Source organism: Aotus nancymaae, unplaced genomic scaffold, assembly GCF_030222135.1.
Source record: "Aotus nancymaae isolate 86718 unplaced genomic scaffold, 86718_ANA_hifiasm-v0.15.2.pri h1tg000020l, whole genome shotgun sequence".
Classification (NCBI taxonomy): Eukaryota; Metazoa; Chordata; class Mammalia; order Primates; family Aotidae; genus Aotus; species Aotus nancymaae.
The window spans coordinates 28,443,068-28,923,385 of record NW_026988432.1 but is presented as its reverse complement, the minus strand read 5'-3'; the positions used below and the strand labels follow the sequence as shown (position 1 = coordinate 28,923,385).

The 480,318-nt window shown below is 50.2% G+C and overlaps 2 protein-coding genes, 1 non-coding gene and 1 pseudogene across 9 annotated transcripts; 2 read left to right on the top strand and 2 right to left on the bottom strand.

Annotated features, from left to right (window-relative positions):
- Positions 1-27,842: 27,842 nt before the first annotated feature.
- CTIF (cap binding complex dependent translation initiation factor) lies at positions 27,843-356,291 on the top strand. 6 transcript variants are annotated; one of them, XM_064379201.1, is made up of 13 exons: positions 27,935-28,124; positions 109,642-109,762; positions 114,298-114,505; positions 128,432-128,503; positions 149,715-149,788; positions 150,385-150,489; positions 155,315-155,390; positions 201,878-201,954; positions 248,704-249,199; positions 252,055-252,354; positions 309,342-309,497; positions 350,716-350,769; positions 352,460-356,291. In XM_064379201.1, the coding sequence occupies exons 3-13, from the start codon at positions 114,326-114,328 to the stop codon at positions 352,673-352,675; spliced, it is 1,806 nt and encodes a 601-aa protein (XP_064235271.1). In that variant the 5' UTR covers positions 27,935-28,124; positions 109,642-109,762; positions 114,298-114,325; the 3' UTR covers positions 352,676-356,291. The 6 variants fall into 6 exon arrangements, with proteins under 6 accessions (XP_012296241.1, XP_064235271.1, XP_012296239.1 ...); XM_012440818.3 differs by lacking the exon at positions 109,642-109,762 and having other exon boundaries at positions 27,843-28,124; positions 248,704-249,193; XM_012440816.3 differs by lacking the exon at positions 109,642-109,762.
- LOC135276147 (small nucleolar RNA SNORA15) lies at positions 65,529-65,663 on the top strand. The gene has a single exon (XR_010343711.1). It is a non-coding gene; the product is annotated as a small nucleolar RNA SNORA15 (small nucleolar RNA).
- A 59,517-nt stretch (positions 356,292-415,808) lies between the features above and the next one.
- Positions 415,809-446,825, bottom strand: SMAD7 (SMAD family member 7). Of its 2 annotated transcripts, XM_012440871.2 has the most exons (4): positions 445,101-446,825; positions 443,718-443,771; positions 437,853-437,927; positions 415,809-417,864 (listed from the first exon to the last, which is right to left on the bottom strand). In XM_012440871.2, the coding sequence occupies exons 1-4, from the start codon at positions 445,711-445,713 to the stop codon at positions 417,326-417,328; spliced, it is 1,281 nt and encodes a 426-aa protein (XP_012296294.1). In that variant the 5' UTR covers positions 445,714-446,825; the 3' UTR covers positions 415,809-417,325. The 2 variants fall into 2 exon arrangements, with proteins under 2 accessions (XP_012296294.1, XP_012296295.1); XM_012440872.2 differs by lacking the exon at positions 437,853-437,927 and having other exon boundaries at positions 445,101-445,814.
- Positions 446,826-458,692: 11,867 nt separating this feature from the next.
- LOC105708990 (PDZ and LIM domain protein 5-like) lies at positions 458,693-472,627 on the bottom strand (annotated as a pseudogene).
- Between the last annotated feature and the right edge of the window lie 7,691 nt (positions 472,628-480,318).

Sequence of the window (480,318 nt, the reverse complement as noted above, 5' to 3'; positions counted from 1 at the left end):
ATACATCTGGCAAACTACTAATATCCAGAATCTACAATGAACTCAAACAAATCAGTAAGTAAAAAACAAACAATCCCATCAAAAAGTGGGCTAAGGACATGAATAGACAGTTCTCAAAAGCAAATATACAAAGGGCAAACAAATATATGAAAAAATGCTCAACATCACTAATGATCAGGGAAATGCAAATCAAAACCACAATGCAATACCATCTTACTCCTGCAAGAATGGCCATAATCAAAAAAATAAAAAAACAGTAGATGTTGGCATGGATGTAGTGAACAGAGGACACTTCTACATTGCTGGTGGGAATGTAAACTAGTACAGCCACTATGGAAAACAGTGTAGAGATTCCTTAAAGAACTAAAGGAAGAACTACCACTACTGGGTGTCTACCCAGAGGAAGAGAAGTCATTATTTGAAAAAGATACTTGCACATGCATGTTTTTAGCAGCACAATTTACAATTGCAAAATTGTGGAGCCAACCCAAATGCCCATCAATCAACAAGTGGATAAAGAAACTGTGTGAGATACATATATATATATATACACACACACATACATATATATACATATATATAGAGAGAATATATATCTATATCTATATATATGTTATATATATATATATATATATATATGTATATATATACGATGGAATACTACCAGCCGTAAGAAGGAATGAATTAACAGCATTTGCAGTGACCTGAATGAGATTGGAGACTATTATTCTAAGTGAAGTAACTCAGGAATGGAAAATCAAACATTGTATGTTCTCACTGATATGTGGGAGCTAAGCTAAGCTACACAAAGGCATAAGAATGATACCATGGACTTTGGGGACTTGGGAGGGAAGAGTGAGAAGGGGTGAGAGATAAAAGACTACAAATAGGGTGCTGTGTAGACTGCTCGGGTGATGGGTGCACCAAAATTTCACAAACTACCACTAAAGAACTTATTCATGTAACCAAACACCACCTGGTGGCTCATGCCTGTAATCCCAGCAATTTGGGAGGCCGAGGCGGGTGGATCACTTGAGGTCAGGAGTTTGAGACCAGTCTGGCCAATATGGTGAAACTCTGTCTCTATTAAAATATAAAAATTAGCCAGGCGTGGTGGTACATGCTTACAGTCCCAGCTACTCAGAAGGCTGAGACACAAGAATCGCTTGAACCCAGAGGCGGAGGTTGCAGTGAGCTGAGATCACGCCACTGTACTCCCGTCTGGGTGACAGAGTGAGACTCTGTATCAAAAAAAAAAAAAAAAAAAAAAATACTCATTATATCTCTTAGCTAAATTTTACTTCTCCTTCAAGACTCAGCTCAAGTGGCACCTTGTCTAAGAAATTTTCTTGATGATAACCTGTTGCCCACTCAGAGCTGGTGCCTTACTGTGTCTCCCATGGAATCCTACCCTGTGTTTACCTTTATCTTAACATGTGATTACTTAGGCTGTGAGTAATAGCCCACTGAAACATAGTGACTTCAATGCACACAAGTTTACTCAGTCATGTAAAAAACCGTCTGGAAGGAGACAGCCTGAAGCTGGTGTGGCAGTTGCACAAGGTCATTAGGGACCCATCCTCTCCTCTTTCTTCTCCAGCATCTTTGCTGCATGATTTTCATCATCAAGGTCACCTTATGATTCAAAATGTCAGCTGGAAATGTGGCATTCTGGTCCACATTTCAGACACCAGAAGGGGCCAAAGGTAACAAAGGTGGCCTTCATTTTAAGCAGCCTTCCCTGATGTCCTTTAGAGCACTTCCACTCACATCTTCCTGGCCAGGAGCTAATCGGGGGACCACACCTTGGTAAAGAAACCTGGGAAATGTCATTTTTATCCTGGGTGGCAACATTCCCAGCTAAATGCCATACTTCTGTTACTACCAAAGGGGAAAATGGAGACAGGCTATCAACCAGTAGTTCCTGACAACCTGCTCTTAATGAGCCATACTATATTTGCCTGGTTGTCTGTCTGCTAAAAGAATGTGTACTCCAAGTACCTAGTGCGGTACCCAGCACACAGTAGGGAGTCCAAAAATTTCTTTAATTTGCATGGAAGATTATCACACATATGAGTGCACTCATCTTAACTGTATATCTTGATAAATCTCCACATATGACTACACCTGTATAACCACCACTTAGATCAAGATGCAATTTCCAGATTTCTTCATGCCCCTTCCCGGTCAACTCTCTCATAGACAGTCACTATTCTGACTTTTCTCACCCCAAGTACTTTGGTCTGTTCATGAACTCCATGTGAAGAAAAGCATACGGCACCTGGCATTTTAGCCAAACCAATGAATGATTTCTGGAAAAAGTGACCATCCATTCCAGATGTTCCGGGTTAGTCTTCACTTCAAATAAGTTGTTGTTATAAAGCTTACTTTTAGAATATTGAGTTCCTAATTGGCATACCTGGATGCTGTCAACAGACGTTATATAACCCAATTCCCTTTGGTATACAACACTTCCATAATAAAGTTTTCTCATCTGTTCTCCTTTTTAAAAGAAATATGAGACTGAGTGTGGTGACTCATATGTGTAATCCCAACACTTTGGGAAGCCAAGGCAGGAGGATCCCTTGAACCCAGTAGTTCAGGACCAGCCTGAGTAACATAACATAGCAAGACCCTCTCTATATAAAATTAAAAATAGCCAGGTATGGTGGTGCACACCTGTAGTCCCCACTTCTTGGGAGGCTGAGGTAGGAGGATTGCTTGAGCCCAGGATGTCCAGGCTGCAGTGAGCTGTGATCACACCACTGCACTCCAGGCTGGGTGACAGAGTGAGATCCTGTCTCAAAAAATAAACAAACAAATAAATAAATAATAAATAAAAGAAATGTGCCTTGAAACAGCTCCATCAAGAAGCCTTCTGCTGTAGTTCTAGGTGTGCCAGTGCACTCGATGTGCATTTCATGGGGATGGTGAGGACGGTGGGCCATGAACAAAGGCTGGCTGTGGAGCTGAGCAGACTCCAGGCTGGCCATCTGGAACACTTGCAGCTGGCCCAGCGTGAGGCCATGCGCCAGTCCAAATGGCCCAGCTGGAGAATTCTCTGCCTCTGCCACTGCCGCCATTGGCAAGAAAGCATCAACGTCCTTGCTGGCTGTCAGCGCTTTCTCTATTGGTCAGAAACTGAAAAGTGGGCCCCAGATTTCTTAATCAGGCTCAGCAGGATGTGGCAAAAGCTTGGCAGAAATGAAAGCAGCAGACAAAAGGCTGTCAGAGCTGGGTCTGATGCGAAGGCAGCGCTGCTTTGTAGCAGAAGCAGAGCATCTCCCTGACATATGAAAATGACCCCATTCTTCCAGAAAGCCTCCCCAGAAAGTTTGACCTGTCGTGTGTCAGGCTTTGGCTACAACCAGGAAGTTGATGGGGATGACAATGGGGAGGGAGGGGAGGGTATTGGGAGGGGTTAGAAGGGGTGCACCAGGATGAGGAAGCGAGGGCTCCATTCATGGGGGAGACATGTGGACATGTGAGAATGATAGGTGCTGTCTTCCCTCTTCCCTTCAGCACCGTGTGCATCAGCGTGCCCCGATATGTTCCCAGAGAACAGAGCTCAAGCCCCGTCCTCCAACACCAGAGGTGCCAGGTGATCGTTATGGGGCAGCTCAACCTATGACCCACTGTGGAGTGGTCACTGCTGGGCTGGATCTTCTGTTTCAGATGCTTCTCCTGACCTAGTCCTGAGGCCTCTTCCCATCCTTCTTTCCTCCTTTTACACACTTTAGCACCACAGGACCACCATTCAATTCAGCCTTGTAGGGTCAGGGTGGGATGACCTCCCCTGAAGCCATTGCCCCACAAAGGACCTGGCTGGGTTGTCTTCTGGGGGCTGTGCTACTTACCTGGTACCTTCTCCTTTGGACTCTTAAGCACAACAGCTTGGTTAATCCACACTGGAGGAACGGTGTATAATGCCCGAAAGGGAACCCAGAGGGTCACAGCATAGGGATATAATTGGGGATAAGAGGCACTTTCCTTGTCTCAGAGGGGATTCATGCTCCTGAGGTCAACCAGGGTGATTCTCTGCCCTTTTCTGGTTGAAAAAGAGAAAAAAGGATATTGAATCTCCATAAGGGCATCTGAATACACCACAATGAGGATGCTGGAGGGGAAGGATCCTTTGCCCTTTGTCCTTTGCCCTGCTCCAAGGCATCTGGTGTCTTAAGGCCCCTCAAGCCCTGTTATAGGCTGAAATGCATCCTCCCAAATTCATATGTTGAAGTTCTAACCCCCAGCACCTCTCAATGTGACTGTATTTGGAGAAAGGACCTTTAAAGAGATAACTTGGTTAAAATGAGGTCCTGTGGGAAGACCCTTATCCAGTAGGACTGATGTCCATGTACACAGAGCTTGAAGAGGTGCTAGGGATGCACATGGGCAGAGAAAGCCCATGTGAGGATGCAGTAAGAAGGCAGCTGTCTGCAAGCCAAGGAGGGAGGCCTCAGAAGGAACCAGTCCTGCCGACTTCCAGCCTCCAGGGCAATGGGAGAATACATTTCTGTTGTTTAAGCCACCCAATCAGGATAGTTTGTTATGGCAGCCCTAGCAAACTAATACAAGCCGTATTTCCTCTATGAAATCTTTTTTTAATATCCTAATGTATTTGGTTACTATTATGAGGGTCTCTAATTTTTTTTTTTTTAACAAACAAACAAATCCTTATAGCAGCAGTCCCTGGAAACCCACCCAGAAAATTCTGTCCCACACTAGCCCATACAAACAGCAGTTTCCAATAAGAAGTGATTCCCTAACTGTGACAAATCAGATCTAGGAGGAAGGACAAGTATGCTTTGACAAAACTCTCTACCCAAGTTTGATTTACCACCTCCAAGCTGAAAATCACAGCTATACAGTTTAACACAAACAGTTAAGCACTTGTGACATACTTCTTTATCATCTGGCTTATTTATTTAGTTCGATCTGTTTGATTTGTCTCCCTGCTTTAGCCTAGGTTCCCAGAAAGCAGAACCTGCGAGAAGGGTTTGGGTGTGAGAATCTCATTGGAGAAAGTGATCCCTCACAGGGAGTAAAAGTAAAAGACAGGGGAGAAAAGCTGAGCTAGAGGGAGAGCCAATACAAGGATGCAGGGTGGACTTGGTCCTTTTTATGGGTGATTACTTGCCTGTCCCCACAGGTCCATTTGAGAACTCATATGAAACACATTCAGGATATTCCCCTGGGGAAAAAGGAGGAAAGCACTTATTTACTGGCTCCTAGCCACCACTGGTCAGTTTTGCTCTGCGGGGTGGGTGTTCACTCGTCTGCACTTCCTGACTGTGTGTGCAGGGGCACTGAGTGTGTTCCCATGAGTCCCACCTGGCAGTGCCAGAGCAACCTCAGGACAGGAAGTGAGCAGTACAAGCTGGGCTGTCCTCAGAGAAAACAGCGCCTCAGACAAATATGCTTTATATATAAGCAATCTGATTTAAAAATATATTACAAATTTCAGCTGGGTGTGGTGGCTGATGCCTGTAATCCTAGCACTTTGGGAAGCTGAGGCGGGTGGATCACCCAAGGTCAGGAGTTCGAGACAAGCCTTGCCAACATGATGAAACCCTGTCTCTACTAAAAGTATAAAAATTAGCCAGGCATGGTGGCGTGTGCCTGTAATCCCAGCGATTCAGGAGGCTGAGGCAGGAGAATTGCTTGAACCCAGGAGGAGGAGGTTGCAGTGAGCTGAGATCGCACGATTGCACTCCAGCCTGCGTGACTAGAGTGAGACTCCATTTCAAAAAAAAAAAAAAGAAAAAGAAAAAATATATCTATCTATATATATATATAACAAATTTCACAGGCCTACATGAGATAGAGTGATTTGTCAATGAAGTTTTAGAGTCATGGGTAGGCAATAGGTACTGACTTTGTCATCCTATCAACATACATGAAGATTTTTTGTAGTGTCTGGGCATCGTCTCTTCCTATTCAGGACCATGAAGTATTATTCCCTTCCTGCTCATTACTGTTAAATGCTTCATTCCTGACTAATCATATCTTCCATTGAGAAAAAGGTAGCAATGACTGTCATTACTCACAATGCTGTGGTTCTTTAAAACCTATTTGTATTGAAGTAATACAGATCTTCCCTCTGCACGTCCCTAATACCAAGTATTTAATGCTGTTTACATCATAACCCATAATGCTGCATCATCTTTTGAGCCACTTGTGGATAGGATACTTATTTCCAATGATTCTCTCAAAGATTATTTATGTGCTTCACTGATGATGACTATAAATGCAAGTGTTCCTCATAGTGTGCAGGGGAATGTGAATGAGAATTCTTTTCTGAACATACATGGTAAATTTTCCCTTCTGAATTTTGTAATGTAAATATTGAACAGCATGTCTTCCAACCATGTCTTCCCTACAACATGTCTTCCCTTTGGCCATAATCACTGCATCCTAGAATGTTATCTACTTCAATGCTGATTTCGCCCCAGCCTTCCACACACCACCATCAAAATGGAGGATAGGTGAAAGGCCTGTGGTGAGAGCTAGAAGAACAGAACAATTTTCACAAGGAACATCCATCCACTCAGCTGGGCTGCAGACTGACCGGGAGAGAGGATGTCACCACGTCAATCAGAAGGGCCCACTGGCTAGGGAAACAAGAGTTGTAAAAGCCTTTGAAGGAGACAGAAAGGGCTGTTCCTAGATAATTGCCTTCTTGGAACCAGCCACAATTGGGCTCTATATGCCCAAGTCCTGGAGCTCCTTGGGACATCTGATTAACTTCTTGCATGGTGCATGCACCCGGGTGTGTGTGTGTGGGTGTGGGTGTGGGTGTGTGAGTGTGTGCATACCATGGGAGAAATTGGAACCTAGGTCCATACAGGTCTCAGTCCAGGTTCAATAGTACTTAGAAAGTTTCAAGGAAGGAGTTGGGAGGAGTAGGTAGGTCCTGAAGCTCAGGTCGATGCCTGGGTGCTGCTTGCCTGGATCTAAGCGTATTGGGCATGAGTTGGACGTGCCACACTGTTAGGTTAGTTCCATAGGAAGCTGGCTGAGGCCCTTTAGAACAGCTTACTATAGTAATGGCTAAAATAAGAGGCAGCAAAGCTTAGACGATCCGGAGTGATGCATATGAAGGTCTGACAAACTCCCCATAAGATTTTAAACTCCTAAGGACTTCCATATCTATTCTTTTTCTTATATGCCTCACAGCCTATAGCATAGGTATTGTGAAGAATACAAGGAAATATACAATCCAATCCCTGACTATGAGAACATTCGGTTGAAGGGGGTGTCAACCCTGAAATTATAACAAGAATCCATCCCTTCCCTAAGTGTTGTATAGTGTCCAGCTCCTGAGACTCAATAAATATTTGTCGAATGAATGAATGTTCATATTAGCAGCTTTGGATTATTATGTCCAGAATATAGGCTCCCATTTGGGGGCTACAATGAAGTAAATAAATAAGCATTTATCAAGCATCCTGGGCTGGACACCAATTAGTACCTGAGAAGCAATATAGAAGATTCATGCCTGCACAAAGCTGATAATCTCACTGGGGAAAGGGGTAAATCTACAGAAAACAATCAAATCTACAGAAAACGATCGACGAACCAGCTAAGATATTATGGATCTGAGTCAAACCAGGTGACTCAGACTTTAAGGTACACACCTGTGTGCCCCTCATAGCTCATCACACAAGTTGCCTAAATGTTTATTTAATGAGGAAACAAAAAAATAAGATCATAGATTACCCTATAGGAGATTACACCCAGAGCCAGACCTTAGGGAAACAAATAGAATGTTTCTTTGGTGCTATCCCTCTAGGACCCCCTGGATTTTGCTATTCTAAGGTACTAGGACCCTCTTTCCAGAAGCTCAGAGCCTCTGTACCAGTGTATCCCTTGACTAGCCCAGCCTGGACAATGAGTCATACCCTGAACCCATTTCCTACTTCCCCACACTGACCATTAGATCTACCTACTGAAGCATACATTCAGGACATAAATCCATGTTCCCAGGTTGATGTCCTCAAACTTGGCCCAAATAAACTCTCTGCATATATATATATATATATTTAAATTACCTACTTCCAACTCTTTCTTGTCAAATGGTGTGAGAATCACTTGCTGATTAATATCAAGTGACTGATGATCTTTGCATGAGTGCCTCTATTGCCCTCAGGTAAGGCCTTCTCTTTCCATGGCTGGACAATCTTGGGGAATATGCTGAATGCCTTTCTCCTTACCCTGAATGCAACTGGGAATTTTGAAGCTAGATGAGGCTAATTGTATTCAGAGCCACTGTGAAAGGGCCACTCTGTGAACATCACAGTTCTTAGATAACTAGAAAGACCCTTCACAAAAATTATACCACCTTTCCCCATGCTTACAAAAGAAATCAGTACAGTTAACCCTTGAACAACATGGATTTGAACTATGCAGGTCCAGTTATGCACAAATTTTCTTCCACCTCTGCCACCCCTGAGACAGCAGGACTGACCCCTCCTCTTCTTCCCTGTCTTTAGCCACTCAATGTGAAGACGATGAGGATAAAGACCTCTTTGATGATCTACTTTCACTTAATGAACAGTGAATAAATTTTCTCTTTTGTATGATTTTCTCAATAACATTTTCTTTTCTCTAGCTTACTTTATTGTAAGAATATGGTATATAATACCTATAATACACAAAATATGTGTTAATTGCTAGTTTATGTTATCAGTAGGCTTCCACTCACCAGTAGGCTATGAGTACTTAAGTTTTTGAGGAACCAAAAGTTATTAGCCAGGCATGGTGGCATGCACCTGTGGTCCCAGCTGCTTGGGAGACTGAGGTGGAAGAATCACTTAAGCCTGGTGCTTGAGGCTGCAGTGAACCGTGATCATGCCACTGTACTACAGCCTAAGTGACAGAGCAACACTCCAACTCAAAAAAAGAAGCCCCTCAAAACACAAAAGTTATATGCAGATTTTCAACTGTATGAAGGGGTTAGCACCCCTAACTCCACATGATTAAATAGTCAATTGTAGGCTGGGTGCAGTGAATCACACCTGTAATCTCAGCACTTTGGGAGGCTGAGGTGGGCAGATCACCTGAGGCCGGGAGTTTGAGATCAGCCTGACCAACGTGGAGAAACCCTGTCTCTACTAAAAATACAAAATTAGCCAGGTGTGGTGGCACGTGCCTGTAATCCCAGATACTTGGGAGGCTGGGGCTGGAGAATTGCTTGAACTTGGGAGGTAGAGGTTGCAGTGAGCTGAGATCGCACCATTGCACTCCAGCCCAGGTCACGAGAGCAAAACTCCGTCTCAAAAAAAAAAAAATTAAAAAAAGAGTCAATTGTATTTGAATTTCACCATTAGAAATAATATATAAACTGCTGATATCATTGGTAAGGCTAATCTAGGGATTTGTAATCTAAAAGTCATCTATAATCACAACTAGAAATCAGCACATCTCAAGCCTGGCTTCATATTAGAACCACTTGGGAGGCTTTTGAAATACACTGATGCCTTGGCTCTGCCCTCAAATATTACAATTTAACTGGCTGTGATGGATCCTGGATATTGGTAGTTTGAAAGCTCCCCAGATGGTTCAACTAACACTGAGAATCACTGACGTAATCCCTACTTGCCCCCACTCCTTGACCTTATTCATGAGGAGATGAGAATTAGAGAAGGGGGACAGGATTTGCCCATTTATAAAGCCAGCTAGAGCCAAGGCCAGCACTAGACCCTCAGCCCCTTGGTTCCTGCTCAGAATGTCACCTTCTACTGTGCAGCTGTAATGATGGATGACAACGCTCTTCCTGAGTGTAGCTTCTGGTAGAGAAGGGATGGGGAGAAGGTCCAAGGAAAAAGGAGAGGAGAAAGAAGGTACCCAGGGTGGTGAAACCGTGGTCAAGGGTGCCCCACTTTACAAGAGCAGAGTACAGTGCTGGCAGGCAACCATGTTCACATTCATTTTGCACAGCCTCTACCAGGGGAAGAAGAAAGTAGTTTAGTCCTAAGATTACACTCTGTGGTCATTGTTGCAGCCTCCACTGTTACCAGCTTTGTATCACTGTCAATGTTACTGCAGTCCCCAAACCCAGGTACAATTCCCAGCTCTGAAAAGGCCGCACAGGGCCTGACCTGCTCCCTTCTCCTGCCCAGGGAAAATTGCAGTCGACACAAATACAGCCACTCCCAGGGGACAGTCATGCTGAAAGGGCCCTGTGTCCTAGAGGCTGCACATAATCCCCAATTATCCCCCAGTTCCCCCAGGGAGAGAATGGAGAGGTGAGGGCTTTCAAAAGCCAGCATCCCTTCAGGCTCCATTATGGGGAGACTCACACAGCCTCCTTTCTCCAAACAGCACAGGAGGTCACAGGGACACGGGGCAACAGAGGCAGCTCTTTGAGGCTGGGAGAACAGCCTTCCTCCTTGTCTCAGCCCAACCAGAGAGCCCCAACTTTCTTGCTTAGCCATAGAAATGAAGATGGGAGCACTGCTGCAGAAATTCAGCATCACATGAGGTGCCTTCCAGCCAATTCCGTTGGTTAAGACCTACAGAGAAGTCCAAGCCAGGAGGTCTTGCTGTCATCAAAGACTGCTCTGTGCTCTGTGAACTCCTTTCTGACCACCACCCCTCACCCAGAACCACTCCAGTCCCCTCTCAGCAGCACTGACCATCCTCCCTTATCATCAGACTCCACATCAAGCTGTGCTCTGTCCTCGCCTTTATGTCACTGAGTCTATTGGTCACACCAGCAAGTTCGCAAAGCAGGAAACACATCATCTACTTGTCTAGCTTTGCTTCCCCACATGGATTAACACAGTACTGAGCTCACGGTAAACCCAAAGTCATAAATATTTGTGGAATTTACTAATATATCGGGAGATAAGATGTTTCCTGGTCTCCAAATGTGAATCTCTGGGCTTTATTTCACCCTCTTTTTTGCCCCTAGAAACATTTAAGTTTTAGCAATGCACATACAGCTCATGAAAAGCATTTATCCCTACATTCTACAAGTATTCGGAGGAGGGTGTACCCTGCAGTATATAAGACTATGGAGTCCTATGCTTGGATTTTGAGTCCTAGCTACCTGAGTTACTTTCGGCAAGTAATTTAACCTTTTCAAGTCTTGGGCTTCTCATCTGTAAAATGAAGATAACATTGGCGCCTAGCGCCTTGAGTTGCTATGAAGATTAATATACATACTGCATGCCAGATGGGGTGGCTAACACCTATAATCTCAGAACTTTCGGAGGCTGAGGCAGGAGAGTCACTTGAGCTCAGGAGTTCAAGACCATACTGGGTGATATAGGAAGACTCTGTCTCTACGAAAAATTAAAAAATTAGCTGGGCATGGTGGCAACCACCTGTGTTCCCAGCTACTTGGGAAGCTGAGGTGGGAGGATCACTTGAGCCCAGGAGATTGAGGCTGCAGTTAGCTATTATCACACCAATGCACTCTAGCTGGGTAACAGAGCAATCCCCTGTCTTAAAACAAACAACAACAACAAAAAGACATACTGCAGGTAATTATTAGCATGCTGCCTGGTACATGGTAAGTGCTAGATAAAAGTGAGGCATAGTCATTAGGAAAATGCAAATCAAAACCACAATGAGATATCTTCTCACGCCAGTTAGAACAGCCATCATTAAAAAGTCAAGAAACAACAGATGCTGGAGAGGATGTGGAGAAATAGAAACACTTTTACACTGTTGGTGGGAGTGTAAATTAGTTCAACCACTGTGGAAGACAGTGTGGCAATTCCTCAAGGATCTAGAACCAGAAATACCATTTGACCCAGCAATCCCACTACTGGGTATATACTCAAAGGATTAAAAATCATTCTACTATGAAGACACATGCACACATGTGTTTATTGCAGCACTATTCACGATAGCAAAGACTTGGAACTAACCCAAATGCCCATCAATGATAGACTGAAGAAAGAAAATGTGGCACATATACACCATGGAATACTATGCAGCCATAAAAAAGAATGAGTTCATGTCCTTTGCAGGGACATGATAGAAGCAGGAAACCATCGTTCTCAACAAACTAACATAGGAACAGAAAACCAAACACTGCATGTTCTCACTCATAAGTGGGAGTTGAACAATGAGAACACACGGACACAGGGAGGGGAACATCACACACCAGGGCCTGTCAGGGGGTAGGGGTCTAGGGGAGGGATAGCATTAGGACAAATACCTAATGCATGTGGGGCTGAAAACCTAGATGACGGGTTGATGGGTACAACAAACCACCATGGCACATGTATACCTATATAACAAACCTGCACGTTCTGCACACGTATCCCAGAACTTAAAGTATAATGAATAATAAAAAATAAAATTTAAAAAGTGAGGCATAATTATTGATATTTATTGAATATCTACATATTTTTTGACTGGCATCATGCTGTGCATATGAAGGAGAAAAAGCAAATGTATGGTATTAAGACTCATAATCTATTGGAGGGGCAGACCCATCAAGAACCCCCACATAGTATTTTTACCATTGCAATGTAGAGATACGGACAGGGTATTTTAGAGAGTCCAGAGCAAGAAACCCAAGAAGACTTCCTGAAGGAAGTGACAACTGAGTGTAGGAAAAACAGAGGGCTGGAGGTGGAGTGGGGATGGCATTTTAGGCAAAGGAAACTGGGTGAACCAGGGTTTACGAGAACCAAGGGCAAGAACCGGATCATTAAATGTGTGTAGGGCGGTGGGGGAATTGATTGTTTGATATTGCTGGAACATGAAATGGAAGACAGGATGTAGTAAGACCATGAGATTCTGCAGCTACCTCTTCCTCTCCCCCATCACCAGTGTTGGTCAACAGAGGCTCCTCAGAGTGAGAGAATTCCTCAGTAGGAGAGAATTCCTCTTTGGTGCCTGCCATCCATTTCCTTTAGGAAGCACGTGCCAGAGGATGACGAGGAGCTGACGATAGAATCTGCCTCACATCTGAGCCTTGCACTTATGCACTGCCATCCGTGCAAGCCCTGCGCCAGGGCAAGCTTGCAGGACTGAATGGCACAACCCCTGGGATCACCACCTCCAACCAGAAGGCAAGCTGAGCAAAGGTGTGGCAGAGAGTCTATGCTCTAGGTGAGCCTTCTGCCTCCCTGCCTCCTCACACACCTGTGCCTGGAGTGCAGTGGTCACTGGTCTTAGTCGCCACAGTCCACACCAAACACCACACGCAGGGATGAATTTGCCAAGTTGAAGGACCTACTTGGTGGGGCAGGAATTGCCCCTTTATGTTCTTACTCAGGGTGGAGCCACATCTGCACCAGGATCCACCCCCATCACCATCTAAGTAAATGCTTCCACACCAAGGTCATATATTTCCTGGGTCTATTACATGCTGCCTCCTGGGGCCTGCTGCTGCGGAGGGGAGTGATAGGTACTTGCATTTGGTGCAGGGAGGAGGTTGGAATCCAGGACCAACATCTTACAAAAACACACATTAATGATCACTCCGAGCCTCGGTTTTCTCCTTTGTGAAACAGAAATGATGATACCCATCACACAAGGGTGTCCTGAGGAGTCAATGAAATAACGTATGCACGAAACTTGGCACATATTAAATGCTGAAGAAAGGCTAGCTACTAATGATGTTGATGTTGCTATTCCAAGGGTAAGTGCTGTAATCCAGCTCATGAGTTTCATTCTGTGCTGTGTCTCAGTTTGACAGGTCTGGGAGGTATGAGGCACAGATGATCTAGTAGTTGTCCTCAGAGATTTATAGTTTGGTGGTGGAAGGAAATAAGTAAGAGGATGTCACATTTGAAGTATAAGTACTGTCCTAGGGGCAAACACACGAGATGTGGGAGCCCTGAAGAGAGTTTAACACCATGGGGGGCTGAGGAGGAGGCAGGCAGCTTTTGGAGGACACAGGTTGTGAGTCAAGTCCTAAAAAACAAGGAGCGTAAAGCCCAGTGAGGGGATGGGAGAGAAGGAAGAAATGAATTCTGGCTCAGGGAGAACGTTCCAGGTGGTAGGAATGAGGGCAGGATTAAGGCTTCTGACAAGCCCAACCCATGGGCTATCCTGGCAATAATGAGGAAAATATGGTTTGGTGAACAGGGTCCATCTGATATGAAGCCTATGCCAGAACAGCAGTTTTGGATGGCTTATCTTCAGTGAGTGTGGCAGGTACGCTGGCTGCCTACTAAATATCCATGCTCCTTCTTCCTCAGCAACAGGACTTCACGTTCTTGAATATGACAAATGCCCAGGTAAAAATCCACTTCCCAGCCTCTCCCCAGCAAACGGGGATGGACAGTGAAATGTGTGCAGATTTTTTAAAAAACTGTTTTGGTTTTGAGAGGGGATCTCACTGTGTTGCCCAGGCTGAAATGCAGTGAAGTGATCACGGCTCACTGCAGTCTCAACCTCCCATGCTCAAGTGATCTTCCCACCACAGCCTCCAGAGAAGCTAGGACTACAGGCATGCACCACTATGCCTGCCTAATTGTTGATTTTTATTTTTGTAGAGATGAGGTCTCACTGTGTTGCCCAGGAAGGTCTCAAACTTCTAGCCTCAAGCAATCCTCCCATCTCAGCCTCCCAAAGTATTAGAATTGCAGGTGTGAACCACTACACCTGATCTTTTTTAAAAAAATACTTTTTGTAATTAAGAAAAGCCCAAACATATGCAAAAGTACAGAAAATAGCGCAAGAACCTCTATGAACTCTTTACACAGTTTTATAGCTATCAACTATCAACTTGGTGTGGCAGGAATCAACATTTGCCATTCTTGTTGCATCTGTCCTTCCACTTGTCTTTTTTTTTTCCTAGATTATTTTAAAGCACGGACAAGACATTATATTATTTCCACTCATAAATATTTCAGCGTGTCTCTCTAAGAGATAAAGACTTTCTTTTTTAACATAACCACAATACCAATATCATACCTAACAAGATTAACAATAATTCCTTAATATCATCTAATATGCAGCCTGTGTTCAATTGGAAAATCTCTTTAAGGGGACTGACTTGGTAGAAAACTAGATGGCCCTTTGCCCTGTCCCCTTTCTTTCTGCTGTTATAGGATATTTAGATGGCCTGAACCCAAGTCCCCACTTTCACAAACTGACCACTTTGTGACCATGAGTAAACTTTGACAGGGAAGCCATGCACTGGAGAAGGTAAAGTGGGAAGATGGGAGGAGCCAGGACCCTGCTGGCCATGCAGCCATCACACCAACATGAGACTGCCTAACTCTGCTCTTTTTTCTTCTTCAGTCTTGCTTTTTATATTTTTTTAATCAATGGATTTTTTTAAACTTAAGAGCAGTTTCAGGTTTACAGAAAAATTGAGCAGAAAGTACAGACTTCCCAAATCCCTGACACCACTCCCATAGTTTCCCCTAGTATTGACATCATGAATGAGTGTGATACATTTCTTAGAGTTGATGAACCAACATTGTTATGTTATTGTTAACTAAAATCCATAGTTCACCTTAGGGTTCACTCTTGTGTAGATTCTACAGGTTTTGATGAAGGCATGATGACGTTTATCCACCATTGTAGTACAGTACAGAGTAGTTTCACTGGCTAAAATTCCTCTGCCTGTTCATCCCTCTCTCCCTGCTATTCAGACGGCAACCACTGATCTTTTTACTGTTCTTGCAGTTTTGTCTTTTCCATAGCATCATATAGTTGGAATCATACAGTATGTAGCCTTTTCAGACTAGCTTCTTTTCCTTAGCAACACGCATTTCAGATTCTTCCATGTCTTTTTGTAGCTTGATAACTCATTTCTTTTCATCGCTGAATAATTTTCCATTGTCTGAATGTCCCAGTTTGTTTTGTTTGTTTGTTTGTTTTTCTTTTTTCTTTTTTTTTTTTGAGACGGAGTTTCGCTCTTGTTACCCAGGCTGGAGTGTGATGGCGTGATCTCGGCTCACTGCAACCTCCGCCTCCTGGGTTCAGGCAATTCTCCTGCCTCAGCCTCCTGAGTAGCTGGGATTACAGGCACGTGCCACCGTGCCCAGCTAATTTTTTGTATTTTTAGTAGAGACGGGGTTTCACCATGTTGACCAGGATGGTCTCGATCTCTTGACCTCGTGATCCACCCTCCTCGGCCTCCCAAAGTGCTGGGATTACAGGCGTGAGCCACCACGCCCGGCCCCCCACAGTTTGTTTATCCACTCACCTATCGAAAGACATCTTGGTTGTTACCAAGCTTTGGCAATTATGAATAAAGCTGCTATAAACATTTATGTGTAGGTTTTTGTGTGGACATAAGTTTTCAACTCATTTGGGTGAATACCAAGGAGAGATACTGCTAGATTGTATGGTAAGAGTGTGTTTAGTTTTGTAAGAAGCTGCCAAACTGTCTTCCTAAGTGGCAGTACCATTTTTCTTAATGTGGAGAGAAATCTTTCCTTAAGTCACTGTAATTTGGGTCTCTGTTATTAGCTGCTGAATGCAATTCCTGATTGATAGGGTGGGAATGTGCTACTGAGTACTGATTAACTGGACAGAAATCTTCCACCAACACACTAAAAAATCAGAAGTAACTGCTCATCTAGTCATGTGTTCTTACCCATCAGCATTACTTCTTTTTTAATGAGGTCAGATGAGATTATCAGATACATAACAAAGATATGACTCTCTGTGTTCTAATTTTCTATTAACATTACAATGATAAGAAAAGATTGGCTTATCTTTTTTTTTTAAGGTCCTGTTAAGGAGTCCTGTATGATTACTTCTTCAAAAGTGCTTGCAATCTTTTGTTTTATTAAATAATATGTTCCCCGTCTTTTGGCATTTTTCTGGTCTTCTAAATTCCACCAAGGATAGTGGTTTGACAGTTGGGTCTACAAATCCTCTCCTAGTTGGAATCCTCAAATGCTGAAGTGAGCAAATATTCCCCACTATCATTATCCAGGAATCAAAATCATTTTAGCAACTTGATTTGGCTTCATGCTGAGCAATAGATGTGTTCTGGGGAAAACTACATATACATCACATTGCTGTAAATTAATTCCTATTTTAAATGAACTGGGAAAGCTAGTCACAGAAAAGGATAATGCAGTGAATCCTTCTATAAGGCAAATAATTCCATTATATGAATAATCACCCACTAATTTAGTTCTCTATGAATAGGTAATGTTCAAATATTGAGGATTTTAGTTTTTTTTTACAATGGAGATTAGAGCTGAATGTTTGCTTATATTCAATTACTTTTTTATTTTTTTAACATCATCGTCATTATTGTCTTCAATGTTGTTTGTTGTCATCACCAGGAAAGGCAGCAAATTTTAGAAATGTATGAAAACAGCTGCCTTACCAGAGGTTCTCCTGTCCACCCATAAGCAGGTCTTGTTCTGTACTGAGGAATCCTATAGCTTCCTCAGTGTCTACATTGAATGGTACAGAATGATTACCTGGTTATGTGACCTTGGACGAATCACAAATTATATAAACTCTCTGGGTCTCAGGTTATTCATCTGTAAAATGGGAATGATGATGGCATATTACTCATGGGGTTGATTTGAGGATCAAATGTGGCAAGATAGAATGTCTACCCTATGTTATATGTTCAATTAATGTCAGCTATTATAATTGCTTTTGGAAGTCATATTATCATTAAATGGTCAGATTAGACAAGTCCTCCCCTTAAAAATATAACTGTGATTGCATCACTTACCCATTAGAATGGCTACTATCCAAACAAACAAACAAACAAATGGAAAATAACAAGTGTTGGCAAGGAAGCAGAGCAACTGGAACACTTGTGCACTATTGTGGGAATATAAAATGGTGCAGCCACTATGGAAAACAGTGTAGTAATTCCTCAAAAAACTAAAAGTAGAATTATCATATAATCCAGCAATTTTACTTCCGGGTATATATTCAAAAGAAATGAAAGTGAGGACTCAAAGAGATATTTGTAAACCTATGTTCATAACAGCATGATTCACAACAGTCAAAAAGTAGAAGTTACCTATTTGTCCATCCATGCACAAGTGGGTAATCAAAATGTGGTATATACATGCAATGGAATATTATTCAGCCTTAAAAAGAAATGAAATTCTGATACATGCTACAACATGAATTAACCTTGAGGACATTATTAAGTGAAGTAAGCCACTCACAAAAGAACAAATACTGTATGACTCCACTTACTTAAAGCACTTAGATTAGCCGAATTCATATTAACAAAATGTAGACTAGTGGTTTCTAGGGGCTGGGGACAGAAGAGAATGGAGAGTTGTGTTTTAATGAGTACACAGTTTTAGTTTTGCAAGATGAAGAGTTTTGTTGATGAATGCTAGTGATGGAAGCACAACAGTGTGAATTTACTGATGCCAATTTTCAGTGTGCAGTAAGCATACACAATGCTTAAGATGGTACATTTTAGGTCATGTGTATTTTACCATGATTTAAAAAAAAAAAAAAGATTTTTACTATTTTAAAATTGTAAAATATACCTGGGAAATGGGAACATACCCAGTGGCAGAATATTGTAGGGAATGGAGAAGTGACAGTGTGGCCAACCCAGGATGCTCTTTAGCAGCACTGAATGTCTGTCATAGCCGACAGGTGAGCCACTCAGAACGTACCTGCATTTGTTAATGATCCCTCCAGCCGATCCGCAGTTGGCTGGTTTCACAAAGAACAGCACTGGTTATGACTCATGTCTGGATAACCACAGCTTCCAGAGATAGGCCCTGCCCAAGAAGCTGGTATTCAAAAATTACAACTCAATTGATAGGAGAAGAGCTCAGTGGTACTGGCTTAGTAATTAAATTACAAGGCGATTATTAGTCTGCTCAGGGAAAAACATCACATGTAAGTACTTTAAGTAGCCTAAGACTAAAAAACTCTCTCCAGAAAAAAAAAAAAAAAACCTGTAACTAAATTAATACCATTTTCTACCAATTATAGATGCCCTCCAGTGACTTTAAGGTTGCCACAGCAACATACCCACTGAAAGGTTGTCTTAGTCCATTTTGTGCTGCTATAACAGAATATCTGAGACTGGGTAATTTATAAAGAACAGAAGATATTTATTTCTTACATTTCTGGAGGCTGGGAAATCTAAGGTATAGGGGTCTGCATCTTGCAAGGACCTTCTTGCTGTGTCATCCCATAGTGGAAGGTGGAGGGACAAGGCAGCACATATGAGCAAGAGATCAAACACACAGGCTCAAGCCCTTTCATAATCAGCATTAATCCATTATGGGGTGGAGCCATCATGACTTAAACACCTCCTATTAGGCCCTACCCGCCCCCCTCCCATCCCACCCCACCCCACACTGTTGCATTAGGGATTAAGTTCCCACCACACGCTTTTTGTTAAAAAAAAAATAGTGTGTTAGACGAATGTATTGGGACACATTCACTATAGCATAGGGTATGATTGCTAAGTCCTGAAATATATAGATACAGCAAATAGAGAATGTTTCACATCTTATCTCTGTGTCAAGCCAAAATTATTTCCTAGGGGGGAGGACATGTGAACTGTCACCAACCAGCTCTCCTCTCTTCTGTGTCTTAGTCTGAGGTCCCAGGCTGCCTGGCCACCTCTGCCACTGCCCCACAGGGAGCACAGCAGCCTGGCATTTCCCCTACACTGCTCCCTTCCCCTGGGATGGTCTCCCAGTCCACGTCAGCTAATAGGCATCTTCCCTTGTTTTTCTGAAAACCTCCTCTGCCACCTCTTCCAAGCAGGATTTCTTGGAAGCTGACCAAATGGCAGCTTGGTGCTTTCTAGACCAGATTCCATTCAATCACTTAGCTCTGCACAAAATAAATTCAAGGGCTTCACATACCCTTTGCCTTTGTTCAAGTCACAAACTTGATGAAAATCAGCTGACTCCTGTGAAGGTGATAATGGGGAGTAGTGCTGTGAACCACATTGATACTGAAGACACATTCCAGAAAGCTGATGATGAGGCAAAATTTGGTCAATTAGATCTGACGTTGCATGCACCAGATGTGCTGCTATTTAAAGAAATGATGGTTACTCCTTTTATACAAGGGATAACCATCTTATAAAGTGTCTTTTGTGTAAAGTCCTGTTTTTATATACTAGTAGGTACATTTTAGAATTTAAAAAGCTGTCTTGAGTTCTTTCTGGAAAGAGTGGAGTATAAGTAAATCTGATAGTATCAAAACAGAAAAAGAGGTGGGGTAAGGATATGTGTGTCTGCATGAGAGAGAGGGACAGAATGTCAGCTCATGAAGAACCACAAGAACAGTTCCTGATTCTGCAAGCGCCACTGAACCCTCAGAGGCCCTGCTGAAGATGAGGATGAGGATTACTGGGATTGGGGTGCAGGTCGGGGGTGCATCTCACAGTCTGGGTCAGGCTGGGAGTGGCTCCCACAGTCTAAGCCACACTTCACTGTCTACCTGAATTATAACTGAAAAACAAAATCTAATCTCACCCTCTTGAGTCATAGAATGAAGTCTGAATCAGTCAAAACTTTTTTTCCTAGTCCCACACAGCCTATCCCTGGGGTAACAGCAAAAATAACAACAATAATAACCAAAAAAATCAAACCTGGCCTTATTATAAGCCCTTACTATGGGTGAAGTGTGTTGTATACATCATCTCCTTTAATCCTTATAATGACTTACTAAGATCTGTTCTATTATTTCCCTATTTTATAGAGGTAATAGAAGCTGAGAGTTGCCCATGGTCAAGTGGTTATAAAAGGCGAAGGCAGGATGCAAATCCTGGTGTCTGCCTCCTGAGTCCAGCCTTGAACCAATGACATATAACTAAGTTTCTAGACTTCGTGCCTCCTCCTTCCCATTCCTCAGCCCCTCCCCAGTGTGAATTCCATCTTCTAAGCTTCTGCCAGCCTATCACTGGGAAAGCCCCATTTCCAGCCCTGGTCCCATCCCATCACACTCAGGCCTGTCTCAGGTCCACTTCTCCCTCGGATCTCTCTCTGCTGCTCTAGCTTTCAAGGACTGCCTTTTCTCTGAACAATCACTCTGTCTATACTACATATATGGCACACCTTGGATTTTAATCTTTTTTTTTTTTTTTTGAGACGGAGTCTCGGTCTGTCACCCAGGCTGGAGTGCAACGGCACGATCTTGGCTCACTTCAATCTCCGCCTCCCAGGTTCAAGTGATTCTCCTGCCTCAGCCTCCCAAGTAGCTGGGATTACAGGCACCTGCCACTACCCCCAGCTAAGTTTTGTCTTTTTAGTAGAGACGGAGTTTCACTAGGCTAATTGGCCAGGCTGGTCTCAAACTCCTGACCTCAGGTGATCCACCTGCCGCAGCCTCTCAAAGTGCTGGGATTACAAGCATGAGCCACTGCGCCCAGCAGATTTTAATCTTATATTGCTATTCCTGTTTAAATACGTGTCTGTCATCTGAACTCAACTGTGGGGTTCCATAAGCCTAGATTAATGTCCATTTTTGTGTGTGCTGGTCATTCATATTTAACTTTGAACAAATGCATTATATATAATAAATACTATGGTAAAGAGTCATTTAAATAATTTTTAAATGTTATCTACAAAGATGTTTTAGTAACACAGAAAATATGTATTTAATTTTATTACATGAGAAAAGCAACATGCAAACATGCATAAGCAATGCTATCTCAACTATCATAACTACACATGATAAAGCGCTTGGTGAAAACATAAAACATACAGGTTAATAAACAGAGCTAGAAAGGCATGGAACCTCATTCAGATTTAGTGACTGCATCTTAATTATTTCCTGCAATTATTTTCTTATTAACAAATTAGAGAAAGTAACAAACACTCAAAATCCAGAATATAGTATGTGGACCCCCTACTATGTAGGTCCCAAAACGAGCCACCAGGGTGCCTGAAAAAAATATTGTGATATTTACTGAAATTTATTTTTATGTTAAAAAGACAAAAAAGTAAGCTTCCCTAAGAGCAAAAGACCCTTTGAATCATTAACATAAATGAATACATACACTTCTCTGAAGTCTCAATTTAAAAGAAAAAAATACTGTATTATAAATGCACCACTGAAGAAGAATGATGTTTCCAATATTTCCTGCAGCAGGAGTACAGGTGCTCGCCAGGGTCTTAGAGAAAGTGGATCCTAATGTCTTGAGACGAGGGGCGTGGTTAAGCTCACTGGCTCGGAGGCCCACAGCTCTGGGTGGACCACCACCTACCCACTGGCTGTGTGCCCCTGGATAACTTACTTCACCCCTTCCCGTCTCAGTTTGTTCCACTGTAAAAGTTGCTTTGCTTACTGAGACAAAGCACAAAAAAAAGTTTTGATTGTTGCCCTGCAAATAGTAATAGCTCAATTAATATAGTAGCTATTGTTCTTTGAAAGGGAACTTAAGATCCTGGAAGGTTCAAGGGAAATTATTTGCAGCTATTTCAGAATAAGACTTGAGCAGACAGAATTTATGAACTGACTGAAGAGGGAGACACTGGGATAAAAAACGGAAAGACATCTTCAGGAGGAGGACAGTTCCAGCTAGAGAGATCACAATGACATAACTCCTCTCTCTGCACTTCCTGTCTTTCAGGCCACTTCAAACTACGAAGATCAGAAGTCACTCAACCTAGCGCAAATTAAAGGGGATTACTACAAGAATACGAAGTGTAGTAGGCGGGTCTTGCATCGCTATAAAGAAATATTTGAGACTGAGTAATTCATAAGAAAAGAGGTTTAATTGGCTCATGGTTCTGCAGGATGTACAAGAAGCATAATGCTGACATCTGCCTCTGGGGAGGCCTCAGGAAGCTTTTACTCACAGGCAAGGTGAAATGAGAGCTTTCAAGTAACATGGCGAAAGGAGAAGCAAGAGAGAGAGAAAGAGAGAGAGGGGGACGGGGAGGTGCCATATACTTTTAAATGACCAGATCTCACTCACTATTGTAAGGAAAGCACCAAGGGAATGGTGTCAAACCATTCATTAGAAACCGACCTCCATGATCCAACCACGTCCCAGGAGACCCCACCTCCAACACTGGGGATGACAATTCTGCATGAGATTCAGAGGGAACGCAGATCCAAACAATATCGCAGAGGTATCAGGAGTCCAAGAGAGGCATAGCTGAGCACCCAGCGAGGGAGAACTGAAAAGGTTAGGAACTGAGGCTACTCTAAACATCTCTTTCCCTCTCCTTCCTCTTTCCCCACTCCACTCACTTCCTCTGCTTACTTATTTTGAACCAGACCCACCTAAAACACAAGCCTTGAGCTGAGCAGCCATCACCAATGAGCAGAGGCGTCTCAGCCTGTTACTTCAGATTCTTACAAGAGGAAATCTGATTGGCTCAGTTCCTTTGATGGAGCCAGGGCCACTCAAGTTCAGCCTAGTCCAGGGTCCCTTAGAGCAGTTGTATACCTCTGGTCTGATTAGCGTTGCCTGCCCCTCCCAGTTTTTCTAGAGTGTAGACTGGCAAACAAGGAAGCTTGTCTCTTGCAGAGATGTAGGGTGTATCTTTGCCCAGGGCTTCACCATGAACAAGGCTGTGGTGCTCATGCCGCTGACTTACGAGGTCTGACTTTGAACTCTGGGAGATACCAGGAATGTCTGAGGACTCGAGGGCTGACATTGAATCAGTCCATGTCCTTAAATCTTGCGAAAGGAAATCCGCTTGTTTTATATTCCCTCATGGACTTCAGGGCTTTGTTTAACAAATATTACAAACCTTTCCTGCTCTGCTGGAATTAAACAGCTTAAAATGTATCCTTTTGGCTACTTAATTTTCTTGCTTCTTTTGCCAGTGAGACTGTAACATTCTTGAAGGAAGAATTTCAGGTGTGGAGAAGATCTTAGAGATCATCGAGGCCACTCTTCTCATTTTACTGGTGTGGAAACTGAGGCCCAGAGAGAGGAAACGTCACAGAGCAGGAGAGGGGCAGATGGGACCCAGGACCCCGTTTCACACACTGTGTTCCCCCGGGTGCCCTGCCACGCCTTAGGCACAGCATGCTCCCAATAAATATTTATTGCTTTACTTCATATTTCGCTTTTGCTTTTCTCAAGCTCATCGTTCTCACATCCCTTCTCCACCACCGACTTCAACCTTAGGGGATCACTTTGCATGTGCCTTTCAGGTGTTGGTCTTTGGGGTTGTGCAGTGGAAGGTGAGATGAGGCATGGGTGAAATTTCACCTGATTCTATCAAGCCATTATCTCTCCAGGCCAACACCACAGTAACAGAGTGTAGACACTAGACTGGCAACTTCCTTCCTTCTGTGGGGTCAGTGGCCTCCAAACTGCATGACAAAGCCACTCTCTAGATCCCACCGAAAGTCACTAGTTCTGCAATACCTCCCGGACCAACACCGAATAACAGGAATTTCAGCCACTGCTGACCTTCTCCTAGTGGGAAGTCACACGTGGATGCAGCCCCACCTTCCTTCCAGAAGCCTTCTCTGACTGAGAATTCTTAGTTCATTTGACATCACTCTCACACACTGGGGCACTTCATTCATTTTCCTGTTATCTCCTGGGCATCAGCCTGGTCTCAGCTCCTGAAAGTAAGTAGCTTCTCTCCCCCAGCACCTTGGTGGGTTCCTACCAGGCCTTCAGTCAGTGTGTGGACTGACCAGTAACTTTTCCCTGGAACGGCTATGGGGGTGGGTGGAGAGAAGTCTGGGGAAGAAAGGAGAACTAGTGTTTCTTGCTACTATCTTAGGCAGTGTGAATGGGGAGAAGCAACTCCTTAAAACAAAGAGAAACATTCTGACTTTTCATTCCTAGGCAGACAGGGGCAACTCCTCCTCTTGGCCACTCAAAATCTGTCACAATTAAACCAATGCCAGTGTCATTTGCTTCAGGAATCTCCAGTTCCTTCACTCTGTACCCAGCAGCTCTTCTAACCCAAGCCTGCAGGTTGGGCATAAAATCAGTCCCAGAGCAGAGAAGGAACAACAGACAATGGGCCACATAAGCTCCAGGCCTCCTACCTGGGAAACTCTGGTCTGAGGGATCTACAAGGACTTCCTCCCAAAGATCTCCATTCCAGCCTGAAACGCCCATCATCAGAGGCCACTGAAGAGAGCTCTCAATAAGAAGATAAAAGTGTCGTCGGCAGGCGCAGTGGCTGATGCCTGTAATCCCAGCACCCTGGGAGGCTGAGGTGGGCAGATCACGAGGTCAGGAGATGAAGGCCATCCTGGCTAACACAGTGAAACCCATCTCTACTAAAAATACAAAAATTAGCCAGGCGTGGTGGCACATGCCTGTAGTCCCAGCTACTCAGGAGGCTGAGGCAGGAGAATCACTTGAACCCAGGAGGCAGAGGTTGCAGTGAGCCAAGATCGCGACACTGCACTCGAGCCTGGGCCACAAGAGCGAGACTCCATCTAAAAAAAAAAAAAAAGAAGAAGACAAAAGTGTCAGAGTTAGAGGAAAGAATCAGAAGAATGTTTTATATGTTAACGAAGGTTTATTAGACTGGAGGTAGAGCAGAGAGCCAGGCACTGAGGATGTGGGAAACAGGAGGGAAGCTTGGGTGGGCAGGGAGCAGCAATGCAAGGCCCCAGGCACTGCCCAGAGAAGGCTGCGTTAGGTGGGGCAGCAGGGGAGGGAGGGGATGAGCATGAAGAACTTCGGCGGATGCGGGTTAAGAGAGCTAGGCCAGGAGCAGCTGAAGGTTAGAATTGGGTCCAGGTTCCTTGAAGACAAACCTGATTTCACAGATTAAGATGTATCACCCTCAGGAATCCTTCCTGCACTGCTAATTCTGCTGGTGTGAGTCCATAGAAAGAAAAATTCAGGGATCATTTTCAAGGGCCAGAAAGACTCTGGACAAGAAAGGGCATCAACCATCTTTGAGCACTTTCCATGTGACACAGCCAGTATCAACCCATGATCACACTGGTTCTCACAAGTCCAAGAAAAGTTGTTGAGTACACAGCCCAAGGTCAACCCTTATGAATGTTAAGTACACTGCCCAAGGTCACAGAGCCAGGATGTACCATGCCTGGGATTCAAACCCAGAGGTCACACTGATGCCAGAACCTGTGGTTCCCACTGCCCCCTCACCCTAGGTGCAAACCCAAACAGAGGTGTCTGCTCTCTGTGGAAGCTCAAATTCCACGTGTTGCTCGGCTTCTAGCCTCTCCTCACCTCTGAAGGTATGATCTAAAGGAAAAGCAAAGCCAACACCCAGACAATTTTATTCTTATTTCCTTTGTAGGTGGCTTGCCTGTCTCACAATATGTAAAAACTAACAATGACAAGGTAAGTAAATGGAAATTTGCTGAATGCATAGATTCCAGTACTATTATTTAATATTTTGTAAACTCAGGAAATTGTCCAGATGTTAAAGCATATGAATAACTCACTGCTGAGCCAATGAGGCATAAATGCTAAGAGGGACAAACCAACGGGAAGAGTCAGGGGTGCTGAAACCTGTTCCTTTGGAGTGGAGGACAGGGGCCTACCACCCAGACAACTGGCTTCCGGTACCCACTCTGTACAGAATCATGGCTGGGCATGAGGTGCTTAACTGTCTGGGCCTGCTGCTTCCATCCAGAAGGGAGGCAATGACAGCTACCATGCTCTTTGGTACAAGAATCAAAAGAGTTTTTTGACAGGATGTGAATATCTATGGTGTTTTGTGCCTCAAACCCAGGAGACAAGTTCTCAACACAAAACAAAATCCCACCCATCCTTCAAGTCCCATGCCACTCTCCATGGCTAAGTTTTAAAATTTTTTGTAGAGAAGGGGTCTTGCTATGTTGCCCAGGCTGGTCTTGAGCTCCTCAGGCTCCAAAATTTCTGGAATTATAGGCCTGGGACCTTTCAAATTAGCTCTCTTCTCTCATCTGGAGCCTTTGTACCCTGTAGCCTTAATCAGATGCCTATCCGTTCCTTTACCTGTGTTAAAAATCTTAGAAATTCTTGGCTCAAGTATCACTTCCTCCAGGAAGTCTTCCTGACCCTCTCCCTAGCTCCACCTCACACCCTTCATCCAGGTTGGCTGCTCCAGGTTGTGGGGTGGGGGGAGTTTCACAGCGCTTTGTGTACAGTACTTTCATTGACTGTGGTCCCTATGTTGGACTGAGCTCCTTGAGCACATAGACTATGGATCTTACCTGTCTTGGCATTCCTAGATGTACCTGGTCTGTGGAAAGCGCTTACCAAATGTGAATATAAACTAATAAATAAATGGGCTTCTGTAGCAGTTTATACTGCATCATACAGCTCCTCTAATGAGCTGCTAGCCCCCTTCCTTGTTGGGGCATGCAGTATCTTATTCAATATTTCTCCTAAAGGCCTCTCTGTGCCAAGCTCAGTTTTAACCAAAACACTGGTGATCTGGTTAAGTGATTACTGAATTATCCACTACGTTGAATTCTCCCAACTACCCTGTCCCAGCCCTTAGCTTGGCCGAAGGAAAATTAATTGGTTGCAAAGTGCATATCTAATTACAACATCCAGCCCCTGACACAGAGATGCCCAAATGTTAATTATAACATATGCATCTCAATAACCGACGGTGGCATTTAGTACAGCATTAATCACGCCACTTGGGTCCCCCAGTGTATATACAAAGCTCCTTTTTATCGGCCATTAGCACAGACTGCACTTTCAGCACGGAAGTTCTCATCCTTAAAGCCTTTCTGACTAAAACCAACCGTTTCCCTGTAAGCCTGGACTTCGCCTAAGCCCCCAGTTCTCCTACCGCAGAGGCCCCCACCTAGGGCTGCGCCAGTGCCGTGGAGTCGCTGGGCGGCGGGTTTTGGCGTGGCTAGACTGGGCTGTCTTGGCAGCTAAGGCGACATCCCGAGCGTCCCGAGGCCACCCCGCTCTCCGGGGCCCGCCATCCTGGAAAAGAAAGGCGAACTACATTACCCAGCAGGCCTCCCGCCGCCCTCTTTCCTTTCAAGTCTTTGCACGTGGCCGGAGGGGAGGGCGGGGCCTGGACGTCACTCTCCTACATTCTCTTTCCCTGTGTCAGATCAGGGATCATTTTTTTTCCTTCCTCTACTCCCTCCCCCCTACCCGCCCCTCCCTCCCTGTTTCCCTTCCCTCCCTCCCTCCCCTCTCTGCTGGGTCTGTGCGCCGGGGTGCTGGATCCCCTCCGCAGCTGGGACGCTCCGAACTCGAGGCAGGAGTCGGCTCCCCCGAGCCTCGTCCCTCCCTTCCCCTTCCCTGCCCCCTTCCCCCACCCCCGACTCGGGCTTGGCGCGGCGGCCAGAGGAACCCCGAGGTGAGCATCCCCTCGCCCGCCCTCCTCTTCTAGTCATCTCAGCTTGCTGATTGATTCGGGGACCCGGGAGGAGGGCTGCGTGACGTGCGCGTGCTTACAGATAAATCCGGGAAAACCGCCCCAAACAATCAGCCCCCTTCCCCCTCCCTGCTCCTGGGCCAGCGGGGTGTCCGCACCCATCCACCATCCCCTCCTCCCCCTCGGTGGGGAACTGCACTCCACCGTCTCGCCCCCTCCCTGGGTTTGTCCCATTGCCTGCCGGGTTCTCCGCCCCGCGGGGTGCCGTGGCCCTGGAGCTCCGCCGCCAAGGGGGGCTCTTGGGGGGCGCACGGCTGGAGCCCGACTCGCTTTGGAGCTGCGCGGTGTAGCCGCTGTCATGTGCCGGGTTCCGACCCGGGGGGAGGAAGGGAGCGAGCGCGATTCCTCTCCCTTTTGTTTTGAAGCCCGCATTTGCTGCGTCGAGCAGTTGGTTTAGTACCAGCCAAACTTGCAGCTGTTCAGACCGCGCTCCGCCGAGGTAGGGAGCGCGTTTCGGGGTGGCGTCTCAGGGTCGGGGGCTGCGGCACTCGGGTCTGCGGGAGGGACCCCAAGAGTGTGTCTCCACGCCGCCCCTCCCTCCCCCGGTGACTGATTGTGTCTGTGGCAGCGGGCGTGTGTGAGTGTGCGCGCCCGTCCCCACGGGCTCGGGGATGTCTGTGGATGGCTGTCGTCTAGACAGGGCGCAGCCCCCTCCCTGCGTCCCCGGTGAGCCCGCGGGCCGCGGGGGGAGCGGGGGATGGGAGCAGAGGAAGAAACAAATCGGTGGACCCGTAGTGGTCTCCGCTTTGGTCATTCCCAACGGTTGTGGTTCTGTTGGCTTTTTTATTATTCCTGTCGCCGCGGCGCAATCGGGCCTGGGGAATAGATACGCCGGGCGGAGCGGGGTTCACTTGACAGACTCTGAAAAGCCACCTCTGGGTGGCGAGTGACCCGAGCGGCCGTGGGGTGAACTCCAGCTCGGGTTCATCAGGACAACGAGCAGGTAACTGTCCTGGGCGCCGGTCGCGGGGATGAGCGGGCGGGCGGGGGACTGGGGGCGGTGGCTTGGGCTGCTGCGAAGGTCTGGGGCCTCGGAGGGCCGCGTGCCGGTGCCTGGATGTGGCCGGAGGGGGCGTCCGGGACACCGCGCGCCTGAGCCGAGTGTGTTTCTCTATTGATGGCAAAAGATCATCGGGAGGGGGGCGGTCCGAGCCTCTTATCTGGGTGGCATTGGCTCTGTTCGGTTCCGCGAGTTTGCAGGGCTGGGGCTGGGGGGTGTGAGCAGGGCCGGCTGTGTGGCGTGTAGAGGGGAGGGCTGGCTGGCGGCGCCGCGTGCGTCGCCACCCCGAGGAGTGAGGCGTCGCCTCCCCCGCCTGGCTGTTTGTGTGTACACACGGCTCCGGTGTGTGTGTAGGGGGGCGGCGGGCGGGGACCGCAGACAGCAGCGTAGTGGGGACGCGCGCGGGCCCCGATCCCCCTCGCTACCGGTGCCTCCAGGCCCCCGGCATCCTAGTCGGGGTCGTGTGTCCCTGCGCGCGTGCGCCCGAGTTACTTGGAGAGGGGACCGTGCAGCTGTGGGCCGGGAAGACCTTCGTGTCGCGTGTGCTGGTCCTCAGTGCAGGAGTCCCAGGCCCGCTGTGCGGCCGGAGTCACGCGGCCCCTCCCTCCGCGTCCGCGACGCCCCCTGACCCGACAGACTGGGAGTCCACCCTGCGGCGCGGGGGAGCTGGTTTGGCTGTGCCGTCCCCCGTCCACGCTGTGGTGACCCCGCACCGAGGCGTTCCGTGGGTGTGCGTGGCCGCGCCCGCCGCCGCTGGCTTCGCAGACCCGGGGGAGAGTCAGCGGCGGCCTCCCCAGGCCCCGCTCTTCAGTCTGGGGACAGTGGGAGCCCAAGGAGGCCCGGCAGCCTCAGCGCGCCCCAGCTGGCCCGGCGCAGTGTCTCTGTGGCCCGGGGATTATCTCCCAGGCCAGGGGCCCGCGCGGCCAGGGAGGAAGCCGCTGGAGGCGCCGGCTCGGCAGCCGCTGGAGCCTCGGCAGGGCGAAAGTGACACAGCGCGAGCGTGCGCCGCCGCTGCCGGGCCCGGCCGGGGCCGAGAGGAAGGAGCCGCCCAGAGCGCGGGGAGGGGCCGCTGGCTGTCCGTTCCCAGTTCCTCGTACTCAGGGCCAGGTCTAGGCTGAAAACCTCAGGAATCCAGGCTCCTAGCGGACTCCAGCTGCGCGAGGAAATGGCCTGGCTTGCAAGAAAACCCATTATACGGGAGCAGAATGCGCCGAACAGACGCTAGAAAATGGCCAGGACACGCTCGGGTTGTATGGGGAAACTCTCTTCGAGTGTTTGACACAGGATTCGATTTACACACAGATCACCTCATCTTTGTCAAGTACCTGTCCTGGATAATGGATGCTCAGAGGCAGTAATTTTGTAACACATTCTAGGGTACAGTGTCATCAGTGATTAACAGGTTGCTAGAATAATAATATGTCTGTATGACATTACAGGGCAGGGTTTGGTTTTTTTCCAGATATCATAGCATTTATTAAGAGGGTCCCGTGAGGTAGGAGAGTATTAGTCCCATTTTACAGATGAACACACTGAGGCTCCAAAAGTAATGTGGCTTTCATAAGGCTTCTCGGTGGGAGAAGGGCCACATTCCTCCTTTTCTCAGCTTATGGCATTTAACTAATAGTGGCTACTTTTTTTTTTTTTTTTTTTTTGGAGTATGGATTCTTGACACCTCAGGAAATACTGAAGCTAAGAAACAGAGTATATTATGCTGACATGTATTCTTTCTTAAAACACTCTTGAATTGCTAATCATTCCTAACGAGAGCAGCCACTAAAGAACAGAAGTCTGCATTACCGTTATTACTACTCATTTAATAATTTGCTGTTGATGAATGGATAGATAGCAGCTGTGCTACATCCACTATCTGCCAGAATCATACGTGCATGTAATAAATGCATGTGGTATGTCTGTTCATGTAACACGTAACTGTTCATACGGCTGTGTTCGTTGAGTCTTTTTTTTTTTTTTTTCTGAGATGGAGTCTCACTCTGTCACCCAGACTGGAGTACAGTGGTGCGATCTCAGCTCACTGCAACCTCCACTTTCCCGGTTCAAGCGTTTCTCCTGCTTCAGTCTCCTGAGTGCGCACCACCACGCCCAGCTAATTTTTGTATTTTTAGTAGAGGCGGGGTTTCACCATGTTGGCCAGGACGGTCTTGATCTCTTGACCTCGTGATCCACACACTTTGGCCTCCCAAAGTGTTGGGATTACAGACATGAGCCACTGGACTCGGCCTTTCATTGGGTATTTATTGAATTCAAGGAGTAAAGAACTTATACATGCCTGCATGGATTTTTCAGAGTTCATGCATGTCAAGGTTGTCAGACAGCCTGGAGGGTTATTAAGTTTAGCCACCTAATCAACTAATTAACCATTCACTCACAGATATGTATTGGGCACCTACCTGTTTGTGTATCTAGAAGGGCGTACAAAGAAAATTTAATAAATGTTAATTAAGTCCAGCAAATGTTTATGTAGCACTAACCTCACTTAGGCCAGATACTCTGCTGTGTTTAGGGCACACAAAGATAGTAGAGGAGAAATAGTTGAGGGAACAAATCATAAATATTTTAGAGCAGTCACCCTGGAACTTAGTCAGTTTCACATATGTTGGTTTCAAGGGGCCCATAATGCCAGCTCTTATTCTAGAGCAAATGCTGAAGGAAACGATGGGAAAACACCTTAATGACCCTAATTACCTTGAACTTCAGGCTGCTTGGAACCTCCCCAGAAGGCCCAGATGTATGCTCTTCTGTGGAAGTTAGGCAGCTGATGGAAATAATACTGAAGCCAACCAACAGGTTTCTGGCAACATGGAGCTAAAGATATGTTCTCTGTGGTCCTGCCCAGCTCAGATGTGCTGTGACTCAGGAAGAGGCTGTGGCTTTGGTCAAGGTCTCACTCCAGTCCTGCCTGGGTGTAGGAGTTTCTGCCTTACAGGTCTGTGTAGATGTGTTAACACAAGTCTGCTTTTTATCTAATTGCAAACTAACTGTGTGGTCCCAGATATTGTCCTCTAATTTTATTTCAGTTTTGGGCTCCATTGTCCTTGTTTTAAGGTTATGTTGTTTGCAGTTCAGGTCATGAAGGAGGAGGCAGGAGATGGGTGGGTAGTTATGATGGAGAGAGAATCCTGAGCACAGAGAGAGAACAGGAGGTACAAACACATGGGCAAATTGCAGTTTCTGAGAATTCTCCACAGTGGTGGCATTTCTGCATAACTACCTGATAATGTGGCAGCCCCATTTGATGTCCTTGGGATGGCAGGGGGAGGGGGCGTCTACCTCGGCCTCACTGCTGATTCACCGGCACCCTGAAGTCAGCTGCTTCCTTTCAGGTTTGAATTTTCCTTTGCCCCCTGCCTCCTGCTGCATGCGGTTTAATTTAGAATCTTGCTGTAAAGGTGGCCTTCTCCCTGTGCTAGCACCGTGCTGTCAGCATCTGCCTCTGATTTTGGAATTAAGGCCAGAGCTGTGGTTCACAACAGGGTGAGAACAGACACATCCTTGGGTCCCTGGCACCTAGAGCTGGGGAGGACTTTGCAGATCATCTAATTTTCACATGAAGACCTAAATGCCTCGGGAAGTGATGACTGGCCCAAGGTCATGGCGAGCCCTTGGCAGAGTGGGTAAAAAATCCTGGAGTCTGACATTTCGTCCAATCTTCTTTCTATGTACCATAATGCTTTCTGGAAAAAAAAGTTGGGTTCTTACTTCCCAAAGAGTGAGAACTCTCTATCTTCTCTCTTGTCTTCTGATTCTGGGAAGAGCTCTGAAATTCATTTTTTTGTCTTGACTTTTCTTTCCTTCACAGCTGGCCCTTCCTGCCTTATGATCATCTTTGGCATTCATGAACAAATGAGGGTCCGCTTGAGGAAATGGGAGAGATGGGGTGGCGGGGGCGGTCCTTGGTGTCTTCCAGTGCTCTTAAGTTTGGTCTGTGGCTTTCTGTCCCTGAGGCAGGGTCCGCAGGAACCTTCTGGAAGTGTTTGCAAAGCTGGGATGCATGTGCACTTTTGTAGGAAGAGGATCTACAGATTTCATTTGATTCTCAACTGACTTAAGTAAGGAGAAAACTACTGGTGGGAGAAGGACAGAAATGTTGGTTAGTGGTTGGCTGACACTGGGGACCACTTTAATACCCTGCACTTGATTTGGCTTTACAGTTTGCAAAGTATTTCACACAAATTATCCCATCTACCTTTAATTTATTTTCATTTATTTATTTATTTTCTGAGATGGAATCTCTCTCTGTTGCCCAGGCTGGAGTGCAATGGCACGATCTCTTCTCACTGCAACCTCCGCCTCCCAGGTTCAAGCAATTCTCCTGCCTCGGCCTCCCAAGTAGCTGAGACTACAGGCGCATGCCACCAAGCCCAGCTAAGTTTTGTATTTTTAGTAGAGACGGGGTTTCACCATGTTGGCCAAGACAGTCTTGATCTCTTGACCTCGTGATCCACCTGCCTCAGCCTTCCAAAGTGCTGGGATTGCAAGTGTGAGCCACTGCACCTGGCCCATCTGACTTTTATAATAGGCGGTTATCATTATCAGCCTGTGAAGGAGTTGTCGTTATACCTATTTTGCAGAGGAGGAAACTGAGCGTTCGTGGTTAGTGGCATGCCCCAGTTACAAGTAAGCAGTAGAGCAGGGACATGAACCCTGACTTCAGACTTTGGGTCCAGTGTTTGGGGCTGAGGTGGCTTGCTGTCTGACAGCATCATGATGAATAGAAAGCCTTGAACTTTCCAGAGCTTCTTAATGCCTACTGTTGACTCATATTCAGCCATAGAGCCAGACCCAAATGCTCTCTTACCCAAGGGGTAGAGGAGATAAAGTATGGGAGTAACCATAGCAGCGATCTGTAGAGTGGAGCCAGTTTGAGATGGTTTCATGGACGAGTTGAATTTGGGAGTAGGCCTGGGTCAGGGTGGAGGAGGTTTTAGGCTGGAGCAATGGCCCAAAAATGGAGAGGGGGAAACTGGGTTCTTGGGGTGGGTAGAGCAGATCTAAGAGGTTTACTTGATCATCCTGTAGTCAGTGCTAGCTTCACAGTAGTTGTTGGGCTCTGTCTCTATGCCTGTCTCTGTGCCAGGCCCTGGGGCTATGACAGTGAACAGGTACAGCCGCCTGCCTTCAAGCAGCCCACTTTCTAGTGGGAGAGACAGAGGCATAAATGGTTCTGTTCAATGTGCTGTGGAGAGTGCAGGTGGAGAGAAGCCCAAGGCCCTTACAGCAGCACAGACAAGGGGCAGCTACCTGCTCCAGCCTCAGATATCAGGGAGGGTTTGCTAAAGAAGACGGCTCAGGAGCTGAATCTTAATGGATGAAAAAGAACTAGCCAGGAAAGGAGATGGGAGAAGGGCATTCAGGGAGAAGACATGGTGTGCGCAGGGCGTGGAGGCTTGAGGCTGCCTGGGTGTAGGAAGGAACCGCAAGCGGAGAGGTCAAATGCAAGGGCGGAGAGGCAGACAGCACTCAGAGTGGAGGAGCTTTGTGAGCTTGGCTTCAGACCTCGGCTTTTAGCCTGCAGGTAAGGTATAGAGGAAGGGCTTTAGCAGAGAGGTGTGCAGCCATGGATGGGAAGGGAACAGGACTGGGAGTCGGGCAGCCATGGGACTGGTGAGGCAGTAACGTACTCCATACGGCATCCAGGACTCAGGGGATGAGACCTGGAACAAGGGCCATACATCTAAGGATGGACTGAAGGTCATACATTAAAAATAGTTGGGGAGTGAAATCTGCAGTGATTACTTAGACTTGGGGGATAAGGGAGTCATCTCAGTGGCTCCCAGGTTTGTGGCCTCACTGACTGGGTGAATGGCAGCTCTTAACTCAGGTGCAAACTTCTGGTTGCTGGAGCAGGGTCTGCTGGGGTTGAGGTGGGAGGGAAGTTCGTGGTGAGTTCAGTGCTCCAGGTATTGAATTGGAATTGCTGGTAAGATAGTGGGGTGGCACTGCCTTATAGACAATGCACTGTGCAAGGTAGAGGCCGTAGAAGCGTGGGCCCAAGCTGAGCCCTGGGTGTGGGGACGCGTTTGCCACTGAGCATGACCATGGTGGGGGCTGCCGGAGACAATGAGAGCAGACCTCTTCCTCCCATTGTCAGAGAATCCTTTGTCATGCTGGCCGCTGTCATCAGGGAAGCCAGGCGGGGATGCTGTGTCATGCTGGAGGCCCAGCTGGCAGCATCCAGAGACAGCCAAGAGCGTGTTTCAGCTGGAAGCATTAGAGTGAGTTAGAGGAGAGGCATTTCGGTTTTTAACATCCACGGTGAGCAGAGCCCTGTCCCAGCCCCTTGGAGTGTACAGAGTGGGGAAGCCCTAGAGCCTGCTTCCAGGAGCAGGTAGTTTTGTTGGGGAGAGAAGACATGAACATATGAAACCACCGAAAAGCTATAACAACCCCGGCAAAGAGTGGAATGCAAATTAACTAGGAGTGTTGCGATCCCTCTGTTCCTGCCATACTTCATTTTTATAGAACTGATGTGTTTTAGGCAGAGGTCCAGTCTTTGCATGTTTGAATTCTCAGAACCGACAATAGTACCTGGCACGTTGTGAGTGAGTGTTCATTCAGTCCACGCGTGTGAATCTGCAGGGATGTGTCCAGAGTTGTCTGGGATGGGAGGTCAGCCAGGGAAGGTTTCCATAAACAAGTCCAAAGGGGGCATCTCAAGACTGATTTAGAATACTTTTAGTACCACAGTGGAGTAAAAATCTTGAAAACCTTGCAATGACACAGCACCTAGAAATGCTGTATAAGCTGTAGCTAGCGTCATTTCAAATAAGAGCTAAGCTCATGGAATGTAAGGGAAATCCCCGGGATCTCAAAGGTGTGTGAAGGGTGAGCCACAGCTGAGGCTCGTCTAGGCCTGGGGGTTGGGAGAGGTGTTGAGGGGTAGTTCCTGGTCTCAAAGCCCACGGGGCTGAGTCCTGACTACATCTCCTCCAGGACTGGAGATGATACCAGGAATCGAGAGCCCTGCCTAAACCAGGACCTGGCAAAAGTTTGCATGCTGGGAGAAAGGGTGGACTAGACACCGGCCCATCCACATGGGGGATGGAAAGTGGCCGTGCTGCCTTTTGTCTTGACCTGGATATGAGGTGGAGAAAAACCTTCCCTAGAATGTGAGACCTCAGGCCTGCTAGAACTTTGAATGTCCACTACACATGTAGTCCGAGAGGCCCTCAAGAGAGAAATTACCATGTTAAAGACACTGGCTTGGGGGCCAGTGTCTTCCTGACTGTGGGCTCTAGGGCATCAGGGGCCTAGGGAGAGTCTGGGGCTCTTTGCCCTTTGCTGACTTAAATCTCCACCTCGGGAGATGCTTTGCAATTAGGGCAGGGTAAGTGAGTGAGGGGAGAGAGGAGAAAGGGTAGAGGGGCCCTTCGACGGGAGCCTTTTAAACAGGCCTTGGAGACAGCTGCACAACTGGGGAGGCATGTGCCGGATGGCAGAGAAGTTCAGTTCCACCCAGGGCTTAGTCTCTTAGGAAAAACCTGCAGATGAGCCCTGTCTAAGAAACCCAGAACATTCTCCCTGCTGCATACTCAGGTCAGGTTCTTACAGATGAGACTGCTTTCCAGCGTCCCCTTAAGGGTGCCCTGTGTAGATTGCAGTTGCTACTGATCCTCTAGATCGGGCACTACATTGTCTTCCCATGCCCAGAGTCTTTAGTTCCTGCGGTTGCAAGCTCGGGAGACATCTTAGAGGTCACCTGGGCAGCCCTCCACCTGGTGTGGGAATCCTGACTGCAGCAGTGCTTGGCTCTAATGTGCTGCTTGTGGCTGGGAGTTTATTACCTCAGAGGCAGCACGTTCCCTTATGTTATAGCTGGAAAGGCCTTGTACTGAGCTCTAGCCACCCTCCTGGCTGGCCATTGTCACCCATCGCCCCTGCAGCTGTTGTGAGAGATGGTTTCTAGACCTTTCACCATCCTGCTTACTTTTGCTAGAAGGGCCTCCACTTGTCAAGCTGAGATTCTGTGAGAATCCAGCCAACTCTGTCCTAACTTACTTCACACAGAGGCAGCTTTTGAAGATAGATGTGAGGGTAGCTGAGCCGGCTGCATAGGCGCAGTCTGTGATGGGGGAGTTCTGAGAAGCTTTGGCTCAGTGCTTTTCCGATGATCATGAGCGAGGCAGCAGCACCTGCTACAAGTTCCTTCCTCCAACACCCAGAATACATTTCAGCTTATAAATTAGTGACTTGGGAATCCCATGCAGGGAGCCTTGTGGAATTTATTGAGTGCGGGGAGTTTATTGAGTGCCTATTAAATGCCAGGCACAGTGCTGGGCGCTCTCTGTGTGCCTTGCTAAATGAAAATAACTTCTCCGAGGGAGACAGACAGAAAGGCAGAGACAGGGTAATGCCTAACTGTAGTTGTGACAATTGAGCCCTGAAGAGATTCAGAAAGAATGTGTGTGGTTCCATCCAGAGTGGGTGGAGCTGACACATTCCCCACGTTGTTCCCTTATAGCGCCTTCCCCTGGGGCGGGCCGCATCATGATCTCACTATTAGCTCGGAACCCACAGACCCGTGCCACACTCTTGGGGCATTTGCTGAGATACTTACAGGTTCGAACCATGAGATCAAGAAAGTGACCTGCTAGAGAATTCACATCTTGGCATGTCACCCAATAGGCTGGTGTCTACAAGCAAAGTATTTTTTACAGCATGCAGCTTATCTGTCTCTGGTATCTACCTACAGTGCCCTGGGCACACTCAGGAAGCAAAAAGACTTTCTGCTCCTCCGTCTCCTTGTATCTGCAGGATGCTTGACATCTGTGTGGGTCACATATCCAGCGGATTGGGTAATGAAGAGCATGTGTTGCCTTTGCAGTGAGGTTGCATCAGACAGCTGGATGTGCCTGGACGTGCTCTGCCACTTGCATGAAGGACCCTGTGCGGACCAGGCCAATGGTGAGGGTCAGGGATTCCGAGAAAGCACCCAGTTTCTCCTCTTCTCCCTCAAACAATTGTTTCTTCTGCCCACACTCTATTGATTTGCCTTAATCCTTTTAGCTTACCACTCTTACTCTTAACCTTTGCTTCAGTTTAGTGGGCACGCATGAGGTTTCTGAGTGGGTCAGGCTCTAGGAGTGAGGTGAGATGAATTGGTGTGAGCCTGGCAGGGTCCTGGCTGCCCATCTTGCTGGGGAAGACAGAATAGCCTCGTGACAGTGTAATGTGGTAAATATGGGGTCAGGAGAATGAAAGGGGTGTCTAGGCAGCCAGAAGTAGGATGACTGTGAATTTTTTTTCAAATGGATAATCATGCTGAGACACAGATGTAAACTGAGGTTGTCCTGGACAGGTGGAGGCTTATGGACACATGGGTCAGGGAGGGCATAGGCATGTGGGTCACACCTGACACTATTATCAGACACTGTTATCCGTCATTTATACTGCAGGGTGCACATGGGGTGATGGGGGAGGTGCTCGTGCATAAGAGGGATTGGCAGCTGTTTCCTCGCTTTGCTCAGAGGATGGAGGGGAAAGCATTATCTGTGGGGACTGGGCTGGGAATTCAGATGGGGCTCAGTTTACAGCCACAGGGTTCTGTCTTATATCTCACCGTGATCTCAGTTTTGGGATTGGGGTGGAAGTAGGGAGAGGTGAAAACCATCTGGCTTGTGGGATGTTATTGGCTGCAGGTAAAAGAATTGTGTACTAACAATGGCTTTTAAAAAAAGTGTTTCAATTCAGCCAGAAGTCTAAAGGTAGGAGCTCTAGGATTGGTTCATGCAGGGAGTCAGCGATAATTTCAAGTACTATGTCTAACCTTCTAGGCTGCCATCTTTAGCACATTGGCTTTAGTTCTCAGGCCTGTCCCCTTATGGTCATAGCATGGCTGCCACTGCTCTGGGCATCACGTTCTCACATAACTGCATCCAAAGGTAGGCGGGAAGGTTAGGTTCTCCTTGTCTGTCTTAATCTGTCAGGAAGGGAAGCCTTTCCCAGAAATTTGCTGGAGATTCTGTCAAGTCTCTTTGAAGAGAAATGAGTCAGTGGCCATGCCTCAGTCCCAGTGGAGGATGAGAAAGCAAGTCTCTGGTGGTTTCCACTTCATCTAGAGCAAGAGGCAAGCTCTGTTTGCAAGGAAGTGGGGAAGGGAGCAATGATTGGATAAGCAAAGATGAGCATTTGCTTCACAAAGTTTCAACATGCTTTTATTTATTTGGGGGGAGTTAGTGAATTAGCTTTATTTAAATATAGCTTTTTAATATCTCTCTCTCTATATATATATTTTAAAATACCAACCCTGGTTCTGGCAATCACCAATCTGCTTTCCTGCTTTCTATCACTATAGGTTTGCCTTTTATAGTAATTCTTACTTCTTAAGCCACAGGTGATGCTGGGACATAGGACCCCAGGTATTCTATGGATGCCTTTTTAGCCATTACAGCTTCCCAAAACATGGGTTCTGTGGTCCATCCTCCCAGCAGCTCCTCCGCTTTCCTGACACTGGGGCCAGGTGGAGAACCCCAGTAGGCAGAATTGTCCAGAGGGAGGGAGCATATGTTACTGGTAGCATTGTTACTCAGGGCATTTATATGTTACTGGTGGCCTGGGCAGAGGACTGGAGAGGCCTGAGGGCCTGAGGCTCTGGTAGGTTGGTAGAGGATGGCGGTTACCTGTGTAGGCAGCTGTGGGATTGAGAGAGGAACTGCTGCTCAGCTGTGGCCTGCACACTCTCCAGAATGAGTTCTGTTGCTCATGCTGATTGGGAAGCCTGGCCCCAGGGAATGCAGGGCATGGGAAGATGGTGGTGGATGCCACCTTCCCCTGCCCAAACCACTGTCCCCTTTATACACACACATACAAACATCCCAGGCCATGGGACTGACCATGCAAGCAAGGGGCAAATCTGTCCCCTCTGGTCTCCTCTGTACCCTGCTTAGGATGTCATTTTGTCTTCCTCTTCTCCCCACAGCATTGGTCTGTGGGCTGCTAGAGCACTGAGCACTTCTCATCACTTCCTACCTCCTTATCATTCCTTGGACACTTGCCTATCTGTCCTCTGGGATCATGAGCACCTTGATACTGTCCTCGGAGTCATCAGGGCATTTTTTGTAAGGCTAGGGTGTTGCCGGTCACAGGATCCATGCTTCATGGGAAAAAAGGTATTTTTAAGGCAACATGCATTTGTTGGAAAGGGACTTGTTCGTTTGGTTATCTGTCCAGATTCCAAACCAGTTCAGTGTGGCTCTGCACAGTGCCCTGGATGAGGACTTAGGGATCTCTCCACGTTTTCCTCCCTAAAAGGAAGAAAGGTAATCAACTGCGCTGTTCTCGACTGAATTGTGCCCTCTTAAAATTCATATGCTGAAGTCCTAACTCCAGCACCTCAGAATGGGATTGTATTTGGTGGCCGGGCCTTTAAAGAGGTAATTAAGGTAAAATAAGATCTTAATTACCTCTTTAAAGGCCCGGCCACCAAATACAATCCCATTCTGAGGTGCATGAGAGTGGGCCCTAATCTAGTATGACTGGTGTCCTTAGGAGGAGGACACGGATGAGACACAGATGAGGTCAACAATGTGAGGACACAGCGAGAAGGCGGCCATCTGCAAGTCGAGGAGGGAGGCCTTGGAAGAAGCCAACCCTGCCAACACCTTGATCTTGGACTTCCAGGCTCCAGAATAAGTACACTTATGCTGATGAAGCCACTCAGTCTGTGGTGGCCCGTTATGGCAGCCCTAGCAAATGAATACGGAAGGATTCTCCCCTACAGCTTGCAGAGGGAATGTGGCCCTGCTCACACCTTGGTTTTGGACCTCTAGCCTCCAGAATTATGAGATCATACATTTCTGTGGCTTTCAGCCGCCAGATGGTGGTCCTCTGTGATGGCAGCCATGGATACTAATACACATGCATTGTGTGTTATGCCTGTGTATAGGACTTCACCCCCTGAGTGTATTTCACCTTTCGGCTGAGCGTAGTCATTATTATACTTTTTGCAGATACACCTGAAAAGTTAGGAGTACCCCTGAGGTCACACAGGAAAGCCAGGCTACAAACCCAGGCCTGTGTGGACTCTGGCCTGTGAGCTGCTGCATTTGGGCAGTGGAGAGATGTCTGTAAATGCAGGGATTGAACAGGTGGTCTTTCTCCTGAAACCCTGGGCAATCCAATAATAACTTTCAAAGGCTAACAGTTGTTAAGTATTGCAGTGTCATAGTGAGCACTTTGCATATACTGTCTTGATTAGCCATTACAGCTTCTGTTTCATAGATGAGAAAATGCGGGTGCAGAGAGGGTGTCTTAGTCTATTTGGCTGCTATAGCAAAATACCATAGACTGGGTAGCTTGTGAACAGCAGAAACTCATTTCTTGGGGTAGGAAGTTCAAGATCAATGTGCCAGCAGATTCAGTGTCTGGTAAAGGCCCACTTTTTCGTAGATGGCAACTTCTTACCGCTTCTTTTCATGGTGGAAGGGGTGAGGGGTGTCCTTTGTGAGGACACTAATCTCATTCATGAGGCTCTGCCCTCATGACCTAATTGCCTCCCAAAGGCCCCAACTCCTGATAGCATCGAGTCAGTGGTTAGGTTTCTAACTTAGGAATTTTGGGAGGATACAAACGTTCAGACCGTAGTGGAGGTTGAGTGTTTTACCCCAGGCCACACAGCTAAGAAGTGGCATAGCCAGTTTTGCTCAAGCCTTGCCTGACTGTCACACACAGGGATTGGCAGGTTTCAGGTTCCCCTGTGGTCCCCTGATGTTCTGAAAAGGTCACTGGCCTTAGCTTGGCCCCTTGTGATCTGGACACTCTAGGAAGTCACTTCACATCTGGGTGTTTTGTCCTCGGTGACCTCAGAGCTTGGACGAGATAATACTAAAGTCTCTGATCCTCTCCTTCAGAGCTTCCCAGTGCCCCTCCTTCTATGATACAGGGATTACATCCTCAGAAGGGAGAATCCCTGAGATGTTTTTGGCATTTGCCTACACCTGAGGGAACAGTTACACACCTGCCTGTTACGGCCAGTTGGGACTGTGGTTTGGCCATTCATTCCTTCCCTATAAAATTAATTCTTTCAACAAGGTAGAAATTATCTCCACTTTGTGCCAGGTTTGTTCTAGCCTTTTTGAGGGTGTGAGTGATGTCCACAAAAGCGTGTGGGGAAAGGCTTGCTGGTGAAGTGATGTCCACGTGTTTCCCTCCTCTCAGTGAAACAGAAACGTTGTTGCCTACAGCCTCATTAGCACCAGAGAGAAGCCAGCCACAGGTGTAGCAAGCCTCAGAGGTCCAAGTTGAGCCAAAGACCTCTGTGTCTTTCCCTCCATCCTGTTTCCCTTTGCCTTTAAGCCCAGGTGGCTGGCAGGTGAGGGTGAGGAGCGGGTGATTGCACATTGAAACCGGGGCAGTCAGAACAAGGATTGTGAGCCTGCAGCTGCCCAGCTCCTGGCTCATCCCACGAGGCTTTCACGATCTTACTCACCTCATTAGAAAAGTTTACTTAATGTATCTGTCATAGATTTTAGAACTAGAAAAGAGGTTGAGTGGCTTTCAAAGTTCTGGTTCTCTGTGGCCCACTCATGACCTCAGAGCTCCAGACTCCCAAGCTCTCTGACTCCAGTGTTTGGGTGGGTGGGAAGAGGCCTACAGATGGCAGTGGGTGAAGAGGCTGTGCACACTCGGCTGCTGGGGGGCAGAGGGTGGGGGATGGTGGCTGTCTGCCAGTGTGACCAGCTAAGTTGTCCTCTCATTTCTTGCTGTTGTCGGTGCCACCAGGGGTCCTTATGGCATTGTTGTGAGGTGGCCAGGGAGCTGTCAGGGCTAATGCCCTTCTTTCAACAGCGACATTTGAGCAAGAAAAACCAGTGACTTGACCAAGGTCGCATACCAGGCTTGCCAGTGAGAAGACAAACTGAGGACTGGTTCTCTGAACTGTGCCCTCTTGGCTCTCTAGCTTGAACTGTGTGGAAATTTCTGGATTCCTGTGTCTCCCTCAGGAACCGGCTCCAGGCTGCCACTGTACCCAGTGGACATCATCTGTCTCCTCCCAGGCTGAGGCAGGTGCAGCGGCATAAAGCACCATTCATTGTGTTTGCCCAGTGCGATGCAGTGGAGAGGTTCTACCTTTGTAGGGTGGTGGGGATAGGACTGGAAGCCCCCTGAAGGCAGGATCCAGGATGGAGGAGCAGCATCGTGCTCTACTGGGCTGGGAACATGGCCCTTTCCCAAGTTCTCATCTCTGTCAGCCTCACACCAGCTTTTCGCAGAGATAGAATCTTCTAGGTTTTCTGAGAATGGCCTGAGGGACTCTGGGGCTCTCTCCTTCCCACTTCAGTCTGGGAGATGGGAGAGGCTCTAATTGACCTAATCACAAATCTGAAAGCCCAGAAGGACCTGAGAGGCTTGGCGTCCTACAGGCACATGCCTTGTAGCCTCGGGGGAACTGGAAGCTTACAGCTTTGCAGCCCAGGCCACTACTTGGCAGCCTGGGCCTAAAGATGTTTTATTAGACCAAGGTGTGCCTCCTGGTAGCCCTGCTGCGATCTCAGCAACACGCCCCTTTCTCCTTCCGGGGTGACTAAGTATTCAGAGTGCCTCATCTTTTTGAGGTACGCTCTCTTCCCTTAAGGTTTCTCTGGACAGGGTGTCCAAACTTCTCCTAGATTCCCTTCTCTGTACATCTCTTATCAATGCTCCTCCTCAAATGGGGACACAGAATGGAATACAACATTCGAGGTGTGACCTGAGTGGTGTAGGAATCATGCTGCTGTCACCTCCGTCCACCTGGACACTATACTTCTGTCAATGTAGCCCATGATTGTGTAATCTTTCTTCAGGGGCAGCTTCTAGATATGGGGATTCCCATTCCTTCACAGCTCCTGCCAAAATAATCTGTGGCAAAGATCTGTTTCCCCAGCCTGGACTCTTCACAGCCCTGATGAGTAGCCCAAGGCCACTTTATCTGAGTCCCCTTTGAGTGGCCCAGGAAGCTAAGGTCAGGGCTGTTCAGAAGCTGGTGAGATTATTGAAGGCTTTTCCGCCTTTGCAGAGGACAACTGGAGTTTTCTGCCCAAAGTGACTGTGATGAGCACTGGGGTGGATGGGCTTCTAGGCCCAGGGATGGTTCAGGCAGGCTCCTACCCCTGAAAATCTGGCCACCCACTCACCACTGGGAGCCAGCTCCTGTGTCTTAGCACTGCCACCTCCCCCTGGGCCTGCCAGCCTCTGGCTTCACCTCTTTTTTGCTCAGGAAGCAGAGCCAAGGTTTGGCTGTTACCTTTGCCCAGCTGTGTGGAGACCCTGTGACATGGACTTACCGGATGAGCCGTGGAGGAAACTGTGTTTCAACTGAAGACATTCTTGTGGTGTTTGCCCCAAGGGAAGTCTCTTGGTATGTGTGTGTGAGACACAGGGCTCAGTGTGGGGCACTGGGGTTGGGGAATAGGGGGTAAAGGAAAGGAAGACTCAACTGTGTTCTCAGGGAGCCATCAGCCAGCAGGAGAGAGAAACCGTAAATATACCGGCTGATGAGGCACATATATCAAAAGTTTCCTTGCGCCAGGAGGAGACAGGAAGGACTTTCAGTTCCTCAAGTCGGGCCATTTCTGGAAGCATGAGGGTTTGGAGCTTGTCTTTTTGTTTCTGAACATTGAGCCTGCAGTTTGAACTCCTGGGCTACCCATTGGTCTTTTCTGTCCTGAGCTGCCTGCACATCCATCTGATCATGGAGGGTGGGTGTTGAGTGCTTCGCATCATCTCAGCAGCACCTCTGCCTTAGATGGAGTCTCAGCCGCCCATCTGGAAGGTCAGGATGCCAAGAGACAGGGGCATCACCGTGGAGTGGTAGCGAAGAATTCCGGTTTTGAGGCTCACCAGCTGCGGCTTCCAGGCCTGGCTCTGTGTAAAGCTCACTCCAGAATCTTAAACTCTTTCTGCCTAGGTTTCCTCACCTTGCCTCGCCTTTTGATAGTAGAGTTGGAAAGGCCCAATGCAAGGGGAGGTGATGGTCTGCTGAGGCACCCCACCCCAACAACAGAGGTGTCAGTGATTCGCAGGTGCACAGAGAGCAAGCTGGGAACCCCGCAAGGAGATCCTCAAAGCCCACACTCTGGAGTGTTCAGACCTGGCTTTTACCAACTCAGCGGCTCACTGGCATTGTTTGTTTGTTTGTTGAGACAGAGTTGCCCTGTTGCCCGGGCTGGAGTGCAGTGGTAAAATCTTGGCTCACTGTATCCTCTTCCCCCTGGGTTCAAGTGATTCTCACACTTCAGCCTCCTGAGTAGCTGAGATTACAGGTGTGTGCCACCACACCTGGCTAATTTTTGTATTTTTAGTAAGAGACGTGGTTTCACCATGTTGGCCAGGCTGGTCTCGAACTCTTGACCTCAGGTAATCTGCCCGCCTCGGCCTCCCAAAGTTACTGGGATTATAGGCGTGAGCCACCATGCCTGGCCAGCTCACCAGCATTGCGACCTTAGGAGAGTTAATTTTCTAAAGCTCTGCTTCTCCAGCTGTGAGATTGGCGTAATAGTGCCTACCTCATAAGGCTGCTGTGAGAATAAGAACTAATATATGTTATGCGCTTAGCCCAGTGCCTGGCATGGAGCTGAGTCTCTGGAAAGGGCAGCCATTCTTATGATCATGAGCAAACACAGTGTGGTCAGAAGGGTCCAGCGGGGACTGAAGGAGAGGAGGGGCTGTGAAAGCAGATAGGACTGCAGAGTGGGTGCAGGGTTGGAGGAGGGAGGGTGGGGGTGGGGGAGTGTGGCCTGGGGGTAGAGAGGAAGAGATAGAGAACTGGAGAAACAGTATCTTGAAGGCCCTCTGCAAACTTGTTTGGAGACCTGGAGATTCACAGGTGTCAGTCACCCTTGGGCTACAGAAGGGGCTGGGACTCAGGCTGGTCATGAATCATGTTGTGCCCCCATTGTCCCAGCTAGAGCTTTTGGATGAGGGATAGGCATGTGACCAGAGCCAGGCCAACCAGGGGCCTTCCCTGGAGTTGTCTGAATGGGAGCCGGGAGAGAAAGGTCCTTTTCTTCCTGAGGGCATGGCACAGAAGACACCTGGCAGCTTTGGCCACATCCACTGCTGGTGGAGAGACCTGTCCTGGGGAGAGAGCACAGCACTAACTGCTGAAGAGAGGCAGAGCTGGAAACTTAAGAGAACCGCTGCTTCTGGCCGATTTGTCTTCCTCAGGCTTGGTGCTGACTTCGTTAGCTTCTGTGGTCTCTGGATTAGTCCATACAAGCTGCCATAATGAAACTCCACAGACTGGGTGGCTTAAACAACAGACATTGATTTCTTCACAGTTCTCGAGGCTAGAAGTCCAAGATCACGGTGCTGGTCAATTCTGTTTCTGGTGAGGGCTCTCTTCCTGGCTTACAGATAGCTGCCCTCTTGCTGGGTCCCACACGGTCTCTCCTGTGTGTGTGCACATGGGAGGAGACAGCTGTCTGGTATCCGTTCTTACAAGGACACCACTTCTTTCCTATTCAAGCCTCACCCTTAGGACCTCACTTAACCTTTATGACCTCCTTGAAAGCCCTGTCTCCAAACACATTTAGACTGGGAATTAGGGCTTCAACATATAAATTTTGGGAGGACATAATTCAGTCTGTATCACTTCTCTATTCAGTAGATTCCCTTTTTCTCTCTCTCTTTCTTTTCTCTTCTCTTTTCTTTTCTTTTTCTTTTTTCTTTTCTTTCTTGACAGAATCTCTTTCTGTTGCCCAGGCTGGAGTGCAGTGGTATGATCTCAGCTCTCCACAACTTCGGCCTCCTGGGTCCTCGGCCTCTTGGGTTCAAGCAATCCCTCCCAAGTAGCTAGGATTACAGGCATGCACTACCATGCCGGGCTAATTTTTATATTTTTAGCAGAGACAAGGTTTCACCACTTTGGTCAGGCTGGTCTCGAACTCCTGACCTTGTGATCCTCCCACCTCAGCCTCCCAAAGAGCTGGAATTACAGGCATGAGCCACCATGCCTGGCCTTTTTTTTTTTTTTTCTTTTTGAGATGGAGTTTCACTCTTGTTGCCCAGGATGGAGCATATTCCCTTTCTGTGCCTTAAGGAATGGCATTCATACCACTAGTAGAGCACACGATGATTTTTAGTTGAATACTTATGAACTTATACAAAACACAAGCCATGTATTCATATACGTGTATATTAAAGAACAAAAACACATCTAGTACTTAGAACTTGTGATGTTTACAAGTGAAGGGAGTATTCAGTATTGCTTTGCAGGAGGCTGAGTTTAATAAAAAGTCAGTACAAGGTCAATAATAATCTTGCAGTTGGTACACAGGTATGACAGAAAACTCCAAAGCAGTGAATTTTGGGTAGTGTGGCATGAGCTAGTTTGGGTTGGGTTTGTGTCACTTGGCACCAGTAGAGTTTTGAATAATGCATGTTCAGTTTCAGCCTAAGGCTACCTCTTTTCATGTAACAAATGTGGGTTCCTAAATGTTTATTTACATGCAACTTTATACATATGATTGTAATTTCGATTCACAAAAAGTAGTCAGCACCTAAAGCCAACTGTAGTAAATATTTTTGTAAAGAATCCTTTTTTATAGTATCTAGTTTGTTTCAGAAGCACCTATTTTGCACATTTAGATTCTTTTTTTTTTTTTTTTTGGAGGCGGAGTTTCGCTCGTTACCCAGGCTGGAGTGCAATGGCGCGATCACAGCTCACCGCAACCTCCGTCTCCTGGGTTCAGGCAATTCTCCTGCCTCAGCCTCCTGAGTAGCTGGGATTACAGGCACGTGCCACCATGCCCAGCTAATTTTTTGTATTAGTAGAGACGGTGTTTCACCATGTTGACCAGGATGGTCTCGATCTCTTGACCTCGTGATCCACCCGCCTTGGCCTCCCAAAGTGCTGGGATTACAAGCTTGAGCCACCGCGCCCGGCCCACATTTAGATTCTTAAACAGCAACTTGTTATCTAGGAATTTGGTTATCAGAAACTTCTCAGTTGGCACCTGAAAAACATCAGCACAGTGACGGTTGATATATGTAATTGTTCAAATGATCATCTTCACATCAAATATGCTGCAATAGAAAGTATTCTATCTGACATTCATTCTCCAACCAATAATAAATACACTTATCCAAAAGTTAATTAAGGGGTGCATTTGAGAGCTTAGCTCATCCTGGTAAATTCATAGTGGAAAACTGGGTAAGGGTTTGCAGCTCTTTTTCAGAATCTGTAAGAGTTATGTTGTAGTAGAGATAACTTCCTGTAGCACTGGACTCAGCATTTTTAGACTAGAATATTCCCTCTCATCTTGTGAGTGATGGTGATCGTCTATTCGGAGTCAAAAATCAGGATGCGTATTTGAATATTTGAAATCAGAACTTCTCCTGTAGTCTTTTATCTAGATGGGGACTCTGGAGTCTCATTCTCAAATTTCTTTATATGCGCATACAAATTTAGAAAAAGTTGGGTTTTTTTTATTTAAAAAATTGGTCCTACCTTCAGACCATCCTGAGACTTATTTTCTCTTCCTAGTTTCCCCTGAATATCTTAGCTCCTTTATTAGTATGATAGAATGTCAAATGAGGCCTGCATTCCTACCACCCCCCAATCCTAACAAACAAAAGAATATTTTCTAGTGTTACCTATGGAAGCAGATAGCTTGGTGGCCTGAGCAAATGGTTAGAATTGAAGAACCTAGTTATAGGTATTCTAGTTACTGTTGGCTGTGTAAAAATCTACCCAAAACTTAGTGGCTTAAACAACAATAATCCTTTGTTCTGCTCATGAGTCTGTAATTTGGGCAGGGCTCAAAAGCTACAGTTTACATCTGTCCCATGTGGCATCAGCTGGGCTGCAATTAGAGCTGGAAGATCCACTTCCAAGATGACACACTCTCATGTCTGGCAAGTTGTGCTGGCTGTTGGTTCTTCTTCATGCGGGTTTCTCCACAAGGCTGCTTGGGCTTCCTCAAAGCATGGTGGCTGGGTTCAAAAAGTGAATTCCAATGCAGAGTGGAATGATAGACATTGGAGACCATGAAAGGCGGGAAGGTAAGAGGAGGGTGAAGGTTGAAAAATGACCTTTTGGGTACAGTGTTTACTCTTCAAGCATGGGTACGCTAAAAGCCCAGACTTAATCACTGTGCAGTATATGCATGTAAGAAACCTGCATGTGTATCCCCTAAATAAATAAAAATAAACAAAACAAAATAATTATATATTATGACCAAGTGGAGTTTATCCCAAGAATATGAAAAAAAAAACCAAACCACAAAAGTGAACGTCCCAAGAAACAGGAATCAGAGATTGCTAATTTCTTAAGGTCTGGCCTAGAAATGCCAGTTATCTGACAGTCTCTGGAGTGTCACTTCCATATACTACTGGTCAAGCAGTCACAGAGTCCAGATTCAAGAAAATGGGGACATAGACCCTACTTCTTGTTGGGAGGAATTTCAAAGAATTTGGAGGCTATGTGTTTAACCATAACAACTGGCCTCACATAAAGGGAGTATCCTTCCTTATTATTATTATTTTTTTGAGACAGAATCTTGCTCTGTTGCCCAGGTTGGAGTATCGTGGTGTGACCTCAGCTCACTGCAACCTCCGCCTGTTGGGCTGAAGCCATTCTCCCACCTTAGCTTCCCAAGGAGCGGGGACTTCAGGTGTACACCACCATACCCCACTATTTGTGTGTGTGTGTGTGTGTGTGTGTGTGTGTGTATTTTTTGTAGAGACAGGATCCCACCATGTTGCCCAGACTCACAATCTCCTGAGCGCAGTGATTCTCCTGCCTCGGCCTCCCAAAATGCTGGATTCCAGGCATGAGCCACTGCCCAGCCTATCCTTCCTTACCACAGACCTTCCCAGAGTTGTAGATTCATCTTCTACTTGCAGTCTTTTGTGGAGGGGTAAAAAAGAAACATGTGGCCGGGCGCAGTGGCTCACGCCTGTAATCCCAGCATTTTGGGAGGCTGAGGCGGGCGGATCACATGAGGTCAGGAGTTTGAGACCAGCCTGGCCGATATGGCCAAACCTCATCTCTACTAAACATGCAAAAATTAGCCAGGCATGGTAGCACATGCTTGTAAGCCCAGCTACACGGGAGGCTGAGACAGGAAATCGCTTGAACCTAATGGGCAGAAGTTGCAGTGAGCCAAGATCGTGCCACTGCATTCTAGCCTGGGCGACAGAGTGAGACTCCGTATCCAAAAAAAAAAAAAAGAAAGAAATGTTTATATAAAAAAAACTTGCTTGTATCACTTGAGCTCAGTTATAGTTAGTAAGTGTTTTGCTTGAAGCCCCTTTTATATTCTAATTCTTTAAAAGTGGCTCCCCCTTGTCCTGGATAGATAGTGGTGCTTTATTTCTTCAGCCACTCCCAGAAATTGCTGAGATTGGGAAGCGCAGGCTGTTGGCCTTGCAGCAAGGGAGTCTTTGGCAGCAAGGCCATCCACAGTTAATAGCCTTCTCGGAGAAACTCCACTGTGGCAAGACCCTGTGCTGGCCGCCGGGGGCTGCAGGGATGGATCAGGGGACATTGCATCCCCATGCCCCACTTTCGGGAAGCCCGAAGTATCACTGATGGAAAGCGATGGCCTCAGTGTCACTTTTCCTCAGGGTGTCCTTGTCCCCTGGCAGAACACAGTGGGAGCGTGTCTATGTTCTGAGTGAACTGTTGACTACTTCCCTTTTCCTTCTGGGACACTCGATTTTAGAAAGTGCCCTGGCATAGGAGGGCCAAGACCTGGCTGCCAGCTGTGTCAGGTAATTTCCCCACTCTGTTTTTCTCATCTGCAAAATAGGGAATTTGGTCCAGGCCAGGTGCTGGCAAACTACAACTTGCAGACTAAGTCCAGCCCCACGCCTGTTTCTCTAAATGAAGTTTTACTGGAACACAGTCATGCCTGTTTCTTCACGTACATCTACGGTTGCTTTTGGCTGGTTGCAAAAAAGAACATATGGCTCACAAGGCCTAACATACTGACTGTCTGGCCGTTTACAGAAAACATTTGCTGACCCCTGATCTCACACAGTGGTTTTCAAACGTCATTTTAGCCATACTGTTTTTTCTGGAAACAACTTCTTATTTTTAACAATAAAAACAATTCTCATAGCCCTTGGCACGTGCCTAGCACTATACCAAGTACTTTAAAACTGCTAACTTACTTAATCCTGATGAAGACACTATGAGGTGAGCAGTAGTATCATCACCCACAGTTTAGAGAGGAGAAAACTGAGGCAGAGTTAACAGAGAGGTTGAGTAACTTACCTCAGGTCACACAGCTCATAAGTGGCAAAGGCAAAATTTGAATTCAGGAGTCTGGCTCTAGAGTCTGCCTTCTTACTCGCTGGGCCATGCTGCCTCTCACTGGTGGCCTGATAGAAAAACTGAGTGGAGTGGGCCCCCTAATTAGATCTGATGTGTCACAGTCAGCATTGCCCGCTTGCCCACTTGCCCGTTGGCTCTTCTCTCTGCAGCCCTCCCCCAGCGACCCCCACTCCCTCTGATCTCAGGGCCGTCTCTGAGACCTCTGGAGGCTGTAACATCTGGCAAGTTAGGCTTCTAAGCCTGGAGAGGGAACCTCAGTTTGTTTTGGTTGCTACAAGAGGAACTGATCCTGGTCGTTGGGAACTTAAGCAGGCCAAGAACTGTAGACAGCACTGTTCTCTGAGACTGAGGACCCAGACAAATAGACTCTTTTTATTTTTATTTTTTTTTTTTTTTGAGACAAAGTCTTACACTGTTGCCTGGGCTGGAATACAATGTTGTGATCTTGGCTCAATGTAACCTTCGCCTCCCAGGTTCAGGAGATTCTCCTGCCTCAGCCTCCTGTAGCTGGGACTACAGGTACACACCACGACACCTGGCTATTTTTTTTTTATCTTTAGTAGAGACAGGGTTTCACCATCTTGGCCAAGCTGGTCTCGAACTCCGGACCTCGTGTGATCTGCCCACCTCAGCCTCCCAAAGTGCTGGGATTACAGGCATGAGCCACCACGCCCAGCCAAATAGACTCATTTTTATTGAGCATGATCATAATTATGCTCAATAAAAATTAGTGTTAGAGACCTAGGTCCACATTTCAAAACAGTAACTGAAAGGAAGTCACCATGCCCAAAACAAATATCAAAACCAGTAACTATTTGGAACCAGTTCGTTGGGTCAGAGTGATTTGCCTTAGACTCTGGTCATAAAAATCAGCAAAGGAGACTTCACACACTGAATGTTACCTTCCCTGCTTCCTCCTCCTAATGGCCCTACATCAGCCTGGGGGCATTTAGGAGCTTTAGCACAGCACACACCTCTTGAGGAGCTGTGAGCCTGGGGCTGCAGACTGGCTCTTTCTTAGGGTCCTCCCTGTTTGCAGATTAGAGACTTGACTGGCCCCCTCCTCCACCCCCACTGTTCCCACAAAGGACCCAGCCTCTTCCACCCTTAGGGATGTAAAAGGTACTAGGAGCAGGGAAGGTCAGGGTGACTCACTTTCTTGCCAGTGAAAAGCTGACTTTGATCTTGGTAGTGGTTCGAAGGTGACTTTTGTATTCCTCTCTCTGGAATCCTAAGAGAGTTTCAACAATGGTATCTATTCAGTTTCCTTATGAGACCCCCTGTGGCCTGCAGCTCCTCTGTCCTGTACAGAAGAGTCTCCTATTCTAAGGTTGGTTGGTTTGTTTTTTGAGATGCAATCTCACTCTGTCACCCAGGCTGGGGAACAGTGGCGTGATCTCAGTTCACTGCAACCTCCACCTCTCAGGTTCAAGTGATTCTCCTGCCTCAGCCTCCTGAATAGCTGGAATTACAGGTGCCCACCACCATGCCTGGCTAATTTTTGTATTTTTAGTAGAGACGGGGTTTCACCATGTTAACCAGGCTGGTCTCAAACTCCTGACCTCAGGTGATCTGCCCGCCTCAGCCTCCCAAAGTGCTGGGATTACAGGTATGAACCATCATGCCCGGCCCTGTTCTAAGGTTTTTGCTGTCTCTGTTTTCTCCTTGGTTGGCCTGTGCATGCCTCAGTGGGATTTGAGACTCCTGAGGTTGAGTGGGGTGGGCTCTTCCCAAGTGCTCCCCTCTTGCTTGGGGTCCCTGGCCCTGTCCCTTGCCCCAGCCATTAGCATCAGTCCCCTACCCCCTCAAAATGCTCAGACTTCCTGAGAACCTGGAATCTCAATTTCATCTTCACTGGAGAGTTTTGATCTGGGGGAAAGGCTTTAAGGTCTTATCTCTGCATGGCCACTTTCAGACCACACTTGGCTCTCCTTTGGTTTAGCCAAATTAGGATGTTTCTCATTTTCAGGAACCAGCTTTTCTGAAGGGCTCCTTCCTGGCAGCTGCTTTCCTCTTGGTTCTGCCTATTCTGGGGGCAAGGACTTGGTCATTGGGTGTCCCAGAGGCTAGAAGATTGTTCTACAGTGAACGGTGGTTTTGTGGCCATAGGTGGTACCCAGACACGTTGCCTGCCGCCCACGTGCAAGCAAGACCTCTGTGGGCCATGGAAGGGGCTGTCCGTGTGGGGATGGAGGAAGGGTAGGTGAGTACATCTCCATGTCACAGCCCTGGGACGGCCCCACCTGCTGCAGATGCCCTTCGCTAGGTCTCTGTGAAGGTCTCCCAAGCCTGGCTCCCCTGTGGCTTATCCTAGGAGAATATTTGACTTCATTCATCTAGTAGTTAACTATTGACAGAACATTAGGTACTTGAATTAAATGAAGCTGTTTAGTTTGGGGAGATATTTTGGAAAACAGAAGCTTAGCTGCCATTGAGGTCACCTCCTTGGCATATGTAGTTGCATAGGTTTTTGTTTTGTTTTGTTTTGAAATGGGGTCTTGTTCTGTCATCCAGGTGGGAGTGCAGTGGTGTGAACACAACTTACTGCAGCCTCAACTTCCTGGGGTCAAGTAATCCTTCCACCTTAGCCTCTCGAGGAGCTGGGACCACAGGTGCCCACCACCACACCCGGCTAATTTTATTTTTTGTGGAAATGGGGTCTCGCCTTGTTCCTCAGTCTGGTCTTGAACCCCTGGGCCTAAGCAATCCTCCTGCCTCAGCCTCCCAAAGTGCTGGGATTACAGACATGAGACACCACGCCTGGTCGGCTTGTTTTTAACAATTTAAAAAATGTTACTGAAAATATGGTACCACCCTGATATTGAGATACATTTTAAGGGAAGAATCATCTCATCACTTGAATACTGTGTTAATTTTTGCATATCAAATCCATGTCCTTCTCTTATGGCAATTGGTTGATCCACAGTCATGTTAAATCATTGCGTATGTTTAATTATACTGAGGTCACTGTGTGTGTCTTGTGATTTGGAGACTTTGCGAGCTGTTCTCCACGGAGTCCAAGGCCCACAGCCCTGCGGTGCCTCTGCCTTCATCAGTGCCGCATCTTGGCAGAGAGGATCTCGTTGTAGTTTGTGCTTTCTGGCTGTCAAGGGCCTTTCCTTCCCTTCTCCTTCTACAGGAAACAGCTGAGAAATCGCCGGAGTGCGGTCGCCTTAAATAACACCAGCTGCCACTCATCTGTGTTGTCTTTCATGAGTTCTCCAAGTGCTCTCATGCTTTGGGGCCTGTGGGAAGGCAGGTATTATCATTTCTGTTTTACACAGATCCCCTGAGAGATTGCAAGTCTCTTGGATTTTACTGCTGACACCAGGACTGGAGGTCACATCCTCTGACCCTCCATCTGTTTCCACCAACCCCAGAACCAGCCATGGAAACCAGGGGCAGGGTCTCTGTGCTTTAGTTCCCTTACCTGTGAAATAAGGGATAATAGTAGTACCTATTTTATAGGGTCACTCTAAAGTTTAGATGAGCTGCCACACACCTAGGACAATGCCTGGCACACAAACATGTGAGCTGTCAGGAGGGTAATGCCCCTACCTCCAACCTTGTTATGTGGGGGACAGACAGATATCTGACTTGGGCGCCCCCATCCTGCTATGCAGATAAATCCTTGCCCAGATAATGGTCATGTGGGATTGGAAGGTGGGGCTCTGGCGTGTGCCTTCCTGGCTGTCCTGCGCTCGACATTTCAGGGTATGGCCTCCTGAAGTTGTGCCCTTTCCTTTGCCAGGGTGACTTGCCCAGGAGGCTGAGAGTGGGCACGAGGCTGCTGACAAAGCTGAACTAATGATAGTTTGCAGGGCACAGCACCCTTCACTCAAGGATGCTGGCGTGCTCTGTGGGCTTTTTAACAGGCAACACTTTCTGCCAGCCCATTGTACAGTCCTCAGCTGGCTACAGTGTCTGGGCATTCTGCCTCCCATTCTTGCCCTACTCACTACTTTCTCAGTGAGTGTCAATGAATAAACACACACACAAAGGAATGAAACTGTCAACAAGAGAAAGTGTGGTGTGTAGGGGAAGGGAGTCATTCATTCATTCATTCCTTCAGCCAGTGTTTACTATAGTGTGCCAAGTCCTGTTCTTGCTGCTGGGGTGCAGTGGTGATCAGGACAGGCCCTGCCCTCATGGAGCTTACAGACAAGACAAGGACACAGGTACATGTTATGAAGATGAATGAGTGGGACATACTGGGCCTCCCCAAAGTTGGTGGGGAAGAGAGAGGAGGTAAAACCCAAAATAGGTCCTGTGATTGATCAGCACCTCGGGGGAGGGCTTTAGAGGGGCAGGGGTTTAGATTTTCATGGCTAAGCCTTGTTGTATGGTGGGATTGCTTTACAGGGGGTCTACGTGACATCAGTCATGAATCCAAGGTCCTGTGGTGGGGTGGGGGGGCTGGCTCAACCACGGCTTGGTGCCGACATCCCTCCCAAGCTCTGGGCAGCTATCTTATTTGATCTTGGTTGCAGAGATGACAGCTGGGACAGCATCCACTGCCTTTGGGGTGGGAGTTCCCTTTTTTTCTTCCTTCCTTTTTTTTTTGAGATGGAGTCTCGCTCTGTCACCCAGACCTAAGTTCAGTGGCACAGTCTCGGCTCACTGCATCCTCCTCCTCCCGGGTTCAAGCAATTCTTCTGCCTCAGTCTCCCTAATAGCTGGGACCACAGGCGCATGCCACCACACTTGGCTAATTTTTGTATTTTTAGTAGAGACGGGGTTTCACCATGTTGGCCACGCTGGTCTTGATCTTCTGACCTTGTGATCCACCTGCCTCGGCCTGCCAAAGTGCTGGGATTACAGGCATGAGCCACTGCACCTAGCCTCATGTTTTGTTTCATGGGAAGAAGGGATAGCTTTGTAAAGGCTGTGGAAACTCCTTTGGGCATAGCTCTGGGTGGATAACATGAGTGGGGCCTTTGGAAGGGGTAAAGAATGCTGAGTCACGTCTAAATGACAGCACTTCCTGGGCACTCCTACATGACTTGCAATACCTCACAGCCAGGTCCCTCCAGCTCAGCTCAGCCTGTCTGACGCAATATAGATTTGGATTTTCATTCAGTCATTAAATTTAAATTTAATTAATTTTTTTGTTTTTGAGATAGAGTCTTGCTCTGTCCCTTAGGTGGGAGTGTAGTGGTGCGATCTCGGCTCACTGCAACCTCTGCCTCCCGGGTTCCAGTGATTCTACCACCTCAGCCTCCAAAGTAGTTGGGATTATAGGCAATTGCCATCACGCCCAGCTAAGTTTTGTATTTTTAGTAGAGATGGGTTTCACCGTGTTGGCCAGGCTGGTCTTGAACTCCTGACCTCGGGTGATCTGCCTGCCTTGGCCTCCCAATGTGCTGGAATTACAGGCATGAGCCATAGCACCTGGCCTCAATCATTAAAAAAAAAAAAAAAAAAAATTCTATGAAGCTAATAGTCAAAGGGTTAATAGTCTCATTTATTCACCAGATGTTTTTCAGCAGCAACTTATATATCAGGCTTTTTTCTAGGAGTTGGGGATATAGCAGGTGAACAAAAGAGACAATAAATCTTGCCCTCATAGTCTAGCCTTATGACAGCAGAAGTCTTTCTTTAGAGAGAGATCCCTGGAATCTTTAAATAGTAACTCCTGGAGTTCATGTAGGCATTGTGACAGAGAGGCAGGGACGGTGGGGTTAGCTGGGATGTCCAGGGACAGAAGGAAACAGAAGCAGTGTCACTGGTGACCAGTCAGATGGGTAGATGTCCAGCACCCTCAGGATGTGGCAGAAGTAAGGGGAGAAGAATAGTCTGTTTAAAAAGTTGAACTTATAAATAGCCATATTGGAACATGCTTATTATAAAGAGGAGGTTAACTTATACTTGACTGGTCTTCTAATAGAGCAGCAAATGTCATTGAGTATTTTCTTGGTGCCCTGGTACATGGTGCCTGTGGAAAGATGTTGTCCTTGCCCTGGGGACTACGATGGTCAAGTAACTAGCAAATAAAACAAGGTCAAGTCCATTGAGAGCCACTTTCTATAGCAAAGCCTGAGATCACTATGGAAAGAATTTAGTGAGAGCAGTCTGAGAAGGCTTCCTGGAGGAAGTGGCTCCATGCTAATCAGAAAGAAGTGGGGAAGGTGTTCTCAGGGTGTTAGTAACAGGAGAGCATGGCTTGTGCTCATGGGACAGAGTGACTGATCTGTCACAGCGGAGTTGGCAATGAGGGGCTAGAGGTTGGAGAGCAGGGGACAGTGGAGGCCAGTGGGGGCTTGACACACTCTGCAGCTGCCAGCCATGGAAGGTTTTGCAGCAGAGCAGTACCTGGGTGCTGGTGGTACTTAGAGTGTCAGTGAGGTGGAGCAAACTGGGAGGGCAGGCGCAGCAAGTGATGCTAGAGAGAACAGCTGAGTGCAGGGTCCTGCCTGGCAAGAGAAACAGGGTCCTGCCTGGCAAGCCATGGGGCTGTGAATAAATCAATCATGCTTTCTGAGTCTCAGTTCACCTCATCTACAAAATGAAAATAAGATTTCAAATCCTATTTCACAGATTTTTTGTGAGTCTTAACTTTAAAAATGTATGTGACAATGCTTTAGGAAAAAAAAAAGGAAAGTGTTAATTCAAGAAAAACCTAGGCTGTTGGTGTCAGGATCCCCTTCTCACGTTGGTGTCCTGTACCTAGGAGACAGCGAGAAGTGGGGGAGAAACCTCATGTTCCTGTGGGTGAATGACATTGTCCAAACACCAGAGGACCTGGGAGGATGGTCAGTGAGCTCACAAGCATTGATACCTGCCATTTGCATTTAATCCTCACAGCAGCCCCATGAGGTGGGGAAACATTGGGTATCTGAGCTGAACAGCTGCGGCCCCTGCCCAAGGTCACACAGCTAGTCAGTAAGACAGGACCCAGACAGGCTCTCCATCTGTGTTAGTGTGCCCGGGCTGCCATAACAAAATCCCACAGACTAGAGGGCTTAAACACTGGACATTTATTTTCTCATAATTCTGGAAGTTGGACCTCCAAGATCAAGGGGTGGTATAATCATCCATTTTCATATTGCTATGAAGAAATACCTGAGACCGGGTAATTTATAAAGACAAAGAGATTTAATGGACTTACAGTTCCACATGGCTGGGAAGGCCTGACAATCATGGCAGAAGGTAAAGGAGGAGCAAAGGCATGTCTTACGTGGCGGCAGACAAGAGATCTTGTGCAAGAGAACTGCTCTTTATAAAACCATCAGATCTCATGACACTTCTTCACTGTCACAAGAACAGCACAGGAAAAGACCACCCCCATGATTTAATTACCTCCAATGACAAGCTACAATTTAAGATGAGATTTGGGTGGGGACACAGCCAAACCAGATCAGTTGCTCTCTTCCGAGGCCTCTCCTTGGCCTGCTGATGGTCACCTTCTTACAGTGTCCTCACGTGATCTTTCCTCTGGCCGTGTCTGTGTCCCAGCCTCCTCTTCTCATAAGGACACCCTTCATACTGGATTAGGGCCCACGGATATGACCCCATTTCACCTTAATTACCACTCTAAAGTTCTTTTCTCCAGATGCAGTCACGTTCTGAAGTACTGAGGGTTAGGGCTTCAACATATGAATTTGGTGAGTTCACAGTTCAGCCTGTAACACATTTCTTCAGAATTTCCACAGTGTGCACCGTTTTGAGCAGAAAAGCACACTGCTGGAGGAAAAGAAGAGAATTGGAAAATTCCAGTGAACTGTGATAGACTTGATCTGGGGGAGGTGGAGCCCCACTGAGAAAGATGACAAGGTGAACGAAGATCAGAGAGTGATTTGGTGTGCCCAGCAAACTTAGATTAGATTTACTTCAAGAAATTCATAAATGAAAATAAAAAAAACCAAAACCTTGGATTTCAAAAAATTTCAATTAACTTGCTTTATAAAAAGATTTCATAACAGGGTTCCTTTAAATACCTAGCCTCACCAGTATACTTGAAAAGTGATTTGATTTAATACCATGTGATTAAAGTACTACATTTGCAGAGCCTAGCCATTAAAAGCAGGAGAGATAACTTGTAATTAAAATTTTGCTAAATGCTCCTCCTCCAAAGACCGGTTCGGTTCACAGAGGTTGATGGTTAAAGCAGCTGAGGCACTTCAACTTGGTTCCCAGCACCTTTGCTCTAGGTCAGTGTGCACAGGGATGAGACCAGTCTTGGGGGTGTCAGCACCAGCCCCTGGCCCCCTGCTTGGGGCTGGCATGCCCCTCCTGCCATCCTAGGACATAGCATTGGCTTCAATGTATTCCAGCAGCAATCTAACCTTGTCCTTATTTACCTCTGTTTCTAGGGTCAGTGACATTGGTCTCCTCAGTGAGGGACAGGCAGACATAGACAAATGAATAGTAACTTTTGTCCAAGCTTCCTGTTAGCAATTTCAACCTGCAAACATTTTACTTCCCTCACCAGAGCTGCAAACACGTGGCCACATTGATTGATTTACTTCCAGTCCTCCCTGTGAGTGGAAGAGCAGAGATCCAAACCCCTTGCAAGACTAGGTAGACAATACTCACCCCCAGGGCTGTGGAGAGGCTGAATGGGGAGAATGTGTATAACCACGAAGGCACACATGAGGCTGGTCCATTTGCAGAGAAGCGGATCATGATTCTCAGAGGGTAAAAGCGAACAGTGATTGGGAGGAAGAACTCTTGTCATCTGGGACTGAGAAAACAGGGCTTTAATAAAGCCAGTTGCTGTTTGGGTGTAACATTCTGAGTCCTGGCCTTCTATCATCCATACTTATGAAGAACCTGCTGCATGTCAGGAACTGTGCTGTATATTGAGGGCACTAACAGTCCCTCTGGCCAGAGAGAGCCTTCCAGCATGGAAGACTTAGTCCCTGCCCTGGAGAGATGTACAGGCTAGCAGAGGAGACAGACATACACACACACACTGAGGCTGCCAGGAAAAGAGAATCACTGGAGGCTGGGGAGTCCCTGGAGGAGTTTGGGGAGCAGTGGTGCCTGGCCAGCCTGGGGAATCAGGACAGGTTTCTTGGGGAAGTGTTGATTGAGTTGAGAACAAAATCAAAAGTCACAGGGGACTTACTGTGGCCAAGAGGTGGGAGAGGAGTGCTTGAGGCAGAAGGAACGTTACATGCAGAGGCCTGGGGGTGAGAGAGTGCAGGGGGTAGGGGTGACTCAGGTTATAGGGACCCAGACTTTAGGAGGGTAGAGGGAGGTGAGGGATGGGGCTGGAGAGTGGAGCGGTGACCAGAGTGAGAAGGCCACACGTGTGGAGATGAGGGAAACAGACCTTGTCCCAGGGTTTTCTTTCTGTGTGATAAAAGTGTTCTGGAGCTAGATAGAGGTGGCAGCTGCACAACAATGTGAATGGACTAAATGCCAGTGGATCATACAGTTTAAAATGCCTAAAGTAGTTAATTTCATGTTATATGGATTTCACTTTAATAATTAAAGGTACGATCTGCAAAGTGTGGAAGTATTGTTTCTACCCTGTCCCCACTACCCCCTTCCTTCCATCTTGCCTTATGCCCTCCTGAAGGTAACAGTTTGGGTTTTTGGGTTTTTTTTTCTTCGAGATGGAATCTTACTCTCTTGCCCAGGCTGGAGTGCAGTGGCACAATCTTGGCTCACTGCAACCTCCACCTCCTGGGTTCAAGCGATTCTTCTGCCTCAGCCTCCCAAGTAGCTGGGACTACAGGCATGTGCCACCACGCCTGGCTAATTTTTGTATTTTTAGTAGAGACGGGGTTTCACCATGTTGGCCAGGCTGGTCTCGAACTCCTGACCTCATACTCTGTCTGCCTCAGCCTCAAAAAGTGCTGGGATTACAGGCATGAGCCACCGCACCTGGCGGGGTGTTTTTTTTTTTTAAACAAAAACAAAAACATTTAGTTATTGAAAAATTCCAACAGCTGTAAAAGTAGACAGGCTGGTTTAATGAACCATTGAGTATCCATCACTCAGCTTGCTCGGTTGCTGCCTCACAGCCAAGCTTGATACTTTTCTGCTGCCCTCTCCCTGCCCATGGATAATCTGAAGAAAACTGCTGACATCTTATTATTTTACTCAGAAATAATTCAGTATATATTAGTAACAGATAACTGTTTTTTAAAAAACATAACCCCAATAGGTAGCACTTTTAATAATATTTTGTTTCTTCTTTCAGTGTTTGTTCATGCATGATGAGGAATATATTCTTATTTCTCCTTTCTGACATCAAAGCTGCCATTCTGAAAAGCTATTTTGTACCTTGCTTTTTTCATCTAAGAGGATATTCTGCCAGTGTTCTCCATACCAGCATATAGTGATCCTCTTTCTTTTTTTCCAGGAATATAATATTCTATAGTACGGCTATACCATACTTTATTCACCCATCCCCTATTTCTGGATGTTTGGGTGGCTTCCAGTCTTTTGTTTGGACACCGTTTATTGTGTGGTCAAAGGCAAATCACTCTTGGCTCCTGGCCTCAGAGAGCCTGAATTAGTCAGGATCTCCAGAGAAACAGAACCATAAGAGAGAGACGAAAGAGACTTGGAGAAATTGGCTCATGTGATTGTGGGAGCTGGCAAGTCTGAGATCTGTAGGGCAGGCTGGCAGCCTGGAAATTCAAGTAAAAGTTGATACTGCAGTCTTGAATCCAAAATCTGCAAGGCAGCAGACTAGAAACTCAGGCAGAATTTTGATGTTGTAGTCTTAAGCCAGAATTATTTCTTTCTTCTTCTTCTCCTTTTCCTCCTCCTTTCTTCTTTTTTTCTCCCCCAGACTGCCCTGTAGCCCAGACTGGAGTACAGTGGCACGATCTGGGCTCACCATAACCTCTATCTCCCAGATCCAAGCGATTATCCTGCCCTAGCCTCCCAAGTAGCTGGGACTACAGGCACGCACCACCATGCCCTGCTAATTTTTGTATTTTTAGGAGAGACAGGGTTTCACTATGTTGGCCAGGCCAGTCTCGAACTCTTGACCTCGTGATCTACCCACCTTGGACTCCCAAAGAGCTGGAATTAAAGGCCCCTCCTCCCTCTTTCTTCCTTCCTCCTTCTTCTTCTTGAAACCTCAGTCTTTGCTCGTGTGGCCTTCAACTGATTGGAGGAGGCCCACCAACATTACAGATGCTACTCTGCTTTCCTTAAAATCAATTGATTATAAATGTTAATCACATCTGAAAAATGCCTTCAAAGCAACATCTAGATGAGCGTTTGACCAAGCAGCTGGGCACCATTGCCTCACCAAGTCAACACATAGAATTAATCACAGAGCCAAGAAGGATGAGGGTAAAAAGACCATGGGAATGCAGAGGAGAGGAGCCTGGGTCACCTGTGTGGCTACTGGAGGTCAAGATGAGTCCTCTCATTTTATAACTGAGGAAACTGAGGCTCAGAGAGGTAAATTAACTTGTCCAAGATTGCACAGCTAGTAGGTGCTAGAAGCAGGATCTAGCCTGGGTTAGTCGAGTACAACATTCATATCTAAACCCCATGGGAGTTAATGCTGCTTCATATGCAGGGTATGTGTCATCCTGGAGGAGAAATCTGAGCTGGCCCAGAAGAAGAGGTGTTGATGAGGTAGATAAAGAAGAGTGATTGGAAGCCGGATGCAGCGGCTCATGCTTGTAATCCCAGCACTTGGGAGGCTGAGGCAGGTGGATTGCTTGAGCCCAGGAGTTCAAGACCAGCTTGGGCAACATGCAGAAACCCCAACTCTTCAAAAAATGCAAAACTTAGCCAGGCCATTACCATTAGTGTGTGCCTGTAGTCCTAGTTACTCAGGAGACTGAGGTGGGAGGATCAGTTGAGCCCAGGAGGTTGAGGTTGCAGTGAGCCAGGATCATGCCACTGTACTCCAGACTGGACAACAGAGCAAGACCCTGCCTTAAAAAGCAAAAAGAGGTGATTGGCATTTTCAGCTGGGAGACCTGGCTGTGCAAAGGCCAGTGCAAGAAGTGAGCCATCTTCTCAGAGGCAGCCAGCATGTGACTGATACAGTCTTTAAGGGCAAGAACCCTTGTGTCTGGGTCAGGAAGACTGCCCTGGACTGCACTAAGTGGCATTTGGGCTTCATTTCAGGGCCTAAAGTCACAAAAGGGCAGCCTCCAGCCAGGTCTGGCCCCGCCCACGGACCTGCTGGGGTGAGAGCAGCTTTAAAACATTGCATGCAGAGCCTGGTAGGCATGACCTCCCCTCCCCATTTATTCCAGTCACCTGCCTGGCCCTGTGTCCTCCATGTGACCCAGGCCAGGGGGCTTCAAAATGGCTTACTTGGCAGGAGAAGACAAATGTGTGCACTTGGCTCATTGTCTATTTATTTATTTTTTTATGCGTGTGTAGTGTTGCACTAATGTATAGTATATACATTTTAAAAACATACCAACCAAGAAATTTAACAAGATGAGATACAAAAAGTAAGCATGCTAGTATTTTCTTTCTATGACCCAGTGATATCTCAGGCACCCCACTTTAGAGTCCCCCTAATTAGATGATGGGGAGTTAATGAAGGCAGGTTTCTGTGACAGAAACTCCAGGTTGACACATGGCTACAGGGTGGGGCTTGAGAAAGGGTGTGGTTAGGTCAGGTCAGCAGGCAAGGGCCATCCATATCCAGCCACCCACCCAGGCCATTCGCAGCGTGCCTTCACCGTGCGGGATGGGAAGGCAGCATGCTGCCCTGTGAATGCACAAGTGTTGAGGACACCCCGCTCGCCATGCTTCTGGATGCCTCTGTGTCGGGTGATGTCCTGGGCCCTCTGACACCCCTGGTGGCTGGTGTCATTACCCAGGGGAAGGGGGTGGCATCCCCAGCAGGGCTTGGCCATACAGATCACCTTCCAGGGAGTAGAGTCTGGTGTCATCGGGCGCCCTCAGGTCTGATTTGCGGTCAGCGCACCAGCTCTCACCTCCTCTCATCGAGACCTCCCTTCACCTCTTCTTCCCTGAAACTGTCTTCCTCCTCCTTCCTGCCAGTGCGGCTTCCTGCTGTCACTCTGAAGAGGGAGGGGCTCTGTTCCTGCAACTCTTCAGTTCAGACAAATGCCTGGAGTTGCACCTGTTCAGGGATAAATTTATTTTTCTTTCCAAGTGGCATTGGGGTGAATGGGCTTAAATAATTCCCTGAGTACCCTGTTTAAATTTGCTTTCTCTCCCCCAGTTCTCTGCCTTCTCTGTTTTATTTTTCTCCATAGCCTGTATTATCCTGTGCATAAAAAATACTGCATAATATTGCATTAAAAAAGGAAACAAAATTAGTGTCTTAAAACAACCATCTTTTTATTATTTGCTTGCAGGTCTGCATTTTGGGTGGGAGTTTGGGAGGTGGAGGCTGGGCTGGGGAAAGGTCAGGGCATCTCTGTTCCTTGTGGGTCAGCCCAGGGCCGCTTGGGACCCTCCCTTCTTCTCTGCAGGGTGTCTGTTTGTGGTGAGCTTGGGTCTCCTTTTAACACGGTGGGTTCAGAGTTGTTAGCTTTATTGCACGGTGACTGACTTCCCTCAGAACAGAAAAGCAAAAGGTTCTATGCCTGGAGTGGGCATCATGTCACTTGCGCTATGTTTCTGAGCATCCAGCCACACACTGGGAAGTGTGGCGACTGTCTCATCCCCTAGGAGTGTGGTGTGAAATGTGGATTACTCGATCAGTGTTTGCTTTTTCACTAGACACAGGCCTGGACTGTCAGAGACCCAGCTCTTGAGGTAGGTGACTTCCTGTGTGACCTGGCCCAAGGCTCACTCCCTCTCTGAATCTTTAAAATGGGGAGAACAGAAATACTGGCCAGTCACATGCCTACCTCAGGGGGCTGCTTGGAGGGCCCAATGAAATAGAGTAACTAGTGATGACAGGTGTTGGGAGCTGGGTATGGCCAGGTTTTTGGAACTTTGCTCCTTGGAACTCCCACTTCCAGCCATAGGTAGTCCCGCCTCTGCCAGGACTCCAGGGAACAGGATCCAGGGTGCAGGGAAAAGGTCCTGGCTCCTCCTCTTGAAGTGGCCAAGGAGGCCACTGTCAGGTCAGCAGGTAGGGCTTGAGTCCAGCCACTTTTGTTGAGGGTTTAAAATTCACCAGGAGCAGGCATGGCTGAATACTGTGTTCTTTTATCAGTAGTTTACACAGCCAGACACCATGCAAAAGCAGTCTTCCCTTGAGAATGACAGATGGTATGCTAAGGTTTTTGATAGCATATCATTATTAAAGGTGAGTACAAATAAAAAAATTCACCAGGGACTTTATACCTTTTACATCTTTTCTCATGTACCTTCAAAATGGTTCTGTAAGGCAGATGATGCTTTGCCCACCCCGCAACAGCTGTCCAATGGCGACACGGCTGAGTGACAGAGCCAGAACTCCAGCTTTGACCCACTGGGCTGCAGACCCCATGCCCTTTTCCCACAAAGCTTGCCGGGGACAGAGACTCTTGGCAAAATACCAGAATTTTCCTTACTATGAACACTGTCGACTTTAATTAGATTAATTTTCGCTTTTCTTTTGCTTCCGGGGGTTTAAAGCTGGCACAGTAGGATTGCAGCAGTGCCCTGTGAGTGGAACAGAGGAGGTGTGTGTGAGGACCTCCAACCCTTCGACCCCCAGTGCAGGCTTCATTTACCCATGCGCCCCCGCCGGGAGGCTCCCTCCCCTCAAGGGGGGATGGAAGGAAGGTCTGTGGAGATGCAGCTCTGCTCTCCTGGGAGGGTCTCTGCCCTCAGGCTCATACCAGGGCCATCTTAAAGGCTCCCGGCCTGGCATGCGTTTTGATGAAGGCTGCTTTGTGCACATACATGCGTGTGCTGGGCTGTGGCCGCAGCCCCACGCCCTAGTTATCCACAGTAAACACAGAACAGCGGCCACTCTGTGCAGCCTTCTCTCTCCAAGGTAAACTGGTGGAGTAAGGGCTTTTTCGTGGAGGAAGGCTTAGTCAATGAGAGTGCTTTGCTGACTCCAGCTCTTGCTTTTCCCCCTGGGGAGCCAACCACAAACATTTGTGGAGACCCACACATGCCAGGCAGGGCCTGCGCTGCAGAAGCGTGCAGTGTGGAACAATCGGCCTCAGAGAGCTGCTGAAGAACAATGAGGGCTTGTGGATTGTCCCTCCCGGACCTCAGACGGTGGCAGCGCCTGCGCACAGTGCACCCAGGCATGCCCCCTTGCCCTGGCCTGAGAGGTGCCGAGGAGCGGGCCTGTGTTTTGGGGGGATGTGGTTACTTGCACCAAGGCTGCCTGGGGCGGGGTTGACCTTTGGAATATCAAATGTGTGGCCTTTCGGACTTTGCCCAGGCCAGCTGCTGACCCAAGGGAGGAACACTCAAATGTCGCATGATGTGGTCCCCTCTCCTCTGGCCTGGCCGTTGCCACTGCAAAGCCGAAGAGATAGAAGCATTTGTGGTAGCTGGGAAAGGGAGGTAGGGCACTGGTACCAGGAAAGTCCTTTCTTGAAATGGCCTTTTGGTTCATCTGAGGACCTTGCCGTCTGCCCATCTAGGCGCTGCCCTCACCCTGGGTCCCAATTGCCACTCTGTTCACGTTGAGAGTCCTCTTTCTATGCGGTTCTCGACTTCAGCCAACACAAACAGGAGAAATAAGCTGAGAGAAGCCACCTCTGAACGGAGGTTCTTTTCCCAGATTTGCTGTGCCAGCCGGGCGTAACTGTTTAATCGCTGACACTGAGTCTCTCCGTAAAACCAAATGAAACAAGGTTCCATGGTGCCCTGAGTACAGGATTTGAGTGTGACACAAAGAAAGCGGAGAACAAAAGGACGCAGGGGGAGTTTGGTCTGCCCAAATGCACCTTTAAAATTCTCCTATTTAGACGGAATTCCCTATTCTACTCCGTTAACTTGTTTTGACGCTTCAGGACTTGTCTTTCGTGTGGTTTTGGTTTGCTTTCTGGGTTTCTGCACTGAGAAGAGAACATTCTAGAAGGGTGAAATTGTTAATTATTCTTAAAACTTTGAGAGCTGCTTATGTGGAATATGTCCTACGAGAGCACTTGATATTGCACATGGTGACCTCCGTTCCCTTGGGATGATCTGTGGGGACAGGGTCTGCCCAGAGCCCTGGTGTCAGGGTGTGATACTGACTCAGCTTTACAGGCTGGCCTGGGGGAGCCAGGGCTTGAGGCCAGAGACCTGAGGAGAACATCACAAACAGAAGCTGTGGCTCTAGACAGATGCTGCCTTGTCGCCTGAAGCAGGGCATCTGACACAGGTTAGGTTGGAATCTAACCTGTGTTTCTGCCTTGGGACCAGGTGGTAGCAATGGTATTTAGGTTTTTAAGGCAGATGGTGTCAAAAGCCGTGTCCGGAAGAAAATGTTTTTGTTGTTGGCCCTATTCTTTCACTCTAAGAGATTTAACGCAGCGATGGCGTGTAGGGTCCCGCTGCTGAGATGCGCTGTTCCTTCCTGGCTTCTCTCACACCTGGACTTCCCTTCTGCCACGTTTTGTTCGTCTTTGGCCAGGACACTGAAGGATAGTGCCACAGCCCCTGCGTGGCCCTCATCTCCAGTTCTTTCTCTAGTACCTTTTTTAGAGAAAAGCTTTCTTTTTTGAGATAAAAAAAATTCATGTAACATAACATTCGCCCTTTTGAAGTGGGTTTTCTTGTTCTCTTGTTTCTTTCACTTATTGGTTTGTTTTTATTTTGAGAGAGTCTCACTTTGTGGCCCAGGCCAGAGTACAGTGGCATCATCATGGCTCACTGCAGCCTCGACCTTCTGGGATGAAACAATCCTCCTGCCTCAGCCTCATGAGTAGCTGGTAGCACAGGCACACACCACCACACCTGGCTAACTCCTTTGTAGTTTTTGTAGAGACAGGGTTTCACCATGTTGCCCAGTCTGGCCTTGAACTCCTGGGCTCAAGTGATCTGGCCATTTGGGCCTCCCAAAGTGCTGGGATTACAGGCATGAGCCACCATGTCCGGCCTAAAGTGGATGGTTTTTAATATATTCACGATGTTGTGCAACCCTCACCACTATCTATCCCCAGGACATTCCCTCACCTCCCGTTATCCATCAGCATAACTCGTTTTCCCCAGCTTCCTCAACCCTAGGCAACCACGTATGCACTTTCTCTATAGATTTGTCTATTCTGGACATTTTATATACATGGAGTTATACAATATGTGCTCTTTTGTAACTGGCTTCTTTCACTTAGCATAATAGTTTCAAGGTTCATCCATGTTCTGGTATGTATCAGCCCTTCATTTTTTTATTGCTGAATAATGTTCCATTAGGTGGTTATTCTACATTTCATTTATTCCTTTATCAACGGATGGAGCTTTGGGGGTTGTTTCCATATGTTGGCTCTTATGAATAATGCTGCTCTGAATGTGCAAGTACAGGTTTTTGTGTGGATGTATGTTTCTAATTCTCTTGGGTATATACCTAGGAGTGGAATTGCTGGGTTGTATAGTGACTCTATACTTAACCTTTTGAAGAACTGCCAGATTGTATTTCAAAATGGCTGCACCACTTTACAATCCCATCAGCAATGCTTGAGGGTTCCCGTTTCTCTGCATCCTCACCAGCACTTATTATTATGTCTTTTTGGTTATAGTCATCCTAGCGGGTGTGAAGTGGTATCTCCTTGTGGTTTTAATTTGCGTTTCCCTGATGACTAATGACATTGAACATCTTTTCATGCGCTTTTTAGTGTTAAAAGTTCAGGTTTAGATGTTCATCCAAGCGTTCATCTTTGGAAAAATGTCTATCAAATTGTTTGCCCAACTTTTAGTTCAGTTATTTGTCTTTTTATTGTTGAGCTGTAGGAGTTTTTTATATACTCTGAATACTAGACCCTCATCAGATTTGCAAATATTTTCTCCCATTCCATGGATTGTCTTTTCACTTGATGATTTACTTTGAAGCATAAATATTTTTAGTTTTGGTGAAGTGCAATTTACCTCCTTTACTTACTTACTCTTTCACTGATGTGCTTTTGGTGTCATATCTAAGAAATTGTTGCCTATTCCAAGGTCACAGCAAATTATTTTTATGGTTTCTTCTAAGAGGTTCATAGTTGTAAAACGCTTTTACATTTAGGTCTATGGTGCAACTTGAGCTAATTTTTGAATATGTTGTGAGCTAGAGGCTCAGCTTCATTGTTTTGTTTTGTTTTAGAGACAGCGTCTCACTTTGTCACCCGGGCTGGAATGCAGTGGTACACTCATAGCTTATTATTATTATTTGAGATGAGGTCTTGCTCTGTAGTCCAGGCTGGAGTGCAGTGGTGTGATCTCAGCTCACTGCTCACTGCAACCTTCGCCTCCCAGGTTCAAGTGATTCTCCCGAATTCAAGTGATTCTCCCTGCCTGAGTCTCCTGAGTAACTGCGACTACAGTGCATGACACCATGGCCAGCTAATTTTTGTATTTTTAGTAGAGATGGAGTTTCTCCATGTTGGCCAGGCTGGTCTCAAACCCCTGACCTCAAGTGACCTGCCTGCCTCACCTTCCCAAAGTGCTGGGATGACAGGCATGAGCCACCATGCCTGGCCAGCTTTATTCTTTTACATGTAGATACCCAATTGTCTCAGCACCATTTGTTGAAAACGTTTTTTTCCATTGAATTGCCTTTTGTTTTTCTTACATGCCTCTTTCCTATTAAAAAGTGACTTAGTTCTCTCCTTTTCCTCCCCCCATCACCCCCTACCCCCCCCCCACACCTGCTAGCCTGCTTCAAAGTACTAGGCATCCCTCCTGCTCTAGGAAGGCCTGCATTGCCAGCCCAGAACCTTAGCCCTAACTCCCAGGGTCCCTTTCTCAGATGGCTCTCGGCGTACTCAGGTCTCTTTGTGTCTTTATTAGCCTCTTTGGATGCGAGCATTCATCTGCTTCAGGAGAAGGGTATGAAGGAGGAGCTCCATGTGACCAAAAATCCCCACATGAGTGTATATGTATATTTTTTCATGCCTGTATTTGTGACTCCCAAATCAGATGTAAACTTTCCCAGGCATGACTCTCTTGGAGACCCTCATCCATTCATACAAAAAATGTTCACTAGTTAGATAATTAAATGAAGGAACTATGATGTCTCTGACTGACAAGTGATCCACTCAGGTGGTACTCCATCCATCCATCCATCCATCCATCCATTTATCTATCCATCCATCCATTTATCCATCTATCCATCCACCCATCCATCCATCCATCCATCCATCCATCAGTCAGTCAGTCTGTCCACCCATTCATCTACTGAGAAATAAGAGAGCTGGTTGCTCGGTCCCTGTCTGCTGGCTTGGTCAGAGTTCTGCTACAGGTTTGCATGTTGTTAGAGGCTCAGGTTAGCCACCCATCCAAGTAGGAGCCAATTTACCAGAAAGCCAGAGTCCACAGTTACTGTGGCTGCAGTCACTGGTAGAGTGCTTGGCGAGGGTCATTGGCACTGGAGTCTTTTTAATGGGCGAGTCTCCTCAGAAGGTCAATGACACATCTCCAGTCAGCGAACAAGAGTTAGAGCAGAGGTACAATGTGGCCTCGGGGCCCCTTCCTGCATTCCAGGATACCTCTCTCTAGATACTGCTCATTAAAATCTAGTACTGAAGAATGGAGGTGGAGGCTACGGAGACATTCTCACTCTGAGGGACCCTGTGCCAACCACGCGCCTGCAGTGGTGACATCCTTGGCACTTTCACTTCCATCACACCTTATATCAGTTGTTTTCTACACATCCTGAAGTTGAGCTCAACCTGGACACCGTAGGGTCCCCTGAGCCATTCGTGGGAGCACCACACTACTACTTAGAAAGTGGGGTTTTTGACTGTGGCCCACCGTTCAGGACCCTCTGTAACTGGGACTGTCATTCCCATGTTTACTGGACCGCTGTCTTTCTGGGTGCTCAGTCCTGCCTGTCCCAGTGTGCTGGGCTCCTCCCCTCATCCATCCCGAGGAATTCTTTCTTGGGATTTTGGTTGCCCTGCCCTGCAGCCTGGTCTCCATGTCCACTCCCCACCTCAAGGATTAGAGTTCTGATCTGAACCTCAGTGGAGGACAGGCCCCTGGGAGGCCTGGCAGGATGTGGGTTCACAGGAGAGGGGGGTTGGATATCAACTAATCCACTGGCTGGAGGTATCGCAGCCCCGGCCAGCTGACAGCCACTTTCTCCTGTATTGCTTTCCAGAGATGATATCTGTCTGCACCACTGCCTGGGGCCGTCTTCTCTCCACTTAGCAATACAATGCTATACACATTCTTTCTTCGGCATCATTCCAGCATCAGCTCTCTAATATCCCTTTTTATAGATTTTCCATTTCACAGTGAGAGAAAGTGAGACAGCAAATACCATTTTCACAAATACAGGGGCTGATGACTGAGCTAGATTTTTTTTTTTTTTCTGTAAATTCCTGAGACCTACTACCACATTTCAGCATGAATTGTGTAACTTATCTGTCCTGTGTCGAAAATTAGACTTTGCTCCTTGTACTTTCAAAAATAATTCTTGCCACCCTCTTAGGTTTTCAGGCTGTGTTTTGACTCTGCCCTCATCTTATCTCTGGGTTCCAAGAGCTTTCTTCCCCGTTCCTCTTTTTTCCCGCAGCCCATGCCTGAGTTGGGTTGGCAGGTTCTCCTCTTCTTGCTGTGTCCCTGCAGTCTCTTTCTGGCACTGCTCTAACCACTGCGCTTCCTCTGAGGGGAGAGAGAGGAAGAGCCACCGGGCTAGGGGAGCGCGAGCGCTTTCTCTGCGGGTAAAGATGTTAAAGATGTCTGGGAAGAGGGTTCCCCCACCACCCCGTCCAGTGTGCCCCTGGGGACAGGCGGCCAGTGACCCCCTCCACCTCATTTCCTTCTTTCTGTTGCCTGCACAGGACTGGAGAGTTAGTGTGAGCATCCGTCCCGTAAGACCTTAGTAAGCCCCGGTTATACACCTGGCACCAGGGAGGTGTTAGTTCTGGTCATGGCAAGGCGGGGAGGGACAGGAATGAGTTAAAGCTCTCCACAAGGAAAAGTGTGATGAAGGGGGAAAGGGAGTAGATTGGAAATAAGTGCTGGGGGCTTTCAGGGGAAGGGGAGGTCTCATGGGGCAAAGCGGGGCAGACCTTCTGTCTGGGGAGGGTGAGCAGACCCTGAAGGGTGGTGGGTTTGGAGTTGGGTGGAGAGGGACCCTCGCTGGAGGGGGAGGATGTCACAGTATTCTCCCTGAGGGACCTCCTGTGTGATTTGTTGTCTGAGGGGCCGTGGGTTCCAGGAAGTGGGAGGCGGGGTGGGGTGTGGGAGGCCGGGCACCCTGAGTGTGTGGTGCTGCATTCAACCCCTGGCCAGTGAGGAAGCATGACAAGACTTGACCGAGACAGCTGGCAGCATCAGAGGAAGGGTCCTGGGCCCAAGAGTAGAGGCTGAGCAAAGCGGCAGGGGGCAGGAGGCATGAGGAGCTGGCCTCCGTGGGGCAGGGCAGGGAGGTCGTGGACCACGCAGGGCGTAGACACATCCGTGGGAACAGAGAGGAAGGGGAGAGGGAGAGACATTTCCACAGAAGGCCCCTTAGGGCCTAACTATGGGCTTCTGAGGGTAAAGGAGGCACCTGGGAATGGGGCTGATTCTGTGTGGTTCTCTGGGGGCCTCATGCAAGTGACGCCTCCCCTGCCACTGGGTCATGCCCTCCTGCCTCAGGAATGGGCCCAGGGATGGCTGTGACCTTCCTGGCCTCCCTGCCGGCAGAGGTTAGGGTGGTGCCAGGTGGCAGAGTGCTTGCGGTACTGGCGGTGGTGGTGGTAGTAACAGGGCTAGAGCTGTCACTCTGCGCTAATCCACGTTTGACAGCCTCTAGTTTGTTTAGTCCTTAGAACCATCCTGCGGGGTTGGCCTGTCTTACAGATAAGGAAACTGAGGCATAGAGACTTCAGCAATTGCCTGAAGTGACGCATCTGGTGAGGGGCAGAGCCTGGACTGAAACCCCAGCCTCATGGCTCCAGACCCCATTCTCTTGGGCCCTCTTTCCCCTTCCTCAGCAGAGCAGGCCAGCGCTGCAGAATCGCTTCCACCATGCCATATAGAGATGGGCAGCCGAGGGTCAGCACATCCCGTATGCCCAGGGCATGCCTCACCTCTCTGCCCTATGTCTTCTGTGGTGGAGGGGAGGGAGAAAGGTGAGGGGGAGTGCCCAGATGGGAACTGCTGGCCTTTAGGGGGCCAGCTGGGCCATTGGACTGGATGGGGCCTGAGAATAGCCCCAGCTGGTATGGCCCCAACCCCCATATGACCTGGCCCTGGGGAGATCTCCTGGCCCTGGCTGGGTGGGGCCAACAGTGCTTTGTCCCTGAGAGCCTTAGGCCTCCGCAAGCATCCTTGGGGAAGGACAAGGAGGCAGACCTGGGGAAAGGAATTCACAGTTCCTGGAATTAGATGCCGCAGAAAATGTTAATGAACACCCTGTTATCTTAATTTTCTTAGAGTGTGAAGTGTTTAGGCATCAGGAAGATGAGAGTGATACCAAACCCAGGAGAGCTTTGAGTTCAGGTCACATTATTCTTAGATTTGGAGCTTGGCGGAGAAAGGAGTCGGACTATTTTTAGAGGGCACCGATCTCGGTTTGTAATTAACAGACAGCGTGCCCTCCTGCTACACACTCTCCTCACTCATGCTTTGCTGTAATTAGTGTTTTAATCATCTTCTACCAAGATTGTCAGATCCGCAAGGGCCTGCGTCATGCCTGTCTCGTTCACGACCGTGTCCTCCACGCTGGGTACGTGAGCAGAGAGGGAGGATTGATTCCACCACGAGGGCTTGTAGGAGACACCAACAACGACGAGGGAAGCTGGGCGGGTGGCCCTGACCCGAGCGTGGATGGACAGAAGACATGTCACATCTGGGGAAAGCAGGTGACAAGGATCCTGGGATGAAGTTGGGGAATGATGGAAAGAGGCAGGGGAGGAAGTGCCTCGAATATTAAGTCACTTACTTGTCTTGTGTTTGGGGAGACAGGGCTGAAAACACATGCTTTGTAGAAAGAACAGAAACATTTTTATGGTTCTTGTCTTTTTTCAGACAGGGCCTCTGCAACCCTTACTGCACCTTTGTGAGAATCGGAAACAGGCATCTCTTATCTTGGTGGATTTTGAAGCAAGCAGCACCTGCCTCCCCTCTTCCCACCCAGCTGGATGTAGCCTTGTATCAGGACACAGGGCTTAACAAATAGGGTATGAGCTGGCTCTCAGGCCTCACTTGCTCTCTAGGACGGATATCTTTGAGCAGTACCCAAGCTGCACAACTGTATATGATCACCTTTTGAGATTTATGGTCTAGATTGAGGCTTCTGATTGGAGATAGTCTAAGATAGGAAGCCTTTCTGTGTCACCCAGCTCTGATTGTCTTATTCCTTTACACCATCCTCTTAGTCATATGTTCTTTGCACAAGAATCCAGGGACGGTTACTACTGGAGGTCAGGACCTTTATAAGCACATCGTCCACAGTTCCCAAATGCTGGTCCTGGACCCCAAACATTGCCATCGTCCAGGAGCTTATCTTACAAAACACAGATTTCTGTACCCCAAACTCACATTGTGTGTGATGTAGCAGCTAGGACAGAGTCCAAGAACCTGCATTGATCATAAGCTCTCCAGTTGCATACCACAGATCTAACCCATTTATAGACAAGGAAACAGAAGCCCAGAGAGGTTCAGTGACTTGCCCAGGCCCATCCCGAGCTGGGGAGGAGACCTGAGTTTGGCTCTTGTGATGCTCAGTGCGGGCCTCCTCTGACTGTCTCCCCACCATGCTGAACCCCGTTCTCTCCAAGCTCCTCCATCTCTGACGATCCCCAAGGCCAGGAACCCGGCTCTGTGCCATTTTGTTTACAGACTGTGCTTCCTGTAGCCATCAGTGTTTCGTCCCATCTTAGTATTATCGGTACTTTACTGAAGCATAATTCACCTACAGTAAAATGCATTAACCTTAGGTGTACAGCCTGAGGGATTTTGACAAATGTTTATACCACAAAGGTGGTCTCCACTGTCCCAGAAGGCCATCAGTTGTTCTGAAAGGACAGAGGCACTTACTGGGGGACAGAGATCACTTCTGTTGTTCCATGCATGTGTCTTTGTGTTCTCTGTGATTTTCCTTGGAAGGGTGGGGCCTGCAGATAGGGCAGGGGTGGAGGAGCTACAGATGTGTGTGAGGAGAATGGCCTCTGCCCTCACTTTTCTTAGATACATATTCGTAAGTGAGTTGTCAAAGGCATTTTTGGTTATTTCTAGAGTCTACATATATTTATTTAATGAGTTTTAAAATACTTGTGCCAAATTGCCCAGCAAAAGATAGGTTTCACATGTTTTCACTCCCATTAGCCGACTGAAAACACTTGTTTCTCCAGCAGTGGAGATCAGCATTCCTTTCCACACTTTTGACATTTTTTTTTTTTTTGAGATGGAGACTTGCTCTGTCATCCAGGCTAGAGTGCAGTAGCTCCAACTTGGCTCACCGCAACCTCTGCCTACTGGCTTCAAGTGAGTCTCCTGTCTCAGCCTCCCGAGTAGTTGGTATTACAGGTGTGCACCACCATGCCTGGCTAATTTTTGTATTTTTAGTAGAGACAGAATTTCACCAAGTTGGCCAGGCTGGTCTCAAACTCCTGATCTCAAGTGATATGCCCACCTTGGCCTCCCAAAGTGCTGGGATTACAGGCGTAAGCCACCATGCCCGGCCTTAAAATTGATAGATGTAAAATTGTACCAAAGTTTCCTTTATATTTCTTTGGCTAGTCACTGTGAAGATTTTTCAGGAATTTATAATCTGTTTCTGTTGCTTCCTTTATAAATTTGCTTTTCATGCTCTGCCCATTTTGCTATTTTTGATGTATTTATATCTTTCTTTTATTTTAGTTAGAGTCTTAATTTACAGGGTAAGTCCTTGGTTTCCAGTTGTCAAAAAATATTATCTCTACCCAGACTCAGAGGCTTGGAACAGATTTACTCCAAAGTGATACCAGGCTACCACTCCCACACAGTGTCTTTGGGAACATCAGGAAAAGTGCTTCTTCCCTGGCAGATAGAGCACCATTCCTAAGTGTGGGGCTTAGTGAGTGGCACCCCAATGAGTTCAACCTGTCTGGGTCCCTTAGCCAGACTCCCCTGTTCAGAGCACAGCTGTACAACCTACACAACCCACTGTGGCCACTCTGGAGTTGTAAAAAGTAAACTAAGCCTCTTTCTAAAATAATAGCAAAAACTCCAAGCCATTGAGTGGGGGTACAATTTTTTTTTTTATTATTTTTTCAAGATGGAGTCTTGTTCTCTCTCCTAGGCTGGAGTGCAATGGTGTGATCTCGGCTCACTGCAAGCCCCGCCTCCCGGATTCAAGCAATTCTCCTGCTTCAGCCTCCCCAGCAGCTGGGACTGCAGGTGCATGCCACCATGCCCAGCTAATTTTTTAAAATTTTTTTAGGAGAGATAGGGGTTTCACCATATTGGCCAGGCTGGTCTGAACACCTGACCTCATAATCCACCCGCCTTGGCCTCCCAAAGTGCTGGGATTACAAGCGTGAGCCACTGTGCCCGGCCGAGGGTACAGTTTTTAATACAATTAAACCTCCCATCTACTAAGGTGGGCATCATGGTGTTCTGCATGGAATCTGCTTTTGCTTGGCAATGGTCTGGTCTGTGTTGTGGCATGCTGGATAACAGAGGCCTGGGAGGGAGTTCAGAGGCCTGGGTTCTAGTCCTGGCTATGTTACTAATTTATGGCCTGACTGTGGGCAAGCCAGCTTTTGGGGGCCTCACTTTTCTTATAGGAGAAGCTGTGACTAAATCAACTTCAAGGTCATTCTCAGCTCTAAATATCTACACATTCGAGTTCTAGCTATATTTTTCTTTTTACCCCAAAAGATTATGACATATCTAAGACAGGTTAGCTTTAGATTTTTTTCTTTAGCATCTGGGTTATGAAAAACAAAATCAATTTTGACATTTTTGCATTTCATCAAATTTCTACCTGATTTCTGCTGTTTCAAGTGTGTCTGAAAAGAGGACTACTTCCACGTAGCCAATCCCCTTTCTCCCTTTTACCAAAGGCATCCTGGGCTCTATGAAGTCGCTGAGAGAAGATACGGATGTGCTTGACGGTGGGAAAATGTGGTCACATTTCACTCTTGGCTCATCCCACCTCTTCCTTCTCTCCTTTCTCAGTAACAATTTATGAGGCATCTCCCCGGGGAGGCTCAGAAGTGAGCAACCACTCAAGGACCTCCATGCCTTGTGGGGAGCTGGGAATTACTGGGACCCTCCTAAGTGGCAGCTCCACTGGCATTCTTCCTTGCTCACATCCTGGGGGCCTCTCCCACAGACGATCCCCCCCAAGCCATCCTCCCTTGACTCCACTTTCTCTACCGTCCTTTCTCTAACACATCCTCAGTTCAGGCAATTCTCTTGCCTCAGCTTCCCGAGCAGCTGACACTGCAGGTGCATGCCACTACGCCCAGCTAAGTTTAAAAAAAATTTTTTAGTAGAAACGGGGTTTCACCACATTGGCCAAGCTGGTCTCAAATACCTGACCTCGTGATCCACCCGCCTTTCATGCTTTCCAGCCTTCCCCAGAACCCATCCTCTGTGGCCTGTGGAAGGTGGGGTTTCATCCTAGCCGCTTCTCCACTTGCTCTCTTCCTAGGCCCTCTGGCCCTCCCAGGCGGCCCTGACCTGCACCTGCCTGCTCCACACCAGGCCTGTCTTCTGAGCCCAACCCAGCTCCCACTCGACCTCAGGCATCTCAGACCATGTGCTCCCAAATCCAGCTCGTGATCCTCATCCACAGTCCCTATCTGGTCTTCCTGTCACCTAACCAGTCCCCCAAACACATGGGGACTCACATCCCACCTCTCCTAACCCCCACCCCCGCCCTCCCTGACCTGTCCATCATGCCCCTGCTGGGCTCCCTCCATATTCCTATGTTCTCCTGCCTCCATCTGGGGGCCGGCCTGTGCCTTCTCTGGTCTTCTGAGGTCCAGCCTCCTACCCGATTCTCTCCACCACTGGTCCTTCTGCCCCCAGTCTCTCCCGCTCCCAGTCTTCCTTTATTGCTTTGATCCAAATTTAAAACAAAGAACACTTCTGTCCTGTGAAGGCCTCCCTGTGGGATCACTGCTGTCTCTCTTTATCCCATCTCCATCCTGGGGGCAGGCACAGTGCAGGCTTGTACAGCTGAACTGGACTTATCCTTGATCAAGGTCGGACTTTCCCCTCTGACCTGTCATCTCCAGCCTCTTCCCTTCCCCCTCCCTCCCTACATGTACCCAACACCCCCATCTCCCATAATCCTCCAGAGGTTTAGTAGATACAAGACCCTCAGGCTGCACTGCATGTCAGAGCTGGAAGGGGCAATCCTGCCCAGCTTTTTAAGAAAACCAAGGTCCCAGAAGGGGGCAAGTGGTGGGTCACGTTGTTGGAGGTTTGTGGCAGGGACTCTCATGCCTGCGTGTATGAGTTTCCCAGGACTGTTGTCACAAATTATCACAACCTGGGGGGCTTCCGACAGCAGAAACTCTTTCTCTTAGTCCTGGAGGCTGGAAGTCCACTATCAAGGTATCTGCAGGGCTGTTTCTGTCTGAGGGCCACCACGGGGAGTCTGTTCCAGCTTTTCTCCTGGCTCTAGGCAGTTCCCAACAGTCCTCTGCATGCCAGGGCTGGCAGATGCAGGGCTGCGCCCGTCCCCTGCCTGCCTCCATCTTCACACATGCTCTCCTTGTATGTGTCTGTGTCCAAATTTCCCTCATAAAGACCTCAGTCCCTGGATTAGGGCTCCAGTATGACCCCATCCTAACATGTTTACATCTATGAAGGGCCTATTTCCAGATAAGGCCACATTCACATTTCCCAAGGATTAGGGTTAAAAAAAGAAAATAGTTCTCCCGGCCAGGAGCAGTGGCTCACACCTGTAATCCCAGCACTTTGGGAGGTGGGTGGATCACCTGAGGTTGGGAGTTCAAGACCAGCCTAACCAACATGGAGAAACCCCATCTCTACTAAAAATACAAAATTAGCCAGGCATGGTGGTGCATGCCTGTAATCCCAGCTACTTAGGAGGCTGAGGCAGGAGAATTGCTTGAACCTGGGAGTCAGAGGTTGCAGTGAGCCTCCAAAGCACCTTTTAGGAGGGAGGACAGAGCTGAGCCCATGTGTTGTGGTCGACATCACCCGTTTCGTGGTGCTACAAAGGGATTGTGAGACATGGTTCACACTGGTTCACCCCGAGGGTGGCTTCAGCTGGCCTTTGAGGTCGAAAGCTCTCAGCATTGTGTTTGTGAGACCTGTAATGTGTTTTAAGACTTTAATAAACATTTTCCTAGTCTTGGATGCTTCTTTGTGTGGGACAGTGAGGAGACGGAGGACTGAGGTCACCTGGGCCGTATTTCCAAGTAAGATTACACATTTCAGCCTTGGGTAGGGCAGAGCCACTTCACAGAAGCATCACTTTTATTCTTTCACTTTTTGTCATTTTCACCTTTGGAAACTAAGCTTGTCCGTGCTCTGGGACGTCTGGTTGTGAGTCTTTCTCTGCTGTGTTGAGCTGGTAGGTCTGCCCCTGCTTTCCTTTACAGGCGAGTGCCTTATGCTGCTGTTTTTCTGATTGCTCTGGAAGTTCATTGTTGCTCTGGCCCTCCTGACCTGTGTCTGGCCTTTGCCCATGTGCAGAGTTTGTGGATCAGCATTTCGGGGGTGCGGGGGAGCGGTGGTATGCAAGTCCATAGCTGTGGAAGTTTAGGACCTGAGCCTCATGGGGCAGAAGCCTGGCTCTGGGGCTCCATATTTAGTCTGGAATTTGGCCTCAGCTGCTGCTCTGAGGCCACACTGGATGCCAGAAAGGGCAGAGCACTGGGCCTGAGCCAGAGCCAGGACAGCAGGACCTGCTGTGCAGCGCAGCTGGGGCCCAAGGGGCGTGGACCTTGCTGGACCTGCCCAGAGTGGGCCTGCCCCTGCCTGTGCGTCAACCAGGAGGCCTGTGGGAAAGGGGGCAGGGAAAGAAGTGAACAGACACCTCAGAATTGGAGGGACCAGAACTGAACAGGGCCTCAGAGTGAAATAGTCCAGTGCCCCCTTTCTGCAGAGAGGGAGACTGGGGTGGCCCAGAGCGGTGACTTGCCCAAAGTCACACAGTTAGCTAATGACAGAGTCACTAGATTTGGGCTTCTGGACATCAAGTCCTTTGCCCTTCCCTAGAACCATGCTACCCAGGAAGCCAGGCCGTTATCAGGGCAGGATCCCTCCAGGCACCACCTTCACCAGAGACCAGAAGAGGATGACCACACCCCTGGGAGCAGTCAGATTGGGAAAAGACAGACATCCATTCCTGCCCCTCTTTCGTGCTACTTCCCAGGTTCCACTGGCTTCTGCCACCCCCAACCACACACCCTACCCCCTTACCATGTTAGTCATTTACCCCATAGTATGAATAGCAGTCCTCTCCTGGAGGAACCTGGATAACAGCCATGGAGTGGGAGCTGGAGTCAGCCAGACACAGCATTACAGGGCCTGTCGCCAGGTGCGTAGGGACTGAAACAGGCAGATCTCAGAAATGGAGGAGGCCCCTGAGTCCTGTTCTCTCAGGAAGTGAAGGCCAGGGAGAGCTATTTTCAAACCAACCCGGGAAGTCGAGGAAGATGCTCCTAGCATGTCTCAGCTCCTGTCTGGTGACTCCATCTTCCTCTCACTTACCCATGGAGACTGGCTGACCCATCTCATGTTCTGTAGTTCAGATCTGTTCAGGAGGCAGTCCGATGGGCTCACAAGTATGATTACTCCAACTCTTCTAAGGCGGTCTTCCCACTACACCACCTTGTGGGTCCCAGGCTGGCTGTGGATGGGCTGCCCTCTGATGTGGTACCCATGGCTCCAGGCAATGGCTGCCCACAAGAACAGAACAGCCTGGCCTAGAGCTCTGAGCAGGACACATGGGAGAAGACAGACTCAGCACCAAGAAAAGGTCAGCACCAGCCTGGCAGGTCTGTACGTGTCCTTACCTGCTGTATGACCTTGGCGTCTGAAACTTTCTGGGCCTCAGTTTCCTCATTTCTAGGGATCCATTCATCAGATTAGAGGCAGAACTGGAGAGAGGGCAGCTAAAGGCTCAGCTCCCAGTAGCCACTCACATAGCCATCCTTATGGTGCCCATTGCCTCATTTAACCCTCGCTGCAACCCTGGCAGGTAGGCAGCACTTGTAACCCACTTCACAGACATGGAAATTGATAGTAGAGTAAGTAATGGACCCACCCAGCCCTTTGGATTTCTGGTGCCGGACCTTCTCTTTTCTTTTCTTTTTGCTTAGAGACAGCGTCTTGCTCTGTGGCCCAGGCTGGGGTGTGGTAGCACAATCATAACTCATTGCAGCCTCCAACTCCTGGGCTCAAGCAATCCTCCCACCTCAGCCTCCTGAGTAGCTGGTACTGCAGGCACCAGCCATGCTGACTAGCTTTAAAAAAATTTTTTTGTAGAGATGGGGTCTCACTTTGCTGCCCCAGCTTGTCTCAAGTTCCTGGCTTCAAGTGATCCTCCTGCATCTGCTTCCAAAAGTGCTGGGATTACAGGTGTGAGCCATCATGCCTGGCCAGTGCTGTACTTTTTCTACTGAAACACCCTGCTGTTATCTATGGGTTTTAGGAGCGGTGCTCACCCTTGCCCCAATTAACCTAGTTACCAGTGAATAAATTATTATAAAGCTCTCCAGCTGCTGAGAGACCTGAACTTCCTGGGTTGGTTTGAAAATAGCTCTCCCCATGCCACTGTACTCCAGCCTGGGCCACAGAGTCTCCATCTCACAAAAAAAAGAAAGAGGAAAGAGAGAGAGAGAGAAAGAGAGAGAGAGAGAGAGCTCTCCTGGCCAGGCGCAGTGGCTCATGCCTGTAATCTCAGCACTTTGGGAGGCTGAGGTGGGCAGATCACCTAAGGTCAGGGGTTCAAGACCAGCCTGACCAACATGGAGAAACCCCGTCTCTACTAAAAAATACAAAATTAGCTGGGTGTGATGGTGCATGCCTGTAATCCCAGCTATTCGGGAGGCTGAGGCAAGAGAATTGCTTGAACCTGGGAGGCGGAGGTTGTGGTGAGCCAAGATCGTGCCATTGTACTCCAGCCTGGGCTGCAAGAGAGAAACTCCATTTCCAAAAAAGGAAAAGAGCTCCCCCTGGCCTTCCGTTCCCATGTGGGCAAGGAGTGGATGCTGGGGCTTGGCCTCATGGGAGAAGCGTGCGTGGGCAACCACTCAAGTGCAGTGAGCGGATTAATAACCAGCGCGAGCCCGCCCCAGCCACTGCCATTCCCATGACATGCAACTTTTGTCATTGTTAACAGTTGGAGATGGTGTCCAGGCCTCCGCCTGGCAGTGCTGAGGATAGCAATTAGCAGGGAGTGGCAGGGACTAATCGCTCTCATCAGCCCAGCAGAAGCCAAGCCGGCCTGCCATCCACAGGCTGCCTTTGGCTCCTTGGGCCCCAGGGAAAGAGGAACATAGAGAGTCGCTGCAAAACATCGAGGGGCTTTCTCTTGTTCTGGAGGGGCTGGCTGCCGTGGAGCAGGGAACAGAGGCGGCAGCGATCTGGAGTCCCAGAAGCAGGGGAACCACAGCTGGTCTGGTGCCCACGGCCCATGTCCTGCCTTCAGATGAGCTGGCACATTTTTAGACGATGCTTGTAAAGTTTTCTCCCATTCCTCTCACCCTGGGCGTCCTCAGGGGCTGTGTGCCTGGTGGGAGCTTGGCAACACTCAGGGTGCAGGAGGAGTCTCAGGCAAGGATTCCCTCTGGTCAGTGTGCAGCTGGCAGAAATGCCTGGGAGACCCTCAGCTGGGGAACACTCCCAGAATTGGGAGCAGGAGCATCAGCACCTGCGCTGGGATTAAGACTTTGCAGAAAAGGGCAAGTTTGTAGTGCATTTGAAAGACTTGGTTAAATTAAAGCAAGTCCTCATTATTGTCATCATTATTGATATTAATAATATGTGATTAAAATTCTTTTGTATTTTAGAACTGATTTTTATATTCTTTAACTCTGAGAGGTGTTTTTTTTTTGGAAATGGAGTCTCGCTCTGTCACCCAGGCTGGAGTGCAGTGGCATGATCTCGGCTCACTGCAACCTCCACCTCCGGGGTTCAATCAGTTCTCCTGCCTCAGCTTCCTGAGTAGCTGGGATTACAGGCATAAGCCACCAAACCCAGCTAATTTTTTTTTTTATACTTTTAGTAGAGACAGAGTTTCACCTTGTTGGTCAGGCTGATTTCGAACTCCTGACCTTGTGATCCACCCGCCTCACCTTCCCAAAGTGCTAGGATTACAGGCATGAGCCACCATGCCTGGCAGTGATTTTTGTTTTTTAAGATATTACTCTTATGTATAGGTCAGTAATGAGGCCTATAGATGAAGGTGCCTGGCTCTGGTGAGGAAGCCAAGGTGAGCGTAAACCTTTGTCTCCAGTGAGGCCAAGGCCAGGCCCAGTGATGCTGGGAACCCATTCCGATTCTTTTCTTTCAGAATATCTGGCATTAATTAGGCACTGTGTGATAGAGGCTCCTAAACAATTTCTTAGGAGACTGTTTCCTATCACCCGGATGACGTGGACCAAAGAGGTGAAATTTTACCTCTTGTGCCACGGGCCCCTTCCAGGAACAAAGCCCCCCTCCTATCTGCCCCTTCCCCCACTCCTGCAGTGTGCAGTGGACAGTTTCTTTGGTGTCCTGGAGCACTGTGTCTGCACTCTCGCCTACCCTCTCCAGGCAGGTCCTGGGGGATGCCTTGCTCACAGACTGGCTTCCTGGGCCTGCACTCCCTGCAGATGCCCTGGGCCCCACACTCAGAAGGGTTCATGTTTGGTTAATACTCTGCTGTCACTGTTTGGAAATTTTTATTTTGAACAAGAAGCCCTTCATATTTTTTTCCCCACTGGGCCTTGCAAATTATATAGCCAGTCCTGCTTGCTCCGGGTCCCACAGTTGTTGGGGCATGGGTCTGTGCTCCTGACTGCCACGTGGCGGGTCTATCAGCTGGCCTAGTGGCTATGGAGTGGCTGGGAGAGGCCCAGAGGCTGAGGCCTGTGCTGTTTGTGGGGCCTGGTATTTAGAGCAGCCTGGGGATTTCTGGAATGAGTGCTCACACATTCTCCATCTGCCACTTGCCACCCTCCCTCCACCCCAGCCTCTGCCCCTTCCCTCCTCACTTGGAAACACCAGGTGCATGCTGTGACCTTGTTGGCAAAAAGCAAGGTGCCAGAAATCCACGAACCCACAGCGAATAGCTGTCTCCCTCCTGAGCCCGTCCTGAAGTTGGCCCAATCTGAGCTCCCTGTAGGAGTCTATTTTTGATAGATCAAGAAGACTAGAAGGACTATCCAAGGAATGAGGCCTGCCCCGCTTGGGCCTCCTCCTCCTCCTCACCTGGTGCATTCAGTCAGGTCACAGCATGCCCTGAGCACGTGCTGTAAGTCCCTGGGGCCAGGCTGAGAGCTGAGGCCGTTGTCTTGATGAACAGCGAGAGTCGCTGCCAAGGCTAGCTGGGCCCTGAAGGGCTCCAGTCTGCCAAGAGGGAGGTGGCTGTGGGCTGCGTAGTGCCGAGTCTCCAGTGCCAGGCATTGGAAAGGTCATCGTGACATCTCACTCCCCTTCCCTGTCTTGAAGCATCAAATCACAGTGAACAAAAGAATCAGCACTAAGCAGGTGTGAGGAAATGGACCCCCGAGCCTGGCCACCCAAGGGATGGGGTCAGGAGACCTGGGCTTCTTGTGGCATGTCCTTGGGGAAGTCATAGGATTCTAGGATTTTAAAGGTGGCAGGCACCTCAGAGCTCACCCAGCCCAGCCTCTTACCCAGACGAGGGGACTGAGAACAAAGGAGGGAGTGGGAGCGGCTCACTTCCACGTCTCAGGGTTAGGACTGGTGGTTGTGTTGTCTATTGCTGTGTAACAAATTACCCCCAAAATTACCCCAGAACTTAGCTGAAACTACATACATTTATTTTTTACATTTTTAAATTTTTTTAGAGACAGGGTCTCAGTCTGTCGTCCAGGCAGTGGCACGATCACAGCTCACGGCGGCTTCAACATCCCAGGCTCAAATAATCCTCCTGCCTCAGCCTCCCAAATGGCTGGGATGAGAGGTGCACATCACCACACCTGGCTAATGTTTTATTTTTTGTAGAGATGGGGTCTCTGTATGTTGCCCAGGCTAGTCTCTATCTCCTGGACTCAAGCGATCCTCCCACATTGGCCTCCCAAAGTGCTGTGGTTATAGGCGTGAGCCCGTGCCCAGCCTTAAGCTACATATATTTATTATCTCAGGCTTATGCCGGTGAAAAATTGGAGCTTGACTTAGCTGACTCCCTTGCTCTGGGATCTCTCCAAGGCTGCAGTCAAGGTGTCAGCTGAGGCTATTCAACTGCGGGAAGAGCCGCTTCCAAGCTCATGTGTGTGGGTATGGCAGGGTTCAGTTCCTTGCAGGCTGTTGGACTGAGGTGTCCACGGTTTCTCTCCAACATGGCACCTGCTTCATCAAATCATGCAAGCTGAGGAGGCAGTAGAGTCAGCAAGGTGAAAGTCACGGTCTTTTGTAACTGAACCACAGAAGTGGCATCCTTTCGCTTTTATTGTATTCTTTTTTTTTTTTTTTTAGTTATATATTGGGTTTCTTTTTCTTTTTTTTTTTGAAAGAAAGAAAGAGAAAGAGGGAGAGAGAACAGGAGTCTTGCTCTATTGCCCAGGCTGGAATGCAATCTAAAAATAGATGTTAAAAACCGCTTTTTTGCCGATAATTGTACTTAACAGTGGAGACAGGAAGGAATAAGAGAAGAAAATAACAAACAAACAGCCAACCAATATTTCATTTAAGTCTGTGAAATGCTATGCAAATGCTGAAGAGTGATATACTTCCAATTATGTGGTCACTTTCAAAATAGGTGTAATGTGATACTGAGAAAAATGTATGTTCTGTGGACCTGGGGTAAAGAATTCTATAAATATTCACTGAGTTTACTTGTTCCAGGTCTGAGTTCGAATCATAGATGTCCCTGTTAATTTTCTATCTCGTTGATCCATCAAATATTAACAATGTGGTGTCAAAGTCTCCCGCCATTATTGTGCGGGAGTCCAAGTCTCTTTATAAGTCATTAAGAACTTGTCTTATGTATCTGGGTGTTCCTATATTGGGTGCATATATATTTATGATCATTGACTCCTGTTGTTGCATTGATCCTTTTACCATTATGTAATGTCCTTCTTTGTTTCTTTTAGTCTTTGTTACTGTTAAAGTCTATTTTGTCAGAGACAAAAGTTACAACTCTTGTTTTTTGTTTTTTTGGTTTTTTTTTTTCCTCTCCATTTGATTGGTGAGTCTTCCACTGACCCTTTGTTTTGAGTCTTTGTGTGTCCTTGCTTATGAGATGGATCTGGATACAGCATACCAATGGGTTTTGACTTTTTATTCATTTTGCCTGTCTGTGTCTTTGATTGGGGCATTTAATCCATTTAAATTTAGGATTAATCTTCTTATTTGTGAGTTTAATATTGTCATTTAATGGTAGCTGGCTATTTTGCCCATTAGTTGTTGTAGATTCTTTGTTATGGAGATACTCTTTACCTTTTGGTAAGTTTTTGGGATGACTGATACTGGTTGTTCCTTTCTGTGTATAGTGCTTCTTTCAGAAGCTCTCGTAAAGCAGGCCTGGTGGTGTTGAAATCTCTGAGTGCTTGCTTGTTCATGAAAAATTTTATTTTTCCCTCATTTATGAAGCTTAGTTTGGCTGGATATGAGATTCTGGGTTGAAAATTCTTTTCTTTGAGGATATTGAATATTGACCCCCACTCTCTTCTAGTTTGTAGGGTTTCTGCTGAGAGATCTGCTGTGAGTCTGATAGGCTTCCCTTTATGGGTAACCTGACCTTTCTAGCTGCCCTTAGAATTTTCTCCTTTATTTCAACCCTGGTGAATCTAACGATTATGTGTCTTGGGGTTGCTCTACTTGAGGAATATCTTTGTGGTGTTCTCTGTATTACCTGGAGTTGAGTATTGTCCTGCCTTACTAGGTTAGGAAAGTTTTCCTGAATAATATCCTGAAGAATATTTTCCAGCTGGGATTCATTCTCTTCATGACATTCAGGTACACCTATCAAACGTAAATTAGGTCTTTTCACACAGTCCTATATTTCTTGGAGACTTTGCTCATTCCTTTTTACTCTTTCTTCTCTAATTTTGTCTTCTCGTTTCATTTCATTAAATTGGTCTTCGACCTCTGATATCCTTTCTTTTGCTTGATCAATTCGACTGTTAAAACCTGTGCATACTTCATGGAGTTCTCGTGTTGTATTCTTCAGTTCCATTAATTCACTTATATTCCTTTCTAAATTGTCTATTCTCGTTAGGATTTCATCAAACCTTTTTTCAAGGTTCTTAGTTTCTTTACATTGGGCAAGGACATGTTCTTTTAACTCACAGAAGTTTCTTATTATCCACTTTCTGAAGCCTAATTCTGTTATTGGAATGCACTCATTCTCCATCAGGCCTTGATCCCTTGTTGATGAGGAACTGTGATCCCCTGTAGAGGGAGAGGCATTCTGATTTTGGGTATTCTCAGTCTTTTTATGCTGGTTTCTTCCCATCGTTGTGAATGTATCCACCTGTCGTCTTTGTAATTACTGACTTTCAAATTAGGTCTCTGAGTGGACGTCCAACTTGTTGATTCCCAGCACCGGAATCTGAGCAACCCACTGCACCAGCTAAAACAGCGGCATTAAGATTGATGGTGCTTTTCTGCCCAGGAATCTTCCCAGTCTGGCTTCCTTCTTGAATCCCTTTTTCAATTAGCTGAATAGGCTACCCTGCCTTCCTGGAGCTCCAAACGTCGACCAAAAGGGAACCCAGTCCCATTTACTCTGCACCAAGAACCGCCACACCAGGGCGCCAGCAAAACCGCTACACTGGCCACAAGAGTCACGCTGGTGACCCATGGGGCTCCTCCACTGGGAATCTCCTGGTCTGTGAGCAACAAATATTCATCTGAAAGTGTGGCATCCTCTCGTTCTCTGTGCTTTCACTGGGAGCTACAATCCTGAGCTGCTAGTAATCGGCCATGTTGGATCTCTCTCCTCTATTGTATTCTGTTTTGTTAGAAGCAAGTCACCAGGTTCAGCCTACAGTCGAGGGAGGGGTTACACAGATCATGAACAGGAGGAGGCAAGGCTCATTCAAGACCATCGTAGAAAGCTGCTACCACTGTGACATACAACAGAAAATCCAAAGAACAGAGATTTAAACAACATACTCCTTTATTTCTTTCTCATATCTACAGAAAGGCAGCTCAGGACTCGTGTGAGTGGTCTGTGGTCATAGGGGCCCAAGCCTTTTCTGTCTTTCTGCTTTGCCCTGCGTAATAGTTGGCTGTTATCCTTAAAGTTGTCTCATGGCCCAAGAGAGTTGCTGGAGCTCCATTCATCACATCCACATCCAGGCAAGAAAGAGAAAGTGGGAAGGGCAAAAAGCATGTGTCAATGGAATCAGTCTCTTTTTCTTTTCTTTCTTTCTTTTTTTTTTTTTTTTTTTTGAGACTGAGTCTCACTCTGTCACCCAGGCTGGAGTGCAGTGGTGCTATCTCATCTCACTACAACCTCCACCTCCTGGGTTCAAGTGATTCTCCTGCCTCAGCCTCCTGAGTAGCTGGGACTACAGGCGTGTGCCACCACACCTAGCTAATTTTTTGTATTTTTATTAGAGATGGGGTTTCACTGTGTTAGCCAGAATGGTGTCTATCTCCTGACCTCGTGATCCGCCCGGCTTGGCCTCCCAAAGTGCTGGGATTACAGGCGTGAGCCACCACACCCAGCCGGATTCAGTCCCTTTAAAGGCTTTAGTAACTTCCCTTTATACCTCATTGGCCACTCATATCTGTGAGGGAGGTGGTGAAATGTTGTTTTTCTCCAGGTACATTTTCTCCCCCATTGTTATAAGGATTCTGTTAATTAAGGAAGAAGGAGAGACTGGATATTCCAGATGCAACTAGCAGTGACTGCTGTGCTTTACACCTCAACCTGAAGGTGTAAAGCCAGGTCCTTGACCTCTACTGTGTCATGTGGGCCCCGCCCCAAGTTCCTGGTCTCCTAAGGGAGCTGAGTGGGTGGAATAAGGGGCAAATGCTGGAATATGAAGTTCAAGTGAACGTAGGATAAAACAGTGAATGAAGAAGTGTAACATGAACTGGCCTCTTCATTCACTGCCTCATTCATTGACCATCCATTTGCGGACTGCCTACCTTGTATGAGGCAGTGGGAAAAGGAGGAAGACAGAGTTAAAGGACCCACAGCATCCAAGGGGAGACAGATCTGTGACTGGTTAGATGACCAGTCGGCTGACAGCAGAAAGCCAGCCCTGGGAGGGAGGGCATGCAGGCTGGGACTTGAAGGGTAGTGATACGTTTTGAATAGGTGTCCCCTCTCAATCTCATGTTGAAATATGGTCTCTAGTGTTGGAGGTGGGGCCTGGTGGGAAGTGTTTGGATCATGGAGATGGATCCTTCATGAATGGCTTGGCACCATCCCCTTGGTGATGAGCGAACTCTGTCCATGAGTTCACACGAGATCTGGTTGAAAGTGTGTGGCACACCCCTGCCTTGCTCCTGATCTGGCCATGTGATGTGCCTGCTTCTACTTTGCCTTCTGCCATGAATGAAAGCTCCCTGAAGCCTCCCCAGCAGCCAAGCAGATGCTGGCACCATGCTTGTATAGCCTGCAGAACCATGAACCCATTAAGCCTTTTTTCTTTATAACTTACCCAGCCTCAGATATTCCTTTATAGCAGTGTGAGAATGGGCTAACACAGGCGGATAGCAGTTGACTGGGCAGGAATGAGCCGAGGAAGCAGCCTGTGTGCTGGCATGCAGATCTAGCCCCCTTGTCTGAAGTGGGGCCAATACTGGGGTGTTCTCTCTTTTCCAGCCTGAAAACGGGCTGTTTCAGATGAGGAGGACCAGTGGCCAGCGCAGGGGACAGATCTGTGCCTGCAGCAGGGGCCAGGGTGGAGCCCTATCGCCCTCTATTCCATTGCCCTTTCAGCCTTTCCAGCTCATCTTCTGGCTGCGGCACCCCACAGCCAAACCCTTAGACCCCCAGTGGGCCTGCACTAAGCTCCAGACCCTGAAACAGTGGGTAGGAGGGCTGGATGGGCAGGGAAACCCCAGCTGAGGGTACCAGAGAGTTTGAGGAAGCTCTCATAGTCTTACCAGGGATCCATATTTTTCTTACTTGGCAACCTAAGGACCATCGCAAGCATCCCCTGAACCATAGTTGCTTTATAAGTTACCAGCGAACAATCAAAACCACCTAACTTAGCCTGTGAACCCCTGCTCATTCATATTTAAGTTTTCAGAGGCCTCAGCATGAAGGCAGTTGGAAGTGTGCTGTCATTAGCAAAGAGAGAAGGTGTGGCAGGCACCTCTCAGCTCTGAGGCCAAGGTAGCACCTTCCAAGGATGCTCAGAAGTGCATGAAGCCTGTCCCGCCTCCAGGAATACACACTCAGAATATACACAGCAGGGCCTGCTGAGGTTGAGCAGAGCAAGCAGTAAGCTCAAGGCAGCTGTCACCTCTGTGCATTTAAAATTTTAAGGTCAGAACTTGGGAACCCTTTGGTATTTGCCAGCCAGAAGGATCTGCTGCTCGGAGAGCCATGAACTGGTGAAATGGCATGGTGGTGTGGGTGGGCAGGCTCCTGTACTTAGCACTGTGGTCATCAGAGAGGGTTTCACAACAACACACAGGGCAAGAACGAAGATGATAGCACCGATAAGGACGATGGCATTTCTTGAATGTAGTGAAGCATTCAGCATGGGCTATGAGTACTTTATGGGGACTGTCTTCCTTGCAAGAACCCTGGAATGTAGACCCTGTGACTAATCTCCCACCTTCAACCCCAGCCTTTTTCCTGGGGGAAGGGCAGGGGACATTCCCAGCAAGACTCTTTCTTATTCCTGCCCCTATATGAGTAGAGCAGATTCCAGATTCAATGGTGATGTACGGAGTGATCAGTGGATAGGATGCTGCTGCCACTGACCTGAAGACATTAGGCCTCTCTGCCTGGCAGGACTGCCTGCCCTGCAGGGGCCTGAGAGCTTTGACAGCAGTAAATCTCCTCTCTGCCAATCAGCTCATGGATGTTGGAAAGGCCTGGTGAATTGTAAGGCAGTGTTTGTTACTAGAGGAGTCTGAGCAGATGGTTCTATTGGCCTGGGGTGTGGCCGGGGTCTCACAGTGATAGCTGTGCCCTCCATATGTCCAGCCCACATGTGACTGGCCCCTGCATCTGGGAGGACACAGACCCCTCGGAACCAGTGTTCTAGCTGGGGGTGGGGGGGGTGGGGGCGGGGGTCAACAGCCAACCTTTACATTTTTTCTCTTAAAGTTTTTTTCTTTCTTGTTCATAAAAATGCCAAAATCTCATTTTAGGGGATAAAAAGAAAATATAAAAATGGCAAAAGGAGAAAAGTTAGTCCTAATACCACCTCTGAGAGATGCCTTTGGATATTCGTTGTTTACAGTCCTATTTCTATGCATTTTCATGTAGTTGAGATTCCAGAGTATTATAATTGTATTTTCTTTCCTACATATCCTGGTGACGTGAGCAATCCCAGGTGATGGTAGTCCTTCGTAAATAATTCCTGAGGGCTGAATAAGCGAGCAAGCTGTGTCTGTAGCTGAATGTGGGGATGTCTTAATGCCCAGCAGTCTGTCCCCCTCATGCCAGCACCTTCCTGCTCAGCTGGCCTCTGCTGTGCCCATGGCCACAGGGCACCCTGCTGTGCTCACAGGACTGAGAGGATTAGAAGGAGATCTTCTCTAGCAGCAGGGCAGTTACCAGGTGCTGGAGTTAGGAGGCAAAAGGGTGACCCCCATGTCTAGCATAGATGGACAAGGCCCTCCGTGTGATGTGATGATCAGGGGGTGCCCTGACTCATCCTCACTTGGCCTGTCATGGAGCTTCCCTGAGCCAGCCCAGTGTCCCCAAATCTTTCCTGCCTGTGACACCCTCCACGTGGCCAGTCGACTTTGAGTACCTGAGGTGAGAATTGACAGCTTACCCAGCTGTGAACCAATGTGGGTAATAACGCTCTGTGCCTCTGATTCCTCACTGTCAACTGGAGAGGCTAATAGCATGCACCCTGTGGTGTCGAGAGCACTAAATGCAATCAAACCTGAGTATGCCCCCAGTCTGCCTGCGCCCCCCCAGACATGCAGTAGATGTGCCCCATCATTGCTTGCTTCCAGGGAGCTCCCGGGGGTGGGGAGCACTGGGGAGGGTGACTTGGCACTGGGGAGACTGAGGCTCTGAGAGTTCAGGAACTTCCTGAAGGTCACGTGGTGGAGGTGGATGAACTCCGAAGCCTGCGTTTGTGTCTGTTCCATTTCTGTGTCAGTCTCCATGGGCACCTTTGTACCTGTGTCCTATGGCTCTGGGTAGGACTTCCTATGGTGTCCTTGTCACTTCATACTCTGTCTTCTCCTTGCCACTCTGGGGGTGTCCTTGGGCAGAGCCCATCTCTCATTCACCTTGGTATCCCAGGGTCTAGCATAGTGCCTGACAGACACCAAGGGAGAGACAGGTGTTTGTTGTGCTTTGAGTCAAGGACAGAGCCAGAGCAAAGACCACTGGGTGAGCTGGAAGGATATTTCTTTTGAGCTCTGATAGCTCAGTGTCCCCAGCTCTGTTCTTAGCTTATTGCTATAAATCAGACTGGAATGCTGGGTTATTTTCCTGGCAGTCTGTCCATCTCTCTCTTGAATAGTACTGGATGAGATAGACAAATTCTTCATTATCTTGTGCAGCCAAACCAGTTCTTCCCTTTCTCTGCAATATTCCTGTCTGGCCCTGAGTGGCCGCCTGCTACATCAATCCCAGTGCAGCCTGTCTCATATTGGTGACATTTTACACTGGCATGTCCCTGCTGAGAATGTTAAGCTTGTTGAAATCTGAAAGGTGCCTCCTTGCTCTCTCAGCCACATGGACACGGTGTTTCCATAGGCCACTGCCCTCCTACATGTTGGGTAGATACATCCAATTTGGAGGATGGTCCTTTCAGGCTTTGGCCTGGCCTGCAGAGAAGGGTATCTCAGCTCAGTTGAACTGAGATCTGCCCTCGCCACTAAGGCGTTAGCCCCATTCTTTATCCAGCTATAGGAAAAGAAAAAAGAGCTTTTGTAGAAGCAAAGAGGACCTGATTGTGTTAATCTGTGTTAATGTCAAGGGTCCAGCCCGGCAATTCCAGGCTCCCAAAAGAAAAATGTGTTTTCTCCCACCTTGATCCACTGCTCTGTAAGGCAGATGTACTGCCTGGATGTGAGCAGTGTGTTTAGACACTGAGAATCAATTTAGCGGCCTTCTGATCTCTGTATATTTTGTGTGTGTGCAACAGGAATAATGATTTTTAACAATGGGTTTGGCAAGGGCGTTGCCAGACTTTCTCATAGGCCATCTAATGGGGAGACTGTCTCCCCATGGGTCTCTCCCTTAGGGAAAGCTATGTGATTCTGAGAAAACACCTGGCCAGCCTCATCTGTAAACATGGCACAATATTATTGAATGACAGCCTGGGGACCAGCCTGTGAGGAGTGGAAATGCAGTCTCAGGAGAGCTATAAATGAATGGTCTTTCTTTACCTACTCACATGTTAAAGTGGGGTCCTGAGATGGCATTGAGACAAGGGCCCCCATCACCTACCCTCACAGGCTTCTTGGACCAAGACTGCCTATACTGATATGTTCAACTCACTGTCTTGTACACTCTAAAAGACTTTTGTTTTGAAGCAAGAAAATGTAAGACAAGCTTAGGGTTGGCAGTCTCCTGGAGGCAGCCTGAGGGAGTAGAAAGAAAAGGCATTGGCACGATTCTCAGGAAGCAAGGATTTTAGTCCAGGCTCTGGGATTTGGGGTGTGTCATATCACAGCTCTGTGAATATGTTTCCTCACCTAAAATATGAGGGATTGGTTTGCTCGTTTCATGGATGTGAGGAGGCATGTTCATTTCACATCTTGATGTCTCTTAAACCAGGGTGCATCTTACTATTGCTGGCATGAAACCGTTGCTGTTGCCAGATGACAGGCAGGGCATAGTCGTCATGGCCTGAGCCTGTGGGAACATGGTCCTACTGTTCATAGTGTCACAACCTCAGTTAAAGGAGGTTTGCTGTTGATTGTCCATGTATTGAGTATGAATCTCATTAAAGGTGTCTTCAGAAAGGTCTCACCGTGATTTATTAGCAGAAGGGCCAGAAGACAGAGCAGTGGGATGCCAGTTTAATATTAGAAAAGCAAGTATTATTGGAGGAAAGACTGAAATCTCATACTTTCCTGTAAAACAATAAGAATTGCCAGTCTCATGCATGCTAAACAATGCCACCAAAGGTGGAAGAAATTGCCAGAAGTTGCCTCAGAAGAGAGGAACCAGTCTCAGAGCCAGATGAGGCCTGTGTGCACAGTTTGTCTGCATCCAAGACTATCATGAAAGCATTCTGGCATAGCTTAATTGACAGCATATTTTCTTTGTGGTTCATAAAATAATGGTGAGTCTTATAATTGATGACTTTGCTTTCTAAGGTCTCTTCTGGTTCTAATGTCTAATAGTTGTGTTTGCATTTTCCTGTCAATTGAAGCAAGCAGATCAAAAATAACATTTTTGGTGTTTCTTTCCTGTGTTGGTGCTATTTCTCTGGGCCCCTGTAGCACTTGAGCCTTGATGTCATAACTGCATGATTGCTTCTCTGCCCTTTTTGTTGTGTCCCTAACATTCAACACCAAGCTTGAGTTAGTGCTTTTTAAATGGATGTGTGGCTGGTTGGATGGATGTGTGGCTGGTTGGATGGATGGGTAGATGGGTGGGTGGATGAATGGATGAATGGGTGGATGGATGGATGGGTGGGTGGATAAATGGATGAATGGGTGAGTAGATAGATGGATAGATGGATATGTGAATGAGTAGATGGATGGGTAAATGGATGGCTAGATGGGTGGGTAGGTGAATGGATGGATGAATGGATGGATGATCCATTCACTGATCACCCAGTAAATGGGTGGGTGGATGGATGGATGGATGGATGGATGGCTAGATGGGTGGGTGGGTGAATGGATGGCTAGATGGGTGGATGAATGGATGGATAGATGATGGATGGATGGATGGATGGATGATGGATAGATGGATGGGTGGGTGGATGGATGGATGGATAGATGGGTGGATGGACAGATGGATGAATGGGTTTATGGCTGGCTGAATGGATGGCTGGATGGATAGGTGGGTGGGTGGGTGGATGGCTGGGTGAATGCATGGATGGATGGATGGGTTGGTGGATGAATGGGTGGGTGGATGGATGGATAAGTGAATGGATGAATTCATGGATGATGGCTAGATGGGTGGATGAATGGTTAGATGAATGGTTGGATGGATGGGTAAGTGAATTGATGGGTGAATGGATGGCTAGATGGGTAGATGGACAGATGGATGGATGGATGGATGGATGGATGAGTGGGTGGATGGCTGGGTAGGTGAATGGGTAAATGGATGGATAGATGGGTGGCTGGCTGGCTGGATGGAGCTGCACCATGAGATGCATCTTCATCTTTGGTGAGGCAACAGAAACCCTTTCAGTAAGCTTCAAACAAGTCCTCCAGATTGAGTGGGAGCCTAGACTCAATTATTTTATTTTATTTTATTTTTTTTTTGGAGATGGAGTCTCACTCTGTCACCCAGTGGTGTGATCTCAGCTCACTGCATCCTCCGCCTCCCAGGATTAAGCAATTCTTCTGCCTCAGCCTCCTGAGTAACTGGGACTATATGTGCACGCTGCCACGCCTGGCTAATTTTTTGTATTTTAGCAAAGACGGGGTTTCACTGTGTTGCCCAGGCTGGTCTCGAACTCCTGAGCTCAGACAATCCACCTACCTTGACCTCCAAAGTGCTAGGATTACAGCCGTGAGCCACCATGCCCGGCCAACTCAATGATTTTTTTTTAAGGATTTTTATTGATGTTCTTTTATTCATTTGGTCCTAGATGATTCTGACAACTATGGTTTTCTTTGGAGAGGCCTCCAAGCTATCAAGCCAGAGATTCCAACTCAAGTCAATAATCATGGGGCCAACCCATGCACATTACCCTTTTAAAAGCTTTATTCAGATTCAATTTATATATTTTACAATTTATATATTTAAAGTATACAATTAAATGGTTTTCAGTATAATTACAGATATGTGTGACCTTTACCACCTTCATCACCTCTAATAGAAACCCTTTAGCTATCACCCACTTGTCTCCCTGTCTCCTTCCTGCCTCGGTGCTAAGCAAATACCATTCTACTTTTTGTCTCTATAGATGTGTCTATTCTGGACATTTCATATCAATGAACTCTTATAATATGTGGTCCCTTGTGACTGGCTTTTTTCATTTAGCTTCGTATTTTCAAGCTTCATCCATGTGGTAGCATGAATCAGTACTTTATTCCTTCTAATGACTGAGTAATATTCCATTGCACTCATTAGTTCATATTTTGTTTTCTGATCATCAGTTGATGGGTGTTTGGGTAGCTTTTACCTTTTGGCTATTATTAATAATGGTACTAAAAACATTTGTGTGCAAGTTTTTATGTAGACATACGTTTTCATTTCTCTCAGGTATATACTGGGGAGTGGAATTGTTGGGTCATCAGGTTTATGTTTAATGGTTTGAGAAAGTGCCAGACTGTTTTCCACAGCAGCTGCACCATTTTACATTCCCATGAGCAGTGTTTGAGGGCTCCAGTTTCTCCACCTCCTCTCCAACACTTGACTCAATACTTTGTAAGGTCTTTCACTTCTAAGCTCCTAGGATTCTAGGTGAAACCCAGTGACAGTTGAGACTATGGGAGGCTCCTTTCTGGCTTTATATCCCCTGCTTCTCCATGTCTCAGTGGAGTTTGTAGAGGGCTGTGGGGGATTTCTCAGTTAATTATCTGCCAGTTAACCACTCAGCCTGCTCCCTGTGGTTGTAACTGGCTACAGACTTCTCCTGCTATGTGTGTGTAAAGAGGTTATCTGCTGCTACCACGCTCTAGTGGGTGAAATTAACCACAGGAATAATGGGAAGTAGAGCCCAAGGACTCTGATGGACTAATTAGAACAGCCATCCAGCATCTGCCCCCAGCAGGCTCCCTGTTGCAAGGCATCTGGCTGCACCTGGGAGTCCCTCCTCATTGCATCTGCCCCAGACTAGCCTGTGGGAGGAGCTCTTAGGCCTCAGAGGCCCACCATGGGCCTCTCGCAGAGAGCCCACAGTCCTCCCTTCCGGCCTCTGTTGATTGCCCACTTCATACCAGGTCCTGAAAATACAATGATGGGAAAGATGAAATGATCTCTGTTCTCAAGCACACACACTAGAGTGAGATCCTGATGGAATTTACTGGAACTCAGATTTTCTGGCTGCCTATTTTCCCGATTACTTCATCATGTCCCATGATGAAGTAATCAGGGAAAACCAGCCCCAGGAAACCATACCTGAACCTTCTACGTGGCCTTGGCCCAGAGCTCTTGTCTGTGGCTTGGCCATCCATCGTGGGAGACCTCTGTAAACAGGCTTAAGTTCTACAAGGTAGTGGACATGGCTTGCAAATGTGTATGGCTTGCAAATGTGTGTGGCCTGCAGAGCTGGGCCTTCTCGTACCCTCTCACCAGAAGAAGTCTTTGCAGCTCTTAAGAACTTTATCTGTCTCATCTGTTCCTTTCCCCCTTCCTCAGAGCTCCTGCCCTATCTCAGCTTAACCTGGTGGGAACCTTCAGCGACTCATTGGCTCATGCCACAAGGCAGTGGGAATCCGAGATACTGCTAGTCCAGGGCAAATGCTTGGGATTGGAGTCAGATGCCTGGGTCATCATCCTGCCCTGTCACTGGGCCACTGACATACTGCCCCAGGGTCCCCATCTGTAACAGGGGGTGGTGATGCATGCCCTGCCTAACTGCAGCCACAGGGTTATTAAGAGCTGACTGGCAGGAAGGAAAATGCTGAGCTATGCAGACTCCAGGGGCATGAGGTCCAGTGCTACCCTCTAGGCCTTGCTAAATCATTTCTGACTCCCTAGAGAGTTCGTAACTACCGGCACCCTGGACAGGACCCAAAGGCTTGATCTGGAGCAGGTGCCAAGGCCCACTCCAGCAGTGACCATGGGTCTAGCAGCTTATGGGGGATGTTGGGCAAGGGCTGGCACGTTGCAGGGTGGAGCTCTGGGCACCTTGCTCTGCTTGGTCAGAGTAGGCATGCCTTGGAGACTTTCTGTCCAGGTTTCAGTTCTGAGCCAACCTCTTCTTCGCCAGGCAACCTTAAGCAAGCTCTCTTGTCTTCAGTTTTCTAATTTGTACAAAGGGGGACAAAAATAATGCCTACATTGTAGGGTGGTCTTGAGGATTAAATTAATATATGACAAGCATTTAGCACAGGGGCTGGCACATATTCAATTCTCAATAAACACAAGTATTTGTTATCTTTTATATATTGGAAGGAGTCATTTATGATTTCATTTGAAAAACAAGTATGGTATTAGAGTAAAAGAGTTTGGAAACCAGTGATCTGTGGGGAATACAATATTGATGGTTTGCTTTCCTGCTTTAGGAAAGGTCAAAGGGCAGCTGCCTTTGAGCGGGAGCTGCCCTCCCGAAAGTCCTCCAGGCAAAGGCAGGGCAGCCATGCTGTGTTGTCTCTGGACCTGGAGGCCGCTCCAGGAATCAGGGGCCCTGGGCTTTTGCTGCTCAGTTCTTTGCCTCGCTGTGGTTCACAGAGAATTCAGGGAGAGCTGTAAAGCACTGGGCACTGGATCAAGTGTGAGATTCCTGCAGTTGCTGTCCAGCATGCTTCAGGCATTCTGTGGGATGCACAAGGTCTCCCTGGCAGAAGAGGGACCTGCCCTCTGGTACCCAAGCTGTGCGTGATGGGCCCACTTGTAATGTGCCACCCATCTCTGCCCATCAACAGCCAGCCACTGTCTGTCTGCTAATACCAAGGCAGGCAGAGCATTTGTTACCTGCTGCTGACCATTTTCTACGTTCTGGTAATCCATCATGAAACTTTCAAGGAGGAACTGAATGTCTATGGTGAGCTCAGCTCAGGCTCCCAGGATCCAAGGAAAGGAGCAGACATGCCCTCAGCCTCTAGGAGCTCGTGGTTTAGCTGGGGAAGGAGGCAGCCACTCAGTTCACATCAGAGCTGAGCTGGAGGGCCATCAGGGCATTACGGGAGCAGTGGGATGTCCCTGGGTCCTCCTTTCCTCCCTTGAGACACTGAGCAGGGTCACCCCATCCCTAGGAGGAGCTTGGGTGTGCAGTACCTTCTGTGGTCGGTGTTTTCTTTGCTTCCAGCACAGCCCAGTTTCTGCTGAGTGACACCATCTTCCTATAATAGCTGTGGCTACTTCAGCCAGGTTATGGTTGAGTCCTACTGATTTGGAGCCTTTCTTTCTTTCTCTTTGCAATGACCTTGCATATTACTGTTTTGGACTATTGTAGATTGATTTCACAGTGTAACTCCCATAAATTCTTCTTGATTTATTTCTAAGTTCTTAGGGGGACCCCTCAAGTTTGTAGTCATAGACTACTTCCAGTTAATTGCTCTTTTGCAGAGGGCTCTCAAACTCAGATGCCTTATAGGGGCCAGGCAGGTAATGTGTGAGTGAGGGAGCTAGGTGCGAGTGATGGTGTGGGAAGTGGAGAGACATTAGGGAGTGTGGGGGTCTGTGGAGAACTGGGGTTGAATGCCTGGTCTGCAGGGGTCAGCACGTCTTAGCTGTAGCTGAGCTAAGTGGGAGGGTGGGAGGGTGGGCCACAGTGTGGGAGGGTGGGCCACAGTGTGGGAGGGTGGGAGAGTGGGCCACAGTGTGGGAGGGTAGGCCAGTGTTGCCTGATCATCCAGTTTTTTTCAAGAAAAGTCAGAAATATGGATTTTTACGTGAAATATTTTGATTTATAAATGTTGGCTCAAATATTTTAAAAATATCTAATCACAAACTGGGTGGCTTAAACAGCAGAAATTCATGGGAGAGATCCAAGATGGCTGATCACTAGCAGCTCGGGCTTGTAGTTCCCAGTGAAAGCGCAGAGAACGAGAGGACGCCACACGTTCAGACGAATATTTGTTGCTCTCAGACCAGGAGATTCCCAGTGGAGGAGCCCCACGGGTCGCCAGGGCGAATCTTGTGGCCGGCGGGGCGGTTTTGCTGGCGCCTTAGCACGGCAGTTCTTGGTGCAGAGTCCAGAGATTCCCGGGCAGAAAAGCACCATCAATCTTAACACTGCTGTTTTGGCCTGCGCAGTGGATTGCTCAGATTTCGGTGCTGGGAATCAACAAGTTGGACGTCTGCTCAGAGACCTAGTTAGAAAGTCGGTAATTACAAAGACAACAGACGGATAAATATATAATGAAGGGAAGAATCCAGCGTAAAAAGGCAGAGAATACTCAAAATCAGAATGCCTCTCCCTCTACAGGGGATCGCAATTCCTCATCAGTAACGGAACAAGGCTTAATGGATTATGAGTGTGTTCCAATAACAGAAGCAGGTTTCAAAACATGGGTGATAAGAAACTTCTGTGAATTAAAAGAACTTGTTCTAACCCAATGCAAAGAAACTAAGAACTTGAAAAAAGGTTTGACGAAATGTTAACGAGAATGGACAATTTAGAGAGGAATATAAGTGAATTGATGGAGCTGAAAAACACAACTCGAGAACTTCGCGAAGCATGCACAAGTTTAAACAGTCGAATTGATCAAGCAGAAGAAAGGATATCAGAAGTCGAGAACCAGCTCAGTGAAATGAAAGGAGAAGACAAGAATGGAGAAAAAAGGATGAAAAGGAATGAGCAACGTCTCCAGAAAATATGGGACTATGTGAAAAGACCTAATTTACGTTTGATAGGTGTACCTGAATGTGACGAAGAGAATGAATCCAAGTTGCAAAATACTCTTCAGGATATCATTCAGGAAAACTTTCCCAACCTGGCAAGGCAGGGTAATATTCAACTCCAGGTAACACAGAGAACACCACAAAGATATTCTTCAAGAAGACCAACCCCAAGGCACATAATTGCCAGATTTATTAGGGTTGAAATGAAGGAGAAAATACTAAGGGCAGCCAGAGAGAAAAGTCAGGTTACCCATAAAGGGAAATCTATCAGACTTACAGCAGATCTCTCAGCAGAAACCCTACAAGCCAGAAAAGAGTGGGGACCAATATTTAACATCCTTAAAGAAAAGAACTTTCAACCCAGAATTTCATATCCAGCCAAACTAAGCTTTATGAGTGAAGGAAAAATTAAATCTTTTGCAAACAAACAAGTACTTAGAGACTTCACCACCACCAGGCCTTCTCTACAAGAGCTTCTGAAAGAAGCACTATACATATAAAGGAACAACCAATATCAGCCTTTCCAAAAATATATCAAAAAGCAAAGAGCATTAACACAATGGAAAATTTTCACTAACTAATGGGCAAAACAGCCAGCTAGCATCAAATGGCAGTATTAAACTTATATATATTCTAATTGGATAAAAAGCCAAAACCCATCGGTATGCTGCATCCAGACCCATCTCACATGCAACGATACACAAAGACTCAAAACAAAGAGAAGGAGGAAGATTTATCAACCAATCAGAGAGTAAAAATAAACAAATAAACAAAAGGCAGGAGATGCAATTCTCGCCTCTGATAAAGTAGACTTTAAAGCAACAAAGAGCAAAAGAGGCAAAGAAGGACATTATATAATGGCAAAAGGATCAATGTAACAAGAAAAGCTAACGATTTTATAGATCAACGAGACAGAAAATTAACAAGGACATTCAGGACTTGAACTCAGACCTGGAACAAGTAAACTTAATAAACATTTATAGAACTCTCCACTTCAAATACACAAAACATACATTACCACCTCACACCTATTCCAAAAGTGACTACATAATTGGAATTAAATCACTCCTCAGTAATCGCATAGCATTTCATAGGTTTAAATGAAATATTGGTTGGCTGCTTGTTTGTTATTTTCTTCCCTTATTCCTTCCTGTCTACATCAAGTATAATTATTGGTATAAAAGAGGTTTTCAATACCCATTACTAAACTGCATTCTAGCCTGGGCAAGAAAGCAATACTCCCATTCTCTCTCTCTCTTTCTCTTCCTTCTTCTTCCTCTTCTTCCTTTTTTTCTTTCTTTCTTTCTTTAAAAAAAATAAATAAATAAAATATCTAGCTGACTAACCAGAACACACCATGGTCGAGATGTGGCCCCGCACAGGCAGTAGCAATCTCTGCTTTGTCACCGTCCTTCTTGCAGGGCAAGGCAGTTTTCCAAAGTAGCGGGTAGGGGACAGGGCGGGCAGAGAGGCCCAAGGGCCCAGTGAGTGGCTGCTATGAGTGTTCTGAGGAGTCTGTGAGCTGGGCCAGTCAAGGTGGCATCTAAGAGGTGGGCCTGAGCTGTCGTCAAGAAAGGCATGCTGTTCTCGAACACGAGCCAGTTCTGCCAAAGACCACCCAGACAGGCCTGCAGGACCACAGCCTGCTGAGTCCTAGGGTGTCAGAGGCTGTTCTGGGCTGCTGACACCCCCACCAAGCTCTGCAAACAGCTGGGTACTGTCCCTGCTGCAGCTGGGCTCTAGTTCAGGAAGCTGCTGCCAAGATGGAGAAAGCTGACTGGGGACCCTGGTTACCCCAAGAGAGATGCCAGAGAGAGAGCGTTGCCTGAGAAGGAAGGCCTGGAGCACGGCTGCCACCACGCTGGGACACCCTTTCTGGCCTTAACCCAAGGTGCTTGTGGATACATCACTGGGCTCAGAGCAGGGCACTATTGTTCTCCTTCCCAGCATGCTCCAAGTTACTTTTCACTCTTGGCTGATAAACCCAGAAGCTTTTGACAGCTGGTGCTCGGGCCTACCCATCTACCTTTATCATCCACAGAAGAGAGAATGGATCTCTGTGAGTTCCTGCAGGTTGGCAAAACAGGTCAACCCAGGGATTGGAATACAGGAGAGGGCCAGACTGAGGCCCAAGTAGGGCTCAGGGTGTTCAGAGTGAGGAGCCATTAGGGAATGGTGAGGTCTGCAGAGAACTGGGGTTTGGAGACAGCAGTGGCCACTGATAGCCAGAGTAGTCAAGGAAGGCTTCATGGAGGAGGTATGCCTGGAGGTGATCCTTGAGGGAAAGGGGGAGATTTGGAGAGGCAGAGGTGGGAGAGAATGCAGAAGACAGAGTGGGTTATAGCAGTTGAGAAGTTGAGTAACAATTGCAACTGATCATTGATTGCTTGATATATGCCGGGCTATGATGAGCACTTTATTCTCTCACGTGATTCTCACAGCACCTCAGGAGGTGGCACTTTCATCATCAGGCTACTTTAAACATGAGGAAGCAGCCCTAGAGTTCACCCAACACCATGCAGCTAAAAGGTGATTTAGCCGGCACTGGAACCCAGACTCAGGACCCATAAGCATGATGTCGCCTTGTTTTACGAGTGGGGACAGTGAGGAGACCACTTGACTCCAGCCAGGGATGTGGCTGTCCTGCTGTTTGGTGGCCCTGCACAGCTTTGGTTTGTTTCAGCCGCGACATCCCTGTCCCTGGTGCCTCTAGGGTGTGGTATACAGCAGGTGTTCAGTATGTGGTATACAGCAGGTGCTCAGTATGTCTTAGTTGGGATGAGTTGCCTCGAGGAGGCTGTTGAATGTTGTGGGAAGAGGTTGGAGTCCTGGTTCTGGGACTGGGTGACCTTGGGGGTGGGTGGGACTGGAACAAGTCAACCCTCAGCATACGTTGGCTTTAACATTCTAGGAGCTGGGAGTGGGGCTGGAGGAGAGCCGGGCCCGGTGGCAGTGGGTGGAAGAGCTGAGGAGGCCCACTCTCAGGGAAGGGCAGTGCTGGGGAGGGTTGGGGGAGCCACAGGCCGGTCTCCCCATTCTGGGCTTGCAGTGGAAACAGGTGTAGGATGGAGCAGGGCCCTCAAGGATCATGCAGTCTTATCAATACCAGATTAAAAAAAACCGCATTAAAAATTTCGAGAGCAGGGCAGGAACTGGGTAGCAGCGCAGAGGAGGAGGGGAAGGTATCACCAGGCAGCCTGGGTTTGGTGCCAAGGGAGCAGGTGGGTGGTCAGTGCCAGAGGCCAGTGGGGGTTCTGTGGGCCTTGGGGGAAGACCTGGAAATGGGCATCCAGGGATAAAGCAGGAGCTGCACCTCGCAGAGCCCACCTGGATGTCCTCCTGCCTGTTGGGCTGGGCCTACCTGCCCAGGTGGGCTGCTGTTTCAGTGTTCTTCCTCCAAGAGGAAGTGCTCATCGGGAACCAGTAATCTAACGAGGCACTGAGGGACTGAGGCCCATGCCCTTCTCACCCTTGCAGCCTGCTATCCCCTCCTCCCTCCCCAAGGCCCCCAGTCTCAGCCCCCATTGCAGGTGCCAGCCCTGCAGGCCTGCTGAGCAGGAAAGAATTCATGGCATCTCCTTTGCCTCCTGGCCAACCATGCCCTGCTCGCCCCATGAAAACTGGTCCAGCTCCTCAGTGACTTGTGGAAGCTGCTCTTGGGGACAAAGGAGTAAGGGACAAGCCCCAGCTGTTTCTGTGAAGTTCTGAAGGGACCACAGGGCTTGTTCCAGGGCCCTGCATGGGGTGGGGGCTCAGGAGGGTGTGAGGACCACGGGATGATTCAGGTATCATCTGTTACTTAGGAATATCTGCCATGTTGATGATTGTAACCCAGGACTACACTTGGGGTCCACAGAGGTTGGCAGTCACTAGGGGAAGGGAGGTGACTCTCAGCAGGGGTCTCTGGAGAAGGCAGGCTGTTGAGGGACCTGGGGGCTTGGGTCCTGCATTGCAGCCTGGCTCTATTCATAGGCACCTGATTTGCTCCCAGTACGTCATTGCCCCCTCAGCCCCCAAGGCCCCAGTGTCCTCATCTGCATGATAGCAGCTGAAGGGCTGTTGAGGTCAGGCAGCCCAGATATCAGGAGTCACCTCCAACTTGTTCAGACCTGGCGGATGTGCTAAGCTCCATGCTGGGCGTTGCAGATGCGTAAGCAGATGCTGTCATGCGCCTGGCTCTGAGAGTGCAGGCTGGAGGTGGTGGCCCCAGTGTCCACCAAGCATGATAACTCGGCCTGTGGAGGTCGTGCCTGATTCTGAGCTCTGCCCTGGGCCCAGGGCGAGCCATAGGAGGAGCCACCCCTCCACCAGGGAGCTGACTGACTGGCCAGAAGGTCAGCCTGGGGACTCGACCCATTTCTAGCCCTGTGGCCAGAGCAAGTGTGTCTGAGCAATGGATAGAGGAGATGTGCAAGGTTTTCTAGATCTTGGCTATTTCGAGTGTAGTTCCCTGACTGGCAGCAGCAGCTTCACCTGGGAGCTTGTTAGGAATGCTGAGTCTCAGGCCCCAACTCCCATCCTCGAACCAGAATCTGCATTGTAACAAGATGCCCTGTGATTCACTTAGTCATTGAAGTTTGGGAAGCATGGCTCCCAGCCACTTCTATGTGGCCCATACATTTTTCATGGGTAGGTGAAACAAAAGTCCCACAAAATGATAGTTACAATGTGTGTTACATGCTGATATTTTCAATTTAGTCATACATTTTTTTTTTTTTTGAGACGGAGTTTTGCTCTTGTTACCCAGGCTGGAGTGCAATGGCACGATCTCGGCTCACTGCAACCTCCGCCTCCTGGGTTCAGGCAATTCTCCTGCCTCAGCCTCCTGAGTAGCTGGGATTACAGGCACGCGCCACCATTCCCAGCTAATTTTTTGAATTTTTAGTAGAGACAGGGTTTCACCATGTTGGCCAGGATGGTCTTGATCTCTTGACCTCGTGATCCACCCACCTCGGCCTCCCAAAGTGCTGGGATTACAGGCGTGAGCCACCGCGCCTGGCCTAGTCATACATTTTTTAATGCTGAGATCATGACTCAGGAAATTTGTTTGGCAGCCCACTAAATTGCTGAGACCTGCAGTTTGAGAAGCACCATGCTAGCTAACACCCTGTCAGATGTTTGAGTGACAAAAGGGTTAATTTGGTAGACTGATGGGGGTCAGGTATTTAGAGGACATCGGATGTCCTTGACTCCTGAGACAGAACATGTTGCCAGTTTCCAAGGTCACCTGCCTTTGACTTCATGCATTTCTGAACTTTCTGACTTCCCAGGGGTTGGGGACCTGGGGCTCCTATGCATGGAGGCCTCTGCTTCCTCCCGCTTTTCTTTGGCAAACACCAACATGGCTGAATTATCAGGCCAGAGCTTGAGGGCAGCAGATTGTTGGGGAAGTGGCATTCTCGCTGGAGCCCTATCTATGCAGAAGGTGGAGTGTGGGCCAGACTGGGAGGGGTAGGTTGGCAGTGAGCAGGATCCCATGGCTTCACAGCAAGAGCCATCGGCATCCTCTCTCTGTCCTGGGCAACCTGGCCTCTCTCCTCCGCACTCCAGCAGGCAGCGTGGCCTCTGGGCTGGCCCTGCCCTGGGGTCTGCCTGACTGCCTACAAAGGAGAATTCTAGTCCTGATAGTGCACTCTGGGTGAAGGTGTCGCTACCACTGTGTGGGGCTGGGACGGAGAGAGGGGCTGGAGGGGATCAGGGCCTGAAAGATAGCAGCCAGCTCTGCTGATAATGGTCACCAGGAGCTCACTGCTGGAGAGGACACAGGAGCACAGTGCTGTGTGGCACCAATTGACTTAGGAGGCGGCCGTACGGAAGGTGGGGTGCAGATGCCAGTAGATGTGATGAGTGGCTTTAGCACCAAAAGAGCAGGGACAACATGCTGGGTCCCAATGCCCCCCACAGCTCTGATGCCACCCCCAGTGCAGACTTGCTGTCCTGGTGGGATGAGTGGGCAGACCTGTGAGCCCAAGGCTGCTGGTTTTACAATCACCAAGAAAGCCCCCTGCAGCACCACCTGGGTCCCCTGCAGCAGGCCTGGGATCTATAGGAGGCTGGACTTTTTGCAGCAGCAAAAAGCCAAAAATGAGCCAGGAAACTGCACCTTGCAGCTGGAGGGGAGGGCCAGTGTGGGTGCGGCTTTCAGGAGATCACAGAGGGCCCAGGCTGCACACCCTTCTGGGGTCTTCCTGGGCTTCCCCAGTGGGGTGTCAGAAGGATGTGCTGCTGGAGCGAGCTGAGTGCTGGGAGTGGAGAGGAAAGAGCCTGATGAAGTGTGGGGTACAGCGCTACCTTGGTGTGGGCCTTGAATGATGGGTTCCCTGAGAAGTGCTGGTAGGCCTTAAAGCAGATGCACCCCATCTGGTTTGCAGGTCACTGAACTCATCCCTGAGGATTGGAGGAGGAGGTAATGCCCCTAATGCCTGGCTGTTCTTAAAAGGATTGGCTAAATTGATAGCTCCTAGTGCCATTTGTCGCTGGGTGGGCAGAAAGGATACTGAGAGGCTGGGATGGCTCCACTGATTGTCTCTGGCCTGTGGGTACTCCCAGTGTCAGTCTCACCTTCTCCTCCAGACCCCTATTCTCTGAAGGTCAAAGTCAGACAGGGCCAAGGAGTAGAGGGAGATACTGGCACCAGACTGTCATAGCTGCCCCACAGTGTTCCCAGAAACCCCTTCCAGAGCACTGGCTTCCTCAGGAAGCTAGAGTGCTGGGCTGAGAGCAGCAAGGGATGGGGAGGAGTGTTGGGGGGGAGGGGGAGGGGGAAAGGGGTTTGTTTGGGTCTAGGGTGGGGAGGGGACACCAGTGTGGAGAGAGGCACCTTTTTGTCAAAGAACATGGGTGATTTTCATTTTTGTCCTTAAAAAGTAGCCAGGCTTACTGGGCCGTGGTGACAAGCACGGACTGTGATTGGCTGCAGCAGGAGGTGGGGAATCCCCGGGCTGGTGGCCGAGGCGGGACTAGGGCCTTTCACAGGGATGCAGCCCCAGGAAGAGAGCCTGTGTGCGTCCTCTCCCCGGGACAAACACAGATGTGGACAAGCTCGGCGGCCCTGGCCCTCGGTCCTGTCTGGGAAGCGCAGGCGAAGGAGCTCCGGGGCTGGTCCTGCTGCCGCTGGGGCCCTCTGTGCCCTCCCGAAAGCCTTGCCCACACCGGCCCTCGCCTCCAGCTGCAGGCGCAGGGACACCCGCCCCTGTAGTGCCCTTTACCGCACAGTGCGGCCTCAGCATTTTTCCTACTCCTGCTGTTTGCCTTTTAGTTCCTCCTCATCCATCACCCGGCAGGGAATCCGGGCAGAGCCCGGAGAGGAGGGGAGAGGAGGGGAGAGGAGGGGAGAGGAGGGGAGAGGAGGGGAGAGGAGGGGAGAGGAGGGGAGAGGAGGGGAGAGGAGGGGAGAGGATCACGGAGTGTTCCGGAGCTGCGGCGCGGCTCTGCGTCCTGGATGGCTGCAGTCAGGCGTGTCTCTTGTGTTCTTCTACCTTCCCTCCCCTCCTTTTCCTTCTTCCTCTGGTTCCATCCTCTTTTTTCACTTTCACTGATCATTAAAACATAAATTCCTGGCTGGCTCTCTCAGCTTCGCCAGCAGCCCAGCTGTTTGGGGATTTCCCATCTGGATCCTACTGGGAATGAGAAACTGAGTCGGGCGGAAACCCCCGAAGTTCAGGCACAGAGGCAGCAAAACAAGCCTGGAGGAGACGTCCCTTGCCCTGTGTCTCCACCAGCCAGAGAAAGCTCGGCCCTGTTTCTCTATACTCTTCTTGCCTTACCAATGTGTTGGAACTTTGCTAGGTGGATACCCCAAAGAATAAACAGGGACTCAGACAGATCCTCGTACCCTCATGTTCAAAGTAGCATTATTCACATTAGCAAAAGGTACAAACAACCCAAATGTCCATGGATGGATGAATGGATAAAGAAAATGCGGTCTAGACAGACAGTGTCCTATTGTGATATGATGTCTCATTCAGCCATAAAGGGCACAAAGTTCTGATACATGTTACAATGTGGATAAACCTTGAAAGCATTTTGCTAAGTGAAATAAATCAGTCATAAAATGACAGATACTGCCTGATTCCTCTTATAGGAGGTACCCAGAATAGGCAAATTCGTAGAGAAAAGGTAGGACAGTGGTTACTAGGGGTTAGGGAGAGGAGGAGGAGGAGTTAATTGTTGACTGGGCACAGAGTTCCTGCTTGGGTTGATAAAAACCTTCTGGAAATAGATAGTGATGATGGTTCATAGCATTGTGGATGTACTTAAAGCCGCTGAATTATGTACTCAGAAATGATTACGATGATAAGGTTTTTATTGTTTTGTTTTCGGGTGTTTTGTTTGTTTGTTTTGCTTTCAGACAGAAACTCACTCTGTTGCCCAGGCTGGAGTGCAGCAGCACAATCATAGCTCACTGTAACCTCAATCTCCTGGGCTCAAGCAGCCTCCCGCCTCAGCCTCCTGAGTAACTGGGACTACAGGTGTGTGTAACTATGCTCAGCTCATTGAAAAAAAATTTTTTGGAAAGATGGGGTCTTGCTATGTTACCTAGGGTGTTCTCAAATTGTTACCAAGGGTGTACCTATGTTACCAAGGGTGTTCTCTGGCTTCAAGTGACCCTCCCTCCTCAGCCTCCCAAAGCACTGGGATTACAGGTACAAGCCACCACATCCAGCTGAATGCTGTTGTACATTGTGTATATTTGACCATAATAAAAAAAAATTCAGGGCCTTAGTACCTGGCTGAACTTCCAGGCTGTGAGCTCTGGAGGTGATTGGGCAGAGGAGGGCAGCACTCTCTCCCTCTCTCTGCTCCTTCTTCTTCTCCTGTGACTGAGGTGAAGCTCAGGGCTTTTCTGCTTTGCATGATCCCTGCTTTTCTAAAGCAGGGGCTTCCCTGCTCCCTTGCTGGGACCCATTGTGGAACATGGAAGCGATGTATTCTCCCTGGAAAACAAGAGTTCCTGGAGGAGCTGAAATCCCAGGGAGAGAGTGAAAAGGAGGGGAGGACTGGCAAGTCAGGGGTAGGGGTAGAGATGTGGCCACCACTGTGGGCAGCTGGGGCTCACCCCACTCGGAGCTGTGGAGGGACCATGTGGAGTGTGTCTGGAATTGTCTGAGACACAAAAGAGGGGAGGGAGTATTTGTACCACTGAGGGCAGCCTCATGGGGTGCTACCTCCTCATACTTCCAGGTTGCAGGTGCCAGGAGCCGGGGGCTTCCTGCAGGTGTCATGACTACTGAGGAGCCCTGGGCAGGAGGCCCTCAGCGCAGCTGAGGTTAGGTGCAGCTGGGCTACCCTGTGCCAGTCTGGCTGGGCAGCAAACACTAGAGTAAGAGGGACTGCGGAGAGGGTGTGAGGACACAGAGGCACCCACAGAGCGAGTCCTCTTCCTTCCTCTGGGCACTAAAAGCCTGCAGCTTTGGGATGGGTCTCAATCCTATCCCCTTTCTCCGCAACTATTATGGTTTTGGGGTGATGACTGTGCCCAGATTCCCTCGTGGGACCCTGGTACAGCCCTGAGACACTCGGCCATGTCTGGGAGAGCCCCGCAGAGCTGGCCAGAGGTTGCTGCTGCAGGCAGAGCCCAGCACTGATCCTCCTGGAAGTGGCTCCGTGTAGAGTTCCTGCAAAACCCAGTTTTCAGACTGCACCTGTTAGGTGTGCCAGGACGCCCTTGATAAGATCTGAAGTCTTCGAAGAATAATGGGCGTGGCCTTGTGTATTGACTTCTCCTGCAGGCGGCTCCTTTTCAGCCGTCTCTGGACATTGGCTGTATTATTCCCATCCAGCGGAGGCCAGCTGCCCAGGGCCAGGCACGGAGCCTGCGTGGGGCCAGCTCTCCGGAACCTGTGCCCAGCTGGGGAATAAGCCCATGTGCAGCACTTGAAGAATTCACAGCTCACGGCAGAGTCAGTGTGGAATTGGGGAACTGGAGGTGGCTTGAGGGCCTGAGCAGGCTACTAGGAGGCAGGATGGAGAAAAGGCAGTGGCATGTAGGCATAGTCATGCAGACCTGGCGCTCTCCTGTATGAACTTGGCCAGGTTACTTAATCTCTCTGGACCCCTGTTTTCTCGTCTAAGTAGCATAATTGTGCCAATTTCATGGGGTTGCTGCAAAGATGAAGTGAGTGGAGGCAGATCAAGTGCTGATGTGTCTGGGACATGATAAGGGCACAGCAGACACTCGTCATTCCTACTATTAGCAGAAATTGCAGTATTCACACCCATAGCCAAGCCTGAGTGAATCTTTTGCTTAGTAGCCAACCATGAGACCAAGGCACTGCTCTGGCATTCTGCACATATAAGGACCTCTAGATTTAGCAGGTGGAGGAAAGAAGAAAGTGCTTCCAGGTGGCAGGTTTGGTGTGAACAAAAGCACAGAGGCAGGAAAGAGCATCCTGTGTTCATTTTCTATTACTTCCTAAAAGATTACTACAAATAGCTGCATAAAACAATACCATTCACTATCTCACAGTTCTGTAAGTCAGAAGTCTGGCACAGAATCTCATGAGACTGAAGTCAAGGTGTTAGCCAAGTGTTCTTGGCTGGAGGCTCTGGGGGAAAAGTCTGCTCCCAAGCTCATTGGTTCTCAGGTGAATTTACTTCCTTGCACTTCTAGGATGTAGGTGCCCACTTCCTTGACAGTTGCTGACCGGGGATTGCTCTCAACTGCTGGAGGCCACCCACATGCCTTACCACGTGTCCCTCCTCCTTCAAGCCAGCCACAGTGCATTCATTGAATCTTTCTCAGGCTTTGGATCTCTGGCTTCTTCTGCTCTCTCTGAGCTCTAGTCCCAGATTTAATGGGCTCATGTGCTTGGGTCAGGCCTTCCTAAATAGTCTCCCTATCTTAAAGTCAACAAATTTGGGATTTAATTGTGTCTGCAAAATCCCTTCCCAAGAATACCTAGACTCCTGGCGATTAACTAGGAGAGGGTGATACCCAAGACTGTCTTGGAATTCTGTCTACCACCCCTGGCATGTGCCCAAGACAAGGACCAGAGTAGCCAGGGGCCGGAGCAGGGCATGACTTAGGCATGGGCAGCCGTGAAGCAGGAGGGGTAAGGTGGGTGCTGGTGAGGTGGGGGGGCGGGGTGTAAGGTCCTGTAGGGGTTGAGTGGCAGGTGGAGGAAGAGGCAGTGGACAGCCCCTCATCCCCCTGCCTGTGGCCCATGCCACCAGATATGCATACCCCAATCCCAGCTGACTCCCTGCAGACCTGCCGCCACCCCTGCCTCCACATCTGGGTCCCTCATTCTGAGAAGGGCACCACCTTGACCTGAAACCTCCAGTCCTCTGATTCCTCCCTCTGGGATGGGTGGACAGACCCATAGCTCCAAGACCACTGAGCCTAGGGGCCCAGAGCAAGGCCCTGAGGACCTCAGAGCTCCCTGCAGCAGGCCTGGGGTCCAAGAGAGGCTGAGCCCTTGCAGCAGCCAAAGCCTAAAAACAAGCCAGGAAAGCAGGGGAGATGTGTGTGCAGCAGGGCAGTTCTCCCTCCCCCGGGCAGTTCTTACCCCCACTCCCACTGCCAATCCCTTACCCTCTGAGAGGCCAGTGAGGGTGTGGGGGAGTCAACACTCATGGCCTCAGCAGCATTTCTGGGACCCAGCACGCCATTCCTTGCCCTGCTTTGGACCCGCTGCAGTTAAAACACTCACCAAACCCTGGATTATTGGCAAATAACTGTGTTCCAAAGAAGTTCTCAGGGTTAAGGTTCTCAGGTTCAAGGTATTGAAACTCAAATGCTCCACTAAACCTGCTAGGACCTCGCTTTATTACTGGCAGCAGCATTCACGCTGCTCTCTGTGGCTTCGGAGCCCTGTGTGCACGATTCAAGTCCTCGCTGTGGTTCTGTGTGGCGGCGGTTTGGTAGAAGGCTGTTCTCCTAGTTGTGATAATAAAAGCATGTGCAGGCTCTGTTTCCTCTGGCAGATCAGGATCTTCCATGGACATTACAGGTCTCAGGATAATAAACGAGGCATAAGACAAGCTTTAAAGCCCCCTCTCATCTAGCCTGGAGCCCATCAAAGGAAGAGGAGGGCCCCTGGCCTGGAGGTGAGGAAGGTTCTAGCTTTCCTCACTCCCAGGTGGGTCAGGTGTGAGCTTCAGGGGTTAAGTAGTGGGGAGAGGGTAGTGGAGGGAGGTCCCAGCAGACCAGGGCCCCTACAAGGCTGGGTTGAGCACGTCAGCTCCAGAGATTGCAGTTCTGTTGGTGGACTTGAGCCAGTGTTCCAGCAACAGCTGGTCATCCACACCAGGCTGCCCCAAGAGAGGGCCAGGGGGCAGATGGGGTGAGCCACGCCCTTGTGAGGGTGGCCAGGCAGTGTCTGTGGTGAGGCCCCATCAGCATAGACAATGCAGCAAGTCTTTCTCCTTCTACCAGTGAAAACCAGCCACGTTCCTGCAGACTCATCATAGGTGTGTTCCAGTAGCTGCACCCAAGCAAGGCTGCAAAATCCTGCTTATAAGTTATAGCCCACAGGCTTCAACTAATGTAGGGGACAGTCTGGTGACCAAAGAGAAAAAGTCTTATAAGCAGGCATTTTCTTGGAGGACCTAAGTCCCTCAGAGGGTTGTCTGGGTCTGGCCCCATTGTACACCTTCCATCTTAGGTCTGTGTTCTATTTCATCCTGGTTTGTGGTGGATTCTGTTAAATCTGAGTCAGGAAGTGAGGCTTGGTCTTTAGGCTGAGTTCATCTTCGGCTTTTCCCAGGCACTAAGGCCCAGGTAGATGCTAACTCTGACACTGCACAGTGCCTGTGCTGGCCAATCAGGCAAGTGACCTACATTCTGTGGGCCTCAGTCTCCCACCCCACACAGTGGGAATACAGCACATCCTTGATGCTGAGGGCAAGCCAGCCCCGCACTTACTTCTCAGGGTTGTGGGGAGAACAGAACGCCATGATGGATAAGAAGATGCTTCCAGGAGCAGAGGGTGTTTCCCAGGTGTGGGCATCATCCTCTCCTCCAGCAGCATCTCACGGAGTCCTCTGTCCTCTTTCCCACCAGTCCCGGCCCAGGCCCCTGAGCCGGAGGGATGGAAAACTCCTCTGCAGCATCGGCCTCCTCGGAGGCGGGGAGCAGCCGCTCCCAGGAGATCGAGGAGCTGGAGCGCTTCATCGACAGCTACGTGCTGGAGTACCAGGTGCAGGGGCTGCTGGCCGACAAGACGGAGGGCGATGGCGACAGCGAGAGGACCCAGTCCCACATCTCCCAGGTGAGCGCTGGCCCGGGTTTAGGGGAGCTTGGCAAATTCTGAGGGGTGAGGCAGGGACCCCTAATTCTGGGAAGCATCCAGTTGCCTGATGCTAGACTGCCAAGGCGTGAATGGTCCCACTCAGCAGAGCATCCAGAATCTGGCAGGTGGGCTTTGGGATCCAGGAAGGAGGTGCCCCGGTTGTGGACCCAGCCCCTCTGACCCACCGCCACTCCTCCCTCTCCATTGGGACTTTGGGGACCACCTAGGCCTACGAGTCTTTGAACACATATCTCTTGAGTACCTACTACGTGTGGAGCGCTGTTCCCTGTCCTCAATAAACTAATGTTCTAGAAGAGATCTGGATGTTTCACTTACCTGAAATGCACACCATCAAAGAACTATCACTTGTGAATATTTTCTCTGATTTCAAATACAAGCAGTTGTTGGCAGCCAAAGGAATGAGCCTCGTGGGCTTCTCACCCAGGGCTCTGCATGCCAGACATACTTAGACATGCAAGGCATTCCAGCCAGAGTCCTGGGTTGGTCCTGCCCCTCCCGCCTCCGTCTGTGGCATCCCTGACCTTGGAGGGGAGATGGACTCATCTGAAAGATTGTGGGCTGAGATTTGAAAGTCTTAGCTTCTCCCAAATAAAGTATGAATGCTTTAAGGACAGGGACCCTATCACATGTATCTTTGCCTAGCACCATAAGTAGATTTTTGTTCAGGAGTTGGTTCCAGATTTGCTTCTAGCTGCCCATGTGACCCTGGGCATGGGGCTGAGTTTTCTCATCTGGTAAATGGGGATTATGCTGTTGCCTTGGGAATGCTGGAAGGCCAGAGACGGTAAGAAGTACACAGGCTACAGAGAAACAGTGCTGCCTGCACAAGGATGTACAGGAGAGTCCTCTCTCATCTGGAGTCAGGGTTCTGGGCATCCACCTCTTGTGTGTCTTGTCCCATCTCCAAGCCTGGGACTCCTGGGACAATCAGAAGGTGAGCTACCTGGGTGTACTATGCTTTGGAAAAAGGCTGAGTCCAACAACCTGGCTCACTTATTGGTGGGACCCCTAGCTTTGTAGAAGCCAGAACAAAGAAACCTGTGGCTTTCCTGGAACTCAGACCAGGAGTTACTCCAGGAAATGCTGAAGCCGCAGTGATTCCATGCCCTGAAAATAGCCCTGAGGGAGAAAAAGCAATAGGTGTGATAACTTTCTTTAGTGTTCTTGGGGCTCTAAAATCATCCTATAATTTGTTATTCAATCCATGAGTGTTTAACAGGCTTCTGTTCTGTGCCAGGCGCTGTTCTAGGACCCATATCTAGGATTGAGCAAAAAAGCCCTGCCCTTAGGGAATATGTATTCTGCTGGTGGGTGATGATCGCGATGGAGCCAAGTAAAGCTGGAAGATGGAATGAAGAGTGAGGAGGAGCCAGAGGGGCTTGCGGTTTTAAGTAGTGAAGTCAGGGAAGCTGACACGGAGGGGAGGGAGGAGTGAGTAGTGCAGATATCTGGAGAGGAGCATCTGGGCAGAGGGAGCAGCCTGTGCCAGGTCTGGGCTGGAAGAAGAGTCCAGGTCCAGCCAGGCGGCCAGGGTGCTGGAGCAGAAGGCGAGGGAGGGAGAGCTGCAGAGATGAGTCAGAGGGATAATGGGGACTGCGTTGTCAGGAGGTGCAAGGCCTGAGCCCTCGAGTGGTCCCACATGAGGAAGAAAGGATGTGAGGAATAGTGACCTGAGAGACCAGTGAGGCAGGAGGGAACCAGACTGTGGGGAGCGCTGGAGCCTGGGAGGGGCGTCGAGGGAGTGGGGTGGGGAGACTGCCTTGGTGGCTGCTGCCAGCACAGGTGAAAGGGGCTGAGAATGGCTGGCTGAGCAAGGGGGCCATGACCGGGGAGTTTCCGCTGAGTCGTGAAGGCAGACGCCTCCCTGTGTCCAACTCAAGGAACAGAAGGAGATGGCCTGAGATGGGATGGACTAGGAGGACAGCACAGCTCTTTTGAGGAGTTCAGCTGTAAAGAGGAGAGACATGTGGTGGTATTTGGGGAAATGAGGTCAAAATAGGAGCACTGACCTGTGTGTTTGATCCAGGGATAAGTCAGGGGTTGCTGGAGCCCTGGCCTAACCTCAGCCCTAAGCGGCTCATCCACAATTAACAGGAGGGAGTTGCAGGTGTGCGGCCGTGCATCTAAAATGACCCCTGCAGCACAGCTGTGCGTTTTCTCCAGCTACTTGCATCCACGAAGGTGCAGAGGCAGAGTTACAAAGATGACTTTAACCAGGATGGAGGTTTCTCCAGGGAGTACAGTGGAGGAGAGAGGGATGAGGGAGACACTGGAGTGACAGTGATGAGTCACCTGGATGCTGAGCCAGGCCAGGTCGGGAATGGGCACCCGAGGTGGTGGTGGAGGCTGACAGGCAGTAGGGTCAGTGGATTGGAGGCCACCCAAAGAATTGTAATCCTGTTAGCAGAGAGACTGAGCTAGAAAAGTGGTGGGGTGTGGTGTGTGTGCTGGAGTCGGGTGTTTGAAATCAGAGGTGGAGGAATGCAGTCATGGGTCAGGAGAGGGCTGGGTGTGAGCATGGGAGTGTGTTGGGGAGAGGGAGAGGCCAGGAGGAGAGCGGGTCATGAAGTTCAGATGCCATCTTCATGGATCTTGAAATCACCAAGAAAGGACAAAAGGATGCAGGAGGGGGTGGCTGTGATGCAGGGGAAAATCCTCGAGGAGTGCGGGAGCAGTTGGCGGCTGGGTGCCCTGGAGGTCTACAGCTGACTACAAGGAGGGTCTTGTCTGGTGGTGCATTAACTTACTTGCATAACCTCTCTTTTTGGTATAAACTACCCTTATTGCACAGTTAACAGTACTATGATGTGGAGTGGAAGGAGGAGGATGATTAGGATAGATTGGAAAATTATAAGGGAAATTAACCTCTTTAGATTGTCTAGGGCAAGAACTAAGTGAACCCACTCTTGCAGTCCCCTGGAAGCCCCTAGAGTGGACTTTCCCAGGAGCAAGGCCTGCGAATGGGTGCATGGGCTGGCATGGTACCCTCTGGCGTGGGCTGCCTGCCTCTTCAACTGTGTGGCATCCAGCCTACAGCAGGCATCCTCCAAAGGTTCCTCCAGCTGAAATATACTCTACCTAGAGGATCCGAGGAAGCCTTGAAGCTTCATCCCAGAGGAATGCGTGACTGAGGGTAGAATTTCTATGCCCAGAGCAGCCAGCAGGGACATAGTTTTGGAATGAGGGGCCCTCCCAGCGCTTTCAGTCTGGGCCCTGTGCTTCTGGCTCCAGATCCTGGGATCAGTGGGGCTTGACTCACGCTTGGATGCCCACATCTGGGTGGCGGGCAAGGCAAGGCTGTGGAGGAGCTTTCAGACCAATGTCTGTTGTGAGGTGTGGTGTGGAGAACACGTGTGGTGTGACATTTGGATGCATTCCCTAAACTTACTTCATGCTCTGGAGTTCCTTCGAAGAATGCAGACACCTGGCAGGATTCTGGGATCTGCCTGACTGCTGACTGCCGGAGGGGAGGACATTTCCATCTTGCCCCCATCTCGCCCCTGCCTCCCTGCTCCCCACAGTCACACACACCTGGGGTACTGACTCTAGAGGAGGGATGGCTGTGGCCAACTCTCAGGAAGGCTGGGGTTAGCTGTGTCTACATAAGATAGCTTTAAAATAAAAAATCTCTATTAATGCAGAGAAATATTTCTGCTAAAGCACTTTGGCTTTTTTTTGTTGTTGTTGTTGTTAAAATCTAATGACTACTTTAAATGGAAGCCAAAAAAATCAGGGAATATTCCCGTCTGTCTGTGTGGTGTTTTGATGTTTCTGGGGAGGAAATTTGTTAAGAATCTTGGAAACCTTGAGAAAACCTGAGCGAGTGAAGAAGAATGTTGCTCTTCAGCTGGTGACATCGTTTGTTAGGATCTGAGAAATGACAGTTGACACTCAGGGAGGAAATATCTCATGATGTTTCTTCACTTGTGTTCCTCTCATCCTTTCCCAATAACAACTGGAAAGAAAAGAAGGATGGATGGAGGGGTGAATGGACAGATGGATTGACAGATAGATAGATGATACATAGATCATAGATGGATGAGATAGGTAGATAGATAGATCAGTCTTCCTGTCCCTTAGATGAATAACCAACTGAATATGTGTTTTAAGTTTACCAACATTTTCTGGATGCCATATTTAACGCCACACCCCTCCCTCGTATTTAACACCACACCCCTCCCCCATGTTTAATACCACACCCCTCCCCCATGTTTAACACCACACCCCTCCCCCATGTTTAACACCACACCCCTCCCCCATGTTCAACACCACACCCCTCCCCCCTGTTTAACACCACACCCCTCCCCCCTGTTCAACATCACACCCCTCCTCCATGTCCAACATCACACCCTTCCCCCATGTTCAACACTACACCCCTCCCCCATGCTTAACATCACACTCCTCCCCCATGGTTAACATTGCACCCCTCCCCCATGTTTAACATCACACCCCTCCCCCATGGTTAACATTACACCCCTCCCTCATATTTTACATTGTAGCCCTCCCCCATGTTTCAGGAGCACTTTTGTCCAGTAGATTCAAAGACCCCACAGTCACAGGTGGAAAATTCTCACTCTATCCTTTGGAGGAGGAGGGATTTTAGCCCTATTCTGAAGGAGGGAAACTGAGTCACAGAGATGGAACATAGCCAAACCACACTGCTGGGTGGTGGCTGAGCCTCATCCCCACCCCACCTACTTCTGGTTTCCTGCTCCATACAGGCCTTGACTGATTGGGTGTTGGGTGGTTAATACAGATTTCTTTCCTGTAGAAACAAAATTAGGACTCCAAATCTTATTAACCACTAACCTTTTGATGAAGAGGTTAGGATGTTGTAAGTGGGGAAAATTTCTGCACATGTGATGTTCATGGATGATCCAGTCGATCACTAGAAAGCTTGGAAGCAGCATGCAGCTCTGGCCAAGCATGAACTCACTTAGGGAGCTGTGAGAAATACTGACAAACAGACCCCAATGCTAGAGATGCAGGTAAAAGTGAGGGGCCTGGAGCCTGGCATGTTCATAAGCCTGTGGGTGACTCTGATTGCCACAGTGGGAGCAGGGCTGTCTCCTTTCTGCCCCTCCATGGCCTGCTGCCCCTGCTCCAGTCTCTTGGAAAGATACCATGTAGGGACCCTATGAAGAGCAGATACGTTTAGTGGCGGATAGTGTCCAGTGAATTCTTGTTAAGAGGTCAAATTAAGAGCTGGTGAGGGTGAAGATCACTTCCTATAGCCCTATTTTGATGCTGTCAGGCACTTGGAAGTCCTGGGTTTCATCTGAAATGCAGTGATTGCAAAGGGGTGCAGCAGTGGCAATGAACAGGATAGGGTGAGAGTGTTCAGATGGGCTCCGTGGCTTTTCCTTACATGTTTCTCCTCTTTCCCTTTACATTTCTCCTTTCATTCTGCCTTCCCTGTTCACTGTTCCCTCACCCTTTTCTTAATCCCATCTCTTCATTTCCTTCTGCCCTTAAATCCATTTTCCCTGATGTCTTTGCTCACAGGAGGAAGCACTCAATGGTGGACTGCCCTTGAAAGGCTTAACAGAGGAAGTGAGTTTATAGGAGGACTGCGGGGTGTTTCAGCAGGGGGAATTCATTATATATTTTTCTCTTATTTAAAACATTTATTTTAAATTATACAGGTACTTTATGCATACATTTCCTTAGTGCACAAGAATTCAAATATTAATAATTAAATCTTCCTGACTAAAATTATTCTAAATTATACAAGTCCTTTATGCATACATTATCATGATACATAAGAATTCAAATATTAACAATAAAATCTTCTGTGCTACCACCTCATTCTGCTCCCTTACCTCCCTACGTCCTACATCCCTTCAGATAGATGAGTTAATTTACTCACTGTTTTTTTTTTTTTTTTTTGAGAGATGAAGTCTGGTTCTATCACCCAAGCTAGAGTGCAGTGGCACGATCTCAGCTCACTGCAACTCCACCTCCTAGGTTCAAGTGATTCTTCCACCTCAGCCTCCCAAGTAGCTGGGACTACAGGCACACATCACCACGCCCAGCTAGTTTTTGTATTTTTAGTACAGATGGGCTTTCACCATATTGGCCAGGCTGTTGTTGAACTCTTGACCTCATGATCCACCTGCATCGTCCTCCCAAAGTACTGGGATTACAGGCATGAGCCACTGCGCCCAGCCTTTCCTCACCTTTTTTAATGCCTTTCCTGACATATGTATGACTTGAAGAAATATGGTCAAATAATATATAATAGCCAGTGGATATATTGTTCGATAACTTGCACTGTTCGCCTGACCACATGCCCTAGAGATTTTTCTAGGCTTGCACATCTGCTGTGTCCTGTTTAGTGGCTGCACAGTTGTCCGTAGCATAGATTTATTTAACCATTTGCTTAATGGTGGGCACTCAGGTTACTTTAAATGTTCCCCTGGAAATACATGATACTTCAGCACATACTGTTGAACATGCCTCTTTCTGCACAAATAACAGTGTTTCTTTAGTTAGCTGCGGAGAAGTAAAATTAATTTTAATAGCTGTTGTTAAATTGCTCTCCAAAGATCTTCCATTATTCACACTGCCACCAGTGTATTGGGACATCTTGTCATCTTAATTCACATTGTCTTTCTTTTTTTTCTTTTTCTTTTTCTTTTTTTTGTTTTTTGGAATGGAGTCTCGCTCTGTTACCCAGGCTGGAGTATAGTGGCACACGATCTCAGCTCACTGCAACCTCGCCCTCTGGGTTCAAGCAACTCTCCTATCTCAGCCTCCCGAGTAGCTGAGACTATAGGCGCACCCCACTGTGCCTGGCTAAGTTTTGCATTTTTAGTAGAGACAGGGTTTCGGCATATTGGTCAGGCTGGTCTTGAACTCCTGGCCTCAGGTGATGCACCTGCCTTGGGCTTCCAAATTGTTAGGATTATAGGATTGAGCCACCGCGCCCAGCCACATTGTCTTTATTTCTAATGAAATCGAGTACTTTTTAATGTGATTACCTATCTTTTTTCTTTTTTTTTCTTTTTTTGAGATCGAGTCTTTCACTGTTACCTGGGCTGGAGTGCAGTGGCACAATCTTGGCACACTGCAGCCTCTGCCTCCCAGGTTCAAGCAATTCTCCTGCCTCAGCCTCCCAAGTAGCTGGGATTACAGGTGTGTGCCACCATGCCCAGCTAATTTTTTGTATTTTTAGTAAATAAGGGGTTTCACTATGTTGACTATGTTGGTTTCAAACACCTGATCTCATGATCCACCAGCCTCGGCCTCCCAAAGTGTTGGGATTACAGGCATGAGCCACCACACCTAGCCACCAATTATTTTTTACTAGGATAAAATTTTATTTTATTAAAGTAACAATTGGAAAAACAGAGACAAGTGAAAAACAGGAAAAAAAAAAACATCGTTTTATGGCAACTAATATAATTTTTGTGCATCGCTTTAAACACTGTTTATAAAGTTGTACTTCTAGTGTACATGTAAGTTTCATGATCTGTAAGTTTTAATGATCTCCTAGACATTGGTGGTCGTTTTTAGCATAAAGTGTAATTATTTAAATTTGCTCTTTTTCTGCTAGGTAGTAAAATATAGTAGAATGAAAGCTAACATTTATTCACTGAGGCTCTGTTGTAGGCTCAGGGGCAAAGTCAAGAACAGAACAACCATGATCTCTGTCTCATTTTCTTTTTCCCCTCTTTCTCACAGGGAAAGACAGACAATAGAGAGAGAGGAAATGGGATGTTAGAAGGTGACACATGCATGGGTGAGGCAGGAAGTGAGTGGGGAAGGCTCATTTAGGAGTGAGGATTTGGGCACAGTGGCTCACGCCTATAATCCCAGCACTTTGGAAGTCTGAGACGGATGGATTGCTTGAACCCAGGAGTTCAAGGCCAGCCTGGGCAACATGGCAAAACTCAGTCTCTACTATAAATACAAAAATTAGCTGGGCATGATAGTGCACGCCTGTGGTCCCAGCTACTTGGGAGGCTGAGGTGGGAGGATCACCTGAGCCCGGGACCCAGAAGTTGCAGTGAGCTTATCATACCACTGCCCTCCAGCCTGGGCAACAGAGTGAGACTATGTCTCAGGAAAAAAAAAAAAAAAAAAGAAAGAAAAAAAGAAAGGGAGAAAGAAAGAAAAGGAAGGAAGGAAGGAGAGACAGAAGGAGAGATGGAAGAAAGGAAGGGAGGGAAGGAAGGAAGGGATGGAGGGAGGAAAGAAAGGAGGGAGGGAGGGAGAAGGAAGGGAAGAAGGGAAGGGAAGGGAAAGGGGAAGGGAAAAGGCGTATGTCCTCAGAACAAGGACATGATACGGTAAAGGAGATGAACATTGATAGAATGCTATGATTTAACCTACAGATCTTTCAGCAATTTTCCCAGTTATATTGTTTAGAGCAAAAGAAAAAAAATTGGCTGTGATCTTTGTCTCACCCAAGATCACATATTATGTTTAATACCAGCCATTTTTCCTGGCTCTTGGAATGAATAACTATTTCTGTCCTTTGCTCATCCTGCCACTTTTTGGCTGTGTATTCCTGAGTGAGTTACTTAACCACACTGTCATTCAGTCTCCATGTTTGCTAATTAGAGAAGGCCACAAAGAGTAAATGTTAGTAAGTACAAAGGACTTAGAACAGTGCCTAGATTTAAGTGAAGTCTTTATATGGTCTGGTGATTAATTCTTTGCTACACAGCAGTCTCCCCTTATCCACTGTTTGCCTTCTATGAGTTTTAGTTACCCGCGGTCAACTGCAGTCCAAAAATATTGAATGAAAAATTTCAGAAATAAACCATTTATAAATTTAAAATTGCATGCCATTCCAAGTAGTCTGATGGAATCTCACGCTGTCTCTCCCGGGACATAAATCATCCCTGTGTCCAGCGTTTCCAGTCTGTATCCACTACCTGCCCATCACTGCCCAGCCCAGAGTTACTGAGCAGCCATCTCTGTTACCAGATCACAACAGGTGCAGGGTTTGTTACCACCTACGGTTTCAGGCATCCACTAGGGGATCTTCGAATGGATCCCTCAAGGATAAGGGGGGGGCCACTGTGTCTGTTGCAGGTAGCTTTTCACTTGTCTTTATTTGTTTGTGATTTCTTTTGTCACATAGAAGTTTGAAATGTTGATGTAATTTTTGATGTAGTTTAAAATTTGCATCGTAGATTTTAATTACCTTGGAATGTATTTTCCATGAATAATGCAAGGCAGACATCTAGGGTCATTTTTCAGTGGCTGGGTGGTTGTCTCAATACCATGTATTTATTGATGAGTCTCTCCCTTCATTTAAAACCCAATCCTTACCATTTGTACATTAATTTGCTTATGGGTACAGTTTTGTCTGTTGATCTGCTTTTTTATTCCTGTACTGGTTTAACCTGCTGGTTTGGATCTAGCTTTATGAGCTACTTTGATGTCTGGTAGGGCTGGTCTGGGGGGGTGGGTGGGAATTTTAATCATCACTGAAAAGGGGCCTGGTTTAGCTGTAGCCCCTCCAGCCTCCCACACTCTGAGCTTCTTGCTTCTCTCTCCTCCTCTTCCGGTGCTCAGTGTCCCGTGGTCTCCCCCATCTTCCCCAATCTCTGCTCCATCCTAGGATGTAAATGACGAACAGCTTATTTTAGTTGTTTTTTAATGTGAAATACTTAAGATGAACTAATAACAGAGAATAATTGAATACACATCTATTTTGAGTGCAAATCAAACATCTGTACTCTCATGTTTATTAAATCTCCACCCTGTGTCATGTTTGCTCCAGGTTTTTAAATTTAGACACGAACTATAATAGCTGTGGTTGAGGCCCTTAAACCAACTCTTGTGAATTTGATGTTCATCATTTCCATATCTGACAAACCTCCGACACTTCCCCCCTTTCTGTTTGATGACCTTTTCAAGTAAGACACCATCTTTACCCTGAGAGGACCTGCGGGTTCAGGAGGCTCAAAGCTGTAAGACTGTTTGCCTTGAAGGGGAAATGTGTGGGATTTCAGGACCAAGGAGCATGCCTGGAGAAGTAGGACCCTTCTCCATTCTTGACTCATCTCCTACACATCAGGGCAGGTTCTGGGGAGGTCCATTTCTGGAGATTTTCTAGGCGGTGTGTCAGAGAAGTCAAAGGGGAGGTGGGAGGTGGTGGTACCTGTGAAGCCAGAAGCCAGTGTTGAGAGAAACATCCCAGCAGGAATGAGGAGGAACTTTGGAATAGGGAAGGGAGGGCTCCCAGAGGGCCTTTAGGGCCGGGGAAGAAACATGTCTCTAATAGAGGGGATTCAGGCAGCAGGCCTGGACAGGCTGGGACTGCTGTGATATTCCACAGCTGGAGGCTACTGCTGGGCTGGGGTTTGAGATGGAGGCCTACAAGCCCAGTGGGTAGAGCTTGCTGTGATAACTGTGATAATTCACACCTCACTCCTCCCCATTTACACAGTCACACACGGGGCCACAGTCCCTCTCCCTGCCGGGCTGTGCCCACCTCCAGCTCTGCCGGGTCTCTGGAAGGGGGCTCTGCAGACTCCACCGTCCTGCTGGCTTTCCTGTGCACAGATCTCCCCCTTTGCCTGCTGCTCATCTGTTCCACACTCTGAGATCCATTGCTTCATTTCCGTCTCTCCCCACCCCGCCAATGAACCCCAGCATGGGACCCTCCTTCCCCTCTTCCCCCTGGGCCAGCTCAGCCTTCCCTAACGGAGGCCTTCCACCCCTGCATATGAAAGAAGTGCCTCTGAGTTCTTTAGCCTGACAGCCGCCATCTGCCCCTAAGTCAGCTGTGTTCCGCTGTGCCTGTCGCCTCGCTTGGGCACCTCACTCTTCTGCGGGAACCCTGGGTGGCCTGTTTTCCCTCCATTATGGCCCCTGCCAAGAGCACACTCTTCTTCTTCTCAGCTACACCATCCCCACCCGCCTCTCATTGCTGTTATTCGACACATCTTCTGCCCTCTCCTGTGTGGAGACACTCTTGGTTGAGGGTCCCACACAGAAGGCACTCAGGAAGTGGCTTTTGCTTGGCAAAGGTACAGTTAGGGATGGCCTTGGGCAAGGCGGAGCAGTCTCATTGGAGCTTGGAAAGCTCAACAAGGAGGGCGGGGTTGCACACGGATGTGCACTAAGCCTCAGCTGCTCTGTGCATGCCCATCAGGAGGCCCCACCCTGCCAGGGGCTGTGCTGACCCAGGAGTAGGTGCGCCCCTGTGAGTCAGCGTGCTGTGGAGTATCACACCAGTGCTATGCAGCTGGGGTGAAATGTTAAGGATGCCTGGAAGGGGAGAAGCCTTTTTCTGAGAGGTCGGCTAAGATGGGATGAGGAGTCCAAGCATGGCCTCTCCAGCCAGTGGGCACTGTGTGCCTTGGCTATCCCCTAGCTGTCAGCCAGGCTCCAGCCAGGGAAGCAGAAACCACTCTAGTACATAAAGCTGAGGGATTATAGTTCAGTACTTGAAACATTATACATACATACGTATATACATTTATGTTTACATGTATCGGTATACATTATTTTTAAAATGTGGGCTGGGCACAGTGGCTCATGTCTGTAATCCCAGCACTGTGGGAAGCCAAGGTAGGTGGATCACCTGAGGTGAGGAGTTCAAAACCAGCCTGGCCAACATGGTGAAACCCTGTCTCTACTAAAAATATAAAAATTAGCTGGACTTGGTGGCAGATGCCTATAATCCCAGCTACTCGGGAGGCTGAGGCAGGAGAATTGCTTGAACCTGGGAGGCAGAGGCTGCAGTGAGCCAAGACTGTGCCACTGCACTCCAGCCCAGGTGACAGTGAGAGACTCCATCTCAAAAAATAAAAAAAATAGGCCAGGCGCAATGGCTCATGCCTGTAATCCTAGCACTTTGGGAGGCCGAGGCAGGTGGATCTCTTGAGGTCAGGAGTTCGAAACCAGCCTGGCCAAATGGTGAAACCCCATCTGTACTAAAAATACAAAAATTCGCCAGGCATGGTGGCGGGCACCTGTAATCCCAGCTACTTGGGAGACTGAGGCACGAGAATCACTTGAACCCAGGAGGCAGAGGTTGCAGTGAGCCAAGATCATGCCTCTGCACTCCAGCCTGGGCAACAGAGTGAGACTCAGTCTCAAAAAATAAATTAATAAATATATAAATAATTTTAAAATAAATATAAATAAAAATTTGTACCTATATACTTATGTGTGCATGTATTTTACATATGTATGAATACATATATATTAGTTTTTGTTTTGAAATTATTTTAGACTTACAGCCAAAGTGCAAAATGGAACAGAGTGTTCCCAAACACTTGTCGCTCGCCTTGCCCTGATAGGAACACCTTACGTAACCATAGTACCGTTATGGGAAGCAAGAAATTAACATTGGTACGATGCTCTTAACTAGCGATTTCATTCGGATTTCACCAGTTGTTCCACAAATGTCCTTTTTCTGTTCCAGGATCCAAATTTGCATGTAATTGCCACATCTCCTCATTCCCCTCCAATCTGATACTTCCTTTATCTTTTCTTTTACAACCTTGACACTTTTGAAGAGTTCTGGTCAGTGCTTTTGTAGAAAGCTCATCGGTTTGGATTGTGTGATGTTTTCTCATGACTATGTCGAGAGGGTGCATTTTTGTCAAGGATATCCCAGAAGTGATGTGCCCGTCTCGATGCCCCACATTGGGGAGTCCACAATGCTGATAAGTTTTGTTACTGGTGATATTAACCTTGATCACTTGGCTGAAGTGGTGTCTGAGGGTTTCTCATTTTTCTGTCCTCCCTCCAGAGCCATAATTAATAAATATCTTGGGGGAAATACTTTGAGACTGCAATGATCCAAGCAGAGGGAATTTAATCCAGGGAATTAATTATTCCTACCTCAGAAGCTTTACAATCCAGAGGATGGCAACCCGAGGTAACTAGTACCACCTCTTAACCTGAGGCTCAAAGAAAGAAGGTGTTGCCAGAGTCCAGGGTTCTTGGTCACGCACAGAAGCCTGTCTGGTGAGGCTGGAGCCCAGAAGGAGACCCAGTCACTGCTGGTAATGCTGCCAGAGGCATAGACAGAGGGGACAAAAGGCCGGTTTCCTGTCTCCCATTGGCCAAGCCCAGGCAGAAGCTGGCTGATGCAGGACCCTGGGAATTGCAGTCTTCAGGGATCAGCCCCTCTGCTGTATAGCGTGAAGATGGACAAGGAGTGCCTCTGACACCATTGCCACTTCTCTAGGGCTGCGCTGTCCCTGATGGTAACCACAGGCCACATGTGGCTCTTGAGCCCTTGAAATGTGGCTCATCCAAACTGAGCCACATGCTCTAAGTGATGTGTGGATTGCAAAAACAATATGGAAAGAAGAATGTAAAATATATCATTAACAACTTTTTATATTGATTACCTGTTGAAGTGATCATATTTTGATCTATTAGGTTAAATAAAATATATTAGTTCATTTAATTTTACCTGTTTCTTTTTAAAATCTGGCTATTAGAAAATTTAATATTACGCCTGTGGTTTGAGCTAGGCTTCTAGGAAGACCCATATGTACCTGCCTCACCACCAGCTCGGGCCACATCCTTCATATAGTAGAGGGTTAAGTGTGGCTGAAGCCAGGTCAGGCAGTCAAACATGGTGCTGGTTGTTCCGAACTCAGAATAAGTTTTGTCACGTCTGGCTGACTTTGGGATAGCCAATCATCATCACTGTGCTGGGCTCAGGTGAAGGGAAGTGAGCTTGCCTCCCCCAATCAGATGCCAAAGCTTCATCTTGATTGGGAGTTTGAAGATACCAAATTGGACCTGGTGGTTGAGAAAGATTTGCGTTGAAATGGCCAAGTGGGATTCTGCACTTATACTAATGGGAAAGGGCAGGGCACAACTTCTGCAGCCTGGGCAGAGCGAGCATGGGCCTGGCTGTCCTGCCATCACTGATTGCTCCTTTCTGCTCTGCAGTGGACAGCGGACTGCAGCCAACCGCTGGACAGCAGCTGTTCCTTCTCCCGAGGGCGAGCCCCCCCACAGCAGGTAGGGAACCAGCTCTGTGCTCTGTCTGGGGGTGTCCTATGTCTTGTCTGCCTGCGTTCCTGGGCTGACCCACGTGGCTCCTGAGGGGTGGTGACATGGAGAGTGCAGGGAGGTGGGAGAGGGGAGGATGTATTTGTTCCCTGGAAAGCTCTCCCTAACTCCCTGCCCACAGGGAAGCTCCCGCACCCTCAGACTCATCGACTGATGAGATTTCTTTTTAATAGCTGCATTCTATATACTAATACACATCTGGAAGCAGCCCAGATGTTTGCTGAGGAGAATGGAGGGGTGCCTTGGGATCTGTCCTTACAGTGGAATATGATACCGCAGTCAAATGCCTGCACTGATGGTTCAGGCACCGACATGGCAGCCCCACACACAATGGGACTCGCATTTTGATGCTGGCGGGTGCTTTGGAGATTGCCTCTGCTCCAGATCTGCAGAGGGCCTGGCGGGGGCAGGCTATGGGGGAGCTGTCTGAGGCCTGTCCATCCCCCCACCCAGTGAGCAGTCCTGGGACCTCACTGGAGCCTGCCACCTTTCTCCCTGCTGCTTACCATGAGATCCTGAGAGGCTCACAGGTGGGTTGCGTGGCTCGAAGGGAAGGGAGGCGGCTGTTCTTTGAGAGCTGCCCTGGTGACACCCAGGCCCTCCCCAGCACCCTCTGGTGGTCCAGCTGTTCTCACTGATACCCCATCCCTGCCTGCAGGAGCCTGTGGGATTAAAGACTGAGAAAACCATGTGTCCATCCCAAGTCCAGCCTTAGTCTGTGCCTGGTTGGAAAGTGGAGGGAGCCCCTGTAGGCTCCTGCGAGGGGCCGTACCTGGTTTCAGAGCCGCTGCAGTCATGGGTTGCCCTGGGCCTACTTGCTCATGTTCAGCTTTGGTCCTCTGGCAGATTCACCCAACTCCTCCATTCTGTCCCAAGGGAAGCTGGTCAGTAGCCTCAGTTCTAGATCTTTCTCAGGCTATAGGACATGGCTTCCCCATGGTGTGGGGGGATGGTTCTTTCATGTGACAAGATTTGCTTGTGCGTTCAATTGTTTCTTAAGAAGGAAGCCATAATAAGAGCCCTGGGGGTGCGGGCTGATGGGAGACCTGGAGTATCATTTTGTTCTGCCACAATCTTGGTGGCAATCCCTTCCTCCTCAGGTCTCAGCTTCCTCACATAAAACCCAGCAGGAGCCTCGATGGCCTATGAGGGTCCGTCTAACATCTCTGTGCCATTTGCAGAAACCAAGTCCCACAGAGGTGCTACATGTCTGCCCTCCTCCCCACACGGCACTGCTACCTGGCCCAACTGCAGGAGTCATCCTTCTGGGGAGTGCTTTTGTCTCTGCTGCCTCCCTGCCTGGGATCCCATGTTATGCTCCCTGATCCCTATAGCTTTCGGTCTAGGCCCTGCTCCTCAGGGGCACTGTTGCTAGCTCCTGCCAGTTATTCTGGGGTCTCCTAATTGGAGATTCCCCTCACTCTTCAGCAGCAATGGTGGACTTGGATTTGGGGACTCAAGCACCAGAGAGAGGCTTTCAGGGAGGGCTTGAAGCTCTTGGATGGGGGATAAGAGGTTAGTCACTGAAAGCTCTCTGTTATCTGGTCAGCAGGTGTCTGGTTCTGAAATCTTCCAATGAAGAGTCCTTTCTCCTCTCCCCTTTACTTTCTTTTGGGGGGGCCCATCTTCTGCCTTTTCCCTCTGATCCCTTTCTCCACATCACTCCTGATAGGGTCTCCAGGGGCTAAGGAATAGTTCTCCCTGTGTTCCCTCCTCATCTGCCTCATCCCCACACCCCAGCTGTCCTCTCAGGCCTGCCTTCCCCACCTGCAGGAGGTTGGGTGGGTGGTTTGCCAGATAATATGGGCCCATCAGGGCTGGGGGCTGATGGGATGGGGTTAGGTGTGGGCTTGTCCCTGCCCACTAGGAGCAGCTCACCCCAATCCCAGGAAGCAGCTGAGCAGTTGACTCGGGGTAAGCAGTGTTTGACATAATGAAACATAACTCAACTTAGAAGTGAAGTCGTGAAAAGCTCATATTAGATCCTTTCTTGGCGGGTGGAACTGAGACATAGGTTCATTATGAGGGAGGAGCCCAAGGAGGGTGGCGAGGAGGGTCTCTGCATAGAACCCTACCTAATCACCTGACGTGCACAGAGGCAAGGGTTTGTGGAGAGATCTCCTCCAGGCCATAGGGCCACTGGCATTCCTATCACCCCTGACCTGCGATGGCCGCCTGATCATCTCAGAGGGAAGAGGGAGAGATGTCTACTTTCGAGAAGTGGAAGAGGGGCTGGGCTGTGGAGCGACAACCCCTGCTGCAGCCATGCGTGCCTGGCGCCATGTTGGTCTTTGGCACAGGGTCTGCGACGTCCATGTCTGGAGAGCCAGCTGGGACAGAAGGGAAGGCTCAGTCAGAATGCTGGGTTAGCCTGAGTCTGGCGTGGGATACACCACCTGTGTTATGTGAAGTTGCTTACAGTCAAGGAAAGCTCTGAAGGTTGGAGAGTGCAGGGTCTTTCAGGAGGGACTTCTTAGATATTTGTCAACCAGGAGTATTTGCAGGGGCCTGGTGCTAAGCTCCGGGCAGGCCTGAAGCCATGGATCTGCCTTTAAGAGCATCACTGCTAAGTGAGAAGGACAAGACACAGGTGTAAAGGAATGCCTCCTGCAGGGCACGAGTTGCAGGGGCCCAGGGGGTGGCCTAGAGTTCAGAAACCTGGGCAGGTGCACAGAGGAGGTGACGGGGAGCTGCACCTCCTGAATGGAGGCTGAGGTTTAGACCTGGGTACTGCATGGGGAGGTAGAAGTAGCTGTGGGCCTGAATTTACATGAGGTCTCCCATGGCTGGCAGCACTTCGGTTCAGTGATGACAGGCTTTCTTTTTAGACATCAGAGACTGAACTTATTAGGTGCAAACAACAGGGTGGCATAAACAAGAGGGACGTTTATTTTTCTCTTGCCACCAGTCTGGATGGGCGTTTGGGCTGGTGTGGTAGCCCAAGAGTGTGGGAGCCAGCTCCTTGCTTCTCACTGCTCTGCCCTCTCTAGAGGGTTGCCGCTGGCCACGTGGCTCATGGCAGCCCATACCTGTGTCCATGCGTCCACCCGTGGGGACACCTACCTGAGTTTCCTTCCCAGGAACCTCTGATTTCTGCCCATGAAGCAGCCATCTCCTGATGCCCCTTGCTGGAGGGATCAAAGTTGGGCAGCGTCCTTTGAGTGACCACACCCCCAGGAAAGCCCCACGTAGCTGGCCCATGGCAGTGTCCTCACCACTTCTGTCACGCTGGGGCTCTCTGATGGAGGAGGACTCAGGCAGCTGCCCGCTGAAGGGTGCCTTTGCTGACTGCTGCCCTGATGGGATGCTGCTGTTCCCTGCATCCTTCAAGGTTCCCTTCAGCCTGGCCTGCACGCATGCGCCCAGGCAGATACCCTCACATTCCCTCATGCTGCTGCCAGGCTGTTCCATGCACACCTACTGGTACCTCAGCCAGCTTGTCAACCCTAAGACAGGAGTCAGGGTGGGCTCTTCTTCCTCAACCACTTCTGGCCTAGGGCCTTGTATTCAATAGGCACTCAATAGTGATGCCTGAGACTGCCCTGCATTTGCCCAGGCTCAGCCCATGCAGTCATTCCCTACTGGACCCTTTTCTTCTGGCCACGCCAACTTTGGTGAGCTTTCTGGGGCCATCAGGATGATGGGAGAGCTCTGCTAACCCATTTTTACCCATGGAGACAATTAGTTTCAGGGAGAAACTGAGGCTACATTGAGATGGGGTGGCTGGTCACTCTGGTACTCCTCTTGACTGCCCACATTGGCTGTGCATGTCCAGGAAAGTAGGGTTGGCAGGAACATGTGGAGGTCCTGCATTCTGCCAAGTAAGCTCTGGGTGATGGATCACAGACCATGCCCTGCACTGGGGCCCAGGGCCCAGATGTGGCCCCATTTGTGTATTAGTCATATACTGGGATGATCGATTCATCCCTAGCAGGCTTCCATCCTCATCCTGTTTGTTACTTTAGCTAATGTCAAAGAGAAAACCTTGCTTTTTCTTAACCCTTTCAGAGGTAGAAAGTGGGGGCAATCTAGAGGAGATTGGGTCCCACGAGAGAGGAGGAAAGGAGCCCAGAGAATATAGAGCAAAAAAAAGGGGCTACAGATAGTTCAGAAGAGGCCAACCAGCTGCCGGCAACTGGGATTCAGCTGTATTTGGGATTGCCTGGCATCCTGGCATCCTCCTTCCAAAAGACCTGTCCATCACCTAGTTATTTAGTTAGGATGTCAGAAGTATCCAGCTTTTCATCCTAATAGGGGAAATGTGTAGGGATGGTTGAAAGAAAAGCGCTTGAAATGAGAGACTGCAGCAGTAATACATTTAGAAAGCTTTTCAAGGTGCTGGCATGGGACTTAGAATTCAGGAAAGAAACCAGAGGCATAGGAAAGGTTGTATGGAGTCAGGAGTTGAGCAGCTGTTTTCCATCTGCACAGGTGTCCCAAGGACAGGAAATGAATATGGACCACAATAGCAGAGCCTCTGATTAGACCTTGAGAGGGACTTCCCTTGATGAAAGGACTTGTTGGCCCACAGTGTTGGCTGTGGAGCAAGGGGATGAAATCTTGGCTAGGAATCTGATGAGCATGACTCCTTATCAGGCAGGTTCATGTGAAACCTTGGGAAAGATGGGGGTGTGTCAGAAATGATGACTTTGAGTCTTGGCTGAGGGCCTGTGATCCCAACGTTCCCTGGAATGATAAGTGAAGGGCACTCCCTTGTTTCATCCTGATGCCCTGTAGGAAACTGAAGCATCAAGAGAGTCAAAGAGCCTTGTCCCAAGGGCCAGGAGAACCAGATGTTGACCCGAGAGTGACACTGGCTCCAAGCACCTCTTCTGCAAAATGACTACACAGACTTCTTGGAGTCTCTCCAGAAATCTCTGTTTGCATTCTGTAACTCCATGAAATGTCCAGCTGGATCCAAATCACTGCTACAGCAGGTCCAGGTCTTCCCAATTTCTCCCTGTTCCCCATCCCCTGAGACCCGTGCCAACCTTCAGGCCGGCTATATTGGTACCAACATTGACTCCAGCCCAGGGGGTAACAGATGGTAGGTGGAGAACCTCAAATACACTGATTGCCTCTGGCCCCAGAAAAAGGTGGAAGGAGTTCTCTGCCAGTCAACTTGCTACCTTTCAGTAATTATAGGATTTGGTTCTGTGCCAACTTAAAAAATCATTAGTGCAAATGATATCTTAGTAAAAGTGCCTACATTTTTTAGCAGTTTCCATGGATGTGTAAGAAACACCAGGTATATGTTCATGGTGCTGCTTTCTGTTTGGTTCGTATTTATTGAGCCCCTGCTGTGAGCCCAGCAGATGCCTATGAGTGGGAGCTTCTGGATCACTGCCAGTGTGTAGGGTAAAAACTAGTTTACACAAGACAAGATGACAACATACATGTAAGTTCCCCAAAGAGAAGTCATCCTGGCCACAAGAAAACTGCAGTGATTCCAAAGAGTGGTCCTGCTGGTCTCTGTGGGTAGGGAGGTATCTTGCAGGACACGAGGACTGAGCTGTGCCTTTGAGAATGGGTAGGATGTTTGACTAGATGGAAGGGAAGAAAGAAGAAGATGAAGAGAGAAATGGGGCACAGTGTTGGGATGTTGGGGTGATAGGAGGCAGCACAGCTAGAGGAGATGCATCATGTTGGATATTACTTGAGTTGGGGTCTGGGAATGGTGAATGCAGAGGGGCCTGTGTGAGGGCTGAGATGTTGGAACTGCTGCCCAACCCAGCCCCTGTTGTGTGCCTTGAGCTTTTTATCTTGTATCTTTCTCTGGTGTTCCATACAGGTAAAGTCAGTTCCCCTGTATCAGTCAGGATAGCCTAGGTAATGCTACAGTAACAAACAACTCCATATCTCAGTACCTTTAAACAACTGAGGTCCAGCTTGGTGGAGCTGTTCCATTTTCACCAGTCATCAGGACAGAGGAAAAGGAGCTCTGGAGGAGCATGCATTGGCAGTTCAGTGCTCCAGCCTAGATACAACACTTGTCACTTCTACTCTGAGCCCGTTACCCAGAATGGGTCACATGGCCTCATCCAACCATAAGCACTTAAGAAGTACAATCCTACTCTGTGCTTGGAATAGGGGGAACCGGAACTGCTTGGTGATTGGCTAGAATGACTGTCACATGGCCTATCTCTAGTAGAAGCTTCCCGGAGGCTGGAGCTGACCTTTCCTTTCCCTCATCTTCTTCACCATGTTAAATCCTTGATGGAACTCAAGGATTGAACTTGTGGGGGCCAAGAGTAACCCCCTGGCTCTCTGAAGATTTGCTGAAAAATCAGCTTGCGAAAGGCAGATTAATAAGAGAAAAGGCATACACATTTATTCAACATGTATATATGGGAGGCTGCAGAATGAAGACCCAAAGATACAGGATAAATTGTCTATTTTTATGGTTAAGTTCAACAAAGTATGGACAGGTGTAGAAATGGGATTGGACCAAATGGGCATGATCTAATGCTAATAGACAAAACGGGGAAATGCAGCAAGGCCTTTCTGTCTAGACTTTTCTTGGCTGCTCTGTGCAGCATTCCTTCCTTCTGGGTTAGGACAGGGCCCTCTCTGGAATAGGGGTGTCGTGACCTATAATCAAACAAAGCAGATCAGATGATTTATTTATGGCCAGTTTTTACAAAGAAAGGCAGAGGGAGAATTAAAGCTATATCTTTAGGTTTCATGGCTGGCTTTAGGGGAAAGAGACTGTGGTTTTTCCTGGTAGGGAAGAGGGAGTCTAACTTCCATGGCTAGCTTCAAGGGAGAATGAGACTGACAGACAGAAAGTCAGGGAAAGACTTGCTTCTGAGGCTGCTGCTGAGGCCTTCATTTTGGGACATTGTTTTCTGAGCCCCAACAAACTCCCAAGCACTGGAGTTTAAGGCCTCCAGTGACTTCTGAAGACATCATGGCCTTTCAGGTGGCAGGAAGCCCAGAAGTCACCTGATCCAACTCCCCACCATGACGTATTTCCAGTAGCAGGGAGCATTTCCAGTAGCAGGGAGCTCACTGCTTCAGAAGGCATCTCAGCACATTGTTAGGCAGCTCCATTCATAAAAAGTTCTTTCTTTGATTCAGCCACAAGCCCCTTTCTCATTGCTCCAGTTGATGGTTTTTATTTAACTCTTTTTTTTTTTTTTTTTTGAGCTGGAGTCTCACTCTGTCACCAGGCTGGAATGCAATGGCGAAATCTCAGCTCACTGCAACCTCCGCCTCCCAGGTTCAAGCAATTCTCCTGCCTCAAATTCTGAGTAGCTGGGACTACAGGTGCATGCCACTATGCCCAGCTAAATTTTGTATTTTTAGTAGAGATGGGATTTCACCATGTTATCCAGGATGGTCTCGATCTCTTGACCTCGTGATCCACTGGCCTCGGCCTCCCAAAGTGCTGGGATTACAGACGTGAGCTGCTGCGCCCAACCCAATTTTATTTAACTCTTTTGCCTGTGTCTTTTGCCTACTTATTTCCTCAGCAGCCTAGCAAGTCTTTTTAAGCTAACTATCCTCATTGCTGCATGATAAATTGCCTTTGCTGTGGTTGTCATTCATTTGTTTATTTTATTCTTTTGCCTATTGATTGGATCCAATCAACTAGTCATCACTGAGGGTTGCTGTGCTCCAGGCTGGACACTGGGCGCTGGGATGATGAGGAGCACAGCCATGGTCACTGTTAGCATGGATGGTAGAGTGGAGAGGACAGACGCTCAAGCTGCAATGCCAAGAAGTCTGGGACATGACATGGTGGTCCTTCGGGCCTGAGTCACATGCCCAGGAGCACTAGAAGTGTGCACTGTGATTCCCCTGAACATTCCTCCCAGGACCAAACACAGCGCAACCTCTGTGCTCACCAGCATGTGTGTCTGTCTTTCAGAAAATGCCATCTGTCCCTGTCCTCAGTGCCTTCTGGCTCCAGCTCACTTGGAGGAACAGGATGCCACACTTACTGAACAGTGCTCACAACTAGCTCCTATAGGGAGAACCATCAGCAGCCATGCATTGGGTGCTTGCTATATACATTCTGAGCCACATGGCTGGGTCTCTGCACTCAGGGAACCTAGAATCTGCTTAGGGAAATAAGCCATTCTGGAGGAGACAGCAGCATGTGAATATGGGGAGGAGGAGGCTGGTGTCTGCAGGGGCTTGCATTCTAGCAGGAGAGGTGAGACATACAGGCAAAGAGGGAGCTACCATGCTGTCACGGAGGCAGCATTGCACTGGGGGTTAGGAGAGGTGCTTTCAGCCTGAGCTGTGCTTCCAGCTTACGATTTGATCATGAATAAGATACATTATCTCACTGCAGTCTCAGTTTCTGCTCTATAAAATGAAAGGAGGTGAACTACTCGTAAGGTCATCAAAATATTTTGTTAAAAATATAGACCTCAACTTCTGCCTCTGGAAAATGCAATAGATGTTCTCTTCCATATTTCTCCTGATAAATACAACTAAAAACCCAGGGCACTCTATGTAAAATGAACATAAGAAGGCTCTGAGAGGTGGAGGGAAGAAGGCAGACCTGCTAGGGTGCACAAGACCTGAGGAATGACACAGTGATGAGCTTGTGTTCTTTTTGTCTCATGCATCCCACACTGGGTACTAGGAAGTGCCAAGTGTGGGACGCATGCAAAAAAAAAAAAAAAAAATCCCAATAAAAAGTGGCTCTCTACAAAAAATGGACTAAGAAAAGATAGAAAAAGATAGGATAAAGGCTGGACGTGGTGGCTCACGCCTGTAATCCTGGCATTTTGGGAGGTCAAGGCGGGTGGATCACTTGAAGTTGGGAGTTCGAGACCAGCCTGACCAATGTGGAAAAACCCTATCTCTACTTAAAATACAAAAATTAGCCAGGTGGCACATGTCTGTAATCCCAGCTACTTGGGAGGCTGAGGCCGGAGATTCGCTTGAACCTGAGAGGCAGCGGTTGCAGTGAGCTGAGATTATGCCATTGCACCCAGCCTGGGCAACAAGAATGAAATTCCAGTTTGGAAAAAAAAAAAGATAGGATAGGATAGAAAAGAAGGAAAAAGATAGGAAAAGACCTAGCAAGACAGAAAAGTTTTTGATAGTAACTGCTCTACGCCAGCCAAACACCACAGAAAACATCCCTAGCCCCACCTCCATCCATCCTAGCCACGATCGAGTGGGAGCCCAGATTCCACCCCTGCTGGGCTGTAAGAGGGCTCCAACCCCTATCAGAGTAGTATCAGAGAAGGCCAGTGGGGAGCTGTGATTTTCATCCCTGCTAGCTGGTGAAAAGGCTCCTACCCACACCCCATGGTGTCATTGGGATGGCAGGAACCTGACTTACCCCCTCACTGGGCAGTATCGAGGTGTCCCTCTCCTTCCTGCTGGGTGGTGTCAGAAATAGTGAGTCAGACTTCATGTATGCCCAGGGGTAATGGGACCAGCCCCACTGCGGTGTCAGAGGGGACCACATGGGGACCCAAACTCCCAGCTCTACCCAGCAGTGACAGCAAGCACCCCGGGGTGTCAGAAGAGGCTGAGTGGGCAACCTAGACTTCCACTTCCTCCTGGCTATAATGAGGCTGTCCTCTTCCATTTCACCTGTTAGAGTGGTACCACGAAACAGCAGTTAAAGCAGAAGGTTTTAATGTGACTGTCTCATGAGCTAACGTGGAAATGTCCTGGTTTCAATTAAAACTCATTTGTCATTCCACAAACAAGAAAGATTTCAAACTGAATGAAATAAACAATCAAGGGATGTCCACACTGATATGCGAAATTGGACTTTATCATCATTAAACTTCTGCTCTGGGAAGGACCCTGTTAAGAGGATGAAGAGACAAGTTACAGAGAGGGAGAAAATATTTGCAAAATATGTCTGACAAAATATGTGTGTATATATATGCAAAATATATATGTATATATATAATATATGTATATAAAGAAGTCTTAAAACTCATCATTAAAAAACAATCCAATCAGAAAATGGACAAAATACATAAAGCGACATTTTTCACTGAAGGTATTTTTCCCTCAAGCTGATGTACAGATGGCAGATAAGCACACAGAAAGATATGCAACATCATTAGCCATGAGGGAGACACAATTAAAACCCCAACAAGACATCACTATACTCCAATCATAATAGGTTAAAATAATTTTTTTTAAAGTGACAACATCCACTTCAGCTTGGCAGCTTAAAAAATAAAAGAGACGGCCAGCGCAGTGGCTCATGCCTGTAATAATCTCAACACTTTGGGAGGCTGAGGCAGGTGGATTGCCTGAGCCCAGGAGTTCGAGAACAGCCTTGGTAACATGGTGAAACATCATCTCAACAACAACAACAAAAATACAGACATTAGTTGGGCATAGTGGCATACACCTGTGGTCCCAGCTACTCGGGAGGCTGAGGTGGGAGGATCACTTGAGCCTGGGAAGTGGAGGTTGCAGTGAGCTGTGATCACACCACTCTATCCTGGGTAACGGCGAGACCCTGGGTACTCCAACCTGGGTAACAGAGCGAGACCCTGTCTCAAAAAGAAAAAACAGAAACTAAGTGACAGCGGCCAATGCTGGTAAGAATGCAGAGAAACCGGATCCCTCACACAGGAGTAGTGGAGATGTAGAATTGTATAGTCATTCTGGAAAACGGTTTGGTAGTTGTTTCTTTGAAAAACAAAACAAAACAAAAAACCCTGCAAGTACCATATGATTGAGCAATTTCACTCCTGGGTGTTTATCCCACAGAATTGAAAACTTACGTCCACACAAACTTGTACTCAACTGTTTATAGCAGCTTTGTTCACAATAGGCAGAAACCTGGAAGCAGCTCAGGTGTTCTTCAGCAGGTGAATGGTTAAACACGGTGGCACTCAGCAATGGGAAGGAATGAACTGGTGATGATGCAGCAGCCTGGGCAAGTCTCCGGAAATCATGCTGAGTGATTTTCAAAACGCCAGTCCTCCAAAGTCGCATATTCTGCAATTCCATTTATATAACATTCTTGAGAGGGCAAAGTAATAGAAATGGGAAAGAGGTTTGTGGTTGCCAGGATGAGGGAAGGGGTAGGGGCAGGAGGAAAGTGAACGTGGCTGTAACGGGGTGGCGGGGGGCGGCTTGTGATGGTGGACGTGTTCTGTGCCTGAACTGTATCAATATTGACCCCCTGAGATGTTAAATTGAACTTCATCGTAGTTAAACTCTTGCTCTGCTAAGGACCCTGTTAAAAGGATGATGAGACAAGTTACATTGTAATAATGAGCTATATTTTCCCCATGGAGGGAAACTTTGTATAGGGTACAGGGGATCTCTTTGTATGATTTCTTACAAGTATATAAGAATCTATAATCATCTAAAAATAAAAAGTGTAATTTGTAAAAAATATAACACTTTTTGTTTCCTCAGAACCTTACATGGAAATTCCACGCATAAATAGGAAAGGGACAGAACTGCTTGCTGGGGCAAAGGGAGGAGCCTTGCCTGCTTTCCCCCCTCACCCTCCCCGCTGACACCTCATGGCTCTGAGAACATCTCTGCAGGACTCCTAGGTCACCCCCCAGACCAGATGATCTCTCAGTCCTCTTCTGTTGTGACCTTCTGTAGTTCTGAATCTGGTACTGGCAGGAAAGGGCAGATCTTTGGGGCCTGGGGAGTTCACAGAAGGCCTCCTTGTGAGGGAGCTTTGGAGGATGGGATGGTATTGGAATGGGGAGTGTTGATTTTCTCCATCTGCTGGAAGCCTTTCCCAGGCAGGGGCTGGGGACAGTTGAGGAAGATCTCATTATTTCAGCAGGAGTTGGACAGTGGAGCCAGCCAGGAATGGCCTCTGGTATGGCCCTGTCCAAGACAGGCTCAAATAGCACAGCCCATTTAAAACCTAAATCACAATCCTAATTAGCTGAGAGAAAGAGTGGGTAGAGGGTTGCCTAGGAGAAATACACTTGACCATAGGCATCAACATTGTCTCCTCTCTCTCTCTGGCCTTTGGGTCTTAATTAAAACACAAAAGGAGCATGGGGAAAAAGACAGCATGGACAGACAGACACAGATGTTCCAGCATGAAAGGAGTGGTCTTTCCCTCTCCTGAATTCACTCAGCTTTAGTGCCACCCAGAAAGCTGTCTCTGCTGGTCTCTGCCCTGCTATTCTCCTGCCAAAGGCCCATTGGGGGTCTATTTCCCTCTTTCCCAGCTGCGTTTGGGGGTGCTGTCCTTGGTGCTGAAAACACACACACACACACACACACACACACACACACACACACACACACACACACACACAGAGAGAGAGAGAGAGAGAGAGAGAGAGAGAGAGAGAGAGAGTTGCCAAGATAGGCCTGTTGGGGGTGCTGTCCTTGGTGCTGAAAAAACACACACACACACACACACACACACACACACACACACACACACACACACACACAGAGAGAGAGAGAGAGAGAGAGAGAGAGAGAGAGAGAGAGAGAGAGAGAGAGAAGTTGCCAAGATAGGCCTGTTTCTCTGTCTCGCTCTTTTTTTTTCATATTCTACCATGCTGTCAAGTTCAAGATAGGCTTGTTTCTCTTTCGGTTCTGCTTCCTGCCACCTCCCGATGTGCTTTCCCCCTTAGTTTCTCTCTGAGCAAATCCAACCATCCTCAAAGTCTGCTTTAGTTTGGGCCTGAGATGAGTTTCAGATCTGGCCTACAGGAAGCCTCTGTTTTGGCCCAGGAGATGAATCTGGGGTTCCCTTGTCCAGGAACATTTCATGTAATGTAAAAGCTCTCATGGTGTCTCTCATATGTTCCACCTGCCCTTCCCTACCCCCCTACTCAGGAATTGCAAATCTAGTACATGTAGTCCTGTGACCAATGGGGAAGCACAGGTGCAAAAAGCCAGAGTGAGGCTGAGCGCGGTGGCTCACGCCTATAATCCCAACACTTTGGGAGGCTGAGGTGGGTGGATCACCTGAGGTAGGGAGTTCAAGACCAGCCTGGCCAACATGGTGAAACCCTGCCTCTACTAAAAATACAAAAATTAGCTGGGTGTGGTGGCTTGCACCTGTAGTCCCAGCAATTTGGGAGGCTAAGCCAGGAGAATCACTTGAACCCGGGAGGCAGAGGTTGCAGTAAGCTGAGATCACACCACTGCACTTCTGCCTGGGTAGCAGAGTGAGACTCTGTCAAAAAAAAAAAAAAAAAAAAAAAAAAAAAACCAAAGTGACTTCGTGAGGGCCTAGGAAGCAAATTGCAGGCCTAGAATCCTGTTTTCCCCGCTCTCAGCCCAAACCAGACCCCCTGTCCCACAGCTAGCTCCCCTGGGAACCCTGTGTCTGTGAAGTGAGAGAAGCTTATTATGACTTGGCTTGCCTCTTGGCCCTCATGGAATCTGGAAGGACATCCTGCACTGAGAAGGGTATGGACTGGGACTGGGAGGCCTTTGGGGAGCCAGGACTGCATCACCTTTTTCCCTCTGATGCCCAGAGTTAGGTCCTACACAGCCCAGTTGCTCAGTGACTGAGGGTGCACTGTATCTGGGGGTTGCCATTCAGGATGCCAGGGCTGAGGGCTGGCCACCTCTTCCCCAATGTCACCTGATGTAGCAGACCTGCTAGGGAAATCCATACCCGCCTGCCCTAGAATTCTCTAGGGGGAACTTCCCCCGTGACTGTCCCAACAATGGAGAGCATCCTCCTGCTATCCATCCCATTCAGCCACATTCTGCCTAGTTTCTAAACACTCATAGCCTGGGATTGTCACTACACACACACACCCACCTATGCCTTGCACAGCAAAAATCACTGTGCAGTTGTATATTCATAAAGAAAAACCAGCAGCTAGAATGTGTGTTGTTTTCACTGCATCTGACTTTGTATGTTTTTCTACCATACGGCAACTCACTCTCACCTTGTTGCATTCACCCAGGTACAGAGAGCCTGGCCTCATCGCAAACCCACTCACATTCCATAATTCCTCTCCCTTTGCTGCAGATGATGTATTTCCTCCACCAGCACTGCCTTCCCAAACATTGAGAGATAGGTGCGGAGAATCCAAATGCTTGCAGGGGAGGGATACGTTCCTGCTTTATGGAAATCTCTGCAGTAGGGTCACTTTACCTGACTGAATAGAATAACTGCATAGTGTGCCATGGTTAGAACATGGCCTCTGGGCCACGCTGTCTGTGTTCCCATCCTGGAAACTGGCTCCATGAATGTGGGCGGGTGTTCTGTGCCTCAGTCTCCCCATCAGTAAAATGGGGATGGTGATTGTACCATCTGCTTCCTAGGGTTATAGTAACAGTGCCGCACTTGGGTGGTGCCGGCACATACTGCGTGCTGGGTCAATATCTGCTATTGTCATCTTTATTCTTGGCCCTTCCAGGAGTCTGACCTCCCCTGAGCTGGGGATGTCTCTGGGACCCTCCCCGAGACAACTTCAGTCTCCCTTCCCACAAGCAGGCTGTTTCCATTTTCTTTTCCACATGGTTTAAAGTGCTCATTATCCCTCTGTGATCTGTTCTGCCAGCAGTATGGTGCACCCTGGCATGGGGCCCCCAATTGCCAGTAAAAGGGGCTGTCGCAAAGGATTCAACAGTGTTTAAGTGCTAAGAACAACCCACTGAAAAGGATGATTGTTTTTGATAAGGCATCTCAGAACCTTGGCATTTCAGCAACCTGGGAGGCAGGGCCTGGGTGATCTCAGGGTTGGAGAGGAGGCTGTGCTCAGAGGAAAGCTGTGGTTACCAGGGCCAACTATGGAATTGCCAACTGGAGAATGTTCTTTAAGAGGCCACTGAGGTTTTGATGGATAGCTGATGGTGCCTGGCCACTGAGTCTGTGTGAAGAAATATTAATGAATGACCCTGGGTCCCAAGGCTAGGATGAGGGGTGAATGGGCAGGAAGATACCATAAGAAAGTGGAGCCACGGTTCCTACCATCGAAAGGGGAGAGAGTTAACAGAACGTGCGTTAGCGGAGTATTTCCCAAAAGGGATTCCATGGAACCCTAGTCCTGCAAAATTCTCTGTGGAATGAAAGGGAAGAGTGGGGCAGATTTCTAGCCAAAAAAGCTTAGGAAAGAAATATTTCCTACTCCACTTCCACATATATGAAGTTAACATCCACTGCAGAAGTTCTGCAATCAAAATTTCAACATCTTATTGATTTTCTACATTTTAATAAGGTATTAGTAATCTTTTAATTCAGTGTATGCCAAACGTTTGACTACATAATCTTTTTGAATTTTTTCTCTGTTAAAACTTGAACATTTAGAGGAGCGAGAAATGAGGACCATTTAGAGGAATGAGCCTTTCTAAAAGCATAGTCTGTGAACCATCCCAGCTACACTAAATTCAAACCACCAACCCGCCCTTCTCTCTGTGATTCTGATGCACACTGACATTGAGAGCCAGGGGATCCGTGCTTCTAGAGCACCCCCGGGGAGCTCTGCAGTAGAACAATGAGGAGAGGAATCAGCCCAGCACTGGAGTGTGCAGCGTACGTGCTGTGAGCAGCATGTGCTGCGGGGTTCGTGGGACGCGGGCTGCTGAGGAGGCTGCAGAGCTGCAGGGAGGAAGTCCCCAGCTAGATCCTAGTGGAAAGGAAGACTCGGAGCGGTGGTGGGGGGTGGGTGCAGAGAACATTCTTTTGTTTTCTCTGAGTCCAGGAAGAGGATAGTAGCCCAAAGAGAAATATAACTCCATACGTGCTGCAGCTTCGTGTGCCCGAGAGCCCTGTCACAGACAGTGTGCAAGCCACACACCCCGCATGTTACCCATGTGGTAGCTGGAAGCTGAAGCATTGGACTTAAAACGTGGGGTGCCTGGGACGAGCCGAGCCTAAGTTCCCTTCTTCTCTGTCCTCAGCTTGACAGTCACCTCTCTGTGTGGATCCGCAGTGTGAGCCAGAGGTGAGGGTGGCGGGAGAGGGAGGTGTGTCTGCTTCCTGGCAAGAAGTTCCAGAACTCAGGTGCCTGCCTTCCTGCTTCTCTGACTTCTTTGGATATTTGGAGGGTTTATGGAACAGGTGACATGTCCATGTGTATGTGTGTGTGGGACATGTATGTTTGTGTGTGATGTGTATGGATGTGTGGGGTGTATATGTGTGTGCATGTGTGTATGGTCTGTGTGTGCATGGTGTGTATGTGGGTGTGGATATGTATGTGTGTGTATATATGCCTGTGTACATGATGTGTATGTGTGTCTTGTGCATATATGTGTGTGATCTGCATGTATGTGTGGTGTATGTAGTATGTGGTGTGCACATATAGTTGTGGTATACATGTATACCACATGTATATATGTGGTGTGTGCATTATGTGTGTTTGGTGTGTGGTGTGTCTATGGGTGTGGTGTGGATGTGTGTGGATGGATGTTTATATGTATTTTGTAAGTTTGGTATGTATATGCATGTGTGTGTGTACACATGTATGTGTATGTACATGTGTATATGCATGTGTGGCACATATTGTGTGGATGTGTGTGAATGTATATGTCTGTGTCTAGTGTGTATACACATGTGTATGTATGTGTGTGTGTCTGTGGAATGTGTACATGTATGCATATGTGGCATGTGTGTGTGTCAGGGGCTGCAAGATTTGAAGGCTGGAGTTCAGGACCTAAGAAGGGGGCTATCCAGGCACTTATATTGCTGTGAGCATTTGCCTGGCTTTGGAACCATGTGGCAGGGCTGGGCGACGGAGTGGCCACTTGGGTACTCTCAGCCCAGGGCAAGCAGGCCCTGGGGATGCATGTGAAGCCGTTGGCCTCCTGATTGTCTGGTTTAGCTTGGCAGTTAGTAACTCTGTTGAGAAAAGCCTGGCCCCCCTGGGCACTGCCTGGGCCACCACCTTAGCATCAAGGGACAGCAAAGGAAAGCTCTGCAGGTGAGACCCTTCCTGTTGTGGGCTGAGGCTGGAAGAAGTTGGATGTTTTCTCCACCTGCCAGGCTATTTCTCCAGCCTCTGTTGATGATAAAAGTTTGGCTTCAGCGGCTGTATGCCTGTCTCATGCGTCAAAACAAATTCCAAGGAGGTTTCCTGATTCTTGATATGCACTGCAGTTCTTGTACCAAGTAGATTGGCAATAAGTAACATGGCCCCTGTGTCCTCTATACCTACTTCTCCAGAGACTCAGCTTCTCGTCTGCCAGGCCTCAAGTCTTCATGGTGATCTCCTTCCCGATATTCAGACAGAAAGGCCAGAGCCTTGCCCACAGCTCTCCTCCACATGTCCAGCCCTGCTCAGCGGCCTGAGTCCTCATTCTTCTCGGTGCTATTGCCTCCACCTGCCGCCTCCTCCAGGGCTGCTGAGCTTCACAGCTCTGGGGGTGCCGCCCACATGATATTCTTTCCTGGAGCTGTGCCCCCAGGGCTCCCTGGGACTGCACAGAGATGGGGTCCAGCTCCTTGGTTTGTAAAGGGTTCACCGTGCTGGCACTTCTGTTCCTCAGCTCTGAGCTCAGAGTTGCCGTCATCACGGGGGAGGGAATGAGGCAGGAGGCAGGTCAGTGTGAGAGTTAACGAGACTCAAGCCTCGTGGCAGAGAGAGGTGAGAACCAGCCCACAGGCCCAAGGTGGGCTGTAGGACAGAGCCCTGCGGGGCAGAGCGAGAGAGGAAGGAGGAGCAGCCTGGTGCAGAGCTGTCCAGCCTAGGGAGGGAGAAGTTATGTGGCTCACGCGGGAGTCAGGAGGCTGAGCTGCAGGCGGGGGGTGGCTTGAGGAGTGGAGTATGTGCTGGGAATGGCAGGGATATCGCTGGGTTCCTTGGCATTTAAATATGGATCTAGGCCATTGATACCAGTTCGCGGATATGTTCTCTGAGTTGTAAGGAGTTGCAGGGATTCAATGAGGAGAATGTGTGAGTCCGTCACCAGTGACGTGTGTTGATTGTGTGACTGCCATGGCTCTCAGGAGAGCACTGGTTCCCTCTGTGACTCTACCACTTGCTCCCCAGCTGGGCCCTGGCCCCTCTCCCAGGCCACTGTTCCTCACCCCCAACACAGAGATGACAGTGGCTGACCATGGGGCTGTTCTGCAGGTGCACGGAAGTCTTCCTCTGTAAAGAACAAACACTCACCTGCAGGCACAGCCTCTGCCCTGGCTCTTTCCCTCCCATCAGCCGGGGTGCATTTCCCTGATCCCAAGAATCCCTGATCCTGAGTCCAGAGATCGGTGGGTCCCCCTCCGGGGATGCTGCTTTGGAAGTGCCCAAGTTTACCCTGCTCAGCCACCTCCCTTAGCCTGAGGGTAGTGCCCCCTCCTCCAGCCTGAGAGGTTCCTGCCAGCTCTCTGCATAGGGGCCTTGACCCCCTACACAGCTGCTGCCAGTGACTGTTACTGGGACCTGTCCTCCTTCCCTGTCAGTTGAGGAGTAGTAGCCGAGATGCTAAACTCCAGGCCAGGAGGGAGATTTATGTGCCCATCTGCATGGCCCTTCAACTGCCTTCAAGGTGAATCACCCTCTTCTTGGAAGAGGCTTTGCATTTCTGGGTTTGGCCATGACAATCTCTACACAGTTGCGCTTTCTCTCTTCACCCACATTTCTCACTCTCTAGGGGCCTTAAGGGCCTGGAATCCTAAGACAGTAAATCAATCTTGACATCCTAATCTTGAATCAGTCTTTCTTCCGGCCCAGAGGCAGTAGGGCTGTGCTTCCTCCTGTTACAGAGTGGCATCTCTTCAATCAGTTGGCACGAATTCAAGCTGGACCTACTGTGTGCCTGACTTGGCCACTGTAGGGGCACAAAGAGAAAGAGGCAGTCCAGTGGAGAAGCTTACAGTCTACTTGGGGAAGGTCTAACATTTGTGAAGAGAGCAGTGGCCAAGTGATGATCCACTGAAGCTGAATTATAAGCGCCAGAGAACATTGCATATTTAACAGGTCAGGGGTTGGGGAAGACGTGTGGAGAAGGAGGGACTTCAGGTCACTGGGCTAAAGGGGGAAAATGAACTCCATGCTGAGTGAGGTCTGCAATAGATGCTTTGGAAGCAAGAGTTTTGTTCGCATGTTTGATTTTTTTTTTTTTTTTTTTTTTTTGGTCTTTGCTTTCTATGTTATTTTGGGCTGCTATTCTGGATGATAATTACATTTGAGGCCTCAGAAGGGGTTGTGAACAAGCCATTCAACATCTCGGGAGGCAGGGGCTGTCCCCTTGGGGGTTGTGTGATAGAAGGTGAGTCTCTCCAGCGAATCTGGAGTTTCAGAGTTGCATTTGGAGCAAGCAGGGTCCCAGGAGTTGGGATGGGGAGGATGTGAGACAACTCGAAGGAAAGGGAGAGATGGTGATCCTGGAACATTAGGGGCCATCTGCTTGGAGGACAGGCAACCATGCTGTAATTGATTAGTGATGTCTGCCACTGGCAGGAGAGGGGATGGTAGCAGCACACATGCCAGTCAGGAGGAGCCCATTTACAGGCCATGGTATTTCACTCTGGGATCTCTTTATTTAAATATGAAGAATCTGAAGTCCAGACTGGTAAAGTGACTTCACCGAGGTCACACAGCTTATTGAAGCAAGAGGAAAACACATGTTTGAAGAAGATGTTGAAAATTTTTCGCAGTATATGTCAGGAGCACTGAACTTCCAGCTCTGAGAGGCGGGGGTGTCCCTATCATCAAGGGCCTGTGGTCTCCTGCGGGAGAGAGGTCACAACAAGAAAAATAAGAGAACTGCAGAAGGCTGGCTCTGCTGCTGTAAGTCACCCACGTGGATGGCAAGTTCAGAGCAGAGCAAGGTGATTGTAGTTTGGGAGGCCAGAGGTGCTTCCTGGCCTAGCCAAGCTTTGACAGATGGGGCACATTTGGAGAGGGCAGGAGGGGAGCAAGGCCCAGTTGACAGGTCATGGTCACTAGCAAAGGGGATTACAGGAATGGGACAGGAAGGGCATGGAGAGGAAGCACCCAGGGTCATGATGGCCCCAAGTAAATGTGGTTGATTTGCTAGAAAGAATTGTGTGAGCTCTCAGGGCATCCTGGAATAAGGAAGTTCCAAGTGACTTAAAACTGCAGGCTGCAAGCTGGTGTGCCTGGCCCCTTCTGCTTGGAGGCTGGACTGTCCAGCCTTTCTGGTTTTTGTGCCCTCTCTTAGTTAATCAAAGCTGCTTTCTCTCTGTCGCCCTCTCTCTGGAAGGTAGATTGGTTCCCCTTCCTGTCACTATCTGAGTTCTTTGACCATGCATTCATAGTTTGCCTGTTCCTGAACATAATCGGTTCTCTTTCGCATCTGGGTTCTTTTGTTCCCTGCATGTTTGTGATGTTTATTCATGTTGTTGCTTGTTGTTTTACTTTATTTGTGCTCACTGCGGTGTAATACTCCAACATGTGAACATACCACGGTTTATGTTCATTCATGCCGATGACAGGCATGTGATGGGCTCCAGTTGGGAGCTGTCATGGCTGGTGCTGCTGTATACACTTTGTGTACACATCTTTTGGGGAGCATCTGGGCATATTTCCGTGTGTTTATACCTGGGAGTGAATTCCTGGGTCATACAGCAAGCACACGTTCAGCTCAGGTGGATGTGGAAGTGCTGTTTTAAAGAGTGTGACAATGGAAACCAGACTGCAGGGGTAAGAAGGGCTGGAGGGTATCAGGCGTGAAGTCAGGGGGTTGGAGAATTTTCCAGGGAGCTTACCAGCCAGAGGGCAGAGAAACCGAATCATAGAACCTGCACTGAGTAAAGAGGTTTCTGTCTCTGGAGTGGGTCACGTAGGGAACACCAGAGCATGGGTTTGACTCAGAGAAATCCAGTCGCTGGTGTAGCCTTGGTCAGTGGGGGCTTCTGGGGAGTGGTGCTGAACTTTGAAGGAGGTCAGCGTCCATGGGCCTGGCTCTGCAGAGCCCCTGCCTGGGGAGAAGCCTCCGCCATCAGGCTGGCAGTGGTAGTAGAGGCTCTGGGTGGCACAGAGCCCCTGCTGGGTGTGGAGGCTTTGAGGAGAGAGCCATGGGCTGGGGGCAGCAGGGGCCTGGGCCCTTCTGTACACATCTGCAAAACCTCAGCGAAACGAGGGCTCATGCCTAGGGGGAGGCCAGAGTTCCCCGACTGACTGGGTGCACTAGCTGACAAAATCATTTGGGGGCTCACTCCAGTCTCCTAGCCACCCAGGGAGACAGGGAGGCCTCTGCTGCCCTCTCAGGCCAGGGCCCCAGGGAGGCTGCCAGCCCACATGTTCTCAGTGTCCTGGCCGAGCAGCTAATGTCAGCCCTTTCACCCCATCTCTTCCAGAATGGCAGCAAAGACAGCTCTCTGGACATGCTGGGTACAGACATCTGGGCAGCCAATACCTTTGATTCCTTCAGGTAACCTCCTCTTCCTTCCCTGTGGTGTGAGGTCTAGCCTGGGACCCCAGCTTCCTTGCGGGGCCGAGTGAATACTGATAGTTCATGAGCAAGAGGTGGAGAGAAGCCGACTGAGTGGGGGATGTAGGAAGGGTGGGTGGAGAGAAGGATGCCAGAGAGAGGAGGCCCTGGGGGTCAGAGGAGACAGCGGTGGCACGGGGAGGGCCTCTGGGATGGGACTGCAGAGGCTGGGCCCTGCTTCTCAGTCGTCTGCCTCGTCTACCTCAGGGCATCATTTTGAGCTGCTTGTCAGAGGCTGGAGCCCAGCGTCTGGCCCTTGCTGTCCCCAGGCTTCCTCAAATGTGGGCACGAAAACAGGCAGGTGTTGCAGGAGCCGCTGTGTAGTGGGCATCAGGCCCATGCTTGTTTCATAAGCACACACTTTCCCACAGCAGCGTGAGGAAGGTGAGGGGTGGCACCTCCATTCTGAGGGTCCCCACCTGGCCCCGGGCAGCCCCTTTCTGCAGATCTGCCTGCCAGTTTCAGCCTCCCCTGGTTCCATGAGTAACTGGGCTGTCACCCTCTGCCTCGATTTCTCACTCTCCCTTGCCCTCTAGTGGTGCCACCTGGGACCTGCAGCCTGAAAAGCTGGACTTGACCCAGTTCCATCGGAAAGTCCGACACACGCCCAAGCAGCCCCTGCCACACATCGACCGCGAAGGGTAAGGGGTGCTGGGGCTTTTACACAGGGTGGGTGGGGCAGGGGATGGGAGTGGCCTTTGCCTCCACAGGGAGGCTGCTCTGCTGCACGGGGGACTCAGGAGGCTAATGCCCCGGGATGCTCTTCCTCTGCAGCTCAGAGCTGCAGGCTCACTGGCTTCTCCCGGAATCCCTCCATTCTCCTCAGCCCAGCTCCCTCTAGCCAAGCCAATCCTGCCTGCTTCTGATCACCCACAGTGGACCTGCTTGTCAGTAATCCAGGCCGGTGCAGCAGAATCACCTGGGCGGTGGCACAGAGAGCAGGCCCACCCCTGAGTCTCTGATTCTGTAGGTCCGGGCTAGGATGTGCATTTCTAACAAGTTCCCCAGGGGATGCTGATGCTGGTCCAGGGACCACACCTGGGGAGCCGCTGGGAAAAGGAGATATGAACCCATTCATGATGGAGACTGCATAGGAGAAAAAAGACTAAACTGTGTGGTGCGGACATATAGACACTAGGAAGCATAAAGTGTGATGCCTGGTGCAGGGTTGAATAAAGTCAGTGCAAACAGGGTTAGAAAGGAGAGCACTTTAAGCCGGGTGCAGTGGCTCACGCCTGTAATCCCAGCACTTTGGGAGGCTGAGGCAGGTGGATCATGAGGTCAGAAGTCCCAGACCAGCCTAGCCAAGATGGTGAAACCCTATCTCTATTAAAAATACAAAAATTAGCCGGGCATGGTGTAATCCCAGCTAGTCAGGAGGCTGAGGAAGAATTGCTCGAACCCAGGCATCAGAGGTTGCGGTGAGCCAAGATCACACCACTGCACTCCAGCCTGGGCAGTAGAGTGAGACTCCATCTAAAAAAAAAGAAAAGAGAGCACTTTATAGGATGAACTATCTGGGAAAGGCTTCAGGAGGGAGACTTCCCTGGGCAGCTCCAGTCTCTCCTGTGTGCCCTGGGCGCACATAGCTGGTTAAGTCAGTGGGGAAACTAAGGTCTGGGGGGATTGAAATGATGGTGCTGCCTGATTGACTGCGGGTGTCCAATGGGGCCTGCATGTGGAAGGCAAGCTTGCCAAAGGTGTCACAGTCCCCAGAGATTAACTAACTTCCTGGCACAAAAGCGAGGAATGACTATGAAGAAGAACTCCCCTTATGTTGAGGAACTTTGTCCCTTCAGAAGCCAGAGTAACCAGCCACACCTGTGTCACCAGCTGTGGGCCTGAATTCCTCAGCCAGGCTCACTCTCTCACCAGGAGCCTCCAGATTTGCTGAGAGTCACCTGGGGTCTCCCATGGACATCTGGCTGTCTGGTCAAAGCCTGTCACTCCCAGGTTCCCAGGGAGTCTGAGTGCAGTGTCTGTGGCCACCTCATGGCCAGACCAGGAACTGTGTATCCCTTAGAGTCCTGCCATAGTGGGGACAGGCTCCAGGCACCAGCCACTGCAGCCTCCCTGGGAACCAGGTATCACTCGGTTGCCAAGGTTCCCTGCAGCCTGGGTTTCCATGGAGGGACAGAAATCAGAGAAGGCTGTTGCCTTGGAAACCATGTTGGCAGCAGTGACTCAGCTGGTCTGTAGCCACCTTCTGCCCTCCAAACCTGCAGGCCTTGGGGAGATCTGATCCCTGATGGGGGCAGGCCTCCCTACAGGACCCTCACCCACCCACCCCCAGGGGCGCTGAGGTAGAACAGAAGGCTGCGCTTGGAGTGTGCTTGGCTGGACCCCAGCATGTGCTTGGAGCTCAGGTCACACGGTAGAGCCCTGAGGTGTCCTTTACCCACAGGAGACACTGGGAGGTGGTGTCAGCTGTTCTATTGAGCCAAGTCTCCAGTGCCCAACTCCCCTGTAGCCCAGGCAGGTGCAGAACACAGAAGACTACACGCAGTTGGTACTTTCACAGGCCAGCCTGTCTGCACTGTGCAGATTCATGAGTTAAAGGATGGTTGGATGTTCCAGGCCTTTCTCCACCTGCTCACCTGTAGCCCAGTCCATCACAGTTGTGGGGACAGATGGGGTGGGAGGCAACATTTTCTCTTTTCCCTCATGCCTGTTATACCTTGCACCCCATTCCCCACCCCAGCTCCACCGTGCCCCTTGCCTCACTCTTGCACCCTGCCCGCCGACACGCTCCAGCCACAGCGAACTTGCAGCACATGTGCTCCTGGCTCCAGGCCTTTGCCTGCACTGCGTCCGCCTGGGACATCCTCCAAATTCCCTGTGCGTGGCCAGCTCTCCTCTCACTTTCCCCTCTTCCCCTTCACCCACAACAGTGCTAGATGCTGTTCCCTGGGGTTCCTGCATCGCTGTCTTGCCCCCAACAGGGCACTGGCTGCTATGGCTGTGGGGGCTGATTATCCCAGCAGACACTGAGAGGGCCAGTTCTGTGCACTGTTCACACCTGGGTCCCAGCCCCTCCCTGTCTGGAGCCCAGCACAGAAGCGTTTGGTGAATGGAGAAGCGAGCCATCAGATGGAGCTTGAGTTATCTCCCTGTTCTTCTCTTCCATCCAGGCCTTTGCTGCTGTTTGCAGCCAGTTTCTCCTCCTCTGGGCTCCAAGGCGCATCTGGCCATGGGACTTTTACGACGCTGATCTCGTGCTGCCCCCTAATGGTGTTCAGGCACCCAGCCCTATTAGAGGAGTTTAGGATTTGTTCTAAGAGCCTTCCGCTGTCTAAGGGCAGGGACCAAAACTAATTTGTTTTTGTTCACAGGGCCCAAAACAGAAGTGATGCTTGGTAAATATTTAAACAGTGAACTAGTTACTCTGAAATGCGAGATTCGCATGAACTCTGCGGCTGGAAAATGACCCAGCTTATGGGACATCTCTCAGCATACCCCAGTCAATACCAGCAGTAATAGTAACTGACGATGCTTACTGTGCACCAGCCGTGCTCCAGCCCCTGTTCTAAGTGCTTGCCTCATTTATTTAAAACTCGCCACCACCCAGAGAGGGAGGATCTGTTATCGTCTTCATTTCAATAGATGAAGCAACTAGGAGACCCAGAAATTAATTTGCATAAGGCTGGGTTGGCTCCAGAATCTGTGTCCGTAATTAATCACCTTCCTGCCTCTTTCCCCAAATGACAGCGACAATATTAGTGGTAATGAAAGTAGTCAAAGTAGTAGTAATATATTTACTTTATCATTTTTTATTTTATTACAATTTTGTTACTATTACCTATATTTACCGTTCAACATATATGTGGGTTTTTTTTTTTTTTTTTTTGGTTTTTTGATTGTTTTTGTCTTTTTTTTGAGATGGAGTCTCGCCCTATCACCCAGGCTGGAGTGCAATCTTGGCTCCCTGCAACCTCTACCTCCCAGATTCAAACAATTCTGTCTCAGCCTCCCAAGTAGCTAGGCTTACTGGCACCCACCACCATGCCCAACTAATTTTTGTATTTTTAGTAGAGACAAGGTTTCACCATGTTGGCCAGGCTGGTCTCAGACTCCAAACCATGTGATCCACCCACCCCAGCCTCCCAAAGTGCTGGGATTACAGGCACGAGCCACTGCACCTGATCACGTATATGTTTAAGATATATTTAATGGTAAATACAGACAATAATATATATGCAAGTAATATACATACACATATATGTAAACATAAACAAGCTAAACACTATAAGCTAGACTATATATGTGTGTATATGTGTGTATATATAAGCTAGACTATATAAATGTGTGTATATGTGTGCATGTGTGTATATGTGTGTGTAAATATGTGTGTGTATGTGTATATGTGTGTGTATATATATATACACATATACTGTTTACTGTGTGATGTCACAGTTCTAAGCCACCTTAAGATGTTAGACACTATTATCCCCATTTAACAAATGAGGAAACTCATTTGATGAAATGAGTACCGAGAGGTTAAACAACTCGTACAGGTCCCCAGTTGGTAAGAGATACAGCGGGGTTCAAACCCTGGGAGTCTGGTTTCGGAATCTGTACCCTTAAATATGCCGAAGATTCAGACCACTGGCCAGGGAGTTGGGGCCAGTCTCTCTGGCCCAAGGGCACGCCCACTCCCAGAGAACATGAAGACAAAGCATAGAGTATCTGAACAGGCTTGCTGAACTGACCCAGAGTCAAGCCAAGAAGGAAAGAAGCCTTGCCGGGCGTGGTGGCTCACATCTGTAACCCTAGCACTTTGGGAGGCCGAGGCGGGAGGATCATGAGGTCAGGAGTTCGAGACCAGCCTGGCCAACATGATGAAACCCTGTCTCTACTAAAGATACAAAAAATTAGCCAGACATGGTGGTGGACACCTGTAATCCCAGCTACTCAGGAGGCTGAGGCAGGAGAATCACTTGAACCTGGGAGGCAGAGGTTGCAGTGAGCCGAGATCATGCCATTGTACTCTAGCCTGGGTGACAGGGTGAGACTCCGTCTCAAAAAAAAAAAAGAAGGAAGGAAGCCCTATTGGGTTTTCTGCTAGCCCCTGCCAGCCTGTGTGACCTTGAGAAAGTTGCTTGGTGTCTCTGTTCACTAATCTTCTGTTCAGCATAATAGGGCAGGGTGGATGGGCTTTGACAGGAGTTGTGATGAGCTTTAGGGTATTCCTTAGCAAGGAACTTAGCTTCTTTGCCTGGAAGGATCAAGGGGAACTCTGGTTCTTCTCCCACCTCCCTCCAGGTTGGTTGTTGCATTAGGGGAGGAGCCACCCCCACCCACCCATCTCTAGGGCTGTTTCCTCTAGGTGGGACAGCTAATTCTGTGGGGCTTGAAGGCGGGCAGCACCGTATATCTGCTGACTGTCCCTCCTCTCCTGCTGGCCAGCTGGGACAGGAAGCATGAATGAGCCATCCTTCCAACCGCTTTCTGTCTTTTCTGGTCCAGGTGTAGCAAAGGGAAGCTGGAAGATGGGGATGGCATCAACCTGAATGACATCGAGAAGGTCCTTCCAGCCTGGCAGGTAGGTGCAGGGGTGGGTTCTCTAACAGCCCACCCCACCCCTGGAGTCCTGATTCTCTTCCTGACCTAACCTAAGCGCTCCTGCTGGCTCCTTGTTTTAGCAAGGGGTATAACCACCTGTATGGTAGTAATAGGTGGGCAGGGCTGGGTACCTGCCATGGTCCAGGGTGTCCCGTTGTGACAGCATATGTGACAGCCTACTCGGAAATGCTGCAGGCTCTGTGGTAGGTCTGATGTGCCCTAGAGATGAAATGGACCATACTCTGGCAACTTGAGGAACTTGGAAGTTTTTATCCCTTGGCCTGAAGCCTCTCTGCAGTGGAGTGTCCTGTGGTGTGTTCAGGTGGGGCCAGCAGGCCTGGAAGGGATTCTAATGTGGCTGGGGCTGTCTCTAGGCTTTTGAGCAGTGGACTTGCCCTGCTGGCCTCCAGGTGTCTGCTATGCTTGCTCTTTTTGTTATTGATTGGGCCTCCTTCCTGGAATCAGGTCCAGGTTCCAGGACAAAGAGGATTCACTCAGTGAAACCAGGTCTCTAGATGCTTATAGTGCTGGACTTTTGGTGGAAACAGCAGGAGTCTAGCTGCTGTCAGGAATGAGACTGGGCCTGCTGCAGGGGTGTAAAAGCGGTGGGCCCTCCATGTGATTAAGCCTGCTGCTGCCAGTGACTGTGACCTACCACCACACTCCACTGCACCACCCTTCCCTTCTCTCCTGAGACTTCTCTTGCTATTTTACCTATATCCATTTGTCTCTTCCTGGTGCCTTTGCCATTTTGTTTCTTCTCTGTTCATGCCTTGGGCCCATCAGTGAGGACAATAGAGCATACAGTTAAGACCTCAGCAATTTGATTAAGATGTGCCTTGGTACGGTGGTTTCTCCCACTTGGTAGTTATTGAGCTTCTTGGATCTGTAGGTTTACAGTTTCATCAAATTTGGAAATGTTTTAGCCATTATTCTGTCTATTTTCCCCCAACCCTGGAGTTCCAATTATATGTGTTCTATGCTTCTTCATCTTTTCTCATGGCTCACCGAAGCACTGCTTGGTTTTTTGAAGTCTTTCTTTACTCTCTGTGTTTCATTTTAGATAGTTTTTATTGCTATGTCTTCAAGTTCAATAATATTTTATTGTAGTGTCGAATTTAGTGTTAATCCCATTCAGTATAGTTTTAATTTCAGATATTGTAGTTCTTATCTCTAGAAGGTCATTGTGAGCTTTTTAAATATATATATGTCTTCCATTCCTCATGCTTTCTCTTCTCTTCTGAAGTATATAGAACCTATTGCCAATAGCTGTTTTAAGTCCTTCTCTAGTAATTCTGTCATCCACATAATCTCTATTTCAATTTATTGATTTTTCTCTTGGTTATGGGCCATACATTTCTTTACATGCCTGGTAATTTGATTTTAAATGTCAGATGTTAGAATCTTTACATTATTGGGTGCTAATTTTTTTTGTATCCCTTTAAATATTTTGGGTTTTGTTCTAGATCACAGTTAAGTTACATAAAAGCAGTTTGATCCTTTCAAAACTTGCTTTTAAGCTTGGTTAGAGTGGGAAGACTTCAGTGTAGGGCAAATCTTGCTCCACTGCTGAATCAGTACCCTTCTGAGACTGCCACCCAATGCTCTGTGTATTAGGAGGTGTTTCCCCTCAGCTGGAGAAACACAAACTATTTGCCCTATGTGATCTCAGTGGATTATTCTATGTATTCCTTGCCTCGGAAATTTCCTTGCACATGGACAAATTAATACTCGCCCAAAGACTTGAGGGGCTAAGATTTCTGGATTTCTCTCTGTATGTGGCTCTCTCCTCTCGGTACTCTGCCTTGCAAATCAAATTGTCTTGGACTCCAGGGATTTTGAACCCTGTCATCTTAGCTCATTGAGACCACCAGGCTCTGCACTGCCCTCCCTGTGTTGCAGACTGGAAACTCTCCAGGCAATGAGCTGGAGCACACATAGAGGTCACCTCATTACAAAGAGAAATATGATGACTTTATTGTGGAGAAACGTGGCAGGCCCCAACATCACCATGTGATCAAGGTAACATCATTAGTGATGAGATGGGTGGACACCATATGCCCCTGATGTGCCACACAGAAAACCCAACATCGTTTCTTGGGTTTTCTTTCCAAGAAAGCACAGCCTGAGTCTGGTTGTTTGGAAATGAGTGTAAGAACCACTCTCTATAACTGCTTGGACACAAGAGACAGGGAAAGACTGAGGAAGTCTTCCAGATTGTAGCAGACTGAAGAGGCAAATGACTAAATACAACATGTGTTCCTTGCTGAAATCCTGGACCAGAAGGAAATCCTGACCTTGTTGGGACAGTTGGAGAATGTGATTGGGTCTGTGGGTGGGAGGGTGGTTTTGCTTCGATGTCAGTTTCCTGACTTGGAGGCAGTGTGATGGTCATGTGGGCGAGTGTGCTTGACTTTGAGAAATACACACTATGATGTTTGAGGGATATGGGCCTCGTGTCTGCAACATCTCCTCAAATGGTTTAGAAAGAGATTGATGATAATGGTATGTGGACACAGAGGGAGAGAGAGGGCAGACGTGGGGAGGTGTTAACAGTTGGGGAATCTGAGTGAGGAGGACGTGGATGTTCTTTGCACGTTTCTTGCACTTTCCTATAAATTTGACAGGAGAAAGAATCAATCGGTAGGACCGAGGCTGTGATGTATAAGTCACAGGCAGAGTATCAGCTCATGAAACACCCTGTGGGGTGGATCTATATTAAATTATCACTGCTAATGTAAAGCCAGCCTTGACGCAAGAGATAAAAGGGTCAGGTACTTGGAAGTGACCACCATGACTCCATTTCTAAATGTCAAGAGCATTCATCATTGATAGAAGAAGTCCATTTGAGACACCCTGATCTAGGTGAGAAAACAGACGCCCCCTTTGCACTAGGTGGGGTGTTAACTGCTTGGTACCCTTTGAGCCAGAAGCCTAGGAGTCGTGGCTGGAAAAGTAACAGGTCTGACACCTTGTGTTGTTTGGGAACTGTTTCTTTGCCCCTCTAGGGTACAAAATGGAAGACCTTTGGTTCCTGCTCAGAAGAGAAAGGAGAGCTGGGCTACTGGCTGGGTGGGAGGTTGGGGGTCAAGGGCTTGGTGTCTGGACCCAGGTGTGGACCCTATGGAATCCCAGCCCTGCCACTGACTAACCCGGAAGTCTTGGGCTAGTTATGTACTCTCACTTTGCCTCAGTTTCCTCCTCTGTGAGATGAGAGAAATGACCGTGTCTACTTTATGGGGTGGCTGGGAAGATCAAACACATTCATTCACTTGAGGTACTGAGGATGATGCCCAGCACGCAGTGGGTGCTATGCTGGCCTCTGCTGTAATTATTCCCAGGACCCAACACTGCCAGTCAAGCCCCACCTTCTGAGGGTGGACCAGGCTATGGTGGCCGCCTCTGCTAAGAAGAGGGAGGAGCGGGGATTCCCTGCCCCCAGGTGAGTGGTTTCTTGGTGAAGAGGGCATTTCTGCTGGGCAGCAGCTCGGATGATAAGCCTTGGTTCATGGGTTACCCAGACCCTGGTTGATTCTTCCTTTGTGCAGCCTGCCAGGCAGTGGAGACAGATTGGACTAGAGGTCAGAAGAATCCACTTCTGGACGTCTGCCAGAGCTATGCATGTGACCTTTCCTCTGTGGGCCTCAGTTTACTCATCAGCAAAATGACACAGCTGTATTAGATCAGAGGTTTGCAAACTGTGAAACCCTCAGGGCTCTCCTGGGATGCCCCTGGGTGCTGCTGGAGGGAGTTGGGAGGCGTAAGCAGCAAGCTGCAGGGGCCCCCAGACCACTTGGGCCCACCCAGACCACTTGGCCGGTGTCTCCAAATCAGGATTCTAACAGGGTTTCACGTGGAGAAATAATTCCACTACTAAACAAATTTTGAGTATCATCAGACCAAGGCCTCTCTGAGGTTTCACATTCTAGGGTTTTCTTTTCTTTTCAAGGAACAGTAAATCAGTGACCATTCCGGGCTCTCCAGGGCCCACATGTGGTGCTAAGCTCTTAGGGCTGCTAGTAGTGGAGGCCTTCACCCACCGTCTCCACTTTCAGTCTGGAGCAGAAGGGCTTTGATAACCGTGCACACACACACTCATTACACACCATCTATCACACATGTGTACACACACATGGACACGCACCACACGTCAAACACACATTCCATACCACATACATGTACACATACACAGTGCACATACCACACACCACACATGAACGTGCACACACAAGTACACATCACACACATCCCCCCACACCCTACACACATACATACATACATACACCACACATACACACACACACACATCACGTTTCCATGACACATACTTTGGATGTGCTTTGTCCTCAGCAAACTATCAGCAGATGAGTCTGAGGCCACAGTGCTGGAGCTCAGCTGCACCTCAGAGCTGCTGAAGTGCTGAAATCTACGTGGTCTGCTCACTGTATTCCTCATTTACTGTTGTGTAACAAATTGCTCAAAACTTAGCAGCTTAAAACAATAAACAGATATGACCCACAAACTTTCTGGGAGCAGCTTAGCTGGTGGTTCTGGCTCAAGCTCTCTCATGAGCTTGCAGTCAAGCTGATGGCCAGGGATGCTGCCATCAGAAGGCGCACCTGGGCTGGAAGACCCCCTCCTGTGGCTGAGGGTGGGAGGCCTCAGTTCCTTCGCGGCTGGGGATGGGAGGCCTGGGTTCCTCCTTGGCTTCCCTGCCACCAGGACTTCTGCATAAGCTGCTGAGTGCCCTCAGAATATGTCAACTGGCTTTCCCCAAAGCAAGTGCTGATGGAGAGAGAGAGAGATTCCATCACGGAAGTCATACTGTTTTATAGCCTGATCTCAGAAGCAACAGAGCTTCATGCTGCCATTTGCTGTATGTCATTTACACAGACCAACCCTGGTACAATATGGGAAGGGTCTACACTGAGGTGTGGATCCCCAAAAGCAGGAATCATGGGGGCTCCTGGAGGCTGGAGACCACACTCACACACTCATTGAATCACACCCAGGAATCTGCATTTCTTTCTTTTTTTTTTTTTTTTGAGACAGAGTCTCTCTTTGGCACCCAGGCTGGAGCGCAGTGGCACAATCTTGGATCACTTCAACCTCTGCCTCCCAGGTACAAGCGACTCTCCTGCCTCAGCCTACCAAGTAGCTGGGCCACAGGTGCCCATCACCATGCCCAGCTAATTTTTGTATTTTTAGTAGAGACAGGGTTTCACCATCTTGGCCAGGCTGGTCTCAAACTCCTGACCTCAAGTGATCTGCCTACCTCAGCTTCCCAAAGTGCTGGGATTACAGGCATCAGCCACTGTGTCCCACTAGAATCTGCATTTTTAAAGCATTTTAGGAAATTCCGAGTATTAGCAAGAGTTGAAAATGTCAAGTCCTGGCTGATAATGCTCCTGGCTTGACCGCTCCTTGGGGTATCTGCAGTTCACATGGGTACCCTTAGGACAAGGTGGACAGGCTTCTTGATCCGCAAACACAGACCTCTGGTGTTTGAGGAATGCGCTGTCCTGTGAGAGCATAATGGGATGACTTTTCTGAGTTTTTCTAGCATTCTTCAAAACCCCTCAGATAGGACTAGCTGGCTCACTCGTCTGACCTGGAGTCCTGAGGGTCAGCTGGCCTAGCTATTAGCATGTGGGGTGGAGACAAATCTTAATCGTATGGGCATGTCCAATACAATGTGGGATGTTAGGACTCCTGGCCTGTACCACTGAATGGCAGTCATTGGAGAGGGGCTGGCATAGTGACCACCAAAAACATCCTCCTACTTCCAGATTCCCCTAGGAGATATTGTGCATCTACCTGAAGACCCCCAAATGGGAGGGAAAGCCCACCTCTCTAGCCTGGAGACTTCCAGCCTCCTATGGGAGTCTTGAGCCTGTACAGAGATAGGTGGGCTTCCTAGAGACTTTCTTAGACAAAAATCAGGGTTGGCCTCCCCTCCCCACCTGGAGGCAAGAAGGAAAGAGGGTGACAAAGGGAGGTTGGCCTGAAGCCCATTGCCCACCTGCCCTCCATTTCTGCATCCCAGAAGAAGATGGGCATAAAGATCCTACCAGCTGTGAACCCAGCATCTTCTCAACCCACAGAGGCCCAGGCCCCCATCTCCAGCCTCTTCTGTCCCTGTTCAGACTCCTTAGTAAGCAGAAGGCTTTATGATGTTCCCAGCACCCTCACCCGGCCTCTGTCCTAGGCTCCCCTGCCATCCTGTGGCCCTGCCACCCCCTCCCCTGATCTGTTCTTCCATCTCTCCTTGCTTTCTCATGGGCAGGGGATTCCCCCTGCCTAGAATCTCACTCTCCTGTTCTCTGCCTGTTCTTGTCCTGGCTCAGGACACCTCCCATCATGCCCATTCAGATGCACAGGACAGAGTCCAGCATCCATCCACTATTTCCCCAGAGCCCCTGCCCCCATCCCTTTCCATGGCTCCCACCACATCGCACCTACTTATGTAACTGCCAGACTCCTTTCTAGACTCCAGGGTACCTGAGGGCTGGGCCATTTCCTTCATCCTCGTAACCCCTGCACCAGGGGCTCTAGACTGAATGCTGCTGAAGAACCTGCCCTCTAGATGCGCTGTTGTGTTGTCCGGAGTGTAAAAGAAAGTCAGGAAGAAAGGTAGGATTTGCGTCTGTCCTGACATTGTCTGTCCCCCTGGCTCCGAGTTTCTCCCACCACTTCCCAGCACAACCTCAACATGAACCTGGTTATGCTCTTCTTGGTGTGGTTTCTGGGGCGCATTTTTTTTTTTTTAAAGAAAACAGGATTTTTCCATCACCTCCTGTATTAGACACTATAGGCCATGACGTGATACCAAACAAACCCCCACATCTCAGCGGCATCACACACAGAATTTTATTTCTAACTTCCTGACATTCTGCTGAGGGCCCAGCTGGTCTCCAGGACAGCTCCTTGGGGACTCCAAGGTCCAGGTGGATTGCGTTCTGTGGCCCTGCCATCTCAATCCATGGTATCCAGGTGGCCCTGGCAGGGGCAAAGAGAGCGTGGCCCAGCATGGCTTTGAATATGGCCCAAAACAAACTGTAAACTTTCTTAAAACATTATGAAGTATTTTACAATTTTTTTTTAAGCTCATCAGCTATCGTTAGCATATTTTATGTGTGGCCCAAGACAATTCTTTTGGTGTGGCCCAGGGGAGCCAAAAGATTGGACACCCCTACTCTAGGTCTTAAATGGTTTGGGCCAGAAATATCGGCTCCGCTCAGAGCCCATTGGACAGAACTAGTCACATGCCCCGCCCCCCCCCGTCCCCCCCAACTGCAGGGCGTGACTCTCCTGCAGGCGGGCGGGAAGAAGGGGAACTCACAGCTGTTTTGTGAGATCCAGGTGAGCCAAATCTTCCTCTTTTCTTCACTTGCTCACGACTCATCTTCATGGACAAGTGCTCTGCCTCAGCCTTTTAGAGAGAGAATTGATTGCATAAGATACAGCTCCCCAAGAGAAGCACAGCCTAACAGGGGAACTGAGACTTGCGCATATTACACACTGCATTCAAAGCTGTGAACGACCAAGTGCTGGTGCCTTGCCCAGGTCACAGTCCCTGCAGGGCGAAGTCTGGTCCTCTCCCAGCACACCCCACCTTCCTCCCCTGTGCTGCTGCAGCTCCCGCAGTCTGTGGCGTGTGGCTGACGACAAAGCAGAGGGCCCCAATGGACCCCACACTGAATGCCTGGTGAAGATCTCCTGGGAGCCCCAGCTTATCTCTCAGTGGGTCACACATGGAGCACATGCCGCAGTGAGTGGTCTTAGGAGGTGATGCCTCCGGTGTGGGTCAGATGCTGACACCTAGGTGTCTGGCCAAGCTCCTCTCCAGCCAAAGCCAAGGCCCCTATCCCTGATGACCCCATCTGGCTGTGTTTCCACAGGGGGCAATGAATCCAGGGGTGAGTCTCACTGCAGTGCTGACCTCAGGGACCTTCATCTCTAGGGCTGCTGGACTCAGGCCCTTGGAGCCCCCCAAGGATGTAGGGCAACAGGATAGACAGTAGGTGTCTGTGTCCAGGACTCACGCCGTACCTCTGGGAACCCTGCTGCCAGGAATGCTTCTGCACTCCGAAAAGGCATTTAGTGAGCTAGTTAAGTAAAGAGTCTATTGCTAGTGTTAATGGTCCCCAAGGTCTCCCTTCCCACACTGGTGGCTGGGGGGAAAGGAGCAGGTACCCTGGGATAGGAGCTAACCAGTAGCCAGGTTTTACGGCATCCACACGGTGGCAGCCTCAGGCGAGTTGAGACTGGTATTGCTCTCCAAGAACGCTGATGGGGTGGGGGAGGGGGGACAGCCGCAGGCTCTGAGTGCAGGGCCATGGATTCAGGGTTCAATCATAGTTCTGAGTGTTGAAGCCATAGGCCAAGGCAGACACTGAGACACACACTTGGGCTCACACTGCGGTTCCAGGGAAACCCCAAATGCCATCCACGAGGCTGGTGCACTGGTGGCATTTTTGGCGATCTCTATCACAGGAGTGGAGGGGTTGGCCAGGCTGCCACGCTGGCAGTGATGTGGGCAGCCCAGCCCCATCATTAACAGTCCTGCTCTGAGTGTGGCCCCAGGGTCGGGGCCTGCTGGAGTTGAGGCCAGGACAGGTAGCTGCATGACGGTGTCCTCCCACTAGAGGGCACCAGCGCACCGCTCTGCAGGCTCCAGTCAGGCGCTTGCTATGGGAAGTCCCCGGATCCCAGCACCAGTAGCCAAAGGCGTCTTCACCCGCCATGCCTCCTGCTCAGCGCCGCACATGCACATTGTCCTGAAAATGACCCCACTCAGTGCCCAGGCCCTTCCTTCCCTCAGCAAGGGAGAGGATGGGGAGGTGCAAGAAACAGCCACACTCAGGAAAATCGCTTCAACGTGGGAGGTGGAAGTTGCAGTGAGTCGAGATTGCGCCGCTGCACTCCAGCCTGGGCGACAGAGCAAGACTATCTCAAAAAAAAAAAAAAAAAAGCCGCCACACTAAGGTGTAGGGTCTGTTTGACCACGTGTCCTAAAATATGTCCTGTTTGGCCACATGTCCCCTGCTAGGCCAAGGCATGACATTCCTCTGGAGGACCCGCCCCTCCCCTCGGGCCCCTGGGAACAGGCTGCTTCCGGGAGGGCGGCAGCACCGGCTGGGAGGGCTGCCTTCCCGTGGAGTTGGTGGGGGGTGCGGGTCACATTCCCCACACCAGGGCTGCAGGGGGACACCCACTGGGGCGGGGCTGGGGGAGTTACAAAGTGTGGAAGGATGGGGGCTGGCTGGTGGGAGATGGAGCTGCATGATCTGTAATCCATAGTCTAAGCCGAGTTAATTTACTAAGTTCTGAGTTAACTTTCTCAGTTTGAGTTAACTTGACTAAATTCTGAGTTATCTTAAGTTCTGAGTTAACCTGACCAAATTCCATGTGAAGGCAAATTGCATATCCTTCACCTCATCTCTGGTCTGAGCCGCCCCCCCGACACACACCACTCCCCGGGACCCCTTTACCCTGAGGTGTGACTTGAGGAGGAGTTTCTCCATGTGTGTGAACTCGGCATGACTGGCGTGAGAAAGACGGTCTAACGGGCACGTTCTCCCTGCCCCCAGGTGAGCGTTAGGTTTCCTCAGGTTCCCAGGCACGGGGCCCTCCGCCTCCTGCGGAAATGTCACCTCCCTGTCCCACACACTGCCCTGTGCTTTTGTGCCTTAGACACACCCCCTTGAAGGAAATTGTTTGTCGAATGATCCAGTGTCCTGCCCAGGGCTTTCTGTCAGGACGCATTTTGGTCATTATCCTTGAATTTTCCCAGACGAACGTTCTATCTGCTGTCTTTGTTCTGACAATAGGAGTTGCGTAGCTTAACCGACTTCTCTTTTTGCCTGTTAGGAAATTTCGAAACCAAATTCTGTGTTTGTTGCTGTTAGTCATTAGATGGCTCCGACCCAGCAGGGCCAGCTCCCCTGCCCCCACGTTGCTGGCCTTGTCCAGACAGTGCGACTCGGGAGCCCATTGCTGTGAAGGGGGTTAGCGCCCACGCTGAGCAGTGGTTGCCACTAGGTCAAGTGGGACTTCTGGCCTTAGGAATGTGCCCAAAGCACTCCACACTGAGGGTCCCCAGGAAACCCCGGGGACGGGAAGTGACTTTCTGGCCTCATGAGCCTGTGTCCAAGTCCAGCCTTCACACGGGAGACGGCTGAAGGAAGGGACAGTGAGAGCTGGTATTTAAAAGGATTAATACCTCGTTCCTCTGCTTAGTCCCAGACAAGGACAGAGAGAGACTCCCCTACTCCAACTCTCTAAAGAATCCGAGGGACAAATGAGTTTTCAAAATGCAAATCACGGCTCCATGTAATGATACCCAAGTGTCCCATACTCCCAGAGGAGTGAAAATGGTGGCCAATGAGGAACGGCCTGGCTGCCCAGCAGGTGGCGCTGTTGCTGTTTGGTAACGGAGGTCCTAGGCCGGGACCGGGACTGGGGCTGCCCTACAATGGGGTTGAAGCTGTGGTAGCTGGGTTCCCAGCCCTCCAGATGGGAAGGAATGACTTTATTGTTCCCTAGGGCTGCGTCAGCTGTTGCCAAATCTTCTGGAAGCTTCCAGGACATGCTAACCCAAAGGCATAAGGATTACTAAAGTGCCCCGAGATGCCCAGGAACAGAAAACCTGAAAGCCGTACCCCACCTCGCCGCCCCAGGCCCTGTGCACCCTTGCAAGCGCGGCTTCATGTCACCCCGTGGTCCTCTGGAGATGAGATCTGGCCTTATGCACTCAGGCCACCAGTACGGATCAGGCATCTCTCATAGGCATCGTCTATCAGACAGTATCTAAGACAGGACACATCCCAGGCGCAGTCTTATAGCCATGATGGACTGAGTTTCAGTGCAGGGGCTGGCACCTATCCCTCAGACAGGGATGTGGTATTCGCCTCATGTCCCCTTAGTGAGAATTCAGCAAGGAGCATAATGCACCGATAGTGACACTAGCGAGCATTCGCAGAGTGCTTTCCGCGTTCCAAGAGCTAAGAGGTCCTTGCTTTTTCTAGTCTTACCCTCACGTTTTCCCATGGAGCACTTTACAGACCCATGTCTTTGGTCAGATGTAACCTTCTCAGTAAGGCCTTGTGAACGCTCCCTCTGCCCCTTGTCACTGGATTCTTCCCCCCAGCGACTATCACAGGCATGCTTTATTTCTTTTGTGTCTGCATTCTCCCAGTAGAGTGTACGTCCCCCTGGGGCACATCCAGGGGCCCATTAGATATGGGTTGAGTGACTTGCCCCTGCCCCAGAGGGCCTCCCACCAGACCCTAGTCCAGAACTTGTGCCTCCACCTCAGAGGCGGCCATGATGAGCAGTGTCTGAGCTGTAGCTGCATATTCTGTCTCTGAAGTCTCACACGTACCCCGGGAGATGTTTATTCTTTTATTATTTCACAGATTGGAGAACTGAGATCAAATACCTTGCCTCACATCACACAGTTGGGAGAGTGGGGATTGGAATCCCGACAGCCTGACTCCTCTGGTACCTCTTTCTAAGGAGGGAGGATGAGGAGGAGGAGGTGCTGGAAAAACATTTTCTGATTCCAGGAGACGGTAGTCACGTACAGCAAGTTAGAGGTGAATGTCATTTCCTTAATAAGCAAGAACAAGAAAGTGGATATATCTGTTTTTCTCTCTACGGCTGAAGGCAATAAAAATGGAAAGATAAAAAGAGAAAAGCCTCTACTGACAGCTTTGAAAGAGAAAGAAATATGACTTTTTCTTCTTTTTTAATCAGACAGGTTTGTAGTGGCCCCCCATCCCTGCTTTTCTAAGATAATATAAAGTCATCAAGGAGGGGGACTTATGAAGGGGAGCCCCTTTCCCTCCCAGTCACCTCCCCACCCCCAGTGCTTCTTCCCTCAGGACAAAAATAGGTGCCCATACAATAAATGGGGCCAGAAGTCCTCCAATCCTCATTTCCTGTCTCCAGGTAGCAGGTCCACTGGGAAGGGGCAGCGTGCTCTGTGAGGCGAGCCTATATGTATTTTTGTTATTTGTGCGTCTTTTTTTTTTTTAAAGAAATGATTATTCTAGAGTTGAAGACTTTTCTTGGTAACAAGTTGGAAAGTTCCTTGGGAAGAGGCCCCTGTCCGTATCTAGGCGGGGTTCCCACACAGGCCTCCACCACGGGCCTCCCCTGGCTCACTCCATGCGGGGCAGGAGGCAGGGAGCTGGGACTGCAGGCAGCCTGTACTTTCAAGGCCAGGTGGGGCAGGCTTCAAAAGATCTGGGCAAGTCTGTCCACCCTATAGTACCACCTCCATGATCCAGGCCATGGCTAGGATTTGAGGGATTGGCAAACTGATCCACAGACGAAGGCTATGTTTTTGCAAATAAAGTTTTATTAGAATGCAGCCACATCCATTCACTGGCCCCCTGTCTGTGGCTGCATTTGTGCTGCAGTTGCTTGTCGCGTGAACTCTATCGCTGGCAAAGCCTAAAATATTTCCTATCTGCCTTTTTACAGAAAAAGTTTGCCAAACACTGATCTAGAATATAAACGGAAAAAAAAAAAAAAAAAAAAAAAACCTGAGAGTTAAAACAGGTGGCAGAAATCCTAAAGCTCATTCCCTTTAGTCGCCCAGGAGCCCTTCTGCTTTGCACACAGAACATTGTGTAATTCACCTGAAATGATTCTCTTCCAGCTTCCATTTCTTCCGCTTTAAAGCTGGGGGTCATATACCCGATCAACTAACACTGCAAAGCTGTGCTAAGAGCCAAAATTTAATAAAGCAGGTCATGTAATGACAGGGATTGGTGACCTTGAAAAATACAGATGTGGCGTGGCCTCATGAAGGGGTGTCACATCTGGAAGCAGGCAGAGAACTGGCAGGCTTGGCAGATAAGAACTGTGCTTGAAGATGGCCCAACAGCTTCCTTCTTGGGTTTCTTAGGTGTAGGAGATGGAGGGCAGGGACTCTGTTGGCTTTCCCCAGCTCCTCCTGAGACTGAGACCTCAAGAGTGACTGTCTTCCTGCCGTTGATCTTAGACAGAAAAGACTGTTGGGGGAGTCTTCTGCTCACCCCATTTCTCTTTCCTTGTATATCCTCCCCTTTCCTTGCTCAAATCTTCCCCCTCTTTTATGGCCCTGTTCCAGTTTTACCTCCTGCATGAAATTGTTCTGGATAAATCAGACCACATCAGCCCACAGAGGTTTCTGGGTTTTGGGGGAGTCTTGATTCTAGGCCAGTTGTGAGGGTTTCCCCTTTTTTATGCCTCTCCATGCATTTGTGCCTCCTGGAGGAGGTAGACGTGGACCTGGGCCTTGGGGGATGGCCTGGGAGCGGAGAGGGACATATAGGGAGGAAGAGAAGTGTGGTCAGGAGAAAAGGAGGCTGTCGAGAGTGTGGGAGGCGTCCTCAGGAGGGGAGTCTGTAAGTAGGGAAAGCAGTTGGGGGCGGCCCTGGAGGCCTTGGGATCTGAGCAAACAGGGACTCAACCGAATGCTGTTGAGCAAAGAAATGCAGGATGGAAGGAAGATTCAGAAGCCCAGGGACAGGACCTGACCCATCCTGTGCCCTCCTCCTAGAGACTAAGAGGGAGTTTCCAGGATCTCCCTCCAGAGGCCAGGGAAGAAGTTTTGTTATTTGTTAGGGACAAAGGCTACAGCCCTTTAAAAGTAGGACTCGTCCCCAGTGGAGAGGTCATCTGTTCATGCCCTATTTTGGGCCAGACCATACCCAGAATCCCTTGCTGAGCACCAGAGGGCTTAATCATTCAGGGAGTATGGCCTTGAGGCCAGCATGGGACAGGGAGCCAGGACAGTGGGCTCAAGGAAGGCCAGATTGAGGACAGCCTCCTTCAAGGTCTCAGCTGAGCCAAGGCCATCACACAGACAAAGAGCTGCTGGCCCAGCCCTGCTGGAGGAATGAGCTCAGGGTGGAGAAGAGGCCAGCAGGGGTGCCCAGCAGACAATGAGCAGGCCCGGGGCTGGCCTGAGTGGCCCTGTGGACGGATGCTCAGAGGCAGGCCCACCCTGCACACATCCACCCGCTGTGAAGAAAGGGGTCACACAGCCCGCAGTCCTGCCGTCCCTGTCCTTCAGCAGTTTCCAGGGGCTGGTTTAATCCTCCTGCTCCCTGAGCCAGTTTGGCAATGCCCTTGGTGACTTGGGCCAGGCCTGGTTGATGGAGATTGCTCGCTGGTCCCGCATCTTCCTTCCTCTGTCCTTTGTGGAAGGAGCCGCCGGGGCTGGGGGGAAGAGGAAGGTGTCGCAAGGGTGTGAAGCATCCATTATTCCTTTATTAGCCAATGTGCCATTTCTGGTCTCATTCTCCTTCCTGGCAGCGGTGAATTTGGGGGCGGAGAGGCCTGGTTATTTTTGTTTACCCCAGCTTCTGTCACTGGGAGCAGTGGTGGCGGAGGGGGCAGGGACAGACAGGGCTACGTGCTCTCCAGCAGGCGTTTGTGAATGGGCCTCGGCTCCCAGGCTGGCCCGCCAGCAGGCGCCCGCCTTCCCCCAGGACGCACTGACTCTCACTGGCTAGATGGCACTTTTCCAGCATTGCAGCGGCCAGGCGGGAGGAAGCTTTCTTCTGGCCCAAGAACAATACCAGGGTCAGCTCAGGGACCTCCCTCCTACACCCTCTTCCTTCCATTGTGAGCTGCTGCACAATCCAAGGCCCCTCTGCTCTGCACAACTAGGGGGGCTGAGGGGGGTCAGGCCCAGGAGAGATTCACAGTGTATGTGACACTGTCAGTCGCTTGCCTCTACTTCCCAGGCTGGACCAGGGATCTGGAGGCAGCCGATGGCCAAACAGACCAAGGGCATGAGTGGCCATTGGGTCCCTGTGCTTTGCAAGGGGCTGTATGCAGAGTGGGGCCCCCGCTGGATGCTACCACTCTTTCCCTCCTTTCCCTGTTGACTCATAGCCTGCCAGGGCTGGGAAAGACCCAGAACTTCCATGCACAACCCCATTACACAGACAAGGAAACTGAGAGACCCAGAAAAGCAGAAGCTTGACCAGACTTCTCATTGCCCTGCTTAAAAATCCTTCACTGGATTCTCAGGGCTAATGGAAAAGCCTGGACTTGCCTCTGTCCCAGGTCCTGCTGGCTTACAGCCTTCTCTCCTGTGACTCCGACTCTGTCTGTGCTCTAGCCTTGGTGACTGATTTCCAGGCCCCTGATCCAGCAGCACCGGTTGCCTGCAATGTCCCCCGGTGTCCTTCCCACTTCGTCCGCCTGCCCGCCTGCCCCACACCTGTTTGTTGTTTTTTGTTTTGTTTTGTTTTGTTTTTTCTGAGATGGTGTTTCACTCTTGTCACTCAGGCTGGAGTGCAATGGCACAATCTTGGCTCACTGTAACCTCCACCTCCCAGGTTCAAGTGATTCTCCTGCCTCAGCCTCCCCAGTAGCTGGGATTACAGGCGTGTACCACCACACCTGGCTAATTTTTGTGTTTTTAATAGAGATGGCATTTCACCATGTTGACCAGGCTAGTCTTGAATTCCTGACCTCAGGTGATCCTCCCACCTCAGCCTCCCAGCGTGCTAGGATTACAGGCATGAGTCACTGCACCCAGCCACACACCTATTCTTCAAAGACTCTGCTTAGAGGTCACCTCCTCTGTGAAGCCCTTCCTGATAATGGACTTTCCCATGCCTTGCAGTTCATTGACTCACCGGGCTCCTCCAGCACTTAATATATTCCTAGAGCACGGCTGCCCCTCCACATCACTGATATACATGCGTACCTGTCCCACACATGCATGCCTCCCTGAAACACACATGATCCCGGGAGCTGAAAGCATATCTTACTCACCTCTGCAGCTCTTTGCACAGGTTCTCAAAGTGTGGCCCCTGATCAGCAGCAGTAGTATCACCTGGGAACTTGCTAGAAATGCAAAGTCTTGGGTTCCTTCTTCACCCAAGTGAACCAGAAACTCTGGGAGAGGGGCCCAGTGGTCTGCATTTGAACAAGCCTCCGTGATACAGATGCGTGCAACAGTTTGAGAAGCACTGCCTTAGGACATACTTGCAGGTCACTGGCTTTTCACTACTTCTGGATAGATTAGGGAGTCGCTGATGTCACCTTCCCCTGTCCCCTTCTATGTGCTGCTGAGATTTTTGGTTGGTTGCTTTTTACTATTATTTTGCTCAAATGAAGGACAAAGAATTGTTCCCTGTTTGACAGCCCAGGACATGGATTTGCAAAGGATTGGGTGATTCAAGGACGGTAGGGTCCCCCAGGCTCCAGCGCCTGCTCCTGTCACTGGTCATGCCTCAGAGAACCCCTGGGTCCCAACAGCCCTGGGCAAGCCGGTGAGGATTAGGGTTCCTGGGGGGCTCATTCCCTTTGCACCAAAGATAGAAACCTCAGCAGAGTCCTCAGTGATGCTGCGTATTTCCAGGTGGTCAAAGCCAACACCCGGATGTGGAGATGGGTGAAGCCCTGGGCTTCGCATTCCAGATGGGTGAAGCCCTGGGCTCACATTCCAGATCTTCCCTTCCTGCCACACGGCTTTGTGCGTATGGCAGATGAACCATCGCAGTGCGCTGGGCAGAGGCTGACAGTGAGAGGAGTCTGCTCCCTGAGCGCAGAGCCTCTGCAGCGGCGGCTGACACCGATTACACTGGGTGGTGGGAGGGAGCCTCCCCGGCATAAAGCAACAACATAAACTCCACTTTACAAAGGGAAGGATCCAAAGTTGATATTACATCGACCATAAGTAAGAACAACAAGCAGTAGCTGGCCTAGCTAAACACACCCTGGAAAGGCTACATATTGTGGTCGTGTCCAGAAAACAATTCTGAACTCCAGGAAACCCACAGGAAATGATGTCCTGTCCCTTGAGCCCTGCAGCTTGAAGTGAGACCACTGTCCCTCTGAGCCTCAGTGGTCTCACTTTGAGCAGGGTGCCCAAGGGACAGACCACCATTTCCTGCCCCCAAGCCTCACCCTCCTTCTGTGAAAAAGGAGTGCTGGGCCGGGTGCTGTGGCTCACACTTGTCATCCCAGCACTTTGGGAGGCCGAGGTGGGTGATCATGAGGTCAGGAGTTCGAGACCAGCCTGACCAACATGGTAAAGCCCCGTCTCTACTAAAAACACAAAAATTAGCCGGGTATGGTGGCACATGCCTATAATCCCAGCTACTTAGGAGGCTGAGGCAGGAGAATTGCTTGAACCTGGGAGGTAGAGTTTGCAGTCAGCCGAGGTCATGCCACTGCACTCCAGCCTAGGCAACAGGGTGAGACTCTGTCTCAAAAAAAAAAAAAAAAAAAGGAAATAAGAGTGCTGGCCTTGCCCTCCTTCTGGATCCAAGCCTCCACCCTCCTTGCCCACTTTTGGGGTGCTCCTGGAGGAACAAGCTCTGATTATTAAAGCATTAGATATAGTCTTGTGTTCACCAAAGACCCTCTTTATTCCTTTTGGCAGCCTACCCCTGAAGACTTCAGGAGGAAGTTCTGCCCCTAGAGGTCTAGGCCCTGCTCTCTCTCCAGAGTGAAAACCTCGAGAATTGTTTCCATTACTCCTGGGGCATTTGGGTCACTTTTCGCTGTGGGTTTCCTGGAGTGTGTCTCTTTTGGATCTCAGAGGTCTGTCAGCCTGGCCAGGATCCAGGGAGGGAAAATGGTGGCTCCTCCTCTGCTGAGACCAGCATGGTACCACTGCAGCCACCAGCCCTGAAAATTTGGGGCCCAGGCTCCCAAGTTCTCATGGGGACCCATTTACTCCATGAGGCCCAGGGCTGTTGGCCATGAGTTCTGTGTGGAGTAGCCACCGTGGCCTGGGCTGGGGTTCCCCTACATGGGAGATGCTAAAGCATCAGGTGGGATGGACACTGCTGTGGCCTCATTGCTGAGGTGACTGTTGGAGCAAATGACCTCAGTAGCCACTTGCACCTCACGTGTTTGTGGCTGTGATTAGATCGTCCATCCCCAACTTGGTATAATGTGGGCCACAGGTGCAGGTGGGATTCAGAAAAGGGAAAGGAAAAGGTGGGAAGGTGGGCCCCAAACACTTGAACCATCTACCCATTGTTTCAAAACAGTACCTGTCTGTAGTTTACAAAGATTGAATGATGCTGAAAGGCTTATGAGAGAAAATAGCAGCGTTCCAGCCCCTTTGTCGTGATCGACCAGCTCCATTCCTCAAAGCAACTACGTACCTTCACTTTTCTCACTAAATTGTTCCGGTGGTACCAGGATATTTCAAATACAGATATCTAATATCTAATATTTCTAATATCTAGTATAACATTCTTACACTGTTCTTTTTAAGTATAGTAATGTTAGTGATTTCCTGCTGATTTTCTTATTAAGGTAGAGATGAATTTTGTTCTCCTATACCCCATCCTCTCAATATAGTTATGCCGAATTTTACTTAAATGTTTAGTCAGATGATTACTTCATTCATGAATCCTACTTTCCTTTTATTTATTTTGCAAAAATTCAGACTCACAGAAAAGTTGCAAAAATAACACGAAGAATTCCTGTATACCCTTCACTCAGATTCTCCACATTAACACTTAACCGTTCACGCTTTATCATTCTCCTTATGTAATTTTTTTTTTCTTAATGGCTTAAAGAGTAAGTTCAAAAGTAAGAGTAAGACACAGTGTCACTTTACCCCTAGATGCTTCCATACATTTTTCTAAAAGCAGGGACATTCCTTTCCATAAATACAATTTAATTATCAAATCAGGAAATTAATATTGACAGAATACTATTATATAATCTGTAGCCATTTGAATTTTGTTAATTGTCCCACTATTCTTCCTGATAGCTAAATAGAAGTTTTTGGTTTTGTTTAGGTTTTTTTGTTTAGTTTAGAACCTATACAAGATCAGATTTTGCTTTTAGGTGTCGTGTCTCTTTATCTCCTCAATCTTTCTTTGTCTTTTATGACCTTGACATTTTGAATAGTACAGGCAGGCCAGTTATTGTGTAGAATGTCCGTCAATTTGATTTTGTTTGATGTTTCTTCATGATTGAGTTTGTGCACTTTTTTTTTTTGAGATAGAGTTTTGCTCTTGTTGCCCAGGCTGGAGTGCAATGGTGCAATCTCAGCTCACTGCAACCTCTGCCTCCCGGGTTCAAGTGATTCTCATGCCTCAGCCTCCCAAGTAGCTACAGGCATGTGTCATCACGCCCGGCTAAATTTGTATTTTTAATAGAGATGAGGTTTTGCCATGTTGGCCAGACTGGGCTCTAACTCCTGACCTCAGGTGATCCTCCCACCTCGGCTTCCCAAAGTGCTGGGATTACAGGCGTGAGCCACCGTGCCCCCCCGAGTTTGTGTACTTTCTAAGGGAATACCACAGAAAAGCGCTGTGTCCCTCTTAGTGCACTTATGAAGAGGCACAGGGGTTTTGTGATGGTGACATTGATGAACTGGTAAGTTAGTAGCTTCTAAACCTCACCACTATAAAGTTACTATTTTTCTTTTTTTAATTTTTTTGAGACAGAATCATGCTCTGTTGCCCAGGCTGAAGTGCAGTTGTGCAATCTTGGCTCACTGCAACCTCCTCCCCCTGAGTTCAAGTGATTCTCCTGCTTCAGCCTCCCAGGTAGCTGGAATTACAGGCACCTGCCACCATGCCTGGCTAATATTTGTATTTTTAGTAGAGATGGAGTTTCATCATGTTGGCCAGGCTGGTCTCGAACTCCTGACCTCAGGTGATCTGCCCACCTCAACCTCCCAAAATGCTGGGATTACAGGCATGAGCCACCGTACTGGACCCCAAGTTACTATTTTTCTCTTTGTAATTAATAAATATCTTGCAAGGAGATAGTTGAGACTAAGTAAATGTACCATTTCTGCTAATACTTTCACTCACAAATTTTAGCATTCCTTGATTTATTCGTGCCTGAAATATCATCATGCTGATCTGCAAATAGTGGTTTTTAAAAATTCCACCTACATTTATTAGTTGGCTTTCTGCTAGAAAGATCTTTCCTTCTCTATTTATTTATTTTTCTTTTATCTGTTATTTATATACGTGTTGGCTCGTAGATTTTTATTTTATTCTGAGAGTTATAATCCATTGCTATTATATATTTTGATGCTCCAATTGTCCCAGTGGCAGCCCCTGCAAACTGGCTTCTGTGTATTTCTAAAATATCCCCATTATTCTTTGAGTACTTCTTGACTTTCTGACATGAGACGTTGTTCTGCCCTTATCTGGTATTTTCTCTGCCCCAGTCCTGGACTCTAGTGTTATCTAAGGAAACCTGGTACCCTTTAATGAATGGTTCTTAGAAACCATGATCAGGGCCTGGGTGTGCTCGTTGCTGCTCAATTCTCACGTTTTTGACTCTCTCCTCTCTCATTTCCTGAGTGCCTGGGTCCTCAGATCAGAGCTTCTCTTGCTCTGCTTCTCCAGAAATAAACCTCGAGTCTTTTGCCTGGGAGTGGGGACCGAAGGGTAGTTTCCTGGCTATGTGGAGTGGGAAAGGGACTTAGGGAGTCTCACATTCAGAGACTCCACCAAGCTTTGGGTCCTTGGAGATTTGCAGCCTCCATCCATGCATTTCTCATCAGTTTTCCTCTGCATATAACTTAGGTTGCACCTGTCCCCAGGCTGCCACATTGCCCACTCTTCCTGCATTTACTTTCTGTCTTAGCAAAGTTTGTTGAAATGTCTTTTCTTGATCTCTGTGCTTGTAGGGGTTTACAAGTTTTTGTATTCATAAGAGAGCGGGAGTTGAACTGAATGCATATGGTCAATCCTGTCGAGTCAGAAGTCTAATTTGGTTGGATTTAAATAGTTAGGGAAACAGGAAGAAGGTTGGAAGACTGAGCTGTGTGTGCTTGTTGAGAGGAGCAACGGGAGCAGATGGTGTCGTGTGGGAGTCCGGGATAAAGCGATCTGTCCTCAGAGTCCAGGCAGGAGAACTGGCGTGTGGCTGAGGCCCTGGACAGGTTGTATGGAGAGGATAAAGGGGGTACAGGATATACCTGAGTGCCAGTAGGGAGATTTTTTTCTTTGCTGTTGTTCAGAGAACTCCAGGAGGGGACACACACACACACGCAACACACACCCCAAACAAGGGATGGGTAGAGTGAGCAGAGCAGAGTATAAGCCCCTGGCCAGTCATCTGAGGAGCCTGGGAAAATCTCTGCTTGGATTCAGACCTTACAAAGATTCAGACCCTACACAAGAGCTGCCAGGATGAAAGTGCTCTAGGACGCAAGGATAAGGCTCTATTGTCCTCACCCGCTTAGGATTCCAGCCACACCCTGCCTAGCTTTGTATTTGCCCCTTCCTGGTGGGAAAGACTCTTCCTCAGCAAGCCTCCAGGGCCCTGGGAGCAGGGCTCTTGTCCGGCACCACCTCTGAGACAGCACGAGCACATGGTTGGAGCTCTGTCAATCACAGAACCACAGAATCATTGCTCAAATTGCCAGAGCAAATGCGAAGCCGACTATGTGCAAAGATGTGCCTGAAAGCAGCCTCTTCAAAACTGCCCTTGAGAACTTGCAAGGCACCAGGTTGTTGCTGGCCTCTCTGTCTCTGCAGCTGCCTGAGTCCCGCTGCCCTCTGGCAATACTAAGAAATGTGGCCCCCACCTCCTGTGGTAGCCCATCCCCAGAAGGTCTCATATAAAGTACAGGCTGTCCTTGCCTTTTGTCAGTTCCCATTTCAACAATCCACGCATTCTGCAGTTCCTGAAAAACGCTTGTGTGAAACTTCTGGTAGCTTTCATCTCCTTACTTGGGAGTTCCTGCTCATTTCTGGAAATGTTTAAATAAGCAAGTCTACACTTAAGGAAAGTCAAGACAGGTTTTCCAGCATAACACATTGCACCCTAGTGATTTTGGTAGAGCTTAGTCTGGTTAATGCAAGGCTAGTCTGCGCACAGTTTTGTCAGCTGCCCCTACTCTAAAGAACACAAAGCCCTGAAGGGCAGGGGTTCTGGGCACGTCCTTATTTCCTGGAAGTAATAATAATCCTTTTCCAGCCAATCACCTGCATGGATCCCTCCTTCCAACACATTCTCAGCCCCTGATGTGGAGGATAAAGCTGGGTATGCTTGCGATGGGGCTGGTGAAAAAGACAGGATCAGATGAGGGCAGGCTTAGGTGTAGGGGTGCCAAGGATGGGTACCTAGACCAGTCAGAAAGAGCACAGGAGACTTCGCTGTCTCACCATGGTGCCTGGGGTAAGGAGCAGCCAGCATTGGCTGGTGGAGCAAAGAGATGAAATGTCCCCTATGCATGTATCTTGAAAACCACCTAGTTACCATTCTAAACCATCCGAAACACTCCCTTCTAAATAAGAGAGCCACGGCTTCCAGTGGGGAAGGGCTGGGCGGGAGGCCACACGGCTCACTCAGCACTGATGTGGGGCCCAGGGTCCCTCGGTCGCTGCTATTCCCACGCATGCTGTGGTTTCTTTTATGATGAATCTGAATGATTGGTCCTTGTACAAGGCTCACAGGACATCTGTTTAATAATGTATTCTAGAATTTCCTAGAGATCAGCATCAAGTAGGTGTCTTTGAAAAGGCTTCATCACTGAAGCGTCTGCACAGAATATGTTCTGTGGAGAGGAAAGAGGGGGAAAAAGAAAGGAAATGACAATCCGCTGCCTCTCTGTCTCCGCCCACGTTCCCCTCTCTCATGCAAGGGAGAACTGCAAGGCCACATAAGCTGCTAATGGCCAGAGGCTCCTGGGGCCCACTCCTCAGCCCCACCATGTCAGGGCACAGAGAGGTGAGGGCCGTCCCGAAGGACACGGTGGTGTTTGGGGGCCTTCAGATACACACCATGGAAAAGGAGGATTTTTCTGCCACAGCATCTGGGCACTCCACACTGGCAGGTATGCCCTGTCTTCACTGGTCTCTGTTCTGCATGCTGAGCTGTGTGTTAGGCCTGTGGCTTCATTTCTCGTCCCTGAAGAAGGCCACTAGCCACATGGCAACTTTTTGCAAATTAGAAAGAGGTGCCCCTTCCTCAGCACAGCCTCTGTCTGATATTGTCATAAAAATGGCTTGAATCTATGAGGTCAGAGCGGCCGGGCCACCTCCCAGGGTTGTTCAAAGCATGCGGAAGCAGCAGCCTGCTCTCATTTTAAGCGGATTTCACATGCAGCAGCTTGAATTGAGTGCCCGGGTCACTAAGTAATTTTCTAGAAGGCCAGACTTTGAGTTGAGAACATTTCCAGCTACAGAGAACCCTCCCTTGAAGGGCAATATCTAGCAGCCAAGAAGGCAAGTTTCCCCCATTCCATTTCTTCAGGAGGATGGAGTCCCAGGTCATAGGAGCCTTTACAGCTGTCCATACAACAGAGCCCCTTTCACTCTGCACTGAGCCAAACTCGAGCCACAGTCCACGGCAGATGAGCTGAATTCTAAGGCTGTTGTGAGTCAGAGGTTGCCATACACAGGAGATTCCTGCTGTCCAGGAGGAGCTAAGTGCAAAGGTCACTTTCAGGGAAGAAAAGGTCTCTACCTTACCCTACCACAGTTGAGTCTCTGGGCAGTGGGTCCTGGACGTGAGGCACTTTTAAAGCTCCCTGGATTAATCTGGCATGCAGTGATGGCTGAGTCCCTCTGCCTTAAGGTATTAGGGGTTTATCCCATTTCCCCAATCCGTGGGATGTTTACATCATAGAAAAATAAATAGCCAGGACTCGATCCTAACTTATAAAACATTAGTTTGGTAGCTTCTGTCTTCTTGAAATTAATCACGCCCAGCCCTGTGTAGTAATCATGTGTTTTCTCCTGTCCTATAAGAAGGTAGGATTCCTCCAAGCAGGGTTCATGTCTTCTTTGCCATTGCGTTTTCCACGGGTGATGCTCTATCCCCCATATCCACCTCACCCCATCCTTCTCCAAAACTAGTCAATTTCGTTCTAAATCTTATTTTCTTTGGGAGTTTACAGACTTTCCTTCCATCCCCTATGGCTTCCCTAACTCCTCTGCATATCCTCCTTGTCCCTTGACTATTGTGACAGCCTTCTGACCAGTCTGCCCTGGGTTTGGTTTAATACCCTAAATCCATTCACCTCTAGCATGACCTACAAAGTGCACACATCTAGATCGTTTCCTGATTTGCCCAAGCCTGTCCTTGCCTCCCATCACATGGAAGACAAGCTCCTGTCATGCATGGTCACCCCAAGCCAGCCCCTGCATTTCCTTCCAACGCTGGATCCCACATTTTCCCTATCTTGCACCCCATGTGACAGCACGCTGGACTAGCTGCGGGGCCCGGAGTGCGGAAGGGCCAGGTCTGTCTTCTCCTGGCTCACCCATCATGACCCGACGCCTGGCTCAGGGATTGGCTGTGGAAAGCGGACCATGAACACGTAAGGAACGCACTCACAGCAGCCCTGATGTACCCTGCAGTGCGCACAGGACCCGGAACTCAGGAGTCTCCCCTGCTGCACCTCTTCCAAGCTGCAGGGACTTGACCAAGCACCTTTACTTCCCCGTTTCCTCCTATCTAGGATGGGGATAATAAAACCTCCTCCCTGCAAACAGCATCTCAAAGGCTGTAGTGAGAATCAAGCAAGACAATAATGGAGAAACCCCTTTGAAAACTCTGAAGTGCCAGTCAATAAAGGGCAGCAGTAAATGGGTATTGCACACGGCGGCTCCTGGGACCCATTCACCACAAGCGTGGTGCACGTGCCTGCGAACAGGGCAGACGGAGTGGCTGCAACACTGTCTTCTTCCTTCGGTATTTTTATAAAGGGAATCAGGCGAAGGAAATGTCTGGGAATAGACAATCTTCCTAAACTCCCCCGAAATAACTTTAGTGGAAACAATTGTGGTAACGTCCACTCGGCCAGTATTGTTTCAGTCCACTGTAGTATGGAAAAGTCTCCTGGCATTTCCAACTCAACTGGGAATCTACTTGACGTCCAGGGGTCTGAAAACAAAGGGATTGTGCCCAGGGGCCACTGTGAGTGTTCGTGGTCCATTGGTGCTGAAGACAATTCCAGGGCCTGTGTATAGCTTAGCTCTTCCTCTCTCCCTCCCTTTGGGGGACATACATGCTGAGGGGCTTTGCATTTTCCCATAGATAACTTTGTAGGGGTTGTTACCAAAATAATTTATTAGAGATTACACTTGAGATTCTAGATTTCCCTCTGGTCAGTTCTATAGCCCAGTGTCCCAGATTCAAGGCCTCCCAATGCTCAGTGACGCTTGGCTACCCGCACCAGATAGAATCAGTCCTCTCCTGAAAGGGCTTTCTTTCTTCCTCTACCCGGGAAAAGGTGCTCTTGCCCCCAGGCCTTATCTGGTCTTCCTGTCTCCCTGCTGCTGCTCTTGTGAGTCTGTCCTCCTCAGAGAAATTGTCCAAGCATCTCTGCTCGCTCTTATCTCCCGTCTCCCCTTTCCCTCTCCCTCCCAGACTCAAGTAGTGACACGCAGCTCTCCCCTGGCCTGTGAGACAGAGTCTGAAGCCGTGGAATCTTTCTTTACTCCCTCATCTATTCTTATCCTCCACCGCCCCCCAATTGCTGCCCCAGATTTTCCAGGACAATCCTATTTACCTGCCATTTTATCCTTTTCTTTTTTTTGAGACAGTCTCACTCTGTCACCCAGACTGGAGCACAGTGGCATGATCTCTGCTCACAGCAACCTCTGCCTCCCAAGTTCAAGCAATTCTTGTGCCTCAGCCTCCCAAGTAGCTGGGATTAAGGTGCACACCATCACGCCTGGCTAATTTTTGTATCTTTTAGTAGAAACAGGGTTTTGCCATGTTGGCCAGGCTGATCTTGAACTCCTGACCTCAGATTTTATCCTTTTCAAAAACCCAAACTTGTTGATTGTCTCACTAAATGTGACTTAATTTATTTTTGTAAAACAAAACAAAATAAAACAAAAAACCCTTGCTCCTATTTCTGGCTCGCCATACATGAAGATCAGTTTCCTTCTTGCCTGACCCTCCCCACCTCTCAGCCTCTAATTCTCCCTCAAAATGCCTCTCATTTCCCCCTTTTTGTAAGAAGTGTTTTCGAACCATTCTGCTGGGACATTCTAGAATCTTTGCTTTCTCAGAACATTGCCTCATCACTTCTCAAAACTTTATGTGTGTACAAATATCATGCGGATCTGGTGAACGTGCAGCTTCTGATTCAGGAGGACTGGGAATGGCCTGAATTTCTGCATCTCCAGTCAGTTCCCAGATGATGCTGATGCTACTGGTCCACAGACCACACTTTGAGTAGCGGAAGACTACAACCGTGGTTCCCACGTTTTGCTGCACGTTGGGATCACGTTGGGATCATGTCGGGGGTGGGTTAAGACTGGTGCTAGTCCTCCATCCCTAGACACTCTGATGCTTTTAACACGAAGCATGACCCAGGCATTGGGATCTTAAAATCTCCCCAGATGATTATACCGTGCAGTGTGGGAACCACTGCCTTATTGGATAAAGTGAATATGGCTAAGCCTATTATTATTTCATCTGTGCTTACCTTGTCTCCCTTGATAGACTACAGCCCTCTCTAAGGCAGGACCTGGTAAACATTTTGTTTTGAGCATTGATAGATGGACCAATTGATTGGATATTAGGCCCTTACGTGCTTCTCTGATGATGAATCAGTGTTAATAGAGCACGTATGTATTGCCAGTAGAGAAATGTACTAGCTACCAAGAGGGAAGTAAAGATGGGTCTTGCCAGAGCATGGCGAAATCTGCCCGGTGCCAGCGTCAGTGGAGGGTGGCCCAGGCTGTCCTGTGTGGTGCGTTCCAAGGGTTCTGGGCATGTTTTCTGCCCTTTCTCACCCACAAGAGGAAAAAGAAATTCTACCTCACTGGCTTGTTTCTTCTGAAAATACTCACTTTTTCTCCTTTTGGTCTAAGGCAGTGGTTCCCAACTTGACCACCTTTTAGACTCACCTGGGGAACTTTTAACGTCTTTGATGCCCAAGCTGCACCCAGACCAGATGCATCAAGGTCTCTGGAGTAGGACCTGGGCATGAAGATGTTTTAAATGTCCCCAGGGGCTGTCACTGAGCAGCCAGGGCTGAGAGCCACCGACCTCAGGTTTTTATTGGTTTAAGTGTAAATATAACCCCTTTATCCTCATCTCAGGGGAACTGAGTTTGTCAGGTCCTTCCATGAAGGAGTAGGGGAGAGAGTGTGAGGAGGCTGGGTACCTATCCAAGGCAGAAAATCAGCACTGAGTAGAGAGAAGGGCCCAGAGAGAGAAGACCGCTGCCAGACGCACCAGGTCTCCAACACGTCTCCAGGGCAGGGCTCTGTCAGCCATGATCCACAAGCCAAGTCCCGCCCTCCACCAATTTTTATAAATAAAGCTTTATTGGAACACAGCCACACTTCTCTAGCTGTTTTTGCTATACAACTGCAGAGCTGAGTTATTGTGACAGAGAAATTATGGCCTGTAAAGCCTAAAATACTTAGTATTTGACTCTTTACAGGAAATCTGCTGACCCCTGCTCTGGAAGGGTTGACCGTGCATAGACTCCCTAACTGCAGGTTATGCATTGGTGCATATGCTGGGAATTTTTAAAACCAGATTTTGGACTTTGTGTAAATTTTTAGTTGCTCTTAAAACAGAGCAGTGTCCTGGTGGCTGTGCTGAAAATAAGTCGTAGTTGACTCCCCTCACTCAGTTCTTGGGGTGGCAGGTGCTGCTGCTGCCACCCTCTGGTCCCAGGCACTCTCTTTGGTTGCCTTAGGGTGCCCGGCAGATGTTACTGTCTTCTCTGCAGGCTGTGAGTTTGGGGCTTGGGAAGCCCCACGTCAAAACCTGATAGATGTAAGAAGTTAGACACACTGGCAAGGAATGGATGGCCCTCCTGCCCAAGGACAATGGATTCAGGCAAGGAGGGCTGCAGGAGGGAGAGGCTCTGGAGACAGAGCAGGGAGGGGATGAGAGCTGCCCTCAGTCAGAGCCACAGGAGTCCTGGGAGTGGAGGATGGCCAGGAAGCGCCTAGAGACTAAGCCTCAATATCCTGAGTCCAGGCTCTCAAATTCTGCCCCATTCCTTCTTGAGTCACCGCTGTGCCCCTGAAAGTAGGTCAGATCACTGTCTGCTACAGAGCCATGGTGGGAAAGAGATACCAACTACGTCAGCAGGGCCACTATTGCTGAGTGAGCCTGCTGGCCAGAACTAATGGCTGCCCAATTTAAGACAACCCATAAAGACCTTTTTATGTGGTGCAGACTCTTTAATGGGCTGCATTCACACAACAAAAGGTTAGCGCTGCTTTCTGGGAATAGAACAAGTAATTGAATTTCTGAAATGATAAATTTCACTATAGTCAGAGAGAATGATGCAACCATTATCCTTAAAGTATCTGGGTTCTCTCATAAAATTAACAAGTTGGAGTTGATTGCCTAATTTACTACAGATATTTGGGACAGGACGTATAATTTCCTAGTACACTTAAAACACTGTTCCATATGGAGATTTTTCTGCATGCAAGCAGCTTTTTAGGAACTCGTCTTTGTCCATCTAATCTTTCTTCCTAATTGGAAACCTCCATAAGACCTTATCCTTTGTCATTTCCACGAGTTCCTTATGCTTTTTAATTTTTGACCACACACTTGTCCGGGAGATCTATTATTTTCTTATGGTACTGATCAGGTTAACAGGAAGCAGCAGAGCTATTTGTTCCTGAATTTGGAAGGAGGGAGAGGGAAGAAGTGAGGTGCCCCAGCACAGCCCAGTTACAGCGACCCTGTGAATTTATGCATTCAATGCTGGAATTGTTTACAGAGTGAGTGCCCACTACAAGTGGGGCTAACCCTTTCTGTAGCTTGTTTAAAGCCACATTCATTATTCATCCATTCATTTGCTCACTCTATCAATCAGCATTTGTTGAGTACTTGCTATGTGACATTGCTGTGCAGAGTCATTATAATGGAACCTGGGGGAACCCAGGCACACACTTCTGGATGGGTACTTCCTGGTCCGTGCTGGGTCTCATGACTGACGTTCTTATGAGCGTTCAGTTCGGTTCGATCCTGAGCCTCATAGGAAGAGGCTTTGATGTTAGAGAACTCTGAGGTGCCGCCGTAGTTCCATTGCTTACTTGCTGTATTTCTTTAGGTCTGCTCTTCAATCTCTCTACCCCTCTTTTTCCTCATTTGTAGGGAATGAATAATCCTAGTACCTACATCTCGGGGCTATTGTGAGGTTTAAATTAGTTACTGTATCAGAAAACTTTTCACTCAGTGCCTGCCTCCATACGTGATACATCGTTGCTATCGTTATGATAGCTCATAATCCACGCAGACATCATTTGGCTCCTTCTATGGTGAAGACTTTCGAATACCTTCCAGGAAACTGGCATTGCTCGCTCAGGAGAAGGGAGCCTCTTTATCGGGCAGGACTGGAGGGGAAGGAAAGAGTTCATAGGGAGCTTCCTGCCATTGTTGGGCCGGCTCCTCCGCATGTGGCCTGGCTCAGGGATGGCCAAGCCTGGGCTTGCTGTCTCCTTTTTCTTTATCTTCTTGCCACTCTGAGGTGTCCTGGGAGGAGCCAGTAGAACCTTTTGAAAACAGCCAAGGAATGTCACAGGTCTGGCAAGCTTAGTGCAGGGGCTCAAACCATCTCCCACAGATACTCTCTCTCTCCACTTCTTCCCCAGCTGTCAGTCTCATCAGCATCTGCAACATGTAAGATGTGATTCTGGAGGAGAAACTTAGGTCTCTGACATGGGGTGGGGGTGGGGTAAGCTTAGGAGTCCCTTGAGTGCCCTAGTCTTTGCCTATGCTGTGGGCTCAGCTTTGATCCAGAGTTTACCGTCACCTCTAGCCTTTCACATCAGTAGACAGCACAAATCCAGGACAGAGAGTCCCTGTCTTCTACAATCAATGACCATAACCCAGTAGGGGCCATTGGGTGGGACCCCATGTTGGTGCTGACTGGGGTCACCATTTGGGCTGGCCTTCCTCTTTGGACCCTGCTGTCCATCCATGCAGGTGGAACTCCTGGTCTCACTGTCCTGCCTGTGTTACTTTGTGTGACCCCTCCAGACATACTGCTCTCCTATGGATCCTGACACTTCTAGTCTGTCTGGCTTGAACTCTCTGGACTGGGGTCCACTCGGACCCTCCTCTTTGCAAGTTGGTCTGACTTGAGCAGTTCCCATTTGGGTTCAGCAAATATGTAGTCCAGAACTGGCCAGGTGTGTTTCTGTCTGTCATCTCCTTTGGTTTTTCAGCATCTCATTTAATCCTTACCATGAAAGGTAGGTATTAGTCTCTCCATTTTAAGGCAGAGGTAACTGAGGCTTAGAGAGGATAAATGAGCAGTGTGGGTGCCTGGCCGATGTGCCTGCTGCCTTGCTGTCTCACAGAAGTGAGACACTTGTTACACACGTACAGCCTGTGGAGCTAAGCAGTGGCCTCGGCATCTGTGCTGTGTTGTCACCGTGCAGCCAGTAAATGGCCACTTTGGTCCTTGGAGAGCTTACAGTTTCACTGAGGCCTGGGGGATCCAGGTCTTTGTTACCTTTTGCTTCAACTGAAGGAGACCCAGCAATCACTAAGCACTGAGCCTCATGGTTAGGGGATATCAAGGATCCTGGCTTCTTGCAGAGCAAGAGATATTGCCTGGCTAAAGGCCACAGACCCCTGGGCCTCTGGGTCACCTGTGAATGCTCTTGGTCCACAGTCGATCCAGTAAGAACGGCCCAACTCTGGCCTATTGAGACAGTGGTCATCTTAACTTTTTATTCAGCAAGTAATTATTGAGGCTCATGGTATCTAAGGCCCCGTGCCAGACACTGTGGGGCCTACAGAAGTGAAGGAAGCATGGCTCCTGAGCTCCTGGAAGTTTGTAGCTTGTTTGGGGAGGCAAGTATTTAAGTAACTATCTGGACCATTCAGACAGCAGGATGGAGTACTAGGAAGTTTGTCCAGTGCGCGGTGTGACCACATGGATTCCTTCTCATGGAAACTGGGCTCAGCTTTCCATGGCAGGGGCATTTGTGCTAATGGCAAAGGCTGCATAGGATTTTAGGGGTAAACAGAAGTGGGAAGATGTCCCAGGCTGGAGACAAAACCTGGAAGGAGGGGTGGAATGGCAGGCGCACAGGGACAGGGAGGCCCAGATGGTCCTTAAAGATTAGCAGCTGATCATTCTCCAGTCTAACTCCAAACGCCAGGGCAGGAACCGGGTCTTCTGGCCCCCAGCCCGGTGCTCCTTCTGCTGCATTGCCGTAAATAGAAATTTAGAGTGATTCTCAAGGCCAGAAGGGGCTGGGGGGCAGTGGCTGAAGCTTTTCCTCTGGATGGGCTGCTCCTGAGAGATGACATGTGTGGGGGTAGTGAGAAGCTAAGTTACTGATAAGCCAGAAAGCACCTCCCCTGTTGGGGAGGGCCCACGTTTCAGCCCTCTGTCCCTCTGGCACCAAGGTGAGCTGCCCCTGCTGGTTCTTGGTCAGGCCTGTGATGCAGCCAGGAATACTGATCATGCCATTACATCCTAGCCCTTGAGTCCATCACCACAGCCCTGCAGCCCTAAGGCCCAGGATCTGATCTCCTGAGCCTGGCTCATGTACTCTGGCCTTCCAGGTCAAGCGTGGGGTGTGTCCAGAGCCAGGAGCCATGTGGCCTTACAGGACAACTCTCTACTCCTGACTCCTGAAAGTCAACTCAGTGGAAAACTTAGCCATCATTTAAAAAAAAAAAAAAAAAAAAAAATGCCAGCTCCCCTCTGAAAACCCTATGGACGAAGGGAGCATTTGAAGGGATTGCCAAGTGCACAGGGGGAAAGTGACAAGATGCTGCTTTCCTGGCCTCTGCTGTTGGGCAGCTGGGTGATTCCGCTGCAGGGGCTGCCCTCCTGGAGTCTCTCTCAGGAGATGCCCCGACTGCATGCCGAGCTAGGAAGGCCCAGCAGCTGGCACAGGACTCACTTCCGTCCTGGGCAGGCAACTTCAGCGTTAGGAGCCACCAGTGGCTGAGGACTGAGTGTTGATCAGTCGATGGGTGGCCAACCTTTGCCCATTCAGCCAATTGTGTTGTATGTGTGTCAGCAGCCCGGGGAGGGCAGTGGCCAGGGATGGGAGATTCAAGGAGCAAATGACCAAAAAGCCCCTTGTGTACCCTTCAAAACCAAAACTCAACAAAAACTGGTTATGGCCAAAGTGCCATGACCAAGAAAGGAGAGTATTTGGATAGCTGTGTACTTGACTTTCATATGGGGGAGCTGACAGTTGCTGCTGAGGCCCGTGGCTTAGGCCAACACAGGTAAAGAGGTTTTCCACTGGCATGTAGCAGAATGAGAAAAAACCGAGACTTCACATTTTGCTTGAGCTTAGATTCAAGTAAAAATGATCACTGATAGTCAAAATTACTCTGGAAAACCCCTGAAATTGCTCATGACATTCAGAAGTCTTGGTCTGAAGGGCATACACTGTACAGTGTTATGCAGAGGCCACTCAGCCTACGATGGGGTTAGGACCTGAGGATCCACAGTAAGTCCAAGATGCCCTGTGTATGGGGAGCACAGCAGGCAGTGCCCGCATACCATGCTCCCACTTACAATTTTTTACTTTATAATGGGTTTATGGGGACCTAATCCTGTTGTAAGTAAAGGAGGTCCTTGCAATTTGTGATGGGGTCATGGCTTCTACTGAATGCCCATTACTTTCCTGCCATTGTAAAGTTGAAATTTGTTAGGTTGAGCCATCATAAGTCAGGGACCATGTGTATGCATATAAATGTCTAATATATACTGTACTGTAAAGAATACATAAGCTCTGGGCAGACGCAATGGCTCACACCTGTAATCCTAGCAATTTGGGAAGCTGACGGGGGCAGATCACTTGAGGCCAGGAGTTTGAGATCAGCCTGGCCAACATGGTGAAACCCTATCTCTACTAAAAAAAATACAAAAGTTAGCCGGGGGTGATGGTGCACACCTGAAATCTCAGCTACTCAGGAGAATCACTTGAACCTGGGTGGTGGAGGTTGCAGTGAGCCAAGATAGCGCCACTGCTCTTTAGCCTGAGTGAAAGAGAAAGCCTGTCTCAAAACACACACACACAAGCTCCATATGGGATTTAAATTGTATTTCTTTTCAGGTGTGTGTAGGTGAATCTGAGTAAGTTAGGCAAGTTCTTGACTGAGACACTGTTGTAAGAGGCATTTTATGGGATCGGGGAGTGAGGTTTTCATAGAACTGACATAGTCCATGTACCGGACCATCTTTTATTTTCAAGTTATGTCCTTGATGAAAGGATGGTGCTGGTAGATGAGATGCCTTTAGGCAGAGTGAAGACTAACAAATCTCCATTTTGTTATTTATTTATCTTGAGACAGGATCTTGCTCTGTCACCCAGGCTGGAATGCAGTGGCCTAGTCATGGCTCACTGCAGCCTTGACCTTCTGGGCTTAAGCAGTTCTCCTGCCTTGGCAGGAGTCACTAAAACACATCTTTTTAAAGAACAAAAAATTATATATATATTGTTTTATTTTTAGAGACTGAGTCTCCCTATGTTGCGCAGGCTGGTCTCGAACTCCTGGGTTCAAGTGATTCTCCTACCTCGGCCTCCCAAAGTGCTGGGATTACAGGCACAAGCCACTGTGTGATTCTCCATTTTTAAATTTACTGGTTTATGAAATTTGAAATGTTGCGCACTACTAATTTAGGCCTACTACTTTATTTAAAGAAACTCTAAGCTTCACATACTGAAGACTAAACAGAATAGGAATAACCTATTTAATTTTTTGTCTCTCAGCCTTGAATCTTTCCCGATCTTTTCAACCTGGTCATTCTGGTCTGGCTCACAAGTCACTTTCTTAGGGAGGACTTTTCTGATGCCCTAAAGCATTGTCCCCTTCCTATGGTTTGGTTTGGTTTTGCACATACTTGCTTCTGTTTGAATGACCTTGATGTTTTTAGCTGCAGGCTGGGGCCTGTCATCTCCCCCTGGTAGAGTGGAAGTTCTTCTCTGTGGCCAGGCCACTGTTGCATCCCCCGTACCTATCTAGTACAGCTCCTGGCACCTCATAAGCCTCAGCAGAAATATGTTACCTGAATCAATGAAAGCACGATTGGCTTCTTGGAGGAGGGGGCACGTTTCAACCCTCTGTCCCTCCGGCACCAAGGCTGAGCTGCCCCTGCTGGTTCTGGGTCAGGCCAAGGAGAGAGGCCCTCTCTTTCCCACTCTTCTTGTTTGTGTCGTGGCTCAGCTTCTTAGATACCCGCTAGCCCCTGGTACCTGACGGCCCCAGCAGGCTGGTCAGACTCAGCATCTCACTCGAGTTTCTTGGGTGCCGCAGCCTGAGGTCATCAGAACCTTTGATTAACATTCCGGCCTGAAGCAGGTTCACAGACTGGCTGCTCCTCTGGGAGACAGGCCCCTCCCTTGCTCTTCAGAACCTCCTTCCAGCTTTCCCTCCTCTCGCTCTCCGCTTTGCCAGGAGCCCTGCGATGAGATGAACGGAGGGATCAGGAAGTGCCAGTGTGGGTCTGGGGCTGGGGGGCCGGGTACCAGGGCTGGGTGGTACAGGGTCTGAGGAAGCTGAGGTTGCAGGGACTGCTTTGGCCTGAGAGTATCCTGGACACAGCCTGGGAGCTCAGCAAGTGGTTAGTTGATTGATACAGGTGTGGCCACATTCTAGCACGGTTTTGGGGTTTGTGCTCTGCTTCCCAGGAGGTGCATGAAAGCCACAGATGCAAGCACTTAGGGAGCATCAGGTTGGAGGCCTTCCCAGCCCAGGGGCTCTATGCGCAGTGGGGTGTTCTTGAGCTGGGCTGTCAGAGTGCCATATATGCCCAGCCATCTCATTTAATCCTTGTAACGGTCCCCAGATGTGCATATGCTTCTTTATTACCACCACTTTCTAGAAAACTAGAAGCATAAATAAGGTAGGCATTGCTGCCAGTTCCTATGGTAAGTGGCAATGACAGCATCTAAGCAAACCGTTTGACACTCGATGTCTGCTCAGGCCGCCCGGATCTGCATTGCTGCAAACCTCCAGCTCTCACAGGTACACGTGAGCACACTCCACGCTGGCTCAGCAGATACCGGGAGGCAGGTCCCGCTGCTCTCTAGAGCTCCTTCATTGCAGCCTCCTTAGCCATGCTGATATGGTTTGACTGCATCCCCACCCAGATCTCACCTTGAATTGTAATAATTCCCACGTGCCAAGGGCTGGGCCAGGTGGAGATAATTGAAGGGGGATGGTTTCCCCCATGCTGTTCTCGCGGTAGTGAGTTTCATGAGATGTGATGGTTTTATAAAGAGGAGCTCCCCTGCACACGCTCTATTGCCTGCCACCATGTAAGATGTACCTTTGCTCCTCCTCTGCCTTCTGCCGTAATTGTGAGGCCTCCCCAGCCATGTGGAACTGTGAGTTCATTAAACCTCTTTCCTTTATAAATTCCCCAGTCTCGAGTATGTCTCTATTAGCAGCGTGAGAACAGACTCATACCCATGCCCATGGCCTCTTCGACCAGCTCTGACTGACCAGCGCAGAGAGTGAGACAGTGATGATGAACTTACTCATTCACATGAGGTCTTGGGGCCTTCCGCCTGGCACAGCGGGGTACTCCTCAGAATCTTAGCATGGCTGCGGGGGTGGTTTAGGCAGGGGCTCCCTCCCTGCTGCCCACAGATGCCCCTGCCCTGCACGAGCGTGATTACTGCTGTTTGTCTAATGAGCTGCAGCAGCATGTGCTCAGAAGAAGCAGAGCAGAGCCTCTCAAGTGTGGGCCATCCTCTCTCTAACCTCAGAGCCTCTGTTCACTTCGAGGGGTGGCCTTGGGCAGGTGTCCCTTCCTCCATGACTCCTTGGACCTTGGATGTCCTTCCATTGTGACTCCACTTAATTTGCGTGTTTGTTTTCCCCAGGGGCCCATGCCCCTCTTGGAGACATAGGCAGAGCCTTGCTTTCCCGGGTCTGTACACACAGTGTGCTCACTGGACACTGCGGGCATCCTCTGAGGGTTTGTTGAACATCACTGCTCTTCTGGAGTGGGTTGATGCTTCAGTTCCTATGATGGTCTTTGAACCTACTCAAGTACCTAAAACTCTTCACAAAGTTGCCGACTTCTCAAAGCCTGTCATTTCCCCCTAAGAGGCCAGAACGCAAGCATTGCTTTGCCTTCGCTTGAGCTTGCTCTCTAAAGTTCTTGAGGATCTGGGTCTTATCTGTGCCACAGACACCCCACTTCGTAACGGTCCAGGATGCAGACCACAAGTGTCTCATCATGCCCAGGTGGCTTTTTCGTGGGCTGCAGAACAGAAACTGCCATTCCTCATGGCCCCTTGTACCTCTCACATTTCTTGGGCCTCTTTCTGCCCCTGATCTGCAGGAGCTTGAAGACGTTGCCATTTTCAGTTCAGAAGCACATCCAGGGGCCTTGGTAGATACCCACTATCCAGGGAGTGGAGAGTGTCTGTCCACTCCAGTTCCATTCTCTCATGACTGTCCCATGTCCATGAGCAGCATGGACATCGTGAGCCCAAGTGGCCTGTGTTCAAGACTGTCCTGGGCTCGTGACCTGGAGAAGGCCCATAGCCTTTCGATCTCATTTGGTCTTTGACACAGAGAGTCACAGCCGTCCCTCCAGTGCCTCCGCCCCCACAGCCACACACGGAGGCACGACCTCCCTTCACTGCACTGCTCTGGCTGCAGAATGGAAGCCTGATGGTGGTAGTTGAAGGAGCGGCACGTTACTAATTGTTTCCTGTACATTTTACTCTGCATAATATAGAAACAATCTTCTAACATTTTCCCGTTTGTCCTTAGTCCCTGTTCTTTGCATCAGTGTCCTCACCTGTTTTATCTGTCTGTTCAGAAATTAATAAGTGAATCTCATGTGTGTTTGACATTGCCTGGTGGATTCCTCCTGACTCCCCATGGAGGGTGATAAGGGAGGGGCCAGGTCTGCTTTCCATGACTTCCTGGATATGGACACCTAAAGTTGTATCATGTTAAATTGTTTAGGACTTTCTTGGTTGCAAGTGATAGAAACCCAATTTGAAGTATTTTAAACATAAAAAGAATTTATTGACCTGTGAAATCAAAGAAAGGCTTAATAGTTGTGGCAAAGGAAGTAGGAAGAGCAAATATTTTCATCCTCATTTTACACAAGAGAGGAGAGGGCAGAATGAAATATTAAAAGAATTGTCCACGGTGATCCAGGCTTAGCGACAGCCAGGACCCGGGTCACCCAAAGGGTGTGTGCAGTGTATTATTCAGGACTCTTTAGGCCGTTACAGTAAGAAACTCCATTGGAAGGAAAAGGGGGAATGGGGCGATTATTGCCTCAGAGCATCTAAGGAAGTCTTGCCCGTCCCAGAGTCGCAGCCTCTGGAGACACAGTGCCGCACAGATGAGAACCACCCGGATCTAGGGTGCATGCCGTGGGCTGTCACTACAAGGCTGCCCTGGGCAAAATAGTCACGTGTACTTTTAAGGGGGTCATGGAATCCACTGAAACCTGTCCAGGTTTCCTAATTGAAGCCCTTCTAGAATAATGTCTAGCTCATTGTGCAGCTAGCCTCTGGAACAGTATTAAGAGCAGAGCTTTTCAGAATGCGTAGTTTTAGGTTCACGCCCCAGGGCACGGATATGTGGCAGATGGAAGCAGGGTATGGGGTGCCAGGGCTCGGCAGCAGCCTCCAGAAATTCCATGTCTACTGTTATTATCTATGATTTTATATTGGAACTTCAGCTAAGGTATGTTTTTAAAAGGTCTCTGCTGATTAAAAAATAATAAAAGAAAAGTTAGAAAACCACAAATTTAAACATGGGTGAGCTTGCCCACTCTCCCCCCACTTTTCTTTCTGAAACAGGTCAGCTTCTCTGAATAGCTGTGCAGCTTAGCGATTCCAGGAATTTTAGAAACATTACCTATTTATTTCTGCTTGGACGTGACCCACACATCCTGCCCACGTGGAGGGAGACCTTGGTAGGATAACTTCTTAGAAAAAAAAAAGAAAAAACATGAAAAACCATGACCCCCAGCAGGAGGAAGCCTCTGCTGGTAAGACAAGCTGATCTCAGAGGAGCTGTGCTTGGGATTTTTATGGTCCTTTAACCAAGTGCTGTGGTTCCTTTGTAGTGTTCATCCCTTGGGCTGTGTCCCCAGGTTGGGGCTGGAGATGGTGGGAGTCTGCAGAGTCCTGAGCTGGCAGGGTCTGGACTTGGCCTGAGGATCTGCCCTACCTCCATGGGGCTCCTGCTCTCTGGGTGTGCCCAGGGAGTGACAGAAACCTAGTGTAACCAACATGGAAGCTTGTGAAGAAGAGGAGGGGGACTGTAGTTTCCAAGAGGCCAGGGTAGAGTGGATATCCAGGGGCAGACAGGTGGTCAGCTGGGAGGGAGAAGGGTCGGAGCTGCAGGGTGTGCCTGCTGAGAAGCCTGGTGTGGCCACCTCCTGCCTAAGACCTCCCTCCCTTCCCTGGCCGGGGCTAGGATCCCCACCACTGCATGCTGCACCATTTCCTCGCAAAGGCATCATTTAGTGTAGTTGTTTTTAACTCAGCAGGAGGAAGACTTTCTTGTGTCTGTATGATGCTTTCTTATTTTTCAAAAAGTTGCTGTATGTGAGACAGAAAGATAATAGACCTAGAGTTAGTTAGGCTTGGATGATTTCTATCGGACCTAGGTTTGTGGTCAGGGGTCAGAGGTCAAAGATCATGAGACTGTCAGGAAGATTTTCCTTAAAGGTTAAGTGGACATTGGGTTCACGTGCAATGGAATTGAGCTCTGTGGGGCATTTTGAAACCTCACTGGGGCAGGGGTAGAAGCCAGGGGACCCCATGCCCCACCACCTCCCAGCCTGTGGAATGAAGGACAGGGTAGCTTGGTGGCTATGAATACCCCTTTCTGGAGAGCGGAAGGGAGGTGAACAGGTGAGCCTGCCAAAAGGGCTGTGGCTAGGGTCATCTCTGGGGTCACAGCAAGGGCATGCCAGGCAGACACAAGAAACCATCTGAACCAGTGCCTGGCGAACACCAGCTCTCCCACCGCTGGGCCTGGGGGGAAGCATAGTGCTTACTGGGGGGGACTGCCTGTCTCTGAGTACGGAAATGAGGCTGCGCAGGGAGGGACTTGCTCTTGGCCCCTCCCCGTCACTTCTGGAGGCTTGGGGTGCATGGCTGAGCACCGCAGGGTCTGTGGTAGGGCCGGAGAGAGCTCTCTGATGCTCCCGGAGGTTGGCCTCCCATCTCTGCCCTGGTACTGTAGGCCATGTGACATTGCCATTGGGACCCTGTGCCTCCGAGCTGGAAGCACAGGCTTCCTGCTAACTCACTGGGCCACTGTGGGCAACTTCTTTGACCTCACTAAGCCTTCTCTTCATCTTCCATAAACATGGGCTGGAAATACAGTGGAATTACCTGGTGAACATTCAACATATACAAATTCAGATCAAACTCAAATTCAAATTTTGGCAAAGGAAATATACTCAGAAAAATAGCCCTTTCCAGCCTGGGTGATTTTGCCCACCACTCCACCTGGGTTAGTTTCCTGGGGCCACCATAACAAAGGACCACAAACTGGGTGGCTTAGAACTGAAACTCTTGTCCCACTGTTCTGGAGGCAGAATTCCAACATCCAGGTGTTGGCAGGGCCACACTTGCTCTAAGGTGCCAAGGAGGGACCGTCACTCCTTTCCAGCTTCCAGTAGCCCCTCAGCTTCTTGCAGCATCCCCCCAGTCCTCACGTGGCCTTCTTTTCACAAAGACATCAGTCTCATCAGCCTGGGCCTCACGTGCTCACTCCAGTGTGTCCTCATCCTGACTCAATGACATCTGCAGTAGCCTCTTTCCTAATCAGGTCATAACCCCCGGAACTGGGGGTTAAGATTTCAGCGTAAGAACTTGGAGACCACGCTTCAACCCATGTCATCACCCAGAGGACCCTTGGCTGCAGAAGGAGGAAGCATGGGAGAGAGGCATGGGGCTCTCAGGGTGGACACATCCCAGCCTCACGTGAGGACTGGCTAGAGACAAACAGCTTTTACACCAGAGGCCCCTAAGTGCATGCTGGCCACCGTACCTGGCAGGCAGTGATAGAGACAAGAGCTTTTTTCAGCCTCTGAAGGTAACGGGCTGTGCTGGACAACTGGTAGCTCCACTTTGGTCTCCAGGGAAGCAGGTTCGTTCTTCAGGGAGGGTGGGGAACGGGGACATCCACACCCCGACCCATTGCTGATGGCAACAGCAGTGCATCTTCTCACAGGCTAGATGCATTGGCCGGGCCACGCTCTTTCTTCCAAGGCCCTAGGGGAGGAGGCTTCCACACTTCTTCCCAGCTTCCCTCGCTGCCAGCAATCCTTGGCGCTCCTGGGCTTGTCTGCCTTACTGCAAACACTACCTCCATCTTCACGTGGCCTTCTTCCCTGTGTGTCTCCTCCATCTCTCTATGTCCACATTTCCTTCTTCCTATAAGGACACCCATCGTTGGCTTTAGGGCCCAACCAAATCCCATAGGACTTACTTTATCATAACTTCATTCTATCTGCAAAGACCCTAATTGCATATAAAGGCACATTCAGAGGTATGCGGGAGTTAGGACTCCAACCAGTCTTTTTGGGGAACACAGTTCTACCTCCTACAGAGGCTAAGGAGGACTCTACAGATGGGGTCACACCAGGCACTGTGGTCAGGAGCACAGGCACCGGCCCTCAGAACGCCAGGGCATCATCTGCACCCAGGGGCCCAGCCCATCTCCCCGCTCTCAGGCCATGGTGATGCTGCAGCCCATTGGCCTGCGGGTTGAGGTTGTGGCATCCCCTCTTCTCCTCACTTGGGCCCCTGTCCAACGCCTTAGGGGTCCACTCAACTATCACCCCCTTGGCAGAGCCTTCCCTCACCCTTCTCCCAAGAAGTTCCGGGTCCTTCCTCTGGGCTGCCAGAGGCACCCGTTCAATTTCAACTATGGCACATGGCACATATCAGCTTCCTTGTCTGTGTTCCCTTGAGCTCCCCTAGGCCTGGGACAGGGTCTTATTCTCCTGATACTCTGCATCTGATGCATGGTGGCGTGGCGGCCTTCTGCATTTGTTGATTGAGAGAAGCAAGGGTGGATGGATGGAGCATGGGTAGATAGATGGATGTCCAGTGTCGCCTGAACAGAGAGGTCTTCCCTGACCCCCTCTACCCCTGCATCCCTCATGCCCTTGCCCTGTGGTGTTTTGCTCCATAGCAAAACATAATCCTTTATCATATGATATACGTTATTGTCTCTCCTTTCACTAGAATGTGTGCTCTGTAAGAACAAGCATCTTGCCTGTCTGTTTCAGTACTGTATCTACAGTGCCTGAAACAACAATATGTATGAGATGGTAGGTGCATAGAGGGATGGGGGATGGAGGCATGGACGGTGGGCGGCTGGGAGCCTGTTGCCTACGGGAGGCGTGTCACTCCTATCACAGTGTCAGCTGGTCACTGAGCCACCCGGCACACGTGCTTTCTGCTCACTGTTTGTTTTGCCCTCCGTCCCCCTCCCCTCACCCCCAGACTCAAGAGTTATTACTTTTTTATGGCTGTCATCGCAGGGCAAGGCCCTTGCACTCCAGCCTAGGATTATTAACTCTCTGGGGCTCACATTCTGGGGCCAGAGCTCTGCCGGGCCTGCCCTTAATCCCTCGGAAATACCCACCACACTGGGTTGTGAGATACCGGCCTCAGCCTGCTGTGGAATGGGCTGATTTTACATAACATGTTTTTGCAGCCACAGCAATAGCATGCTGCCCCTCCATGCGTGTCTTACACAAGCGTTGACCTCAGGACAGGAGTGTGTGCGCGTGTGTGTTCCACGTGTATCTGCCGGCGCTGCATGTGGAAGGAGTATTAGCTTCCCTCCCTCCCTGGAGAGGCTTGGTTTATATAATCTACTTGTCTCTCAGGCCCATTTAGTTACCGGAAGTGGTCAGATGTTAGACAGCCGGAGAACTGCAGCCAGGTCTCGGGGCTCAGGGGAGAGTGGTTCTCATGCAGAGAGGTTGGGGGAAGGTAGGCAGGGCCCAGTGGGTATCCAGCCATGCCACGGAGGCACATCTGACTCAGGTAGACCAGACATGCCGAAAGCCAGCTGCGAAACCCAAGGGCTGGCTCCCTCATGTGGGGAGTGCACGGGGGTGGAGGGGCACTCATACCTGGACTGATATCTACATGGGGCCCTTTCAAAGCACAGAGTAGAAGGATTTGTTGAGCAAAGAATTAAAGCAAAGGCCACTGTATGTGCTTTTAAAAGATACATTTCCCATTTACCACTCAAGGGATCTATCCTTTCTAAAAAGCAAGGAGGGGTCTCTGGTCTGAAGCCAGAATACCAGCTCCCCTGACCAGGCCACCAGAAGCAACAACGTCTACTTTTTTTCCAGATTTCAGGAACATATTGGTTCTTCTTGTCATTGGGTGCCCCTTGCCTGGGACATGCCACCTGCTCCAGCCCTGTCTTAACAGTTAATGTTTTAGGGCAGCTGTTTCCTTGAGAGTAAATGGTGGGGGGTGCTTTTTATTTTGATGGATCTTCTCTTCCCTTCCTCCTTTGCCTTCTCCTCCTCCTCCTCTTCTTTTCCTTCTTTCCCTTTTCTTCTTCTTTCTTTCTTTCTTCCTCCTCCTTTTTCTCCTCTTCCTCCTTCTCCTTTTTGTCTTCCTCTGGACACTTGCCATTCCCTCTACCTGGAATATACTGCCCCCAGATATTTTTAACCTTTTTAATTGAGATATAACTTACATTCCATGATATTCACCCTTTCATAGTATACAACTCAGTGGTTTTTAGTGAATTCACAAGGTTGTGCAACCATCACTACTATCTAATTCTGGAGTGTTGGTATCACCCCAAAAGAAACCCAGCATCCATTAGCAGTCATTCCTCATTCTCCCTCTTCCCAGCCCCTGACAATCACTAATCTACTTTCCATCTCTGCAGATATGCCTCTTCTGGACATTTCTTAAAAACTGAAATCATACACTAGGTGGTCTTTCGTGACTAGCTTCTTTTTCCGAACATGATGTTTTCAAGGTTCATTCGTGTTGTAGCATGGCTCAGAACTTCCTTCCTCTTGATGGCCATATAATATTCCATTGGATAGATGTAACCACAATTTGTTTATCCAGTCATCAGTGGATGGGCATTGGGTTGTTGCCATGTTTTGGCTCTTATGAACAATGTTGCCAAGACCACTCACATATTGCTTTACCTCTCACCAACAACTTTAACGAAGCTCTGTCAACCTAGGCAGGCTGCACATCTGGTGATAGGTATGTGGCTCAGTACAGACTGTCTCCTTTCTTCTGCTGGCCTCACACTTGCCTCCTGTTAACACCCAAGTGCTCTTGTTTTGGGGGGAGAGTAGGAAGCACCCTGAGTTGAATGTATCTCTTGGTACTAGCTACCATCTTGAGTTTGAAGAACAAGGTGGCTGATTTTGAGGGGTTCTCAGTGGAGCATGTGTCAACACAGTGCCCCCCATTGCTTGCAGGAGGAGGTTCTGGTGCCAACAATTCTATGGAAAAGGCCCCAGGGAAGGCAGCGAGGTTATTCATTTATTCACCTAGATGCCACATAGGGGCTGAGGCTCCAGGTGACCTTGCAGGTAGGACCAGTCCTGGAGTATTCCTGGAGAGGGAGGACCTCAGAGGGTACAAGGCTTTGTTCTGTCACCTCTGCCACTTTGTTCCACTGATTTTTGGCCTCAATACGGTCTGCCAGCCTCAGGCCGAAAAGAACATACAATAGAGCTTCTCCATCCTCCCCCAGCAGAGCACTCTAGACCACCAGGTGCTGTGCAGATTCTCTCTTCCTTCCATGGCCTGAGCTTCCCATGCCCTCCCTCCCTGCAAATCACCTTCTGCTGGCCCCTGTTCCAAGGCTGGGGGCTTCATGAGGACAGGTACCTGTACTGCCTTGTTTGTCCGGGCACACTCAGCCCTGAGCAGAGTGTCAGGACCACAGGAAAGATTAAGATGATGATGACAATGATGAAGATGGCATCGATGGCAGTGATGATGGCACTAAGGATACTTATTGAGGCTTACTGTGTACCAGACATTCGCCTATGTCCTTTACATGTTTCTGAACTCATTTAACCCTCACAAGGATTCTAGCAGCCTGATGCTATTATCTCCATTTTGCAGATATGGAAACTGAGGCACATAGAGGTCATTACTTAAAGTCACACACCTGTCAAGAGGAAGAGCCAGGATTTGGCATTCAGCCTAGCTCTAGAGCCCAGGCCTCTAACCACTGTCATGGTTTATCCACATATACTACATATATGGTTTATATGCATATAATAGATATATGTGTATGGTTTATACACATACACTACATGTATGTGAGTTGTTCTAGGATGGATGGATAGGTGGACACAGTGAAGCAGTGCCTTCATGAGAAGCCCTGAGTGGCCCGGCATGCCCCATCGAGCCACACTGAGTCTTGGGACAGGGTTAGCTCCCCATGGCTGCTGTCTGTATGCAGATAAGGAGGCCAGGAGGTGGGTTAGAGCCCAGGGCTGGAGGCCCAGACCAAAGAGACTGGCACCCCCAGGGCTCATGTTATACCAGATGCTATGGCCCGTTCCCTCTGCCCAGCCTCACGTCTGAGGTCGCAGTCCAGGCCGCAGCCGCCTCTCAGGGGGGAGCCTCGGCTTCCTGTCCATTGTCTACTTGGGGCACACCCAGCGTGTTCCTGAGGTGACCCAGAGAGGCAGGGAGGGAGGGAAGGAGGGAAGAGGGCCAGCCTGGAGCCTAGTCAGGGTGGGAGAGGGGAAACGAGAGGGGAAGACTTGGTGTTTTTCCTTATTTGTGTTTTGTATTAAAGAAAACAAATAATATCCTTTGAGAAAACCATTAAACAAAGCACATCCTAAGGCCCCAGAGGCCCATTGTGGCTGCCTGGAGCCCGGATTCATTCATGCTTTCTTGGCTAGATTGTTGGAGGCAAGAGAGACAGGGGGTGAGAGGAAAGGATTGTTATTAAAGTTTGAAATGTGTCGTTCCCTCCCTGTACTCAATCCAGTCCAGGCCAAGTGGCCATAACTCCAAGGTCCCCGTGTCCTCCTGAGTCTGCTGTCCTCCCACTACCCCTGTGGGAAGCTCCCCAAAACTGGCTAGTCCCATCACAGCCACGGTGGTCAGTTTTCCCCACGTGCTTGGGGACTGAGCCCTGTGAAGGCAGAACAGTTGGAGTTCCTTTATGGAGCCTGAATCCAGAGGGCTGCACGTGCCCCACAACAGGGGCCAGGGCTGCAGCCCACAGGACTGCAATTTCTAACTCACTGCGTGACTGCTCTGGGCCTTGGGCTCCCTGCCTGTAAGGTGGAGGGTGGGCCCAAATGGACCCCCTCTGACCACTTTCCAGCAGCCTGGACCCTTTGGCTTCCCCTCATCCAGCGCCTGCCCAGGTCCCTGCAGGTGGGTGGGGGTCACACTCAGGCTGTGGGCTCTGCATCCAGGCTTGTACCCAGGTGTCCCAGGTCCAAGCCAGACAACTCCCTCCCACTAGACTCCAGACCTAGGTACCCCCTACTACACTCCAGGCTACTCATAAAGGAATGATAGTGCATGGTGGTGCTCTCTGCCATGTCCACACCAGAACGCACTTTTCTGTTGGAGGAGGGATGGGAAGAGGTGGTAAGAACAGAGGTGGCCATCAGCCCAGCTTGTGCAAGTAGCTCTGCCTGTGGTCCTGCATTTGCAGGATCAGCCCTGGGTTACAAGTAGAGGGTCTCTCTCCAACCTTGATGTAGATGTATAAATGGTTGCTGTCATGATGACAATACATGAAAGACCAGCCTTAGAATTTTCCCTGGTTCCTCCTTTAAAGTTGAAAAAGGAGCCTGGGCAATAAAGCAAGACCCCATCTCTGCAAAAAATCAAAAAATTAGCCAGGTGTGGTGATGCATGCCTGTGATACTGGCTACACAGGAGGCTAAGGCAGGAGGATTGCTTGAGCCCAGGAGGTCAAGGCTGCAGTAAGCCTTATTTTCACCACATCACTCCAGCCTGGGTGGAACAAGACCCTGTCTCCAATAATAATAATAATGATTATTATTTTACTGAGCGTATCCAGACTAGGTTTAGGAGACAAATTTCCTCTGCACAGGGCTTAGGGTTTTCAGGCTTCCCCTCCTTGGTCCTCTCAACAGCCCAGAGAGGCAGGTTAACATTCCCATTTTGTTATGGAACCTGTGCTCAGAGAAGTAACTTGCCCTGGGACGTACAGCCCATGAGCTGCAGAACCTGGCCCCAGCTCTGTTGCTCATTCTCTGCAAAACCTTGAACCAGCGCGTTCATCTTTCCAGATTCAAATGTCTCATCTGTAATTCAAGAACTTGAACATGATGGATTCTAAGGTCCTCGTTGTCCCTACTGTTGATTCTGTCATTCCAGCATCATTGCCCGGTAGGAAGTCTATTGACTCTACTGTTTTTCCTTTTCCAGTCCGGATTTGGCAGTCAGAGTCTAGTCTCTCCAAACTCTTGATGTCTTTCTGTCTTAGATGCTGCTGTAGTTACTGCAGTCCCAGAGGTGCTTTGCTCTCTTTCAGAAGTTATTCATGATCCCCTTTCCTCCCCCCACAACACAGGGCTACCACCCGATGCCCCATGAAGTGGAGATCGCGCACACCAAGAAGCTGTTCCGCAGGAGGAGAAATGATCGAAGGTAGGAGAGACTTCATCTTGAGCTTTGGGTTTTCCTTTCCTGCGTCTGCCATCTGTAGCGACGTTGGCTTTGGCCTGCATTTTGCTTTTGCCAGTCACCAGCTGACCCCGATGAGATGGAGTTGGTGGCGTCATGGGTTGGTGACTAGTTGGGGATTTCCCCCATGGGCAGAGTGGCGGCTCCACCTCTTTTGTTGGTCTAGGGATTGGCTCCCTTCGGGAGTTTGGCTGAGAATGTGCCGTCACCACTGCCTCTTCCTGGGGGCCAGGCAGTGCCCAGGCTTTGCAGTTCAGGAGGAAAAATGCTCTTTCCACTGACCTCAAAGCAACAATAGTGGCCCTCAAAAAACGGGACCTAGCTGGCTGTGTGTTTTGAGTCATGGCCTCCAGGAGGCTCCTGGAGCTCGCAAGTGCAAGGGTATCTGCTTTCCTCCTTTCTGGTCATTGGGAGTTGTCCCTCCTGCGTGCTGGCTCTGCTGCCATGCACAACACACAGATCAGCCATGGCACATGCTACTGCTCCCAAATTCCTGGGGTAACCCACTTAATTTAAGGCAGAAACCAGGATCTCCTGTGGAGCTCAGAGTCTTAGGCGACAGGGGGGTCAGGAAAGGTGCAATGCGGTAGCCCTGGATAGGAGCATGCAGCCGAAATTGAGCATCCTGGGAACATGTGCATTTATTTTCAAAAAGGCTTCCATATCAGGGGAGGTCTTCAAGATGTATTTAAAGTGAAAAATTCAGGTGTAGAGCTATGTTTCTTATGTGCGGCCATTTATGCAAAAGGGGGAGTTAGAGTGTATTTTTTGCTTGAACGTGCATAAATTATTTCTGGATGGAAATACCAAAAAAAGAATGAACAAAAAGGCTTATGCCTGAGGAATTAAAATGAGGTGTTCCTCTATAGGGAGTGTATTCTTAGATAATGATGGCTTGTGGTTTTACCTTTAATGAACAGAGAATGTTCTCAGCCAAGAAACAGCCAGTGGACATGCCTGGCTCAGAACACTAGGAGCTCCTGTGCACATGCTGGCTACCCTCCTCAGACTGAGACCGGGGTCTCTGATCCTTCCCTCTGCCTGCAGGCTCTGAGTATCGATTATTAGCTGGTGATTGCAACTCCTGGGGTGGATGTAGGACTGGGTGCCCAGACTGCCTTGTCATACACTGGTGGGTTAAGTAGGTCTGCACACATTCACAGAGATGGCAAATGTACAAGTAGCTTGGGAAGAGGGCAGTGTCTTGACTTAGGAATCAGAACCACCAGACACATTCTGTAGAAGCACCAGGCATCGAAAGGGACACTGAGCAGGGAGAGGTGGACCCAGCCTGTTCCTGCCTTGACCAGAGCAGAGTACAGTTCATTGCATTGTGTGTGCTGCCTTTTTACCTTGCAGCATCACAGAGGCAAATTCCTGGTTTCTGGGTTCCTGGTAGAGGGAAGAAGGGAGCACCCCTCAAGGAGGAATGGGGTTCACAGGGGCCTGGGAGGTGTCAGGGAGAGCAGAGGCTTTATGTCCTCTGCCCCTGGCCCTGGTGGCAGGGAAGACCCAGAATGTGTGTCTGGGGGGTGTGGAGAGTCCCCGAGCTTCCTGAGATGTCACCCTCTGCCCCACCTCTCCAGGCCTAGGCAATGGCAGGCTGCCGCCCAGCATCCAAATCAGCCCACATGTCCATTTCTGGGCCAGGTCGCCTCACTCAGCAGGAAGACCCTGGACAATGGCAGACCTCTGGAAAGCAGCAGCATGAGCCAGGGATGTAGGAAGAGAAGCGTGGCATGCAAGGGCTGGGAAGCCAAGCTTCCGCCGAGCCACATCCACCAATGCCCGGGTTAGGTCAGCACACCTCCCAAAGGATGTGGACGGGCCAGGGTCCAAAGTGAGGCAATAAAGATGATTAAAGGGGTGGAAAGTATGTCCTGTGAGGAGCACTGGAGGGCTGGGGCCAGGGAACAGGAGGCTGGAGGGAAGGAACACTGTGCCGTGAAACTCATGAAAGATTTATACGGAGGGATGAGAGGCAGCTGCCTCCATGTCCACAGGGACCCAGGCTAGAGGAAGTCAGCTTGGATGGAAGAACAGAGTTTTCAGCTGGACAGAGCAAACATCTTGACCGTTTGGGGCAAGACTGTGCAAGTCAGGCAGCAGCCATGCCTGGGGACGGGGCATGTGCTCGGTGGGCAGGGCACCCCACTCTAATTCCCCTTCTGGATGCGGTAAAATCCGTTACTCACTCACAGCCTGGAGCTGTCATGGAGTCCCCAGGCGATGGAAACTTTCAGGAGAGGAGCAGGCAGCCATAGAGTTTAAGGACCTTATTGTCTCAAAGTAGGGGATCTCCTGAGTCCGTTGTGGGAAATCATGGGATTCTGACACTCAAAAAGCAGCTGCAGAATATTATCAGGTCATCCCCTAACCGTCCCAGCTAATGACCCATACATAGTAGTGGCCTTGCTAAGTGTCATACCTGCGTATCTGACCTTGGAAGTCCATACTTGTGTGCAGTAGGTTCACCTTCCTAATATTCTGGGCTTAAACTGCACTGGGAGGGGTTTGCATTTCCTGGGCACACATGGTGGCAAAGGGAGAAGTGACCAGAATCAGATTTGGTGGCCAAAGGGCACAGCCAGCATCTGTGCCATGCCTCTGATCTCCCCCTGACCGTGAAGGGAAGGGGCCAGCTGTATCCCCCTGGTGGCTCGGTGGTTCTCCTAGCAATGGCTACAGGAGCGTGCGGCTTTCCGTTTTCCTGCAGAGTAGCTGGAGTTGGGGTCCAATAGCTGCAGACTCCAGGCAGCACGGGCATGTTGCTGAAGCTGGGGTTGTGCGGTTTCCCACAGCCTGGAGCAGGGATGTTCAGACTGGGACCTGGAATCCTAGTCTTCATTGAAGTCTGTGTCCTATCCCAGTTCCAGCTGCGCACTCAGGGTTTTTGTGTGCCTTACTGCTTTTATTTTCCACTTGTTTACGTCTGAGGCTGTTAGCAAGCTGAATTGCATAGCAGTTAAGGGACATGCCCTGGAATTAGCAGCTGGATGGGAATCCTACCTCCTCTACTCACTTACATTATGATCTTGCCAATTACGTCACTTCTTGAAAGCTCTGTCCCTTCTTCTATGAAATGAGTTCACTAGTCAGGAAGTTGAAAGGAGCTAATTCTTATAAAGCACCTAGAAACAAGGTCTTAGTCCTAGCCCACTCTGCAGGTCAGAGGGGGTCCTAGCTGCTCAGGAAGGCTTTCAGGGTACATGTGGAACACAGGTGTCTGCAGTGAGGATGGGGCTTTTGTCCTGTGAGTGAGGCAGCACACCCAGAAAGCCTTGCTCATCATTCTCTTCAGGGGCAGGGCCCCAGAATCAACTGTCCCTTCCCCTGGATCCACTGTTAAAGCCCTGCCCCCACTGTCAGAGGGGGCAGAGCCTGGGCTGACAGGGAAGGAGGCCACTCCTGAGTGGTCACCTGCAGACTGCTCCTGATGCCATGCGCTGAGCCCAGGGAGTTGTGGTTGTCTTTTTTCCATTTTGCAGGAAAAAAAAATTAAGCTCATGGACAGTTCAAAGGTTTCCTCCTTAAGAATGTTCTTGCATTTGAACAACTGGTAACCACTTGTTTGTTTTTGAAAGCTAATAAAAGACATTTGCTGATTTCAGACAAAATTATGCATTTTGTGACATAAATGTACTAAACGAGTGTTCCATGTGTTCCTCAAAGAGCAGCATGCCTTCCCATGCTCTGGCCCCACGCAAGTTGGAGACCTATTGCTTGGAAGGGGAGTTGCTGAGGCTCATCCCTCTCTCCTCAAAGCTTTTTGCCCAGAGGAGCCTGCAGACCAGAGGAGCAAACTCCCTAGAGGGCCGGAGACCTGGCGCACTGCCAGAGTTTACCCTGAGTGAGGTCCCTCACCTCTGGGGAGGATATTTTCTCTCCACGCTGCACCCTGGCTGCATTTAAGAGATGAACAAATTAAGGCGATGAATGGATGTTGTAGCCTGAGTTCCCTGGGAAGCAGGCTCTGGGACGGTGATGATCAGCACACACTTTTCAAAGAATGCCCTTGGGATCAATACTGGTAGAAGATCAAGGGAGCATACATGGCCAGCAGAGAGGTTGGGCTGCAGTGCAGTCTTAGAGAGCTGTGAACCTGTAGGGAGGGTTCTGAAGTTGGGGTGACTCTTTCAGAGCTGTCCCAAGATGGAGTAAAGGGGCAGGCCTTGATACCCCCCTGTCTGTGGTCATCAGGTGGAGACTGCCTGCGGAAGGGGGCGTGACCTTAGGCTGGGCAGCGCTCTTCACCCTGGGGGCTGGCAGCCGAGGGCTGTCTACACAGCACTTCCAGCAGCGGCGAGGCAGTGCTCTGTTCCTGAAGGGGATCTAAGCAGCGTATCATGGCAGATACCACAGTGAAACACTATTCAGTTCTCCTACTGGGATTGGTTGGGCTGTATCCTGTGCCATATGCTGTGCTCTGGAAAACACTAGAAGTACAGGGTGTGGCCCCTGCTCTCAAGGGCCTGAGCTGTAGCTTGCACAATGGCGCCTTCACTCCAGAAGCAACCAGTACACTGTGCGTGACTGTCAGGCATTCACGTGTTAACAGGGAGGAGGCTTAGAGAAAGCTGCCATCCTGGGAGATGCTCCGGAATGCTTCCTGGAGGAGGTGGGGCTTGAACTACTAGTGAGACTTCCAGGAGAATTTGGGAGATGGGAGGGTGTAGGGATGAGAGAAGCAGCACTTGCTGCCTCTGTCCTGCGACTGACTGTGACTGTGGCTCAGTGTCCTCTAAATGCTCTTCTACAGCTAAGTGGGCATTGGAGCCAGGGATTCCCCACGTCCCCAGAAGTCGCCCCCACGTGGCTCCCTAGAAACAGATCCAGGTGGGTGGTGCTCACAGCAGCCACTAACTGAACTACATAGAAGGGAAAAGCCCGTCGGAGGCTGCCAGCTCCAGATGACCCCGCTCCACTGTCAGCAATGTCAGTAGACCCTGCAGGCTCCGCAGCCCAGCCTCTTAACCATCAGAGGCGGTGGCTAATGGAGGCATTAGCGGTCCATCGCGCCGTGCCTGTGCGGCCGGGACATGAGAGCCATTCTCCAAATTAATTTGTTTCATTAAGTGAGGTCTCAGAACGGTTAATTCACTCCATGTGCAAAGCAGATTGAAAGGAAGAAGAAAAAACACCTTAGCCAGCCCAGCTAGTGTCAGATGGCTCCGCAGGGCGAGAGGCAGGGGAGTGAGCCGTCCACCTGGCGTGCGGAGTGGGCCACATGCTGGACATTGCTGGGTGGCCACAGCCTACAGCAGCGCTTGCTGCCTCTGCCCTGTGATTGACCGTGACTGTGGCTTGGTGTCCTCTAAATGTAGAACCAGTGAAGAATTTTGTCCTACCCTCTCTTCCTCTGCCAACACGAACCCAGACCCTCGGTGTCAGTCATCAGATTGGGTTTTGCAAGCTCTCTGTAACATCATCTAAGTCATTGATAAAAATAAACCAGACATTTGGAATTAGTGGTGATGGGTATGGAACTTTGTGAAGAGGCTAAAAACGACTCAATTATATACTTTAAAGGGATGAATTTTGTAATATGTGAATTATATCTCAATTAAAAAAAATTTTTTTTTAATAATAGGGCAGGTCCCAGGATGAAGTGATGTGGCAAGCCCCTTGCCTGAAACATCCCTTCAAACTTTTTCTTTTTTTTAGCAACAGGGTCTTGCTCTGTCACCCAGGCTGGAGTACAGTAGTGCAATAATAGCTCATTACAGCCTTAAACTCCTTGCCTCAGGCAATCCTCCTGCCTCAGCCTCCTGAGTAGTTCTAGGGACTATGGGCACCCACCACCACACCTGGCTAATTTTATTTTTATTGACTGATTGATTGGTAGAGATGGAGTTTTGCTATGTTGCCCAGACTGGTCTTATGGCCTCAAGCGATCCTCTCACCTCAACCTTCCAAGTAGCTGGAATTATAGGCACAAGCCACCGTACCCAGCTACCTCTTCAACCTTGATGTTTGCAGGGCTCCTTAAATGTGTCAGGCTAGTAACTGTTTCAAAAAAGGACATAGATTTGGTCTGGCCAGGACTTGGACTGTGTGAACCTATGCTAGCTATTAGTGGTCACCTTTTTTCTTCCAAACCACCTGTTTGGGAATCTCTCTTGGAGTAATGATATCTATATTTTTCCAAGTTTTGAAAATTAGACTGTGTATACCTAGCTACAGTCTCTAACACTTGTGTTGCATTAGACAGAGTTTTCCAGAGAAATAGAACCAATAGGATATATTGAGAGGAAGATAGAGTAATTTATCATAGGAATTGGCTCATCAGATTAGGGAGGCCAAGAAGTCCCACAGTCTGCCATCTGCGGCAGGCTAGAGAACCAGGAAAGCCAGTAGTGTAATCAACCCATGTCCCAAGGCCAAGAAGCAGAAGCATGTGGTATGAGGTTCACAGTGTGACTGTAAGCATACTGTGTGTTACAGCATGAGATGTCCAGGGGCAGAAGATCGCAGAAGATTCTCAAGAAGAAGGAGTGAAGTCACCGTCCTCTGCCTTTTGTTCTGTTTGGGCACTTGGAGGACTGGATGGTGCCCATCCACACTGGGAGAGCAATCTCTACTCAGTCATCTACTGACTCAAAACATCCTCATAGACAAACCTAGAAATAATGTCTTGCCAGCTATGTGGGCACCCCCTAGCCCAGTCAGGTTGACGTGAAATTAACCCTTACATCTGTTCTCCAGGATTCCTCAGACATGGTCAGAGGCCATTTATGACCTCATGTAAAGATTTCTGTTACTCCAATCAATATCAATATTGCCCCATTCCCCGGGCATGGAGCTGAGCACTCAGAGCACCCACTGCTCTTCAAGATCTCTTCCAGGCCCTCGGCGTCCAACAGATGCCACAGCTATGGCTGCCTTTTCTGGACCAGTACCTGTTCTCTTGCGGAAGACAAACTTGGAGTTGGGGAGATCTACTTTCTTTTAGCCACCTCTTAATTTTATGCCATCTGCCCCATCAGTGGCCTCATGTGTCCCTCGGGCTTCTCACTCTCAACACAAAAATATACTTCTAGAAACGTCTTTAATATTTTTATCCCCAATCCTTGACACTGCTGTGACTTCTCTGTCCTAGGCTTTGATGGTCATCCCTGATTACAGGAGGCCCCGCATTCCTTTTCACATGTGGGCTCATGGGCAAGGGCTCTGGGGGATACCGAGTGCCTCCCGACACCCCTCTCTTTCAGTCACAGCTGCTATCTTTTAGCACCTCAGATCACTCTACCAGTCATAGCATCCCTCATCCTACAAAAATGACCAGGGCCCCCAGACCTTGCCCACCAGAAACTGATGAGTAATTAACCTAGTCGGAGTCCTGTGTCTATCCATCAGCTCATTCACATGAGTTGTTAGCTCTTTTGGAAGTGCAGTCTGTCCTCATTACTCATTGATTCGTATTTGCACATTCGCCTACTTGCTAAAACCTATTTGTAACACCACACGCAATACGCATGGTGTTTTTGCAGCCATTCATTGACACGCGCAGAGCAGTGAAAAATTTGAGTTGCCTGACCTGCAGGGTCCCAGTGGAGGCCAAAGGAGCACTCTGCCTCCTTGTTTCAGCTCTCATGCTATAAGCAAGCACCCTTCTCGTGGCTCTGTTTACTGCCATGTTTTTCAAATTTTTGTGCTTTTCCTTGGTGAGTTTGCTATTTTAAATGGCCCCTAAACATAGTGCTGAAGTGCCGTCCACTGTTCTTAAGCACAAGAAGGCTGTGATGTGCCTTCCAGAGAAAATGTGTGTGTTAGATAAGCATCATGCAGGCATGAGTTATAGTGCTGTCAGCCATGAGTTCAGTTAATAAATCAATGATATGTATTAAATAAGGTGTCTTTAAACAGAAACGCACACAAAACGAGGTTCTGTATTGATCCAGTGGTGAAAATGTTGTGACCAGAGGCTTGCAGGAAGCTAACCCCGCATTTCCCCTAGGAGTAATAGCTCAGTGTTCACTAATTCAGTATTTGCAGCAACTTTATGGAATGCAACTACCATAAATAACAAGAAGCGACTGTACTTGCTCTTTATAACAGGGTAGAGAGATGCTGAAGATAAAAAAGTATGTGGGAAGCAACAGGATCTTAGGTCTGAGTGATTTATCTTGCTCATGTGCAGTGGTAGCATTGCTAGCGGTGAGATGGGGCCTGGAGGACACTTCTTCCAATGGTCATCGTCCTGCGTGATTTGACTGAGCCGGTCGGTCATTGCTTCATTTGCACCATCCTGGGATGCCACTGTTGCTGAGGCCCTCACAGACAGCTCGGCCCTGCAGTGACTGTCATTGCCATCCTGTCATCCGGAGCCCAGGGACCGCGAGACAGATCTATGATCACATTGCCCACGTTTGTCTTTCCATCCCAGCAAGGAAATTGCCCTCATTAAGTCCCTGCTAAAGATAGATAAGAAAATGGGACAGGCAAACCCCCACCTGGCAGGCAGCCCTGTCAGATTCTAAGCAAAATGAGTCAGATAAGAATTATTTTTAGGATCCTTCTCCTCCTCCCTCACGCCCACCCCCAAGCAGGCTCTCTCTCGAAAAGAAGAGCAGCTCATTTCTTCAAGCCAGATGTCCAGGTCCATGTGTGATTGAAATGGAGCCCCTGATATGCCCAGAGAAAACCCCATGCTTTGTGCAAATCATAATAGTTCCAATAATCCTTTGCACAATGCAGTTGCCTCAGGGCGCACTCCTGGGCAGAACAAGCTGCAGAGAGTGGCCCCGTTGAGGCTGGACCACGACTCACCCATGAGGGATGTACCTTCCCCCAGTCCTCAAGCTCAGGACTTCCTCCCCGCATCACACTTCATGGGAATACAAGGCTCTGGGGGCCCTCTCCCATTGGGACCCACATCCACGTGGGGGCCAAACAGGTAAGGAAAGAGGTGACCTGCAGCTCATTTCGGCAGAGCCCTGGGATCCCCTGTGCCCACCAGGCAGAGAGCATTCCCTAGTTCTGTGCCTGCAGTTGGAGAGCGGAGTACTGCTCTTTCTCAACCATGCTAATCCCCTTTTCCCAAGCAATTAGAATTCCTTCAGACCCCTTAAGCCCTAAATAGCAAAGAAGAGAGACCCAGTGACAAGAAAGGTGACTGAAGAGGAGATGGGGCACATGTCTAGTTTCCTGGAGGGCAGGAGGGCTCCTCCCTGGGAAACTGGCCCTGGAGAGATAAATCCCATTTCCCCAGGGTCTGTGTCTAGGATGGGGCGTAGAATGGATGCCCCAGGAACCAGCCGCCCAAGCTGGTTTCATTACTCCTCCTTGGAGATCTAGTCTCTTCTGAAATGCTAGGCATTTGAGGATTGGCTCACAAACACTAATGCCCAACGCTTCATTCCTCTCTGGAGCCCCAAGCATCCTGGCCTCTGGCACCAAGCCAGCCCAGCCCTCCCTGGGGACAGTGTGTCTGGTGGGCAGCCCAAGCCCAGGGCGAGGCTCACTGGCTTCATGACCATCATCTCTCACCAGCCAGGGGATCTTGGGCCCTGGACAAACTATTCTTCTTATGTCCCCAAGGACATTGTTGTGCAGCCTACAGAGATGCCATTAGATGCCACATGATGGCAGATACAAGAGAAGTCCTGACTCTGTGTCCAACTCTAAGTCCAGCCTCAGAGAGCGTGCATCCCCTGTCCGTCCTGACACTCGCTCCTCGGACCCGCCACCCTGGACAGTGTGCAGAAAGGAAAGAACACTGGACCAGAAGTCATGGCATCTGGATTTTCATCCTTGTGGTGTGGTCCAGAGCAATTTTCTTACACTTTGAGGGCCCATAGTTTCTCAGCTATAAAACGGGGCTCTTATTTCAGCTCTAAAATGTATGAGAGAGAGTGCAAGGGTGAAGATGAAAAAGGACACATCTCAGGGATGTTCCATTCCTTAACCATAGGATAGGAAAGACATTTCTGAAAGACATGTCAGAGGCTGGTCAGGGCTTTCAGTGCAAATAACCAGTGTCCCATGTATCTTTAGCTCAGCCCATTTGCCTTGTCCAGAAGGTTCTAGAAAGGCAGCCATGCCTGCTGCCACTGTGTATATTTTTTCTCCCCCAGATCTAGTCCAGATCTGCGCTGCGCCCTGGCACCCAGTCGTACTAGGCTGAGCCTCATACTCCTGGCCCTGTGCCTCTTCTTGTTGGTTGGTTTGTTTGATATAGGATCTCACTCTGTTGCCCAGACTGGAGTGCAGTGGCACAATTATAACTCAAGGCAGCCTTGACCAGCTGGGCTCCAGTGAGCCTCCCACCTCAGCCTCCCAAGTAGCTGGGACCACAGGCATGTGCCACCACACTTGGCTGAATTTTTTATTTTATAGAGACAGGGTTTTGCCATGTTGCCCAAGCTGGTTTTGAACCCCTGGCCTCAAGCAATCCTCTCACCTCAGCCTCCCAAAGTGCTGGGATTAAGGACATGAGCCACTGCACCCAGTCTGTCCGTCCTCTTGATATCGTATGCTGCCCAGGACCATGAGACTCACAGGTGTAATCACCCAGCCATGCTTATCAGTGATCACAGATTTAAGCACCTGGCCATGTCCATGGTGCTCACAGGTGTAAGCACCCAGCTGTATTCATCAGTGCTCACAGGTGTGAGCACCCGGCCATACGCGTTGGAGTAGCGGGCTGTGCACCTCACTGGTTCTGAGGGTGTTTTTACTAGACTCCCAGGTAAGCCTGGCCCACCCTCCACCAAGCCTGGAAGTCACTCAGCAATTCACAAGCACTTCCAGAGCACTCACTGTGTTCAGGCACCGTTCATTAGCTCATATAATCTTTCCAATGACCTTAGGAAGGAGATGCTATTTTTATTTCCAGTTTACAGATGAGGAAAGTCACTTGTCCAGAGAAGTGAAGCGACACAAGCAGCCTGGCTTCCAGGCCTGTGCCCTAACAACTTGCTGCTCTGAGACCCCCTCCTTCCCCATCTGCAGACTCAGCTTCCCTCTGCTAGGGCCCTCCCTCACTGCCTCCTACATACTCCCACTGTTAACCAGCTGATCAACTCACATGCACAGGGAGCTAAAGACAGCATGGTCCTCTTTGGGGTGAGGAGGCTGCCATTGTCAAAGGCACTGGGGGAGGGCTGCTGCCTAATTCAAAGGGATGAATGAATGAATGAATTGTGAGATTTCAGATGAGACCCCCTCAGACAGGACCGCCCACCCTCTCGCCTTCTCCCCACCTGCGCTAGGTCAGTCCTGCCCATAGATTCCGTTCCTTGTCTGGATGATTCATGAATAGACATATTTAGGAAGCCCTTGCCGGGCACGGTGGCTCATGCCTATAATCCTAGCACTTTGGGAGGCCGAGGCGGGTGGATCAGGAGGTCAAGAGATCAAGACCATCTTGGTCAACATAGTGAAACCCCATCTCTACTGAAAAAATACAAAAATTAGCTGGGCATGGTGGCGCACGCCTGTAGTCCCAGCTACTCTGGAGGCTGAGGCAGGAGAATTGCTTGAACCCAGGAGGCGAAGGTTGCGGTGAGCCGAGATCATGCCATTGCACTCCAGCTTGAGTAACAAGGGTGAAACTCCGTCTCAAAAAAAAAGCCCTCAAAACTGACCAGGGATTTCCCAGATTGTGGGGACCCCACTCAATGAGCAGCCAGAGGAAAGGTGCTGTGAGTTCCTGAGTGGTAGACAGCTCGGGGGTGGGGAGGCAGCCTGGCTGGAGGAGAGCTTCCTCCAGCTGTTAGCTGCCCCAACTCTCAAGTGGACAAGCCTAGAGCATGAGGGCGCTTTCCACTCCTCAAGGTTCCCCAGGAAGGATGGGGCACGGGTTCTAAAAATACCAAGGAGGCTTCCTCCTGGGTCAGCATTTACCCTGAGCTCCAAGAGTTATTTCTGAGTCTTCCCAGTAATTTAATTTTAGCCATTTATTCCAATGCGTGTGTTTTGGGGAAGCTAAGGTGGCCTCTATTACAGTTTGGAATATTTTGGGAGGCCTTGGTTTCCAGAAGCGATGCAGGGACTCAATTAGACAAGACACCAGCAAACAGAAATAAAATAGCTCAAGAAGATAGGCCCTCAGGTTCCCAGAGGCTATGCTGTACTTAGCACCCACGGGGGAAATGAAGATGCAGGTGTCCCCTGGGTGCCTGGTGTGGTCATCTCTGCGACAGCAGCGTGGGCCACCTTCTCCATGTCTCTAAGCACCTGCAGGGATTTCAATTTGTGGGCTGGATGGGGTTGCCCATTCTTTCCAAGTAGGCCTGGACAGACAGAGACTAACAGGCTGGGCACTAGGATTTAGGTCCCCCTTGTAGGTAGACACAGACTCACCAACAGCTTGTGGGAAGGCATTATCCAGCAGCTTCTAACCTTTCAAATAGGCCTTTGGAATCCCCAACCAGTTTGCGAAACCTGACCCCCTGCTCCCTGTAGACACAGCCTGCTCCACCTGCCCTCAGCTCAGTCCCCACCTCCCCTCCCACCCACTGTCTTCAGACCCCAGTCTTCTTGCTGTTCCTTGAACAGGCCTGTCTCTGTCCTGCCCCCAATACTGACCAGACCCTGTACCTCGGTCCCTCTCCCTTGCCTCTCATTCCTGCTGGCCTCCTCTGATTCTGCAGGTTCTGCCCAACTCCTTCCCACTCCCTGACCCCTTACTATTCATTTATCCTCCCTTGATCCTCTTCCCTGACCTTCCCTATAGCTGCTGAGCAGGGACAAGCCTGGCATAGACTGAGAGCTTTCCCTGCTGTGTGTGAGCTCCGGAGCTCACCTGAAGCAGGTGCGACCACTGAGGGACTTACGGAAGGGCAGAGGGCCCGAGAGCATCCAGCACACAAATTCATTCATGTCGAGAGGGCAAGCCCCGGGATCCTGAGTCACCTCTCCAGGTGGATAGAGGAACCCAGCACAGCAGCGGCCGCCTGGGGCCCACGTTATCTGCATTGACACCTGCCTGCAGGAATACGACTGCCTTTGAGTTGGCTTTGAACTCTGTCTTTCAGCTTCAAGGGGAGGATTTGGTGGACAAATGATCTAATTTCAGGCTTATTGCTTGTCAGGACTGACATTGAACTCAAGAAAAGACCTGTGTGAACCTGAAACAAAGATGAGAAATGTTTTTAGAAAGAGAAAATACGATCTGGGGTGGTGTGCATGTTTGGTCTGGTGGTCTGTGTGGCCGCAGCAAACACGTGTTCCAGGTTGGCTCTGCGTGTCAGGGAGCAGATGGCTCAGCCTGGTCACCCTGAGCGGGAAGGCTGGTGCCTTTGAGTTGTGAGCTATAGCCACGGTGCAAAGAGGCTGGGTGGAGGCTGGGGTGGGACATGCAGAGGGCAGGATTCTGACTGTGCCCTGATATTCAGGAGGATGGCGGTGCTCAGTCAGGGGTAGCGTAGGAACGGTGATCACCAGGACCTCTTCAGGCAGAGCACCCAAAGGCCAGTTCCCTCCCAAGGCTCACCGTTTCAATTGTGGTCCCACTGCCCCTCCCAGGATGGCAGGGGAGCCTCGGCGCCCTTTCTGGGAGAAAGCCCTGATATATTTTGACTGTGCTTCCTTACTCTACAAGCAATCAAAGACAGCCACCTTCCGCCTTCCTACCCACCCCTTAGGGTGAGAATAAGAAGGATCTCTCACCTCCCTCTACTCTCACACCGCTCCTTTTGCCCCCAGATTGACTGCTCCTGCATTCCATTTTGTGAACTGGGGTGTCAGTGGTTGATCTGGCCTTAATGAGTAACCCAGGGCAGGTTGCTTTGCATTTTCACTTGAACCGTCAGTGATTACCCAGAGTTAAGAGAATGATCTAGTTTCTGGCACACTGAGAAGCTCCCATGTGTGGGAGGAAGGTGAGGGCAGGTATACGTCATGTTATTTGAAGGCAGATTTTTTCACTCATAAAAGCCTAAGATTATCCCATTTGAGGCAAACCCACATTTAGCCTCTGACTTTGTTGCCTGGAGGTCATATAACAAGAGCCACTGCAGGGCCCTCAATCCAGCCTAATGTGTAGGTTGCCTTTTGAGTGTGCTGAGTTGTCTAGACTTCTTTCGACTCTTGTTACTAGCTGTGTAGCCTCAAGGCATCCCTTCACCTCTTTGAGGCATGTTTCTCGTCTATAACATACGATATCCACCTTGTAAGAGTGTTGTGCAGTTCAAATGAGGTGATGCTCAGAAAGGAGGTAAACATCAAGGGCATTATTGCCTGTATTTGTGTTTGGACTTATTGCCTGTATTTGTGTTTGAATCACACATGTTCGGTTTATGTTTATAGATATGGCTATGTATGTGTGTATGTGTGATTGCTTTAGGGACTCTGCCAATCATCATTTCCAATGATAATTTGCTGGAAATGGAGCTTGGCTTGGATGTTTGTATTAGTTATCTATTGCTGTGTAACAAGTTTCCCCAAAACTTAGAGCTTAAAAAAAACAAATATTTATTATGTCACAGTTTCCAAGAGTCAGGAGTGCAGGAGCAGCTTAACAGGGTGGTTCTGGCTCAGAGTCACCCTTGAGAGTGTAGTCAAGCTGTCAGCCAGGGGCGTAGGCAACTGAAGGCATGAGTAGGGCTGGAGAAAGCCCAAGCAGTTGGAGAACTGCCTCTTTCACAAGGTGATTGGCAGTTCCCAGTTTCTCATTAGTTGTTGGTCACAAGGTGGGCCTCTTCATAAGACTGTTCATGACATAGCAGCTGACTTGTCCCGGAGTATGATCCAAGAGAGACAGACAGGAAGACAAGCAGACAGACAGACACCAAGATCGAAGCTGCAGTGTGCTTTGTAACCTAATCTTGGAAGTGACATAACCATTTTCTACCATATTCTGTTGGTCACACAGACTAACTTTGGTACAGTGTGGGAGGGGACTTCACAGAGATGTAAATTCCATAAAGTAGGGATCACTGGGGACAATCTTAGAGCTGGCTACCACAACCCACCCTCATTCCCAGTGACTCACATGCAAAATACACTCAGCCTCCTAATATCTCATTTGATTATAGCATCAGTTCCAAGTACAAAGTCTCATCGTCTAGATCATGTTCAGATGTAGATGAGGCTCTCGGGTGTCTCTCCTTCAGTACAGCACCTCAAGTGCAGTTCCCTCTTGATCTGTAGGCCTGAGATTTAAGGAGGCAAGTTACCTGCACACACACACACACACACACACACACACACACACACACAGCCAACATACAATTGTGGGACAGGCATAGGGTAACAGCCTTAGATGCACTTACTCAAGAAGTGGGAAAACAAGAAGCGCATAGACATTGCTGGTCCATAGCAGTTCTGAAATCCATAGCAGGTCCATAGCAGTTCTGAAATCCAGCCAGGCAGATATTGGAAGTTTCTTGATTACAACTCAGTTCTGTTCCTGTCCAGGAATTATTCCATATGACTGTATCCGCCCTCTGCCTTCAGGGTCTCTCATGAGATTGCAGTCAAGTCACAGGCCCAGTGAATACTCTGGGGCCTTGGTTCTGCCTCTGAGTCATCCTTCCTTTTCTATGAAAGGTAGCATGTCTTTGCAGCTTGTGTGTTTCTCAGATAGCTTCCTGATGGTAGAATTTGGGAGGTCCAAGAGCTTCTTGTTATTTTATACTCTCTCTCTCCTCCCAGCCCGAGTTGTCAGTGTTTCCACTGAAATAATTCTTTGAAAAACTTTATGGGTCTTCCGCGATCCTGTTGAGTCTATTCCACCCAATAAAAGCCCACCCACACATCTCCTCCAGACCATCCCTTCTCTCTGCTGGGCTTCTGAGCGACAATGCCCTTAAGCTTCTTAGAGGCTCTGTTGTTTGACTGAGATCTTTAACATCCCTTAAAATCTTTACAGGACTTTTTGACTGAATAGTACTCTGAGGCAGCACCTCTGCACTTTCTAAGATCTTGACAAAGCCTTCAGAGCCACACCCTCTACCTCATCCTCGGACCATGCTTTCCTGAGAGTGCCTGGATTTGATCTTTACACAGAAGTTATTTCCTAATTTTAGCATCATTTGCCATCTGGACAGTCTGGGACTCTTCAAAACCAGCAAGTCCTGGATTTTTTTTTTTTAATTGTAACAACCTTCTTTTAACTCATCTCTCTCTTCTCACATTTTATTCTGCCTAGCAAGAAGAAACCAGGCAGCCCTGCAGCACCGTAGTGAAAAATCTCTTCCTTAGATAATGCAAGTCATTAGCTATGTCTTCTACTTTCCACATATCTGTAGGAGACAATCTCACTAAACATTTTGCTGCTATGTAATAAAAACCCTCCTTCTTCCAATTCCCAGTCACATATTGCTCACCTCCCTTAAAGCTCCCATCCCCAGTATCCTCAAAGTCCATTTTTCCACCAGTGGTCTCTTTATGGCATTTGAGGTTTTCACTAAGAATCACCCCAGAATCCTTCCGCCTCCTGCCCACTGCCCAGTTCCAAAGCCACTCTCACATTGCAGAGTTTCACTATGGCAGCACCCCACTTCCAAGTACCCAAAGCTGTATTAGTTATCTCTTGCTGTGTAACAAGTTACTCCCCCAACTTATGATTGCTCACGTGGTTTATGAGGGTCAAGCATCTAGAAGCAGTATAGCTGGGGAGCTCTGGCTCAAGGTCACTCGTGAGACTGTGGTCAGGCTGTTGGCCAGGATTGCAGTCATCTGAGGCTTGACTCAGATGGGACTGGAAGAGCCACTTCCCAGCTCACGGATGTGGTTGCTGGCAGGCCTTGGTTCCTCACTGGCTGTTGGCTGGAGGTTTCATTTCCTTGCAATGTGGGCCTCTCTGTAGGGTGCTCATGACAGTGAGTGGCCTGTGAAGGAGGGAAGGGGGAGAGTGAGAGGGAGAGAGAAGGAAGGAGAGAGAGAGAAGCTGCTGGGTCTTTTGTAACCTGGTTTCAAAGCAACATACCATCCCTTCTGCCATATTCCGTGGGTCACACAGACTAACTGTGATGTGGCAAGGGACTAAACAAGAGTGTCAGGAGGGGGGACCATCGGGAGCCACCTTTCTCTGTTTTGAGTTCCTTCCTGTACCTTTGCTTTCCCCCCCACTTTAAATGACCTCGTGAAACTCACCAATAGCTTTGAATGGGTTGAGGGTTTTTGTGTGTTCTGATTCAACTTCAAACCTGTCTACGAATGCCCTCCTCATCCCGTCCTCCCTCTGCGCTTCCATCCTCCCTGCCCATGGCTCCTCTCCATGGTGGGGCATCAGTGAAAATGCTTCCTCCCCGGGGAAGGTTTGAAGTCAGGAGATCTGTTGCCAGAACTTTGGAACACCCCTGGAACTATCTGTCACCTAGGGGGGTCTAGCAGATAGTTCTGAGAAAAGGAAACTTTCCAAGATACACACCCACCTTCCCCCGCCCCCACCACACACACTCACACATATCATTATTTTCCCTTAAACTCTATAAATCTCAATGATTATAAAAGGCTGGGCTTTAATTGGAAGCATATTGAAATCCTTGCATCTGTCAGTCACTGACAGAGAAGGCTTCCTTGCTTAGGTGGGAAAATAATCCAGATATTAACAACACAGATACAGATGCCTCCCCGAGCCTTTCTCACCGCAGCCCCACAGAGGGCCTGGGAGGCAGTAGGACAAGTGCTGGTGTCTCCTTTAGAAGAGTGAGGTCGGCGAGACTCAGAAAGGCTAGAAGATTTACTCCAGGCCTTGCAGAGCTGAGGCGGGTCCCAGACATCCGGACGTCCAGATTCTTTTCCACAGGGTTCTGAAACACTGGCCCCGTGGTGGAGAACACGTGCTTCTTTTTCACCCACTTGGGGATCCATGGTGATCGGGAGTTGTCTTCCTGTCTGGGGAGGGTGGTCCTGCCTCAGATAGAGGACCAGTTATGGTGGGGGTTCAAAAGGCTGGGGAGAGAAGTCCTTCAGAAATGGAAATATTTTGGCAAGCACGAGGAAAGATTGTGAGGGGCACCCAGTGCTGGGACAGTGGCAATGGGCAAAAGAGGGTGCCTGTGAATCCGCCCTTGTCAATCCACCCAGATGCCCTTCCCTGCATTTGGAAGGCATTCCTGGGGTAACTGCCTCAGGGGGCTCCATCTCCAGGTGGAGTCTTGGGGTGAAGTAATAGTAGCCCGGCTTTGTCCACAGCTGTGCTGCCCAGCGCGGTCACTGGAGCTGCCTGTGGTGATTTACACCCATTACAATTAAGCAAAGCTACAATTTCAGTTCTGCAGGCACACTGGCCATGTTCAGGGCTAGCCATATGTGGTAAGGGGCCTCCGCGGTGTGAGGGGCCTCTGTGGTGTGAGGGACCACCACAGTGTCCACGGTGTGAGGGGTCCCTGAGGTATGAGGGGCCTCCACGGTGTGAGGGGCCTCCGTGGTGTGAGGGGTCCCTGAGGTATGAGGGGCCTCTGCAGTGTGAGGGGCCTCCGTGGTGTAAGGGGTCCCTGAGGTGTGAAGGGCCTCTGTGGTGTAAGGAGCCTCTGTAGTGTGAGGGGTCCCTGAGGTGTGAGGGGGTCCCTGAGGTATGAGGGGCTTCCGTGGTGTGAGGGGCCACCACAGTGTCCACGGTGTGAGGGGTCCCTGAGGTGTGAGAGGCCTCTGCAGTATGAGAGGGCACAGTGTGAGGGGCCTCTGCGGTGTGAGGGGCCTCCGCCATGTGAGGGGTCACAGTGCGAGTGTTGGAGGTATGAGAGGCCTCCAGCAGTATGAGGGGCCTCTGCACTGGGCCGTGCTGCTGTAGGACATTTTCATCGTGGAAAAAAGTTCTGTCAGATGACCCTGCCCTGTGGAAACTCTCCCAGTCCAGAGAGGCAGGCAAGGGGCATTAGGGAGGAGAGAAAAGTGGAGAACTGTTTGGAAGGGCCTGAGGGCCAGGGAGAAGGCCTGAGGATGAGAAAGAGGAAGCTGAAAAAGAGAAGGGGTGCTCCTGGAGCAGTGTGTAGCCCCTTTGGGTGCTCAGGAAATGGTCACTCCTCTTTGATCTGGGGCTTGGAGAGGGAGACTGTGCCTACCCTGTTGGGATTCAGAACCCAAAAGTGTGGACCACCTCCTGCGGCGCCTTCTCTCAGAAGCTCTAGACCCACTCTACAGGCCACCAGGACCCCCAGGAGCTGTGCAGTCCCCCAACAGCTGATGGGCATCACTGACAGGGGTGGAGTGGAGAGCACTCATTATGGATGGTCAATCCAGGACAAATCCTTTGGAATAGGGAGAGGTGCCTAGAAGCTTCTGGAGAATGGAGAAGTCCCCATTTCCTCACTCACCATTGGTCCTCTGTCACCATATTCCCCACCCTCTACACCAGAGTGGAACTCCATTAACCCTCTCATTCCTAGAGAACTGCACAAACCACATCTCAGCAATGTCTTCCCAGTGACTGCCCAACTCAGCTCAGGGACCTAGTAAGGGCTCAGTTTGTTTGTGGTAAGTGAAGGGTGTGTGGTTGGAGGGAATTTCTTCAAACAAAGTCTTATATGGAAATTATCCATATAATCCAATGAATAAAGAAGACCTCCTTAGTTTTCATCGGGTTGGGACCAGAAACCTAGTGGTCCCTACCACTGCAGTGACTTCATTCACACTTACTGTAACAGCAGTTATTGAAGCTGCTTTTGAGGGACACCTCCTAGGCTGTGCAGTCTATCTTCTGGATGTGGGGTCAGCAGAGTTTTTTCTTTTCTTTTCTTTTCTTTTCTTTTCTTTTGAGATGGAGTTTCACTCTTGTTGCCCAGGCTGGAATGCAATGGCACCGTCTCAGCTCACCACAACCTCCACCTCCCAGGTTCAAGCGATTCTCCTGCCTCAGCCTCCTGAGTAACTGGGATTACAGGCATGCGCCACCATGCCCGGCTAATTTTGTATTTTTAGTAGAGACAGGGTTTCAACATATTAGTCAGACTGGTCTCAAACTCCCAACCTTAGGTAATCTGCCCACCTCGGCCCCCACAAAGTACTGGGATTACAGGCATAAGCCACTGTGCCCAGCCAGCAAAATTTTCTATAAAGGACCAGAGAATAAATATTTCAGGCTTTGAGGGCCATAGGGTCTCTGTTATAACTCCTCAGCTCTGCCATAGTAGCACAGAAGCAGTTATAGAAATATATAAATGAATGAAAGTGACTGCGTGCCAATAAAACTCTATTTCCATAACTAGGTAGCGGCTGCATTTGGCCCAGAGGCCACCATTGGCCAATCCTTGATGTAGGTTATCATGAATCCTCCAGCACCCCAAAAGAGAATGAAATTTCCCTTCCTACCCTACAGCCGAAGAAGCCGTGCTGCAGCAGTGCATTCACCCTGCTGCTGGGCTCGCATGCCTTTTGAGGCAGACCCAGGCCTGACTGAGCAAGGCTTCCATTCCCTGGGATACGTTTTGACTTGGAGCTGCAGAAGGCCCTGCTGGGTGCTGCCATGGGAAACCTTAGGATTCAGGGTACCCAGGAGTAGCCAGTGATGCCTCGGGGGTAACAGCAGAACCTGGAAGGCTGTAGGAAAAATAGAAGCTTGTTTCCCCTGCTTCCCTGAGGTTGTAAGGCAGCGCCCTAAGAAGGCAGAAGGGGACAGGACCAGCAGGGCAGTGCACAGCCAGGAGACAGGTCTTACATTGCCCTGTGTGGATCTTTTTCATGTCCACCACGGGGCAACCACTGCCTCCAGCATCCCCCCTGGAGAAGCTGCTACAAAGCCATCCCCTTCTACGGGGGCCACAGCCTGAAGCTAAAACCAGAGCCCAAAGCATCTTCAGGCATAAGAAGAGGTCTCTTTCTTTCTTGTTCTCAGCAGCCCATCCTTCCCCAGCTCCTTCTGGACATGAGGTTTCTTGTTCACCCTCTTCAAGTTCCTTTGGCTCACAGTATTGCCTCTGCCTTCCAGTCCTCCCCAGCCATGCCACGAAGGGACAGAGCTGTCCAGATCCCAGCCAGGGTCTCCAATTTGTGCAATGCAGGAGAAGGCACTCACTGCTGTGAGAGCTGTCTCAGGGTTTCATTCATTCAAGTTTTCAATAGAGGCCATGCATAGCATGCCTTCCAGATATTTGATCTACATCACCATAATCAGATGAGATTGGGAGCATTCAGGGTGGTATGGCCATAGACAATATCACCATCATCAGAAGGAGAAAGAGGAGGAGGAGGAGGAGCGTTATTTTGAGAAGTATCAGGGGCCTGGTTGCCTGGACTTTCATCATTAGTGTATGCTTATTTGGGTTAAAAATTCATAATCCAGCCGGGCACAGTGGCTCACGCCTGTAATCCTAGTACTTAGGGAGGCTGAGACAGGCAGATCACAAGGTCAAGAGATGGAGACCATGCTGGCCAACATGGTGAAACCCCGTCTCTGCTAAAAATACAAAAATTAGCTGGGCATGGTGGCTCACACCTGTAGTCCCAGCTACTCGGGAGGCTGAGGTAGGAGAATCTCTTGAACCCGGGAGGCAGAGTTTTCAGTGAGCTGAGATCATGCCACTGTACTCCAGCCCTTCAACAGAGTAAGATTCCGTTTACAAAAAAGAAAAACATTAACAACAAAATTAAAATCCCTGTGGTCCCTTCAAAAGCATAGCTGCCCTGGGGAGGCAGTATCCCAAGGCACACAGACACTTCCCTCACTAACTTTATCGTTTGTGGATTATAGATAAGGGAGGAGGCAAAGAGGGGCCAAGAGGGAAGGAAGTGGGAAGCTGTGTGGAGGGGCGGCGCTGGGAGTGGAAGTGAGGATCAAGCTGAGTCCTCTAACGATGGTGCTGGGGTCTTGCCTGTGTCTTCTGGGAGTCCCTGTCTCCATGTGCATTAATCCTGCAGACCCAGCTGCAGCCTGGGTGGCTGAATAGGGCTAGCTGAGGTCTTTGCTGGCCACTGTCTCCTGTGGAATGCACTGAGTGTGAGGTCAGGAGTGGGGTGCTCTCAGTCACCGATGGAGCTGTGCCCAAGTCCCAGGGAGCATCCTGTGTCTGGGAGGAGCGATGGGACACAGATTGTCAGGCAGGGGTTCCCTGGCCCTCCTCCCTGGTAGTCGAGGGCACACCAGCTTCAGTGAATTGATTGAGTGGGTATTTAGGAGGCGTCTGGGGACAGCATGGGTGCTGAGCCGGCACATCCACCACTGAGCAACTGGGATGATTGAGGAGAAGGAAGAAAATGATCTGAGCCCACTTAGGGTTTTCATTTGCAGCCCGTGATGAAGTCAGCTGACCAAGAGGTCAGCTTCAGGCCATGCCTGTGGGGACCCTCCCAACTCTGCGCACCCAGCAGGCCCACCAGCCCACCCCAGAGTGCCTGCTCCCAGCTCCCCTCAAAGCCCTTCCCCCTGGAAATCATAACTAAGCCCTCCCTCTCCCAATCTCTCAGGGCTGTCTCAGAGCTAAGCTTTCCAGCCCAAGAATCCTCAGAGCATTTCAGCAAGGGTCTTCATTCTCAAGGAGGCGAGTACAATTTGGGGTTCATAAAAGGGTTATTTGAAAATAAAGCTGGGCATCTACCCAGCAAAGTCAGTTGGCAGTACCACGAGGGACGCTGTGTTCTTCTAACTCTGCTAAGCCCGCCTTATGAGCCATGGCTCACACCCAGCATGGGAACTTCCTATAAGGGAAGGGGTCAGGCTATCTGGAAGAAAGAACTCGAGTCCCACCCACTTCCCCTGGGACAGGGAGTAGGGAAACCCTCGGCTGCACCTTCTGTCCCCCACCCCCAGCATTGCTGTAGTCAGAGATAATACCAGGTTAGCTGTGTTTAAATTATTTAGGCTGGGCACAGTGGCTCATGCCTGCAATCCTAGCACTTTGGGAGGCTGAGGCAGGTGGATCACTTGAGGCCAGGAGTTCAAAACCAGCCTGGCCAACATGGTGAAACCCCATCTTTACTAAAAATACAAAAATTAGGTGACCTTGTAGTTCCAGCTACTCAGGAGGCTGAGGCAGGAGAATCATTAGAACCCAGGAGGTGGAGGTTACAGTGAGCTGAGATCATGCCACTGCACTCCAGCCTGGGTGACAGAGTGAGTGAGCTCTGTTTCAAAAAAAAAAAAAATTATTTGAATCCCAGGATTCACTGGGATTCATTCGCATCCTGTTTATCATCACAGCAACATTCTGGGAGAGAAAGGGAAGATTTCCCAGAAGCTGAATCACTTTGCAGTGTTGGCCTCACCCACCTCATGACCCCAGGGTGGTGGGAGCAGTGATCTTCACCGGCCCCTGTATGGAGAGGAAGCAGGGGGAGAGGGGGCTGTGGTTAGGACGGGAGGCTCTGTGAATGCTTCTCGAAAGCCTAGACTGAGCCAGGCAATAAAGGGGCATTCCATCTAGTTAGAGTGAGGTGATTAAAATATACTGGACAATTTACACTTAATATCATATTGCTGTGTGTGTACTCCTGTGTGCATATACATATCTATGTGATATATACGTGTATATGTGTTTATATGCATTTATATGCACACATGTATGCATGCATATGTATGTGTGCAATTATGTGTATATGTGTGTGCATGCATGTGTTATGTGTCTATGCATATGTGTGAATCCAGTGTGTGTGTATGTGTGTGTGATGGTACAGTGCAGCCCATAAGGCCCTGTAATGTCAGAGAAAGGAAAGGCTTTGGAGTTTAGAGTAGCCAAGAAGCCTTTCTGGAGGAGGTGGAACTTGATCCATCTCAATGGGGCGGGCTGAGGGCAAGGGGAAAGCATTCCTGATAAGTGACCAAGCAGAGACAAAGGCCCAGTGGTGGGACCTGCCTGACGTGGTGTTCAGGAGCAGAGAACCCTGTTAGGAAAGAGGCCAAGCCAGGGAGGAGAATGTGGGCAGCCAGGGAAGAGTTGGAGCCAGTGCACCGAGCTATGGCTGCATCTGCGCCTGTCTTGCATGCAGATGTGCGGGCAGCAAGTCTGAGAGAGCATGTTGCTGGAGGGACAGCCAGTGCACAGGCGCATGGCAGGAAGCATGTGGCAGGTGGAGGATGCAGAGGAGGCAAGTGCGTGCTAAGAGAAGGAGACTGGAACACTGGAAGTTGAAAGGGGTCAGTGAGGAGGAGGTGAGGACAGGGTGTTTGAACAGATTTTGTGCCTCCAAGTGTCCAGTGGAGCCCTGGATTTTTGTCTTGGGTCCCAGAGCCCGGTTCCTACCCATTTAAGTTGGAGTCTTTATGATTCTTGCCAGTGATTAAGTTTCCCCCACCAAAATAGGCTGTGATGGAGGCTTGAGATTCTCTTACCCAAGGGTGCTTGGGTCTGGTGAGAAGGGAGAGGCACTCCCATTCCACCTCCAGTCCTCCCTGGGAGCTGCGGCCATCAGTTCCGGGCGGAGATAGTCAACACTCGATAAATGTTTATGGATGGTCTCTTGGGGAGGGCTGGGCTGGTTGTGATCCTGTATGTCATGGGAAGCGGAGGAGTTGGAAAGGGCACACCCGGGTGGTCTGGTGGTTAGGATGGCCCCGTTCCTGGGAACGGTTGCCACGAAGCATTTTCCCTGGCCTCTCCATAGCAGCGACTGTTCCTTCCCAGAGTGTTATGAAAACCTGCAATTACCAAGCCGCCTCTGGGTATGAGCGTTCAGACCTCCTCTTTCTTCCAAGATAAACTGAGTCAAGACCCGGTCAGTGCAGAAAGTGGGTTCCTCTCCCACATTCCTTCCCGCACAGCCCCACTGGGCTGTGGTTAATGAGCTTGGAGATTATGTATTTCACGTCTGGGATGAGGAAGGTGAAGGGCTTGGGTGAATGCCTGCGCCTCTCCAGGTTCTGGAGCAAGCTGTCTTCTGCGCTGGCCATGCTGTGGGACCACTCAGCAGATATCACAATGTCTCTGGGGTTTGGGGTCCAGCAGCACTGAGTGGAAACCAGAGCCATGCATAGAAGGGAGAGGAGTCAAGCAGGAGTGTGTGATGCAGGACTTCATGGAACGCTCCACGCAGACTGCCACCTTGGGATGCCCAGAGTTTAGCTCTATCCTGTTCCTCCGATGATTTTCCTTCTGGGCATGTATATTTCCTGGCCTCTTGCCTTTGCTTGTGTGAGTAGTGATGGGGGTGCGGGGGCGGGGGAAGAAGGAAAAACATATAGAATGGGTGGTTCCAGACTTGAAATGTTCACAGTGGAAGAGAGAATAAAAGCCACTCTTGTGGATCAGGAAGTTTCTGGACCTGCCGCACCATAACCAGTGAGCCCCTGGTCCCAGATGGCCCTCCTGGGGAAGTTGACATTGGCCCAGCCTCAGGCAGGCAGAGCATAAGGAGCCTCCTGTTGGGGCAGGCCAGGCACAAGGGGCATGGCCTCCTTTTTCCTGGGAGAGCAGTCCCCCTTCTGCCGTCTGACCAGCTGCCCAGTCACTTGCTGCTGCACTCACGTTCCGGCAACCGTGAACTCCCGAGAACTGCATCTGCTCACACTGCTGCTCGACCCTGCTTTGCAAGCTTACTTCTGCCTCCCGCTCACAGCCTGTTTCCCTGATTCTCCACATGGCTCCATGTCACCCAGCAGCCCTGAGCGCCACTGTGCAGAGAAGCCAGTGATGGCCCCTCAGGCAGCTGCATGATGAGAGACTCCTGTCTCGACCTCCTTCCTCTAAGGAGAAGTTGGCTAGTTCTGTGGCTTGGCCAGGAGTGGGGTTGGGTCAGCCTCTGCATAAGGTCCACAGTGTCCATTTCAAGCCCAATGGACAACATCTTGTCCAAGGCCCTCATTTTGTACCAAGAGTCGGGCTTGCCAAGGTAGGACCCTTGCCACTAGGAGAGCCAGACTCAAGTCTCAGCTCCTGCCCTGGTGCTGCTCCCAGCATCTCCCAAGGTCCCACTCTGTCACCAAGAAGCAGTGAGGTCTTGATGTTCAGAAGAGGAAGAAACCACAAAATAACCCATTCTCTTATAAGCTGCTGCACATGGAATTCTAGGCGCTCTTTGCCCCTTACGCAAAGTGGTAGACCTTGTTGGAAAGCAGAATTGAACCGCCTTGAAACAGAAAAGTTTTAGAAATCAATCAGATGGATCAATTTATTTCAAAAGGTCATCCCTAAAAATCAAAAGCAGAAGGAAATACATTAACCTTATTAACGTTAACTGAAACAAAAGCAAAGTAAAAAATATAGTTGTATGCTACTATTTCTAAAAAGACAGATCAGATACAAAAATATATTCCCGCTACTTATATTAAAGATAATGGATGGATGGCTAAACCATAAAACCAATCGAATGGTTATTTACGGGACCAGGGGAGTCAGTAGCACCGGACGTCTCTGAATGCCTTGTTTTGCCGATCTCACTTCACAGCCAAGTTAAATGTTTCACATAAGTATAAGTAAAAGTTAGATTGACATAAAAACAAACGTTTTGCTGTGCCTGAGAGAGCAGGCACCTGCATGAGCTAAGGCGTCCAGACCGGCTGCTTGGGCAACAGAGGGTCCCCCAGCCTTCTCAGCATCCCACAGTGGGATGTGTAATACACAAAGTCAGTGTTTCCAAAACCAGGCTTCCATCTGCCCTGAGCCTGCCCCAGTCCCTCGGTCTTCCCCAGTCCCTCGGTCTTCCCCAGTCCCTTGGTCTTCCCCATCTCAGACAAGGCAGCTCCATCCTCCTTGCTGCTGCTGAGGCCAGATGCCTTGCACACACTCTTAACTCCAGCCCTTCTTTCTACCCACAGTGAACCATCAGCCATTCCTACAGTCTCACCTTCAAAGCAGATCCAGGGTCTCCACCTCTTACTCCCTCTACTCTTCCCCGCTGGGACAAGGCAGCGTGGGCACTCACCGGGATTGCTCCTGGAACGTGACTGTCTTTGATCTCACCTTTGTCAATGTCATTTTTTAGCTCAGAACCCTCGAGTGTTTCCAAATTTCATGCAGAATAAGGGCCAGAGTCCCTTCAATGGTCTGCAAGGCCCCAGATGATCTAGCTCCCACCACCCCTCTGACCATCCCCCTTCACACTCTACACTCCCACCATCCTGCCTTCCTAGGGGCCAGAAGTCCCACCTCAACTGTTCCCTCTCCCTGGATTGCTCTTCTCCTGGGTATTTGCCTGGCTCCTCCCTCCCCTCCCTCAAGTCTTGGCTGCTCCATGTCACCTTCCCAGGGAAGCCTGTCTCAACCACTCCACCTAAAAGGGCAGTCTCCACCAGGGGTGCCCCCGCTGTACAACAGCATTCCCAGCCCTCCTTCCAGCTTCCCACTTCCATAGGCCTTCCCATGCTCTGGCATTCTCCGTGGTGCATTTATTCTCTTTATCTTCTGCGTCTCCCCATTGGGTGACGTGCAGAGCCTGGCATGGGGTGAATGCTCACTAACCTGCTATTGAGTAAATGAATGAATGGACAAGGAGGTAACCAGCCCTGCCCAAAGTCACTTACTTTATCCTCTCAGGGCCTTTCAGCACCTTGCTTAGACACCTGTGCAGCTCTTTGGACTACCTCCCCTCCTGCAGGTCTCCCTATGAGCTCAGACATAAGCCTGTTAGACACCCCAAGAAGTCCTAGCCTCAGAGTCCAGATTCGAAGCAGAAGGAAAGGTCAGTTCCTACCCTGGACAGCTGGTCACCCTGTCTCTAAGTCTTCTCCCACCTCCCAGGGCCTGTGACATGCAGGGCTAGGAGTGTCTTCATCTGGGTGGGAGTCATTACTCTTCATCCTCCCTGTCACCAGTGGGACAGCCAAGATTCCTCCTGGCTTGGGAGCCTTCAGGACAGAGCAGAGGGGGTTGTGGTACAGAGTTAGCACAGGCCACAGTGGGTTATTGAGGGAAGCTGAGGTGTCGGAAGGACAGACCTAACCCCCAAGCTGACATCAGGCAAGCGTGCCCCCGTGTCATGGCCCATGACGCCTTTGTGAAGGGCAGAATCCCTGCTTGATGGCCACTTGGGGGAGGTTTTCATTTGGCCTTGACGGTCCTTCGCTCACCTGGTGGGGTGTGGTGGCCCCACTCTGGCCCTGGCTGTGCCCTTCGTCAATCTCTGGCCTGTGGACAAACCTCTCTGCCCCTCCCCAGTCACCTCATCTTTAAAGAGACTAAGTCATACCATCGCCACTCCCGGGGCGGCAGTGGAGGCTGAGTGAGCCTGTGCTGAGGGTGCTGCACCCATACTGGGTGGTTAGCATTTCAAAATGGCGGCCCGGCAGAGTGGCCCTCAGTGGGGCCTTTCCCAGGAGCCACGGGAAGCCGAGAGGCCCGTGGGGCACAGCTCTGTCATGCGTTGAGGTTTCAAAGTTCACAAATGCCTTTAGTTAATTCCTCTGTTCAAGAATCCTAGGAGGGAGTTGTGCATATAGTTGGAGTATTTACCCGTCGGCTTCTCTCCCTTCCCTCTTCCTCCCCATCCCTGATGTCTGCCTGGCCATCTGCAGTGGCCCAGGTGACCTCCTGTGATGTGCTGTGGGGTCCACCAGGCTATAGTATTTTTTTTTTTTTTGAGACTGAGTCTTGCCCTGTCACCCAGGCTGGAGTGCAGTGGCGTGATCTTGGCTCACTGCAACCTCTGCCTCCTGGGTTCAAGTGATTCTTCTGCCTCAGCCTCCCAAGTAGCTGGGATTACAGGTGCATGCCACCATGCCTGGCTAATTTTTGTATTTTTAGTAGAGACAGGTTTCACCATATTGGCCAGGCTGGTCTCAAACTCCTGACCTCATGATCCGCCTGCCTTGGCCTCCCAAAGTGCTGGGATTACAGGCGTAAGCCACTGCACCCAGAGGCTACTGTATTTAATAAACTCTTAGAGCGTGTGTCCTGTGTCTGAAGGACTCTGCAAATATCAATGCACATTGTCAGTATAACCACCCTTTGAGGTAGGTGCTATTATGTCCGCATCTTAAAGGTGAGGGAACTGAGGCAGAGAGCAGTTCTGTAACTTGCCCAGGTTTATACAGCAAGTCAGAGGCAAAGCCAGGGCCTAAATGCAGGCAGGTTGCTGTAGATTCTGGGCGTGGACAATTCCCCTTCTTTCTCTCTCTGCCCAGCCTCTTGGGACCTCTCTTGGCAACCTGTGACCCAGCTGCAGCCCCTGCCCCTGAAGCCCAGCTCTGACCATCCATCTTCCAAACTTAGAGATGGCCCCCGTTAGCCAGAACCAAGTTCCTGCCCTTCCCCCTACCATGGACCTCCAGAGTCCTCTAAAACCTGGCCCAACCTAACTTTCCAAAATCTTCTCCTGCAACCCCATCCTCACTGGCCATCCACCTGGCATCTCCATCAGCCGGACCTCGGCACTCTCTGACCATACCTGGGCCTTCCCTGCTGGACTGTCCTTTCTCCAGAAACCCCACCTGGGCTGTGTGTCCCAGATCTGCTCTTAGCAGACTGGTCAGGGTCAGGCTGGTTTTCCTCAGTTTACTCTGGCACTTTTATGCCTGAGGAACAGGAGCAAGAAGTCTTTTCTATCCACCAGTCAGGACGACGGTGGCTACTCAGTGCTTGCCCTTGGCCTACCTTGACTGTCACCCCTTCTCCAACCCCACACATTGCTCCTTTGCATCCCCAGGGAGCAGAGACACTCTGGCTTTGGAAGGAGTGGACTCCAGCTCCCAGGACCTCTCCCTACCCGTGGGCATCTCATTGGAAGCCTGGAGCTGCTGAAACCAGACCATTAAAATATTACTCACGAGTTCTAGAAATATTACAGTGTTTGGTTTGTAATATTTATCTCGCACCCCACACCCTGACCCCACCAAGTCCAGAAATATAGCACTGTGGTTAAGATTATGGGCTCTCCCAGCTTTCTAGCTGTGTAACCTGGGGCAAGTTACTTCACTTCTTTCTGCCTGTTTCATCAGCTATAAAATGAGGACAATAATGTCACTGTCTGCCCCACAGAATTGTGTTGATGATTGAATCAGTGAATCTGTGTTGTTAGAATAGTGCCTTGGACATAGAAAGCACCAAATGTGTCATTCATTATCCTGGTAGTGGTTGTTATTCTTGTTAGAAAAGAGAACTGGGGCCCAGAGAGGTGTGTCCTCTAAGCCAGTGTCACACAGCTAACAGCCACAGGTTGGAGTGCAGCCTAGTGACCTGCCCCTTGCCAGGATCTGCTCTTTACTCTGCCCCTCCCTCTCCTTGGTGCACGTTGCCAGGCAGTGGACACTCAATGAGCCTAAAGTACCCAGGTGCTTCCCTATCCCACCCTGTGCCCTGTCAGCTCTGCCAGCACTGGCCCGGCCCACCCTGTCAGCCGCCATCTTACCTCCCCTACTGACCAGAGCCATCTTTTTTTTTTTTTTTTTTTTTTGCTCTGTCACCCAGGCTGGAGTGCAGTGATGCAATCTCAGCTCACTGCAACCCCCACCCCACCAGATTCAAGTGATTCTCCTGCTTTAGCTTTTCAAATAGCTGGGATTACAGACATATACTACCAAGCCTGGCTAATTTTTTTGCATTTTTAGTAGAGACGGGGTTTCGCCATGTTGGCCAGGCTGGTCTCAAACTCCTGACCTCAGGTGATCCTCCTGCCTAGGCCTCGGCCTCCCAACCTGCTGGGATTATAGGCATAAACCACCATACCCAGCCAACCAAGGCCATCTTTAAGAGGCTTGCCTCAGTTTCCCACCCAAAAGAAATGGGCTGATGGGGCTGAGAGCCTCCCACTGTGCTGTTCTCTCCTCACCCTCACCTTCCCTCAGGCCATACTCAGCACAAGAAGGGAGCTCAGTGCACCTCCTAGGAACAGAGAGCCAGCGAGTGCCACTAGGACCGAGGACCCAACACCTGCCTCCTCATCCCCCAGCGCAGAAACTGCTCGCCAGGGCTCCTAACCCACAGCAAAAATCAGAACATTCATTTCCAGTGGAGCCCAATACCATGTGCAGAAAGCCAGGCAGAGGCAGAAGAGCAGGACATGGTCCCTGCCTGCCTCCAGGGATGAGCTGCGGACACAGGCCATAAACATGGAGACATTTACTTTCAATGCTGGAAAAGGTCCTGGAACAGACAGGGCAGTCCTCGTGGGCCAGGGTGACCAGGACCGTTTCCTGAAGGAGGCACGCACGAGCTCCCCAAGAACCAAAAGAAGATGTGTTGAGGCAAAGATGAGTGCAGAGGGGAATAGCATGGGTGCTCACAGGGAGAAAGAAAGGAGCAGGGCAGATGGCAGCACAGTGCCCAGGGTGCCCCGGGATTCTTCTCAAGCCTTGAGGCTCCCCAAAGGACAAACAGAGAAATCCAAACCCTTGTAAATGCCCCCCAAAGGGGCTACAGACCCAAGGTCATCTGAAAGAGGCTGAACCTGCCACAGGAACCCTACAGATGCCAGAGAAGGTAGCTTCTGCATTCACGTCTCCTGGGTTCCCACGCAGACAGCGAGAGCACCATGCCCGAAGTCCTGACTTGTCACTACTGCCATTCCCGGAGTGAGTGATGACAGCAGCAGGAGCAGGATTAACTTATTGAGCCTGCTCTGTGTCAGAACCCGATGCAATAGCCTTTATCATCATTATTCCCCCATTTCACAAATAGAGAAACCGAGGCATAGACAGTAAGTGCCTTGCCTAGGGGCCCATGCTAGAAAGTGACTGGGTCCAGAGTCTGGCTGGGTCCAGAGTCTGGCTCTCCCCGCTTCTGCCAGGGGTGTTTCTTCATCTTTAAACAGCGCAGTGCAAGTCCCTGCCCCTGAGCATGGAGTGAGCATCAGGGCTTAATGGAGATGGGAGCAGCACACCCAGGACTCACCTCCTCCACCGGTTTATCACTCAGCATCCCGGAGAGCCGCTTTGGTGGTTTTGACCATTACACATTTTAAATTATTTTTATTCCTAGTCAAATATTTAATTTTTTACCCATAATGGACAGTTGGTTAAAGGCAGGAAGCATTAAAGAACACTGATATTAAAAGGCTGGTTCATGAGGAACAGGTAAGTGGTAATAACTCTGCACATATGCCTCAGGGTGCTCTGCCCAGATCTGCAAGTCTCATTCAGCTGGTCGGAGCTCTCATGCGGCAGCGCCTGCAGCTTGCAGAGCTTTGCAGCCCAGGGCTGGAGACAGACAGAGCCCGACACCCACCCGACTCTGTGTCCACAGGGAGTCAGGACCCTCCTCACTCAGGTCATGCAATTTGGGCAGATGTACTTCCTAAAAACTCTCGGGTCTCAGCATTTAGAAACTAAGCAAGAATATTTCAGAAACAAACTGGCTGACTTTTATTTTTTTAGAAAAACATAAAATTCAAGAATTCCAAACAGTGGGCCATGAAATCAGTTTTTGCTTTTTGTTTCTTTTTATGCCTTATATAGTCAAACTTTAGCCTACAGTTCGGCGTGTACTGAGGCCAAAGCCACAGTGTAATGGTAATCTGTCATTCTGAAATGTCTTTGTAGAAAATCATGCTTTTGCTTCTATAACTCGTTTACAACAAATGAAGAATGCATCACTTGATAATTGGCAGAAGGCTAAATTTTGACTTTATTCATAAATGTTATTGAAGATCAGGTTGAACACGAACCTTGTAATTCACTTCCAATAACATATCAGTCTAACAACTGTATTTGACATAAAATAACTTCTTTATCGGGTACTACCAAAAATAACAAAATATTTTTTAAACACTTAAGGGGGTGTTTGCAAGATAAAATATTATGGTGAGAGGAATTCTCAAGTCCCAAAGAATCAAGCAAGATTCAGCTGTGGCAGCCCTCTAAACTGCCTCAGTTTCCATGAAGGTAAAAATAAGAATAATGGGAATCCATCCTTTTTCCCTCCTGTTGAGGGGCTAGGTCTCCTGATAAGTGCCTTACAGGTCCACCCCAGAAAGCAGGGGCGTACTTTGAGAAATTTGACCGCAGGCACTTTCCAAAAGGGCAAACTGACTTGCTGATGGTGAGCACTGGTGCACAGGCCCTCCCAGGTTCCCCAAGATGTGGCGGGGTTTGGCCGCCCTTCAGACTGTGCCCAGACACTCAAGTGCCATTAAAAACTCTATTGGTTCCAAGTACACAGACACACAATGAGCTCTGTGTTCGATACTGGTGATGCCATCCTACGGTGAGGGGTCTCTGCAGTTGCACCTCCTGCTAGGTGCAGCAGGACTCCCTTGTGTCAATTTTATTGTATTTCATTTGGTCTGCCCAGTGCGTTAAGAAATTGACTTAAGAAAAATTGCTACCAAGCCTTTGTTGAGCCTGGTGCTTCTTCTACAGTGGCCTCTCCACTTCCTCCCTTTTAACTAAATCCTACTTATTTCTAAAAACTTTTGATTCTGACAAAATTTCAGACTCTCAGAAAAGTTGCAGAAGGTACAAAGAATTCTCATTGGTCCTTCACCCAGTTTTCTGTGATGTTAACATTTTATCCTTCTCTCTCTCATATACATTTTTTTTCTGACCCATCTGAGAGTAAGTTGCCAAACTGATGCCCTTTTACTGCCAAATACTTCACATTGTGTTTCTTTAAAACAAAGACATTTTTTTCATAACCATAATACAATTCTCAAAATCAGGAAACTGACATAGATACGATACTGAAATTGAGTCTACAGACCTTACTCACATTTCTCCAGCAATTGATCCTAGACTGTGGGGTGCATTCAACTGCAATTCTTAAGTCTCTATATTTCATGACATTGGCCTTTTTTAAAGAGTGACTAGTTATTTTTGTAGAAGGTCCCTCGACGTCTGTTTCTCTAGCCTTTCTTCATGATTGGACTCGGGTTATACATACTGCAGTGATGTGACCTTCCCAGTGCTCCATGTCAGAAGGTACATGCCATTCCTTAATCCCCTGCCTGGTGATGTTAACTGTGATTACCTGGCTAAAGTGGTGTCTGCCAAGTTTCTCCACTGTAAAGTTACAAGTTTTCCTTTGTAATTAAGGAATATCTTTGGGGAGATATTTTGAGGCTATGCCAATGTTCTGTTTTTCTTCCAACCTTCACCCACTGGCTTCCATTGATGATTCTTGCCTGAAACAATTATTCTTATGGTGGTTTCCAAGTGATTTTCTAATTCCATCATTCCTTCTAAATGTATGAGTTGTCTTTCATCATAAGGGAAAGTCTTTCATTGACTTTTAACTCACTGCTCTAAGCCTCAGGACCCCAGCACTTGGGAACCAAGAGAGCGGGTCCTTGTCCCAGAATACGCAGGCTGACTCCTAGCTGAGTAGTGTTTAACGTGAAGGTTATCAGCACCCTGCTACAAGGTCTCTTGTATTTTGGAAGATTCTAGACCAAGAAGCTATCTGCTGGGAAGCCGTGTCCCAAGATGGCTGGGCTGGGGGTTCTGCTGTGCGTGAAGCCTTGAGGAGTCCTCTCCGTGATAACATCTCGCCACAGCCCATCAGTTCCACCAGCCCTGGCTGAAAAAATGTGGCCCAGGGGAGGCCCTACTCCAGCTAACTCTATTTCACATTTCCTCTCTTTCCGAGGATGGAAAAACAGCCCTTCAGGGACAAGCGAACCTGTCAGTAATGAAGTCGTGAGTGGAGGAGGCAGTCCCAGAAGGGTGGCTGGGCTGAGAGGGCTAACAGAGTGAGACGGCTGGCGGCCTTCTCTGCCAAGAGCCTGGAAGCTCCACACCCACGAAGCCCAGCCGGCTCTGCTGCGTCCCATCTTTGCTTCGTGTAGGGGCCTTTCCCCAAGAAGGCCTGGCGTCCCCTCCCAGGGCCAGCCCAAGGCAGGAGGAATGTGGACAAGGTTTATCATCACCCTGTGGTCAGCACTTTTAGCTCAGCTGTCCCCTGCTTTCCAGTCCCCAGACACAAACATGACACCTGCCTGCTCTTGGAGGTGCCCCGGTCTCCACACTTACCCTCTTGAAAAGTATCTTTCAGCTGGACACGATGGCTCACACCTGTAATCCCAGCACTTTCGGAGGCTGAGACTGGTGGATCACAAGGTCAAGAGATGGAGACCATCCTGGCCAACATGGTGAAACCCCGTCTCTACTAAAAATACAAAAATTAGCCAGGCATGATGGCATGCACCTGTAATCCCAGCTACTCAGGATGCCGAGGCAGGAGAATCGCTTGAACCCAGGAGGCGGAGGTTGCGGTGAGCCGAGATCACACCACTGGCAACAGAGCAAGACTCTGTCTCTTAAAAAAAAAAAAAAAGTGTCTCTCCTGTGCTGCACTTCTCTAGGACCCTCATGTTTGGGACACCAGGGTCACAGCTTGCTGGCCTAATTAAGTATACTCCATGCATACTGATTGAAGCGTGTGGGGAGGGTCTTGATGGGTGGGGAGGATCAGGCGCAGGGACAAGCAAATGCAGCGCTGTGATGGTGGCACCGCCTCTCTAGCTCTTACCTGGTAGACAGATAGGAGGGCTAGGCTGGCCAAGAGGAGTCAGGAATAAGGTAAGAGGGAGCATTGTCACCAAAGGTTTCAGGTCAGAGCGTGGCAAGATGATAGTCATGGCCACAAAGCAGGATGGATGGAGGAGAGGGGCCTAGTGTGGTGTGGTCTCTTCATCCAGAAACAGAGATTTGGAAGGCCTGGGTCAAAAATGCCGAGTCCAGCCCCCTGGCCCCTAACCCAGGGTAGAGCTGAGTTCCTCTGCAGTCTTAGGGGGATTCTCCCATCCCCACTACTTATATGTCTCCATCATCCCACCTCCAACCACTGCTGGTGTCTCTACTCTTCTTCTTCAGGGTATTCCTCTCCGTTCTGTGGGTTCTTCCATTACCTCACCTCCTCCAGGAAGCCCTCCCTAACCTCACCCCAAGAACTCACCAGACCCCATGTCTTGCCCCATGCTGTGGTGTATAGTTCTTTGAGTAGACATAGCAATTTTGCTGCTAGATTTTAAGATCCCCAAGGGCAGGAACCATATGTTATGCTGCTTTGTGGCTACCTGAGCCCCTATGCGTAACAAATACACCAGAGTTTGATCAGATTTTAGGGTTACAAAGGAAGACTCAAAAGGTGGTTTGTGATTCAACTCAGATCTCAGGGGAGAGGCCAGCCTGAGAAGCAATATTCTTCACTTGTTGGATCAAATGTGGTTTTCAGTGAATTGAGAATAAACTATGGTGGGTGAGGAAGCTACTGGTTGGCCAGCTTGCCAACCAGTGCTGAGCCTCCGGTGCCCCATCTCCTGCCCTAGCAAGCTCCCCAGTGTGTTCCTGGCTAAGAAACTTGGGAAACCCCAGTAGGCAGGCCTGCATGGAGGGCCTCTGGCCAGAAGTAGAGAGGTGCGCTGGGCAGGGGAAGGGCCCGCACTGGAACCAGCAGGGTGGCGGCCCACACGCAGCTCAGGCTGCCGAGGCATGTTCATCGTCCCAGGGAAGCTCCTGACACCTTGGAGTCCTGGGGTCACTACTTGGTTTCATGCCCAGGCCTCCAAGTGAAACACTTTATTCAGAAAGTCTAGGAGAGGAGAAATCGGCTTGTTTAAGAGGATTTTGTGGCCAGGGGCTGCGGCTCATGCCTGTAATCTCAGCACTCTGAGAGGCTAAGGTAGAAGGATTGCTTCAGCCCAGGAGTTCAAGATCAGAATGGGCAATGTAGCAAAACTCTTGTCTCTACAAAAATTAAAAAAAAAAAAAAAAAATTAGCCAGTCATGTTGGCACAAACCTGTAGTCCTGGCTACTTGGGAGGCTGAGGCAGGAGGATCACTTGAGCCCTGGAGGTCAAGGCTGCATGAGCTATGATCACCCCACTGCACTCCAGCCTGGGCAACAGAGCAAAACCCAAAACCCTGACTCTAAGAAATCATCATCATAATAATTTAACAAAAAAAGATTTTTGTCCTCATCAGCTGTCACCCCATCAATGGCCGAAGTCATGGAGAAAGCAGCCCCTTCCACCAGTCCCAAGATGGGCTTTGATGAATTAAAATGCCTAATCTTTTGCATTTCTCAGTTATTCCTACTAGATTGTTTTAACTAGCAGTGAGGGTGTTTTTCTGGAAGAGCGAGATGGGGCACTCTCTTGTAGTGAAAGAGCCCAGGCATGTGATGGGGGTTCAGGCCCTGGTCCTGGACGGGCTTGCTGCTCAATCGCTCCCAAAGAGAAAAGACTCCCCTGGGTTACTGTGAGGATCGAGGGAACCCGTGTGTCCCCAGAAGGTGGGGGCCACTCCGTGTTAAATCTGAGTACCATGGTGACTTGGGACGGATGGAGGGAGGGAGGGGGGAGGGATAAATGATTTAAGTATCACTACACCTTTACTCCACCTTCACTCCAGCCCTGAGAGTGGAAGGAGAGCCAGAAGCTCTGAGGTGTGGGACAGCGTGGGACGATGGAGGCAGGCCCATTCCTGGGAAGGCACCTCCCGGAGATCAGCCCTCCCTGTCCTCACAGCCACCACATGCATAACTGTTGTGAGGGCCATTCGATTGATCGATAACAGAGAGGTTAAGTGACTTGTCCAAGACCACCCAGCTGGACCAGGGCAAAACCAGCATATGAACCCAAGGGTGCCCCACTTTCAAGTTGTCACCACATCAGGCTGCCTCTCCAGATGAGAACTCCTTAGAGGGTTGCTGAGGTCCAGGAGGGTCCTAGATGAGGTACTGGTTGCAGAATGGGCAACAGCTAACTGGTGAAGGATAGGGCACTGTTGGCCAGTGATCGGACGCCTCCCATGACAGGAAGCACACCATGTCCCCAGACAGACCCGCCTGTTTCGGGGCAGCCCTCCCCACTAGAAAGTTCCCTCGTTAAGTGAGCCCAGGCTGCATCTCCAGGCCTTCCCTCACTGGCCGCTCCTCCCCATCCCTCTTTTCTCAGACAGGCTCTGTGATCGGTCACACCTGGGATTTTAAAGAACTTTGAGGCGACTTTCTCTCTATGTGCCTTCCCCTTGGTCCTAGCTTTTCTAGTTTTAAGGGCTGTTCCAGCACACCGAGATGGTGAAACTGAAATAGCCGAGAAGGGTGACTTACGGGAGGGCCACTTCCAGGTCAATCAACTTGTCGGGGAGTGAGACGGCAGAGGGCCAGCTAAGGCCCATTGGCCAGGGTACTGAGGCCAGCTGCAGTGAACTCTAATGGCCAGGCTTTGGGCTGGGGGTAGAGGAAGTCACTGAAGGTAGACCCCAAGCTGTGAGGACCCTGTCGCAGCATTTCCCCGGGGATGGTGGTAGTGAGTGTTGATTGATGAAGTTTTATGGTGGGAAGCTATGCCCAAAGCTTAGCCCTTAGAGGCCAAAGTTAGAACAGGAGTCAGAAGCCAGACATCCTGGGGTCTCTTCCTTGACCTAACCTTTGAAACAGCCCCAGTTTTCCCATCTGTACTATGGGTACACAGTGTAATACCTTCCTCCGCATAGCTGGAGGACTCATGTGCCATTGCTTGGAAAACCCACAGCATAATAATATTACAAACAAGCACTAATATAGCACTTATATCAAGTCCTTTAAAACTCATGAGACCCCTATGAGATGGGTTTTCTATTTGTTCCCATTTTACAGGGGAAGGAGCTAAGGCACAGAGCAGTTAAGGAACTTGCCTAAAGTTGTCCAGCTAAAAGTGCAGTGTCAGGATTTGAACTCTGGGGATCTGGCTCCAAAGTCCATACTTCAAACTCCCATGAACTACTGTGAAGCTCGGGGGATGCCCAGAGCCGCCAGCAGGCTGCAGTGAGGGTCCACGGCCAGATCTGGGAGACGGCAGGGCTTGGCAGGCCGAGCGGAAGGGCGAGGGCCTTCCCCTGGAAACACTCCACAAGGTTCACGCGGAGCCTGGCGACTCCCCAGGGCAGCCGCCTGCTCTTCCCATGACATCACGCTGCCTCAGAACTTTTGAGGCTGAGGATTCTTGGAATGCCGGATTCACCCTGGAACAAAAATAATACCTCGTATTTATAACGTATTTTTGTTCCCCGCAGGCTGCCCTGGGCTTCATGTCATAGTAGCCTCAGACTAGCCTTGTGATCCAGGCAGGAGTCCTGTCAGTGGGAGGCCACCCTGAGAAACACCTTGAGTTGGGGCTGGCCTCCCCATTCTGCAGGTGGGAATACTGAGCCACGGGGAGTTGAGTGGTTGGTCAAAGCTGCCCAGCAAATTGGTTCTGAGCAACGTGGGCTGAGAGCCCTGGCTTTCCAGTGGGGTTTAGAGGAGGGCCTCAGAAATGTGTCTGCAGTTGAGTGAAGCTCAGAACCCCATAGAATATCCCCAAGAAAGCCTTTTTCCCTGGGCCTTCTGTGCGGCTCCAAGATGGAGGGTGGCAGGAGTTCGCGCGCTTTCCTCCCTTCCCCACGGGGCAGCAGTGAAGCCAGGGGGGCCGCCCCAGAAACAGCCCCCCAGCCCTGCCCCACAGGCCCCAGCCACAGGAACCAGCAGACTGTGGTGGGAAAGGGCTGCTCCCAGCGCAGATGGAAACCGAGGGCTGCAGTGGCTTCTGTGGTTTTCCCCAGACGCAGTGGAGCCAAGGCTGGCTGGCCGGATCTCCAGCCCGCTCTCCAGAGCCCTCCCAGGCACCCCCCTCCCCAGCCCCAGCCTCCCCATTCCCAGCGGGCCCTGGCTCAGCCCTCCACCTTTGCTTCTGCACGTCTGGCCCCTGCTTCCACACCACACGCTGCCACAAGACAGCCCATGGCTCCTTCCCTGCTGACTTTGGCTGAGGCCTGTGGTCCTCTGAATTTGGGTTTAGTGGCTCAGCAATGGTGTGCAGGTTGCCCTGCCCCCTCGGAACCCTCAGTGTGGTGGCTGAGGGCACACGTTTGGGGCCCATACTACGTAAGTTCAAACCCAGGCTCTTGCCTAGTGCAAGCAGTGTGGCCTTGGGCAAGTTTCTTACCCTTTCTGTGCCTCTGTATAATGGGGTGAACAATAGTGCCTCTCTTAGGGTTAAACAAAAATCATGCCTGCCACACTGTACCTGCTTCCTACGTGTTAGCTATGAACCATTCTTCTGCATCCTTGTGATGTGAGTTTGAGTCCTGTGGCCTCAGGGCCCCCCTCAGTTCTTAGGTATGTGAACTGCCCGAGTCCAGGGCCTGCACTTGGTTTATGCTCTGATGTGGCTGTCTTGACTTTCTCAACAGCTTTGGAACCATGGGCCCACATTTTCATCTTGCACAGGGTTCCACTCGTTATGTGGCCGGTCCTGCCTCCAGGCCAAAGTAGGACATGGGCCTGTGCCGCTCTCTGCTTTCTTTCCTTCATGACTCTTGTCCTGGGATGAAGCTGGAGACTTGTTTCTGTAATTAATGGATTCATGTCTGTCTCTCCAAATGGACCCTAAGCTTCATGAAGGCAGCAGCCCTGTGCATTGTAGTCATTGCTGCCTCCCCGCCCCAGACCACAAGGGAGATGTAGAGAAGGTTCTGCCTCATCTGAAGGAAGTGGATGCTTTGGGAGCAGTTTGAAGGCACACACAGGACACTCTGGTGGTAGAGACATGGGTGTGATGTAGGGCGTTCCAGACTGTAATCATCTCAGGGACATCATGGTATCGGCTGGAGGGCTCGGGCAGGACCCTGGGAGCTGGGGAAGGCTCCCGCTCAGGTCTGGACCTAAAGGTCAGGTCTGGATGGAATTAGGGGAGTGCTGAGGGACTCCCTAGGGACAGCTGAATAGCTTTGTCACACACACACCCTGCCTCCACCTCAGCTTCTCTCAGAGGGCTGCAGGAGCTTTGTGGCCTCAGGCGATCCCACTGACATTTCTGATTAACCTCTGGGCAGAGCAGAGTCTCAGCATGTGTTTAGTTAATGAAACAATAATGAACCAGCCCATTTCCGCATCATTCATTGTTCATTCATTCATTCATTCATTCTACAGTTGATGAGAAAAGTCTTTGCCTGTAGGGTACAGAGATACCAATCAGACCTTTCATCTATTCCAGAGCATCCATTTGGCCAGGTAAATGTGTGATTTCTAAAGCTTTTAGTCCGTGCAGTGAGATGCCACACTTCTTACATGAACTTTTGTCTAGGCTGGCAAAGACCTCAATCTTGAATTGTTTTCTATCCGACTCTGAGCAAAGAGAGCCATAGAATCTACTGGAGTGGGAGAGTCTGCAGCTTGGCCGACCGCCCATGGTGGCAGGAGCGTTCCTGACGCATGCTGGCCCTCTCCTCTCAGGGTTGTTAGGAGGGAGTGCTCAGGAAGCAGCCGGTACAGTGCTGCTGTTGCCGCCATGATGATAATGATAGCCCTGGCAATTACAGGGCCAATGAGTTGCCTAAGCTCTGTAGCGATGCCCCCAGTTCTCCAAAGAGCACTGAGATCTCCAATAAGTAATTGTTAAATCCAATCATATGGCGTGTTACAGCAGAAACACAGAGCTGCATTCCTGTGAAGGCCTTGCCACTCACCAGCTGGGCGACCCTAGAAGAACAAAGCAACCACTCTGGACCTTGGTTTTCTCATCCGTCATGCTGTAACTCATGTAATCTCACAACTGCCCCTGCGGTGGGGACCGGCACAGCTAGAAACAGAGACACAGAGAGGTGAGATCACCCAGCCCACACAAATATGAGTGGCAGCCAGGCTCTGTGCCAGGCTCCAGACAGACCGGGAAGGAGTGCCCTGCAGGGGACACCCATCATCCGATTCAGCCCAGCACGCATCATGGGTGCTCCATTAGTACAGGTCACTGCGATCCTCGTCTCTGAGTGTTCACCAGCCAATACCATGATGTCCCTTGGTTGACTCCCTCAAGAGGGAAGAAAACTCCCCTCCCCTATGCTTCTCCTTTTTAAGTTTCCCCATCATTCTGCAAACTGGGGTGGGTGTGGTGACTTTTTTTCCTGGGTTCTATACGCTATTGCTCAGCCAAACAGCCCCTGAGCTGCAGGGAAGCTTCTGGTGCCCATGCCTCCCAGCCTCACCGCAACTCTTGCCTTGTCCCGGGTGGCTGGGCCAGGGCAGGCAGAGCTCATTCGGGGCATGCGTAGGTGGGCAGGGGTGGAGGTGCCGACGCTGGTAATAAGCAGTCATCACTTTTCCTGAAGGCAAGAAATATGAGCCCATGCATAGTTTTCAAGCCGCTTGCCCTAGGAATTTTGCTTTCAGAAATTTTCAAGCAGACCTACAAATTATGTGGTAAAGTGTCCGATATCGAGAGAACCATAATCAGCAGCGGCCCTCAGAATATCTAGTTGGGAACGATTATGAAATAAAAAATGAACAGAGGGACATTTGTTTCCATTTGGACTACTGTGAAAATGATTTTTTTAAAAAACACAATTTGAAGTTATTCTCCCTACATCCACCTCCCAAAATGCAGCTGTGGTGTTCCGAGAACATTTTTGTTTTTTTGTATAAAAGAGAGCAGTCTTGAGTAAAACAAGACATCTGATTTCAGAACCCAAAGAAGAAAGAATAAACTAAATGAATGATAAAAGCATAAACTGACAATTTCCATTCTCCTAAAAAAAGCATTATTGTCCTAACAGCAGGTGTTGCCAGTAGCACAAATGGAATATTAATCTTATCTCCTGGGTTGTTCTTCCTCACCCAAAGAAGGCTTCCCCAGAAACAGGCAGAGAGATGGGTTTTTGCCCTTCTTGCTTGCAGGGCTGCAAAACTGGGTGTCCAGTTTGTCTCCCGACCCAGGATCCACATTTCCATGTGTCTGAGACCAACTGCAGCCTCCTTGCCGGGTCGCTGGGAGCAAAATAGGCTCATCCCTGGCCCAGCCAAACCCCAAACCCACAGGTTTCATGGGGAGCAGCCAGCTGGCCCCCGAACGAAGGTATTGATGAAACCCAGCGCCAGCAAACACAGAAGAGAGAGGAGCTGGTTTTGGCTGGCCCAGCTGACAACCGCTGACAAATATTTGTGAATGGCCAGAGCAGCGAAGCCTGGGTCTCCATTGTTGGGGAACAAGGCCCAGGCCCAAGTCTGTTCCGGTGCCCTTAGCAGCCCTCTTGGCTGCATCTCAGGCAAAGAACTTGGACCTCATGCAGTTATCACCACCGAGGCCTCAGTGGCCATTCAGCCTTTCTCTCCATTAGTACAGGTCACTGCGGTCCTTGTCACTGAGTGTTCATCAGCCAAGGAGGCTGGATCTAAAGGCGAATGGGTGATAGATGGGAGGTGGCCGCAAGGCGTTGTGATTAGTTGACAGGCTTGGCCCACTCCTGGAACCTCTGGCAGGCCCTCTGCTATGGGAGTGTCCCTCATGGAGCCTCAGTTGTCTTATCTGTCAAATGGGAAGACAGGTTCTTGGCCTGCCTGCACACACAGGCCAGTCCCAGCAATCACTTGCCCTGAGAACTAAGCAAGGCCTTGTGCAGGAAGAAGGAAAAGGGAGCATAGAGGGACAGTCTTAGTGCCTCTTCCTCCAGTGACATCTGGGCTCTTCCCCACCCTCGCAGGGTCCACCCAGCTGATTCTATCTGCCATTGAGCTCCATATCAAGACCTCCTTCTTTCGAACCTGTTAGTCTCGCCCGCCCAATTAGGAGGGAACACTTGAGGTGGACTGACTCCCTGGCTTCCCCTTCTACCTACGGATAGCTTTTCACATATACAGAGGAGCCACCACCCAGCAAGAGTGAATCTAAGAACCCCCACTAATGCCAAGTGGCCTGGGGCACTCTTGGCCATCGCTGGCTGGCTCCAAGCTCTTTCCAACCAGGAAGACATGGAATTCCAGGTCCCTGCAGATTTCCAGGAATGAACAGCAGAAGCCCTGCAGGAGCCAGCTAATTTCTTTCTGGAGCCCCTGACCACCAACCATGTAGCAATTACTTCCTTCCCCTCCAGGTAGACAGAAGCTGTTTTCTTTCTGGGGGGGCGGAGGAGTGCACTAGGTCAAGAGAGGGAAATCCCTGATATGACAAGTGGGAAACCAGGCCGTTTCAAGACGGATGTTCGGAAGGGCTTGGTCAACCATCCTTTGGGGATGTTTCTTGGGCCATAGCTGCAGGCGCCACAAAAATTCTAAATAAGGATGACAGAAGTTGTGAGAATCAATCATTATCTGCCAGGGAATTTCCAAGGTTCCTCTCTGGGCTTAAAAATAACTCCCATTTAAAGAACAAAGAGAATGGAAGGAGCAATTAGTTGAAAGTAATTGAGAAATTAAAGGAGGGAAAATTCTCAAAAAGTCAGAGGTACACGGCACCCTGCGGGGGTCTGTGAGCCACAGTTTCTTCTATGTTTTCCAGTGGGGGTTGGCTCACACTCTGCAGAATGAGACTGCAGCCCTCCGCACTGACTCAGGCATCTGGGGCTGGGCTGGGCTGGGCCAGGCTGGGCAATCAGAAGGCCAGTTGGTGGAATCGCTGGGAGGAACCTGACTCAAGGGCCTCACTTTTCTGATGGGGCCCAACTCTTCTCCAGGGTCTGGTGCTGATAGCGCCTACCCTGCCATATGGAGTGAAACTGCCAGGGAGGAGGGGGGTGTGTTTGGGAATAGAGGGGCTGCCTCACCCACCCAGGTGTCAGGCCAGCAGTGCCCTTGCCCAGAAATGTAAATTAGAACCCAACAAGATTGAACTTTGACACCAAGGATGAAAAATGCCACACAGGCCTCCTGAGAAATGGCCCAGGGCATGCCTAGTCAGTAGGATTCAGTTGAGGTTACCAGACTTACAGATATTTCATAATGACTCTTAAATTACTGAAGTAAATACAGACAACCCCAAACCTTAGACACTGTATATAAAAACAAACCTAAGAAGACTCCAGACAGACAGGCCAGGGACCTTAGGAGCTGAAGAATGGCACACTGGTGAGTTCCTGGGTTTTCCTCTTGGCTCAAGTATCCCAGACTTGGAGCTAAAGAAACTGGAGACCCTAGGCCGGGGACAGTGGCTCATGCCTATAATCCCAGCACTTTGGGAGGCCAAGGCAGGTAGATCACCTGAGGTGAGGAGTTCGAGACCAGCCTGACCAACATGGAGAGACCCCGTCTCTACTAAAAATACAAAATTAGCCAGGCGTGGTGGTGCATGCCTGTAATCCCAGCTACTCTGGAGGCTGAGGCAGGAGAATCACTTGAACCCAGGAGGCAGAAGTTGCAGTGAGCCATAATTGAACCATTGCACTCCAGCCTGAAAAACAAGAACAAAACTCCGTCTCAAAAAAAAAAGAAAGAAAGAAAATGGAGACCCAGAAACACCATGAGGCCAGAGAAGACAAACAGAGCCCCAACAAAAGCCAGCTCTTTCTAGCCAGAGCACCAGGAAAGGGGCAGCCTAGCAGGGCAGAAAACTCGAGGCAATAGTCCTTTCCTCCAGCCAAACACCCCTGCAGGAACTGTGGCCCCACCCCCACCCAGGACTCCAGCGGAGGCCCAATGAGGGGCCTAGACTGTCACAAGGTACCCAGCCCCCCAGCAGGGTGGTGTCAAAGGGACCAACTGTCATCCGCATTGTGGATAATGAGCCACTAAGATTTTCAATGGCTGCTTTTCAATTTTAAAAAAATATATTAATTTTAATGAGAAAAAATAATGCATTTGATCCCAACCCAGGATACCGTCCATTTTTCACAGATAAAAATGTATCAAATGATAGAAATTGAATTTATGTAAGCAATAAGTTGTAAGTAAATAAATACAATTTGTTCATAACATGCAATGCAGTGAAGGTCTGTGGTACCCGAGACAGGTCATGGAGGAGGTGCAGGCTTATTCTTTAGAAGTTAACATCTTTCTGCAAAATCTTTCCACCCTTTTACAACCTTTGAGGGGTTCCTACTTATCTTGTGCTCCAACTGCACTTCCAGTAAAGTTGCAGCATGGAAAACACGCTGAGGGGAAGATGGAGTTTGAACATAGCAGTGCTTTGCGTGATAGGAAGCAGCCTTTGAGCCAGCCAGAAGGGTCCCGAGAATGCCCCTCATCACTCCTTCACCTGCCTTTTGGCCACAACTCAAAGCATTTGGAGCTTGTTCCTGGCACACAACTCATACCTGTTCCCTGTTCTTAGAGAGTACTGCAGATGAGCCTGTCTTGACCTACACCCATCATATTAAATATTCCTTCGTATCTGTTTGCTAGGCTTGCTATAGCAAAGTCCCACAGACTGGGCTTCTTAAACAACAGGCGTTTTATTTTCTGACACTTCTGGAGGCTGGAAGTCCAAGATGAAGGTGTCAGTGGGGCTGGCTTCTCCTGAGGCCTCTCTCCTTGGCTTGTAGACGGTTGCCTTCTCGCTGCGTCTCCATGTGGTCTCTCTTCTGGGCGTGCAGCCTCTCTGGTGTCGTGTCGACGTTTCCTCTTGTTATAAAGCCGCTAGCCAGATCGGATTAGGGCCCACCGCAACAGCCTCGTTTAATTTAATCACCCCTTTAAAGGTGATTTGTCACATCTTATCTCCAACTGCAGTCACATTCTGAAGTATTGGGGGTTAGGGCTTCAACATACGAAGTTTTCGAGGGTGGGAGGGGACATAATTTAGCCCATAAAAACTTCCTATAGCATATTTAGTTTGTGGGTGGGGTGACAATGGCAACATTCAAAAAAATTTGTTTGAAAGGGATATAACTTCTCAAAAAGCATTATGGTGAACGGTCATTCTAGGAAGGTGCTTGTGAGAAGCAGGTCTGTGTATGCAGCTTTGCTGGGACATGCGTAGAATATGTCTGGAAGATTCACACATGTGGAACGGCTGCTTCCAAAGGCTGTCAGTAATGACAGAGTCAGGCAAGAGGCTTCACTGTATCTGCTGCTGGATCTTTTTAATTTCGCTCCACATGTGTGCATTCACACATATTCTAATAAGTGAATAAAGTACTGATTTTAAGTGAAGGGTTTGCTTCGGTCCTTTGCAGTAGCAAGGACCTATCTGGTTGTTCTGTGCTGTGTCCCCAGGCGCATAGAAGGTGCTCAGGAAGCGTTTGTTGGAAGAATGAATACGTGGACAAAGCAATGACTTCCTGTTCTGGCGTCTGGGCATAGGGACTCTGACCGGCCCGCCCAGTGATTGCCCTCTCTGTCTTTCCCCTTCCGTTTGCAGGCGGCAGCAGAGACCTCCGGGGGGGAACAAGCCCCAGCAGCATGGTGACCACCAGCCAGGCAGTGCCAAACACAACAGGGACCACCAGAAATCCTACCAGGGGGGCTCAGCACCCCACCCCTCAGGGAGGCCCACTCACCATGGCTACAGCCAGAACCGGCGCTGGCACCACGGCAACACGAAGCACCCGCCGGGTGACAAGGGAGAGGCAGGCGCACACCGCAATGCCAAAGAGACCGTGACCGTCGAGAGCCCAAAACTAGAGGACACTGCAGGGGACACCACCGGGCACGGCGGCCTCGAGGCCCCCCGCAGCCCTGACGCCCTGGCCCCGGTGGCTTCTGAGCGGCTGCCTCCACAGCAGCCAGGGGGGCCAGAGGTCGAGACAAAACGTAAAGACAATATTCTTCCCGAGCGCATCGGGGAGCGGCCCAAAATTACCCTGCTCCAGTCTTCCAAAGACAGACTGCGGCGAAGGCTAAAGGAAAAGGTACCGGTAATTGAATTTTTGTTGTTCTCTTGCACCAGGGATGACGGCAAGAGGTAGGCACTTTGGTAGGTGGGCACAGAGCAGAACCTTGTGGGTTTGAGGGTCTGGGTAGCCGCATGCAGGGAAGCAGGGACTTCGGTGATTGTGGGGATCCACCACATTGGTCAACTGCTGCCAGCAGGTAGGGCCATCATGAGCCACTCCAGCACACTTGTGCTTTTCACTTTCCAGCCTCCAAGAGGCCCAGGGTAGGCATTTGGCACCAGCCCCCAGCCCAAGGGAGTGGCGGGGGAGAGGCGCATGCCTGGGAGTGATGGGGGTTCGGTGTGCAGGGAAGATTTTCTAGGGTTAGAAATCATTTGTGCTGAAGGGCATTTGGGGAAATGTGGGGCTTATGAAATAAGGACTGAAGCTTTTCTGCAGGTAAGTACCATCCAGGCAGTGGTCTCTGCCAGGATGGGGAGCAGAGGTGAGTTGCTCAGAGTGTGGGAGGGCCGACTACAGCCTTCCTCTTTCCCGCCTTCATCTCCCAGCGGCCAGGGAGCGCTCTGCAGTGCAGACCGTAAGGCGGCTCCATTCTCAGCATCAGGTGGGTGCCCGCCTGCGCCAGCATGAACCCAAGAGTGAGGCCTCCTTACATTTGCTTCCAGGAGCCTCTTTCTGCACCCTGGCCCTGGCCTGGCCCACAGCTTCAAGTGGAGATGACCCTAAACCCCCAGAAGAGGGACGAGGATTTGTCCTTGAAGCATTAACTCCATGGTGCTCACCCCAGCACCACCACCCCCACCCCACTGCCCAGCAAGGGCACAGGCAAGGTCACCCTGGAGAGGAACTGTCCCAAGAAAGGCCAGCTTGCCCACAGCCATCCCCACACAGCAGCAGAGCCTGCAGAGTCTTCCTCCTGGGGCTTCCGCAGAGCTCCACGTTCTGGGCTTCTCCTCCATCCTCCCTTCTGCCATCTCTCCTCAAGCTCTTGCCCCAGAGGCCAGGCCCAAGGTCCACACTCAGGCAGGATAAGGCAGGTCAGACCTCTTCTTGGATCTACTCTTCAAGATGAGATGCTGCTCCTAGTATCCTCCCCACCAAGTCCTCTGCTGCTAAATGTAACTGCAGGGCAGCAGAGTGGAAACAGCACGGGCTTCAGAGCACAGCTGGGCAGGCTCAGACCTCCCTCTGCCTTTGACTGGCTGGGTGGTCTTGGGAAAGTCACCTAACCTCCCTGAGCCCCAGTTCACTCATCTGTAAAATGGGTATAATACTACGCACCTTGCCGCGAGACTGTGAGGGTTAAATGAGATAACGTGTGCAGATGTGTTCTTGTGGGTAGTTCCTATTCTATATGCAGACTGCTATTCCTGCCTTCGGGCCCTGATAGTCTGGAGAGAGGAGGGTATGGGGGAATGGAACAGAGAAGGTAGAGCTATAGCACCTATAGATCAGTTTCAAAGACTCTGCTCAGGTGAGGCCTCCTGAACTCCTGGACCAGGAAGACATGGCCTTAGGCTCAGGCTGGGCCACTCCCCGCTCCGCCAGCTGCTCACTCTGAAAAAGGGTAAATCCTAGGTGGCCACCAGCCACATCCTAAACAAGATTTTCATCAGGGAGAGCAACGCTTTCTTTCTCCCTCTCGAGAGACAGGTAAAGCGTGAGATGTCTATTGGGATGGAGAGCCGTGTCCTGTTAACTTCACCCAGGGATTCAGAGTAGCCTTTCCTAAAAAGGTGGATGGGTTTGAGGAGATGGACGAGGACACCCTATCCTTCACCCCAGATTCAGCCCTTTCTTAAGACTCAGTTCTCAAGAGAGAGACTAGCTGCCCTCGGAACTGGATCCACCAAGGAAGGTCTCAAGGAAAGCTATAGATCTTCCCGTCTAACCTTGCTGTGTTACCTATAAGGAAACTGAGGCCCAGAGAGTGAAAGCACTCACCCAGAGCCACACAGGTAGAGGCAGAGAGTGGGATCGAGAGCCTCGGTCTGTGCCTCCTAGCCCCGAGCTTCTGTTGTCAAAGACAGAAGAACAAGCGTGGGTCTCATGTCACGACCCGGACCCTGCCCTTCCAAGCCGATCTCACTCCACACAGTTAAGTTGCTCACATTCTTGGCCACCAAGAATGACTCAGTACAATAAGATGACATTTTTTTCTTTTTCAAGCCCCTGGTCTGGTCCCAGTTGCAGTGAGACCTCGTAAGGCTGTAGGGCTTTTTACTTGTCATATCCCCCCTAGAAGCACCAACTGTTTTAGTGGCACATGGGAGGATTTCTTGGTGTGTGGCATGTGTCTACAGAAGACCAGCACAGTCTCCATAGGACAGAAAGCCAGGGCTGTCCCCACAGGGAGCCCTATGTCCAGAGAACAAGTCATCCTCGGGCATTTGGAGCTGAGGGTATGGGGGACAAGGTGACCACTGCCTGAGCCACCTCTCGCCACCGCTGCAGGCATTTGGTGTCTGACCTGCCTTCCTGACCAAGTCTTCCTGCCCTCATTTTCTCTTTGGCCCGATTTCATATTTGTTATCTTATTTCCTCCTTCATAAGTTCCATTCAGTCATTTCTAGATTAAGACATTTGATGGACAAATAAAGAAAAAAAAACTAACGTATATGAGAATCCTGGGAAGGAGCTAGAGCCCAAAAGCAGAATCAGCCCTGGATGTCATAGGGGCCAAGAAAACAGGCAACAAGGAGCTTTGGGGGCATGAGGGGTCTTTGGTGGAGGTTCCCAGAGGGACCAGCCTTCAGGCCCAGGAAACTCGGCCTGATCCTGCTTTCTGGGGGTGGCCACCCTCTGTCCACCAGGCCACCCCCACACAGAGACCTCAGCTTCACTGAGGCACGTTCATTTGTCTCTGACACCTCCAGGATGAAGTGACCGTGGAGACAACCACCCCCCAGCAGAACAAGATGGACAAGCTGATCGAGATCCTGAACAGCATGAGGAACAACAGCAGCGACGTGGACGCCAAGCTCACCACCTTCATGGAGGAGGCCCAGAACTCCACCAACTCCGAGGAGATGCTGGGCGAGATCGTGCGCACCATCTACCAGAAGGCCGTGTCCGACCGCAGCTTCGCCTTCACCGCCGCCAAGCTCTGCGACAAGATGGCGCTCTTCATGGTGGAGGGGACCAAGTTCCGGAGCCTGCTTCTCAACATGCTACAGGTAACCGGCCACCGCCACGCCCCCTGCCCCTCCGCGTGCGGTGAGTTATTCCTAGCAAGAAGGCTGCGAGTTCTGGCCACAGTTGGACTTTTCCCAAGTTCCGCCCTTGCCCGATTCATTATAGAAAATACAAAGGCAGTCGAGGGGCCCGGAACAAGTGGCTGGATTTGTGTGTGTTTATGTGTGGGCTCCCTGGTTACGATGGACCAATATAATTTTATAGGTGCTTTATGTTTAACCAACTTTCCCCTTTCTATTTTCATGATTAGAGGCTGGCTCTGTGCTTTGACCTCTCCACGTCCAAGCGGACATGAACTTGCTGTGGACTTTTCTTTTCCTCCTTCTCCCTGGGACCAGGTCCTTAGAGCTTTGCAGCGGTTCAGTTGGTCATTGCTGGTAGTGAGATGGGTTCAAGCAAAGCCACGCAGGAGCAGAAAAGGGACAGTCTGTCTGCCGACACACTAGGGCTTCTAGGCAGAGGGAAGGCATGGTGATGCGAGACTGTCTTATTCCTTGGTCTTTCCCTCTCAATATCCCTTCACCTCTGAGAGTGTAACCCCACCCCTGATAATTGCTTCCTCCCTGGAGACCAGCATCCAGTGGTTCTATCAGCGTGAGTGTGTAGTAGGAGTGGGTGTGTGCACTTGGACTGAGCTCAGCAACGTTTCCTCTCACAAGTACCTATTTGTCTGTGTGGGCAGTAGCAAATGAGCAGGTGGCCTCAAAACTGGTGACATCAGGGAGGGATCGCAGGGTCATGGGATGGTGGCCACACCAGGTCCCGGGACTGTCCTTGGAGACTCTTGGCTGGGGGAGAGCCATTTCTCCTTTCCTCCTGTTTTGTATTTTAAGGACTAGTTGAGACACAAAGTGAGTTGCCGGCCCAGGTGAGATAAAATGGTAGTTTGCAAGTTATGACGTAGAATGGCAGGCAACAGGGCCATCTTAACTAGGGTGACCATAAGATAGATCATCTGAACTGCAACACTTGTGAGAGTCAGAGGGGGTTCAGGTCACAATTATGCCTAGACAACAGGTGTAAACAAGAGCATATGGCCACCCTCACCTTAACCACGTGGTTTGCAGTCTGCTGTCTTCTCTAAAAGCTGGGAGGAAGTTGCTGCTAAGGCGACCTCCGAATGCAGCAGGCAGGGCTCCATCCCCACCCGCCCTCTCCTCACCATGTGAGTTGCACTTACTGCAACATGAGCCCTGCCTGGCCAGCCTGTGCTGCTTCTCTCCTGTTCCAGGCCCTGATCAGGTTCCCATTCCTGGATCGCCCGTGCTCCCCTGGTGACGAATTCCCGCATTACCTGAGGGATTTGCACATCGGGCATGTTCCTCGCGGGCCGGAATGTCCTGGGAGCCTGTGGAGAATGGCAGGCAGGGAGAAGCCTGTCTGCCACAGAGCACCCGGCACAGGGGAGTCAGGGACAGCATCAGCCTATGGTCTTGGCTTTGGGTTTTGTTTTTCAAAAAAGGGCCAGGATGGGGCAAGAGTTCTAGACAATGGCTGCCAGCTCCAAGTAACCCAGGCAGATGCCGTGGCAGACAGGCACCCAGGGCAAGGGGCACTTGGGGAGGGCAGCTGGCTGCAGGCCCACCCCAGACCGGGCATTTCTTCCAACCTACCATGGTTAGGGTGGCCTCACCCACAAGTGTCCAGCGGGCCATCCATCCTGGGGAACATTCAGCCACAAAGTGGGCCCTCCGGCCCCTGCCCTCACCTCTCCATCAACCACAAAGTGCCCTGGCTTAGGACAGGCTCCAGATGTCCCAGCAGGAAGGAAACCTGTTTGGCTGCGTTTAACTCGACCAAGTCATCTGCATTCCCCAGCTAAGAACTTCTTGTGAGATTAGTGTGCTGAGAGATAGTTTGGCAAACACTACAGTGGGGGGGAAAAAAACACAAAATTGAAGGCTGGGAAGTGAGGACTCTAGACCTGGTTCGGTCGTCATCAGCTGGAGCTTGGCCTCTGTAGTTCCCACTGGGAAGTGCAAACCGCAGCCCTCAGCAGTGCTCCCTTGATTTTGCGCTGCTGGAGATGAGCTGGGGCCTCAGGAAGGGGCACGAGGGACTGTGTGAGCCTTTCCCTTTCTCATGCTCCCCAGGCCTTGCCACTGGTAGGAAACTGTCCTGGGTCCCCCCAAGTCCTCATAAACCCGCTCACCCCATATTGGGTCTCACTGGTAGGTCTGTTGTGAGTCATGGAGGCTTTGGGACCAGCCAAAGAGATCCAGCCCTGCAGGTGCCACCTTGTCTCTGGGGCAGAGAACAGGCACTCCACTTCCTGCTCCCCACCCCGTACCAGCCAGGCTGCACCTCCCACTACACCCTGTATGGACGGACTCTCCCCTGGCCTAGAATTCACTTCTCTGTCCCACTGAGCATGCACCTTCCCCCAAAGCACCCACACTCCTGCTTCAGGTGGTGGTGGGGTCCCACCTTCCAGGATGCACTGGCCCTTCTCCTGTCCCAGCACCTCTCATCCTGTAGCCACAACCTTCAGTCACCCTCCTAGTATTCACTGAGGATTTCTAGTGTGCCAGGCACCAACCTCGGGACCGAGGATACAGCAGTCACTGAATCGATGCAGCTTTGTCCTTAAGAGGTTTGCAGTGAAGGAGTTGAACTTAAACCAGTGACCACATGAATCCACAGTGACAAACTGGGGTGCATGCTGTTACTGTACCCCCATCTTGGGCTCTGGGAGGTGGGGACCCCTCTGCTTTCTGCACCTCTGTATCCCAGGGGTTGCACAGTGCCTGGTGCTGGAGGGCCCTAGATTGGTATGGGAAATGGATGTCTGAAAAGGAAGGTGCTGGAAGCCTCCCTTTCTCCCTTCCCCCATGGGCCAGGGGCCTGCAGGGACAGCTGAAGTCCAGGGCAAGGGGAACCCCCTCTCGAGGTAGGCATGGCTCACATTCTGAGGCTTCAGAGCAGCTCCTCCTCCACTCCCCCACAGTGGAGGAAGCCAGCCATTTGCCTGGGCTGTGTATCTGCAGGTCAAGTCTTTAGAAATCGAAATGTCCACATAGGCCACCACTCACCCTGTTCACTATCTGCAGCCCCAGCTTTCATGTGAGCTCCTTGAGGGTATAATCAGAGGCTTGATCTGCGTCCTCAGGCCTCCTGGGTGGCTAGACCAGACCCTTCTGGCTGCCATGGGAGGGCAGGTGGACTGCTGGTGCAGGGCTACCCTAAACCCACGATGGCCCCCTGACTCCAAGGCCCAGAGGACACCTGAACCACATCTGGCTGGGCCTCCTCGGGCCCCGGGCCTCCTCTGCAGCCAGGGAGATGGAGGTGTAGCAGGCCTTTCTTGGCAGCATCATTCATGGCCCCTCACAGCCCAAACCCGAGAGCTGCAGAAAAGAAGGCGATGGGCCTGGGTCGGCAAAACCTGCTTTCCCTCTTGACACCTCCAGGGATGTCTTTTTCCACTTGACTTCATTTCCTGCCAAACCGTGTTTGCATCCCTTCCTGGCAGGCAGTTCTAGACCCAGCCTGCACAGCCCTTGCCCCTGCCTCCTCCCTGAGGTTTGCGCTCAGCTCCATCCACTCAAGGCCCACCTGGCTCTGGGTCCCCAACCAGCACCTGACTCAGTTTGGCAGCCTCCGAGATGCCCCTGTGGGATCAGGTTCAGTTGCCACCTCCACACATAGGTTCTGGGACCCGGCTTAGCAGTGCAGGCTACAAAGGGGCCAGGGTGTGAAGCGCCTCCTGACCTCAGCTCCCAGCAGCCGTCTTTAGACTTGGTTCTCCCTGGCTGCCTTCTCTTGCTTCCAGGGCTTTGACGATGGGAGCCGGCGGCATGGAGGGAGAGGGGCAACTCAGATGTGGTAAACACCCTGCAGCAGAGGTCTGAGGGCTCTTGCCAAGCTGGGGTGCAGCTCCCATGAAGTGGGAAGTGCAGGGTGGGAGGTCTAAGGTCCTTGAACCCTTCCCAGCTAGACTCAGCACCGCTTCCTCAAGGAACCCAGAAACACCATTCTCATGAGCCATGACAGTGCTGGAGACTCTGGGGTCTCAGAGGACCCTATCACCAATCCCACAGCTCCAAAATGATCTTTACAGCCAGGCCAACTCCTTTTTGCCTGAAATGTGGCCCTTTTCTCAGTAGTGTCCTTGTAAGTAAAATTCTGTTTATTAAATGTGCCAAGCAAGTTGTCTTCATTAGGTCAGGGGTTCGCACACTGGAATGTGCATATGAATCACATGGGATTTTGTTTACATGCAGATTGTGATGCAGAAGGCCTGGGATGGGCATGAGATTCTGCATTTTGAACAAGCTCCTGGGAGATGCTAGTGCTGTGTTCCAGGGACCACAGTGTGAAGTCACAAGGCATTGGATGACTGATGGTTTGTAGGTGGTGGCTGTTTCATAGATGGGTAAACTGAGGCACAGTCTCTCATCAGTGTGATTATCAAAAGTGGAGGTCCGGCCTGGAAATACTGCATTTCAGATACCAGGTCTTCTTTAGGTCAGTGGTTCTCAGCCTTGCTGTGCATGAGAATCATTAAAACATAGTGGGCAGGGGGCCTACCCCTCATCAGTTGAATTAGATTCTTCAAGGACACAACCTCGGCATTCCTTAGCCAGGGCGGAACCCCATTGTTGGGGAGACACCCCAGAGACACTGGACTGTTTCATCATGGCCACTTATGAACCAGCTGGCCCTTCCTGTCATGACACAAACTGGTCAAGAAATACCTGCCAGGTGCTGGGCTCTTAGCTGAGCCGTGGGGGAAAACTCTGAACCTGAGCTGGCAGGAGAACCCTGTCACACAGGCGGCCTCAGCCGCTGAGATCAGGCCATCCACTCCCCCAGCCTCAGGCTCTTCCCATCATCACCCTGAGCCTCTTCTCTCCCACTGGCTCCATTTCTCTCTGTCCTCAGCTCCTTTCCCCGTTTGCCTTTTCCTTGGCCTGGAATATGTGTTGGAACAGCTATCACATGTTTTAGGGAAAAGGCCTCACTCTCACCCACGGTGCCAGGCTGCACCAGAGGCTGACTGTGCTTTGCAGTTCAGCCTGTGTCCCCATACCCCTACCCACCAAGGCTCCCAGTGTCTTTGTCTTTGCAGGGTCCTGACTGTCTCACTAGATGACATGCATTGATTATTTCCGGCTTCCAGGACAATGTGGGCTTCCCGGGCATCTGGATTAGAGAAGGAACCAAAAGTTTCCCTGGATCCTCATCAGGGAACTGTGGTGTGATACAGGGCAGTGGCGGGATTGGGGGGGCTCCAGTTTCACAGAGAAGTGAAGAATGAGTGTGCCTCTTTTTATGGGACCTTTGGAATGACAGGAATGGAAGCCTGAGCCCCCTCCGCCCAGCACTGCCCGGTCACGGCCCCGGGACGTCCACGTGGGCTCTGGGAGAGCGCCTTTGCTGAGGCAGGCTTGGGTAGTACAAGTTCAAGCCCTCCTCTGTTGAAATGTGCGTGCTCTGTTTAGCCAAGAGGTGTCTGCATCCGAGCTATGCAGAGCAAAGTATTATTAGAGCCAGCATCAGTGTGTCTGTAAGTGAACCCCGCTCTCCCTAGCAACCGTCGCCAACAACACAGCTAACAGAAGGATGTGATACCTGTTTTTGAAAAAAAAAAAATTCATATCAACCAAGTCATAAACACAGCAGGGCTGTTGTAAAAAGACAACATAAAATCAGAATCTGGTGTGTGACCAGATTTCAAAATAAATTGCTCTTCTCTAGCACCTTCTAAAAGACAGCCCCTTAAAAAGCTGACCTCCAGCTAAAGAGCGGATAAACTCTTCAGAGTTTCTGGCTGGGTCATCATCAAGCATTGTGTTTTGGGCTTTTCATACATATGAGCTCAATCGGGTGGTGACTCTGTGGGGTCTTTGGGAATGACTTTAGCCCAGAAAGGGCACTCAAGATTTTCTGGCCTGGCTGTCCTTATCAGTGAATCTCTCCAGTGTGAGACAAGCCCTGACCCTCACCTCACCCTGGACGTGTGTGTTGCCCCCACTTCTACCCCGTTTCTCCCATCCTCCTGCCCCTCTCCTGGTCCCATATTTTCAGGTTTGTGAAGAAAACCTGGGTCGTTCCTCTAGCTCTCTTCTGAGGGGAAAGACTCCTTCTCTTATGGTTCTCTCAAGGTCTCTGGAAAATAAGTCATTCCCCTCTGTCAGAAGTTTGCAGTTCCTTACTCTTGTCTTTACGTAGGAAGGGAAGAGGGGGATGATACCGATTCCTGGAGTCTAGGTTGTAAACTCCTAGAGGGCTGGAATCCTGGCTGAGTTATCGCCTATCCCCAGCTCTTGGCTTCATGGTTTATAGTAGATGCTCAGGAAATGCCTGTGGAAGGGAGGCATGGAGCCATCGGCCCTGGGTACCAATGCTCCCTGGGGCATTAGGGGCTTTGAAACTCTTCTGAGCACTTACCTGTGTGTGAATCAGAATTCGATTCCAGGGCAGGGATCCCTCCCCAGGTTTATACCTGGGGAAAGTGGCTCATTGAGGCTGCAAGGCTCACCCAACATCACGAGGCTGGCCAGGGCTCCTGGCTCCCCATCCACATCCTGAATAAGGTGTAAGGCTCAAAAGTTGGGAAAATCAAGAATCTGCATCATGGTTAGGAGCAATGACATATACCTGTAATCCCAGCACTTTGCAAGGCCAAGGCAGGAGGATTGCTTGAGGCCAGGAGTTTCAGACCAGCCGGGTCAACATGGCAAGACCCCATCTCTAAAAAAAAAAAATAGGCAGGTGTGACGGCATGCTACTGAAGCCCCAGCTACTCCAGAGGCTGAGGCAGGAGGATCCATTAAGCCCGGGAGTCGAGGCTGCCGCGAGCTAGGGCCCTGCTGCTGTACTCCAGCCTGAGCAACAGAGTGAGACTCTCCAAAAAACAAAAAGGAATCCATCTCAGGAAGTCATCAATTGGGATTTCAAAATCCACCCTGTGGAATAATCTCACTGTGTTTCCAGGGATCGCTGGGTCTGTGAGTTTCAGGGCCTCTGGAGCCCAAGGGTACCTTAGGAAACCCCTGCACCCTCCATTCGCCTCGTCCTTGTGAACCACACGGGCTGCCGGCCCCGGCTCCCATCTCCTTCTTACACCTCTCCCTCTTCTCAGGCCCCTCCCTCACTTCTGCACACCCACCGCTGAGCCGATGTGCGCTCCAGGCATGTAAACTAATTTTAATGTTGGCCCAAGCCAGGCATACCCAGGGATAGAAGCACATTGTTCTGTGCATTCCAAAGCCTGAGCAAAAGCCCTGGGCCATATCCACATCGAGCTCCCTCCACCGGTTGCTAGAAATCAGAAAGGCTGAAGCAAAGGGTCAGAGGCTGTGCAAGCCACTTTCCCCATGGGCAGGCTGTGCAGAAGGCTGCAAAGGCCCACAAAAGGATTGTTTTTCTAAAAATGGCTGGCATCTGAGCTCCTGCCCTGCCCCCCACAGGTCATCTGTACCCATGCTGAAGGCTGTGCCCTGCAAGGGACCTGTGGAGTTGGCACACACATTTCCCTGAAGGTGGGTGCCAACAGGCCTCGGCAGACTGGCCTGGCATCACAGGAGGCTGGTGGTCACAGGAGCTTGTCCGCTGCCCAGGATTCTGTGGCAGCCCTGGGCTCCCCCAACAGGAAGAGCCGATGTCTGGCTCCTACCATGTTCTTCGCCCCTGCGGCCAGAGCCACAATGGGTAGGAGCCGTGTGTCTCATTGCCAAACTTGTCATCTACACTTGCTTTGCAATGAGTAAATATTACCTGCTTTTCTCCAGTCTTTATATTGAGCACCTCTATACGCTACGCACTGTGGCAGGTCCTGTGTGTCTCTGTTCATTTGCCTGCCCCTGTGGTCTTTTAATCTGTTTGTGCAACTCTTAAGCATTGCATTCAGGACCCAGGTGGGATACCTCAACGCCAGTGTTTAGACCAAATCACCCTGACTGTTGAGTTGGATAGGGCACGTGGCTTCCAGGAGCACTGCCGTTCTCTCTTGACCTTTGAAGTGCTCAGTGAGACAGAGAAGCCAGTGACCAGATCATAAACAAGCATTTTGATTTTTGAATCTGAAAATAAGCAGAGGAAAGAAAATGACCACTGATCCTCAGCCAGTCCTGGAAGGTGCCCCAGCCAGCAGCATGCCAGGTGTCTGGTCATCATATCATCAGGCAGGCCTTGGGTGCTGCTGGTGCCAACTAATGCCCCAGGCCCCCAGGGGGCAGCAAGCTTCCTGCAAAACCCAGTGCCCAGCCTCCTGCCTCCGCACCACTGCTGTAGTCTTCAAAATCTCAGAGAGCCCCGCTTCTGAGAAAGCCCAAAGTGCCTTTCCGTGCACAGCATGAGTTTTTGAAGTCTCATGGGCAGTCTACTGCAGGCCTTGTGAGAGACTCTAGATGTGCAGAGGCTGAGGGAGCCTTGTACAAAAGTCACTGTATCCCATGAAAAGTGGCCACTGCCATGTTGTTAGGAGCATGGATGGCTCAGGAGGGGAGAGCAAGACCAGCCTGCAGCTTCACGATTTGGGTCAACTGGGCCGTCTGGAGCAGACAGGTGCGGTCACACCCCTCAGTCTCATTTATCTAGACAGGATTCTTCCCCGAGGCAGCAACACTGAGGCCTGAGGAGCAGCAAACCTGTGTGGTAGCATCAACTCTGCCTCAGCCCTGGTCTTGATCATTGAAAACATGCCTCTGCAACTGCGTTTCTGTCCTGGAAGGGGTGATGGGGTTGTGGTAGAGCTTACATGAGGTGATGCATGCAGGGACCCCAGCTCTGAGCCACATTGCCCAGATGGCTCCCTCAGTGTGAGTGCCCTGCCCTGGTGGGATGAACTGGGAGGCCTTCTAACTGTATCCCATCCTAGATGCCCAAAGTCCACCCCATGCCTCCGTCTTGGGGTGCATTTAATTTCCCCCTCCTTAATGCTGATTAAGTGTAGAACAATGAGGGCAGGCAATGAGTGCTTTTAGACCAATGTCTTCCTGGGTGGTGGGCCCAGGATAGACAGGTGTATTCTTCCTCCTAGTCAAATCTGCCTCCTCCAGGAAGTCCTCCCTGACCTCCCAACCCAGGGACCTCACCTTCCTCTGACCCTTGAACATTTACCATATGTTCCTTTCACGGAGTATTCTGGACGCCTCTTGAAGCTTTTCTTCTCTGAGGCTTCTGTCTGTGGATGTCTTGGGGCAAAGAATGTGTCTGGGTCATCTTTGTGTCCCATCACCACACTGCTGCACAGTAGGAACTCAGCAGGCACCAGCTCGCTGGCTCCAGGAGCTTCTTCCAGTGGGGAAGAAGGAGCATGGGTAGGCAGGCGTGGGAATAGCACAGGCCACAGCCACAAAAGGGAATGGCCTGGGCTTTTCCCCTCTTGTTTTGGTGCAGAAGAGCTTTACCCAGGTCAGGAATTATTTCACCATCACCCGTGTCCCTTGCCAGACCGTGTCCTCTTCCCTGCATGCCCTCACCCCCCACCCCGGCTTCATTTTCCCTGCTAAATCCCCTGATAGAACTTGGCCGGGCACTGCCCTGTCTGAGGCTGCCATGCCAGACCCTGCAGATAAATGGGTTACCGGAGAAGGCCAGCTCGGGTGTCCCGGGCCCCAGAGGGTCACCCCTGGCTGGCTGGCAGCTCAGCCCCAGCACCTCCTCCTCCTCCTTCCCCGGAGCCAGGCAGGCAGGAGACAGCAGATCTTTTCCCGCAGCTCTGCGAGTGGCCAGCCCCCAGCCGCCTCGGGAAATCTGAGCTATGCTAAGCGGCTCCAGATCGCAGCATTTCTGCCCTGCCTGGGCACGGCCAGCCCAGACAGGGCGCCTCTACCTGCCGTGGCTGCCACTGGAAAGCTGGCACCGCCTGGGCTGATGGAAAAAATCTCCCTGCAGGTTACGTAACTGCTCACCGCCCTGTCCCTGACTCCCCAGGGAGGCTCCCAGCCACTATCAAGGGGGAGCAGTGGCCCCTGGGCAGGAAGGGGACCACAGAGGGTCACTCTTTCAAAAGGAAGAAAATCGTATTGAGTAATCTGAGGTCCTCCTAACCGGCTTATGCAAGGCCCCGAGTAGACCAAGGTGTTTCCTGAAAATGCTTAAAGAGCTCCGAGGCCTGGCCCAGTAGCATAGCAAGGAGAGGGCTAGACCCAGTGGCAGGGAGTGGCCACAGAGGAGGAAGAGGCCGGGATGGTTTTGTTGCTGTTTTTCTTTTCTTTTTGGCACATTTTTATTGCAGTAAAACGGACCATAAAATTCACCATTTTAAAAGTGCACAGTTCAGCAGCACCCTACATACCTACAACTCTGAACAATCCCCATGACCATCCCGCCGCCCCACCAAACCCTCTCATCACCCCAAACAGGAGCCCTGTGCCCACCATAGCTCCCCTACAGCGATAACTCCCCTAGAACCTCCCTCCGTCTTCCGTCTCCGTGAGTTCACCCACCCTACAAATAGCACACATGGGCCATCACACAATATTTTTCTTTTTGTGTCTGATTTATTTCACTTAGTGTCATGGTTTCAAGGTTTAGTCATGTGTCAGAATTCCCTTCTTTTTCATGGCTAATACCACATTTTGGTGTAGACATAAAATCTATCCATTCATCGGTCAATGGGCACTTGGTTTTCTTTCACCTTTGGCTGTTGTGGCTCACGCCGATAGGAGCATGCACGCACAAATATCTGTTTGAGTCCCTGCTTTGGATTCTTTGGGGTACATACCTAGAAGTGGAATTGCTGCATCATGTGGAAATTTTATCTTTAGCTTTCGAGTATCTGCCAAACTGTTTCCAGGAAGGGTGTTTTTGATGGGGAAATATCATGAACCAAGACCCAAAGAAATGACACAAGTGGGGGACAATGAGGACACTGCCTTACTGAAATTCAGCTGAGAGTTGGAGGAAGTCTATAAGGTGGACCAACTGAGAGGCAGAAGGATCTGGACTTTGTCAAGTGGGATCAGGGAGCCATTGTTGGTTCTTGAGATGCAGAGTTCCACATAGACCAGTGTCACTTTGCAGGAAGGATCTATCATCCAGCCCAACCCCCTCGTATTATAGAGGCCTGAGGAGGTGGAAAGAGGCCATGTTTTAGGAAGACATGTTGATAGGTCATAGGATGGTGGCTTAAAGATGTCTTACATTAGAGAACCAGTGGTTCTAGGTGGCCGCGGAGATCTCTTGTAGAGAGAGCATGCCCAGGCTCGAATCTCAAAGACCTGAGCCATGATGCCAGACCTCACTTCCCTGCCCTACTCTCGGGAGCCTGCTCTCCAGCCCCTGGCACAGGGAACAGTGGCATTCCCACCACTGCCCCCACCAGCCAGAGCTGGGAGCTGGGGTTCCCTGCCTTGGTGCCCCTGTGGGCTCATCTCGCTCTGGTCCCCTTCCTTCAGTAAGTGCCATGGTGGGTGCCAAGAACTTCTGGGATGAGTTGGTAGGCATCTTTGAACCAGACCCCAACCCAGGTGAGCAGGCTCTCCCAGCCTAGGATGCATAGCCTATATTCCAGAGAGAGCCCCTGTTGGCCTGCGGACTGCTGGTCGGGAGAAAGCACAGGGACTCTGCACAATGTGCCCCACCCCCGGCCCTGGTGCCCTCCCCCACGCTGCTGTGGGCTTATCTCCTCGTTGCCCTTGCTTATACCAACCTGCGTGGGCTTTGTTTCTGATGCCTAGACTCAACCAGAAAGGAGCTGGGGGACAGAGGGGGAGAGGAATGGGAAGAGGAGATGACAGGACAACCCTTTCAGCAGCCAGCAGGAGTGCCACACTTGTCTTAAACCCCGTGCTCTACGAGTATCCCCACAGTGTTCGGGCCGGCCAGGTTCCATCTCCCCTAGATAAAGAGCAGGCCCCTTTACGGAGACTGAGGTCTTCCCAGCTCCCCTCCAGACAGCCACCGAGGGGCCAGGAGCACACAGGGTGCACCGTGCAAGCACAGAAGAGAGGCGCTGTTGTGGGGGCGGCCATCAGTGCCTGGGTCAGTCTGAGGCCAATGGGTATCACGTGAGCAATTTAAACCCATGTTGTACCCAGAGGCCAGTTTTCCTACTTCTAAGTCTTCCCTGTCCTGGGCCCCTCTGTCCAGGAGAGGTGGAAACCTCGACCAGAAGCAGAACCATGGGCCCAGGGAGTCTGCATCGTGTTAGCTCAGCATTGCTCTGCCCTTGAAACCCAGAGCCTAGAATAAGGGCTCCCCACACACCCCCAGAGTGCCCACCCCTTGCCACCCCCAGCCTAGAGCTCAGGTTTAAAGGCCTTCACTCGGTACCAGGGCACAGAGCTCTGAGTCTTCAGGGAAAAACGGCAGCCCCTTTTGGGGGCACGGGGAGGAACCTGTGGGGAATGACCCTCCCTTAACCCTTTGCTGGCCCTTCCAGAACAGATCCCAGGTCCCAGACTGAGAGAAGCTTCAGGCCACTTTGAACTGTGAGCACAGGCATGCTCAAAATCATCCCCGCCTTGACAGTGTCCAGCCTGGAACCAAGTGTATTCCAGAGAGTTCTGTATGCACCCAGGTCATTCACAACCAGGCCCATTAAGCAGAGAGGGCCTGGGGGCCACCATGTCACTATGTCATGCCCCTGCCTCTCAGTTTGTCCATAGAGCAAAAGCCATACCAAACAAGGGAGTAGCTTAGGAGGTATTTGGGGACAGCCAGACTCCAGTTAAAGCCCGTGAATAGCTGTAATGGGAATAAAAGCGTTCTTGAGCAGCTGTGTACTGAACACCACATATTGGACCCACACTTAGCATGACCCCATTAGGCAACAGTTGTTGCATTATTCTAGGTATTCAAAAAAATCTGGCGAGAAGAGTAATAGCTCTAAAGTGGGGTTAGAAGCACAGTCACCTGGAATCAGCCTTCCCTGCCATAGACACTTCCTTTAATGCCTGACCCCCTGTGGCATAAGGAATAACTCAAGTGAGCTGGGCGCAGTGGCTCACGCCTGTAATCCCAGCACTTTGGGAGGCCAGGCAGGTGGATCACTGATATCAGGAGTTTGAGACCAGCCTGACCAACATGGAGAAACCCCATCTCTACCAAAAATACAAAAAATTAGCCAGGCGTGATGGCGCATGCCTGTAATCCCAGGTACTTGGAAGGCTGAGGCAGGAGAATCGCTTGAACCTGGGAGGTGGAGGTTGCGGTGAGCCTAGATCGCGCCATTGCACTCTAGCCTGGGCAACAGGCGTGAAACTCCATCTCAAAAAAAAAGAAAGAAAGAAAGAAAAGAAATTACTCAAGCGGCCAAGAGCCAGCCACCTCCCTCTGGCTCTAGTTCTGGCACCATGCAGCTGGTTGACTCTGGGTGGATCTCACAGCGTGGTAGGCCTCCACTTACTCTTCTGTTAAATGGGGTCATAATATCCGTCTCCTCCCCCCGCCTACTGTACTGACATTATCATTGTGAAAATCCACTGAAGCGCCTGACTTTTTATCTGTGTTCCCTTAAGACTTCCCCTCCAGGAGAAACTTGTGAATTTCATAGCAGCATGCTTTTCCTTTTCCCGTTGATGAATCCATTCATTCAGGGTTCTTAGGGGAGGTCCCAGGCAGGGAAAGGGCCCTGCATGCCCACACAGAGATTCTTCCACAAGCCCATGAGCCCCCGGCACAGTAGGACTTAGGGTTCAGGTGCAGCATTGTAGACAGCTCAGGATCCAGCCACAAGGAAAGCTCCCAAGGGCCTGGAGGCCCCACAGGGTGCCCTGAGCTCAGCACTGTGAAAGCCCAGTGAAACAGGCACTGGCCTCTGCCTGACATGTAGAGGCCTGCTGAAGGGGCAGGGCCAGCTTAGCCAGAGGGCAGTTTAGCAGTTTAGGAATGCCAGAGGAAGGGGCAAGGCTTGTATGTGGAGGAGGTTGGAGAAGGCTTCCTGGAGGAGAAGGCTTCCTGGAGGAGGAGGCAGGAAAAAAGAGGCAGGATCTGGGCGGACGGAAGACAACAGGAGGATCTGTAGGTGGAAGGACCCTTCAGGGGACCAGGGGTTGCAGAAGAGGGTGGGGGAGGAGGCACCGCCAGCCTGGCAGAGGGTATCAGTCTGCAAGCCCAGAGCTGAAGCTGCCCAGCCAGGCCGTGACCCCAGGTCACCATAACCACACTGGCCTGTTCATCTTGCTGGCGCCTGCTTCTTGCCATTTCAGGCCAAGACCATATTTTCATCCAAAACTAAAACTTTCACCTCAAGAGTCATGAGTTTCCTGCCAGCCTTGGGCCATCTTCGGCGGGAGGCAGAGAGGGCCGCTGGATCTGGGACCCTGCCAGCCTCCAAGGACTCTGAACCCTGGGGTTTCGCTGAGGCAGGTGGTATGGCACTGAGAGCCTGGCATCTGAGGCCAGGAGACCCCCACCACCCCTCCCTGGCGAGGTTACTGCCTTGTAGGAGAGGGCAGGGATGCCCACCTTCATATGCCCCCTTGTGCCTCAACCAGCCCCTCTTTTTGGACCAGCTGCTTCCAAGAGCTATATGGAGATGGGCGCCCACCACCCAGCCAGGCACAGAGGTGCAGCGCCTGCTGTGGGAGGGCCCCTGATGCCACCCCTAGGAGCCCTGCAGGAGCCAGAGCAGGGCTATGGAGGAGGCTGCCATGGGGCGGATCCCCATAGCAACCCTTGCTGCTTTTACCTCACTCCCCTCTGCAGAAGCCCCTTTTCCTCCCCTCCCCCCAGGGTGGAGCAGGAGGCAGAAAGTCTGAAGCCAGCCCCTTACCTAATGTCACCCTCTGAGCCTCAACATCCCTCTGGGGGAAATGAGGGCACTGGGTGGGGTGGGGTCTGCAGGTCAGGTCTCCCCAGCCAGGCACCAGGCCCTCTCCAGCAGATTCTGTGGCACCTCTCTCCACCTGGCACAGCCCCTCGAGTGCCTTGAGCTTGTGAAGGTTGCATGGAGGTCCAGGACTGCAGAGAGCCTGGAACCCACTGCGGATGGGAAGAGAAGATAGAAGCTGCTCCGTCTGCAGCCTGGCAGATGTTTATCCCCAACAGGGAGCCAGAAGCTGAGGATTTCAAGGCTCAGCGTGGGAGGAGGTGCTCTGCTGCAGGGACCCAGTTGGGAGCCCCAGCCCTGCCTTCCTCTGGCTGGGCAACCTCAGGCCAGGCCTTCCACTCTGGTGGTGTCTTCCTTGCCCATAAAACATAGGGGGATTACTAGAAGCCATTTCAGAGATTCCTTCCAGCTTTGTTATTCCAAAGCAGATGCGCTAGGCAAACAGAGGGTGCCTGCTAAATGGCTGTTGCTGACTGATTAGCAGGTTGACCAGTGCAGAGCAGGACCTATCCCCAACTCTCCCCACCTGGCGGGTCTGCGGTCCTGGCTGGCTCCTCCCCAGCCCCCTGGCCCCATCTATAGAGTCTGGGGCCGGCTTGGCTTGTGTATGCTGGCAGCAGCACCTGCTGGGTGGGCAGGGCGGCCTGCAGGGGGCACCAGTGCTCAAGGCCAGCCCTCCCTGCCTGAGGCTGCTTCTCAGCATCTTGGCATCCTGGGGGCTGTCCCACAGGGAAGATTTCAGCTCTATGATGGTGACTGCCACCAAGCCACCCTCTTATGTGCAATTTACCGTCCCCCTGGGGCCCCAGCCCTTAGTCCAGAAACCTCAGACTGAGAGTTGGGCTAGAACCCACAGCAAGGGTCCCTCCAGACCTCTAGGCAGGCCAGTGTAGGGCTCATTCCCATTTTATACCCAAGACAACCAGGGCTCCTGGAGGCCACAGAAGGGCCGCAGAGGTGTCGGGCAGCTTAGAAGGAGGACAGAGCGTGGGTCCTGGATTCCCCAGGAACAGTGCCCTGCCCAGAGACCCAGCTGCCCTTAGGAACGAATGAGTGTCAACCAGCTCAGGCTGCATTGTTTTAAAATGCATTGGTTTGTCTAGTGTTGTTTATTTTCCATCTCAAACAGCAAGAAGAGGTTGTGGGGAGAGCCCTGGCTGTCAGCAGGCTTCTCCCATGCAGCAAGGGTGGGCAGAGGGGGGCTGCAGCCAAGGTCAAGGGCAGGCCAGGGGGCGGTGGGACAGAGAGCAGGCCGCAGCCTCATCTGGCCTCAGTAGCTTTGTGCAGAGGCAAAGGGGCTTCCGGGTGGGGCATCAGCTCCTTCCACACCTGCGGGGCCCCGGAACAGGCATGCCTTGGTCACCAGCGGTGGGCAGCCGTCGAGTCACTGTCTCAACACCGCCAATTTGTTGCCCCCACGCCTGGGGCCCCTGGGGTCATTGCAGTATGTTTCTTGGAACTTTCTACGAGGATTCTTCTTGGGGCTTTTTAGCAGGCACCCTTGTCAGGATGTTCCCAAAGTAGAAGGCAGACAGGCCACAGGGCCTCAGAATTCCAGAGACAATGTCTATGCACAGCATGAGCGCCTGAGCCAGGAGGGCGTTCTCAGCCATCTTCTAAGGAGCTTGCTGTGGCCAGGTAGAAAAACGGGGTCAACTTTTTTGTAGTTATCTCCTTATTTTAGCTATTCATTCAGAAATGTTCACTGTTCACAGGGTACGGCATTTATCAATCAGGGAGCAGGAGCCCCAGGTCTGCAGGAGTGCGGGGGAGGATGGGAGCAGGTCAGTGACGAGCTAACTTAGAACAAGCCTTCAATCCCCCAGAAAATGCACCGAGGAAAGCCACAGGCATTTCCTTTTGGTAGAAAAGGTCCCTGGTCTATCTTCATCGATGGGACTGTCATCTGGGGTTTGTACTAGGGGAACCTGGCGGGGAATGGCTGTTCAGACTCTGGGCATGTTGAGAGAAGGGACAGTTCGTGGTTTGCCCTGAGCATTTCATTTCTAATTTCTACCCCTGAGCCAAGAAGGCCTCTCCCATCCACCACTGTGGGACTGTGAAGCAGGAAGCAGGCAGAGGCAGGGGTGTCTGGGCGGCCTGCGGTGGCGGTGAGGGTGGGCACAGTACTACATTTCACTGAAATGCCAGCAGCCAGGAGGGGAGCACCGGGGGTTGGGAGCGCTCTCTGAACCCCACAACTGGACGCATTCTGGGAGCATTCTCACTAGCACCACATCAGGATGGGGCAGCCCAGCAGGTCACGCTGGTCCCTGGGGAGCCCAGAATAACAGTTTGTTTCTTTTTGCTCTGGCTGACAACTATGCCATGACACTGTTTCATCCCTGACTGAGAGTACAGGACCTGGACAGCCCCGATTCGCATCCTAAGTTTAATACTTTGTAGCTATGTGGCCTGAGCAAGTGGCTTTCCCTCTCTGGGCCCAAATTTTCCATTTATAAACAGGGTGGTAGATAATACCTGCCTCATTTGGGTGGAAGGGGCTTGAACGGTGGGATGATGATGTTAGTGTAAGAGCATCACCTACTGGTGTCGTGCATGCCAGAGCTCCTGCCATGGGTCCAGCAGGGTCACCAGTTCCTCCTCCCTCACCGTCGGCCAGGCCCTCTGCAGTCACTGGCTGGGTACCAGCTGGATACAGACACCATGGGCCCTAAGTATCCCTTAGACGTTTGTGAGTGGAGGTTAACAGCCCCATTTTATACATGGGGAAAGAAAGTTCCAGAGAGCGATATATACGTCAAGATATATACGTCAGGTCACACAGCTGGTCAGTGACAGACCAAACTGAGCCAAGTCCTTGGCACCCCGCACTCCGTCACCTCAGAACACGCTGCCCCCCGGTGCCCTGGTTAGTCAGGAGCGCATCTGGAGGGGATCGATCATAAGGCTGAGGAGAGGTGGCCGAGAAACGAGATAAGAAGCATGCCATTTAGATGGCTATGTTTTCCCAGCCTCCTCCCCACACACCAGACAGTGGCCTTGGGCTCTCCCCACTGCCATCTTGTGACCGAAAGAACTGGGAGACAGCTTCCAGGCCAGCGCTCAGCAGCGGGCTGGGGTCTGCTGCCCCCATTCCTGTCTTGCCGGGGGTCGGGGAGGCTCTCCACCAAGCCACAGACAGACAGCAGGATGGTTACTTGTCCTCCCAAGGGGGACAAGACTTCTCTGAGTCCTTCCTTCCCACCGGGCTGGTTTCAACCCACCACCTTCACGCTTCGTGAATGTGAAGAGACCACTCACGTGGGTTTGCTTTGCTTCCCCTTGGCAGCCTTAGGTGCTGAAGGCTGCAGCTCTGGGTGAGGGTGGGTCCTGGTCTGTGGGACATGGGCATCTGTGAGCGCCTTCTGCCCGCAGCCCCAGCGATCAGGTGGCAGAGTCTCCTGTGACAGCTTCCAGCAGCAGCAGCCCTGAGGAAGCAGCTTGTGTCTCAGATGAGGCTGTGTATCTCCGTTGCCTGTCTAGGCCGGGGGAAGGGGGATAGCACCTTTAACTGGTCCCTTCCTCATGGATCACTAAGCATGAGAGGCCAGGTCTGCAAAGGAAAAAGGGGAGAGAGGGAAAAATGAGAGCCAGTGTGCTATGTCATTTCTAACACTAAATTATGAAGAAGTGAGGACCCTGGGGTGTCCTCTGGAAACCCTTCTAAGGCTTCCCCAGCCCATAGCCCAGAGTGTCACCCGGAGAAGAAACCACCTTGTAAATAGCTTTCTTCACCGTGCTGCCATGCCTTTAAAACAAAAACAAGACCAGTGCAGTGGCTCACGCCTGTAATCCCAACACTTTGGGAGGCCAAGGTGGGTGGATCATGTGGTCAAGAGATCGAGACCATACTGTCCAACATGGTAAAACTCCATCTCTACTAAAAATAAAAAAATTCGCCGGGCATGGTGGTGCGCGCCTGTAATTCCAGCTACTCAGGCGACTGAGGCAAGAGAATTGTTTTAACCCGGGAGGTGAGGTTGCAGTGAGCCGAGATTGCACTACTGCACTCTGGCCTGGGCGAAAGAGTGAGACTCCGTCTCAAAAAAAAAAAAAAGGCAAAAAAACTCCTCCCACCCCCATACACCTTGATTTGTCATGACCCCGTCATCTCAGTATCACAGCATTGGTTCGAAATCAGGCTCAAAGCTGAAAAGGCTGGAGGGAAGCTGGGGGAGGGTAAGGAACACTTTATCCAGCACATGGCACCTGCACCTCTGCTACGTCAGTTCGTGCATGGCCCTCCCTGCGAGCTTGGCGGGGCCTTGCAGACACTGGGTCCTCTGCCTGACAAGGGGGAATCCTTGCATGCAGGACACGTCAAGATGCACGCTTGGTATACAGGCTGTCTCAGCTGCTCTCCCAGGCTCCCCTACCGCCAGTCCACACAGAAGAGGCAGCGTGCTTGGGAGCCAGTGGAATGAGGGCCCCACAGGGGCAAGACGGCCAGAGGCCATTTCAGCATTTATGGATCGCCTTCTGTGTACCTAGCGGGGCAGAGTGCTGGGGTAGGGCTTGAGGAGGGGGACGTGCTGATAGGTTCAGGAGGCCCCTCTGTCCCTCCGCCTCTCCCTGGACTCCATCCCATCCCCCGCTGGCTGGTGTGGCTTTTCTTGTACTCAGATCTCAAAAGACTAGCCAGCCAAAACGTTTGCTGGGGGAGTCGCAGAAGGCAAAGACCCCCACCCCGATCCCTGCCTTCATGGAGCTCCCGGCTTTGTGAGCCACCCTCTTCTTGTTGTCAGGCTCCCAAATGACCCCAAAGGGCTTGCTTGCAAAAGTTTGTTCTCTGGACTTTGTGTTTTCCCCATCTGCTCTACCCTCCTAGTGCCTCCTGGCTCCGGCCCCAGCGCCAGCCCCTGTCTGTCCCTGCAAACACAAGTCAGCTGTGTGTGCAGACAAAGCCGTGCGCCACAGCGGGGGCCGGGCCTGCAGAAGGGACATTTCCAGGGAACTCTGGGGGCAGCTGCTGGGAGGGCAGAGGCGACTGTCTGATTAGCAGAGACTCGGCGTCACAGTCTAGGGCAAAGAGGGTGCGGGGGAGGGGGGGGACTTGGCAGGGCCCCAGGGGCCAGTGGCTGTGGGTGGTGACCAGGGGAGGCAGCCAGGCTGGAAGAAATCTGCTGTTTGAGAAGTGGAGGAAACGGCTGGAGAGGAGAGATAACAGCCCGTTCTCTGTGTGTCTGCATGCGTCTGCCGGCAAGGGTGGCTGGAGCCGGGCGGTCTGAGGCCATATCTAGTGAGATTTTTGTTCTGGGTTGTGAAAGTGACCTATGGAGCCAGCAGCAGGGTTCAGGGCCTGGGAGAGAAGACACGTGGCCATCCCCTCTCCTCCCCCTTGTCTTGTGTTGGTCTCCCCACCTCTCCCTTTGTCAAACAGGAGAAAAGGGAGGGGGCGTGGGGGTAGGAGAGGAAGCATTCTTAGTGCGGTAAAAGGCCTGGTTTCGGTCTTGATTGTACCACTAATTTGACATATGAACTTGGATACTTCCCCTAATATTTCTGGCTGTCTCAGTCTCACTGGCTGTAAATGGGGATTATTTATAACTGTTCTGTACAGCACGCATGGCGGTTGGAAAGATCTTATGAAATAAGGACGTGAAAATAGTTTGTAAACTGTAAAGTGCCGCAGAAATGTAAAGAGTTGCACTGACTCAAACTGCTTTGAAGCAGGAGTGGGGCTGCTGATTAAAGACCTGCCTTAGATGAACTGGGTGCTGAGTGGTGGGGAGGAGGGAAGGGCTGGATAGGACAAAGATTTAGGGCCACAGAAGGTTCTGTGGAGGCAGGGGTGGGTCACGGGCCCAGGCAAGTGACCCCGCTGGAACCAGGACCCGGGCAGGCAGGGAGGGTGACGTCCGAGAGCTCTCTGGTGGGGGTGTTTGGTCACAGGTTTGCTGATTCAAGTAGAAGGTGGCCTGGATTGGGCATGGGTTTCTCCAGATAGACAGGGGAGGCCATATGACGCCCCTTGCCCATCAAGCTCCAAGGCCCTTGCCAGGCTGGAGGATAAAGTCCAGCTGATTGCAGAGATGGGGGTAGCACTGTGTTTTCCTCTCCTGAGCCTCTGCCACCCAAGGAAGCCAGGTCCCTCTGTCCTCCCACCCGCTCCCCATCCTGACCTGGAAACCAACCCTCTCTGATGTGGAAACTCAGGCAGGAGCTGGCAGGGGTGACAAGACTGTGAGCTGGAGAGAAGCTGAGCTATTTAAAGCGTGCAGCACCCAGGGGGCATGAATGCCACCCACCCTCAAGGCCTTCTCAGCATTCGCCTTCCCCTCCTTGGCCCAGATCCCAGGCCCTTGGGGCACCCAGAGGGCCACAGGTCAGGTGCCCGAGGCTCTGGGAAGCTGCAGGCAGACAGGTCCTGGGGCTGGCATGAGACGTGCTTCAGGCCAACTTCGGCTTGGGTTCCCTCCTCTGGGCCTCCGGGCTGAGCTGGCGGGGCCACACAGACTCCTTGGCTCCTGTGCCTTATAAACAGGGCTGGGTATGAGTGTGGAGCTTAGAAGAGGAATGCCCACGCCTGTGGCCCAGGGCAGCTGCCACCACCCACCCCCACTCCACAGGCCACCAAGCCACCAGACTCAGAAGCAGAGCCCGTGGGGCAGGAGTGGGAAGTGGGGAGCTTCGCCAGTACAGGCGTCCCAGAACACCCCAGATGACAGATCCTTTTCTCCTTCATCTCAATTGATGTTTACCTGTCCTGAGGCCTAACCCATTAGTGAATGACAGGGTCTACTGTCCTCCCCTCCTATCTGGGAAAGGCTGATGCCTGAGCTGGGAAGAGCAACTGGGATCCAGGCCAGTTAGACACAGTGTCCCATGCAGGCCACCACAGGTCTGCACCAGCTGGGAGGCCTTAGCTGGGGGGGCCCCAGGGGCCAGTCCACCAACCACAGCTGGTCTGCACCGCACCAGCACAGCTTATGTATGGAATGACTTGAACACTCATCAGCTGGCCTTTCTGGGAAGGGCTGGCCATTACTGTAAGATTGTATCCCTCCTACCATCTTGGCATTAAATTGTCCTTTCTTTTATGATATGATGGATGAAGCTTTTTTAAAAAATCAAAAGAAAATGTTGGTAACCCTCAAATTTTACCAGTCCAATAAATCTTGGAGCTCAGGACTCTGGTTCCAGAGCAACACAGTTCACCTGGGCACCCGGCTCTCCTGGCACTGAGGAGCCCCGGGGATAAGAAGAACTGGTGAGTGTGTGGGGCACAGCTGGGGAGGCCCCCGACCCTGCGGCTGCATGTCTCGTCCTGACAGTAACTTGCAGCTTGAACTGCCAGTTCATCTTTACAGCTGGGATTTCCACCCCACGCTACCTCCCCCATCTTCTCAGCTGGAGACACTTCCTCCCACATGGCTGGGAATTCAGTGTCCCACTGCCTGCCACAGGCTGCCACCATCCTGCGGAGGCTGCCTGCAGGCAATACCGCGTGCCTAGTACGCCCTCTGACCCCAGTCCCTGAGTCCCAGAGGCAGCACTCATTCCCTCCAGCCTTACGCAGCATCCACTCATACCCACAAGGGCCACCAAACCCCCAGTCCCCTGCCCTTCCTCTCACACATCTTTACATTGCTCCATGTGTGCTCTGGTGGGGACAGCCTTTTCCACACCAAGAATCATTCATTTATCAGCTGAGCACTTGCTATGTTCCAGGCAGCAAAATGGCAGAAAAATGGAAAAGGAGGTCACCTCTCCCACCATTGGGCATCTTCTAATCTGGTGGGGAAAGTAGACAGAACCCAGGAACTCCAAACCAGCATGCTAGGTGCCACGATCGTGGCACACCCAGATGGCCCTAAGCATCGAGAGGAGAGAGAACTCACATGAGGGCATCTCACAGAGAGAGGGACATAGGCCAGAGTCCCAGCAGCTGGGCTAGGGGTGCCAAATGAAGGAGCTTGCAAAAGGGCATTGTCCAGGTGAACACAGGAGCACGAGCAGAGGCAAGAATCATGTGCAGCAAAAGAAGGGGTTGTTCTCAGAGTAAAGTGTGCACTGGGGCAGAGGCAGGAGAAGGAGAGCGTGTGAGCCAGAGCCAGCTTGGGAGGGGCACTGCTTGCCCTACCTGGTCTGGGGGACCATACCCTTTGGTCTCTGGGGCACCACCCAAGGTTGATAAGGAGGGAGGTGATGTCTCCTGGTTGGCATCTTAGGCTCTCCCTCTGCAGCAGGGTAGAGGAGGGCAGGATAAGGACCCTGGAGGGGCAGAGCAGCCCACTGGGGGCGTCCTACTGCAGCCTCCCGTGAGAGCCAGGGGAGGTATGGGCAGCCTCAACTCAGGCAGGGGCAGTGGGACCTGAGGCTCAGGGGATGATCCATGAGTAGTCAACGAAAGAGAGAGAGAGAGGTGGGGGGACATGGCAAGCTTCCAGCTTGGGTGCCTGCAGGGCATTTAACATGCATCAGCACCATAAGCAGGAGGACCCCTGGGCAGAGAAACGTGTGCACATTCATGCATGTGCACATGTGAGTAACTCCTCTCATGCGTGCTGGGGGAAACCCGCACCGTCATTCACACTCCCAGGAATGGCCATGTTTGACATGGTCCCCCTGGTTCCTAAGAAGCAAACCCCAAAGAGCCCAGGAGCCCTCAGTCTCGCTGCACATGTGCACGTGGTTTTTCACTCTGGCCTGTTTTCCCTTTGGTTCTTTGCTTCTGGAAAAAAACAGGCACTAGGGTGAATTTCTTTTCTCTTTTCCTTCCATCCCACCTTCCTTTCTTCCTCCCTCTCTTTTCTTCTCCCTTCCTTCCCTCCTTCCTCTCTCCTTTCCCTCCCTCCCTCCCTTTCTTTCGTGAGAAAACTCACAGAAAGGCAGAAGGAACCACAGTCTGTGACATTTCTGACTCTTACAGTCTCCAAACTGAAACTCAGCTGTGCTTGCTCTAAGTGGCTACAAACTTAGAAAAATAATTTGCAGAAATGAAACCTGACTTGGGATGCCGTTTCACAACGTGGGCTAGACAGCCTTGATGTGTCATGAAGCCCCTACCACTGCCGCCTGCACTGCTAGGGGTAGTCGTCACATCTCAGGCTGGGGAGCATTTCTGACCCTGCTGTCAGGCGTCCTACAGAAACCTGCCCCCTGTCCACCTGAAGACAGGTCACAGTTTCCTCTAAAATGGGCGGAGGAGCTGGACCCAGCCACAAGACCATCGAGGAAAGCAAAAGGCTTTCAACAGTGAGAATCCCCAGAGACCAAACCCAGGGGAAGGGATTTGGGGATTCTTAAGAGACTCGCTGGGAGCCAGAACCAGGCTGTGAACATTGCTTTGCCATGAGCTAGCTTTGACCTCCGTGCCTTTGGTAAATGGTATCAATAGCTGCCATTTCCCAAATTTCTACTGTGTACCCTGCTTGGCGGTACCTGGGGAGCTTTGGAAAATGCCAATGCCCAGGCTATGCCCCAGGCAGATTGTGTCACCATCTTATGGGTGGGACCCCAGCATCGACATTGCTTAAAGCTTCCCGAGTGAGCCCAGCGTGCAGCCACATGAGAACCACTGCCCCTGGCCATTTGGCTTGGGACTTACCTAGGTGCATCCTCACAGCAACCCTGCCAAGGTTTATGAATGAGGAAGCAGAGGCTGGGCAAGTCTGAATGACTTGTTAAGATCCTCAAGGTTCTCCCTCATCCCAAACCATCACTGTTCCCCCTTTGCAGGGCTGGATATACCTGTATAGACCGCACACAGCATCAGGGAGGGAGCCAGCCATCCAGCTGAAGGAGCTCACTGGGGAGACAGGGGAGCTGCCAGTGGAACAGTCTGCTGTTCTTGGCATTTGGGAGAGGGGTACAAGCCTCAGGCCTCTTTTCCAGCCTCCCTCCCAGGGAATGATTGGTCCCTAGTCCTGGGGATCCAGGCTCTCTGGCTCCACTTGAACCTGAGCCTCATCAGCAGATGCTCCTATGTCTGAGCCCAGCAGTGGGCACTGTCCAGAGCCTGGACTCAGGAGCTGCATTCCTGCCCAGGTTCAAATCCCAGCTCCACCACTTCCAAGCTGTGTGACTTTGGCCAAGTGAGTGATCTTTCTGTATGTCGGTTCCTTCATCTGCATGATGGAGTGATGAGAGTTATTAGGAATATTAAATGAGACAAGGCGTTTAAGGCTTGAAAGTGGCGTCTGGAACACAGAAAACAAAACAGTCCCAACCACTCTGAAGATTACTGTTGTGAATGTGCCATTCAGTACTGAGCAGAAACTCGATGGAACGTGGGCCTGACCCGGTCAAGGTGATCAGTTTAAGTCGGTGCTTGCCCTTTGGCCTTGCCTGTTCTTAGCTAGAAGATCAGAACCCCTGGGGTTCAGAGTCCACACCTGGAACTCCGAAGGGCAAGGAAGGACCCTGAGTTCAGGGTCCTTGGCCTCACCCCAGCCCAGGGGTCCTTCTTCCTCTCCCACCATGGTCATTATCACCCTTCCCCCCACCCACCCCAGTCAACCACTAACTCTGGAAACACCTTCTGCATGGGACAGGGGGTGGCCTGGAGGACCTCTGGAGCTCCTCGCCCCCACCACAGCAGTAAATATCCCTTCCCCTACCTCACCACTCAACCCGTGCCCTCCCAGGACCCACAGCCCATCCATGTGGCTCAGCCGGCAGCCTGGGAGTGGCCCTGGGGTTGGGAGTTTGTTTGGAGCCTCCAGACCACTGAGGCAGGGGCAGGGATGTGGTCAGGACAACAGCAGTGCCTTTCCCTGGCTCTCTGGGAGCAGCTATATGGGGGTCACCGGCCCAGAAGGATGACCGACACCCACCTGCAGTCCTTACTGTTAGTGAGGGATAGGGCAGAGGAGGGGCCCAGCCCAGAGTGGCCGTGGCCACATTGGTTCACATGTTAAGTATGAAAGGAAAAGAAAGAAGGGAAGGGGAGGTGGGGAGAGGGAAAAGAGAGGAAGAGAGAAAGAGAGGGAACTAGGGAGAAAGGAAGGAAGGAGGGAAGGAGAGAAGGAGGAAGGGATGGAAGAGGGGACGCATATCTCAGAAGAGAAAAAGCACCAGGGTTTTCCTTAGGCAGTAAGCAGCCTGCAGGTGGCTTTACACTCAGGGCTACGAGTCCAGCTCTAGGCCTCAGCTGCCTCCATTCTGAGGTACTTGGATACATTTGCCCCCAAACCAGGCATTGCAATGGGGGACTGTGACAGGCCCCATTCCAGGCCTCCTGGGCATCCTCTCCTGGTTGAGTCTGCTCCCTCCTGAAGGCAGAAGAGGCCAGGTGTGTGTGCGTGCGCATAAGCATGGCTGTGCTGCCTCGTCATGCATTCCATCTCTCAGACGGCTGCCTCTGTCTGCCTGTGCCGTCTGCTTCTCCTCCAAAGAGTGGTTTGCAGTGCAGATTCACGGCAACCAGCTAGAAACAGTATTCTCTCCACCCCTGTGCCAACTCCCGCTCAATTCTCCCACTCCTCACCCAGTTCCCCAGTGCCCTGAGGGGCCTGGCCATGCAGAAAGGCACGGGAAAGCCTGCTGGCTGTGTACACAATGCCGAGGGCTGGAGGCCTGGCCATCCTGTGAATTTGGTATCTGCCCTGATTGTCTCTCCTGGGAGCGACATGGGCAGGATCTCGATGGGAGGTGAGGATCTCGATGGGAGGAGAAGTGGCCACGCACTTCTCCTGCCTTAAAACAGTGCTCGGGGAGAGCAGCTTTGCTGACTTTGAGCTGGGATCCCCCCCTTTCAAAGTCTCCAAGTGATAACTCCCATGGGGACAACTGGATGGCTAACACTCTCTAGCCTTTAGGCTGTGGGGAGGAGAAACCTGAATTTTGGGTTTTTGTCTCTTTCCCAGGAGAGATAGGAAAGAATTCAATAACAGCAATAGCCTGAGCTGGGGACATGCTCAGGGGCCAGAATGTCCCAGCTTTGGATACAGAGCTTCATTCTGAGCACCTCCCATATAAAACACAGTTGGGGTGCCCCGAGGGGGGGCAGACACCAACATTTCAGGCCAGAATTCCAGATGCTTGGCTCCTAGGAGGGCTTTGGGTAAGCTGTCTCTCCCTCTCTAGCCTTAGTTTCCTCACCTGTAAATAAGTGGCTTGAAGCCACCAAGGGCCTTTTAGTGTCAGTGAATCCTGTGACTGTGTTCCTCATATCTCCCTGCATCCCAGGGCCACACCTGGAGCATTTTACCCCTGCCTGGCCATTTTCCTTCCCCCTCCCCCAGAGGCTCGTTACCAAGAAGGAGCTGGAGAGGGTCAGGAGAGCAGTGGGAACAGCCAGAGGCACAGTGGCAGCCTTTGAAGATAAGATTCCTAAGTCTGGGAAATACAGAGCTGTGGCTGTGATAGGGACAGAACACAGACCCTCTCACCATCACAGGAAACTCAGAGGTCTCCCTTGGGGAAGTCACTATAGGAAAAATGAAAAGAAGCACTCGTACTTCTGTACAGGGTGGGTGTGAACTCATCACCTGCCCGGAGGTGTAGGGAGACCAACAGTGGACACAGGTGCTAGGAAAGCACTGCGACTTCAGAGTGAGCATGACTGAGTGTGCTTAATGATGGCTAAAATTGTCCCATTCCCACCATCCAGTAGCACACCCCTTAGGCCTGGAAGACCCTGGGCAGACTCAGGAGGACGTGTGCTGTGCTGAGCCTGAGGAAGGTGGCAAAGATCAGGTGTGTGCAGGGAGGTCCCTCAGCACCCATGGGATGTGTTCTGGACTGCAAGCCTCATCTTCCTTTAGTACAGTCACTCTAAGCCTCTGCACCATTGCTTCCTTGGCAGGAAGTGCTGAATCACAGAGAAGTCTCAAGTCATTTTATTTGGGCTTAAGGATAGAGTCACTGATTTTTATTTTCTTATAATATGATGACAATAGGCCTGGGTTCACATCCCAGCTCTGTCACAGACTAGTTGTGTGACCTTGAATGAGTTTCTTACTCTCTCCAAGCCTTGGTTTCCTCACTAGTAAAGTGAGGATGATAATAATGATTGGGTTGAGTTGCTGTGGATTAAATGAGATAATGTAGTAAAGGGCGTAATACAACCCTGACCCTCAATAAGTGCTCATAATGTTGGCAGTGGTTCAGTTGGACTTTGCTTGGGATAATAGCGAAAGGAATTTTAATTTAAGTTCGATCCTTCAGGTGCATGCTAATATTATAGGTCTAGCCCTGTCTGAAACTTTAGGGAGATACAGTCAAGTGTAGATCAGGGACATACCATGTTCATGGACTAGAATACGCAATATTGTTACTATGTCACTTCTTCCCAGATTGCTCTCTAGAGTCAACAGTCTCAAATCAGGATGCCATTAAGCCTTTTTGGCAGAAATTGGCAAGCTGATTCTAAAATATGTATGGAAACCAAAAAAGCTAAAATATCCAAAGGAGTCTTGAAAAAAGAACAATGTTAGAAGTATAGATTATGGGCTTTTTTTTTGCTCTCAGGAAACTTAAGTCTAGCTGGGAAGACTAATGAGAGACCCCATACTGATTCCTGGGAATGTAGGGCAGTGGTTAAGAGTATAGATGCTAGAGCCTGGCTCCTGGCTTTGAATGCCAGCTTTGCACCTGCCACTTCATGACCTTGGGCAGGGTACTTTTCCCCTCTCTATGTCCCAGCTGTCTCATCTATAAAATGGGATGATCATAGCATCATTGCCATGGGGTCCTTGTGAGGATGAAAGGAGCTAACCTTTGTTAGCCTAAGGTTGCCTACTAGGTGTTGGGGAAGGGATGGAAGTAGAATGAGGACAGAGGTTCTGCCCCCAGGACTGTATGTCCTTTGTAGAAGGAAAGCCTAGAAGCTGAACCACCTTTCCAAAAAGGGAAATTCTGGAATGAGGATCTCAGGCTCTGTGAATACAGCCCCCTCCTTTTCTAAGACCGAGATTGGGGAAGTAGCTCATCCAGGGTCACTTGACTGAAGGTTAAATTCAAAGGAAGAATCCAACAGACAGGGATTGTGAGCAAAGGTCCATGGCAAGGAGCTACAGAGGTGCTTCTTGGGCCCTGGGAGAAGGCTGTTTCCAAAGTGCCGAGTTCGAGGGGGCATGTGGATAAGGGACAACCAGCAGGCATGAGTCACCAAGAGGCAAGCTGCCAAGTCCAACAGGACGCCCCACAGAGCCCTTTGGCCTGGGCCCAGCTCAGCAGCCCCCTCCCCATCCCCCGGACACACGTACCCCAGCAGACCTGGAGACATTTCCTGAAAGACTAAGAAAGCACTGGGAGCTGGAGGGGCGGCCTCAGCCGTCAGAGGCTCGAGGTCAGGTCTCTCACGGAGGAGCAGACGAAGGGAGGACGTGACCGGCAGCCTTCATTCTCACAGGCCGGGGATTTCAAAGGAATGCAGCCAAGTCCAGCTCTGAAGTTCCCACTTCAGACCCCGCCCGGCTGGAGCCAGGGGCGCCTGTGGTCGCCACCCTGGAAATCAGAGAGGCACGTCATAGGCCACCTCGTGCCGCAGAACACGTCCTCCTGGGGGCCCTGTCGGCTGGCCCACCTGCTGGGGTTCCCAAATAGACCTTCTCCTTCTGCTGAGCTGTGGGCCCTCCTCTAGCCAGCTTCCCCCAATCCCTGCTCTCCCTCAGCCCCCACACCTGTCCACCCTCTCACTCCATCTACTCAGGAGAGTCCTGGCTCCCAGAACAGACCTCCTGGGAATGTCACATCTCTTTCTTTAAGGTCATGAGCAGACCTGGGGCAGGAAGGGGAGGCTCTGTACAAGCCTTACACAGTGACTCAGGCCCAACGAGGGGTTGACATCAGGCCGAAGTCGGAACACACGTCCACAGATAGCTCCCAGGCCACCTGCATGCCGGCCAGTCAGACTGTGAGAGCCACACTGGACAGATGAGGAAACTGAGGCCCAAGAGGGAATGTGATTTGCCCAAGGCTCTCCAGTAAGATAGAGGCAGAGCAGGATGGAAGATCTAGGGCTTCCAAGCCCCGAGCTCTTTTAAGTCATTTTTATGGTTTCACTTCATTTTCTTTCTTCATTTTCTTCCTTCTTTAAGAGAAAGGCAGGCTCTAGACAGACAGGCAGGAACACAGGCAGGGCTACCGGAAACTCAGAGGAAAGAAGAGAGTGCCCCAGGGTTGGGCAGCCTCCACCCCCAGCCCCCAAGCTGAGTGGAAGCCCCTCCCACCGAGCCCCAGCCTGGCCCTGGGGGCTCCCCTTAGTGGGAGCTAACAGTTTGTGGACACAGGAATGCGCCAGTGGCTTGCCCAGAGACCCTGAGGGCCAGCACTTCAATCACAGCATCTCTTGCCCCCAGCAGCCTGCCCCATCTCATCTGTAGCTTTTATTGCCTTCCTCCATGCCTCTCTAGTGAGTGTCTTTCCCAGGTGATCATCATCCCTTTTCCCAGATTTCCCAGGAAATCTCTCTCTGGAGCTTTCCCTGATCACTCAAGCTGCTGCAGTGTGTCTGTGCGCTCGCTGGGCACTCAGCTTTTGCCACCTGGTGTTCTTAGTGTCATTTCTTGGGTCTGTTCCTGTCTCTCTAACCAAACTTTAGGCAACTTTGTTCATTCAACACTCCATGAATTAAGGCCTACCACGTGCCTGGGCTATGGTGGGATTCGGCAGCAAACAGACTCAACAACTTGCCCTCATGGAACTTAATTCTAGCAAGGAGAAATGATGAGCACGAGAGCGACAGATCTGCAAATAAGTAAATTTCCAAAAGGCCGTGGAGGAGGAGGAAGCAGGGCATGCTGGGGGGACAGTTTTAAAGAGGGTGATTAGAAAAGAGCTCACCCAGGTGACCCTTGGATAGGCTGAAGGAGTGAGCTGTGCAGTCCTGGAGAGCATCTTGGTAAAAGAGCAGTGAAAGGCCCAGAGGCAGGTGTGTGCCTATCGCATAGGGGAACTGGAAGGAGTCTGGGTCAGGGGGGTGGGCGGGGGCCACGGGAAGGTGTCAGGTCAGTGGATGCAGGGATCTACAGGCTCACAGGACGGGATTAGCTCCGAGAGGGATGGGATGCATCAGAGAGTTTTACCTGGGGAAGGCACACTCTGACTTGTTTTACTTTACTTTTGTTTTTTTTGTTGTTGAGACGGAGTTTCACTCTGTCGCCCAGGCTGGAGTGCAGTGACGTGATCTCAGCTCACTGCAACTTCTGCCTCCTGGGTTCAAGTGATTCTCCTGCCTCAGCCTCCTGAGTAGCTGGGATTACAGGTGCATGCCACCACGCCCAGCTAATTTTTGCATTTTTAGTAGAGGCGGGGTTTCACCATGTTGGTCAGACTGGCCTCAAACTCCTGACCTTGTGATCCACCCGCCTTGGCCTTCCGAAGTGTTGAGATCATAGGCGTGAGCCACGGCACCCAGCCTGACTTGAATTTTAATAGGGTCACTCAGGCCGCTGGGTTGAGAGTAGTCTGAAAGGGTGGAGTAGACACAGGGACACCAGCCTGAAGCCTTTAGAGGGACAATGAGCATAAAAGTAACAGATCCACAAATTAGTAAATAAGGGAGAGTCTAAGTAAGGGGTGGTGGAGAAGTGATTAGGGTAAAGGGACAGGTCAGAGTCTGGGTCTACTTTGAAGGAAGAGCTGAGAGGATCCTCTGAAGGATTGGATGTAGGTGCAAGAGAATGTTGGGGTCAAGAATGACCTAAGATTTGGGGCCTGGACAACTGGAAGAGGGGCTTACCACTAACTGAGGTGGGGACGATGATTCGGGAGGATTAGCCTTTGGAGGGTGGACCAGGAGCTCACTATTGGACATGTCATGTTGGAGTTGTGCAACAGACAGAAAGTGGCCAGGTTGAGTGGGCAGTTGGAGTCCGGTGTTCAGAGGGGTGATCTGGATAGGAATAAGCCTCTGGGGATGTGGAAAAATAGGAACACTTTTACACTGTTGGTGGGAGTGTAAATCAGTTCAATCATTGTGGAAGACAGTGTAGCGATTCCTCAAGGATCTAGAAATAGAAATTCCATTTGACCCAGCAATCCCATTACTGTCTATATATCTAAAGGAGTATAAATAGTTCTACTATAAAGACACATGCACACTTATGTTCGTTGTGGCACTGTTTACAATAGCAAAGATCTGGAACCAACCCAAATGCCCATCAATGATAGACTGGACAAAGAAAATGTGGCACATGTACACCATGGAATACTCTGCAGCCATAAAAAATGATGAGTTTGTGTCCTTTATAGAGACATGGATGAATCTAGAAACCATCATTCTCAGCAAACTGATACAAGAACAGAAAGTCAAACATCACATGTTCTCACTCATAAGAGAGTGACAAACAATGAGAACACCTGGGCACAGGGAAGGGAACAACACTTACTGGGGTAGGTGGGGGAGTGGAGGGGAGGGGAGGGATGGCGGAGGGTGGGGAGGATGGGGAGTGAAAACACCAGGAGAAATGCCTGATGTAGGCAACAGGGGAATGGGGGGAATGGAGAGAGCAAACCACCATGGCATGTATGTACCTATGCAACGATCCTGTAGGATACAGGATGTGCAGATGTACCCCAGATCCCAAAGTACAATTAAAAAAAGAAAAAGAAAAAAGCCTCTGGGAGCCAGTAGGTAGCGTGTAAAACCATGAGGCGGGATGCCGTCTCCAGAGGGTGAGGATCTATGGTGCACAGACAGCTTGCCGTCGCGCAGAAGTGTCTCCAGTTGTCCAGAGTTATGAGTGGGTGGCTGATGACGGGCCTCTGACTCCACCCTGGTCACAACAGGCCAACCGCGGGAGAGAGACTACAGCCGCTACCTCTTCCCTGGGATCCTCTTGCAGGCTAGCACAGGGGAAGGCTCAGGAGAGACAAGTAATTATCCTTATAAACCAGGAGGCCCTGCCAGGGAGAAGCAGGGAGGGCAGGCTGCAGCCCCATCCTCTCTAAGCCTCTTGACATTTCGTGGGAAAATGGTGTCATTTTATCATTTTTTTCCTTGGTAAGGCTTAAATTTCAGCTTCCGGGAAACTGACAGAGAGGATAGGATCAGCGCCTGGGGCTAGCTTTGCTCCCTGCGGCTTTATATAACTCAGGCCTTTTCCCTCAGCCATTTACAACTCTGGCTTCTGTAGCGTGGTGCCAGTAGGATTAAGTATTTAGCACCCACTGTATTTTGTGCTCTGTATTTCTGACAAAATGTTTCCTGCCTCCATGAGGATAGCTCAGTAGACAGAATCCCTTGGTGCGGTCACATGCTGAGTGGTCGCAGGCTCCAGGGCACTTCTTGTGTGCCCCATTCCCCTCCTCTCTTTTCTTAACAACTAGCCCAGCTCAAGTTTCTATCTTCATTTATCAACTTTTCCCTAAAATTGCTCCCTAATACTTCTTTGAGGCTGCCATACAGATGCCCAAACTGAAAAATGGATGAGTTCAAAATGGCAGCCTACCCCAGTTTTATCCGACTTGAGTACCATTTCCCCAGGAAAGTGGGAAGGTTTTTGGGGAAAAGCCTGATTTCCAGACAACCAATACACGGACCACAGGACTGTATCACACAGCCCAGCCTTGTAGATAAGATCCTGAGTCTGTCAGCCCCCCACCTGCACAGTGCTAGCAGTGGGATACCAAAAATTAGACACCTGTTACCTTCTCTTCTGCCCTACAGAAGATTTCATCCCTATCCCCATCTCCCCAGAGGAGGCAGGGAAATCTGTACCACCTTGGGATCCTTTGGTCTTCTGACTAGTAGCCCAAAGGGTGGCTCTCAGCCCCCAAGGCAATGTCCCAGGGCCATTCTACCTCACTTTCCCATTCTAGCCCCCAGCTTGGTTCCTCCTAGAGATATGCAGTCAATACCACTCACATCTTTTGCTGCTCCTTTGACAGATGTATTGCTCCCAGCTTGGTTCCAAGCCGAAGGATGGATGAGCCTTTGAACAGTGTTAAGTCACATTAGGCACAAAATCAGTGAGGGTTCTGCACAGCAGTGCTGGAAAGACAGGATGGTGGGGAAGCCAGATCTAAGGACCATCTGCAACTCGAGAGCTAAGGCCCTCAGCTAAACTTCCACACAGCAAACCGGCCTCCCCAGGGTAGGCAAAGGGTCTTGGGGCTCGGGGAGGGGTAGCTGGGCTATGGCTGATTCTCCACAGATAGGGTGGCTCTGGCTGAGTTGGGGGATTGACCTTTCAGTAGCCAACTGCCTGAGGTTGGGGGTAGAAAGGAAACTTGGAAGCAGAGGGAAGTTTGGGGACATTCTTCCCAGAATAGCTTTAAAAATAGGACAGCTTTGCAAACCACCCAGATGATTGAAGGCAGGTGGGATCGAAGCAGATGCTCTCTGGAGATGCCTGTCAGACTCAAGCGTGTGGGAACTCTGGAGGTTTACCTGATTGTTCAGCAGATCTCAGAAGGCAGCTCAGGCTCTTCCTTCCCCCAGGTCCTTTGTGTGTATTGCATTTGAGTCAGCACCTGGTGGAGAGGAGGCCTGTGAGCATCTGTGGAGGGAGGGATGCGTGGGTGAGCGGGAGGCGGATGCGTAGCTAGATGGGTCACGGGTAGGTGAGTAGATGGATAGATGGATGGCTGTAGACTCCAAATTAGCTGTCGCAAGTCCTGTGTGAGGATCCCTGACAGAACATGGTAATCCTAAGTGGTTAGTTTTGCGTTAGCTTCCTGTTAATAGATGTCACCTTCACCTTAGGAATAAGTCATCTTTTGTAAGCAGGTGGCATTACTCCTGGCCAGGTTTTTTGATCCTGGGCTGGCAAGGTTACCTTTGACTTGAAGGATACTGTGTCAAACCATGACGTATTTGCCGGAGAAAGGCTCATCAGAGCACGGAGGCCATCGTCCTGAGAGCCCCCATAACTGCCATTCTCCTCCTGCTCCCGAGACCCTCCAGAGAGCCCTGCACCCTGCTGGTGGGCCTTAGCCTCTCCCCCAACCTGATTTCTCCAAGGTCACAAGTTCTTGAGGTTCTGATAATGCAATTTTTGAAAAATGGGCCATCTCATGGGCCTGTACAAGTAGCTGGGACTACAGGTGTGTGCCACTTTGCCTGGCTAATTTTTGCATTTTTAGTAGAGACAAGGTTTCACCATGTTGGCCAGACTGGTCTCGAACTCATGGCCTCGTGATCTGCCTGCCTCAGCCTCCCAAAGTGCTGGGATTACAGACAAGCCTGTACTTCACCTTCTCATCTACGCAGGAGGATTTTAAGGGAGTCCCAGATAAAAGGAAGCCTGCACTGAGTGCTTCCATTGAATGAAGACACCCACTGGGGAAAAAGGTCACTTCTTAGTTGCATCTTATTTGAGTTTCTTAAAATGCCTTGCAAAGAGGTGCCTGTATCCCGGGCTCTTTCAGATGGGTGGGTGGTCCTATTTTCCCCAGGAGCTTTTTAACCTAGAAATTTAACTAGTCCTCCTTCCTCTGGCTCCCCAGAATCAAGTTCAGCACTTGAGTACACTTTCTCTTTTGTTACCAGCCGGATGACTAAGAATTCTGTGTTGGGAAGAATTTCAGACCGTTAGGAGAAACCCTCTCCCTTGAGGGAGGGTTTAGTCTAAGAGTTTAATGTTTATAGAAAACAGGGTTTTTTTGTTTTCGGGTTTTTTTTTCCCCAAAACAAGTCTTCACCATCCACACCCTGGGAAAGCCGAGCCACCTGGGGTCCACAGCTCTCAGCCAGGGACCATCTTTCCTGTGCTGGAAGTTACTAGAACTATAGCTCAGGACAGAGTAGAGAAGCGACCCCCGCATGCCCAGTTTTGGGGGAGGTGATTTTTTTTTTTTTTTTGTGACAGAGTCTCGCTCCGTCGCCTAGGCTAGAATGCAGTAGCGTGATCTCGTTTCACTGCAACATCCGTCTCCTAGGTTCAAACAATTATCCTGTCTCAACCTCCCGAGTAGCTGGGACTACAGGTGTGTGCCACCACGCCCAGATAATTTTTGTATTTTTAGTAGAGATGGGGTTTCACCATGTTGGCCAGACTGGTCTCGAACTCCTGACCTCATGATCTGCCTACCTCGGCCTCCCAAAGTGCTGGGATTCCAGGTGTGAGTCACCGCGCCCAGCCCAAATGCCCAGTTTTGAAGTTGGCTAATGTGTCCATCATTCTGCACATTTATGGATCTGTGAGGGCCTGTGTACAGACAGAGGGAGCAAGCTGGAGGTGGTGAGAACAGAAAGCAGTTCTCAACATGGACATATCAACAAAGAAGTGGCCATGTGAACTTCTGCCATCTCATGACACCCACCTCCACACTCAACCCCACAGCCACCCAAGCGGAGAAGGACGGGACAGGCAAAGCCAGCCCACGGCTGCCCAGGGGAGAAGGACTTAGAATACTCTTGCCTCTTTCACATACTCGCAGCTTCTGGGATATTTGTAAGTGCACTCCTACCGAAATCCCTCGAGTAGCTGATGCGAGGGACTTGTGTGGAGGGAATTGTTTCCCCTGTCTGCACTGCTTAGTGAATCTGGGTTGGAGACCTGCAACTTCCATCCTTGACAGAGCTCAGGTCTTTTTTCTGACAGCTGGAATCGGAGGTACCCAGCCCAGAGCAAAAAGGCCATGTCAGCCGTCTGCAGCAGTGGCCTCCCTCCGCCCAGGTCTCCAACGGACTTGTCAGAGTTCCCTGTGGACTCCGAGGTCTCCTGTGATCAGCCACCCTGGAGATAATTTCCCAGAGCACCACCCTATGAGGAATATCTAGACTATCCTTAATTTTTCTCCCTTCAAACCCAATTTGTCCCAGTCCTGTTTTTCTCATAAAAGGGCAAGTTTCTGGCTGGGTGCCTGTAATCCCAGCACTTTGGGAGGCTGAGGTGGGCAGATTACTTGAGGCCAGGAGTTCAAGACCAGCCTGGCCAACATGGTAAAACCTTATCTCTACTAAAAATACAAAAATTAGCTGGGCATGGTGGTGTGCACCTGTAATGCCAGCTACTCGGGAAGTTAAAGCACGAGAATGGCTTGAACCCAGCGGGTGGAGGTTGCAGTGACCCGAGATTGTGCCACGGCATTCCAGCCTGAGTGACAGAGCGAGACTCCATCTCAAAAAAAAAGGCAAAGTTTCTGAGTTCTTATCCCTTGAACTGTGCTGGCATGAATTGTAGTTGATGTTTTACCTTGTGAGTTGACTGGAAATTTGCTGGGGAGACAGAGCCTTATCCTCATGGTGTGGTATTAGTGGGGTGACCTCAGGCACTGTGGAATTCTGAGGTGGGAGGAAGCTTTGAGGCAGAAAGGGCCCTTCTACGTGTTCCTCAGATCCATCCAATGAGGTCTGCACTTTTAGGCCTCCCTGGGTTTCTCCCTGTGAAACAAGAATCAGTCATTTAGATCTCATGGTACCTGTGTGAGGTAGCAGGGAGCATCTTACTAACCCATTCTCTAGATGCAGCTCAGCAAGGCCGAATGACTTGCCCAAGCTCTCCTGGTACTCTGTACTCTCCTTGGATGTTTGCTGAAGAAGCAGAGCCCTGGGTGGTGGACAAAGCCAGTAGCAGGTAGAAAGAGACCCTGCCAGGCCTTTCTGCTCCTCTGACCACAGTGAGAGCATCTCTTATCACCTGGGTAGCACTTCCTCTGCCCACAGCAGAGCCAGTTCCACCAGGGGCAAGCAGACGGGTGAGGAGGTGCCAGACAGGACTGATAGTTCCAGCTTCCTGTCGTTTCCTTCCATAGACCTGTGAAGGAGCTGGCGTTATTTTTATCTGGGGACACTGGCGTGGGAGGTATTTGTTAACGTCATCTGGTAAACGCAGTTGAATGATCTGTTGTCCAAGGAACCCTCAAATAAGTTTTAAGCATGCTAAGCCATTAACATTTAAAGACACAGTCAGACTCCTGGGAGGGAATTTGCTTATGATGCTGCCATCAGAACCAAAGCCCGGAGCTGTCAGTCCCAGAGCCCGGGCTTGATGTAACCCTCTCGGGTTTTCAGTTCATCACACATAAGGGCTCATGCTTTTTTGAAAACCCTACTTCCCTATCTGTCCTCTACAAGTGGGAAAGTGCTTGCAGTCTGCAGGTTCAGTGCAGGGGGCAGGTCGTCTGCACTCGCTATTGAGTATGCGCGAAGTTAGCACAGTGCTGAGTTCCAAGTCCCATGAGGTAGCTGTGTGGCATGCTGGCGTGTGTCCTGTGCAGCCTATAGGTTTCTAAAGGCAGTTTTGGGGTGCATCCCCACCCACAGGCCTTACGTTATAGCCCTCTCTCTGGATGTGCTTCCCAACATTTCTCAAGTACCTCTGGATCTTGCTGTGTCCTGAGAAGTTGTCCCGTGGGTGGGAGCAGTGGGTACCATTGTCGCTCTCAGCAGCGGTTCTCAACCAGGAGTGATTTTGCCCCCGGCAGACACGTGGCAACATTATTTGGAGCTTTCACAACCGGAGGTGAGGGTAGAGGCTTCTGGTGGCATCGGGTGGGTAGAGGCCTACGGTGCACAGGACAGTACCCCCCAAGAACCAATGAGCTGACCGAAAATGTCCGTAGTGCCAAGATGAGGCAAGGCTGCTCTAATCTTGAGGCAGATGGAGCCTATTCTCGCTGACGCCAGCACATGACTCAACAGGAGGTGGTTGGGTCAGCCGGGCTGTGAGAGGAGAAGGTGAATGGTGCCAGCCAGCAGCCTCAGGTCACGTGGAGCAGTTCAGAAAGTCTTCCTGAGCTCTGCAAGGCCAGGACCAAGCCAGATTTTTAGGGGATGCTAAGCAAGGTATGGTTTCTGGCCATAAAGACAAACCACACAGTTTTGTAGAATACTCAGTTCACAAGGGGATTTTATATCTCTTGCCTCGTTCAATCTTCACAACAACTTATGGGCTTGACGGGACAAGTAGAATCAGCCCCATTTTGTAGATGCCCAAACTGAGGCCCAGTGGGGTAAATAATTTGCCCAAGGTCGAAAGCCCCCAGATGATGGATTTCTGCTCTTTCACTAGAGCAGTTTGGATCCCAGTGCTCCTGTTCTCTCTTGGGTCTTGTCGGATCCCATGTTGGCGAGGACTCAGTTCTCTCTTCTATCCACCTTAACATGAATGGATACCTGAATAAGGACAGAATGAATTTCCCATCCTAGAAGCCTCTCTTTCTCCTAGGAAACTTCTGTAATAGCCCAAAGCCAGAGTGATTTCATTTTCATGCCTTCTCTGACCAAGCTCAGATCTAGCCAGGAACTTACCCATTAGTATAGAGGCCAGAAGTCCACCTCACTCTGTGCACCAAAATTATTTCCTCCCTGGAGTTGCCACTGCCTTGGAGCCCTCCATCCATTTATTCAGTTAACAGATGCACACTGAGGGCCTCCAGTGGCCTCAGGAACACCAGACACAGCAGGTACATTGCTGAATAAAGCAGACAGTTCCTCTGCCCTCGCAGAACTTGCAATCCAAGTGGGAGAGGCAATCACTAAACACATAAACCTACAGGTTTGTCATTTCCAGTTATGATGGGGCCGCACAGAAGAGCCAACTCAACATGGTGAGGGACGTCACAAGCGTGGAGGGCCTACTTAGAGAAGGCGGGGGGCCTTTGGGAGGAGAAGACAAGTAGACTGAGACTTAAAGGAGGTGCGCGTGCACCAGCTTTTCAGCGGCTGGAGGAAGGGGTCCCTGGCTCTGGTTAGAGACCACTGTGGGGTGAAGGTGGGGCACCTCAGTATGCATGGTGACAGGATGGATTTTTCTTCCCCACTCTACAAGTATTTCACAGTCAGCATACCTATCATCAGAAATATCTTGATGGCCTCCATTCACACATTGGTCAGCATGAGTCCCCAAACTGCTGTTTTATACCCAGCTGTACTCTCTGCCAGATACTCGAGAGAGGAAAAGAGGAATAAGATTCCCAAGAGGTTTGCAGTCTAGCCAAGGAAATAAAACATGCAGGCAAAACAAGGGCCAGCCAGAACATCAGCCCCCACTCCAGCCAGCCCATCACTTCCCCCATCCTCAGTCCCCTGAGGTCAGTAGCTGCCTACTGTTCTCTCTCCTGTCTGCAGAGGCACCTTCCCTCTTGCTGGCTCCAGTGACCACCATACTGTGACCATGGATCAAGAGGTCAGCCAGGCTACCTCATCACACCTGACACAGATAACACGCCACACATCCATGCCCTTGGGCTCCATCTTGGGAAGGCCAGGGAAGCAGGAGGAGCAAGCATTTATTGAGGAGCTCCCCTGGCCAGGCGTTTTCATAGTTACTGTCTTTAGCCCTGTTTCCCTCTTCTGGATGGGGAACGTGAGACAATGGAAGGTCTGGGGCTTGCCCAGGTCCGAGGGCTAGGTGGGAGTCAGATCAGGGCACCTCACCCAGGCCTGTCTGGAGTTCAAACTCATCATGCATATCTTGACACACTAGTGATTTTCACGTATTTTTAGTGGAAGAGTTGCTTTCCCAAACTCAATCTCAGGCGTGTCCTCAACCACTTGAAACAGACCTGGCAGAGGGCCTCTGCCTGGGATCTAGGAGCTTTGAGTCTGCCCACTCAACTGCCCTTCACCCATCCCCACAGGTGGCCCAGGCCTCCTGGGGAACAACATGAGGAGCCCATCCAGTCTTCAGACCCAATCTCAGAACTCATGGAGAAAGCCTGAGCACGTCCTTCAAGGCCACCCCCACCCCTGTGGCACTGCTGAGAACAGACCTCACTGAGTCCAGTGGGGCAGAACCACACAGAATGGCACACTGTGAGAGAGGGGCCTATTCAGACAGAGCCTGGTGCAAACAGCTGCCATCCACGTCTGCAGAAATGACAGGCACAACATTCACTCCCAGGTCTCTATCCCCATATGTTCTCCAGTGACAAGCCAGGGTCACCATTTCACAGACACAAACGATGGCCTCCCCCAAGGCCCCTGGACTTTGTGTCCTTCTCTATCCTGGCCCCCCTACCCCCGCCTGTTCCTCGACTGTTGTCCAGTAGACATTTTGGGATATGGCTTGATAAAAGATGCGTGCACTCCCACTGCAACTTCCTTGATGGATAACGCCACATAAATGTTAACGTGACTTTTAAGGGCTTCATCTATGGCAAAGTTCAAAGTTGTGGGTGGATGTGAGCGTCAGACCGAGTCATTATGGAATCCCCATTACAGGTCAAATCTTTTTGTGAGCATTTCAAGGGGTTTTCTCAAATTCTATTAATAGTTTAATAATGCCTATATACTCGTCTATTTTTAAAGCCAGCCTTCCGGACAATTTCAGAAGTAACTGGGCCACTCATTGAAAGTAGGATTTCAAAAGTCATTTCTTCAGCTTCCAACTGCTTCCAGAGCAGAGGGATCCCAGATTCCATTTCTACCTGGGGTTGGGGATCCACCCTTCTTAGTAGAACCTGGTCTAGGTGGAAACCTGGGAGAAGACTCTGGGAATCTCTGAAAAGCTGGATAAGCTGAATTCTGGCCCCAGCTCCCAGTTCCTCACACGGGAGACCTTGGATAGGACGTTTGTCCACCTTATGCTTCCATTTCTCACATAGCAGAATATGGACACAGTAACCCTTTGCCAATTAGCAAGGGTTATTACATCTGTTTGTACCACTCTGTCACCTGGGCGCAGGTCAAAGGTCTCTTTTACTTTACAGATAAGGATGCAGAGGCACAGTGACTGGCCTGACAGTCACATGATGACTTTCCATTTCATAGATGGAGTCACAGAGTCACAGCAGTTGGCCAGCCTTGGCCAGCCTTGGCCAGCCTTTTATTTTGCGGTTGGCCTGCTCCTCAGGCTGAGGCTGCAGTGAGCACAGCCCCTTGGTTTCCACCAAGAGCTTCATGTCATGGATAAGACCTACCACCTGTGCCAGGGCTAAGGCCTGGCAAACACCTATGTCCAAGCCCTCACCCTCTCCCCTGGGCAGGATGGCAGCCAGGCAGGAAGAATCCCAATTCTGCAGAGACAACAGCTCAGCCCTCTCCTCTGAGGACCTGGAGGGAAGTGCAAGGCAGGGGAGGGTGGCTGTCGTGTCTTTGTGATGGCCTTTTCAAACGTGATCCTTGGGGGGCCCAAAGAGCACCAAACCCAGAATCAGAGACCTGGGTTCCAGCCCTATCAACCTCAGAAGGCAGGCAGATCAAGGAGCCTCGTCCTCCAGTGAGCTGTGTGTGCGGCAGAGCCAGGAAAACTGCAGAAGCGCCTGGAAAGGCAGAGAGCTGTGTAGAGGTATGGTGAGACAGTGACATGGAGATCAGGCAGGCAGCAGAGACCGGGGCACCAGCACGGGCACCAGCTACTAACTATGTGATCACTGAGGGCTGCCCTCAAGCCTAGGAACTTCAGCCCCCTCTTGCCTCTTAACCTGGCAAGTGGTACTAATGTCCTCCCTGAGGCTGAGTCCAGTGACACCTTGCTTTGAGGAATTCCTGCTCATCCCACTGGCATTCCTCATCTGTCAGACGATCCAGCCTTCTCTTTCTGCTCAGGCTGAAAGGAAAACTTCCAGCCTCTTCTGAGGGCTTTTCAAGGCCACAGCCACAGCAGGTGCTGGCTCCCTTGCCTGAGAATAAGGCTTCGCGCCTGCATAAGTGTGAGACAGAATTCCCACTGGATCAGCCTGACTTCCCAGCTTCTCTCTGCTGCAGCCCAGCGCCATCCCCCGCCTCCCTGTCCCCTCCTACAGATCAGCAGAGCTGAGCCTACCTGACCTGATTTTGCCAATAGAAATATGCTGGGTGCTCATAGGCTGGGAAACTTGGAAATGTCTCTGGAGTGATCTAGATTTAGCTGGAAGTGGCTGATGGCTGTTCCCAGCCACAGTGTGTGCCCTTTGTCTAGAGCCAACTGCTGGGGAGAAAGCATTTCCAGCCACTGTGTCACAAACCATCAGTCACACAGAATGTGTCCAGTAAATTTTTATTAATGATAATTAAAGGATCGGCATTTGGGGCATGATTGTCATGTCCATTAATTAAAGCAGATTCAAGATCATCCCCATAATATCACTCTCTCTTCATTCTTTTGGGTGCGATAGAAAGGGTAGCAGTCACCAGCACACTGGGAATTTGACATGATGCTCAGGAGAGCATCAAGTACCTGTGACAGCCACCCGATGGTCCTAGGTAAGGCCTGTGATTGCAGAGGGCAGCTGTTGTTTCTGCATGTAGTCCAGGGATCTGTCACTGAGCTCACCTGCCTCAGCTGGAGAATGACCACATGACCTGGTTCTGTTCAATCAAGGAACCCCATCTCACCACAGCTGCAGTGATTGGGCTGAGAGCTGTCCATGTGATGAGCAGGGTCAATCAGAATCCTTCCCTCAGATCTGAGGATTTGACATTTGGGGAGTGGAGGGCTCTGTCTTCCTTTTGGCTCAGGAACCATTATGAGAGAGACCAGATGCTGCCGACCACCATCTTAGCCATGGCAAAGGGAGATCCTGTCTGTGGCAGCAGAAAAAGCAGTCAACATGCGAGTCAAAGCCAAGACAAGGGAGAGAAGGAGAGAGGGGAGGACCAGCCCTGGGGTTGCTGTTGGAGTCCTGGGGACAGGCTGTGTCCTTGGGCTGAGCTCCCATGTAAGACAGCCCAGGCCTGTATACTTCTTCAGCTAGTCTGAGATGGTTTCTGTCATGGCGTCCAAGAATCCTCAGTGTCTAAGGGCAGAGCAGAGTGAAGCAGTGGAGTGGCCAGGACTTGGGCATTGGGTGGTGGGTGTCTGCGTCATGGGCCAGGGGGGTCAGGGATACTTGGGGAAAGGTTCAAGTCCACCTAAAAAGGGACAGACCCAAACCAGGGAGTGGTTCAAGGTCCAGCTGACATCAGTACTCAGAGCAAGCAACCTTGTCCGAGGACGGAGGCTGCAACCCAGTACCCACATGGTCCCCATCTCCCTCCAGACAAGATGTACAGCCACCACAGACTGTTGCTGGAGTGCAGAGTGACATGCAGGTCAGATTCTCACTGCTCCAGGGTCTAGGTATGACTGAGTCCCCAGGGCCAGGCCTCAGGGCCCTGCAGGGTCGAGCCAAGACTGGTAGCTGTGGCCAGGACGTGGCATGATGGCCAGCTGTGAGTGTATTCCTGCGGACATGCCCCTTGGCTGGGGCTGAACGTGCAGACTGCCAGGGGTTGGGGCGGCCAGGTCTGGGGCAGGCTTTGATGGATGGAATGACTCAGGATACAACTACCAGGAGGTCTCTCTGCCACTTGTTCAACAGCTACTTTGCACCAGATACATTGTATATGTTACTCATTTAAGCCAAAGAGGTCTCCCTGACCCGATCAGATTGACGCCAAGACCTTCCACAATGCTGCCCTGAGTGGGTGTGTGAGAGGCAGGGCTCGTGGGTTGCCACCCAGGACACAGGTGATAACCAGATCACCCTTCCCTGCTTCTCCTCCTATCCTGACTCCAACTCTGCTAGAAGCACTGCCCACCCAGCCTCAGTGCCCACTTCTCTGACACTGCCCCTCATCATCCAATCCCCAGCATCCAGGCCCCAGTCCCATCCTCCTCCCTGGGGCCCAGGAGACCATTATTTTGTCACCTAGGAGAAGCCCGTTGTACTGATGAATTCTTTTTGTCCCAAGTCACAGAACCAACTTGAGGTGGCTTAACATCGCTGAATCCTTTTCTGTAAGGATTCTGAGGTTTCCTGGAGGCTAGCAGTTCCAGAGAAGGACAGAAGGGAATATTCAGGGTCCTCTCTCGGGCCAGGGGTAACCTGATGTGTCACAGCATCTCTGGGTTCCATTCTGCAGGTCAGCCCTAGGCTTGGGAATTCCCAGCCCTTTGCTTCACTGTTGATAAGAATAGACGCTAAGGAAGGACTGCACTGTGTCTCGGAGCTGGAGGCTCCTGTTTTGGGCTCCTTACAAATGATGATGACTGTGGTGGGGTGGGCGGGAGCCTTCCAGGAACTACCCAAGGCCGGTTCTAGCCATGGGGGCCAGGCAGTAGACCCTGGGCTGGGCGATAGAGACAGAGGAGTGAGGGGGTTTCACTGCTGGGGAGAACCGAGGAGGAAAGCCTGCCGGGGGGTTGCAACTAGCCTCAGCAAATCCCTGTGGGGAGATTCTGACAGAGGGGAGACTAGGGGCGGGGCGGGGCTCCACTAACATCACATGTGACCCCACCACACCACCAAAGGGCGGCTCTGCGGAATGTTATGGCCTTACTTAAAGCAACCCTGGGACAGGGGAAAAATTCCAATAAGCCAAAAAACAAGAAACATCACTGTATGGCAAAAATGTTACCCACAAAAGTGAAACAAATGTCATGAGACGGCCTCGGAGCAGGGACCAGGACTGGCACAGAGAAGGTAGGAAGAAAATATCAGAGCAAACTGTCAGCCACAAATGAAAGAAAAGATGAGCCAGGCATACGTGGTGACTCTCTTACGTCTTAGTACAGCCCCCTACCCTTTGTATAGGTTGTCCTCTTGGAAAAGAGCTGTCTAATCATGTACCGTGGGATATTTATGCATCTGGCCCACACGTGTTCATTGAACACCTACAATGAGCCAAGTCCCACTCCAGGGGACAAGACAATAGCTCAGAAAACAAGATTCCTGCCCCCAGGAAACTCTTCTAGCAAAAAGTCAGGTCATCAACACACATCAGACCTAGTGGAGGTGATCAGGGCTGGGAAGGAAGCATAGCAGAGTGGGAATGAGGAGTCCCAGGGCTGTGGTGGAGGGGACAGCCAGGAAGGCCTCCCTAAAGAGGGAACGTGGGAGCAGAAACATGAAAGAAGGAAAGTGGGGGCCAAATAAAAAATAAAGCAACTTTTGTTTGAAAATTAGTTTCCTCTTTTCAATGTACAGAATTCTGTCTAATATGTTTTTTAAGCCCTTCAGCCAATTGCCCGGGAGAAGAATGCCTGGATTGACTCACGGCTGCTGAACTCCCACAGCTCCCCATGGTCTGCCCCTCCCACGGGGTATCCCAGTTTCTCAAGGAAAAGAAAATTCCTGCTAGCAGTAAATAAAAGTGCACTTTCTCCTCCCTACTGGAGAGATGGCAACAGCAGCCACCACTCTGGACAGAAACAAACCAGGGTCACTGGGGACATAGCATTTGGATGGGCAAATTTCCCTGGGTCATTCATTTTCAAAGAGGGAGCCCGAAATGAGGGTGAGTTTGCAGGGATTGATGGGGGCTGCCCGTCTCCCTTGGGAAGTATAAAAATATATGCACCACGGTCCTTGTGCCGTGACCACCCCCCACCGCACCCCTCCAGCAGCGTCTCCCTGGGGTGGCTTGCACCACTGGGTAGGGTGGGGGTGTTTTTTCCCCTTTGCCTGTATATAGCTGTTTTTGGCTTGGCCACTGGGCTCCACCATGCCAGAGTGCATGTGGTTATCCCGAGTGGGAAGAATTTCCCAGAATGCCTTGAGAAACCTGAGACGCTGAATGGCTTTCAGGGCTTATTGATGTGGCCGGTGCAGGAAATAGCAGTACGTCAATAAATAGTTTTAGGCAGGAAACGGGGCTTAAATGGTAGCCTTAAAGTTTGGGGAAAGGCACTAGGGGTTGCTGGGAGGTAGCCTGCCAGTCAGATGAGAACCTAGAGCCAAATACCAGACTTTGAAATGGCTGCCACCAATCTGAGGCCCCTTGCTGCTTTTGGATACAAGAGGCTGAGGTTAGGGGCAGAGCTGGAGGAATGGCTTGTTTCGGTTGGCAGAAAGGGTTCCTTGTTCCAGAGGAAAAGCTGGCAACCTATAACACGTGTCAAGAGGAGACACACAGGCTGGGTTTTGGTGGCCTCTGGGCCGGGCATGTTCACACCCCAGTTCCCCACCCTTCTCGTGAGAATCACTGCTGGCTGGTGGATCACTGTCCAGCCAGAAGAATTCCACTGTCCGAATGAAAAAAAATCAAAAGGCTCATGACCTACCAGTTTCTTTTAAAATAGCTGTTTTTCTGATTATAAAGAGAAACATTCACGTAAAATCAGAGAAATTCAGAAATTAATAAAATATAAAGAATAAAGATCATCCATAATTCCACTATTGAGAGACAACTCCTGTGGAATGATATTTCTCCTCCTTTTTCTTTTAAGAAAAATGTATTCATGAATGAGATTATATGGTAAATGCAATTTCAGTTTTGCTTTTTTCATTTAACATTATATAAGCACTTTTCCCATGCTATTATAAACTTTTCATAAACATATATATATTTTTTTTTTTGTGACAGAGCTCACTCTGTTGCCCAGGCTGGAGTACAGTGGCACGATCCCAGCTCACTATAACTTCTGTGTCTAGGTTCAAGTAATTCTCCTGCCTCAGCCTCCTGAGTAGCTAGGATTATAGATGTGTGCCACCATGCCCAGCTAATTTTTTTGTATTTTTAGTAGAGATGGCCAGACTGGTTTTGAGCTCCTGGCCTCAAATGATCTGCCCACTTTAGCCTCCCAAACTGCTGGGGTTACAGACGTGAGCTACTGCACCTCGCCACATAAACATAATTTTTAATGATGCATGAATCATCATTTACATTCCCCTATTGTTTGGTGCTCAGGTTGTTAAATTTTTATGTTCATTAAGCTTATTTTTTCTAATATTTTAAATTATTTCCTTTTGACAATTACCAGAAATGTAACTACCAGATCAAATGATAAGAACTCTTAAGACTTATTTTAAGGGTTTTCAGAAAAGTCATATCAATGTACACTGCCCATATATAAGTGCCTGTCTCACTGCGTCCTTACCAGATTGACAATTATCATTTTAAGATTTTCTAATATAGATGGGAAAAAGATGTTTTCATTCATTCAATTATACTGATATTGAATTAAGTTGTTTTCATATATGTATTAGCAATTTACATTTTGACATAGAATTTACCTCTTAATACCCTTTCCCCATTTGTTCATGAGGGATTTGGTACTTTTATTACAAATTTGAACACACTATTTGTATAGTAAGAGCATTGCCCTTTGTCACACTTATTGCATGTATTTTTCTCAGAGTATCAATTGCCTTTTAATATTTTGGTGCATTCTTCTGTTGTCTCAGTGAAGAAAGCCCCTCTCCTTCCAGAAATATGAGAAATACTCTTTCATTTTCTTTAAATTTTTGTTCCTTTTTTAAACATTTACCTCTTTATTCCATCTGGAATTTATTTTAGAGCCCAGTGTAAAGTAAGACTCTAAATTATTTTCCTCCTGATACTTAGACAGCTGTCCCTGCACTGTTGCTTGAGTGAATAATGCTTCCTTTGCCACTGATTTGTGGTCCTCGAGGGATCATGTGATAAACCTCTGTAGATGCCAAATTTGTTTCTAGGCTATCTGATCTAGCTCTCCATTTCGGATGTCAGTTCTACGGCCTCTTAATGAATAAAGCTTTATTAAGGATAAGTTAAGAATAATGAAACTCTTTCGAATGTTGTTTTGTTTTTAGTTATTGCCCTTGCTATTCGTTCAAATTACTTTTAGGATCATTTTTTCAAGTCTTTGTTTCCCTTTCTCCCAAAAAAGTTCACACTGGGGTATGGAATACAGATTGATATTAAACCTGTGAATTATTTCAAAGAGAATTACCATCTTTACAATGCTGTCTTCCCAGTAAGGAATTGTATATGTTTCGTCACTTGTTGAAGACATTCTCTTAAATCTTTCAGTTTTGTTTGGCAATTTTCTTTATAGAATTCTTACATATTTCTTAATAATGACACTTAAGTATTTTATTGCTTTATTAAATGAGCTTTGTGCATTAAAATTCCACTAGTTAATTCTGTCATAAAATTCTGTTGGTTTTGTATATTAATTTTGTATGTAAATATTCTTAATAATTAGTCACTAAACTCTCTTGTTAATGATAATCTTTATTAAAGGCTTCTTTTGGATTTTTCCATATATATAATCAAATCATTTTATCTCTTCCCTTCCAAGGGTCATAGGTGTTGCTGCTTTTTTTAATCAAGCCTATTGAAGTAATACATTAGATTTATAGATTTCCTGATACTAAGTCATCCACGCCTTCCTAGGATAAAAATCTACTTGATTATAATGGACCTGTTTGTTAGTAAAACTTGGGACTTATACATCTATTCACATTAGCAAGATTAGCCTGTAGACTTCTTTATTTGTAACTAATATTTTGAAAGCTTGAATGAACTTACTTATAAAAATCTTAAGGTTAGGGATTTCTTTATAAAGGTAATTCTTTCATAACTTTCATTTTAGTTTATGATTTCTTTAGTTTATTCTGGGTCATTTCTTTTTTAGCACATATTGGTAATATTTATTGTTTTAAGAATCTCCTATTTCATTTTTTGAAAATTATCAACATTTTAAATAACTTTTATTACACTTTTTAATCTACTTCCTATCTGTTTTCATATCTAATTTTATTTGTTTCTTCTTTCTTGATTTTATATATGATTTCCTTTCTCCATTTCCTAAGTAATTAATTTGGGAGTTTTATCTGTATTATGGCCTTATATTTCCTTAGCTGTTGTTGGTTTTCTAATTTTTTGAGTTAAGTGTTTGACTCAACATTGTCTGGCAGAAGTATAATGTGATCTATGTATGTAATTTTAAATTTCATAATATGTGTTCCTTAACCCAATGTATACAAAATTTCATAGGTAGTTAACATTTTTCAAATATAAGACATTTTACATTCTTGTTTTCATACTAAGCCTTTGAAAAGTGTCTGTTTTACACTTCCAGCCCATATCAGTCAGGATAGCCACATTTCAAGCGCTCAATATATTGTCACATGTGACTCGTGGCTACCATATTGGATAACATTGGTTTAGATGATATATTTTCTTCTGTTATTCAATGGCCAAAATACTTAAGACTATAAATTGACCTTTCATTATAGCTTTGGCCACATCCCGCAAGTTTTTATAGTTTTTTCCTAGGTAACCTAATACAGGTATTGTATATTTGATTATATCTTTATTTCATTTTTCTTTAGAAGAATACCTTTTAAGTATTCAAGCAGTTGGCTATTTTTTAACTGTTGTTGTTAATTCTTAGACTCAGCATGCAACCTGTACAATTTCTGTTTTGAAATTTACACTGAGATCACAGCTTACTATGAGGCTTGTTTTGATTTAATCTTATTAATTGTATTATTTAAATCCCTAAGTCATTTGTTTTTTATTCATTTAATCAGCCATAGAATGTTAGTGGTTTCATTTCCTGATACAATTCCTCCTTTCTGGTTTTTTTCCCATGTTTCTTTTTTTTTTTCTTATGTTTCAATAGCTTCAGGTATATTCAAATCTATGCTATGAAGTCTATAAGATTTTGTGTTATCTCTTTATTATGGATTGTATTTTTATCTATATATGAAACTTTATAATTTTATTTAATAATTGTTATCTTAAAAAATATTTCCCTTTTACTACTACTTTATTTCAATTGCCCAGTAATTTTTACCCTTTATTTATTTATTATATCTTCTTTTCAGTTCTGCTAGTGGTTATTAGTGTTTACTTACAGCATTTTAAAGGCATACTTTTGTTTTTTTCCTCTGATACCCAAACTTAAGAAAGAAGTGATAACCTGTGAATCCTCACGGCTGCAATTAGGGAATGCTGTGTGCGTCACAGTCTTCTCTCCCCTGCCCACTGCTATTTACCAGTCTCTAATAATTGAATCTTGGACTATTAAGTCACTACTACTATGAAATTTTATTAAATTACATTTTAAAATTAAATATCTTCTCTTCCAAGGATGATTTCTGGCTTTTGATTCCACTGTATAACCAAAATTATAGACTTATTTGACTTAACTTCATAAGTCTACCGGGTTTTAGTTCCAGTTTTCCCTTCTGTTTCTTCTGATATCCTCAGAGTTAAATCATAAATTTTGTTGGCCACAACATGTTATTTATTATTATTTTTTTCTTAGAGATGGAGCCTCACTCTGTCACCCAAGCTGGAGTGCAGTGGCACGATCTCGGCTCACTACAACCTCCGCCTCCCGGGTTCAAGCAATTCTCCTGCCTTAGCCTCCTGAGTAGCTGGGGCCACAGGTGGACGCTGCCACGCCCAGCTAATTTGTTTTGTATTTTAGTAGAGACGGGGTTTCACCGTGTTGCCCAGGCTGGTCTCAAACTCCTGAGTTCAGGCAATCTACCCTCCTAAGCCTCCCAAAGGGCTAGGATTACAGGCATGAGCCATCACACTGGGCCCACTTTTTATTATTTTTAATTGTAGTTTTAAAATAACATAAAATGTACCATTTCCATCATTTCTAAGTGTACAGCTCAATAGTGTATAGTCACATTCTTGTGCAACCAGTCTGCAAAACTTTATCTTGCAAAACTGAAACTCTCTACCTATTAAACAACCCCCATGTCCCCCTCTCCCCAGCTCCTTGCAACCACCCTTCTTCTGTCTGTTTCTATGTATGAGTTCGACTACTTTAGATACCTGCGTAAGTGAAATCATGCTGTACTGTCTTTTTGTGACTGGCTTACTTCACTTTGCATAGTGTCCTGAGGGTTCATGCATGTTGCAGCGTATGTCAGAATTTCTTGTCATTTTTAAGGCTGAATAATATTCCACTGCATGTATATACCACGTCTTGTCGATCCTCTCATCTGTGGGTGGATGCCAGGGTTGCTCCCACCTCTTGTCAATAACGCTACTTACCAAAATCTTTTTGAAATCCTGCTTTCAGTTGCTCTGGATATATACCCAGAAGTGGAATTGCTGGATCACATAGTAATTCTATTTTTAATTTTTGAAGAATCGCCATACTGTTTTTGTTTTTTTTTCTGAGATGGAGTCTCACTCTGTCCCCCAGGCTGGGGTGCAGTGGTGTGATCTCAACTCACTGCAACCTCCACCTCCCAGGATCAAGTGATTCTCCTGCCTCAGCCTCCCAAGTAGCTTGGGTTACAGGTGCCTGCCACCACACCCAGCAGCTAATTTTTTGTAATTTTAGTAGAGATAAGGTTTCACCATATTGGCCAGACTGGTCTCTAACTCCTGACCTCAAGTGATCCACGTGCCTCAGCCTCCCAAAGTGCTGGGATTATAGGTGTGAGCCACTGCGCCCGGCCAGCCATACTATTTGTCCTAGCAACTGCAACACTGAATTTTTTAAGATAAGCATGTGGGAGGGATTTGTTTTCGACACTTGCTTATGTAAAATGTCTTTCTCTTGCTTTCACTTATAGATAGGTATATTCTTTTCCCCTCAAACTCATGAAGACATTGCCTCCCTGTCTCTGAATTTTTAACCTCAAATAAATAAGCATAAGGCCAACCAGATTTTTGTTCCTTTGTAAGAAGACTGTGTCTTTTGTTCCTTCATAGCTGTTTTTAAATTTTTCTTTTTCTGCGAAACTAAAAAAGAAAATTCAGTGGGGGCAACATAGTGAGACCTTGTCTCTACAAAATATTTAAGTTAGCCGGCATAGTGGTATATTCCTGTAGTCCCAGATACTCAGGAAGCTGAGGTGGAGGGATCACTTGAGCCTAGGAGGTCAAGACCGCAGTGAGCCTTAATCACACCACTGCACTGCAGCCTGGGCAACAAAGTGAGACCCTGTCTCAAAAAGAAAAGAAAAGCAAATTCTTCCACTAAGTAAAAATGGGGCAGGGCAGGAGACATCCAGAACACTGTGAACACTTTTTATCTAAAGAGTCAACTCGTTTTTATTATTATTTGTTTTCAGAGGGAAAGTTTATTTCTCTGCTCTCTTTGTTCTGTGTATTCTGCTATTCTTTTTGAAAACTTCTCTAATGCACAGATTAGATATCCACTGTCCATTTCTCTATCGTTTTTCTTTCTATTTCTAGACTATTTATCTTTGTATTCAGCTTTCTGGTCTATTTATCTATTCTGCTCTCCAGGTGGTTTCCAAGTTCATCTTCTGCATTGCTTTTTCTGCAGTACCCATCCTATCCTTTACTGCCTCCAATTCATTTTGATTTTGCTGTTGGATTTCTAGTTTCCATTGGCTCTCTCCTATCCCAGGGCCTGTCTCACACTTCATTTCAGCCTGAGAGTTGCTTAGCTAATCACAATCCCTTCCTTCGAATGCCTTTTCACACGTCATAGAATCTATATTGTCATTCTCATTACATACAAGCCCCCTTTTTGCACTTGAGTTTTTCATTTTTCTATAGTTGATTGTCATTAACATTTTCAGAGGTACACATTCCATTGTCTTCACAATATTGCTCCCCTCTTCTGCTAGGTAGGATTTTTGTGTGATGCCGTGTTGCTCTGCGCCTCCCTCAATCCTGAATGAGGTTGGTGCTGTCTGGTCGTTTGTGTTTGCTGTGTGCATCAGCCATGGGCTAGCTCGGTGTCTGCTGAGGCAGAGTCTCCCTCTCAGACCTAAAACTGGAGGGTGACTTCGTGAACTCATCTCAAATCCAGTTTCTGACATTTAGCAGGCATCCAATCTCCTAGTAACCTTTGCTAGCCTAAAACAGAATGCTCTCTTGATGCCATGGATTATCAGGAAGAAACTGAGTCAAGCTCTAGTTCTTTGATCAGATGCAATCCATTTTTTTTTTTTTTTTTTTTTTTTTTTTGAGATGGAGTCTTGCTCTGTTGCCTGGCTGGAGTGCAATGGTGCCATCTTGGCTCACTGCAACCTCTGCCCCTGGGTTCAAGTGATTCTCCTGCGTCTGCCTCCCAAGTAGCTAGGACTACAGGCATGCGCCACCACACCTAGCTAATTTTTGTATTTTTAGTAGAGATGGGATTTCACCATGTTGGCCAGGATGGTCTTGATCTCCTGATCTCGTGATCCACCTGCCTCAGCCTCCCAAAGTGCTGGGATTACAGGCGTGAGCCACAGTGCCCAGCCAATTCATTTTTTAAAACCAGTTCCTCGTACGCACTGCTCCCAAGCGTTTTCCTGCCCCAGAGGGCTTTGCCTGAGAGCACCATCCCTCAAAGGACACAGCATATCACCCAGTCTCCTCCTGTCCCTGCACTGGTCTGAATCTCCAAGGCCTGGAGTAAGGGCAGTGTGGATGGGAGCTGCCTTAATACACAGGCACACGGTTTTGTTGGTACTGACAGATCCTGTCTACCAGCCAGAGACAGGCAGAGGAAGGGGCTGAAGCCTCAAGCTACCCCTTGCTTTTGGTCTTCTGGGTCAAGGGGCCAAGCTTCTCTGGACAACAAGAATTTGTTGGTGACAGCATTTTAGTTAATGATGTTACCTCCTGCGTCTGGAGGGCGTCTGCTGGGGAACTGTTATCTTCCTTCTCAGTGTTGCTGTGGGACTTTGTTCTTTGATGTGTGTCTTCAGGGGTATTTTTAGGGAATATGAAGAAATGAAAGCCGGGGATTGATAGAGGGGCACCATTTTAACACCCAGGTTAGCATTTGATAAAGGCCTAGAGTTGTGGTTCCCAGCCATGGTTGCACGTTAGAATCAGCTGGGGAGCTGTCAGAAATTACCAGTGTCTCAGCCCCACCCTGACCAGTTACACAAGACTTTCTGGGGTGAAGTCCCAGCATCAGCAGCCTCAGAGTTCCACCAGGTGACTCCAGTGTACAACCAGGGCAAGAGCATTTAGCGCAGAGAAGGGGCTTAAGTTTTCATTCGAGTTCTAGTGCTGTGTGGCCTTAGTCAAGTCTTTTAATCTCTTTGCGTCTCAGTTTTCCCCATTTTAAAATGAGAACGATAATGCGCACTCTTGCTTAGATCACGTGAGATAAACAAAGGTTCATGAGAATTAAACCACCAAAAGACTTCTGATTCAAGACCGGTAGTACAGGGCCCTTTGCAGGCCCCGGGATGGCAGGCAAAGTCATTCATTCATTCGCAGAGACCCCGAACACTTGGGACCCCCCGTGAAGGCTGCCTGCTCCAGGCTCTGGACCAGGGAGAAGAGACAAAGCTGTCAAAGATGCTGGGTGCCCACTACTTGCGGGGTCCCTGGAGTCCCTTGTGGTCCCTTTTCACCCTGGATGAAAGACAAACAGCAGATCCCTACAGTCACACCCAGGTGGGCACTTCAATGAGAAAGAAGCAAGGAGGCAGGAGGCCTGAGGGGTCAGTGCGAGGCCCATGACGTCTGCAGGCGTGGGTGGACTTCCAAGGGACAGTGTGGACAAATGGCTTTGTGGAAAGGGGGTGCTTGGAGAGTGACTAAGAACGTGGGCTCTGATGCACTACTTTCCAATTTAAAAACACCATAAGGAGAAAAAAATGTTTGGTCTCCAGAGCAGGCTGACCTCAGTTCAAATCCCAGCCCTGCCATTGCCTCACAGTCACGGGCAAGTCACACAACTTCTCTGTCCTCAGATTCTCCATCTATAAAATAGGGCAATAATAAGACCCGTCTTATAGGACTATCATGAAACTATATCAAATACTATCATTAATGGCCTTGGCTCAGTGTCTGGCTCACAAATAGCAGCTGCTGCTGTTACTGTTTTGCATATTATAGACATAGATATTAAATAGTTATAGATATGCACACAACTATATACTTTTTTGTAACTGATGAAACTCAGGTCATCATAAGAAGTGCCCTAGGCTCATCAAAGGCTGGCCCTGCAGGGCTTCTCAGCCAGGCCCTGACCTGCCACCTGAGGAGACCAAGGCCCACCCTTTAGATGGCATCTTCATCACTCACAAGGGACAGATGTTAACCAAGTCCTCTCAGAGGGCCTTCCTTCTCTGGAGATGCTGAGATTCTGGTGTCGAGGACACTCAGTTGAAGTCAGCATTGGTGAGAGGGACTGGGCTGGAGGAATGGTCTAGGTCACATTCTACCCCTGTCTTTGTGTGTTCTATTCTGGTGGCACAGTCACCCAAACCAATAATCTTGGCATCATCTTGGAGTCTTCCCTTTCTATCACCCCTTACAACCCACTACTTAGCAAGTACTGTTGACCTTCACAATGTCTCTTGTGCCGCTCCTGTATTTGTCAGCAATTGCTGCTCAACAACCAACTGCAAAAATCTCAGGCTGGGCGTGGTGGCTCACGCCTGTAATCCCAGCACTTTAGGAGGCTGAGGCAGGTGGATCACTTGAGGTCGGGAGTTCGAGACCAGCCTGACCAACATGGAGAAACCCCGTCTCTACTGAAAATACAAAATTAGAAGGGCATGGTGGCACATGCCTGTAATCCCAGCTACTCAGGAGGCTGAGGCAGGAGAATCGCTTGAACCTGGGAGGCGGAGGTTGCAGTGGGCCAAGATCACGCCATTGCACTCCAGCCTGGGCAACAAGAGCAAAATTCTGTCTCAAAAAAAAAAAAAAACTCAGTGGCACACAGCACTCAGCATGCGTTTAGATGATGTGTGTGCAGGTTGGTTTGGGGTCACCTGATCTAGGCTAGACTTAGGCAAGCCTCTGTTACACATGTTGCTCATCTTCTCCCTGGGACCATCAGGCAGCCCAGAGAGGGTCTTCTTAGGATGATGGAAGAAACATGAGCGCAAGCATAAATATTTAAGGCCTCACATCAGCATTGGCACACCGTCACTTCTGCCTCATTATATTGGTCAAAGCAAGACATATGGCCAAAACCAAAGACGAGGCAGGGGAAATGTATTTCTGAATATTATTTAAGCTACCCCAGATTCTTAACTTTTGGCCGTCAGAGCATTGAGGTTTTTATTTCATCCTGCCTGGACTCCTGCAGTGGCCTCCTGCTTGGTGTCCACACCTTAGCTGTATTAACCTTTCTGTTGAGCACTGGTATGACTGTGGCATTTCATGACCCCATCCCCAGAATCTTCCCTAGCGACCGTCCCATGGAACCCAGCTCCTTGGCTTTTTATACCTTCTTTTGTATCACAGTGATGAGTGAATATGTCTTATCTTAGCTCCTAGTGCAGTGCCTGGCACACAATGGGACAATAATGTTTTTAAGGAGGATGAATGAATGAATGAATGAATGAATGAATACATACTTCTAGTTTTCCTACTGTCCTCTAGGCCCCTTGAGGGAGGGGCTGTAGCTGAGTAGTGCAGTGCTGGGGCACTAACCCTCATGGGCCTCTGTTGCCATTGCTGACGATGCACGGGTGGGCATTGTTCAGGTTACCCCCAGCCCACAAGACAGAGGGCATGATTTGGGAACTAGCAAAGAGAGATGGTTTAGCCACAGAAAGTTAAGTGCTCAGTCTGGGGAGGGTGTCATCTCCCCTTCTACCTTATCCTCCCACATCCACATTACTGTCAGTGAAGGAGGGTGAACTGCAGCAGATCTGGGCAATGCCCAGAGGCAAGGACGCTAAGAGGTGTTGTGGCCACAGGTCAGGGTGGTCCTGGCCACAGAGAGTGCGATCGCGCACTCCCATCCTCATTTAAAACCTGGGGTTTGCCCACTGCCCAGGAGCAACCCCAAGACAACAGGTGCTCTGCACGGCAGGGTGGCACCCGGGCCCCTCCCCAGTCCCAGGAGGCTGACATGGTCTCTCGTGCCTCCACAGAAAGACTTCACAGTGCGTGAGGAGCTGCAGCAACAGGACGTGGAGCGCTGGCTGGGCTTTATCACCTTCCTGTGCGAGGTCTTCGGCACCATGCGCAGCAGCACAGGCGAGCCCTTCCGCGTGCTCGTGTGCCCCATCTACACCTGCCTCAGGGAGGTAAGAGACCTGCTGCCTGTGCACCCTGCACAGCCAGACAGCACTGGGGCTGGAATGCATCTAGATACCCAGGCAAAACTGTGAGGGTGGGGTCACTTAGAAAGGGACCCATCTGGGCTGGGTGTGGTTGCTCACACCTGTAATCCCAGCACTTTGGGAGGCCGAGGCAGGTGGATCACCTGAGACCAGGAGTTCCAGACCAGCCTGGCCAACATGGTGAAACCCCAACTCACCTAAAAATACAAAAATTATCCAGGCATGGTGGTGGGCACCTGTAATCCCAGCTATTTGGGAGGCTGAGTCTGGAGAATCGCTTGAACCCGGGAGGCAGAAGTTGCAGTGAGCCAAGATCGCACCATTGCACTCCAACCTGGGTGACACAGTGAGACCCCTCCAAAAAAAAAAGGAAAGGGACCCATCCTTCAGCAGAGATGTGCAACAGCAGGGCTTCTGGTCCCCGAAGCTAGGTCTTTCTCTGTTGGGTTTACATAAAGGGAACTAGCACCCCTTCCCCGGGAAGTGTTATGAACTCAGCTTCAATCATTCCCAATCTGGAGCACTGGCTGCAGCGGGGAGGCCTAGGATAAGTATTGTCTCCATGAGCGCTCTTGGGATTGGATTGAATTGGTTTGCCACTGGATTATTCTACGAAAACATATTTTCTTCTAAATTTCATCTGAAAAAAGAAAGAAGTAAGAATGACCAAGGAACTTTTGAGAAGCAAGAATTCAGTGGGTGCTTGCACTGCTGGATATTGTAACTCACTATCTCCACCCCTCGGCTGCTGTCAGGGGAGGGAATTGAAAGGGGGCAAAGTGGAAGCTGGAAGGTGAGTGGGGCCGCTGAGGCTGTCCAGCACGAGGTTGGTGGCTTGGAAGACAGCCTTGGAGTGAGGGTGAAGAGCATGTTTAGGTTCTAGTTGTATTTCTGAGTTGGACCCAGCAGGACTCGCTGATGTGAAATGGAGGGAAGGGAGGAGGGGACACGGGCTCCCTGTTTACCAGCTTGGTGGCCCCGTTTTCTGAGACAGAGGATGCTGGATGAGAAATAGATAGAATGGAGATGAAAAGCAGGAGTCAGTTCTGCTTGAGTCGCCTGTTAGCTGTCCCCAAGGGAGCTGCCCGGAGGTTGGCCGGGTGGAAGGGTCTGGAGATCCTGAAGAGGTCACATGTGGAGGTAGGGGATGGAGGGTTGTGTGGAGTATTGATATGAACCTGGTACTCAAAGCTGGGGACTGGATGGAAGCAGGCAGGAAGAGAGTGTAGATGGAGGGGCAGAAGAGGGGGTGTGTAAGAACCCTGGCAGTGGCCCTTCACTGGGACCTGGCCTAGCCACACACCTCCCCGTGCTGTCCCCTCCCACTGCTGGCAGGCCTCTGCAGGGGCTACAGGGACACAAGGAGGAACAACCTCCTGAGAATCAAAGGGCCAGGACAGAAAAGTGTCCTGGGTTTGGCAACAAGCAGGTCATGGGCCTTGGGTGTCAGCAGAGGTGAGGACGCAGTGTGGACAAGTCTTTCCAGAAGTTTCTCTGTGAATGGCAGCAGGGAAGGGGAGCTGTGGGGTCAAGGGGCATCTTTGTGTTTTTGAAAGAAAGATGACAATAGAGCAATATAAGAGAAGGGAGGGAGTGTATTTGTAAGTGTTTTGAAGCATCCATGTATAGAACAATAGCATGCTCATTCCAGACTAGCACAGAGCACACAGTTCTCTCTTGGGTGCTGTGCAAACCCGTGAGCATCTGCCACTGCTTGTACCCAAAACACACATCTTAACAAATGCACTTGAAATCAGATTTGTTCCACAGATTCAGACAATGGCCTCTTCTGACTTTATTTCACTCTCAAAGGGTCTTGAGCTAAGAATGCAGCTCCGTGCGGGCTGGCAACTCTGCTCTTTGCACCCTTTGGAATGACTTGAAGGCAGCCTCGCGGAGGCTAGGAGCAGGCCTGCATGGCCTCTTGGGTCTTCTCATCCTTGCCTGCGTTGCCCTGTGCCCTGGACGACCCACCTCGAGACAGGGAGCAGAGCTGTTCTAGGGTGGTGACCTGAATTGCCCCAACACGTTCACTCTGTGTGATCTGGATACCTCCTGGTGTTGTCGTCACCTGCTCCTCCGAGCGGGAGGCAGGGCTGTAGCCGAGCGCTGGCCCTGGCTGCTGGGACACTTTTAACACTGCCTGAGGTAGTGTAAACGTTCCGGTGTGAGATCCGGAAGGTGCCAGGAGCTGTGTGCCGGCAAGAACAAAGAGCCATGCCCAGCGCACACTCATGGGCTGCATTCAACTTTACGGGCCAGTTTGACAAACACAGACCCATCCATGCTCGTGGTAAACTTGAAGAGTAAATAAATCACCTATGGCCTTCTCCGATTTGTAAAAAAAGAGGGCAGAGCCCCATGTACCAAGCTAGCACGTCAAGCCTAGGGCCAGGCTGCGGCAGGTTTCAGATTCTGGCTCTGTTGCTCGTCAGCTGTACCCTGTCAGGGAGCATTTACCTGCTCTGAGCTTCGGCTTCCTCATCTGCAAAGGGAGCTCATGCTGCTTTCTCCACAAGGTGCAGGAGGGTGGCGAGGCGTGGAGAGAGAGCTAAGCGCACTAAGGACAATGAGGTCAGAGGATGGGAGGAAGTGCCCAGGGTACAGCAGCTGGCAGACTGGGTATCACCTAGGCTGATGGGGCCTAGGGACTGAGCACATGCCTAATCTTAAAGGGACACGTGGGCTGAGTGCTCTGCCCAGGGACACACAGCTGGTTCATGCCACAGCTAGCCTGGCTCTCCTGAACTCCAGGTAGGGCTCTTTTCAGGAGAAATTGTGGCTTCCCTAAAACAGGGCCTTAAGAAAAGGTGGGGGACTTAAAGGCAGCACTAGGGATCTTATCAATCCCTGTGAACAGCCTGTTGCCTTTCCCAGCTCCCTGGGGACCCCTGAATTCTGCAAGTCATTTGCTGCCTCCCTGGCCTTAGCGCGCACACATACCCATCACACACTGACCTACATCCCTAAAGCAGGTTAAGCCAGCTCATGGAAGTTTCCAGAGCCAAAGGCACTGCTGCAGCCTCCTCCATGCTGGAAAAGCTTAGGCTTTCCCCCTGGGGTCATGCAGATGTCTGACCCCAAATCCATAGCACCCACTTTGCCCAGGGATCCCCCAACTCCCAGAACCACCCCCAGGCCCATATTTCCAGCTGCCCACTATGCCTGTCTTGGTCATACCTCAGACCCCTCCAACAGGATGTGGCCGGAGCTGCACCCCAAAACCCCCCTGCTCCATGCAGCTCTGACGTGGGCCCCCTGCCTGTCTCCCTGCAGCCAGGCAGCAGCCCCAGAACCCACCCGATTGCCTTTCCTCAGTCACGTCACTCACTCCATCCCCTGCATCTGCACCCCAGGGCTCCACTGCTGTGCTTCCCTTTCTGCTCCTGAGCCACACACAAACCCACAGCCCATCTCCGAGTGAAGGGTCTCGCTGAGAACAAACCTAAGGGACAGATGCAAAGTCCTCACTTTCCAGCCCATCTGGAGGACCTCATGCTCACAGAGGCGCCCTTCATTCTGAGGTCCAAGCTCACTCGGTCCCCACGCTCCTTGAGATCAAGCATGTGCTTAGCAAGTTACTCAAGCTTGAAACCTTGGAGTCATCTCTGCCTCTCCATCTTCCTGTCCCTGACACTTCTTCCTAGGCCCAACTTAAAGTCACCTTTTCTGTGGAGCCCCCCTCACCCTGGTCCCCACTCAGCACACTGACAGCTTCCTCCTGAGGGCCAGGGAAGTGCCCTCCGTCCTTACTGCCCCATCCTTACCCCGGCCTCTTCACATTGCCCTGTAGTAGTGTTCAGTGATGGTGACAGCACACCTCACTGCACGGACGCCGCCATCTAAACCAAATGCCTCATGTGTTCCTTTCTCTTTTAACTCAGACAGCACTCTAAAGGTGATCATCTCCATTTTTCAAGGAGAGCAGATGGCAGGCAACTTGCTGAGGGCCACACAGCCACCAAGTGGTAGACTCGACACTGGAATCTGACTGCCCCATTTCACGGCCTTGTAGGCGGAGCAGGGGCTACTCTGTTTGTCTTCTTGGTCCATAACTCAGCACCTATATTGCAGGAGTCCAGTAGATCTTGGTGGAATTGATTCCATTTTTACCGTAACTAACGTGCCAATCAGAGATCCTTCTTCCAGGGACGAAGAAGAAGAAGAATTTTTAACATGTGCTATTATGGTTTAAGGGCAAACCGTTTCTGCCAAGGTGGTTTTCAAAGTGATTGAAGAAGATTATTGGTCATCTGTGGCTGCATTAGTCTCCTTGCCCTGCTATTTACAACTCGTATTTGCTTAGCAAGCTCTTTTTTATTTTTAAAATATTTTTAAATTTGTATTTTTAATTTTACTGTGGTAAGGATACTGAACATGAGATCTGCCCTCTTCATAGGTTTCTAAGGGTACAACACAGTATTGTATGCCTAGCCATAATGTTGTACAGCAGATCTCTACAGCATACGCACCTGCGTAACTGAACCTCTCACCCATTGACTGGCGAATCCCCATCTGCACCTCCCCCTGGCCTATGGCAACCACTATTTGTGGCTTCTTTGAATTTGACTATTTTAGATTCCTCATGTAAATGGAGTGATGTGGTATCTGTTCTTCTGTGACTGGCTTATTTCATTTAGTAATGTCATCAGAGTTCATCCATGTTGTATATTGCAGTTTCCTTCTTTGCAAAGGCTGGATAGTATTCCATCATAGGTATATACCACTTTAAAATGTTTTTTCTTGGTATGTAATAGTTTCACATATTTACGGGGTACATGTGATATTTTGTTGCATGCGTAGAATGTATAACGATCAGGTCAGGGAATTTAGGATATCCATCACCTCGAGTGTTTACCATTTCTATGTCTTAGGAACATTTCAAGTCCTCTCTTCTAGCTATTTTGAAATATACAATACACTGTTGTTAACTATAGTCACCCTACTCTTCTATCACACATTAGAACTGATTCCTTCTAACTGTATGTTTGTACCCATTAACCAACCACTCTTCATCTCCCCACCCCCGACTCCCAACACACACATACGTTGTTTTATCCATTTACCTGTTGATGGACATTTGTGTTGTTCCCATATCTCGGCTTATTGTGACTAGAGCTGCAATGAACATGAGAGTACTAATGTCTCTTCAAAATCCTGATTTCAGCTCTTTTGGATAAATACTCAGAAGCAAAATTGCTGGATCATATGGCAGCTCTATTTTTAAGTTTTTGATGAACCTCCATACTGTTTTCCACAGCAGATGCACCATTTTGCATTTCTACCAACAGTGTACAGGGTTCTAATTTCTCTACATCTTTACCAGCTTGTTTTTTGTTTTCTTGCTAACAGCCATTCTAACAGGTATGAGGTGATGTCTCATTGTGGCTTTAATTAATCTGCATTTCCCTGATGATGAATGACATTGAGCATCTTTTCATATACCTGCTGGCCATTTTCTATGTCTTCTTTGAAGAAAGGTCTATTCCAGTCCTTAGCCTATTTTAAAATTGAGTTATTAGGTTTTTTGCCATTGAGTTTTACGAGTTCCTTATACATTTTGGACATTAATTCTTTATCAGATGTGTGGTTTTCAAATATTTTCACCTATTCTGTACTTTGTCTCTCACTCTGCTGATGATTTCCTGTGCTGTGCAGAAGTTTTTTAGTTTGATGCAATCCCACTTGTCTATTTTTGCTTTTGTTGCCTGTGCTTTTGGAGTCATATCTAAAAAAAAAAAAAAACAAAAAAAGTGCCCAGACCAATGTGAAGATGCTTTTTCTTTATGTTTTCTTCTAGTAGTTTTACAGTTTCAGGTCTTATGTTTAAGTCTTCAATCCATTTTGAGTTGATTTTTGTACGTGGTATGAAATGAGAGTATAATTTCTTCTTTGTGTGGATATCCAGTCTTCCCAACACCATTTATTGAAGATACTGTCTTTTCCTCATTGTATGTTCTTAGTACCTTTGTTGAAGATGAGTTGACTGTAAATGTGTGGATTTATTTCTCCACTCTCTATGTCTGTTTTCATACCAGTACCATACTGTTTTGATAGCTATAGCTTTGGGATATATTTTGAAATTAGGAAGTGTGATTGCCTCCAGTTTTGTTTTTCTTTGCTCAAGATTGCTTGGGCTGTTTGAGCTCTTTTATGTTTCCAAGTGAATCTCAGAATTGTTTTCTATATTTCTGTTTTGAAAATGCCCCTGGGATTTTGATAGAAATTGCAATGAATCTGCAGATTGCTTTGAATAGTGTGAACATTTTCACAATATTAAATCTTCCAATCCAAGATCAGGAGCAACACAAGGATGCCCACTCTTATCACTTCTATTCAACATAGTACTGGAAATCCTAGCCAGATTAATTAGACAAGAAAAGGAAATAAAAAGCATCCAAATCTGAAAGGATGACATAAAACTGTCTCTGTTTGTAGATGACATGATCTTGTATATAGAAAATCCTAAAGACTCCACACACAAAAAAAAACTGTTATAACTAATAAATGAATACAGTAAATTTGCAGAAAACAAAGTCAACATACAAAAATCATTTCTATTTCTGTACACTATCTGAAAAGAAAGTTAGGAAAACAATCTTACAATAGCATCAAAAAGAAATACTTAGGAATAGATTTAACTAAAGAAGTAAAAAACTTGTACACTGAAAACTATAACATATTGTTTTAAGACATGAAAAAAGACAAACAAACAGGAAAACATCCCGTGGGCATTTTATAATAGTATTCTAAGGTCCCCTTTCTCCTGCCCAGGTCCTCAGCCTAACTGTGACTGCGAGGGCTGCAGACGCAGGAGGCGTGCAATTATTGTTTATGGCCTGAGTGAAGGGTGTCATCTCCCCATCTCAGCTGGTATTTCTGAGCCGACCTGACAGGCTGTGGGTCTCGCTTATCTAGAGCATTCATTCCCTGACCCTACAACGTTCTCCTGCCCCCCACCTCTCCATGCCTCTGTGACCCCGTGGTGTTGTCGCAAGGCTCTTCTAGGGTATCACTGAATGTCTCTCTCTGAGACCCTTACTTTAAGAGCTTTGTCGAAAATTCCTCTGGCAGGGGAATTTTATTTTATTTTTTTGAGATGCAGTTTCACTCTTGTCTCCCAAGCTGGAGTACAGTGGCACAATCTCAGCTCACTGCAACTTCCTTCGAGTTCAAGTGATTCTCCTGCCTCAGCTTCCCAAGTTGCTAGGATTACAGGCACACACCACCACACCCAGCTTATTTTTGTATTTTTAGTAGAGATGGGGTTTGATCAGGCTGGTCTCAAACTCCTGACCTCAGGTGATGCACCTGGCCGGCCTCCCAAAGTGCTGAGATTACAGGTGTGAGCCACTGCACCCAACCAAGCAGGAGGATTTTTCAACAATGTTCCATGCCCCTATTTCCCTCCACTTCCTCTCATCCTCTCTCCCCCAAACATCCGAGCTTTCTTCCCTCCATCCAATCCCCCCAGCTCATTCCTACCCAGAATTCCAATCTTCCTGTCTTCTTTGGAGTCCAGCAGCTATAGCCAGAGGTCAGGGGTGGAGTAAAGGAAGAAGGCAGGGTGCTTTCTGCCAGAAATCTCCCATCTCTCTGTACCCACCTCCTGGCCCCCACCAATCTCTCCCTCTGGTTGGACTCCTGGCTCTCCTCCCCTCCAGGCCCAAGAAATCCCATCTGCCCCTCCCTGCCCTTTCCAAAGGAAGGGCAGGGAGAGGGCAAGTGCCTCTGAGGGGTGTCTCTGAGAGGCGCCCCCAAGGGACACAACTGGCTAGGCCCCTGGAGGAGGTGGGCAGGCCCAGGCCAGGCAGGAGAAGACAGAGGCCAGCCAGTCAGCCTTCTCAGGAAATGAAATTGCTCCGCGCAACAATGAGAGAGCCACTTTTTTAACTTTTTGCGTGAGTGTGCATTCAATTGCTCACAATGTTTTGGCTCCGGGGGAAATCTGACCTCGGAAAAGGCTATGATGAGGCGGGTGTGGGTGGAGAGCCTCTGCTGTTTCACAGAGCTCAGAGAGTCAAGCAACACATTCTACAGAGGCACCTTTCCAGGGGGACCATTCCTCCTTTCCCAAGGGCAGGGCATTCAGCTGCCCGGCAGGGGCCAGGGCAGGACCCACTTTGGCCAGAAGTGACCAAGAAAGTCTGTGCCCTGGGGGTAACCATAAACTCTGACAGGGAGCAGAGATTTGCTGGCTGGATCCCTGGGGAATTATCTTCAACCCAGCACCTTGAGAAGCTTTTCCATTACAAATTCTCAGACCCTTTCTTCAGCCAATTAAACCAAACTTCCTGAAAATGGGGTTTGCTGGGCAGGGATATGTAAGCTTTCCAAATGATTCTAATGTGCAGCCAAGGTTAAATAACATAGTCTCGGCATCCTAGGTGCATTCAGCGAGCAGCCCCCCACCAGCCAAAAACCCTTGGGGTAGGGGAACAGCCTTAGGAGCCAGAGAGACCTGAGTTTGAATCCCAGCTGTGCCACTTCCTAGCCATGGGATTTTAACCTAATTCTTCTGTCTTTCAAAACCTTGATTTTCTTATCTGCAGCATAGAAATAACAAGAGTAATACTCACCCTGTGGCTTTGTTTTAAGGCTTAATATAAGTGAGGTCTTTCTGTAAAGCCAGTGGCATATGACAGCCTCGCAGGGAACCATCAGTTTGTGTGTTGCTGTCGAATGCAAACCGTGTTCCAGGCATTGCTCAAGAGAAGAATCACAACACAGTCAGCCCCAGAAAGTGAGGTCCATTCTCCCAGCTGGGCATCCGAGGCCTGCATAAACAAACACAACCCCTCTCTCCAGCCAAACTGCTCCACTTGCATTTCCATAGGTGGCCTTGCGTTCCGCCCACCGTGAGGACAATCTTCCTCCTCTTCTTGCCTGGCTCTTGCCCACCTTCAGGGCCAGGCTCACTTCCCACCACCTCCCCACCCTGCCTGGATTCTTTCCTCTTACAACATCCTATAGAACTCATGTCCACACAGGGCTGTCAACGTCTGTCTCCAGATACGCTCTTTGCCAGGTGGCTGTGTTAATGCCTCGTGACCCTTTCTTGGTTGCTTTTAAATCACTTCAGTCTTTCATTGCTGCCTGGGGGCAGGCTAGCTCTCATCTGTCATGTTGCTCTGGAGTCTGTGCTCATTCAACAAGCGGTGATTTCGTTTGACACAGTGCTACTTATTGAACTGCGATGTTTTTCCTGGTAGTACCAGAAGGAGGGATATAGGTTGTGATCTTTCAGCAAAGGACTTGCAATCCTCCTGAAATTAAGCAGCCATGAACACTTATGATGGACTGTGAGCCGGATAAATGTAGGGAAATGGAATGGGGGGCACCGGGGACAAAGGGCAGGGGAGCTGGGGCTTAAGGGAAGGTGGATTGTGGATAGGCGTGGGGGAAATGGGGAAAGCCTCCAGGAAGGAGCCTTTGAGCCAAGGCATGGGGGCCAGAATAAGCATGGCCCATCTGGGTGGTAAGGAAAGGGCCCGATGAGTGAGCCACGCTCTCACCAGAGGTGTTCTACTGAATGCGGGATGACTCCAAGAACCTCTGAAAGGTTTTAAGCCACCAAGCAACACCATGGAAGGAACAAAGGAGCGTTTCTTTATTCATTCAACAAACAATGAGAAAAATGCTCCTTCCTTATTAAACTGAAAAGTCTCCTGGACACATTTCTTGCTTGAAATGTGCTGAGATAACAAAGTCAACTCAGTCTGGAGCAGTCCCTAGCCAGAGGAGCCCATGGCTAACTCAGTGCCCAGAGGAGTGCAGTGCTGTGCAGTGCTCCAGCAAAGCGCGGGCAGGAGAGAATGTGCAAGCCCAGGTGGAGGAGGAGGTGAGGAGGCCGGAGGGCCGCCTCAAAGGGCATCGCGGCAGAGAGCACCTCCCACCTCCTGGTTGCCTTTAAATTTGTTCTAACCGTCAAACAAAAAGACTTAGCAGGAAGTGAAGGGCTAGAGTGAAGCTTGAAAAATCAGGAGAACCTTTCGCCATGAACAGTTTATTCCAACCCTAATCTTAGGCACAGACCCCGCCTGGAATGTTCCTCTGAGAATGTAGCCTTCCTAGGGCAGGTACCCAGCCCCTGGGCACCGGCTTAGCATCGGAGTCCCTGCAGGGCCAGCAGCTGCTGCTATGAATACCCCAGCTTAAGCGGCCATTCCTGTAACTCCCTCCCAGTTCTGTCCCCTCCAGAGCTTTCATGCCCCTTTTCTGCACAGCACACCCTGTGAATTTAACTCAGAAGGGTGACACCGACCTGCCCAGACCCCCACACCCCAAACATACACACATAAACACATGGAAGCGGCCCCATCTGAAGCTGCCCAGATCCTTGACCTCCTCAAGATAGAACTGGAGTCTCCCACCCACCCCACCTCCACTCCCGACCCTCTCCCCAGCCCCCACCCTTTAAGTGTTCTGCTTCCTTAGCCAGACTCTGCAAACTGAAATGTGAAATTTGAAGCCAGTGTTCCCCTTAGCAACCATGGTAACACAGGATCTGATAGAGAGCCTAGAGTTATAAAAATACCAGCTTCCACCAGACACTGGTTTCCAAAGGGAAACCAGTCTCCAAGCCAGAACCATTTTTAAACAGTCTTAAAACTCAAGAGATTTCTAAACCGATCTCAACATGGCTCAGGAGGACATCTCTTGAATCCTGTTTTGGAAGGTGGTGTGGGTGCAGGCTTTGGGTATTTTCTGTAAAATATAGAGATTCAGAATGCATGTGCTCACTAGCCTTATGAAGGGTATAGAGCAGGGAGCTGTTTTTCCTAATAAACATCAACTATTTGGTATTTTTTCATAGTTAGATTGAGCTGCCCTGCTGATCTCCAGTGAAACCTTCCTTCCAGTTCCCTCACTGGGAGTCCTCACCTCCATCCATCCTCCTAATTAGGGAGAGAGAATGATTTCACATATCTCCCCTTGCTTGAAAACAATTTAAATTCACAAAGCCATTTTCCAGCCAGAATTCTACTTTAAGGGAGAGGCAGGGAGGTAAGAGGTGGTGGTGCCAAAACTTCTGCTCAGGACCAACAAGAAAAGTCCTGCCTCCCAGTCCCCAGTCCTTTCTCTCCCCAGGGATTTCCCCTTGAGCATGGGCTCAGCAAAAGCTGTAAATCCCTGGTCTCTGCGCTCCCTGCAGAGGGCACTGGCCTGGCGAGTCGGGGCAGTGAGGGCAGTAGGGGGACTCTCCCCAGAGCGGGGTGCCTCCCAGGCTCCCAGCTTCCAGCCCCGCCTTCACAGCTCTGGGCGGCTTGCCCTCCCACCTCCTTCCCCCGCCTGCTCCTTCTTTTTCCTCTTATCTCCTGGGGCCATGCCTTGTAATTTTGAAAAATCTTCTGACTTGGTAATTAATGTCTGAACTTCAAGAGGCCCCTGCTATCTGCAGAGCTGAGCTGAAGGTGGGAGGGGACCGGCAGCTGCCGAGTCCTGGAGGAGGGAGGGGTGTGCAGATTTTTTTTTCTAAGCTGTCGAATGGATGGGACTGTGGAGGATAGAATCGTACCTTGCCGGAGTTGTGGGTACAAGATATATATGTACATAGACACAAGCATCCATCTAGATATTTTAATCCTTTGGGGTTAAAATCACACAGTAGGATGTCCTGCTCACACACCCTCACCCTCCCTTGGCAGTATCCCAGCAGGTGGATGGCAGCAAACGCAAGGGGAGCCAGGCTGAGGGGCTTTCTGAGTGCAGGTCAGGTAGGAGGATTCGCCGACGGGGAGGGAGAGAGACTTACACATTTCAGAGATCATAAACCAGGCACTGTGGGGGTAAAAAGTGGCCATCAGTTACTCCAGATAACTCAGAAGTCAAAAAAACAAGCCTGTCTGTTTCCCACCTGCAGGGAGGATGGAGGCGACTCTGTGGACGCCTTGGTGCCCCCAGCCTCCATGCCTCCCAGAGTGTGCCCCCACCCTGCCCAGCCTCTGTGCTCCAGCACAGGTGCACCCCATCTAGCAGTTGGGATGCCGAGTGCTGGACCCGCTGCTAGACCCTGGGCATGAGCACACTGGGTTCCCTGCCCTCACAGACCTGCTGTCTCCTGGGGAGGGGAGGAGCAAACAGTGCCCGGCACTGACATCCAAGGGTGAATAAAGCACACACAGCTCTCTGAATGCTGGGGCAAGAAGGTGTGTTTCAGAGGCAGACAGTCTCCTGCAGCCTACCCTCTCTGGCCCTCAGGTACATGTTTTATTTTTGTTTGTTTGTTTTTGTTTTTGTTTTGAGACAGAGTCTTGCTCTGTTGCCCAGGCTGGGGTGCAATGACAATCTTGGCTCACTGCAATCTGCCTCCCAGTGTCAAGGATTCTCCTGCCTCAATCACCCGAGTAGCTGGGATTACAGGCATGTACCACCACGCCCAGCTAATTTTTGTATTTGCAGTAGAGACAGGGTTTTATCATGTTAGCCAGGCTGGTCTCGAACTCCTGTCCTCAGGTGATCCGCCCACCTTGGCCTCCCAAGGTGCTGGGATTACAGGCATGAGCCACCGTGTCCAGCCAGATTTGTTCATTATCTATTGACTTCCTCCCTTCCCTGTAGCTCAGTGTCTGAGGGGCACACCACCCATGAGAAACAAAGACATGAAATAAAAGGATGGGGTCACAGCATATTTTGTATTGTATAAACTGTGCTTCTTACCGAGAAAAATGTGAAGGAACTCAGTAGACTAAGGCTCAGGGCCTTGGCACACTCTCTGGGAGAATACCCTTCTAGGCACCCCTCCAGGGCTCTGCGCAGATGTCAGTTTCTTAGAGACCCTCCCTGGCCACACCCCAGCCTGCCTTCCTTCTCTTCATTGCCTTACTGATGCTTGGCTTTATCTTGGAGTTTTCTTTGTTAATTACTTGTTTTCTGTCTCCCAACTAGCATGGAAACTATCAAGGCAGGGCACGTGTCTATTCACAGCTGTATCCCTACATCCAGAACAGTGCCTGGTATACAGCAGGTGCTCAATAGATACTGACTGACTGAATTAAGGAAGTAGAATGCCTAGGCTGAGCAAAGTCAGAGACAATAGCCAGCACTTCTAGAATTCATCTGGAATGATTTCTTAGAGAAGATTAAATCTAGGACCCTTGAAGGGGCAATGTGAGTGAGCAGAGTGGGGCTGGCTGGTAGTGGTCCCTAGAGATGAGCTCAAAACGGGAAAGTGAAGAGAAACACACCCCCACCACCAAGCAAGCCCAAAGCCCACTGTGAGTGAACCAGTGCCAACAGTGCTCTCAGCCTGCGAAGCTGCCTCTCCTCTGTCCCTGCCTTTGGTTAAGTGGCCTTTTCTCGACAACCCTCCACCTAGCTTCCTATGAGATTGAATTAGTCTGTTCAAAGTCAGAATCCCACGAACCACCATCTTTGGGAGAAGCCAGGGTGAGCTTCTAGCAAAGCTCCCTGGACCAAGAGCCCATGGGCAAAGGGTTATTGCAGGGGCCTGGCACTTTCTGTGCACGTGACAACACTCATTAGGGCCCTCCTTGCTGCCTCTCTGGTGAGGAACAGAGGAAGTTAGGAGGATGTGCAGGGAGGACGAAAGGTAGGCGGATGGACTGGGGGGAAGGGACTCCCACAGTCACAGACCTTGAGAATGACGGAAACCCTTTAGCCCTTGACAATTACAGCAGAATTCACCTATGGAGCAGCATGTGCAGTAGCAATCTAACGTGAGCCACATGTGTAATTTCAAATTGTCTAGTAGCCACATTTTAAAAAACTGCAAAGGGAACAGGTGAAATTAATTTTATGCTGTCTAATATATCCAAATAATTGTTTTAACATGTGATCAATATTAAAAAGTACCAATGGGATATTTTTTACATTCTTCTCCTATGGTACGAAGTCTTTGAAATCCAGTCTGTAGTTTACACTGAAAGCAGCTCTCAGTTTGGACTCAGGCACATTTGAAGTGCCCAAGACCACATGTGGCCAGTGGCTGTTACGCTGGACAGGGCGGTCTGGAGGCAGCTTCTGGAATCCTCAGGCTTTTGGAGCTGTTCTGGATCCCTAAAGTATCTGGATTCCTAAGGTCTCAAAAGTACTTTTCATCGCCTCTCACAGCACCAGGCAGCAAAGGGACACCATGAATACTAAAAACCTCAAGCTCACAGCCAGTGTGCGTGTGGGGGCTGCCTGGCTGGAGAGCTCCCGCAGGGTCTGCAAAACTTGGTCTTTTTTTTTTTTTTTTTTTTTAAACAGGGTCTCCCTTTGTCATCTAGGCTGGAATACAGTGGCATAGTCAGGGCTCACTGCAGCCTCGACCTCCCAGGCTCAAACTATCTTTCCACCTCAGCCCCTCAAGTAGTTGGAACTTGAGGTGTGCACCACCACCCCTGGCTAATTTTTTGTATTTTTAGTAGAGATGGGGTTTGCCATGTTGCCCAGGCCTGTCTCGAACTCCTGGGCTGAAGCAATCCACCCACCTCAACCTCCCAAGAGCCAAAGCAGGGGAAAAGGTAAGAAGGAAGAAGCACATAGAAAGGGAAGAGAAGGGCCGTGGCGGGGGTGGCCAGTTGCATGATGGGGATAAGAACAGAATCCACAGATGGGGGCACAGTGCTAGGCAGGGCCGGGCAGCTGCCACCCTCTCCTCATGGCAGCTCGACAGAAATCATGGCCAAGCGTGTGGAAGGCACAATTAGCTCATTCTTGCATTGCCCTTTGATTATACAGGACTACCCTTTCTGTAATTAAGACCTTCTCCCTTACTCAGAAGTATTGAAACATAAAAGTATTTGCTGAATCTGGTTTCCCAGGGTTAAAAGCCAGACTTAGGAAATGCAAACACACTTGTGGAAATACAAACACACATTCAGTAACTAATTATCCTTTAATTAAAGCCAAAACCCTGCTTAAAACAATTAGCTCTGGAAATTGAACAGTAGGTACAGCTCCACTTTTTTGCTAATTGTTCTTCCCTGATAGCCAGGAAGTGATGCGTCTGGCGGGCGGGGGTGGTAGGGAATGAATTCGTCTGCCGCTTTTGGTCTGGACTGGACCAAGCTCTGCTTGGTTTGGAAATGTTAGTCAGAGGAGAGTTGGAGGTGTGGGGAAGGACAAAGAGGATGTGGTTTGGGCAAGGGGAGGCGACAGGCTGCCCCAGGCTTGGACGCATGCCATGGGAAGCCTCAGAAAGCTCCTGCTGGCCACACAGAGGTGGCTTGCCTGGCTGGAGCAGAGGGCGTGGGCCAGGGATTAGCTGACTGGAAAGCAATTAGATGAGGTGCGGCTGGCTGGGAAAATACCTGGAATCCCAGGGCCAGAGTTGAGACTTGCTTGGCTAACGCTGCAGGCCTGTGGGGCCTGGGGGGTGGAGGTGCCCACCAGTGAGGGTGGGAGGGTAGCCGCGTGGGCTGCGAGCCTTGGATGCCTCTTGCTGGTGGGGAGAAGCAGATGAGTGCAGGCTCTGTGGGCTTGGGGGTCCTGCAGCCTTCCGGGAAAGAGGCCCTCTCCCTTCATCACCACTTCCTCTCTCTCCGTGCCTCCCCTCCGCCGCCACCCCTCCTAAGACTCTTTGGACTTTCCTAAGGCCTGCCTGGTCGCATCAGATCACCTCACCCCTTTCCTAGGTAGGAGGATGTACATGCACAGTGTCCCCCTTCCAGGGACTTTCACATTTTGAAAGGAGGGATAGGAAGAGAAAAACGTGGGCCCCAAAGGAAAAAAAAAAAAAGGGTGCTTGGGATTTGGGAGGGGCAGAGAAGGTCACCGGCACCACCAAAAACTCCCTCCCCAGAAAACACCTACATGCATAAAATTTAACCTAGTGCCCCTGAAGCCTGGCCTCTGGATGGGGGGCTTCCCAGTTAAAAGCCCCTGCTCTAGAAGTGGAATGTTAGGTTTTCGTACAGGCAAGAAGGAAAGTCTTCATTGGTGAGAGGGGCCTTCCAGATCACCCTCAAAGCAACTGTGCAAAAGATTCCAAGTGCTGGCCCAGCGCAGAGCAAGACTCTCAGATTCCAAAAGCCCCTGACAACTCATCTTTCCCCAGAAGGGACCCCAGCTCTTGCACACACCCCTCCTCTCCCCTTTTCTCTCCTCCCTTCCCCTCCCCTCCCCTTCTCTTCCTTTCCCTTCTCTCTGTAGATAAGGGTCAGCAAATGTCTTGTATGAAGGGCCAGATAGTAAATATTTTAGGCTCTGCAGGCCAAGAGGCAAAGCCGAGTTTAACCACATCCCTAGGAGGCTCAGGGCAAGAGCAGCAGTGTGAAGCCAGGAGAGCCAGCGCCTCGACTCTGCCTTCAAAGCGGAAAAAGCAGCCGTAGACGATATGCAAATGACTGAGAGTGACTGTGTGCCAACGAAACCTTATTTATGGACACTGAGATTTGAATTTCATATAATTTGTGTGTGTCACAAAATATTCTTCTTTGATTTTTTTTCCCCAACTACTGACAAATGGAGAAACTATTCTTAGCTCATGGGCCATAAAAAGCAGATTTGGCCTGTGGACTGTAGTTCACGAATCCCTGATCTCACTGTGTGGTTCTCGAGTGCAAAACTACCCTCTAGATGATTCTGATGCATGTTAAAGTTTGAGAGCCACTGTCATAAAGGAGAATTTGCAGTTGCCCAGGTGCCGCTGTTGCTGTCCTTAGGGGGATCCCACACTGAATATGCCCAATCTAGTCTGACCTTCACCCCATTTTACAGACGGCAAAACTGAGGTCCAGAGGCAACATAGCTCTGTCATATGAGCCCAGGGAGAGGCTTTGTCTCAGGATGCAGAGCTGGGTGGTTTTGTATCTCTAGCCGCCTTCAACGATCTGCCCTGCCAGCTCACACTGCCCAAGGCCCTGGCCGAGACACAGGAAATGTGTATGTGTCCCCTGGAGCCCGAGCGCGGCAGGGCTGCAGTGAGTCATTTCCCATGAATGGAGCTGGCTTGCGCCGGGCCTTCCTCATGTTGTCAGTTCGCTCCCTTCTGACCACTCCAACCTATGTTAGAGAAACTCCCTGTCAGCCTCCAGGAAGCAAAAAGCCCCCTCCGTGAGAAGGGAAAATGGAAAGAACCGAGGTCTGCATGTCAGACTTGCATGATTTCAAATCCCATGTTCATAGTACTGGCTGGGACTTGAAACAGATTCACTTCCTTAAGCCTCAGTCTCCACCAGTAAAATGAGAAAACAGCCCCTACCTCTGCGGGGTTCCCAGAAGACCCGGAGATTAAATCTGTCCAGTGTCAGGCACACGGTAGGGAACTTTTATGGTGTCTTTATTGGCCATCCTGGCGTTATGCATCCGCCACAAGGGTACTCAGCCTCAGCCTCAAAAGCCACAGAAAAAGGCCACCTGATCCTCCAGACAGCATGTGCAGCCAGAGCTGTGCTGATGGCCTCACAGAGGCAGTCACTGTCCTGCCCTCCTGAGACATTGCCATTGACAATTTAGGTTGTGCTGTGTAAGGCTTATGTACTTGGGGTCCTTGGTGGCCTTCAGGGTCCGAAACCCTGAAATTGTATGCAGACGTCTGTGAACCTGTGTAGAGGTGCATTTTTCTGGGAGAGGTGCAGATTTTTCATCGGGATCCTCAAAGGGATCCATGCTCCTGCGAAAGCTAAGGATCCCACATCTATAATGCAGTGCAGAAGGGAGCACGAAACTTTTCAGACAGATTCCTGGATTTGGGAATCAGCTCCCTGACCCCCACGAGTGGCCTTGGGCACACTGCAGATCATCTGATCTCTACCCTCCGGCGTGATCTGTAAAGCAGCAATGGGGCTATGTGAGGATCAAGTGGGACATGTCGGACCAGGTCCGGAGAGGGGACTGGTGTGGGAGCTGTCGGTCATTGTCCCTTCCCAGCAAGCCCCCCACCCGCCCTCACCCCTGACTTGGCTGCCCCCCCCCACCCTTCGGGTTTCCTCTGCAGAGAAGCCTGCCCTGACCACCTCATCCATCTAAAGGGGCTCCCTCCCAGAACCCTGTTTGAATTTGCCATTCCACACCTCTACCTGCCGCTGTAGGTGACCTGAGGACAGGCACGGGGCTGTCTGGTCCCCATGACCCCAGGCCCTCTAGCCTGTGAACTTTTGCTGCAGGAAGGCATAAATGTCCACCCCACCCTGGGAGCCACTGCCTTGAAGCCCACCCACCTCCAGGCCCCTCCTTCCTCCTCCCCAGCAGCCACTTCTCTAAAGAGGCAGCCCCACTGTGCTCTGGGGCATTCAATATCCCAGCAACAAGGTCAGAGTTCAAGTGTGTTCTGTACCAGCTCCTGGGGCTGATGTGGTCCCACCAGATGCCCCCTCTTGAGCACAGCCAGCAGCCCTCGTAGAGGCCCCGGGCTGCCCCTCAGGGTCCCCATGCTCAGCCTGGTCTTTCTCAAGGCCTGATTCTAAGTGTTGTGTGGGCCCTACCTGCTCTGCCTGGAGGATGATGGGATCACCACTGGTTCTAGGGGACCCCTCCACCACCTTGCTACCCCCTAAGATGTATATAGGGCAGACCCCCCAGCTTCTCATACCTCAACTCCAAAGGCCTGGGCAATTATGAGGCACCAGTGATTGACATCCCCGACCAACCCCATCACTTCAGCCCTCCACATCCCGCCATCCCCCAGGTCCCTCGGGCTGCCAGCCCCAGACATTCCCCTAGAGGGGCAGGGGAGCAGGGTAGGAAGCCCCAGGAGCCTGCCGTTGGTGGTGCCCAGGTGAGGATTAGCCAGACCTTCCTCCTCTGCACCTCTCCTCTTTGCCTGGTGCAGGAACACCCAGCTAGGAGTCAGGAAATCTGAGTTCTGGTGCTGGCCCGGCCACCCAAGCTGTGCCTCTGGTTTCCAAGCTGTGCCTCTGGTTTCCTGTGTGTCATCCGCACATGGATGACATCTCTAGTGTGTCCCCTGCTTCATCCTCGTCACCTGCCATCAGTGTGCTGAGAGGGCGCCGGGGCCGCTGGGACACCCTGGGAAATTGTCAGCTACTGCGTCCTACCCACGTTTGGGCTGTTTGTCCCTTCCCACCACATAAGGAGAAGGGAAGGGCAGGGAGCTGAGGCAGCCAGGGTTTGACAGTGAAGCCTGCACTACCTGGCCTGGGGGCAAATGAGTGAGGCCCAGAGATTGCCAGCTGCCAAGGATTGGGGATCTCTTCTTGCTCCTCCTGGCTCCCATCCAAGCCATGGGTGGGCAATGCCTAGGGGCTGAGGACCCCTTTCCCAGGGCCTCCCATACGCACATTGGTAATGGGAGGAACAAGAACCTCATGGCCTCAGATCCAAATCTTCGTCCCCATGCTCACCAGAGCCCCTCCCTAGAGCAAGGGGACATTGGCACCTGCCTACAGGGTGGGAGTGAGGACAAGGCTGTTTAAGGCTCACCAAGCACTTAGCAGGGGCCTGGCACACTTCCCCACTCAGAGGCCACCGAGGCTGCTGCTCATTTCACATCCCGGGTCCAAATTCTCAGCGATGCAGGAACTCAGAGGAGGAGGAGCACCTTGAGAGTTGGGGAGGGCCGAGGTCTGGGCAGGGGAAGCACCTGAAGGCAGGGGTGGAGGTCATGGGCCTAGGACTTGAGCCTGGGTGAGCCCAGCCCAAACTGAACAAAGGCGATTTGAGCTAAGAAGAGGGTCTCGGTCATTTATGGAGCCTCTGCAACTCCCATCCACCTGAAGAGACATTTTTCTCCATAGTGCCCGCTCTGACTGTACCAGAAACACCCAGAGATCTTACTACACCTAGGATTGCTATACCTTACTTACTAAACCTTCCTATACCTGCGGATTCCTAGGCCCCACAGCCCTGCGTACGGGCTCCAACCCTAAAACGAAAGACTGAGGGCTGGGATCTGTTTCTCTCCTAAGTGGATCCAGTATAAACCCAGGGCTGGGAACTACCCACTGGACGCAGCCCTCTCCCTGCTCCCAGGCGTCCCGAGCCCCTGTCCCCCACCAGCCTGTCCCAGCAGCCCTGGGCAGCTGGGTGACTTCGAGGCTGGAAATTCCCCACACCCACACCCACCCTGGTGGGAAGGGAGTAGGGCTGTCTCTGGAACTCTGACTTGGTTTTGCTGTCCAATGCCAGAGATGGGGCACTCTGGGGAAGAGACTTTTAAAAACAAAGCCCGTCTTCCCCAGGTTTTATTTTACACTGGAAAATAGAAGAACTGATTTGTTCCCTACTTTCCCCCACACTTGCTCCCCATCAGTGTCCTTAAAGGAGGAAGAGTCCTCACTGCTCCTAGTATGTAGTCTTGAAATTAATGAAAATCCAGAAACAACAGCAACAAAGCACCTGCTTGTTCTTCCTGCTTCTCTCCCAACACCCAGCACATCCACAGCCCGTGGGCTCGGGGGAGACTCACATAGGAGCTGGAGCCTGCACTGAACTTTCATCCCGGGTGGAATGCCTGTGGGAAGGCAGGTGCCCCGCCTTCCCAAGCCAGTGCCCTCCGAGTTGAGCTTGCCGGGCGGCCCAGGCCTCATGTAAGCCTCTCGGCGCCGGGCCCACCTGGACCATGTCTCACTTGGGCGCTTGCACAGGCAGGTGCTGGAGAAAATCTGAGGAAATATCAAGATGGATTTTTGTGTCCCCCCTGAAACGAGTCCCCTTTCAAGCCACATAGAAAGCACAACACAGACAGCGTTTCTGTGCTTGAGGCTGTAGCTGTACACACTTGGGCGGCTCAAGGTATGTGCGTGACCCCAAAACCTCAGTCTCCCTTGGGGCCAATGCCAGAGTTTAGTGTAGGAGCCTTCCCTCAGGCGCTGTGTTCACCTTTACGGCCTTCTCCAAAACTTCACTGATTGGATGGCCCCTTAACCAGAAGCACGGAGAGGTAGAGGGATTTGCCAGGGGACAGGCAGTGACGGCTGGCCGGGAGCCAGGGTGGGGCCCCAGGGCAGGACCCGAAGCCTGTGTTGGTCACAGGCAGATTCAAGGACAGCAGCAGCCCCCAAATGTGACCTGCACAAACTCCAGATCTGCATCTCCAGGCCTGGGCACATCTCCCTGACACCTCCCCCGACCTGCCCACCGGCCCCCCAAACTCTAAGGGTCCTAGTGGAACCTGTCTTCTGCTCCCCAAGCCTGCACCTCCTCCCAGCAAAGGACCTCCAGGCTGTGCCGGCTGCAGACCCGAGGCCATCCCTGACTCACACCGACCCCGACCCTGCTGCCAGTCCCCAGGGTCTGTGAGCAGCAGCTCTCGCAGATTTTTTAGTCTGGCCACCACTTTTCTCCCTCTCCACGGCTCGGTTAGGCCACTGTCTCCTTTCCCCTGAATTCTCCACCAGCCTTCTAACTGGGCTCAGCCTCACCCTGCCGCCCTCTCTTTCAGCACTCCAGGCTCACCTTCCTCCCTGTCCATGGTGTCCTTCCCTCCTTTCCTCTCCTCACCCCACCTTCAAAGCTTTCTTCCCAGGAAGCTGTCCCTGAGCCTCCTCTCCTTCCCATCACTGACACACTGCACCCTCCTCTGTGCTGCTTGCAGCTCACTCAGTAACAAGAGCCACCACTGACTGAGCTCACTGCGTGTCAGATGCCATCCTAAATATTCCACATCATTTCTTTAACCCTTGCAGCTACCCTTGGCGGGAGGTAATCTTACTATCCCACTTCACAGATACGGAAACTGAGACACAGAGAGGTCTCCTGTATTGCACAACATGACCAGTGAGGCAGCTGAGTCAGGGTTAGAATCCAGCCAGTCTCACTTTACAGCCTCTGTTCCAAATGCTGATCTGCTTATGCAACATCTGTCTTCCCTCCCAGACTCATAAATCTATGAGGCCAGGATCTGTGCCTCCTTGTCGAACAAGTGAATGAATGAAAAGTTGTTACTACCCCCTCAGGCTCCCTGCAGAAGTTGGATGCAGGACTTGCTATGCTCCAAGGCTTTATGTCGCTGTAGGGCTGCATCCCAGGAAACAGAGGCCCTTCCAAGTGGCCTCACCCCAGCCAGCAGAAAGCCATGCCTTCTTTCAAATCCAATCTTCAGGTCTTCCAAGAGGGCTAGGTGAACTCAAGTTCCTGTGTGAGCAATGTGAAGAAAAGCTAATCTAGGTAGATACTAGACGAGACCTAGAACTAGGTGGAAGCAACAGTTGCCCCAGGCTGGGAGTGGTGAGTCTTCTGGCTACAGAGGTCAGAGAAGATCAGGGAAGGCTTCCTGGAGGAGGCTCTTGCAGTTGGTCTCAAGGGATCTGGTCAGTGGAGCCAAAATGGGAAAAGGCATGCATAGCCCAGAGAATCTTCAGCAAAAGCCAGCGGCAGATAGGGACAGGATGCATCCTTAGACCTATGAACAGACGAGTGTGGGTAGATTGGAGGTCTGTGAAGGTGACGAGGTAGGAAGGCTGTAGGGCCCAGGGCGGAAGTGGGCCAGTGAGCGCCTGAATGCCAGGCTAAGCCCTCACCCCATGCAGCCTGGCCAGTTGAACACAGTGAGAATGCATGGGTGATAACAAAATATTGACTCGCATGCTCATTCATCCAGAAAGATCATCTCAACTTAGAGTTGCCCTATTATTAAAATTTATATTCTGCTAAGGGTAAGACTCTAAAGCCAAACTTCCAGGCGCCAATTAACTTCTCTTATCTCCGAGCCTCTTAGATTTGGCAAAAAGTACTTACCAAATCCCTGCAGACACCCCGGGCAGCCCCAGGCCCTTTTCTCAGCCCAGGCCTGTCTGCTCCTCCAATGGGCGGCTGCTCCTCTGAGCACAATGCTAATTATGCCCCTAGCACAGTCTGATTCTTCTTTGAACGTGAACAGAGCTTAATTGTCCCCAGCCCAGCTGTCCTACCCAGTTGGTCCTTGCTTACTGCCTTATGCCCAAACCCACTGCAGAACCAGCTGCACTCCCTCACCCAGAGGATAGCCCTCCAACCCAGCTCCTGCCACGCAGCTTCACTCCACCCCACCCCTACCCCAGAAGACGGGCACCTCTTTCTGGGAACCAGGCTACTGCAAGATGTAAATACAGCAAGCCCAGATTATCATGCAAAAAAGGACATGGTTTAAGCAAAGGTTTCTTCAGACTTCCATGCCCGGTGGCAGAGGAGTGGGCCAGTGTGCGCCTTTTCTAAATGACGCTTGCTCGTTATTTATGCCCTCCCCGACTCATGCTCAATAAAGTCCAAGGTTGGTAACAGCCCCCTACATTTAGGAGGGTACCTGGTTAACACAACATCCCATAAAAAGTCTTCTATGAAGCTTCTTCTCAAGCTCAGGGAACTGTAAGTTGGCACAGCCCTGCAGATGATCTTGTGCCCACTCAGTGAGCAGGCAGGGGACCCGTGACTGGGGCAGCCCCTGGGCTCTGGGCATGGGGAGGCCCTCCTTCTGAGCTGGTGGGTGGCCACTACAGCTGTGGCCTCCCCGAGCTTCCCTCCAAGAAGGCAGAGAACTCAGCCTCTCTGCCTAGGGCAGCGCCCTCGTGGCCCCGGCTCAGCCCAGCTCCTCCAGGGAATTGGGTGGCTGGACTGCGGTTTAGTCGCCCCCAGGGAAGCTTACCCAGAGGAGGAAAGGACTGTTTCGCAAGCCAGGCTAGGCATTCTGAGCTGGCCTGTCCGCCCCTGGCATGCGGCTGGGCCTATTAGGAAATTAAGGAGACGCTCTGTCTCTTTCCAGCAGGCGCCACTTGTGTCTTGACACTGCTTTGCTCAATTCAAGGCACTGGCTCAGGGGCCAGGCTGGCATGTGGGCAGGCCGGCAGGCCCCCTCTGCCACCGGCCCGGTGCCTGGCAGGCACTGGCTGTCTCCTCAGCTGGTGTTATCCCAGGGGTCCCACGCCTGGCTGATAAGGCCAGGCAGCTATCAGTGGCCATCTCGGGTGGGAGGGCAGGGTGGCTCTCAGGGAAGGATTCTAGACTGTTTCCTTCTGGAACTGAGCTCTGACGCCCTTATCTCCTTTCCTGCCAGGCAGGGACTCCTCAGGGCTCACACACAAAAGAGAACTCCACCCAAGACGCGCAGCCCCTACCTACTGGATGTGGAGGCTTTGCCTCTGGTTTCATTAAATCTACCCGGTTATCAGTCAGGGGGGCAGTAAGTGTTCACTGAGCTTAATATCAATGTACTTGGTCCTGCCAGGGGGTGGGAGGGTTGGAGTGACAAGGATCTCCAAGTCATGGAACTGCCTTGGTGGCTGTTTCCAAAGCTCCTGGACCTGTCATTCCACTGAGATGTCTCTCGGAAGAGAAACAACCAGGGGATGGGCCAGTGCCAGTTATAAGATTCAGGGGCAGTGGGGATGGGGTGGAGAGGGAGGTCAGGTCTCATGGGACTGAGTAGAACAAGGCTGGTGGGGCGTGAGTGTGGAAAACCAGGCCTCGCTCAGCCCCGCACTTGGTTGCCTTGCAGCCGGTGAAGCAGGAGGCCTGATGAGTGTTATTCCCGTTTCATAGAATGCAGGCCTGTGGATGGGTGTGCTCAAGGGAGTACGGGAATGTATTATAGAAGGTGGGACGATGGAATCCTTGAGAGGTCAGCTGAGCACCCATTCCTGTGAGCATGGAAGGTAGAACCCTGGCCTCGCAGCGTTCTCAGGATTAATGTTCCACCTCAGAAGAGCAGCCTACCCTGAGACTCTCAGACTTACTGCTGGGCGATGCCTTCCGGAGGCAAGGACTGGCCTAGTTGACCCCTCAGGGCCTTGTTCCAGCCCAGCAGTCACCGATTCTACAGGCAAGTTACTATGGGAACTGTAACTTTGAATTTCCTGGCTCTGGGGCTGTGAAAATCACAACCTGAACCTTCCGTTGATGTGGGTTTCTCGATTAATTTCCTGTTTGATTGTTTACTTTAGAGAGCGGAAAATGCCTTTGCAGGCAGCTAGCTCCCTCCACGGAGATGCTTATCACACCCTCCCCCTGCAGCCAGCAAGGTCAAGTCCAGGCCTCAGGTGGGTGGAGGTAGGGGCCAGAAGCAGGGGCTGGGGGAAGGAGCTGGGGCTGGGGGCAGGGAGGAGGCTCAGCCAGGAGCAGATGGCAGCCTGAGGCCCCTGCCCTACCCTTCTGCTTGCCCAGGGTCCCAGCCTGGTGGAGGTCAAGGGGTTGTGACAAGACCTGTGAGTTCACAGTCCTGTGGGCCTTTGGGGGGAGGCTCCCACCCACCTGGAGCCCCAGGACTGGCCCCTGGCTGCCCAAACTGTCCCTTGTCTCAAGGATCTGTGTTGTACAGAGTTAGACATATAATGCAGTCCTTCCTGGAGAGGGCGGCCTGACGGGGGAGGGTCAGAGATTTCCCCCTAGGCCGGGCACTGCTGGCTGGGCTGCCCCGTGGGGAGCTGGGCCAGTAACCGCTCTTCCACCCTTCTCTCCTCCAGCTGCTCTCCCCAGGGCCCTGTGCTCCCTCGGGGAGCCATACCCAGTGTTCCCAGTTAGCATAACTCTACCCTGTCCCTCCAGGGAGTGGGGAGGGCTGGCGGGCTCAAATGCCGCCTGCAGGCCAGGAGTTCTGATCTCCTGCGATGATAACCACCACCCACTAGGCCACAGGGCGCTCGGTAGTCTTCCGAGCCCTCCTCCCCACCCGAGCTGCCTGGCCCTTAGCTGGCCAGCAGCACTGCCACACTCTATAATAGGGGCCCTGAGGCGCAGCGAGGGGAAGTGGAATAGGCCAGAGGGCTATGGACTAGTCAGGTGATCCGGGGGCCTGGGAAACACTCCCAGCACCCCTCCCTTATCTAGGTGACCCTAAATGATCCCGATCAGGGAGGTTTGGAGAGCAGAAGGGACGCTTTTACCAATGCCTTTGAGATGACAGGTGAAAACTGGGACTATTCCAGGCAAGCAGGATGTGCCGTCACCCCACCTTTGACCAGCCTCTCCCCTCAGCCTATCTATGTGGGACTCGCTGGGGAGCAGGAGTGAAGCCGTTTTCCACCTACTCGTTGCTCTTGGAGAAGTCATTTTCCTCCCTTGCCTCGGTTTCTGCAGCTGTGACATGAAAAGCGTTGCAGTGGTGCCTAACTCAGACCATCTGGTAGAAAGATCAAATGGATCTTTAAAAACACACAGAGCACATAGAACAAGCACTCAGAATATGTAAGCCAGGTGAGGCATGAGGAGTCCGAAGGCTCTGGTCACCCTCAGAGGCCCCCGCGCTAAAGGGGAACCTCAGAGCTGCCTTAGGCATTTCCTGTCACCCCTCAGCAGGGATCTTGGACTGGAGGCAGTGAGCACAGAAGAAGCTTCCAGAAGGGATGGGGAGGACCTAAAGGGGAAGCTGGGAGGCACTGGCTGCAGACACAGCTGCTTCCCTGGAGTCTCAAACCCACCCTAGAGTCCTGGGAATTCCTGGTTGCTGGGACTGTGAACAGAACTAGCCCCTTGCCTAGGTCACTCGCTGGGGGTTGGCCCCCAGGAGGAGCCGCTGGAGTCGCGGCCCTGCCTTCTGGCTCCAATGTCTGCAAAAGGATTTGATGTCTACCCTGAGCCCCAAATTATGTTTCCACCCCCCGGGCCAGCTGTGGGATGAAGCATCCCCCATGTGACATCCACTGTCGCCACTTTATTCGGGGTGGTTTGCAAGCTCGGCAGGAAGGAAGCTAATTATTCCCTCTGGGGCGCCTGATCCACAGTTAGGGTGCCCGCCCGCCTTAGTTAGGAAGGCTGGCAGCCAGACCACAGGGCACAAGCTTGGACTGAAGGCCAGGTCAGAACCACAAATTTCCTGACATCTGACCATAGCCACCGTACCCGGGCTCCATGTTAAGACTGGTGGAAAAGTGGCTTTGGGGGCCCATTCCCCTCTGCGCGAGCTGTCTGCACTGCGGGCAAGCAGGAGTGATTAACATAAAACAGCACTAATTTTGTAGCTTTGTTGCCAGCCTGGGCAACGTGAGCATCTACACAAGCACCTATATCCACTGCCTCACCGCCCTTCCTCCCACTTCACAGGGGTGGCGCTTCTCTTCTTTAAGGCGGATCTGTGTTCCCGATCCTGTCCTCCTTTCTGACCGTCCTCCTCTCCTGCACTTTGGCGGCTCACCTCTACCTTTAAACGAGCTCAAGCCTCTCCTACTTTAACCACACCAGACTCCAGACCATTCCACGTGACCCCGTACCCATCCCTTCCCCCCAGCATCCTCCTTTTTCTTCTTCCACAGGCAGGTTCCAAAAAAAAAGGAAGGAAGAAAAGAAGGGGATCAGAGCAAGGTGGGGAGAGAAGAAAGTGTAGAAATTGCAAAGGAAAAGAAAGAAATGGTATGCTCTTTCTGTCTACACTTCTGGACCTCCTTCGCCCTCTCCAACCCTGCGGGGCCCAGCCCAGGCTTCCACTGCCTCAGTAGCAGCACTGAAGTCATCATGGCAAAGCTCACCCATGCTCCTCAAATCACCAAATCCAGGGGACCTTGGTCAGTGTTCGCCTTACTTGACCTCTCTGAGTTTTGACACTGGTGACCTTGTACTTATTGGAACTCTTGGCCCTCATAAAGCCACTTCCCCGTGTTCTGCTTAACTCTCTGACCGCCCTTTTCTTCCTTCCTTGGGGGTTTCTCCTCCTCCCTCACCCTTTAGGCATCGCTGTGTTCAGGTTGGGAGCCCCTGCCATCTTCTCTTTCCATGTGTTCTTCAGGTCACCTCACTCACACCAATGGCCTTGACCAATCCCTGGGCACTGATGATCCCAGATTACCACTCTCCCACTAGTCATCTTCCCTGGTCATCCCCAGGGACCCCGGACTCAATATTTCTAACGCTGAACTCATTCACTTACCCTAAAACCACCTCCACCTTCCCTCTCAATGTTGTTGATGGCGTCATCACTTACACAGTTTACCAGGCCCCAAACCCAGGGGCTGGCCATCTTCTACGCCATCCTTTCCTCACCCTCACTTCTGCCTCTTCAATATCCTCCTCCCTTCCTGCTGGCCTTAATTCAAGCCACCCCAATTTTGCATAGCAACCTTCTAACCGTCCCCCTGCCTCCAATCCAAAATGCAAGTATTACTATGCTACTCTCCAGTTGAAAATCTTTCAGTGGCTCTTCAGTCCCTTGGGATAAAATCCAAACTCAGTACCATGGCAACTAGAGCCCTTTAAGATGTAGCCTTTGCCTTCTTTATCAGCGCATTCCGCCCCCAGCACCATATATTTTAGGCATCTCGAAATATTTGTCGTTCATCACTGTACTCTGCTAGTGCTCATTTTTTGCTTTTGGACATCTTTCTTATGCCATATGCCTGGCACGTTCTCCACCACCACCGTTCCTTCTTATGCTGCAGTGCCATGTACCGAGCAAGTCTCTTGCTTTCTCCCTACTACACTAAAAGTTATAAGTCTTATTATTCCTCTTGTTATCCCTGTACTTACATAGTGTCTAGCACACAGTAGATATTTCATAAATGTTGCTGAGTGGATGGATGGATGGGTGGATGTGTATGTGAGTAGATAGATGGATGAAAGAATGGATGGGTGGATGGATGGATGGGTAGGTGAGTAGACAGACGGATAAAAGGATGGATGAGTGGATGGATGAATGGATAAGTAGGAAAGTAGACAGAGAGATAAAAGGATGGATGAGTGGATGGTTGCATAGGTGGTGGCCAATACAAAGAATAGGTAAGATCAGTTCGATTTTGTGAAGGCTCAGGTTGACTATTGTCACCAGTCAACACAATTAAAAATTATGAGCTCCAGCCGGGTGTGGTGGCTCACGCCTGTAATTCCAGCACTTTGAGAGGCCGAGGCAGGCAGATCACAAGGTCAAGAGATTGAGACCATCCTGGCCCACATGGTGAAACCCCGTCTTTACTAAAAGTACAAAAATTAGCTGGACGTGGTGGCACAAACCTGTAGTCCCAAGCTACTCGAGAGGCTGAGGCAGGAGAATCGCTTGAACCAGGGAGACGGAGGTTGCAGTGAGCCGAGATCGCGCCACTGCACTCCAACCTCTCGACAGAACGAAGCTCTGTCTCAAAGAAAAAAAAAAATATATATATATATATATATATATATGTATATATATGAGCTCCAACTAGCAAAGTAAGAATTAGCTAATGTAAGAGATTAAAATCATTCTGTAAAGGAGAGAGCACAGATCCAGGACTCTCCAGCACTTTCCAGTTCCACTCAGACCTGCTGTCTGGGTTGTGCAAGCCACTTAACTACTGAGCCTCAGTTTCTCTATCAATTAAGCAGTTACGATAATACCTGTGGCCTTTCCCTGTCTCCACAGGAGTGTCATGAGGGTAAATGGAATGGTGCATACAAAGCGTGTCGAGATCTTCAGGGAAGATATATGTTTATAAGATATAAACATAATAGCAGTAATAACACCTTACATTTGAATCACGCTCTGCACGTATCAAAGCTCTTTCACATACATTATCTCAATTGACTCTCCAAACAATCCAAGGCAGATACTATCCCCGTTCTAAGGTGAGGAAGCCCAGATGCAGAGTGATTACGTGGCAGGCCAGGGGTTAGTCTTAGTGAGTAACAGGTCTTCTGACTCCAAGCCTGCTGCACATTTTTGATGATAGCCTTTCTTGGATAGATTATCTACTTTCCTGCCTCCCTGAACAGAGACCCAGACATAATTGGCCCGCTTCTTGATGACTCGTCATTATCATGGGCACGGTCCCTGTGCCGTCCTCCAGGTTTAGTGTGGGTGCAGGTCCAGGTCCCGCAGAGGCACAGGCAAATGGGCCAATTGTCCCAGAGGGCACTTCTGACATGTGGGTGGCAACCATCCTAGGCCCCCTGCAGGTGTGGCCTTCTGACTCTGCCGCATTCTTCTCCCTGTCCCTTCCACTGTCAGCATGTGTGCCCATCTCTGGCTTCCTTGGCCACCACGGCCTTTACCTGCCATGATCTTTTCTCCATGTTTCACGCTCTCCTGCCCTGCAATTCCTTCCACACCTTCGGCTTGTCCTCCCACAACCCTGGCCTGTCCACCAGCCCAGCTAGCCAACCCACCCGAGATCCCTGGCTGGCTTTGTTCTCCAGCAGACCAGCCGATCACAGCCCTCTGCAAACTTCCCACTTTGGCTCCCTGGTGGCTGCTCCTCAGCCCACCTCAGGTGGCTACCAAAGGAGGGAGGCTCCTCCAGGCAGGGGCTGGGCTGAGCTCTTCTGCAGCTGCGTTAGGTGGCTCAGGTTTGCTCTCCCACCATAGAAGGCTGTGCTGTGGGTGAGCTGCGGTGGTCACGGTGGGCTGGCCAGCCCGCCTTGAGTGGACACTGCACCCCTCACTAGCAAGGCAAGACATCGGGATTGCCAGCGCTCATCCCCACCTGCACAGCAAGGCTCGCCCATGAGTTCTCAGCACCCCCTTTTCCTCCCTGCGGGGTGGCATCCCAAGCTACCAGCCTGGTTACATCCTGGGCATGCCTTGGGCAGCCTGCCTGTGCCCATGGCCCTTCCCCCAGGGACTCCGGGAGACTCCCACCAGACTGCCTTTCTCCCTGGCTTCTGTGGGGCCTCCTACAGCCACAGCCCGACTGCAGCACCTTGGCTTCTCCCCGGAGAGGATATGATGGGTGTGCCCACAACAAGTCTCCAGCAGAGACAATAGGACAGGAATGCATTCGCTTCCGAACAAACACTGTGTGGGCTCGCACAATTGCCTTGGATTCTCATCCAAGAAACACATTTCGCTGTTCGAGGGCACGGGAGGCCTGCCTGCCCCAGCCCGCCCACACCCCTGTGAGTGCCAGAGGCTCTGATGAGTGGGCTGCTCCTCCCCCCGCCCCAGGACCTCTGACCCCCAGAAGAAGCAGCCTGGTCTCCTTCATTGGTGCGGCTCACCTTCCAGAGGTGGCAGCAGAGGAGAGGGACAGTCCTGACCACACGGGGGCCTGCTCCTGCCAATGCCCTTTTTTTTCTTTTGGAGATGAAGTCTCAATCTATCACTCAGGCTGGAGTGCAGTGGTAAGATCTCAGCTCACTGCAACCTCCGCCTCCTGGGTTCAAGTGATTCTCCTGCCTCACCCTTCCAAGTAGCTGGAATTACAGGCTTGTGCCATCATGCCTGGCAAATTTTTGTATTTTCGGTAGAAGCAGAGTTTTGCCATGTTGACCAGGCTGGTCTCAAACTCCTGACCTCAAGTGATATGGCCACCTCGGCCTCCCAAAGTGCTGGGATTACAGGCATGAGCCACCCTACCCAGCCTGACTTTTTCTTTTTTAACCATTTTTTATGGGTGAATAAATACATACAAATACATATAACATATAATATGAAGGTTGCCATTTATATATATATGTATTTTTTTTTTTTTTGAGACAGAGTCTCGCTCTATCACCAGGCTAGAGTGCAGTGGTGCCATCTCGGCTCACTGCAACGTCCGACTCCCAGGTTCAAGCGATTCTCCTGCCTCAGCCTCCAGAGTAGCTGGGATTACAGGCATGCACCACTATGCCCAGCTAATTTTTGTATTTTTAGTAGAGATGGGGTTTCACCATGTTGGCCAGGCTGGTCTCGATCTCTTAACCTCATGATCCACCAGCCTCGGCCTCCCAAAGTGCTGGGATTATGGACGTGAGCCACCACGCCCAGCCCGTCTTTCGGCATTAAGCACATTCACATTGTTGTGCAGCATCCTCACCATCCAACTCTAAAATGTCTTCACCTTCCCCAGCTGCAACTCTGTCCCCATGAAACACGCCCCATCCACGCCTCCCAGTTCCTGGCACCCAGCATTCTCCTCCCTGTGTCTATGAATCTGACTCCTCTCAGGACTTCACAGAAGTGGAATCGTGCAGTATTTGTTCTTCTGTGCCTGACTTATTTCGCTGAGCATTAAGTCTTCGGGGTTCGTCCCTGTTGCGGCATGTGTCTGAGCGTCCTTCCTTTTTTTTAAGGCTGGGTGATACTTCCCTTGTATGGATTTACCACTTGTTTGTTTATTCATCCTTCAGTGAACACTTGGGTTGTTCCACCTCTTGGCTATTGTCAATAATGCCGCTGTGAACATGAGTGTACAAGTCACTGTTCAAGATGCCACTAATTTTTGAGACCTGTCTTTGAGCTAACTGAAGCTGCTGTCTCCTGGAGATCCCAAATAGAACATACATAAATGAGAGAGCTAGGTGGCCCCCTCTATACTGGCAGGGATTCTCTTATCCCAAAAATGAGCTGTCTCTTAGGAAATCAGAGCCCTGGAGAAATGGGACACAGGACAGGTCATTTAGGCCAAGATGGAAGAGACTGGAAAGGTTCTTCTCTTGGGATGATACCCACTAAGGGTAAGTCCAGTAGGAATTTCTGGGCAGCCAGTGATCACCCTGAAGCGTGGGGAGCCCCAGAGGGTGGGGGCACTGACGGGACCCCAGGGAGTGTTATAAGTAGAATTTTCGATGTTGCAAAAGACGTAGCACTCAAATATAAATTTCCTCAGCAAAAATTTACTTCTATAGAAGAGTACAGCTCACAGATGGAGCAATGGTGAACGCACATCTGGACAAGGAGGGGAAGGGGTCCTTATGCCTGATGCAGGGAGCCCCTACTACTGTGTTGTTCCCCTATTGGCTAGGGTTAGACCGCACAGTCTAGTCTAATTCCAACTGGCTATTTTAAATGGAACAGGGGTACGAGCCAGAGTGGCATAGTGGGTAGTTCAGTGGGAAGGACGGTTACAGCAGGTCAGAGCAGGTAAGCAGGGGTCAAAACAGGTGACCAGAGCAGGTGACCAGGATGGGTCAGGACGGAGCAGGGGACCAGGGGAACAGATGTGAACTACTGATTAGAACTGGTAGAAAAGGTTTACTGAAACTACAAGGAAGCTAAACTTTACAACAGAGAATTAAGGAGTAAGAGAGCTGAGCGTACTGACATACTGATTCTTTGAAGAGAAACTTGGGGTTCGCTCTAACAGGAGGAAGCCTGTGGAGTTGTGTCAAGGGCCTCCTGGAAGAGGCAGGCCCACACCCTTGTCCTGCCACGGAACAGCAGGTAGGGCCCTCAGCTGTGTTCCCTGTCAGAGGGGAGGTTGAGGGAGCATCCTCCACCATCCCTTCACCCCAAAGGCTCTGAGAATCCATGCTGGAAAGCCAGCCACCCGGCAGGTCTGTGCATGGAGGACAGGACACGATCTGCAGCCACCATGGCCCTTCCTGTGCTCTCTGCATCCCAGCAACTGGGAGGGACAAGTCAGACGAGAAGCTCCTTGCCTGGCTTCCTTGAGAAAGCCCAGCAGGCTGTTGGCGAGCCCTCTCGCAATGTGATTTTTGGCTTCAGGCAGACTTTCCCAAACAACCGGGAGAAAGATAAGGTTGGAAGGGAGGCTCAGGTTTGAGAACCCGTCCCCAGCTCTGCCTTAGGGCCCTGGGCAGTCTGTCCCTTGCCCTGGCGGGAGCCAGGGTGTTCAGGGCAGCAGGGGCAGTGCCTCCAGGAGCTAGCCTGCGGAGAGTTCAGGCATGCCCAGGGAAGAAGGCTTGGGAAGGGGAGGACACAAAGATGGGAAAAGGGAAGAGAAAAATCAGGAAGCCTGTGGAACCGCTCTGCAGGCCCAAGCATCCCCATCACGGGAAGTGGAGGGCACGCAGTCTGTGGGCTGTGGGAGAGATGAGGAGGAGACCCTTGATCGTCAGGGCACAGCACTCACTGTAACACCCCCGAGACCCCAGCAGGCTTCCCCAGCCCTGTCAACGCCTCCCTCTCTCCTCAGAGGAAGACACAGCCACATTGAGAGCCTCTAGGGCCTGACAGGCCTGGCTGTCTCGGAATTCCTCGTATTGTTACCTTGCTCCTCCCTAAACCTCAGAACCTGGCAGGCCCCAGGTGAGGGACAAGAGCCCCCTGAGAAGCCGGTCTCGGGACAAATGGTTGCTCCAGGCGCAACTCCCTCCCAGGAGGAAGCACTGACAAGCAGCTCCGCTGTGTCAGCCCGTGACACCCGCCTGCGGCTGCATCCCCAGCCACCCTCCCTTCCTCCCCATCAGCCCCTGGATTCTGCCTCTTCCTCACCCAGTGCCACCACCCACTCTGTCTGGAGTTTCATTCCCACCAGATACTTACCTTCCCCCTTCCCTGTGATTGCTACCATCAATTTTTATTTTAGGGATTGTTTTTCCTGCTAAGCACCCTGGGGAAGCATATGAGGGAAATTTACTATAAGAAAGAAGTTCCAGACTAGGTCGGGTGGTTCATGCCTGTAATTTACCCAGCATTTTGGAAGGCCAAGGTAGGAGGATCACTGGAGCTCAGGAGTTCAAGACCAACCTGGGCAACATGGTGAGACCTCGTATCTAGTAAAATTTTTTTAAAAATTAGCTAGGCATCGTGGCACACCCCTGGTCCCAGCTACTTGGGAGGCTGAGGTGGGAAGATTGCTTAAGCCCAGGAGGTTGAGGCTACAGTGAGCTATGATTGTACCACTGCACTCCAACCTGGGGACAGAATGAGACACTATCTTTTTTTTTTTAAAGACGGGGTTTCACCATGTCAGTCAGGCTGGTCTTGAACTCCCGACCTCAGGTGATCCTCCCACCTTGGCCTCCAAAGTTCTTGGATTACAGGCATGAGCCACCACGCCTGGCCTGACACTATCTCAAAAAAATAAATAAATAAAAGACACTATCTTCCAGCAAGACCACACAGAATTCTCCAAATCTTAGTCCCCATATTCCCTGCTGAGTATGCGTGGCTAGGCCCACCTCTCCCTCCAGCCCGGTCCCAGACAGTCACAGGCCCCTCCCAGGCCCTGAACCAGCCCCTCGCAGTTGGATGCTGGACCCCATCAGGACTCTGGTAGGCTTGCTGCAGGATGAGCCACACCCGTCCCCTCCAACTTTTTCCAGAACCTGCATCCTGGTCTTCATCCTGGCCTCCTGAGTCCTCTAGGTGAGGGAGACCCTTGCCCGTAGCCCAAGAAAGGCCCCCAGGCACTGGCTCGGTGGAAGCCTCCCTCGGCTCTCCTTGGGGATGCGCAGACCCCTGTGCAGGAGAGGGGTCACAGCCGCAGAGTAGCCCACATGGGCATACTATAACAACTTAACCAGCCCCCTTGTGGGGGAGGTCCAGGTTACTTTCGATCTTTTGCTCTAATAATAGTATAGCAACATGTATATTACAGTACAGTACAGCACAGTATAGTATAGTACTGCAGAATAGTAGAGGACACGTGTTGTATGGCATGTGTGTGGTGGTACGTGTAGCATAAATTCCTAGAAGTAATACTGCTGGGTCAGAGGGTGTGGACATGCCTATTGTTGATGATTATCACCAAATTGCCATCTATAGAGTGATACCAGCTTGTAGTTCCACAGGCACTCTATGTTTGCAGATACATCGATAATAATTCTGTGCCACGTCTCTTCTGGTGAGAGGGGTCTGGGGAGGGGTGGGCGTCCACATCCCCCTCACTGTCATCTTTTCAAGGGTGTGTGCACCAGCGTGCCTTGCCAGCAGTCTCTCTGGGTGAGTACTTTCCTTCCCTCTCACAGACACTCAGCTGGGTGAGTTTGTCCCTGGCTCCCAAAGCATGTTTCTTAGCAAATATTTTCCAACGTGTACCAGATGCTGGGGGGAGCAGTGGATCGACATCGCCCTACCCTCGTAGAGCTTGCCTTCTAGAGCGGGGAGGCGGCAATAGGCAAATAAACACATCGTGTCAGGGGCCGCAGAGAGGGGTGAGCTGGGAGGGAAGTGGGCAATGGTGACTGACCCCGCTGGCTGCCCAGGGAAGGCCTGTCTGCCATGGAGACGTTTGCGCAGAGCCCTGCATAGGATGAGGGAGTGAGGTCTATGGATCTGCGGTGGCCAAAAGAATTTCCAGTAACAAGTGTGCAGAGGTCCAGAGTTGGAACTGTGTGGGTGGGAGAGCGTGCTGCCCCGAGGGTCCTCAGTGCCTGTCACATGTGCTGCCCACACCGTGCCCTCCCCTGGGCTGACTGTTGCTCTCCACCTGCTCATCATTTGAGCAGTCTAAGGCCCACCTCTGCTCACTCATCCCAAAATGATTCTTTTTCTATGTGTCTGCTGCAAACCCAGTTCTTGGGCCAGTTCTGAGCAAGTTACCAAGGAGAATGAGGTCTGGTCCCTGAAAGTGTCTCTGGCCAGTCAAGCAGTCCAGCGGCCCCAGAGCCTGCACACTCATTCGGCCTGCAGCCACGCCTGCCGAAGGTCCTCAGCTCCTGCTGCGGGGCCTCTAGGCTGGGTGGATGGATGCAACATGGCGGGAGAGGGGCAGATTAAAGCTGTGCAAATGCAGATTGGAAGCCAGCAGCATAGCCAGTCCCCAGGGTTGGTTGGGCATGACTTTGCCTCTCCTTCTTCACTATCTCATGCCAGAGCAAAACTTTGGCTCCAGCTCTTCGTGAGTAAATGAGGATGTGTGCCCTCAAAATGCCATCTTGTACCCTCTTCTCACCCTCCACCCTTCCTTTTAAAAATGCAAAAAAGAGCCAAGAGTGGTGGCTCATGCCTGTAATCCCAGCACTTTGGGAGGCTAAGGCAGGCAGATCACCTGAGGTCGGGAGTTCAAGACAAGCCTCACCAATATGGTGAAACCCTGTCTCTACTAAAAATATAAAAATTAGCCAGGCATGGTGGTGGGTGCCTGTAGTCCCAGCTACTTGAGAGGCTGAGACAGGAGAATTGCTTGAACCAGGAGGCAGAGGTTGCAGTGATCCGAGATCACGCCACTGCACTCCAGCCTGGGCGACAGAGCGAGACTCCATCTCAAAAAAAAAAATACAAAAAAGAAATGCATAAATCATGTTGACCAATAGTTCATGAATCCCCACTGATGCCAGGAGCTTTGCTTGGGCTTAAAGAGCAGCACAGATGAATTTGGCGCTGTCCCTGCCTTCAAGAAGCCAACAGTTCACCCTGGAAAATGTCTTCACTTGTGTGGAATGTGCATAGTGGGGAAGCAGGCGTGCTTGGGAGTGAGAAGCAGGGAGGGCGAGGGCTGGGGTGATCAGGAAGGGTCTGAGGAGCAGCTGGGAAGTAACCCAGCCTTGAAGGATGAAGAGAGGATGGAGAGTTGGGATGGAGAGCCCCAAAGATATAAAGTCACTCAGAATCTAAACACCTGCTATGGAGTGCAGCGGCCCTTTCATCTGAATGGGAAGAAGTCATAAAAACCTGTGGCTTTAGCCAAAGAGGGGCCTGAAGTAGAAATGATTTCTCCTTGGCCCCAAGCTCTCACCTCCTCCGTCCACTCTGGAGACAAATGTGTGCAGGCCTGGCTCCTCTTGCCCTTTGCCCCCACTGCTGCCCTTGGCCACACTGTCACCATGCCTGGCCAGGTCCCCCAGCGTCCACCCTTCCCTCCTACAGCATGCAGAATGGCCCCCTTAAGACATAAACCAGGCCAAGCATGGTAGCTCACACCTGTAATCCAATGCTTTGGGAGGCCAAGGCAGGAGGATGACTTGAGGCCAGGAGTTCAGGATCAGCCTGGGCAACATAGAGAGACCCTGTCTCTACAGAAAATAAAAAAAAAAAATCATCCGGACATGGTGGCCTGCACCTGTGGTCCCATCCATGCAGGAGGCTGAGGACAGAGGACTGCTTGAGCCCAAGACTTTGAAGTTACAGTGAGCTATGATCAAGCCACTATACTTCAACCTAGGCAACAGAGGAAGACTCTCTCTAAAATAAGAACATGAGACCCCTCTCAGGGCCCCTCACATTACTCAGAGTAAAACCCAGAGTCTTCCTCCGGCCTACAAGGCCTAATGGGCCCTGGGCCTGCTGCCTCCCAATCTCTTCTCCTAAGTCTCTCTTATGTGCTCCTCACCCTGATGCTGGCCCCCTCCATGGGCCACAGGCCCATCCACCCACCCACCCCGAGCCTTCCCCCCAGACCATACTAACTGGGCTTCCTGGCCTGGCTCCCTGACACCCGTGGCCACTACACCTGTATTCCTCACACCGTTACCCAACATCACTTTTTTTAAAAAAAAATTATCATTTGGGGCCAGGCGTGGTGACTCACGCCTGTAATCCCAGCACTTTAGGAGGCCAAGGTGGGCGGATCATGAGGTCGAGAGATCGAGACCAGCCTGGCTAACACGATGAAACCCCATCTCTACTAAAAATACAAAAAAATTAGCCAGCCATGGTGGTGCATGTCTGTAATCCCAGCTACTCGGGAGGCTGAGGCAGCAAAATCGCTTGAACCCGGGAGGCGGAAGTTGCAGTGAGCCAACATCGCGCCACTGCACTTCAGCCTGGCGACAGAGCGAGACTCTGTCTCAAAAAAAAAAATTTATCATTAATAATATTTTTGATGAATAGGTCATAATTGTATACATTGCTGCAGTACGATGTGATGATTTGATCTGTGTCTGCAATGTGGAGTGATTCAAGCACGCTCATTGACATACTCAGCACCTCACCAGTGCTGCTTATATCGCAGCACTTACACCATCTGATAGAGATGTTAGCGGTTTGTTTTCTGCATCTCCACCCCCTGGAGTAGGGCATGGTCTGTCTTGCTCTCTGCAGTGAACGGTGCTGGCCTGGTGCAGGTGCTTGTGACTTTGTCATCTCTCTTCAGTGTGACCAAGGAACTCTGGCACCTGGTGCAGGACTGTGTTGGGATCAGGAGACCCAGTCTGTAGTTTGATTGATCTCTACTGACTTTGAGCTTATGGAAATTGTAGGAAGGTTGTTCTTATGGTTTATATAGCATGTAGTATTTTTTCATTCATCCCACATTCCACTCAATATTCGAGGACCTACTAGACATAATTCTAGGATTTCTGTAGATGAAATGTGCCAAAATGCTTCTCCATGAAAGCAGTGGGTCGCATTGGCATGAATTGAGTTAGATATTGGTTACTGGGCTTCCTTGAGTCATGGGTTAGGAGTTAACTGTGGCCTGACCTGGATCCCCGTTTGAGCCCAAGACGGAACAAGACAGACCATGCCCTGCTCCAGGGGGTGGTGATGCTGTCAAGTTGGCCAGTGAAGGAACCGTCTCTGCATCCAGCATTTCAAAAGCGGGACGGTAGCGGGGGGTATGGCATGCTAGGAAGATCACTCTGGCCAGTTGTGTACAAGATAGATTACAGGGAAAGGAAGGGGGACCAGGATGATGAATCAGGAAGTGGGACAAGCCCCATGAGGGAAGCAACAAAATCTCAGCTTTGAGTAAGGCCAGGTACCTAGAAGGGTGGGACTAAAATGTCCTGGAGACATTTTAGAGGAAAACTGCCAGAACCTGGTACCTCCTTGGTTGTGGATGGTAAGGGGAGAGCAAAATGACTGAGGTTTTGAGCTGGAGGTAACAGGGAGCTGCTCTGAAGGAAAGATGATAAAGCCATAGTGTCATCCAGAAAGAGAAGCCCAACGAGTGTGGGAAGGTCCGTCCAGGCAAGCTAGATGTGGGGACCCTGAGAGTCGTGATGATCAACATGGCAGGAGGGGATGGCGTTGAGAAGAGCAGAAGCCTGACAACAACTATTGGGGGAGGAAGATATTGGAGGAACAACTGTTTTGCGAACTAGGAGGAAAAGCATTTGCCAGCAAAGGGGTCCATGGAAGGAGTGGTCAGTGGGGCTTGGTGAGCTTCTCAGAAGCCATGCCCAGAGAGGGTTTCAAGCACTTGGTGTCAGCACAGCAGTGCTGCCGGGGGTTCAAGAGAGAATGAATAAGGCTGGCTGCAGTGGTTCACACCTATAATCCCAGCACTTTGAGAGGCCGAGGTGGCCAGATCACCTGAGGTTAGGAGTTTGAGACTAGCCTGATCAACATAGAGAAACCCCGTCTCCACTAAATAATATGAAATTAGTCAGGTGTGGTGGCACATGCCTGTAATCCCAGCTACTCAGGATGCTCAGGGAGGAGAATCGCTTGAACCAGGAGGTAAAGATTGCAGTGAGCCGAGATCACACCTTTGCACTCCAGCCTGGGCAACAAGAGCGAAACTCCATCTCAAAAAAAAAGTTGGGGGTGGAGAGTGAATCAGAAAACTGGGACTAAGCGTTGGTGAGGCTGTAGAGAAACCAGAACCCTCATGCATCGCTGGTGAGAGTGTAAAATGGTGTAGCCATTGGGGAAAACACACTTGCAGTTCCTCAAAAAGCTCAACATAGAGGTACCACATGACCCAGCAGTTCTATTGCTATGTAATATCCAGGAGAATTGAACACAGGCATCCAGGCAAAACCTGGGACATGAAGGTTCATAGCAGCACTATTCCTAGTAGCTAAAAGGTAAACATGTCTATTAACAGATGAATGGATAAGCAAATGTGACCTATCCATACAATGGAATATTAGCAACAAAAAGGAATGAAGTACTGGTACATGCTACAACATGACGGAACCCTGAAAACATTAAGTGACAGAAATCAATCACAAAAGCCACAAATTGTGTGATTCCATTTACATGAAATGGCCAGCACGGCAACTCCATAGAGACATAGAATGGGGGCAGTGGCTGGGGGCTGGAGTAAGGAGGGAACAGGGAATGGCTGCTAATGAGTATGGGTTTGTTAAGTTTCTTCAGAACTTAGACAGTGGTGACGGTTGCACCATTCTGGGACTATCCTAAAAAGCACTGAATTATATATTTTAAAATGGTGGATTTTGTGTTATGTGAATGATATCTCAATTTAAAAGAGACAGATTTGTGTTATGTGAATGATATCTCAATGTAAAAGAGGCAGATTGAGAGAATGAGCCAGGCAGGTCAGGGGAAGCATGGACTGTGGCATGGCCAGACTGAGCTCTGAGCAGCCCAGACGTGGCCATAGTTAGGAAGCAATTCCAGCCACTGAGTAAATCCACAGTTTGAAAGTCTGCAGCGCTGGGCCAGTGGAGAAGAGGGCTTTGATTCCTGGACCTCCTCCTATGGCCAGGGCCCAGGGGTGCCTGAGTCAATGGCTGAGGCTCTTCACCCATAGAGGAGTTACCAATTATAGGTCTCTAAGTTAATCTCATTTCCCTGAGGACTTTTGCTGACCAGTTGTTAACGGTGGATGACCCCAGCACACTCACTGCTGCAGGCTTTCTTTCTCTTCAATGGCCTCCTGAATCATAATGTTCAGACCTGGCCCAGGGGCTCCACATGGCACCATCACACTGACCTCCAGCTGCTCAAACCCTGTCGGAGAAATTACTGCCAGCCCGTGCAACTTGCTTTCTGCTCTCTGACTTTTGTGGGCTCAAACTCCAGCCTGAACCTTGGAGATTATTTCAAGCTGCATCAGGGCTGGGTCTGCAGGGAAGAGGGCAGGGTGGCCCAGGGGATGCAGGGAGCTACAGGGGCTAGTAGCCGGCTATCTCCTTCAGTGGCATTCTCTGCCCCAATCTTCCACAGCTCTTGCAATCTCAGGATGTGAAGGAGGATGCTGTCCTGTGCTGCTCTATGGAGGTAAGCGGTGGGGCTTCGACATCCCCAACCTCAGAGCCGGTGTGTCTCTCATGCCTTAACAGTTCTAGGGGCACAAGGGTTGTTGGAGGCATTTACAAGTCCAGGGGAAGGTGAAGGGATGGCTTCAGGAGTGGGCACGGACTTCTGCATCCAGAACTATCCACCCCAAGCCAGAGTGAATGCAGATGGTGAGAGCAACTCACCCTGACTGAAGGGGGAGAGAAGTGATTCCCTAGACAGAGGGGTGGCATTGCCTGCTTCCCCACGCCCCAGCTCGGGCATGCCACACAAATGATTTAAGAAGCTCCTGATGACCCCTACCCCAAATATCTCCCTTTGCTTTGCTAATGCTTGGCAATCCGGTGCTGGCACAGCCCACCCAAAAGCACCCCTCTTGAGAGGTGCCACTCCTGCCCCTAAGATATGGCCTCTGCTCATGAAAACACCTCCTCTGGACTCTTGCTTCAAAGCCTGGCTTTGGCCTAGTCCCTGGGCAGATCTTTACCCTCTGCAGATGGTGCAGAGTCACTCAGAGTAATGGGTTGCAGGCAGGAGAGGGGCTTCCAGACAAGGACCTGGGCCTGTCGGCTGTCATGCCCACACTCAGGTGGCTTCTGCTTGGCTGCAAAAGCCTCAACTAAGGAGCTCAGAGGCCAGAAGCACTGGGAGCCAGACGGCAGCCTTGAGTCTGTGAGACTCAGTTCGTTTGTTGGGCTCCAGCTGGGTATTTTACAAGGGGATTGGGAGAGATTAGGGAGGGGAAAGCAAGGTCCTTGCCCTCCGGCAGCTTCCAGTCTGGTTAGGAATAGCTCTCACACAGACAATGGATAGAATAAGTGTGAGAACAGAGACATCCCTGAAAAGTCAGGGGAGAGAGGTCAGGGAGGGCTCAGGGGGTCAAGGGAGGCTTTGTGAAGGAGGCAGAGCCTAGAAAAATGGATGGGACAAGGATGGGGACAGAGATGGAGATTGAGATTCTATGGAGAGGGCCTGGGGGGCACTGGCCAGGGGTGTGCTGGTCCAGGAAGAGAGGCTCTTTCTTCCCAGTGAGCTTTTCAAGATTATCTAGGGCTCTCCTGATGGCCTCTGGCTGGCCTTCCCCACTTTGTATTTCTGTCCCCCACTTCCTGTCACAAGCATGGGTAGAGGAACTGGGAGGTGGGATCAGTGTCAGGAGAAAAGGAGAGAGAAACAGGAGACATCATCCCTCCTCTCAAGTTCCAATGGACACATGTAATAATGACTAAGCTCATTTCCAGAGAGATGCCCCAGCAAGTGAAAATGACCGCAGGGCCTCCTGATCACCAGCGGGCACAGATCTCGGAGCCATTTGAGGGTGTAGGTGTAGTCAGGGAAGGCTTTCTGGAAGAAGAGAGGCTCTTGGGTAAAAGGGACAGAGGCACATTCCTGGTGACGGCTCTTTCAGCCCTGGGCAATAGGCAAATTCTGGTCCCTCTGGTTCCTGCTGGCAGATTGGTCAGTAAGTGTGCGATCTCACCCTTGGCTATGCCACCTTCCACTCTCCCCATCCTCCTCCCAGTCATGGCACAGGGGCCTAGGTCTGCATCTCCCTGCGACAATCTAGCTATGAGACAGCCCAGCTATCCCTGTCCCCAGCCCACCTAATCAGGGTGACCAATGGGCCATTGAGGGGCCAGAATCCATACTAACCCCACATCTCTGCCCGCAGCTGCAGAGTACAGGCCGGCTGCTGGAGGAACAGCTGCCTGAGATGATGACAGAGCTCCTGGCCAGCGCACGGGACAAGATGCTGTGCCCCTCGGAGTCCATGCTGACCCGGTCACTGCTCCTAGAGGTCATCGAGCTCCACGCTAACAGCTGGAACCCCCTGACACCCCCCATCACGCAGTACTACAACAGAACCATCCAGAAACTGACAGCCTGACAGCCAGGGGGCCTGGCGGGCGGCCCGTGGGCAGCTGGGACCCTAGTGCACAGGGCCAGATGGACAGGCGGGAGGACGGGGTGGCCCTGGCGGGAGGAAGAAATGGGAGGAGGGCAGGCAGAGTCGGTGGCCTGTCTGGAGCCAGACAGGGAAGGGAGCAAATCCCTGAGAGGAGTGCCCCCACCAGCCCCCCAGCCCGAGCATGCAAGCTCACACCAATAAGGGAAGCATGTTTCTTTTTCCTGGTGGCCCTGGCCCTTCCCTTCCTCACTCCCGCCTCTCCCCTCTCCATCAGACCCATCCCCCACAGAGCTTTGTGCGAGGGATCTCATCGCTGTGACTCCTCGGAGACCTTGGCAGCCTCGCACGCCGGGGCACCGCTTGGGTCAGAAAGGACCTCGGAAGGCTGAAAAAGTGGGTCGGAGACGGGCTCGCATTGTTCCCGCATGCTGTCAGCCGCAGTCGCCAACTGGCAGCAGGCGACGTGTAGCAGATGTCCGGGAGGACAAAGGCAGGCACGGTCCCCACCAGCCGCCTGTAATTGACGGCCTTTGTCAGCCACAGCAGAGCTGGCGCTCCACCTCCCACCTCCGAGTCCTCCTCCCTGCAGCCCCCCAGCCTCGGGCCTAGGGGGTCAGGCGCAGGGGGGAGATGGAGTTTGTGGTTCCACTTGCACTCTTTTGTTTATTGTGTTTTATTTTTCAAAAGTCGGTTGCTTTGAAGTCTCTTCTGTCAATGAAAATGCCCTCGATGTGATCACACAGTCAGCACCGTTGAGGACCCCCGGATTAGCGGGAGATCAAACCCGGCCCCCTCTGGAAGGATTCTAGCCACAATCAGCTTGCCAGTAGCCAATTAGGGTAATTGGAAACTTCTGCCCCGGCGGGGGTCCCTGCTGGAATCCTGTGTTCCTCGACACTGGCCTCCAGCGCCTCTGTTTTCTCAAAGGGCTGATATTGTCGCCACTGAGACCAAGTTAAACCTGGTCCTGGCCCCAGGGGCCCCATGGCAAACAGGGCATAGAATGAGACTGGCAAATTAAAACCAAAATTCTAGATGATGTCTTGCGCTCCACACGCAGATCTTACTGGGGAAAAGAGCGGGGGCGGGGGCTCCCCAGGACTCAACTTTAGCTAATGGGCTGTGTCCCACTGCCCCAGCTCGTCCCTCGCAGGATCCAGCAGCCCAGCCCTCCCCCAGCTCTTGAGAAAGGGGAGAATTCATTGAGTAATGAGAGGGACAGTCAGGTGACCAGAGGGGCTGCCAGATGGAGCTTCCCAGGCGGGAAACAAGGCTGGGGTTTCTTGGCAGGCCCTGGCCATGGGGAGCAGGCCCTGTGGCGGTGGCTGGAGAGGAAGGTGCAGGGTGGAACAGGTGTCCACATAGCCCCATCTCTGGGGGCTGAAGCACATGCTTTGATGAGCCCCCCAGAAATGACGTCAGAGCCCATCCGCTTCCTCATTTGCTCTTTTATTGAGGCCGGGCTGGCCCTGGGTCACATGGGAGGCCCCTTTTGGTCCACGTCAGACTGGCCGGGAGGTGATGGGCGGGGAAGGTTCTCGTGATTCTGAGTCTGAGAGTGGTGAGTGGGGAGAGCTTTCCCTGTTTCTCTCTGGCTTTCCCTGAAGCTGCAACCTGCCCTCTGGTCCCCGGGGTGGAGCCTGTGCCCATCTCCAAAAAGAGCCTGTTGGCGACAAGGTGTCGGGGCACAAGTTTACCTGAAACAGGTCGGGCGTCTCTGCCAAGAAACCCATGCCACCTCTGGTCCCTGGCCCCTGACCCCTGACCCCTGCCTTCTTCCTGTCCCCATGGTTTCTTCCCAAACTTTCTCAAGCTCCTCCTCAGTGCCCTTCCTCCTCAGCCCAGCCTGGGGACACAGATGCCCCACGGGTAGGAGGCCTTGAGGGAGGAGCCAGGCAGCTGTGGGGCTGATGGGGCGGGCACCGGGCGACCTCACTCTCTGGCCAGGCAGCCTGCACCTGTGCTTCAGCAGCCCCTGCTTCCCTGAAGCTTGTGGGGTGTGTGCATCCGCTAGGAGGAAGCAGAGACCCCAGGAGAGGAGAGACCTGGGAGCGGGGGCTCAGGTGAGGGAGGAGGCAGAGGAGTGGTGTTCCTAGACCCGACGGTGAGCCCAGAGCAAGCTTCATGCAGGACGCTCGGAAACACTGCATGGTGGGGGCTATGCTGTGGGCACCGAGGGGCCTGATACTCCTTCCTCCCAACGGGCTCCTTGGTGGCCTCGCCGCAGGGGCAGTTCCCCTTGGCTGTTAGGACCAGTGTGCGAAGAAGTGAAATATAAATATGTATACATATATAAATATATTTTTAATTACGTGTCATGTCACGGTGGCTCCAGACGTACTGTTTGCCTAGTTTATTCCACTGCTTGAAAGTGCTTCCTGGCCAATTTGAACAACACTTTAAGCTGTTTTTCTAAATGCAGGTTGCTGCTACTTTGTCAGACATGGAAGGAAAATGTTAAGACTATTTTTTTTTAAGAAACTACAGTCAAGCCTAAAATGTGAGACCCTGAGGCAGCTTCCCAAGGGAGACGACTCAGACAGGAACCACAGGACTGAAGTGGGTGCCCCACAGACCCCTCGCCCTCCCCAGGCCCTATCCCTGCTCTGCGGCGTGAGGAAGGCCACATCCGAGTTGACCTCTGAATGTATGTGGTGGGAGGCAGAGCTGGAGATTGCGTTTCTAAGGCTTGCACTGTTTTTCCCTCGCCCGCGGTTCCTGGCGCATGGAAGAGGCGGTCCAGCCATCTGATGTTGATCCTGTCTCGGTCTCCCCCCTGCCTGTCAGGATGAGTTAGTCATTGTTTTTCTCTGAGGCGGCCTGCTTGCCACAGCCCTGCCCCCCTTGGCCTGGTGGCTTTGCCGAAGCTCTGGGACCGCAGCCCCCTCGAGGCTCCCAACCTCTCCTGGACCCGGAGGAGGCCGGGAGCCCTGCTGCCCTCCACGGGAGTGTGCGCCCTCAAACCCCATTTTGTCTGTTCGTCTTTCCTTGACCAGTCTGTAAACCTTCACCGTTTGGGGATCGTCCTGTCCATCCATGTAAATGTAAATGTTGGCCGAGTTGGTATTTATTCTGATTTTTATTTTATTCTATTTTATTTTCTCCAAGGGATGAGGGTGGGGGGTGTGGGAACTGTACCACAGATCAGGCCTGGGCAGCTGTAGGGGCGGGGGCCCAGAAAGCCAGGCCGCCACCAGAGCAGCCCCATAGGGTCCCCCAGACACTGGCCTCCAAGAAGCCAAGTCCCAATCTGTGTTCTGGCATCAGACACCGGCCTGTGTTCCTTGTCAGACAGACTCTCAGGCCTGTGCCGGGCACTGTGTTGGGAAACTATTGGCTGGGCCTCTGAGGACACAGATCAGGAGAAAGACAGCTTTCCTCTGCTGGGAACACTGGCACGAAGGGCTGGCCACCTCCCTGAGCCGACTGGGAGCTGGGCGACAGGACCTACCACCACGGAGCAGGGCCTGGGGCTTCCCGCCAAAGCTGCCGCGGAACCCCCTCGTGCGACCACCCTCCCCCCATCGGTATGTTCTGCTTTCCAGCTGAACCCAAACTACAAGTGGGTTGAAACAAATAAACACCAAAAACAACATGCCCTGAGTCTGTGCTCTTTGTGTATGCAGCAAAAGAAGCCTTTTTCCCAGGCTCGTGTGCCTCAGCTGTACTAGCAGGGGCTCCAGGAGCTGGCCCCGGAGATGGGCTGGGGAGAAGAGTCCCCACAGAGTGGCTGCTGGCGAGGGCAGGGACAGGGTCTGGAGCCTTAGCCAGGACTTGGTCCAGGAACCGTAGGTGAAGGAGATTATGTCCCCAGAAACTGGGAACTATGACCTATCAAAAGTGGTAGAATGAAGCCCGTCCTAGAGAAAATGGCTTTTGCACTAAAGGTTTGGTTTAACTCCTCCCACCCCACCCCACCAAACCTACCCCTTCCCTGGAAATGTCACTGTGGCATTTGGCAATGAGTCATTTCAAGAGAGCTGAGATTTGGGCCCAGCGGCTTCCAAAAATCAACAGCAAGTGGCTGTCCAGTCCCAGTTGGTCAAATGAGTCTTTCATCAAAGAGTCCCCGAAGGGCCCAGCGATTTCTTTTCCTGTGATGACACACCCCTGGCTTTGCACAATCCTGCCCATGAAGGCACTGGGGACGCCGCTTCCTGGTAACGCTCTGCTCTCCTTGGAGATTCTTTCTGGCTAGACCTTGCCAGTCCTTTAGCTCCTTGGGGGGTCCCACCAGAGCACCAACCATTCAGCCTCCCCTGGCCTGGCCCTGATGGCAGCCAGAACTTCCCAGGAGCCTGGTGAAGGCTTGTTGAGATTCAGACATTGGACTTCACTGAGTCACACACTCACTATGACACTGACAGGGAGAGCCAGAAGTCCACAGATTGGGTAGAGAGAAACAACGTCTGAATTAAACAATTGAGGTATTTGGCGAGCCAATTTTTTCTTTTTTTTTGAGACAGAGTCCCGCTCTGTCACCCAGGCTGGAGTGCAGTGACGTGATCTCAGCTCAATGCAACTTGCTCCTGGGTTCAACCATCCTCCTGCCTCAGCCTCCCAAGTAACAGGGATTACAGGCACCTGTCACCACGCCAGGCTAATTTTTGTATTTTTGGTACAGGGTTTTGCCATGTTGGCCAGGCTGGTGTCAAACTCCTGACCTCAAGTGATCCACCTTCCTCAGCCTTTCAGAGTGCTGCTATTACAGGCATAAGCCACCGTGCCCAGCCCAAATTTATGTGTGTAAAAATGTAAAGTAGTAGAAGCAGACATTGGAGATCAAAATGAAAGGTAGCGAGACGGTGAGGAACGGGAAGCCTTATCAAACACTGCAAAAGAGAGATTTTCCTGGATGGTTTAGTCCTGCTACCAGAAGGCTCTAAGTTACTGAATACTATGAGACACAGCATCCAAATAATAAATGTTTCAATCCTGATTTCACCACCATCTTTCTGCTGGTAGGCATTCTCTTGTAATTTTAGAGTGGCTTACGTTTGTACTGGGATGCTCACAGCACAATTTATAAGGGCCTTTTAAGGACCAAGGCAAAGATAGCAGAAAAATAAAGGCTTGAGCAATTGAAATGGGAAAGCAGTGGTCATGCCTCGGTATTAATGGCCTCTCTCATTCCCGCAGTTCCACAGCAGCTTCCTTCCGCAGTCTCAGTTGGTCCCATGAATAGGCAGACGAGTGTTTTCAATTCCCATTTTACAGACAAGCCAAAGGCTGGTCACCAGAAGAGCCAGGGTGAGGGTGAGCCCAGAAAGTGAGCAGGTCCTTCAGACTCCTCATCCCTGCAGCACCCCAGGGAGCCCACCAGTCGGAGCAGCCAGCTGCCCCTGGGACTTGGCAGGCTGCTGGCGGGCCACATGGGCTTCCCGCTTCATCAGTGGAAATCAAGACCATGATGAAATACCTCAGATCAGGAGATTTCAGTGGAGTGGGCAGAAGGAGCGATGGTGCAGAGTTCGGTGCTGTTCTATGAAAGGCCCCATTATATGCCCAGCGTGTGTTGCTGGATCCTAGTTTTCTCCAGGCTGGTGAAGGGGACACTGACAGGGAGACATACAAGTATCAGGGTCAATACACAAATTGCCTGTGAACTTTTTCAAATACATGCTAAAACAGGACACACATACACACCAATATTTTCAGAATTCGAGCCTTAGGGAGCCCTTCTTCTTCCTGGTACATGTGTGCTGTGCCTTGGATGGGTGCAATAGAAAAAATGGTCGAGAGCTGCCATCCACCACTCCCAGAACACAGTACGATGACAGCCATGGAGAGCTGTCATAAGTAGTGCAGAATTATTGTCTAGGGCAGCAGGCCATGCTGCTGTGCTCTTCTCCAGTCTTGGGGTCTGCCATCTTGGCTGAAACGATGCCAGCTGGCACATCTGCAACGTGGGGTAGGGGCTCTGGCAAGTTGCTTGAATGTGGAACAGAGTCCATACCATGGACTGGAGTTGCATTCTCACTCCTACGGGCCTTAGATACTTAGGCCCCTTCTTCCATTAAAAAAAAAAAAGGAAATGTTAGGACTACATTGGTAATAAAGACAAATATATTATTTTATTAAAACATTTTCTCTCACCTAGTAGTTCTTTTTTTGTTTGTTTTTTTGTTTTTTTGTTTTTTGTTTTGTAGAGACAGGGTTTCGCCATGTTGGCCAGGCTGGTCTCAAACTCCTGACTTCAGGTGATCCACCCACCTCAGCCTCCCAAAGTACTGAAATTACAGGCGTAAGCCACCATGCCCGGCCGTAAGTTTTGTATATTTAGTAGAGATGGGGTTTCACATGTTGGTCAGGCTGGTCTCAAACTCCTGACCTTGTGATCTGCCCACGTTGGCCTCCCAAAATGCTGGGATTACAGGCATGAGCCACCGCACTCGACCTCATTTTAACTCTGATTTTAAAAGAAATTAAAACATTTTGTGGGCCCCTAAAAAACATTTTGTGGGCTCCTGTCTTAGTCCATTCAGGCACCTATAACAAAGTAACATAGACTGGGTGGCTTATAAACAACAGGCATTTATTTCTCAAAGTACTGGAAGTTGCAAGTCCCAAATCAGGGTGCCAGCATAGGGTTGGTGAGGGCCTGCTTCCCAGTGGCAGACTGCTAACTTATTGTATCTTCATGGCAGAAAGAGAGCAAAAGAGTTCACTGGGGTCTCTTTTATAAGGGCACTAATCCCATCCATAAGGGCTCCATCCCTATGACTGTCTCACCTCCCAAAGGCACCTCCTAATATCATCATAGTGGGGATTAGGATTTCAACATATGAATTTAGCAGGACACAAAAACATTCCGTCCATAGCTGCGCCCTTTGTATATGCCTAACAGGTGTGTCGGCCCTACCTGGGTGTCAACTGAGCTGGGAGTCCCACCTTTCTCTGCTGCCCACCTGATCTCTGGGTGACTCAGGGCTGGGGAGGGGGAGTGATTCAAAAGCAGTCTTCCAAGGAAGCAGTTGGCCCGTGCTGGAAGCAGATGCAGTAGCTGCCTCTGCCCTGGACTGGCTGCCGGCCAGACAGCTCCGAACGCCAGCCAGAGCAGCTGTGTTTGCCGGGCTAAGGAGACTGGCCTCGGAGAGCCGGATTCATCACACAGCACTTTCTCTCCTCTGCAGCCCTTTCGCACACATTATCTGGTTACAGTCTCTCCAGAGCCCTGTGAAGGAAATAAATACAATTCTTATACCCATTTCAAACCTGGACAAACTGAGGCTTACAGAGCCATCCCATAGGTTTGAATGGGGTTTTATAGTCTTTAAATATATGATTATGTTTGATCCTTACAACAGCCCTGCCAGGTGACATGTTTTTGACACCATCGTAAAGAAGGAAAACAGACTCAGAGAAGCAGAGTGACAATGGCACGTAATGGGACCTGTAGGCACAAAGACCAGGTCTTGAATTGCTACCTTCTTAGTCCTGAGATGGGACTGGTAGGTGGTCATGGGCACGAGGCTGAGGATCCAGGCCACCTTTGTGCCTGAGTCCCTTGATCCAGGTCCATGGAATGCAGGTATGTGCTTCCTGCCCAGTGTCCCATAATTCTAACTGGTCTCCATCTTAAGCCTTCCCATTCACTGGGCATCCCCTGGCTCCCAGATAGAGTCCTGAGTCTCCTGTAACCCACTCAAGCATACATTCCATGGGTGGGATCGATCCCAGGTGACAGATGAAGTCTAACAATATAGCCAGGCCAGGCACAGTGGCTCAAGCCTATAATCCCGGCACTTTGTGAAGCTGAGGCAGGAGGATCACTTGCACCCAGGAGTTCAAGACCAGCCTAAGCAACATGACAAGACCCTGTCACTACAAAAAAAATAATATATTTTTTAACTAACTGGTCGTGATGGCACACACCTGTAGTCCCAGCTACTCAGGGGGCTGAGGCAGGAGGATCACTAGAGACAGGAAATCAAGGCTGCTATGAACTGTGATTGCACCACTGTACACCAGGCTGGATGACAGAGCAAGACTTGTCTCTAAAAAAATAATAAATAATATGGCCAGGAGGCCGGATGCGGTGACCCATGCCTGTAATCCCAGCATTTTGGGAGGCCAAGGCAGGTAGATTACTTGAGGTCAGGAGTTCGAGACCAGTCTGATTAACATGGTGAAACCCCGCCTCTACAAAAATACAAAAAAAAAATTAGCCAGGCATGGTGGTGCACGCCTGTAATCCCAGCTACTTGGGAGGCTGAGGCAGGAAAATTGCTAAGGAGGGGGAGGTTGCAGTGAGCCAAGATCGTGTCATTACACTCCAGCCTGCGTAACAATAATAATAATAAGGCCAGGATCCCACAGCGGACCTGAAGCAGAGATGGTTCAAGGGTGATTCTGTGTCTCTGAGTCTCATCACCTGTACCCACGTCTTTCAAGTGAACCCCCACTTGGATCCCGCCTTGTGCTTGGGGGGTGCCGTAAGGAAATAAGCAAAGGAGACAATGCCTTAACCACCTTGGCATGGTCAGTCTCCTGGGAGCTGGAATTCCCAGACAGCCGACAACCCATCATAGGCCTGGCCCAAATCTGGGTGAGTCCTGGTGCAGGGTCCCTGCCTGTGGCATCTGCTATGCTACAGAGAGCCAACAACTGGCCCAGGCCTTCCCATGGGGACCATGCAGGGCTTGACTAAGCCTCACTTTCCAGCCCCAGAGAGGAAGGACCACCATTCCCCTCCCTTCCCAGAACAAACCAGGTGAAACCCAAATGCCCACTGAGGTCTAAAGAGGAAAACTTCCAGTGGGAACCAAGACAGGCTCGCAAGGGGAAGAGAGACTTACTCAATTGCATTTCCTACAGATAACAACAGTTTGATTAAAGCAGGTGGCGAGTCAATTTTAAAGGCACTTGTATGCATACCCAGACCCTTGCAATTCTGCACACTCTGAATCTCACTTTTTGTGGCTTAGAATGTTTCAGCACTCAGTGGAGAGCTCTGCAGCCAGCAGTCACACCTACAGAGTTTCAAATCCGAGTAAATGCTGTGTCAGCCTGAGTAACCACCAGTGTGATTCTGTGTCATTTGGGGGCAAATGTTGACATTTCTTGGGTAAGTGAAAGATTGTGCAGAGAGCTTCTGGAAGACCATCCTTAGGAGCTGAACTGAAGGGCCACAGTTTCCTTCTCCCTGTGCTGGAGACAGGTCCCTAATAGCCGTCTCTGCTCCATGGGACTCAGTGTGTCCTGGGAGTCTGGAAGCCTTTTTCTGCCCCATTCCTGACACCATGCCACCCATCCATCAGACACAAGGCACCTGGCCCACTCCAGCACCTCCATTTCCCAGAAATGTGCAGGAGCTCAGGTCAGGGCTCTTGACTCTCCTGCTGACCCAGCAGAACATACAAGGACATGAAGGCACCTCAAAGGCAAACAAAATGAGTGGGAGGGAGGCTCACGGCCCAGCCGCGTCATCAGCCACGTCCTGTTCAGCCAGGGCCAGGCTCAGCCGGGTGCGACTAGCTGAGGAAAAGGAGAAGTGCTGAGGCTGAGCAGGTGGGCGGCGACAGTAACTCGTGAGGTGTATCACAGGGAGGAAAGGGGGCTCAGGGTTCGTGTCACCTAGCTACCGACTAACAAGCCCCAAACCTCAGAACTGCAACACAGAGGTTCAGTGTTCCTGATCACAGGTCCACACCAAGGCCTCCCTATCTTATGAGAGGAGGCAGAGCTCAGCAACAACTGAGTTACAGCAGTTAGGAGGCATGTGCCTTTGTCTAGTGCCACCTCTTCCAGGAAGCTCTCGCTGGCTGCTCCCCCAGTTGGGGTTACAGGTCTCCACTCTGGGCTCACACAGCTGCCAGGAATGTTCTGTCACAGCCCTGCTCCCTGGGCATGGCCATTGGTGTGTAGATAGCAGATGCCCACTGAGGATAAGCGTCACCTCGTCCCCTCTGTCTCCCCAGCACTGAGCCAGGGCCTGGCCCCAGCAGGTGCCCCATAAGCTCGTGGGGGATGAAGGGTGTGCTCCAGGTACTAAGAGACTGAGGGGCTTGGGGAGAGAAGAGCCAGCTGTGCTTGGAGCCAGGTACTCCAGGTGGGGCACCCAGGGCCAGGGAGGAATGGGGTTGGGGCATGAGGCAGGGCCTTCCAGTGAGGAGGACTGGGGATCCTCAGGGGCCTGAGGTCTCACTGTCCAGAGAGGCCTGGAGGCAGGGTGGAGGGCTCTGTGGTCGTGGATATCAGAGCCTCGGCCAGCGCACAGGGCACCTTAGTGCCAGTTAAGAGGTGCCCTTCCTCCCTCTGGGTGCCCAGCCCTGCCCCAGGACCAGGGGAGCTGCCTCAGACCCAGAGCTAGGTACCCTTGTGTAGGACACAACCTGGATACTGCATGTGGGACTCTGGTGTGCTGTGTGGCTGTGTGGTGTGGGGCTGTGGGGTGTGCTATATAATGCTCTCGTGAAGGGAGTGGTGGGGGGTGTGGTTAGAGAGGGTTATGTTGTGTATACGTGGTGTGAGAATGGAGAATTAGTGTGGTGTGGTGTGGTGTATATGTGTGTGTGCTGTGTGTGGGTGTGTGATGTGGGGTGTGTGAATTTCTGCTGCACTTTGCAAGCCTCCCGGGCTGGGTAGCCTCTGCTCAGGGAGAGCTGGGAGGGCGCCACGTCCTAGAGCCAGACACAGGTGTCTCGGTGGCCAAGCCTTCGCCTGCTTTGGGAGTGGGGGCTGACACAGGGTCTGCAATGGCAGAGGAAGGGCTGGAGGTCCCCGGCAGGCAGGCAGGCAGGCACAGCTGGCCTCTGCTCACGACGGCCCTTCCTTCCAAAACTCTGGCCTATCCCTTAGTTAGGGAGGGAAGGTCTGGACAGACTGAGTGGAGGAAAATATTCCCAGGGGGAGGGGTCAAGCGACACCCTCAGCCTGTGGCGCCTGGTCAGAGGCTCAGAAGAAGAGATCTGGGGGGCAGGCCGGGCCCACATGAGGACGATGTTCTGGAAACCGGAGCCACCCAACAGTGGAGGAGGCCACCTCCCAAGGGAGCAAAGCCCCACACCCTGTGCCCTCGACGAGTTCCAGCAACACTGCGGCCCCCTCAGCAATGGAGTTGGACGAATCTCCCCTTTACGGTGCAGGGCGTGGGTCAGAACACAACCCCACAGACCCCTCACCCTCCCGGGTTCTACAGAGGCAGTGGGGACCCCAGGGCCACCTCCTTCCGGCAACTGCACCTGCTGCCCCTCCCCAGAAGTTCCTCCATCGCTTTCCCCAGTGGCCCCTCCAAATACTCCAGGATACCCAATGTGGAAGGTGGCTTAAAGCCACCCTCTCATTTTACAGATGAGGACACCGAGCCCCTACAGGGAAGGGACTCACCCAAGGTCACAGGAGTACAGCTAACACCAGGGGCATGCCTCGAACCAGGCACCCACCTAAGCGCCCTCACCTCCTACCACACCCAAGGCGGGACCTTCTCCATCATGCATGGGGAGGACTCGGCCTGGGATTGAGAGAGGCTGAGATGGCCCAGGTCACGGCACTAGAAAGAGGGCAGGATTCTCACAGGGTCCCCTCTGCCGCCCAGGCCCTGACGCTCACACTCCGTGTCCCCCACACAGCAATGAATCAGATACTTCCCTTGAGAGAGTAATAGGGTTAGGGAAGCTGGGCAGCTCACTGGGCCTCTTCCTGAGTTGTTCCTCTGCTTAGAATGGGAATACCGGCATGTACAACCCCATCTTGTTGGACTGTTTGGAGAAACAGGACATGAGCTCTGAGTCCTCCACAAATGACAGCTCTCTTCCCTCTTAACCACCAGACTCACCCGCCTCGCTGGCTCTGTGTGCCTCTGATTCTCTCGGGCCGTGGGTGTGCACTAAAGCCTATCTGCTCTCCCGCCAGCACCTGCTGGGACGGGGTCATCGGGACTGGGGTTGGTGTGGGGTTTGGCTGAACTTTTAAGCACTTTTGAAGCTGAGACTCAGGGTGTTGGCCTCGCCATTCTCAGTGAAGCACTAACAGGTGAGCCCAAAAGCCACACACGTCGCGCCCCACCAAGCACCCATCAGCTGACCTTGAACACCTGCTGGGTGCAAGACAGAGCTGAGCCCTGCCCTGGGAGATCCAGAAGGAAGACACACCGCCCTGTCCTCAAGCCAAGGGTTGCCACTGTAGTTGAAGATTGAAGGCCAGTCGCTGTCCAGGTCAATGCCACCGTCCCTCCTGTGTGCCCACTGCGAGGCATGGGAACCTTGCAGTGGAGGCTAGCGGCAGAGAGGGTGGCACGTAAAGAAAAGCCCACAGTGAGGTGCCCTACTGGCCACACACAGCTGCACCTTCTGGCGATGGAGCCCCTATCCCTGGGGAGGGGCTGCCCAGTGAGGCAGTGGCCAGGGACCCAGTCTCCTGGTGGGGAGCTGACCCAGCACATGAGGCCGGCCTCAGGGTGGGCTGCCAGGGGTCAGCAGATGGGGGTCAGCAGATGACAGTCAAAGTCAGAGGCTCCTTATCAGAAGAAGACAGGAAGAATTAAGGAAGACATCTTCCTGCAGCACGCAGGATACCAGGATGTGGAAGGCAATTTAAAGCCACCCTCCCATTTAACAGATGAGGACACCGAGGGCCTTACCAAGACCTTGGGACTCACCCAAGGTCACGGAGGTACAGCTAACACCATGGGCATGCCTCGAACCAGGCACCCACCTACGTGCCCTCACCTCCTCCCACTATACCCGGGATGGGACCTTCTCCGTCTTACACAGGAGGACCTGGCCTGGGATTGAGAAAGGCTGACATGGATTAAAGGGGAGAGGAACGGTGAGGAACAGCAGGAAAACCAGTTAATTGGCCAGGTGGGAGTTACCTCCATGGGAGAGGGAAACCATGCAGGCTCTGATGTTCAGCCAATGCCAACTCTCTCCATCCTGGCACCTGGCACGCTGCAGGATGAGGCGTTACACATACCTTCATTTTCTGTAGCTGTCATCTACCTTTTAAATAGCAAAGCTTTTTATTTTCATTTTTTGGTAGGAATCTTTCCACAGAGGATCCCCCACATCCCAAATTTCTCAGAAGACACTGTGTGTTGACTTCCTTGGTGACTCAGGTCCTTCTGACAATGCTAATGAGTAGACCAGACTGCAGTGCAGGGTTAGCCTCAGGGTTGTCAAGGTAGACCCCATCTGCCTTGCTCTTTTAATTACTAGATCTGCATTTTACAATTGTTCTCCCTTCTGTGTCATCATAAAGTTCTTCTTCCTACTATCAGTATACCTGTTGTGGCCTGAGAAACTAGATCACCAAACTTGTCCAAACTCTTTGCCAAGTAAGAGCAAATAGGCCCTGCGTGAGGGCCTGAGGGGCTTTTTTATGCCAAAAAGCATGAGCTTTGCTGCACGAATGGGGGTTCGAAGCCAACTGTTGATCAACTCAGGAACCATCTTTGCCTACTTTCTGATCCCCAGTGACTTTAAAACATATGAGACCTACCAGGTAAGAAATGTTTTGCTGACATAGAATTAAAGTTGTGCTAGTCCCTGGGCCCTCCTGAGGGTCCCCTGAGGTTGGCTGGGGTTGGGGGTGGGATCCTAGTTTTCCAGGGAAGAAGGCTGAGCCTGAGAGGACCGGAGTGGGCCAGACAGTGAGTCAGGGTGAGTCGCCCAGCCTCGAGGCCACACCACGCCTCCCAGCATCAGAGCTGGGCAGAAGGGAACCAGAGGCTCCTGGACTCGGGGAAAGGGCACTGGATTGGGGGTCGGCAGAGAATTCTAGTCCTGCTTCCACCCCAACCAGCTAGGTGCCCATAGAAGTGTTCTTTGGGCCTCAGTTTCCCCATCTATAAAAGAAGGATGGGTATGTTAGTTTTTAAGGTGTATTCTCTGTGATTCTTTTTTTTTTTTTTTTTTTTTAAGATAGAATCTCGCTCTTGTTACCCAGGTTAGGTCTTAGCTCACTGCACCCTCCACCTCCTGGGTTCAAGTGATTAAGTGATTCTCCTGCCTCAGCCTCCCAAGTAGCTAGGATTACAGGCGCCTGCCACCATACCTGGGTAATTTTTTTATTTTCAGTAGAGACAGTGTTTCACCATGTTGGCTAGGCTGGTCTCAAACTCTTGACCTCAAGTGATCCACCTGCCTCAGCCTCCCAAAGTGCTGGGATTATAGGCGTGAACCACCACTCCTGGCCTTCTCTGTGATTCTTGAGTTGTCTTTGTTAATTAGCAGGAGAGGGAGGAAGGAAGGGAGGGAACAAAGGGAGAGAGATTTTGACAGTTGTTCCGTGTGAGCCTGTTCTGGCCCCAGACTTCCCCCATGCCGTGGTCTGGCCTCCTCGATGGTGTTCTGTCCCCTCTAATCCAGTTTCCACCCAGGCTAACCCACCCAGGAGAGCGTTGAAATTTCAGTGGAATCAACCACGATTCAAAGCCTTTGAGGAAAAGGCCCAATCATGATGACAGCCTATAGATGCAAAGCTCCTCCTGGGAGCACAGGGTCTTGCACCTCTTCGTGTCCCCTGAGGTCCCATTCACGGGGACCGGCTGCAACCCATGAGTGATTTGCCCGAGGGACTGGGTTGGGAGTCCAACCAACATCGGTGGTCTCCAGAACTTTTGACTCTTTGGCTAGTTTTATCTTTGGCACCTTCTCCCTGTGTCCTGGGCCACTTCCTCCCGGCTTCAGCTGCTTCTTTCTCTGGCACTCAGGGCTCACAGGCTGAAGGTCCTGACGCATCAGCATGAGCCCAGGCATTCTCACTTGGGAGAGACCAGGAAGGAAGGGCGAAACAAGGACCCATGAGGACACCAGGCAGCATGGCCCCCGCACCCACCCCACTAACTGGATAGATGACCCCTGCCTACCTCCAGGTCCCCTTCCATTCCTGGTGACTCCAGTTAGAGCCCCTGCCGCCAGTCTGCTCGCCAAAGCCCCAGGCAGCTGGCCAGAGCCCGACCCTCCTTTACTGTAGTGACTCCATTGGGCTGGGGCCTGAGCTTGGCCACTTTCCTGGGCTGCTGCTGTATTGATTATTTTGGCTCCCTTTTTGCTGGGGATATCAATTTAGTGGGTTCCCGGGATGGCTGTGTTTTAACCTCTCACCCTGGTCTAGACTCTGTCGGCTCCCGCTGTCCTTGGGCCAGGAGGAGATGGAGGGCCCTGGGTCTCTCGGGCAGGCTCTGGAGCCAGAGGATTTCCAGGAACAGAGGTTGGGATCGCCTGGCGGCTCCACAGCCCCGCCGACCTGCCTCCCTTCAAACCAGCCGGTGAATTATTAAAGATGCAATTTCCTTTCATCTTTCCAGTAAAATTGCTCGCTGTGCCATGATCCACTGCCTTCCTGTCACCAGTCAGGCAGGGGCCTTGGCAGGACCCTCATCCACCCTATTCCCTCCCCATGCTTGAGCCCTCCTAGGAGTCTGGACAGGGCCAGCCCCTTCCTAAAAGGGTCAGGAATCTTAAGGAATCTGAGTAGGGCAGAGGAGACTTGGAATTGTAGAATATCAGAGCCCACCAATTCACAGCTGAAAGAGAAGGAGCCCAGAGCGGGGGAGTGACCAGCCCGGAGTAGCACAGCAAGCAGTTGGCAGAGCTAGGCTGGAACCCAGGCCCGGTCTCCCGGGGTGGGGTTACCCCTATTCCTGCACCAGAGCAACCCTGGGAGTCCCAGTGCTGTCCCCCACGATGGCCCCCGAGACGCGGGCAACGGGGCCAGGAAGTTGGGTCAATCTCCTGCTGGATCTATCAGTTTTCGGGGTGATTTACAGTCTTTGCACATTATTTACCATCTAGTCCCCACCCCTGCAGCAGCGAGTTCGGTGAATGTAAAACCGTCATGATTACTGTCCCCTTGTCAGTATTCACCGTTTCGGGTTTTACCAGTTGCTGCTGGAGATCATCACAGAGAGGCTAGCGAGAGGCAGCCCAGCGTCATCGTGGCCCAAATCGGTCATGTGCCCGAAGTCCTCCTTCTCAAAGCCTTGTTCCAAACCAGCCATCTCCAGAAACCCCTTCCTCGAGTGGCCCCTGGAGAAGTTCAGACACTCCACCTCCTCTTGCTCATCCAAGCTCTGCTGTGACGGGGGCACTTGGAAAGCATCTGGGGTCTTCCGCAGATGTCTTGGTAGCTGTGGAGACATGGTACCCTGTGCCCGGCCCTGGCCACTGCTCTGGCGGCACCACATGACCATGGTGTCTTGGTCCAGGGCTCAAGGTCTGCCCAGGGTTCCCAGCCAGAGGGAAACTAGCAGGATCCTCAAGGCTGCAACTCCTCCCCAGCTTGGCCGCAGCCCCCAGGCCAGATTGCAGCGGGAGAGCCTGCCATCAGAGCTTTCTCCATAACAGGACAGAAAGCCGCTGTAGACCAAAGGGGCCTCCAGGGACAGACGGGCAAGAGCTTACAGGAGACAGCCACCCTCACTGGCCCCTCTTGCGGCGGGAACAGGCTCCACAGGCCTGCTACGATCATAGACCCCGACTTGGGCTGCGGGCCAGTTCACTGCCCACTACCCACAGCTCATCGCAGCCAAGCCCAGACTGGCCGTGACCCCTAACACTCCCCTTACCAGCTTCACATCCTGGGATTTTCTGACCCCTATCCCAAAAACCTCCTCGCTTCCCTCTGGCCCCTGAAACAGGGGACAGCAGGTCACGAGAAGACTCTGACACCCTCCTGTGCTCAGGGCCTTCCACCTGCATGAGGGGCAGTGTGGCGCTGTGGTCAGGAGGCCAGGCTCCAAAGCCACACGCCAGGCCTCCACCCCTCCTGGGCCACGTGGTATGACTGCAGGCAAGTCATTTAACCTCCCTGTACCTCTGTTTTCTCATCTGTAAAATGGGGATGATGGCAAGAAAAGTAGTAGTCACTTCAGAGGGTCACTGTAAATATTAATGAGCCACTTCTATAAACAATTACAGAAAACAAAAACAAATCTATAACATCAGAAAGCAGATCAGTGGTTGCCTGAGGCCAGAAGGAAGGGTCAGGATGGAGAAATTACCAAAGGTTCTAAGGAAACATTGAGGGGCAATGAGTTTGTTCATTATCTTAATTGTAGTGATGATTTTGTGGGTACGTACGTGTATCAAAACATAGCACATTGTACACTTCAGCTTTAAATATGTCTCAACAGCGCTATTTGTTTGTTTATTTTGAGATGGAGTCTTGCTCTGTTGCTCAGACTGGAGTACAACAGCTAGATCTTGACTCATTGCAACCTCCAGCCCCCAGGTTCAAGCCATTCTCCTGCCTCAGCCTCCCGAATAGCTGGGATTACAGGCGCCCGCCACCACACCTGGCTAATTTTTTTTATTTTTAGTAGAGATGGGGTTTCACCATGATGGCCAGGCTGGTCTTGAACTCCTGACCTTAAGTGATCCACCCACCTCGGCCTCCCAAAGCGCTAGGCCAACAGCACTGTTTAAATGATCACGTGAGCTAATATGTGTAAGTCACTCAGTAGGCGTCAGGCACACAGAGAGAACTACATAAATATTAAATGCTGGTGTCACTTCTCATGTCCCCTGCCACCAACCCCCACCCCTGCTCTCTTCATCATTGGCCCCTCAAGGTTTGAAAAGCTCATACGGCTCCAAGCAGACCACTCTTCCTCTTGCTAACCATGTGTGTACATGTTATCAAAATCTGGAAACTGCTGGAATTATACCCCTAATGGCAGGAACTCACTAGAATCTCAACATGTGTCCCACCACAGCTGCTTCTTCAGGAGCAACTGCTAAACAGCCACTGTCCCATCCCTGCCCCTCTTACCCTAGGACCAGCCTCACCACAACTGCCCACATCTAGGAACTCAAGGGTTAAAGATGGGCACAGGGCGGGGCATGGTGGCGAGTGCCTGTAATACCAGCACTTTGGGAGGCTGGGGTGGGCAGATTGCCTGAGCTCAGGAGTTCAAGACCAGCCTGGGCAACACAGTGAAACCCTGTATCTACTAAAATAAAAAAAAGGCCAGCCGTGGTGGCTCACTCCTGTAATCCCAGCACTTTGGGAGGCCGAGGTGGGCAGATCATGAAGTTAAGGGATCGAGACCATCCTGGCCAACATGGTGAAACCCCATCTCTACTAAAAATACAAAGATTAGCACCTGTAGTCCCAGCTACTTGGGAGACTAAGGCAGGAGAATCTCTTGAACCCCGGAGGCGGAGGTTGCAGTGAGCCGAGATTGCACCACTGCACTCCAGTCCGGCCACAGAGTGAGACACCTTTTCAAAAAAAAAAGATGGGCACAGCTTGGGTCAGGGCAAGGGACCTCTGGGGTCCTGTTCCAGCTCAGTTCTCATAGTTGGTGCTGAGTGCTGATTTTTTCTCTTTCTTTTCCTTCCTTCCTTCCTTCTTTCTTCCTTCTTTCTTTCTTTTCTTTCCTTTTTTCTGAGGCAAGGGCTCCTTATGTTGTCCATGCTTATCTTGGACTCCTGGCCTCAAGCCATCCTCTCGCCTCAGCCTCCCAAAGTGCTGGCATTACAGGTGTGAGCCACTGTGCCCAGCCCTAGATATTTTAAATAACATCTGTCTCTGAGGTGAGTGGATCACAAGGTCAAGAGATCGAGACAATCCTGGCCAACGCGGTGAAACCCCGTCTCTACTAAAAACACAAAAAATAGCTGGGCAAGATGGCACATGCCTGTAATCCCAGCTACTCGGGAGGCTGAGGCAGGAGAATAGCTTAAATCTGGAAGGCGGAGGTTGCAATGAGCCGAGATCATGCCACTGCACTCTAGCCTGGCAACAGAGTGAGACTCCGTCTCAAAAAAATAAATAAATAAATGCATATCATCTGCCTTAAGCCACCTTCGCCCATGACCCAGCCACACCGATGGGGCAACCTTAGCAGTGTCACATCAGGACCTTTCCCAAGCCCAGACACCCAGCAACGTGGCTTTCCCTGAGCCCGGCCACAGCACAGAACACTCAGCCCCAGCAAACATTAGTCTCTCAGAGACTACTCCGGCCAAGGACCTTCCAGAAACACAATCCCTTCCACTCCTTTCACCCCTCCCTTCCCCGGGAGCCATGGTGGGATTGGGGGAGGCTTCTGGTCTGGAGGGTGCGACCTAAGTGAGTCATGTCACACCTGGACGTGGATTATAATTTGGTTTTCTTGACTTTTCTTAAACATGTTCTCCTTCTTAAACTGCTCTAAGTTCTGAGGGAGGCTCTTTGAACCGAACTGGGGTAGGGGGACAAGCAGAGTCTGGCCCCTGACTCCCTGTCAAAGGCTGCGCCCAGGGTCAGGCTAGGTCAGGGGACCTGTGGGTGAGGCCAGCAAGGGCTGCCACTCTGTGTAGGAAGTGATCTCGTCAGGGCTGACCAGTGGGGAACAATACTGAGAAAGGCGGAGCCAGGAAGCCACCCGGTCACCTCAGGAATCCTGAGGTTGGACGCAGAGGCCAAGTTCAGACTCCGGGTCTGTGGGAGACCCTGAGGCCGGTCATGACCGGGTGTGAGCCTGTGCATGAGAGAAAGAGAAAACAGATGTACACGCGACAGAGAATCTGGCATGTGAGAGAAAAGAGTGCACATGTTTTGAGAGTGTGCGTCCAAGAAAAAAAACTGTAAGAATTTTGTGTGTGAGGAAGAATATGTACAAGGAGAGGCCTCTCTGATTCTGAGAGGATGTTCTTGTAGCTGGACTTGTTGATTCTGAAACTAAACAGGAATCTCCTCATCCTCAGGCCGGGGCGCCCAGGGCAGCCTGAGCAGGGAGAAGGTGCCCTGGCGGCCTCCTTCCTGTCTCCTTTCGAGGGCCGGGTGGCGCCTTCCTGTCCCCCTCCATCTTGGACTCAGGGTCTTCACTTCAAAGTGCTGAGCTGGGGCCTGGGAATTCCCACACCCACCCCTGCCACCCCGCCTCACCTGGCGGTTGCCTCAGAACCAGAAGCCACACAAATATGCCGCTGAGCCGGTGGGGCAGCTTTCCTGTCAGCGCTGCCCTGAGAGGGCCAGACCTCCATTATTCACGGTCTTTTGGTGAGTGACACCCACCCCCTAACCTTGAGGGACTTTCAAGAATGCTGGCTGGAGGGCTCTGGACACCCAGCTCAGGCTGGAAGAGAGGCTTCCCTCACACCCTGGCCATGTCTCCCGTCGGCCCCCAGCAAGCTGTGGGTGGCTTCAGGAAGCCCCTCCCTGGCCAAGGAGGCAATGCTGGGAGACCGACGAGACAACCAAACCCCGTGCTCAGGATTCTTGACCTTTTGTGGGGGGTCCCAGACCTCTCTGAGAGTCTGAGAAATACAATAGGTCCTTTCTCTAGAAAAATGATCACATACTTGCAAATTTTTACCGTAATGTCAGAAGCTTTTGAGTCCGTTCCTTAGTTCCATATGGGTCCCCAGACCCTGGTTAAGGGCAGTGGAGCCCCCAGCACCAAAGCGCTGAAATTGTCAAAATTATTCCCCTGGTAGCAGGGAAGTCAACTAGAATCTCAACACAAAGAAGGTTCTGGAAACTCTCTGCTGAATGAACACATTCCGTACCAGCTGTGATGTGAGTGGTGAGCAGGCAGGACTCCCAGGGAAGCTCCTGGAGTCTGGCCTCCACCATAAGCACTTTGGGACTTGAAGCTTTATTTATTCACTCAATGGCTCTTTTTTGTTGGTTTTGGTGGTTTTTTGTTTTTGTTTTTGTTTGAGATGGAGCCTTACTCTGCCGCCCAGGCTGGAGTGCAGTGGCAATCTCGGCTCACTGCAAACTCCACCTCCCAGGTTCAAGCAATTCTCTTGCCTCAGCCTCCCAGGTAGCTGGGATTACAGACACCCGCCACCATGCCTGGCCAATTTTTTTTGTATTTTTAGTAGAGACGGGGGTTTCACTGTGTTAGCCAGGATGGTCTCAATCCCCTGACCTCGTGATCCATCTGCCTTAGCCTCCCAAAGTGCTGGGATTACAGGCGTGAACCAGGCCTGGCCCTGGATTCTTTTTTTTTTTTTTTTTTTTAAGATGGGGATCTCACTATGTTGCACAGGTTGGAGTGCAGTGGCTCTTCACAGATGCAACCATCGCACACTACAGCCTGGAACTCCAGTTTTAGCCATCCTCCCGCCTCAGCCTCCTGAGTGGCTGGGACCACGGGCGTGCACCACCACACCTGGCTTCAATGGTTATTATTGCCTATAGACTTTGTGCCAGGCATGGGCATATCATGAGGATATAAAACAGATATATAGACACATTTTTTGCTTTCATGTTGCTTGTAGTTTAGGGTGAACAAGAAAATTAATTGAACACATTTGTACATATGTGCTTTTATGAGGTGGGCAGGGATTATGACCAAACCCCTAGGCCTTCAGTTTCCTCATCTGTAAAATGAAGATAACTATAGTTATTTGCTAGTGTTTCCATGAGGATGAAATGAAACCACTTATGTGAAGCCCTGAGCATGGAGCCTGGCACAAGAGGGAGCTACAGAAGGCGTGGCCTGTGAGTGAGGCCTTGTCAGCAGACAGAAGTGAGCCTGGCCTCCCTGTGATGGCAGAGGCTTGGTGAAAACAAGGCCACCCCCATCCTGACCAGCCTGGATGCTGGGGCTGGAAGGGTAGTCGTTTTAGAGGCAGCCTCTAGGCCATGAACATCACTAGGTAGCAGCCAAGCCCTGTGTGAAGTGCTCAGGGAAGGAGGAGACTCCATGCATGGCCAAGGCTGACCCTTTATATGGCCACGCTGAAGCAGGGGACTGGAATGACCTCTTAGCAGGGGTGGGTACTAAGATCTATGCCAATTCCTACTTCTGGCTACAGTAGACCAGCTTTGCCACCAACTGAAAAAAGGGAAAAAATACTTTTTTTTTTAAGATGGAGTGTCACTGTTGCCAGGCTGGAGTGCAGTGGTGTGATCTCGGCTCACTACAACCTCCGCCTCCCAGGGTCAAGTGATTCTCCTGCCTCAGCCACCCGAGCAGCTGGGATTACAGGTGCACGCTACCACGCCCAGCTAATTTTTTGTATTTTTAGTAGAGACAGATCTTCACCATGTTGGCCAGGATGGTCTCTATCTCTTGACCTCATGATTCACCTGCCTCGGCCTCGCAAAGTGCTAGGATTACAGGTGAGAGCCACCACACCTGGCCAATGAAACACATTTTTAAAATTTGAATCTAGAAAGATGAGCTCAACATTTGGCCCTACTTTTCCCCTCAGCAGTAGCCATAAAGTTCAGAATGTGAGCACAAAGTGGAGACTGAGGTTTTCACAATTTCCTGGAGTTCAGGAAAAAAGGAGAGGGGAGAATTCAAGCATCTCCAAGTAGAGAGATGGCTTGTTTGAAAAAAAAAAAAGACTATCAGTTAGGACCCTCGAAATGTAAATCAGAAATAGGTCAGCCCTCACAAAGGTGGAAGCGCAGCTTCAAACAAACTTGCTCCCACGTGGGATTATGGTACACTGCCTCTACTCTAACTCCCTTGCAGAGCAAGAATAAATCCTCTCTGGATTACTCAGAGCCTCAAGTTATCTTACAATCTTTCCATATACCATGTCTGGAAGTCAATAATATTTACCAGGCATGGCAGGAGATAAGATCATATGACTGAAACTAAGCGGTGGGGAAAAAAAAAAAAACACAGATAATAGCAACAGACCCAAAGGAGACCCAGATATTAGTACTTAAAAGAGCAGACTTTAAAATAATTGTGGTTGATATGTTCAAAAAAAATTGGAAAGATAAAGAATTTAAGGAGAACTGGAAACTCCTAAAGGTAATCAAATGGAAATTCTAGACCAAAAAAAAAAACTACATAAAATAATAATAATCCTAATTAACAAGCGATGATTGGGTTTAACAGCAGATTAGAGGTCAATAATAGAAGATCAGTGAACTGGAAAACAGGACAGTATAAAATATCAAGCACTGAAGCAGAATAAGAAAAATCTGATAAAATCAGGGGCCAGGTGCCATGGCTCACACCTGTGGTCCTAGCAATTTGGGAGGCCAAAGCAGGTGGATCGCCTGAGGTCAGGAGTTTGAGACCAGCCTGACCAACATGGAGAAACCCCATCTCTACTAAAAATACAAAAATTAGCCTGGCTTGGTGCCATGCACCTGTAATCCCAGCTACTCAGGAGGCTGAGGCAAGAGAATCGCTTGAATCTGGGAGGTAGAGGTTGCAGTGAGCCACGATCGTGCCACTGCACTCCAGCCTGGGCAATAGAGCAAGACTCTGTCTCAAAAAATAAAATAAAATAAAATAAAAAATAAAATCAGGGCACAAAAAGATAATCACATTTTAAATCCCTTAATTTACTTCTATAAAACACAGTGTAAATGGTTTTGTATGGATTGAACACAATGGCTCACACCTGTAATCCCAGCATTTTGGGAGGCTGATCACTTGAGCCCAGGGGTTCGAGACTAGCCTGGGCAACATAGTGAAACCCTGTCTCTACAAAAAATACAAAAGTTAGCCAAGCATTGTGGTGTGTGCCTGTAGTCCAGCTACCTGGGAGGCTCAGGTGGGAGGATCACCTGATCCTAGGAGGTCAAGGCTGCAGTGAGCATGACTGTGCCACTACATTCCAGCCTGGGCAACAGAGTAACACCCTATCCAAAAATAAAAGATTTCATATGTACTATATAGTATAGTGCTTATGTGTGTGCATAATGTGTGATAATGGACAGTATGTAATAAAGGCTACATAAGCAAATTTTACTTATGACATTAAAAATAAGGAGCTGGAAGTTTCATGCATTAAATGTAAATTTGATGAGACTCCCTGGTGTATGAGACTCACGGAGAGAATGGGCGTTGGAGGCCACTGCCCTGATTTGAATCGTGAGTAGGAGCTCTGAGTAGGGGATTCTTCCTCATGCTTCTTGCTCCACAGCACATGGGTGACTCCCCATCCCCCGCTGTGGCTCTCACCCCACTGACTGCTATGATCAGGCCCTGGCCTTCTTTCCGTTCCTTAACCTGCTCACCCCTTTCCCACTTCAAGGCCTTTTTACACACCGCTCCATGTCCCTGGATGCGCCTGTCCACGCCCTTCTCACACCCTACTCCTGCTAAGCCTTCAGCTCTGAGTTTACCACACCCTCCAAGGGGCTTTCCCCGACGGTCTTGTGTTACGTGTGTCCCCCTTCACTACAATGACTACCTTAAGCAGTCATTTTATTTGTCTGTTTCCTTATCTCTGTCTATGAATTGCCTCTGCTACTTAAAACAGTTTCTATAAAACCCCAAGGATTATCATCACCATTAGTTTGAGACTAGAAGTGCCAACACTCAGTCATTCACTCGCAAAATGCTCATTGAGCATGTACTCTGTACCAGGCAAGGTGAAGACACTGGGGCTACAGAAGGAACAAAACAGACAAAGACTCTCCTCTCATGAATCTGGAAGAGACAGACATAAACATCAGACTTGTCAGGCGGTGCTGGATGCAGCTGGGCAACTGTAAAAAGGATGATGAAAAAGGAGAGGCAGGGCGCAGCAGCTCATGCCTGTAATCTCAGCACTTCGGGAGGCCGAGGCAGACGGATCACCTGAGGTCAGGAGTTTGAGACCAGCCTGGCTAACGTGGTGAAACCCTGTCATTACTAAAAATACAAAAAATTAGCCAGGTGTGGTGGTGGGCGCCTGTAATACCAGCTACTCAGGAGGCTGAGGCAGGAGAGTCGCTTGAACCTGGGAGGCAGAGGTGACAAGTGAACCGAGATCGCGCCATTGCCCTCCAGTCTGGGCAACAGAGCAAAACTCCATCTCAAAATAAAAGAGAAAGAAAGAAAAAGAAGGAGAGGTGCTACTTTGTATGGAAGCGCCACCAAGCCTTCGCTAATAAGGGGGAATTTAAGCAAAATGCTGACGGAAAGGATGGTCCTAGCTGTGAGGATTTCTGAGGGAGGAGCCTTCTGGAGCTTCAGAAGGGGATTTGTTATGCTTGGAAAAGTAGGAGATTGTGTTTGTGTTGATTTGGTTTCTAAAGAAAATTGTCTCTTGTGATTTAATAATCTAAATCAAAAGCCTTAAAATATGTACTCTTTGACCTACAAGTCCATTTAGGAATTCAGCCACAGGGAAAATAATATATTCATATATTTATGTATAAGGATATTGACTAAATAGGGAATATAAAAAATATGGAAAGAATACAAATGTCCAGCATTGGGGAAGTGGTAAGTAAATTAAGGTCATCCATATAATGGAACACTGTGCAATTATTAAAAAGATTTAGAGGGCTGGGCACAGTGGCTCACACCTGTAATCCCAGCACTTTGGGAGGCCAAAGCAGGCGGATCACCTGAGGTCAGGAATTCGAGACCAGCCTGACCAACATGGTGAAACCCCATTTCTACGAAAATTACAAAAATTAGCTGGGCATGGTGGTGAGTGCCTGTAATCCCAGCTACTCAGGAGGCTGAGACAGGAAAATCGTTTGAACCCAGGAGGCAGAGGTTGCAATGAGCTGAGATTGCACCACTGGACTCCAGCCTGGATAACAAAGAGCGAAACTCCATCTCAAAAAAAAAAAAAGATTTAGAAGAATATCTACAGATTTAGGAAAATGTTTATCATCAATTGTTAGGTAATCATCTATATCTATCCAAGTATCATTTTGAGAAGAAAAAATATATGTATAGGAAACTTTGAATGCATACATATCTAAAGTTGAGTTATTAACAAGTGATGGAATTTGGTTAATTTCTGCCTTTTCTTTGTTATCCTTTTCCATTGTCCGGAGTTTCTGTATTGAGTGCATACCTTGTTAACATTGTAATTTTAAAATATTACTCAATAAAGCTAACTGTCCCTAATATATATCCATTTATGCACAGAGGTATGTATGAGTGCCTACTTGGTGCCAGGTGCCAAGATAATAATTTTCTAGTGATAATGAACAAGGAAGTAAACCCACTAAGCCACTCCCATCCTGTGATAAGTGGCAGGAATGGGCCCAGGTGAGGGAGCGAAGGTCTGCAGGCTTCCACTTGGATGGTGGAAAGACAGAGGCTCCGTGGAGGTGTGAGCATATTTTGGAGGCAACAGAAGGAAGTTGTGCTTCCTTTCCTGGGTGAAGTATGAGGCCTGGTCAACAGTGAGTGAGCAGGGGGTGGGAGTTTCAGGAAAGTGTGAAGCCTTGAGGGACAGCAGATCCCTGCCACGCACATCAGGCTCGCCAGGCAGCAAGGACCCCCCTTGGAGGCTGTGATCATGCATAGACGGGCACCTGCTCAGCCCGGCCACAGGGGTTTCTCCAGCAAAGTTCAGCTCTTGGGGAAATAGCTGAGTTCAGCTCAGGTTGAGATTCCTCAAATAGACACAAGAGAAGGAGGAGAGAGGAGCCAAAAATGGTGAGGTTGAAAAACTGTCATGAGTGAAAGTCAACGGCTAGAGTTAGAGACCTGGGAAGGAAGGAGGGGTGCTCAGAGAAAGACGCTTGAGATCAGGGTTTAGAGGTGATGTGGTTTCTGGTGGTGACAAGGCTAGGGTGTGACCCTGGGGCCGTGTGGCAAGGATGAGATGGCCAGAAGCGAGGTAGTCAAGTGACTGAGGCCTTGACAATAGTCACCTATGTGGAAAGTCCCAAGATGCTAGTGACAGAGCCAGCATCCCAAGGGGCAGAGGAGAGCAGCCAGGAAGTTAGCAGGTAACAGCAAGGAGGGGGCAGAAAGAGTGCGTGGCCTGGAGCAGGGTCGGGGGTGAGCTTCCAAAAGAGCTGAGGGGGTTCCCAAAAAAGAGGGAGGAGAGATGCTGGAAGTGCCCGTGGGAGCAGAAATGGCACCCACCCACCTGCTGGTTCTGAGATAGATGTGGAGGAGAGAAAACCAGCCTCCACTGGGAAGGTTTCAGGGAGAGCAGTGTCCTCGAGGGAGGGCCGTGGGTGAACACCCAGCACCACAGAGGCAAGCCACCAGCCTTGGGGGCCACCAAGACCAAAGAAGAGCTTAAGCTCTCCAGCAGACTCGGGGAGATCCGCCCAGGGCACGGCACCCAGGCCTCCTGCCTTCCAGGAGGGGCTCTTGGCCCTACCTCCCAGGAAGAAGAGAGGCATTCAGGGGCCTTCTCCCCGACTCCAGAGGCGCTGCTGGACCCCACGGAGGCTGAGCATGGCCTCCTGACTCACTGGCCCTGGATGACAGAACATTCCCTCTTCCCAAACATTCCATTGTGTTTTCATGCAGTGCTGGACTTGTTAAAAGAGTAAATTTAGCTTTTATGGGGAGAAGCAGCCAGGCTTGGTCCAGGAGGCTGAGGCAGGCCAGGGGTGCCTTGGCAACCTCCAGCCTTTCAAGGTAGGCCTGAGAAGACGTATCCTGGCCCCAGCACCTCCCCACTTTCCTCGCCTTCCCTTGCCACCTCTCATCCTCCCTGTGAGAGCTGAAGGCAGGATGGGATGAGGGAGGGGGGCTGCAGGGAGGATAGCTCTGCTAGGTCCCACCAGCTGTGAGACTGATGAGGACAGCCCACTGCTCCTCCCTGGGCCTCATCTGTGAGGCGGGTAAAAGTTAGGGAAGAATATTTTGCTCAGAGCAGTGTTGTGAGGCCCTCAAGAAATGCTCATCCCCTTCACCTACCCTGAAGGGCAGACCAGACAAGAGCAGGGCCGAGGCTCCCAACAGAGCAGGGAGAAGAAGCCCAATGAAGTCCCAGGCCCCGCAGCAGGTGGGGAGTACGAGCAGGTAGGATGCACTTTCGTCCGTGGCAAGCTTCCTCCTGACTCCAGCACCCCTGCGGTTGCTCAATCCTGATTCTAGGTCCAGTTGGGGCTCAGCATGAGGGGTCCAAGAGCCCTGGGATTCCGGGGAGCTCAGAGGAGTGTTATGTGTTAGCCAGGGTGCCCAGATGCCCCCACAAGACGGGATCATGCAGGCAAGGATTCTGTTAGGGGGAACTAGGTAAAAGAACATGGGGAAGGAGATGTCTGGGTGAGCGCTTAGAGCCAGGTGCACGTGCTTATCTAAAGTTAAAGACCGGGCCGGGCGCAGTGGCTCACACCTGTAACACAGGACTTTGGGAGGCTGGGTGGGCGGATCACTTGAGGTCAGGAGTTTGAGACCAGCCTGGCCAAAATGGTGAAACCTCGTCTCTACTAAAAATACAAAAAATTAGCATGTGTGGTGGCAGACGCTTGCAATCCCAGCTGCTCCACAGGCTGAGGCAGGAGAACTGCTTGAACCCGAGAGGCAGAGGTTGCAGTGAATCGAGATTGTGCCAATGCACTCCAGCCTGGGCAACAGGGCAAGACTGTCTCAAAAAGAAAAAAAAAAAGAAAGTGAAAGAGCCAGAAGGAAAGCCCGGGCGAAAGTATCCTCGACCACTGCAAGATGTAAGGAAGGTCGGCAAGTCCACCTCGTCATTGAGCCAAAGCCAGCCCCTGGGAGTCTGGTGTTTCCCAGCAACTCATCTGCCTCAGTGTCCCTGCCAGGCTGGACAGCAGCCTGTGAGCTGGGATCAGTGTGCGGGACACACAGCCAGGGGCCCCTCCGTCGATTCCACTCCCAGGCTTAGTCAGAATATGCCCATCCAACCTGGACCTCCTCCTTTTCCTGCAGGGCCACAGGCAGCAAGATCAGCTTCTCTGTGCTCCCCCTTCCCTGGCAACAAGGCGCCTGCCTCAGAGGGAAGGAGTGAGGAGTCTGTCACTACTGGCGGAGAGCGTTAATAGGTTCACACGTGGGTGGTCCCCCTCACTCCTGAGGCTCACACACACAGGAGTTCTCAGCTAGGGACAGAAACAAGTCCCAGCATCTGCTGCTGCTGGCAGGAGGACACACAGACCAATGTCCTCTTCTCCCATCTCTCCTCCTCCTTCCTTACTACCCCTCTTCACCATTTCCTGTCAGAGCATCCTCCAGACTGGCAGCCACCTTCTCTGGGAAGCTTTCCTGGCTTTCAGCCACAGAGCCCACTCCCTCCTTGGAATCCCACCACCCAGGAAGGTACCGCCGTGGTTTCAATGCCTCATCCCTGCTCAGCATTGAGCTCCTGAGAGGCCTGTCTTCCCTTCTACCTCCCTGAGCACTGGTGGAGCCCACAGAAGTCCCTGGATTGATGGGCGAGTCCTCGGAATGCCAAGCCAGCCACTGGGCACAGCCTGCTGCAGTGGGGGCAGGGAGAGATCATTGATGGGCCCTGATTCTATTAATTAAGCATGTTGCCTGCCTCTTCTGCTTCCTGGGCCTCTGTAAACGTTCCAGTCTGCCCTTTGCATGCATGTGACCTCAGAGCAGGTGAGCAGGACTGGGAGGTGAACTGAGGTCTGGGCACCTAACCCAACCAGCGGCATCTCCAGGCCAGGGCATCAGTCGCAGGTTCTCGATTCTCTTACCTGAGGTCATGGGGGCTGGGGAGACAGGCCCCACCTCTCTAAAATGTATGCCCTTGCCAGAATGGGGTGGGGGTTAGGCTTCTGGACAGCAGACCCTAGTTTCAGGATGAGGTGAGAACCCACCTCTCCCATCCCCTTCCCGTGGAAATAGGTCCAGGACCTGCGCACGGTGCTCCGGGAGCAGGGGGCCCCAGGGGAGCCCTTCCTCCCCAACAAGGAGTCACAGGCCTGGGCTGCAGGGATGGCACCTTTCCTCATCTGTCACAACGTAGGCCCTGAGACACTCCTGGGAGGAGGAGACGATACAATCATTCCCACAGCGCAGAAAAGGAAGCCGGAGTGCAGGAAGGGGAAGTGTTTCGTCCAAAGGCACAGTTACTAGGAGATTTGCGCCAAACTCGGAATGCCAGGCCGCCTGCCAGCTGCCGCAGGGAGAGGCAGGCCGGAGCTTCCCGCCGGCGCCCCTCTCCTTCCCTGCAACCCTGCATGTGTGGCTTTCCTCTGGGCCTGTTTCCTCAGCTGTCAAACGCTGGTGGCAGCACCTACCTTACAGACACTCTGTGAGGCTGGCACAGAGGGGACTGTCATAGAGAGGGACATCCCTACCCTCCCAGTCACAAGTCCTCTCTCTGCCCCAGCTCTCCTGAGAAGTTCTGTCCTCTCCTCAGCCTGTCCAGCCCCCAACAAGGGGCCTGGTCCTGGGCTACAGGGTGGATGTATCGCTGTTTTTCCAGCAATCCCACCGCCCGGCTAGGAGTCCCCAGTGCACACACGGGCTTGTCTCAGCACACAGGCTGTGTCTGCGGACGCTGAGCAGGTGTGGCATGCAGCTGAACACATGCTGAGCCCTTTTTTCCGTGTTCTGGGGAGAATCAGGTTCACAGCTGTCTTAGCCCCTTGTGTGCTGCTGTCATAGAATACCCAGGAGTAGGTAATTTACAAGGAAGAAACGCATCTTCTCACACTTCTGGAGGCCGGGAAGTCCAAGATCAAGGTGCTCGCGGGTTGGGACCCGGTTTCTCTGCTCCCGAGATGGTGCCTCGAACATTGTATCATCTGGAGGGGAGGAACGCCGTGTCCTCACATGGCAGAAGAGCAGAAGAGAGGGGGAGCCCACTCCCACAAGCCCTTTTTATAGCAGCATTAATAACACATGAGTTTTGGAGGCGGCAAAAACATTCAAACCATGGCAACAACCAACCCATTGACCTGCTGTGCCCTTGTACAGGGCCTCTGCTCCACTCCCGAGGCCCCCAGGGTCCCTGCCATGCCCCCTCCCATTCTCCCCCAACCTGGGTTCTCTCCCCTAGCTGGGTGAGAAGGGCTGATCTCTTTTCCCAAGGCCACAGCCACTGGCTACATGCACCCCTATGGAAATGAAAGTGTGTTTTTCAGGGAGGCCTGACCTGAAGAAAAATTCAGTCTCCCCTCTGCCTCTCCCTGGCTGTGTGACCTTGGGCAAATCACTTCCCCTCTCTGGGCACAAAGGGTGCTGTCCACAAGCTCCCTGCTCCTGTAAACAAAAGCTGGGGGCTTGGTTTGGGAAGCCTAGAGGGGATTGGGAGGGCCTTTCCAGGTCTCTGGAAGCCAGTCGCTTCCTCCTATCAAGGGAGGGTTTGTGAGCCCTCTTGAAGGCCCTAGGGGCCCCTGCCGTTCCAAGCCATCTCAGCCCTAAGAGCCGTGTGGACCAGAGGCAGTGGGAGAGAGTCGAATGGGTGGCCCCGCCCGCAGCCAGCCTGGCCTGAGAACAGCATGGCTTGCCAGCTCCCTCCTGCTTTATCGGGCCGGCCTCCCAGGGGAGGAACTGCCATCTGACCCCCTGGCTCCCTCGAGCTGGCGGGAGGCGACTCAGGCATTGGTTCCCAGGCAAGGTCAGCAGGGCCCATCCATCACCAGGGCCTCCCTGTTCGTCGATGACCCACCTGCTGGTGCACCGAGCACCCTGCTCCCGCTGCCCCCTAGGGCCCGATCTCCCCACGTGAGGCCCAGCCTGGGGACAGTCCCAGAGGGCTCCCTGGCCTATGACACCCACAGGCTGCATCGCCCCTCGTGCCTATTTCCTGGCTACCTGGACCCCCGCCACCCACTCCACCCGGAGAATGTGGGCCTCAAACAGCCACTGGTTTCATTCCTGGACCCTCCTTGGTTCTCCCTGTAGTAACAAAGTCCCCAAAGAGGGCTTTGTTTGCCTCAGAGTATCCACCCAGCCCAGCTGGGTCCTTCTGCCGGGCACTGAGTGCTCCAGCAGCATTAACATAGAATCAATGAAGCCCAATTACGCCTGGTTTCAATGCAGCCACCCTGTCCCTCCCACTCGCCTCTTTTCCCGGCCACTTCTTATTCCTGCAGGGTCTCAGGCACCCTAACTGCTGGCCTCCCCGTCTCTGCTCTGCCAGCAGCTCCTGCTCCCAGAAAGCCCTGCTGGGGCCCTGCTGTGTCTCAGTTTCCCCAGTGTCTGCCACTCACTGCTTGTTGAATGAATGCATGAGTGAATGAATAAGTAAACCAATGAAGGGGGATATTTGCATCTCAACAGTCTTGGCACAAGGCCTAGGCCCTAATAGAAAGAGACCACATTAAGCCTCAAGTCAAAGTAATGAAACACCAGGGAACAGGGTGGACCAGGACTGGCAGAGCTCTGAGACATTTGTGGGGCATGGGGTGGCGAACAGTGGCCTTGGGTCTGGGTGAGGGGCACGTCACAGAGTTGAGACACTTAGTGTCCAGACCCAAAACCACTTGTAGTTAGGCATCTGGCATGTGCCATAGAAGTTCTGAGTCTGCGGAGAATGTAGCCTTGGGAACCACTGGGGCAGTGTCCCTATCCTCACAGGGGTTAGGAATCATGTTTTCATTTTATCCCACCAGGAACCCTGTAAGGCAGACCACACTACCTCCATTTTACAAATGAAAGAATTGAGGCTCAGCCGGGCACGGTGGCTCACGACTATAATCCCAGCACTTTGGGAGGCCAAGGTGGGTAGATCACCTGAGGTTGGGAGTTTGAGACCAACCTGACCAACATGGAGAAACCCCATCTCTACTAAAAATACAAAAATCAGCCGGGCGTGGTGGCACATGCCTATAATCCCAGCTACTCAGGAGGCTGAGGCAGGAGGATCGCTTGAGCCTGGGAGGCAGAGGTTGTGGTGAGCTGAGAATGCGCCACTGCACTCCAACCTGGGCAACAAGAGTGAAACTCCATCTCAAAAAAAAAAGAAGAAGAAGAAGAAGAAGAAAGAAAGAATTGAGGCTCAGAAAAAAATATACTCTTCCCAGGAGCACTCGGTGAGATGTGGTTGAGTCAGGAGTTGAACCCAGGTCATACTTCACTCCAAAGCCTTTCCTCTTTCCTCTGAGCCTCACTGCCCTTTGCCTCAAATATAGTCCTCCTACTTCTGGCTTCCTCCAGTGACCCTGAGAGCAGTGAGAAGTGGCAGAATGTGGTCACCCTCCAAAGGAGATCTAGCTCTCTCACCAGCCCCCGCAAACTGTCTCCACCTTGGCCAGACCAGGGGCCTGTGGTCTTCCCAGTCAGATGCATACAAGATCCCCAGCTCGCAGTCAGGAGGCCCAGGTCTTCATCTCAGCTTGGCTGCCTGCTAGCTCTGAGCCCTTCCAGCTCTGCCATCTCCTGAAACCACAACAACACATTTGCAGGTGCAGACAGAAGATAGACAAGACCAGCTGCAATGGCTCATGCCTATAATCCCAGCACTTTGGGAGGTCGAGGTAGGCTGATCACTTGAGGTCAGGAGTTCAAGACCAGCCTGGCCAACATGGTAAAACCCTGTCTCTACTAAAAATATAAAAATTAGCCAGGCGTGGCAGCGTGTGCCTGTAATCCCAGCTACTCGGGAGGCTGAGCAGAAAAATTGCTTGAACCTGAGAGGCGGAGGTTGCAGTCAGCCGAGATCATGCCATTGCACTCCAGCCTAGGGGACAAAAGCAAACTCCATCTCAAAAAATAACATAGAAGACAGACACACACACACTCACACACACACACACACACACTCTTTCCTTCTGGGCCAGTTAAGGTTGTCATTTTCTTAGCTACCCAAACTCAGCCCATCATATGGAAAAAAAAAAAAAAAGTGGTCTCTGGGTACCAAGGACCCCTCCCCAGCCCAGAAGTCTCAGCCTGACACACCCTCAGGTAGAGACCTTTCAGGTCACCATGAATTCTGGAAAGTTCATGTCTCTCAAGCAAGTCCTGAACAGCTGGTCCTGAGCTTTTGAATTTCACCTCGTTCCTTCATTCATTGCCCAAGTCCTGAGCATCTCCTATACCCAAGACTCAAGGCAGGAAGGCAGAGCACCTAAAGCCAGGACTCTGCCTTCCTGAGCTCCCTGCGTAGGAGGAGTGGGCGGGAGGCTGGCAGTCTGGAGTCAGACCGCCTGGCTTCAAACCCTGGCTCTGTGAGACCTAGACAGGCCACCTAACTCTACTGGACTACAGCATCCTCATTTACAGAGCTAATACTAATATTTTACTTCATTTCAATCTAAATGGTTTTTTTTTGTTTTTTTTTTGAGACAGAGTCTTACTCTGTTGCCTGGCTGGAGTGCAGTGGCATGATCTCAGCTCACTGCAACCTCTGCCTCCTGGGTTCAAGCAATTCTCCTGCCCCAGCCTCCTAAGTAGCTGGGACTACAGGCATGTACCACCAAGCCCAGCTAATATTTTGTATTTTTAGTAGAGATGAGAGTTCACCATGTTGGCCAGGATGGTCTTGATCTCTTGACCTTGTTATCTGCCCTCCTCGGCCTCCCAAAGTGCTGGGATTCCAGGCGTGAACCACTACACCCAGCCGGTTTTAAAACTTTCAGTGAGATCTTGAACATAAAGTATTTTGCCCCAGACCTGGTATGTCATGAGTGGCCACTACAGGTTGGTCATCAGTAGGTAAGCACAGCAGAGGAGTGGACCCCAGGGCGACCACACATCAGGGCCCCACAGAGCAGGGACAGGGCTGGAAGGACCCTGGCACTGTGTCTATGAAAGGTGCTGAGGAAGGGCCCATCATAGCGGGCAGGCTGGGACAATAACTACTCAGAAAGGCACAGCTAGGAGCGTCCTGCACATGGGCTCTGACTCCCTCATGCACACTCTGACATCTAATCCCCACTGGACCCACCGGCTGGGGCCCTGGAGCTCCCTGGGGCTCTCTGAGGGCTGCTCTCCCGTCAGGAACCTGCATTAACCTCACTTCCTCCAGCCAGACTCTTGAGGGTAAGAGAGGCACCAAGCCACGTGCACACACAGGGCTGGACGCCCGTGAGGAGGTTGGCCCTGATTTGGCAGATGTGTGTGAGGCCCCCTTCACACACGCATGCTGGGGCAGGTGCCCGTGTGGCCACAGTGGAGGGGAAGAACACACAGGCGGCACTGCCAGCCCTCGCCGTGTTCCAGCTTGTTGACACGGTGATGGCATAATTACAGTTTCAATCGCAGATTAATAATAAGTCATTTTTGCAAACGAGGAGGCAGGTCTGCACTGGAAAGGGCCCCAAAGGGCCTGTCGCCTCTGCTCTCTGAGGCTGCTGGCCGCTCTTTGATGTTTTCTGCCGCGTGGAGACTTTTCTAAGGACTATCATAACAACCACCACCCGGGTAATAATATCCTTTCTTAGCCCTGCCTGCCTCTTCCCTATCCGTGGCATTCTGATGGATGGTGATGATGATGGAGTTGGCTTCAGAGAAGGCATCTGGGGTGTGTGTGTGTGTGTGTGTGTGTGTGTGTGTGTGTGTGTTTAAGAGGCGCCTGTGTAAAGATCTGAGTGCAAAAGCTCACTCATGCTGATGTATGTCTGAGCTGTCTGGGTGCAAGCACTGTGTATATTTGGAAGTATGGGTGTGTTCCCATGTGTCTTTAGCAGTGCCGGGAGGGTCCCACCCCTGACAGAGGCCAAAGCCCCTCGCCTCTCCCTCCTTCACCCCTAGGGGGGCTCTGAGATGTGGGTGGGGACAGAGGTGCTCCCGAAGAGAGCTTTGGGGTGCGGCAGGGGTCCTAGCAGGGACCAGGACAGCCCGGCTCCCTCTGGGGCTCCCAGGTAGGGCTGAGAACCTGCCCGCATGGCTCTGTTCCGAGAGGGGTTGGCGAGGAGCTAATAATAACAACAGTGACAATAACAACCACGTACGTGTGTTCTGGGCTTTCTTCTCTTCCATTCTCTTTTATCTTCATGATCTCTTTTGATCCCTAGCACCTCCCTGAAGGGAGGGAGGGAGGGCAGGTCTTTGACTCCCACTGGCCGCAGTGGAAACAGAGGCCCAAGAGGAGGGGACCTGCTCAAGGGGACGCACAGTGGGTGAGCAGTGTCACCCTGCTCAGAGCCCAGATGCCCTGCATGCCGGCCTGGAGTTCCAGCCCTGCTCCAGCCTCCTGCAGGGCTCCACCTGACCCTTCACCCTCTCCATGGCTGCCTGGGTCCGAGCCAAGGGGCAGGCAGGGTTCAAAATCCCAGTTCATGTTTTCCAAATTCCCTTTGAAGCCAAAGGGATGCCTGTGCCCATGGGATTCCAGTGTGACCCTGCAGACTGGACTCCCGAGAGCTGGACAACCTCAGGGCAACCCCGGGCTGGCCTCTCCGGGCCTGGCTCTGCACCCCTGCTTCAAGGCAGACCAGTCATGCTCATGCAGCGGGGCCTGGCTCCCTCCTAGGAGGCGACTCAGTGAGCTCATTCCCTATGGCCAAGCCTGGCCCAGGTGGTTTTAACAACCCCATGGGTGTGGTCCCACCCAGCCCAGCTGCCCACCTGGCGCCCTGGGCAAGAGCAGAGGGCCCCAGAGGAGGCGAATGGCCAAGATGAAGGCCAGGAGTAGGTGCTCGCACAGGCCTGGTTTCCTGCTGTCTGGCCCTGCCCTGTCCCCTTTGAGTCTCTGGCTCTGCCTTAGGTCCCAGTTACTGCTCATCTGACAGTCAGGCCTGGTGTTTGCTTCACTAGCAAAAGGGCCGCCATGCTTCCCTCCTGTTGAGCTGCCTGACTGCAGCAGAGTTCAAAGCAATGGGAGGCAGCACCTAATTACGCCCAGGTGGAGGGCCCTGGGAGGCAGGTGGGAACCATCGCTGATAGAACAAATAGAACAGGCCCATTTCTCAGCTAGAGAGACTGAGGCGGAGCATCCCTCAGAGATGGAGGATGAGTCAGGACCAGTGCCTGCCCTGAGCAGCCCCTCTGCTTGGCCCCTGCCCTGGGGCTGGGAGGCGGGAGCAGGAACCCAAGCCCAATCCCTGCTTAAAGGGCCCTCTAGGCCAGGCGAGGTGGTTCATGCCTATAATCTCAACACTTTGGGAGGCCGAGGCAGGCGAATCACCTAAGGTCAGGAGTTCAAGACTAGCCTGGCCAACATGGTGAAACTCCGTATCTACTAAAATACAAAAATTAGCCAGGCATGGTGGCACACACCTGTAATCCCAGCTACTTGGGAGGTTGACACAGGAGAATCGCTTGAACCCAGAAGATGGAGGTTTCGGTGAGCCAAGATCGTGCCGCTGCACTCCAGCCTGGGTGACAGAGCAAGACTCCATCTCAAAAGATAAAATAAAATAATATAAAATATAAAGGTCCCACCCAAGAGCCCCTTCCTGGGGAGGTCCGCAAGGCCCTGGCATTGTGTCTGTAAGCTGATACTCAAGGCCCTACCCAAGCTGACCCCAGTCCACCCCTCCAATCACACCACACTTCTTAGGGCCTTGGCCTGATGAGTTTCGCCTCCTCCCACCTCCTGCCAACCCCCAGCTCCCACCGTCAACACCATTCTTTCTCCTCCTCTCCATCTAGCTGAAGCTTGGCCAGCTATTGAATCACTGCTCAAACTTCCGTCTTTTTATGATGCAACCAGCACTGCATCTGGCACATAGCAGGCTCTCAATGAGCGTGGCATGAATGAATGAATGGCTGAGTAAGCGAGTGCCTGGCCAATTGGCCTTGGCTTTAGCTGGTCACTCTGTCCTCTGATCTTTTGAGACGTAATGTAAACTATGTAAGCTTTTTTCCTTTCCTTTTTTTCTTTTTTTTTTTTTTGAGACAGAGTCCCGCTCTGTTGCCCAGGCTGGAGTGCAGTGGTGCGATCTCCACTCACTGCAACCTCCATCTCCCAAATTCAAGCAATTGTCCTGCCTCAGCCTCCCGAGTAGCTGGGACTACAGGCGCATGCCACCACGCCCAGCTCATTTTTTGTAGAGATGGGCTTTCACCGTGATAGCCAGGATGGTCTCAATCTCCTGACCTCGTGATCTGCCCACCTCGGCCCCTCAAAGTGCTGGGATTACAGGAGAGAGCCATCGAGCCTGGCCGTGTATAAGCTTTTCTTTGAGTCCAGATTAATACCCTGGAATCCAGCTGTGGCTGGGTCTCCCCTTCCTTTGTGTCTTTGGGGGCCCCAGCACACCCTAGTGAGCCGTGAGCCCCAGGTTCACATTGTGGTTAACAGACCCAATCATGGGGAGGAACTGGGCAAGCCAGTGACAGAATTATTATTATTATTATTTTTAGACAGGGTCTTGCTCTGACACCCAGGCTGGAGTGCAGTGGCATAATCAGGGCTCACTGCTGCCTTGATCTTCTGGGGTCAAGTGATCCTCCTGCCTCAGCCCCCATGTAGCTAGGACCACAGGTGTGCACCACCATGACCAGCTAATTTTTTATTTTTTGTAGAGACAAGTCTCACCATCTTGCCCAGGCTGGTGTTGAACTCCTGGGCTTAAGCGATCCTCCTGCACCCCCCACCTGAAGTGCTGAGATTACAGATGTGAGCCCCTAAGCTCAGCCCCAATGATGGAAAAAATTTTTTTTGAGTGCAATAGTGCAGTCTCAGCTCACTGCAACCTCCGCCTCCCAAGTTTGCCTTGCTAATGTTTGTATTTTAGGAGAGACAGGGTTGCACCATGTTGGCCAGGCTGGTCTTGAACTCCTGACCTCAGGTGATTCGCCCTCCTCAACCTCCCAAAATGCCAGGATTATAGGTGTGAGCCACCACACCTGGCCGCTACAATGGAATTTTTAAAGACACAGTCTTTCCTCCTCTTCATCCTGGACCCTACTCTCCAGTAACCAAGAACATTAGACACGTTCTTCTTTGTCTCATGTTTTTGTTTTGTTTTTGCCTCTCACCTGCTTATAATAATAGCAATAAGAATTATTGAGTGTTTCCTCTGGATCAGGTGCTGTTCTAAGTGCATTGAATATATTAACTCATTTAAGTACTACATAATCCTCTAGGCCAGTAGTTCTCAATTCAGGGTCAATTTTGCCCACGGGGATACTTGGCAATGTCTGGAGACATTTTAGTTGTCACAACTGGGGACAGGGAGTTGCTCCTGGGATCTAATGCGTAGAGTAGAGACGCATCCAACAGTCCTTGTAACAAAGTATCATCCAGCCCAAATGTCAATCATGTCTAGGCTGAAAACCCCTGCGCTAAGCCTTAGAGTCTAAGGTAAGGTCATCATCCCATTGTACTGCTGAGAAAACGGAGGCCCAGGGAAGTGAAGTCACTTTCTCAAGGTCACACAGCAGCAGGTTGTGGTAGCCCAAGAAGTCTGGGCCACAGTCCATGCTCTGGCCACTGCATCTTCAGCCTCACCTTGTAGCAGTCCTACCTCATCCGGTTGGCCAGGACCCTGCTCCTTGGGGGAGCTGTCAGACTACCCACAGCTCCCGGGCAGAGGGAGGAGTGACTCCCTCCAGGCCTAGCTGAGGATCCCCAAGTGCCTAGCCACACCGCTCCACCCCGAGGACCCAGACGTCCTGCCCCAAGCCCTGCTGCCCACGCTGCCCTCGCTGACCTCCTTCTCTGACCTGGGTCACACCCCATGTGTGATGCCTGTCTATCTCATGTTCGGGGCCCTGTATGGAGGGCAGAAAAGGGCCAGGACAGGGGCCACACCTCCTCCTGCATCCCCAGCCCTCCAGGCCCAGGGCGCTGAGCACACAATTGGGTCGTAGTCAGCCATCTGTGGTTTAGCCTATGACAAGAGGGCAGTGGCATGGTGTTTTTGGTGTAGACAAAGATGGGCGTGGCTTGTGGACAGATAGGAGGCTTGAGGCCATCAGGCTGCCCCCAGGCGCCACAGGGCCTGGGCTAGAGAGGAAGCCACTGTTGAAATGAGGAACCTGTCGGGGCCTTCCAGACAATGGGGAAGAGGAAGAGGCCCTGTGTAGAGGGAGGGAGATGACTGGCACTGGCCAGCTCAGACCCCACATCCCTGCTTGGCAAGGCCACCAGACACTCTCTCCCTGGTGGCCAGGGTAAGGGGTCCAGGCTGGAGCCAGATGCAGGAAAGAGCCAGCTGGTGCAGTGAGCCATCTCCCCACTGCTGGCCCACTGTTTCTTGGGGGTGGTAGCAAGAAGGAGGCACGGCTCCCTCTCCCCGCTTAATCCGATGGACAGGCTCTTGCACAATCCAGGATCCCAAGACGTCCTGCTGCCCAGCACCTGGGTGCTAGAGAGGCATGTGGGGAATGAGAGAAGGGTGGCAGGAGGAGATCCTCAAAAGGATGTGAAATTGAGAAGAAGCCACAGATGAAAGATGAAAGCCTGTGGAGGAGGTGGCCAAGCCTGGAGCTAGAGAGCAGGGCTGCTCCCTACAGGAACCTCTTGGCAGGAGGCACGGGGCCTCCACTAGGCCCTTCCTTCAGCTTGGCCCTCCCAGGTTTCTGAAGGATGCCCAGTTTCCAGGAACAGCTCCCTTGGCCTCCCCAGGGTCTTGCGCTGGCCTCGAAGTCACATGGGGCAGGCAGGTGTGCTTCCCTGGTAAACAGTCAGCTCCTCCCAGGGCAGGTGCAGTGGCTCAGGCCCGTAATCCCAGCACTTTGGGAGGACAAGGCTGTTGAATCACCTGAGGTCGAGAGTTCGAGACCAACCTGACCAACATGAAGAAACCCCGTCTCTACTGAAAATACAAAAATTGGCCAGGCGTGGTGGCGCATGCCTGTAATCCCAGCTACTCGGGAGGCTGAGGCAGGAGAATCGCTTGAACCCGGGAGGCGGAGGTTGTAGTGAGCCGAGATCACGCCATTGCACTGCAGCCTGGGCAACAGGAGTGAGACTCCATCTCAAAAATAAATAAATAAATGAATAAAATTTTTTTAAAAAAAGCTCATCCCATTGCTTCGGGAACCATCGCCAACTGATAAGTCTTCTCTTCCTGAAGGTAGAGAGCTCCCTCCTGCCTCTGCAGGACGCCTTCTTAGGACATGCTTAAAGAAAAGGGGGAAGACAGGAAGAGCAATAATACAAAGCACATTATCATCCTTTACATAGATTATCTCATTCATCCTCACAATGTACTCACTGCGATATCCCCGGCATCGCTACCAGTGCTGAGCACAAGATGCATTTGTGTAGAATTAAGTGGGGTTAGAAAACAATTCCATTACAACAGCATCAAAAAGAACGAATAACTTAGAAATAGATACAACAAAAAACGGTAAAACTATACTCTGAACACTATAAAACCTTGAAAGTAATTAAAGAATGTCTAAATAACTGAAAAAAAATCCTTTGTTCATAGATCGGAAGACTTTACATCACTGAGATGTCAACACCGCCGCCCCCAACTCACCTGCAGAGTCAACGCAAACCCTATCAGAATCCCAGCTGACTTCTTTGTAGAAAATGACAAGCTGATTCCAAAATTTGGATGAAATTGCAAGGGACCCAAAATAAAGCAAAACACTCCTGAAAAAGAAGAACAAAGTAGGAGGACTCACATTTCCCAATTTCAAAACTTACCATAAAGCAACAGTAATAAAGGCAATGTGGTAATGGCACAAGGATAGACATACAAATCAACGGAATAGAATTGACAGTTCAGACATAAACTCAGACATCCACTGCTTTTTCACAAGGGTGTCAAGACCATGCAAAGGGGAAAGAATAGTCTTTTCAACAGATGGTGTTGGGACAACCGGATTTCCACATATAAAAGAACAACGTTGGATTCCCTATCACATACCATATATAAAAATTAACTTAAAATCAATCAAATACTTAAATGTAGGAGTTAAAAACTATAAACCTGTTAGGAGAAACATAGGAAGAAACCATCAAGCCCTTGGATTTCACAAAGGATTCTTAGATGTATTGCCAAAAACATAAGCAACACAAGAAAAAATAGAACATCGAGTTTCATCAAAATGTAAAACTTTTGTGCTTCCAATGACACAAAAAAGGGAAAAGATAATCCACAGAATGGGAGAAAAAAAATTGCAATTGTATTCATAATACGTAAGAGCTTTTTTTTTTTTTTTTTTTTTTTAGATGGAGTTTCGCTCTTGTTACCCAGGCTGGAGTGCAATGACGCGATCTTGGCTCGCCACAACCTCCACCTCCTGGGTTCAGGCAATTCTCCTGCCTCAGCCTCATGAGTAGCTGGGATTACAGGCGCGTGCCACCATGCCCAGGTAATTTTTTGTATTTTTAGTAGAGATGGGCTTTCACCATGTTGACCAGGATGGTCTTGATCTCTTGACCTCGTGATCCACCCGCCTCTGCCTCCCAAAGTGCTGGGATTACAGGCGTGAGCCACCGCGCCTGGCCATAAGAACTCTTACAACTCAATAATTAAAAGACAAATAGACAAATTTTAAAATGGGCAAAGGATATAAATATACATTTCCCCAGGGCAGATATACAAATGGCCAATAGGTACATGCACGTGCAGAGAAACTCAACATCATTAGTCATCAGGAAAATCTAAATCAAAGCCACAATGAATCAGATAACCACTTTATATCCACTAGGATGGCTAAACTCAAAAAGTCAGATAACAGCAAGTGTGGACAAGGGTGTGGAGAAATCAGACCTTCTATACACTGCTGGTGGGGATATAAAATGGTGCAGCCACATTGGAACATAGTGTGAAGTTCTTCAAAAGATGAAGCATAGAGTTACTATATGACCCAGCAATTCCACTCCTAGTTATATGCCCAAGAGAAATAAAAACACATGGTCATACAGAAACTTGTACACAAATGTTTATATCAGCATTATTCATAATAGACAAAAGGTGGAGACAATGCAAATGCCTATCAACTGATGAATGGGTAAGCACCATGTTGTACATCCATATACAATGGAATATTTACTGAACCAAAATGAGTGAACCCTAATGTAAACTATGAACTTGGATTGATAATTATGGGTCCTCGTTGGTTCATTGATTGTTCATAAGTGTACCACACTGATATGGGATTGTTGATGGCTGGAAAGCCTGTGAGGGAGAGGAAGAAATATATGGGAACCCTTTGTACTTTCCACTCAATATTGCTACAAACCTAAAATTGTCCTAAAATCCTAAAACTTTTTTTAAAGTTAAAAAAATGGAATGAAGTATTGATGCACTCTATAACACAAGTGAATCTTGAAAACATTAAGTCAGTCACAAAAGAACACATATTATAGGATTTCATGTATATAAAATATCCAGGACAGGGAAATCTGTATAGAGATGGGAAGCTTATTAGTGGCTTTCTAGGGCTGGTGCAGGGGAGATGGGGGAGAGAAGAAAGCAGCTGGCAGCTAAAGCATGCAGGATTTCTTTCTGGAGTGGTGAAAATATTCTAAAGTTGACAGTGGTGAGTGGTGATGGTTGCACACACCTATGGATGTACTAAAAACACTTGAATTGTATACTTTAAGTGAGAAAATTGTATGGTATGTGAACTATATCTTAGTAAAGCTAGTAAGAAAAAGACATTATTGAGACAATCGAAACTTAATGTGGATGGTGGATTAGAAAGTTGTGTTAATATTAAAACTTTCTGATTTTGATAATGGCAAAAAAATTAATGAACATCCCTATAAGGTACTATCATTATTCCCATTATATAGATGCAGAAACTGAGGCACAGCAAGGTCAAGTTACTTGTCCAGGATCACACAGCAGCCTACGAGCCCTTAGTTTTTTACCTTCTCCTTGCTTCTCTTGCACCCTCGTCTTTTCCTCCATAGCACTTACCACAACTGATAATTTTACATGTTTTGTTCCACAAGATGATAAGCTCCTTGAAGATAGAGACAGGTCACCTCTGATCACCACTTCTCCATATATTTAAACAAATATTTATTGAACCTACTGTGAGCCAGGCCTGTATGCACAAAGGTCAGTGAGAATATCTAGCACAGGGCTGAGTTCATAAATGGATGTTCAACAGGTATTTGTAGCTTGGATGGAGGGGTAGATGAGTGTATGGATAGGTAAATGGATGGATGGATGGATGGATGGGCAGATGGCTGTGTGGATAGGTAGATAAATGGATGAGTGAATGGATGGATGGATGAGTGGATGGATGGATGGATGAGTGAGTGGATGGATGGATGAGTGGATGGATGGATGGATGAGTGAATGGATGGATGGATGGATGAGTGGATGGATGGATGGATGAGTGAATGGATGGATGGATGGATGAGTGGATGGATGGATGGATGGATGAGTGGATGGATGAGTGGATGGATGGATGAGTGGATGGATGGATGAGTGGATGGATGAGTGGATGGATGGATGGATGAGTGGATGGATGGATGAGTGGATGGATGGATGGATGAATGAGCAGATGGATGGATGGATGGATGAGTGGATGGATGGATGGATGGATGGATGAGTGGGTGGATGGATGGATGAGTGGATGGATGAATGGATGAATGGATGGATGGGTGGATGAGTGGATGGATGGATGGATGAGTGGATGGATGGATGGATGGGAGGATGAGTGGATGGATGGATGAGTGGATGGTGGATGGATGGATGGATGGATGGAGTGGATGGATGGATGGATGAGTAGATGGATGGGTGGATGGATGGATGAGTAGATGGATGGGTGGATGGATGGATGAGTGAGCGGATGGATGGATGGATGGATGGATGGATGGATGGATGGATATGTGGGTAGATGGATGGATAAGTGGATGTGTATGTGGATGGACAGATGAATGGATGAGTGTGTAGGGCGGGTAGGTGCATAAGTGAAAAAGGAGCTTCTGGGAAAAAGCTGACTGGGCTTGCCTAGACACAGTACCTGGCATTACCCTCCTCATCTAGCTGTCTTGCCCCAGCCTCTACCCAGGTCCCTCTTCAGACCCATCACATCCTGAGAAACACACCCACTGTACAGCCCCCCCTTTCTTCCTCCACCAAGACAAACCATCCTGCAAGTCCTTTCCAGGCCCCACTCCTCCAGGAAGCCTTCCTAGCTCATGTGGTCTGCTCCTCTTCTGCCCTAATTCACAATACTGATGGACAACCCATGTCATCATCATCAGTCATCCTGAATAGATGTTCCTGAGATGCAGGCCTGGAGCCTGGAAAAGGCAGGGCTCCTTCCTCCTCTGCTGTCTTAGGGGCTGGTCAGTGACAGGCATGGGATGAAGCCACTGGCTACAAGGCAGGAGTCACACAATCTCCCCGTTGATGGAGAAGGAGGACCCGGGTGAAGCTCTTGCTGGGAGCACAGGCAGGAGGAAGATCTCAGCCATGCCAGCTTCAGAGGGACTGCTGGGCCGACCCTGTGGGAGGCTGGGCCCAAGCCCGACCCTCAACAAGGCTAGGGCTGGGCTGAGCTGGCAGGAAGACACAGGCAGGCAGGAGGCTGTGCGGGTGCCTCCCTCCCCTCCCCAGCCTGGCCCGACCAGCTCCCAGGCAGGCTGGAGGCTGTTTGCCTTGGCCCTGGGCCAGGGCCGCCCCGCCAGTGAGTAATGTGTGAGGACCGCCTGGCTCCAGTTCAAGGGAAACGGGCTGGAGACTGGAGACGGGGCCTCCTAGGCCTTCATGGGACTAGGTTCCGGGGGCAGCTCCCCAGAAAGTGCCTGCCGAGGCTGCCTTGTGGCCACTGCCAGGCCAGCCGTCCTCCTTCGCCTTTCTCCATCCCCCTTTCTCCCCTTCCTCCTCTGTGGAGACCCAGGAAAGGCAGATCTTGAGCTCCCAGGAGAAGATCATTAGGCATGGCCCAGGACCCAAAGAGAAGGAGCTTGCCAGGACCCCAGCTACCTACCCCGCACCCTAACAGAGTCAGCCAGTCCCTGGTCCATTAACCCACACTTTCTGAGCACCCACTCTCTGAAAGGCAAGGACTTGCTGTCAGGAAGAGCATGCGGATTCAGGGGATGGGGCATGAGCAGCTCGGAAGCTCTCAGTGCTGGTCCTGGAAGCTGTGGCACAGGACAAGACCTCTCCGTTTATCTGCCCCACAATCTAGGGCTCCTGATAAGGATGCTGCAGTCCAGAGGAGAAGATGGACTTGCCCATGTCACACAGAGAGTTCACCGCAGCCAGGTAAGATCCCAGGCCTCCTGTCCACGGGACCCTAGGCCCTGCTGTTCTGAACAGGGGCCTTCTTGTTCAGCCTGCTTGGCTGTCATGATGAAGGGACACTGCCTAGGACTGTTCTATTTTTCAGCCATATCCTCCTGGAGCATTCCTGGGGCTTCTGTAACTTTACGACTCTGCCCTTGCTGAGTGGTCTCTGCCTGCTTAGGACCTAAGTGACCACCTGGGTGGAGAAGACACTATGGTCATCAACACCTTTGGGGATTCCCAGCCCTCCAGGACACTTGCAGCCAACCATGCCCCTCCGCCTCTCTGGGCCTCTATCCACGGTCGGTCTTCCTAGTTGCAAAATACAGAACATTATTCTGGCTGAGTTAAACACAAAAGAAAAGTCATGAGGGGATCCTGGGTAGGTCACAGAATCAACAACACTCCAGAGAACTTCTCCACAGCAGGGGTGGCTGCCAAACCACGCCACAGTGCTGGCCTCCTGAGACCCACACTGGCCCTGCCACAGAGCCCCAGAAGGCTCCTCTCTTTCCACTGACATCAGCACTAGACACCAAACTCTGGATGCTGCTGTTGGCCTAGCTGTCCCTGCTGTCTTCTAGAAACAGGCTGTGACCACTGTCCACCTCTGGGATGATTCTCCTACATCCCTGCTTCCCTCTTCACAGACCCTGATCCCAAGACCAGGGTGGGGGCATCTGATTGGCCCATCCCAGGTCACATGTCTGTACTTGGCCACAGGCAGGAGGCTGTGCAGGTGCTGGGAAAGCAAGTATCTTGCTTATTATCCTCTCAATAAGACTCAAGTAAGGGCCAGGTGTGGGTCTCAGGAGATTACACACCTGTAATCCCAGCACTTTGGGAGGCTGAGGCAGGAGGATCACCTGAGGTCAGGAGTTCAAGACCAGCCTGGTCAACATGGTGAAACCCTGCCTCTACTAAAACTACAAAAATTAACTGGGCATGGTGGTGCATGCCTGTAATCCCAGTTACTCGGGAGGCTAAGGCAGGAGAATCACTGAAACCCAGGAGGTGGAGGTTGCAGTAAGCTGAGATCAAGCCACTGCACTCCAGACTGGGTGACAGAGTGAGACTCCATCTCGAATTTAAAAAATAAAAAAACAACGAAAAAGACTCAAGTAAGAAGAACTCCCCCAAACCAGGTAGAGAGCCAGATGACAATAGGCTAATCCACAAAAACAAATGTCAAATATCCTCTCGATCTCATTTCCCCCACCTTCAATTCTTTGTCCATCTCATTATCTGCCCAAACTCTCAGAGTGAACATATGCACAGAAGTGTGTTGCTGGAAGAGCTTTGGGGTTGAGCATGTAATTGCACTATGTCAGTGAGATTCTTAGCCTAGGGGATGGTGCTCAATAGATACTGAACAAAGTCAAGCTCTCCTCCTTGAGGAGTCCGCAGATAGGTGGGCTGAGGTGAGATGGCCTGCAGCTCCACTAGTTGGCCACAGGATCTTTCCTGGGTTACTTGGCTCCTCTCTCTGCTTTCCCATGGCAGACAGAGACAGGGGTTAGAAGATAGCATCGTATAAAGTGCTGCAGAATGTGATTCATTCCAACAGAAGAGACTGGAAGCCTTCTTGAAGGAGTAGATATTTGAGCTGGACGTTGAAAGAAGAGATGGGTTTCGTCAGCTATAAAGCAGAGAAATGCATTTCAGGCCAAGGGGACTGTGAGAAGATGTGGAGATGTGGAAGTACATGGTTTTTACAAACAAAATAACTTAATGCTGGATGTCACAACACGCCCTCTGCCCTAACCAAAAGTATGGATCAGCGGGGGGCAGCATGCGAAGCAAGAGGGTGGCTAGGAGGTCTCTGAATTGTTCAAGAGGGTGAACAATTTTGGGTGTCTGACATGACACCCAAAAATTTCCAGTCCAGGGAGAGAGGAAAAGAACATGAGAAAGAGCAGAGGGGAATAAAAAGAATGTGACTGCCTTTTTAGGCAGGTGGCTTTTGAGATGCTGGATTTAGTCATCAGGGTCCCTTTATACAATGGAACCAAAAGTCATCAGGAAAGCAACAGGATAGAGTGTTCCCCTGCAGGGGGTTCTCCATGTGGTTTGAGGCATGAATGGGCAGGGAGTGAGTCCCTAACAGGCAAGCTCTGGTAACACCTGATGACCCCTAAACAACCTTCTGAACAGGGAGGGTGTAGTTACTTTCAAGGCTTTAGTTTTGTTAAGTAGACTCTGCAAGTCCAGGGCCAGAGTGGAATTGCTGAGACAACAAAGCAGAGGCTGAAGCAGCCAGTGGGTCCTTCTTCCTTTGCCTTCTGCCCTGAAGCCCTTGGTTATGCTTAGAAGAAGAAGAGAATAAGGAGGATAAAGGGAGAAGGAAGGAAGAAAGGAACGAAGGAAGAAAGGAACGAAGGAAGGAAGGAAGGCTGGCTACTTAAAGACAATTGGCACCAGGCTGGGCGCTGTGACTCATGCCTGTAATCCTGTAATCCCAGCACTTTGGGAGTCCGAGGCGGGTGGATCACAAGGTCAGGAGATCAAGACCATCCTGGCTAACACAGTGAAACCCCGTCTCTATTAAAACTTAAAAAAATTCACTGGGCGTGGTAGCACATGCCTGTGGTCCCAGCACTTGGGAGGCTGAGGCAGGAGAATCACTTGAACCCAGGAGGCAGAGGTTGCAGTGAGCCAAGATCACGCCACTGTACTCCAGCCTGGTGACAGAGCAAGACTCCATCTAAAAAAAATCAATAAATAAATAATACATAATAAAAAAAGACAATTGGCACCAAAATGAGGGACTAAACCAAGAAAGGTAAAGCCGTGGGATGCCGGTAACGAGGGATCCCACCCAGCAGAAGGTGCAGGGTGACTGCTGTGCATCAGGCCTATGAGTCAACCTGTCCAGACTAAGGCAGAAGGATGGAGAATTCAGAAAGGGAAAAAATTGAACTGAAAAACTATCTGGTAGGTTTAATCTTGAGAAAAACTATATTGAAAAGTGATTGAAGAGTGTGTAAAGCAATGGCAGAAAATACAATGAACTCTAAGCAAATGAAAAGAACCTAGGCAACTCAACTTCAGAAACACCGAAACGCTGTATAAAAAAATAGATGCAATCATAGTATACTACATGGCTCAGGGTGTACAATATGGTCATAGTCGTAATCATGTAAGTGCTGTGGCCACTGATAAGGGAGGCAGTGTGATACTGCAAGAGAGCTAATCCCCAACTAGGAAGTTACTAGAAAATATCTAAACAAGAAACATCAGAAAGCTGGGTGCAGTAGCTCACACCTGTAATCCCAACACTTTGGGAGGCCGAGGTAGGCAGATCACCTGAAGTCAGGAGTTCAAGACCAGCCTGGCCAACATGGTGAAACTCCGTCTCTACTAAAAATACAAAACTTAGCCGGGTGTGGTGGTGGGCGCCTGTAATCCCAGCTACTCAGGAGACTGAGGCAGGGAGAATCACGTGAACCCAGGAGGCAGAGGTTGCAGTGAGCCAAGAATGCATCATTGCACTCCAGCCTGGGCAGCAAAGCGAGACTCTGTCTCAAAAAAAAAAAAAAAACCATCAGAATAAGAATATTATTTTAGAATATGGGATATACAGTAGTACCCCACTATCCTTGAAAGATATGTTCCAAGACACCCAGTATGCCTGAAATACAGATAGTACAGTAGTACAGAACCCTATCTATTTTTTCCTGTGCATATATGCCTATGATGAAGTTTAACTTATAAATTAGATGCAGTAAAAGATTAATATCAATAATAATAAAATAGAACACCTAAGCCAATGTGTCACCATCACTACTTTTGAGCTTTGAGGCCATCATTAAGTAAAATAAGGATTACTTGAACACAGGCACTGCAATACTATGATAGTTGCTCTGCCAACTGAGACACTACCAAGTGACCAGTGGGTGGGAAGTGCCTACAGCCTGGACACGCTGGACAAAGGGATGATTCATGTCCTGGGCAGGACAGAGCAGGACAACATGAGATTGTATCCTGCCACTCAGAATGGTACACAATTTAAAACTTATACATTCCTTATTTCTGGAATTTTCCACTTAATATTTTCAGACCATGGCTGGGCACACTGGCTCACACCTGTAATCCCAGCACTTTGGGAGGCCAAGGCAGGCAGATGGTTTAAGCCCAAGAGTTTGCAACCAGCCTGGGCAACATGGCAAAACCCCATCTCTAGCCTGGGCGCGGTGCCTCATGCCTGTAATCCCAGCACTTTGGGAGGCCAAGGTGGGCAGATCACTTGAGGTCAGGAGTTTGAGACCAGCCTGATCAACATGGTGAAATCCTATCCCTACTAAAAATACAAAAATATTAACAGGGCATGGTGGCGCACACCTATAATCCCAGCTACTTGGGAGGCTGAGGTGGGAGAATCGTTTCAACCCAGGAGGCAGAGGTTGCAGTGAGCCGAGATTGCACCACTGCACTCCGGCCTGGACGACAGAGCAAGACCGTCTAAAAAATATATATATCTCTCTCTCTACAAAAAATACAAAAATTAGTTGGGTGTGTGGCACATGCCTGTAGTTCCAGCTACTCAGGTGGCTAAAGTGGGAGAATCCATTGAGCCCAGGAGGTGGAGGCTGCAGTGAGCCAAGATCACACCACTGCACTCCAGCCTCGGTGACAGACCGAGACGCTGTCTCAAACACACACACACACACACACACAGAGAGAGAGAGAGAGAGAGAGAGAGAGAGAGAGAGAGAGAGACTGCAGGTGACTGAAACAGCAGAGAGCAAAACCGCAGATAAGGAGGGACTATGGTAATCCATTCTAATAAAATTTACCCCTGAAAAGTAGCATTGGAGAAATTAAGACGGTCTTTAACATTTTATTTAATGCATTCTTGTGTCTTTTGAATATTTGATGATGAATATATATTATTTTTACATTTTCAATGAATAAAATGTTTTATATATCCCTGAAAGTTATAGTGATAAATACTGAAAGAAACAGCTTGAAAAGTTGAAAGGGTTACTTCTGGGGAGTTAGGGGAGGGAGCAAAAGGACAGTGGACCACTATTTTTTATTATAAGCCTTTCAATAGTACTTGACTTTTAAATTTTTGTGTATGAATTACTTTGGAAAAGAATTTAAAAAATTGACCACAAAGAATAACAAACCAAGAGAAAAAAATAGATAGAGGACATAAACAAGAAATTCACAAAAGAAACGGAAAGGTCTCCCAAAGGCATGGAAAAAAAATCACCCCTACTAATGATGAACAAAAGCATCAGAAGTAGCTGTGTGTTCATGAACCTGGAAATATGTTCTCATTACAGCATTAAGTGCCTTTGTGTTAGGGGATGAGAAGTTTACAAGATCATACAACAGTGTCATTTTATAACAATGTAAGCATTCATTCAGCAAATTTTCTGTGAGCATCTATTATATAGTGGGCACATAAAAATGTATTTTTTAAAAAAGTCTAAAATGAGTTGTCTTCAGATGTCAAGAAGTTCTCTCTGATGGTGGCACAATAAGTGATTTTTACAAAATTCTTCTTCCTTTGTATTTGTTAATTTGGTCTCTAATATTTAAAGAGAGAACATACCTTGCTAAGGAGATAAAAGTAAATAGCAAAAGAAATGAATCACCTATTTTGAGTACTCCCAAAATAAGAAATAAAGCACTGACAATTGGTTTGGATAAGCACACAATTATTAACCTGCTCAGACACTGTAGAGACTGTATCACATATATTTTTTTTTTTTTTTTTTTGAGACAGAGTCCCACTCTGTTGCCCAGGCTAGAGCACAGTGGTGCGATCTTGGCTCACTGCAACCTCTACCTCCCGAGTTCAAGCAATTCTCTTGTCTCAGCCTCCCGAGTAGCTGGATTACAGGAACACACCATCATGCCCAGCTAATTTTTTTGTATTTTTAGTAGAGATGGGTTTTCACCATGTTGACCAGGCTGGTCTTGAGCTCCAGACCTCAGGTAATCCACACGCCTCGGCCTCCCAAAGTGCTGGGATTACAGGCATGAGCCACCACGCTTGGCGCACGTCCATTTTTATACCTCAATCCTCAACAGCATCAGGCACATAATAGGTCTCCAGATAAACAACGGAACAATCAAAATAAGCAGGGGCTTGTGCGGTGTGGTGATCAGGAGTTTACTGTATGTATGTGAGCCTCCAACATGCAAATAGATACTGATCACTACACAGCGTTAAAAGGATCCACATGAGTGACGCATATAAAGCACTCAACACAGTGTTTGGCACTAGGTAAGCACTCAAGAAAAGTTAGATGCTATTAGTAATAGTAGTAGTTGTTGATATTGTCATTGCTGTAATAGTAGCTAGGACCCCAGCAATTCCGCCACTCATTAAGGTGACCACGAACAAGACAGTCCCCTCAGCAGTCCTGAAAACTGCAACATTTCCCTCCTCCTCCTCCTCCTCCTCCTCTTCCTCCTCCTTTTTTTCTTCCCCTTCCTCCTTCTTTTCCTCCTTTGTCCTCCTTCTTTTTCTCCTCCTCCTTTTCCTCCTCTTTCTCCTCCTCCTCCCACCCCATCCCCCTGACATTCTCTCTACCCCGTTGCTTACTGACTACCTGAGAGCAAATACGTGGGGGCAGCACAGGCTCAGTCATCACTTGAGGCCAGACACCAGGTTCCAGAGATTCTAAAACCAAAATGTGCAACTCCCATTCCCTCCCTGGGTCACATCGTATACAAGGCACTGCCCTGTGTGCAGCTCATTAGGTGCTGGAATTAAAAGAAGGGGACAAGCTGGGCGCGGTGGCTCACGCCTATAATCCCAGCACTTTGGGAGGCAGAGACGGGTGAATCACAAGGTCAAGAGATCGAGATCATCCTGGTCAACATGGTGAAACCCTGTCTCTACTAAACATACAAAAAAAAAAAATTAGCCGAGCATGATGGCGCGCACCTGTAGTCCCAGCTACTCGGGAGGCTGAGGCAGGAGAATTGCCTGAACCCAGGAGGCGGAGGTTGCGGTGAGTGGAGATCGCGCCATTGCACTCCAGCCTGGGTAACAAGAGCAAAACTCTGTCTCCAAAAAAAAAAGAAGAAGAAGGGGACAAATTTAGGGGAAACAAGACTGAATTTCTGGAGGGGGTGGCCTGCTATTGATCCCCTTTAAAAATATAGGCTTTTACTGATGTATAACACATGTAGAAAAGTGTGCAATTATCACAAACTGTACACTGCATGTACCCAGCTCCAAGAAACAGGACCTCATCAGTCCCTAGATATTCTTCTCGTGTTCACTTCCTGACATCTAACATCACAAATTTGTTTTGCCTGATTCTGAACTTTATATAAAGGGAATCATGCAGTGTGGACTTTTCTGCATGTGCCTTCTTCGGCACAGCGTTACAATTGTGCAGACCACCCTGCTGCTGTGTGTAGCTGGAGTTCTTTCATTCCCATTCCCATGATATGCACTGCATAAATAACCATCTCCGTTTTTTTTTTTTTTTTTTTTTTTTTTTTTTAGACGGAGTCTCCCTCTGTTGCCCAGGCAGGAGTGCAGTGGCATGATCTCGGCTCACTACAACCTCCACCTCCCGGGTTCAAGCGATTCTCCTGCCTCAGCCTCCCAAGTAGCTGGGGCTGCAGGTGAGCGCCACCATGCCTGGCTAATTTTTGTATTTTTAGTAGAGACGGGTTTCATATTGCCCAGGCTGGTCTTGAACTCCTGACCTCGTGATCCATCCGCTTCGGCTTCCTAAATGCTGGGATTATAGGTGTGAGCTACCACACCCAGCCCTAACCATCTACTTTTGACAGTCATTTAAGTTGTTTTGGTTTGGTGCTATTATGAATACTGCAACTTTTAATATTCTTTTTTTTTTTTTTGAGACAGAGCCTCGCTGTGTCACCCAGGCTGGAGTGCAGTGGCATCATCTCAGCTCATTGCAACCTTCACCTCCTGGGTTCAAACGATTCTCCTGCCTCAGCCTTCCAAATAGCTGGGATTACAGGCGTACACCAACATGCCCAGGTAATTTTTGTATTTTCTTTAGTTGAGGCGGGGTTTCACCATGTTGGCCAGGCTGGTCTCAAACTCCTGAACTCAAGTGATCTGCCTGCCTCAGCCTCCCAAAATGCTGAGATTACAGGTGTGAGCCACCACATCCGGCCTGCTATTAATATTCTTGTACATGTATTTTAGTGAATATATGTGTGCATTTCTGATGTACGTATGATTCTCTTTAGCTTTGGTAGATACTGCCAAAAAGTTAACCAGTGTATACGCCCAGTATCATCACGAGAGAGTTCCTGTTGCTCTACACTCTCACTCCCATTCAGTACTAAGTGGTATATCTTTAAATGACAATCTTTTAAGTTCTGCCCCACTGCTAGACAACCATGAAAATGAATAGTCTCCAAAAATGTCTGTGATGTATCATTAAGTGACATAAGCAGGGCTCAGGCCAGTATGTAGAATGTGACTCCCTTAATGAGAATTGTGTCTGTGCATACATAGAGGCAGAGACCAATTCAGAAAGGGGACATATCCAAGTCCCCATCATGCTCATCTCTGGGGAGTGGAGTTGGAGGGCATCATTTAAATGATGGGGTTAGGGCTAATTTTTACTTTTGATACTATTTTTCAGTACTTTTTAAATTCAAGGAAAAAAAATCCTGTATAAGTAAAATAAAATCCTCCGCCCTCCACCCCCGATTACCACCACTCACCATTCCATTACCTAAGGCTGGCAGCCCGATCTGTCTTTCTTGTTATTTCCCAGCATTCGCTCCTGCTCTGGAATTACCCCGGGCAGGGCCTCAGGGACAAGTCTCCTGGGCACTGTAATTTCCCTGGCTGCAGTGTGTCATTAGAAGATTTGGTGCTGATGACACGATGCCCATACACAGTGAACATTACAGGGACAGGGCAGCTCGGCCAAGGAGCAAGCTCTTCCTGCAGAGATACCCCAAAAGTCTCAAGCTGCCTCAGTGGGATCAGGCCTTAGCACGTTTTTATCTCAACCTTCAGGAATAGAAGCTGGGAAAACTACTCATTCAAGACTGCTGGTGCCTCTAGCCTCCCCTGGGGACCCGGGGCTCAAAGCAAGGGCTGTGGAGTTAGGCAGAGCTGAGCTTTGGTTCTACCATGCTCTTGCTGTGAGTCTCTCGTTGCTCCTGCACGTCTTCACCTGTAAAATGAGCTAATGAGAGCACTTACCTTAAAGACAACACAATGTAGGTGTGTCGTGGTGGCTCACGCCTGTAATCCCAGCATTTTGGGAGGGTGAGGTGGGTTGATCACTTGAGGTCAGGAGTTCGAGACCAGCCTGGCCAACATGGTGAAACCTCGTCTCTACTAAAAATACAAAAATTAGCCAGGCAGGGTGGCAGGCGCCTGTAATCCCAGCTACTCAGGAGGCTGAGGCACGAGAATCGCTTGAGTCTGGGAGGCGGAGGTTGCAGTGAGCTGAGATCACACCACTGCACTCCAGCCTGGGCAACAAGACTGAAACTCCGGCCAGGCGTGGTGGCTCACGCCTGTAATCCAAGCATTTTGGAGGCCAAGGCGGGCGGATCACCTGAGTTTGGGAGTTCAAGACCAGCCTAACCAACATGGTGAAACCCCGTCTCAAAGAAAAAAAAGAGTAAGACTCCATCTCAAAAAAAAAAACACACACAACGTACCTTGCAGAGAGTGCCTGGCACATACTTAGCCCTAAGTAAATACAGGTTTTTGTTATTATTATTGTGGGCATAGTTGCCACTATTACCACCAATCCAAGAGGTAAAGTTTTGCATTCACCTTTTGGGAGAAAAGAATATAATAATGCACTTTTTATTTTCACAAGTATTGTAAAGTAAGTACATACCCACTTTTCTTGGGGAAAAAGCAATTTGGCTGGGCACAGTGGCTCATTCCTGTAATCCCAGTGAGGCAGGAAGATCACTAGAGACCAGCAATTGGAAACCAGCCTGGGCAACATAGCAAGACTCAGTCTCAAAAAAAATAATTTAAAATTAGCCAGGCAGGGTGGTGCTCACCTATAGTTCCAGCTATTTGGGAGGCTGTGGGCAGGAGGATCATTTGAGCCCAGGAGTTCAAGGTTATGATCATGCCACTGCACTACAGCCTGAGCAACAGAGACTCTGTCTCTAAAACAAAGAAAAAAGAAAAAAAAAATTCACCTGGAACTTAAATTCATATATTTTAGTTGAAAAGTTAAATAGCCGGGCGCAGTGGCTCATGCCTGTAATCCCACCACTTTGGGAGGCCAAGGCAAGCAGATCACAAAGTCAGGAGTTCAAGACCAGCCTGGCCAACATAGCGAAACCCCGTCTGTACTAAAAATACAAAAAGTTAGCCAGGCGTGGTGGCGGGTGCCTGTAATCCCAGCTACTTGGGAGGCTGAGGCAGGAGAATCATTTGAACCCGGAAGGCAGAGGTTGCAGTGAGCCGAGATCACACCATTGCACTCCAGCCTGGGTGACAGAGTGCGACTCTGTCTCAAAAAAACAACAAAAAAAAGTTAAATCATCATTCAAGGCGGGGTGTGGTGGTTCACACCTGTAATCCCAGCACTTTGGGAGGCCAAGGTGGGTGGATCACCTGAGGTCAGGAGTTTGAAACCACCCTGACCAAAAAGGTGAAACCCTGTCTCTATAAAAACATAATAATAAATAAATAAATAAATAGTCATTCAACATTGATTCATCCAATATCTGTGGAGTGCCTTCTATGTTCTGGGCATTGTTCTAGATTCTGGGGTTAGGGCAGTGACCAGAGCAAAGTCCCTGCTATCACATAGCTCACACTCTGCTAGAGGCCTCTGACAATAGTCAAGCCAACAAACAGCTATGTAATAAAATGTCAAATGCGTATATAATACAATAAATATAATGTCAACCCCCAGTATGAAGAAAAATCAAGCAGATAGGAGACAGGAGCTGGGAACACGGTCTGATGACGCCAGTCAACGTGTTCAGTGGAGCCAGAGCGCTGCTCGGAGACTCTCTCTCCTTGGCCAGAGGGTACTGGTTCTGGCCAGGTTGAAGTGGGCCCTGGCTGGCTGGAACTGTAGCTTGCTCCTGTGGAGATAAGGTTGAGGAGAAGGTGAAGAGTGACTTCAAAGGCTATGTAGGTGAGGAACGGGCAAGGGCAGGGCTTCATGAGAGAGGAGCCTTGGACCAGATGTGCCCTTGGAGGACAGACACCCTGGCAGTCCCTCATGAAGCACCACTGGAGAGGCACTTCATGCCAATTACAGCAGGTATTTACCCAGCACCTACTGTGAGCCCAGTGCTGCTCTTTGTACTATGAAAGGATTCAAGTAAGCATGAGGGCTGGGCAGGTGCCTGACCTCAAGGAGCTCCCAGATGCTGGAGATACAAGACCCAGCTCCATAAAAGAAAGAAGCAAGTCAGATTTTGAAAGGGACTGAGTGCAGGGCACAGGTCACATGATCATCTGGATAGGCAAACCTCCAAATCTCAGCCACAAAGAAAAAGTTCCATATTCAAACAAAGCCTGCAGTGGGCCCAGTGGCTCTCTGGAGTAGCGATTCAGGAGCCAAGTGGTTTCCATCTTATGTCTCTATCATCCTAAAACATATCATCCAGGTCCCGTGGCAAGAGGGAGAGAGAGAGCTGGGTCACCCTGCACGAGTTTTTCAATGCTTTAGCTTACAAGTAACACATCATGCTTCTCACAGCCCATTGGCCAGAACTGGTCACATGGGCCCAAACAAACTGCAAGGGAGGCTGGGAAATGAGTGGAGTGCATAAGTATTCCCTGGGAATGAAATGTCTTGACCCCACGTCAGTCATTACTGCTGGGATCTGGGCAGGCTGAGTGCAAGGCCTGGAGTTTGAAATGGGCATGGGACAGAGCGGCGAGCACCAGGCTTTGGATAAAGAGCCCTGGCTTAGACAAGGAAAACTGCTTGGCCATCTCATGGCTGGGTGACTTGTGTAAGTCTCTGATCTCTTTTAGCCTTAGTTTCTTCTAAAATGGGGGTAGTCAGAGCTCCCATCCAGAATCATTAGAAGAACGTGTATGAGAGGACTGTCTACACTGCTGAGAATGAATTCAATATAGTTGTCTATGACACATCTCTATTTTCTTTAAGGTTCAATGCAGACCTAATATACAGACTCTATTTCTGTCCCCAGGGCTTCTGTGTCCCACTGATCTTACACTTCTTCACCAAAGTGCCCACAGCAGAAGGGAAACTGTCCAGGGCCTGTAGCCACCACTTAAAGCAACACCAAGGGCAACAACGAGTCCTTGAAGTGTCTTGTTTTTTCTCAACAATTCCGGTCAAGTTTGCATTCTACTACATAAGATATAAGTGAAACAATTGTATTCCTTCTCCCCCTAAGCTTCCACTAAAATGGCAGCTCCAGGAAGTCCCAGGTTTAAAAAGAGCTTCCCCTGGCACCTGGGCACATGTCCATGGCAGACTCTGCCTCTCAAATCCCCAGGAAGGGAGGCACAGGCTCCTAGGAAGAGGCTCCCAGCTCTCCCAGGTCTCCCTGGCTCTGACAGCTGTTTAAATGGATCCTGCAGTGGCCAGCCCCCACCCAGGCAGCTTGCCCCTGCCCAGCCTCTCACCCCCAGCCCAGTCAGGAGATTGTCCCTGAATTAATCAAAGCACTTGCACCAGTCCCAACTCACTGGAGTCCTCCTCCAGCGGCCACTTTGTGTTGGGTAGATTAATTGCAGCTGGGGGAGGGGAGGGAATCCATTTTTAGAAAATCATTACTTTCAGAAAGAGAGGGGGGTGCTTCTGGCTGGGGGAAAACTGCTGAGCTAGCAGCTCGGGCCTCCTGCTTGAGAGCCGCCAGGAAACCGGGGACTGCGCAGGCTGCTCCTGGCTCTGAGGGTGGCAGCCCAGGCCCACACACCCCTCCTCCTGAGGCCAGGTCACCCCAACCCTGCAGCCCTGGCTGCTGCTGGTCTTTGCTTCCTGCCCTGGCCTGGGCTCAGTAGTTGGCTGACGTTCTGAGCAGGAAGGAATCACTCCAATATTGGCCACCCCCCTACTATCCATGGACTGGCTTTCCCACTGTCTTCTCTCACTTGCTGCAAAACCTACCACCCAGAGGGCACCATCAGCCTCTGCCTGCAGCTTCAGGCTGAAAAGAAGGGTGGGGACCCCTGATCACAGCTGGTAGTCTTGAATTGAGTATCTAATAAAGTATCTGAAATTGCCATTATTGCAGGTCAACGTGATCAGATATTAGCAATCCCATGTGGTTCAACCTAATTAGCATATGGCCAGCTCTTCGTATGAATTTTCTCCCAATTCCCATTTTAGCCGCACAAAAGTATAATACACACTTTATGCTTCAGAAATTGAGGTTCAGAGAGGTTGTGACTTGCCCAAGTGAGTGCTCAAACCCAGATCTTTCTGACCCCCAAACCAGTGACTGTGAATGACATCAGGCCCCCACCTCGCCTGCCCCCAGCACACCCTCAGGAACAGTCAGGAGTTGCGCACTGAGAGTGCACAGGCTGGGCTGACCAATAGGTCCTCTGCAGGCTGCTGAGTGTTGGGAGCTTAATAGACCCATCAAGAAGTCACCGTTTGCTGTAGGTTAGGGTACAAATCCAGCTTCCATCACAGGCTGTGTATAGGTGGTCCTGGGCAAATCACTCACCCATTGGAGGGTCGGGCCCTTCCTGAATCAGGGAAGGCCTGTCCACATCCTCTGCAGCGTGGGAGCGCAGGCAGCATGCCGCTTGGCGTGCACCCACATGCACAAATGGCAGGTGTTGTTTCAGCAGTCAGATCAGCTTGGTCCTTCCAAACCAAAACTTGTTTTAGAAAAAACATATACCCAATCGCTTGAGCCAGGGCTGCCCAGAGAGATTAGATAACACAGAAGTGATGAAATCCGATGCTATCACTTGACAGCTGGGAGACTACGGGCAATTCTTTGAACCTATTTATCTGTAGAATGGGAGTGATGATCATGGTACTTACTCGCAGGGTGGCTGTGAGGACTGTATGGGACAATCCCAGTGTAAAGTGCTTAGAACGCTGCCTAGCACAGAGTCGGGATATACTCAGTGCTGCCTCTTGATGATGACGATAATGACAGTTATTCCCAGCCCAAGCTAAGCCCACAACTCTGCCTCATTCATGAGACAAGTCCTCTCTGAGCATTACACCAGGAATTGTCAGGGAAGTGGATCCTAAGGCTCCAGTTGAGACTCCAGGGTGCCAACAGCTTATGGTCAAGTAGGAGAGAGAATCTCACGCTATTTTTTTTTTTTTTTTTTTTTTTGAGACAGAGTTAGGCTGGAGTGCAATGGCGTGACCTCAGCTCACTACAACCTCCACCTCCTGGGTTCAAGCAATTCTCCTGCCTCAGCCTCCCAAATAGCTAGGATTACAGGCACCCCCCACACCCGGCTAATTTTGTATTTTTAGTAGAGACGGGGTTTCTCTGTGTTGGTCAGGCTCGTCTCGAACTCACAACCTAAGGTGATCTGCCAGCCTTGACCTCCCAAAGTGCTGGGATTACAGGCATGAGCCACCACGCCCAGCTTAGAATCTCACACTATTGATCCCTCTTTAGGACGAAAATTTTTTACAGAGAGGAGGCTTCTTGGAGGAAGTGTTGCCTGCATCACATCCCAAAGGATAGGGAGGAGGTAGCTAACTGAAGTGGCTGCAAAGCACTTGCTGCAGAAGCGCATGAGCAACCTGGGCCTGCAGCACGGTGCATCTCCCTACACGCCTGGAACAAAAGGTTTGTGTGTGTGGAGGGCTGGGGACTCCGTGGGGAGATTGGTGGAGGCGGATGCTGAAGGGCTACTTTGACTAGAGGTAAGGGAGACCCAGCGGAGACTAGCAGCCCCTGAATTAAGTCATGCTAGTCGGGGTAGAGAAAAGGGAACTCTGTGAGAGACATGTACAGTTTATAATTATTGACTGAATGAAATAGAGTGGAAGGGATTTGGTTTTTTATTATGGACAGGGGCAAGGATGGGGAATCCAGGCTTCTGGTTGGGACAACTGAGGCATCTACTGGTCCAAGGGAGTTGAAGCCACCAGAGTGATGCTGCTGTCCAGGGAGAGTGTGTGGCCTGAGCAGAGCTGAGACCGAATTATGTAAGACACCCTGACATTTGAGGGATGAACTGAAAGGAAAGAGTACCAAGAGGCAGGTAAACATCCTTCCAAGGGGTGCTTCTCCCCCTGCTCTGCTCACCTCAATGCCATCCAAGCTGAAAGTCCCACCTCCGCTGCAAGCCCCTGTGGCCCCATGACCAGGCCTCCTCCTGGGTCCTCGCCTTTTCTTCTGCCTGCACTGCTGCTATCTCAGATGCGGCTTCTTGTCCTCCAGCATCAGGTGTAGGCACGGTCCAGGTCCGCGTTACCGCCATGCCAGCTGCGGCACAGTCCTGGGCACTTTGAAGGTGCTCAGGAGATGACTGTGGGTGACAGGCTCGCCAGCAAAAAGAGTGAAGCATCAGCGACCAGCAAATGCCAGACTCCTCCTAAGCACTCCTCTTTCCCCACCACCCACCCAGGATCAGCCGTGCTGCCAGAACCCGCACACCTCCACCACTGTTCCAGCCTCTCCTTCCTCCAGAAGCCACAGCTCCTGCCTCCCAAATCCAGAGGCCTTGTGCAAGTGGCAGGGCCAGAAGGAAACGTGGCAGACCACCCTCCCACCTTCTCTGCATTTCAGGGAGCTGTGGGACTAGAGCCACACAGGACCCTATCAAACATCTCAACAGGGCGTGGACCAAGCTGTAAGAACCACTCAACCAGTCAGGTCCCGAGCTCCTAACCACCTGCTTCCTCTCTGGGGGACCTCGGGCAAGTCATTTAACCTCTCAAAGCCTCCATTTGTGCAGCGTGTCCCAATGAAGATGAAATGAGGATTCCCTCAAAGGCCTAGACATTATGCCTGGCACCTAGTGAAGCATTCAGTACACGGTAGCCACCGTTATTAAAGAGCGTCCTGGCATGCCAACGCAAGTTAGAGCAAACTAAAATGACTCTGACAGCCCCTGGTGTGACACCTTCCCTCCCTACCCCTCCTCCGCCACTACCGCCCTGGAGTGAGTTAGAACCCTCCTTGGGTGTTTTCTAGAGATGGGATTTTGCACTTATTCTGGGTTACAGAACTAGAATAAAAGCAAGTTTCAGTTCAATGATAAAAAGCAAAAAGCGACCGGGCATGGTGGCTCACGTCTGTAATCCCAACACTTTGGAGGCCAAGGTGAGTGGGTCACCTGAGGCCAGGAGTTCGAGACCAGCCTGGCCAACATGGCGAGACACTACCTCTACTAAAAATACAAAAAATTAGCCAGATGCGGTGGTGCACACCTGTGCAGCTACTTGGGAGGCTGAAGCAGCAGAATCACCTGAACCCGGGTGGCGGAGGCTACAGTGAGCCAAGATCGCTGCACTCTAGCCTGGGTAACAGAGCCAGACTCCATCCCCCGCAAAAAAAAAAAAAAAAAAAAGGGCAAAAAGTTATTTTGAGAGGTAGTGAACTCCTGATCACACATAAACAAGGTGGCCCGGATGATCACTCAATGCCCTGGAGCATAAATCAACAATCAACGTGTATTAATATTTCTTGCGACACAATCGTATTATAATTCCCTTTAAAGAAGTAGTGGCGCCAGTAGGCTATAGTGCTTTGGGTGACCTTTCGGCAAAACAGAAAGTTGGCTGTTCTACATTGGCCTTCCAGAAGGTTTTTATGGAATTGTACAGGCTTGTGATATCCAAATCCTTAACCCCCGCTTCCAAAGGCCCCCGCTTCCTGGGTAGAAGATTCAAAGCCCCTTGCATAGACACCTGCATAGCCCTTTGTTTGGTACCCGATTTAGACCATCTCTTGTGCAAGATTCCCCGAATCTAAAACATGACTCAGATCCATCAGCAGCAAACCAAGGTAGGCTGATGCTAAGCCAGCACTGAAGAGGCACTTTGACCGCAAGTGCCACCTGGGCTGGGCTGGGGAAGGGGACCAGTGAACTATCACTGACGTCCCAGCAGACAATACGGAATATTGCAGAGTAGAACCTGGACTCTGCGATCTCGGCAGCCCAAAACAGTATTTGGGAAGCAGCCGGGAGGTGGCCAAGTCCCTCTGACCACCACTGACATTCAACCCCCACTTTCATCACCCCTCCAGGGCCTCACCCCCAGGAAACTCCTCCTGGAATCCAGTCTGGCAGAGTTACAGTAGGTTTGGGATTATCGCCAAGCAGGTTGTTGGCAAGAACCAGAGGGATCCAGGTTCTTGGGGCTAACCTTCCCCATCCATCCATCCCCTAATCTGGTCTTCTTCCCAATCACCCGAGATGCAACTCGCTGATCCTACAAGCTTTTGAATTATCACCCACAGGGTTCCTGTAGGTTGTTTCCCATTACAAATTCAAGACACAGGCAGGAGGGAGCGAGGTCTTGGTAGCTGCAGGTCTTTCCAGCACTCTTGAAGACCAGGGCTGTTCTACATGTCTCTCTTCTGGGGCCCATGTCTCCCCTCCTCCAAGAACGGGGCTGGGAAGACGCCAACTCAACTGAACTGGGATGAATACTCCTCCCCACTCCCCTCCAGGCAGCAGAAGAAAAAGGAGTTGGAGGACAACACGGTATCAAGTGTACATTTTAAAAATCATTTAATGGAACATAAACTCCTTTAGAAAAACATTCAGCTAGGTGATAACACCCATAGAAAAAAACACCAATTTTGTGTTTATCTTTTTTAATTTGGCATTTGTTATTTGCATTTATATTAAAGCAAAGTGCATCTTTTCTTTTTCTTGTTTATACACATTGCACAATACATAAATAATGATGCTTATAAAACGTCTTTATATTTACAAGTAATAATATATTTATATATAACATAAAATACATTTTCTTTAATAAATCTCAGGTTTTTTTTCAGGAGTCCTTTCTCTCTCAAAGCACTACAATGCTAAATTTCCAATGAGAATGCTTCTCTTGTTCATTTAAACCTTTGTAGTTAGAAAAATAGCTTATGTTAAAGTCTAAACATGCTCATTGAGCTAAGAACAGTGTCAAAGTATCATACGAGTGTATGAGTTCTAGAAGAAATGAAAGAAGAGTCAGGTGTCAGCCTAGGATGGTACCTTGGGTTATGACGGACCAAATCCTTCTTAGAGGGAAGGGGACTGCTAAGCATGTCCCTCCCAGGGACGTCCCCCTTGCTGGTCTAATAGCAGAGCTCAACACCCAGGCTCAGAGCAGGGAGTGCTGAGTTGGTTTTCTAAGTCCAGGAAAAACCTGATGTCACCAGGGCAGGCAGGGAAGAGGCTGATGAGGGGAGAGGGCACTGGGTGAGCAATACTGTGAGGGGCTGCCCCGGCAGCCCTCAGGAAGCCCATCTCAGAGAGATCCAGGAGCAGGTGGCCAAAAAAGAAAGACGCTACAATGGCAGGGGCTGGCGGGAGGAGAATAAGACAAGGATAAAAACAATTGGTTCTGGTTCAGCCACTAGCAGGCTCGCTGCTCAGAAGCCTGTGGACAGGCCCGTGTCCTAGAGGTGGGAGAGGAAGGGCGGGGGCTTTCCCAGGCTGGGGACAGAGTCGTGCTCCTGGCAGCTGCGGGGACCCCCAGCTGCCAGCTTGCCCAGGTACTGCCTCTGCCCCACTGAGCATGTCCAAGGGACACAAGAGATACCACGTGGGGCTGCAAACCTCTCTGCTGGGGACACCCGTCAGAGACACAAAACAAAGAGCACGTCGCCTCCCCATCTGTGGCTCCCGCACACGCATGCACACACAGCCGCACACTCACACACACACACTCCTGACAAGTGAAATGATGACCGCCCCCTTCATACACTGTGTTTGGTGGTGCTTGGATTTCTGCTTCCCCTCTTCCTAGCAGGGTGTCCTGCTGGTCAAACCCACCCCCACTTCCAAAAAAAAGCCCCCAACAGTTCTTTTCATAAGCTATTTCTCAAAGAATGAAACAAAACAGAACACAAACGAGGACGAGAAGAAGAAAACCAACCAACCAACAAACAACAAAAAAAATACCAAAGAGTTTGCATGAAAAGCAAGCACTCGGGAGGAAAATATTAGCAGCAAAGTAGTTTGAAGTGTGGCCTGCTCAGCGCACGCTCTGTCCCCTCCGCACGCGGCTACCGGCTGTTGAAGATGACCTCCAGCCAGCACGGGCAGCTGCTGATGAACTGGCGGGTGTAGCACTGGCCCCAGCCCTTCACAAAGCTGATCTGCACGGTGAAGCCCGTCCACGGCTGCTGCATGAACTCGTGGTCATTGGGCCGCTGCAGGCTGTACGCCTTCTCGTAGTCGAAAGCCTTGATGGAGAAACCGGGGAACACCTTGTGAACCAACAGCGTCCTGGAGTCCGGGTTGTCCAGTGTGGCGGACTTGATGAAGATGGGGTAGCTGCTGCGGTTGTACACCCACACGCCGTCCACCTCCCGCGTCAGCTGGATGCCGCAGCCGATCTTGCTCCGCACCTTCTGCACCAGCTGACTCTTGTTGTCCGAATTGAGCTGTCCGAGGCAAAAGCCATTCCCCTGAGGTAGATCATAGAAGATATCCAGAGAGGGCTCCTGGACACAGTAGAGCCTCCCCACTCGCGTCTTCTCCTCCCAGTATGCCACCACGCACCAGTGTGACCGATCCCCAGGCTCCAGAAGAAGTTGGGAATCTAGAAAACACAATGGCAGAGAGGGTTGGTGGGGACGGGCATAGGTGAGTCCTAGAATAAAGACACACACACACGTACACACACCCCCATCACGAGCTCATTTCTCAGGACAAGACAGAAGGAAGGTGGCAGTGAGGAGGGTCCTGGACTTGCCCAGCCTCTTTCAGCCCTTTGACCAGGACCCTGCCTTTCTTTAAGCACAGGAAGCGCTGGGTGCTGCTTCTCTGCAGGCCCCTGCCCATCAGGAATACACCAGCACCCGTGCCCACCTGGCCAATCAAGCCTCTTTTCTTCAGAGCACAGATGCAAAGGGACCCTTATTAACTTGGGTGGTCCGGTTTTAGGGCTGCAAAAAGCCTCAGCCACATCCTGGAGTTACAGATCTTTCAATTGCATGGAACCTTGGAAGGCCATCTCCTCCAGCCCCTTGTCATCCTGATGAGAAAACCAGGACCCAGAAAGCCTGCTGCTGGAGAACCAGGGGCGACACGGCCAGAGCAAGAACCCAGGTGTCCAGATCCTGGGGCCAGCTATGCGACGGTCTCTGTCACCCAGCTCCCAAATCAGTGCCGTGGTCATGAGGGACCTCTCTATCTGGTAAAAATAAAAACGAGGGTGGCTTGGGACAAAAACATCTATATTCCTAATAGAAAAACAAGTTTCGGTGTGTCCGCAGCGGCCCTGTACACAACGGGTGAATTTGTGTCAAAATGCCAAATCACAACCTGCAGACTGGTATTATCCCGGCTACCTTAACAAAGCTTCCTCCAGCGCAGACCGAAGATTATGTGTCTCAAACGGATGCGCTCCCCTTCTCCCCTTCTCTGCCGGCACCTCTGTCCCCAGGGGAGTTCCCCCTCACCCCTCCTTCTGCAGAAGTATCTGGAACATGCAGGGCACCCTGCCGCCCTCCTCCCTCCCAGCAGGCCCCACCCTGCCTCCCTGCACAAGGCTATTCCCACCGGCACGGGGTGATTCTGGTAAGGTGATTTTCCTCAGCAGGAGCTGGGAGGACTCTAAAAGGGGGGTCACATAGAGGGAAAGGGAGCCCCAACGGCGGGCATTCTGACTGCTCCTTAAGCAGGAGCCAGCGGGCAGGCCTCAGACTTGGGACCATAAATCTCCCCAGCCCAGCCAGACTGCAGGAACGCTGTGGTTTGCGGCTGCAGGGTGGAGACCGGAAGTCTTGTATTTGTTAACAAAAATGGGGAGAGCAGAGGGGGGGAAGAGGGGAAGGGCCCCACGTCACTCCTCGTTCCCTGCAGCCCCAGCTCCTCCCTCTCGGGGGTCTGGGGGGCACAAAGGAGGGGCTGAGAGTGAGATGTGTTTTGGTGTGGCCTTTGTGTTTCTGGAGTAACTGGGTTCGGAGTCAATGATGGTGGATGGCACCGTGCAGGGGCTGATGGCAGAGGATGGGGCTGCATCCCGCTGCCCCCTGCAGGCTGGGTAACTGGGGCAGCCCAGGACAGCAACTCGCTCCTACTTTCACAGGTGTGTTAGGACCTGGGAACCAGTTGGCTCCACTCATTTTTTTTTTTTTTAAAGTAGCAGCCAGTGTTGGATGGAGGTGCCCGTCAGTAAAGCTGTACAAATGTGCACACTGCAGCCTGCTGAGGCAGCCACGCACACTCCCCCTGCGCGGCCGTTCCCTGCAGACACTCCCAGCTGGCCTTCCCAAACGCCTGCCACGATGGCTCCACAAAGGGGGACACGGAGGTCTCATTCCTTTCCCTCAACCCCCACTCCACTGAAAATCAACACCAGAAAACTGGCCGGTCACCACCCCCCACCACGTATCTAGGAAGCATAGTGTGTGTGCACGTGCGTGGGCAAGACTGTGTGTGTCCATGATGTCAATGTGTGTATGAGTGTGTTGTGTGTTTCTGTGTGCACATATACACTAGAACATATGGAAAACAAGACAGGGACAAGGAGAAGGTGACTCATCAGGCATTCACTTGTTTCTGCAAAGTATCCATCAACTGCTAATAAACTCGTGAGCGCTGGCAGTCTTTGAACTTTCTTGCTGAGGGAGTTCAGCTCTGAAGGCTACACCAAAGACCCGAAGGCCCATGGAGGAAGGGTGCGCTGGCCAAGCGTGTAGCGGGGAGAAAGCTCTCTTCTGGGAGGCACAGGACGTCCACCCTTTGGTGTTTTGAAATACAAGAAGCTTTCGCTTATTTTCGCAATTCAGGACAGCAAACCTGGCCTGAAAAGGAAGACTCAGGGAGCTGCTGGGAAGGAGGAGGGAAGGAGAGAGGGAGAGGGCAGGACCCTCAGCAGAGCCTCACAATGCTTTGTTTCATGCAACTGAGACCCACTGAAACCTGGCACGGGCCAACAGGAGGAAGAGGAGGAGTAAGTGAGTGGAGTAGGGTCCTGGGACCAAGGTACCCCCATGCCAGGCCTGTTAGCCACCTAGGCAAGGGGTGGGAGCCTTGTCTGCCAAGGGTGAGGGCCTCAGTGGGCAGAGAGAGCTGCGTGGGGACTGGAGCCTGAGGCCTGTGGCAGGAGGGGAAGCGTCAGGAGGGTTTCTGTTTCATCTGTGTAGCCCCCAGGAATTTGCTGCCAGACACCCCCTGGAAAAAGCCTTTTTCTGCTGAGGTTAATGGCCCAGCCCAGATACACAGCAGCGCGTGAATATCATGAGTGTCGCTGTGTGTGAACAAGGCCCGGAAGTCTACTGGGTGCCTAATCCACTTCAGAGAGGCCCCTGCCTGCTCCTCCCCTGTTGTCCCCTCAGCGGCCTCCGTCCCCTCCATAGGATAGCTCCATTCTCCTCCCTCCTGCCGAAACTATTTCTGAGTACAAAATACGAGCTCTCCAGCAAAACCATTCGGCAACAGCGAAGGGCCCTCAAACACACACCCTTGTGTGAACATCACACCTTCTGGGGACCTCACCCGACATCCCCCATGGCCAGTACAGAGCCCTCTTTGCCCTGAATTCTCCGCCATTTGGGCTCATTTCTGGGAAACACTCAGCTTCATCTTCACAGAAAAACAGTTCCCTGAATTGGGCCCACAGCCCGCCCGAGTGTCCCCACAAAGGTCTGTGTGGACGCTTTGCTCCCGGGACTTCCCGGGCCACGTGTCAAGGGGCTGGGAAGTTCAATGAGTACAAGGACTAAGGAAGTGCCTTGGCCCCTCGCTGATATTTAACCTCCAAAGGCAAAACTCACAGTCCCTTGTTAATTTCCCTCAGCTTTATAACCTTCTCTGGTATTTTCCACAAACTTCTCCCCCTCCCCAGAAAACTGTACAGGGGTTTGTTTTAAAATGGTATGTGTTCATTTTAAAGCATTCAAAAGAAAAGCTGTGTTGTAAAAAGCTCACTAATCAGATGCCTGCTCACAATTTTTTCTTTTTATTACAGTGGAGGGAATTTTTGGAGCAACACCAGAAAAATGCTGAATCTGCCTAAAATTCCTTTAAGGTGTTCCCCCCACCTTCCCCATTTCCCTTAAAGCATAAAATCCTCCCTTTAAAGGGAAGAGGGAGGTGGGCATTGAGAAGGGAGAGGACTCCAGCCTGTGTTTGCACTGGCGTTGGGGAAGACCACTTAGCAAGGAGTTCTCTGACTCTTACAAAGAGTTATTTAATTACCCTGCTCATGAATGAACAGACCAGACCCTTCCAGGAGACCAGAGGCTCATGAATGAACCTCATACCCCAGGTCCCAGTGGCACAGGGTGACCAGGCCTCAAGACCACATTTTAGGTAAGCAAGGAATTTTTCCTTTTTTTTTTTTTTTGTATGTGATGGAGTTTTGCTCTGTCGCCAGCCTGGAGTGCAATGACACGGTCTCCCTGCAAACTCCACTTCCTGGGTTCAAGCAGTTCTCTTGCCTCAGCCTCCCAAGTAGCTGGGACTACAGGTACGCACCACCACGCCCGGCTCATTTTTGTATTTTTAGTAGAGATGGGGTTTTCACCATGTTGGCCAGGCTGGTCTCGAACTCCTGACCTCGTGATCCACCCATCTCGACCTCCCAAAGTGCTCGGATTACAGGCGTGAGCCACTGTGCCTGGCCAGAATTTTCCCTTTCTTAAATTTTTAATTTGAAGGCATCAGGAGAGGAGAAAGAAGAAAAATGGGGGAAGGGAGGGAAGGCCATGCTCAGTGCCTCAACAGTACCATTTCTGTCTCCACCTGAAAGCAGACGGCAGAGCAGCTCCGCAAACAGTCATGGGGTTGGGAGAACACAGGCGCACAGGGAACAGAGACCATCTGGGCCTGGCTGGGTCCATACACACAAAGGAGGTGCTGGCAGAGAGGTGGTCCCCAAGATTCCATTTAGGAACAAGGACAAGTTTGGGAAACAAAGCCAGTAGAGACATGAACTCCAGCAGCTGATGCCCCATGGTTAAATGTGCCCAACTGCCAGGGTACCAGGGGGCTGGGGTCAAAGGTGGGTAAGGAGGGGTCTACACTGGCTCTCATCTCTGTGAGCCACTTGGATTATGAAGCGATATTTCTCTGCCAAAGCCCAACAGGGCCACGCGCCTCTGAGCCCCCTCCTCCGTGGTCCAGCAGAGCAGAAGGCTGAGATCGGAGAAGTTGGGGAGGAGGAGCACCTGGGCAGGCGCGGCCGCCTCATGCACGCTCCCAGTGCCAATCAGGGGCAAACGAAGGGCAGAAATGTGGACACAGACAGCTTGCACCTGGCAACCTGGGAGCGCAAACATCACCACGCCTTGCCCTCGCCAGGTCCAGGGTCCTCCCTCCTCAGGACCCAGGCGCCACCAACGGTTGCCTCATCCTGTCTCTCCCTCCACAGCAGACATCTCAAAGGTTCACAGCACCCATCCCCTGCTCCCAACCCTGTCAGGAAATTGGCTGTTCTCATATGAACAAGCCCTCTTTAGGGACAAGCACAGGATAAAAGGGGACTCCAGTGCCAATCCATCCCATCTATGGGAATTAACAGGACACTTGCTGGTCTCTTATTTTCAACAGGCAAATGCCACCCCCCTAACCGAGACATGCGCATAAAACTTGCTGAGATATCTGGGCTCACTTTAAGGTCCGGGGCAGGCTCTAATCCACCATGCTCACAGCCTCACCAAGAACGGGAAATAGGACCCCAGAGCTCCCTCAGATTCCTCAGGAAACAGACAATGCTGGGGTTTAAAGCGAGTTCCTCATGAAGGAAAGAAACCACTGTTTCAGGTAAACTCTGAGTTACTCAGAAAACGCTAGGGCGCAACCCATCTCCACCACCCCACGCTCCTTCCCCAAACAGATCAGAGGCTGACTATGGCTGCTGGAAGGCTGACCTGAGAACGCTGGAATTTCTTTTTCATGCTTTGCAACATCGCTAAGTGAAGTGAGATGGCTGGACTTGGGGGTGGGCAGGGGGTGCCACGGTGTCTCCCTCAAAGACCAGGCTGCTCTCTGGTCCCTGGACCCAGCAGGCTTCATTTCCACACCCCAGGGAGTTCTAGCCATGGCAGAACCCCCGCCCTTGTGCCAGCCCCAGAGGTGAGCTGACCAGCTACAGAGCCAGACACCCATTTCACACCAACCTCTCATGTAGCCTTGGGGTATCTTCAGCTCATCCTTAAAACAGGGTTCCCCCAGAAACCCTTAAAGGCCAGCCTCAGAAGGTTGCTGTGCCAATTCGATGCAGAAGTGATTGAGGCCAGCTTGTGGGAGTGCTGCACACTCGCTGGTCTCATCTCTGAGGCTCCTGGGTTCTCCAGCTGCTCAGGAAATGCCCACCCATCTTTCCTATCGTCCCCACAGCCCCACAGCCCTTGCGAGAACAGTTCTGGACCAATGCCTACACTGAGCATTCGCTTTGCATAGGCTGTGTTTTCTAAGTGGCCCACGGCAGCCCTCTGAGGTGGCACACGATCACCAGTCTCTCTTAAAAAAGGGAGTGGAGGGAAGAGGCACAAGTCACTGGCCAAAGCGCAGAGCTGCAGCTCCAGCCCAGAATACTGCCGGTGTGAGCTGTGGACACGGGCCTCTAAAGCCGGCAGTCCCACTGTTCCTCCCCAAAGTGTCCTTCGGAACACGCTGTGGAAATGCTATGCCAGCTTTCAGAGCTGAGCACGGGGTCCAGCTCCCCTGCAACAAGAAGTGGGGGGGCGGGGGTGAAATGGCTTCTTTGCCAGCAAGCTGCTCTGTGACCTTGGCCAAGTGGCTTGCCCTCTCGGGGTCTCAGTTTGACCAGTCCATAAATAATGTAAAGGGGACAAGGGAAGATGGGCCCAGGGGCCTTCCTGGTCTCTGGCTGCACTCTGATTCTCAGTATTAAACAACACTGGTTCCATTTATTTTTGCTACCTTCCAGAGGGTACGAAAAGCACTTTGAGGAGCAGGGCACATTTTTGCATTTAATTTGCAACAATAAAACAAAATAGAATCAAAAGGGAAAGGAGGTTTGAGTCAGGTTTTGCTGTGTCCATCTCTAAACCAACGTTTTTTTAAATGTCAGAGTCAGAAATGACTTTTTCCTCTGTCTTGCTATTCATCACCTGCAAGAGAAGGTAAGCCCCAAGAGAAGATCTCTTTATCACCAGCATCCTCCCACCGTCCCAACGCGCAGGCTCGGTTCCCCAAGTTTCTCCGTGATCGCCCTCCTTGCCACATCTCCCAAGCCTACATATTTGGCAGACCCTGCTGGTCTAGAACACTAATTAGTGACTGTATCCTTACAAATTATGTTAAATAATCAATTCCTAGAACTAAAATGTACTACTCCCTGGCTCCCCAAACATCTGAGCCTGAAGCCCCCAACCTGGGGAGAAATGCTCCTAAGAGCATTTATCTCGCCATGGAGAATGTAATTGAGGGTGGCACAGGGAAGGGGAGGAAAGCCACACAGATCAAAAGCTCTTGTCTGTCTCGCCAGCCGGGCTGACGCGGCTTCCTGTGCCCCAGCGTTCAGCCATGCAAATTACAGCATGTACCCAGCAGCCTCCAGCCACTGCCGTCTGAGGAGGCCTGCTCTGCCCAGGCTCCTCGGAGAGGGGCCTCAGAGGAAGGGTGGGGACTCCCGACCCAGCCAACTCCATTCATAATATTGACAGTAAAGGGCCTCTCTGGCTGCTATTTAGCGTGCATGCAGCCGAATCATTTCTCAAGTTTGAATTTCCAGACACTTCCCCTCCGTGGTGCACCAACCGGGTTCCCCCTGCTACCCCCCAAGTGACTCAGAGCAGCTCTCTTCAGAAAGGGGGTTCACATGTTAGCAGGCATAAAAGCCCTTAGCTGAGCATGGCATTATCTGCTCAGCTGCCTTCCCTCTGGGCATGACCCTGGCACCCCCAGGAAGACACAAGGGCTAGGACAAGCATGGAACAGAAAGTCCATCATGTCCAAGAGGGACATCCAAGTCTCTTGGATCCACCCACCTACCCACCTGCCACCCTGAGAGTGTCAGGAGAGTCCCCAAATTCCCTATCTGGATTCCCAAATGGGCAGCTGGCACTGAATGCTGATTCTATTCTAGTCTACACACACACACACACACACACACACACACACACTTTAAAGCATCATAAAAATCTTAATACAAATCACTACATCATAAGCCAATTTTCCAAAAGGACAAAACCCCTAGATGGCCAGGACAGTTTTTCCCTGGTTTTGCAGGTGTGGGGGCTCCGTATGTGCAAGAAACCAATCTACTTTTGCTGTGGGCCTCATTTTCATAAAGCCCAGGGTACCAGGACCCCTAGTCCCTGGAAGGTATCACAGGACCCAAAGGCAGACCCAGCCCTCTCACACCCATCCCCCCACAGGTCCAACTCCTCTCTAGTTTTTAGAGGGTAGGAAAACTGTTGGAAGACGTGGAAAAATACAGTGAGAAACAAAAGTCCTTTTCATCCCTCCCCTCCCCTGGCTCCCCTTGTTCCATAACAATTATGAAAACTGTTGGATGGGATGGCATTTTGAACATTTACTGCATTCCGGCCAATAAATTCCAACGCAGGATCTGATGGAAAAGCTCCCTTCTCTCCAGCAAGCTCCCTCCCTGGCCCCCTCCCCGTGCACTCCCAGCCCTCATTCCATCTCTTGCTTTACAACCCAATACCAGGGCTTGGCCAGGCCAGGGCCGCACTGTACTTAGAGGGAAAAACAACAGTACGCCAGCCTGGAGACAGTGTGCAGACTGGAAAAGTTAATCATTACTTCTGTCTGCCTCTGTAATCTAATCTCTCCCGCTTGGACACACTCACTGTTCAGCCATCCCAGCCCTTTCACCCCTAAAGCACCCAGGACCTCCCAGACCCAAGCCCCAGAGCCCCACTCCCTCTGGCGGGCCCTCCCACTCCTAACCTCCAGTTAGGAGGTCAAGGGAATAAAAGAAGAATGAAAGGGTCCCCCACCCAGAAGCTGCTGTCACAAGGCTCTGGAGTCCAACTTACATGGCCAGCTGCTCTGTGCTGGGTGCCCCACCTTCCAGAGCCTCCAGGCCTCCCATAAATGTGAGCTCCAATCTAGCCGGTTACTGCAGCAGCCCAGCACTGCCCCTCCCCCACTGCACAGGGACAGACTATCCCCTCCCCCGTTTCTCACTCTCTCTGCCCCAGGATTCACCCTCAAGCCCACCTCCAGTGGCTCCCCACCCCATGTGATCAGAATGTGCAGTCATACAAGTCAAAGAGGCCCTGCCATTGGCGTTGCCTTAAAAAATTAAACACAGAATGACCGTAGAATTGAGCAATTCCACCTCTGGGTACATATCCAGAAGAACTGGAAGTGGGGATTCCAGTGGTGTTTGCACATCCATGTTCACAGCAGCACTATTCACACCAGCCAAAAGGCACGAGCAAGCCAAGTGTCCATCAAGCAACAAATCAACCAAACAGGGGATATCCTTCCAATAAAATATTATTCAGCATGAAAAAAGAAGACAATTCTGACATATGCTACAGCATGGATGAACCCCGAGGCCATTATGTTAAGTGAAATAAGCTGGTCATAAAAGGGAACTGTCTGATTCCACTTCTATGAAGTACCTAGAGAAGGCAAATGCAAAGACAGAGAGGAGAATGGTGGGCACCAAGTGCTGGCGGGAGGGGAGGAGGGAAGTTAGTGTTTCTTCGGGACAAAGTCTCAGCTAGGGAAGATGAAAAGTTCTGGGGGTGCATGGTGGGGACAATAGCACAATATGAATGTACTTAATGCCACAGAACTATACACTTAAAAATTGTCAATATGGTAAATTTCATGCATATTTTACCACAATAAAAGAAAAAGACCTGAGCTCTCTTAATACCCTCCTTTGCACCCCATAACCTGCCCTCCTAAACACAGCGTTCCTGAATCGGGGAATCCACGGGTGGGGCTGGGCTTCAGCATGGATATCGGCCCCCTGCAAATGTATACGAATTGCAGTGTATCGTATAGTGCATTTTTCTGGGCAAAGAGTCCTCAGCTTTCACCCATACTTGAAGAGTTTGCAAGCCAAGAAACACAAAGAACTGCAATGTTTTTATTTTAGAATGGAAGCAGCCGACCGGGCGCGGTGGCTCACGCCTGTAATCCCAGCACTTTGGGAGGCTGAGGTGGGCGGATCACCTGAAGTCAGGATTTCAAGATCAGCCTGGCCAGCATGGTGAAACCCTGTCTCTTCTTAAAAAATGAAATAAAACAAAAAATAGAATGGAAGTAGCCTTTGGCTACCATACAACAGGGGTGTCAATGCCATACCCCTCAAACCCAAGAGACAAAGATCACATATCACTGAATGGACCTGACAGCCAAGTCCAAGCCCTTATTTTGCAGATGAGAAAACTGAGGCCTAGAACACAAAAATGGCTCCTTCAAAGGCCAAGCAGCCAGCCAAGGGGCTGAGACACTCAGCCTCAACCAGGACAGCAGGACAGCCTCTAGCAACAGAAACCTGGAGGATGTCAGCCCCACCACTGAAATTCTCTCCCGGCCCCCTCCTGGGACTCGGGCATCCTGCACACCCTGTGGGGGAGGGGGGAACTTCTGAATCTTTGCAGGCCCCACCCTCCAGGGCTCTTCCCCAGGAAACAGCCCCCAGCGGGGTTTTGACTGTGCCCCCATTGAGCAGGAGATGGGGCCCATCTATTTGTAAGAACTGTACCATGCACTCAGATCACACTGAGAACAAACTTCTTGCTTTTCCTTCTCGGTTACTGATTCATGAGGGGGTGGGGCAGGGCTGGCTCAGAGGCCGAGGTGGGGCTGACCAGGTCCCCAGGTCCAGCTCTTGATGACCCTCACTTAGCCTGCTGGGGACAAGGGGCAAGGCACTTAACAGCTTCAGGAGGTGACTAGAAGGTGGGACAGGGGACGGGGACAATCATTTAACCTCCAAGTAAGCCACCCCAGAATATGCAGACAGCTAATCTGCAGATGGCACAGTTGTATCTTGGCATCTTATTGTTTATGTTCCAGTTGAGTGACAGGCCCAGATCCAAACCTAAGAAAGCAATACCGAAATGAGCACGCAGTCACTGGCCTAGTTGTCTGAGTTGTCTTGTGGCTGAATGAAACTCCCAACTTTGAAAGATGAAACTGGAGTTGAGACCAGATCTTCCCTTTCTGCTCTGATCAAAGCCCCAGCAAAAGCAGCTCTCCTAGCCTTTTCCTCCTGGTGGGGCTCCAAGAAGGAGCAAGAAGAATAATTCAATTAGTGAACTCCACAGAGCTCCTACCCCATCGGTTGGCCCCAGGGGAACAGACAGGGAAGGATGAACCTGAAAATGAAACACCCTGGTAACTCCATCTTAGATTATTGCATCCAAACCCGACCCCAGATGGGCCAGGGCATCACACACAGCTGACACCTCAGAAGCGGGCTTGACCTTCAGATTTAAAATTAAAAAGCAAGAGTCTCGTCCCCCAGATGGTCTTCATGAGAATCAAGTCCTCTGGAGTTAAAGGGAAAGTCACTCCTGGGCTTTGAAAACATCCCCCCTCCCCTCTGGCTGTCAAGACATTAGACACCATCTTTCCAGGCGTTTCCCCACCCCTTGGCTGTGGTCCACTGAGCAGCCTGGTGCTAGGCTGGTCACTTCCACTCTGTGCTGCGGCCCAGGTACTACCACGGTCTGGAGGGTGGATTATAACCACAGCTCCTGTTCTTCCTGCTGTCATCTTACAATCATCAGCAAGGAGGCAGGTAGGGAGACAGGCTGGAACCAGAACCCGAGGGACTGACCTCTGTTTATCCACAAGCTTTGCTTTATCTCAGTTCTCAACAGGCCACACAACAGAAGCAGAAGCACAAGTGGATGACTCAGAGCTCTGCTTACCCCAGGGGCCCACCACGGCACCTCTCAGCACCCATGGCCCAGCTTCCTGGAGGGACCAGGCTCCTCTGTCCTGTAGAAGCTGCCCCTGCCTGCCTCCAGATGGAAGGAACTCTTATTCAATCCCCATTTCCCCCAGCCCCATCCCCAGTGACTCAACATCACCTTCGGACAAGCCATTCCACCTGCCAATTCTTAATTCTATCTGGGCCCAGGAACTGGTGCTCTGCACAGCACACAGCCCGGCACATAGTAGGTTTCAATACTTATGTGCACCATAAATGAATCACAAGGACACTCTGGCTTCTTCCAAAGCAGAGGGCCCACCCAGCTTCACACCCGGCAGAGGGAGGCACATGTGAACCCATCCGAGAGGGGAGCCCACCTTCCACACAGCGAGTCAGCCAGAAGGACCAAGTCCCTCTCCAGGACTCCCTGCGGAGGACGCAAGAGAGAAGCCCGTCTGCACCAGACCACGCTCAACCCGTGTCGGCAGATGCCGCCGAGAGGTGTTTCCAAGGCAGGCGCCAGCCCGCCACCCTCTGTGGGCACACCACCTGCCCATAGCATTCTGCTTTGGCGTCCTGCTCTGTTTGGACAAGTTACCCTCACCAAGTGTTCAACAATGCTTTTACACACCCCAAGGCCCTTGTTGTGTTATGAAAACAAAGCACACTAAGGAAAGAGCTGGGAGGGTGAGGGTGAGCGTGAGTGGAGAGCGGGCCAGCCACACACAGGTCTCTTTCTTTCTGGTCTCTATCCTAAAGATGGCTCCTTGGCAGCACGGGCGGGGCTGTCCCATGCCCTGTGTCATGAGAACAATGACATCTACAAAGAGGGGATTTAGAAACCTGGAGACAAATCCATGGAACTGGCCTTTATCTACACCACTGGAGGGCTGTGCCAAGCCCCTCTCTGGGAGATGCTTCTAGGTGACCCGTGTCACCCCTTCCTCCAAAGCACAGCACGGTTACTGGACACAGCTGTACCAGGGGTGCTCTGAGACCCGTTTCCCCTCCACTCCTCACAAGCACCCTAGAAATAGTCTCAGGAAAGTTACAGAACTCCTGGGGGCTGAAGGGGACACTGGTGGCTTGAAAATACAAAGGCAGCCCTGAGTTCCCAGTGGCCAAATGCCAGGTGTGTCTGTTGGGGGTGGGTGACAAGGCTAAAGGCTGAGTCAATTCCTACCTACCCTCCACCAAAAAAAAAAAAAAAAAAAAATACAATCTTTTTTTTTTTGCAAGTTAAAACTGAGCTAATGACACTGGGTGGGGTTCCGTGTTGAGGACTCCGAAGCCAAACCAAAATTAGCTTCCAGCCAAGAGCTGCTCCGCCTTACCATTTGGGGAAGGAAGCTGAAAAAGTCATGAAAGATTCTTCAGTGAAATGGGAAGTAAGGCGGCAGTTAACATTTCAACTGAAGGTGACCCTTCTGGTAAAATATTTTTTTAAATAATAAAAATAACATAAAGTTCTCAAACAGTCTTTCTTAAAGAAAATGGCCTAAAGCTTCTCGTGGGAGTGGAAGGGAAGGAAAAAAACACAACATAGAAACAGGCTAGCCGTTTCTCAGCCACTACCTTTCACGAACCACTTTTTTCTGGAGTTCTTCTCAAAAAAGAGATGATGCAATTTCCTGTCTTGTCCCAATATTTCCTGTTAACTTACAAGGTGAAAGTTATCGCCCTGTTTTAAGTAACTGTCCTCAACGCCGCTGAAAGTCCCTTTCCCCAGCCAGTGCCCATCTTGATCACAAAATGTCCCCATCTTAGAGTACAAATGCTGTCATTTTCTACACCTTTAAGAGCTGGCGTCATAAGAAGCCTGGTTCTCTCTATGGCAGATACTGAATCTACAGGGGCAGCTTCCATGGGAATGGGGGTAGTGGCCCGGATCCCCAAGGTGACCCCACAGGGAGAAACAGAGGGGCTGGGGGGCCGTGAGTCCCCCGAGTGAGCCAACAGGTTTAGGTACAGTGGCCGGGATCGGGTAAGTGTTGCTTTCTCCGTGTGTTAACCACTAAATTGAGAACTGTGCCTCAGCAGTTAATAATATCTTCCCGCTGAAAATAGCCCGGAGAGGAAGCCTCTGTGTGACAGTAGGCAGGCGGCCAGCCTCGGGGCTAGCCATTCAATACTGAGCGAGAGGTGGTAGGGCGAGTGGTGACCTCCCGGTGGCTGTGCTTACAGTATCCTCCCTCGAAGGGAGGGCGCCCGGGCCAGTCACCTGCCGCCTCTGCATCCCTAGAACCTGGGCAAGGACATCACAGGGACTGGGGTCTCCAGCTGCCCAAGAAAGTTCTGAAATCACCAGCTTTGGGAGCCAACCCTGGTACCACCCTGGTTCACAGTCACTAGGCTGGGCAGGCCAGGGGGACACCACAGAGTGGGAACAAACATACTCACTTCCCCCAGCAGAAAGGTCAGGCCGGGAACCAAACCAGAGGGAACTTTCCTGTCTCTTATTTCTGGAATCCACGAAGAAAAAGGGAAGGTTGAAGGATCAACACAGATATGTCTGCATGTTCAGGTCACACACAGCAGAAGGCTTGTAATCCCAGCACTTTGGGAGGCCGAGCAGGGTGGATCACTTGAAGTCAGGAGTTCGAGACCAGTCTGGCCAGCATGGTGAAACCCCGTCTCTACTAGAAAAAAATTAGTAAGGTGTGGTGGTGCCTGCCTGTAATCCCAGCTGGTAGGGAGGCTGAGGCACGAGAATGGCTTGAACCCATGAGATGGAGGTTGTAGTGAGCCGAGATCGCGCCACTGCATTCCTGGGTGACAGTGAGGCTGGGTGACAGTGAGACTGTGTCTCAAACAACAAACATACACATCAGAGATCGCAGGCAGGCTACCTGCCCTGCTCCCCGGTCCATCAGTGTGCTCCCCAACTTCCCATGCGACCTCCAAAACAAGGGCGGCCAAGACAAGTGTCTACCATCAGCAGGTCCCAGACAACTAACAAGTCTCTCCGATTTTACTCCCTCTAGGCATTGCTCCTTACAGATTATACAAATATCTGCATGTATTTAAAACCTACCACTGGCCATTTTTTGTCAAAATTGTGGTAAAATACACATAGCCTAACATGTGCCACCAATGGCATTGAATACACTGGGACAACGGTGTGGCCAACACCACTCTCCAGTCCCAGAACATTTTCATCACCCCAGAAGGAAACCCGGTCCCATGGGTCCCTTTTACAATGCCATTCATGACAGCAAAGGAAACAGTGGACCGTGCAGAGTTATAGATAATAGTTTTCTTTTAAATGTTTCTATAAGCAAGCAAAAAATCTTATCAGGGGAGCTGAACCCTGAGGGGTTTTAGTGTGCGAGCAAGTCTAGGAACCAGCACTTTACACCTTTTGTTTTCTTCTGCCAGGTGGCAGACACCTGCTTTGAGGGTGCTTCTTCAAGTTCAAGGCCTGGACTGAAGGGAATACAGCCCGGCCTGGCCATCATAATTCTGCAAGGAACAATATGATGGCACAGTAACGCAATGTTAAGGAAGCAAAGGAAGCAGAAACTGATCATGAATTCTTCGGCATTTCCTCCCTTTCCACTGCCCCACTGGGTCCCATAGGGGTGCAAGTCTATGCAGCTATAGCCAGGCTTTGCTAAGGAAAGGCCCAAGTGTATGTGTGTGGAGGAAGCTGAGGGGTAATCAGCGTGCCTGGCCTTCGCCTGGCCCTCTCCCCCTTTGCTGGCCCAGTTCTGCCTGGGGACAGGATGCGTGAGGCAGCAGCCCATCTTGTCTGGCCGGCAGAGCAGCCCAAATTTGCTCCAGAGATTTTCAGTGCTGTCACTCTGTATTTAACCCCTGCCTGACTGCCTCATTCTTTCCAGGACAAAAGGGGTTTTATCAGTAAGCCCTTCTCCAGCGGGAAGTGAATGACCTGGGGCACTGCAGAAGAGGCTGGGTCCAGGACTGGTCTTCGCCAGGGTGTGGGTGTGCACCGGGTGAGTCCACCCTAGCTCTGAATCATCCTGTTGGCAGGTGTTTAAGGAGAGGCAGAAGGTGTCCCTGCAGTTCCAGACTGTCATTTCTCACAGTGGCCTGCAGGGTACTAAGGGGATGGGAAGGAAGGAGCTCGCTCACGGTCATGTGTGCCTGTCCACCTGAGTCTCCCAAAATCCATGCTCAGGAGCATGTGGGTGAAAGGCCCCTGTGCCTCTGAGCTCAACCTGCGCCCCCTGCCCTCACTCCACAACGGCATTAGAGACCCCCGTGAAACCATGAGCTGTTTTGTTGCCAGGCAAGGGGAGGTTACATTTAAAACCAGAGCAGCAGGCACCCAAGCCCAGGTTCCCAGTTCACGATCACAATTCCAAGCCAGACAATGAATAATTGTTCACGTGCAGCTGAATAACTTTCCTTAAAACAGGATGGAGCAATGTTTCCTAAGCTACTTGGTTTGAGCCCAAGTCAACTGTGGACTGAGCCAGGGGCGCATTTTCAGATTATCTAGGTATTTCTGAAGGCTCTCCTGTGAGACCGTGACAGATGCCAGCAGGGATCAAAGAGGAGGAGAAACATTCTTGGATGCCAAATGGATACTGACTCAAGGACACTTCCATCCCCCAGACTTGGGAACATATGAATTTAAGACCTTAGCAAAGGAGTTGGCCACCCTTGGGTTGGAGGCATGGTGCCGTGTCTCTCCAACAAGCATGACTTCGCACAGCCAAGAGATGGGGTTTCCCAGGACACGTGACCACTTCTGTCTCCACCGCCTCCTAACTCCCTCCTTGAGATCCATGGGAGCACTTCTTTTGAAGTTTAAATAACTACAAGTGGTTGCTGGCTTCCAATCCCTACCCCAACTGGGGAGGTCCCTATGGCTGAGGCCCAGCCAGCTTCAGACATTCATCTATAAAGGAGGAGTCTAGAGAATGAGTCCGCAGCTGAATAACCTAGAACTCACGAGGGAGATGCTGCTCCCTCAACCCACCCAAACCAGGACAGCAGACAGGCAAAATGAAAGCCCCCAGACAGAAACTCCAGATGGAGGCTGCAAAGATGCAGCTTCCAACACATGCTTTGCATTCCCAGTGACCCCCAGAAAGCTCTGGGAGCAGAATGAATCCTTTCCATTTCCACCACGGAGCCGAGCCCAGAGGCTTTGCAGCTACATGAGACCTCTCCCAGGTGATCTTCCTGAGTCATGACACATCCATGGCCAAGCAGCAGCAAAGACCCGTTCTGGGGTTGCACACCTTTCAAAAGACACCCACCCTAGAGGGCCGGGCACAGACTGCCAAATCACAATGCAGAATCAATCCACAAACTCCACACCCAAGTCCAAAACTCCCGGAGAGGCCACCCTGACATTAACCCACCCCGGTGACAGGGACCCCAGTCTATCCCAGAGCCTGCCTGGGGGCATCTGCACTCTCATGTGTTTGGGCACGGGATTGTCTATCTGTACATCTGCGGCAACACCCACCCACCCACTCACCCACCCACTCTCTCACACACACACACACACACACACACACACACACACACACAAGCCTGCACCCAGCAATCCATCTGTCTCAGAGAGCCAGCTGTCAAAAACGAAAGTACAATCTCCTGGAAGCAAGTCACTGCCTTCTAAAAATGTCCCGTTTTCCCAGACTGAGGAAACTTGCAGGGGTGGGGTGTGTTTCACTGCAAGTCCCTAAGGACCAGGGCTGTCATCTATGCCCCTCCAACCCCCCAAAACAAAGCTGCAATGCTGGAATTCCAACCTGCAGCCAACAGCCCCGCCCCCAGGGCTCCTACCCGCCTACTCCCCTTCCTCCCAGGCAGCTTGCAAGGGAGCAGGAAAGGGAAGGGCCAGCCTTGGAGTCACCCCTGCATTTCAGGAGGGGGCAGGCCTCTGAGCACACCCCACCCCCACCTCCGAGGCACCACATTTTCACATTCGGCTGTTTTTTCTTTCCCTTCTTCCCTTGCCAAGAGAATCAAGCCCTGGCTCCTGCTGCCGACCTTCCTCCCACCCTAAACTGAGCCCCATTCATTTAGCCTGCTCTCAGCCAGGGCAGGACAGGAAGGAAAACAGCACACAGGGCCTGTGAAAGAGGCTCAGAGAGGTTATTTCAAGGAGGAGGAGGAGGGAGAAACTCCTCACAGGCGTTTTCACTGCTCCCCACATTGCTGCGGGGCCCCCACTCCCCAACCTCAGCATCTGGCTATGCCCCTCCCCCCATCCAGCCCTGCCACATCCAGCCCTGCCACTGGCCTCATCCTCAGCAAGGCAGGCACACCCAGGCCACCCCCCATGGGATGATCCACTTCTTGAAAAGGAGGAGGTTTGGGCTTTCTCCATTTACAAAACTCTCTGCCTTGGGCTGGGGCCAACAAAGTTCCCTTTTGGAAGGCATTCTCACTACAAAGAGGACAGCTCTAGGCTTTCTCCTGCCCATCACCTCCCCTCCAGATGCCCCCAAACCAGTGACATCAACCCCCAAAACACTGTCTCCAACCTACCCTCCCCACCATGGTCCATTAAGAATACACTGCTCCAACTCTGGACAGAAAGAAGAAAAAGCTCCAACTCTGAAGCCTTCGGAATTAGTCAATCAAGAGATGAAATTCAAAACAAATGCTCTTTCCATGTGGAGGCCCCCCTCTTTTTTCTTTCTGCAGTCTTGTTAAGCCACACTGCCCCTCAGAGAGTCACTGCGCCTTCCTGGCAGCTCCTTATGAAACTCTGTGTCTGCAGTTACCTGAGGAGTGAGGGGAAGGAGTTAATGATTGTTTTACCCCCAGTTTCTTTCTAGGACTGGAAGAGCTTTGGGGAACAAAAAGCTCACCCATCTTCGGGCGCGGTGGCTCACGCTTGTAATCCCAGCACTTCGGGAGGCTGAGGTGGGTGGATCACCTGAGGTCAGGAGTTTGAGACCAGCCTGGCCAACATGGTGAAAACCCCATCTCTACTAAAAATACCAAAGATTAGCTGGGTGTGGTGGCGGATGCCTGTAATCTCAGCTACTTGGGAGGCTGAGGCAGGAGAATTGCTTGAGTCTAGGAGGCAGAGGTTGCAGTGAGCTGAGATCACGCCATTGCACTCCAGCCTGAGGGACAGAGTGAGACTCTGTCTCAAAGAAAAAAAAAAAAAGACCACCCATCTCATTAGGGCTTCACAGGTCACATGGCAGGGCGGGTGAGGAGGCGCTCAGGCTGGCATCTCAGCCTGGTGTCGTCATTTCCTCCAGCCAGGGAGACAGACAAGATGTTATCAGTAACACAAACCTTTCGAAAGCTGCCACTTCCCTTGCTTATTTCATGTGGTTTGGAGGGGCCGGGGCTCCTCCCTGCACATTCAGGATTTAAAAAATAAAACATCTAACAACATCCTGAATGTGTTATTCTGCTGAGACCCTTTCCTCTCACTGGCCTTCTTTCTTTCAAGAATACTCTCAGCCTTAGAAAGCAGAAAAGATGCAGGTCACACACTGCTGCCTGTTCTCCCTCCTTGGGGCCTCTCTGTCCACTCCCACCCTCCTGCCTGAAGCCCCTCCCCTCTCCAAGTCCCTCTTTTTCCTGCCCAATTCTCACTACAAGCTTTGAGTAAACAATACCCTCAGATAATAGTCAGAATATAGATTGCATTGAAATGAAAACAAGGGTCTCCCTAAAGACTTTCTCAGCAAGCTCAGTTCCTGGAGAGGAGCGCCAGGGAGGGAACTGTCTGGAATGCACTTTGCCTGGGCCAGCCATGGATTAAACACTTCACACCAAGCAGTCAAAGCAGGCACCCCACGAAAGAGGGTGCACCTCACAAGAGGACACACCACGACCCGGCACAGCTCCTATTCCAGCTGCTACCATGTGATCCTACAGGCAAAGAAATGCCAAATGCCAAATGCCCAAAACTCCGCTGGCATTTCTTTGTTTTTAAGGTTTTCCCTCTTGCTTCAGCCAGTTCTTAGAAAACCTAGTGATGACACGTGATGGAAAAACAGGTAGAAATAGGATTTCTTCAGAAAACATGAAACGTATCCCATGTACATTGCCAGTAAGTTTCTCTAAGTATTAGTGTCTTTTGACGTCCTGAGGACAACAATTCTCTGGTGACCCACTGCCTCTCAGCCAGCCCCATGACCCCCAGCACTGGCATTCCAAGCCTTCACGCACACCTGTGGACCCTGAGAAAAACCTGTCCCACTGCGGGACAGTTATAGCTCCTACTGTCGGCAGCGCTCCCACCCTGGTGCTCCCAGCCCAGGACATGTGCTACAAAATCCTTCAGCAAGCTGGGCTGGGAATCAGAACTTGGAGGGAAGCCTCAGATCTACTCTGAAACCCTATCGTACACTTGGGATCTGTCTTCAACAAGTTCCTTAAAGACATGTCCATTCCCTTTACATTCCCCAATGCGCCAAGGGAAAAGAAAAAAACAGCTCAAATGCATGAGTTAATGACACCAAAGCCACCAAGCTGAAGCCCCTCCAGCCAGGAGCTGCTTAAAAAAATCACTGGGAAACACTTCACACACCAAAGCGGTCTGTCCCCAGCTAGCTCCTGTCTCCCTGTCCATGGAACAGACCCAGAGTCCTGGCTCGTAAAGGACTGCATGCTAAGGAGCTGAAGGGCACGACAATGTCACCAGCGATGCACCCAGCTTAGGGCACATAAAAATGAGAATGAAGTCCAGACCAGCTGGGGTGGCGGAAGGCCACCCCCATTCCTCCAGTCTCTAGCAATTTCAAGAAACCTTGGAACTGCCAGGAAAATAAGAGAAAGCATCTTACCTGAAAGCCCCCCAGGGGCCAGATAATTCGTTCCCCCTGTTTCAACGGAGGAAGGCACAGCATCTGGACAGTCTGCTGTGGATTTGAAAAGGGGAGAGAAGGAAATAAATACACAAATAAAAACACCAAGATCCATCTTTAAGCACATTCTAAACAGCATGAAAGACAAACCACACATTCCAAAAGGCTGACTCTCGGCCTCGATGCTGATTATTAATGGTCTGCTCAGGCTTCACTGCCCATTGTAAGACAGACCACAGCACCTTGTCACCCGTCTGGGCTCCAGGCAGCCAGTTAATCATTACTCGAGTCAGGCTCAATCAGACCGGCTGGAATTTCTCTTGCTTTACCAGTCCCCCATTGAGGATACCAGGTGGTTCCCAAGGTCAAAGGAGGTTTGGGTTGGACTTTCTCAACCCTTGTTGCTCTGTCATCCCTCGTCAAGGGCAAAATCCTCCCTCCGTGGAGCCCATGTCCTCTCTGCCTTCATCCTTTTAAAGACAGGTTCCCCAGGCTGAGTGTGGTGGCTGACGCCTGTAATCCCAGCACTTTGGGAGGCTGAGGTGGGCAGATCACCTGAGGTCGGGAGTTTGAAACCAGCCTGCCCAAAATGGAGAAACCCTGGCTCTACTAAAAATACAAAATTAGCCAGGCATGGTGGCAAATGCCTGTAATCCCAGGTACTCGGGGGGCTGAGGCAGGAGAATCACTTGAACCTGGGAGGCAGAGGTTGCTGTGAGCCGAGATTGCTCTATTGCACTCCAGCCTGGGCAACAAGAGCAAAACTCCATCTCAAATTAAAAAAAAAGGCAGGTTTCCCAGTTCTTGAGAACATTCACAAGATTGGTGTTAGGCTGCAGCAACTTTGTTCCCCTTTTTAATTGAGGAGTAACTTAAGTATAACAAAGTATACAAATCCCAAGTAGACACAATGAATGTTACTCATGTATCCACCTGTGTAACCACCACCAGATCAAGACAGAGAACATTCTCAGCAAGGCTCCAAGCCGGAGGGGAAGTGTTCTACCTCTTCCAGGCTAGTCCAAACCCCTCATCCCTGGAAACTTTCCCAGGCAACCCCAGACCTGCAAGGCTCTCTGCCCTCGGTTCCTATAAAACCTTTCTGGCACCCAGCACTTGGAGTTTCCTCACTGATTTTTACCTTTAGGTTGCATCTGCCCTTAACTAGACTATAAGCTTCTCTTCAACTTTTCTGTCACCCTCAGGTACTCAGCACAGTGACCTCACCATTAATGAGGATAATGACAATTCCAGCTGAGAAACAGAGACTCCACAACCGCCCTCCAAGCAATTAAAGCAAAAAATAATGTCCATGAACCACAACCAATTAGTCCCACGAAACACAAATATACAAGACCCTGTAAGCTTGTCATGCACCACTGACAGCATCCTAGTAGAGAGCCCGGCTAAGGAACGATGCTGCCCAGGTCTGCAGCAAACACAACAGGTTGGATCACACAGACACCAGCCTCCTACCCCAGGCCACTAGGACAATGTCCCTGTGGGTTTCCAATTGGAGCCACTTGGCCATGCTGGCAAATAGGAAAGCCAGAAAACAGAGCAGCCAGGAGCCAGCAGCCTGTGGGAATCCTCTAGTGGCCAACGCATACCCCCAAATCATCTCTGGGTTTCTGCTGTCTGCCCCCTTTAATGCTAAGGTTCTCTCTCTAACTCAGGGTCACTCCCTCTCCCACATTTCCAGGCTGGAAGGACAACTTTTCAAGAACTCTCCTCAGCAGCAGAGAGGCAGAAGTGGAGGCAGGAGTGGGGGTGGGAATGGCTGAGATGGGCAGGGGAGAAAGAAGACTATGTGTGTAATCTGATTTTATCAGGGTAGAGTCTAATTCCTAACAGGAATATACAGTTCTACAGGATACACTTAATCAAACAGAAAACAATAGGGGCAGGCAGGAAATGGAGTTACTTGTTAAATGGTGTGTACCCTGCACTTTCTAAACCATTTTGATGGCCTTCATCATTTTCTAGAGATAGACTTCTCAACCCTCTCCTCCACTCACTCCCCACCAGATGGAAGGTACCCCCACATTAAACATGATGACTTATCCAAAGCCACTACCCTCACCTTTGGCTGGCAGAATCCCAGGGGCAAGGTGTGTTTCAAAGGAAAAGCCAGGCATCTCAGAGCAGAGCTGGGACCACATTCAGGGTGTCAGCCTATCTCAGATCAAAGGTAAGCCAGCTCCATGCAGGCAACCACAAGCGTTTTTATGAAATGGTGCTCTGCCCTTCTGCAGTGGCTTTGATCTCAGGAGGGATTTACAAACGTTAATTAGGCCTCCCTACCACCCCTGTGAAGAAGCAAAGTATTCCTGTTCCACAGGCACCCAGGGAAACTGAGGCGTCACTGACTCGCTCAAAGGGCCACCCAGTGAGCCAGGCTATCCCCAAAGAGTCCAACCCCTATTCCCATAGCTCTCACTCCCCAGGCAGGCCACGGAGTCCCTGCCCTCTTTCCTGGAGGTGGCCTGGCCATCCAGACTGGCCTCAAAGATAAAGGAGCCATACCTCCATCTCTCACCCATAGAAAAGCTCTGCATTAGACACATCTCTAAAGTGAGGGGCTCACCTTAGGCCTGTGTCATCTCTTCTCCAGAGCCCAGGCTGGCTGGCAGACAGAAGCTCTAGGCCACTCCTGACTCATGCAACACTAAATATTACCATGCCCTCAGTAAGTGCTAGGTTCTGAGAGAGAAAAAGACTCATTCCTTTCTCCGAGCAGCTCCAACAGTCTTTGAAAACCCGACCCATAGGCACAAGGTAAGGGAGCTGAGAGTCCCACCATAGTCTCAGCAACTGTGTTCTGACCTTCTTAAGTACTGTTAAAGACAGAGGAGCCCCTCCCCACCAACTATACCACTAGTATATCCCAAGGATCCCAGCTTTGCCCCAGGTAGTTCACTATACCCAGAACTCAAATGAACCCTGATTACAGAAGAACACCGCACTGTATCGGAATCCTCAAATTTCTAGGTGGGCACATCATCGTGCCTGTAACATGAATAAATGAACCAATGAATGAATGAATGAATGATCTACTCTCTTTCATTGTTGATTTTAAAAGAAGCCTAGAAAAGTTAAGAGGAATCTGAGTTAAGAGGTAAATGCAGTGCCAGATCTCAGGTCAAGATGCCAGACTTCCAACCTAGATTTGGAGGCTGGATCTGCCAATGGACACTGGCCACCTGGGTCCCCCAAGAGCTCACCCAGCAACCCCCCAAGGCCAGCCATTCTTCAAACCTTTCAGACCATCAGATACAATGGAACACTGGATGCAGAGCCCACACAGCTATTCCCTAGATCCAGTTTTAAACAGCAAATTCTGATTTCTTGTGGGATACGAAGGCGGCGGTGTCTTTTTGACTTTTGACAGCCACAAGTCACAGCCGGCTTGCCCTAGGTTCAGTCATGTGAACACTCTTTCAAAGATGGCTCTGCTGGTTAAACCACACAGCACCTAGGTGTCTAAAGTCCAGGCCTCCCAGAGGCTGGGTGGAGTGGCTTCCACTACAGTAAAATGGAACTTCCAGCTTTGAGGCCTCTGCATCTCCAAAGGGTGCAAGGGTACCAGGACCCAGCCCCATTCCTATCACCTTTTTCCAAGATGGAGACTTCACAGGATGTATTCCTTTAATTGTGTGACTGGTTAAGATTTTAACAGTTGTCCACTGTAAAACTTTGTGCCTGTTTCACCTAGTAACCCAAGACCAAAAATTCAACCTAGAACTTAGAAACTGAAGAATGTAAATGGTCCATCTAGATTCCTGGGCCAAACATTATCCCATACGCAAGATAGGGATGAAAACCTGGGTCAGCGCCCATCTGTGGTCTGACCTCAATGCCCCTGGCCACAGCAGCTGGCAAAACCAGCCCCAGACCTGTGGGAGGGGGGTGTGTTCCACCCCCAGACCTGGCGGTCCTCCAATGTGGCAGGACAATTCCCCTCCAGGGGGCTTTGTCTATTACTGATGCTAAGTTCTTACACAACAGCGCCTTTTCTCTTTTTTTTTTTTTTTTTTTTTTTGTACTATTTTCAACGAAACATTTTGGGTGAGTAATAACCAGCTGTCTCAGTTTCCGATCGGCAGGTTAATCACTTCCTATTGGCTGATCTGGAGAACTTTTCTCCCCCTTGGAAATGGCACATTCCTGTCTCTGTGGCTTCTCTGTTTACACACATTTTGCTACCTAATGTCAACACTTGCTAATGAATAAATAGATCACTCCACTCGCCGAAAATGAGGTCCGGGCCTAGCAGAAGGACTGCTTAAATCCTGAGAACAGATTTATCCCAGTGTCTTAGCAGGAAACCAAAGGGAACATGGCCTTTCTTTTCCATGGGTTTTGGAGGTTTCTGGGAACATTTACCCCCGCTGGTCTTTACCCCTGGGGCTAAGGTCACTGCCTCTCTCTTTTAAGGAAAACCTCCAAATTTGAAAAATATGGAAGGAAAAACAAAAACAGGTCAGAGGTGGCCCCTTGGAAAACTAACTTCATAAAAAGAATTCTTAACTCTTTCAGCCAAAACCCAGTCAAGTTACAGTCTTTAGGAAAACAGAGCTTGGCAATTCCAGCGAACCTGTGTTACAAATAGAGAGCTGGGTATCTCCTCAATAATAACCATTTATCTGGTGTTTTGTAAATCGAAAGCAAAATATCACATGCTTTGTGGGCCACTTATTAGAACGGGCACCAGGCAAGCAGGAACGCCTTCCCAACTTGAGGGAGCTGGTGGAGTCCCAGGAGGGTTGGCTGCAGAGTATGGGCTTCGGTTACACGTTCATTAAAGTATTTAATTTATGACAACGCCCCAGCAAAACTTTTAATTAGTGGGGGGAAAAGCCCAACAGCCAAAACACATGAGGCGGAAGGAACTGCAGAATTCCAGGAGCTAAATGGTGCCCAACCCTTCACTTTTCCTTCTCCCAGAACCTTGGCAAAATAAAAATGTCCCAAGTATTAATGTTTTTACAGGCACCAGTATACAGAGTACAAAAACCAAGGTTACATACAGCATGCACTTTTAGCAAACAGATCTATCTCCTACTGTAAGAAGGAGTGCCAGGAATTGGGGCTAGTCCTTATTGTCGCCCCCGAGCTCATTTTGCTGACCCTGTCCCCAGCACTGTGAGGTCCAGAGGAGGATCACCTGTGCTGCTGCTGGCCAGAAGTTGAATGCAGACAACCACAACAGGGCTGGTGCCAGTCTCAAATGGGCTGCCCTGGCTCCATGCCAGCCAGTGACAAAGCAACAGACAGGCAGGGCTATGCTCAAAACTTTGATGGTCCCTACGGAGCATACTGAGAAAGCCCCGGGAGAGGGTGACTTACAAGTGACTAGGGCAGGGGGAACCCACTCTTTAACTGGCTGTTGCCTCTACTGAAATGTTCTAGTGTCTACTCCAGACCAAAGTATTCTTTGCACCTTTTAAAAATGTCTTCCCATCCATCTAATCACCCTTTCCAGATGCTCCAGCACTCAGAAGTCTCCAAGCTTTCCCCACCAACCAGTCCTGTTTGGTTCCCAAGATACTTCTTTCTGAACTAAAAGCATCCATGTGTTAAAGCCGAGCCCCCCAGCCAGAGTGCAAATACATGAAAAAGGAACAAAACGTAAAGCATATCAAGGGATCGTCTTTGCAAAAAAAACAAAACAAAAACCCAGCCACAACAGAAAAATTCACCAAATTTCCAACAGAGGAAACCTAGAACCAACCTGAAGCAAGCCTAGCACCTTCCTTCCCAGGCCTTTGCCTACACACAGAAGCCCAGGTTCTACAGGCTCTATTTCTAACTTCGATAGGAAGGGTTTAATCAGTTACTCACCAGTTGGTTTGAGAAAATCCATCGGGTATCTGGAGTAAGGAGGAGGGGGAGACTCTGAAATTAAAAAAGCAAGAGAAAATAAAGGCCCAGCCATGAGAAAAAGAGATAGAAACTTATGATAACAGGGTCATTCTTTTAGCCCAACTGTTTGTCTTAGCTGTGGGGGTTGGAGGCAGGGCCGCGAGGCGGTGATTGCCTTGATATTTAGCTGTCAGATAAACAAAAGAGGCCGCCTGGCGCCAGCCTCGGCGCTCCGCTCCTCCACGTCTGCGGCCGCCGCCGCCGCGCTCGGCTGGCCCGGCTGGAAACCACCGGCTCAGCCGGAGCAGCGCACTTCACAGTTCACAGGGCGGGGGGCGACCGTGCCCCCTCCTCGTCCGCAGACTCCAGACCCAGTTCCCAACAACCCCGGCTCCCTGCCCCGGCCCGCCCCCCAGGGGTGCAATTCACCTCCACCTCCGCCTCCGCCGATCCGCTGGGCACCCGCGAGGGGGACACGGGGCTCCCCATTCCCAGCGCACTCGGGAGATGCATCCCAAGCGTGCTGGCGAACTTGGGGGATCTGCGGACACCCGGGGTGAACCCTCACAACACACTCCGTGTACAGAAATGTAGAGAAAAGGAAGGAACGGAGAAAGAGAGGATAAAAGCGAAGGAGTTTCAGGGTCTCAGCAGAGAAGCCCAGGCCCCAAGGCAATAAGGGGAGACAACGTCACCGAGGCGCCGGGGGCCGACTATCTAGACTTCTCTGTGCAGAAGGAAAAAGTAAGGGATACCCAACTTCTCCTGGCTGTTTGTTCCTCAGCACCCTGGAACTGGCAGAGTTGAAAGGAAATACCCAGTTCGGTCTTCCATCCTAACCCTCTTTGCCCCAAAACTCTAAGGCTGCACGGCCACGGCAGTATCTGAGCCACTTGTGTTCGACGTGATTCTCCGTATTTACTAAAGGAGCGGAGTCCTTCCAGCCTTTACAGTTCGCTTCTCCCAACCTTCCTTGGCGGGCTTGGACCGAATCCAACTCGGCCACACACCTTAACGCCTTTCCGGGTGCAGGGAGGCGTGACCCCCCCCCCACCTCCCTCTGCACCCCCTTGTTGATCCGGAAATGAAGGCGTCTAATTTTTAACCGCACGTCTGGTACACTGTGTGCAGGAGCAGTGCCCACAGACCCTTTCGGGGCAACACAGGAGAAAACCTGGAAGGGAACCCCCAGGGAATGCCCTTCGAGTTTCCCCGTGTCCCTTCTCTACTTTCCCCAAGTCTCCTCCCAGGAGGGGCTGTACACTCCCCCTGGAGGGGTGGCTGCACACGCACTGCCCTAGGGGCTTTTCTTCCAGCACTGGCGCGCCGGAAAATATTGGGGGTGGCGGGGCAACTTCTTACCTAGTTCGCAGAGTCGGCTAAGGTGATGGGGGTTGCAGCACACCAGCTCGGGGTTGATCTTCCCGTAAGATTCACAGCAACACAGCCTCTTGACTTCCGAGGAATGCCTGAGATCCGGCCACCTGAACACTTTGCACAGCAGGAGGGGGAGCGAGTAGGACGAGGGCGGCTGCGCAGGCTGCGCGCTGGCGGGCGCCCCCGGGCCCAGCCTGCAGTCCAGGCGGCCAGGCAGCAGGAGGCACGCGGTGCGCGTCCCGCCGCGGGACTCCACGGCCTGGAGCAGCAACTCCAGCTGCCGCTCTTTCAGTTTCTTGAGCACCGAGTGCGTGAGCGCCTTCAGATCAGCCTCGGCGCCCCCGGCCGCGCCGGCGCCCGCGGCTGGGGGGTGGGGATGGTGGTGACCTTTGGCACCTCGGACTGCCTTGCCCAGGCAGCATCCAGCCCTGCCCGCGCCACCGCCACCAGCCCCATGCGCTCGACTGTCCGTTGCCCCTTCTCCCCGCAGCTCTCCTCCTCCTCCGCCTCCCCCCGCGCCCTCCTCCTCGTCCTCGCCGCCGGGCGCACGGCTCCTCCAGAGACGCCGGACGAGCGCAGATCGTTTGGTCCTGAACATGCGGGGCGAGGAGGCGAGGAGAAAAGTCGTTTGCCGGCTAAGGAGCGAACATGACCTCCGCACACCATGAAGAAGTCGGGCGCCGAGTTGGGGCAGCAGGCGCAGGCGACAGCAGCAGCAGCAGCAGGGGCCCGGGCAGTAGCGGCGGCGGCCCGAGGGGCGCTCCGTGGCATGCGCCAGTCTCCCGGAGGCCGGGGTGCGCGCGGGGGCCCGGGGGCGCCCGCTGGGGATCGGGGGCCTGCGCTCCGGCTGCCCCACCCCGCGCGGCCCGCGCCGTGCGCGGCTCTCGGGCCCCGGCGCGCCCCGGAGGAACCCGGCCGCCGCTTCCCTGGGGACGGCCGAGCCTGCCCCCGTCGGCGCCTCCCCAAAAAGAGGCCCCCCCGCAGTGGCTCCCGAATGTCGGGCTCGCCAGCCTCGGCTTCCTACATGGAAGATCCGCGGGGGCAAAAAACGAAAGGCGTTCGGCTGGGCTGCTGGAAGAAGGAAAAAGCCTCTTTCCCCCTTGCTAAGCAACTTAATTTGGGGGTGGGGAGAAGCAGGCAATTAAAAAAAAAAATCCAAGCACGCGATTTATTTTTTTCCTCTATATCCTTAGTAACAGGATCTCCTCGAATTTCGTGCACACGAAGGCTCAGGGGAGGGGGCCGAGTGGACTTCACCCCGCATGAGACGTCTGGCGAAATAAGAGGGCTCTCTCAAAACCTAACAACCAAAATATGCAAAGCCCCAAATGAAAACCACCACCTCCTCGAACCTCGGAGGTCTGGGGGCGTCCGGCTGGAGCTGGGGCTTAAAAAAAGAAAATGTTTACAAAGTGTAACAAGATGTTTGAGGGATGGAAAAACGCATCCACGAGTTACACCCCCCCCCTCCGCTTTTTCCTTGCAGAGCCCCGCTGGTCGTCCTCTCCTTTTCTTCTGCCAAAAACAAAAAAAAATTGTGTATTTTTTTAATCCACAGAAAGCTTTGACTAGACCGCTTCAATCCTGCGCATCTGGGTGGTTTAGGGGAGTCTCTGGTCTTCCCTCCTGCTCGCCTGGGGGCTCAGGTCCTCAGCGGGGACTTCCTCGAGGCTGGCGGGGGAGCAGGGGCAGAAGATGCTGCGGCGGCGGCTGAGCCCGGCGGGGCTGACAGCACAGGGGAGGGCAGCGCGGCGGCGGCGGCGGCGGGCCCCAGGCGGGTAGAGCGTTCTCGCCCCCCTGGGCACAAGCCGCTTGCTAGTGCGGGGGCTGCCGATGTCCCTTCCCCTGGCCGCGGCTGGCCGCCGGGGCTCCCCGCGTGGGCTGCTCGCCTCGACCCAGCTGCGGCGGCAGGAGGCCCCGGTGTCCTCTCGGCGCCTCCTCCTCCGAGACTCTCCTCGTCGCGCCCGGGAGCCTCCTTGTCCCCCGTCCGCCCTCTCCTGGCGCTCGGGTCCTTCTGCCGCCGCCAAGGGCTCGCCGCGCCGCACTCGGGGGCTCCGGGGCCGGGCGCTCGGCGGCTCGGCGCCGACGGGCTGGCTCTGTCTCGGGCAGCTCTCTCCCGCGCGGCGAGCGGACCGAGCACGGCGCCCGGCTGGCTCGGCTGGCGCGGCTTGGGGACAGGCGCTTCCGTGCGCCGAGCAGCAAGCGAGTGTGCCCGGGGCTCGCCGCCTCCCGCAAGGCCTCCCGCCCCCGCCCCCTTCCCTCCCCCTTCCCTCCCCCTTTCTCCCTCTTCCCTCCCCCGCCCCCAGCCGCCGCCGCGGCCGCCGCCGCCGCCGCCTCCTCCTCCTCCTCCTCCCCGCCCCCCCCCGCCCCCCCCTCCGGCCCTCTGCTCGGCTGGTTCCACTGCGCAGTGGCGCGCCCGGCTCCGGCCTCGTCACGTGGCCGTCTAGACACCCTGTCGCTTTAAAAAAAAAAAAAAAAAAGCGATTGTGTTTCGCAAACAACAGATCGGGTTTCTAAAAGCTATTTCTCCCCCCAGTCCCCCTCCACCGCCACCGCCACCCCCTCCCGGGTCTGTAGACGGGGTACCGATGGAGAGGAGAGACAGTTGGGGGGCAGAAAAGCTCCCAGAATCTATTGAGCTCCGGCCGGAGCCATGAAGAAATTGGAAACGCAGGGAGCACCGAGCGGGCTTCGCCGCGAGTTTTGGAGCTGAACGAGCGGGTTGGTGGCCGGATTTCGACCCTGCGGGGCTTCGCGGTGGCCATCTCGCGCGCGCTCGCCCTAGCGCTTCATTCATTGGTTTTGTTTTAAAGGCCTTGGCGGCGGATCCCTTGGCTGCGCCAGAGGGCAAGGGGAGGAGAGCGCTGTCTCGGTTTAAAAGACATTTATACCGGACTGGACCGAGGTCCTGGGAAGTGTGCGCTGGAGGGAACAGCCGCCGAGGGCGGGGAGGCAGCGCGATTATGACCTCAGCGGCGGCCGCGCGCTCTCTCCCGCCCTCTCCGCTCCCGGCTCCGGTTTCTAGGACTGCCTGGAGAAGTGTGTCTTGTGCACAGCTCTGGAATGCATTTGGCCGGCTGACGAGCTGCGAGGGGCAGCATCCTGGCGGGAGAAGGGGAGCTGGAGGGGGGCTCGCCTGCGCGCCAGCGGCAGGTTTCTTCCCGGTCCCGGAAGACCTCCGCCACCCGCCACCCTGCCTCCCGGCGCGGGAAGGTTACCCAACGAGCAGACCTGCCTAGGGCATTTATTTGCATGGAGGGCCTGTTTCTGGGCCTCGTAGCTTTCAAGGTGCTTAGGGTCAGAGAGTTTATTCCTTGACCCCAGGTCTCGAAGAAACATATACCCAAGCTGGCGCGTTACTGCATAGAAACGGGCATGGCATTGCTAGGGCATGAACGCGTTTACAGCGTGAAAGCTGATAGTTCTGAGAAACGTAATGATTTAAATACACACACACCAGTATTGATGAGACCGCTAGTTGGCATGGTGATCTAACCTCACCCCATATTCAGTAAAATACGATTTTTTTAAAAAGCCATTGAGAATTGTGAGATCAGGCCAGCAATGAAACTCATAGGGGTTTTAAAGAATTTTTTTTTTTAAAGAGTCTCACTCTGTTACCCAGGCTAGAGTGCAGTGACTCTATCGCGGCTCACTGCAGCCTCCGCCTCCCCGGATCAAACCGGAGGCTGGGACTACAGGCACGCGCCACCACACCCGGCTAATTTTTGTATTTTTTGGTAGCAAAGGGGTTTCTCCATGTTGGTCAGGCTGGTCTCCAACTCCTGACCTCAGGTGATCCACTCACTTCGGCCTCCCAAAGTGCTGGGATTACAGGCGTGAACCACCACGCCCCACCCCCCTCCAGCAATTAAAAAGATTTTTAACATAGTAACAATTAGTAGATACTTAGTAAATATTTAGAAATCAACACTTAGGGCTTAAGGGCCATTTGGACCCTTCCTCCGCTCCACCAAAGAAATCAGCAGCATTGCTTACATAATCATCCCCAGGCAAGGAGATCCTAACACTTACTGACTTGGAAGATAGCATGCCTAGCAGCGCTGAAATCTGCTGGACAGAAGCTGCCATTCTGAACACTTACTGTGTAAGGCCACATAAACTGCAACTGTATAACATCATAATTTTGTTGTAAATTAAAATATGGCTTGTTGAAAAGGGCATGGAAACCTTATGTGCGTATATAAACATTCTAAGAAGCACCCTGTAAAGACAGCAGCAAAGAAATCGCAGGAGAGAATGGAGAAGGGGTGATCCTATCGCAATAGACAAGGGAAGACGGAAGAGACAGAAACGGGATTTTTAAGGTGTCTGGGAAATGTATCATATTTTTACCTTAGAAAGGCTTAGAAAGAGTACCAGACTAGAGGTAGAAAACCTGATTCCAGGCTGGGGCGTTGCCACTCACTGGTTAAGCAACTTGGGCCAACAGTGATCCCCACGTTAGGCCAGCACTTGGCAGGGTTTATGAGGTTTTCTGGGTAAGTTTCCTGCCCTTTAGGGTCTCATTCCCTCTCTATTCTGGGTCTCCCTAAAAGATCTTCACTTTTTGAGAGTGGTCAGACCAGGCTTCATCGAAACAGGAAGGACTTAAATAAGCAGAGAAAGCAGAGATCATAATTCTAATTAAGCTTCTTGGCTAAATGGAGAATCTGAAGAATCTTTTGGAGATCTAGCCAGCAGTGCTAAGGCTCTATAATGAGAGGCCAGAGCACACACAGGGCAGGTAGGTTTCATGGGTGTTTCAGGAGTGGAGTCTGACGTCACAGTTTGTCTGGGTGGAACATGCATGTACTTGCAGAGATATGTTCCCATATAGTGTAATTGTAGGTGTATTAATTCAGGTGTCACCCCTCTCTACATGGCTTTCCTCTTCCATTTTGCTACCCTAGGTCGAAGGTGGGTGGGGTGCTGAGCAAGTAGCTAAATGATTGGTGCTGCTTTATAGCTCCCTGGCATCCCGTGAATCAGTTAACATCCCAACCTTCCTGATAGCCCCACCCATCACATTCTTATCCCTCTCCATTCCAAGAAAGAAGCCAAAAGCCTGGCAGTAGAGGAACTCCAGGCTGGCTGGTGTGCCCAGAAAGGGAGTTTCTTTCTTTCCCTTCCACAGGCACAAAGGAGGCCAACAAATGCACAGTTTCAGACTATTTTGACCCTTCAAAAAAAAGTTTAGGAGTTCACCAAACTATTGTGAATGAGTTTGATTCTAATCATTTGCTGGCAGGGAATATGGAATAAAATATCTCATTTGCAGTTGTTTATTTCCTGTTGTGGCTTCTATTTTCATCTTTTAGTCGCTTTGGTGATAGTAATCAAACCCTAATCATGGTGCCGCCACAAGTCACAGAGACCAAAATAACTTGCAGCAGAGTTATGACAAACAAGGATGGAATCAGCTAAAGACCTGGCTACTTAATCACCGGCCCCTGCCGCCCAGAGGACTGTGGGGCTGCCTCTTGACCGGCCGCTGGCTAGGCATCCAGAGGAGAGAGGAAGTCGAGGGAACTGCTTCCAAGGCCCGTGGTCTCTGAGCGGCCAGGAGACTCCAGAATGCACCAGGAAGGAGAGCAGCAGAGTGGACCAAAAGTGGCCAAAAAAGCAGGTGAATTCTCCACACCTTCCAAGGTGAGAGGCGAGCTGCTGGAGGGGCCTGACTTGAGAGAGAAAGAGAAAGGGAAAACAATCTCCAAAACTCTTGACACCTCAAAACAACGATTCGTAAAAGCTGAAAAGCGCCTGTCTACAGAAGACAGGAGTCTGCCTTTCAGTTCTTTGCTCATTTTCAGTGGTTTCCAGAAGAGAAGGGCAGAGAGAGGCCCCAGTACATGTATGGATGTGTGTCGATGGGAGTGAGGACAGGGGTAAAGATTTTTTTTCTTGCACAAGCCGAAAGAAGAAACAATTGAAGAGGCCAAAGAAGTATTGGAAAACATCAACATTTCTTGCACAATCATCCCCTGAAAAATGTGTGAGTGAGCCCTAAACCATCCTCAACTGGCAGCAATACAAATGGAAGTGATGGCTTAGGAAAGGAAGACAGGACGAGGGAGGCTGATGGGACAATCAAAGCTTCCTGGCTTCTCTTGGAAGAACAAGAACATAACTGAATGAAAATGCATCTAATTCACTATCAAACAAAGATGCTCTAAGCCCAGACTCCACAAATATTCTTGGATTACAGACAAGCTCTCAGCTGATCCCCAACATTTGCCAGGTGCCCGTCCAGAGCATGCAGCTAGGTACCGGGGTTTGGAGTCGGGGCAGAGTGAAATGAATGTTGCTGTGGAGGAGACAAGAGAAACACCCAGAAAGAGGAAAGAGTGAGGACAACAGAAACATTCAAATCTGTAGTCACATATAGATGCAGTTTCCTCCAAGGAGGGCCACTGGACAGCTGAAGAACAGAGCTGGGAGGGGAACTTTACTCTGTATAATTTTGTATCTTTTGAATTCTGAACCACGCAAATGTGTTACTTATTCAAAAATAAACAGATTTTAGCTGGACACGGTGGCTCACGCCTGTAATCCCAGAACTTTGGGAGGCCAAGCCAGGCAGATCACATGAGGTTGGGAGTTCAAGACCAGCCTGACCAACATGGAGAAACTTCATCTCTACTAAAAATACAAAATTAGCCAGGTGTGGTGGTGCATGCCTGTAACCCCAGCTACTCAGGAGGCTGAGGCCAGAGAATTACTTGAACACGAGAGGCAGAGGTATTGGTGAGCTGAGAACACGCCATTGCACTCCAGCCTGGACAACAAGAGGGAGACTCTGTCTCAAAAATAAAAAAAATAAATTTTTTAAAAACACAAATTTTAGAATTTTTTTAAAATCTCTGCCTGCTTCTCTCATTTCCTGGAATTTGTTGTTCTGATGTCCTTGTAGAAAAGGACAAGTTGGCAAGGTCCCACATGGAAATGATGCTGTAGACGGCTTCTGTCTCTGTGAGGCAGTTACTACAGGAAGAGGCTGGTGACAACAGAGGCCAATGTCTCATCCCAGACGGCAAGGGTGGAGGCTGCTTCGTCATGACCCTGGCCAGAGTCAGTGAGGAAACACGCCCATCCTAATCAAAAGTCATTCGAGATATCAGTCAGGTGCAAGTCCTAACCCGGGATGGACAGCCCTATAAATACAAGGAAATACTGCCACTGGGGCCAGGCACAGTGGCTCTCGTCTGTAATCCCAGCACTTTGGCAGGCCAAGGCGGGCAGATCATTTGAGGTCAGGAGTTTGAGACCAGCCTGGCCAACACAGTAAAACCCCATTTCTACTAAAACTGCAAAAAAATTAACCTGGCATGGTGGTGTGCCCCTGTAATCCCAGCTACTTGGGAGGTTGAGGCAGGAGAATCACTTGAACCCCAGGAGGTCGAGGTTGCAGTGAGCCGAGATCTCACCACTGCACTCCAGCCTGGGCAATTGAGTGAGACTCCATCTCAAAAAAAAAAAAAAAAAAAAAAAGATAAATACGATAAATACTGCTGTCGGAAGGAACCTACCCCATCTGAGAAAATGAGAGCTTTCCTTTTTGGAACAGAAATGTGTTCACATGATTCTCAATTCATTTAGCCAGCCCTGATTCAGAGCTGATTTGAGCTAGGATCCAGGAGAGACCTCTAAGGGATATAAATGTGAATATTAATCGGCCTTTGCCCTCAGGAAGCCCATAGCCCAGGAGAGCCACAAACGCTCATGAAATGGGATCTGTGCCACCCAGCAGCAAGAACGAAGGCGCTGGCTCTAAGAACAGAAAGTCAAGGGACTCACTCTGTCTGGAGAGGCCTTAAAAGGTTCCCCAAAGGAAGAAATATTTTGGACTAGATTGGCTGAGTTGACTAGTCAGACAAAGGTGATCAGAGTCCTAATTGTCCTATCAGAAAAAAAAACAAAAAAGAAAAGATTGCGAATATCAGCCACCACACATGGAACGAGGCCTGGCATGGTGGCTCACGCCTGTAATCCCAGCACTTTGGACAGCTGAGGTGGGAGGATTGCCTGATGGAGCCCACGAATTGGACACCAGCCTGGGCAACATAGTGGGACCTTGTCCCTACAAAAAATACAAAAATTAGCCGGGCGTGGTGGCGTGTGCCTGTAGTCCCAACTACTACTCTAGAGTCTGAGGTGAGAGGATTGCTTGAGACCCTGAGCTAGAGGCTGAAGTGAGCTGAGATTGCATCACTGCACTCCAGCCTAAGTGACAGAACCAGGACCTGTCTCAAAAAAAAAAAAAAAGGAACGGAATTTTGTTTTCTTGCAGCTAACTTTTCTTTTCTTTTCTTTTTGACGGAGTCTCACTCTTGTTGTCCAGGCTGGAATGTAATGGTGCGATCTTGGTTGACCACAACCTCTGCCTCCCAGGTTCAAGTGATTCTCCTGCCTCAGCCTCCCGAGTAGCTGTGACTACAGACACGCACCACCATGCCCGGCCAATTTTTGTATTTTTAGTGGAGACGGGGTTTCTCCATGTTGGTCAGGTTGGTCTCGAACTCTCAAATTCAGGTGATCCACCCACCTTAGTGTTCCAAAGTGCTGGGATTACAGGTGTGAGCCACCACGCATGGCCTCTTCAAGCTAACTTTCAATACCCAAGCTACACTTATCACCTAAGAGTATGACTTTATCTATAAACACTCCCAAGCCATAGGAAGTCAGTGATGAAAGTGAGGTCCCTGCAGTGGGGTCTGGGAGGGCATCTCCCTCAGAAGGCAGTTTTCTCCTGTAGAAAAACACTGGAGGAAAAACACTAGATCGTCTACAGTTACAGATAAGTTTCTCCTCAAATAACTATAAAGATGGCCATGATCTCCACCCCTCAGATAAAGAGCAGGGCTTACCTGAGTCAAACTGTCATGTTAGGAGGTTATGCTAGTTTTAAGACAAGTGGAAGGAAAGCACCCTTAGCAGTGAAGTCGGCTGAGATGCCTCAGGAATGGGGGTACTTAAATAATGCTCTCATATGCCAACAACAAAAAATTAAAAATTATTATTTGTCATTATGTATAAATAGAGAGACATACAGTTATCTGATTTTTTTTTTTTTTTTTGAGACAATCTCCTTCTGTCACCCAAGCTAGAGTGCAGTGGTGCAATCTCGACTCACTGCAACCTCCGCCTCCCAGGTTCAAGCAATTCTCTGCCTCGGCCTCCTGAATAGCTGGGATTTCAGGCACCTACCACCATGTCCGGCTAATTTTTTTGTATTTTTCATAGAGACAGGGTTTGGCCATGTTGGTCAGGCAGGTCTCGAACTCCTGACCTCAGGTCATCCACCCACCTCAGTCTCCCAAAGTTCTGGGATTACAGGCATGAGCCACCATGCCCAGCCAAAAATTTGATTTTAAAGACAACAAAGCAAGGAAATGAGTGTTGAGCCTAACCCAGATGGACCGTGAGGGGTCCTGGTGTTGTTTCTCACTGTCCATGTTGCAGATAAGTTCTTCATTCCAACTTCCAGCCACACTCAAATGGGCAGCCCCAAGTTCCTGGTCACCTTGGGCTACCAAATTATCCTTTTCTGTTTTCTTAATTTTTTTTCCTATTTTTGTCTTTCCCATTCCTCTCCCAAAAGTCCTTCAAAGGGTGACTCTGGTGCTGAATTCTGCCTAGTAAGTGCTGATTAGGATCTGAGCTATGAGACACACTGGTAATGGTGAATCAGAACGGAAAGCCTGCGGAGGGATGAATGATGCTTCATCTGTAGTAGGGAATTGGGACTAGAGCAAAGGGGTCATACAGGTGGCCGCACATGCTGCCCCTGGCATGTACTGGGACCCACTGAAGCGGTGAGGGCCAAGACTTCTCGGTCATTCTCTTGATGCAGACCTGCGAGACTAGGATTAAATAGACTTTTCTGTTACTAGCTTTGAGACCTTAGGAAAGTCAGTTTCTTGTCTGTCTACCTTCTTCATACTACAAACTCGAAATTCACAATGTCTCGTGTCTTCTGTGTGCCAGACTCAGCGTGAGGCTCCAAGAACAAAGTCCTCACAGCAGGTTGCTGGGAGGAGGCATTTACACCGCAAGAGCCCCAGTGCGATGTAAACCAAGTGGTACACAGATGCTAATTAGCATATTATCATGGATTCTGAGGTCTGAGCTGCCCAATAAGCACATTTTGCCTAATCTTCCATGCCTAGGAAATGAATTTTTAGAGGAGATAATTGTCCAAGTGATAGGGTAATGAAGAAGGAAGCTACTTTTTCTTGTGGCTGGGATTTTGTTTGTGTGGGTTTTTTTTTTCCTTGAGGCAGAGTCTCGCTCTGTTGCCCAGGCTGGAGTGCAGTGGTGCGATTCCAACTCACTGCAACCTCCGTCTCCCAGATTCAAGCAATTCTTCTGGCTCAGCCTCCTGAGTAGTTGGGATTACAAGCGTGCGCCAGCACACTCGGCTAATTTTTGTATTTTTAGTAGAGACGGAGTTTTGCTATGTTGGTCAGGTTGGTCTCGAACGCCTGACCTCAAGTGATCTTCCTGCCTCAGTTTCCCAAAGCGCTGGGATTACAGGCGTGACCCACCACGCCCGGCCCCTTGGGTGGGTTTTTTTATAAGGACCAGTTAGAACTCTGTCAAAGAGCTAAGGCTAGCGTTTGAATTAAAAACAAACAAATAAACCTGGGGAAATCTTTTCCCTGTTGGAATAAGAGAGGGCTAAGTGAAAAAACAATGTGTTTTGAGTTCTTTTCTAGTACTACTATGAGTCATACATATTTTCCTGTGTCCTGGAAATATCTCCCCTGGTAATTACGAGATGCAAGGAGGAAGTGAAGAGGGATTCATTTTCATGGAGAGGAGATACCCAGTGGGCAGGATTCTGCAGTGCCCGATTTAGTTTTCATCTCCCTCTATCCCATAAACATTTATTTTGAAGGCTTTCAAGGTTGGGGGAAGATGATGTTATTTCACATTGTTAGAGTCTGGTAGACCATAAAAGAAAAAGTTGGAGAAATGCAGTATAAAATGAGGTTAGAGCCAGGAGGAATTATAAAGGTTACATAGCCCAGAGAGTCCCCATCTTCAGTTCAAACACCGGAACCCACCGTCTGTGGTCAGGTTTGAACACTGTAGTGTATTTTTCCAGAAGTCAAATTATTTGTACTTTTTGTTTGCTGCTTCTGTTTTATTGATTTTTGAATGCATTTTGAATACAATGCATGCAGAGTGGTACACAATTCCAAAAATACAAAAGGGGATGAAGAGAAAGTTCAAGGCTTGGCTGGGTGCGGTAGCTCACGCCGGTAATCCCAGAACTTTGGGAGGCCGAGGTGGGCGGATTACGAGGTCAGGAGATCAAGACTATCCTGGCTAACATGGTGAAACCCCGTCTGTACTAAAGATACAAAAAATTAGCCAGGCATGGTGGCATGTGCCTGTAGTCCCAGCTACTTGGGAGGCTGAGACAGGAGAATCACTTGAACCCGGGAGGTGGAGGTTGCAGTGAGCCAAGATCATGCCACTGCACTCCAGCCTGGGTGACACAGCAAGACTCTGTTTAAAAAAAAAAGAGAGAGAGAGAGAAAGATCAGGTTTCCTTCTACCTGGTCTGCCAGCCACCCATGCCTGTCTTAGGCAGCCATCATTACAGCCAAAGAGGCAGAACGTGATTCAAGTTAAAGATCAGGCCTCAGCCGAGCACACAGTGGCTCACGCCTGTGATCCCAGCACTTTGGAAGGCTGAGGCGGGCGGATCACGAGTTCAGGAGATCGAGACCATCCTGGCTAACACGGTGAAACCCCCTCTCTACTAAAACTACAAAAAATTAGCTGGGTCTTGTGGCGCGCGCCTGTAGTCCCAGCTACTCGGAAGGCTGAGGCAGGAGAAGCACTTGAACCCGGAAGGCGGAGGTTGTAGTGAGCCAAGATTGCACCACTGCACTCCAGCCTGGTCAACAGAGCAAGACTCCATCTCAAAAAAAAAAAAAAAAGTAAAAGAATAAAAGAATGGCTACTTCATAGACAGAGCAGTCCCAAGCGCTGCTGGTTGCCCATTTTTATGGTTATTTTTTGATGATATGCTAAACAAGGGGTGGATTATTCATGTGTCCCCTTTTTAGACCATATAGGGTAACTTCCTGATGTTGCCCTGGAATCTGTAAACTGTCATGGTGCGCAGCAGTGAGGATGACCAGAGGTCACTCTCATCGCCATCTTGGTTTTGGTGGGTCTTGCCCAGCTTCTTTACAACCTGTTGCAACCTGTTTTAGAAGGTCTTTTTGACCTGTATCTTGTGCCGACCTATCTAATCTTGTGCCGTAGAATGCCTAACCTTCTGGGAATGCAGCCCTGTAGGTCTCAGCTTCATTTTACCCAGCCCCTATTCAAGATGGAGTTGCCATGGTTCAACCGCCTCTGACACTCCCAAACACTCTGGAGGCTTTTCCTCCAGAACTCCATGTTCAGAAAGCTCACTCCTCACCATCCAGTGGTCACAGCCAGAAACCAAGAACAGCAAACCTCTCCCTCACTTCTTATCCTATCAGCCCCAGTTCTATCCATTTTACCTCCAAAATGCCTCTCCACTCATCTGCTTTTCTCCCGACCCACACACCACAGCCACCCAGCATCTGTCTGGGACTGGTCCACATCTTAGCCTAGCCCCTGTCATCTTCCTCAGAGCCACCCAGTCCCCTGCCCCTGCCAGGCAGTCGGGCTCAGTGCTGATCTGAGGGCACGACCACCCAGCGGGGCTTCTGCACGCCCTTGGATCAAAGACAAATTCCCTTCCTGGGCATACAAAACCCTGAGTGACCTGGAGCCCTTCCCCTCCCTCCCGCATCCCCTCAGGCCTCTTCCTTCCATCCCGCTGAGCGCGTTCACTTTACACAGGGTGCTTACCAGTCAGCTCTCCAGCTGTGGAATCTCTGCTGGCTGCATTTTTGGACTAAATGGCTGTATGTCCAAAAAGAGCTCACGTTCATTCCTCTTTTTCTCTTGGAATGGGCAGAGCATGTTAAGTGAAATTTGATGATGGAGATGATGAAGAAACTCTCTGACGTTAATCTGAAATTGGTCACTTGTTTAAAATTACACAAACACATCTTGCTTTTGAAAGAACCGAAGGAAAATGCCATTCAATGCCAAAAGAGGCCTAGGAAAGCAGGGATGAGCTCATCCGAAAAAGCCCCAGGAGCCTGATCCATGTCTGGGTTCTGGCTTTCCCAGAGGAGCCCCACTTTCCCCGCTTGTGCTTTCTGCATGCAACAGCTCCCAGTGCAAAGAGAGGGTAGTCACAGAGGGTAGGCACAGGCTCTGGGTGGAATTGGAGATCTCTGTTTGCCCCATGTCCTTCCTCCTCCTGGCACTTTTGTCTACTGGGCAGCAGCCCTCAGGCTGGGGGGCTCCCCAAGGGTTTCCTATCCAGGCCTCTGCCTCACTCTCCACTTCCAGCTCAGTTTCCCCCTCTTCCAAGCCCCTGGATTCCAGGGGACACCAGCTCTGTGAGCATGAACACTCAGACTAGGGGAAAGACCCCGACAATTGGCGGTGTGTGCCCAGAACTGCCTATCCAAGTAGACCTCTGCTGTCAAGACAGACAAGCTAAAGAGCACCTACTCGATGGGCAGTAAATCCCTCACGACACTAGGAGAGGGTGGGCCCATGCATCCTCTCTCCTGCCCACCCCACTCCACACCCCACGAGTCACATTCACCCTTGGTCTCAGCCAGCTGTTCCCCATTGTCCTCCACTGGCCTTGGAGATGCAGAAGTTACAGAAGAAGCAGAATAAATCCCACTCCAGCAAGAAAAATGCAGGTCCCAGAAGGCACTCCACAAACGCAGGTTCCCTTCCTCCTTATGTGCTGGTGACAGTGACAGATAGGTTCCCCCTGGGGCGGGTGGGTATTTTCATCTTCCAAGAGAATGCACTCCATTACTCCAGACGTTTCTGTCCTCTCCGCCTCCACACAGCCTTCAAGCCTAACACTCAATCTCTCATAGAATATTCTTGACACTTTAAAGGATCTGGCCAGCGCATAAGCCAATGTGGCTGCATTCTTTAATTAATATTTATTGAGTGTCCCTATTAGGTGTCTGGCAAGCTCAGTGTGTTGTATGTGGCTAAAATATCTATTCCCCTTCCTCTCCAAGAATATGTGTTCCTGGACAACCCAGGAATGTGGACATGCCAAGTAAAGGAACCACACACTCTAGCAACAGCAAGAGCTGGGAGTCCGCAGGCAGAAGCCGGACTCGGGGCCAGGAGGTAGGGGCTTGAACCCTGAGGTCCCAGATGGGCTGTGTGACGTCCAACAGGTAATGTCACCTCTCTGAGCCTGTGTCTACAAAAATGGGATTGGCGATATCACTCTGCCTGCCTCCTAAGGCTGGGAACGCTGTAGAAACCTAGTGAGATCACATAAATGATGTCTTTTGAAAAGTTTAATAAGACTACCAGGTATTTCCTCCTAAAGAAATCTTTGGTGCCTTTCTTGGTAGGCACAAAAATTGAATCAGGTGACCTGGCATGGTGGCTCACGCCTGTAATCCCAACACTTTGGGAAGCTGAGGCCAGTGGATCACGAGGTCAAGAGATCGAGATCATCCTGGCCAACATGGTGAAACCTCGTCTCTACTAAAAAATACAAAAATTAGCTGGGGGTGGTGGTGCACGCCTGTAGTCCCAGCTACTTGAGAGGCTGAGGCAGGAGCATTGCTTGAACCCGGGAGGTGGAGATTGCAGTGAGCCGAGATCGTGCCACTGCACTCCAGCCTGGTACCTGGCAGCAAAGCAAGACTCTGTTTCAAAAAAAAAAAAAAAAAAAAATTGAATCAGGTTTAAAAGAATACAGTCCTGGGAAGTCAACATCTTAAAAACGCTAGTCATGGCATGAATTTAGGTTTTGAGGCTCTGATCCAAACTGTGGATAAGTTCCTTTACCCTTTGATAAATATTAAATATGCTCATCTTCAATTCTGTATTTTCCATTATATATATATTCCTCCCAATATGTGTGTATGTATATATAATATATATGTAATTGAAGATTATATAAATTTATTATGTATATGTATACAATTATATATGGTATAATACAATTATACATATCTATATAACCTTCATTATATATAGATGGATTACATATACATGCACGCATAAACATTGGGAGGAAGGAAAGTCCTTTCCAGAGGCTCCTTTGCAACAACTTGATGCTGCATAGTTGCAAATGCAATAAACTCTACGCATGTGGCATACGTATGAAATAGACTCTGAATACCATAAGTGCATGGTTAGGGATACAAACTTCAGAATTTTAATTTCATCCATTCCTTTCTTTTTTTTAAGTTAAAGGCAACTTTATTACAATGTGTTTCCAAACTTCAAAATGTATTTATTACTAAATTTAGCTCTAATATATAATACACTATATTACAAGGCAGAAAGCATTTCTGGTATATATTCAGGTTCCATGTATTGCCCAAAACACAGCTTCCCAGGAATAGCAGCAATGCACAGTAGTCTATATCACTGAGCAAAACATTTCTCTGATGTCTCACAGTCATTAATATTGCAATTTATTTTATGTTCTTCTGATTAAAAAACAAAGCTATCTTTTCTATATCTTATTAGTTAATACCTAGTAATTGTCGATACTCTAAAAACATCCAGTAGCTTAGAGATATTTCCTTTGATACAAAATAGGATTTGCAAATCCAACCAAACCAAAGAATATTGTATTTCTCCATTGCAAATAGGGGTAAAATTCTCTTTCTTTTTTTTCAGGAGTCAAAACTGGACCTCCTCCTCTTTATACAGTCATCCTGAATAGTACCTACTTTAAAAGATACCTAAATCTACGATGTACTCTTTTTTTTTTTTTTTGAGACAGATTTTTGCTCTGTCACCCAGGCTAGAGTACAGTGGTGCAATCTCAGCTCACTGCAACCTCCACCTCCCAGGTTAAAGTGATTCTCCTGCCTCAGCCTCCGGAGTAGCTGGGATTACAGGCACCCGCCACCGCGCCTGACTAATTTTTGTATTTTTAGTAGAGACTGGGGTTTCACCATCTTGGCCAGGCTAGCCTCAAACCCCTGACCTCGTGATCCACCCGCCTCGGCCTCCTAAAGTGCTGGGATTACAGGCGTGAGCCACGGTGCCCGGCCAGACTCTTCTTTAATAAAGTCTTCTCTGTTTACTCTTGCCTCCTTATATTTACTTATTTAGAATAATTTACAATTAACTTTGAACATTACATAATTATGAACTTAAAAAGTAAAATTGGGAAATGTTAATAACATAAAGAAAATATTTTCCAAATTAGACAAGGATATTATTTGCTCATTATCCTCTGCTTCAACCAATCAACTAACCGATTTCAACTTATGAAAATAATTCATTTTCCAAGGTTACTATCCTAATAACAAGAAAAACAATAAATCCACTGAATAATCCCTTTTTTTTTTTTTTTGGTTTTACATTTGTGAGCTACTAGCTAGCACAAAACATGTTTACCTTCCTTTTCTCACAACAATAGGAAATTGTTAGAAAAATATAGAAAAAGTTCTATTTTTTTCATAAAACAAATTTAATACAGATTTTGCTATGAAGTTAAAAAAAAGTAAATGAAAAGATATGTGCTGGCTGCTTGGGGGGCAAGGCTCATAAATGACTATGTTAAGAGAATGTGCTGAAACTTCATGGTGTCAGTCACGTAATTTTGTATATTTGGGACTAAAGATGTGAAGCGGTATCTTTTCCTTTGCCTTCTTTGTATTATTGGTTTCAGATTCTTTCTTTTTCCTTTTTTTTTTTTTTTTGGGACAGGGTTTCACTATGTTGGTCAGGCTGGTCTTGAACTCCTGACCTCATGATCAGCCCACCTTGGCTTCCCAAAGTGCGTAAGCCACCATGCTCAGTTTTTGTTTTTGTTTTTGTTCTTGAGACAGAGTTTCACTCTTGTTTCCCAGGCTGGAGTGCAATGGCACGATTTTGGCTCACTGCAACCTCTGCCTCCTCCCAGGTTTAAGCCATTCTCCTGCCTCATCCTCCCAAGTAGCTGGGATTACAGGCATGCGCCACCAGGCCTGGCTAATTTTGTATTTTTAGTAGAGACGGGGTTTCACCATGTTGGCTAGGCTGGTCTCAAACTCCCAACCTCAGGTGTTCTGCCCAGCCTCGGCCTCCCAAAGTGCTGGGATTACAGCCATGAGCCACTGCGCCTGGCCTTCAGATTCCTTCTAATTGTTAGTCCCAGTTATCTGGGCAAGGGTTCCGAAAGAGTGAGACTGAGTCTTTCCAGTCCTTGGACGCCAGTCTTCAGTATCCTCGCTCAGTGTCTTCTTGCTGGCATCACTGTGAGTAGGTATATGATAAGACTCTGAATTACACTCCACAACGTGTTTTCTTGGTAGGCCATTTTGCTGTTTACTATCACCCTGGGATCCTCTTCTTTGTCCCTCTGCTAGCTCCTGAGAAGTCTTGGAACACACGCTGGTGACTGTGGGCTGCCGTGGGACATTAACTGCAGTTTTACCAGCGCTCAGTGCAGATGGAGACTGATGAGCACTAAGATTGGCATTAGCATGCAGTCCAGATGCAGCGATCGCGGGAGGAGTGATGGCAGCCACAGATGGAGGGGAACCACGTGATGAAGTGGTCACATGGGCTGGGGTGAAGGCAGACGATGGTGATGGAACGGATGTGACTTTTGGTGAAGACACAGAACCAAAAGGCCATGGTGCCTTATTGTAGGCCATGTTGGTTGTGGAAGTGACTTTGAACACAGTAGGAGATGCCATGGGCGTAGGTTTAACTACTTCTTTTTTTTTTTTATTTCAAGACGGGGTTTCACCATATTGGTCAGGCTGATCTCAAACTCCTAACCCTAGGTGATCCGCCCGCCTAAGCCTCCCAAAGTGCTGGGATTATAGGTGTGAGCCACTGCGCCTGGCAGTTTAACTACTTCTTTGGGTCCTCCCTTTTGAACAGGAACCAGCTCAGGCCTGGGTGTAGCAGACGCTCTTTGCAGAGTCATATTCAAAGAGTCTGTACAACCCTTAATCTTTTTTTTTTTTTTTTTTTGAGACACAGTCTTGCTCTGTCGCCCAGTCTAGAGTGCAATGGCGTAATCTCCACTCACTGCAACCTTCACCTCCCAGGTTCAAGCAATTCTCCTGCCTTAGCTTCCCGACTAGCTGGGATTACAGGCATGCATCACCACACCTGGCTAATTTTGTATTTTTAGTAGAGGTGGGGTTTCTCCACATTGGTCAGGCTATTGTCAAACTGAGGTGATCTGCCCGCCTTGGCCTCCTAAAGTGCTGGGATTACAGGCATGAGCCACACCCTTAATCTTATTCTGGGCTTCAAAATGTATCATTTCTTGTGCACTTATTCCATCAATGCTGAGAACCACATCACCTATTCTTAATTTGCCCGGGCTTCCTTGCCACCATCTTTTAGACTAGAGATTGTCAGAGGCATGTTGAAATCATTGCCGCCTTGCAACTGAAAACCCCAAGGAGCTGGCCAACCAGTGACACACTGTAGTTGCTCGTGGTTCTTTTTTTTTTTTTTTTTTTTTTTTTGAGACAGAGTCTTGCTCCGTTGCCAGGAGCCAGGCTGGAGTGCAGTGGTGCAATCTCGGCTCACTGCAACCTCTGCAATTCTCCTGCCTCAGCCTCCCGAGTAGCTGGGACTACAGGCATGAGCCACCATGCCCAGCTAATTTTTGTATTTTTAGTAGAGACGGGGTTTCACCATGTTGGCCAGGATGGTCTCGATCTCTTGACCTCGTGATCCACCCACCTTGGCCTCCCAAAGTGCTGAGATTACAGGCGTGAGCCACCGCGCCCGGCTGTTGCTCGTGGTTCTAATATTAGGCTCAAAGTCTAATGACGGAAAATGAAAGATGCTCGGGTCCAGGGCAGCACTGCCTCCACCTCCAGCCTGGGCAACAGAGTGAGACTCCATATAAATAAATAAATAAATAAATACCCGAAGTTGTGCATGGCCTAAACCACTATGAACTGGTACTTAGATGTCAGATAAGAGGGCAAGTCTAGGGAAGAGTGTGTCCAGAAACTATGCACTGTCAGAGTTTGGGAGGGTGGATCTCAGGAAGTTTTATGAAAGAGCTGGGTCGAGTGATCAGTAGGACTTGTATAGATAGGAAGTGGGGAAAGGATTTCAAATCCTGGGAAATGGAGAGAGCCAAGCATTCCATGGTGTTAGAGAAGCCTTTGGATTTTCATAGCTTTGTCCGAAACTTGCTGGGAGATCTAGGGCATGTGATTCCATCTTCATGGCTTAGTCACCTCATGTAATGTGACATTCTCCAGTATCCTTGTTGAATGTGTGGGTCACAGGTGATGAAAGGCTTTGACACTGACCACATTGGGGTAGTCAAGAGACTAGATTCCATCCACACCAAGTAGCATCATTCAACCAGCCTTGTGACCTTAGACACATCACTAAACCCCATTGGGTACCATCAAGAGGCATCAAGAAAGGCAGTGGTGGCCAGGCATGGTGGCTCATGCCTATAATCCCAGCACTTTAGGAGGTTGAGGTGGGCAGATCACCTGAGGTGAAGAGATCGAGACCAGCCTGGCCAACATGGAGAAACCCCATCTCTACTAAAAATACTATATTAGCCAAGTGTGGTGGCACATTCCTGTAATCCCAGCTACTCGGGAGGCTGAGGCAGAAGAATCACTTGAACCTGGGAGGCATAGGTTGCAGTGAGCTGAGATGGCACCATTGCATTCCAGCCTGGGCAATAAGAGTGAAACTCCATCTCAAAAATAAAAATAAAAAAAAAGAAAGGCAGTGGTTAGAAACACAAATTCTAAACTCTAGAACTAGGCCACCCCAATTCAAACATTGGCTCTGCCCCTTACAAGCATTATGACTCAATATTCACATCTGCAAAATGGGGGGATAACAGTAGCACCTTTGTTGTAGAGTTGTTCTGATAATTAAATTAATAATTGTGTTAAAATACATAAAAGTTCTTAGAAAAGGACCTGACACCTGGTAGTGCTCTATAAGTGTCAGCTGTAAGAATAACAATCATCGGCCAGGAATGGTGGCTGGTACCTGTAATCCCAGCATTTTGGGAGGCCAAGGCAGGTGGATCACCTGAGGTTAAGAGTTTGAAACCAGCCTGGGCAATATGGTGAAGCTCACCTCTACCAAAAATACAAAAATTAGCTGGGCATAGTGGTGGGTGCCTGTAATCCCAGCTACTTGGGAAGCGGAGGCAGGAGAATCCCTTGAACCCAGGAGGCAGAGGTTGCAGTGAACCAAGATTGTGCCATTGCACTCCAGCCTGGGTGACAAGAGCAAAACTGTCTCAAAAAAAACATCGCCAATATTATCATTATTATTATTATTTTTTAAAAATGGGGTTTCACCATGATGGCCAGGCTGGTCACGAACATTATTATTATTTTTGAGATGGAATCTCACTCTGTTGCCCAGGCTGGAGTGCAATGGCATGATCCCAGCTCACTGTAACCTCTGCCTCCTGGATTCAAGCTATTCTCCTGCCTCAGCCTCCTGAGTAGCTGGGATTACAGGCACCCACCACCACACTTGGCTGATTTTTGTATTTTTATTAGAGATGGTGTTTCACCATGTTGGCCAGGATGGTCTTGAACTCATCATGATCCGCCTGCCTTGGCCTCCCAAAGTGCTGGGATTACAGGCGTAAGCCACTGCGCCCAGCCAATATTATTATTAATAAAATTTAGCTGTACATGGAAAACACCAACTCTGAGGCTAGAAGGTAAACGACCTCATTTAAAGATGAAATTTTAGGTCCTGAAATAAGAGATTCTGTACAGTCTCTTTTCTCAGGAGTTGTGGACTCAGAGTTGGGAATAATAGTAGAAATAGTCGATAAGAAAGGTCATTCAGCCTGTTTGAAGACTTTCAGGAACGGTGAATTCCCTGCTGTCGAGGAAACCCATTCTTCCTTACTGAACTTTCTATTTAAAAGGCTGACTCCAATCTAAGCTGAAAGTTACCTGGTTATAATTCCAGCTATTTTTTTTTTTTTTTTTTTTTTTTGCTTTGAGATAGGGTCTGGCTCTGTTGCCCAAGCTGTAGTGCAGTGATGACACTATCACGGCTCACCGCAGCCTCTTCCTCTGAGGCTCAATCCTCCCACCTCAGCCTCCCAGGTAGCTGGGAGTACAAGTGTGCACCACCACACCCAGCTAATTTTTAAAAAATTTTTGGGCCGGGCGCGGTGGCTCAAGCCTGTAATCCCAGCACTTTGGGAGGCCGAGGCGGGCGGATCACGAGGTCAAGAGATCGAGACCATCCTGGTCAACATGGTGAAACCCCGTCTCTACTAATACAAAAAATTAGCTGGGCACGGTGGCGCGTGCCTGTAATCCCAGCTACTCAGGAGGCTGAGGCAGGAGAATTGCCTGAACCCAGGAGGCAGAGGTTGCGGTGAGCCGAGATCGCGCCATTGCACTCCAGCCTGGGTAACGAGCGAAACTCCGCCTCAAAAAAAAAAAAAATTTGTAGGGAGGGTGTCTCTCTATGTTGCTTAAGTTGGTCTTGAACTGGGCTCAAGCCATCCTCCCATCTCGCCTTCCCAAAGTGCTGGGATTACAGGCATGAGCCAATGCACCTGTCCTAACTTCTACCTATTGATCCCACTCTTGCCTTCAGCGACTACACGACAAATGTAATCTAATTCCACCTGCTGGCCCTCCTTGAACACTTTTCCTGCATCCTCTTTCACCCTCTCCAAGAACTGAACATGCCCTGTTCTGTCAGGTGTTCATCCCAGGGCAGGATGTCCAGCTCATGGTCACCCTCCTCTGCGAACCTCAATTGGTCTACACTTCTGTTAAAAATTGCCACCCAGACTGCAGTGTTTGGGTCTGGAATGTTCTAGCTATGAGTGAGGAAGGGAGGGAGGGAAGAAGGGAGGGAGGGCAGGAAGAGGGAGGGAGGGAGGGAAGGAGGAAGGAGGGAAGGAAGGAAGAAAGGAAGGAAAATAGGAAGGGAGGGAGGGAGGGAAGGAAGGAGGAAGGGGTCTAATCAGCATCACCATGTACAAGAACCATTCTCTCTCTTGTGTTTTTAATGACAGTCCCTTCCTTCCTTCTTTCCTACCTCACTCATTAGCTTTTCCAGGAGGGCTTCCAGAGCTCATTGGTTTGGGGATTGGGGGCATGCCTCCCCAGATCTTCTCCCTCCCTGGGGAGATGGGGCTGCAAGGCCCATTGACTGGGACCCATCCGCTCCGGGAGCCTGCCAAAAAGAAGGCAGCACAGCAGAAAAGCTGAAAACGGAGAGTAGCTCTGTCATCATGCAAATGAAGAAGCCTGCCAGTGACTGGCTCAAAGCCGGAGGATAGTGGCGTGTTCATTAGCATTGCCTAACAGATATTTCTGTTTCCATTCCCAGGTGAAAGGCAGAACTGCATGCGCCCTGCCTTGGAGTGAGGGTAGCAATACAGCTTGCTTTACCCAGTGAAATGTGAGTGGCAGAGCTGCACGCTGTTGCCCTACTCTTATTGCCTGCCACTGGCAATCGTGCCCACCTAGAGATGGGATGTCCCTCAGTGGAGGTGACCAGAGCAGAGAGCTCTCCAGGCAACCCGCAGTGGACACAGAGTATGAGTGGAAAATGGACCTTTGTTGCTGGACCACTGGAAAAAAAGGTTGTCGGGGGGCAGAATATGTCTTCGTCTGCTTGCCAACTTGACCTGACCTCAGGGGTCCTGGGGGACAGAAAATGGAATCTCACATAGATGGAGCCACAGGGACCCAGAGAGAGCCCCAGACCCTGCCATTCCCAGGTGTGATCTGGAGAAAGTCACTTGGACAATGCAGGCCTTCACTGTATTTATTTACTTATTATTATTATTTTTAAGAGACAGAATTTCCCTCTTGTTGCCCAGGCTGGAATGCAATGGCGCCATCTCGGCTCACCACAACCTCTGCCTCCCGGGTTCAAGCAATTCTCTTGCCTTAGCCTCCTGAGTAGCTGGAATTACAGGCATGCACCACCACACCCGGCTAATTTTTTGTATTTTTAGTAGAGATGGGGTTTCTCCATGTTGGTCAGGCTGGTCTTGAACTCCCGGCCTCAGGTGATCCGCCTAACCTTGGCCTCCCAAAGTGCTGGGATTACAGGCATGAGCCATCTCGCCTGGCCCTTCATTTTATTTATATTTTATTTTATCTAATTTTTTGAGAGAGAGTCTCACTCTGTCAGCCAGTCTAGAGTTTAGTGGCACTATCATGGCATACTGCAGCCTTGACCTCTCAGGCTCAAGTGACCCACCCACCTTAGCCTGTATGTGGCAGGCGCACACCACCATGCCCAGCTCATTGTTGTGTTTTTTCGTAGAGATAGGGGTTTCCATATGTTGCTCAGGCTGGTCTCCAACTCCTAGGCTCAAGCAATCCACCTGCCTTGGCCTCCCAAAGTGTTGGTATTAAAGGCATGAAGCATCACAACCCGTGGTTTTCTTATCTCTACAAGAAGAGATTCTGGAGCCGGGTGTGGTGGCGGGCGTGGTAATCCCAGCTGCTCGGGAGGCTGAGGCAGGAGAATCGCTTGAACTCATGAGGCGGTGGTTGTAGAGAGCTGAGATAGCGCCACTGCACTCCAGCCTGAGCAACAAGAGTGAAACTCTGTCTCAAAAAAAAAAAATAACGAGAGAAGAGATTCTGGTTAGGTGATCTTCCCTCAGCTCACACAAGAGATAAGACACTCTTAGTGAGAGATTAACATCTTTGGGGGAAACTAGGTGAAGATTACACAGGATCTTTCCATAGTATTTCTTACAAATGCACATGAATTTACAATGGTCTAAAAAAAAAAATGCTTTTAAGAAATTGAAATAGGCAGGGCACGGTGGCTTATGCCTGTAATCCCAGCACTTTGGGAGGAAGGCCGAGGCAGGAGGATCACCTGAGGTCAGAAGTTCAAGGCTAACCTGGCCAACACGATAAAACCCTGTCATAAAAATTAGCTGGGTGTGGTAGCGGCCTCCCGTAATCCCAGCTACTCTGGAGACTGAGGCAGAAGAATCACTTGAACCTGGGAGGTGGAGGTTGCTGTGAGCTGAGATTGCACCACTGCATTCCAGCCTGGGAGATAGAGCAAGACTTCATCTCAAAACAAAAAACAAAAATACCTTTTAGACTTGCATTGTTGATGCCAGAAAGACAAGTCAACTCCAGTAGTTGTGCTTTAATGAACAGGCATTATGAAAAATATAACTAAACTTTATTTAAGGAAATAAAACCCATGGTCTCAGTGGCAGCTTGTACAGAGGTCACTACTGTGGGTAGCCCAATAACTGGGGGACATTGGGCAAATCACTTTTCTATTTGAGCCTCAGGGTCCTCTTTGCTGGACCACATGTCCTCTGAATGGCCCTTGGAAGTCAGAGTGCAAGACAGAGCTGTGGATGGCTCCACCCGCCGGCTCTGGTCTCCTCTCTCTTCCCCTCGGTTATCTTCTTACAGAACCAGTCCCTTGCATTTTCCTCACATCCCTATTTTCATGCACAAACAACTCTCCAGTGGAATCTGAGAAGTCAGACAGACCAAGACAAGTCTAACTTAAAACAAGGCAACGTTTTTGGCTGATCTACCAACATAGCATAGTAGTTGGAAATCCTCTATAAAGGCAGGTAAACTGAGGCACAGATGAATAAAAGTTTAGTCTAAGGTCACCAGACTGGTACTGATGCTGCCCTTCCTTGCGGTCTGTCCCCAAAGATGTGCTCGCTGTCCCCAGACCTGTAGGCTGGTGAAGGGGGTTTTATTGCTACCTAGAGAAGCCCAGTGGGAGAACCTCGTTTTAGACAAGGAGCAAGGACCCCAGGGCTCTCGATGGCCTCTTGCCCCCCAGGCAAATTTTTGAACTCTCTAAATTTATTTGCCATTTGCATGGGGGAGTGTATGGGGAGGGAAGAGAGGAGTGGTAGTCTCTCCCAGCTCTCAAGTTTTAATGCTGAAAATCAACTTATTTTGTATAATTTCTTTTCCTTTTTTTGAGACAGTCTCACTCTGTCACCCAGGCTGGAGTGCAGTGGTGCAATCTCGGCTCACTGCAACCTCTGCCTCCTGGGTTCCAGCAATTCTCCGCCTCCTGGGTTCCAGCAATTCTCCGCCTCCTGGGTTCAGGCAATTCTCCTGCCTCAGCCTCCTGAGTAGCTGGGATTACAGGCACGCACCACCATGCCCAGCTAATTTTCTGTATTTTTAGTAGAGACGGGGTTTCACCCTGTTGACCAGGATGGTCTCAATCTCTTGACCTTGTGATCCACCCACCTCGGCCTCCCAAAGTGCTGGGATTACAGGTGTGAGCCACCGCGCGCGGCCACAAGTATTTATTTTCTTTATGTATTTATTGATTTATGTTGAGTTGGAGTTTTGCTCTTGTTGCCCAGGCTGGAGTGCAGTGGCACGATCTCGGCTCACTGCAACCTCCGCCTCCCGGGTTCAAGAGATTCTCCTGCCTCAGCCTCCAGAGTAGCTACGATTACAGGTGCCCGCCATCACGCCCGGCTGATTTCTGCATTTTTAGTAGAGAAGGAGTTTCACCATGTTGACCAGACTGGTCTTGAACTCCTGACCTCAGGTGATCTGCCTGCCTCGGCCTCCCAGTGCTGGGATTACAGGCGTGAACCACACCGCCTGGCCCCTATTTTATATTTTGGATTAGAATCTAATACTACATTATTGATTTTGTTGTTCCAATTGTTCCAGGTTTGGGTCTGGGCCCTCTTTCAGGTTGGTCCCTGTGTCCTTCTGACACACTCACATCCCTTTCGTCTTGAGCACTTCCTGACTTCCCAGCACCACAAGATGCTCCGGACTCATCTTCAGCATTTCCCATCTCAGGCTTGGGATCTGCCATTTTTGAACATTTTGAACAGAGTTGACTGGCCAGTTTTGACCCTTTTTTCCATTAAGATGCAGGCAGTCCTCTTGCGGGAAAGAACCCAGCCTTACTATCTGGTGCAAGTCAGTCAATGGTAAGTAACTTGAAATGGAGTTCAATGTTTTTGTAGGGTGTCTGTTTCCACGGCTAGCATAGCTAGGCCCTCACCTTCAGGCCTGTCACCCTTTCTCTCAAAAGGTTTTCAGTTTGCTTGAAGCCACTTTCCTCCCTCACTTCACTTAGATTGCAATGTAGACCCGCCCCAAGTGAGTCAGGCTGAGGAGTAGAGAGAATAACTTAAGAGAGGCCCTCCTCTCCTCCTTCAAGTCCTTTGACCTGCGAGCCTACAAATGTGCTATATAAAGATAGATAAGTAGCCAGCTAGCTACACACACACACACACACACACACACACACACACACCCATATACCAAAACAGAAGGCTATGGAGAGAGGGCAGAGGAGGCATTCACTCTGAGAATCACTGTTCAAAGGGGAAAAACAGGGAGGACTTAGGCAATCCAGAAATGCAGGTCTGAGCTGGCCTGGGGTTTTAGCAAAGGAGGAGTGAGTTCTTCAGAACAGGACCAATTAAAACCTTTTAAAGTAATTGTTCCCTGCCTTCTTTCAAAGTTGAGCTCTAATCGTGGCCTTTCATTCTTCCCCCACTCCATCATTTTAAATTAACCTTGCTTCTCCCCTGCAGCTGCCTCTCACCCATCAGACATGCTAATGCACGTGTTTGCTGCTGGGGGGCGGTGGGACGGGACCCTGACGCTGGCTTTGTGAAACAGCATCACTGCGGGCTCTGTTCCACTCACCCCCCACCCACCCTGACAGAGCAGAGGGGAGGGAGAAAGGAGCCAGACAGGTTAGCAGAGCACATGACCAGGCAGTCAAGTCTCCTGGCCACACCGCCTGGGGTGTCCACATTACTCAGCCCCTCGGAGCCATGGGGGTGGGGAGGGCAAGGGCCTCCTGGGACTGACCATAAACCGTTTATGGCTCCCCAAATGTGACACATCAAGTTGACATCACCTGTTCACCTTCATTCTTCGCCCCCTCTGAAAAGTCCCTCCGCGAAGTCCCTCCAGGCCTCTCCCTTCCTGACCCTTTGGAGTAGGAGCCTTCAAAGGCCTGAAGGTTCCCAAGTGATGTGGGAAGTGAAGTTCTCAATGGAGGTCTCCTCTTGGTGAAAGGGCACTCTGTAATTAATGGAACCGACCAGACCGTGAAGGTTACCTTGACCTTGTCTGCCTGATAAATACAGCTGGAGCAAAGCGGAAAGCACACCATTCAGAAAAGCAAACTGCTTGCATCTTCTTTATAATCTCACTCCACTTTGCCTCTCTGCGGAAACAGCACGTTAGGGAAAGGAGAGACAGCCTCTCGGCTCTCAATCCTAGGGGCAGCTCGTGCAATCACCCCGCTGCGGCCACTCTCCTAACACGGGCAGCGGGGCAGCGACGTGCCCCGGTGGCTCAGCCAGTTGGTGGCAGGGCTGTGACGGCAACCCAGCCCCCCAGACGCCTCTCCGCGTGTAGGCGCTTCCCATAATGGAAGGCTTCGCTCCATTAAAAGTTATTTTAGGAAATCCACAAACCCACCGCCATCCCCCCCTAGAATGGAAATTTTATGTAAACGAGTCAAAATAAAGCAACAGTTTCTTAATAAGTATGTTTGGAGTTACACTCTGGACCAAGCCGGGCCGAATCCGGCGAGGGGATGCGGACTTAAAGGGTCCAGTGTTCTTCTCCATACAGCGAGACTATTTTTAAAAACCTAAGGACCTCTTCCAGTCCACAGTCCACACCGCGTACGCCCCCGCAGGTCAGACGGGCGCGCGTTCCGCCCGGTGACCCCGTCATCCCCCCGGCCCCCATCCCGTGGCCAGGGCGGCGGGCGCGGCTCACCTCCATCCCCATCCCCGAAACCGCGCCCGTCCCCTCCCCCACCGCGGTCCCGCGCGGCGGCGGAGGAGGGGCCGAGGGGCGGCGGCACCGGGATCCCGCCGTCGCCCGGGCGCGCACGGAGGCCAGGTTAGGGGAAAATACGATTCCCGGGGAGATCGGAGGAGGCGAGGCCACCGGGGCCGCGAGGCGGGGGGTTCTCCGGGAGGACTTGGGGCCCGGGTGGGAATGCGGCCTCCGGGGGAGCTCTCGCTGCTTCCCGGTACCCGCCGCTGGGACCCTCCGGGATGGGGGTGGGGACGCGGGGCTTCCGTCCCTTCCGGACTGCGGGAGTCCAGGCCCGAGCGGCCCATGCAGAGTCAGACGCCGGGTGTGCACCGCCCGTGACTCAGCCGGGTGGCGACCCGAGGCCAGGGGTGCTGGGGGAGAGGGCGGGCGGGCCGGGCGCGCACCCAGGACCCCGCGGCCTCGGGGGAAGCGGGTGCGCGAGCTTAGGAGTTGGGGGCGGGGCAGCGGGCGCGCGCGGCGGAGGCGCCGGGCGGCTGCGAGGGCTGGGCGGTGAGCCGTCTGCCCGGCGCCGCGCTCCCAGAGCCCGCGCCGCCTCCCGGGGCGCCGCGCGGGTGGCGCAGGTAGAGGCCGGGCGGGGGCGGGAGCCACCCCGGGGCTCAGGTTCCAGCCGCCTGGCTTGGCTCTCCGCGGGCGCTGTCCTAGGGCGGGCCCGGGGAAGCGGGTGCGGGGCGGCGGCGGCCGTCGGGCCCACCTCTGCCGCCCCGCGCGGTGGCCGAACCCCCTGCAGCTGCGCTCGGGGCGCCGAGGCGGGGTGGTGGAGCGAGGCCTGGGGCCGGGCGGCGGCGGCAGACCTGTAAACCTTAATGACAGCAATCTTGCCCGTCTGCGCCGCTGACTCACGCGGTGACCCAGCCTCCAGTCACCCGGTGGCCTCCCGTCCGCCCTTCAGCCTCAGTTTCCCCCACCGCCGAACAATGAAGCCACTGTGTCGCCGTTCATTCCTGAGCGCCGGTTCACACGCGGAGCACCGCCGCCTCCCTGGGGAAGGGACCGAGGCCTCCGGCTTTTAATTATCCCCGGTGGGCGGGCGTGGGGAGGCCGCATTCTGCTGGATAATTGAACACTGGGACTGTTCCCTCAGCCAAGCGCTTTATCTTAAGCGGTCCTTTCCACTTCATAGTATTTAAATTTTACCCCTTCCTCTCCACGCTGGTGAGGCTGCTTGAAAAGCAATGAAATGGGCCTGGCACAGTGGCTCACGCCTATAATCCCACCACTTTGGTAGGCCGAGGTGGGCGGATCGCCTGAGGTCAGGAGTTCAAGACCAGCCTGGCCAACATGGTGAAACCTTGTCTCTACTAAAAATACAAAAAAAAAAAAAAGAGAGAGAGAGAGAGACAGAAATGAGCCGGAAAGAGAGAAAGAAATTGGCTGGCCTTGGTGGCGTATGCCTGTAGTTCCAGCTGCTTGGGAGGCTGAGGCACGAGAATCACTTGAACCTGGGAGGAGGAGGTTGTAGTGAGCCGAGATGGCACCACTGCGCTCCAACCTGGGTGACAGAGCGAGACTCTGTCTCAAAAAAGAAATTTTAAAAAAAGCAATGAAGTGACTCCCCACTTCATTTTGGCAATTTGTGTTTTTACAGATATCAAGGGTTCAGTGAATTTACTCGCAACAAACTTGAGCCCTTCCTGTGGGCCAGGCCCAGTGTGGCCAGCACTGAAGCCACAGCTGCTCAGAAGCCACGGCAGGTTCTCAGGAGGCGCGCGGCCGCGGGGAGGCTAACTCTGGTTCGTTCTGTTCTCCTGCAGACATAAAAGGGATCAGCTGACTGACTGCGAAGCTGAGCAAACCCCACATACATTATGTGGATCGAAGAAGCCAGACACAAAAGATTACATATGGTGTGCCCCCATTTATGGAAAACCCTAGAAGAGACTAATGTAGTCCCTAGTCCACCAAAAGCATTGGTTGTCTGGCAGGAGCAGTGACTGGGATGAGGACAAGGGAACTCTGGGGTGATGGAAGTGTCCCATATCTTGATCGAGGCTCTGGACCTGTGACCACAGAGCACTCCCAACCACCTACCCGCCTCTCTGGACCCTGAGACCTCAGGTTACCGAGGACCCCTCAGCCCTCCACACTGGAAGGCCTTTCCCCCATGGCCCCCCACTCCCCGTTCCTCCCTGGCCTTGGGTGCCCATCTCCAGGAATGGTTATCTGGATGTAAGTATACAGTCCTAACCCATCCAACACTGGATGCAAAATGGGTGCATCTTACTGTGTGTAGGTGATACGCCAAGAAAGCTGGCCAAGGCCCTTAGGGTCTGGGGAGCCAGGAGGCTAGGAGGCTTGGTGAGGGCAGCACATTGGTCATGGGAGGGGATGGAGAGGAGAAATGTTGCTTGTTGAGGTCTCCAAAGAGAAGGCGTCACGTTTTATTTATGGAAAACTTAGAAGCCCCAAATGTTACTGTTATCCCCATTTGACCACTGGGGAAACAAACAGGCTGAGTGAGCAGTCCAGCCTCCCTAACCCTGTTGCTGGCAGATGGTACGGAGCAGATCTGTCTTCCTCTCTCAGGGGACATATCTGATTCATCACTGTGTAGGGGACACAGAGTGTGAGCATCAGGGCCTGGACGGCAGAGGGGACCCTGTGAGAATCCTGCCCTCTTTCTAGCGCTGTGACCTGGGCCATGTCAGCCTCTCTCTATCCCAGGCCGAGTCCTCCCCATGCATGATGGAGAAGGTCCCGCCTTGGGCGTGGTGGGAGATGAGGGCGCTTAGGTGGGTGCCTGGTTCGAGGCATGCCCCTGGTGTTAGCTGTACTTCCGTGACCTTGGGTGAGTCCCTTCCCTGTAGGGCCTCAGTGTCCTCATCTGTAAAATGAGAGGGTGGCTTTAAGCCACCTTCCACATTGGGTATCCTGGAGTATTTGGAGGGGCTACTGGGGAAAGCGATGGAGGAACTTCTGGGGAGGGGCAGCAGGTGCAGTTGCCGGAAGGAGGTGGCCCCGGGGTCCCCACTGCCTCTGTAGAACCCGGGAGGGTGAGGGGTCTGTGGGGTTGTGTTCTGACCCACGCCCTGCACCGTAAAGGGGAGATTCGTCCAACTCCATTGCTGAGGGGGCCGCAGTGTTGCTGGAACTCGTCGAGGGCACAGGGTGTGGGGCTTTGCTCCCTTGGGAGGTGGCCTCCTCCACTGTTGGGCGGCTCCGGTTTCCAGAACATCGTCCTCCTGTGGGCCCGGCCTGCCCCCCAGATCTCTTCTTCTGAGCCTCTGACCAGGCGTCTCAGGCTGAGGGTGTCACTCGACCCCTCCCCCTGGGAATATTTTCCTCCACTCAGTCTGTCCAGACCTTCCCTCCCTAACTAAGTGATAGGCCGGAGTTTTGGAAGGAAGGGCCGTCGTGAGCAGAGGCCAGCTGTGCCTGCCTGTCTGCCGGGGACCTCCAGCCCTTCCTCTGCCATTGCAGACCCCGTGTCAGCCCCCACTCCCAAAGCAGGCGAAGGCTTGGCCACCGAGACACCTGTGTCTGGCTCTAGGACGTGGCGCCCTCCCAGCTCAGCCTCCCAGCTCTCCCTGAGCAGAGGCTACCCAGCCCAGGAGGCTTACAAAGTGCAGCAGAAATTCACACACCCCACATCACACACCCACACACAGCACACACACATATACACCACACCACACCACACTAATTCTCCATTCTCACACCATGTATACACAACACAACCCTCTCTAACCACACCCCCCTGCTCCCTTCACGAGAGCATTATATAGCACACCCCACAGCCCCACACCACACAGCCACACAGCACACCAGAGTCCCACATGCAGTATCCAGGTTGTGTCCTACACAAGGGTGCCCAGCTGTGGGTCTGAGGCAGGTCCCCGGGTCCTGGGGCAGGGCTGGGCACCCAGAGGGAGCAAGGGCACCTCCTAACCTAACCAACATGAAGGTGTCCTCTGTACTGGCCGAGGCTCTGACACCTGCAACCACAGAGCACCCCCCACTCACTCCCAGGCGTCTTGTGACCGTGAGACCTCAGGCACCTGAGGATCCCCAGCCCTCCTCACTGGAAGGCCCTGCCCTGTGCCCCACCCCGATTCCTCCCTGGCCCTGGGTGTCCCACCTGGAGTACCTGGCTCCAAGCACGGCTGGCTCTTCCCTCCTCGAGCCCCTCAATCTCTTAGTACCTGGAGCACACCCTTCATCCCCCACGAGCTTATGGGGCACCTGCTGGGGCCAGGCCCTGGTTCAGTGCTGGGGAGAGACATCCTCAGCGGGCATCTGCTACCTACACACCAGTGGCCATGCCCAGGGAGTAGGGCTGTGGCAGAACATCCCTGGCAGCTGTGGGAGCCCAGAGGGGTGACCTGTAACCCTCAATAGGGTACAGTCAGGGAGAGCTTCCTGAAAGAGGTGGCAGTAGACAAAGGCACATGGCTTCTAACTGCTGTGACTCACTGCATGCTGAGCTCTGCCCCCTCTTGCCAGAAATGGAGGCCTTGGTGTGGAATAGAGGCTGGGCTTGAGTCCCAACCTTGGGAAAGTGTAGCAGCCTCAGCCTCAATGCCCTTGTCTGTGGAATGAGAATTTCAACACTGCTGTTGCAGGAGAATAGTTGAGGTGGCATAAGGTGGGTGCTGCAGCCAGCCTGCCTGCCTTTCAGCCTCAGCGTCACCACTATGAGCCATGCAACCTTGGGGAAGCTAGCTTCCCTTTCTCACGCAGTGTCCTGTCTGTCACACGGGAGTCCCAACAGGAAGTCTCTCATAGAGTTATTTTGAGGATTGAAAGCATTTCGATTTGGAAAGGGTTTAGAATAGTGTTTGGCTCACAGTGAACACTATGTATACGGAATATATGAACGCGCGGAGCAGTCCCTGTAGGCAGTAGGGGCTCACCAGATGTGCCAGGATGAACATGACCTTGGATATGTTTCTTCCCTGTGGACCTTGAACTCTTTAACTGTCTCTGAAGGGAGAGATGGCAGGCTGGGGCGGAGATGTGTTTGCTGTGCTCCATGGCGATTCTCAGACAGCCTGGGCCTTGGTTTGTGGAGGGGTGGGGCAGTGACAAGGAGTTGCCTTTGGTCCACAGGTAGGTGGCCAAAGGTGCTGGCCATGCACGCATCTCCTCCCAGCTGGCACTGTCGCTGAGGAGATGTAATGCCACCTGCGGTGATCTCATTGGTGCCGTAACCTCTCCTTTCCCTGAACACGGGCTCCCCTTGGCTTCCAGCAGGTTTCCATTACTATGGCTATCTTCTCGTTCATGTCCTTCTTTTCAAAGTCAATATGTAAATACAAAAAAACTCTGCCATTCCTTGCAGAGTTGAATATAGATTTCCCCTGTGACCCAGCAGTTGGACTCCCAGGTGGAATGAAAACATGCATACCCATCTGTGACATGGGAGCCATGACAGTGATGACATGAAGAAACATGTGCGTGAATGTTCACACAGCCTTGCTCATGACAGCCAAGAGGTGGAAACAACCCAGACATCCATCCACAGACGAATGGATAAACAAAGGGTGGTCTATCGATAGAATAAAATATTATTTGGTCATGAAAAGAGGTGACAGACTGATACATGTTCCCACATGGATGGGCCTCAACACAGATGAAGACTTTATGCTAAGTAAAAGAAGCCAGATGCTGAAAGCAACATATTGTAAGACTCCATTCATTTGTTTTTGTTTTTGTTTGAGACAGAGTCTCGCTATTGCCCAGGCTGGAGTGCAGTGGCACAATCTCATCTCACTGCAATCTCTGCCTTCCAGGTTCAAGCAATCCTCCTCCCTCAGCCTCCCAAGTAGCTGGGATTACAGGCGCCCACCACTATGCCTGGCTAATTTTTGTATTTTTAGTAGAGACAGGGTTTCACCATGATGTCCAGGCTGGTCTCGAACTCCTGACCTCAGATGATCCACCCGCCTCGGCTTCCCAAAGTGATGGGATTACAGGCATGAGCCACCACACCCAGCCAACTCCATTTATTTGTAATATCCAGAATAGGAAAATCTATACAGACAGAAAGTAGATTCAAGGTTGCTTAGGGCTGGGGAGGAGGTGAGGGTGATGGGGGGCGCGTGGGAGGAAGATAGCTAATGGATGTGGGATTTCTTGCAGTGATAAAAATGTTCTAAAATTGACTGTGGTGATGACGGCATGTATCTGTGAGTGTCCTAAAAATCGTTCAGTTATACACTTTGAATGAATGATTGTATGGTATATGCATTATATCTCAATAAAACTACTAAAACACACAAATACACAAGGAAATACAAATGTGGTTATTTCCGGCCAGGAAAAGTGGTCCTCTTTTTGTGGTGGGGACAGAGTAGCAAGTTGGAGGCAGAGCATGGTGTCTTCATGATCTCCCGCAAACACCTCCCAAGCCCATGGACCACCCACAGTCCAGACTATCCTTCCGATTCTTCTGTGACTACCTGCACAGCACAGCTGATCTCACCTTCCTGTTCTCTTCCTCCCCACCGCTAGCTGCCCAGGAAATCCCTCTGACTCACTGTTGGGCACTCAGCTCACACATCACCCCTCCACGGTGTCTCTCCTGGCCAGCCGCCCCTGGAACCCCTTGCTCCCTAGCGGGCATCCCTGGGATTTTGCCTGTTTGGTCATCATGGGGATTATGATCTCTTTCCACAGTTGAGCAGAATTTCCTTGCAACTATCTCATACCTGGTTTATTCTTGGAACAAATCTAGGTGCTAAATAAATGCCTGTAGAGTTAATTTGTAAAGCAGTATTTGAACTGAAGCAAGGAATCACAACTTTCCAACTGAAAAGTTTAACCCTGAACTCAGACATGATGATGATTTTTTTTTTATTGATTCCTTATTTGTCAAACTTTCTTTAACCCAAGAAGTACCCAATGTACCAGTTTGAATTGGAACCAGATCTGTGCATTTTCTAAATGCATTGCAATTGGACTAGATTAAAATTAGAACAGTGTTTTCCCAGCTGAAGATGTCCCAAGCTAAAAAGCCTTAAGGGTCTAAATGCCCTTTGTTTGGGGGACTCTTGCCCTTGAGGGCCCTGGGACCCTAAGGTTCTTAGCTTTCTGCAACTTGTCCTCATCTCCCTGTGATCCACTCTCATAATGAACTGTTGTGACATGGAAGCCAGAGACAGTTCTCTCTGTTTTACAGATAGCGAACAGCCCTGTGGAGGTCACACAGGCAGGACCTGAGGCCGGATCTGCCCTGCAGCCCTGGTTCTTCACCACTCTGCTATTTGACTCCACGGCAGGAAAAACATCTGCCAAAGACATTCCCTTAAGATGTCACCATAAAAAGGCTTCAGGTATTAGTTCTCTCTTGGGTATTTTCAGACAGTTCTTAGGGAATAGTTGTTTGT

Coding starts and splice junctions, on each gene's coding strand:
- CTIF (XM_012440816.3), top strand. CDS start 114,326: ATGGAAAACTCCTCTGCAGCATCGGCCTCCTCGGAGGCGGGGAGCAGC. Junction 114,506..128,431: donor CCCAGTCCCACATCTCCCAG/GTGAGCGCTGGC, acceptor TCTGCTCTGCAG/TGGACAGCGGACTGCAGCCA. Junction 155,391..201,877: donor AGGTCCTTCCAGCCTGGCAG/GTAGGTGCAGGG, acceptor CCCACAACACAG/GGCTACCACCCGATGCCCCA.
- SMAD7 (XM_012440871.2), bottom strand. CDS start 445,713: ATGTTCAGGACCAAACGATCTGCGCTCGTCCGGCGTCTCTGGAGGAGC. Junction 443,772..445,100: donor TAGCCGACTCTGCGAACTAG/GTAAGAAGTTGC, acceptor TTTTAATTTCAG/AGTCTCCCCCTCCTCCTTAC. Junction 417,865..437,852: donor GGCCCCTGGGGGGCTTTCAG/GTAAGATGCTTT, acceptor TGTGTTTTCTAG/ATTCCCAACTTCTTCTGGAG.